General features: G+C 37.6%; 4 protein-coding genes across 4 annotated transcripts; all 4 read left to right on the top strand.

The window, feature by feature from the left end:
- The first annotated feature begins 5,471 nt into the window (after nucleotides 1–5,471).
- SOSTDC1 (sclerostin domain containing 1) lies at nucleotides 5,472–9,356 on the top strand. Its single transcript, XM_008494186.2, has 2 exons — nucleotides 5,472–5,783; nucleotides 8,072–9,356. The coding sequence occupies exons 1-2, from the start codon at nucleotides 5,579–5,581 to the stop codon at nucleotides 8,485–8,487; spliced, it is 621 nt and encodes a 206-aa protein (XP_008492408.2). The 5' UTR covers nucleotides 5,472–5,578; the 3' UTR covers nucleotides 8,488–9,356.
- Nucleotides 9,357–21,111: 11,755 nt separating this feature from the next.
- CRPPA (CDP-L-ribitol pyrophosphorylase A) lies at nucleotides 21,112–122,556 on the top strand. Its single transcript, XM_030446289.1, has 10 exons — nucleotides 21,112–21,297; nucleotides 28,154–28,433; nucleotides 44,796–44,945; nucleotides 59,940–60,044; nucleotides 63,244–63,289; nucleotides 72,307–72,404; nucleotides 74,349–74,438; nucleotides 75,055–75,147; nucleotides 78,233–78,361; nucleotides 119,927–122,556. Exons 1-10 carry the CDS (start codon nucleotides 21,119–21,121, stop codon nucleotides 120,029–120,031), a joined length of 1,275 nt encoding a protein of 424 aa, XP_030302149.1. The 5' UTR covers nucleotides 21,112–21,118; the 3' UTR covers nucleotides 120,032–122,556.
- A 189,426-nt stretch (nucleotides 122,557–311,982) lies between these two features.
- Nucleotides 311,983–365,393, top strand: MEOX2 (mesenchyme homeobox 2). Its single transcript, XM_030444988.1, has 3 exons — nucleotides 311,983–312,885; nucleotides 351,618–351,790; nucleotides 364,080–365,393. The coding sequence occupies exons 1-3, from the start codon at nucleotides 312,375–312,377 to the stop codon at nucleotides 364,302–364,304; spliced, it is 909 nt and encodes a 302-aa protein (XP_030300848.1). The 5' UTR covers nucleotides 311,983–312,374; the 3' UTR covers nucleotides 364,305–365,393.
- An 18,869-nt stretch (nucleotides 365,394–384,262) lies between these two features.
- On the top strand, nucleotides 384,263–572,198 carry AGMO (alkylglycerol monooxygenase). Its single transcript, XM_008494279.2, has 13 exons — nucleotides 384,263–384,434; nucleotides 390,024–390,154; nucleotides 403,092–403,243; nucleotides 460,207–460,310; nucleotides 466,251–466,346; nucleotides 478,619–478,685; nucleotides 480,945–481,010; nucleotides 481,119–481,198; nucleotides 482,334–482,468; nucleotides 482,939–483,055; nucleotides 492,573–492,655; nucleotides 493,765–493,870; nucleotides 570,879–572,198. The coding sequence occupies exons 1-13, from the start codon at nucleotides 384,306–384,308 to the stop codon at nucleotides 570,957–570,959; spliced, it is 1,347 nt and encodes a 448-aa protein (XP_008492501.1). The 5' UTR covers nucleotides 384,263–384,305; the 3' UTR covers nucleotides 570,960–572,198.
- Nucleotides 572,199–576,716: the final 4,518 nt, after the last annotated feature.

Below are 576,716 nucleotides of genomic sequence, written 5' to 3'. Positions count from 1 at the left end.
TTTATCTGATTGAAGACTTTGGACACTAACATCCTTGGTGAAGGCAGCTTTTTTCTTTAACTAAAATATACACTGGCCAAATCTAAAACCTGAATGTAGCAGTGACAGGTTTCTTACCAAGGGACAAATGTCAGCAACTGTTCTGTTTTGATAACGTAAAGCGATTTCCTTCTGAGGGAGTGGGAGATGGAGCAGAAGGAAGGAAAGAAAGATCTTCCTCCAGATACCTTGTAGGCTTGTTTTTAAATTACAACTTTGGATCTAACAACAGGTTTGGCAAGTGTTTGCTAGGAAATCCTGAAAGTATGCCAGATTTTCTTAGCTGGTTTATTGTAGAGTGTGCATTTTTTTTAAATACACTGTAATCATTTCAGACCACGTAATTAGAAACACAAAGCAGTTTACTGAAACATGGTGATATATTAAGAGTTCAGTTAATTACATGTAAAGAAACAAGACAGACTTCAAAACCTTTACTTGGTTTCTATTTTATTTGCAACTGGGGCACGTTGATGGGACTTTGCCTGCTTAACACTTCAGTAGGAGTTTCAGAATTTTAACCTGAGGGTGAAATTTTCAAAAGCATTTAAGTGGCTGGCCCACTGAAAATCAATAGGACTTTCACTCCTTAGGGCAACATTTTAGAAAGTATGTAAATACCGAAGTCCAGTTGACTTCAGTGTATATGAATATTAAACAATCCTACTTTATTGCCCTAAATCTCTTTAAAATATAACTGTTGCGTTTCAGTGTCACCTAGGAGTTTCCAAAAATTTTACCCTAAATAAACAAGCTGTATTCTCATAATTTTTTAATGTGTAAAATCCTGTTAGGTTTTTTATCTTTATTCAACATTGCAGAAAATCATAAAACATATTTTGGATGATAATAAAGCACACTGTCTCCAATCTGGTGTTAAAATCTTTCTGAAAATGCTCAAGAGTAGGTGGCATTTATAATTACTGTATACAGTTCTTAATGTACTGTAAATTTTCATAGAATTTCAAAATAAACTTAAATATTTCCCTATTTTCAGTCTGTAGTTTATGTCATTTTTTGATAAAAGTGATGAATTTCTTCCTTTGAAGCCACAGCCTGACCTAAATTATTCTGTCTACATTCTGCATCAGAGCAAGCAGAAAAAAATAAAATGGTAATAGGAAATCTTAGGGAGAAGAAAAAGATATAAATCAAAACTAATTAGTCATTCTCATTAATGAGCATATATATTATGGTTTTCATTGAATCTCTCAAATGTAATTTGCTGAGTAAAAGTACCACTTAGCACAGAAAATCCTCAGTATTCAAAAAATCTGTGGTTTGAGACTTTGAAGGGGATGGTATCTTGGTTCTCTAACAGGTTCTCTGTACTAGCTTTAAAACTATGCTACCTTGTTACACAGCAGCTTACAAGTTCTCAACAGTTGCATTTATTACAATTTTACCTCACTTTAAGACAAATTCTCTTATCATGCTCCAAATCACATTTTCTGCTGCTTTGAAGTACATTACTAATATGCTTATTGCTTAACAGAATATAGCCTAACAGTAATTTCTGTTTTAAGGTGCAAAGTAATAAATGTCACTTTCTTTTTAGCAGTCATTTATTTGAGTCTGTACTTATTCCCAAAGTAGCTGCCTTTGGAAAAAAGTCTGAAGTGCAATGCCCCAATGGTCTCTTTGGCACTAAATAAAAATATAAAAAATTATTTTTTACACTTTCTGTATATGCAGCCTTCATTCTTTTCTGATCTTTTCTTGTCATTATCAAAACCAGGCAGACTCAAGTTTTATGAAAAATTGTGAATTCCTTCTTATTCTTTGTATATTTACTGATCATGTGAGTTGCAAAGACAAAGCTCTCCAGCAGTCATTTGTACTTGTCAGTAAGATTGCATACCCTTCCATTCCCTGTGGCTGTTTTGTGCTGCTAGACAGGTGTGTGCACTCTGCACAAAACTTTGCCCTTTGGACATCATTATAGTGTCAAAGAAACATGGAGGATGGGATCCTGACAGACTTATAAATGACCACGGAGGAGAGAATGCTCTTTTGAGATCTCTCCAGAACATATGCCTTGTATTATTCTGCATCCATTGAAAGAAGCGTGGATTTTTTCCGTCACAGAAAATGGAGAAAGCAGGATTCAAGGTGTGGACGCCTCTGGATAATAATCTTTCAAAAAAGTAATGGATGGCTTTATCACTGTGTTTAGGTTCAAACAGAAGCAAGGCTGTTAAGATACAAGAAGCATTTAAGTTGAAAAAAACCTCATGTAGTTAAGTGTAGCTTTTTATCCCTGGGCACATGCACAAACATTTAACTTGATATGGTTAACGGGTTTCCTCCCTGTTCCTTCCCCAGAGTCACCTCTGAAGGATCTGACTGAACAGTGGCCTTCACAACATGTTAGGCAGCAGGACAAAACTCTCATGTGTCCATAGGAGAAGTGAAATCCAGTCTCCTGGGCCCTTTGTGCTGAGCATTCAACTTCTCCAGATGCCCAGAAACAGTCAGTGTGCTTCAGCTGGTATTAAGCATCATAATGCAAGATAAAGGAGAGAGAATTTATTGCCTAGGAGTTAAAGTATATAGGGTTTTATAGATCAATAAGAACATCCTGAGTTATGCCCAGAGGGAAAAAGGAAGACAGTACAGACTTCAAAGACCTCGTGTAATATACTCCTTATGGCCAATATTAGAGATTAAGCACAGAGTAATGTTCTACACAAGCCATCAAATCTGACTAGAATAAGACAACTTTGGAGGCCACAAAGGTAACTTACAGCCTTTACCTTTGAGAACTTATCATAATCATCTAACTAATGAAGGACAAAATTATTTTAAGAGTAGTAACCCGTTCTGAGCTAAGCATTAAGAAACACCCTTTGACTGTGAGGTTCACTCAGGAAAATAACAAAATTTGACTGACCAGCATCACTTCCCCTTGTGCAACTTCTAATCTGTCTCAGGAAGACTCAGAAAAAGTGTAAGGCTGAAAACTCTAGTTTTGACAAAAGAAAGTATGAATCAAAGTAACTGATAAACTCTTCAGAAGCCTACTTACCTTTCAAAGCAGGAAGGCTGACAGTACTGAACTGGAATAATGAAATTTTCACATGAGATTTTTGACAAGTGGAAAATACAAATGAATTTAAAATAAAGTTTACTCTGTGTCCAATGCACAGAAAAATGAGGTATTATCATTCCTGTGGCAAATCCAGGTCCAAATTTGTCCTTGACAAAGGCTCTAAGAGGCTTATTGTAAGGTATTCCTTCTCCAAGTGACAAGACCAAGAGAAGTATGTGACCAACTTAATGGTTTCACATAGCCCAAATCTGAAAGGATGATTTTCAGTTTTTAATGAAAGATGAATGGTTGCAATTTTTTTCATTCAAATTTTAAGCTTTCATTGGAAGTTTTAGCTTTTCATTGAAAGTTTCATTTAAGGTTGAGGTTTTGCAAGCTCCCTGCAGACCCAGTCCTATAGCTACTCCAAGTTCCCATAGATTTTCCCTGTGAGATTATATTTCAAAGAAAACAGGCTCTCAAAGAAACTCCTGACTTTCCCAAGTCTCATCTAATGTGGGAAAATCTTCCTACTAGAAAGAGGTCCCCTGACTGGTATACACAGGCACTGTGGATAACTGGAAAATGGGTTCCATGCTTTTAATTATATCGTCTCAGTTCAGCACAGAGACTAACCTGCAGGGAAGATGAGATGTGTGAAGATGTGTATGATCTGGGAATATGAGAAAAATTAAGTAGGACTTGAGCACAGACAAAGTAGATCTTTGCCGGTATAAGAAAAAAAGTTCAAATATTAATGATCTGTAATGTACATATCTTCTTTGATTATTTGATTAAGAAAACTTACTTTCTACTTTTTTTGTTTTTAATTTTTTTTAAAGGTACAGCAAAATGCACACCTTTGCTTTTGTGGCTAAGATGTTCCATGAGAGTGGAACTTGGAGTTTTATCAGGGGTTAGCAGTGATCCCACTCCTCCATACATTACTCTGCTGAAAGATCTCACTCTGCACTGCAACATTCTTGTTATTCCAGAACTGGGTTGGGCTAGTCATAATAGATGCAGGCAATCAACTCAACTTCCCCACACACAGCTCTGCCAGTAAAACTCACTCCACTTGCAACACTCCTGTTTTTCCTGTGTCTTTTAAGCAAAGGCTAACAATTTGGCACTTACTGTGGATCTGTCCTTACTTCTGCTGAAATTCTGGGTAACTTCCTTAGTGATGCAAGAGGAAAGTGTTGCTGATAAAATTATCTGCTTGTGACTGGGATGAAACCAAGCTGCCTTCTCTGAATGACTGAGATTTTGATCTCGATTATAGAGGTAACTAAGCTGTGTTTTACTTCAATTGCAGAAAAAAAAGTAAATCCAGAATGACTATAGATATCAATTCAGTTACCAAAAATGTGTTAATCTTTAAATCACATGGCCTCCTGCATGGTTATGATTTTCCCAAGTAAAGGTTTCCTTTTAATTAGAACACCATAGCTTTCAGTGTTGATCACTGCTGTTTTATTTATAATGAAAATCTACAGAGCATTCACCATGATGCAGACAAGCATTGGCCGACTGACAGCATCTCAATTTACACTGGTGTTTGGATTTGGGCCATGTAATTGTATATAAAATCAAATAAGTGTGTGACACAGTAAAACAGTATGTCAAAATAAGGACTACTCTTAACTCTTTCTTTATCACACAAAAGAATACATTAAAAATGTAAGAATGCTCTAGGCAATGTACAAACCTAAAAAAGACTAGTTTGGTGAATGAGTATAGAGGGAGGCTATGAATATGGATATGTTTGTATTAAGGAGCCTAGAGGAAATGCTTTTTAAGCTTGGTGTTACAGAAATACATACTTGTAACTCTGCACATCAGGGAGAGAATATTCCCCTAAACCAAGCAGTTTCTCTGACAGCACTCCTTGTTGATCAAAGCTGCATAATTTAAAGCATCTAGAGGCGGCTTTAAATTATTCACAGTATTTTTTTAAGTGATCTTGGTGTATAGCAGACAGCATTAATGTAATTAGCAGTCTTCTGTAAGTTCTACTAACTTTTGCATCCTTAAAAAGCTGGCGAATTTTCTGAGAGTCACGTTCTTTGCGTAACAGGAGCAAGAGAGACTGATTCTGACACCATGTTAGACACATCACACAAAAATGCCAGGCATCCAGGGCCATACGAAATGGCAGGCTAGAGCCGGCAGCCTCCGGGTCTCAGCCCGAATGCTGTTGAGTGGTGCCTAAGAGTTTTCTGATACCCTCAAAAGCCCCAAAAAGGAATCCTGCAATTAGTGCATCTAACTCCTCCTTTATTGCAGTCTTCTCTCCTATTGGTAAAAGATGTTCGCAGGCTCATGTAGGGATCCCACCCCTTTTGTGGGTTTTCATTCTGAAGCTATCCACAACTTTACACCTGAATGAATGCCAAGCCTCACTCAATATATAAGGGAAACCTTCAAGAGCTATTTCAGAGTTACCCAGAAGAAGCAGAAGAAAAAGATTTCATCCAGCTCTGTCAGACAGAGACTGAATTAACCATGTTTCTCACTGCCATTCACTTCTATAGCCTTCTCCTAGCTTGCATCTTCACGAAAAGCTACTTGGCTTTCAAGAACGATGCCACAGAGATACTTTATTCCCACGTTGTTAAGCCCGCTGCAGCGAGCCCAAGCAGCAATAGCACGTTGAATCAAGCCAGGAATGGAGGCAGGCACTACACCAGCACTGGATCCGACCGTAACAGTGAGTATCCTACCGGCGGCACTCCCACCACATCCCGCAGCCCCCTGCCCTCCGCCTGCAGGACCAGGGCGGGAGCCCCTCCCGGCCCGGCCGCTGCGGTACAGAACCCCCGGGGGCAGAGGTGCAGAGCCCCCGGGTACAGAGCCCCCCGGGTACGGAGCTCCCCGGGTGTAGAGCCCCCCGACAGCTGCGGTCACCAGCGCTCTTTGCCCACCTCCCGCTCCCCCCCGCTAGTGGGAACCAGCGCCGCGGGGAAGCCGGGGCAGGGGAAGATGCTGCTGGTTCCTGGCTGGGATCTGCTCCGCCGGGCGGCCCCCGGAGCAAGTCTCCCTCCCCCGTGCGATCCTGTAGGACCGGCTCTCTCGGGCAGGTTACTTCCTGAGGGAGGTTCATCTAGGAACGCCGGGTTTTATGGGCTATCCGTCAGGGAGGCAAGATAAAGGAAAAGGAGAGGCATTTCCAAAGCGGTGGATTTCCTAACAGCCTCCCACTGTAGGCAGGGGAGGTGTCTGGGCTTCTTTTCAAATGCAATAAAAAACTCTGAAATTTGTTCCCGCTGTTTAGTTTTACTTCCTGCTCTAGCACTTACCTGCTTAACACCTCCAGCAAAAGTAAACAAATCAGCTCGTAATTTACCTATGATCTCTGCTCTAACTTGCCTTTCTATATCTAGTCTTTTCCTGACGAGTTTTATGTATGTATGTCAGATATATGGGGATCTGGAAACCTGATGACTTATCTGTTCCCTCCCCTGCCCACTTCTTCAAAATGAAAAAAATCCAAAGAGACACACACACACACCAACCCACCCACAACGATTCGATAAAAATAGAGTCATCCCTGGAAAGGGAAGACAAAAAGTGACACCGATTCCTTTCAGCTTAGCCAGGTGTGTCAGCTTCTATGAATGCTAAGGGTTTAAAGGCACAGGAAACATCTCATCATTACGAGATTACTGGAACAGCCCAGTAGGTATTCATTGTCAATGAGCTGTCACTGGAAAAAAAACTGAGCCAGGAAAGACATAAAAATAGAAGGAGAGACAAAGTCAAACCTGTGACCAGCTGCTTCCAGGTACATTCCTGAGTGCAGCTGCAGGAAGGCAATCGAATCCTTTCTGCAAGGCAGAACAGCCCTGTAAGTAGAGCCTCTGAGCAGCCTGCAGATTTACAGTCTCTGTGACTGCCCATCCTCAGACATAGGGGAGAGACAGGGTGAAAGAATCTTAACTCAGTGTCTCTGTTCAGAACTTGCTTCCAAAAATCCAAGTAGAAACAGAAGCAGCCTGTAGCTGTGATATGTAGATGTACCTTCAAAGCCGTTTATGATTCACTCTAAAATGTTTCTAGTAATTAATTCTATTTTAAAGGCGTTAGTTAATTGCATTGTGTGTAGAATCTGCACCGTAATTGTCCTTCAGAAAGAGGGAGAGCATAGCCAGTAAAGATTGCTTATTAAAATTAAGCGTACTGTGGGCGTTTATTTCAAAGTGTAATTACTGAAATAAACAGTTGTGTTTATTGCAGAGTGCAGAGCTACACATACAGACGGGTACCAACATGCCTGTGTGAGAAGCTCTGCATGTTAATTCTATGTCAATTGCCGGAGAGAATTTGCAGGATCCTCTATGTTACATGTAATAGAAAGACTACTGCTGATACAAAGATAGTGCTACCCCAAGGGCAAAATGAAAACTCTGAAATCCTTACTGCTAATCACTCAAACCTTGTATACAGAACACCATTCCCTGGTAACTCAACCTGTTACCACTTTTGCAGTATCTGTATTCAGAGCAGCAGCACTCGTGGGGGACTCAGCCCAGTGTAACCATGGAATGAGAAGAAACAGACTATTTGAAATTCATTAAAGGCATATAAACAGTTTCCAAAGCACTATTTTCCCCCTTACTAATGATCCAACATAATTGTTGTAAACATCACAGGGCAGATTCCCCAGACTGAGAACAAGCAGGAAACATTTCTTCCCTTGGGGCATTTTTTCTCTTCTAAAAGGTATGTCCCTGAGAAGAAGGACAGAACAAAATTGCTTCTTCCACCACAACTGCTCAAGTGCATCTCATTATGATTTCTTTATGCTGTGGTAATACTCAGAGATTCCATCAGAGCTTGAGGCCCTCATGTTTGGGGACACAACAGCAAAGAGATGTCCTGTAAAGATTACAGCCTACTTTAACTGGTGCAAAACATAACTTGCTAATGTGAAAATGAATGGTTAAGGAAACCTCTCCATTCTGAATCTCAGTGTTTATTATTCTGTGCATTCTGCAGATCGTGTTCAAGTTGGCTGTCGGGAACTGAGATCCACCAAGTACATTTCAGATGGCCAGTGCACCAGCATCAATCCACTGAAGGAGCTGGTGTGTGCTGGTGAATGCCTCCCTTTGCCACTGCTTCCCAACTGGATTGGAGGAGGTTATGGAACCAAGTACTGGAGCAGGAGGAGCTCACAAGAGTGGAGATGTGTCAATGACAAAACTCGCACTCAGAGGATCCAGCTTCAGTGCCAGGATGGAAGTATAAGAACCTACAAAATAACTGTTGTCACAGCCTGCAAGTGCAAGAGATACACCAGGCAGCACAATGAGTCCAGCCACAATTTTGAAGGAACCTCTCAAGCAAAACCTATCCAGCATCACAAAGAGAGAAAAAGAGCCAGTAAATCCAGCAAACATAGTACAAGTTAGAAGTCATTCTCTCTCATCTCTCCTCCTGCCAAAACTGAACTCACCTGTAACCATTTGCTTTACCATTCTGACTGCTTAAAGACAAGTCTGCCATTGCTGTGGTCTCAACTGACACTACATGCTCATTGCTTTGACCAAAATCAAAAGGGGCATTCTCAGCATGTGGACCTTTTAGGTGATTTGCCAAATGCTCAAGATGGGTAATAACACGAGCCTTCCAAACCCACACTATGAACTTTTACATTTTCTCCAGCCATGGAGGCAGAGAAAATTTGCCATGAATATTCACTGAAGTCTATTTTGTAAAAAGATGCTTTGTTGTGTGCTTTCATGAGAACAGTTATTGAGTCTATTGCCTTCTATATAATGTTTCATGAGGTTCTGACAACAGCTTAAAGATACAACACCTAGTACCTGCTTTCAGATTAATTCTAAAAAAAAATGCCTTGCATGCTTACCTTTATCTCAGTATACCAAAAAAATATGCATGGCAGCAATCAAAAAGTAAAGCTGAACAAACTATTTATTTGTTGTTGTAATTATTTAATGAGCTTTTATGTGTGTTATTTTCCTCTGAAATGTTCCTATGTTTATAGCTTTTCTCATGTATCAAAGTATTTTCCTATGATCTGTGGCTGAATTAGAACATACATTTTGTAGATAATGTAAAATAGACATTTTAGCATTCTTGGTTTATATTGAACATTCATAAACCTAGGTGTTATTTTGAATTAGCTACACAAAACCTGTTTGTTTTTTTTTTTTTTATTATCCATTCTGTATTATTTTTGTTTAAAAGTGTGCAATCAAAAGACAGATATGATGACTTCCTTTCAAATTCATTGGTTTATTTTTTTTTACAAAAATAAACAGTGATAAGAAACTCCATTGTCTGGCTCAGTGTATGAAAAAGCACACATTTTACTAAGTCACAAAATTTAACCTTAAAAAGTTGGAGAACATTATCCAGTTAGAAAAAATGTCTATCAAATATACTTAACATTAAAAAAATCTTTTTGTGGGGTCTTTTTGGATCTATAAATCTTACATGGACAGATGGCGCTTATTAATGGCCCAAGCCAGGATCCTACTTAATAATTCTCAAGTTGTACAGTGCAGAAGTTGTGTATATTTGGGAAGTCTTACAAGCTTGTAAGACACCACAATTATTTTTTTTCTTTTCATGGGTAGCAATTAAGTCAAAGATTAAAGGTAAAAATAGCATGCAGTTTCATCTTTCCCATAGACCAAATAGAGTCCAGCACATTATACACATATTTTTATAGAATGTGTCAGGAAATACATAGTAAGCAATCTACTTTTCAACACATAGCCCTTGAATCACATGTTTGTAAACTTTCAAAAACACTGTAATACTATGGGCAAGATTTCATCGTGGGATTCTGCTGTTCTTAAATTACTAACTTTTACAACCCATTTGCAATTGAAGGAGAGATTACCCCTAGAAGAGGGTTATGAAAAGTCTGGCCTGATAAGGTCTCACACAAGCTTTCTTTGACCTCTTTATTTAATTCCATTTTGCACTTTAATCACAAAAGATTCATCATAAAGTTCTTGGCAGAGACCTTCTTTGGTCATTACTGTAGAAGGCTACTGCCTGACTTACTGAATCCTACATTTTATGGACACAATTAAATAATTTTTACTCAAAATTGCTTTCAAGAACTATCTTTAAAATCTTCTATGTGTAAGAAGGATATATACTTTTAAGATTTTTTTATTTAAAGGGATCTACATGGTGGTACAGTTAAAAAACATTGAATTAATTACTTAGTTGTTTCAAATTTAGTTTTTGATAATGAAAATATCAGATAGATGAGATTAGAAACCATTTATACTTAAATGATGAATAGATGATGAATAAAGGAGTTAGCAAGGAGAGAGGTGACAGGATGTTGCTCCTAGGCATCTCAGTACACTAGATTTTCAGATACCCTAAGTTTTTCTATTTTCACAGACAATAGTCTTATTCAATCTAATTTGTGAAGGAAAGTTTGTACCCAAATGCCAAATTTATATAAATTTTTAAATTGTTCTCCAGCTACTTCTTTATGATGATAAAGCACACAAGATTGAGATAGTGGACAAAAAAATGACTAAAATTATTTTCAAGGCCAATAGTCAATACAAATAAGTAAAGCTGCCCTGCCTGTTCTGTGATTGACTCCCAGAAATAAGAATGCTGAAGAAAAGCACACATCTTGCTCTTGACTTTTTTTCTTCAGCCAGAGAAGTTTTACTGTAGAAACAATATGCAGATTTAAGAAGAGGTTGCATGTAGCAATAGAGATCATAACTCCTATTTTGTCTTTTCATGGAGAACTACCCGAAGGAGACCCATTTGACACAATTCCATCAAGATGACTGCATGAATTTTTGCTGGACATGATATAGAAAGACCATGGTTCCCATCTCAAAGTCTGACACATATGAGGGAACATAAAGGAAGCCAGTAAGACTTTTGTCCATCAGCAGCAAGTTAACTTTGAAGTGCCACCTGATTTAGCTATGGTCTCTTCTTTGGCCATAACTTTGGCCTTTTGTGGGGAAGATCTGCAGGAGAAAGGTGTTACAAACATGTTATTCTTGAATTTTTTGAGTAACACTGGTACTCTTTGTGATTCCTTTCCTAGCTCTGGATGCCTCACTCAGGCCTATACAATCTGCCTTCTATTTCATTATATTACATGTGAGATCAAAGGGGCCTATCCAAGGATTCAGAAAAAAGGCATTATAGGAGTATATCCAACTTGTTTTTTCCACATGGGAAGTCTATTACTTGCAAAGTTGCAGTGGGTATATTCATAGTGGACAATCATGCCAAAGTTTCTCAAAGAGTCAATGAAATTAAAGTGAAATAATTTTAAATATGATACACATTCTTACATTTGTTTCAAAGTTAAAAAGGAAAGACAAACAAGATAGAATTTTCTGTTTTCACCTGGAATATCAAGACAAATAGATAGAAGAAATATGCAGATATTTTTCAAAGGTACAGTGTAGAGATAGATAATTTTTTTTTACACAAATCAGACCACGAAATAGTTTAGATTTATTACACTTAAATTATATACAAGCTGGTGTTTTCTATAATAGCCTATCATGTGGGCAGACCACTAAGTCCAGGGGCTTCTTAAAAACCATTTAAAACATCTTAAATAGAACACAATTTTTTAATTTCTCATACTTGCTTCTTTAGACAAATAAAAGTTAATCAATTAGAAAGAATTCATTAATCTGCCATCATTATTTCAATACTTTTGAGCTGATAAAAACTGTCCCCAGCTAAGGGGTAAATTGGAAATAAATTCCATTCCATAAATTTCCATTAATAAATGGAAATCAGTTTTCCTTGGACATCACTAGAAACAAACTTAGGCAGATGCTGACTGTTTTGACAGCATGGTAGTACTCAGGGGTCCCCTGTGTAGAGCCAGTGGTAGATAGCATGTGTCATTAGGACTATTAGCTGTGGAAGTCAGAAGGCCCTGACATTTGCAGCCTAGACTAGAAGGTCCTTAAGAAGTTAATTGATTCAGAATTTTGGTAATAGTAACTAATGGATTGCTCTCTCCTTTACCAGCAGCCTTGGAATGAAAGCCACCTAATGCAAGTTCAGTCATTTGAATAACACCCTTCAAAATAACTAACAGATTCCTGCTAGTAAATCACTGTAGTGCTCCTAACCTTGACCTTTATATCCTTCCTGAAGAAGTACAGCATTAATCAAGAAAGGACTATTCAACACATTCCACTGTGAAAGTCTTGTTGCTATAGTATTAACCTGGAGGTGTTCAGTGGAAAATTATAAGGAATCCTTAGTGTTGGAAGGTATCCTATTCTCATGATGCATTTCCTTTCCCGGAAGCCAGGCAAGGGCCTTTGATTTTAAGTTCATTGACATACATATAAACATGGCTCCAGGCTAAAACTGAAAATTCTCTAGAGATTTATGAGTTAAGCAGACATTCTGTCACTGGATTTGTTAATTTTCCCTGAACGTCGCCCCCTCAACAAAATGCCTGTCCATGCATCTTTCTGAAGATCATCCAGCTTTCCAGCTCACTCATCATATGAGTTATGTGGACTGACTCACTAGAAAGGAGGGATTTACAAGTGATACTGCCTACAACTGAGTTAAGACTCAAACATCTATCTTCCTCAGTACTTCCATGACAAGAAAATACTTTTTATTCTCAATTCATGCTCATTAAACTACACGTCATGAAAACAACTGGTCTCAACTAATTGCTGAGAAAAATCTCTACAAACACTGGACTGTAACTACATTTTGGGGAATGTGTTTTTTCTTAGCTCACTTTGGTTTGACGAAGTATCATAATGAATGAAGTAGTGTTACATTACCTAGATGGAGTTCAGGCCTTCTATACAACCACAAAGAAATATGCAAGATGTCTGAATAAAAATGAAAATCAAGACCTCTGACTTTCATAGGGCTGTTTGAGGAACTTGGTACTTTGTTAAGAAAAAAAATCAGCTCCCTAAAAAAGAGGGCTGAACCAGAATACACTGCAACAATATAGCTCTGTTTACTAAATCCCCAAGATAACTACTGTCAAAAAGTGTCCCTTGTAACCATGTATTTAAGTAAAAAAAAAATTAAATAAAAAAAAATTAAATAATCTAAAAATGTTTTGTTTAACACTGTGTCTATTGTCATAGTGCCTTGATGACCAAACTCTTGTCTTTCCAGTAGTTAGGTTGTTTGTCCCACAATTCTGTTTTGACAAAAACCAAACCAAACCAAAACAACAACAAAAAAAGCTGATGCATTAATCCATTTTTGAAGTGTTTGGTACTGAAGAAAACAATGTGTGTGAAAACACAAGTGCACTGGCACATGTAAGTGTCAAGAGAAACTTTTAAAGTTGGATGAGTGGGACTGCAGCAGTCAGAAAACCAGTAACAGGATACAGAGCATTTTTGGTTAAGTAGTTGGTTTGCATCCAGCTAGATTAGTATGTTGGAATATGGTTAACCCTTTTATTGTTTCCCAGTAGTATATGTTAAACAGGCTGACTCTGTATAATTTTTGGATGACAGATAGACACATTGCTGCAGTTGGGAAAAATCTCTAACCTTGATCTTTTAAAAACTGAAGAGGACCAAAGGACTGATACTTTCCAATCTGACATTTTCATGCTACAACTGGACAAGCCAGCAAAGGAGATAGAGAATCATAACAGGACTACTATCGTTTTTAGGAACTATCATTCTGCAGGTTTTTCTCACTATAATGCATCTGTTTAGAAAGAGAAAAAATATTCACAAACCTTTCCACAAGGCAAGCTGCATTTAAAACACTTCCTTTACAAACTGCCAAGAAGGTCAGAATATTACACTAATAATTCAAAAGATGGGGAGAAAAATGAATCAGCATCACATGCTGTTTTTTTTTAATGTACACCATACAGATACACAATGAAGGCAAAGTCCAGTTTTCGTGTTGGATACTATCTGATCTTAGCTTCTGTGATTTCAGTCCCTGATGGTATAGCTAGGACCAATCTTAATTTGTTAAATAAAAACTCACACTGATGGAATCCCTCTTGTATGAACTCCGGCAAACAGAGTTTGCTTCTCCATATATTCTTCAGACATGGGATTAATGAATAACATTCCTGGCATTCTAAGCATAAGGACCATTATTAATATGACAAGAGATGCAGTAGCAATACCTTCAGTGTAGTAATAAATAGTAAAGCTTGTGCTCCTATTCACTCCAAATATGCAAATTTATACTGGTGTTATTTGATTCTCTCTTTAAGTTTGGTGAATTTTCACATCACTTCACAAACATTCCATGGACATAACAGAGAATATGCTAATGCAATAAAACATGGCATGATAACATGCACACAACAAAGGCAAACCAAAGATTTATAGCAGTGAAAATCACAACTCTATTCCATACCTAACTTTTACTCTTAAGAGTTCTCTAATGTTTCACTGCATCATTCTGCATCACTGGCACCGTGGCTTGATGCCACAAATTTAACCAGTTCATAGACTATCTCTGCTTTGAATAGTTTTGGGAAAAGGAAACTATCCTTGGTCTTTTCTCATAGGTAGCTGTTTCTCCAGATAAACTGGATGTCTGTCGAAAAAGAATAAATTATTTTAAGTTTTCAAAAAATTATTGACATGATAGGAAACTATCCTAGCTCCTGGTGCTTGCTGTTGAGTCACAGTGACAATGGAAATAAATCTCCAGGATTTCTGCCCCTCATCTTTATCTTTGTTGTGGACACCATATAATGAACTCCGGTGGTAAAACATCCCAAAATACAGTTCCTAAATTCCAGCATAATAAATGGTGATGTTAAAGCTGATCAAATAGGCTTATCCAGACTTGGCATTACTTAACATCTGACCTATGTGCCTAGAACCTCCAAAGACCCTCCAGAACCAAATATTTAAGACCAGTCAGACATTTCTTATGAACATTTATGTGAGGGTTCCGCTTCACCCCCTACTTGCCAAAGCACAGCTCAAACCTGTAGAAGACCTTCTTCAAGTTTGTAACCTTTCTGAAAGGCACAAAAAACTCCTTCATAAAAAAAAGAGTCAGGGGCTCTTGCTCTCATTAATTATTTAAGTAGATGTTATGGAATTATTCTCTTATCTTTAAATTCTTTTACTTTGTGTACACAAAATACTCATTAGCTCTTGAACTAACCTCCCATACCCCAGAGAAACAGCCTGAAGGATTATTGTGTGCAGAATGGATAAACACTCTGGGAAGAATTTAACATTCTAGGGTGAAGCTTTAAAATGTATATCAAACATCAAATTAAATCTCTGTCATTTTTTTCACCAGCACTTGTAAAGAACATAAGAAAGATGCTTCCCCTGCATATCAACTATTCATAGACTCTAGGAGAAATTTATCTACCAGAACCACATGAAACAATTCCAAAGGTGTGACATAAGCACACGATATAACAGGTGAAACTCAACATGTTTTTCAACACTTACCAACAGTAACATGCAAGTATGAAAACACTCCATTGTACTCAGAGACCACATTTCCTTTACATTTGTAGCATTCATATTTTCTATTTATGCTTCAGCTAATAATCATTGAACACTTCTACCTCATTAACTAAAATTTACAGCTTGTTACATCATTTTGTCAAAAATCAAAACCACACATCAGAAATATTTTGCAGAACTGCATAAGAAGGCAATAGCACTTAGAATTCCCCCCAGGGATCTGATCTATAGGTGATTCTGTGCACACTGTAGATTAGACATGTAAGCACTCTTTGATATTTGATAGTCAGCTATTTACATCATTAAAGTTATGCATGTGCAGAACTCCCTTGCTGAATACATGCTGTTTTGATCTCAGTTCCACACGGTAATAGGAGCAAATCAATAGCTCAACATTTTATGTAAGTATTCCACACATCTATAACATCTTTCATCAAAGAATCTCAGAACAAGAAATAACTCTTTGCAACCATATCTGTAAAAATACAAACAAAAAATACGATAATATGAAATGAGATAAGATTTCCCCGTAGGTGTTAATTATGATTTGGAGGGAAAATAGTTTTGCCTTTTTTAACATTCCACTACCTATGATACTGCCTCAAGCTGTATGTTCCCTATGACATGATACTGACTTGGGAACCAATGTCACCACAGAGCAAATACTCTGAGGCAGCTGCTGTGCAACAGAAGTCTGAAACACTGAAGATGCAAGTCCGTCAAGAAAACTGCCACATAATTATTATATGCCCATGTAGGGAGGTTGGAACTAGATGACCTTCAAGATCCCTTCAAACCCAAACCATTCTACGATTCTATGAAATGTTCCTTGACATTGTGTTTCCCTCTAAAACACAATAGTGAACCTTGCTGCTGGTCAAGAAAAGTAAATTCATCTTCTTTTGCCTGCATTGAAACCAAAATGCTTAAAAATAAATTTGAAAAAGGGACTGACAATTTCTCAGTTCATTTATACCACATCTACAGAAGACTTAATTGCAATTTCTAATCAAGAAATTTTACATTTTTACACATTTCTTCACAAAAACCTTTCCGTATGCTTTCTGCCACTGCAATAACATGTTATTTGGAAACACCATTACAAGTTTCAGTCATAGAAATAGATGATTTTCTTTTCCCAGCTATTAAATTTTCAGGTGCATTTTACTTCTGCAATTTGATTCCAATTTGTACAGATGTTTTTTCTTCTGTAAAAAAAGAAAAAAAAAAACAAACAACCACCACTTCTCTTTTTAAACAAATGATTGGCATATTTACAGCATAATTGCAAACTACTACTGTGGTTTCAGATGTTATACTCCTGCACAGAAATGATGGATTAGCCTGCAGTATTCTTGCTTTGAGGCAAAAATGTTACCTCTGTTCCTCTTTATCCAGTTGAAAACTGTAAAACTGTTCTCCAAATATGTGAATTTACATTTTGCCCCATTTCAAATATTTATATGAGTGTGCATAGTAACCGAATTATGAGATTAATTCAATAAAAGTACAAGATGGAATGTAAATGAAACAAATTATGTATTCCCAAACTGCCACTGTGTTTCATTGCATGTTACTATCAACTATTAATAAGATGTAAAACTAAAAGTCTGAATACTTTTAACTCATGCTAAAACAAAGCATAAATTGAGAATATTAAATATGCTCTTCCTTCCACATCACTTTCTAAGAAAACAGAAAATAAAAAGAGAAATAGTAATAAAAAGCTCAGACCCCAAGAATCTATGCTGAAAGGCTTTTTGAAGAACTAAAAGGTGATACCAACACAAGAGTGTTGCAGAATGACCTGCCATGAAAATGTTTGCATAAAACTGCTACGAAAGAAAGTCAGAATAATGTAACCTATGATTGTAACCAAGGATTGTAACCTAATGTAACCAAGACATTGTGGATGCTGGAGGTGCCTACCTTATGAAGAAAAAAATCCTTTTGGGCATCTGATAATGAAGAAGTGATGCTGAATGGATGGGAATCTGCACAGAGGAGAAGAGTCAGGGCAAACTTGCAAGTCCTGAAAAGATACAACAGACAACTGTGTGTCATCAGTCAGGAATTAGATGCAGAGAACTACTTTACAAGAAAATAGGAGAAAAGAAACACGTAAACATAGTTTTCTGAGACACTGGATTTTTTTTAAAAATTCCACACAATTAACAGGTCTCAAGACAATGAGATCAACACTTGTTGGAAGGCAGTTCAACTTCTAAATAATGCTTTTGCTGGTGAAAATAGTCCTCATTTCGAAAGTTTTTCAGTGATCTTTATAGTTCATATTCTTTCCTCTTTTTTACGTGCCCTCTCCCCTCAATGTCCATGATAATACATTTGTTCCTTACAGAAGCTTTTGGAGACATTATCTAGAAGGCATATCTGTATGCTTTCATTTAAAATGCTTCCATTTAAAATGTTTTCCTTCATTTGTCATCAGCCCCCCTCATGTTTCACTGCATGGTACCAGCTGATGTGATTTCTGTTCATTGTCTTAACTGCCAGGACATCTCTGCATGTGAAGTGCCTATGTTCTCCACTGTACCGTCCAATTTTTCCAGGACTTTCCTACTACTGCAGATAGCAACAGTATCTGTGAACTCACCAGTTCACTCTTACACTTATGATGTCTCTGTGGTCCCCTACGATCATTTGACCCCAGTCCACAGCTGGCACTGGAAAAGCAGCCCTGCTGGCACATAAACTTCTTCATAGAATCATAGAATCATAGAATTGGCTGGGTTGGAAGGGACCTCAGAGATCATCGAGTCCAACCCTTGAACCACCGTTGCGGTTGCTAGACCATGGCACTGAGTGCCACATCCAGTCTCTTTTTAAATATCTCCAGGGATGGAGAATCCACCACTTCAGTGGGCAGCCCATTCCAATGACGGATCACTCTTTCCGTAAAGAAATTCTTTCTAATATCTAACCTAAACTTCCCCTGGCACAACTTAAGTCCATGCCCTCTTGTCTTGTTGAAAGTCGTTTGGTAAAAGAGCCCAACCCCCACCTGGCTACACCCTCCTTTCAGGTAGTTGTAGAGAGCGATGAGGTCTCCCCTGAGCCGCCTCTTCTTTAGGCTGAACAACCCCAGTTCTCTCAGCCTCTCCTCGTAGGGTCTATGCTCGAGTCCCTTCACCAGCCTGGTTGCCCTCCTTTGGACCTGCTCCAGGACCTCGATATCCTTCCTGAACTGGGGGGCCCAGAACTGGACACAGTACTCAAGGTGTGGCCTCACGAGGGCTGAGTACAGGGGCAGAATCACTTCCTTGGACCTGCTGGCAATGCTGTTCCAGATACAGGCCAGGATGCCATTGGCTTTCTTGGCCACCTGGGCACACTGCTGGCTCATGTTCAGCTTCTTGTCGATCCAGACTCCCAGGTCCTTTTCTGCCTGGCTGCTCTCCAGCCACTCTGTCCCCAGCCTGTAGCGCTGCATGGGGTTGTTGTGGCCAAAGTGCAGGACCCGGCACTTGGCCGTGTTAAACCTCATCCCGTTGGAATCAGCCCAACTCTCCAGTCTGTCCAGGTCCCTCTGCAGAGCCCTCCTGCCTTCTAGTTGATCAACACTCCCCCCCAGCTTAGTGTCGTCTGCGAATTTGCTGATGATGGACTCAATCCCCTCATCTAAATCATCAATGAAGATGTTGAACAGAACTGGGCCCAACACTGATCCCTGGGGGACACCACTAGTGACCGGCCGCCAACTGGATGCAGCCCCGTTCAGCACCACTCTCTGGGCCTGGCCCTCCAGCCAGTTCCTAACCCAGCACAGGGTGCTCCTGTCCAAGCTGCGGGCTGACAGTTTTTTCAGGAGGATGCTGTGGGAGACGGTGTCAAAGGCTTTGCTGAAGTCTAGGTAGACCACATCCCATGCTGCTGTTTCAGTCAGACCTACTTTTCAGAGAAGTCTCCATAAATGCTCTACTTAGGTTCCTTTTAAGACAAAGAGAAATGTGTTTGAGAAGTTGGCTTCTCAAAGATACAAATAATTGATAAAAAAAATACTGCAGACTTTAAAAGCCTCTGGTCTTTTTCAGAACAGTCTGCATGTAAGACACTGATTTTTTTTTCCCTAAAAAAAAAAAAAAAATGCCTGAGGACAATGTTAGGGCCCTGAGTGTATGCAACTTACAGAAATTTAGTTGCTGAGCTAAGGAGTTTAGCTTGCCAAGTCCAAAGGCAGCTCTTCCACTAATAAAAGCTGTTAAGAAAAACACTTCAGGCAAAGGCCTGAGCCTCCTTTCCTCCTTTTCCCTTGGGAGCTACTTTAAGCAGAGCCTTTAATGCTGGCCCCTTGTATGCGCACCTGGCCTGGTGCTTCCCTGATCGGCACACACTGGTTCAGCTTCCTGGCATGCTCTGGGACCTGCTGCCCCACTGAGATCTTGCTGGGTGATTCCCAGGCTGTGCCTGACTCCCAGGGCCCGATCCTGATTGACTCTTGCATAGCATTCTGGCTCTTTTTGGCGAGGCTGTTTTTTTCCTTGCCTCGGTACTGTGCTCCACTCCAGGCTTCCCATCCCCTTTGGTGTGCGTGGCTGCTGCTGCTGCTCCCCAATAAGCAGCCAGAATCTCTCAACACTTCTTTCAGATCTGCAAGGCTATCTTTACAGCAAGATGTCCAAAACTTTCAGATGAAGGCTGTGTAGCAGCAGTATTTAAATACATTCAGCTTAGGGTGAAACCAGACGGGTCAACCCGAGACTCACGTTGCTAATTAGAAACAGTGATTGGATACCATGCCCCCTTCTCCCCAGACAGTGCCTCCTCTGTCACCAAAGGGATATCAGCCCTGGCGATTTTCTGATCAACCTGTTTCACCTACTGCCCTCAGCAGCACCCTAAGAAGGGCTAGAACACCCCAGCTTCTCCCTGTGAGTTGGCTACTGCTGTTTCTACCGCTTCCTTCTAGGATTACGGGCAACACACACCAGAATTTGGCAGACGTCCCCAGACAGCCTGCGGAGCAGCAGTTCCCTCACACCCAGAGCTCGCATGAAAAGCAATGGCCGCAGCACGACCAGCCTTCTCCTCGGCTCCAAACACGAGCTCTTTAATGCCTCAAGGACCGAGGCCACCCCTCCCGGGGCAGGGATCCCCCAGCACCCGGCGGCCCTCACCACCCCTCAGTCACCCCTCTTCCCGGCCCGGCGCAGGTGGGAGCCGCCCGGCCCGGCCCGGCCCGGCCGCGCATGCGCTGTGAGGAGTCAGCCCCACTCCTGGCATTCATTTAAAGGGCCAATGGCGGGTATCCCCCGCTGGGTGTTCGCTGTCTCCCTACCGGGGTGCCCCAGGCGGGTGGGAGCTCCCTTCTCTCCCGCCCCCGCCGGGGTTTAGGCGCATGCCGGGGGTTTGCCCAGCCGCGCCTGGGCCCGCACCCTTCTGCGGGGCTTCGCGTAGCGGGCGGGTAGGGCCTGGTCCCCGCTGGGGGCAGGCGAGGGAGCGGGCGGGCGGGCGCTGGATTCTTTGGATTGCGGACATCGCGGGCAATTAAAACACGCGGGCGGGCGGTTGCGCAGACTAGGCCGCGTTGCTATCGCTGGGGGTGGGAGCGGAGCAGCTTCGGCGCCCGGCGCAGATGGAGCCCAGCAGCGGGAGCCGAGACGCCAGGCCTGCCGCAGTGCCTGCCGCGGTGCCGGTGGCGGCTGTGCTGCCGGCGGGCGGCAGCGGGGAGCGTCTGGGTGGCGCCACCCCCAAGCAGTTCTGCGCCGTGCAAGGGAGGCCGCTCATCAGCTACACGGTGCAGGCGATGGAGAGGTAACGAGGCCGACGCCGCTCGGCTCCGCGTCTTGCGGGCCTTCCCTTCCGATTCCCGCCGCCAGAGGCCTTGCCACCGGCTTTTGCCGGCCCTTGCCGTGCCTCCAGTCCCCAGAAATCCGCTGGCAGCCTCCCGACACTCTCGCCTCAGGCCCTGAGCGATGCCGGCAAGACCGCCCTCAGAGGGCTTGGTTTTGCCTTTGGGTGGGATCTTACTCACTCTCTAGGCAGTTAAGACGTGCAAGAAGTGACAGGGTGGCTGGGGACACGCAGGCTTGGTGCAGAGCAGGGGTGCGCTGAGGTGTCACTGAGCTTAGCTGGGGAGAGGGACAGACAAGAGCTGCGTGCTCTGCCCTGACCCAGCCTGGCTCTGTCACCGCCATCACGGGCTGCTCTCCTCTCCTCCCAGCCCTACCCATCTCTTGAAGCTGTGTCATTTAACATTGCTGCTGCAAGTCTGTTTCACCCTCGATGCTCCAGGGTTTCTGTAGCTGCGGTGGCTGGATTGGTGAGCCAAAAGCCTAATGCAGGTGTGGAGTCAAGCATAATACTGGACAGAGATCTATCTAGTCTGCCATAGTCCATGGCTATGGTCGTGATAGCGTTCAGAGGCCTTGAGAAGAGATCGACTGTCCATAATGGAATGAACACAGTAGTCTATAGCACTGCATTGTGCTTCATTATAGACCATAGTGGAATGGACTCTCTCAGCTGGAAGGTTAAAATGCTGCTTTGGCTATGTTTAAGGTAGAGTTACAGCACTAGAAGCTGATAGGTCACCTAGCGTGGGGCTGCATCTGTAACTGTTTACACTGGGGCAAAGAATTAAAGTAATGGGATACCTTAGCAGTCAGGTATTTCCCTTCCATAAGACTATTAAATTCTAGGCATGTGGATGACATTTAATGTATTATTATCAAATGTTAACATAATGTAAGGCTTGTATTTAGTCTCACCTGAAAAGCTGCAGGTAGGAGTGGAGCATCAAATGTATTCTGGATGTTTTGCAGTAACTTGTAGAAAACCAAGCCTTTCAGAAAGAATAAATGGGATGAGTGGAGGGTGGTGAAAAGAAATTGCCAATATCTCCAAAAGTTCTTAACTCATGGAACCTTGTACTACATCAAAATTGGGACTCTTTTCCATTCCCACACAGACAGGCTTACCTCAGGCCACTTGTTACTTTATGAAAGAAATAATGCTTGTTTTCTTTATTTAATTTTCAACATCAGCCAGTCAAAAAGCTGAACATACCAGTAAGTTAACCTCCAAACCAAAGCTTGTCATAGCTGTGATTTCTGCCAAAATGTCATGGGAATCTACAGAGAAGAATAATACTCTCACTCTATGTTGGAGACCTGGAAAAGAGAACAGAGCAAGGTTTGGGAAGGAAACTATATTCAAAGCAATATAGAACATTATTCATTAAATAAAACCTTTCATTTTTACTGCCGGTAACCTCTGGGAAAATAACAGTTCTTGGAGCAACAGTATTACATTTATGTCCTAAAGCTGCAAAAAATTAGAAGGCTGAATTCTGTTTGTATAGCCCAGCCAGGCATGTGCTCCCATGTTGATTGTTGAAAGTAACCTAGTGCTTTTGCTTAACTTCAGGAGTGCATTAACTGATGCCAGTGCTTTCACAGGCAGAGTTTTCTGCCATCTCTGTAGTGAATTGGAGTGTTGGTTGGAATGTATGTGTCTGGGGGGTTGGGAACAGATGTACTCTGAGGCTCGTAATGGCTTTAATTTTCATCTTTTACTTCTGACTCCAAAACTGCAAAGGAGGTACCTTGTTCTTACTTCATGTGAATGTATGGAGCTCTGCAGTTCATCACATAATCTGTCAGCCAGGGGTGGAAGATTTTCTGTCTTCAGTGTGGTACTGTCTTCTGATGTCTATTTGCTTGTTGTAGTTGACTGAATCATTGACTCTATTGAACTGTTATCTCAGATAAGGCTTCTTTAAACTGGAAAAAATGTAGCAACATAGACAAACACATGAGCAAATCAAGAACTTGCAGATGCTTTGCCTCTGTTCCTTTTAGGAGTCAGGAAAAAGATTTTTACACTGTTCAGCTGAAAGTGAGAAATTCAAATAATGAAAATACTGATGAGGAAAAACTGGCAGAGAAGAAGAGCAGGCATGAATGAATAAATCAGTGGTGCATCCTGTTGCAAAGGATGACAGCATGCAGAATGTTGGCCTACCAATAATCAAAGTGCCCTTAAGAAGAGAAGGTGAGAACAAACAGGGTGAGGGGCAAGTTGTTGTTTTTTTGGGTTTTGTTTTTTTTTTTTTTTTTTTTTTTTTGCCAGTTGAATGATGCTGTTAGGAAGATCAGGTCCCACCTCAGCTGTGAAATTAACGTGTGCAAGAGAATTTAAATGTCTGTCCTTCTGATTGCATGCATTTCTGCTTTTGTTAACTATGCAAGGCTTCTGCATGAAGTTCAAAACAACTAGAATGGCATTCCTCCTTTTTGCTTCTCAACAAATGAGTAGCATTCTCCCTTAGTTTTAAAATTTTGGGGAGGTGTATATTTGTTTAGAATACAACTTTTCCAGTTCCTTTTTTGAGATGGGGAGTTATTTCTTCTTTCATATTTTATTAAAACTATAGAGAGGAAAACAGACAAAGGTAAAACATTGTGGGGCAAATAAGCTCCTGCTGTTCTTGCTTTGCACATATTTTAAACAGTTGTTGAAAGTACAGTGGCAAGTTATGAAAGAGGAAAGCAGAGTTAACATGTTTACTGGCAGAATAATATTTTTCCATGAAGCTTTCAGACAGCTTTGTTTACTTTGTTTACTGTAGTATCTTAAAACAGGTGGCCGGATACCAGAAAACTATCACCTGAGGCAAGCTTCCAAAGAATCTTCTCTTTGGAAGCATCTTGTGTAGTTTATTTGCCAAGTATTTTTCCCCTTTGGCTGATGTTCACTGGCTCTACAGGTCACACAATTCCATTTTAATTAAATTTATCTATCATGATAGGTTTTTTTTGTCCAGTTATCATGAGGTTATTCTTGAATTTGCTTATGAGCTAAATATTAGCTCATAATTGTCCAGTTGTTTTATAGAGGTATCCTTGTTATCTTGACTGACTAATAAGGAACATTTTCTTTCAGGAAAAAATGGATGGCTTCCGTACATGAGATGCTCAAAACTTTCTTAATGTACCCGTGAAACTTTTCAGACTTAAAAGCTCCTTGCTTTTCTTTTTTTTTTTTTTTTTTTTTTTTTACTGTTAAAGTTACATAAGTATTAATGTATTTTTTCATATACTGGTAAAGTCATAGCAAAGCTTTTATGCAGCAAAAGGAAGTTTATTCTTGCATTCTGCAATGCATTTTGTTATTGATAGTTCTTTTTCTCATTTGATGTTTAAATTATATTAACATAAGCATTATAATGGTTCATCTTGTACTTCTGATGAGTTCCTGTGGTAATGGAAGATCATATCTACACTGTTTTAGCCACCTCAGCTCTGACTGCCTGGTTTGAGCTTTGTTTTGCTCACACAGCTGCTGATTTCTTCAGGTTTCAGGTTTAACAGAAACGAGTTGCAAGAACCTGAGTGTGAGTATTTAAGCCTTATGTCAGGTATCCTACCCAGCACTGCTTAGTATGTCAATGAAGTTTAGTAGAGGGTTAAACAGTGAAGTATGTTAGTAGAAGGTTAAACCTCAGTCACATTTGTACCTGAGCATGCCATTTAGGTAGCAGTCTCAGAGCATAGCTCATGGCTTATTTTTTTACCTGTGAAATCTGTGTTGCAAAGTCATGTAATAGTTCAGTCTGTTGCTGAGCTGATGAGCTCCTGTACTTTGAGTTCTAGGTCAGCTAATATAAATGCACCTACTTTTGCTTGAAATTTAATGAAGCAATACTGTTTTCTTTTAGGCAGCTGGTCTTCCTGTAGATGATGATGATAAGGGCAGTGCAAGACAAATGATCCTCTCTACCTCTTTGTATTCCTTCTACTGATACAGCAATCCACCCAAAGCAGTTATAAAGAGATGATAACTGAGGTTTATGCTTTTATTTCACTCTATCAGACCTGATTTTCCACTTTAGAAGTGGAAGCCTATTACATGGAAGCACAAAAGCTCTGTATTTCGTGCTTGTTAAAGTACCTTGGTGTATGGAATTCTGATCTCTTGCATGCCTTATGCTGATTCTTTCTGAAACTTGCCTTATCTTGATCTAATACTACAGTTACAAAGTGAAAAGAGTGTTAATTATTTTCAAAGTGGTTTTGAGCAGTCCCTGAACTCATTGTTTTACTATGAAATCTTTCTGAATATCGAGAGTGGCAAATAGAGGAAAAAACCCAACTATTTACTGCCAGATTGAGTGTATGCTGATATCTTTTGACTTTATTAAATCACTTTGCAGCAATTTCATAAGCAGATCTTTAAAAGAGGAAGCACCTGTGTGATGCTCAGTTCTCATTCATGAGGATTTGTAGCATACTTTACTGAATTTGTACTTAATATATGTTCTGTAAATTGGTTTTGATGGTACGTGTTAGGCTTCAAAGTCTAAGCTGTTCTTGGATCTAGTCAATCTTTATACTCTTCTGTGAACAGGTTACATCTCTAAATTCCAGCTCCAATTATAGAACGTTAGTCCAGAATGAGTTTGAGGACATACTCCAGTTTATAAATGTGTTTATCCAGACACAGGGTGGAGCTGTGACTGCATCCTGTCATTTTTTGGTGTATTGTACCACTGGAAGTCTTGAGCCATTATATTCCCCTGCCCTGTACAGAGATTTATTGTAGGCTGGCCAGTACTTCTGTTCTCTTCCATTCTTCTCAGAAGGTGCTGTGTAGTATCCACCTGCTTCTCAATCTCTTTAATTTGACTCCAGAATGGGAAATGTGAGTGCTTTTAGACAGTCACTAGTAATTGTGCAGCCTGTTCACTGTTTTTGGGAATTATGGAAAGCTATGGTCTTTCTGCAAATATTTATTGCAGAGTTCTTATTCTTGTTTAGTGTGAAATAGCTCTTGAATTTTGTATTAATTAAATCATTGACTCAATATTCAAAAGAAGAACTGGGATGAATCTGGTTATTTTCCCCTAGTTCTGAGTTGAAGTCATGCAGAGGTGCTAAGTTTTGTGGATAAATATAAGACTATGCCAGAACCCATTTGAGCGATCTGAAAACCTTTTGATGAACCTGTGGTGAGTGACAACTTGAAATTAAACGGGAAATGATATGGCTTCAGAGTTCACATTTGTACAACTTCAATACTTGAGAAAATCCTGAGAATATGTTGGTTTGGCTGTATTTTCTGCCTTTGTTAATAAAATGAGCATAAGAACAAACATTTTTCTTTTGAAGAATTCTAATTGCATTTCCATTTATTTTATTTTTAATAGTTATTTTCAAATTAATGGAAACAATTTTCCATGGAGTTGTATTAATTACAAAAAAACCAAAAAGCAACCAGCCCCAAAACCTACAGAAGGTGGAAGATGCTTTGTTGTTTCACATAGTTTTGGAGATTAGTTTTTATGACAGATGACTTTGCTTTTGGAGTAAGGATAGATCCTAGACCTGCTGTTATTGCAGAAACCAATAGCTTGAGCTTGTGTATTGCTGAACTGTAAATGTCTTACTCTTATTTTTCTAACTGGAAGTATTTAGAATGTTAGTCCCTCTTGTGAATGCAAAATTAGGTTCAATAGCTTTAATAGTTTTAGTTGTTAGAACATACCATACCTGTTTCCCTTCCTAGTTGGATGTGTAGGCTACAAGAGTAATTTTACCACAGTTAATAATAGTTTTTGTAATTATTGCTCATCTGATAAGTTTCTTGTCTGTCATGCTAAATACACCTCCTGTCATCCATAGAGACACAGAAAGGAAAAAAAACCAACCAATTTTAAATCCCTTTTTATGTTCTCTAGATGTCCTTGAGGAAATAAGACACTTTAATAGCTGGATTTAAATTATGGTATTTCCATTGTTTTTAAGTACAGTATGCCACATATGACTCTGATTTGTACTTCTAGGTCCTTTGACCCAACTATGACATCAGCCTAACTTCACTTATGACTGGTTTTAATCTTGTGGGTTGGAGGTCATTCTCCCTCCACACCACTCCTTAATGTCAGAGCTAGGCTGATACCAAGAGTAGAAGCTTGAAGTGTTTTTTATGTAATTTTCCCTAGTATAGCTGTGTTCTTACATTTTTATACCTTCCTAGAGCAGAAACTTCTGTATGTAGATAGACTTTTTTTTTTTTCCAAATTCTCAGTATAATATTTCCTGTCAGTGCTGAAGTTTCATTAGCAATCTGTCAGCTACTCTCATGCCTGTCTTGATTGTGATCTTTATTTCAGAGATTTTCTTATTCAGTTGTACACAGTGTCATGCACAGTAGAAGAACATGGAGTATTCCAGGTCCCAGTATTTACCATATTATTGGAGACTGACTGTAGAGAAAGCTAAAATAACAGAGTGTAGCTGATTGGCTTAGATGTTTAAAGGTAGGAATGAAGCTGGAGTGAGAAATGTTCTGAGTGGTTATGAGAAAATGTTTTTTGTGGTTTTTCCCCTCTGCAAACTGGTTGTTTGCAGGCCCAAAGCAAGTCCCTTTCCAGAATTCCAGTTACTTTGGGTGACATCCATGACTCTGTGGAGATCTTCTCATGTAGCTCTCCCTTTGGTGCTGGAGTACTAATACATTCCCAAAACCATTGACCTTGAGTATATTGAGAGATACTTTAGCCATCTTGAATATATTTTGGTGTGAATTTCTTTGTTTCAGGGAGATATCTGTACTTTAGTTTAGCCACTCATGTCTGCTTTCTCTATTTTTCTGTTGTTTCTTTTAGGGTAGGCTGGATATCCAACATTATTGTGGTGGTCTCTCCTGAAAATACTGAAAAAATGAAGTCTATAATTGAAAAATATGGTCACAAAAGAGTTACAATAGTAAAAGGTGGAAGAACTCGTCACCGGTCAATTTTCAATGGACTGAAAGTGTTTGCAGAGAATCAATTTTCTAATCATCTGCTCCAGAAACCAGAAGTAGTGATTATCCATGATGCTGTGAGGCCATTTGTTGAAGAAGATATTATTTCAAAAGTGGTTATGGCTGCTAAAGAACATGGGGTATGTACTATACAGCAGTGCAACTCTGCAGTGTTCTTTTTGCTGTACACTGTACAATTGCGACTGACAAATGAGGATTTTTCTAGCAATTGTTTTAATGTGTTGAGCTGTTTTTTTTGGTAGTACAGATTCAGAATCACCTATGCAGAGAGGTCAGATGGGAGAGGGGAGATATTTTAAAATGCTGTAGGCATTATTTGCTATTGGAAATAGTTATTTCCATAGATACTATCAATAAAAGATTGAATAACAGCAATTTGTTAATTGGAACACAGATTACATAATGATAATTTACCTTTTTTCCATGCAGAATTCTCATCTAATGCTAGAGTGGTTCAGTTAGAGATTACTAATAATAGCCAGACAGAGTACTTCATTGGTTGACTTGCCAACTCTGTAATTTTTTTTTTTTTGTCTCAAGCTTATATGCAAATCCTGAATAAGTGGCAAGAGAGCTATCTCTGTATTAATGCTAATTTTTTCTAGAATCTGTAAGCATTGCAAACTGGGTAAAAGGGAGGTGGGAAGACTGCTACCATAGTTTGGAGATCTTCCTGGTCATCACTGCATCTGAGGACTGGGAATATTGGTTGGTAGAAGTGGTATTGTGCAAGTAGAGTGGTAGAGTTACTGAAGGCATTCATAAGCAACAAGAGGAACTGGTGGATAAAGCAGCTAAGACAGATGTGAAAGATCATGTGTTGTCCCTGGGCTTGTTTGTACAATTTATCTTTACCTTGTACTCCTTGTACTTTACTACAGTTCTCCACTAACAAAATGGTAGAATGCTAAGCTTGGAGGTGATTTGAAGTAGAAGTCACTAGACAGCAGATTGTTTTGGTATTAAAAAGCTAGGAAAAACCTATTACTAATTGTCTTTTTCAGAAAATAAGGTAAAAGATAATCTAATTGACAGGTGATCCATGACATTGACAGAGGAGCCCAAAGAATGAATTGTAGTATTTTCTTAGAGTTCCTCTACTTTTTTTAAAGCTCATAGTGTAGAAGGGGAATGTACAGCTTGTTAAAATACTTATTATGAAAATTAAATTATATAAGGTCCCCTAGAACATATGTTAGAAATCTAAATATATTGAGCTTCTTACTAGTAGGCCTCTACTTTTTACATTTGCTTCATGAGAAATGGCAGTGAAGTAGAAACTCTGCTCTGTAGTTTTCAGTGACACAGAACGTACATTTCCAGTTATTAGAACTTAAATTCTGTTAGAATTTTAACAAGGTATTTGACCTTTCTCAAACAGCTCAAAATAGCTTTCCAGAATTGATTCTCTGCCAAAGAATTTAAACTAGATCCTCTTTGTAAATCTGTTTTAAATGAGATTCTTTGAGAGTAGTAGAAGAATGGTGCTAATTGTACTGATGTTAAGTTGAAATAAGGGTAACTGCTTTCTGAATACATTTGTGTTTAGATGTTTTTGCATGTTACAGTATACTGTGTCTCATTTGTCTTGGTTCTTTTTAAATTGTTCACTTTATTTTGAAGCTTGTGTGATTTTAATGTAATATTTTTCCCCTGCCTTTTTTAATTCGTGTATGGCATCTTCAGTAAAACAATAGGAAACAAAGGCTTCACCTTCTCAAGGCAGTATACTCTAGTTCATCTGAACTTCTGACTGGTAAATATTTCTTTACCTGGTTCACAGAATTATCATTTGATCTTAAAAAGGTAATCTTAGACATTTGTCATAGTCTTTTCCATTGTACGTCTGTCTGAAATGTGCGTGGTAATTACTGGCTCTGTGGTGGCTTCCTGTGTTGGCAGAGCTCCACTGAATTCAGTAAGGAAAGGCCATCAGAGAGCTGGACTCCAAAATCTGTTATCTTTTGATGTTGCCTGACAAAGTAATTGAATTAAGGAACATAAGAATGTCACTTTATGTAACAAATTGAAAGACTTCCTGCTAGAGAGAGGTGTCTTCATTTGATAACTGCAGAATTCTGAAGAACTGGAGAGCTGAGACTCTTTCCCAAAACTGACACACATGATTTTATATATATATATATATATAAAAATTATCAAGAGAAGCTATCATCTTCAGTTCTTCCTATAGTCAGATTCTTTGCATATCTAACAGGGAGTCAGTTCTTCAATCTTTCAGTACAAAAAGCAATCACTTCCTTTTGCATTATATGGAAAGATACAAAACCTGGCAGAAACATCACACTAAATCATTGGTGTAGCAGGGGTAATGTTGTATTGTTGTTTATCTGCATACCATATAGATAGCATAATTATGAGGAGCTTTAATGTTCTTTAAATGGCAATTGATCAAATAAGTTATAGCACTTTTAGCTGCCAATTGTCAGACAAATAAATTGTTTTATTACACTTACTAACCAGTTTGTTATTTGCCTCTAGGAATCAAAATGTGCACCTTTTCCACAACTAATAAATTATGCCTTAGATCCCCCAAACAATCCCTTGATTATGTGAAAATATTACTTTGTAACCAATTAAATTCCATTTATGTTTTTGGAGTAATTTTGTAATTAAAGTTACATGTTTGTAGAAACAAGTTCTTTATTGATAGTAAAAGCTGGGAAAAGTGGAAGCCTCAGAAGTCATCAGTCCAAAGCCTCTAGCAGTATCTCATTGCCAACACTGCATTTTAAACAACAACTGAAAAAAAAATTGCTTACAAGAAAAAAAAAAAGGGATCAGGAAGGCAGGGGGGAACTTGTTCTGCTGTTGAGAGTTACAAAAAAAAAAAAAAAAGCACATACATTTAGTCTCTTTCACTAATTAACATAAACTAAATTTGAAACTATAGTTTATTCCTTGAAAGTACTGAATCAAAATGGCATTCTTAAAAGCTGGTTTCTGGAAGCTGTCTAACATTATTACTTTTATTTTCAGCTTTAGCAACAGTCTGAAGAAATCACAGATGCCAATACAGATGTACAGTGTCAGGGACTCTTACTGACATACATAATCAGTCAAAATAATACTTCCAGACAGAAAACACTATGTTATATTTGGTTTGTTCCAGTCTCTGAGTTTACTTGTACTGGTGCTGCAGTCATTGGTCTTACTGTATCAGAAAACTGGAGCAGAAAACATGCACCCACACTCATACTGTTCTTTCTTCCAGATAGACTGCAAAATAAAATGTATTTCTTACGGTTTTTGAGGTTTTTTTAGTGAAGTATGGTGAGTGGCAAACCAAAAAACACCTCTTTTGCTCCACTGAAGGTGGAGGAGGACTTGGTCAGGCTGATCTGGTATGGTATACTTGAATGGGGATGGCCATGCTGGAGCAGTTCTGCTCACTCTTTTTCCCTTAGAAGCTATTCTCTTTTCATGTTTTCTTATCTCCTCTGTTTTTACCATGTATGGAATATTTTACACATGATCTTGGTCCTTTTCACTATGCTTGAAGACTGATCTTTTGCTAGCTGTAAAGACTGGATCAGAAACACTCAGTTTTTGATTAGTATTTATACACTTTGTTATCTGAAGTCATCCTGTGCTTGTGCTCTCAGAGGTTCTGCTTTCATTGTATGCTTGATACCTTGGGAGGTCTTATGCTCTCCTGTCAGATACAGATTTCGAAGCCTGATCACACATTACCAGCTTGGTATGATTTTTATTCTACCAGTGGAATGAGTTCGGTAGTTTAGGAGACTGACTTAGGTAAAAAATATTAATGAATTTTAGGGGTGTTACGTAGCCATTTTAGAACAAAATAACATTTAAAGAGCTACATTATTGTGGAGAATCTGTTCAGTGTAGCCCTGAAGGCTCTCTGAATGTGTGAGGAAACCAAGTGTGGTTTTGCTGCTCTATGGAGAGCAGTGACAAAAACGCACGATTCCCCTTTCAACACTATAGTAATGGGCAACTATCAGAAACATACTGATGTTTCCATAGCTTATGGCATTACTGGCTCTATAGAAAGTTACAGCCTTCTCAGCCAAGTTGTTGTTTTCTGCTTGAATGGAGAGCTAATGTATTGTTAGCAAATATTGAAAGTCTTTGTCCTAACGAGATGTAGTGTTTGGTGGCAGGAAAGTACTAGAAAGGGGAGAAACAACTTTTTTTCCTAGTCTCGGTTTAAGTGATTTAGACAATGCATTGCATTCATTATGAAGGATGTAACTAAACCAACTGAAATAGTGATAGACAGAAATAATATACAGAGATAATGGAAACATACATTTTAATCACCCCTTTTTTCTTTGCAGCATTTCTGTGTTGCACTAACAGCTGCTTAAAACAACTAGTATTTAACCCTTTAAAAAAGGTGACTTAATTCCACATGTTAATTTCTGGAAATCTACACATACAGTAATTTTTACCTTTTTTTAGATGGTATTAGTTTATCCCAGAAATAATTTTTGATCATAACTTCCTGTAATTAAGTAGTTGTTGAGGCCACTTATGTAATATCTATAAAATGTACCTCCTTTAAATTTAGAGAAACTACATATATAACATGGCTGTTGATTTGATGGTAATTAGAATCTCTATGCTTCATCTTCTCAGATGAACTTTGGAACTTCTCAAATACAACTTTGGAAAATGATGCAGCCTTTAGCAAAGATGTCTGTTTAGTCACCCAGATTTCTCCTTCCTGCAGAAGATCAAAGTAGAAAGAGTAGTTCCTTAAAATAAAGGAAATCTCAGCTTGTCCAGCATGTATTGGGAGCTGAATAAAAGCCCTGGATCATTCTAGCCACTTAGGTATGGCAAGATCTGAAAGGAATTCTTGGGCATATCTCTCTGGCTAAGGATTAGGCTTCTACCTCTCTCTGTTTTTCCCTTTTTCACCAATATTTACTGCACTGAAAAGAAATCTGAGTTTTCATCCAGAAATTCTTCCAACTTGGAGTTAGTGATCTTGGTGGTTGTGGCTAGGACAGCTCCAGCCCTGCAGGTTAGGTGAAGCTTCTGAGGCCAACTGGGCCTGTTTCATATGCTGTAATAGTTTGCTGGACTGGTTTTTTGTGTGTCCTCCTGTTTCCAAGTAGGTATGTGGGTTGTGGTACAGATAGAACTAAAACTGCCTTGGGGAGTATTGGAGCATGTAGGAGAGAATTCATGAGGGTTTCAAGTTCATACACACGTGTGTTAGAGTCACTAGTTGAGTCAAGCTTGCCTGGTAAAGTAAAACAATCCATTTTACAAGGCCTTTAGTAACAGAGAAGGTCTTAGATGGAGCTTGTACAAAGAGGTGACTTGAAATTTTTATCTATTGGACTGTAGAAAAAGAAGCTTTGGTGCAAGGTTTCCTGCACATGCAAGGAGAGGGCATAGTGCAGTTTTGAGAGAAGCAGCTGAACTATTTCAGAAGGCAAAGACATTTGATAAGCAGGGTTACTTAACTCTGTGACCACAAACTGTAGTGCCTGTGGTTTTGGTTGTTCAGGACTGTGTCTGTGGGAAAGGGTTAATTAATTAAATGTGGCAGTTTTGCATCTGGTTGATTAAATTGTGCAATAGTGCTCCCACAACACCTCAAGATTTTTTTTCTTCATACTACAATGAAATCCAGTGGATCAGCAGCTGTCACGTCATGGCATTGCTCATTTTGTGTAGTTGTAGACTTTGTGGAGGCAAAATATAACTTCTTACCTGTAACTGGTAACTCCTATGGCAGTAGCTTCAAGATTTCTCCCCCACTGAATACAAATGTTAACTATTCTTTATACAGACTTTCATATGCATACTCCTTTGTGGAACAGTGGACTCTCATTGATAGCATTTTGCAGTGTATATCAGTTATTACGGTACAAAAGATGACTTGTTCACAGTAAGATGTCTCTTATTACGTGTTAATGCAAGATAATATTATGTAGTCAAAGTAAAATGAATAGTTTTGTTAATTTTAGAGGAAAAATAATTGTTCTTGTAATTCACCTTTATAACAGATACTCTGCGTTTTGCTGTCTAGATTTGCAGTATAGCAATAGTTAGAGTGCAGGTAGCTCATCTTACTGTCATCTTAGAATAAATGAATGCCAAAATTTAAATCTGCAAGTAGATTTCAAAGTATTTCTAAAAATATTGAAATGTATCACTTGATTACTGGCCATGTGATTTGCTTTGGAATGTTTAAATTGCTTAGACTGAATTTTACATGTTAAGAGAAACATGCAGAAATCTATGAAAATATGAAATGCATCCCCTGGATCATATACTTAATATGGCTATTTGGTACACTTTATACAAACTTTGAAGGTCTTTAAAATAAGGTATGTCAAGAAGAAAACAAAATCTTAAATAAGAATGTATTCTTAAACATCACTAGTTGTTACACTTTGACAAAAAATAGTTGAATATATTGACTGTAGCAAGACTTTACTTGGCCAATAATAAGATAAAATATATTTTACTGAATATACAGCACTGTTGCATTTATGGAAAACACATATTTCCTCAACCATTCTTGGATTTCTCACAAGGAATGCACTAATAAGGAATGTACTAGAGGAAATACTATATCATTTTAATGACATTAAAAATGTATATATTGGTTTAATCGTGCTGAGTTTTGTAATTTTGTTCTTTATTGTGATGCATATAGTTCAACTGACCTATGGCAGTAATTGCTGATAAAAGAGCAATGTAAATGGCATATTCTTAAAACTTAATTTCATATAAATTTCTTTTTAAAAAGTGAGTTAAAAAATAAGCATTCAAAATGAAGTAGTTGCAGTACTGCTCTGCTTTTTCTTAGTGCATTTGTAAGTTCTAGGGTTTGCTCCCTTTTGACTTTCAATATGTTTTTGAGGTTGTTTTCAGTGCTGTGTTAATACAGTGATGTACTTAGTTGTGCCTTCTTCCTTCACCGCATAATAGATATATTCAGTTTTGAACTCCTGTTGTTTTGAGGGCAATTTTTTTTAATCTTTTTTTTTTTTTTTCCCCAAAATAACATTTAGAATTTAGCATTTTGTCAAATAGATCAAAATGATGTTTACTGATACTTGAAGCAAAAAGCTTTGAATAGGGAAGAATAGAAATTATTTGCAGTAAAAAAGAGCATGTGCACACTTATTTTTTGGACTACAGTTTCTGTTACTGGTAATCGTCTTTAGTTGCTATAGCTAATTGGGGCTCTGACATGTCTTGTTGTACATGTGCTATCCCCAGTTACTCAGATAGTATGTTATGATAAAGGCGACCTCATTAGAAGAAATGTTTTCTTTTTCTTAAACAGTGCCATAAATATACATTACATTTGTTTAAGGCATCCCGGGGCTTTGAAGTCAGTTCAATCTACAACACAGTGTCAGCTCATTAACATTGGATCAAAGTGTACATGAAATTTCTGATTAAACATCCCCTCTTTTGCAGCTAGGAATAAACACAATTATAACTCCTTCCTTCCTAGTGTTGGTTTAAGATTAGCATGTGCCCAATTTTAGTGAGTTTGACTCTTGCTCGTAGCCAGCTGGGTAAACAGGCTTTAAGGAAATTAGGTGAAGTTTAGCATACAGCCCTTTTTTCATAGTGTTCAAAACTACTTACATCTGTTCTAATTAACCTTCTTTTTGTCTGGCTGATGATTAGGTTTAATATCTGTGTTATACCAGTTTTGTTTAACTTTCCAAACAGTGCTGTCCTTGGGCATTTAAAAGCTGCCAGTACAAATATGTCAAGAGAGCTGGAATTACACTGGCTGCTGATACTGCCTGTGTAGAAGAAATGTATTTCACTAATGAGTTGATCATTATTAATCAAAGAAAGTGTGCCCATAATTAGTTTAAATTTTTTTCCCCAACAAAATTAAGGCAATTTGAGAATTATTCTTTTGGTTAAAAAAAAGGAAAATACCTGCCAGAAAAAAGGTATCCTTGTTTCTTTAGCCTTAATCCCTAATAAGTGCACAGCCCAAGTTGTGGATTGTACTTGTCTATGCTACGTGGTAGAGTCTGGGTGTGAGTGTGGGTGAAAGTATGATATGTCCTGCACTCAAATTTGTATTTCTGCATGATAATGAGAGTACCTCTATGTTTACTGTGGTCTGCTATTCTTTACTGAGTCATTCTGGTTGTCCTGTAGTCATGACTGCATGCCACATCTGGATCTTCAAGAGCAGTTTGCAGTTGAGGTATTGGTTTGCAGGGGTCTTCTCCTGGACAGGGTGTTTACTGGAGTTACAGGGGGAAGTCTCTGACAGGTTTCATTTGAACCCATACAGCCAGACTGCTGGTTTGCTGTACAGCAGGTGGATGGATTCTGGGTGCAGATTGAGGTTATGAACTCTGTGGACTGTGTGCCAGGCTTGCATCATTTCAGTTTTGGAAGGTTGGCTAGTTGGGGCTTGAACAGGTGTTCATACCTGAGTTTAGAGAACTTTGCACATATAGCCAAATTGCCAATACCATCTGTACTTCTGTATAGGAGTAGTAGCTTATAGTTTGTGTCATTATTTTATCTATGACCCTGTATTTTCAATCTAAACAACTGTTTTGCCAGATTTCTCTAGGTTGGAGGAGGTAATACTCCAAGTCTTCCATGTCTGCATCAGAATCTGAAAAATTCTCGTGTATTACCCCTTTTGGGTATAGAGATGATAAGATGTAGCCCTAGACAACAGCTGGATACAAAATGTAGAAAAAGGAAAAAAAAAAAAGAAACATAAGAAAAAGAGAGATATTTCAATGTGACACCTTGAATGGGCATTGGAAGAGTTATCTAATTGCTTGATTTAAAAAAATAATCATATGGCTTTGTTAGGTATTTTTTCCCTTCAGCTTTTTAGTATAAAATGTCTGAAAAGAACAATCTTAAATGTGTGAAATATTTTCATCTTATAATAGAGTTTTTGAATTTTGCTTTAAAGATTATATTTGATAAGTTTGAATTACAAACGTTTTCATTTGAGACTATTCTTTTCATTTTAATAGTATTACTGAGTACTACTGAAACATGTTGGTTTATATGATACAATTAGTTTGTGTTCACATGTCTGAATAGGAATTTGTTCCTACGTCTTTCATGCTTCAAAGATAGTGTGTTTATTTCTGTGTTTTTTCATACTGTAGATGACTGTGAATGCCCTTCATGACAGGCAGTTTGATGTGTATAAAGAATACTTTCCCTGTAGTAACATGTGGAAGCAGTTTGATGGAATAAAATGAGAAGAAATTAATCATAGTTATTCTGAGCTTCTTTTGCTGGTTTGTAGCCAGGCCTAATTTAGACTGAAAGCCTTAGGAGGAGGTAGTGTTTGGTAACATATAAATAATCATTCACCTAATAAAAACCATTCCAGGACATATTTGTAAACTGTTAGATACCTCCCTTGTCTAAATCAACACCCTTAGTTGTGTTATGTAGTTAAACAGCATCCTAGTGCAATCATTGTCCTCATGGAAAAGCAAGATAAAATTTAAATTTACCTAATTGAACTCTATACATTTAACTGTATGGAGTTCCAACATGGATATATTTTTGTAGCTAGCCCCACCGTCTCCAGGATAGAGTTTCAAAGAAGTCAGCTGATTGAAATGATGAAAATATATTTCTATACGATAGAAATATAAAATATGTATTTACTTAATGCTGCTAGACATCTGAGAAAATAGAAGGGATAGGGAAATATCTTCTCTAGGGATAGGAAGGGATAGGAAAGCACAGGGAAAATGAATTTTGGGGGAGATGAAGGCTGTGAAGAAGAGAAGTATTGTTGGCCTACTTAAAGGAGATATAAGCTGTTCTAGAGGGATGAAAGAGTCTCATTTAGGAATAGACTGTAAATTTGGAGCAATGATTCCCACTCATTGGAATTCAGGGTTGCCAATTGGCTGTGCAAGTGAACTTTGTGGGTCTGCATTAGTAGTTGGGGCCTACTGGGGACAAGGGCCATGCCAAGGACATAGCATACTTTTTTTTTTTTTTTTTTTTTTTTTTTATAGTATGCCAGCCTGGGGGATCTGTGGTTGTCTGAGCTTGTTACCAGATTGTTGTAAAACAAAAGGAATTGTAGTTGTGGTACTTTTTGTAATGATTTTGTGCCACTGCATTTTGGTTTTCCCCTTCATAGTCTATATCGTTCAACTTGTTGAGCTTTGCAGCTATTTAACATTGTTCCTTTTTTACTGGCTACCAAAAATTACCAGATCAGTGATGTGGTGTGTGTTGGTTTTCATGCTTATTTGGAGCTTCTGGCTCTTTGATAACTTGTTCTTGGTAGGCTGCATTCTTGGAGAATTTTTCTCAGCTGAGTAACAGACTGTGTGTTGGGGTTATTTGTAAGCCTGAATTATTTCTTGCTTATTATATGAGCTCCATCTCCCCCTCAGTAATAATCCTTTTCAAAATTTTAATGGTTCTGCTTACTTTTTTTTTTTTTTTAAATAAAATTGTCATTTTAATGAATATTCTGTATAAATAAGCTATACTGCATTGTGTTAGCCAGGTTGCTATGTTGTGTGTAGGCTTCTGTGGCCTAAATCTTCATACTTCTTTGCAACAAAAGGTGTTGTGAGTACTGCTTGGATTTTACTCTCCTTTAACAGATGACACTGTCTAATCTTAAAGCAGCCCTACAGCCCTTGTTATGTATTCATTGCATACACATATCTAAACAATATCTTACCAGAACAAAGTATGATTAAGTGAGAATGGTTTGGTGTTATTGTTCAATGGAAAGGTGGATAGATATACCTTGAATAATAATAATTTATTACACTCAGCTGCATGATGCACTTCATTATCTGGTTTTTATTTCAGGCACCATCAAATCTTTAAATCTTGAATGTATGTTGTGCTCTATCTGGGCAGCCATGCAAAAAACTGAATACACGACTGAGAACCTGTTTGCAAATGCTTTTGATTTTTGCTGTTTAAAATGCATTATAAAGACACCTGTTGTTTCTAAAAGTGCCTGGAGGCTTTTTTGAGCTTTCTGCTTCAGTTTTCAGCAGATGGATGGATGTTCTTGCTTCTGAGAGATACCACTCTGTCCCTTCTACTGAAGCTGTTGAAATTCTGTGTTGTCACTATGTTTTAGGGCCATTTAAGGAAATTATATAACTTTTGTGGTTTTTTTGTTCCAATATTTTGTCTGCAAAGAAGAATTGACCAGTTAGCAGTATTGGTTTCAATGTCTGTTATGCAATGAAAGGATATTTTAAGAGCTTGCCCACAGATTTTTGATATGTCAACTAGTTTACTAAATAAAATAAGCAAAAATGGGGGAAAGAAGTGTATGCTTTTCCTGGACCTGCCAGGTTCACCAAAAGTAGTGCTTGACTGTCTTTGAAGTGGAGTGTCTTGAAGGCTGTAAAGTGGAGATTTAAATAAATTCAGATTAATTATCCACTTCACATTCAGGAAGGGTGTATGATGCATTTAGTGGATGATTTGGAAGCAAATAGACTTGAAATCTGGGTCAAAATTTTTAGAAATTGGAAGATGAGAACTCTTTTTCTACTCTGTGGGTAGGGAAGTGTTAGTAAACTGAGTGAGAGGGTTGATCTGCCTGAGGGTAGGAAGGCTCTAAAGAGGGAGTTGGACAGACTGGATTGATGAGCTGAGGTCAGTTGTATGAGGTTTAACAAGGCCAAGTGCCAGGTCCTGCACTTGGTTCACAACCCCATGAAACAGGCTTGGGGAAGAATGGCTGGAATGCTGCATGGAAGAAAAGGACCTGGCAGTGCTGGTTAACAGCTGACTGAACATGAACCAGTAGTGTGCCCAGGTGGCCAAGAAGGCTCATAGCATCCTGGCTTGTATCAGAAATTGTGTGTCCAGCAGGACTAGGGAAGTGATCCATCCCCCTGTACTTGGAAATAGTGAGGCCACACCTCTAGTACTGGGTTCAGTTTTGGGACCCCCAGTACAAGAAGGACATTGAAATGCTGGAGTGTGTTCAGAGAAGGCCAGTGAGGCTGGTGAAGGGTGTAGAGATAATATCATATGAGGAGCAGCTGAGGGAATTGGGTTTGTTTAGTCTGAGGAAGAGAAGGCTGAGGGGAAATCTTAGCAGTCTCTACAACTACCTAAAATGAGGATGTGGTGAGGTGGCTGCTGCTCTCTTCTTCCAAGAAAGTGATAGAATGAGAGAAAATAACCTCAAGTTGCACCTGGAGAAGTTTAGATCAGATATTAGAAGAAATTTTCTTACTGAAAGAGTTATCAAGCATTGGAAGAGGATGCCCAGGAAAGTGATGGAGTCATTATCCTTGTAAGTTTTCAAAAGATGTGTAGATGAGGCATTTGATGTACTGGGTATGCTGGTGTTGGGTTGATGGTTGCACTTGACCTTAGAGGTCTTTTCCAACCTTAATGAATCTATTATTCTATAAGATCCATGTTTATTTGATCTTAAGCTGCATGCTTTAGACTCAGAAGGTTTGTTTTTGTGGGAGGCAAATTCAAATTTTAAAAAAGATCTGTTAAAGCATAGCAACATTAACAAGTACTCACACTTTCAAGTGAGGACAGATTTTTTTTTAATTCAATTTTTTTTTTTTAAATTCATGTCTGAACCTTGTGCCTGAAAGCTGGGCCAAATACCTGAACATTCCTGGCATAAACAGCAAGTCAAAGCTACTCAAATTAGATCAAATAAAGTTAAAATACCTTAGAGTCAGTATATACTCCCTTTACTAATGTGGAAGTAAGTTCTTTGTTACAGATTTAGAACCAAAAAAAAAAAAAACAACATGGGAAATTGCTTTCAAAGAAAATATTTAGTTTTATAACATAATAGGCATACACTAGCTGGATGGTTGAGTGGTTCTTTTTCATTCCACAATCACCAGGGGCAAAAGCCTCTTTAGATACAGTAGCACCTTACTGTATTGTAGGCCCTACTGTGCCCTAGTTTGTAAGTTTCTGAACTCAAAATGTAGTCTGTAGCCCTGTCTTAAATATGTAAATAGCCTGCACAGATGATTGCAAGACTGTTAGGAGTGGTATTTGAAAAGGGCTTTGTGCTGATTAGGGAGGATACTTGTGTTAACCAGAAGAAAGTGCTGCAGAATGAGACATACATCTTAAATAGCACCCCGGTTTGGCTTGTGTTTAAGAACAAAATTCAGCCCCCTCAATTCCTCTGTTTCTGCATGCCAAATGTTATGTTTACACCATGAATGAAGATACCCATGAGCCAATTCTGGAAGCAGAAGCATGTGTAGCGAGGTCTAAGCCAGCTTGGGTTTGGCAGCTGTGTTGGTGTATGCCAGCTAGAGAATGTCACCAGAAGTGTTGCAGATGCAAGGTTTCCTGTGTTAGGAACTCAGCAGTCTTGTCCCATACAAACACAATGCAGGGCATACCCAGGCCAGTATTTTCCTCTGCTTAATCCCAGTTCCACCCAGTCTGAAAGTGGCCTTAGGGACAAACACAGGTCTTTGTGTCACTGAGGGGGAAAGCACAGCGCTGTGTTGGGTCACATTGATTGAAGGAGCCTGGACATGTGTGCTGAGACAGAGAAAGGTCCTGCAGAAAGGTGAGCCAGTACTCAGAACCACCACCCATGAATTTCTGTACCTTGTGTCAGGATTTTGAGATTTCAGCTCTGCTGGATCTTAGCAAGTAGGCTCTAGCTCATGACTTCATGGCTTTTGGACCTTAGCTTCTCATTATATGCAGATTTTCTGTGTAGTAGAAACTTCTGGCTTTAGTGAGTACTAGAGCCCTGCATTCTGCCTTTTAAGCATAGAGCAGTCAGGTATTCAACTGACCTTTTTTTGGAGTAAAAGCTGATTTGAAAGAAAAAATTAAATGACTGCTAGTTCATTCATAGTTAGAATTTCCCTCTGATCAGAAGTCAGCCATAAATGTTATTCTTTGTATTAAACTTTTGTTTTCAGTGAGTGTCAGGTAGAGTTTGAGTGGACTTGCTGCAGAAGGCATTTTGCTGTGCCCAACTTGTGATTTCTCATTGAAACACAGGCAAGGCAAGTGAGAAACTCTCAGCCTGCCACACTGGGACTCAGTGCTGGGGTAATATAAAGCAAAAATGTAATTGTTTGGAAAGTATCATATGTTGAATTTTAGGTGCTATGAAACTTTAATTACTTGAGTAATTCATTGAGGATTTAAAAAATGACATGTTTAGATTTATTAGAAATGAGATCTTGAAACTTCTGGAGGAGCTATGCCTCAGCAGTGCAGGAGATGTGGTTCCGTATTGTCACAAAGATACAGATTCAGACATTGATTAATTTTTATTGTGCAATAAAACAGATGTCAAAAAACAATGTCTTTCAGAGCTCTTAAGAATATAATTTGGAGTTTTCCTATTTTTTTGGAGATTGCAGTTTGGTTTTTTGTTCCCCAGAGTGCGTGTTTCACTTGTGAGATTTGGTTATGCAAGTCACATTGTCTTTTCTTGGCCTGTTTTGTCCTTAAAATGTGACATGACATGATTGTTAAAAACTGTAATAAAATATTGGATCAGCCTAAGAAATTGTCTTTTGCTAACTGTTTTTCTAGAATGGTAACTGTTTCAGAAAAAAAAAAATAGGCTTAACTAATTACAGAAAAGCTGTGGCTAGCATGCTGCTCTGTCTCCTTTCCCGTGACCTAATTTTTTTTTTTTTTTTTTTTTGTATGTGTGTGTGAGACCAATTAAACTTTGACAGCAGAGCAAAATAACATACTCCAAATGCCCAGCAGCTGTAATATAGAGATAATAATCCATGTCCAGGGACCATAGGAAATAGAGGACACAAGTTGCAGATAATTGTAATGGCCAGCTTTTCCTCAAAGTACATCTGTCAGAGTTGCTCCTCATTTAATACATTGACTTATTACTAAAATTACAGTGGTGTTTAGTTTTGTCAGTATGTCTTCTCTATGACAGAAGTAAAACTGATCCTGCCCAGGACAGAGAGGTGGACTGGATGACCCATAGAGATCCTTTAGAGACAATATAGAGACAATTTTTCTGTGATTTCATAGCTCTCACTGAGCTTTCTGTACTTTGTTTTGCCTTTGTATGAAGCATTTTGCTCCATCTATTATTTTACATGGGAAAATATACCTATATATTGGAGAAAAAATATGCTTTTCAGGTTTTTGAGAAAGTGGTTCGGATTCATATGAATCATTTTAATCTCTTCTTTCCCCCCTCCTGCCCCAGTGGCTCATGCATATCTGAACTCTATGGGCATGAGAAATTGGTTCACAACTCTCTCCTAATGCTCTAAAGGAATGAACCAAGATGCTGTGATTTAGAGCTCATAAAGTGCTCAGTGTTCTGACTCCATTCCTCTTTGTTTTATTGTTCAGTAGTGTGAGAGAAAAAAAATACTGGGTTCACTTTTGGTGTCTCATTCAGTATTGTGTCTCATGCTTATCTGAGGTTAGAAATATTGTAATGGACAGGATTCATCTGTATGGGAGCAGGATTTGCCTACAAGATTCATGAAATCAATGGTAGCAGTGCTCTTATTTTATGTGATAAGACCTATATTGTTTTAAAGTCAATAATAAGCAATGTATTGTAAGGAGGCTTGTCTCAGTGGTTGGCTTTGTAACGAAACGTGCTTTTTGTCCCTGAGACTTGATTAACAGTGTTCTGCTATGGCGTCCTTTCCTTCATTACTGGGTGTACAATTCTTGTCCCAGTTGCTTTTAGCTTCTTATAAAGTTGATCTGAGCATTTAATCAGTGACTGATGAAGATTTCTGGTATCAAAATGGTGAAAACCAGCTTGGAGTGATCTGTTTCAGAGATAAATAAGAAAGATAAAATATACATTGATGAAAAGATAAAAGATACATGTTTACTTGATTTTAAATCTAAGCAAACCTAAAGCTGAAATATAATAATTTAATTATCTGTTCTGGGCTGCAGCACTGCTGGATAATGAATGCTTTCTGATGTATGTATTTTGTTTGCAGTGATTTCACTGCTAAGTGAAGTTGCTCAGTATTGCAGTGGGTGAATTCAACAGAGAGGAACAAGCTCAGTATTTTGAAATTTTTCTTGCTGCTTATTTCTAAGCAGTTTAGCCAGACTGAAGTCTGTGAAAGCAATAGGTGGTGTGGATTTTCAGGGCCTCTTGTGTGTGTGTCTCCTGCTTTTTGATATCTGAATAGGCCTAGAACTGTCCTCACAGAAACCACCTAATATATATGAAGAAGAAACTCTGAAAAACGAACAGCTTGGATCTGTGCATGCATTCACAGATGTTAAAGGACTCTAATACATATAATTTTCTGTAAATTTTCTCTTGATGTTTGCTTACACAGTCTTCCAGGACTATATTCATGTTTAAAACTCTCATGGACTAAATAGTATGACTTATGCATTCTGAGATATATAAAAAAAATAAGGAGATAATGTATTTTAAAGCTCTTCCTTTTTTTTGACTGCAGCTGTCTAATCTGTATTAATCAAATTGAGGCTTGTCTTCATGTTTTGTTCCACAGGCAGCAGGAGCAATCCGTCCTCTAGTTTCCACTGTTATTGCCTCTGCTGCAGATGGATGTTTAGACCACTCATTGGAACGTGCCAGGTACAGAGCGAGTGAAATGCCTCAGGCTTTCTTATTTGATATAATCTACAAAGCATACCAACAGGTAAGACTTTGAGAATTTGTAAAGACTTTTTTCCATTTAATTTAGATTAAAAAAAAAAACAACACCGAAACTATTTAGCTTTCCAAAACAGAGATTCAGCATCCATTTCAGATCCCATCAAACTGCATGTGTATTACTTCACTTTAGCCTTTTGATGAAAACATTTTATCATTCTAATTTATGCAATTTTTTAGATTATCAAACTGCCAAATACAAGAGAGGGAGAGGGATCCAAACTCTTAGGACAGATTTGCTTCAGTTTTTACTGTGCACTAAATTCATTACCTAAATGAGTGAGTTAATGTTTTTCAAGTTATGTGTGTAGCGTTGACTTAGAGTATCAAAGAATTTTGAGTGCACAGTGTAATAATTACATTCATAGCAGGGGATAAAGGTTGTTCTAAAATATTGGGATATTACCCCAATGAATATTGGGGTATTTATACATCTAGGTAAATAACTGTGGAACTTGTTTTGTATTTTTGTATTGTATGTACTGTGATTAGTAGCTGAAAACAGTATTTACATAACCTCTGTTGTAATTTCCCATTTTCCCCACTAATACAGTGCTTTAATATTATCCTTATTTAAGAAAATGAAAATTGCCTGCAGTGTATTAAACCCTAACTCTTTTGCCTTTACCCTTCTGGAAGACTGCTTTTGATTGCCCCACCCTGCATTCACAGTATTCTGGAAACACTCCAGGTTTTCATCTCGGCATTCTATTTCCTTTTCATTCATCACCTTGTGGAGATTGCCTGTCCTCCAGGTATCTTTCAGACTGAGTAGAAGCAGATCATTTCTTCATTTGTTGCTTGGAAGGAATTATTTTTCACTTCACTAATTCTGACAGTCATGCTTCCCATCAGTCTTTCATTTCTAGAGTAAACAAGTCCAAATTACTGATGTTAGTAAAGCTTCAGAGAGTACATAGCTTAGAAGTCACCAACAACAGAACAAATGAGTGGGCAGGCAATGAAGAAGAAACAGTTGCTTAATTGTTCAGTACTTGCTTTACGTAGAAATGTTGGCATAGTTTTCATGATGTACCCTTTATGCTTGATAGTTGCAGCTGTTCCTAGATGCTAAAATTGAGGGACTGTCCAAGATGAAGAGCTACTCAATTTATAGGTTGAACTAGCTCCAACATTTTTACTTCTGATGGGAAGAAGGGGAATGTTCTTGGTATATTAACACAACATATTGTTGATACTTCTAAGCTGGACTCTAGCATGAATGTAGTGATAAAGGCAGCATACGTGTGCATAGAAGACATCCTGAGCCAAGAGCTACTGTTGCTTATATGCTTGATTTTCTTGTGGATTTGCATCTCTCTTTGCAAATTGTTTTTCTTTTTTTCTCAAAAAACAAAACAAAACAAAAAAAAACCCAAACCAAACCTCTATTTCCCTACTGTGTTTGCTCTTACTTTACAGATACAGTAGATCTGGCAAGTATATAAGAAGCTTTTGCTCTAAATGCCTTGCTCAAGGCCACTATATTTGTAGTCCCTAAGCTCCTCTGAGTAGTGTTCTTTTCTCACATATGCATTCCATCAATCTTCTTTTTTGTATCGCTGCTCTTTCAAGAACAAGCCACCAAAGTTGTTAGCAACCCACCAAGGCTATGGTTCCTTGTCCCCAATTCCCTTTCCATTCGCTAAATTCTGGTCATTTAAATGCTCTATGCTTTTGAGCTCTGGGAAGGGTAACACTTTGCTAAACCTCTCAACTCATATTGTTTGCTAATTATTTATGTTTCAATGGTGCCTAGCTGTCCAAGTCAAGGATTAAGACCCTATTGTTCTGGGAACTGTACAAACAAATAAAAAAGGATAGATAATAGTTGTCCCGAAAAACTTAGTCAAGCTACTGTAGGTCAGATTTTTGTAGGAATGGATGCCTCTTATGATGCTCCTTAAATGTGAACATATCTGTCATTACTTCCCATAGCAACCTGCTGAAGTAGGTAGGTGTCATTGTACAGATGAAGAGAGTAAGATAAATAATTTTTTACTTAGGTTGCAAGTTGCTCACAAAGCTGGGAATGGAATTAATTTTGTCTGAGTCAGCATGGGATCATGATCCCACTCCTGCGTATTTTATACAGTTATGACCTTTATGTATTAACACTGGGGGGAAAAAACCAGCAGTCAAACATGCAGTCCTTAGAAGGAAGCTGTCCATGTGAATTATTGCATCAAAGAACATCAGATTTTTTGTTACACTGTGGCTAATGTGGAACAGTGCTTTCAAACTCTGCCTTTATTTAGATGCATCCTCTGGTGTGAGTACGTAGATATATGCAGTTTACTTTTAAATGTGTTGTTTTTCATGAATGTAAGATCTCTGAGTATCTTGACCAGGAGGTTACAACATTCAGTTAAAGGTCAATTCTGCTATCCTTATAGGTTTGCCATTTATAGTCTTTTTGGCTCTTCTTGTCTGGTACCAATCTGAGCAGAGCAGGCCACTGCTCCTTCTGCTTTTATTGCTGTTCTGAATGTGTCTAAAAAGGAATAAGCTCTTAACACTATTAAAATATGTAACAATACTTTTGTCTGATCTGTATCAAAGTAGAAGCTGTTCCCTTAGAAAACTTTTTTCAGTTTCATGGTGATTAAAATATGATGGTAATAAGTTGGGGAAAAATACATGCCTTATATAAAAATCATACATACTTATATGTATAAATTTATGTGAAGTAGATACAACAAATACCGGTGATTTTTTTGCAATATTATCTTAAAATGCATGTATACAGCAGTGAATTCCCTTTATGTTTGGTGCCAGAAATCCAGCATAGATTTTGAGGACATTCAGCTAGGTCGTTTGCAGGTATTTCATTTTTAAACATCTCATTTTTGTCTGCTGGATCTCAATTTAGTTTTCATTCTTACTTCTTCTCTCTTGCCTACGTCACACAATTCCAAACAGGTCTTCTTTGTTCAGATATATGTTGCTTTGTGATTTAACTGTGATGATGTGAAGGTTTCTGATGTCAGAACTACTAACTTCTCAGCTTTGTAGTAGAACTGTTCAAACATGTTAAAATTTGTTGCTCAAAAATTGCATGAATTCCATTGTCCTTGTAATGACTTTGAGAGCTCACTAAACCAAACATTCTTTGCTTGCATGTCTCATATTTAAGCCCCCTTTAATAGGGCTTTTCAAAGATTCAAAACCAATACTTTTTAAAAATGTGATTCTTCTGGCTTCGGTTTTACCTTCTTACAAACACTTTGTCAAGGAAAGAAAAATGTTGGACTGGAAGTGAAATCAAATTAGGGTCTGTTGGTCAGTTACCCAGAAATAGGGTTTAAATATTCCATCCATTGTCTCTGAAGTATGCTATGAAATAATTTCTGTTGTGTTTCTAATTTTTGCTTGTGTTATGTGAGAGGATTGAATTCTATCAGAAGTATGCATTGTATTGTTTTCAAAAGAGTTCCTTGTTACCACTGGTCACATCTCCTTTTTCTCATATTAACTTAAAATTTGTTCTTTGGAACAGTTCTTTTTTCACAATTCCATAATGTTTTGTGATCCTGATGAGAATTTTCATGTTTCTACTCTGCTATTGTATTGTAACCAAGGACTTATATCTGCAAAGTAGAGATTTTTAGTCTTGATTCCCAGAGAAGTAAATAAATCTGAAATGGAAAGAGCAGTGCAAAAAATGTTGGTGAGGTAGTGGATAGTGCTAAGTCTTCTCATGAGTAATTCTGAGTAATTTTTTTAACCATAATAAAGCAATAGTATGGATTTATTAAAATATTTCCTTAAAAAAAACCCTGAAGACTTTTCCAGTTAGCATCAATTTTAACATCAATTATTGGTGGAAGTAGTTTTTCTAATGTATCTGTGTATGCACTTGACAAGAAAAAAAAACAAACCCAAAAAACAAACAAAATGAACAAATAAAAAACCCACAAAATGTCCCATTTTTTTTCCCTTGTATTGGGGTAATGCAAGCAGTATTGTTGTTTCTTGGTGGAAGAAGAATTGGGAGCCTTCTTGTGATGCATTAGATAAGTGAAGGTCTAACAGGGAGGGGAAAACTTTTCAGTGTTCTCCCTCAAATTATAATTGTTCCAGTACAGTAGATCAGACCAGCACTGTTTGGGAAAGAAATACTTCTTCCACTCCAGAGTAGTGATACAGATTTTTATATTTTTATAAAGTTTCAGCTTATATGTTATACATTTTACTTTTAATTCAGGCATCTTTTAACCTCTTGTTCCCAATGTTGGACATCACAGGAACCAAACTAAAGACATCTAAAGCCAATAGTGAAATTAATAACTTTTCAAAGCCCCCAACAGCCAATGGAGCTGAAGTGATGTCTGTCTTAAAAAGGCCTCACTGCTCTGGCTTAAGTGTCATTAGATACAGCACTTAGTTACAATAAATGAATAGGCATAAAGGATTTTGGCAGGTACCAAAGCATCTGCTCGTGGATGTAATGCTGCTGAATACTTTGTTACAAGCCTCTGCATTTTGCTAGTGATATGAAATATGGGAAAACAGCTTTTTACTTGTATTTCAGTGAAGTGTTCCAGCCACTTTGTACTAGCACTTTGGAATTTAGGCTTTAGGCCTCAGGCTTTAGGATGATCCTGAGGTAAGAAAAGGATAAATTATGCATGAATCCCTGTATATGCTTAGGAGTGTTCCTGTGTTGCTCATCATATATATGCTTTCTCACCTAATATTCTTATGAAGTACAGCTCTGCTTTTATGCCCTTCAAATTTTTTAATTTATAAAAGATGTTGTAGCTTTTATTTCTGTTACCTGCTTGGTACAAGGTGGACAACTGACAAATGCGAACAGCTGCAAGGGGAGCTGTATATATAACGTATGTGGTATCTCACAGGCAGGATGCTTTACCTTAGCCAGGGGTCTTCCTTGAGATGTTGGGTAAAAGGCCATATAAATATGTTAAGGCTATAAAGTTAAGATTGCATCAGTGCGCTTAGTTCTGGTATGTCCTGATTTCTGACTTTTTTGCTTGTTTGTTTTTTCAATGTAATGAACCATTACACAAGCCTTGATAGTAATGGACAAGTTAAATTTTTAAAAATAAAAAATGCAAATCTATAATAATTCAAAACCTTTTTTTGTCAAAAAGTTGACAAATTGCAGAATTCAATTGTAACAGACCTGAAACCCTGAGACAAAACCAGTCAGTTTGGTGGGTTTTTAAAAATTTTCAAATTATTATTAGTTTCATTAAAATTGAATTCTTAATCTTTAGAAACTCATGTTTTCTATCCTTATTAACCCTAAGGGTAATCAGGAAAGTTTAAGTGTTAATTGAAAATCCACCCTTTCCAAAGACAGCAAATAAGGTTAAATTTCTTAGACCAGACTTGTTAATTTTTGCTTAAGGTGGTTTCATATTTCTGTTCAGCTTTTAACATTAAATAGGAGCAAATGTAATATATGATCCTCTAAGCCTGTGAGGACGAGGGGGTTGAAGACTTCACTTACTAGAAGTCAAGTATTCCCCTGGAGCAGTATCTTTTAAGGAATTAGATGATCAGGAAGTCAGGTAGACTGCTTCTTTCCTTTAATCAGACTAGGCTGAGACTGATTTCTTTAATACCTGATTCTGACATATTGTGAAACACACAAAGATCTCTGCAGTCTTTTGTCTTTAGCACAAAGCATCTTGTTGTGTCATGTCACAGTGCACAAAGTAACACAATGACAATATAGGAAGGCTGAAATACCCAAACTTAACAAAGCATCATGTGTTTGAAATGTATCTGCCAAAGTAAGGAAGGTAGCAAGAACAATTGGAAAGTTTTGCCTTTCCTGATCTGGCAGAGAAACAAATGGAAATGGAGGCAGAAGCAGCGTGGTCTGTAGAAAATTCTGACTAGCTTCTGTGTCAGAGGTTAAAAAAAAAAAAAAAAAAGCCTAGGGAAGGTGGTACTATGGTTAGAGAGCTGTCAGCCTGAATGCTGGGACTACAATAGTTGTTCACCAACATGACCAGGCTGTTGAAGCCAAGGAGGGAAGTAAGAGGGAAGAGCTGCACAAAGCTGAAGAAGGGGTGGGACATACTAGAAGGTTATTCTGCAGGATTCATTCCCATTCAGATGCCATGGCAAAGGTGAGTCACTATTTAAAGATAGAGCAATAGTTTCATAACAATTTTAATTTTAAAAAACAATTTTGATACACAATTTCTTTTTTCTGTTATTCGTTTATATGACATCTTACAGGTATAGATTTGCTGTACCTGGAAAAATTTACCTCAAAAACCTACACTATTTTTTGGGTGTTTGTGTATTTGTACATGCAGTTAGTTTAATCATCTGTTGGTAGCAGACCTTTTGTAGATTATAGAAATTTATATGTCTTCAATCAAAACATTGAAGCTAAAATAAAAAATAAAAAAGCCATAGGAAAAAGAGACTGAAATACTCATTGCGAGAGGATGAGCTTCAACATATTTCTAGATGTTTCACTGGTACATGTCTGTAAAACCTTATAGAAGTACACACAGAATGAACTGACCTTAGAGATTCTATCTAATCTGTGTAGAGTTTATTACTTTTTGGGACTACATTGAATTAACATCTGTTTGTAGCTAATATTACCCACTTTTTGGATAATAAGCTATTATATTTACTTTTGGGAGGTTACAGCATCTGCTTGCATAGGAGAGAGCTGCTATATATAAGCATAGGAATGATGAGATACAAAACAATAGTGTGTCAGGGAGAATTATGCAAATACTTTGATCTTAAATTCTGGGAGGCAGATTTTCTTCCACCAGCCCTTCTCTTCCCCCCCCTCCCCCCCCCAAAAAAAAACAAACAACACCAAACCACAAAAAACCCAAAACAAAACCAAAGCAAATGGCAAAACAAAAAAACAGAAAACCCCAGCCAAGTTGTACCCAGATGAGTATTGTGTTGGGGAGAAGAGATATTCTGCAAACTGTGCAGTCTTGTCCCCAGCAGAAGAAAAGGAAATCCCTAAATTGTTCTCTTCTAAGAAGTTCCTGAGAATGTTCAAAGAGGATTTTGTTAGAGTAAGAAAGGAAATTGGCTATTGTTAGGCCCATTGTAGATGAATTTGCTCAAAGTGTTTTGTTTTCTGTATGTAAATAATAGGGAGTGTATTCCATGTGGATTTTGTAAACTTCTAAAGTTCTTTTTGAAAGGGGACAACTTTACTGGGATTCTTCTTCAAACATGTGTGAAGCATTTTAGTATCCTCTGTAGCAAGGAAGTTGAGTCAGCTGTAGCTGTTCAGTAGTATTTTGGCATGGGTCAGGCATGTCCTTCAAGGCAAAATGTCTAGACTGATTTGGGGATTTTCCTGTGGGTTCATTCTTTGTTAAAGAAATCCGTGTCTGTCACATGAACACTGCCAGGAGCAACAGGCGATTACATGAACAGTAGCAGACAAATTGTTGACTAAAACCTTCAAAACTTTGGGAGCAAGGGTCAGATTCAGAAAAACAACTGAAGGGTGAAAATGTGAGGCAGAATGTAGGCATTTAAGTTTAATGCTGGAATCCTGAAAAACCCATATCCCAAAACCACTACTTAACTTCCTTCCGAAGATTGAAGATACCCGAATTGACCATGTAAGGTTTATATGAGGACACTTCTACCAGCCAGTGCTCTTCTTTGTATGGAACCCTAAAGGCAGCATACTTCTGTCTGCATATGACATGTAAGAAGTAATTACTGTTTTATTCTAACTACCTACTTGGTTGGTACAAGCCAGCCTACTTGGCTGAATAGGAAAGTAGCATGGATTGTTTCATTTTGTTGTTTGCTGCAATTCCTACTCCGGTTCCTTTGATGGTATAGAAATGCAGATTTTAATTAGCTGTATAATAGTATCAAGATGGGAAGTATCTGTGAGCTTTTCAATGTGTAGTCTAAGCATATAAAATAACCTAACAAAGAAAGCCTTGCTGCTGATTTGTCCATGAGTCATTAGGATTGTAGATGTGATTGTTTGACAAGTAAATCTGTGTACCTTTTAAATGTTGAAAGAAAACCTAGTGTCTCGCTTCTCCTTACATGAGAAGATTTTACTTTATTAAAAGCACCTTTTCACTGTTGGGGTCGATTTTGGTTTGGATTTTATCTTTGATTTTAGTCCCATTTAAAAAGTGATTTCTTTGGAACTTCAGGAGAACTAGAGTTCTACTTGATCGAATTCTTGCCAAAACTTGGTAATTTTGTTTTGATGCAGAATTGCAATAGAGCTAATTTTTAGCAATTGGTTTTTGCAGAAGTTTACGTTTCCTTTTCTCTGTTCATATTCAGACTGAAGCATGCAGAGTGTTACTTAAATACAGGGTTGTGACCGCACCTGAATGGGTATCTTTATTTATACAGTTGTCTGGTTATGGTTCTGAGATGTTTTCCAAAGTGATGTTACACTTTATCTAGCTTTTTTTTTTGCCCTAGCAGCTTTGTCCTGGGATTTAGAGAGAAAAATATTTTCTTTTCCCCTTCTATATCATTAAAACCTAATCAATTCTACAGATTTTTAGGATAAATGTACTAAATTAGTTTTGTCAATAATGCATTAATTTCTTGAAAACTCTAAGCTAGATTGGTGGTCTGTTGAGAAAACTATTCTAGTTTAGATATCACTGTACTTCATTAGTTTTCTGACGCAATGGCAGAGCCAGGATATTGTATGAATCCCCACCTTGCCCTAATTAATTTCTGCCACAAGAATGTTTGGAGAAATTCTAATGCCTTGCATAAGAAAAAAAAAGTTTTTTTGCTAATGGGATAATTACTTCCATTTTATGGCACTTCTCATACTGTATGATCTCAAAGCACTTCGCAAATTCACATATTAGCTCTTAGAACACTTTGATGTCATGGTGTAAAGTTGCCACACCCTGGGTGAAATCTGGCATCTCTGCAGCAGTGCAAAGGCATTTTGTCTTCAGATACAATTTGGAGGGTGTATTTTAGAGAGAGACAGTTCAATTTTTCGAGTTGGAAATTAGACTGGATTATGAGAGTATTGTTGTGTTACTGGATTTACCCTGATAAGTGTACTGTAACCACAAGAATCACCCGTTTGGCACAGACTCAGAATAGGCTGAGTAGTGAGCAAGTATCACTGTATCCAGTACATGGGAGACCACCCATCTAAATTGTCATTAGCTACTTGATTTAAGAGAGCAAAGAAAACAAATTAGTGCTACTAGAGCTTTTACTGTTACCTACTGACAGGTTAGTGTATTGAAAGGCTGGGGAAGGGACCAGTTATGTTATTGTGTAACTTTAATGGGTGATTCTCTTGAATAAGTTGTTCAAAGAGTGAATAATATATTTTTTTAAAAAATTAAAAATAAAATGTTTTTTTTTTTACTTGGCTTGAATTTGGCTCTCCCCTGCTTCTAAGCCTGAGTTAATTATCTGTTGGTTGCTTAATTTTGGAACTGGATATATTTAAAAATTTGTACTGGGAGGATGTGAACAATCACTTCCTTACATTTGTTCAGAATGACCATAATAATCTGTAGTTTTCTACATTTGGACAATTTTTCTTTAGTGTGTGTGTGTGTCTTTGTCTTACCTTTCCCAAGTTTCTTTCTAATTTACAAAACAATGTATTTTTAAAAAGCTGAAATAGTGTATAAGGTCGAAACTCCATGTTCACCAGCATGCTCAAAATGACTCCTATACTTTTCTGGTATCAGAAAAATCAGTACTGTCTCATGGCTACTGAGGACCTGTTTTATGAAGTCAGCCTGATTAATAATTAGGTCCCAGTTGCATCAGGTATTTCATCATCATACCAGTATCATTGTTTAGTCTCACCTAATTTCTATTCTCATTATGCTAGTGTACATGGAGTTTGTTGCAGATATACCAGTGTATTTACTGATGTGGCACAATAGAGAAAGACTGAGGCCTGATTTTTGGTCATCTGTTATTGCTTTAGGATTGTATGTGTAAATGGGGACTTTGCTATCAGTGTTACTCATCCCAATTGCCAAGTCTCAAGCTGAGACTTAAAACTTTCCAAAGTGGGGGAATCTACCACTTTCCCTGGGTGACCATTCCAATATCTGACTGTCCTCATAATGAAAATTTTTCCTTTTTTCTTCAAATGTAATCTCCCCAGGAGCAACTTGTTCCCATTGTCCCTTGTCTTGTCCATGTGACTCCTTGTAAATACGGAGTCTTCATCTTCTTTGTAGCTGCCCTTTAAGTACTGGAACATTGTAACAAGGTCTCCCCTAAGCCTGCTCAAGGCTGAGACAGAAATTGACAGGCTGAGACTTCGATGATGTTAGCTCTCTGTATAGTTTCTGAAAAATCAGCAAGTGCAAGGAAGAGGGGAAACCCCAAAGAATGCCTTCACTGACAGGAGGCTGGATCCTCAGAGCCTTCATGCTTTTAGGCCTTCAACTTTGTTAATGAAATGTAAATTCAGCTGTTATCCTCTGTTTTTCTTGGTCAAAACCTTTTTAATGGATCTTTAATGGGCAAAGTTCTTTAATATAGCTGGCTTAGAAGCACCTTGAATACCAAAATATTTCAGTGAGTAGAGAGGAATTGTTCAGGGGATCTGACAGGAGAGTGCAGGGAAGTTGTGGCAGGTACAGAGAGGGCACTTGCAGTTAGTTACTGCAGTGGAAGGTATGGGGTATAGATACAGATCTGTAGAAAAATAGGCTTGCTTAATTCTGCTACAGAGTAAATTGCTGTATCTCTATTCACTGTAAAGCACTATTGCATCTAGATGCATTTCACAGCAGGTTTAATAGTTGACTATGGTAGAAATTGTGTCAGAAATAAGTTTACCTGAACTCAAATTAATCTCTTTGATTCCTCAGTCACATTTCATCCCTCTGTTTTGTGCTGTTATTTCTCATTTAGCTGTTGTGTATTGCTGTAGGCTTGCTGCAAATCCACTATTGGATTCATAATTTTTTGGTCTCCATAGTAATGAATATGGCAAAAAAACCCAGCTCTAAAATATGATAAAAATAGGCCAAATGTAGTTCAGCAAGAGCTTGTTTCTTTTTTAGCTTAGTAAATATTCCTGATGATGAATGTTCGTGATAAACTCTGGCACTTCAGCATTAGAAACTTGATTTGCAAGGATCTAGAAAAATCATAAAGCTCTGCTATTGTTAATTAGTAATTAATTTTAATTGCAACAGTTTTGATATTAGTTATGGAATAAATTTACATGGGAGAGTAAAATGGAGATGCTTGCTGCTTAAAATGGAAAAAGTACTACAGATGACATTGGCCAAATAGCCAATACTTACAGAAATGTAGATGACTATATAGGCTTTAAAGGAATCTGTATAAGGGAGGAAATCGGAAAGTTACTTTCAGTTAATACATAAAGAATATTGACTTTGTTTCTGCATTATAAATCTAAGATGTGGTGAAAAAAGTAAATGACAGCACAGTAATTTTTTTTCTTGCATCGGTGTTTGTTCTGCTTTATGTAACCAATTGTGATATATGCATTCAAAATCTTTTATTACTACAAAGATACAGTAAAGTAGTGCCCATTCACAGTGAAACGAGTTGTTAATGTTAAATACTGCTCCTTTGTTAAAAGTATAGTATTGGAAACAAGTAAGCCTATGGACTACTAGTAAGTACAAAATGTGGGCTGTGTGGCTGCTCTTTTCTCTAATCCTTTGTTCCATGTTTATGGCTAAGCAACAAAAGTATAGCTTGTGTTTTAGGAAGTAATACTATTAATAAAATTATGTTCAAACTAATCTAGGGGGCAGGGGAAGAAGTTCTGTATTGCTAAAATCTGGATCTCACTCTACCCACAGCACTTTATTCAAACTTTTGCTCTTGGAAAAACAAAAAACCCCTCACCCATAGGAAAGTCAGTCCCCAAAACTACCTACTAGAATACCTTTGAATATTCAACAGTTTAAAAGCATTTTTAAAGAACATACTTCCTTTTCTGTCATTTAAAGATCTAAACTAATCTCTTTTTCTTTCTTTTGGGGGTATGTTTTGTGCCAATATTTCCAGCTGTTTTCACCATTTTGAATCTGTGGTCTGAAACTTAAACTATGTCTATTGTTTGACAAAGCTATGTGTGCGTGTCGAGTTCAGTTAGCTGTACTCCATCAAACTTTATGCTAGCAGACCTTTTAGTCAAAAAGATACTTTAGAAATGGTAAGAGTTTTAAACAGATTGCTGTAATGTAAGTGGGCTGTAATGTAAATGTAAATGTTCAATGAAATAAGTGGAAATGTTTCCATTGTGAGCCTTCTGCCTGCCTGGGTGAATGAGAATTTTCTTCAAAGATGTTCTAAAACTAGTTACAGGCACTCCTTATAAACACTTGATTTGTTAATGGTGTTTCTTAGAGCAATTTAGAGGCTTTCAAATTCTGCACCTTAAATATGGATTTAAAAATTCACTTCTGGAGCTGTTTAGCATGTGGGTGATACATAAACTAAGCTGGCCTTGAGCTGATCTTTGCATTTCATTGTTCTCTTCTGACATCAGTGTATTAGACTTGCAGAAGAGTACACTGTGACAATATGTTTAGGCTTAAACAATTACAGATAATTAGAGTGGTAAATGTCATGATGTACAAGTGTTAGTGAAATATGCTTTTAATTATCACTTTGCTTTGTGTCGTATTTCATCCCTTGAAGCCAACAATACCCTCAAGAATCTTTACCCTATTTATGCAACTTCTCCACTCCCTACTAATTATCTGTAATTAATACCTTGCTAAAAAGTTGGATTTGCTTAGTCTTGTCTCAGTATCATTCATTATCCATTTATTAAAAAATGTAACTTAAATTCTTTCACAGATAAATTTTTCTGAAATTTTATCTTCCATTCTGAGGCAAAAGATAAATGTATCTTATTTTTTGTAAATCTGTATGTTATTTCATATTAGTAGAAAATAGTTTGCTTTATACCAGAAATTTTTCCCTAAAAACAAAGCAAAAGAAAACCAAAAAAGGAAGCATTTTGGTAATAAATATTTGGAATTTAAAGTTGCTAGGCTTTTTCTGGTTTAATTGGAAAGTTATCTCTGGACCTTTTTACATGAAGTATCACTCCATTTTACATATTTTAGAGTCAGAGTTCCCTGTTCCTTTATCTTTTCTGTCTAGCTCTGTTGAATCTTGATTATGTAAAGAATATAAATAATTTCTGCGTAATTTAAAAAGACTACAGAGACTCTTTGAAACTCCTGTTTTCTTTATTATTCTGAAAGGAGTCTGTCTTTTTAAGTTACTCTATCCTCCTGAAGATAGTGAAGTTCATGAAGTTGCTAACAGCCTGCTTATGTAGTAAGATGTTTCACTGAACAGATCTACTGGAGTAGATTATTTGCTAGAAGGAAGAAGATAAAATACGTGACCAGTGTTCATAACAGTAAGTCACCCACAGAGTTTTGTGAAGAGTTCTTCTGGGACCTGTGCTGTTCATTTTGTTCATGAATAATTTTGGAGATTTTTTTTGGGGGGGTGGGAGGGTGGGGGTGGAAGTGGAGATAAGGGCTAAGAAGGATGTTATGATAAAATTGGTAGTTAAGTGTAGATAAGTGTTAAGGAAGGTGAAAAGGCTGATCCAAGTTTTGAAGTAGCTTCCACTTGAAATGACTGAATATGTATTGATCTCTTCACTTGTGCAAAGACGATGTGAGATGTGGCAGAGCAATTTGAATGGCTGAGAAAGTGGTTTTGCACTCTTCTGTCAAAACAACAGAGCATGTAATGAAAAGAGTGATAAAGCAGATGCTCCCTGATGCAGGTGTTAAAAAACTTGCTAATCAAAAAGTAATTGGGTAAATTGAGGATTTGTGTAAATCATGGAGTACTTTTAAGGCAGTTGATTTTGGTCCAGTGTGTCCCTCAGACTTGATTTAGGCATTTCCTATGTTAGGGTAGGAGCTTTATGTAAAGCCAAGGGGCTATTCTGGGAAAGTAAGAAGAAACATGATTGTTCCTATTTACTTATCCTTGTCTTTCCACTGTCAGCCTCTACTAGAGACTGAATACTGGGCTAGCCAGCCTGTTGCCTTACCTAATACATCCATTTTTATGAAAGACTCTATCATAAGTTATCCTTCCTTGTTAAATGTAATTCATGTTTCTCTGTGGACTGGTAATTTAGCATTATGAAAACAGACTAGAACTTTGTAGTCGAAATCAAGCCAAAATTCAGCTTGAAAGAGTTCTGCTCAATAAGCTCCTAGGTCCTGCTTTTGTACCCACCTATGTTTTAGCTTGAGAGAATCTACACTTTTCCATTCATAGGATTCTTATCATCAGTGACTGATTATAGGAAAGTGAACTGCTTGGGAAGCATGTTTTGACAGAATAATACCTCTTCTAGATGACTGAAAAGTGGACAAACTTTTTTCATTTGTTTGTTGATGTATTTATTGTTTAATCTGGAAAGCTCATGGAACGGCAGAAACTTTGCTATTTTGTGTGCAGGTATCTGGAGAAAACCATGAAGAGAAACATGTTAAGAAACACACAGATTCTTGGTTCCTGTCATCCCATTTTGACTCTGCAAAAACCAAGACAGACAAGGCATTTGAAAAGTCACACTTCTATAGTTTATTAACTTGTTGCAATACTCTGAACTATGGTGGTAGAAGGTTGGTGATGTCTTTTAGTTAGGCCTCAGCTCCATAAAAAGATTTTTAATAAATTTAATACATGATTTATTTAGTTCAAGACATAAAGTTGTAGCAAAATACTTGCTGCACCTCATGGAATTTATTTGTGGTAATGAAGTTTTAATTTACTTCCAGAACACTGCTGGATACATAGGATTTAGTGTAAGCTTGAAAAGGTTTCATTTCTGATCCATCTTGAACCTACGTACCTGATAGAGGACTGTTGTCTGAATGGGACTGCTGAGATGTAAGGTTTAAATCAGTGAAATAAGATCTGTTACTGGTTAGAAGTATGATTTCTTTAAGACTGTTTAAGAATATTTATTCTTTTTCAATTACTACAGTGTACAGACTATGACCTGGATTATGGAACGGAATGTTTGCATCTGGCTCTGAAATACTGTAAAACCAATGCCAAACTTGTTGAAGGAACAGCTGACCTCTGGAAGGTAAAGACAATAATATCTTTTTTATTTATATTTATTAATAAATAAAATGTGCATATTTATTTATTAATAAATAAAATGTGAACAAAAAAATCAGATGTGACTTCAATAGTAATAGGTTTTTCTCTTCCAAATTTTAGAATACTTTTTGGATTAGCGTGAGCTTTTTTTAGGGCTCATTGTAGACAGATTTGTTCGATGTTACCCGAGATAATCCATGAAGACAGTGTTTATCTCATCTTTTAAAATTTTTTAAACATCATTCACCTTGTCTGTTATTTGTAGCTTCCTGACAAAGCAGGTGTGTGTAGAGGTGCAAAAGGATACCTCCCTACTGCTTTACAGTATGCTGTTTAATTGCTTTGGATGTTTTTGGATGCATTTCCTTTTTTTTTTTTTCTTTTTTTCCTTCATTACCTGGATCTGGAAGCAGCTCAAATCACTCCATCTGTCTTTGACAGTGAATTTCCTCCCATGAGACATGATGTCCAATAACATGACAGTAAATCTTACACAGAAAGGTAATTTCCTGAATCTGCAGTGCAAATTTCCTGTGCAGTTTAGCAGCAAAATTTACTTAGGTGTTGGTTGCATGCAGCAACTTCTCTCAATGTTTCTGGAGACAGAGACAAGATACTGTTTCAGAAAGCCTGTTTTCCTATTCACTCTTAAAGAGCAGATTGTGTCATGCATATTTGCATTACATCACATTTTGGGTGGTTTGATTCTTCTCATTGCAGAGCATGGTACTTACATGAAAGGCTACGAAATACACCCATAGTGTTAGTTTCATCTATGTAATGCTTATTTTGTTATTTAGTCTCTGTAAGTAGTGCTGCTGCCCTCCAAAAGAGATGTAGTCCTTTGAGCTAGAATTCCAGAATATTCAAGACCAAAGGAAATATTTAGATGATATCTGATCCAACACCTTGCCTAATGTTTGGTCAGCATTTCCCTTGCTGCCTCTTGCACTGGGAAAGAAGAAAAGGCCAACATGAAGATCTGCAAGAAAAGTCCAGTTTACTCTGTGGCCATTAATGATCACCCTCCACCCTTCATCTTCTCTTTGAGCTGAACAAGCCAACTTTCCTCACACCATCTTAGCTGCCCTCTGCTGGGCTTCCTCCTATTGTGGACTGCAAAACTAAAAACTACTCTGGTGTGTTTTCAAAAGTGCCAAAACCAGGGGAGTAATACCTGTATTCCCTGTAATGAAGCTGCTTCCTTACTCTTACTTCCTTTTTTGCACTGCTATACACTGCTGACTAATCCCACCTTCTCCAGAAGGTACTTTTGATGACCTTTCTGTCTGACAGTTTAGTGTAACAGAGGGAAATACAGCTCTGTACAAATGTTGATAAATAGAGAGGGTTCAGAGAAGAGAATGGAAAACAAGATGAAGTGGAAATTTGGTATCTCTAGATATTTAGCTTATTACTGTCATATGACAAAAATCCGGAAGAGAAAAAGAGATCTCTCTTCTGCAAAATGAGGGAACTCTTGTGTATCATGTGTCATGCTTTTTCTACCATAATTTGTACACCTCACCTGGGCTGTGGGATCAAGAATGCTGTCTCCCTTTCTGGTATAAGACAGCAGTTAAATCATTCTTCCCAGCTGATCTGGCTAGGTCTGAATTGCTTCTGGTTGGAGCTGAGACTAGGTTGCAAATCCATTTTGGTGAAACTGGAGAGAGTGCAGCAGAGCTCCTCAGAACAGCAAACTGGTGTGTTGGCTAGTGTTAAAAGTTGTTAAAAACAAATTCATACTAAAACAATGGTTAGAATTGAACCAAAGAGTGTCTTTGTTGTGGTTGCCAGCCTTTTGAATGTCTCCTCTAAACTTCAAGAATACCTCTTAACACAAGAAAATCCACAGACATTAAGGGTATCCATACCTTTAGAGAGCCTTTAGCTTGGTTTGGCATTTATTCAATACAGCAAGAGATGTAGAGAATCCCTCGGTTTCACATCTGTAGGAATCCACCCTTAAAAGTGTTTGCTGCTGTCTGCCAGCTAATATTCCTTATTTTTTCTGTGCTGTTTTCTTGAGGACTGGCCTACTTTATGAAGTAACTTCTCATTAATATCACACTCTGGAATACTTTTGCATCTCAAAGAGACTGAACCTTAGAATATGTGAAACCACTTGAACAGAGTTCAGATAATCCTGTTACTTGGGAGGATATTAGATTGTAAACTCATATAGTTATACTGAAAGTTCAGTATAAAAGCCCTCTAGTAACAGGCAATTAGAAAAATACCTTGCAACAAAATTACTCAAAAATTCTTGTGTTAAATTTAAATTCAAGATATTGATTCTTCCAAATCAAACTCAAACACCTAAGTTTTCTCAGGCTAGGCTTATTCTCTGGCTGCTTCTCCTGCAGGACAGGATGTAGGAAAGCAAATTAGTTTTTAATTTTAAATATAATTCCTTGGTGAAATTATGAGTAATGAGGAAGGTTGTATTATTCATCTGTTTATGATACACAGCTTAATTTATGAGATGGAAAGAAAAGTGGTTACAAGAATCCTTATGTTAAAGTCAAATAATCATTTACTTGGAGGCTAAAAAGCCTACAATAGCTTGTTTCTGCTAAAGATTTACTTTGCAGCACTATAAAGCTTTTTGATTCCTACTCAGTCAATTTTAAAAAGGAAAGTTGTTCAGACTCTAGAGAAACAAATGCATACAATTTAGTATTCTTCATTGTTTTTAATGCTCTGAAAGCTACAAAGCTACTGATTCCCACTAATTAATTGGGTTCTAATTAAGAGTAGTAGTCTTGCACAGCTGAAAAATGATACCTATATTAGTTAAAGAAATAACAAAGCTTCTCCCTGGCTGCCATTTTTATGGCCACAAGCCCTATAAAAATGAATCTATTTCACAATAAAATTATAGAATGGATGTGTGAAAATAGATGCAATATCATGTTTTTTGTGATTCTTCAAAGGGTTTAAAAGTTTTAGGTTCAAATGAATTTGAAGCAGATATAAGTATTTATTTCTAGTTTCCGGTAACTTCTGCAATTTCTGTTCTTATGACTTGCCAGTGATATTTTACCAGAATTAACAAATTATATTGTCAATTTCTTTATGGTATTTTAAATGTAAAGAGTTTCCTTCAGGGCATTGTTTTATTGGTTTTACATTCCTTACTCCTGTGTTAAATCTAATGAGGCTTGTCTGTCCTTTAGGTGACCTACAAGCGGGATCTGTATGCAGCTGAATCAATTATTAAGGGTATGTGTATGTCCTTGTGGCTGTCAGTTTGCATATTCCTGAGTCAAATAAAGAATCTCGTGTGCTATAGTTTTAAATGTCCTTAAGAAAAGTTTTATTATGAATAAAATGGGCTTAGGCAAGTTATTTTAGCTTACTCATCAGAATACTTATGCTATACGTTATTTACCTTTATTTACTTCTCCTAGAATAGACAATCTTATAAAAAGCTGTGTATATTAAAGTCAAACAGAGATTAATTTTGAATGGTTTTATATTGCCATTCAATTCTGCATGTGTTTCACCTCTGTAATCTAGGTTGTAGGCTGAAAATTAAATACTAACTCTTTAGGGCTTTTCACTCTTTTACATACAGCAACTTGTTACCCAAATTGATACAGCAATTATATGATATTGAGGTATTCCATTAATTTATAAATTCTTTGTTGAACTATCTATCTAGATCAACTCAATTTAAAACTGTAGTTGCTTTCCCAGCTGTTAATTATGATAAAAAGCTTATGTAGCTTAAAGTAAAAATTAAGACATTTGTGATGGTAAATCAGACTAATCCTTTACTTATTCTTTACTTAGCTAATGTTCTGTTACTATGGCAGCAAGCAATATATCTGCTCCAGTAACCACAGTAGTCTTTATTATGCCTGATCTGTATGACAAACTGTACTTAAGTACCTTGAAGTTTAGATTTCCTTTTTGCTGCATTGCATGAGTTTAGGAAGGGGAAGCCATGCATCTTTTATATTCCTTCTGCGAACAGTGTAATGGGTCCTCCATAGCTAATTAGGACACCCCATAACAGTTCTATCTTACATGAGTAATTACCTTTTTTGTATTTTAAATAGTTTAGCACTATTAGCACTCCAAGTCTACAGTTTGAGAGTTGTGCCTTATATGTTCTGTGCCCTTCAAAAGGCTTCAAAAACCAGATCTTCATATTGATATATCATGACATATTATTGTAGTGCATTGTTGAGCCATGTAAATTAATATGACAAGCATTTTATTCACAGTTCATGCCATGTGTAAAGGAAAGCATATTTAAGGGGAAGGTATCTTTATGTCCTATTGAGCACCAACCTGTTGTACCCCCATGTTACATAGAGTCTTATGGTTGTTTGGTTTAGAGAAGAAATCTTCATTGCTATGTTCTGCTGTGCCCATGGGAGATCTTCAAGCAGAGGTCGACTTCCAGAGTAGCATCCGTCCTACAAGTTAGGCCTTTCTTACTGGCTGAAAGACTGTATCACAGTGCCTGCTTTTCTTGAGAGTTCAGAACACACTGCCCCATATGAAGTGCTTATACTTGGCATTACCCTTTTGTTCTTTCCCCCATGACTTAGGCAGCTGTCTGCTATGTAGTAGTTACTCATTGCTGTTTGTGTTACGGACCTGCTAGTGTCATGAAAGTATGTCATGGACACTGACAGAGGAACAACCACTGCAAGAGAGTAGCATGAAGTGTTTCAGATGATTATTTCAGTAAAAGTCTCTGGAGAGAGGAAGGGACCTTCTGCTGAATCTGATGGGTTTAGAGATAAAAATCTGGCTAGCAGAAGTCCCTAGTGTCCTAATGTGCTGTTTATGGCTCTCATGAGGCCAGTATGGTTGTGGATTTTAAGGTGCTGTTCATCCTTGGAGACATCTTCAGGAATGAGTTTTCTGGATATCTGCTTCTTCTTTTTCCTTCTGTGGGGTAATGATGAGATACCAGGAACTCCAGAGGCATGTTTATGACAAGAATACCTGCATATCACTTTCTCTGTATATCACTTTGGGTACAAGTGGTGCTGCCTGTGGGATGGTGGTCTTTGTGACAGTTCCTTATTGTATCAAGTTGCTGAAGAGGACAGAGGTCTGAAACACAGCATTGTGCAATGGATAGCACAGTGCAGTATCACATACTTGAGTGAATTCAGACTCCAGGTTTAGGCCACGTAGAGTGCCTGCAGTTGAAGTCCTGCATGGCACAGTAAGGCAGGGTTGCAAGGTACCATCTCTCAGCATGCCACCTTGTATGCTGTCAAGGTCTTCTGGAGATGTCCCAGAAGGTGAACATGTAGGCTGAGAGCATATAGGGTAATAAGGGCACTGGCCTCATAGCAGCTCTCCACTCCTGTTCCAGTCTTCACAACTGGGTTCATTATTACTAAGTCCTTCAGTCTACTTTGTTGGATGCACATTTTACCACAGGGTGAATTCAGCACTGATGAAGAATTTAGTGTATGCATACAAGTGGATAAAGTGCACACTCAGTAAATTTGCAGGTACTAACCTGGGTGGAAGTGTCGATCTTCCTAATGGTAGGGAGGCTCTACAGAGGGACCAACAGGCCAAGGCCAGTTGCATGGGTTTCTATAAGGCCAAATGTCATGTACTGCACTTTGGCCACAACCACCCCCAGCAGCCGTACAGGCTTGGAGAGGAGTGGCCTGAGAGCTGCCCAGCCAAGAGGGACCTGGGGCTGTTGATTGACAGCTGGCTGAACATGAGCCAGCAGTGTGCCCAGGTGGCCAACAGGGCCAATGGCATCCTGTCCAGCATCATGAATAATATGGCCAGCATAAGGAATAGTGTGGCCAGCAGAACTAAGGAGATGATCTTACCCCTGTATTGGTGCTGGTGAGGCTGCACCTTGAGTAATGTGTTCAGTTTCTGATCCTTCACTTCAGGAAGGAGATTGAGCTACTGGAGCATGTCCAAGCAAGGGCAGCAAATCCCTTAGGGGTTGGAGCATATGTCTTAGAGGGAGCAGATCAGATGTGGGCTTGCTTAGCCTAGAGAAAAGAAGGCTGAGGGGAGACCTTATTGCTCTCTGCAACTACCTTAAAGGAGGTAATAAAGAGGTGAAGATCTGTTTGTTAACTGTTACAAGTGATAGGACAAGAGGTAATCTGCTCTAGTTGTGCCAGGGGAGGTTTAAATTGGATCTTAGGGAGAGTTATCAGGCTTTGGAAGAGACTGCCCAGGGCAGTGGTGGAGTCACCATCCCTGGAGGTATTCAAATGTCCTATAGACATAGTGCTTAGCGATATGGCTTAGTTAAGGACTTGTCAGGCTAGTGGTTGGACTTGGTGATCTTGAGGGTCTTTTCCAGACAAGGTAATTCTGTAATTATTAAATTTTGTGATTACAGTTCCAAATTCCATGTCATGTACAGTAATATTTATAAATGAACAAAACTGGGTTTCTTTCAGATTCAGACAATGACAACTAGTTTTCTTTTTACCTTGTTTCATTTAGAAAATCCATTTAAGCTCCATTAAGAATATTTTTTAATGAGAGTTTTTCAGCCAACTGTTCCCTTTCTGTCTTAAAATAGAAATATTTTTTCTTTGAATTATGAACTTAAACAGAAATTTAAATGCTTATTTTTTTTCCTAGAACATTTGCTAAGGAATAGGTTCCTTGTGCTTCTGTTTGACATGTGATTTTGCTATCCTGTGTATTTTTGATGTACTCTTTTTCTATTATCCATATATTAATTATAATTCTGTAACTAATCAAATATAAGGAAAATTGTTATGGTAATATGTGTCAGGAAATTAAAATGTCTGAAAAAATGGAGTTAATCATGTGATTATAATTGAGACTTTCTTTAGTCAGCTATATTACAAATGCTATTCTACCTTAGTAACAAGTCTTGAGTGGTTGTTTCATAGAAACACAGCTAGATATTTAGCTACTGGCCTAATAAGACATAATAGCTGGCAAATTTTAGCTTGCTAAGTTTGACTTGGGTGGCATTAAGAAAAACATACATGCATAGGTACATGTTTGTACTTAAGATATTTATATGTATATATAATTTGTATTCAAGGCAATACAAAGAAACACTTTGCTAATGTAAATATACCTAGTTATTTATCTTTTGATTCTGTTTTCTTAAAACATGTTGTGTTAATTTGCTTACTTCCTCAAGTGTCTTCTGTATAATGAAAGTCTGAGTCCTAAAGTCATTTGTTTTGTAAAGAGTAAATTTAATACTTTTCTTTAGTTAAGCAGGTATGAACTTGCAGAATATGCAGACAAGGTGGCGCAAGCCTATTTTTAATAATCTCGAAGTAAGAAAACAGTCTTACAATAAAGGTGACTCATCTAGAATTGTAGTTAAGATCAGGCTAATACAGAACATCCTAAAAAATTTCCATTAGAATTACTGCCCTCGAGGTAGATATCTTTGAACTCTAGTTCCAACATGTAAACTCTAAGTGGTGTGTCTCAGCAGAAGTTTGTAACTTGGATTTTCTCTTCCCTTTTCTTTTCTCAAGGGCTCTTCTTCTGCAATGAGTTTTTCAAAACTTTTGCACTTGCAGATGGGATATTTTCTGTGCACATTTGACTGAATAAGTATCTGCTGATGTAGATAAAATTGTTCTGCAATTATCATTTTCTGCCAAGAAAATGATCATAATACCTTCAAACTGTTTATGACTACCTACTATGTTTTGTTATATGAAGAACACACATAACTTTTTAAATAAAAAAATTAATTAAGCCTTGTTTACCAAAGGATAGATAGTTACTTAAGGTAGGCACATTTTCATGGGGTACATTCATTAACCAGCAGCTGTTCTCAGCTGCAAGGCAAAAAAATACAAATGGGGGAGGTATTTCTCAGAGTAGTTATTGTCAGATGAAAACAACCCTCTTCCTTGTCTTCTACCACAAAATCAGCTTTTCTTTGTTGTATACTAGTATTGGTAGGGGCAGTGTCAAGTCTGGCTTTTGGTTTTTGTGGCTAAAAGAAATGCGGAATTGGTAAACAAAAAAATGCTAGATATTTTTTGTTGCCTATTTATATAAGTAACAATTTCAACTCTTCTATCAAGCATGAACTAAATGCTTGGCATTACGTACTTCATTTTTCTTGTGCTTACAGTGGTAGAAACCTCTGTGTTAGGAGATACTAAAATGCTCAGTAGAAGGATACTGATTTTCTACTTTCAGTCAAGCTATTGCTGTCTAGAAAGTGAAAATGTAATTCTGATACATTTACTATTTTGAATTCACTGTGAACTTCAGAGGTTTATTGATGAATAAGATGTGCTTCCAAAATAGGAGGAATTGTAATGACATAGCAAAAATAGCATGGAACGAACATACGTTTACAAAAACACTTGTGAATACACCTATATATGCAATTAAGACAAAAAAAATGTCTGTAGGCTAAAGCTATTTGTCAGTCAAATGCATATTTATTTATAGAATCATAGAATGCTTTATGTTGGAAGGGACTTTAAAGATTATCTAGTTCAGCTCCTCTGCATGGGTGGGGACACTAGACCAGGTTGCTCAAAGCCCAATCCAGCCTTGCCTTCGTATTGTATTAATTACCTAGGATATGATAATTATGTTCTTTATTCAGACTAAGTATTACTTTAATTGCTGCTTGTTTGTCACATGCTTTTCAGGGTAAACTTTCAAGGAATTTGTCAAGAGTACACTTACCTCATTATGTAATGCAGGTAGTTCCATAAAAATGCACACATTTTATAATTTTGGGTGAGATCCTTGGGTAAAAACCATAGTTGTTACTGAATAATACTGTGTTCTAAAGCTTTCAGGATACAAAAGGGCACAGAAAAAATGGAAAATTAATTGTTTTGCTGGTTTAATGACATGAATTCAGAAATCCCATATAAAATGTCTTTTAAGAAAGATCCTACCTCTTTCATGATAGAGAAGTTTAACATTTAACAGAATTTGGCAGTGTAAAGTTTTAACTCTTTTTAATTTTATGCAAAATATATGCTCTGAGTGGGTGTTTGAAGTGATACAGTATAGGCAGGGTTACTCTGTAATCAGGTGCAGCTGGAAAGAACCTGAGAGTAAAGGAGAAGCTGAGATGTGTACTGTAAAGAGGAGGTTTCCAGGGAAATAAAAAATGTAAAGTAAGAAGAGGAAAAGGAAGCCAAAGCAAGAGAGAGATTTGGTAGTTAATTTAATAGGAAGACAAAAAAAAAAAAAAAAAAAAAAAAAAAAAAAAAAAAAAAATGTTGGACAGATGAAAAGGGAGATGTGGTATGAAAATAGGCAAGAAAGGTAGAGTAGTGGTGCCCAGTGGGAGAACAAGGGGTAATGGGCTAAAACTGAACCAAGGGAAGTTCCAGCTCCATGAAAGCAAGAACTCTTTCACCATCAGGACAATGAAGCAGTGAACAGGTTGCCTGGAAAGGCTGCATAGTCCTTTTTCTCAAAGGTTTTAATGTGCTGGGGTGGAGTGAGGGGCTGAGCAACCAGGCCAGATCTGGTCATCTTGCTTTGAGCAGGAGCTGGGACTAGACATTTCCTGAGGTCCCTTCCAACCCGAATTACCTAGTGGTCCAATGGAAAACAGGTTCTGGTAGCCGATTATCAAAATTCTTTCTGACATGGCTATGATGTGGCTTTCCAGAATACCTTATTTCACTCACCCAAACAGACTTTGCCTTACTGGCATTTAGCAGAACTTGTGAAATGCATGGAGTGAGCAGGCAGCTGCATTCAGTGAGGCTCAGTGTGATTATTCTGAGTGACAGAGAGCTCCATCAGTTCACCTGAGGTGAGACACTGACAGTCTTGGGGAGGAAGGCTCCACGAAGTCTTCCCACAATATAGCAATCATAGAATCATAAAATTGGCTGGGTTGGAAGGGACCTCAGAGATCATTGAGTCCAACCCTTGAACCACCGTTGCAGTTGCTAGACTATGGCACTGAGTGCCACATCCAGTCTCTTTTTAAATATCTCCAGGGATGGAGAATCCACTACTTCCCTGGGCAGCCCATTCCAATGCCTGAATGATGCAGGCTGTTTAAATTAATTTTCAGAAAGTTGACGTCACAGATTTCTTTTTTCATTGATCATTTAAAAGCATGCAGCATCTTTTCAAGGTGTTCCCTCTCCAGATTAAAAATGCATTTTTTTCAGTGTTCATTCAGTTTCACTTTTCTCTTTAATAAATTCAATCTGAAAATCTTAGTTGCTTTTTTGGTGGTCATCTCTCCTGTTTTGTTTACATGATTCAGAGGTTCAAGGGGGTGGGGGAGAGGAGTGAGATGGGCTTTTACAGTGGCAGTCTTTGAGAGGGCTGGTGTGAGGTTACTTTTGACACTGCTGATAACTGATGTCTTTTTGAAAAGAACTGTCAGTTATGGTACCTTTTTGGACTCCATAGCCTTTTTCCACATGTGTTTTTTTGTAATGGCTTCTATCTGACCTTCCATAGGATCTGAGTTCTTGAAATCTAATATGCCAGCTTGGTTTATTATGTACATCTATCTTGTATCTGCATTCCATTTACAGTGCTGAATTCAAGTGGCTCTTCTGCTTTCAATCTACCCACTAGTTTCTTTCTACTGATAAGAAATTAATACAATATGGTTTCCCATTGACCCATTTTTAGACTGTAAAGTTATTCTGTATTGAGTAGAAGCCAACTTTGATGCAAGTTCAGTATATTTTTTTTTTGCTCAGTGAAACTATGGGAAGATAATTTCTCCCACAGTTGTGGTATCTTGTGATTTCCAGTCCCATGAGAACTGGCCGTGCATTTTTTAATTCTCACTTTCATCTATTTGTGATGGTTCATAAGCAGATGTTTATTGTTCTCACCCTTACTTCCCCCTGCCTATTCTTCCTAACTTAATATAAAGCCAGTTGCTACCACTGCTTTCGTTGTCACATTATAAATACTGAACATAATAAATGCCCATGATTAATAAATCATTGTAATTATCTTTTTGGATCCTCACTGGTTAATTAATTTTTCCTGCTCACAAAAAATATATATTAAAAATCACAAGTCACTTTCCAATAATGTTAACTCTGCAAGAGCTTCAAAATTATTTTTCAGGTCTATATGTCTATTTTTGTAAAGAAGTCTTTGGGCTTACAATAGAAAGTGAGATGTTTGTTAGTAATGCATCTGATTGAACTTATTGTGTGGTATGTCATTTTAAAAAACTTTACACATGCAACAAATATGTATCTTTATATTCAGATTTGTTTGAAGAGCAGTTAGGCCATGTTTTTATAATTTCCTTTGTCATTCACTGCTAGTTTATTTTGTGGTGGTACTGGGTATATTTCTGTCCCTGAAGTTTCATTGAAGTCTTCTTTAAATGTAATTAGACTTTACATTTATGAAATTTCTATCTGCTTATGGAATGGCTGCCTCAAAGACATTGGAAATCTTATGTTCTGGTCTGCATATTAATTCAATATCTAAAGGGTAAAATCCTGAATTAGAAGTGAGAGTTCTAGAATTGAAATAATTTGATTTATTTGCTGAAAGGAAAATACTGAATCTAGAAACTGTAATCTATAACAAGAGAATATACTATCTTTCTAAAATAATTGCTTTATGTAGCAGATCTGGCTAAAACTTGAAGCTATTGTTCTTATGAACAAAATACTATATTTTTTTCTCTTACCAGTAAACGATCTAAGAAATTCCCCATTCCAAGATCTTTGTCACTGACTATAACTTTCTGATATTGAGGTAAACAGTTTATCTGCCATTCCCTGAATAGTATCTTCATTACATTTAGGGAGGGAACACTATACATAGTATATATTTTGGGGGAGAGGATTTATATTATCTCCTGGGTTTGGTGAGGGTGTTTTCTTTGTGTTTCTTAATATTGCTGACATTGCATTTTATGATCTGTTGAAGTGAAACATATGAAGTTTTCAAAAAGATATTGTCTTGATTGTCATCTAGTGTCAATAATGTGGATCTGAACAAATACCTCTTCATAGAAGTCCCTTATCTGGGCTTTGGAGACAGGCCTTATCTGATGCTTTTGTGTAGAAAAAAATAATTATAAAATATAATACAGATTCTGAACTTGACATGTACCTTATATGCATTCTGTAGTTATATTAAATGTCTCTTGGAATAAATAACCTTAAAACTAAATTTACAGCTGTTGAAAACTTTCTCTCAAGGACAGCAATGTACAGATTTAAAGTGATGTTCAGGTCAGTAGTTTTGCTATATCTTATGGAATTCTAAGGGTTTTTTCTTGATCACAGACAGTCTGTCACAACACGTTTGTGTTATTACCACTGGGAAGGAAGCTGTTGCACAAGTGCGTTTTCTTCTCCAGGAGTCTCTGAAAAGCCAAATAACAGTAAGTACAACTCTGCAGCTGTAAACTGTGCAATGAATTTGGTGTTGTCACAACTTGTAAGAAATGTATAGATAATGTGAATGCAGTAATTGAGACCTGTGTCACTGTAGTCTTTTTTATAAGGGAACAATGGGTGTGGGTGATACCAAGAAAAAGGCTGTATAAATCCTCTTAAAGTATATGTATTAGATCAGAGAAGAAATTAGATCCAGACAACAGAGAGGCCATTTTCTTTAGATTTTATGAATTTAGTGGTCCCAAATTGTCACAGATATGTTACAGAGGAAATGCTTTTATTACTTTGAAGTCTGAATTAAAGTCTGAACAAATTAATGGTAAGTTGTATTCTTGCAGAGCTGCAAATGCAACTTCAAATTAATCAGCCCTTTTTTTAGAGATAGGCATATGTTTCACTCATACTGAACACTCTTGAAAGCTTTGCTTTAGGATATTTATGGAATTCCTGGTATTTAACTATCTTTTCCTTTTTTTGTGATTCCTACTAATAGAACTATCACAACTTTTCATTTTCCCAAAGGAGACTAACATTTGGTAAATCTTGACTTATCTTGGGGTGATTCTTAATTATATCTTATGTGATGATATCATGCTATTCTACTACCCAGAAAAAGAGATAGAGGATAGCTTTTCAAAAATACCCATTACCTGGTTTCCATAATGTTACTTTTGTAATGGTTTTGTTCATGTCTGTTGATCTTCTGCATGTGTTTGGTTAACAGTAGGATGATCTGTGGCAAACTGTATTGCTATTTTATATCTAGAAATGTAATTTAACAATGTTGACAGGTTTTGTTTGGAAAGAACTGTATTTAGTGTGGAAAATCATGCATTGTATCTATTAAACATCTATATTTAAAAATGAAAAGTATTAGCAGAGTTGAGCAAGATTTTTTTTCCTGTCTGAGTAGCTGTATGATGGAATAGAAGTAAGTTTCCATTGCACTGATACCAGATCTGTTGCTTCTTTTCCCTTTTTCCTGCTGTTAAGAAAGTTTTTTTACTTTGATATAATTTGACTAACTTTTACAGATTGCCAATGTCCTGACACTGTTTTTTGGCCTTATGAAAATGGATGTTGAATAAAGTTGAAACAAGTATAGGGCATCTGATAAGTAGAAAAACATTAAAGAAAGAAAACATTTATTATTCCTGTTTTCATGTCTGTAAAACTAGCTCGTTTAAACTAGCTGAACATCAATTGCTACAGTGACCAGAAGGGATTTAGCAAATCCATATATTTTTTTTTATTAAACACTTGTAATATTATGTGATAAATACTTTTTACTGAAGTGGTATTTTTAGGTAAATTTTGTCTTCTCAAGTAGCTAATAGCTTTGATAAATAATAATAATAATAAAAAAATAGTTCTGGATAGGATACTAACATGCCAAATTGAGTAAGAATTAATTGTACTTAATTGGTGATGTATTGAAGCTAGTAAGCTGTGCTTACATTTCCAAGAGAGAAATTTTATTGAATTACTGCTGAATAGTATGGCTCCAAAACAAATGCTTGTGTACTCCTTCAACAAATTTTTCAAGTTAAATCTGGTACACAAAAATATTTTTTTAATGATCAGAACTACTTAAGCATGATCTAATGAAATAAAATTAGGCCTTCTCTTTTGAGTCGTGTTCCATTAACCTTCTGAAAAGTTTGACAGGTAATATGTTCCTGTGTCTGGTATGAAATACTGCAATATACTCTTGTGCCTGGTACTTCTAGGGCTGTTTCTGGAGTTATTCCCCCTAGGAATGCCTCAGCAAAAACTCACAGAAAACTGCAGGGTGTCAGACTGTAAATTTGAAGTAAAGGATTAAGTAATATGGATGTACAAACTTTGCCATAGTGGTGAAGCTTTAGCAGATAGTTAAGGCTGAAGTCAAGTTTGTGAAGTATTAATGTATTTTTTTTTCTATTCAGATTGAAGCTATCTCACTATCTCTAAGCATAAACGATAGCCATGTACAAAGCTCCTTTTCAGGACAGTGCTACAATTTTATTTGCATAAATGTAAGTAGCAAGGATGCATGCTAATTGTTTTGCACTTAAATTTCTTAGTGTAATGGTAAATAATAATTACTTATTTGAATAATAAGTTGTTTGTTATTTCTGTCCTGGTCTGTGAATTGTAATGTCTGGTGTTTCTGATGTGCATCAAACTGCATCTTTGAGGTACTGGTCTGTTCTTTTGCCTCCTGGTTTTGCATTTCCATGAGTGTATTGCTAAATCAGCCTTGAATTCTTGAACTAGAGGGTTGAAACTGAAAGTGGTTTAAATTTTCCTTTCATAGGTACAGTATTTGAGGGGAATTGTCACAGGAAGAGTGACTCGTGTATGCCATGCAATCTGTGTTTGGGTATTGATAGGGGAACAAGAAGATTTTTTATGAACCAAATCTAAGACCAATCAAAACCATTAAGCTTGATATTATTAATATAAATTTATTTCAAGCAGCTAAAATTTTGCTAGAGGAAAAAAAATCCAAATATATTAAAAGCATCAAAGCAAATTAAACCCTCCAGAATGAAAAGTCATGTATCATTGAATAACAAAACTTTGAATTCCATTTTTAATAAATCGTTGTTTGATGTTTTCAGTAATTCTAAGCATTTTATTTTCATATAGGATAACAAGTATGATATTCAAGAAACCCAGCAACTAGTGGATATGTTGGAAAAATCAAATATTCCTGTCTTATATCCAATTGTCCTTATCTCGGTAGGTAACACCTGGAAGTTACTGTAGAAAGCATCTAAAGAAATGTTTTAGAATGTTAGACTAGATTTAAACTACTGTTCACTCTGAATAAAATTGTAAATTTGAACTGTAAATTGGACCCTAAATAGCATCATTTGCACCTCAGCAACTGTAGTGCATGATTCTTAGGAAAAAAGCCAAGAGTAGCAAATGGGAATCGATTAGTTGTATTTTTGTGAAAGGCTCATTGTGGCTGTTCATATTGAAGTGTTAATTCATGCTTTGCTGTTGTGCTCCATCTCTGCTGCAGATACTGAAAACCATGTACTCTGCTTGAATGCTCATTTGTAACAGAATTGAGTGGTTTTCTTTTTTTCCTCTGCTGTGTGGTTCATTTGAAGTGTTAAAATGATTGAGCTTTTCTGGTCCAGGTGTTAAAAAATTAAATTTTAAGTACTTTGCAGTATAACTTTAATGCTTACTTTACTTATTGAAATGTTGTAAGATGGAAAAATCTATTCTGGTATGGAGCAAAAGTTTTAAAGCATAGTTTTGTCTGAAGTTCTCATTATTTGGACATTGCTACCAGAATAATTTAACAGGTCATGTGGATGACAGCTGAAGGTGTGCATGACTTTTATTTTACTCAGACTATTAAGAAGGAGAGAATATGAGTAGATTTGATTGTCTCAGTTTAGTACAGAAAGATTCAGTTCATTCTGTCACTGTTTTCTATCTTAATAGGTAGGGATGAGAAGTATTGGGGTGAAGTGAGTGTCATTAACACCATATGTCACAAGGGGTATGCCTCTGAACTACATTTATTATACTTTTGATCAATAACACAAGATCATATAATGTGATTTAAAAATATAATTCCGTATATAATTTTTTTGAAAAAGGAATGGGTAGTTATTTTACATGGGGCTTTAAGAGGTTGTGAAGTGCATAGTGTAGTTATCTGGAGGTAAAAAAGAGCAGTTACTTTTCAATTTTAGGCTTAATCTGAAATTTAAGTGATGAAATTTCATAAGTATTCTTGATGACAGTTATTAAATGCAGTAAGTGGTGGAATAGCACCCTGCTCCCTTTTGCACAGAAATGGATATTAAAGCAAATATCTCGACTCAGTGTGTAGATTGGCTTATTGCACCCCAGGTAATGGACCCTACTTTTGAGATATCAGTCTAACAAAACCCTGAAGTGTAAAGATAGGAAATTTTTTTTACAAATGAAAAAAGTTATATCTTAGGTTATTTTATGCCATTGTCTTGAACTACTGTAATTCTTTATTCTTTGGTATTTTTAACATGAAAACTGAATGTGCTATTAATGAAAAACCTGTAAGACACTTTCTTTTGATGTGAAAGGGCACATTATTATTTCTCAGGCAAATGTTACTCAGAATTTTAAGCAATATGATGACATTAAAATAGATATGTTTTCCTGACAAATAATATCTAAAACCCTTATTTTCTACTCTCAAAAATAAAACTGTTCCTGGTAGTGAAGTATCAAAAAGAGGAGAGCAGCTAAGTTCTTCATTCTAACCTCATAATCAGGAACAGTCTAATGTAGACCTTTGTGTAACTTGAAAGTTCTTGTCTAATCTTTGATTTCATGACATGTTATCAAACTGGTAATTTTAAAAATTGGCTGTACTTTTCCTTCTGATACTCTACTTCTTTAGTTGTAAAAATGAGAGGTGTTGTTGTTGTGCCAGATTATCTGTTTAACCAGCCTGAGGAGAATTGTCCCAGTAAAGGGATGAGCTTTCACTGGACATACTGATTTTTGTCTGTATTCCCAGATGTAAGTTGCCACAGATTTTAAAGTCTGTCCTGTATCATGGTGCCTGACTTGAGTTTTTTATGGTATCCTTAAGTTGAAGCAGCAATTGAACTATTATATCTGAACATAGCAGAAAAGGCAAGATTATCATCACAGGAAAAACAGGAAGCACAGAGAAACATTCAGTTGTTTGCTTAAAACCAGTCTCCTCTCCACCTCTGCTATAAACAGAAGAACCATATTCTTAAATAGATACTATTTTTCTGAGTAAATACATTTGCAGATGCTATGGATAGATATAATTTCTATTTTGTTGGTTTTACTTAGGGTTAGAAAGAAAGGATTACTTCTACTTCAGTTGTATAGTTGCCATTATTTGCATTTCAATACAGATGTCTGGGAAAAATCTTTTTAAAGCTGTGGAAACATGGTGTTGGAAAATAGGTGTTAGGTTGTGTTCTCTCCAATTACTAGGCTACCTCTATATTGCCACTTCGCTGTAGCTCTTGCAGAGAAATTTTATATCAATGCAATTATTCAGCCAGAAAAATACTTTCTGAGGGGAAATGTATTTCTAGTGTTACTAGAGGCTGACACTTTATTTGTACAAATCCTCCTTAATTTTTATTTGAACAGTTAATAGAGACTTTGTAAACTGTGGGACACATCAGCCTTGGAAAAGGGTTGAGCTGGTTGGTACCTCCATGGAGGCACCAGTCTGGTCCTCTAAGAGCCATTATCCCTCCTGGATAAGAGAACTGCCTTTCCCTGCCTAAGACCTCAGGGTAGTCATATCCCTACCTTCTTTCAAAGTAACTTCTACCTTTTAAACTTGAAGTGTTCTCTTCAAGGTAATCCAATTAGGGCAACGACTATGCCCTAGTTTACTACTTAAGTAGGTAGTAAACTCTAATCTTAAAAGGTTTTCAAAACTGCATTCATTGAAGATGCTTGAGAAAAATACTTGTACTTCTCTACTATCCTGCTAATAATAATCATAATAAAAAAATCTGTGAAAGTTAAGTTAGAGCTTAGAGAAGAACATAATTTGTTTTCTGGTTTAATTAAATATTTGTAATATGCAGTTAGAACATTGTGTTCTGATATATCTGTTTTACTGTGCTTTGAAAACAAAGCTTCATGTCACTAAATATGTAAGTAGTGGAATTCAATACTAACTGAAGCTAGGAAAAAACTCTCTTAACCAGTATTTTTGTTACATTTTTATAACAAGTACAAAAATGCTACAAATGGCAATGTAAAATAAAAAATAACGAAAAAAGTGAACTTCTAAAAAAATTTTTTTCCTTTTCAGGTTCACTTGGATATTTCCGAAAATATTTCTTTCCATATTGGGATGGAAGAACTAACTAGAATCAAGAAATTTGCAAGGGATGTGAAAAATAAAAATATTTTGGTTTATAGTCTCCTTATCCAATGTAAGGTATGTAATTTTCTTCTATATGCTAACCATCTCCCTTTGTGATTCATATGATTGATGATCGAATCTTCATTTAAAACAAAATCAAAAGGAAATAAATATGACATGAGATTTTTTTTTTTAGGAAGTTTCGTGCCTATTCTTGTTCAAAAATTGGAACAGCCTGTAGTTTTAGACAAAAATGTAAGCATTTTGATTAGAGAGGATTAAATGGTAAATGTTCATTGGAAGCATGTGAAAATGTCAGGGGCTTTTTTTTTTTTTGCTTATGCAGCTTTAAAGTAAAAAGTAGAAAAATATATCTGCTCAGTATTCTGCAGACATTAACATTCCTCATAAAAACACTGCTTGGCATTCAGATGACAGAAGAACATGGCATATAGGTTTGGAAACAGATCTCATGTCCGTGATAGCAGCAAATTGCCTCAGCTGGAGGCAAAAAGGGCAAGCACTCCAGCATCCTTTGTACTCAAAAATGCAATTGAAAATAACCTATTTTGCCTGTGAAGCATGTTCTACCAAGCAGAAAAGTGGACTGCCTTGCCTCCGTGCATGTAGTCTTTAAAACTTCTTAGCTTAGTCAATAATGAAGGAAGAACTAAGTTAGATATTCAGTGGAAATTTTAATAAAGGAGAATAAATGTCATCTGAATATATCAGGTTGAGTTAGGTGTTTGGGTTTATATATAGCTTAATAAACACTGCTATGATTTCATCTTTTTCTGGTTTACCAAAGACTTGACTTTTCCTCCAGATTCTCTAGTTTAAGAGCTATGGGTATAAATACCTGTCAGTTTATGCTTTTACTGACTTCTGATGCCAACAGAATATGAATAATGCTACTATATTAGTTTGTCTCTTATTTGTACAGCATAAAGTTTCAGTCTTCTACTGGTACTATCAAACCTCATTTTTTCCAGGGTGAATTCTGGCTTCCTTTGGTAAAAAACATTTTCAATAACCATTGTAACATAGCTCTAAGAGGCACCTTAATGTGAAAAGTAACACTGCAAATAGTGCTTTAGTGTAAGTCCATTTTTTTTCATTTTAAACTTGATTGGGTGTATATATGACTTAATGTGAAAATTATATACGTATGTGGATAGCAACAGTAAAAATGACTGGAAAAAAGCAAAACATCAATAATTTCAATGGATTTTTGTGACCATGGCACAAAATCTTTTTATCAATAATTGGCATGTATAACACTAAAATCTGGATGGAAGTCTTTGATCCTCAGTAATAAGAGAATTACAGATGACTGCATCCCGTTTTTGAAAATAAAAAGCTAGAAGGGTTACATAGGGTCACTGCAGGCAGCCATCATTTATTAGCATTGAAAAAGTACTATATAGAGTAAGACACTTTGTGGAGCAAGCAAACTACTTGTATGTATTCCATTTTAAAATAGATCTAAACCATACCCTACTGATAACTATAGGAATATAGTCCTGAGTCTTGCTTGTCAGTGTTTTGTTAGATGATTAACATATAGTTTATACAGATCATGTGCTTATTTGTGATGTAAGTATCAAGTTTTCTCTAGGCTGCAGATCTGTAAAGAACATAATAGTGTTCCAGCATTGTATGGAAGGACTTGACATGAATCTAGAAAAGGTGTAACACAAAATGTATTGTTTATCTGGGAGACAGTGAGACGTGGGTACTGTGAGAAAAGCAACTTGTTAAATGGACATCTTTAAAGCAGGTTTTTGTTTGTTGTTTTTTAAATTGCAAAGCATGCTTGGAGAGTCAGTGAGGTATTTTACTTTTAAGACAGCCCGTAAGCCAGTAGGCAAGTCTATGGATGTATTCTATGCTTGAGGATGGAAAGGTGAATTTTATACAGACATGATGGCAGGTCAAGAGGAAGGTGCAAACACAAAGAACCTGCTGCTGTAATGCAGGAGAGTTGGTCTGTTTATATAACTTGTTTCAATATCCACTTTCCAGAAGTTCTCAAAAGCTATAGTTGATTTCAGCAAAAGAGTGATGACAGGTTACTTCGCAGAGCTTCCCTCTATCTGACAGGTTATGTCACTACTACCAGACATGCATGGTTGATATACTACACTTTTACTATTTCAAAAACAGGGCTAAAATGTAAAGACAAGGACTGACCATTATAATATGGATGTGAAATTATTTTACATTTAGAAGAGTTATAGTAATGAGTGGGTGTGATATATTGACATAAAAGCATATGGAGGCATCCTTTAAGATTCTGAATAATGTTTTTTGAGGTATATAATTGGTTTTTTTATGTTTAGAAAATGGAAGTGAAATGCTTCAGGTACCAATGAGTACAGGAGTACATTTTTGACAGTACTGGAGGGATATGGAGCCCAAAGAAAAAGTATAAATATTTTTGTTTCTTAAATGCGATGTTTTTGATATTTAGAAAAAACTTCCAAGTACTTCTATGAATCTAATTAGATTAATTATGAAGCTAATCAGGAAAATATAAGAAAGAGGCTTCAATGTGTCTTATAAATGACCTGCTTTGTATGTTGTATTTGCTCAAAATGAGTGCATGTTCACAGCTTATTACTCAAATAGTTATTTCTCTCATAACCATAATGCATGGAATTCCAAATTACTGATAAGGATACAAAGATTGGATTAACTTCATAGCAGCTCTAGTTTGCATCCTGAAAAACTTGTTGATTTAAATTTCACTTATAAAAATATTTTTAAGTCACTTCTTTTTAAGAACAATTCTACAATGTTAGAAATTGTTTTACATTTTAACAGAGGGGAAAAGAGTATTCAGTGAATTCCAGTCTGAACTTGTTAGTTAGCTTTTGGTAGTCTTTCATTTGAGTAGAAGGAAGTAGCTGATTAGCAAGCTTAATTAAAATTGGGAACAAACCTCCATTGTTTTTTTTAAAGATAGAATTGGCATATGTTGCTGACAACATCAGTAAAATTCTTGAAAATACAAAAGTTAGCTTGCATCAAATCCATGCAGGACTGGAATTATTTTAATTTTAAGTACATTGCTGTATGTCAAATTACAAGATTTGGGAGGGAGCCTCATATGTGTGTGCTAGTTATTTGCTTATTTGTGTTCTGAGCAATGGAATAATACTGATCTTGGGCCTTGATCTCACAAAAACATGCATTTTTATCTTTAAATTTATCCTAGATAGTTAATGCCTGTATTCATTAATATGACACTAATGTTTTCAAAAATATTGTTGTCTCTGTTTACTACTCTTCTCCCTTTTAAAATAATAGTATCTAATGGCTGATTACAGTAAACAGTCAGCACACATAAAAAAGAAAATATAGCAACATTTCTTAATATGGAGTGCAAATTCAGAAGCTTTTAAGGGTTTCAGTGATAAAATCATGGTCTAGAAGTTCAGGTAATAGCTTTCACTTTTCACAGAGCATTCAAAGGAACTATTATAATCTAAAATAAAGCATGCATGGATGGGCATAGAAATCCCTGGAAAGCTTTAAAATATGAAAGTACTACTAATATATCTTGGTTATAGGATATTATTAATTTTAAATAATCTTTAGAGAAGCCCTAACAGAATGTCAGGTCAGAACAGCAAATATGTGTTAAGGCTTGCCAGGAGTAAGTTGGCTCCAAATACTTTTGCCTCTGAAGTAGCTAATGGATTAAGATAAAGGAACTATTCACTGACAGCAGAAAAATAACACTTAACAAGAGACAAATGGCACAGTAGAATAATTGTTATGAAGCTGCTTCAAACTAAAAGGAAGCTGAAGTGTCAGTAACTTCTTGCACAAACATACTGGACAGACATTGTAGTTTTTAAGAGTTTTTGAAGACAAAGAGGGTCATCTGTACCATGCTTAGGGGCTCAAGAAATACTTAAAGAGTCCGAATTGTATTTTCTGTCTGCAGTTTATCAAAAAGATAAATGTCTACAGTTAATTTTCATCAAATATCCCTAAAAACAGTAATATGTCCAGGCATTAAGGCAGTAGCTCTCAAAACAGAGATCAGAAGCTTAAATAGGATCATCCAGATGGCAATGCAGAAGGTGATTTCACAACCAGTAGTGAGATAATGAGCCTGAAGGGCAAATGAAGTAAAATCACAATCCAAAACTTTAACTTGTTGAAAACAAATGAGCCATAACACCTGCTTGCTTCTTAATTCATTTAATAATCAGCAAAGAGTTGGTCAAATGATTGCAATCTGATTAGAATGATTGGGACATTGCCTGGAGAACTCTTTTCTCAAGATGACACTTTTTTATTTCAGCTGCAATGATATAATAGGTTGTAATGAATATGGAATCTTACATCTTCATAGAAGTTCTTAATGCCAAGTAATTACTGTTTAGTATTTTCAAGAGCCAGAAAGCGAACTTCTAAGTAGTGCAGTCCTACAGCCTATTTACTTTTTCATCAAGGAAAATTGGGCAAACGAGTGATGAGCCAGAGTTATCTTGCTTGCATGGTATGTGGAAAAGACATGTTTCAAATCCTGTTTGAAACTTTGGGTGAGTAACCTCATAGAAAACAGCATCTGTAAGCTCATTAATACAAAGGCTTAGTAAGTAACTTATCAATAAAACGAGAGTTTGATATTTATGAAGGCTGGGCACTATTTCATCCCTAATTATTACTGCTTTCTGAGATCAGGTATGACTGCATATTTTGGCATAGGTAGAATGGACATGATGAAAAAGCTTTACAAACATTGACTTTATTTTAAAAGTTATAAGTAACTTATGATAGAACTTTCAGTGAATAAAAGATGCAGAACTGGAGGTTGTATTAACTTGATACTCAAGAAATAGAACAAGGTGTTTCCCTTGGCAATGGCTCACTGTAAGATTGCTCATACACAAAAATATTCTGGATACCTTGTAATGCTGTCCAAAAATTATAATAGAATTTATGGAATAAAGAAGTTTATAGGTGATATTTCACATTTATGCATTTTCAGATCTTGAGTAATTTCTGCAATATTTAGCTTATCTTCATGTCTGAATTTTGCAGTTGGCTGGAGTATATTTGAAATAGATTTCTTTCCTTTGGTGGAAGAGGATCAGTTTGCTCCATCAGTATTTTCACACACACAAGTACTGTTACAGATAAATTTATGACTCTCCTTGATGATTTTGTCTTTGATTTTGTTTGGAATTCTGCAAGAGCTCATCATTCTTTAATATAGTTTACTGCGTGAATGTGTGGAGATCTCAATAGGCTTTGTTCCAAAAGTGTGTGATCAAAAATAGTGGTCCATTTGGTTGATCTCATCATCAGAATTGCTTGTCTGTCAGACTTGCTCACAGAAAAGCACATTTACAGGCATTTCTGAAAGTAGCACAGCTTTCAAATATAGATTTTGTAACAACTGTTTGTAACAACTGCCTTTTAGCAATACATTTTTGTAATTTTTATGTTAGTATCAAAATTGATGGAGAGTTCTCTTAGGGTTGCTGCCAATGAAATGTTTGTATTACTTAGCTACAGAAAATCGGTTCCAAATTTAATGTTTGAAACACAGAAAGCTGTGTAGTTCCAAAGAAATATTTCTATGCATGCAATATGTACTGAAATAATAAACCACTTAAGTGGCTTTTTATTTTGAAATGAAATCTGTTTGACCAAACCAATCCTCTCCATCTTTTTTCGTACAGTTCAAAGCAAGAAATTAAACAAGGTCAAATCTCTTAATCGTTAGTCAATTAAGAAATACATTAATTTCAGGTTTACCAAAATATTGGTTAAACTTTAGCCTTTGAGTCAGGAAAAGACATAAAAGGAGTGTAAAATTTTTTAACAGCAAGTCTGGAAATCTCTCTTGCTTCAGACACACACCATTGTGGAAAGTGCAGCCGCTTGTCAGTGCTGCTGCTGATTTTAGTAGATATCCTGAAGCCAGAGACTGGATTTTATTGATCAACAAATTGTGGTGGTGGTTCTTTCTTTCCGGGTTTTAGTGTGTTTAGTAGATTGACAGGAAGCTGAACATGAGCCAGCAGTGTGCCCAGGTGGCCAAGAAGGCCAATGGCATCCTGGCCTGTATGAGGAACAGTGTGGCCAGCAGATCCAAGGAAGTGATTCTGCACCTGGTGAGGCCTGGTGAGCGCTGGTGAGGCCACACCTTGAGTACTGTGTCCAGTTCTGGTCCCCTCAGTTCAGGAAGGAGGTTGAGGTCCTGGAGCAGATCCAGAGAAGAGCAAGGAGGCTGTGAAGGGATCCAGCACAAGTCCTGTGAGGAAGGGCTGAGGGAGCTGGGGGTGTTCAGTCTGGAGAAGAGGAGGCTCAGGGGAGACCTCATCCCACTCTACAACTCCCTGAAAGGAGGGTGTAGCCAGGTGGGGGTTGGTCTCTTTTCCCAGGCAACCATCAGCAAGACAAGAGGACACGGTCTCAAATTGTGCCAGGGGAGGTTTAGGTTGGACATTAGAAAGAATTTCTTTACAGAAAGGGTGATCAGGCATTGGAATGGGCTGCCCAGGGTGGTGGTGGATTCTCCATCCTTGGAGGTTTGTAAAAAGAGACTGAATGTGGCACTCAGTGCCATGGTCTGATAACCACAGTGGTAGTTGATTAAGGGTGGGACTTGATGATCTCAGAGGTCCTTTCCAACCTGGATGATTCTCTGTGATTCTGTGTGTGTGTGTCTACCTTGAATGCATGCATACATACTCTTACATTTACTCTTACATACTCTTACATTTGCTTGTTCATTTTCTCTCACTTTCTTTCTCTTTGTTATTCTCTGTCCCTTGGCTTTCCTTGTTTCCCCTAGTCTTCCTCCTCTCCTAGCCAAAACAGATAATAAATTAGTGGATTTGTTATAACTGTGCAACTTCAGTAAAGGCTCTTGAAGCATTTCCACAAGCTAACTTCACATTACAGTTTTAGGAAGATAAGCTTTTTAGAAAAGTAATTGGTAACCTTAAGGGTTTTCATTAAGTAACTGTATAGATCTGTATCAGAGAAAGGTTGAAATGTTGCTCAATTTGTCTCTGCTATTATAGCTTCTAGGAGCTTAACAGGCTGCACAGAAAGCAATGAGGTTAATGTTTTATGCCTTTTACATATGACCCTTTTAGACCTATTTCAGCTACTGAATTTATAATTGGAGAAATCAGTTCTCCCATCACCCTTTCCTCTGAAATGTTTAAGGCATTTAGACTTACCTTAAAAATCATGGTGTCATAAAGTGGTCTTTAAACTTCCTTGCATTTGTAGCCCAGTTCAGCCATGTTTCCAGTGTTTGTCAGTAAAGGTTGCTAGTTATTTCTTGCAGGGATATTTTAAATGTATAAAATGTGTTACTCTGAAATAATATAACAGTATGGTGTGGAATTTTGGATACCAAGTGGATTCAAAAGGTAAAGTAGTGAGTTCTCCTGAGAAAAGGAAAATTTATAAAATACAATATAGTAGTTTTGAAAAGTGTGCATCTATTAACTATGCTAGATACTTTAATGCGATAGGAAGTAAACATTGAATAAGAACCATTTGGAAAAACATATTATGAGCATCATACCTCAGTTTCATCTTCCAATCTGTTGGTATGAGCTATTCAGACTATTTTTTTTTCCATCTTACAAAAGCTTTGATGTTGACCTGCTTATCTCTTAGTGGAAACATAAACATTTAAGATGTAAGGATTTTGTCACCAAATTTTGTTTGCAAACAAACTGCTTTTAATTTATTTCCCTATTACTAGCATGCCTAGCAGAAACCTGTAAAGTCCATTGTGTCTGTTTATGGACAGTTGCACTTTTGAATTATTACTGCTTCAGCCATTTAAATACCAGAAGAAATCTCCATCAAGCCATCATTTGTTAATAACTGTGGCTTCTGCTGCAGTCCTTGAGGTATGGTAGCTCCTAAAATTTGTGTAGCAGAGGCAGTGACCATCAAATACATATTGGAGTAATATTTTCCACTTTCACCCTCTCTCACTGCTTACAAGCTATCAAGTAGCCCAGACCGAGGCTGACTTTGGGGGATTTCTTTACAAGGGTTGAAAGTAGTGCTTGAGGTTGCTGTATGGGTTTGAGACACTAAGAAAACTTTTGTTGTTGTATGAGATTGGTTTGACAGTCAGCCATTATGGAACATACCCAATTCTAAAATATATAAAAATAATGTGATATAATAATGTGAGAAATTACTAAAGGCATAGCATTCAGAAGATTCTGGAAGAGAGTGTCTGGCACTGTCTTGAGTCCCTTGCTTTCTGGTCTTGGATTCTTTTCATTAACAAGTCAACTGCTTTTACTAAAGGAGTTGGATTCTTCAGATCAGAAGATTATCTAGGCTGTTATCTTCCTTCTAGCAGCTGTAAGGAACTGCCTAGGTGAGATTCAGATATGTATATGTGACAGTGTAAGTGTAAATATATGTATATCTGACAGTATATGTGACACCCCTAATTCCCTATACTTAACTATTCTTAAGTGTTTCTTGAGACAGAGCTGTTTTTCTGTGGAAGTAATAGCCCCAATAGATTTATGTTCCATTCTCTTGTGCCTACTGCTGCAATTTTTAAACAAGAGATTATGAACCACCATTAGGAACTGAGCTTCAGAAGTGTTGGGTCAATGCTATATAGTCCTAGGGATTTGTTACATTCCTCTCTTTTTTTACATACATCTTTTGCAGTTAACTGCAATTTTACAGGTTTTTTGGCTGTTTACAAGGAGGAGATTCAGCATATGAATTTCCCCACACCAATTCAGAGAATTATTTTTCCCTGCAATAGCTGTGTCTGTCTTGAGCCCTTACTGCATACTGTATAGGCATTGATTATGTTATCAGATGGCTGTACAGACTCTGGCAGACTTCCTGCTTCTGATATATATGAGGAAAGATTTATTATTGCATTTGATTCCTTTTGCTAGTCCTTTTCAAAATGTTTTTTGTTTGCCTGTATTTTTATATATTTTTATATTTACTAGATCAAAATGTTTGAATTTCTCTTTTTTTTTTTTTTTTTTTTTTTCTTAGTATTTGGGCATGTCTGTATCTTTTTGAAGGATGCCTTTTAGTCTCTACAGCCTCTCATCCTGGTTTAGGTATACCACCCTCTTTCTGCCCCTACCTAGAGCCTTCTCCCCTGGCAGCATCCATTGGCTTTGTGCTTTCAATATGGTCACCCTTAGGTTCCATATTTCATGTGAGATTTTCACCTTTTTTAACAAGTTTCCTCAAGTTTCTGTTGCTTTGGTGTTTTACATTAGGAATATATAATCCAGGCTATCTTCTTTAGCTTTGATTCACACTATGTACTCTAAATTCAAATTATAATACAAAAAAATATTTATTCTTGTGTCAGTTGGATTTTTTTTCTTACTCTTTCTTTCCCACTCCCTCATCTGCAACTTGCCCTGTCTCTTTTTTCCCTCAGTCTGTGATGCTGTCCTCTGTCTTGGCTTTTGATTCTGGCTTTCAGAAGCCAGGATCTTCCTTTTTTTTGTAGCTATAGCTATGCTACCTAATTCTTGTAAGAAAACATCTTCTATATTAATCTGCTTATTTTCTATTCACTGGGACATGAAACCTCTCCTCTAGTTCTGTTTCTCTCCTCTGATCTTTTTTCTTTCTTTGCTTTGTCTTTATTGTCATATTTCTGTGGGTCTTCCTGTTCCCATTGTGGCCTGTCACCATGAATTTTTTATTCATCAGATGTTTGCAGCTTTGGTCCTGTCTAGACATGCTTTTTTCCTCTTTCTTCAGCTACAACCTCCTGTCCTAGCTGAATCTCCCCTTCTGAGGTGGCTAAGCACAACATATTTCATGCAAACTGTCAGCTTCAATGGGTGTTTCTTCTTGTTGTGTATTCTTTTCATCATATGCATATCTGTCCTTAGAGAGAGATGTCAAAGGAACATTCTCATGCCAGCTCCCCTCAGGTCTGTAAACAGCTCCCAGAGTGCTCTCACACCCTTGCCAGCCATGGTTTCTCATCCTGACATTTGCCTCATGTTACCTGTGCAAAGGTGCAAATACACCATTGCTCTTTGTGTACCCATATTAGCACCAAGCTCACAGACCTGGCTGCAAGCAGCATTTAATCCAACCAACCACCAAACAAGAGAGAAGAAAACAAATTTGGCTGCAGCCAATAAAAGTGTTGTTACTCTTCACCAATGGTAAGGCCAGACTCTTGAGTGCATTCTGCTCCTTGCTCCTGGTTGCTGAGAGCTATTTACTTTTTAACATTTAAAGAGATAAAAGGAGCAAATCTTGTGGCAGCTTCATTTTGCTAATGTTAAGTCTCTAAACATTACTGCTGTCTCTCATTTAGATGTGTTTTGGAAAACTTGGGAATGAAGAGATGTTCATATCTCAAGACAATGTTGAAGTGCATTGTGTTTGAAGTTAAATTGAAAACTGTTGTGAAAATTCTCTTAAAATACAGAAATGAATGAATTTAGGATTAAGGGAGGTAGAACAAGGTGTTTCTGTATTTTATTAAAAAAATATTCTTTAATTCAGACCTATAAATTGTAGTAGACTTCTATGAGTAGAGATTTTCCTCTGAATTTTGCTGTGAAGTAATTTCGGAAAGTTATTTTCCTTTTGAATACTTGCATTTAAGAAAGGCGGAGAATGCCACTCTTACAGTGTCCTACATGTGCAGTCATTTAAACTAATTATATTTTATTTTAAAACATTCTTTAAACTGTTGCTTGCCTAAGCTAATTTTTACTTAAATTAGCTTACTTAAAACACTTAAATAGTATTTTAATGGTATTCCAAGCCTTATAGTGTAATTTCCCAGCAGCTCAGAAGTAATACTTGCTATTGAGAGGCAGAACCTCTCAATATAAGAACCTCTTAAATAAATCTGCTTGATTTACAACCGTTTTGATATCTGAAGTTTCCACCAAGCAGAATCTCTTAAAATGAGATTGTTTACATTTGAGTTAGGTTCAACCTGTGTGGTACTGGCAGCAGCACGAATGCTCATTTTTGGCAGGGCCTCTGCCTTCAATTTTTTCCCTGACTCAGATTTTCCATTCTTATGCAGATACATGCTCAAGTATCTCTCACTTGTGATTTTAATCCCAGTGTTCTCTATTTAAATTTGTCAGACCAACCGGGTGTTGAATTTTGTAGGCAAACTTTTTATCAAAACATTTGAGAGACAGAGAGAATGTATGTTCTTTACTTAAACAACAGCAGTAAAAATGAAGTACGTTTTTTAAGTGAAATCTTTCGTTATCCCAAATGAGGTAAAATGGCCTCACAGTTTTCTCTAGATCAGATACCATTTCCATGGTCCAGCTTTTGATTTTTGTCTGCAAAGCATGCTATGTGCTTGCAGTGTTCAAGACACAAAGGATTGCAATTACAAATAACTGGAATTACAGCATAGATATCATCCTGAGCTCATAGAGCTTAAGAACCAAACTTATTGCTATTGTCAAAAGGGGCAGCATGTGCCATTTCCTCTGAAGTCAAGAGTAACCTTCCTGCCTCTTTGGATTCTGCTGCTGGAGGAAGAGGGGGGATGTTAGTTCTTTCCATGAAAGGTAAATTCCTTCTTCCAAGAACAACCCTGTGTGGGTCAGGATGAAGCTCCATTTCTTGTGCTCGTTCCTTATCACATACACCTTTTCCTCATTCTGCTGATAAGAAATCTTAATGAAAACATTTTCCTCATGTCTAATAGAGAAGGCAGTTTTTGAGGTTTAAGTCCTTCTCATGAAAGGCATGGGAAAAGTGGAAAAAATGGGATGAAGATGCCCAGAGTACAGATGAAATGTCATGGATTCTGTTTATAAAAGTAGTGGCAGTAGCCAAGGAGGAATCTGCCCTTGGTATTTTATGTTTGGACAGAAGAAAAACTGAAGCAAATGTATTGATGTTTCGGAGCTTAAGTTTATTTTTTTTTTATTTTTAAAACCATCCATAAAATGCTCCATATGCTTGTGTTTCACAGGAATGTTACTGTTCTTTTGCTTCCTGATGAATAAGAAACACACTGAAATGATTACAGCCTAAAAAAATTACTTTCCTGCATAGAGACTGAAATACTGGGGTTCAGACAAATGCTTTCTCCTGTAATTAAACCTTGCTGATTTTGATTTTCAACAGTGATTATATGAAGCATCTAGTTAGGTGAAAATTTGGATGGAAACAGTTTTCAGTGAAAATTCTGAACTCAGAGTATTTTCAATTTATGTAAACAGAATATGTTATGTTTGTTCTAGAGAAAATGTTTTATGTCAAAAACATTATTTAAAGGAAATAAAACTCTTAATACTATTAAAATCCCATTAAGTAATTGGGGTCTGAAAAGAGAGGTATTTTAGGACCGGGAAGGTTTTGCAAAGTGTTTTCCCCCAAAGTGCTTGCTCGTTTTGTCCTGTAAATGCATCTTCAGGAGAAGCTTAGTGTACCAGCTGATAATTTATCACATGCATATTTTCAGGAACACAAAGGTAGGTAAGAAGTAGTAGTAATTCTGTAGGTATAATCTAATAAATTTGTATGCAGGTGTCTGATCCCACAGGAGAAGGGGAAGTACATGAAACTCTAAACAAAGCCTGGTTTTAGGCTGATGGTCATCATGGAAGACTCATGTAGAGCTGTGAGTTGCTTCTAAGATTCCATATTTAGTCTCTGTCCTGAGAGGTTTGGTCTGACAGAAGCCGTGCCACCTTCTGCATGCATGAAAGAAGTAGATTGGTTTTTGATTACTCTGGTGCTGTGATAGATGTGCAATTCAGAAGCTCTTCTAGTGAGCAAAATTTCAGTAAGAATAGTGGCTTTTTGACTAATAGATATACTCAAAAGAGTTTCCATCTCTAACTGATGCTTTCTTAGTTTTGGATAGAGGATAAACTTTCAGCAGCTTTAAAACTGTTTTAAAACTGACATTTCTGCAACAGGACTTAACTGTTAAGTTGCTACTAAGAGTTTACTGATGAAAACCTGCTTTTTAAAAGCAGTCTCTGCTTGGTACTGCTTACGTGCCTGATCTGAAGAAGGAATTTTTTCAGTGCCTTATATATCTGAGTCAAGCACTTTAAAGATAGTTGTCCCTCAAGTGCTTCGTGATGCAGTGTAGCTCCAGAGTACATTTTAAGTCCCTTCTTATAAAGCTGTACTAATTTCTTTATAAGTTATGTTAAATGGGGTGGTACTGTTTCTGTGCCATCTACACTCGTTCTGTGAAATTAATTTTAACCAGGATATCTCTAGAAGAAGTAGCTTGAAGACTTAATATTTTAGGGAATAATGTGTCTTTTGCATTTCCTGTTATAAAACTTGTGGAGAGAAGATGAGTCTGCTTTGTTTATTAAAGCTTCAAAATGTTTTTGGGGTGTTTTACTGCACTCTTTGGGAGGTTCTGAAGTTTTGTCAAGCATGTTTGTGTGCAAAATTCCACTTAGTAAAGTTTATTCCAGAACCAACTTTAAGTGGTTACGTGTGTTGCTAAGTAACGGGTAGTCATGCATTTATTAAATCCAATTGATGTAAGATTTTGTTGAATGGCTTACTAGTAACTTTTTCTGGCATGGCACAGGAAGAAAAGGCAAATGCCATAATAGTTTTGCAAATTTTGTATAGATGTTGCAAAAACCACAGAATTTGGAGAATACTTACAGTTGTCTGTAGATGCTGCCTTGTAGCTTTTTAACATTTCCTGAAAGCTCAGCTGACTTGATGTTTGGGTGGTTTTTTTCCCCTGATAATTGAGCAAACCACATTTCACTGCCTAGAATCTTCCTGCAAACATTAAGTATGGTTTTCTAGAACTTATTTAACATTTGGCCTAATGAACTCCAACGATTTCCTCGTTTTCATTAATTCCATCTCTCTCTGACTGGTTAAAGTTCTGCTATGAGTTACCTTGCCACCCCACTTCTGTAGGCACGGATAGGAGATACATGGTTTCTATCACTTGGATAAATTAATTTCCCTAAACAATATAATTTTTTTGCTGACAGTTTATCATGAGGATGAGGATAAAGTTGAGTAGTGTAAGAAAGTAGCTGCTGAAAGTTTCTCATTATTCTAATGGAGCTTATCATACTCAGGTTGTATGTCAGACATAGAAGTAGCAGAGAGACACTGGCTATAGCAGCTTGGTATTTCTGCCAGCTGTAGCTATGTTTTGGATGTTAACAGAGCTTGTATGTCTGGTGGAAGAGCAGATATGGTTTCTAGCTCTTTCTAAGAGCTTGAAACTGGTCTCTTTCTAAAAGAGATGGATTTGAGTGTTCAGTGTTAAATAAAATCCATGGCTAATAATGTTTCTTCATGCACAGAAAGTTGCAATTTAGAGACAGGAAAAATAATCATCCAGCCTCTTCTACTCTGCATGCAAGATTATCCCCTTAAGCAAACATTTTCTTTCCCTTTCTTCTGGGTTTGGTTTAATACCTTTATCTATCTTGCTTAGATGTCTTCATATAGCTCATCTGAAATGCATATCTGTTTTCTGTGCCCATCTATTTCAGGTTTTCACTGCTTGGCAAACATATATTATCTAATTAATGCTGGATATTTTTCCTTCTCTAGTTCTTTCTGGTATGAATTAGGCCATTCTCCCCTTCTACTCAGCAAGGGCATATTTTGTACTAATTAATACAGCATTAAGAGAAAGTGCTTGGAGGTTCACTAGCTCAGTGCCTAATTACTGCCTACATATTCTTGGTTAAGTGGGACATGAGCAATCTGTTTTCAAACACAGAGACACACAGAAAAGTTTGGAGTTATTATTGAAAAGCAACCTTTTTTCACCCTCCAGTCCTGTGTACAAATCACAGCAACATTCATTCACCTTATGTTGCCTTTTGAAAATCATGTTTACTTTTGTCTGAGATCACAGGGCATCACTACCACTCAGCAGACTTAAGGTATCTTTTTCTTCATTGAAAAAACAAATAATTTAAAAATTATTTAAATATTTAAATGATTTTTAAATATTTTAAAATTTATTAATTATTTAAAATTTATTTAAATTTAAAATTATTTATCAATTATTAAATTTATTAATGGATTTATTATTTAATAATTAATAAATTAAAAATTATTGTTTATATTTATAATTATTAACATTTATCAATTATTAAATCTATTTAAAATTATTTAAATTTTAATTTTTTAAATTAAAATTTTTTTTCCTAATAAAGAAGTATCACTGGTAAAACCATCAGTGTATTGTTTTTGGTTTTCTTCAGAGTCTCTCTTAATATTCCATATTCAATAGAGATAATGGAAAATGTGCAAGGAATTACCCAGAATGCTTGTATGGGTGTTTCTCAAACTGGGGATGGTCAATATGTAAGAGTTACAAATAAGAAGTGTTTTCTAGAACCAGTATAGCTGTGTTTAAGATACTACTTACCAGGATAATTAGGGATTTGAAAGATCAGACTCACTTGAGAGGGGAACTTTAGGTAGAGTCTCTCAGTGCTAACTTATAGCATAAACCTTATCATTAGGTACTTTGGTGTCAGTCTTGGGTAGTACACTTCTGTGGTATTGATCCAATGCACTGTCTTAGTTACTATGATTTTATCATTGATAGTGGCATGATTATTGTCTACAAGCTTTAGTGAGCACTGTAAGCAAGTTGATATCCTTACACATTGTGTTTATTCTAAATTTATGTATGATTTGACTTTATTTGGTAACTAAGGTAAGTACAAGATCACTTTAAGACAGAAGCTTTCTTACTTAAACATAAGATGGTTTTGCTAGGTAAGATTAGGAAAAACTCTCCTGACTATGCAAAAAGATGGTTCTCCAATTACAGACTATTTTCTTTTTTGTGTAGTTTTCTTAGCTGATGAAAGCAGATTTACTCTATGCAGTGTGGTTTGAGCTTGTGATTTGTTCACTTGCTTAGCAAATCTTGTAGCCTGTCCTAACAATTGTGTTGTGCAAATATTGAAAAAAGCCTATTTTTATGTTCATTAGGCATACTTTCTTTCTTATGTAGCAGATTATCACTAACTCCTCTGCAGCCACTGTGAAGAGCTCTCTGGTTCTGTTCCCTGGTAGTGATCCTTACTAGAATCTGTGCTAATGGACACTGAGCCATGAGCTAAGCTGGAAGATACAGTAAAAGAAATAAATTTTATATTACTTCTCTTTTCCCCCTCTCTTCTTTGAGAAAGATCTGGTAGGGATGGTCAACATAAAATCAGGAATATCTTTTCCTCTTTTTCTGTAAACATTACACCAGATTTAGACAAGTGATACGCTTATATAAACATTGCCTTGTACTTAGAGTAGTAATGCTAGTGAAAGCTGCACCTCTGAGATTTGCAGACCTTCCTTTGTCCTTGTCATAGTTTGTTGTTCCTGGGTTCCAGCTTTCCCTATGGCTGTTAATTCCAAAAAGCCTTTGAGTAGACCCCACTCAGTTTTTTGTTTTGTTTTGTTTTTTTACCCAGGGAACATGTTGCAGCTGGTTGCACCCATTTGGTGCTTTTGTAGCATGTGTGATAGTTGAGATAGGGTAGAATGATTTATTGAGCTCACAATATCTTAAATTTGTGCTCCTGTTGTTAAGAAGAGAGGGTAAGAGGTGAACAGACATTTTCATTGGAGGCAGGGCAAAAAATGTGAACATTGCAGGAGACAGAAAGAAAAAAGGCTGGGACCAGGGCAGCAGCAATGAAATGAGCTTTTCATAGCACAGGTGGAATAGGTCATGGAGTCCACAAACATTATACCAGTCCTAGTGTTCTTCAACACTTGTCAGTGCTGTTCCCAATGGGAACAATTGTACCATTGACCAAGTGAGTAATCATATGGTATTTAACCCATATAAAATCATATGGTATTAGCTGAGTATCCTGAAATAGTCTTCACAAGCAGACCTTATTTGAGTTTTGACATTTGAGTGAGTCTTTGTATTTTAAAGTAGAAAATAGATGTAGTGAACAGTATATCTCCTCTCTTTTTTCTCAAAAAAACAATGTAATGTGACGTTATCTATAAGCTGGGTCAGCTGAATTTAAACCACTGCCTACAAGTCTTCTACCAACAGGAAAGGTATCCCAATATCTACATTATCTCTGAGTGGCAGACGGCTCTTCTACCTCTACTGACAGAACTTAGAAGCTCTATCAAGAAGTACTTCATAAATATACATGAAAACACTAATGTTTTTAATCTTTCTAGAAGATCTAAAGCACTTAAATTTAAATTTGCAGTTCAGATGGTGTATCCCCACTTGACAACTGTAAAATAGGCCTTCTTTTTTATATTCACTCCAGGGATAAAGTGATCAAAATAAGATTAAAGATATGATTTTAAAATAAGATAGGAGGTTTCTGACAGTTATGCTTTGTAGACATATTTGGAAGTATTTGCTCTAATCTACTGAGACAGTGTTTTACTACATGTGAAAGACATCTTAAAGATGTGATTTAGGACAATGAATGTGCATTTTATATGAACATGTTTTATCCTGTAAAGACCCAAGTATTATCTTGAATTGATGAATTGATGATCATTACAATAATATAAATCATAGGAAAGTGATAATACAGGAGAGAAAAACAGAAGGATTAATCATTACAGTCCAGAGGTGAATTATTTTCAATACCAATCAAGTTTTATAATGCAGATTGGATTTTTTAACTGTCTGGGTATAAAAAAGTGTTGATTTGCAATCCCTGCAATATAAATAGTACATTTCTTCATCAGTCAGCAATACTTTTATTACTATAATTATACTCAGAGGCAATAGGATTTTAGGCATCTGATTTTATCCAGATGATAATTATATATTTATTACCCAAGTTTCTAATGTTTACTTTGAAACACAACATTCCTACGCATGCTCATGCGTGCAGAATGATTCGAGGCCTACCAGTACTTACAAGTTCACACTACATTGAAGAGACACTGTGTTCATCTTATTTTTTGAGTGGCTTGAATGTCTCACTTTCTAAATTAGAGTTGTTTTCTAGGTGGAAAAAATATTTTATTATTGTTAAATTATCTTCTCATCATGGCATATTGAAGGGCGAAGTGTGAATAACTGTGCAAATCTTTTTTTGTCCAAATTGTAAGATATAAATAAAAGTAGCAGCAATGCAGATTATGTTCTATTTATTCAATCTTTCCTACTCTCTAGAGATCAACAGTGTCTTTTAGATAAGAGTAAACTAGGATGCATTGGTTTTAGTATAAGTAAAGAGGAAGAAAGAACTCTAGTAAACTAAAAAATCAAGTAGCAGAAAGGAATTTTAAAAGTCAGAAAGAAGATAGTGTTCTCTTCAACATTCTTGTGAAATTGGCCTACCATGATCCTTAATTTCTGGGCTTTACTCCACCCTGGTCTTGACATCAATATCAAGTTAGCAAATACTTAGTGGCTTCAGCTGAAGTACTTTAGGCTGCCCTCATTGAAAACACCATGCAATGATGAACAGCAGTGTTTGAAAACAGAGTGAAGTTAATTTGTAAATCTCTACACAGAGACAGTCTTTCAGAAATACAGTAGCCCAGGGCAAGTATCCATGGAGGAGTACAATGCATATGGATTTACAGCTTTAGTTCACAAGACCTTAGTGTGAATCGGCATTTTTCTCCAGTGGTGTTCTGTTCTTTTAAGTTATTGCCCCTTTCAGAGTTTTTGAACTGTTCATACTATTAGTTTTTCCTTTCCATATCCTGGGATAAGTATATAGCTTTCTGCATAGCTCGCTATATACTGTTGGAATCACTAATGGTTTCATTGTAAGTAAACACTATTTAAGAGATACTCAAGTGATTTATCTCTTTTCAAGTATCAGCAAGCTATCAGGTTTAGAAATAAGCATATTTAAATTCCTTTCCATGCATCTGTGATTGATGACAGAACTACTGATGCTGTGCACTGTGTGGGGGAACATTTCTAGTGAATGCTGTGTCTGCCCAGATCTGGAGATGCATATCTTGGTCTCTCTGTCATCTTTGGAAGAAGAGCTGGGAGGAGTGAACACACAGGACCAGATCTGAAAGAAGGAAAAAGTGAGGAGGAATTCTTTTTAAGCTTAGATTAGAGGAAGGCTTCCACCTCATTCTGAGCTTTTAGGCTGAATAGTGGAGGTTTTTTTGGTTTTGATTTTTTTTAACTTGTATTATTTTTATTTATTCTACAATCATGGTCTTTAAAGAAAACAATTTATATTCTCTTCGTGGAGTGGAAATCAATTATGCAATATTTCAAAACTTTAGTATCTTTTTCTGTTATGTTTATGTGTATATAAAAAATCTGGGGTTTTTTTAATTATACTCAGGAAGTTGAATTTTAAGTGGACTGTGTAGAAGCCTGGAACCTAGGAGACCTTCCAGGGGAATGAAGAATTGTGAGAACCAGTATTCAGTTAGTGTTATGGTTCATGTTCCCATAGTAATGGTACTTCAGTTTTTCAGCAATCTCCTTTGTGGATAGCTCAGAAGCAAGAGTTTGAACTAGAGGACTGTGGAGATTTCCTCTGATTTTACATTTCTATTTAAGAAAAGGAGATTCCTTACATCTACTCAATTATGGAAATGATTGTGCCAGACTGCTCATCGTATTTTACTCTGTATGCATGTTAAAAAGCATTTCTTATTGAATGAAGATATTCAGTGAAGACTATTATTACTACATGCTAAGGGACAAATAATTTCTGTGTCAATTAACTGAATTCTGATATGACACTGATGTATCCTATAAAAAAAAAATCTTGCTGTGCTTGCAGAGCGGTCAATAATACTGTAAAGATTGAGATTAGCAAAGTAAAGTTCTTCATTTGGAAGATTATGGAGATTTCATTACTAATGATAACGTTTTAATGCAAGACTTCAAAGGTGAAATAAAGAGCTATTTATGCCTTTAAAATTCCAAAGTGAAGTTTAAAGTCCATTTTCAATAAATACTCAGGTTTGCTAAAACTTGCAAGAATAAGAAGCTTCCTCCTTAAGACTCATAGATGATATTTCCTGGATATGTCTACTGCAAAAATCTAATTTGATACATCTGTCATAGGTATGCCCCAACAGGGTTTGGAGAAGCTTTTTAGTTATTCATTGCTGCTCCAGGCTAAGAAAATATACATGTTTTCATGCCACTTTGACACTTGAGGAGAATAGAAAGTACACACCCCAGACGGGTCTTCCCAAAATAATCTACTGGTATTAGCGTTGTAGTACATTAGCATAGTTGACAAATGTTAAATATGTTAACAGAATTATGCGCTTTTTTTTTCCTCTTAAGTTTTAACATTAGTATAACAAATCGAACCACTGCAGAACCATAATAACTTTAATTGCTGCATATAGGATATCCTGTCAAACAGTTGTACTTCTTCTGTCATAGACTCCAAAAACCTTGTAGTCTTTGTCGTTGACTTCAGTGCCAGTGATTGCTATCCCTCAAGGACAAATTTCACTGCAGTTTTCATGAGTGTTGTGAATGTCTCAGGTTTTCAGATCATATCACATTGCTTCATGTAAGACAATAATTATGTACACGCTGCTGTAACAAACAGAAGTGCAGGTACCTGAAATTTATTGTGAGTACCATGAAAATCATTGTGTCAGCTCATGGCAGAAGGCTTTGGATGTATATCTGCATCCAGAAGTTCTGCACATGCTGTATGCTTTATTCCAGGTCCTGGGATGCTGCTCTCCCATCCAGAGGTTCTGGCACCTCCGGGTGATCTCAGAGTAGAGACACTTAGACATCTCCTCCTCAGACTAAAGTGCCTTCACAAGGTCTAAAATCAGTTCATCTGGGGTATTCTCATGGAGTATCTACCATAGTTGGAGAAGTTAGGGCCATATTGATCACGGACTAAGTAGTAGTGCAATGTCAGACTGGATAGCAAACTCATGATGGCTTTATGGTTGCACTTTTGTGGAAGCAAGGACAAAAAAATCACATAGCAGAAAGAGAAATAAGCCTTGATGCCTTATATGAGGCTTGTAAGGAAGATACATGTCACTGCCACCTCATATTACCATATGTGACAGACAAAAGGATGATGAAGTGCTACCCAGTTGAAATATCTGCTCTGTGGAAGCCAAAATTTTATGGAATAACTTTTCTTTGAACTGTTGAAGTGGGAATACTTTATCTGGGCTCAGATTTGAACTACCCTGAAGTAAAATCCTCACAATGTATATTGTGTAATTGCAAGGTCCTCATCAGCAAGTGCATCATTGTGATGATGTACTCTTACTGGGCTTCACCCTATGTGGTGAAGAAGGCAGAATTTAGGCAACCTGAGGAGTTATTCTTTTCCCAGGGTTCCTTGAGTTAAAATATTAAGCCAAGCCTTCCTATGCCTGGGCTTCGGCTATCTGTCCTTCTTGCACTGGAAGGCAGTGCCAGGCAGGCAACTCTCTTCTCTCCCTACAAAAGCTGCTGTGCTGGGCAGGGCACATCTCCAGGATTCAGGATCACTGCCTCCCTAAGACTGTGCTCTATGGTGAACTTGCCACCAGCTGCTGCAACAGAGGAGCCCCAAGGGGAGACACAAGGGCTCCCAGAAACAGTCCCTCAGCTGTGGCCATACTGACTGCCACCAGTGCTCCACTCTGGCCTCAGGTCGGGAGACATGGAGACACCATCCATAATGCTGCTGCCTCCTTTGAGAATGCAAGAAGAATCAGTCTGGAGGAGAAAAGACAGCAGAGGAAGAGCTGTGCCTTGGCTGTCCCCTCACAGGACACTTTCTGCTGGGCCTTTTGCAGCCGCGCTGCCTGTGCCGCATTGGCCTTATTGGCCATCAGCACGCTTGCAGCAAGCGTGGGGAGAGAGAGCCCTTCTGAAATCTTCGTTTGCGAAGCCAAGCCATAATTTACTCTAAATTATCTTCATTTCCCTTACTTTTTTGTCCCTGCCCAGAAATTTCCACTTAGCTGTTTTGCCTCTGGCTACTGGTATGGAGAAGAGGAGGTCTGGAATTGGGTGGTTTGGTGAAGTGAAACCCAAAAAAGCCTGGATGCTGTTACAATAGAGGCTGGGCTTGGGAGAAGACATCATCCAGCCCAGTGGGCCCCCCATCTGGCAGTTCTTTCACCATTCACACCCCTCATAGAAGTTTTCTCCCTCGGCAGTGCCTGGTGCTTAAATGGTTGTTCTGTGACTCTTCCAAGGAATCCTGTGCCAGATGGCAGGATCTGCAAAATGGATCCCTGTCACTCTCGCTACTTGTTATTTGACTGGAACACAAATACAATTTAAATGAAAACAACGTTAAACACTTTGCATAGTGTACCTTTTAACTAATTTATTATTTTGCTAATTAGTTGAACTCTTCGAATCAAGATTTTTGTGATGTAAGTAATAACTGCCAACTCTTATTTTTATTGCTTTGTATTGCTTCAGGCTAATCTATTACTTTGATATTTAAATAATTGGCAACAGAAAGTTGCCAGTTACTAGGAAAATTATAACAGTGAATCATCAAGTCAAAAAACAATTTTTTTTAAAAAAAGGAGATGGAGTCTGTAAAAGACCTCCAGATCTTTTTTTATTTTTTTGTTTTTTTTTTAGTGTCCCTTGTCAAAAGAAATATCCTGGCCCAAACAAGTAGTGTTGCTGAAAGATTGATAATTGGACATACTTCCTGACATATCCCAGAGTGCAGTGAGCATTCTCCATTGGGTGTGCGTGGTAGTTTGTGGTTACACTCAAGAGCAGCGTGATGCAAAGTGGAGCTGATGGCTCCCTTACAGTGCTGTTCAAATACTTTTACAGTGAAACAAGCAGCCTATGCACATCTAAGTGTGCCTAGTGGACACCTGGTGTTGTGCTTGCTAGTGTAGTTAGAAGGAGAATACTGAAGGTGGTAAAGGTACTATGTGCCTAAAACTGAGTGCCAAGCAAGCTGTGATGGGAACTGCTTCCCAAAGTTCAAGTCATCATTAAAAAATTTTATGTAGATAAGGATCATCTCTTGGTAGGAGCAGACTTCACCATTTAGTAGTAGCAATTTATTAGTAGCAATTTATTTTGATAGACTGAAGATGAAAAGAATGTGGAAACTATAAGTATTCTTATTGCTGAGTGGTATTACAATTATTAAAACATTAGTTTTGAAACTGGAAATAATAGGAATGTAATTAGCAAAAAAGGATTTTAGCACAGTATGAATTGAAAGTTAAGGCCAAGTGGTAATAACATAGCAATTTTGTACAGTTTTATACTGTTTGTCAGTTCTAATGCTCAGACTTAATAGGGTGCTTTTTTAGGTGTTTAAATACCTGACTCAATGTATAGAAGGCAAATGATCGGTGACTTTCTGATTTGAACAGCCTCACCTGTGAACAATATGTTCTGTCAGGCATCAGGTGAAAACAGTTTATGCCTTTGGAACTTCATTTCTATCTGTCATGTTCAAAGTTTTCCTGAAACCTTGTGATGGAGGGGGCCACACTCTACAGGCAGGGCTGTGACAGATATGTGTCAATAGCTGCATTAACTTTACCATTGAAGTTGAACACTAAATATGCTGTTATTTTGAGAACAATGCTCAGAGTTTATAAACACATCAAGTTGTAGCACTAACCTTGAGACCTTCAAGTGAAAAATTGAAATAGTTTATTAAGAGAGCAGTGAGGATACATGTGAAATAATTTTGCTTGTACACTGAGACATGTTATGTAGCTGAGAATGATGCTGCTTATAAAGTATGATAATAAGATACATTGTGCTTTTGTACTGGCTTTTTGCCCTCAGTTCTGCTTCATATTCTGGTAAATGTTGGTAGGAATGCCCACAGGTTGATGCCTGTTATGGCACATCTGGAACGATTCTTCTTCACAAAACTGTTCAGGCTGGAAAGGGCACCTTGAGATCTTTCAAACTACTCTGCATAACTGGAATTGGCTACAGTGGGGCTTGCATGGGTCCCTGTCCAGTCAGGTTTTGAATATCTCCAAGGATGGAGACTTCACAGACTCCTGGCAAAACTGTTCCAGTGTTTGATTACCTTCCTATTAACAAAAAGAATTAAAAAAAAAAAAAAGTGTTTTCTTGTGTTCACATTGAGTTTTTTGTTTTTTCTTAAGTTTATACCAATCCTCTCTTGTCCTTTCTCTGGTGAGTGCTGAGACAAGCCTGATTACTTTATTCTCATCCATCAGTTGTTTCTGTGTTAAGATTTCCCCAGTGCTTTCTTTTCTTCAGGCTTAAGACTCCCAGCTCTTCCAGCCTCTCCTAATATAAAAGATGCTCCATTCCCTGAATCATCTCTATATCCCTGTATACTCACTCCAGTAAGTCCGTATTTTGTTGTACTCGGGAGTCCAGAACTGGACCCAGGACTCCAGGTGTGGACTCACCAGTGCTGAGCAGTAAGAAAGGATCATCTCCTTCAACCTGCTGGAGATTCTCTGCCTGTTTATATTAAAGGAAAAAATTGTTCTTCTTTGCTCTGAGGGCACATTGCCGACTCTTGTTCAACTTCTTGTCCACAAGGACTCCAAAGTCCTTCTCTGTAAAGCTGCTTTCCAGCCAGTCAGTGCCCAACCTGTAGTGCTGTATGTGGTTATTCCTACCTGGGTGCAGGACCTTGCATTTCCCTCTCTTTTGAATTTTGTAAGATTCCCCTTGGTTCAATCCTCCCCACCCCTCTATTCCAGGTCCCTCTGAATGACAGTGCAACAAAGTCCCTCTAGGTTGTATAAATAAACTCCCCAATCAAAATTAGAGTGTAAACGAGAATCTCTCGGGGATAGCAAATTAGAGATGTGTCTGCTCTTACCCCACCATCTGATCCTGCTGGTTTCTGTAATTATTACTAAGCGATGGCAGGACAGCCTGTTCTCTGATGGGTAAGGGGCTTCCTATGGTTACTTGAGTTTAAAAATTCATTTGTTGCTGTGGTAAATATATTCTTGTATTTGAACTGCTCAGAAATGCAGAGATGCTTCAAAACAATTCTATACAGGTTTTAGTCTTATAAACAGTTTTTTTCCAATGAAAGAAGAAAATTCAGTAGTTCAAGTGATTTGCTTAAAACATACATTTTTATAAATATGTGTGCATTTACAAAACTATGATCAGTGTGTTTATTAATATTGTATGAGGTTTGATATCCAAGAAATCAAGAATTTGATACTTGGACTTGATTCCACATTCTATTCAGAATACAGTTGTGTTTTGTCTTAAAGTATGTACACTATATCTTAGAAATTGATACTGCTCAGTAGTCTCAAGAATCTGTAGGTGAATGAAGGCAATATACATGTGTACAACTTTAGGCAAGAAGGTATTTTTTCAGTAATAATATGCTATAGGGAATGTTAGGCTTTGTAGCACTTGCCTGCTAAGATTTTTTCTAGACCTCCAGGAAAAGAACCAACCATTCCTTCCTAAGGAAAAGAACCAACAACCAAAAAAAAAAGAAAGCCAGTAGCTGCCTGACATGATTGGTAAAAAAAGCTTGCATTCTAAAACAAAGCAATTTAAGAAGAAAGAAGGTGGTGGTACTCAAAAAACTTCTTTGAGAAAAAATCACTGAGAAATCATTCAAAGTCTGGAAGTGTGGGCAACCGCAGGAAGAGTGGAGTTTCTTTCCTACAACATGTATTTGTGCACTTGGAAAAGTTCAGGCAAGTTGGAAGTGTTTTCTTGAATACAGATTTTATGCAGGGGTTGAGTAGATTGAACTAGAAAATATTTCTTAATTAACAGTTGTCTTTGCCTAAGTGAGTGGGTGTGATTGGTATGGCTTGGGAATAGACTCAATAAACTCATGCAGTCACAGATAACACAGCTGACATCTTAAGAACTCTTTTGTTCATTTTTTAAAATTAACTTTTAAGTGAACTGACACTATCCATGAACCACATTCAGTAGGTGTCACAAATAATGGTTAGGCTTGATGCTCTTAATGTTTTTTTCCAACCAAAATGATTCTGTGATTCCTTGATGTATAAACATGGGTGCTTGCAGGGTCTCACACATATGTAGTACTTCTGCTTTGCAACACTGTTTATGGGAATCGTTTTTACTTCTTTTCATCCAAACTGTGTTTTTCTTTGCCTTAACAGGTTCAGGAATTGAAAATTAACTGATAAAAATTGCCATGATAAATAAACTCAGGGCTCTTGATAAAATTAATGTTCTGGAGCTGGTGTGCAATGAGATCATTCACAAATCAATATGTAGCCTGTTTTCTTTAATTTGCTGTCTCTTTTCTGGTTTATATCAGTAATATAATCCAGGCATTTCAGTCCAAAACTGTACTTGTTAGGTGGTGAAACTCAATAGGTACTTAGTCTCATGCCTTATAAAGCTAATAGAGGCAAAATATAATTGTCTTGAAATACAATGCCTGTCATAACTTATTACAATTTATATATTATCTATTGTGGACATGCAATATTGGTTCCTTTAAACACATACTAAAGTCACAGTAGAAGGAAGCATCACAGTGGTCAAGACTAGGACTTAAAAAATTGTAGAGTCCATGGCAGCTTTCTCAGATGATGATGATCAACGAAAGACATTAAAGGACTGGTTCCTTTAATCCTGACAGATTTAGCTTTAGAGCTCTGGGTAATTACTGAATACCAAATATGAATCTGGTTGCCACGTGTATTTTTACTTAATGGGATGACAGCTGCAAAAACAGATTCTTATACGAAGCTGTTTAAACACACTACTTCCCTAGTGCATCCTAATTACATGAGGGGAATCTAGAAATGTTTTGGGAAAGGTGATTTTGGCTTAATTGCATTTTATTTTCTTAAGAGCTCTAAATATTAAACTAGAGTAAATTCATCCTGATGTGTGGGTAGAATTTTAGGGTGAAAAAACTTCCTGATTAATTATCTTAAATTTCATGGCAAAATTATTAATAATGCCACTAACTGATATTTAATGCCATCTCATACAAAGACATTTTTTCTTTTGAGTTTGAACAATTTAACCCTAGTCTATATTCATAAGCCTTTGAGATTGGTCATAAATACACAAAAACTAACATTGACACTTCAGGTTTCCATCCTGCTAGTAGGATGTATAGGTTATAGCAATCCTATAAATGGCATTTAAAACATTTTCAAACAGTGGAAAAAATAAGTCATATTCTGGTATGAGTCAGAATAATACTCCTGGTATGTTGTATATGCATTACCATTATGAAAGATTTTACTACTGGGTTTGGATCTGATTAGTCTCTATACAAAAGCAAGGTCTGTGTGTCAAAACTGTAGGGTTTGGATTTCTTGGAAAACTTGAATTAGTTGCTTATATTGACCAGAAGATTGGTAAAGAGAGCGGAGATTTGAAAAAATATTTCAGAAATGTCAGAGGAATGGAATAATATGTTTTTGTTATGCTTCACAGCCTATGTAAAATATGTGCCGTAACATCAGTATAATAAGAAGAGTAAAGTAACTGAGGCATGAAGTCAAGAATATTTTTTCAGATGAAGATTAGGCTAAACAATTCAGGAAATCCTTTCTTCTAGTGTCAGATCTGGTTGAAGGAAAGGATATGTGGAACCCAAGGGGAAATAACCAGGAAGCAGTAAGTGAGAGAGTATGGATTTTTAAGTCCCATCTTTGGGCTTGAACAAGTCCACAGACAATCTCAAGCACAAGACAGCCTGTGTTCTGTTAATGGCCCTTGAAGGGAACATGTATCTGGGTTTGTTAGTAGATTTGTTTGATTGGGAGAATGGAATGTCACTTTGAACATGTAAAAGGATGGTCAGCAGCAAAAGCTAATGCAAAAAGTTCATGATAGGTACGCTTCAAGTAAATAAGAGAAAGTTTCAGTAGTTAATGGGAAGGAAATGCAGTGACTGAGGACATCTGAGAGTGTTAAGAGACAAGGCTGTGGCACACACATACTGCTGCAGATGTAGTTCTGCTTACTGAATAGACTGAAGATTTATGGGTGTAAAGCATGTAAAGTAAAAGCTGAGGCCAAGAGCAGGCACAAGGGAGTACAGTTTCCTGAAGACAAAAGAGATTCTGAGTCAAGAGAGGAATTAGTGGAAATGGAGTTGGAGAGTTGGAGATTACTTCTTTTGTCCAGAGAAAACTTTTAAAACATGTCTGCGGAAAGTCAAACCACACGTTCATCTAATCAATACAGGCTGAGAAGATGAACAGTGTGAAATAATTGCCTATGTAAAATGATACATGAAGTTCTAAACGCATCTGTGAATTAGAAGCAAATACTGAAGCTACAAGGAAAAAAAAGGGAGTCAGAGAAAGAGGAAAAGTTGTGCTTTCTAGTTGAAGAATTGGGAGATTTGTTCTTAACTAATATCTAACTTATTTGAGCAGCTGAATGAGTTTTCAGTTCTAGATAAAGCTTAAACAGAGCCACATTCCTTTTCTTTTTAACCAAAGCTATGACATAGCAGTTCTGCAAGCTCTCATAGTTGGGCTCATGCAGTGGCTGCTCGGATTCATCTTTGTGCCATCCAGTGTTCTCATTTACCATTTCATGGGATTGATTTCCTTGGAAGGGGTGGATATCAAGACCAGAACACAACAAAATTAAGCTACTATGTTTCCTTTAAACATAAATACTCTTATTAAAATACAGTTTTATGGAAAAGTAATGACTCAAAAATCCATTTAAAATTCTTCTCAAGTCCTAGGTATAGGATCTCTAATAATTACTATCAGATTGAAAACTACTTACTTGCCTTTGTTTTTGAGCATTATCTTCAGAAAAAAATCCAAAAAGTTTTTCAAGCCCTCTAAATGATTCTTGAGTTTATTTTAAATAGTATTACCAATTAACACATTTTAAAATACTGTAAGACACCCTTCAAGGGAATTACACAGGTATTTACTTCACATCCAATATAATGAAAATACACCATGAAAATAGCACTGGCCACTTGTTCTCAGCCCACTGATTTCAGGTAGTTTTGGATGACCCAGATTTTGAAGTGAGGACTGTGATGAAGTAATCTCATACATCTCATTTTGTCACGCTGATGGAAAATGTCACAGTTTTTTATCAAATGCCTATTACAAGAAGATACTAGGGAGAGCTGAACTTATCTTTGAAGACAGCAAGAGACATATTTAACATTGCAAGTGGGGACAAGATAGTTTTAGGATGTTTTAAAAGGAAATTTTGGTAACAATTTAATTGAAAGTGTTACGGGCTGTAAAACGCAGACATCTATTGTGCAATTCAAGATACAACATACCTCAGGAATAAGCTTGCAATTGAATTTTAATCTTATAGAAAGAGATCTTTTCATAGTTAATGATCTTCATTAATTTTGTTTTTAATGTCTTAATTCTGGAGTACAGTTACTCCATCTGCTAAAGAAAGACTCATTCCTTTATTTCTTTATTCTTTTATTAAATTTCTTTCTGTTTCTTTTTAAATTTTTAAAATAACCATTTTTCTAACAGCACAAACCAGTTTTTTTTTATTACTTTACAAGAGTTTTATCACTTGGATCTATTTTTATTTTGAATGCCTTTGTTTGTCCATAGACAGGCTCTTGTGTTACATGGTTTGGGCTGATATTAGCTGGCAGAAAGAAAGTGAAGCCTATCTTGGCAGACCCCAATTTTTATGTAAGAGAACATCTGTGAGTTCTATATTTGTGGTGTAGCTGGACTCTCATAGCCTGAAAGAAAACTAGACTCTAAAGGCAAGCTGATCTTCTCCCTTACAGTTGTAAGGATTATACATTTCAAATTTAAGGCTAAGGATTTACTAGTGAACCCTGAGGAGTGGTACTAACTGCTTAATTGGTATGTTTTTTAGCTACAAGGCAAATTATAGGCCCTCTTCTGCCTTCCTAACACTGTGCTCGTACTCAAAAAGTTCTTTTTTTTTTTTTTTTTTTTTTTGGAACCTGGCTATTTGCCCTGCAGCTATGTGGTTGTTTAATCATTAGCTACTGATGGGAGAGATTGCTCCATGGGAATGAAGCTATAGAGGATTGATCAGATGCGGGGAGACTCAGAACAGCCATCACACCCAGGGGCTACAAAAAACAACCTAGAAAGTGGGGTAAGCCCACGTGAGCTTAGTCCTCATTAATGCTTTGTGCTGTTCCAGTCATATTCCTGGCAAGTTAGCTGGCTTGAGGATGTTTCACTTCTATCTGTAAAAATTACACTATACCCCTCAGCTGTGTCCATCCACTACTACCATCCAGGCTCCATGGAAAGATGTGGTGTGTCCTGTGTTTGTCATTCCTCCCAGCCATCTGAGGAAAACCCATCACTTTGCCACAGTGGATTCCTAGGGTTTTTTTATGATTCTCCTCTGCCCCGCCCCATCTGTTGGATTGGATACAGGCTGCTTGCTGCTGTTTTCTGAACCCAGTGCCTCTGCACACACCAGAATTACAGAACTGTCTTTCCTCTAGGATTAATTTTTCAAAATTTATGCTCCCTCCATTGCTTGGCTGAAAGCTTTTTGAAAAGGGTGAATGATGTCTTTGCACTGGATTTAGGTTATGAACTAAGGAGGACAAAGAAATACAAAGTAGAGAAGTGGAGAGTATGTAAACATTGCATGGGCAACATACCTGAAAAAACCCCAGCTGATAGAGGCAAATACACTTTCTCCATTCACAGCAGTTTTGAGTGTATTTGTGAGTAAATTTGATTGTACTTGTGTTTACAACTCCTTAGCTCTGCCTGCAAGAAATGGAAATTCCTCTCCTGCTTATTACATTGACTGTGAGAAAACTGCTTTGGAGTAGGGAAGAAGTACATATTCTTTGCAAAGACAAGTTGAGAACAATTATAATTACTGAAAAATTAATGTATTAAAATGTCATATTGGTTTCAGAGACAAAGGGATTGAATATTTATTAGTAACTTGTGTTGTAACTTCTTTTCCCCCTGCTGACTTTTTTCCTCGTACTCTCCAAGGACAGATATAACCTCATGTCCTTGTAACTTCTTGTCTCTTTTTTGGGCACTTCTTTATCAGTTTGGCACTTATTTTTGGGGGAAAGTAGACTAGCTCGGACTTGCACATAAGTCTTGAACTTGAATGAATGTTGAACGAAGTGATATTTGTTGTTTTCCAAGAAGGCTGTAGGCACTCAACTGTAAGCAGGAAAATGGGAAAAGTCAGAGATGGGACATAAAACTATTCCTAAACATTACACAGATGCAGTCAAAGAAGTAGAATTTGAACGATGAGATGAAAGATGTCGGATGGACATTAAATTTTAAATATTAAGTTGTGATTCAAAGATGTTTTTCCATTTCAGTGTGTTACTTATACAGGGACTTTTAATGATTTATTCTGCAATCAGTCCCTCCTCATAGAGTGATGAGATGGTGCAACTTGAGAGCCACTTCAAGCTAGATGCAATTAGTAATATCTAGTTAGGGAAGTCCTGTGTTATCAACTGCATAACAACAAGCTTCTGGACAGCCACTGCCCCTCACTGTGTCTCCCTGCCCAAAACACTGAGTTACATTAAAGCTGCTTTTGAAATTTTGAGAGAGCATTTTAATAGCAGTTATGTATTACAACTTCTGTAGCCAAATGTGTTTTTTAGTCTCTGTAACTGCAAAGTAACTGGACTTGTAGTACTGTACTTTGGTTTGTATTTCTGTAACCATGATTGGAATGTGGCCTTTTCCCCACTGAGCTGATATTATCATCCTAAAGGCTTGGAACCCACAAGACTGGGATGTGAACAATAGCCTAGCGCATGTGTACACATACTTTACCCCTCAGAATCTCCTGGGTTTTGTTTATTTCTTTCCCCAAAGGAGAAGTTTTAGTTTTGTTTTTTAGCAGCCCTATACAGTTTTTCCTCTGAACCATCTCAAATAATCTGCAATCAAGAGGAATGTTTCCAATCAGTTACTTCAGCCATGTGCTTGTATTTCAGATTATTTGAAGTCTGTAGGATTTGTATAATGAAGGTTTTAATGACTGAACAGAATGCTTACACTGAAATGGATGGGAGGATGCCTCTTATTTTGGAGACCTGGATGTCTACCATGCGTAATATTCTATCTGAAGTTAGCACCTACAGGAGGGCAGAAGTGTGCTTTAGGCACAGAGAATGGGAACAATGCTTATTTTTCCCTTGCACTGATTTTCAGCATCCCCCAGGAGATCCAAACGCACCATTCATTCTTTCCAAAGACCAATTTTATTACAGTCAGTAATTAAAAGTTGTACGGTCCTTCTATATAGCACTGATAATCACAATCACAAATTGTATGAAACCACTCCTCCATGTTTTATGCAAAATTCTGTAACCTGTCATAGATGAAGTGCCAGCAAACATGCACATTTTTGCTGGCTAAAAGTTTATATGAAGACATACTGTCTTGTTTCCTCTGTCCTCTGTTGCTTCTCTATATACCTTCTAATTAATAAAGGAACAGTATCTAATGCACGCAGTTCAGTTCTCTGATGCACTCTGTCCTTGAATTGTGAAATCTGGGCTTTAACAAATACAAATTAGATTAGAATTATGTTGACTCTCACTGAAGTTTATGGACTTTCTCTTTTCACCCTTATTGTGCTCAATTAGTTTTAGAACTGTTAAATGTTCTTATTTAAATGGTTTAGTTTATCTTGGGGGATTGGTGTAATAAATACAGTGACTTCTAATGTCCTCATCAGATAGGTTTTGTCATATCCTGAGTAAAATTGGCATAGTGTTGTAAAGAAAAACATCCAGATATGTGATATATAATGACTTGTGATTTCAGTTACACCAGTGACCGCAGTCTCACTGGATAAAAGCATCCTACTCAGTTCTTTGAATTTTTTTTTTTTATTTTTTTTTTCCCTGCAGTATATGACAGTTTGCCTATCAGATAGAGCTTCTGGCATTGAGCTAATCTCTCCTAATCTTTAGCAATGGTATGTCTTTTTACATTTTGAGGATTGACACAGTTGCATACTTCATCTTCTACCTCAGTCTAATCTTCCTTTCCCCTTTATCCCAGCTTGTTGCCCCACCACTTCTCTCCCATACACATAAATTTTTGCCTTCCTCCTTACTATTGACTAGGGCTAAAACACTGGGCATCCAGTGAAACTGAGCATGGAAGTGCTGTATTTTTTAGGCTTATAATAAGAGAAAAACAGCTAAACTGTGCCAAACCTCTGTTACTGGCCTCATGTGCCAAACGCATTCATACGTGATCCATAGCTGCTCCGTCTTTGCCTGGTGCCTGGTGTACTGCAACAGTCTGTAAATGATTTGCGTGGTTGGGGTGTTGCGTTTTGTAGGAAGCCAGCACTACTTAACCCATTTTTTTCTGTATGTGTGTGTGTGGTGGGTCTGCTCTGTATTCCTGGCCTCCTGCAAAACTTAACACCGCAGCCCATCAAAGTATTTATAGACTCTCACAGTAGAATACGCAGCAGAGGATCCACCACATGTACACACTGAGGGAAATACTATTCAATGCTGCTGCTGTTGTGTGGAAGGTTTAAATCCCACTCCTACATGAATTTGTTAGTGCTGTCAGATTGATCCAAAGCTTTTTGAAATCAGAGAAGAGACTTGTGACAGCTTTGTTCGGCTTCATCCCAATCTTAGATTTTCAGCAGCTTGCAGTGCTGCTTTTCAGAGGAGAAAACAAGTCTCCTGTGCCTCAGGAACATTTCACTTCTCCTAGATTGATAGTAAGAAACTTTTTTTCCTTCCCCCTAAAAACTCTTAAGGTGTGTTTTACAAGGTTACCAGAGTGATACCTCATAGGGCCTGTAGATAGTACAGTAACACATATTAGCATGAATACATTTCATATTGTATTCTTATTTGGTAACATACTGTATTAAGAGACCACCTCTAAGAAACCTCAAACACATAATATAGTTTTGCAGACAACCACATCTGGTAAAGGGTGTATTTTTGACAGTGTTTCTGTACCAGTCCCATACAGGTGGCTGAATGAGCTGCTAGTTCAAGCATTAGGTAGCTTTGTGAACAACTTAGAGGGGAAAATGGTTGACAGATTATTGTGCTATCACTACTGGCATACTCACTCTTGCCAGGAGCTTAGAACAGACTGCTAAGTGCTGAATGAAAACTCTTGCTTAATCTGTGATGACTGAATTCTCTGAAAATGCTCATTATAACAAACTCTTCAGACAATTTTTGGTCCAGGAATTTTTATTAGTTATTCAGTATGATCAGGCTAACAACTTTTCATGCAGAGGAAGGAAAAAAAAAAAACAGACTTGGAGAAGACCAGAACAAGGAAAATTAAAGCATAGGTCTGCAAACTACAAAGGCATTGGCACCAATTGGTCATGTCTGTCCCAAGCACTTTGACTATTCTGCATCAAACAAATAAACTTATGGAGCAAAAATTAGAACATAGCTTTCACTTGCTCCTCTGGCATCTGGAGGAGCAGCCAGGCTGGGGCCAAGTCATCTTTCTGTTGTGATAGTGACTGCAAGTGGAATAAGTATTCCTCCATAAAAAATTTTTACCTTAGTCCAAAAAAAGTGTGACCTGAAGGGTGCAAATAATCACCATACACCAGGAAGGGAACTGAACTGAACCCTGATCACTTCCATGCTGTAGAAAACGTAGATAATGCAAGTGTTTTGGATCTGTCTATTCTATTCATACTAGAGAAAATAATTAATCCTCTTTGTTTGTGCCATTTGGGTTTGGTTTTTTTGTTACTATTTTTTGTTTTTAACAGAAGAGTGATGTTCACCTTCAGTTTAAAATCTGTGAATCTTAGGTGAAAAGATACACAGAATATCAGCAGTGACATAATCATTACAGACTCCAGGAGGTTTAAGGAGGACTTGTCTGTCCTCAGTGTATCCACACAGTCATAAAAAATGTTGATGGCTCTCCATCACCTTATGGCAGACTATAAGAGTCATGGTTGAACAATAGTGCAGGAGAGATAGAGTACAGTACCACATATTTATTCACAGTTTATCTGAGTTTAGGTTGGGAATTAGCTCTGTTAGAGTTCAGTAACTAAAAGGTCTGCTAGACTCCATTAGCTCAGTGACATTTTGGGTCTTACAGCACCATTCATCTCTTTTCTCAATCCTCATTGCATCCCAAGTATCTAGATTTCTAAATTATTTCTATTTTGAGAAGTATTAAAGAACAGTAATGAAGAACAGATTGCATATTTTAGTTCAGAAGGGAAGCCAGGTTGTGTTGCAGAGGTTTAATTACAAACCTACTCTAGTAACTTCGAATCCAGCTACCTATCTGAACTCGTGCTACCTTAATTATTTCTGTATTACTTGAAAGGAAACCTAAAAATACTGAGCAAAATAGTTTTCTTATCTTTTACACTTATCTGCATAGCTATCTTCTGATTGAGGTGAATTACTGCATTGATATTATGTATGAGATGTCAGTTATCAATAGGTGCTTTGGCACATAGACTGAAAAATGTGATGTGGAAGCATTTTAAGGAGAAAGGAGGCTTTGGGTTAATCTGTACTGTTACAGATATTGAGGTTGCTTTAATATGTAGATGCATGCCACTACATATCTTGATTAGGAAAAAATGTTTCTTCATCAATAGGCCAGAGAATTCCTTCTTGTGAGATTAAATACCAGACCATGTTATATGATTGATTTCTGGTAGTGGAAGAGTCTCAGCCCCAGTTTAGATCATCTTTTTAAGTGAAAACTATTAATTGAGGAAAAATCAATAGTGAGGCTTTTGAGGCTAGATTATCTGTTAAGTTTCTCTGAATGCAAATAAGATGCTGTCATTGTGTGACATCAGGAGAGTGTTGGAGGCACCTGGTAGAGCCTTACCATGAGTAGTGGCATCCTATAGTTTTAAATTAACAGCAGCTCCTCTTCTACTGCCAGTGTAGTCTTTTGCAAGATGCTTGCTGGAATATAGACTATTTAGACTAGTTCATCTCTTTTCTCCCCCATTTTATACCTTGTGGTATGCCTGGTGCACACATAAGCCCACCCTGCAAAAGGGAGTAGTAGGCATGCTCCATCATTACATCTTTCTGCTGCCTCCAACCTTTTTCTCTGTGGTGGCAGGAATGTGCAGTACAGAACGAGTGCTGTCATGTGGAGCAGTTTGTCCCCCTTTCCTCTTTTTGGGTGGCAAAGATGTCCATAGAGCAGTTAATAATTTTGTTTAAAATGACTGTGGTTATGTGGGAGCTGTGTGGGATTTGTGCCTCATTCTGTGGGGGATTATACGTTCATCATTCTGTGTATTTGTGATGCATTTGGGTAGGGAGAGAAAGGCACAGCTGTCATTTTCCAGCCATATGAAGGCTGCATTTGTACTGGTAAGTAACACAGCCCAGGGATGGTTCCCTTGTCCTAGGGCTGAAAACCACAGCATGCTCATGTCCATATGGCTAAGTTCTCGTTTTCCCAAGAGAGGGTGGCCTCATTCAGCCTGTCCCTTGGGAGCAGTCCCTGGCCTCTGCTGTCCCCTGAACTGTGCCCAGCCATTGTCTGGGAACATGTTATCTGGCAAGAGCAGAAGCTGTGCCAGGGAGTGGGCTTACAATGGAACAGCAAGGGCAGGAGCATGCCAGTGCATGCCTGGCCCTCTTTCCCTTCCTGGCACAAATGGGTCTGTATTAATATTGATGTTTCCTAAGTTTAGCAGCATCTCTAAATCATGTTTTCAGGTTTTTAATCAAGCCATATAATCTGGGATTACATTACTTTCCTATTAATTTTTAAAAACTGTATTAAATGGAGAGTCAAATAATATTAAACAGAGTGCAAATAATGAAACACAGCTGTTTTATTCTTTTGGAGGGATGCAGTAAAATGCAGAGGTAATACCTGCAGAGGCTGTTTTGGGTTTTTTATTTTGTTTTTGGTTTGGGTTTTTTTGGTTGTTGTTGTTTGGGGTTTTTTTGTAAAAAAGGGTATTATGTGTTTTTAAAGCAATGCTTAAATTGAACTAGTACAACTGTAAACTGAAATGCATGGATGTGAACTTCCAGCTGTGGGAAAAAATGTGAACCTAAACAGATTGAAGCAAAGGAGTAAATGGGTATGGGAATGTCAGTAAATATGCATATAATCCTCAGTTTCCTAAACAAATGCACATTTATAAAATAGAAGTTTGCATATTCCAAACTCAACTTAAACTCTGTCCCTGTATCCATTCCCAGCCTTATTCTGCAGACCAGAAAACCCCAACAGTTGGTAACTCTACATCAAATAAATCCTGAATATGAGTTATAACCATCACACAATATGGTTGTGTTGGAATATTTTTACTATTTAGTAACAGACAAAGTGGGTATTTTATTTTGGAATCAAAGTGCTGTTATGTGGATTTATGGTTTATAAGGTTGGCAGTGTTTCTGAGTACTTTTTTTTTTCCAAAGTACATAAATATAATGTGGTAAAAGTTTTGGTTTTAGCTTATAAATGCAGTTCATCATGTGTTCAAACAATGAAAAAATTCTATTTATTAATGGCCAAGAAATGTTAGGGGGTTTTCTTTTTTCTTTTTTACAAGAGACTAAAATTTAAGTCAACTGGATGAAATGAATAGACAGTGAATATCACAATGGTTTAGGGGGCACACCAGTTGATCATGTGGAAACTCAGTCATTAATCCATTAAAATGGTTACTGCCTCCAAGTCTTATTTAAAGGTCACAGTCCTTTAAGAGTTTCATTGGGGAAGGGAAGAACTGTTAAGTGTTTGATCCATCCAGTGCATGCACAGATATGCACTCAGCTGGCTGGCATGCTGAGGGGTGTTCTCTGCTTGGAATTTGCAGCACTCAGCAGTGGGTGGGCAATACCATGCGAGAGCTCCTGTGGGCTACGTAAGGATTTGTATTGATCCTTCTGTTCCTACATCCTGTTTTTTATCGTTGTTACAATATCTGCAAACATGCCAGGCAATTAGACATGTGAAGACCTGGTTCTGCTTGATTATTTGACTTCCTGCAACTAATAATGAGATTTTTGAAAGATTTAGTGGTATGCCATTGAATATAAAAGAGGATTGGAGGCCTGTATGTGCAGTGGAGTTAGGTGTGGTAGATGAAATTTGTCCTGGCATCCCTATTGAAGCTTCCCTGTAGGCACTATCAGCTGTGATGGGCCTTCTTGCCAGAAATAACACTGCAGTGTCAGAAATGTGGGAGTTTTAAGGGTATAGCCATGGGACTTGAAGTGTTTAGCAATTATTTAGCTTAAGATTAATGAAGTCCCACAAGATTCTTTTCTGGGTTGTTGTTGAATTCTGTCTTTTAAATTCTTTTTGTAATATTCTTCATAAACACTGCTGGCATCCAGATTACCTATAGCTGCTTAGGGAAAAGTTAATATCATTGTGGCACATTAAAAAATATCATCTTGCATGCACAGTAATGGCCTAAAATGGCATAAAACCCCAGCAGGGTTCAGAGGAGAGGAAAGAATACTTAAGGTATAACTTACCTATTGTGTCAGTCAGTATTATGCCTACACTTTGAGCAATGTTGCCTTTCAGTTGCTAAAATTTCTTTTTCTTTGCTCTTTTTCATGTTAATAAAGACTAGAAATGATGAAGTAAAGTTCTAAATTATGCCCAGGCTGTGACCACTGGATGCTACAATAATCCTAGCAAAGAGAGAGTTTTGGTTCTCAGAAATATACAGGATATACAATGATTTTGAAATTCCTGTCAGAGTCAAGTTTTTTGAATTATTTACTACTTCTTTCCTGTAAGACTGTGACTGGGAGAATAAAACAAGTTAAAATTGGCACGTAGTTGACCCTTGTGGCACTGAGTTCTCCTGCGCTCAGAGGCTCCTTGGCCCAGGTGCTGGACACTGTTCAATGAATAGGTGACTCTCAGATCAGACTGGGACAGTGTTACCAGGAAGGAGCAGCATCATAAATCTAAACTTTAGGAACCTGTATGATAAATACTTTAAAAGATTGCCCTTTTGAAAGCAAAGTACGTGCTTCATAATGTCACTTAACCATCAGCTGTAACTATATAAAATCAAGAATAAATTTCCTGTTACATTTGTTATCGTAAAAGAGGTAATTTTTATTCATTTTAATGATAAAGTTCTGGTTATTTAAAAAAAACAAACAGACAGAGGGCCCAGTCCTCTTTGACAGTTCATTGTTCCTGTCATTGTGTTGATTGATTCTAGGAAGACAGGAACCAGTAGGCTTCCAAGTAGTTATAAGATCAGTATTAATAAAGTGAAATAATTGTAAAACTTGCAAAAGCATTTGTATTTCTAGTGCAATTCACCAGTCATGGCTTGTAGCCCAATTCTTCATGCAGGTTTCTCTGCACATTACTGTACTCCACTGCCTGTGTTACAAATACTGCTCATAATTTTTTGCGTGTCTTTCCTTCAGAACATGGAAATTAGCACTAGAACTTTAGGTTTAGGTTTAAAAATAGATTTTTTTCAGTCTAAAGGAATCCTACTGTGTCATTTTCAATCTCTCCTGTGAAATTTAAGTTTCTTTCTCTTGCTTCCTTTTATGTTCAAAAACTTAAATAATTTATTACTGCAAAGGAATGTGTACTGAATCCAGTAACCAACAGAGGATGTGGAAAGATTTATTGGAAGAAACATTAAGAGCATTCCTGGCCAGGTGCATTTTTTTTTTTTTTTTTTTTTTTTTTATGAAATGGGAAAAAAAATACCTCCAGCCAACTTCAGATGTGGCTGGGAGCCCATTTGGAAAACAGTGTCTGTAGCTCTGAAGTGCTTCTGGAGACAAACTGAACAAAAAGCAGTGAGGTTGGCACTGGTGAATACTGAGAAATGTGTTGGTAGATCTTGAAAGTGACGGCAGCATTTGTCTTCTGAGTGGGTGTATGTGCAGCTCCTGCTCTCCTTGTACATTAATGCAGCAATTTATATCCAGGGGAAAAGAGGATGTGGTACCCCTGCCAAACTGGTGTAGTGGATTTTGAGTTCCTCTTTGCACCCTCAGTCCATAACAGAAGGTACTGGAAGGACCATACTGGAAGGACCTCTGAATACCCTTCTGCACTCCCTAGGTGAATGGGAGTTCTCACTCAGTAAACAGCAAGACACAGCTGTGGTGAACGTTTCTACTTCAAGATGATTTGTTACATCACATCAAATAATTTTACTGTATATTAGAATATATAACATGAATTTATGAAGAGTATCATCTTTGGGGGTACAGATTCTAACAGCTTAGTTATTTGATCATTTTTAGGATAAAAATCTAGTCACATGCAAATTCATTTTTCTCAGGAATAAGAATTGGGTATAGACTAGCTATTACTAATTCTGTCTTTACCTCTATAATTTTTCGTGCCATTTACATAAAGCAAAACATTAATAAGAGCATTATAAAACATATTTTGGAGTGCTCCAGACATACTTTTCCCTCATCAATTTCTCCATCTTCTTAGTCTCCAGTTCCCCTCTGCACTAGCTGAACAGGCAGGTTTCCTCAGCAGTAGCCTTATTCCTTAAAATGGAGTAATCAACATTCTGGCTTTGTATAAGTTGTTGAAGCCATTTCCTCTCTCTGCCTTAATCCAAGTGTCTTAAACATGTCATCTACAAATTTTTCCTTAATGCCAAAGCTTAGAAAAGTAGTGGTGAAGAGATACAGAATCCAACTGCTCCATCTGCCTGCCCCAGGCAGGGAGCTGTACCTGCATCCCATATACATGTATATGGGTCTCAGGTTACATTACCCTAATGATGGAGATTCCTTGATCTGTTCCATAATCTGTTCCATTGCATACTGGTCCTTACTGTTTAAACACTTTCTTGACTTCCAGTATCTCAGTTTAAGTTCTCTTGAGCCTATTGCTTCCAGTTTTATCCACTGTGGATAAGGATCTCAGCTTTTGCTTTCTCTTTGTACCTCACATTCTGTATTTGAAACTCTTCTAGGTTCTCCCCGGAGTTTACAGACCTTTCTTTTTCTCTGCTGCTTCACAGGAATTGCTCCCTCCTATTTTTTCTCTCCAGGGATGTTTCTGTGCCTGCGTACACCTACTGGTATTTTCCCAGTGCCCAAATGAAAATGTTACTGGTAGCAAAAGGCCAATCTTTTATAGTCAATATAATTAAGAAAACTTGGCAATTAGACAAAGGACTCTTTCAAATGTGAGCTGGAGTGCTCGATTAGAAGCACGGAATCAAAGTCTCATTTTCTGACTTCTTCCTGTGTTGGTCTCTATACTTGCCTATCAAAACCAGACTACTTTTTAAAGTTAAATACAAAGATTGGACTGAACTATTAAAATCCCAATGCTTAAATGCATCTGTGAGTTTGAGTAGTTTGTAGGCTACAGGTGGTTATTTAGTAGGTGCCTAAAGTTACAGGTCTTTAACTATACTACTCAATTAAATACTCAATTTTGGTCCAGTGTTTTAAAATACAAAATTCTGACCACCTTTTAGATTTTAAAAATAAGTTAGGAAGCAAGTGATAGAATCAAGCTTCTGTTTTGGTGGTCTCTGGATATATGGCATTAATTCTAGCAGTTAAAATATATTCCTTTTTAAAAAATAATTTTGCTTTTTAAATCTTTGTGGAGATTGGAAAATGGTTTTTACTATGAAACTGTGTTTCCTTAAAATACAAGTTCTAGAAGCTCTTCTAGTAAGTACAAATAAATGTTTTTATTCTTTTCAGCAATCATGTGGTGATTTGTTAATATATTGTTTCCCCCACTTTTTTTTTTTCTTTTTTTTTTTTCCCCCAGGACCATTTGGTGCTTCAGGAGACAGTAAATTCTGCTGCTGTTCTTATCATGGCATTAATAAAGGACAGAAATCCGGAGCTGACTGGGCAGCTGTTGGTAGCATAAGAGCATAAATCATGTGTAGCTTTTGGAAATGTTTCTTTTTCATCATCCATTCACCAAAGGTCTTGAATCATTTTATTCTTTGATGAAAACTGTGGATTTATGACATTTACTATTAAGATCTTTTAACAAGATATTTTTGATACTTAAAATGCAAGTCTGATGTGTATAAAGTGTAAACTGAAATACAATTAATTCTGTGGTACACTGGGTGCATACTGTATGGAATTATACTGAAATGGTTTTGTGGGGTAGTGATCATTTAGGAAGGTTCATAGGGGACACCAAAGCATTCAGTCTTCATGCAGAATGGTCTTTAATCATGCTTATGTATTGTACTCCAGGGCTGCATGAACGAAATGTGATTTAAGATAAAATAATCCTAAAGCACAGCTCTTGTTCTTTATATGAAATTAGTTTAAAATTGCTGCTATACCTGTGAGCGTAGAGATCATTATACAGCGTAGCCTTCCAGACATCAACAATTCAACATTCTGTTGAACTGCACAATGCAAGCAGTGTTGGAAGGGTCAGGTCCTTGTCTTCCATGTAACTAAGGTAACCTTGAGACAAAGAAAAGGTGTGCTTGGGGGAAATTGAAGTGCAAACCCCAATATTTCAGGTGCTGCATGCTCTGGCTGTAGCACTCCTTAGTGCTACACTACTTCCAGTGCCCCTGTGCCATCATTTCAGAGCAGCTCCAATAGCTCCTCTGAGTACTGTATTACACATGCTTTTTGTGTTTGCACATGTGTACATGTATGCATAGATGTGCAGATGTGTGCTTAAAGGAAGAGTTAAGACTTAAAAAAAGTGTTTTGCAACCCAATCTGTAAATCATGGAGAAATGAGAAGGTTCTGTTAGCTCATCTGCAAGAGTACAATTTTCATCTCTTGCTGCCTTCTGCATTAAATGGTAGTGAAGAGAACTGAGTGTTATGAGTTCAAAAATATGCTACATTGGTATTCAAATATGTAAAGATGATACAGGAAGGTAAAATAATGAATGTTTATTATGTGGAGTACCTCCAGGTATCTCAACCACTAAGAGCAATACAAGAAGAGGAGAGTCCCTGAAAGCACTTGTCCCTCCCTCTGCTCAGGACCCGGGAATTCCAGCTTTCCTTCAGCTTCTGAAGGGGTTAAGCTTGACTCATGCTGTGATTGGTCTTAGAGAAGTATCCCCACCAGAACTGTCCAGTGACTCCTCCCAGTCAGTCTGTCCTGAGTTGAGAGCACTGTCAGTTCCACAAGTTTCCCTCAGAAACCAGCATTCCTCCCCATCCTCCCACCATGCTCCACTCCCTCTGGTGCTCAAACAAAACTTAAAATGGGATGATCTGGGGTTGATCCCCTTTTCCCTCCTCTTTCACTTACCTGACTTTCTATATCGCTGTTTTAAATCCATTTCAGAAGCTGATGTTGATCCCAAAGTTCCTTCATTATTTGATGAAATAAAGGGTTGTTAGCTGACTGTTCTGTATGCAAAGTGCACAGCTGCTTCCACACAGAAGTCATCGTAAGACAACTAACAAAGTTCTCATGCACCATCTGCTTGATTCTTTGCTTCTCTCTCCTCTCTGCTTTGATTAATAATTTGTCCTTTTGTGACACTGGACAACGTAACCATTCATATTAGCTCTGTGTATGGCTATACAACAGACATATTTTATTCATATAAATATATATATTCATGAGTATTCATATGCAGAGTACACAAATAAATGAGGAACTTAAGAATTACTATTGGTATTCATAATTTAACAGGACAGCTTTCACAAATAAGTTTTCTGAATTCCCTTTTACATTAATGACTTTGATGAAGGAATTCGTCTCACAGGCTTTTAAAAGACTTGATGAAAGATGTTTCTTTGACTGTATTTTGTGAGTCTCCTTCACTTGAAGGCTGAAATACAATCCATGATGTGTTTTCCCCACATAAGAATAATAAGCAAGTGAATTTTGAAAATCCTTTGTGTTTTACATCCACTCTAATTTATACATTGTGATACTTCCTTAGAATTGGATTGTGTGTAACTTATCATTTGCTTAAAAAGAACCCTTTTCTCTGTATTGTTATTTTACTTGATTCTTCTAAAACTATTTCAATCCAATCAAAAACACTGCAATTAACAGCTGTAATGAAAAAATATGTTATGGTTGCTTTTGGACTTATTTTGAAAAGAGACAATGCACAACAAAAAGAAAGTTTCAGGTCAACAAACCTAATTAGCACTATCTTAAATGGAAGATAGTAAGCTTTATTAAAGTACTGATATGGATTGCATTATGGATTTTTTTTATCTTTTATGAGCTTTTGAAATCATCTGAAAACTCTGGAATATCTATTTTGCTGGAATGAAGTACACCAAAACCAGAATTGCTAAAACAGATCACGAAATATTAGAACTACAGTTAAGAAAAAACAAGGAAAAAAAGGAACTGGACTGTGATTAATTCTATTGTGTATCCAAACCAAATTTAAATGGTCTTTTGGATGATTGTTAATACTTACAATGGGATTAAAGATATAAAATGAAATTAAGAAACTGGTTGATTGCTTTTTTCTCTGAGCATAGCTTCTCACAAATAGCAGTATACATGAGAAACTTGGCAGCCTTTTGTACACACATGCTGTTTTGATTTATCTAGTGAATCAGTCACCACCCATATTGCTTTGAACATTTGGACAGAGATAACACAGAGTAAATAAAAGCTCAGCCTCTGCCAGCCTTGCTTACCTTACTCCTCAAGCACTCTAATTAGTATTTCTTAGGTAATGTTAATTAGAAAAGAGAATACAGAACATGGCCCTAGAAATGCTTTTCACAACTGTAAAGTTGAGTGAATTGCATTTGTTGAAACAAACCCACTTCATGCATAACCTTAAAATCAGATTACTTTGTTTGTCTTAGATCAGTTGGCAGAATTTCTAGCTAAAATCTTTTTTTCTTTAGCTTTCCAGGCTACCTTGAAAAAAGTGGTTTGATGGTCCTCCAAAAAAGGCAGAAAAATGAAAAGGATAGAAGATGGTGGACTTAAAAACCCGAAAACCCCAAACCAAACAGACACAAAGTGAGATGTGACCCTACTGTAACCAGGGGCATAACTCCAGTTGACTTTAAAACACAGCAATGAAGCTTTTACTCACCTTGATAACTAATGTAGGCCACAGAACAGAAAGTGTGTATGGATGCCTTAAAGCTTCTGCTGGATTCAGATTTGTACTTCTGTGTGACAGCAGAGCCTCATCATTTCCACAGTGCTGTTCTAGGTGCCATCCAAACAGAAGGTCCATAGGAGACTTGAGGTTCCCAAGCACTTCTTATCACTTTCCAATGATACAACAATGTTTCCTGTCCCACCATCAGAGATGGGTCATAGTTTTGTTTCTCTGTTCTCCCTGTCTGAGACACTTGCTTCTGGTTACTATTTTCTGTTCAGGTTTTTTTTCTGAAGAATAGCACATCTACTTCCAGATATTAAAAAGAATTTATCATCTTCTACCTTTCTTCTCGTAATCTATAGTTTAGATCTGCAAAATGCTAGGTCAACTTGTCAAGCATCCACCAAGGCATGCAGGCAAAGTTTGTTGCACTTTTTTTCCTGTGAAGGAAGGTTTAGGGGTTAAGGAATAGGCTCATCTTGACAGTGTTCCCACAGGAGCCAGAATTCTGGGCAAGAGATACCTTTGTTCTGGCACAGTGTGACTGCTCTGATGACTGGGACAAACAAATGGTTGGTAGTTGTAAAAACTGTGTGATAATTGAACTTTGCAGACTACTAGTAGTGCCTCAACCTTATGTGTTTTAAGATTTCTGGTTATTATCTTTGGTCCATGTGACAGATGCACCAGTATTATTGCTGTCTGGGAAAAATAAAAAAAAGTGCTCAGCTGTTAAGTTGATTAATTCAGAGGCATAGTTTACTGGATGGTAGATTTTTCTCTTTGTGTAGGTAATGAAAGAAGGGTATTCAGAGGAATTTCCTCTTGTTTGTTTCAAAGATCACTTATTAAAACCACAACTAGTTCTCACTGAAACAGGGACAGCTGCTGAGACTTGTAAAATTAATTATATCTTGAAGTGTTCCCAGAAAATCTGCTATTAAAGATATATATGTATATAAGATATATCTTATCTGAATTTTGTAAAAGTATGTAATTGTATTACAAAAAATTCAATGGTAAGTTCATTATTTAAAGTCAGTCTTGAAGAGATGAATTCTGAGGAACTAAGAAACTGCTTTCATTATTCCTGCCCAACTCAATCAATCCAATCTTTTGCACCTGGTTTCAAATAATTTGTGATGGCACCTAGTTTGATGGCTAATGCCCTGCTCTGGGTGCCTCCAGTAAGTAGCAAGGCAAAGAATTAAGACAGGTTCACATCTTTCTGCCTCCAACTCCTGCCCTTTCAGCTTCAGACTGGTAAGTTTTTATGATGTCTGTCTCCCTCGGCCCATTCCTCAGCCCTGTTATTTACCACAGCTCACTTGGTCTCATGCTCTTGGCAAGCACCAAAGGAAAGAAGCAGTCACTGACACTCCATTTTTCCCAGTGTAAGTTGATTTTGATTGACAGGGCTGTAAAGTACTTGTCAAATAGACATTTTCTCCGGTTATTTCTTCCAGGAATACTCAGTTAGTTTTGAGATCTGAAAAGCACGATTTCAGAGCCTGTGCTGAGGAAACAGTTGCAACTGTGAAAATACATTTATGTTAGAAGATACTTGGCTTGCACACACCAACCTGGGGAGCAATGAGGCATTTCTTAATATATTTATTTCCAGGTTAATGTAAGTATGCTTTTCAGTATTTAGACTGAAACAGATCTCGTGCTCCACCCTGCACATACTCCTGTCTCAGAAACTGAACTTCTAATTCAGTTAAAATGCCACAACACTGAATTATAACACAGTTGCAAAGATAAATGAGAGAGTAAGAAACTTGGACAAGCAAAAAGTGATGTGAATTTAAATAAGATGGAGAAGTGGGGAGGCTAGAGGCAATATACCAGACCTCTCTCAGATGGCAAAATCTGCAGGGGAGACCACTTAAATAAATGGCATATGATAAGGGTTGTGGACAAAAAAGCCTTCTAGAATCAGTAGCCCCTGAGGTGGTGGCTTGATAAGGCATCTGTCTCCCTGTTCAGCAGTCTTTGTAGATATCTAGCCTTTGGATAGTTATTTGTTGCTACTTCTGCATCTCTTTGACTACTTTGCCTCCTTCCTGTCATTTCTTTGCCTCAGACTAGCCCTGTCACTTCATATTTCATGTCTCCTTTCCATTTCAGCCATTCCTGTCTTCTCCCATGCTCTTCTCCCATTCTTTCCCCTACTCCTATTACTTGTTCTTTCTCTCCCTATTTGTCACTCCCTTTCTATTCCTCCCAGCCCACCATCGTTGAAGGAGATGATCCTCCCCCCCCGCCTCCCTTCCCCTGCAAGCCAGGCCGTGGTCTGGCATCAGAAACCCTTCCTTGCTCCTGGATTGAGAACTGAGGCATTTGGGCTTTGGCACCTCGGTGCTGCTCACAGCTGGGACTGAGAACAGATGTCACTTCCACTGCCAGCTGCAGGCAGATGAGCAGCAGCTGCCTGAAGGGACAGACCTCCTGCATGGCAGCTGCTGGGCTGACACTAAATGCCGCTTAGTAGCTGGAGTCAAGCTGCAAGCAGAGCTGCCCCACTGAAGGAGAAACAGTCTGCTCTAAGGTCAGGTCCCCTGCTCTCACCCCCCCTTTCAGTAGCTGAACTTGGATTTCTAAAGTCAGCACCTAGTCCTGGAGCCAGATTTGCAACAACAAAAAGCAGAAGAAAAAAAAAATCCAAATCCAGGTACAGCTTGCAGTCCTGGTGACTGGAAAAAGTGTGTTTTCACTTACCAACCAGTGGCTTTGCCAGGAGTTGCTCAGAGACAAAAACCAAGAAACCCCACGATGCTGTGTTAAGCAGTTCCTTTCCACAGCAGAGACGCAGCCTGATTGAAACCCCATTGAAGTCAATGGGACTGAAAGTTCCTCACAGTGCACTCAAGAATGTGTGGCATCTCCTCCCTCCAGCCATCTTCATCTCACTCAAACATAACCATGTTGGTTCTGCTGGGGTTTTATTACTGTTATCATTATTTTTATTGTGCTGCAGTTTTAAGTGTGTATTTATGCTGTGCTTAACTCCCTTGCTATTTGGTGGGGGGAACATTATGGTCTTGATTAACGCCGACTATGTGTTTGGAGTTTAGTTGTGACTCCAACTGAAAGCACCTACAGGCCTGTGGTATGTGGGGCGATTGGGGCACTTCTAAAGGGCAACTCAAAGTTTAACTTTGAAGACTCACTCTGAATCCATTGGCAGCACAGGAAACCTAAAAGGATGATTTTGTTCTTGGTTTAAGCTAGTTTGCAGGGGTAGAAAAAGTCTTGGCGTCTTCTGGACATTGTTTTATCCCTCTCTCCTGTCTGGCAGCATTAAGGGTTGTACTGCTGTGTAGCAAGTCAGTTGAGGAAGCTGGAAACCTGTTACCTGGCTGGAAACTAATCCAGGGACAAGGGATGAGCTTTTATGAGTCACCAGGTGGAACGACTTTGGGGGAGGAGGTACATCATACGTCAGGATTCCTATTGCAAAGGGATGTACCTGGGGCAGTTAGGGCTGCAGAAACACAGGCATAGATCAGCCTCGACTGCAGCTGCTCAGCTACACCCTTGGGGCATTATTTTTTTTAACTTTGCAGTCTCAGGTCCTGCCTGTGTTGAGGGCATGATGAATATTTGTTATTCTAACACTGTTATGTCCCTTCTGCAGACAAGGGTGTACAGGAAGGTGAAGTGCAGGAGGGTCAGGCTCAGTGTGTGGCTCCTCTGTTCGGCTGTCATGTGCAGGCTTTGTAAGCAGCGAAGTCAGCCCCGGTTGTGTGTTGTGACATGCAAGCCTCTCTGAAAATGATACATCTGAAAATGCTCAGAGGTGAACTGCATTCCAAACCGGTAGGTCAGGATAAGGAAATGAAGGAAGGAAACAAGGTGTCTCTCACTCCTTCTGGGAGTGGCAGCTAGCAGCAGATCAAAGAAACGCTCTCAATATGGATATTTCAAGAAAAGCTGCAAAATGCCTTGAGTGCACAGCACAAAAGGTGCATTACTTCTCCTTGTCAGGTTTTTTTTTTTTCTTATTTCTTTTTCTTTAAAGCTTTACTGGCTCTGGTATTTAATTTGTTTTCCATTGTGCACCTTTGTGTGTGCCACTCCACAGAAATTGAAGGTGCAGGATCTGTCCAAAGCTTTACAAATGTGGAGCGTGGTTACTTTCACTGCAAGAGCAGGCATTACAGTGGCAGCAATGCACCCTCTGGTGGTGTCCATCAATGTTTTACAAAAAATCTTTTCCAAGTTGTTTATAGATATAAATATCTATATCATATGTAGATATATAAGATATACATATAAATATATCTTATTTATAGATAAGCACACAGAATCACAGAATGGTTTTGGTTGGAAGAGACCTCCAAGATCATCCAGTCCAGCCTTTGACTAACACCACAAGCTAACTACTAAACCATGTCCCTAAGGACCAGGTCCGAATGCCTTTTAAATACCTCCAGGGATAGTGACTTCACCATTGTCCTGAGCAAGCCATTCCAGTACCTGAAAACCCTCCCTAGTGACAGAGGAAGAGCCAGTATTTTTCTCTACATCTTCACTGATTCCCAGTAGTGACAACCTTGGGTACTGGGATGGGCTGAAAAATTACTGAGCATGGTGGCTTTACAGCCATTGGCCCCACACCAGCCATGACAACTGCAAAGTGAATAACAAGGATGAGACCAGCTTAAAGAGAAGGCTGGAAAACACACTTAGCATATGTGTTACTGGAAAAAGGGGGATTCATGCTGATCAGGTTGTGTGGGTGGAGGATGGCAAAGAGCTTGTTATCAGCTGGGACTGCTCCTGCCAACACGTACCTGCCTCAGGCTGGATCCTTGGTAGTGGTTTTTGCAGACCTTTTTCATTCCTCTGGAAACACACCCTGAGTAAGATCTGTTTCAGATTTCTGGAAAACCCTAAATTACAGCCCCAAAAAGGCAAGTCCTGGAGAATTCTGTGTTCAAATTCCAAATCTTCAATTGCTTTTTTGAAAGGCAATTTCTGCTGTAGTGAAAATCTCAACTCTTTTCTTACTCTTTTTTTTTTAATCTTAAGCCCAGTGTAAGGTCTGGTGTAAGGACCAGGGAAGTTTTAGAAAACAGCTGCATTGCACTGTGCTGGATGTGGTCAGTGGCTCTTGTGAGCAATAGTGAAAGGCTGGGGATTTTTCAAAGTGGCATTAAGTGGGTAACAGTTAGACATCAGCTATTCCTATCTTAGCACTACTGTATGCAATATTTTTTCATATTTTTTTTAAGTGATTTTGAGTGAGAAGTAAAATTTCAGTGAGAAGTGGTATCCATTAGATTCAGTGAGGTCAAAAGAATGATTTCTAGATCATGGTTATCATAAAGAAATGTCCTCTAGAATGAATCTTATAATTTATGCTCTTTAGGTTTTAATTTTTTCACAAGAAAGCAATCAGATGGATTCTCAGTGGGTCTTTCAGGACTAAAATGCAATATTGTAAATATTCAGTGTGGCAGAAATGAAACTTGTAGAAAATCACCACAACATAGTGCTGTTCAGTAGCTCTTTCATGCCCTCTGCAGTTAAAATGCTGTTTTGTTTCTGTGCAGTCAAATTGTTTTTCCTGGTTATCGAATGTAGTACCTAAGGTTAATGAGAAACTGAGGATCAATAAATACTGGTGGGAAATTTTCTGGGTTACCTGTAGGCTAGGTTGTGGCTTGTATTACTCACTTATATCTACCAAGCATTACAGTAAAGCAGATGCTCCTGTGTTCTCATAGGGGTACCTATTATAGCAAGAGCTGAATGCCCAGAAGTGGAGAGATGCAATCCTGTGGGAGAACTTTGCTGGTGTACCCTAGGTTTCAGTACACACAAGCAACCATCTCTACACAGATTTATATTTTTATGCATTTTTGCTGTCAGGTAGAAGTTCTGTACAGGTGACAGTAAGAATTACTTTAAAACAATAGTGGTTTTCATAATTATATGTAACTTTTTTAATATCTTTTCCAGAGAATGCTTATCACATTTATGCATAGAAACATATGAAACTCTTCATCCTACTTGAAATAGTTATAAAACAGGTAAGAATTGTCGTCTTCTTAATTGTACTTCAAATAGGTTCAACTAATTTCTATTAACTGTCTAACTTTTGGATGTATAAAATTGTATACAGTGGATGATTACCCCTTCTGGTTACTTTTGAAACTCAGTGTGTGAGCGTATATAACAAAATTTCATTGGTTGAAAGTAGCAATGCTCACTCAGCAGTAAATAGCTTTCTTGTAGGTCCTACTCTGGCAAAGCATTTTAGTGTATATGTAAAAAAGTCTGCAATATTTGTTATCCATGGAGATGTCTCATGTGCGTGAAAATAAAAGTTAATATCAGATGGCAGTCTGATGAATATGTTTTTCCATATTTCTGTCTGAGAAGGTCGGTTCTGCAGTACTGAGGAAGAAGATCAGTCCTGCAGTACCAAAGAAAAGGATTCTTGGGGAGGAAAGAAAAAGTGTGATCTAGTTAAGAATTAATAGCAATAGCACAAGTAATAATTATTATAGTAAAGGTAATTAGAGGAAGCAAGGAACTCAGCAGTGCTGAGAGAATGATTTGCTGTTTAAAACATCAAAGATGTGTTATTTTGCCAACCAGTGGCGTTCTTGAAGATTCAGTGCTGGTTACTGATTCTGCCCTGGACTTCCAGTATGGACTGGAACAGGTTATTCCTTGCCTGTGCCCTCATCTTCTTGCATATATGTATATGTGTAATTGGAACAGTAACATCTCCTGTTATCTCCTCTGGGCTACAGCTGTTACTGTTGTGTATGTTCATTGGTAAGTACAACACCTGAACCCATATGCTGCTCTAATTGAAGTATTTTTCTGAATGAAATAACACATCACTGTAAATTGGATGCTTTTCTTCATGTTCTCAGACATCAGTGTGCTAGCCACATTTGAAACAGCATCTCTTCTCCAAGGAACCTCACAGCCCAAATAAACAACGAAAGGAATGATGCTGGAAATGATACTGGAGAAACCATAATACCAGTGGCTTCTTGAGGAAAGACCTGTTCTAGGACAGTGAGGCCAGTGCTAGATTACAGACACCCCTCAGGCCCCCACTGTATCTCGGTGCTCTGTTTTCTCCCTGTAAAAAAGCAAAGTGCATATGTTGCACATGGCCACGGGTGTAGAGTACAGGCTGGAGAGGGAGAAGAGCCGGGTGCTGGATCTGCTCAGGGAAAGATGAGCACTGGAAGGTTAGTAAAGATCTCTATGCTTCAGCATCTCCCTCTGTGCAATATGAATAATGGCTATTTCACAGCAGTATTTGTTACAGTGACTGTATTCATATTTATAGTCCTTTGTAAATTGAAAGTCATAAAATTTAAAAGTTCTGTTTGTAAAATGTATTACTTCTGAGATGACGCTTCTGTGTCCAAAACACCTCTGTGTAATGGGGAACCTTCAATTAACCAGTTGAACCATGGAAATCTCTCTTTGCCTGTATTCATTCTTCTGTGGCTCTGAAGATAATAAGTATTATTACTCATGTACCTGAAATACAAGCAAGGACCTTGGACTGCAGAATTTATCAGTGTATGAAAATTATCCGGCCATGTTTCTGATTTGACTCATTTGATTTTGTGCAGTAGATTTACAGATACTTATCCCTGTTTATGTTCTGCATCAGCAACGTCAACTGAGTTGAAATTCCTCTTGGGCAGACCTGGGATTGTCACTCATACTGATTGCTGTGCTAATCAGCACTGGGATTTCTCGAAAGCTTTTAATAGAGTGTAGTGAAATGAGGCAACCAGGTGCCACTAATTGCCAGGTAGTGGGCGTGAGCTTGTGTTAAGCCCACCTGTGCCTGGTTAGGGCAGGCCCCCATTGCGTATGAGCAGGACCAGGGAGCCAATAAAAGGTGAGGCCTGAGACACAGGCTCAGCTCAGTCCTGAGCTAGGGTGAGGCTTGAGTGGCACAGCCGGCTAAGCACTCAGTAATGACACAACCCGAGCAATGCTGGAGGCCGCGGGTTTGAGACTCCTCAAAGCCTCACCCTGACGGCGATGAGCTCTAGTGGAGTGATAAAGGCAGTGCAGTGCTGAGAGCAGCACTTAAAGCCAAGTATGCTGAGATTGTGAGTTCCAGTGTGAGCTGAGCCTGTGCTTCAAGGTCCAACCAGGTGTTCCAGCAGAGACTCACAAGTAATGCTCTAAGCCTATAGCTCTCAGAGTTGACTAGCCCGGATCGGTGCTGTTGCTCCAAGAGCTACTGACCTCTCTGCTGGCTACCTCTGGCCCGCCCTAACCAGGCACAGGTGGGCTTAGCACAAGATCACGCCCACTACCTGGCAATTAGTGGCACCTGGTTGCCTCATTTCACTACAATAGAGGAAACTGGACTTCCAAGTTCTGTGCTCAGTGTGAGGGCTTGTCAGGACGTGTGTCACCCTGCTGGGCCTGGGCTGTGTCCCCCTCAGTGGAGGCTCTGCCCTTCTGTGGGCCAGAGTGCTCCCTGCCTGAGGAGAGGCCTGGGGGACAGACTCCCCCTGCTCCCTCCCTTGGCAGCCATTTCGAGGCCTCCTTCATTCCCACGCAAGCTGTGATGCAGGTGCATTTACACCTAAGGCCCGATCCTGACCCTTTCCTTGTCCCCAGGGAGGTGCTGCTGCTCGGCCTGGCAGACCTCTGGCTGGGACAGTAGCTGAGCTCAGGACCATTCTGCCCCAAATGACCCTCAGGGGGGAATGGTCCCCATGCTCCTCTTCGCCACTGCCTGCCCTTTGCCTGGGGGTGAGTCCAAGGAGGAGAAAGCCCTTGGGAATCTTCCACCTGAACTCAGTTTTGGTAAGAATGCGCATTGTTTATAAAATTGAAATGATCCATGGAGTGGAATCATGGGGTTTTCAGGGGTTTTATAGCTCACTTAAAACATGTGGAGTTAAATCCATTCACCAAAGCCACTGCTTTGTGTTTCTCCATCACTGTATGGAAGTTGGAGGAGGGTGGCTCAGGCCCTCATCCCCTTTTTTGTGGCTGTTCCCCAGCCAGGCACCTGAGGGACATCACCTTCCCCTGTGCAGTGCAGATTTTCCTCACAAAAATCCATGGGTGAAGGAAAGGCTGAGGTCACACAATGCTGGAGCCCTTGTGGAAGGTGGTCAGCTGGGAGGACAGCTCTATAGGAAAGACTTGGCTAACATTCCTGCCATAAGGCAATATGCTGTTATAGGGAAATGCATTTTGATACTGGTTTAAGACAAAACATTTAAACCCAGCTGCATATAGATGCTGAACTATGTTTTATTTTGATTGAAAAGACTTAAACAGATGCGTCAAAGTTTCCTTTTTTCCTCACTATTTATACCAAGAAAAAAAGAAGGCTTTTTGACCTTGATTTAGGTTGAAAATACTCAAATGTCAGAATTCACTGAGGGATTAAAAAACCCTCTGTGTCCCTCAGCTCTCACCACAGAGAAGTATTAAGGTGACATGATGGAAAGCTGTGCTCAGGGGCAGTGCTGCAGGAGCAGGACCGAGGCTCTACCCCAAGATGTGCAGAAAGAGGGGGAAAACGGGAGAAAACAGGATCCCTGGAGGCACCTGAGGTCCTTAAAGAAATGGGGTGAAACTCTTCAAATACCAAGCAAGAGGAAGGAAAGTAAGTGATGACGGGGTGAGGGTTGTTCTGTGGTAAATGTAGAGTGTTACTTCTTGACATCCTTTCCAGAGGTATGCTCCTCTGGTCAAGGGTGAATAGAGGGTACCTGCAGGGGATGGAAAAGAAAAGGGGCCTGAAAGCTGTCGAGAAGCAGAGGGGCAGCGGTCCTGCAGGGGGAGTAAAACACCGGGAACGGCACCGGCGGCTCCGGAGAGGGCTCCGCAGCTTCCCACCTCTTGCTCGATGCTCCCGTTTGCAAACCACACGTCCACTGAACTATTTAGCAGCTTACCGCTATTAGGTATGATATATATGCTGTGTATGGTAAAGGTTAGCTAATGGGTTTCACTAATGTAAAAGAGTTTATCGTATTACAAAATGAATGTGTGTTGTGTTTTGTTTTTTTTTATTTTGTTTTTTTTCTGGGGGTGGGAGGGAGGATAGCCTCCTGGCATGTACCAAAGTTCAGGATGCAGGCTTCCAGCCGAGGAACAGAAGCCTAAAATCTCTGCCCGTAGTCAGTGAGTCCCAGGTTCACAGATAGCTGCATGAAGCTTAAAGTGTGGCCAAAGAAGTGAGTTGCCCTGCCAATAACTACCCTGAAATTTTTACAATTACATTTATGGTAATGTATTGCCTTAATAATGAAGCCATACAATCACATATGAATGGCTATGGATAGATAGAGCCAGCAAGGGCCATTGATGCATATTTGTACAGTACTAAGGTGCTCTCTGATTCTCACTGGTCTTTTTTATTTTTTAGTGTGTGCAGAGTATTGAGGGCTCCTCCCAAGTGGGTGCAGTGCAGTGTCGTGAATGACAGCCTAGAGCCAAGGGAGCTGCACCTGGTGAATAGCTTAGGGAAACAATTACCAGCTCCTCTACTGCTGCCAGGGCCAAGCAGAGATTGAGGGGGCTGCAACAGCTCCCTGTGATCTCTTTCTGGCAGACACTGAGCATGTGTGCACATGCACAAAGGCACATTCAGGATTGCACCTGCACATGTTAATTTATAGGTCCTGTGCTAAAGCCAGGGCCAGCCAGTGTTATTCTCAGTTGTCACTGACCTCTTCATTCTTCTGCACCGTTTGTTGCATCCACTTGCCTCTTGTTTTAAGCAGTAGTACTAGAGGTATGGATAGATAACAAGTGCCTTACCCCAGCTCAGAGAACATTTCAACTCTAAACAAAGTGAAACGAATCTTCTGCTGAATGTGAACATTGTCTGATGACCACTTACATGTAATGTGTTTGAACAGAATTTAGGTACTGCTTCCCTTTAGTTACTGCATCTATTTAAAGTGCTGACTGCCATCAGGGCAACATACACTGAGAATATTCTGGCTGTATCAACTCTCTGTATTCTTGATCACTCATATTAGATTAAGTACAAGAGCTGATAAATGAAAACAACTCCTTTTCTCCACCTGCTTTTTTTGAGAACATACCACTCTCTTCAGACAGGCCTTTTTTCAGATGTCGCACGTTTTACCCAGACAGCTCTTTCCAATTATTCTGACCTTTTTGAGACATAGGGATTAGAGTTTTTCAGCAGTTATTGTTAGCATTGGCTTAAGCAAGTACATAATAAAATGTTTAATTATCAGTGCCTCATATGTAACACTTGGGGATCTTTGCATGGAAAGCACTTTATAAACATTCATTAAAGGTGACAGCAAGCTAGCGAGAGCTGTTCATGTTTAGTTGAGAGAAATAATTTCTCAGTCTCCATTTACCCACAGCCTTGACATTGGGATAGCACAATTATGCCTCTCCTGCAGGACAGAAGCACAAGCTGAGGAATTGCTACTGCCTCTTCCCCTGACTTTTCTTACAATAATTTGGTCCTGTGACCTGTCCTCACTACAATAGCACGTTGCCTATTTTCTACAGAAGACTGTGGCAGTCCAGCTGGTTTAAAGGATCAGGCTTGGTGCTGCATTTAAAAAAAAATGAAAATAAAGATGTTTGGATACCAGGTAATCCACATTTCCACGTTAAAGATCAGAAGGTAATTTCAGATTTAACGGGTAAAGAAGTGCACAGTATACCCATTCCTTTGTATATACTACTCACAAAAAGAGAAAAAAGCTGATGAAGCTATAACTTCTAGTATTTTCAATCACTGACAATCCAGTGAAAGTCCCCTAAAGGGGACAGGTTTGACCACATGGAATCAAATAAACAAAATGTTCACAGAGTGCTGCTGGTCTCCACACTAACACTAGGACATACTGAAAGCAACTGAGAAATCACATCTCTCTGGAGGGAGAGCTCAAAAGAGTACTGTTCAAATTAATGTTTGCACATAGGAGAGAAATAAATGGGAACAAAAAAGAAGACATGCCTAGGTACCCCAGAGTATCCCAGTGGTCCAATCATACTATAGAAAGTGTTCTCTTGTGGAGACTGTAAGTGATATCCTCCTAACAAAGCAGCTTCCTGTGTGTTGCACTGGGCTTGCATTTACAAGCACTACCTGCTGCAAATCTTACTAGCTCATGTGCAACGCAGCTCTGACACAACTGTGTTACTTTGATTATTTGATTATTCCTATTATTGTGGCTTCTGTTACTTGTGATCCCTCTGCAATGTGTTCCTTTGAGTGTCACAGAAGGAAAAGGAGCTGAAATGAACAAACAGCTGGTTACACAATCCTGAAAAGCCTGAAGAGTCCTCACATGTAGGTCACTTAGAACAACACTGATGTGGTGAATAACTGTGGTTTTTCTCCTCAGGAGCAAAGAGTCAGTCCATTTCTTGTAAATGTAAGGAATTGTTAGAGAGAAGTATTGATTTCTGCACCAGCAGTCCAAACCCTTTGAATTTTGGCCATTTTTTCAGGTCCAAAGGATAAGAAGAGCAGAAGTTTTGACAAATATGCCAACATGCTTTTTCAGATGTCTCCTGAGGGGTGGAGAACCAGAAACTACGGAGCTCAGTAGTGGCTAGTGAAAACATTGCACTCTTGTCTTCTGAAGTGTAACATGATTTAAGTCTCACAGAGAAACTATGGTAATCTCCGAGCAAATTTCTGCAAGAGCAAAAGTCTTAGGATAAAGACTTATAGGTTGTTTTGGTTGACTTACCACACTGTAGGGATTTCCATACTTTAGACATCTGTGCACAGTTCAGGGGTGATAACTAAAGTAGCTTCAGGGGTACGTATCAGGGAGAGAGAGAACGGGGAGCCAACAGCCAGCACTTGCCACTACTCACACTTCTCAGAATGGTGAAAGTGTTCTGGTGACTCCTGGTCTGCTGCTCCCCTTTCCAGATTGCATCTCAGCTTCAGCTGCATCCCCTGCTGCACTTTGGACCACACTCCCTTCTGCTGCACCAGCTGCAAAGTTCCTCTGCCCTTCATAGGCAGCTGCCGTCAGCCTCAAATCCATCCTCTCCAGTCCAAAACTTTCATGAGCTTCAGTTGTGTTTTTCCCATGTGAGCACTCTTTCCCACCCCTTGCCTTTTCCTGATCTTCTATGAACTGTAAAATCTCATTGATCTCAGCTTCCTCAGGAGATCAGAAACCTCTGGAAAATACCTCTTCTGTTTCCTAGAACACTGTCTGCGCCCTAGATTTTTCTACTGCCCTGCTCTGTAATACCAGAGAGAAAACTTTTCTTCTCATATTTGTATCATGGAAAATACCTCTTCTGTTTCCTAGAACAACACTGTCTGCACCAAAGATTTTTCTACTCCCCTGCCCTGTAATACCAGAGAGAAAACTTTTCTTCTCATATTTATATCATGCCACCTGGTACAGCTCACTTACCAACTGTATGTGGAAAAGGAACTCAGTTCCTTGGTGCCCTGAGCTTCTGTGCTGTTTTACTGTTGACCTAAGTCCATTCTGATAGGTAAGCTCACAGATACATCAATAAGCACCATTATTATTGGGAAAATACTCAAATTTAGAGCCAAATCCTAGTAAAAAAATGTAGGCAGAAAGATCATATATGTTATATATAGTATGAATCTATATATAAAATATATGTTCTGTGGACTCAACATATATGCATATAAGCATTATATATATAAAAATAAAATATTTTCATTTTAATATCTACGTTACATGGCTTGGAGAAATGTGTGTAAACAATATGCAGTTTTGGGAAAAAAAAAATAAAACCCATCAACACTTAAGATGTTAACTTTTAAAACCAGACTGCTGGTGAATAATAAAAGAGGTGCCTTCATCAGACACATTAAAAAATATAATGATAACATTAGTCTGATTAAGCCAGATGTCAAACATGAAAAACTCGGCAGGAAGGTTCAGGAGACTGAGAACAAACATGAAGAGACCAGGATCTGAAAGGCCATGAAGAGTGAACTATCTTGGAAATGAGTTAGCTAAACCTGAGTTACACTGAATAAGCTCCAGTTTCTTATTTGAATACTTTGTGGGTAGACCAAGACAAAATGTTTACTCTTCGACTTGGCAGGCTGTTATCTTTCACCTAAGGAAAACTTGCTGAGGCAACTGAAAACTGTATTGACAACACTGAGAAGACAAAGTTGGCAAACATTTTTCCCCCTGAAGAAGGGTTTTGTTTTTTTTTTCCTCTCATCAGTCCATAATGCTGTCATAGTATTTGTGAAATGAGGAGGTGTGTGGTGTGATATGGTGCAATACCATATTACTAAATTGTTTTCTTAAACCCTGTGAGAGGTAGAAAGCCACATGCCAGATACAGTAGAAGAGAGCTGCCATGCTTATTGCAGGGCTCCAAAGAGGTCTGCCTTCATACCACCATGTGTGATAAAGTAGCTTCTTTGTTAGGCAGGACTCTGTGGCCCACACTGTCTTCCTTTATCTCCCTTTATATTTCTTTACATGGCCCTATGAAATGGCTAAGGTTTTAATTATTATTAAATGCATTATAGCAGAGCTAAAAAGGACAGTATAGTTCCATTTCGTGCAGACTTATTTGCTTGGCTAGGGGCTTTCTACTGTACCTATATAGGGGGACCCAATCCAAAAACACACCTGAGCCACCAGGAAGACTCTTCAGGTCTTCAAAGGGCAGCAGATCTGTTCATATTCATATTCAGCATTTCTTTACAGAAAATCAGTGGTTTTCAGTTCTCCTGTCTTACAATGAGAAGTATTGACATGTAGGACAAAGTGCCTTGCTCAGCTGATAAGGGAAGTTTCAAAGAAGGAATTACCTCAATTCAGGCAAACTCTTTAATCCTCATGTTCTCATTACTTCCAAATTATTATTTGCCCACATCTTCCCCCACAATTTTTTTTTTCAAAAGAAACTTCAGAGTCCTGCTAGAGCAGGCAGTGTGAGTGGGTCTGCCCACCTGGGTTGCAGCAGGAGCTGTGTCACTACTACGTGATGCTGTGGACACCAGCTGGAAACCAGCACTCCTGGGACATTTGAGCTTATAGGGAAAAGAGGAGAAGGCTGAGCATCATTTGGGACCTAGAAAGGCAGGAAGAAAACTAGAAAATACTGAAACCCTTTAAATGAACTTAACCAAAATTCAGAATGGGCTCAGTTCCAGTGGTATGCTCTGAGTCATCTAGTTCATCACCTAAATGGCTTCACCTCATTACTAGTTATTACCCCTGTCACTGAGAGTTAGATATTGAGTGAAAGCTTTTTTCAACATTTGCCTTAATGCCCCTTTCTCATTTCAACAAGCTGTCCTCTAAATCATCTTTTGTTCACAGTGATTGATCAAGATAGGATATGCATTTGAAAAAAAAGGGAGAGCCTTTTATATTACTTAAATAGTGTTATCTTGCAATTATGATTTCCTTATGTGTATCTGGCCTCATTCTGAACCTAACCTACATTCTGGCTGAAAACATTTAAGACCCCTTGCCAGCCATCTCCAACTGCCAAGCTGAAAAAAAACTTCAACTGGGTTTAGAAGTTCAGCTTTTTTGTATATATATACTACTAATTAATCATAGTGATTAGATAATAAACATTTCAATTTTCTGCTTTCTTTTTCTACCTAATGTCTATTCCCCTAATTTCTATCAGAAATTACCTAATGGAATGGTCTATCTGATGCTGACAAATGATGAAAGCTGGTTCACTGGCTCCAAAATGCTAGACATCAAAGGCCTTGCATGTCTCAGAATCTAAGGAGCAGAAAGTGAAGGCTGAAAGCCACTGGCTGCACAGGTTTGTGCATCAGGGCATAACCCCATTTGGCTAACAGCTCTCTGAGTCCTGCCCTTTAGACCTGTTCTTTGCACTTAGTGCCCATGGAGCTGGAACTGGGAGCCTAGAAGTGCTGGGGTCAGACTAAGCCCTTCAGGGAACTGGAAGCTGGTCAGCTCAGGAATTCAGCTTCATTCTGGGAAGCCCAGAAAGTGCCAGTTAACAGGAGACTTTCCCTGGAATACCTGAGCTAAGACCCAGTTTCATAGTTGCTGAAATAACATCTTGAGCTAAAGGAGTAATTTCTTAAAGATACATCTTCTGTTATTGTTCAAAATGCAATTTTTCTAATGTCTGGCTCAAGAGACATTTGAAAAATAATATTTCATTTGTATTTGAGCTGAATCCAAGTTCTTGAAAAGTTCTGCAAAGGCAGAATCCTGTCTTTTGGCTGTTTCTTTGCTGGGTGGTAAGCAATAATCAAATTAATGATTTCAAATTAGCTAAAAATCATCTTGAACAGAATCCAGCACAATTACAAGCAGATGGATAAATGAGAACAATAGGAACTCACAATATAACCAATGACTCATTATTTTAGAACACCTCTGGAAAAGAAAAAAAACATTTCAGGGTACTTTCAGTATGACTGCCTTAGCTAGAGGCTGTGAGATTCACCTCTCACCAGTGACATTACTGCAGGGGGTTGGTTACCCAACAGCTTCCAGGAGAACTGAAAAAACCAAAACACTGTCAAGTGGTAGCTGCAGAGGGAAGCCCTGAAAATAACTCCATAGTTTTATAATTTCAGCTTGTTTACAAAGAAAATGGTCTTCCTAGGCAGAAAAAAGCCCTCTACATCAAAGAATGGTAGACTCTACCCCTCCTTAAAATAAAAACTCACTGGTGAGAGCTGTCTGGGGCTGTGGATGGGCAGCTGAGACATTCTCAGAGTCTTTGCAGGAACCAAGGCCAACAAGCCAGCAGGAAAGAAGGCCAAGGCCAGCTCAGCTTTCGTAAACACTCTTAACCTTGAAAACTGGGTGGCTGCTTACAAATTGCCAATTTGGAATGGTTCTGGAAATCCCCTGCTTCTGATTTGTGTCTGGGAGTGGTTTGAAGAGCAGTTGGCAGCAGCCTTGGGGGTTCTGGGGACTTGCCTAGATGCTTTACACTATAGATGATCATAATCCAGTGCCCAGGAATGTTCCCAGGCCCTGTTTAATTCACCAAGATAGATGTAGACCAAGAAGAAAATAAAAATTAAATACTGGGCTTGTTGAGAATGGAACTCTCACGTTTCCTGCTTTACCGCACATCTATTACAGAGATGTATTAAACCGGTGTGATACTATTTGTCTGGTTGCAGAATGAACAGCTAAACTCTCAGAGGGGTTCTTTCTGCAGTGCTAACCAGTTTTACTGGTGATTTACTTCAGAAAATCAAGTTGTATTTGGGATAGATCTAGCACTGTGCAGTTGCAATCTTAATTTTCCCAGTATCAGGAATGAACCAAATTCATCTGCAGTAGACTCTTCAATGTGACCTATGGACCACGTGAGTTGGGTTTCATTGGTGATAATAGCCCAGACTGGAAAGCATCTGTTAATTTCTCCTCTTACTTTGTACATCTGTTATCAGTCTCTGGTGTTATTTGATTTTTGGAAGCTGGATTTCCTTACACACATGCCACAAGGCCCACTTCAAACTCCTTTATACAGTTTTCCATAAAGCTTTTGATTAATTCACTAAGGGCTAAATCTGAAGAGAGATGATCAGTCCAGACTGATGCCGGTTTACATCAGCTGAAAACAAAGGTTTTAGACAATACAAAGAAAGTTGAAGCCTAAGACACCTATTTTAAAGATTAGCTGTCAGCTTCTGCAACAGAAAGTACAACCAGCTCCATAACCCTTGTGTGTAATTTTGTCTGTGTGGGTGAATGTGAATGAGAATACAACAGTTTCACCCCTTCTCATTCTTAATTATCCTGCCCTCCCCCAGTCGAGCTACACAGAGACATTTACAGCCATCAAACATATAGACTGCCAGACCTAGGTGTGTTGGACTGCACCTCCAGGGATCCTAACCAGATGGTATTTTAGGAGAGGACACAGTTCATTTCAGAGCAATCCGAATGAGCAGCTTTCTTTTCTTTATTACACCGTCGCATTTGGCAGCAATCCACCAGAGGCAGATTCTCTGCTCTCTAAGGAATGATCTGCCCACTCTGTCCATTTAACAGGACGTTCAGCTCAGAAAATCCAGTTGCTGATCACACATGTGGAGCAGATGTGTGAGCATGCATAGCAAAATAAAAAATAAAAAATCCCAGCAGTGCACTGGGAGAAATGTAGCGTAACTACTGAAAAGCAGTGACACAAAAGCTCTGATTCTGAAACCGTGGTTATTGTTGTTGTAAGGAGGATTTTTCTGATTAGTCTTTCTTAGGGAACAAAAAAAAAAAAAAAGTGTAATAAATCCTTTATTATTTTTCTCTTTGGAGGTCAGGGAGGATAATTCATGTTATACTAATGTGGCTTCTTTGTTCATTTTCACAGACTTCTCCTTACAAAGATATGATTCTAACTATTTTGACCAGACTATCTTGGGGCCCTACCTCTCAGGAACTAAGCGCTGGAAAACTTCCACTGGAAAAAAACCCACACCCTTTTAAAAGGGAGGATATCAGAAGTATACATCTTTTATCCATGCCCCGCACACTTGCATGTAAAGGGAGAGCACCAGCTGTTTTTCTCATGGTGAATAAGGGTTACTTGGGGAAATCTGACTTCCTGTTTTTACATGGACAGCTACATTGTTGCATAGCCAGTTAATTTTGGTTAGGTCAATAGAGCAAGTTTAATTATTGGAACTTTCCTTATTCACTCAAGCTTCGTACTGTACAGAAGAAAGAGGGATTACTAGGAAAACCAAACTGTGTACAGAAGCTGAAAAGCTCATCTTAATTGCATGGCCCCTGCTCAAACGTACAAAACATTAATGGGGGGGGGGTGGAATTTGCTGAACAGTGCAATTTGGACTGCAGATTAAATTTAAATCTTAGTTGAAAATATACTGAATAAAAATCGTATGGAGACTTTTCTTGAAGAATAATTAAAAAACAAAACAAAACAAACCAACCAACCAAAAAACAAAAAAACCAAGAACAAACCAACCTGTACTGGAGTACTGGGGGCTCCTGCAAATGTAGTGGGAAGATTGTCCATTTTTCCATGACAGCAGAACTCAAAACAGCAAAAGTCTGAGCAGTGTCGAATGCAGAGAGAAATCCCATTCAGGTGGTACAAGGTAAAGCAAACCTCTTGAGTGGTGGCTTTCACAAGCAGGACAACTGCTGATGGTGAAATTGAATAGCAACTAAACCTAGGTAAAATCCCCTAAGAAACAAGGAGCATTCTAATTTACTTTAACTAGATTTTATTTTATTATTTAGTTCAGTGACTGGCTAAGCCCCTTCCTGCATTTCATATGGTGCTACAAGTTATGGTGGATTTCTAAATCTCAGTCTTGGTTAATGCATCAAAGTACACAGGGGCTGATTTCCCTCAGTTTCTTATAATATACATGTAGGCAGCTGTATGTTATTACATCACTTTAGACTTAAAGCAACCAGATCATTCTAGATACCATTATCTAGTTCTGTGTTTTTGATACAGTTATATTACAGTGCTGCTATAAGGAAAGCTTTTTTTTTTTTTTTAATTCATATCCTTGTTCTTAATAAACATCCCAAAGAAAAATATTCAATAGCAGCAGGCAGTAATAAAGAGGCAGAAAATGGCAAAACCACAGTGCTGAGGAAACCTATGTGAAAACACTGGTTGTGTCTTCCTGGTTACAGAAAACAAATAGAACTGTTCAAAGTGCTTGCCAATAAGGGCCTGCCAAATAAAATATTGTTTTATGAAGTCAGGAAAAAACTAATTTTAAAGGTTATTGTAGGTTATTTGTGGTCACGTCTTGTGTTCATAAAACATGATGTCATCTTGAACCCTACACTATTTTTATTTCAGCCCTATAGGTCTTCGTCTGAGACACTATCTCAGCAATTGTAGAAATGTAAAATTTATTGGGAAATACTTGCAAGAGTCTGTTCTACAAATTGAAAGGAATAAAATAAATTAGATACAAGCTGACAGACTGCAAGAATCCATCAAAGCAGCTGTATTTTAGGGGAGTTTATTTACCTAATCCAGTAATGTGGAATGACAACATCACACCAGCAGTATTAAATTTGAAATCAGAATATTGCAGAATTGTTCTTCCTACTTACTTTTTTTTTTCTTCTTAAGTGATACTAATACCACAAAACTGATTCTCTTCCCTGCCCCCACAACACCGGGGGAACCATTATCATGGCTGCTAAGGTAATAATTTTATTTGTCACCTTCTTTTTTGGTGGAAAGATTTTATTCACCTCGATGAGTCATCCTACCAGCCAATCTAATGATGAGCTGCAAACTGATGGAGAAGACAGGTGTTAACAAGAAGGTTGTTAAGAGTTAAAGACTTTTCCTGGCCAGCATTAAATCTTTTGCTTTATTTTTTTTCTCTCTCTTCTACCTAACATTTACAAACCAGTCATAATGCCAGATGAAGGACATTGGATTTTTTTTCAGAATTGGGGCTTCCTATAAATGATTTATCTCATTTGAAGATACCTGATTAAATGTTGACTCAGGCCTGACGACTTGAATACTGTGGCCACTTTGGGAATTTTTTTCTTTTTAGCCACTGACAGTCTCCTTGATGGTCTCACAGCTAAAGTTCTTCAGCAGAGCAAAGATATGTTTATGACATCTTCCCATGTGCCCCTTTAGGCTTATATGCCTACTCTTTTTTTTCATTAGAATAAGAATATCCCTGTTTCTCTTTGTGCCATTTAGGCTTTGTTTTATGGTCATGGGAAGTGGCTTGACATAAATATGCATGAATACAAGTTAGGAGGAGAAAGTATTCAGGGCAGCCTTGAGAAGAAGGACTTGGGGGTGATGGTGGACCAGAAGCTTAACATGTGCCATCAGTATGAGAAGAGGAAGCTCTGAGGTGACCTTACAGCAGTTTTCCGATTCCTGGAGGGGGCCTACAGGAAAGCTGGGGTGGGGCTATTTGCATGAGTGGGTACTGAGGGCACAAGGGGCAATGGTTTAAAACTGAAAAAGGGGAGATCTAGGTTCAGCATTAGGAAAAATGTGAGGGTTTTAAGAAGCTGGAACAGGTTGTCCAGGGAAGTTGTAACTTACCCTTCCCTGGAAGTCTTCAAGGCCAGGTTGGATGGTACCTTGAGCAGCCTCATTAGTGGCAGGCAGGTTGGAAATAGAAGATCTTTAAGGTCCTGTCCAACCCTAGCATTATCTGACTCCTAAAATACAAGATTTTAAAGTAGTGGATAAATTGCTTCTTCTCTCTCTGTGGCCAAAGCCTTTGAAGCCCTTGAGGCTATGCAGACCCAGTGGTGGCTGAAGCACCTTACACATGGAAGAAGCTTTCTGCTGGGCCCTGGCCCAATGGGAGCAGTTCCTATGGCTTGGCTCTTTATGGGTACGTGAGAAGATGCACAGTGATGTATCTATGATATTCCTGTGGGATACCAAAGCATGTACCCACAAGTGTATCACCTGGTGCACCTTTCAGTTTTATTATTTCTCACTTTTTTTTTTCTGAAAATATGCCTGCCTTTACATTTAAAGGCAACTCCATGTGATTCTCAGTGTTAGTGAGAAAAGATAAGGGGTGACAGCCTGGGTGGCCTGCCAAAACAGCACAGCGCTCCCACCTCCATGGGTGGGAAAAGAAAAGGCAGTTTTAGCCCGATGCTGTAGTGAAATGAGGCAACCAGGTGCCACTAATTGCCAGGGAGTGGGCATGAGCTTGTGTCAAGCCCACCTGTGCCTGATTAGGGTGGGCCCCCACTGCGCATGAGCAGGACCAGGCGGCCAAGAAAAGGTAAGGCCTGAGACACAGGCTGGGCTCAGTCCTGAGCAAGCCAGCAGAGAGGTCAGTCGCTCTTGCAGCAACAGCACCGATCCAGGCTAGTCAACTCTGAGAAGCCATAGGCTTAGAGCTCTACTTGTGAGTCTCTGCTGGAACACCTGGTTGGACCTTGAAGTGCCATGTCCTAAAAGAGGTTCGTCTTGCTACACAATGCTGCCCCTTTTCTAGCCCAGGCTGCTGCAAGCACTGATAGTTGTCAGAATTTTGCACAATTTAGATAGCCCGGAGGCCTTGTGTGGTCTGCTGGTGACAGTGTCCCTGAAAGATAAGTGTTTTGTCTCAGAGGCGCCAGCCTCCACTGGGGGCCTATTTGATGCCTGGGGTCACCACTGGCTTTTAGAGGCACAACCAAAAAGAAGCCTTTCTCAGGGCTGCCAGAAGAAATTTTCTTTCAAATGCATCTGGACCTTTCAGAGGATCTGATCTTTTAACTACTCAGACCTTTACCCCACACAAAAAAGCTGCAGTCACAGGATAAATCTCACTTTATATATCTTACCTGTAAATGGCTTTTTTTTTCCCTCCCAGATCAGTTTCTAATAACCTGCTGTTTGTTTTCCTGGTTTTGTGCCAGCTGGAATTGGTGATGCTATTTTCTTGCTGTACTATCATACTCCCATAATGAAGCTTGAGAGCACAGTTCCTATTAATGGCTTATCATTTGTATTTTCTGGGTAAATGTTTCACTCTAACTATAGCTAAGTCAGGTTTCTATTCCCACTATCAGTCTTACTCCACCCAGGTGTCTCCTGCCACCCAGCTTGTAAATATTTTCCCTTTTATTAAGTGCTGTGAAATTCATGCCACAAGAAACCAAGAAAGGCTTTCAGACAATTTGGGCTGGTACTCAAAGATTCTTCTGTTCTTGTGGTTAATCAATAATATTCAAGTGCAAAACAGGGAAACAATCTTAGACAGTGGTTAATATTTGTCATAGAACAAACACTGTTTTCTGGTGGTAAAAATGCTTAATTTGCTAGTTTTTCTCAAGAGCGAAATCCAAAATAGGGCAAAAAATCTAGTTTGCTGAACAACCATTTTTTTGTGCTCCCTCAAAGAAACCTGAAGCGTCTTTAGTTAGCATTTGATTTGATCAGCTGAACTTTTTGATCTCTATCTAATAGCATTCCAGCCAGCCAGTCTATCATAGTTAAAGTGCAATTTCTAAAACATGGGACAATAACATAACTCAATTCTGGATTCAGCTAACTTCTGTCTTTCTCCTTATGCTGTCCTCTACATTTACAGAAGGACTTGTGGGGTTTTCTGGTGGATTTTCTTCTGTATTTTTCCCCTTCTCTTTATTTATTTTTTTCCTATCTGCTCATAAGCTAAATAGGCAATCTTTTCTGTTTCTAAAACAGGGGAAAAAATGAGCAGCAGGAGGTCTCAGAGTTGGAGATATGGTAGCATGGATAAGGTAGGGGTAGGATGAGAAAGATAATAGTCCAGCTGTCTAATAATTTCTCTGTAATGGGACTGCAAGTATATATTGCATAATACTGGAGCAAAAGGTGGCCATAGCCTTTGTGCTTTAATATACACTCATGCCACAGATAATAAAAACAAATCATATGATATTTATCACAGAAAAATGCCAGTCACTGCCCTGGTCTTCCTCAGAAGGTTTGCTCTTGAAGATATATTCCTTGTTAGTAAGAAATCAACATTGCAGAGCTTAAACAAAAAAGCCTTGCACTGATGAGAAAACCAGTTCATCCACTTTTGAGATGAATTATAAGAACTCACCTCTTGTATTTCTAGCTCTTTGCTTTTTTGAGGCAGTTCATAGGATGGGATCCTCAAGGTGCAGGTACTGAGCAGGTATTGTCAGGGAAGCTAGCAGTACTCTCTGCCTTTCTCCAGAGAAATCACAGATCTCTTGGAAAAAGGTCCCATTATGATCCTGCCAGGAACTGGTGTCCCTGACCCAAGCCCACGGGACTTTTTCAGGATGAGTGCTATTACCAAATCCACCTATGCTTAAATCTATAACTCCTTGGGTCCTAAACTATATAATGGACTTGATTTCCCACTGCACAGTATTCTGTGGGGAAAGCAATTGTTCTTCTTTACGAATGGCGATATGCTGGGGCAAAAAATACTGTCCCAAAGCACTGTTTTGGCAAAGATAGATTTTCTAGTTCTACTTTACTGTCCAGTGCAAGCAGTCTCTCTTCCCCTTGTGGTCTACTGTACAGACTAATTCTGACCATCTTGCAAGGATGACCTTGGAGGTCAGCTAAGGATGCAGGTTCTGATGTCTAAAGGTGAAATTTTATTGCAGGAGGTACCTGCTGCATGGTGTAACAAAAGCTGGATGAGGTAGCTGCCTGAACCTCAGATGGATGCTCAGAACAATAGGAAGAATTCTTCCAGAGCTCTTAAGTTTCAGTCTATTCCTATACCTGCTTGTCAAAGTTGACAGGAACTCAAGCTGCAGAAACTATGCACAACAAACTATTTCTTTCACAAGTGTGAAAAGAACTTTCACAACTTTCACACTGACAACTGTGTGGTGATCTCAGCCTCTTGAATATTCCGGGAATAATTTGATTCAAAATGAAACAGCTGTAGTGCTGAAGGATACGACTGAATATTTTTTAAGAAAGCTGAATATTTCTGGAAGAAAACTGTAGCAAGTGAGGTCTCTAAAGCACAGCACTCTATTCTGAATGGCAGCATTGGAGGGAGAAGATAGATCCATCAGTCCAGGGTCATAGAAGTGTCAGAATCATGGAACAAATGCATATCTTCCAAGGAACAACAGCTAAAACTGTGAATTTGGACTTCTGGACTTAAACCCCATTCTGATTTCTGGTCTGAGATATCTTGATGCATAAAAAAGTGGACTAGCACACAGAATATACTGGTGTGAACTTTTGCTTCACTGTTGGTTTTCTGTATGATACAAAGCTAAGTCACTCTCTTGATCTTCAAATCCCACCTTTAATGTAAGGTTAGATTTTCTGTGCATCACCAAAATGTCAGGAAAGTTAAACACTATATTTAACATAACACACTGGCAATAGATTATATATATAAAGGGAGGACATCTGAAGCCTTTTATAGTCTTCTACCAGAGGAATAAATTCATCCTGAAGGCTGAGGACACTTCAGCTACTCTGTGTTTGATGTATAAAGGTCTGAAGGACAGAAGCTCTGTAAATGTGGTTCTGTTGCCATCAGAGGAGACAAGTGAAGAGGCACCTTTATGTCAAGGGACTGGTTCCTACACAGCACAAACCTATGCATCTCTGTCTTCAAGGAGGGAGTTTTGCCCAAGTGTGGCATAAATAACAATTTCACAGTGATTTTGTGAGGGCTGATGTGCACAGATTGCTCTGCAGACAGAAATCTTATTGACAAGTGCTGTTAGTGCTAATGAATAAGAGCTTAAAAAGTACACACTGTTTATTATGAATTCCTTCTTAAGAATAGCTCATAAGTAACCAGAATATCTCATAACCAGAATGGGACAAAGACATCCAAATGTCACGTAGTTAATTTGATTTCAGTACCAGAGAGGAATTTACCTCAAGTAGATGGATATGTGTGTTTGTGTGCATGTATGTATGTGTCAGATCTACGTCAGCCCAAAAATATTCTGCAAAGAATGCTACTTCTGTTATTTGAATAAACCATTGACTTTTATACATATGCATATATTACTGCATATCTAAGTGCTTATTGTGTGTAAAAAATTTTGTGAGTACACACTTTTCATCCTCTACTGGAATTTCCATGTGCAGCAAAGAATAACTTGATGATTCAGGGATTGATACTGGGACATTCAACAATTTCATCTCTATCACCAGTTCTAATGCACATCCGACAAAAGTCCATATTTGTAAATACTATTCAGGGCATCTGTGATGGAATCAGCCTAGTTCCCAGGATTAATCTCAAACAGAGGTCACAGTAATGGAGTCAGGTAGTGTGGCAGGAACAGGATATCTGTGCATCACAAATACAGTCATGCCATAGTGAAAATCATCAAAAGATGCTACTGATTTTACAAATAAATTTTTCTTGGCATATGACAGACACTTTTGAGAATTGTTCCACTGCCTGGATGTCACAAACTCTTGGCACAATTTAATTTTGCCATTGGCTTTGGGAGAAGTCTCAGGAAGTGTGCAATCCATTACATTTACTTTCCATTTCCATACTTGTAGCCCAATGTAGGCTGCTCAGTTTTAAGAGGATTTATTTGAAGACATACGTATATATTCAGATATGTGTGTGTTATTACCACTATTGCTCTGAAAGTAAATGGTGTTAATCCCCAGCAAGTAACATCCTGTGCAAGTGACTTGCAAAATTTCTGCTTTCCTTTATTTCTCTTTGAGTTGACAGAGACACAAAGTAGGAAAATGAAGGTTGCCATATTTGTAATGCAAGAAATACTTCAGGATTTATAAGTTTCTAGTTTCTAGAGAGTATCCACTAATAAGAATCCTATTTTTAGATGGCCTAAAGTGTATCTATTTTATTCCACTTATCATATAGATAAGTACTTAGCCCATGGGCAGATGTTCCATTTGCTGACAGCTGTGTTAGGTTCAGATGTTTACTATCCCCAGCTGTTTGCTGCCACCATGTTACTGAAGGCCATTGTCCTTGCAGCTCTGACAGGCTTAACTTGGGTTTCTGAATCTAGCTAGGGCAATGTCATTTGGGTAGTTCAAAGCATCAGCATTGACCATTGCTGTTAAGATGTGCTGGAGGACATATATTGTTCCTACAGTGTCTTCTAGCAACTGCTCCGGTGGGTCAAGGGTTGGACTAGATGATCTCTGAGGTCCCTTCCAACCCGGCTAATTCTATGATTCTATGATTCTGGTGGGGCCCCAGGAGTGGCAGCTTCACACTGGTGAATCTCAAGCCTTCTGGGAACAGCTTTGGTTGACAGACCAAATCTCCCAGTCTCCTACACACTATCACTTATAAATAGTTTGTGGATAATAATCTCCCTCCGGGATCTTCAGTAGAGAGGAGATCTTGGGTATATAGGGAGCAACTCAGATACCTAAACAAAGATATCTAATGCCATTTCAGCTATCTAGGCTGTTGCAATGTGGATATCTGATCCCTTAGGGTTAAGTTGGCAGTAGACACCTCTGGTTTAGTAATCAGACTTTTTCCCTCAGTGTTTAACAGCTCTCACTGGCAGAGGGTAATTGTTTTGTTTGGAGAGCTACTAGGAAGTTTCATACAGCACAGACTGAACCCAGTGTGAGCTCAATTCAAGGATTACTTTAATGGTGTTTAAATAATTTAAAATCCTGAATTCTTGGTGAGGAAGATCCTTAAGAGAGGGCATTACATGAAGATGCTCTCCTTAAAACCAAATCTTCCACTATTCCAACCTTTTCCTAGAGGAAGTGAAAACACCCTCCATCTTCATTGATAGGAGTCCTGGAGATCTGTTTCTCATAATGTGATATTTAGGAGCAGCTATAAAATGTCAGTATTAATATTTGTATCACTGTATTTTTACAGAAAAAATACCCCAAACCCAAACAAATAAAAAACCCTCAAACCCACAGCAAACCTCTCTTTTTTTTTTTTTTTTTTCCTCAATGTGTCTTCCATGAAGAAGGGGAAGTTATGTATCTAATAACAGTGTGAAACAAAAAGTGTATATTCATAACAAAAGATTCTCGAGATATTTGTATAAAAGTAAATGCCCCCTGAATTACTGATTTACACTTTTCAGATGACAGATGTGTAAGTGTTGGCGGTTTTTTTGGAAAAACTCTGCCAGATTCAGTGCTTGTTACCTTTAGTCTGTGGTTTGGATGTGTAAGCCTGTTGTTACAGTGAATTGTGCATCTAAAAGCTGATGAGAGAAGAGGTGTAGATTTTATATGTTTAATGTCCATTACTTTCTCTATACACATTTTTGCTACTTGAATATAATTCAGAAAGCTGAAGGGTAATCCCTACCATTTCAAGCAAAAAACCAGAACTTAGGTAAGTGATTCCACAAGCTGGCTAAGAGTCTTTATATTAGCTCTTCACTGTGCTAAACCTACATACCATGCTTGTAAGACCTCCTCTTTCTGCTTTTGACCTATCACATAAAATTCAATTTATCTATTTTAGATGCAATTTAAAACAAATTGTCCCACAGTCTGATAAGACTACTTACTTTCAGTGCCAGAAAAGGGCATATGTCACAAGAAACAGACTGCATGTGTACTTCACTGCTGCTTGTTTGACAGATGACCTTGATGTGAATCTCCACTGGGGGCTGAGGCTGCTTATGTCCATGTTTGGTTCAGGTTGCCTTGTTACTATTTTCTTCAATTAGGGCAAAGGTACAAAGTTCTAATTTTTGTCTCAATGTTTCTCAGCATCATCCAAGAAGAACAAGTCTGTTTTTTGAGGCCAGAACTCTCACTTACTGTGCACTCATTTTCAATGTTTTACAAACACCCAGCATCCAGATACCTTGGGCTTTATTATAATAGAACGAGACTTGTGAAGTACCAAGAGACTGAGGAATCTACTGTATGTGCCCAAATCTGCCTAACTCTCTAAAATACCAGCAAGACAAAAGTTAAGTTAATATGGATACAATCTTTGAGACCCACATGTTTTTCACTTCAAAGCAAAACCATGAAATAATATTCTAATAAATGATAGTTACATAGCCCTTTACAGAGAAAGGGGGCCAAGTCTTTAAGACACATGTTTCAACATCCCGTCTGCTTTTAGGCACCACTGGACATTGAAGGATTGAATAACTGAGTTCAACAGAACCATGGAGGATATGACTGGGCTTTTATGGGGTCACAGATTATGGCTGTGGACCAAGAAGAAAATAACTGAGTTTTCAACATAAAGCAACTGCAAATACTTCATATGAAGAGGTCTGTGTCATATCCATCCTTCTTCCTGTCCCTCTCTGCTCCCTGCCTACAGACTGTCAACACTTAAGAGTACTTACAAAATTATTTTTGAGTATTTTTATGCAAATTGATAACTATATGACTTAAAATTAGATTTTTAAATGACACACCTAATAACTAAGACATATTTATTTCAGGGACGTGAGCAGTGCAAGTAATAGGGAAATGCAGCTCTTAATTCATTATTTCATGTCATGAATGTTTTATCATTTGTGTACCTACCGTACGTATAAACTGAAGCATGAGGGCAACAGGATTAATGGTGGTGGTTTTCTTCTAATCATAATGAATTCCTTGGAAAGAAAAATATATTTTTCAATATGTTGAAATATTTTTTTTGTTAAATTCCAAGTGTCTGAATGTTCGGGAACCTTGAGTTACCTTAGGTTTTTCTTATTTTTTAGGTAAATTCATATTCTCCACAATGATTTAAGATGGTAATTTATGATACTGTGTGTATGGTGTTTCATACAGGGATGAAAACATTTGGTCATTGCTTAAAACTTCCCACATACAGAAGCATTCAGAATGGCACATTTCACGCTATTGCAAAATGAGTTATAGGATCAGAGTGAGCTTCCTAGAGAGTCACTGACTGCACTAAAATACTTCCTTTAAAACTGCCTTCAGAGCAAGAATTTTGTGGCATTCTTCAGGCTTTGTATTCTTGTTAAGATTTTATTATAGAGGTAGAAATTCATGAAGTTTTCTTTATTTCTTACTGTTTATTCTGTTTCCATTTTGTTGCATTCTTGTGCCATGATTCAGCCCCTAGAAATAGCCATATTCTTCTGGGCTCCTAGTGCTCTAACATCTTGGCTCTCGCAGCTAACAAACTTATTTAGCACCAAGTTACCCTGCCTACAAAAGCCCCATTTCTGAAGGTTTTGTGAGTTGGAGTTGAATTAATCTGAATGATAGACTCTCCTCAGTCTGTTTAGCATTATACTTCATTCAATAGACAGTTTAATGGATGATCCACAGCAGTACATTACGTTTTTGAGCTCTGGGAATTTACTCCGTGCAGCCCAAGATTGGGGACTGGATTTGATGGCTGAGATCCAAAAGCTTTTTCCTTTTTTTTAAGCACCAAACATTGCATCTTGCCAAGTGGGATCATTTTCCCATCTGTTGAAGGGTTTTCGGCCCTTGGTAATGATATTCAGTTTCTCTGGCTCCTTTAGGCTCACACAAGTATAAAATAGAAGTAACAGAAGTTAGTAGTAATAGCACCAAGTAATTGAAGCTGAAGGCATCAGGGAATCAGGTGTGAAGGACCAGGAGAAGGTCTGTCTATATCTGGAATGGCTTCATACAATCTTCATTGTCTCCATGTATCCTTTTAATAAACGATATCCCAGTTAAAAATGGGAGAGTTTTGCTGTAATGCTTTCTTGACTAACACACCAGGTGTCTTTGCAAAGTTGGGAGAGGAAGATGGTATGATGGGATCTTTTAAGAGCAGTGTTTGTATTAAATCTCTAAGGACTCTTGAGCGTAAAGCCCTCGTGTTCAGTGTGGAGTCTGCCAGGTCCATTAGTACTGCCCAAAGGCACTGCCACAGCTTGATAAGCCCTGACCTTCACAGAGAGAGAGAATCTGAGAGAAAGGAGAACTGGAAGTAGATGGGATGGGACTGGTGACAGCTGAGCTCAGCCAGGCATAGCTGGATGTCCCAGAAGTTGATTGGATTGGGACAACAGGAGCACCAAGCTGACATGCTGGGATTTGTTGAGCTGCTGAACTGAGGACTGAACTTGCCAAGGCTCAGTTCTGAGAAGACTGTTTTTTCTTGAGAATATGAATTTAAATCTCCACAGTGGTAGAATATGTATAGAAAAGGGCTAATGTGTATAAACATAGATTTACTGAAACATAATAGGTATATATTACTACATGAAACGTACAGGCTCCAAAGCAATTTATCCAGGAGTTATTCCCCAATAACTGGAAAATGTATTTAAAAAATCATTTTGTGCAGATATTTTTGTCACAACACATTCAGAACATCTGTTGTAATACTGGGACTTTACTTCCAAAAATATATTTTAAAAAATCCCCTTCTTTTGGCAGCAAGTGACTTAAAACCAGAGTTTACAGTGTACATACAGAGGCATATTCCAAAAGCGCATGATCTAAAAAACTTCTGGTTATTACTGGGTTAATCAGCACTGCTCTGGAAAGTACCAAAAATTGCATGTTACTGTTTCAAAAATCACGGAGATATTTTGAACATTCCCACTGAGTCAAAGCAAAAATAACTATATATCCTTTTTAGGTGATTATATTCAGGAGACTGGGCTTGCTAGAGTGACTTAACACATTTATTTTTGCAATTATAATTTAGTGATAATCGCTCTGCAGAATTCCAGTGTTCTATTACAAGTGAGAGCCTATGGAGAAAGCCAGCATCCGGTATCTCTAGGGCCTTGGAAGGAGTGCCTGTGATTTTATAATTTCCAGACTCGTTACATTTAGTTTGGGAGAGGCTATACCTGCATTGTGTAGGCTAAAGAGCCCTCTCTTTGCCCATTAAAGTGAAGCACTGTCATCGATGTATCATATCCAATACATCTAATTAACGTGAAAAATATATTTGACCTTCACTGGTTAAAATAGATGACTTCCTTACACAAGTTATAAACACTTGTAGGCATTACGCCAAAACTTAAAAGCAAATTGTGTTTTATGAAAGTCTATTTAAGGTTTTCTTTCAAAAAAAAAAAAAAAAAAAAAAAAAAAAAAAAAAAAAAAAAAAAAAAAAAAAAAAAAACACCCCCCCAAAACAAGCCCAAGCCAGAAAACAAACAAACCCCTCACACAACGCATGTTTTCAGAATCTGAATATCAACCCTCTGTGATCAGCATGTGACCAAATCTATTTTTGCAAATTGCATTCCTTCATAAAGCACGATGACTGAATTGAAAGGTAAGGCCTAAATTTCAGTTTAGAAAACTGCACAACAGTGTAAAAGGCAAATGCGTTTTAATTTCCCAATACTACTTTATTTTCTGGTTTTTAGTTCTCAGATTTGACCCCATATTGGAAGAAAGGGAACAAATATTAACCACCTTGAAAATGGAGGAAAAACAACTGAAGGAGAAAAGAAGTGGAGAAGAGCTGAGGCTCTTATGGGCCAAAGTGAAGTCCAAAGCTGCTTGAGGTTTGTAGAAAATTCTCAGTAAAATTCCAAGGGCTGTCTTTTCAGGACAAAGTCTTCTGCATTGCTTCACAGTATTGTACTTTGCCTTAGTTCAGTTTAGTAGAAGAAAATAAATTACCTGCAGGCTGTATGCAACCCAATCACAACCAAACAATGTGCCAAGTCCTCAACATTGCTCTCTTGTTTGGGATCTCTATGATAGTTTACTAAATCTGCCATCAATGCTACAGAAACTATGACCACTGCAGGAATTCAAACAGACCTGTAGCCTATTTTAGGACTGAGAAGATAAAAACATGAAGTGAAAAAACCTACCTTTCTATGTTTTGGTCTCTGAATGGGATCATCAAGTTGGGAAAAGCCTTGTATTTGTCCATTAAGAGGACTCAAGAGGAATATACTTCTTTTTAGATAGCTTTCTAGATCTGACATTAACCAGCTTCTGAACCCAGGAAAAATAGAAAATAGAACACATAAATATCTGTGCCTTCACAAGAAAAAAAAACCCTGCCAAGTATCTGATTTTTCAGCCCCTATCCTTCCCCTGAGACCTAGAGGGAAGAGACAACTGCAGGAGTGATAGGAAAGACTCTTCCTATTGTGGCAGGTGGGGTAGAGGGAAAACCCTACCATACATAAAGGAGGGGAGCTGAAAGAAAAAAGCTACTGCTTTTATTGATAGTCACTCAAAATCTGACTGGCTCATTTCATCATGCCCTCACCTTCACCTTGTGGGAGGATCTATTTTGCTATCTTTATAGGCTTTGGCCACCCCAAATGCGATGTTGATATTCTCACTCTGGCAAAAGTCAGCCTTGTCTGCACTCAGGGAGAGATCTAAGAAAACTCTGCAAAAGACCTTGATTTACAAAAAAAAAAAAAAAAAAAAAAAAAAGAGCTACAACACTTAAGAGGGCCTTCAGGTTATCCAAAAATAACTAATTTTTTTTTTTTTTTTTCAAATGTTGATGTGCCTTTGTTCAATGACAGATTTCTGGAGGCAAACGCCACAGAAAAAATTAATGAGCCATTTCTTGCAACACTTTTAGTTTGGGTTCAAACCGGAAAGCACAGATCCAAGTTTTACTGCCCTGAGGACTGTTTTCAATGTGAGGTTTGGATCCAGCCCACTATAAAGAGCCACTCTAATATGCAAAATTTTGAGATTGCTGTAGGTTTGGACTCGATCCACTGTCAAAGTTCAGAAGTTTTTGCCTGGGTATTTTGACGTGGGCCTATCTCCATTTTAGTTTTGGAAACAAGACACCAAATACACATACGAAAGAAAATCCCCTTGCAAATATGCAACTTACCTATCATGTGCAGAAGCAATTTCAGGACTCTCAGCCCTCCAGGTTGTTACTCATGCACTGACACCCATTGTTTCAAGTGGGCTCCATGTGTGAATAATTATGCACCTGGGAACAACCATTTTCAGGATCAGGCCATTGCAAAATAATATCTTGATGAAAACTTAAAAAGTAACCGTAACACTTGATTGGACTGGTGTAGACTGTTAGCAAAGAGGATGTCTGGATGCAAGCTATTGTCACCCTTGTTTTTAAGAAGCATTTTTTAAACAGTTGCTTTTCTCTGCTCTTGGTTTTCACGGCATCTCCTGCTCCCCCTTCCAAGAGGACACAGCTTGCAAATGCATGTCAACAAATTCAATTGTTACAAATGAATTTTACAGTCCCCAGTTCTGGATATTCTCACCTCATGAATCCAAAAGTGTCAATGAATTTGAAGGATTGCTTTGATGATGATCTCACCTTCCAGCTTGACATGTTCTCTAGTTTCGTTTTCCCCTGCATCTCATTCCATGCACTCAGCTAGCAAGCCAGACTTTCCAGAAAAGGACAAACTACTACTTCTTATTTTTCCTCTTCCTTTCTTTTTATTTGCTGCTTGTGTTCATCACATCACTGTGGGGCTGTAGGTTTTTATTCAGGGTTAGTAGTTATTTCTTATGTTTTTAATATTTTATGTACTTTTATGTCCTCAAAATCAGAATTTTACTATTCCACAGATCAAATGAAACATGGACTTTCAAAAGCGATACAATGGAAGCTCCAGCTTCACAAGCACAGCTGCAAATGAGGATTTAATTGCTAGCTTAGGAAAAGGACTGAAAATGTCTAGCCAGTGAAAAGGCAGTAAATCTGAGAGGTCAGAGCAATACGGAGCACAGGGTGTTGCATATAAACATTCCCATTAAGCATATCCTATGTAATGTGTGACCAAATTGTTTTCATTTTTATTGTAGGAATACTGAAATGTGAAAAGACAGGTCTTCCTTTTGTTATTAAATCCTTTGTTGGTGAGTGTTTTACCATTTTTAGACTCCTTATTTTCTATATTTTTGTTTTGTTTTCCAGAAGTGAAAGCAAAATGTTTTTTAAAGGGTTTGTGTTCTTTTAAAAACATTTCTTGTGCATGTGAACCTCAGAAAAACTTTGCAGGTGTCAGGAACTAGTTCTGGAAGTTCAAAACAGTTGATGAGTCAGTTAAGAAAGACATTGATGAGAGTCACAAAAAAACTCCTCAAAACTTCCCCATAGCACAAATTTCATATTCCTGTTTCAAAGCATGAATGCCACAGCAATTCATAATAGGAGTCCTATCAGGCTTTATTTCACAGGAACAAAACAACATTTTTCCTCCCAAGAGCTTTGCTTGGAAAGAAACAGAGTATTTTGTTTGAAAAAAAACAGCAACAACGGCAGCAACAAAACAAAAAATCAAAAACAACCAAACAAAATGGGTCATAGGAAAACAGAAAAAAATATAAAAATTACAGCCCCAAGTGCTTAAGGATTTACAAACCTATAAGCAGCTGGGAAAAGTGTCAGATACTGGGATATGTTATTGGAGTTTCAGTAATGGGTGGTATTATTAGCTCAGCCTGTAATTGGTATGCGTATGGGATGTCAGATATGGCATGCTATGGAAATATTTCATTTTATAATACATGGGCTTCTCTGAATTAAATCTCTCAACCTTTTGCATCTGACTCATCAGTTGTTTCTGAAACAGTGTCTTCGACATTGCTCCAGAGACTGCCAAAAGCTAGGTCAACCCGTGCCAGCTGTTACTGTATTTGTGATACGAATGTATTCCCAAAAGGAACTTGCTTTATTGCAATTTTCACTATACCCCAGATATGCATTCATTCAGGTTGTCTGTTTTGTGCACATAAGGGCAATGCAGTTCAGGAGTCTTTTGAAAAGAAGTGGCTCAAAAGTCAAGATAAATAATTACACTAAGAAAACATTAGCTGGAATATTTGCCATGGCTTGTTACCTACATTTAATAACAATCAAAAAAATAAAATAAAAAACAACCAAAAAACCCCAATGAACATCAACAAAAAACCCCTGTCACTGTGAGAATAGTCTTGTTTAGTTATAAAACAACAAAGATTCATAAAATATTTTAATGCTGATTTTGATTTTACGAACTTTAGAGAATATGGTAACATTCTGTATTCCATTATGTCATGAAAAGCCTGTCTGATAGTTTTCTCACTCACTTTAGAGTTGCTTGGAAAGGGATAGAAGAAAAAGAAATGACAAAGCCTGCAGTAGTTCTGAGTGTCCTACTAGAACCTGTCAACATGTAACTGGAACTATCTTGAAGGCCAACAAGCAGGCATGCATTTTAATGACTGTCTGCCAAAGAAGGAAAGGTAAATGACATAACATTTTGACTGTGTTGGATCAGTGAAAAAAATAACACTTCATTTTGCCACTGTGGGATTCACTTTCACAGAATGACAAAATTTTATACAGGTTAAACAAGTGAATAGTTAATTCAGGGAAGAGGAGTCTGCCAGGGGCTAGGAAGCATAAAGTGAAAACTGTTTAAAGACATACTGTGTGAGAAATACCCCAACTTATTTCTGGGTTTGTACAGGAAAGAGGCCAGGGGATAGTGCTCTTCTTCCCAGTGCTCCTGGTATGAGTGGCAGTAGTGCTACTGGCACTTCACAAGTGTCAAAAAAAGCTCAATAGCACATGATTGTTTTAGGGCATAGAGAAGAGAGAGGGAAAGCATTCCATGTTGGCACTCTGATAGCTCAGTGTATTTGCTGCTTGTTCTATTATTCCATTTTCCTCGATGAGATATACCAAAGTCTCTTGTCTGTGTAGGCAGTTATTCTTTCTGTGGTGCCAGTTCAAAGAGTCTGGAAAAGTGATGGAAAAGAGTTCATTTGCTTCCTTTCAGTTTCTACCTGCACTGTCTTATTACAGTTCCTGGACCCAATGCTATTGGTATTTTATTGCTAGCTAGGCTTCTGCAGCAGGGATGTACACAGACCACATCAAAGAACAAAATGTTACTTACAAGAGGGAACTACTACTCTAGCAGTAGTCACTACTCTAACATCTGTTGTTCTTCAAAGCACACTGTGCAGTTCTTATACTACCTATCTACGAGTAGAGGTAGATTTTCCCTGCAAATTCCTGTATCTCAGCAGAGCCAGCAAGGCGTAAGCTAAACCCTACAAACAGAAAAAGAGAGGAGACTCCACAATGGGTCTGCTTGAGTGTCTTCCAGAGAATGAAGAGTGCTGTGCAGCTCAGCACCAGGGCTCCTTGATTTGTTACTTCCCATTCCATCCTTATGCTGTTTACCTGGCTCCCACACCCACATGGGCTCATTGCACACACTGAAATTAAAAACAAGTGCACAGCACTGATGAACAAATGCTATTTTCTTCTATGGTCTGATCACACTTTAGCCACTGGAATATACTGGTTTATCCCAGTCCTTAACAAAGAGATCCAATCAACAGCACTCATTTTCCATGTTGCCTAAGTGGTGACATCTGCGGTGAAACTAACTGCTCCTGCACTGCTGAGAGAAGTTATTTGCAGTGATAATTATCCATTTTTATGATAGATGGGAAGTGGGAATTGATATGATTCATTTCCCTGGGAAGAAAAAAAAAAAAAGTAATGATTGATAAGCAAAGATCTGAGGATATTGTTTAAAATTTCAAATCTTCTTGGTCTCAGTTTTTTCCAAATCTTGCTGGTTATTACAATCTTGGTGTGTAAATGTGTTTTCTATAGCTTCCTCCCACTCCCAAGAAGTTCTGTTGCATTTTTGTGACTGAGTGTTGCCATTCATTGCTTGAAGAAGGTAACAAGGACTGTGCATTCCATCAGAAAAGGGACCATCCCAAAAGCCTTACTTCAAGTTCTGTTTTGAATTTAAAGCCAAAGTTTAAAATCTGATTATTGCATTTTCTTTTTAAACATGCTTTTAAGTCCATTCGCATGTGGAAAATATTTTCAGTTTGAAAAACATAGTTAATATATTTATTCCTACAAACTGGGTCTGTGACACGTGGTATGAGAAACCTTTATATGTCTGAAAGTAACCATATGAATGTTGTTGCTCCTGCTGTTTCTCATGTGAGTCTGCTGCTGATGTGGCTAAGTACAATTTGGCACATCTCTTTGCAACACTTAAGGATTTATGAATGCATATTCCTTCATATAGGCTGACAGAAAACCCTTCCTTTAACTACTGATGTTCACTTAAGGAGCAAGCTTGTATTTTTTTTTCCTTCATGTCCTCTCAATGTCGGTTTGTTAAAGAGTCTGTTACTGTACATGGTGTAGGCCAATTTTTTACCTCATTTTAGAAACTGTGAACCTTGTTTAATTCCTGGGAGGTAAATGGACTTCAAATATTTGGCAGTAAAATGAAAATGAGAATTCTGCCTTCAGTGTTCCCTTAACTTGCAGAAAAAAAGTCTTAAATGAACATTCAGGTAGCTGATTGTTCTTGACCATTACTAATAAAGACTGATTATTATTAATGCTATTGTAATTATTTTTATTTTTATTATTCTTTGCTATTATTTGAGCAAATAGGTTTAAGCTGAGGAGGTCATGGTCACATGCCCTTTTGGTCCACTGACTTCAGAAAACCCAGTATAGGTGGATTAAGACAGAGTAAGCAAGAGGAATGCTAGGACATGGGGAAGTCAAGGTCAAGACTGTTTCAATGAGTTCATCTTGAATCCTTAAGTCCTCTTCACTGTAACAGTCTGAGTTTCCCAAAGTGTTTAGAGCTGAAATAATCTTTAGACAGGTGTGCTTATTTTGAGTCCTGCAAGTTTTTGTATTTATTTTCCTTGAAATCCACCACAGTCCACATTTTCCTGTTGTCGCTTCATGTAGATAGATGTTCAACAGAAACCTCTCTTTCCAGGATCTCATTTTTAAATTTCCTACATTTAAGAGATGTTGCATATTGACTTGTGAATGGTTCCTATAAAAAAAACCAACAAAAACACAAGAAAAAGCCAACAGACCTCCCAGACCCTAAAGACTTTGGGTTGTCTGTATAGGCTAGTGCTCATGCATGGAAGTTTGCATTACAAAGTGTTTTTCAATAGCATCTTTACTTGGATTAGGTAAGAGGTCCCAAACTGTGAGTGATGTGATCCAGAATGCCTGTGATCCATTGGGAGAGTTGCAAAACATCTCCTGACTGTGTTGACTATCTGCAAGATGCTGTCTTACATGATCATTTCTGCAGATGCAGTATCCACTGTTTATAAGTATTTTATCCATAAATGAGACTTCTGTGGTAGGAATTACCTTAGGAATCCTTAGTGTCCAGGTTCTCCATTTAGGGTGTTAATGTTCAGACATACCAGCAGTGCCTCTCTGTTGTTCTCAGCACAAGGAGTGCTGCCTGGGGGGAGCTCAAGAGTCCCAAAAATTTGCTCCTGGAGTGCTCCTGGAAGTACATTGCAGTGAAGGTAGCTAGGAAGGAGGATGAATTCAACCACCATCTCTACAGCCTGTTCATGGTCTCCTCAACTTCTTACCTTTGTTGAGGAGGTTCTGGGCCACCCAGGCAATTAGTAACTGAGTGCCCTGGGGGACCGTACAGACACAGACTTTCTATGTGAATTTAATCCATGTGTTACATTTATAACTTCATGTTCAAAGCTGTTGCTACATTAGAATGAAAGTTCTTATTGTAAGATCATTGGTACTTTCTTAGAGTTGCCTTATGGCTCCTCTGAGGGGGGTTTTGTAGACAAAGGAAATGCTGAGCAGCTCTGCTAGGGGCTGTTTTGATACAGACTGGGATTTTAGCTGTCTTTGTATTAAAATTTGGAGGTGGCTCCTACACATTCTTCTCACTGCCCAGAAGTTAGCAAAGAAGAGAAGAGCAGTCAAGCTTTAGAGCAAAATAAAGACAATAAAAAAGGCAGAGGGAAGAAAATAACAGAAACACCATTTGAGAGAAAATGAAAACAGTTGCTACATAACTTGAAGGCATTTCAACTTCTCAACTGGTTGCACGTGTAGACAGCTTTGACACAAATATTTGCATGCTTAGATTTATAACAAAATGTTAGCCACAAGGGTAACATGCATTATTGTAGACTCAGGCACTGAGGTAACCAAGCCAAAATAGCAGAAATAGAAGGCATTCTGAGGCCACATGAGGAGGAGGACATGTGCACAGCTGTGCTTACCCACTTTCCCATATATACACAAACACACTCAAGTGCAATTCAAGTGTTCATGCCCTGGGATCTTTACCAGGGTCCTCACACATATCAGTACCTATGAATATATATATCGGTACTTACATACTGACTGTCAATGTGTATTCATTCATGTGTTCTATGGCTGGCGCTGGTTTACTTCCCAAAACGTATCCCTCTCAGACCTGTAACCTCTCTTGTTGCATAGCAGGGGCAGCAGTGGCCACCAGCATTCAGCCACAACTACCTGCATGTGGCATTTCCCTCCTTCACCAAACAGTGCTTCTATGTTTTTCTGTCCTTACCTATTAAAGAAAACCCCTGTTTTGTCTTGGGGGTTAACTGAGAGATGTTAGCTGGAAATTTGGAATAGCATGTATAATTTAATGAAATTTAAAATAATGTAAACCCTTCTATTGTGCATGACGGAAAGTGACTTTATAGGTTGGATGTGTACCTGATATATGGCTTCCAGCACATAAGTGACTGTGTCTGCAGGATAAGGAGAGCTCAGAGAAGCTGGCATGGGGCAGGAGGTGGGAGAGGCACCTGGCACAGCATGGGGAGAGTTTGGTCCTGGGGGACTGGCACACACCCACAGAGAGGGCTCTGCCAGACACCAAACAAGGCTCCAGGTTCAGCTTCCCCAGCTGCTGAGCTTTCTGAATCTCCAGCTTTGTTTCTGGACTGCCCTCTGTAATGATGGGAAGACTATCTACTGTGGTTTGGTTTATGCATGTTTTCCTATGACACAAAAAATGATTTGTAGTTCTTTAGGTTGGTTCTGTTTCTCTTTTTATTCTGGTCTTTTGGCTTTGTCTCTTGTTTATTTTTTTGGTTTCTTTGAGGTGTTTTTTGATATGTCTATCTCTCAATTTTTCTTAATGCTTTTTCATTTTCTCTTAATGCTTTTTCATTTTCTCTTTTTCCTTTGCCTTGCTACAGTAAGGGCTGACACGAGTGAGACTCCTAATTCTTAAGCCCCAAATTTGAGGTCACTTAGTAAAATATTTACTGAGCCTCAGAGTCTGGTCTGTTTAAAAATTCCTCTATCATGACAAGATCTTGAAGCACAGAGGTCACTGTATTGTTTATCATAACTTGCTGCTGCAAAATTTAAAATCAATTTAAAAACTAGTCATCTACAGCCTAAGTTTAACCTGTAATTTAGTCCACGAAAAAATACCTTAAAGGAAAGTTGGGTTTGTTTCATGTCACCTAGCTTAAATCATCCACAGTGTAGATGTTTATCCCAAAGCTTGTCCCCATAGCCTCCTTTTATGGTTAAGAGTGAAATAGGCACATTCTTCTGGAGATTTATTTGGCTGACATTAGACAAAGAAGAAATTGCACCCTAGAAGATCTGGTCCATGGCTTGATGCAAGATGACATTTACTCCTAAATATTACAGCCACACAAAACTGAACTTGAAGGACATCAGTAGTTTGAAGTCCAACTCTCCAAAATAGAGTCAGAAAATAGAATTTAAAGAACTGGTTTGATCTGCTTGCCATAATGTAGTTTGATTTTTTTAACACTTGCTGACAGCAGCTTCTCCATTGTGGTTTTGAGTTTCAGCCTCAGCCACAGAAAGATAAATTGTATCTTTTCCTTAACTATTTCTTACAGTGAAGAAACATACACGGGTCCATTATCCTCACCAAAAAAAAAAAAAAAAAAATGTATCAAGCATCAGTTTCCTGTCATTCCGATTCACTTAGTTCTTTAAAATCTTGGTTGAATAATTGTTTACTGTGTTTCATCTCATGTTTGTAGACCACTTTTAACTTGTCTTAACTGAACAAGCTCCTGAAGTTTCTTACGGAAAACAAAGTAAGGTACATAAAGAGGTGTGTTCATCAATAGAGGTTTCTAACCAGTGGCTTGACTGACAGCTGTTATTAACCATTAATTTTCTATGTTTTACTGGACATTCTTGTTGCTCTTTTCCTAATTTTTTTCTGAATGGAATTTCTGTATAAATAAAATCTACAATCTGTCAAGTTTGTAAATCCAGCTCTTAAAGAAAACAAATCACCAAAGGAAAAAAAGAGATTTAAACTCAAATGCTCCAAATCACGTATGTGCACAAGAAAAGCCTTGTCATGACTGGAGCTGAGCAATGTTTTTTGTGGTTCCCATGGCAGTTTAAAACTGTTAAATTTTTTTCCAAACTTAAAGAAATATATCATTTTCCAAGCATTTCACAGGTAGTCTCTGCTATGGTCCCATGTTTGGCCACATCAAATTTATGGTGCCTGCTGTTTGATCGTGTCAGTCAATATAACAACAGAGCAAGAACACACTGTTGAATGGTGAGACTCTTTGGAGAACCAAAAAGGCATTTTTAGGTATGAAAACCACCTCAGATGTTTCAGACATCTCAGGTGAAGACCATGACTGCAATGTTGGATGTTGGCAAGGAGAACATTTGGCTTATGGTCTCTAAGATGGAAATTTAATGTCCTTCAGCCTCACCTCTATGTGAGATCTTAAAGATCACCTTTATCGAAAATTTTCCAGTGCAACACCTTTCTGTTGGAAAATGCTTATTTTAAGGAATTGAAACATTTCACAGGAATATGTTGATTCCATTGAAAGTTTCAATGGAAAGCAGGCAGGCAGGCTGAACAGAAAGCCTGTGCTCCTGGTACTGTGCCAGCCTGGGCTCCCCTGGCTCCTGCTCCCCAGGCAGCTGCTCCTCCAGCTTCCTAACATCCCAACCAGCACCTCAGAAGCAGGGAGGGTGAAGGGAGGGAAACATGAAACTGGGGGGCACTGGCCCTCAGGTAGGCTCTCTTGGAATAGCATTTCTTTGGAAGTTTTCTTTCCTTTACAAAAATGGCAATTATTTAGGAGAAAAGTCAAGTCAACTCTTTCCAAAGAAGAGAAAGTCTATTTTTAGGCTTTTCTGCTGGAGAGGTGATAATGACAGTCTTTGCTTCCTCTTTGCTTGCTCATCACATAACAGTCATGATCTTAGGGTCGTGTATGACAGGCACCTGTAGAAATCAACAGACTCATCATTGCCCAGATATGCCTGAGACTGTGTCCTCCTGTTGGTGCTATTGGCACCTGGGAGCTGATTGCCTCATTAACTTTGTACGGTCAGTAAAACTACTACTATGTAACTAATTGTTTATAAGTATTTTGATTGAATTAAAAAAAAAAAAAAAAAAAAAAAAAAAAGAAGAAGAAGAATTAAAAAGGAGGTCATTTAAATCCCAGGTTCGATCTATGTTATACCACCTGTGGAGAAATGCACAAGCTATGAGTGTTAATGTGCACATACTTACAAGTTTTGCCTTGCTCTGAGGTGTCACACTGCTGATCATTTCTGTGCTATTTCCTCAAATTTGGTAGGTGGCATACTTACAGTACATCCAATCAGTGAATCAATAAATAATGAAGCCTGCATATTATGAAAAGTTTAACAAATAAGTGCTCATAATGAAAGTCAGCGTTGTGGGGTTTTTTCCAGTGGTTTTGCTAGCAGTCTTGCTTTTGATCTGGGAGCTGTTAGGAGCCATTGCACCACAGATGAAAGGAGTTAGAAAATTCCATATCATAATGCAGTTAGATCAGTAATTCATGGAGCTGGTAATTCACAATGACTTGCCAGTCCTTTGATTGTGCACGGTTTATGACTATTAGCAGTTTCCCCTTTCAAATTTGTATGCTTCCATACTTCCTTTCTGACCTCTTTTTCATCATTTATAGTCCAATTTGGTAGTGAAAAAACATAACCGGTGCTCAAGTGCATGGCTGTCATTCAAAGCCCAATGCGTTACTGAGCAGTTTGACATTTGTGACTATGGAAAAAAAAACCAAAACATTAAGCAGGTGTACGGAACACTAACCAGGTCCCTCAAACAATGCTTTATGGGATTCACAACTTGCCTCAAGGCTATAAACCTGATTCAGCTTCAGTTTTCAAGGTAGGTTTAGTCTTGATATTTACACTCTCAAATGTATCTTGCATTAGAACATAACTGAAATAAAAATGACACAAACACGTTTCAAATGGAAGGTCGCGGGAAGAGGAGTGTTACTGGAAGAGCTTTGCAATGATGTGTTCCTTGAGGTTTAACAATTATCTGTCCCCAGTTGGTAAAATCAAAGGCCACATCCTCAGCTTCAGTAAATTGGGTCACTCAGAGAGGTCCTGGGTCTAACAGCTTCTTGGTAGGTGTATAAGGGAGTAAGGTTCAAATTAAAAGGAACCAAAAGAAATGCTGTTTAATCACTTTTAAAATAGTCATCTGCCATACAGGTGTGCACATATCACATTTTATTTCAGTTATACTTACCAGGTTTCTGGGAACTGATGTTGCAGCATTACAAAGGTAGAGAGATTTCTACGAGTTGGATGGATAACATCAGGTAAGTATGTTAAAAGAAGTTACTGCTTTGTCTCTAAAGGACTAATATAAAGTTCAAGTTGCTGAAAAAGGGCCCCTAAAAGGAGCACTGCGAACATTTAAGTGGTCAAGTAGGAATAAGACCTGTGAGTCTGAGAATTAAACAATTCTCTAAGATGCTAAATTAAAAAAAAAAAAAAATTTTAAAATAAATGAACATAAAAACCATGCAAAAAGTCCTTCCAAGGCATGCCTTTCAGCTTCCAGTACTCAGTGGGCTTGGGACTTCCTTCACCAGAGGTGCATCCGGAGCACCTTGCTTAATAGCCATTGATAGACATATCCTTCATTAATTAGTCTCATCTCCTTTTGAACCCTGTTACCCTTTTGGCTTCTGCAGCATCCTGTGGGAATGAGTTCCATGATTTAATTGTTCATTGTAATGAATAGTGCTTCCTTTTGTTTGCCTGAAAATTGCTGCTTTAAGATGTCACTGGAGGCAGACACCTACTCTATCTGCTCCCAGTTGTTTAGTAGCCAGGGCTGGCTGGTCTGTTCACTGACTGCTATTGGAAGATGTTAAATTTATATGCTCTTCAATGCATGTAATATTTGCTTTCTTAATGTTTATACATCTCCTACCACAGCAAGGCCCTAGTCCTTACTAGTGCTTAAGGCAATTCTGCAGAAAATTAAGTGAAGATTAAGATAATTTTAGGGAGACCTTGCTCTATTCCACTAACCCAGTATTTGGGAGCTGATGGTGGCAGGCCAGAACTAGAACAGCTGAATAACAAACAACACAGAATGCACATTAGCCCCCTACCCTGGGCTCCTTTTCTGTCCAAATCAAATTTTTTAGGCAGTGAAAGGTTTGATGAATCCTAATTTCTCAAAGACCCTCAGGTTGCTGACTCAGCACAGTTAAAATCAGTCTTTGTAAAAAAAAATGTCTTCAGGATATAAGCGAGTGACATTCTATTAAATCTATTAGATATTTGCATTATTCTAGTGGATTTTCAGGATTTTCTTCTAACAGAAAAAAAAGTTCGAGTTTCTTCTGTCATATTCTGTTATCCTTCTAGCTTATTCTACAACATCAAATGGTTTTGCAGAAACGATGACAAATGCCTTGGTCAATATCTTTGAATCTGAATCTACAGGTTTAGATGTGAGACAGTGCAGACATCTTAAAATAAAAAAGAGAACTTGAGATCTAATGCTGTTTGAAATTTAGAAGGTTTAGAAGCTGATATTGATATTGATATTAATATTAATATTAAAACAAAGCGTTTCAGCAAAAAAGCTGATTTGACCTTTCAGTATGATGACAAGTAAGACTGACTCTTATAAAAGGAGAATTAAAACAAAAGGTAAGATGTGTGTGTATTTTTCCTATGTACAAGAAACTTTTACTTGGTTTGACAGAGCAACTGTATCCTCTTGAAAAAAAAAAGCCTTTGTTCATGCCTTGTAACTTAGCAAGCTTAAGGAAAATAATTTCCTAAGCCTAAAATTTAATAATTTTTTTAAAGGGAAAAAAACCCAGAAGGGGTAGTATTCTGTTGAGTGTGTTTGGCTGCTCCTTGCAGGTGTTTGGGTTTTAAAATGTTTGGGCAGAACACCAATAATTTGGTTTACAGATTACAGAGTGTTGTCCAGTTTCCTGCGCGTTATTGCGATGTGGAACAATGACATTACAGCAACCCACGTCTGCTATTAATCTTTTTTCTTTTTTCTTTTTTTTTTTTTTTTGTCTTTTTAGACTGTGTGTGTCTCTTCACAAAACATTGAAATGTGTCTTGGCCACTTACCTCAGATGTTTACCTAAGTAGCTACAGGACATCTGTTTCAAGATAGTCTACAGGCACACCACATTTCACCTTCCTGAAGGGGAAGAGGACAGGAAACTTCATTTTGAAGCTCAGCATTGCCAAAGCTTTCTAATTTCCATAAAGATGCCAGACAGTGACATCATATCAACTGTGTGTCCCTTCGCCTTACAGCTAGACCCTTATTGCATGGTGTAAATGTTGCAGGAGAATGATTGATCTTGATTTTCTCCAGTGCTGCACTAAGCAAAAGTAACAAATGGTGTCATTGCTGAAGCGTGTGAAAAAATATTTGTAGTCATGGTTGTAGCTGGAGCCAAACTCAGTGGCACTGAACCAGAACCTACATGGAACCCAAACTTTTCCAAGGTCACATGTTATTTTATTTATTTGTTTTAACTTGACTAAGTTGGGTTTTGATCATTTCACCATGGTCCCTGTTCATAGCAGTCCTGTGGGTTTGTGAGAAAACAGCTTCTCAGTGTTGTTAAATACGACTTCAATTAAATGTAATTATTCAGAACAAATGTTTTCACCTACCACATGTAACTGCAAGCTATATTTCTACTTTCAAGTTCATTACAGTGCACACAGGTTGAATGACCACATAAAATAATTACCAGTGGCCTTGTGAAGAAACAAATACATTCAGAAATAAGACTGAAAGATCCTAATCTCTGGTGTATTTAACCAAACCAGCATTCTGCTGGCCAAATCCTAAAAGACTGGCTTTTGGGCCATGATTGTGATACGCTTCCCTAGAACTGAATGCAGGCCACTTGAAACAGGGATGTGTTCTCAATTGAATGGTGCATTATATTATAGTGATTATTAGTGATTTTAACTATTTCATGGCAAGTATTGTGGCAATTAGATACATTTTTTTCTTTTTTTTTTTTTTTCTTCTTTTTTTTCAGTTCCACTTCTAAGCCACTCTAGTCTGCACAAAGATGTGGCTGTGTCCTGCTCAACACCCGACACATGCTTCTCAGAAATGGCTCCATTTCAAATGTAAGTGAAGTGATCCCTGTATAGAAGGCCTAATTTACAAAATTGCTGAACCCTCATGTTTCTGGCAGTAGTCAAGGTGAGCTGTTGCTTAAAAACCCTTTCTGGACATTTCCATCACATAGTGACAACTACTTGGGTAGAAAAAGGCTACATGGTACATATATGTTATCACATTTTTATTCTTTATGCTAAATCACAGTGAAAATCCTAATGAAAAAAATGAACAAGGAATAGTGCAACTTGTAAAAGAAAGCTTTTGCTAAGCACTCTAATTCTTCCCAGCTTTACAAGAAAAACTGCCATGAGCCATCTTTTTAATAACTTTAGGAAATACTATGTTACAAAGTTGCAAACATAGATAAGGGCACACTAAATGTTATATCAAAGTTAAGAGTCTGACATTTTTAACCTTAAAACTAAAGATCCATTGCATTCATAAAAGTAATGTTGATAGATCCGTAACTCTTGTGAAGCCAGTGATTACTGGCATAAAGAAAAGAAATAACACATCCTGAAATATGTTACGATAAAGCTACATACCATGTAGCTTATAAATTTATAAGTTTTAGATTAAACCAGGATCTTTTTTCTGTATTTATCAACAACATTAAAAAACAAAGCCCACAAAAAATTCACAGAAAAAAAAAAATCCAACAACCAGTAAGTGAACCTGGAATATCACAAACCAATCAATAAAGTTTAAAAGCTCCAGTGAATCTAACCTATAACAGGTCCTTGTTTGGAGAACATGCTCAAGAAACACATGTGCCTTTAAGAGGTCTTGAAAGAATTTACACCCATGGACCATTACCATTTCCAAACACCCCGCAGCTTTACCAGCCCAACATGTGCTGACTGTATATCACCATGACCCTTTCACTAAAGCTCTTTTGACTGGAGTGCTTTTAATACCCACTTTCTCAGCTGAGCTCAGGAGTGATTTGTTTTACATGCCACATTAATCCTTTCCACATTTTCTGGATGAGGCAACCACAATTCCACTTGTGAGGTGTTTCTAAAACATAGTTATAGGAATAAAGCAGCAGGGTCCCAGACTTGACAACTTCCCTTTGGGCAGCTGACAAAGTGGGCTATCGTGGCTGCCCTTGGAGCTTGCAGTTGTGCCTGGCAGCAAGGGTGGGCTGCTCTCCCTGGTTACCTGGAGGCCCAATTATTGTTGGCAATTCAGTCACAATTAAAACCCTGTAGGGATCTTCGTGGATTTAACGTCCAATGAATGCTGATACAGATCAATAAAACCCAGCTCGTCTTTTATAAGCTTAAGATGAAATGCAACAGAGAGGAACAGAACTGAAAGTATAAATCGCAGCTCCGTAAAACCCAAGAAGTTTATGCCTCACACCTACATGATTGGAGGCAAAGAGCTTTTTATAAATGGGCAATTAGTGCTCGGTGTACTGGCTTTTATTATGTGGTAATTTTACAGTTTTCACTTTAAAGACACCCCCCCCAAAAAAAATCAAAGGCCAAATGAATTTCTGTTGTATGCATTTATGAGCTTTCTGCATTTATAATGTTAGCTCAATGTAGGGTTTTGAAAATTTAGTGTTGTCAACAAGGCTAACAGAGTGGACCAACCAATTATAAAACTGTTTTACATGTCAGCGCTGTGCACGTTTTATTAACAAGTTAGTATTATACTCCATTTTTTATGTGTCAAATTGAACTGTACAAGTAACTGGAGGACTAAAATTATGTTTCTACCCAATTTAATTTATTGCTCTTCCCCCATAAATTTTAACTTGCAACTTCAATGGTCTGAGCTGAACTATAAATTAGAGTGAGGTGAGTCTTATATATAACTTGATTTACTCTGGTAATTTCTGACTGCAGTATCTGAGTCTGCACAACTGTCTAAAATTGTCTTTACAGTCAGCTATAGCAATGAAGTGAAAAAAAGCAGTGGGTAGTTCAGAGTTTTCTGTTAAAAGCTTTTATGGTCACAGACCAGGCTATTCAACAGAGCTTCAAACGATAAAAGTAGCTTCATGAGTACTAAGGTGTGACCATTCATTCATACTGTGTGGCAGGTGTCACCAGGTGGTGCCATTTCAATCTTCCAGACTTTTTCTTTCTTTTTATTTAAGCATTTGAGTAAATACAAATTCATGGGAAGATAAACTCACTTTTAAAATATTTATTATATACAGTCGTGTGAAGGGAGGTGTGTTATTGGAAGGCAATTTTGCTATTTACCTTGATCTCATATTAAAATCTGTTCTTCAGGTGGAATTGTTGATGGTAATCACAATTTTAGTGACAAGTTAAGATTCCTGGACAAGAGAATTGTTTTCATGCTGTTTGATTATCTCTGTTCCAGGACTTATTTATATATGTAAGTAAAACATGTTATACTTAGAATATAAACAGAGGCCACGTATCTGATTTCCCTGATCTGCCAAGACATCTGTAACTGCTCTGTGGGGGGACAACAATGATGTCTACACAAATACTCTCTTATTTGCAATGAGATATTTATTGATCTGACTTTTCCAGATATGCTAAATACCTGCAGCTGGGAGCAGCGGGCACCCAGCATTTTTATAGGTCTCAGGTTTATGGCCTGACTGCCCTCCTGGGAATCAAGTAGGACTTCTCTGCTGTCTGCACCAGCCTGTATATTGAGATCTTTTAGACTCTACTTTTTCAGTTTGGTTTGTTTTTTTTTTTTTCTTCTCTGGCTCTATGCTGGTGGAGAGCTCAGTAGCACATCAGCATGACTAGATTAGATATTAGGAAAAAATTACTTACAGAGAGGGTGATCAGGCATTGGAACAGGCTGCCCAGGGAAGTAGTGGATTCTCTGTCCCTGGAGGTTTTAAAAAGAGACTGAATGTGGCACTCAGTCTGGTGAACAGAGTGGCAGTGGATCAAGTGTTGGACCTGATGATCTCAGAGGTCCTTTCCAACCCAGATGATTCTGTGATTCTGTGTGACTTCTCCACATGTTCTTTCTTCCTTCTGTTAAAGAAGAGGAAAAACATTTAGAAGGAATGCCAGAAGTCCTTCCTTTCACATTTAATCTAGAATCAGGCACAGAAGCTCTGTTAACTCTTCCCACTTTGTCTCGTTGTTCCAAATGCTTCTTGAAGCACGTGGGCAAGGACAGGTAAGTCTGAACCACTGTTTATTGCCAGTAGGATAACATGGAGGGCAGTATCCAAGAAATGTTTTGCTGTCACTGAGAAGATATTGCATCTAGTGAAGAAGAGAGAAAATATACCACTTATGGTACTTCCCACCACCATTCCCTCAGTACATGAGCCATGTTCTGATACCATGTATGACTTGAACATGGACTTTCACACCACCAGGGCAAAGTTGACATGTTGTAACAAAAGCCTAGGAGCCCTCTGAGCAATTCTAGCTGAGCTCAGCTTGTGTCTGAAGCTCTGCCTAACGTTTTGTGTCTGAGGAAACCCACACATGTAGGAGCACTCTGTGACCAAGAAAGAAAAGGAACACCTTTCATGGGATAGCCAGCCAGATGGATATTGCCAGCTACATTTCCTGAAGGGTACCCTCTGAAGATGTGATTCTTGTCAAACAGAAGACCAGGGAAGTTCTGGCAATGACTTCCTGTGGGAACAGGATCTCCATGCTCCTTATGGCTGGTCATGTGTTGCACTGGGCTTTCCCAGGCAAGTTCCATCAGGTACAGCTCTGCAGGCCAGTGGCAGAGTGCAGAGATACCCATGTCAAGCCAGTGGACCTCAGGCCACATTGCATTTACATCCACACTGCTCAGATTGTTAATTCAGAGCATTGCACTGATACAGCAATTTTCTGTCTGCTCTGGGAGCTGTATGGTTCAACATGAGCTTGGCTCCTCCTTTCAGAGTACAAGCATTTTCTGCAGCCCTATAGGGTTGATGGGCACAGGTTTGACCACCATGCTTGCTCACCTTTGCATCTTGAGGTGCATCACCTTTGCATCAATGAATTCCCTGAATTTCCACTGACTTTTCTTTCTTTTTATTAAAGATTCTCCCTGGGTTTTTTAGGAAGAGACTTCATATACACAGAGGGAAAAAAAAAAGAAAACCCACCCTGATAAGTCCAACCTGTTAAAATTGTTTGTAGCCACCTATATCATGATAATATCACTGTATGTCACAGAAACGGACTCGCAGAAAATAGCGGGCTGTAAATACTATCCAGACACATAGCTTTTCAAGATGATGGTCTAGATTTTGCAACACAAATGAAATCTGTGATTCCTTTAGCAAGACAACATCCTAAATATTTGAGTGTGTGCTGTGCTTTTTAAAATATCTACCCAAAATGGGACCACTTTAGTAAACAACTGGTTTTATAGATAAAACAGAAACATGCTTTTACCTGCTCTTCTTTGGAGATTAATGCTATGGGCTTGGATTGCTTTTATTTTTCTTGTTTTGAATAGTCATTTAATAAAAACTTTCTTATTGTTTGTACCTTAGGATACAGATTTTCATTGTGTACCTTAGGATACAGAATTTTGTTGTGAAGAAGACAACAGGAATAAAACAAGTCTAGAGTTTTTTGAAGACCTCAGATAGATTTCGATCACTTTTAGGATCATATACTTGCAAAATTCTTTTATGAGCCAGTGCAAAAATCAACTCAGCTGTACTTCGTGTTGGTATATGGTCTGAGCCACAAAAAAATGCCTCCTTCTCTTTTGCCTTTGGGCAATTTTTGAGTCGTAACTAAACCAAGTCCATAATGTGTGCCTGCTGGCCAACATTCCAGGTAAATGAATAGTATTTAAGGAAAAATAATGCTCTTTTTCAAAAGCTTGACATTTTAAAAATACAAGTCCAGAACTGAAACCTTCAGTAATTTTTCCATGCCTATATGTTCTGAGCAGAAAAATGTTACACAAATGAATACATCTGGGATTATTTTCAAACTGTTATTTCCCACTAGGGAAAATATTTAGAAATAAGGCTCAGGTTTTTTGTGCTGAAACTACAAAGAGGCCAGCCATCTTGATGCTTTTCCAGATTTTTTTAATGGTTTTCCTGATATTGTATAGTGACTTTACTGCCCTGTTTTTTATGCCCTTATATCCACCAATAGTAAGCATTTATGTTGGGTTTATTCCAGTTTTTAAATCTGTTTTGTGGCATTTATGGCCTAAAGCTAATAAGGACATTCAGTATTTTCTTGTAAAATATTGAAAATACCTTTTACCATGAAAATAAAGGGGAAATGTTTTTAAATTAAAAAAGGGAGAAAAGGAAAGGAAAGGAAAGGAAAGGAAAGGAAAGGAAAGGAAAGGAAAGGAAAGGAAAGGAAAGGAAAGGAAAGGAAAGGAAAGGAAAGGAAAGGAAAGGAAAGGAAAGGAAAGGAAAGGAAAGGAAAGGAAAGGAAAGGAAAGGAAAGGAAAGGAAAGGAAAGGAAAGAAAAGAAAAGAAAAGAAAAGAAAAGAAAAGAAAAGAAAAGAAAAGAAAAGAAAAGAAAAGAAAAGAAAAGAAAAGAAAAGAAAAGAAAAGAAAAGAAAAGAAAAGAAAAGAAAAGAAAAGAAAAGAAGAAAAGAAAGGAAAAGGAGAAAAGAAGAAAAGAAAGGAAAAGGAGAAAAGAAGAAAGAAAAAAGGAAAAAGAAAAAGAAAAGAAAAGAAAAAAGTGGCTTTACCAAAGGCAGGAACCTCCCTTATTTCTTACTTTAAACTTGGGCAGGCTTTGCCATAGTGATAAAGCACCATTTCCTAGGCATAAGGGAACTGGCTGAAACTCTTTGAATCCAAAAAGAGCCTCTTACCTGACTTCAGCTCCCTGAGCATCACAGTAGTGCCCAGCAGAAGTTTGGCGGTACCTGGCTGCAAAGCAGCACTACTGGACCAGGCTAGGTGGAAAACTTTTAATGAAATGGATCTTTATTAAAATGTCAGTTGGTTGAAAATGAAATTTCCCAACAGAAGAGAGTTTTGGATGCATTTTTTGACATGAGAAATCTGGAAGTCTTTTTCATTGATCCAATTTTTCCATTTTTAGTCTCTTTAAAAAACAGCATCCTGCTTGTCTGGCTTGAAATTTGCATTTTGGAAAGCAAACTGAAGCAAAGAAGATAATGTAAATAGTCTCTCACATGAAATCTTTGAGGATGAAATAAGTATACTGCCACTCAAGAGAAGACTTAGTTAAAGAAGTATTTCAGGATTTCAAGATTTTTTTTATTATTATTATTTTATTTTTATTTCTTTTTTTCTTTTTAATATATGGCCTTTTTTCCCCCAGAAACATGAGTATTGTCCTAGAGCAGGTATCTGGTTCCTGCTCAGTACATGTCCAAGTGTTTTCTCATCATGCAGGCCTCTTGTCTGGGGATTGTGCAAAGGCATGGTCATTATGCCCATTTTACAGCCTGGAAGCTGAGGTGCAGGGTTGCCTTGCTGAGCAGCTCAGTTGCAAAATCATTGTCCTTGAACTTTGTTTTCAAATGCAAATATTTTCCAGGGCTGGGCAGGTGACACACAGGACCTGTCCTGCTCCCTGCATTGCAATCTGGTACTCCAGCAGCAACGCTTCCTCTCGGCTTACGTTTCCTCTGTAAAATAGAGGGTTAATCTGAATAAATGCCTTATTTACATTCACAACTGTAAAAAATTGCCTACCAAGACCCTGGGTGCTCCAGCGTGCCTCTCGGTGAAATCACGGTAACATTGAAATCATTATTCTGACAGGAACCCAGCCAGCCAGACGCCTACAGAAGCGCTTTTCCTCTCCTTTGCTCTGGGAAGCACGGGCCCGCAGCCCTCTCCAGAAAGCTCTCCAGCTCCATTCCTTTATTTATTTGCTGCATCGCCAGGTCACTAAATTCTTGTTTCTGCGGCTCAGGGCTGGGAGGGGGGGGGAGAAGAAGGGAAGGAGAAAGGGAGGGGGTATGGAGCTGCCGGGGGCGGGCGGCGAGGCCCTGCCAGCTGCCCCCCTCCTGCGGAGCCGGCGGCTGGGGGGGAGGCAGCTGCAGCTGGAGCTGAGCCGTCTCCCCAGGGAAGGGGGGTCCATGGCCACACATCCCACACCACCGAGGCTTCCTGGCCAGCCACCTCGTCCCGGTCTTTACAAGGGATTGGGTGTATTTTGAAGGAAAACGGGACAGCGCCGGCCCGTCTCTGCGCAGGCCCACGCCTGCTGCTTCACGGGGGGATGTGGGAGGACTGAATAGAATGTGGGCTTTTAAAAAAAAAATTAATTGAAATTGTCATTGAGTTGCAAAATCGGAAGAGGAAGAACAAAAATACAGCTACAATGAGCACAGCTCTGGGAGTCTACGAGGCATTGCTAGCCAGTAGCTAGTTATTACCCAGCTCTCCTCCCACCCCTGCTTATTAGGAAAGTTTAGATATTAGTTCCCGTTTGCTGTTCAGAATAGCACAGATGGAAGGAAATGAATATGCCATTTGCTTTTTGTGACCTCAGGGGAGCAGAGCAAAAAAATGGATGTGGAAAACACTGCCAGAACCCTGAAAGTTATATTCTCTCATTCATTAGTTTTCCTGCCTCTCTATTCCATATGCCCTCCTTCCCTTCAGCTCCATGGAAAAGTATTGACAAGCCAAAGGAGTAATACCATTAGAGCTTATGTATGACCTGAATGGTGTATGTGGCTTGACTGGCCTGCTGGCCAGGGTGCCTGCTGTGCTTCCAGAACCACTGACAATACTACAGACTGTGGGCATGGTAGTCCACAACTCTTACTTTCCAAAACATTTTTGGTTTTGGTTGTGTTTTTTTTTTTTTTTTTTTTTTTGATGTATTTGTGGATTAGTGCAAATGAACGGTTCAATATAGCGAGAAGTCTCAATGAATAAACAGAAGGGACCAGACTCTTCATAAAGATGTACACATGGTTCTCATTTTAAGGCCTGAACCCATCCACTTAAGTTAATGTAAATCCTCCTCTTGACTTCAATGGGAATCTAGCCCTTCTGGCTAGCTCTAGTAGAGGACTTAGGAACCTAAGGCAGGATGTAGGTGGAACAGTATCCAAAAGTGCTCTCCAGAAACCCGTGCTTGGCTGCTGGCTAATCCTGGAGGCGCCGTGTCTTGCAAGGCACCTCCCTTTTCGATTTTAAAGTTCTGAAGGTGACAATAGTTGTCCAGATCAGCCTGCTCTGAGCAACTCATCAGCTAGTTCCTTTCTAAGGCAGGTCTAAAGCCAGGAATTAAGCTGAAGACACTGAAGACTTTTGAGAGCCACATCTGGTAGGCATTTTCAGAGCATCCTAGCATACAATGATGAATCAAATGCTCTTCATATCACTCTGCTTTAATACCGTTTTTTTGTGAAGGTAAAGGAGTAATTCGATGTAGATTGGAAAACTGTTTCAAGGAACTTTCACATACCTTTTTTTCTCTCCTATGTGTTTAAAGGGCACTTTTAACTCAACTTTAGCTGAGGTGAAAAACAGTCATATTATCTCTAAACAATCTCATGTCCATATTCCCTACATCAAATTGAATGCAATCTGTGTAAAATGATTGAATACGGGCATTTCCCCCCCTCATCTAAGTTTGGAAATAAAACCTTCAGCCTATATTAAATTTGCAGTTTATTAACCAAAGAAGAACACTACTTGACAAAGCAGGCTGCTTTTTGCACAGGTAAAACTTGGTGCTTTTGAGGCATGGAGGAGTGCTGTGTGTTATACCAACACTGCAAGGTGGAAGTGATAACACTTTGTCAGACATTTCGCAAAGCAGAAAATATAGCAACAGAAATAGAACATTTTCAGCTCATCCTGCTTTGAAAGTAAAATAACTTGGCTTCCTAGTGGCATTTTTTCATTAAAATAGGGGCTTTGCAGTGGCATTTAAGTCAGGAGGAGCCCATTAGTCTATGATGATATTCTTTTTCCATTGACATTATCTTTTAATTATATCATTCTGAGCCACATCGCTAGAGGAGGATCGATTTTTACAGCCCAGTTTACATATCGCTTCAGCATCTAATCCTGAGGAGGTGTTACACACTTTGAGGTTTCTGCTTCCCTTTTTTAAAATAATTTGGAACTCATGACTGCTTAAAAAGGCATCAACAAAGGTGCCTGTCTTTCCTTTGAAGTCATTTTTTGCGGAAATCACAGTCACTGACCAAAAGGTTTCAAAAGATTAAATTGTGCTTATTTTACGACATTTTAAAACAGCAGGGTTAAATGCTGGGCCAGCTGCCAGGCAGTCAGCAGCACCCATACTTTCATGTTCAGCAGCCAGACACATCCACAGCAGTTATTTCTGAGTAGTTATTCCTGAAATATGTCACTCAGAACAGCAGAGAGGTTTTTAGATTTGCGTGCTTTGATGATGGGCTAATGAAAATGTATTTTATATATATGCCACGAGTATAATGAATTCAGAGTTAAATAAAAAAAGAATGTAGTGGGCAAATTAGATATTTGTAATCCTCTTTGTCAACACTACTTTCTCCCAGTGTTTAGTATTAACTTGGGGTGCCACAAAATCTTAGATATTGGACTCTGGTGTCTCCTAGTGCATTCTCTACAAGTGAAAAGCACTTCTCTTTGCTGCTTGCTCCTTTGTGCCAGGGGCTGTAATGGACTGAGGCCCACTTTAAACTTCCAGAACTGTCAAGAAAGGGAGACATGAATCTTGACATCATTTTTGATGAGGAACCAGAGGAGATGAAGGACACTCACACACTGCCAGTCCTGGGCAGCAGCTTGTGTGCTTAATTGATCTTTTTTGACATTCAGCTCTGCTGCTGTCAGGAAGCAATCTGCTTAATTTTATAAATTTTTGTTCTGGTCTTTTCTTTCTAATTCTCCTGTGCTGCTCAGTTTCCCTTGCCTTGGTGTGTTTTGTTCTTTTCATCTGCCTTTTTTCCATTTTGGGGACTCACGGGCCAGACTCTCTGCACTGCTTTCCGTCACTTTGTATTGTGCAGGTGTTGCAGAGCAGGGGCTTAACTGGCCCTGGGGGATGCTCCCTGCCTCATGAGCCCATCCAGCTGGTGCAAGGCAGTGTACACACAGCCCTTGTGCCAACCCCTCTCCCTGTGCTGGCACAGGGAATGACTGAGAGACCCAGAGAAGCAGAGTCTTCTAAACTGCCACATCTCAGGGACTCGGATGAGCTGGAATTAGTTAGAGTGCACTTGAACTACACAAGATTATCTAAATTCTGCCGTGGCTCAGGATGACACAGGAGTGGCTGCCAAGTTGTGTGACCATAGCTACCCCTCCATCTCCTGCTCTGAGTGGATCTTGGCACAAGGCAGAATATGGGCCTTTTATTCTTGTCCTCCCGGCTGGATGAAACCCCACTGTCTACAGATCAAAGGGGTTTGATGGACTGCCAAAAATAGTAACCTATACGTAAAACATGTGCTCCATTTATAGCAATCATTTGGAAAGTTTCCTGCTACTGCAGAAATGCAGATTACATTGATTTACTGTCCAATACTGCAAAATACTGAGGGGCTTTTCAATGACTTCTATTGTATGCATTTGCAGAAAGGCTGGGGAGATTTCTTCTTCCTTCCTTCCTTTCCTCTATGGTATTTAATACATAACCATGTGAAGAACATCTTCCTGAGCTTTTGCACATCTTTAGTGAAGTGAGTTAGTATCTACACTTTGAAAGACACTGTCACCTCTGCTGATGTCTCAGCCCTTGAAAAAATGTACTGCTTCTTTTGATGTAAATAGCATCTCTCCTGTATTTATGGAATAATTTTATTTTACTTTGCAGCCTAGAGATATTCTGTTATCTTTGGAATATGTCCTGCATGCTGTTTTCTGGGACTTGACTATTTCTGTGGGAACAGGTCAATGCTTTACATAGTGAACAGACAGGAAGATACACGAGTGCTGCCCCCGCTGTGTTTTGAGCACAGGTCTGCACTTAAACTTACACCCTTTCCAAGCCCCATCAATGTTCTGTTGGGGTTACAGAAAAAACCAAACCAAACCAACAACAACAAAAAAATACCCCAACAACAATAAAAACTACTCGCAGAGTTTTTTCCTTGAAGGGTGTGTGAACCTGTGAACAGGCACAACATTCCTGTTAGCACAACAAGGAACAAGTTACATTGGGTAGTATGCTCTGTTGTGGACACTTACAAGTAAATTAAGAAGTATAACAGTAGTAAATCAGTCCAACCTACATACAATTGGTCTCTGTGTTAACCAAATAGGATTTCATATCTCCTTTACAAACAAGGGTGGAAAGAAAGGAGAGCACCTGTAGCTCCGACGACTCATAAGAAGACTTCATATTCCATGTACTTCGCATGTATTGTGAAAAGAGTAAATTTACCGAGAAGTTCCCTGATGTAAGTAGAGAATAAAAGCTCAAGAAAGAAGCAGTAGCTGTTGTCCCGTAGCCTCCCAGCCTGTTTGCAAGCAGTTGTCTTTGATGGATGCTAAAGAAGATGAACTTGACCTTCATTTCATGACTCACATTTAGGAAGGATGTCATAATTTTCTCTCCAATACCTTATATACTTAACAATATTCAGAAATGCCGCTTTTCCCTTCCTGGTTTTATTTTTCTAAATCCTTTTCCTTCAGACCCTAGCTGCTAATAGGGACCATAAGAGTTAATTATTCTATCTCTGGATACTATTAAATTCACCCCAATTCACTCCTCTACTTCCTGTCTGTTAAAGTCCTAAGGATCAAAGCTCAATATAACTATTTTAGGCCAAGAGTTCAAAATGCTACTATTCATATTATAACTTAACAGGAAAGCATGAGTTACTTTTCCTCCTAATAAATCATATCTTTTTGAGTTATGGGCCTTTTTCTTTTTATAACTGAAGAATTAATTCAGTTTTTCCTATTTTATAGCCCTGGGATCCTAATTTCTGAGATTAGATCAATCTGTTCTCAATGCTGCCATTACGTGGCAATTATTTGAGAGAGAAAAAATAGGATTAACTTTAAAAATACTACATTTACTACTAAAATAGCTACATTTCAGAAAGAAAGTGGAAAGGAAAGGAAAGGAAAGGAAAGGAAAGGAAAGGAAAGGAAAGGAAAGGAAAGGAAAGGAAAGGAAAGGAAAGGAAAGGAAAGGAGAAGAGAAGAGAAGAGAAGAGAAGAGAAGAGAAGAGAAGAGAAGAGAAGAGAAGAGAAGAGAAGAGAAGAGAAGAGAAGAGAAGAGAAGAGAAGAGAAGAGAAGAGAAGAGAAGAGAAGAGAAGAGAAGAGAAGAGAGGAGAAGAGAGGAGAGGAAGGGAAGAGGGGAAGGGAAGGAAGGAAAAGGAAAAGGAAAAGGAAAAGGAAAAAGAAAAGAAAAAGAAAAAGAAAAGGAAAAGGAAAAGGAAAAGGAAAAGGAAAGGAAAGGAAAGGAAAGGAAAGGAAAGGAAAGGAAAGGAAAGGAAAGGAAAGGAAGGAAAGGAAAGGAAAGGAAAGGAAAGGAAAGGAAAGGAAAGGAAAGGAAAGGAAAGGAAAGGAAAGGAAAGGAAAGGAAAGGAAAGGAAAGGAAAAGTAAAGAGAAAAGAAAAGAAAGGAAAAGAAAAAGAAAAGAAAAAAGAAGAGAAGAGAAAAGAAAAGGAAAGAAGCCTCTTTCCTCAGCTATTTTCCCTTGGTTTATGAATTAAAAACACATTTTTCTTCTGGATCTCTGCTGAATTCCTGGCGAGTGCTCCTGATCTCCACTCCACTCGCAACCTGAAGATGCTGCGCAGAAGGCGTTGCTTTACTTAATCTTTAGCGCGGGATCTCCCGCGGCGGCTTTCCCAAGTTTCTTCCCCAAAACGTGTCGGCTGAGTGACGGGATTTTTACCCTCAAACAACCCTGATTCAGCCAGCACCAACCCGGCCCCACCACCCCCTCCCCGTTCCCGGGGTCCCCCCGCGGCCGCCCCGACCCCGCCGCCCCGCGCGGGGCTCACGTCACGGCTCCCCCTCGCGGCCGCGCTCCGCACGCATCACAGCCGCCCGCGGCCCACCGCCCTATGACGTCACCGGTTGCGTCACTCTGCCTTGACGCCTCACGGCGCAGGTTGCGCTTCCCGAGGGTTGCGGCTGCGCGGGGGGGTTTGCGCGGGGGGGGTTTGCGCGGGGGGGGCTTACGCGGGGGGGGCTTGCGCGGGGGGGTTGCGCGGTGCTGCAGCGCTGCAGCCTGCGGGAGGTGGCGGAAGGGCAAATAGGAGCGAGAACGCCGGGCATCACAGGGAGGTCATCATTGTGATAGCCCCTATAGAGGGTGAGGGTAAAAGAACTTGAAGGTTTAGTTTAAGTGACAGCCCCAACGTCGTTAATTTAACCTTATTTTCATTCTAAAAAATCATGGGCTGGGTTTTGGTATTGCATTGCCTGGAATACTCCAAGCTGTTAGCATCAGAGTTGAGAATACCTCCTCAGGAAAAGGGCACTGGAGGATAAATGTAACCTGAGAGACCACACATTCCAGATTAATAATTCTATGCTGCTGGCAAAGTATTTATCCGTGTCAAATGCTTACCTGAGTTAACGTTTGTAAAAAGACTCCACATAGCACTCAGCTTTTACAAAATGCCCTCAGATGGAAGTCAAGCACTTTGCAGAAATAAACACACGGTTCTGAGGCAGTGCTGTTTGAATGGTTCACTGTGACTATCCCTGGCTCCAGACTGAGGACTGACATGTCCCCCTCCACAGCCCCCCATGCCAGCTTCCCCCCCACCCACAGTACCAGCCCTTTCCCCCTTCTAAGCTGATGCCGAGGGTTTTTTATTAGTCATTCAACTGTGGAGCATGAAGGATCTGTATTTTTCCTTCTGCATAGTGTTGTTTATCAGTAAAACTTTGCTGGAGCTTCATGTTAAGATGGGTGAAGGGATTGGTGGAAGAAGGGAAGAACTCAGGCCAGCTATGTGTATTCTGACTGCTCATTTAGGCAAAGGCAAGGAATGCCAGCTTGGCTGCAGAAGGGAAAATACTACAGCTTATATCATAAGGTTAGGATGTGAACATAGGTACACAATGCTTCTTTCACAGGATTCTTGCTGTAAACTCTGTTCTTTACTAGGTGATTCAGTCTTCTGTAATGAAAAAGTTGCCCCACTCTGAACCTTCCCAACTTTTTTTCTTTCCAAAGAATAGTAATAATAGCGACCAAACAAAAGACAGGAGAAAATAATACTGCAGCCTGTGTTAAAAGAATCTTTATTGGAAAATGAAAAACCGTGGTACCTCTGGGATCAGCCATTCAGAGGCTCTGAAACTTTGCCATAGCCTCCACAGCTGCTACAGAAATTCATTTGATAGAGCCCTATGGTTAATTCACAATGATCTGGTAGGTGACCTATCCAGCTTGTGGACAGATGGGGCAGTAAGCATGAAGGCACCTGAATCCAGAAGCTGTACGACTATATTTGTATCTTTTATATTCCGTAGTTCAGAGATGTGCCACATTAAAGGACCAACTTTTGTTTCTCTCCATCTTATCTGATCTTGTGGGTTGCTCTGCAGTAAATGCTGCACTACCCATGGGTTTGGCTGGCCAGAGTACCTCCCTCAGGTTATGTAGCCCCAGGTGCCACAAATCCAGGTAAACAGACACCATGCACCCATGGGAAAGCAAGGCTTTTTAATAAGGCTATATAATCCTTGTCTCATTGCTGTTATGTTTCCAAGTTTGATATTTCTCTCAGATTATTCATTGTTTTTTGCAAATCTCCTTCAAGGAGAGCATGTCTGCATGTATCCTTGCATCTCTGCTTACAAATTGCTCCCTTAAGTCTTATATATCTTAGGACATGAATTAAATACCGACTATGTTAGTTACACACATAAACCCCTAGAAGTTTTCTGGTCTATATTTTGAACACTTTCTGAATAAAATTATTATATCTTACATGTACAGATTCAGGAGACTATAAGAGGACACTGTGCTTCTAGTGATAAAACCCCTGAAACGCAACCTGAACCCTGGAAAACTGGCAAGTACTGAATCAACATCCCAGTTTATTGGTAAAGCAAGCTCATATTCCAGCCAAGAGAATATGAAAATCAATATACCAGTAGTCTTTTATTAACTACTGAGTGCTTTAAAACACAACAATGTGCAAAGTCATTGTGCAAATTGGGTGCCCTGTTTCACTTTTGGAAGTTGAATGTTATTAGTGTGTGACAGATATTAAAAGATTCAGTCTACTAAATAGAAAACTGACAGATGTGCACCACTACAGTAAATCCTAAAAATGCAGGTGATGCACAAAGAGCTCAGGATATTTATTCCTCAAGTACATTGGACATGATACATTGTATGATAGCAGTTAGGTATGCTTAAAGAACTACTTTGTAATTGCATTCTCACAGGATGTCCTTTTGTTTTTCCAAGGAATATTCCCCAGTGTTTCTATTTTCCATCAGGTGCCTCCAGCACGACCACAGGAAGACATAATTTCCCCCTTACTATAGCTATACAGGAGTATGCATCACCACAGGGCTCATGCCATGCTGCTAAGATAACAATTGCTCAGTAATTTATTTCTCTCTTGTTTCTCTCTTTCCCGTGGAAATACCTGATCCAAACCTGACTGAACTGACTCTAGACATTTTTGTTGACTTTATGGGCTTTGGTTCAGAGTCTGTCTGTGATACAAGAGAATCAGCCGTGCAGGACAGGGGTGTAATTCCATCAAGGACTTCTGGTGACCTCATAAACCACGGGAGCTGCCTTTGACTTTAATGGGCACCACGTGGTTAAATTCCCATGCATCATTTTGAAAATGTAGGGCTTCATCTGATATTGCAGAAGGATACCAGACCTACCATGTCAAATTGTTTCTCTTTCTTCTAAAGGAGCCACTAGCTTTAGGTTACAGTTAGTCCTCTTTGGTAGCAAATGAAATATGCCATTCTGGAAAATTGAGTATTTTCTCTGGCAAAATGAACTTGAAAAGTGTGTTTCATAGAAAAGCACATATTTGGGTTATATTCTTTTAAATAAACTTTCTAAAAAGATGGCAATAAATCCAAGGAAAGGTGTGGTTTCTGCAGCATTGGCTTTACTTGCGAATTTTCAAGTATGAGACTTTTAAAAAAAATTAGGTTGTACAATGGTGAGAAAATATGGGAATGTAACTGTTTTGGATGAGTTTAAAAACCAGACTATATCAAACATGGTTTAAGTTAAACTAGGTAGATTAGCTCAAACTGCTTATATTGAATGACCTTAGTTTAAAGTTACTTTAACTAAAGTAATTTACTTGTATTCAGTACATCAGGTTTAGAACTTCATGTAAGGAATTTCACATTTCAACTTATGATATTTGTTCTTTAACCTTTATAAGGCACTTGCAGATTTTCCCTTGTCTTGTCTCAACCTAGATTCTTTCTGTTCAAACCAGTGCAGACCTATAAAATGTTGTGGGTTATCAGACCAAAAATAAGGCCTGGCAGTGTGGCTGTGATTCAGGTAAATGTGGTAATGGAGACATAACCTAAGCTTGTCAGCCTAGCTTTTTTATCATATATGACATCAGCATGGAGCAATGAGACACTCAAAAGAAAATGGCTTGTTGTGATGAGTGCATATCAGGAAAGGATCAATGCTTCTTAATTCTGAGGCTACAGATCTGTCAACTGCCCAAGCTCAATTTTGCCCTCAACATTGTAACCAATTTTATTGATGGCTTTGTTCATAATAAACAAAATTTTTTTGTCACAGCTAGATAATATTTCTGTATTAAATACATACTAGGAAGTGTTGGTTTATGTTCAGGTAACAAATCACCTTGAGATTGAAGTGGGAAAAAGTATACCTTCTAGGTAGCCTATTCAAAACTTACCATGTTCTTGCTACTGCCTTACTGTGAAGCCTCTGGCATTTTTTAATTCTCTCTAATAACCTCTGAGCTACATGCACCTCTGCTCCCTGTGCCATATTGCACTGAAAAGTACATGGTTTTCACCATGTCTGTGGCCAGATGAAATAATTGCTTATCTTCAGTTCAAAAGTCTTCTTAAAGAATTGCAAGTGTGAGTGTATAGGAGAGGATTGGTTGTCTGGTGTTAGTGCCATAATACAGTGTATAGTGTTATTATACACCTAGCTCCTTCTTCATATTCTCAGAAATATTCCAGTTGGAATCTCATAGCTGAGATAGTTAATAAATTACAGGCACATGGAAGGCTGTAAAAGCCTCGGGATGCAAGGTTACGTAGTTTGTACAGGAGAAGAATCCCTAAGGCTTGTTGAATAAATAGATGTATCTTCTCTAGGCTCCGTGGATAATGATGTATGTTTTTGGTTTGTTTGTACTACTTTCTCCACATGAAGTGTGTGCTTGGTCCAACAATTCTGTGGTTTCCTCACTTTGTGATAATAATTAACACCCTGACAGAAGTCTGAGCGGTGATGACATTTGTTTAGGGGCCTGAGTCTGATTTTTGTTGCTGTGTTGCCTTGCATTACTTTCAATATGCAATTGAAACCATTTTGGAAAGTCTAAAGGTTGAGGGATTTTTTGGTTGTTGTTGTTTGGTTTGGGGTTTTTTTGTCTTACTGACAATTTAGAAACTTTTACATTCAACACATCCATCAGCCTTGGAGGGGATGCACATACTCTTCAGTCCTATTGGGCCGGGTTGACTGTAACAAGCTGAAACTAATGCTAGCAATACAGCAGGCTGGAAAAGATTTCCTTTTTCTGAAGAAACAGAGAAAGAGATATAATTAATACAAAAGTAAATCGGTCTTGAGGTAACTTTTTTAGGAAGTAAATGGGCTAAGAGAGAAAGAAGTAAGAATTACTGAAGCTTTTCTTTAAAGATTGCTGAAGCTTCAGGGAAAATTTATTTTAAGAAAGATGACAATGGTTCTCTACTCCCCTCAATAATCTTGTAAAAAAGATTAATAGCTTTGGAGTAGATGTACATATTTTGAACTTCCTTTCTGGACAGAGCACAAAGAAAACCTGGCTTGTTTGTGGTTGTAGAAGAATCATAGGTGGCTTTGTATAAGAAAAGCAGGTAGCTGCCAGGGACAGACAAACCTCCTTCCCCCTCCCTGTTATTTTTTTTTTTCCCATAATAACCTTTTTCAGTATGTTGTCATTTTTTCCCCCCTTTTTTCCCCTAAATAAAGTGAAATGTCAAATCAGCAGAGAATTAAAATGTATTTATAAAAAAACAACCAAAAGGGCATCTGATGTTTTACAGACATTCCAACACCTTCAGGAAATTTGAACTCACACCAAAGGGTCTGATATTCATTTGAATCTCCATCTGTGCTGAAGCACATGTGTGCGCACAACACACATTGAACCACTACAGTGGAAAAAAAAAAATCCCTGGTTTTAAATTATAGCAGCTCTCTACAATTCTTCTGAAACCACAAAGGCTTTGGTAGTTTTGAGACATTGCAGTGGCTTTGGGTGATCTGATTGCAGAGCTCAGTTTTGTTGAAGAAATCCCTTTGCTGAAAGGTATGGAAAAGCTGCAGGAGGAGCCCGGGGAGCTGCAAGGGCTCAGCGTGAGGGCGGCTTGGAGTGAAGGGGAAGGGTTCAGGGAGCCGATGTGACAGCAGACACCCTACAGCCAGAGTGGATGCTGGAAACATTGCAGTTTTAGTTCCCTCACCAGAAATCCCCATGCTTGCAGGAAGGGATATAGTCATTAGTCCTCAATGGGAATATGACCTTTCCCTTTAAGTATCTGTGTGATGCTTTTGATCCTTTTGACTCTCTCTAAGGGACAGATTAAATATGTGGCGCAATGTCTACTCCTGAGTGAGGATTAAGCCTGGCTTTTGGAAGCAGAACTATATTGCCTGACCCATCATCATTTATCATGTTCTCTGGGGGCTTGTTCTCCATTTTGTTTCCCCTCCCCCCATACTTTTAGAAAATCCCCTTCTCTGGGGTTTAATATTGATCTCAGCTGCATCGGTCTTGGATTCACTGTAGTTACTTCTGATTTTACACTTAAACAGGTCTTATGGCTCAGATACCTTGTTAAACATAGTTCTGTTCTGAGGCTCAGCTCTTGTGCAACCTGTGTTCCTCTTAGCACATTTTTTGCATGTATGTTAATAATAAATGCCTTTAAAATGATTTATAGGTTTGAATCACCCTGTATTTCAATTGAATCTCCTGAGAATAATACTTGTATTTTAATTTAATGAAGCAGTGAAGCATGTTATTACCTTCAGGACTTGTGTAAATCTCATTAACTTCAATTAAGCCCCAAAACATGCTTTAGTGCTTTGCTAAACAGGGATGCTTAAGGCTAACGTGCATATAAATGTTTTGCTGAATCAATTCTTAGCATTTCACCTGTTTTTATTCCTGTTTCTCTTCTAGTCTGTCTGATGATGTAATAATTTTGGTCTTGTAGTATCCTTGCATGCTGCTTCCAAGTTAGAAGCTATTGTGGGACTGAAGGTCTCATTCAGGGGAGGATAAAATTAATCCATTCTGCAGCTGTGAACCAGAAAAGTCCCAGCAAGCTTCCTAGTAAAATGAAAAAGTGATGGCATACCACGCTGGCTCATAAAAATGTAATTTAAGCACTGCCCTCTCAATAAAAATATCACATTTAGGACACAGTAATCCCCTTCTGAACTTTATCTTACTTTTCAACAGCTCTTTGGACTCTTACAATTGATGCACTTTGAATTTCCTGTTGGTCAGGTAGCAGGACTTTCTGTGCCTCCCTCCCACAACCACAGCTTTGCGCTTCATTCTAAGCAGGCATTATCCAGACAGAAGGAGAAAACTGAATCCATGGTCTAAAATTCTGTTAATTCAGGAGCTTTTAGGTACTTAGTTGGCAGATTTTAGAGCTAACAATGCTCACAGCTGAGGCCTTTGCCCGTATTGTACCAAAATGAAGGAAACGTCAAAAATGCTTTTCAATTGTTTTCTCAAGACTCCTGCCAGAATCTTTGCCTACTTTTCATACTTTTTTTTTTTTCTTTTTAATGAGCTCTTGATTTATGACAAGAAATCACCAGACACCTAGGTTCTCTGAGTTTATTAAAACAGACAAATTCTTTGGTGTTAGAAAATAATTGTAAGAATGTGTATTTTTTCCATAGTAGATTGAATCATTGTAAGCAAGTGCTCCTGGCCATGGCCTGGAGGTTATATTTCAGAACAAGGAAAAAATAACCCTTTCTAGTTCCTGGATGAATAAAGCCAATGTTTTCACTGGGGGCAGAAGGATGATTCCTTTCCTGTACCTGCTGCATTCTGCATTTTATCTATATCAGAAGATTTGTTTGTTCTGCCTTAGCATGTACAGTGCAGCTAATCTTTCAAAAGCAGCCATCTTCCTAACTTCCACGTCTGAATTGCCCTGGTGATTTATATGATCACAGTCTGTTTTCATGATGTCTTTCCTGGCTGTCTTGTATCTCTCCCCTGTGGAGCACTGGGCCTTAGAATCATTGCAGTAAGGACAGGCAATCAGTCTTCTTTAGATACATGTTGGATTTTACTGGTGCCTGAGCCTATAGAATGTGCCAATGTCTTTTGTGGTTCTGGCAGGGAAACCTCAGGAAAGTGTGGAGTTTTGGTTTGGATAACAGGACATGGTTGGGACTTTTTAAGTAAAGTGTTCTTTTTTATTGTTCTTTTCATCAGATAATGCTGGGAATATATGAACAAGTTTCAGAAGGAGTTTTGGAACTGCAGGGTGATGTTTCTGTTCAAAGTTACAGGGCCACGTGTTAGCTTCGGATCCTCTGTTTGGAAGCAGCCTCATTGCAAATGAAGGTCTGCTTCATTCAGGCCAGAGATTGTCAAGGTTTGATACTTGGCTGGCAATTAAACAAGAGACAGATGAACTGTACCAACCCTTCCCTCTTCAGAGAGACAATAGGAATGGGCACATCAGGCAGACAAAAGGCTTCTCCAGCCCAGCAGCCTGTCTGACCATAGTAATACACGCTTAAGGAATGCATCTGCTTGGGGCCAAACACAAACTGAAATTTTGTTTCCCAATGCAAACTGTTGTCAGTCATGTGCTTTTAATCTCTGTAATTAATATCCCTTAACATTTTTCCCATTAATATTTCTAATAACTTTTCACATAATATAGAAGCACAGCACCTGCAACACCCTGTAAAGATAATTTACAGAGCTTTCATGGGCTTTGCATGAAGAATCTTTAGGCTTGCCAGCCACTGCTTTTATTTGATACTCTCTAGTTCTTGTATAGGAAGAATACATGAGCTGTTGTTTCTACCCACCTTTTTCTTGCCATTCAATATATGTTTTGATCTTTATCACCACTTCTGTGGTCTGTTGTCCAAGCAGAATAGTTCTCATCTGCCCAAATTTCTTCATATAGAAATTATTCCACATCATTCTTCTTCACTGAAATTTATCTGAAATAATTCCATTACAGTCTTTTATCTGCACCATATCAAATATACATGGTCTATCCTCAGGCCATGTTTTTTTGATGAATAAAGATTTTAATATTAACTGAAGCAAGGCTTCCTCTCTGTTTTCAGAAAAGTGAATGCTCCAGTCACAGAACATATGGGCAGTCCTTTCCTCCCAGTGCTTCAATGGGTATTATTTAAAAGAAATAAGACTATTATTTAGTAAAGAGAAAGATGGAAGTGTCTGGGATCACCTGCAAAAGTATTTGACTTGGAGGTAGAAATCTTAGGACTGGCTGGACTTCCTGAATTACCAGATTATTTCTTTCTGTTTGAAAGGAGTGATGAGGCCTCCCTTTGCTTTTCTCTTTGAAAGGCCCTTATGTCATCCCCACCATAGAATGAGAGTTGAGGAATCTAAGAAGATAAATGTAACATGGGACTACAAAGCAGCAAGCTCTAGCCTCCACAATGGCAAGTGGGACCAGATTACACAAATTATTTGTTGGGCCTGAACAACTTGGGTTCCATTCACTTGACCCAAAATAGATTGTGGGTGTCATTTGACACACAATAGAGTACCTGGAAAGCCTGTATGGGCTGGAAGAGAAGGAAAACTTATTTCTCTGGAGTGACAGCCAGTGAGCCTAAATTCAAGGATTTAAAATACTACAAAATACACGTGGCCACTGCATTGCACACCTGTTGTGGTTTGACCCCAGCAGGGAACAAAGCTCCACACAGGCTCACAGGCTTCCCCCTGGTGGGATAGGAGAGAGAATCAGAAGAGTATAAGTGAGAAAACTCATGGCTTGAGGTAAAGACAGCTTAATAGGTAAAGCAAAAGCCACAAGCAGAAGTGAGGCCAAACAAGGGATTAATTCACTCTCCCCATCAGGAGGCAGGTGTTCACCCATCCCCAGGAAAGAAGGGCTCCATCACATTGAACTGTTACTTCGGAAAACAAATGCCATCACTCCAAAAGTTCCCCCCTTCCTTCTTCTCTCCCCGGCTTTGTATGCTGAATGTGACATCATAAGGTGTGAAATACCCCTTTGGTCAGTTGGGGTCAGCTTCCCCAGTTTCAGTTCAGAGACGTGTAGTACATGTCAGGTACACCTGATATCTGCACTTTGATACAATTCCGTTAATTTGTAAAGGATCTGCACAAAATCCTGTTTCCTGAGAAAATAGTAGAAACAACCAGTAGCATTTCTAGCTTACCTGCACTATTTGTTTTCTGCATTCAGATCAAAGTTCCAATTTTCTTCTCAAGTCAAAACTCTTGAGACTATTTCCTCTTAAGCTATAAAACTTGTCTGTCATTCAGCTCTGCATTTGATTCAAGGAATCTCTAGTCCCATTTGATTTTGCATAGGGTTAAAGGTCTTTTTGCTCTCGGGCATGGTTTTCTGCTATTTCCAGGTATTTTTCTACATATATATACACATATCTTTCACTTATCTTGGTGAATCCAGAGACTTTATATAGATCAGTGACAGGCTATTGGTGATGGCCTTGAAAGCCTCCAATTTTCTAAGATTTATCTGGGAATTCAGAGGTTACTAAAATAGAGATTACAGGGGAGCCAAATGACTGCAGTTGAATAGAGGCAAAAGAGTAACTAATCAAGCCAGTAAGATATACAGACGTCCTCTAATATGTTAGTTACCAATGAAATATGAATCAACTTCAAGATTCAATTTTATTTTATGCGTTACTGAGACCAGATTAAATTCTCCAACTAACTCTTACTTTTCAGCTCACGGACTCAATGTAACTACCCACAAAACAGTGTGGGCTGAAAGGAGACTCTTGGAGATTGTGTAGTCTAACATCCTCCTTAGAGCAGGTCCAGTTAAACCATTAAACTAAACTGCTCAGGGCCTGATCCAGTCATGTTTTGTGTATCATCAAGGTTGGGCAACCACACAAATGGTAATTTATTTTTTTTTCTGTATTTCTATATAGTAAAAATTTCCTGTGTTCTAACTTGTGGCTATTGATTCTTGTCCTAAAACCATGCACCTCTGAGAGGCAGTGCATCTTGTTAAGAGACAAGATAGGTCACCAGTCTGGGTACCTGTGAGTTTTACTGGGGGATTGCTTTTACTAAAGAGTTGAATGCAGATACAATGTTTGATCGATCTCTTGTGTAGTTACAATTCCTAAAATCAACTTCTAGTGCTATACTTTGAAAGGAAGCTTTTAAGAGAGAATCATGTCTTGAATAGTGACATGAGTTTAAGGAGTACAGATTGCTTTGAATATTAATAAATTCTGGCTCCTTGGATTTGTATTTTATGTTCACTTGTTGCCTTGCGAGGTTTTGAGGAGAATCGACAGGCAGGTTAAACAGACAGATGGATAGATAATCAGTGCTTTTACAGATGTTTAATTTTTGGAAAATCAAACTAAAAATATTAATTTTCCTCTTAAAATATATGCCTTTAAGTCCATTGCCCAGTGGAATGAATTTCTTTTGTCATACCTATACTGGGAAACGAGACCATTCCAGGGAATGTTGTGAGTGCCTGAGTGGGCTTCTCAGGAAAACAGACGGAATAGTCCCCTGCAGGTTTTATTTCTGAGACAATTACTTGAATCTTGAAGTCTGTCTGGGAATGATTGGGAAGCTGGCAGTGGCCATGGTTCATTCTCAGTAGGCAATTTGGAAAGTAAAGAGGGTATAAATATATACAGACTGTCCTTTTCATATTTTTGGCTTTACTGGGAAAGAATGGACATCTGCCAGTTAAATTGTATTTGTACAGACTTAGATGTCTTTTAAAGATGGAACTAGAAACAATTCAATTTATATAAATGTGATTTCAGGTGGATTTACTTCCAAGAGTCTCACAAGTCCCAATACAGAAGGAATACTGAATTTCTGATCTTGACACTGCCCTCTGTTTGTTTCTTGTTGACCTCAGGTTATTATATGCCAGTTCAATTTACTCTTCTCTCTTTGTCATAATATAAAATAGAATTTGCATCTCAAATGCCTTAAATTCTTACAGTGTGCAGCCAATAGTGACTGATCCATTATCTTTGCTAGAATAGGAATGAGAGATACAGAATTACATTTATGAATACTGCTGAGCAATTGTGAATCCAACACCAGGACCTAACTTCCTAACTACTGTTCATTTGGCATCTTAATGAACTCTTCATTCACTCATGCATTTAGCAGATGTGTTGAGCATCTGCATGCCTAGTCCTTGGAGATTTAAGGACCTGGGATTCATATCACCAATGATATACAGGGACATCACACTTCTTTTTGGTCTAAATTCTAGAAATTTCAATAGTTTAAAATTATAATTACATTTTTTCCCCTTCTGATCTATTTGAGACTATCTAGTCCCCTAAAATAGGTATCAGTAATCCCTATAGATGTTTCAAACCAGGATCTAGAATAGTTAACCATCTGACCAAGGAAGGACCAAGTCAAAAGGAAAATGTTGAACTGCCCAGAGCAAGGGAATAGGAAGTGCCCATTTCCTGAAGGTCAAAGGATGTCTCTCAGCTATTTTAAATGATAGGAGCACAGTTTACTAAAGCCTTTTAAAGTACTACAGAATAAAAATACAGGACAGCAATGCCTGTTTTTAAAACAAGGTTATAACTGTAACAGTATTCAGCAAACGATGTCAAATCCCAGGGAGAAGAATTACTTCTCCAGTGCTTCTGTTGGCATTGTTGAAGTCAGCATCTGTTCTTGTATTTTTAGGGAGACACTTTTTCTCCATCCTGTATTAAGAGAACCAGGTGGCTTATGTCCCTCAGAAGATTTGGGCATATCTGTGTGACACAGATGTGTGACAGAGTGCAGCTAACAGAGGCAACCAGGACGTGCCAGTCTGTGCTGACCAGTGCACACAAGGAGGCCAAAAGCTCTGCTGTGGACAGGGTACATGGTGCTCAGCCATAGTGGTGACCTGTCACGGGGCAGACACTAAGGCAGCTTCCACTGGCATCAACTCAACCTGAGCTCCCAAGAGACAATGCAGCCCTGCAGGTGTGTGGGATGGCTCCCTAGTGCTGAGGGAGATGGTGTCCTTGGCTGCAGCAGATATGTACTGAGAAAGGATCCATGTCACCAAGTAAAACAGCTGCAGAAGGAGTTCTCCAGGCTGCATAGCATCAGACACAAGAAAAGGAGTTTTATGAGATCTTTGCCAAGACCTTGTAGCTGCAAGAGTCTGAATTCCCAACTCTCTGGAAGGAGGGGCAGGCAGAGCCACTGGTATCCAAGACCCTCATGATGGTGAAGAGTGCAGGCTTCTGAATTCTGGCTTCTCAGAAATGGTTCCAGCTGTGCCTGCAGATCTGCAGCTATGGAAAAAGTTAAGTGTGCCAGCTGCAGACGAGGAGGCTGGGAACTGTGCATAGAGTGGAACCCCAACTTGCTGAGCCTGAGCCCCACCAGCACAGTAGCAATCAAGAAGAAATTTAATAGGAAAAAACTGTGGTCTTTCAATGTGGTCAAACACCAGAACAGGATGCTCAGAAAATTTAGAGGGTCTCTGTACCTGAAAATATTTCAAAATGCAGCTGACTGTGCTACTGTGAAGTCCACTTTAGTAGAACTTCTTGGTAGATAATTTTCAGAGTCCCCTCCAAACCTTAGCAATTCTGTTTTTCTTTGACATGGTGGGAAGTCCTGAAGACATATGAAAAGAGGACTAAATTAGTCAAGGGGGTGTGATAAATGATGAGCTTCTGGTAGCCAATATAGTTAATAAAGAGCTATTGGAGATACATATGTATTGCTATGTGTATTGCTATGCAGGCATATTCATATGCAGGGAACATCTAGTTTCTGGTTCTAGATAGAGTTTAAGAAGAGTCTAGCCAGGGCAGTTCTGGCCATGAACAGATGTGTCATCCAAGAAACACATTTGAATATTGAAAAGCAAAGCACCTAGGGGATTTTGGCCCCATCTGACTTAGGTGTACATCAGGCCTGCTTGGATATTTTTTCATTTACTTTGAATTTTCTATGAATCTGTACTGTAAGCGTGCAGGTTTTTCAGTGTTTCCCACCCACAGGCCTAACCATGCACAACCAAGAGAGGAGTGAAAATGTTCACATTCATCTCCAAAGAGAAAATGAAAAGACTTTTTTTGACTGTCTTTCTGCACATTCCTACCTTTGAGGCTGTACCCTTGATGTTGCTCTGTGCCAGCAGTCCTACATTCTTAATTTGAATATGTATGTAAAATGGATGACCCTCACCTTCCCACAGCTGTGCAACTATTATAACCTTATAACTTCAAATAATGTTTTACAGCTGGGGCACAGGGATGAGATAATACATGTGGTTACTTACTTCTTTATATATGGTATCCTTCAGTTCCAGTATGTGTCTGCAGTTCCTCAGTAGGGCAAATACTGACGTACAGTATTTTGCTCCCTTTTAGCTCCTACACTTCCATTTTAACCAGATGTAACAAACTCTTTCTTAAGCTATTCTGGCTCTACTGCTATGTATGTTGATACCAATGGACTTGTGAGTGAGTAGGCCTGTCAGCAGTGGATATTTTCCTCCTCCATTGTCATTGGAATAATGACATCTCTTGCTTTGTATGGTTTTGTGTCCTACAGCTCAATAATCCAGTGCAGACCTCGGTGTCTGACTGCAAGACACCCATCTGTAATTTGCCTAATAAGCTTAAACAAAGGAAATCCCTTGACTATAGGACAAGAATGTATCCTCTGTTCTTCATATTTGCAGACCAAAGAGCGAAATTGCTCACTTCCTCCATTTATCTGTAAAGTCAGTCATGTCCCATACCTGCATGACCAGATTCCTTTAAGCCAGAGCAAACAACATAATACTTAATTATTTTACAACAACGAGGTTTTATTTGCTATTTTAAGTGTTTTCCCTGGATTTTGTTTTAAGAGAAGAACATAAACCTTCTAGAGCAAAATGCACTGAGGATAGCTTTCAGCTGCTGCCTTCTTAGCTAAAGCCAAGTGCCTTGGAAGTGCAGGTATGTTTACATCTGGGTTTTATTTCTGCCCATCTTTAATAAAGATGCAACAACGATAAAGCAAAACACAACACAACATGATAATATATGGCACATAATAAAGAACTGCCCTAAGTGCGCAGGGGGCTCAATTTTGCTTTCAATCTATCTCTGTGAAACTCCATTGTTCAAGGTTAAACCTTTTCAATTGTCAGAGTTCCTTGCAGTTCAAAAGGAGACATTTTCCAGAATAATGAGGTCACTGGTTCCCGTTTGCCATTCCACAATATTCTGTTTATTCCTAGAATCCCTGTTCTTTCAGCAATAGCTGATGCTCTCTATAGCTGTTACTCCCGTGGGAACTGAGACTTTAAACATTCATTAAAAAGTGAATTGCTATTGTTGACAAAATACAGATGGCCAAGCATGAACTAGTGACACCTAGGAGCATACTTCCAGTGCAGTGCATGGCGATGTAGCCATGTGAATGCTCTGGTTGCTTTCACTAAGCCAGTGTGTCCTTTGTTACCAGACTGGCCTCGATGTGTGCTCGTGTTCCTTTGCCTGAATATGGCACAAGCTGTTAAAGTAATTTCTGTTAAAATTGATCTGAAATTATTTCTGCTTTTGAGAGTGAGAAAAGATACGCTCTTTCTCAGCAGAACTATCAGAGCACAATATTCCTACAAGGCTCAGCTCAGAAAATAATTACCCCCAGTCAAAGCTCTGCCTCAGCCTGCTGCAAACCTAACCTTAGATGACTCCCAGAGGCTCTGTCTAAACTGTGGGGTGTGTACAATAGCTGTGTCCCCCATCATCTGGGGGGGACCTGGCTGGGCTGGAACCCAGGGTGTGGGGGTGGAGGGTGGAAGGGAGTGAGTGTGGAGCCAGGGTGCAGCTGAGGCACACACACACACGGCTGTAGGAGCTGGGAAGCATGCCTGGATTCCACAGGTTAGACATAGCCACAGCTTTAAATCAGCCACATATTTAAATAGTTTATTAAGCTGCAGCTGACAGACTTAAATCTCTGTAGGCTGCAGTTAGATGCTACACAAGGGTGTAGCATGCAGCATCACACTTGCATAATATGTTTTGCCCTTCAGGTTAACATGTTGTGGAAGGAGCTGAAGGAGGTCTCCATCTTTTAACATGTATAGGAATATTGTGTGATAAACCAAGAATGAGATGAAACAGGTTGATGGCTTTTTGTGCCTTTTTTGAACACTTCTAGAGACAGATGTTTTGGACAGATAGATAGAAGCTGCAGTAGCTACACTGAGCTTTGTGTTATTGGGGACTTCAGAATTTTTCTGTTTTTATGTTTTCTGTTAATGTCTAATATATCTTAATTTTTCCCTTTACCGTTATATTTGTGAGTAACATTTCTTTTTTCTACTCTTCTATGCTTCTGTGTTTAAACTCTTCTGGTTTTATTTATTTAAAAATTTGTGGTCCTTACTTCTCCCTCATACTGTTTGGGGTTTTTTTTGGTAATTTTTTTGGGCTGTCCTTTGTTTCATTCCCTTCTTTCCTAGGTGTGAAAAATTAATTTGCCTTTGTTTCTCTCGAAATGGCTGTGGTATTTGCCATGCTATTGTGTGTATGTGCATGAATGTGTGTTTGTATAGGCAGAAGAGAAGATACTGTGAGGCTGCCAGCAAAAATCAAAATTGGAGGAGACAGGAGAGCAGAGGGAGTAAGAGACTGTCTTATAGAACTTGGAGAGGAATGAGGCCCACCTGGGGGTGAACCAGCCATTGGGAAGATTAAGGAAATAAAATAATTATGGAAAGTTAGTGCTGGAATTGTGAATGGGCCTGAGAGACCTGGCTGGGGCTCAGGAACTGGGAGTGGTGGCTGCCTGAGCTGAATAAAATACTCAGGCACTCAGAAATGTAACAAATAAGGATAGAACAGACACACCGAGAAATTGTACTTTTGTACTTTGACTTGACATTTTAGCCTTATGAACTCAGAGAAGATGAGTTTTTCTTTTCTGAAGAATGAGATTTGAAAATTGTAAACGCAGATCTATTTGATGAACATTTTAAAAGTACTGTGATCAAATAGCCAGAAAAAAAGACCACAGTTTGTAAGGAAGAGCTCCTCAAATCTCTGACCTTTCAAACCAGAGCACGGCTCTCAGCATCAATGCACTGAAACACAAATAGGGTCAATGCATTAGGACAGACAGAGCTGTGAGCTTAAGAGTTCTACTTTTCCCTAGTTTTTCATAAAGAAGACTTAAGGTAATCTCTTTCTAACTGAGTGGTATTGTCTGCTTCTGAAATGCAGAATCCCGAAGCTAATGTTAAAATGTAATGAACAGAACAGTAGCTTGAAAATTCATTTTTTGCATAATCTTCCAAATTACTCTAGTGTACACCACAATGAGATTTTAATGCTCTTTTACTCTGTCTTGTGTTGCTCTTTCTATGAACCTTAAAAAGTTCATAGAAAAAAATGCATTGTAATATATAAAATTATATTCCAGCATGTACAATTCTTTTTAAAAATCCTAAATACTTGGGAAACTATGCAATTTATTTTCCTGATACAATTTCATAATATCAAATAGACTTATTTGGTAGGATGTGCATTTTTTTGTTCTTAAATGAGATGTGTCTAGAAGTTTAGAACCAGATCCTCACCAGGCATAAATCATCACAGCCATTAAGTCACTGCAAATTCTAGCTGTATGAGTAAGAGAAACAGGACAGTTCAAAAGGTGCAAAAAGTTGGTGGGCAAGATGAGAATGAGACAATTGGTGCAGCTTTCATTATCCTCTGTGTGTTTGTGATATAACTTGTACAGCCACAAAAGCTGTATTAGCAGCTCTTTTAGACTTAGGGCATATAATACAGTTTAGAACTACAGGAATATTTTAAGTCTGGCCTTTAAAAATAAATAATACAATGAATAGGTAGGATCAGACTTTCTTATGAAAGAAAATCAAGTTTAATGCAGTGATAAGTGAATGGAAAATCCCATTTTTATATTCTAACTCTTGATGAATACCATCAACACTTTATCCCTGAGGAATTTGAAGCAGGATGGAGTAAGAATCAGTAGTGGGGATCTGAGTAGGATTTTTAAATTTTCTTCTGCAAAGAAAGAGGGAAAAAAGCATGAAAATCCCCATCTCTTTTAATCACTGTATGCTTTTTTTGCTCCTTTTTCTTTTTCCTTTTATTTTCCTAATCACAACTGGCATCACCGAAACAGGAAACAAAACTGACATGAGAACATGTCATTATGAGATGGCACAACTCATACTACCAATTTTACTAGGTCATACAGTTCTCACCAGACCACTGCAGAAAGCATACTATTTTGAAATGCTTGGAGAGGCCCACCAGATATTAACTTAAGAATTATTGGTTGTGGGTAGAAATAGGCTGAAGGCATTTCCTGCTGTGAACAACACTTGGAAGTTCTCCTTTTGCAGTATTGTACAAAACAACGGCAGAATTTATGCAGCATTCATAGACAGCAGATTTCCCCAGACACTTCAGAAATGCTGTCAAATTAAAACTGCTCTTCAGCAGGGCTTCGTATATTGTTTTTATTGGCAGAATTACAATAATCCAAGTGTGAATGTAAAATGAATCTTATTTACTTGCTGGTGGAAGTGTGGATATTGAGGGATACTAGAGTGAATTTTTTTATATTTATGTTCTGTTCCAGTGGAGCTGCTATACACTTCCTAAATGACAGCTGCTGGAAACACAATCAGGCCATATGGATGCTACCTACCCTGAGATCCCAAGAAAGTCTCCATGTATCTCTGACATGATTCCTGATCAGAAGGTATTAAATCTATCTGTTCTCTTTCTCAGATGTATTCAGTTTTGTAAATCTTGCCTAACAGTTCCATACCCAGAAGGTACAATTCAACAACCCCAGGTTTATATTTGGGAAGTTTTCTCTCTAGCCCCATATGGTTTTGCTGATTACTCCATACCACTGAATGCGAGTCTCAGTTGTGTTTTTGCTTACCTTTTATATATATTGGCCCTTAGAGTCTGAAGGGAGTTTGATGCTATACAATTCTAACAGCTTTTGTGCTAGCATAGACCCAGAGATGGAAAATATTAAGGCTTTCCCCACCTCTGTGCAAGCCCAGTAATAGCAGGTAAGCATGACCTGAGTGTCTACTTCTATCTGTCAGCAGAGATGTAAGATCATCTATTCCAACCATCAAAAGTTAAAACATTTATATTATTTTTTAAATAAATGCTGTAGATGTCTAAAATATTTTTCATTATCACCACAAAACCTGGGATTGACTGAGCTCTTAGACAATAGGTTCTGTAAGGTACTGAGGAAAAAGTGATTGGAAGACATTTCAAAAACTGATTTATTGATGTAAAAATTGCTTGAAGAACCAGCAATAAGTCAGCCTTGACTGAGGAGAGGAGGAACTGTTCTTGTCCTCCTGCTCTATGCCCAAACGTATTGAAGAGATAAGAAATTCTACCTCATAACTTTCATTCAACTATAGCTAACAGTGAAACTTTACGTGGCTTATGTTAATGAAAGTTGTGTATTGGATTTGGCAGAATCCCCATCAGTCCCCGTTAGAGTTCAAAGCTCTACTAAAGATAGACTTATTTTTCTGCCATGTGTAGGAAATATATTGATACTTTATTAATCTTCAAATATTCTGTTTATACAAGGAATAAGATGCTTTGCACGTAATTCAAATTGGGTATATTACTGATCTTTCGTGTGCTAACTAATTCATTTGCACAGGGAAATCAAACTCACTTTCATTGGTCTGTATCAATTTGCCTCACCAAGCACAGGAAGAAAGTAATTGGCAATGTTAGCACTACTTCTAAGGAGTTGTTAGAATTTACTTGACTTTAGGGATTAGCATGGATTTAGATTCGGTGGCTTCTAAAGTTTGGAATGAAAGAACCTTTCATTCTCTAAGTACAGGAAAAAAAAAATACTTCCTAAGCTCTATCATAACACTGGAAAAAAAGTACTCATGATTAAGAAATGCAAATCAACATCTAGTGTAGAAGTTGTATTGATTTTAACCCAAAGGGGAAAAGGTTCTTCTATTAGGTGGGTAAAAACAGAATATTACGTTTGCAGGAGAGAAGGGGAAGAGGAGATGATTTGCAATGGGCAAATTTAGCTTCTGCCTTTGATTGTAAGTAGGACATAATGTCTCTTTAAGTTATGGAACAGCTGGAGAATATTTAACTGGAAGCTGTTCTAACCTGTGGATGGAATAGGCTGCATGGGGCCCTTATATGTCCCAAATCTCTAGATGTGATCAGGCCCACACAATAAAATGTTCAGATGTATTGAGATTTGCCTAAGTATAAACCCCACTAGGAAAGCAAAATATTTCCACTGGTTTGGGAAGTCTTTGGATAAGGATCTTACAGAGCCCCAAGTAGGAGCTAGCTTATTATTTGAAAATGTAGAAGGGAATGAAGTCTGATGTGCTGGATATTTTTAAACAGTTAATGAACTGACATATGCTTATACTTACTACTGATAATCTTTCTTTGGAAAACTCATCTAACTTCTTAGCTGCAAAAAATTGGCATCCTGTATGACCTAAATTAGATCTGAAAATGGCATTTGGATAAAAATAAAAAAGAAATACATCCTACTAGTTATATATATGATTACTTTATTATATTTGATAAGAATGGAAAGCGGAAGGATTTAACAGTCCCAGAACCTGGCATGTAAAAGATGAAATTCCTGATTGTAAATTAGACAGATTAAGATATCCTTGAAAAGACCCTTGATGGAGAAAAGGCTCTATTTAAAATCCAATAAACTGCAGACCTACTTCCAATGGATTAAAATGAAGTCCAGAATGCTTGCTAAGTAGGAACTCTACTGGTTTTGATTTAATAAAAAAAATTGTATAGTCTAATTCAAAAAAAACCTGTCACTGAATTCACCTTGCAGAAATAAATATGAAGCCATATGGAGAAACATATTTCCACAAATATATTCCAATTCAAGATGAAGTAACTGTATGCTCTATTTAGTAATCAGACTATACCAAATTCATTGAATTTCTCTATAATTACTGAAGAAAATACAACTTCTGAATGACGTTTCCGAAGTAATGCACTGAAAATAATGTGCTTTTGGTAGAAATTCTAGATGGATGTCTTAATACTTTTTTATAAGGTAAATCTGTCATAAGTAGGGATGAGGTATTTTTATGTTACTAAGTTGCATATATGATTTGCTCTGCTGTAAAAAAAAAAAAAAAAAAAAGCACAAAAGAGCCTTTGTTATACTCAGTAGAGCTATTTATACATTGTGACTTACTGTGTCCAAGGAGAGCTTCCTGCTTCCGTTAAAGTGTAGTCCCTCCAAATAAAATAAAAGCTATAAACTCTGACATTACTCGATTTCTGTCTATTGAAACAACAACACAAAAATCCATACATGATTTTGTGTTGCCTATACAGAATACGCGCTCTCAAGTTTCCTTAAATACAGTTCCAGATGAAGCACGCTGTGAATGTGATGCCTTCCATTACCAAAGAAGCAGAAAGACATTTTATTTGCTTTAAAAATAATGATGACCCAAGCAATCAGGTGCATCTGCTGGGGAGAACTGCAGCAGTTCTGATCATTGAACAGACCCAAAGCTATTTAGGCAGCAATAACTCTTTTGGTCTTGTGCTTGAACAGCTTAGGGGGAGACCTGATACATGCATCCCACTTAATGAAATACTGATGCAATAATGGAATGGTAACCATATCTCTTCATGTCTTTTGTCCTTGTTGCCTATGCCCATGGTCAGTCAAAGCTGCTTAGGTAGGTGGTGAAAATTAAAGCAGCCCTTCTGCTCCCCTAAAATTGTGCAATAGACTTTAACTGCCTAATCATTGCTCTGTGGGAGCATCAGTGTCAAATATCTTTTTTTTCTCCTCAGCCTCTTCAATAGCTTTTTGTTTCTGGCATGTGACAGCTTTTAATATGTCCAGTAAGGTACCAGACAAAACAGGTTTGTGCCAGTGAAAGGGAGAATCTGTCCCATGTAGATTTAGCTTAGCTGAGGCTAAATTGCAGCAGGGATTGTCTTCTGCTGAGCGTGGGACATGGCAGTAGGAATTGCCTCTTTTTTCTTTCTATGTTGCAGTCATAGTTCTGTGCCCTTGCCAGGTGGACATGTAGGGGAGGAGTCAGTACCTGAGTCCCACTGACTGCTCAGAACTGACAGATCTGATTTTATTTAGCTTTGGAAACTTCTTTAACCTGAGAGCTAGGAGCTGCGCTCACCAGCTAAACCTGAACTTCTAGAAAAAGGCACCTCTGCTTGTATCTTCATCCAGACAGGGGTGGGTCAGGATCAGGCTACACATGGTTCTGTCTGCACACCCAGTGGCCAACTACAAACCCCTCCATGGTTATTTCATCCCCTTCATCTCTTCTGCAGGTGCTGCAAAGAAGCAGCTCTTGCCCCCTGTCCTGGTTTGGGCTCACTAGTGAGTTTCACTTTGATTTAGTGATATTTTTCAAGACAATATGCCAGGTTTCCCACAGCCCCTGTGTAGATCTAGGAAGAGCAACAAGCAAACAAACAAACAAAAAAACCCCAAAACCAAACTCAAAACAAAACAAAAAACCAAACCACAGCAGAACAGAAAGATAAATTGGATTTTCATTCTTCACAAGTAATTTTTCAGAGCCTTATAATCTTGGGAAATAACCTTACCCCAGAAAGTTATGAGAAAAATCTCACCCTTTCATGCAGACTAGAGTTCAGTGTAAGCATAAATGAGAATTCTTTTTAAAAGGATGACGTTTAGAAAGTTTTGCTGGAAATTTTCAGTAAATGTTCAGTATAGTGTAAAAGTATTTCCCCAACTAACGTTTGATGTGGCTTTTTTCTTAGGAGAGAATAAATTCCACTCTCTTACAGTTCCCAGTCTTCTCCTCCATATTGGGAATTTTTAACTTCATTATAATAAATATTTATCTCTGTGTATCACAAAACAAAGAATTTGCTACCTCAGCTGTCTTTCTGACTTTTTTTTTCAATACACTCCATATGACCTTTGATTTTTCTGTGATCATTCTGCAGTGTGCTATAGGGAACTAATTCACTGTTCCTTTGTTAAGAATAATCTACTGTGGCAACAGGTACTGGTGTGAATAGGCATGAAGTGAAAATTGGAGCTATTTAACTGCACCGAGACAAAACCTTGTGTACACACAAAGGTCATATGCATTTCTATCCCAAGACCATGCTCTAATCTCTCATTTTAAATGTGTAAATAGCATTTCAGGGCTAATTGTAATTTAATTTGTTCTAATTTAAAAAAAAAACAAAACCAACAAAACCTAAAACAAATCTGAATTTAGCACTGTCTCTGAAAATACTTGATTCCTTTAAGCACATTTCTACACCAAGGGAAACAGACTTAATTTAGCCTAAAACTTCTGTCATAGACATTGAAAAATCCAATTGGTATTTAATAAAGGGAAAATTGCTATTGCTTATGTTGACATTGTGTGGTTTTTAATGACAGCTTCTAATACTGTCCCCATGCTTAAACAGCAAAGCATCCGTAGACTTTACTTTTCCTATCAATATTTCATTCAGGGATATTTTCACCCATTTCAAGAACAGTGTAACCTACACACACTTATTTCAAATGAGTAGTATGATTTTTGCTGCTTCTGTCAAGTCTTAACAAATTAAACTAGATGAACTTTGTGTAATTTTTCTGGGCAGGCAGGTGGTAATAATTCAGGGAGTGCTCTGTACTTTTGCACTCAAACTCTATTATTATTATTATGTAGCAAGTTAAGTTTTTAAACAATATGGAAGTAGGTTTTATTTGCATTTTTATGCATAAATCCTGAAGCTCTTTGTTATTTTTTCCTTGTGTCAGGGTGAGCTCCCAATAATGTGAATGGAAGTTCAACTTTAGTAATGATAGAGTAATAAAAACTGGATTTGGAATTCAGGATTTGGCACATGGACACAAGATCTATTAAGTCATCTTGTCCATACTCCTGCCAATGCAGAATTGTTCCCTTCAGCATAATCTCCAGTGCCTTATTCAGTCCAATTCTAAATGACTTGGGTGAAGTGGTTTCCATTACTTCACTTGGTTGAAGTATTACTTATTCCACAGACTAATATAATGCTTTTCAAGCTGCTTCATTCTCATGGATCACTTCCCAATCCCAAGATTTCCCCCAGACAAACGAGTGTGAGTAAGGGTAAGGAAAATGTGTGTAGATTATAAAGGCCAAAAGGAAAAAGTGGCATGAAGTCCTTCCCCTCACTAAATTTTTTTATGTCTTATTCCTTGCTTCATAATTCTGAAGTCTGCCAGGGAGACTTGGATCAAACTCCCTGAGAAACAGATCCACTGTGAATTTTTCCCCATTTTTTTACATGTGAATCATTCCAAAACAGTCTGAGAGGTTCCCCCCCCCTCCCTGCTCCCATTCTCTGCTATATCCTATTATTTTTACTCTCCTATATATTTTGTTTATTTATTTTTAGTAAGGCATTGACTTTTACCACATTGCTGACTCTTCATTATTCCTTGTATGTCACTTAACCTTTTAGATGATATCCCGATTAGAAGGAATTTTTCATAGAGGATCCATGGAATATATTCTTTGCAGGTTAATGTGGGTGTGTGTAATAAAAATGACATTTTACAAATTATCAGGAATGCTAAAACCTATTGTAATAGTAGACAAGATTGTAGACAGGATTGATGAGAAAATCATTGAGAAAGTGTACAAAGGTTTGTGGGCCCTGTTTTAGCGTATAGATAGCCAAAGCTTTAAATCACTGTGCATGCAAAACGAGGTTGTGATATTTGGTGTTGTAACTGAAATTCCATGCTAAGATCTTTGTTTCAGTTTTCAGCTATATGCACAGTAGATGTTGTGAGAACAAAGCCTGAATTTGGCACTTTATTGAGATGTAAAAATTCAACAGCAGGAAATAATCTTCCTTGAAAGAAACCCCTATTTCCGTCCTCTTTTTTTTACATATATCCTTTAGTAGCTGATCACTTAAAACAGGTGCTGTAATTCATGATTGGGCATTAAACATTTACGACGGATGGTGTCTGTGTTTAGAGACAACTTTATGTACCAGTGCTTGTAAGGCACTTCCTCTCAGGAATCAAATGGAAATAAGATCATATAACACTCTGGCAGATTATAGATTCAAATATTACAGCTGCTTGAATTATTCATTGGAATTCAATTACTCAGTTCATTTTCATGTTGTAATTATTCAGAAATGAAACTTGATTCCTACAAATACGTTATTTATATAGAAGTGTTCAATGAAAGCAATTTGAAAAGGATGCCACATGGGTACAAACATGCCTGGCTCTCATATGCTACCAGTGCTGCCTAGGTTTCTGGGCTGTGGCAGCTGTAGTGGAAACATCTGGAAGAAGTTGCTAATGGCTCAAGAGGGAGATTGATCCAGGGCAAGTCTGGCCATGCTGGGAAGAAAGTGAGGGACAGGCCCTGAGGTAATGGTCAGAAGTGGTGCCTGATCACCAAAAGGCCTTATTTCAGCTTCTTTTGACTAATTCAGGTTCTCAAACAGAAATGAAGTGCTAACAATTCCCATCCATGCAAGTCTGCTCCATGCAGAATGTCACAGGGATATACTCACCTTTACTGGTTAACAAACCATTTTCTTTATTGAGGAGGCCACATGTAACTCCAGAAGAATTAGCATCTGTGATTTCAGCTGCGTAGAGATGAGAATCTCCACTCAGTCCAGACCACACTATACCAAATACAATTGGACACAGATTTCATGCCAAGGGTAAAGACATTTTAGATAGATTTTTAGATAGTGCTGCCTGGATGGTGTACACAACTGTCCCATGGAGTGGTTGCATCCATGTGGTGCAGCCCTTCTCTTTTCTCTACCTGGAGGAAGGGTGGATCTGCTCTGATGTTTGTGCAGTGGTAAAAGGTTACCTATTTTGAGAAGCTTGTAACATAGAGAAAAACCAAACTCCTTTCTAAGGCAAAGACATGTATTAACTTTGAAAGACATCCTGCTGCATGTAGATGTTCTTCCATTGCATGCAAAGTGTCTGTGTACCTAGAGCATATCCTGCAGACACAGAATTGCAGTGAGATGCTTTGATAGCCAGGCACTTTTTGTCATGCAGCTCTTAGCAACTAACTCCTTTCAGCTGGTGGTGATTGCTCAGCAGCCACAATAAACCTGCAGCACCTCCTCTGGGCACAGTAGAGGTAACTTTAGTTGGTTGAGGTTGGATGTGTTTGACTTTCTTCCTCCAGAATATGTTAGTAAGTACCCTTCTTTCTTATCCTTACTTCAAGTAGATACAGCCTTTGTGAATATAAAATACCTAGGATGTAGAACAAAGAAAGACCTAGATTCAAATGTCCTGGCTGGCATATAAGTGAATATTCATGTTGAGAGCTAGATATACTTACACTGAGCAAGATAAACCCTAGTGCCAAACATTTAAGGTTTCTTTAAGAGATTTTTTTTTTTTTTTGCTTAAGTTGTATACTTAAGAGCATCTTATACAATTTAGTCTGAATTCTGTCAGATTGGTAAAATCATTCATGTGCTACTTAGCAGAGGAGAAAAATGGAACATACACAAACCCAACATTTTTCCAACACGTAATATAAATGATCTGCTGTTCTAAGGACAAAAATCAATGCAACAAAAACGGGATATCACCCAAGAAAATATTTGAGAGGCAAACAGAACCTGGAAAAGAGACAACACAGGAAAACAAGACACAATACAGAAGGTATGTCATATAGGAAACATTACATCCTCCTCCTGAAGACAGATATTGTCAAACCCGCTTTTATCAAAACAAAAGCTTCTTTGACCATAATTGGTCATAAAGATGTTGGATCTTTTTCAGAGTAGCCCTGTGTTAAGATGACATCTGGATTATTCTTACTTTTTCATTAAAACAGGTTTTATCAGTGGTAAATTTGTTCAGAAAGCTTTTATATACTGCTCTTGCCTTCAAGCTGCCACTCACCAGAAGTAGGAACATGAGAGGAAAGGTGGGGAACAGGGCAGCAGCCAGATCCATCCCCACAATGGCTACTGGTATCAGAATATGGATTGATTAAGTGTGCTCTCAGAGCAAAACTCATACTGCAGTCTTCTATGAAGTCCCAAGTCCTTTGTCCAGAAGATGAGCTCTGAAAACAGTCTGAGAAGCACATTCAGAAGTCACTACCAAACTACACAGGGTATTGCCATGACCTGGGCTCATTCTATTCTATTTACACTTAACTGCCCCAGCACAAGACCAAATCAAGCCAAGATTTGAAACATTGTCACTGAAGTTGCAGTTAAATGCTATTATCCTCAGGTGAAAGACCACAGCATGCAGAGCCTTAGTTTTCCATGGTAGCTTGCTAGCATCTGTTTAATGATAATTTTTAACACAGCAAAAACAGTGGCAGTTTTTCTCTGATAATTAAAAAACAAAAAAAAGTGCAATATGCTTTTTAATATGCTTCCACCAAAGCCAAGCTCTGTTGCTGACAGATGCTGTGCTTTTTGGCTTGCAATGGAGGATGCTGTGCTATGGGCAGGAGAGCAAACAGGACTCTTTGTTTCCTTTCATTTGGGGAAAAGAAAACAAGGCAGAAGGAGGAACACTGAGCAGCTGCCTGAAAGCTGCTTTGTGTCAGCTTCATTGTGGCATGATCCCTGATTTTTTTTTTATAAAGTATTTAATATTTTGGAAGAAATCACAGAGCTATAGCAAGCAGTTGTATTTAGAATTTATGCTGTCTGTTGACTTGAGATAACAGTGTAAATTCTAATAAGCAGATGCTGTGCTCTTTGAAAGAGAGCACTGAAATCTGATACCGTACCTAGTAGTGTAATTAACAGCAAACATCATAATGCAAATGGGCAGTTGTCAAACTCTGCTTATCACCTATTTCATCATACTGTGAGCAAAGAAATTATGACAGTACAACATACTGTCAGTGTGAGGATCTTCCTTATTTAACATCGCATTATTGTTGTCACTTGGGAGAGCAGTCACTGAGTTTGGTGCTCTCCACTGAATACCCAGGCTCATTTGAAGCTGGTGGAAATGTGCTCTGTAGCGTCTGCTTTTTACATTGTAGTGTTCTGCAACCTTAAAAACAGATGTCTGAAATAGTTTATTGTGCTTTTCCTCAAATATTATGCAGCACTGGTATGTGCAGAGCACAAAGGATTACCTCAAGAGCATTGTGTAGGTCTTTGTCTTTAGTTTATGGTCTCCTTGATCTATTGTATGTAAACCTTTTTATGGGACTGGGAAGGGATGGTAGCTTAAGTAAAATTAAACACTGTGCTATGCAAAACTTTTAGGGCCTTCCTATTCTCTAAATGGACACACCAATGACCCAAAATAGAAATCCTTTAGAAATTAATATTTTCATCAAATAATTTTGACCCAGAGGAGTATTTTACAGTAGACCACAGCAGAAGGTGTTGGTTTAGGTGCTGGCAATAACATGATTTATTTTCCCAAGGGAGGGAGGAAGTGTTCTCTCACACTTTGAGATTTCAATGGAGAAAGTTTAGCTATTTTTTCTTGTCTCTCCGATCCTGCATCAGTTTCTTCTGTTAAAAACAAGGGAGTTAGAGTCAAGTACCAGCATGGCTACAATCCAGAGAGGCATGAGATTCTTCCATGAGAAATGAGTGACATATTGTTAGGTTTTGTTCAGGCATCAGTACTGTTGTTGAATATAATACATTCTTGTCTTCATGTGTAAAGAATCATGCCAGCAGTAAGCCTTTATACTGAGTAAAGAAGCACGTTATTTCCCTATATAAAAATGCTAATCAGAGCTATCTAATTTACAGCTTGATTTGATGGTCAGATTTTCACTGGAGATTTTCAAAGTACTGTAATAACATGGAACCAAGCAGCATATAAGCCAAGATTACATTTAAATTCACTGGATGCCAGGATGCAATGGAAATTAGGTGCTAAGGACAAGATTCTCAAAGATACAAGAGACCATATCTGAAAATCCCAGAAAGGCATTGGAGGGAAGTCTACAATCTCGTTCACTTGGTTTGCCCTTTCCTGGGAGTTTATCTTGTCTGGAGGCTGGGGAGTAAGACAGCTGTTTGGTCACCTGTTCTGATGAATCTCATGGTGATATATCTTTAAATGAAGATGTAGGAATGTGTAGAATTTTCTTAGCTTGTCACTTTGCTAAAAGATGTAACACATATGTAGTGAAATGAGGCAACCAGGTGCCACTAATTGCCAGGGAGTGGGCATGAGCTTGTGTTAAGACCACCTGTGCCTAATTAGGGTGGGCCCCCACTGTGCATGAGCAGGATTAGGGGGCCAATAAAAAGTGAGGCTCAAACTCACAGGCTCACCTCAGTCCTGAGCAAGTCAGCAGAGAGGTCAGTCGCTCTTGGAGTAACAGCACCGATCCAGGCTGGTCAACCCTCAGGGCTATAGGCTTAGAGCACTACTCGTGAGTCTCTGCTGGAACACCTGGTTGGACTTTGAAGCACCGTGCCCTAAAAGAGGTTTGTCTTGCTGCACACATAAATTCAAAGTTTTGCAGATTAGGAAAGAGCTTACCTCAGGTGTCTGGAACTTTGTAAGTGATATCAACATGTAAAACATAACATTTTGTCTCACAAAAAGGACTTTTAAGAAGATGGTTTTGGTTCTGTGCCTTATGAGGAGTTAAGTCTTTTGCAAGGTTATGTGTTTTAGAAAGCAATGCTGAGCTGAAGTGGCTTAGTGAGGTGTAGGCACAGGCAGATCCTGGATGGCTCAGATATACTAAGAACTGGCATTTTTGAAATGGCACAGGAACAAAAATTCAGGAGTGTAAGAATCTTCCTTGTTGAAGTTGTTTTTTAGCTCTTCCTAAATCTTAGATAATGGATCATAGGCTATATTCAGTAAAAGATTAGGGATTTTTTTCAGTGGAAACCGGGAGACTGTGTCTTCCTTTGTGCCATCTAACTCTAGAGTTGCCCAGGTTCAGGTGGCCTCTCACTGTAACCTTTAATTATTCCTTGTGATTAGAATTTTTGTTGTCTATTATAGCTGTACCTGCCTAACTGAGCAAATGGGTACTCATCTTTCTCCAAAGCTTTATCAGAAGTCTCTAATAATGCATTCCTCTGTCATCTCTTCTGAAAGGCTCAGCATAGGATGCCTGCATATAGGAGCCTATAGCCTAGAGCATTCCCTCATGGGGAAACACACACATACTATATTCACCTCACCTGAAGGGATTTATTGCTGCCCACCATATTGTGGAGTGATGTGGATAGGAGTACTTATCTTTTTCCATTTCTACTAAACACAGTGGAAGAATATGGAAGCAATGTTGCAAGCCTCACTAGCATAAGACTTCCATTTGTCTCAGTTTCCCTTGATATTTCTTCTTTTCCTACCTGAAAACTTTGCAGTCCAGGAATCCCAGATGTGCATTTTTCTTGTGTCTATCAAATCTACTCCACATTCACAAATCAGCTTTCTTGAGTAAATGCAATAAGTTCAAAGCTTCTTGAAGGCATCTGGGCACACTGCACATGTGGCATACACCTTTCCTGTATGGGAAAGATAAGGTAGAAGACTCATGTGCACCTTATGTTCCAGGCTTGTAATCCCAAATACCCAAATCTGTGACTTCCAGCCAAGCTCCAGAGAGAAGGAAAGGGTTCCTGTCAGTGTGTGACTTCTTGGATGATAGTGGGTGAGCTCTACACATAGCACCTTTCGTACTCCTATCCTGGATATAAGCCCCTGCACTTTCAGGTACTTTTTTTGCATATATACCTAAAAGCTAGTCTCAATCCCCTTTACAATATCTGGTGAAATCCCAGGTTATGTAAAGACCAAAGGCAAAGTGGTTTGATTTGCAATTCTACTGATAATGAGAGCTGCAGTCTTTTGCACAGAAACTCTAGAAGACCACACGAGCACTATACAGATGCCATAATAGGGAATTAGGTTTCAAATTTTAGACATAAGGAACGTAATGTTGTCACAGTTTGTGTGCCTCTTGCAGGACTTGTGGGTAGAACACTGAATAGAAATTTCTTTATCCCCTAGATGTCTTAGAAATAATGTTTCATTAGAGCAGTGCAAAATGTTCACAATGAAACACCAGACCACACAAAAGTCACCTGGTGTGGAGTTTTGTTACAAACTAGTAACGCAAACCATATTTATCAAAAGATTTGCTTAGTGTTGTGGAACTCCTGAGTGACCTGAACTCGATTTTAAGCATATATGGTGTGTGGCTTTGGATCAGAATCGTGCAATATTCTGCTTTGCATGGTTTTGATGTGAGGTGCGAATAAACACCAGGTGAAGCACAGCAATTTCAATTGAGTTTCAATTTGATCAGGATCAAATCCTCACCCGGTGCTAATCGGTGTAGCTCCATTGAAGTCAATACTTTGTTCCACTGTGGAGCTCCACCAATTTACTTTAGCTGAGGACCTGACTGAATTTTTCAGTTTGCTCAGACCTGAAAGTCAAAGTCTAACTCAGTGGGTGTGAAACTATTTGGATCAAAATGAAAGAAAATGTTCGGACAATTGCTTGTGAAGTAAAACTAGTTCTATATTTTGCAGCTGTAAGTTTGCAGCACTGAAATGTATATTCCTAATGACATAACCATAAGTTAAAATCCATCATTTACCTTTTTTTTTTTTTTTTTCCCCTAACCAGTAAAATGACTTTTGCTGAACCTGCTTTATAATATAAGTTTAAAAGAAAAAAAGGTATTTTTACTCAGGTCCTATAATAATCCCAAATCAAACATGCTCTGAAGATAGCTAAGAAAACTCATGACCCTGAGTGCAAAGGAATGCCTAATAAACCTGCATTTTGGTTTTATACGTACACATTTAAAATACAACTGTACAGACAGCAAAGGAATGCAAGTACTACATAGGACTACAAAGGTAATCCTAAAAATAACCTATTCCAGGGCAGCCCTGGAGAAAACTGAAAAGTGGCATCTTTAATTCACATTTCAATTCTGCTTCCTTTGTTTACTGCTTCCTTTCCAACAATTCCATCAATTCAGAGGACAACTTTCCATTGATTTGCACTTTTTCCTGAATATACTAAATAAAGAGAAAATACAGAGCTGGTAATCAAGTGGGCTGTGTCTCTGGAAGGTTGTTATTGTTCAACAGAAGCAGAAGGGTGACACTGTGCACCTATTATTGATGATCTGTGTGCTCTGGCTGAATAAAAGCCAAGCTGACATTCCTGGGTGCTGGGACTGGATCAACTGTGCTCTAACTACAGCTTTCCCTGCATGGATTTAGGCCTGGGCTCCTTGCTACTTCCAGACAGTTTCTGGCCACAGTGCAAAAGCCAGAACACACCAGTGACCATTTCCAAATAGTGAGTTGCATACAGTCCCCTGCTTGCAGAGTTTAAGAATTTATTAATATGGTTGTGGGCCAGATCATGCCAGTAGTTTACAGCAGCCAGGGTCATTCCAGCATGCCTAATTCACCAGTGTAGAGGTATCCATTTTTTGTCATTTTTGGCCTGCTGGCCATTTTATACCTTTCCTTGTTTCTGTTTTCTTTCAGATTTTTAAGTTTGTTTTAGGCTTGTTTTATTTATCTAAAAATTTCTGGTCACCCCGTGTCATAAGCAGCATCAGTTCAGATGTGGTGTCTTGTGTGTTAGCAAGTCTTACTTGTTCATAAAACTAAATTTAAGAAGTACTTATATATTTTGGACTCTGCCAAGTAAAAAGAAAAAAATGTAAAGCCTTCTCAAGAGACTAGTTTCTTGCCTTAAATACAAGACTAATTCAGGATACTAAATATAGGTGGTTTTACAGTACACTATACACTATAAAAGAAAAAGGTCAATTTCTAGTATGAAAAGAATCCTCTTGGCAGAAAACTAAGAAAGGATGATGAGGAAATCTATTTTTCTCAGTGGAACAAGTGAAAACTCTCTTGGGATTGATACTTAAAACATGGTGTAGCTGCTTTCTCACTTAGCTTGCAGAGTGTTGTCATTTGTCAGTGTTTACATTCCCTTTCCCTTTCTTAAGGTATCAACACATTTAAGGTCTTGTATGATGAGTCTTCAAAAATTCTGTATTTCATAGCTATTCCCTATTAAGAAATTAAAGGAAGTCTCAAAGATTTTATGGGGAATGTGGAAATAAATACCAAAAAACTTCCCACAATTTTTTGAGTCTGAACTGAGTCTTGGTTTTACAAATGACTTGTGGAAGACTATTTCTTTTTCTAAAATAAACAACTGACAGCATTTACCAAACTGTACAGTTTTATGGCTAATGGCAGAGGGGGGAGGGGGGAGAGGAGGCACTGAATTTCACTAGAATGACTTTCCACAAGCATATTCCATTTGGTTACTTTTCATTGGAAAAATAATGTCAAGTCTTTCCAGAGAATGTGTCTGTTACAAAACTGAGACATAACCTGTGCAGAGAGAAATATCCTTTATGCTGAGTGCAGAGCTGAGCTGCTGCTGAGCTAGGAGTGTTGTTTGGTGTGGTATTTCTAGGTGCAGAACTGCTGCTATTTTGCTTCTGTCTGAGAACACATTAGGAAAAAGTAACAAGCTCCCTTTCCTCCCAATTTACTACTCGTGCTACATGTCATGGTTGGTAAGATGTAGTAGTAGGTTAGATAAATAAGTCTGACTCTTCTAAGTTTGAAAAAATATATCTGTAATAAGACTGGGAAGCCTCAAACTCCTCCCTTTTCCCCAGAGTGGGTGAATGAAGTGGATCTAGTAGAGAGGAATGGAATTAAAGGGTGTCAAGAGGAAACTCCCAAGATATCCCATTAGAACAGATTCCACTGGAGAGGAAGGATGATCCAGTGGTCAACAAAAAGTCCAGGCTGAGAGGTGAAATATCTATGGCAGCTTGAGGTAGTTCTTGAAAGTCTGGCTGCTTGCCTGGTTGGGGTGAGGCTGCATGAAGCTCTGCGCTTGTGCTGTTTTGTTAGTTGGGACTTGGAATTCTCACTGAATTCCAAGGGTTTGTGTGCTCTACAGCTACTGAAATATTTGGGATATTGTAAGATATTGGAAGCTTATTACTGGGGTTTGTTCATACAGAGCTATTCTTGCTTGCATTCCATAAAAAAAAAAAAAAAAAAAAAAATCATTTTAAGAGGTGTTGTGAAAAAGATCACTGGCTGAAAATTTCATTTCCTGCCCAAATGGATGATGCCTGCAAGGTAAAATAAATGTATTTTTTAAAAAATCAGCTATCTAAATCAGTTTACTTTTGTCAATAAAGCAGAATCTTGTGAATCTACACACTTCATAATTTGCATGTAAGTCTGGCAGTTTTTCCCCACTTTTTGGCAATGATTTAATAGCAGAGACCTGCAGCAAGGGCTCACATTACCAGGATTATATTATATTACACAATATACTTCAGCATATTTACAGAAGATCCGTATTAATTTGTATTAATGTGAAACCACCAACTGTAAATTACTGTTTGATTTTTTTTGTTTGGTTGGTTTTGGTTTGTTTATTTGGTTTTGTTGTGTTTTTGGGGTTTATTTTCCTTTATTTTTTAATGCCACAGCGAGGAACACATTTCAACCCAGCATCCTGAACAATCAATGGAGTGGTAAAATGGTGGAAGTGTGGAAGGAACCAGATGTGAGAAATCTTCATTTTAGATCCAGAAGAGTACATTTGCCTCCATGCTATTGGATTAGCAGTGAGGAGAAACATGTTCTGCTCCTTGAACAGAAACTGATTTGCTGTGTGACCAAGTAACACTTAATCTCCCTTATACAGTTCTGCAACGGTTTGTGAAATGATGATAAGCCACTGATGCCCTTAATATCCTTTTCTTTAAGGTCTTGTGTACACTTTGTCTGAGGTAGCATTATATTGTCTTAAAATGCATCTAGTGATTGCTCACAAACCACTGTGGTTGAAATCCCTGAAAACTAGAGTGACTAAAATACTTTTGCACAGTGTGTAAGAGAAATGAGAATTTTTTTCTTGTATCTGAAAGATTGTCTTCGTGGAATTTGAGGCCAAATCTGACTTTATTTGTATAGAAATGAGTTTTCTGTAGTTAAAAAAAAGGGTCTCTTGAATCCAGTGTCAGTTGGGAAATGCTTTTGTTCATCTACACAATAATTAAGAATAGGAAAGAACATTTATACATTTTACTCCCTGATTTTAATGAGGAAATTATATTTGTTCCATTTAAAAAGGTGTTTCTAGCTAATGAAATTATTAAAAAATTGGCTTGGCATTATCTGAGCTTGTACAGCGAACCTGACCTCACATTATATAGGATTTTACATAGGATTACTATGAAGTAGAGAGCAACTAATTAAAAGATGGCATGTTTCCAGTTTCCAGTTGATGACCTGCCACTGCTGCTGTTGCTGCTGCTTGTTGCTGTCCCCAGGGTGAGGGGAGCAATATGATCCTTCACTTAGGGATGTACAGAATGTTCCGTGGTGTTCGAGTCAGGCACTCTGTGGAAATTTAGCAGGATCTTGCATCCTTAGTGCTTTTCATGTGCTCTAGCTGGGGAAAACTGCCAGAAAGCCAAACCAAACATTTTTTATGGGTTTCCTCAGGCCCTACCTCCACATCTTGTTGAAAAATTAAAGCACACAATCATGGGTGGGTCTGTTGAAGCAAGCAGGCACTGTTATTCCATGTTTTCACGGTTGTTTTTCAGTCCATGGATCCAGTCAATTAAGGAAGAGCATGTCTAAACTCTCCTCTGAAATTTCTCGTGAAAAACTCCAGTCTAGGAACACTTTCCAAATACCTCTCAGCAACTGCAACAAGAAATCAGAGAAGGTAGAGATTTTGCTAGGAGCATGAGTGTCATGGAAACTCAACAGTTTGTTTTTGTTGATGAAACAGGTCCAATAATACCCCCATCCCCCATTTCACTCCTATTTTTTGAATTCATCCCATACTTTGAACAAAGATTTGTTGGAATTTTTTTACTCATTATGTCCTGATAGAAATTTAAATCACACAGCTAAAACGTCAGCTGTGGAATCTCAGAGTTCAGTGCAGCTTAAACATCTTTATATTTGCTCCGGTTTTCAGATTAAGTTTTCAGTCCATACTTTGCTTTGCTAAGGCTATGTTTATCATCACCTGACCAGCTAGTTGCTGGATTTGTGCACACATCCTCAAACAAGCTTTAAATCATCTTGGCTGCCATGTAGACGTCTTTAACCCATGAATAGCAGTGCCAGACAGTAAGCCTGTATTCTGATGCAATTTTATTACAGTCTTTCTGCATCCTCACCTGTGATCAGGAAAGATCCTGGAAGTTAGTTCAGGCTTTAGTTCATGTTATAAAAAGTACTCGTAAGCCTTTTAAGACATATACGTAAGAACAATTAAAGGGATTTTATTTCCCTTCCCTTTTAAGAGATTAAACAGTAGATGCCCATTGTGCCAAAATGTTTTTCTAGTACAAACTCTGTAGGAGCCAAAAAATACAAGACATCTTCAGCTAGAGACATTGCCAAGTGCAAGCATTCAAAATAAATCTCTAATGTGATTGGGTTGCATGGCACCACTTAATCTGTGGACAAATTTGCAGAATTTCCTGGCTAAAAGCCCTGAGCTACAGAGTTCTGCATTACACGAATCTCTGAAATTGCTCTATGCTGGGATTTAGAACCCTATTATTTTTTGAGGTGAATGAGGAGGGGTGGTTCCTTTGTACCTAATGTACCTTTGTACCTAAATACCTTTTGTACCTAAATAACATAGCTCTGCCACATTTATGAGGAAGCTTAAGCTTAACACTCTTATAATCTTATGTCTTATAGTGCATTTTTCGTACTCTGACCTTTTTGGACTTGTGAGTCTTAGACGTCACAACTGCAATCACCGTGCATAAATTACGTCAAGATAGGCCTCATAATTCTCAAAATATGTATAGGAGATCTTGAGAGAGGGGAATAAAGTAATTTGGTTTTATTTCTGCATTGGTAGTGGGCAAGATGGTCCTATCTTGTTCTAAAATTCAGTCTCCCTAAAATATGCTTTATACTACGGGCTGAGCTTTGCCCACGTGAATGCTTTAGAGCCATCAGCCTGCAACTACCTAAAGGCTCCTGGAATTGTTAAAGTCTCATTTTATTCCTTCAAAGTGGAAAAAGAAGCCTGGCCCAAATTAAGCTAGGAGTGCTGTTCTGAAGGCATACCAAGCTTTATGGGACTTCAAGCGCAGTATTTCATACTCTTAATTCAGAAGTATAGGGGGAAGCAATCGCCACCATATTATGCCTCTTTTTCTAAACAATCCAGTATGTTTTCTTTTTGTGTAAATGTAATGCAGCTGCTTCTGGTACCATATTTACAGTAAATATCCTTTTTGGTAAATGAAGGGCTTATTGAGGCAGTGCACTAATAATGTGTTAAAGGATTTGATCCACTTTTTTTTGAACGGCTACTAAGTATGTATTTTTTTGAATGAATGAAAAATCTGAGCATGTGGGACAAAATCTTTGCAATGCAAAGGATCAGAAATGAGCCAGTGTTTATATTTTTAATTCACTGCTTATGAAAGAACTGTGGGTTTTGAAGGAATCCCAACTTTGCTTGAATTAAGCAAAGGAAGATCTAAGGGCTCTTCTGTGATGAATTTCTTCAGGACTTCAAATGAAAATATGGAAATTTCAGCCAGAACCTATTGCTTAAATTTAATGAATTAATTACACACATAAAAATGTTAAAATGTATGGAATGAGAATTACTTTCCTCCCTTCTTTAACAATATTAAGAAACTAGTGTATGGTTTCTATCATTGATGCAATCTGTTTGAAACATAGTTTTATTCTGGCTGCTGTTTTCCATATCTTTTTTGATTAAATAGTATTCTTCAGTAGAGATGATGGCTGTTATAGTCTGTTTTCTTCAGAGATATTTCCTTCATATAACCTCCCATGTAATTTCAAGTAAGTTTGGAACAAAAGGCCCCTGTAGGACTTTTGTTAACCTGTCTTGCTTAACTCTAGCCATAACATCTAGCCATATTTTTTACTAATTTATCTGAGAAACCTGTGTGTCAGAGGAGCTTAAGTAGAAAGCTAATGTTATCTTACAAGAAAACTTAGGAGCCTTTTAAGGAGCTCAGAAGTTTATAAAACGAAAAGTAACCTCCTTAATTCAACAATTTTTCAGTTATACCAATGTTGAATACACCTTCATTTCAAAACTAGTCAAACACTATTTTAGACAGCCTGAGGACATTTTTGGTCCTCAGACTTTAACTCCTTACATGAGATGTACTTTTGCCTGGTTGAATTGAGTGAAATGCAGTGGACTGTTAGCTGGGTCAGACAGCAAAGTAGCATCCTTTGCTGTGCAAGACTGCATACTTACCTCATAGAAAATGGTCAGCCTATTTATTTTTTTGGTTCCTACCTCTGTTTTACAGAAGACTTCACTGTCGCAATGAAAAAGCTTCTTGTGTAATATAGATTTCCTCCTCAAAGAACTAATGGGTCTCTAGAACCAAGAATTCTGTCCAGCATAGAAGTTATGTTTCAGGTGAATTTATCACAAAAAAACATAGGAATGGAACTGGTGTTATCTGTTCAAGTTCTTTAATATAGCTGTCATTTATTTTCATAGTTTTTTAAGTTTTTCAGAAGAGCATTTATGTTTTTTGCCTCTTTACTCTGGAACAGATCTTCCATTAGAAGTTTATTGCTGTAATGGCCAGATATCATCTTTCAGTTTCCAGCCTCAAGTAATTTATGACCAGAGCTTGCTAACGTTTTCTTGTGCCAGTCCTGTCTGTTGTTTTAAATAGCTATTTTACTTTCTTGATGTTTACTTGCCCACCCCAAATTAATTTTATAAGGCTACACCAGCAGAATTTTCAAAGTTTCACCTCACACAGAATCATGGAATTGTTTAAGTTGGAGAAGATGTTTGAGATAATCAGGTACAACCATGAGCCTTCAACTGCTAAGTCCAGCACTAACCCATGTACTGAAGCACCACATGAGATTATTAATTCCTCTGGTGCCACCTCTACACCTGCTCTAGTGATGAATTAATTTTCCTTGAACACAAATTGTATGCAGATGAGGTCTCCAAAAGGTGGCACAGTTGGACACCAATAATTTGTTAATCTTCCTCTAGTGTTACCTAAACAAAGCATTGCACAGCCTCTTGCTGTCATCAGGTCATTCCAGAGCAGACTCTGCTCAGTCTTTTCCAAATGACATATTCAGTTCTTAGCCTTCAATGTATATTTTGTTACTTTACTGAGTGTCATTCCATTTCTGTTCACAAGTGTCCATTTCTTTTAGTGGACTTTCTTTGTCCTCTTGTCTGTTTGTATCTGTTTCTTTGTGTTGCCTGCAAACGCTCCTATGTTGTAGAGCCAGGGCATTAATCAAAATAGTAAACAAAATCAATTACTGGTGAAAACATCAGTAACCTCAGCTTCAACACGACACTTTCTTTCAATTTGACATATTAATCTCTGCATTTTTATGCTCTCTCCCTTTTTGTGTCTTGATCTCCCTGCCAACATATGCTTTACTTAGACTGCACTGTTACTGGGACCAGGTAAAGAATCTGGACCAGTCTCTTTCTCCGAGGCAGATAACAAATAATAAAAAAATCTATTAGCAGAATTTTAACTTCTTGAATCTGCCTAGCCTAAGTAGTGCATCAGTTTTCCTGTTAGCTGTAGTAGCAGAGGTGAGGTCAGCATTCATGCTGTGTTGGCTTTGGTTTTGGAATGGGTATTTCATTGGTTTGCTATAAATAATCTGGGGTTTATGGTTTTAAAATTGCTGGGTTATTTAGGAGACTAAGTGAGAAAACATTCAAAACACATCTTCTAATTAAAAATTGTGGTGAGGCTCTCAACAATATACAGATATTCTACATTTTGGTCATGTATCATCTTGGTTTTTGATGGATAGCATAGCACTCAGCTAAATTGTAAGATTGAGACTGTCTTGTCCTACATTGTCAGAGGGGGCAAGTCACGGTAAATTGTTTTTTCCTTACTCTGAATATAATTTTGGTGTTCTTTGGTCATTTGCAGTGTGAATCCTTAGGTTTCCATTTCTTTTAAGGCAGAAAATCACCATGATTCTCAATGAATAGCAGCTTAGTAGAGAACCTCCAGAATTTGGGATGTTGGCTCTGTCACACCCTTAATAAGTTTGCTTTCTCTTATGGTTCCGTGTATCAGAATTTACAAACTGCTAGCTGGCTTCAACTACCAGTCTCTTCCCCAGCACCACACTGGGAAAAACATCAAAATGAGTTCTAGCATCTGAAAACAAAAAATTCTTATTAAATCATTCTTCACCTCTGGAATCCAGCACAGTGTCTATTGCTCTCTTTATTAGTGCCTCAAGCAGCTCAAGCAATACAAACAGCACTATTCTTGGCCTCATCTAAAAAGAATCATAATGTCAGGGAGACTTTCACAGTGGAATCCTGTCTACAACCAGCTTATACCTCATGTGGGCCAGTGCTCTCAATCCTTCAAACACATAAACCAGCCAGCAGCTCCTCTCACTGGCACAAATAACATTTCCCACCAGAGCAATGAGTCTTTCAGAGTTTTTCTGCTCACAGCTCTGAATGAACGTTAGCATTTGGACTGAGGCAGCTAGATCTGAGCAGGCTCCAGGGCCCATTAAACTTCATCATCTTGAAGTTCACTGGCATCATTGCTGTTCCAAAAAAAAAAAAAAAAACCAACAAAAAACCAACCACACTTAAAAATGAAGCACACATTCCACATGTACTAAGTATAACTTTCATCACTATGAGTATTTCCATATTCAAAAAATGTGAATTTATATTTGATCTGTGCTTTATGAAAGAAACTATTATATGAAGTTTCCATTTTGGTTGAGTAAGTGCTGTTTAATTTGTAACTTCTCAGAGGATTAGGTACAAAAAGAGAAACAATAATGACAAATGGAAGGATTTGTTTATCTAGATTGGTTTAAAAATAAACAGGATCATAGGGCTGGCCATTAGTCTGAACTGGTGCTAGAGGACTAAAAAAATTTCTGGGTGGGTGGGTCACGTGAAACTTCCTATGTCTAAGAATCTGTAGCAAAGATCAGCAGACAAAGCTCAAGAATGAAATAACTGATTCACTTCTTAGAAGAGCTGTGTTTTGTATACACAGGATTTGGAGTTCTTCAAAGATATCCTACCCTTCACATAACAACTTTGGTATTTAAAAACAAGATAAGGGCAAGTTTCTATTCACAAAAGTAGAGGTTTTGAACAAAAATCAGGTTTATGTTGGAAGTTACTGGCAGAATCTTTAAAGGAGGCTTTCTGGATATCATTTCCACAGATCTAGTTGCAAAATGTTTAGGTATTATTTCTTTATATTGTTAGCAATAATTAAACACAATAATGTTTTTACTCACTTCTTTATATTGGACCCTCCCCTGGAAAACTGACTTTAGTTCTGGTCATCTTCCTGTTAATCTTTTGCCTTGAAACCTGACTATTAATTATGATTCTTTGTTTTTGTTTCTTAGCCTGTTTCTAATTCATGGCAGTATTTTACCTCTCACCCCAATTTGTTTGCCTTAAGGTTTCTTATGCAACAAAGCAAATGCCACTGTAGAAGAAAAGGAATTGTGACAGAGTCTGAAAGGGAAGTTATCCAGCACTTTAATTCTGGTTTTAATTTTTTTTTTTTTTTTTTTTTAAGGAAATGAACTAATATAAAAACATATTTACAACACAAATTTCAAAATTTGTGAGATAATGAAAATATTAATATTTCTCTATTGTTTTGGCAACATAACTCTAGTAGCTCTGAAGTAGTAAATGAAGGCCTGAAGGTGAAAGAGAAAATTAATCTGACTAACTCTGGGAGCCCAGCCAGCTACTGATTGCAAGGAGTTTAGATCTAAGGGGGAGTTAGGTGCTGAATGGACACACTAAACATAGTGATTAGAGAAGGAAAGAATTAATAAATACAGAACATTCATAAAATGAACATTCAAGGTGATGGATAGTGCAAAAAGGAAACTTCTCGGGCCAGCAGAATTCTTAGTCATTTACACATTCCAATAAGTAAAAAGATACTATATGGAAAAAGGCAACATGACTTCTAAAGCATCCTAGACATTTGGAATATCCACAATACTCCTATTTATAAATGAGGAGGATGAAAGACATATTAAATGTAGTTTGCCATCTGACCAAAGATATAGCACTTTTGCACGTCAACTGATATTCTTGGATGAAAAAAGAAATCTGAATTGGATTTCCTATGGCACAGGAACTTGGAACAACATGAAAGTCAATGTTCTGGAACAGAAGTCAATCTAGAGAGAGAAAATTACATCAGTCAACATGAAGTGGCACAAGAAAAGCAAAAGGAAAAGTAGCAGGGAGCCATTTTGTGTTCATACTCCAAACAGGTACAACTATGTCGACAAGATGAAGGAGAATGAGACAAGGCAGAGACTAGCAGAAGCTGTCTGTCCGTGTCTTGACAATGAGCCAAATCCTGAAGGTGACTCATTATGAAGACGTAAACAATCCTGGTTGGTGACTCAGTGGTGAGGAAGCTTGGCTAAGACATCTGTAGTCCATATAAAGAAAACAGGATGATGAGATTTCTCTAGGGTATGGTAAGATAAACTATGGGACAATAATATTGCACGTGCCTATGATAGCCTGTAGAAAGTTGGGACATTCTTACCCTTTATAGCTCATGGAGGAATGTACATATCACCAACAAAGGAAGCTTTGATTGGCATTTGCCTGGGGAATCTGAGAGGAATGCTGGAAATGGATATAGTGTGAATCTTCTGAGAGTTTGTGGAGGAAGGAAGAGGGTGGGTGATGAATATCATCATGTAGGGAGTGAATGCAGAGAATATTACAGTTTGGTCAGTTAATTTGGTACGGCTTAGAAAGTATCATCTGTGTAGGGTCCATCTCCTTTCTTATTTTTAAAACTGGCAGTGAGTGCCTGGGAGGATCTTAGCAAAGCAAAACATGGGAAGAACACATATTCTAGGAGTTACACTCTGCTGGTGCTAGGATAATTTTGAATAAAAGGTGAAGATCATGCATCTGCATGCTGCTTAAAGCAGTATGTTGGACGAGAGAAAAACACTACTAAAAATTAGCTTGGAGTCTCAAAAACTTTCTAGAATGATTAGAATGACTAATAAGAGTCATTGCACATTGTTTCAGTCTGCAACAAAAGACAAAACTGTGTGTCATTATTTTTTAAAAACTGCTTGCAGCTTTTATATACACTTTTCACTTTGTGATAGGTTAATGGAAAGCTAGGGATCAATGAGAGCAGGTATAGCTATAGACTGTCTCTGGTCGCTTTTTGTAGAGCCAGGCTTGAAGCAAGACTCCATTTTGACATACACTGTGGAAACAAACACCAGATCAAGGATCCTTGAAACATTCTATCATCTACAGCTGAATGTAACTGAGTTTAGCAACTCTATGAAGAATAACACATAACATCGAAGATGTTCCTCATTAGAAAGATAAATACTTCACAGTCAGAAATGAGATACCAATCTCTGAGCAATATGAGACTTATCAGGTGGTATTCTTTGGTTCTGCAGGCTTTTACTTGTTTTGCCTCCCTAGCCATCTGTCTTCTGTGGAAATGCTGCTTCAGCTTCCGTGACTCTCATTTCTCAGAGGTTCCTCACACTATTTCTATTCTACCACAAACACTACTTGATATTATGTCAAAGACATTGCTTTTGCAGGAGTGAGGTTTGGCTGTTGTGTCTGAATTTTGTGGCCACCGTTGAGGGAAGTGTGTGCATGGCTCATTCCCACACCTGTTTCCTCCTTGTGTTTCATTGCCAGTGAGGTTCTCCAGGGTCTGTGTCATGGAGGAGCTTGGGTCAAATGATTTTTCTGTAAAACATTTCTCTTTATGTCGATCTTCCTCTTTATACACATGAGAGAAATAGAGAGAAAAGATTGTTAAGAAGTCATTACTGAAGTAAAATAGTATCACAAGAGGTGTTCATCTGCTGGGTACAGAGCTGGTCTTCATCTGTCCCCTTGTCACAAGTTATTTTCTTTCTGTTCAAACTGAAGCATTGTAGGTTCTAGGGTACTGTTAGTTCAAAAGTTAAAATTGTGTACAACACTTAGAATTCCTCTCAAGAGATCAGGAAATGTTACCTTCTTGGCTGCTGCAATGAAATATGATACTTTTGTTTTGGAATTGTATTTTGCAGACCTGTTTGGTATTTGATAAATGTAACAATTTGTCAACTAAGCACCAAACTTCTTCAGCGTTTTCTCCTAATGAACTCCTATTAAAACTAATGCAAGGAGAGTAAGTTCCTGCTCATCATGAATAAGTGCAACATAGTTTGGTCATAAATGAACTGGTAGCTATGTACTTGCAATCCTTCCCAGCTGCTGACAAAGACCTGACTGAGCTGGCTAAGTGAGGCAAAGAAGCAAATAATTTAAATTCTCAGGAGCTTGAATCATGGAACATAACTTTAAAGGAAAACATTGATGGAGGGTTTTGAAGGAAACAGAGAGATTTAGGTGTGCTGTTGTCTGTCCTCTTTTTGCTTTCCCTCCCCTGCTTTTATAAAACATTTGAATTTCTACATTAATTAAAATAGGACCTTTAAACCCCCCTAGTTTTAGAATTTCTACGCATTCTGATAAAATGAGATTAAGATATGGACTTAAAGGGTGGGGGGTTTTGTTGTCAGTTAAACATTTGGAACAATGTTTCATTAATTGGCCACAGCCTTAGAGTCTCAGGATTTGGGAATATAATTAATTGAATTATTTGGGCATTGTCTATTCAGTAGAAAGAATTGTCTGAAATGGAGTCTGCTCTAAGCTGCATGGAACAGAAAAGCAAAGTATCTGACAGAATTGTGATACCTTAAGAAGGCTTTCTTCTCACGTTCATCCAGCTGGCAATCAGCATTCTCCTTCCTGTAAAACAGAACAAGGCAATGAATGCCCCTCATTCATTTTTCCTGGAATGAGAATCCATCAGTCTGAAGAGATAGCACTCAGGTGGCAAACTAGGATCGAGCATTTTGGCTCGAATAAGATAATTTAGAAGAGATACGTTAAGAGATGTAGGAGGAGCACTAAAGGAGAAAAAAGTGGCTCGTTAAAGATAATAAGAAATTGCTTTAATTCTAGGAGATGTATACTTTGTGGTTTGAACTGCTTCCAAAAGCTGTGTCTGTTGCTTTCTTATTCCTGTGAAGCAAACAGTTCTTCACGTGCTGCACAAGTTCACACTTTTCAATCTCTATTATTTTTTAAATTCCACACTAAGGATCTCCAAAGCATGTCAATGATTTTGCTTTACCATTAGGGCCCCTGGGTGCATTTTTAAAAAATGAGTGCTTAAGGACTCTTGAAAACCTTACATCAGATTCACATCTGCCTATCACTGAAATGAGAGAAATTCTGTTCTCATATACAATAATCTGATGAGAGACACAGCGGATACGGGGTTTAGATGAGTCACCATGACAGTTCCTCAGGGGACCCCGACCATGAATAACCCTCAAGAAGCCAAATTAGGTAGCAGTGAGGGAGGACCCTGTAACCCAGTCTGTTGCTATGTTTCAAATAACCCAGTCTGTTTCTATGCTTCAAGCACATACTCTCTGTTAATACCCTGGGCCAGCTACATATTTCACAGTTAGCATCACAGAGGAAGTGTGCTTACTAATCTGATGTTACTCTTTCTGCCCCTCTTGGACAGTTAGAAAGAAAGAAAAAGAAATTTTATATTGCTAACCTCCAAACAATTAATTTCTGCTCTTAGTAGAGATTTAGTCACAGTAGACTCAAAAATATGAAGTCATAAACAAATTCTAATCCTGGGGTTTCAGCTATGGTCCTTTTATCCTGTAAAGCATCACCTCCTATATAAATTACAGTTGACTTGTAATCTGTTGTTGGGATAAGATTTGTAATACCTCCAATGTTTCTGCCACTCAGTGTGTCCTCATTGGGCCTAATGGGCAACAATGTCCAGTTTACAGGACTGTGTCAGAGATTTATCAGTTTAGAGGCTTTTGTATGCCTTAAATCCCTTGTGACCCGAAAACTTAGTATTCTGAGTCTGTGTCTCCCAGATCATGCTAGCTTTGTCAGTTTTTATCTGGTGATCCATCTTGCATTATTCAAATACATTTGCAATATTTGCAAGACCATATTTTAAAAAGCAGAATTAAACCTTAATCTTAATTTCTCTCTTTCCTGGCCCAAAATGCTTGATTTCTCAACCTCAGTTTGGTTCCAATCCATTTTTTAATCTTTTTGCATACCTCAATGATATATTACTTCTGAGATAATACGAAAATGCAGAGTCTTAACAAGATCCATTCTTGTGGATCATAACAGGTTTTTTTCTTTTCCATTTTGCCTTGAGAAGGGGGGGATTTGGTTTTGGGTTCTTTTAACAGCAATTGCCTGAATTGCTGTGGTTCTGCCACATATTGGACCTCACATCTCTAGGCTGACACCTGTTATTTTCTCAAAAGTCACTTTTTATGTTCTTTGAAGTCGTGACAGGTGTTGCAAAACATAGGGGTTTTTTATATCATGTTGGCTTACTTCTTATTAAAAACAGAAAATATCTTTTTTCAATTACTTGTTCTGCTTTAAGAGACCTCCTCTTCCCATGGTACAAAGGAAATGGATGTTTATTTCAGGGTTCATATGTTAAAATTAAGAAGTAGCCAGGTTGAATAGAAAAACAGAAATAATGACCCCTACCTTTCCTGTGGTTTATTCTGTAACTGAGTTGTTATCACGCTGGATCACGAGAAGGGAGTAGCTGTGTCTTGGTTGAGAAAACTAGTGGACAACAGCCTTTGGTTTACTAAATATTTTCAGCTTCTTTTGCACTGTGAAGTTCCTTCAGAGTCCTTGCAAACTCTCCTCAATTAGTTTGGTGAGGAGTTGTATCTGTGGTGTGGCTCACGTCCTTGGCTATAAATTCATAGGCAGATCCCTGGGGACTGAGAGATATGAGGTTTTTTTCTTTGTGATTTACTCAGAGTTCTACCCTTAACTCCAGCATTCTCAGAAGCATGGCCTAATGTTCCCTGGGTGCATTCCCTGGTGCATTTCCCTTGTTTGTAAGTTTTTGAAAAATCATGCCAGATCATGTTGCTACAACATTTTAACCTGGGTCCACTTCAGAACCAGTATCTTGCTCCAAACACCAGTTGTCAGACATTGGTCTTGCTGTTGGCTTTCCATTATTATTAATTACTCAGATTTCTGTGATAGCTTTTTAAAATAATTTCAGAGTAAATTGTAGAACAATTGCTTGCCTTGCAACTACCATTTGTGTGAAAAGTAGTTTCGATTTAGCAAAGTACTTAAGCATATGTTTTAATTTAGCTGTTGCTTTATTCTAAACATTCAGAAAATGCTTAAATACATGTTTAGGTACTTTACTCAACTATGGTCATTGGTCAGTATTTGAAATGGGCAATTCCCAGTATAGAAATAAAACTTCAGTGTCGTTTGTTCTGGTACTACAAAAGCTGTCAGTAAAACTGTTATGTTATGTTATGTTATGTTATGTTTTGTCAGTAAAGCTGCTTCATTTACCTATTCCACTTCATTTTATGGTACATCTTATAAATGAGGAAGGATATCAAAACTTAAAAGAATGCTGGCTTCTTGACCTCATGTCTTTTACAGTGAAGACTGGATGCAACTGCTTATCTTTAAAAAACAAACTCAGTCCATTTAAAAAAAAAAAAAAAAAGTAATGTAGTGATTTAGTGCTCACTGAACAGTTTTGATACATTTTAAAAGAGATTTTTATTACTAATTTTGTATTACTATGCATGTTTTCAAAAATATTTGGATGAATTTTAGAAAGATACCATTACTTTCTTCAACACGATTTCTTAGTGGGATTTTACTTGAAAAACTCACTTGATGAAGTAACTGGCATGTTTGAAGGCTGCGCATGTTTAATCCAATGCACCCTACCTCTCAGCTAAACGTGCTGTGTAGCTTTCACATTGGAGATGGTCTGCAGCCAGCTGGGAGCAGAGAGACAGGAATCAAGGGAACTGTCTGCACCTGCTTGCACAGGCATATCTGTAGTCTCACTAGATATAATTCACCTCCTAGGGCTGGAAAAGAGCCCACACATTTTTCAAATCCCATTGGAGCCTTATTTTGAGGACTTAGTTGATAGAGGTCTCCTGATACCTATATATCCAGTGATAAATTTTACATTTATGAATGCATATACTATACCTGCAGGCTGTTCTGAGGTACTACCCACAGGTAGTAGATAGCTAAGGTGATTACACTGTTAATCAACAGAAAAAATCTGGGTGCCATTGAAACAGATGTTGTACCTTTCATCTGCAATGCCTATGTTTCAGTTCACTGAAACACAACTGGTATTTTGCACCAGGTCGCATACAGCAATCGCAGAAAAAGCTGATAGCAGCATAATGCAAGAAATAAGCTACATCATTACATTAAATATCTAAAGTTCTACAAGACTGTCTTCTGTGTTTTTGGAAGGGAAAAATCTCTGAATGCAGCTTAACAGCTTTGGGGAGGTTGCTGTGGGGGACAGGAGTGAGGATGATCGTGCAAATCTTGCTTCAGATTAATGATGTTGGCCTGCTGAACTTTTAAAAAACACAGCTATTGAAGCAAAGTTGTAGTTGTTCTTCGGGGTGTTTTTTTGTTTGGTTTGGGGGGGTTTGTTTGGTTTTTATGGTTGTTTGGGTTTGGTTTGGTTTTTTGTTTGGTAGGTTGCTTTTTTTTCAATGTCACACCACCGATGGTGTTGCAGTGCTTTGATTTCAGCATTTGAAAACTGAGTTATGTTTACAGCCTTGCTTGAGGAAAACAATGTTTTATGACGTAAAGACAGAAACAGGTTCTCGTATTCTTCCTAATAGTGTGCAAACATTGTGGTCTCACTTGGTAGTGTTTAAAGCAGGCATTTAAATTTATTTATTTATTTTAATTTTATTTGTGTGGGTTTGGGCTCCAAAGTTTCTTTTGGAAAAATTAGTACATTGGGATTATGAAGGAAATGCTGTTTGTAAAGGTGACTTGGAACTTAATCCTGTGAGGTGCTGAGTATTTGTAACACCTATTAAAATAAGGAAGATTTTCTGGGTTAGGCTGGCATTCATTCAGCTTTTGCGTTGCACTGAGGTTTTAATCAGATATCATTTGGGAGTGTAGTGTCTTGTGGCTCTCTGAATTTCTCCTGCATTGCGCCCTGTAGTTTTGCAGCATGGCTGGGATACTCAGCCAGTATCTGCATATGTGTCCAGACAGAAAATCTACTCAGAAAAACACCTAGACGTACCTTTAGTTTTGCATGGAAACCAATCCTATCCAAATACAGGAGTACTTTACTGACCCCGGGCACATGTTATTTGTACTGGGAACTAAAAGCACATCTACTGTTTAGGTGTGTAATGACTTCCTCAGGCTTTTGCTGTCACAAGCAATGGTTCAGGCATTAGGAGCATCTGTTCTTAACTACCATCTATCTACTTCTAGTTACTGGCAGGAGAAACAGTCTTCCATGTAGCCTTTAAATGAGGAAAACTGCTAAAACAATCATGTGCCACTAGAAGCAGAGTGCTCCTTTTGGAGAGGTTAATCAAAAAGAAAAAAGGCAGAAACTCTTCAGCAGTATATAGATTTTTGTTTTTCTTTAAAATATCAAATGAAAGCAGAAATCTCTATATCCCAATAAAATAGATAGAAAAGAGCAGCTTCTGCTGCATGCATCCTGTAATGTTTGTGAAACAAAGATAGGCCTTCTGTTTTGCAGAGCATGATAAGCCTAAGTTACCTTTCTATTAAAAAAAAAAATCTTTCTGAAATGGATGCCAAGGTAACTCTTGTTAACAAGAGAAAAGGAGAGGGTGTGAAGGTACAGAGAAGTATTTTCATACTGTTTTCATTTTCAAATACAATGCCCTTGGAAAAAAAAAGGCAGAGGATGACATCATAAATTCGGAATTCCAAGGTCACAAACAGGAATTCAGACAACAAATGGGAGGGTTTAGGAATGTACGTTGTAAAAATAAATCTATCAAATTTTAAAAGGAAAATAGTGGTATTGAAATGTGGCATTTCCAACTAGATATTTGTATGGTAAATGCATCCCTTTCCTTAAAGGATTACTTGATACATTTTCTTGTTTATTTTTTATATTCAATAATTTGAATGCAAATATTAAGAGGTTTTATATTTGTCTTTTTTTTTTTTTTTTTTACCCCTTGGAAAACTACCACCACTCTCTTTAACTTGATATTTGTCACGCCACAGGAATGCTTAATCAAGTTTTGAAGTTTCATATGATACAGTAAAATTTTCTGCATCTCTGTACGTAGCAGTCGGGGACATATATGTAGCAGTGATAAAACTTTATTGAGAGCTACAAAACAGGAAGCTTCTGAGATTGAATTTTGAATCTTTTCTGGAAGGGGTGTCAGGTTTTGTTGGTTGGTTGGTTTGGGGTTTTTTTTGTCCTCTTTCCCTTTGTACCTGGTGTTTTGGCATTAGAATGACCCAAGCATGAACTGAAATTGCTGTTTCTTTAATGAGATTTTTCAAGCTTATTTTTTGTATTGGATTGCCCAGACTAAAATAATAAAAATCTACTGTACCATATAAACTATTCACTGTTGTTGAAAGTGGACTTTTGCTCTGTAGGCTTCCGTACCTATTTGTTCCTGTTTCCTTAATATTGTTTTCTCCAGATGTTGGAAGTTAAAACACCCTTGTTATTTTTTTTCAGTGTCACTCTTTGTTACTTTCCATAAGCAATGTTCACCAAAGCCAGGCAGTGGAGGAAATAACAGATGTGTTAGCCTCAAATTATGGGCATAAAAATAACCTTAATAAAATAGGTATTAAGTGACAGCACTTTAGAAAAATCCAAGTCTAATTTACTCTAGCCTAGAAAGCAGTAACTTAAGGGGACCTCAGACATGCATCCTCAGACTCCAGATAGTTTGTAGCAGAGCTGCAGTAGCTTGGATGATGACAATCCCAGCTTGCTGTTGGCGGTGCATTCCAGGAGAGGCTGTCAGGTTGTGTTTGTGCTAGACACTTTTCTGCTTGTAACACTATTGTTTGCTTGTAATTAATATTCCATTATAGACCTGCTAATTCTGCCAAAGATACTCTCCCTCCCCCTTATTAATAATAGTAGTAACAACAAAACTAATAATAATAATAATAAAAAAAAATCAGCCACATTCTGCCGTTGAATGCAGACAAAATTGTCACCCTGGGTTTACTCTCCTTTTACCAGGCCTTTGGTTCCTGCTGTTCACAGAAAGCTGCAGATGGCTGCCTCAGCAGGAAGCCCTTCCCCCTTCCTTAATGGAACTCGTGGGAATGCGGGGATCCTGGAACTGAAGCCCTCCTTCCCTTCCAAACCTCCTCTCCAAACCCCTACTGAGTAAAAGGAAAAAAATCCCCACATCCCTGGAAACATTTTTGCCAGCCTGTTTTTCAGTAAAAACTTAAATTAACCACTTCACTCCTGATTATAATAAAGATTTGTTATTGAAACAGCTTCTCTTTAATGTACTGAATCATTTCCACCCGCTTATTGAAGTCGTCCATTTGGGTTGAATTATAGCGTCCCGCTTCCATTATGTAATAATTTCAAATAAATGAAAACAGGTTTGAATTCTCCAACAATTAGCAAAGTTTTAGCACGTTTCCCCTCCCCCCACTCCTTCTCAGACACCCCTCCAAAAATGAGATTTAAAAAAAAATGTAAACTTTTGAGAAGTCACATCCTAAGTTTTCATCTCTACTTCAAATCTGCTCCCAGATTTGCTCAAATACATCATATGGGTTAAGTTATGGCTTCCCTTTATATTTATTTCTAGTGCAAAATAAAAACAGCTTAAATGTTGTGATTTTATATTGGAAATGAAAGAGTTAAATGCCTGAACAAAGCACTCCATTTATAATTTTTGTTAGGAGTTCCACACTGAGCATTAGACTGAGGTGTGTCTTATAAAGAGGGTGTTTATATTGGATTTGATATAGTTAAGAGATTCAGCTTACATATAATAGTCTCCTCTAAGAAGAAGCATAAACCAGAATGAGTTCAGTGGGATTTGCTGAAGTATAAAATATAGTATAAAAGTTTAATCTTATAGACTCGTATCAAGCACAGAGGAATTCATCTCTTGCAAATCATCCATTGCAGAAAGAGAAAGAAGAAAATGGGGCCAAATCTGTAGCAGTTATTTTCTGCAATAGCCTTCAGGTCTCCAGCATGCCCTATGCTTGCTCTTCGACTAAAGATTACATGTGCAAATCAAGGCAGTGGGATGAGGGCCGTAGTTCAAATCACTAGGAATATGTTTCTTTAAAAACAAACAAACAGAAAAAAATCACCCACTGTATTTGTGGTGCCTTCACTAATTCAAATTGTGCTTGGATCAGGCCTGAAGATAATGTGGAAACATTACAATGCAGAAAGAACAGGAATTTTAGATTCATCCACCTGCTATAAAGAAAGTGACTAGTGTTGCAAAGAGTGTTGCAAAGCCTTAATTTCTAACCTTGGGTTCAGAATTTGGAAGTCTAAAGCAACTGTGTTGTATAAATAAACAATAGCTGGAATGCACGAAATATCTTTGGATTAGAATGGGAAGCAGCTCAACCTAAAATGTCTTATAAGTCTGTTAGTTACAGAAAACTGTCATGGAAGGCTCAACTAATTGAGAAGACACTGGGCAAATGGGAAATGATGGGGGAAGAAGTGTTCTTCGTTTGACTTAGGCAGATTTGGCTTCAGTTCCACCTTCAGTGTGATGCCAAAGGTTTTAATTTCCCTGATGCCTGTAGAAAAAGCAAAGCCTCTTGAACCAGGACATTATAAATACTACAGAAGTAAGGAAATAGAAAGCACACTAAAAAGAATTCTTAAACAGTAAGGACCATATGATGTACCCTGAAGGCCAGAGGGGATTAAAGCGATGGTTTCATTAGCTTTTTAGTAAGAACAGTTCAGGGAGGACTGTAGAGTGGAAAAATAAATATACTTAAACACTGGCCTAAAAAGAGGAACATATGGTAATCTCCGAGTGCCAGCTTTTCTTAATGAAGGTTGCAAAGCCTGTTACATCTGATATAAAGTCTGAATGAAGACGTATAAATATTACAGAGCTTCTTAGAACTGATGGTATCACACTCCAGGGTTGTTACTTTGAATTCATATGCTGCCAATAGGGCTGTAATTCAAAATAGCATCAAAGGTTGAAAGTTTCCAAAACTGCATCTGTGTATGTAATTGTTAAGGAATTTTCAGAAGTACATATTAGGAATGAGAGTGCTTAACGGGGAGAATGGACAGTTTTTGAAAGCAGTTGACACTGCTCGTGTCAGCTTGGAAAAAAAGCAAAAAACCACATTCCTGCAAAGCAAGTGAATGCTATTTGGTGACAGATACCAGGGCATTGCCAGTTAGAAAACAGGAAATACTAGAAAATCACTAAATATAGAATCACCAAAAAGGGAAACAGTAGATTTTATTTTTATTTTTTTTAATATGAGGGCTATAATCTACCCAATAATGAGAAAGAAGTGGCGAGTGATGTTGTCATACAGTATTCTTGTCAAATGGTCAGCATTTGGGCTACGTGGTTTTCAGAGACAGATTTATTGCTCATGATGAGGGAAAGTTCTACAAAATCCACTCCATAAAAATGTTTTTGTGTATGATCTCACTCATTATGACTTTTACTATACAGCAGAATGAGAAGTGATCGTAGTAGAGATGGTTGAAAGGTGAAATGTGACCAAATATTGCTTAAATGTAATAGATAAAACATGAATTACATTTCAGGAAAGAAAAGTAGTTGCCCTGGAAATACTTTAAATGTTTGCATATGTAATGGCTCTCCAAGACCCAGCACACTAATGATGGGCCATTGCACTGAACTGAAAAGGAAATCCATTCCTGTATGCTGCCCCTATCCAAGTCCATTAAGAAATAATGGTTTTAAGATGAAAGTCTTGTTAGGGTTTTAGTGAAAATGTTTGGCACACCAGGATGAAAAGTCAACAGTCTGCTTTTAACAAGAGACACTGGAAAAACTTTGGTTAATGTACCATTGAAAATATTAATTCTCCTTAATGGCAGGATGCAACACAGCTTTTTATAGTTTTTGATCCATGTCATAAATCTGGCCATGACAAAGGGATACTCCAGCTTTAACTCACTGGCAGGAACATTAGCTGTTTCCCAACACTAAAAGGTTAGTCCTTTGGATTCTCTGTAACGCACCAAAGGGCCAAATTCTTTGCATGGAAATAAAATGACATAGGCCAAAGAGTGAGGGGAAAAAAGAAGCATCATTAGTGTGTCAGCTGTAGTGGATTTAATTTAGTGTATCTTTTTTTTGCTAAGGCCTATAAATACAATACCAACAGGTACATTTATTTTAAGATTGAATGTAAAGGAATGGTGACAACATAAATGTTCCAGTGATTTCCTGTCTGTTTCAGGTCAATATTTTAGTGGGAATGTCTAGTTTTGTGTGCTTTTTCTAACCGTAATTGTATAATATCATATAGTAAAGGAGCAAAACCTTTTCTTTTATCAGTTCAGTGCAATGAAATTTGGAATCCCTTCTGAATGAGAATCTCTTCTCTGGAACAATGTTCCAGTTGTTCAGCATATGAATGGAGTTACCTCTTTAGTAAAGGTGATATAAAAACTTGGTAATTTATTACTTCAATAGGAAAGGCGCCTAGTAGCTAAACCACCTTTGGGGCTGGTACAATATGATCTATTTCCTTTACAGTAAATAGAATTGAACAATAGAAATTACACACCAGTAAAAGAATTCTTGTTCAACCAGCTTCCAAACACAGCATTGTTCCATACACAGTAAATCTGAAATATGAAAACCTGAAAGTTTGGCAAACTGTGATTGATTTATGCAGAGACTAAATTTCACCTCCGTGGCTTTGTCTATAAGCAGGTAAGTCCCCTTTGTAAGAAGTATTGAGGTAAAAAAATCTCAAGACACTTTATAGAAATAGCATATCCAGAGACCTATTTTGTAGATCAAGAAGCTTAGGCAATCAAGCCAAGCTGTTTGGCTGCTAGGTGGCTAGAATTAAACTGGAGATTCCCTGCACCCCAGCTGAGTGCTGTAGTAACTTCTCCCTAATTACTCCCTTGACGTCTGCTGAAATGTCCTTTTTGACAGTCTTTCTAAGCTGCCTTTTTCAGTCCTTGTCTTGCTTTTCACCTATATAGCTTTGTATACTTAATTATTTCCGATCAGTAAACTGAACTATCACCTTCATTAACACCTCTCTATTCTGCAGTTTTGCTGAAAAGCAGAAGTCTTGCTTCAGAAACTAAAACTGGACAGTGGCTTTTTAGTAGTCAGTGGATTCTGTCCACCACAGGTTTCCAGCAGAAGCATTATTCCATATTTGTCTGACTGTAGCTGTCATTTGAAACCACAGAGACAATCCATAAAAGAGATTATACAATCCTAGAATACAAATCTGTGGGTAAATGCCATGAAATCAAAGGGTATGAATAGTAGTGCCATTGATTTACCCATTCTTCCATTTTTAAAAATTCTGACCTGGAGCTTGGAAGCACCATCTAAGTGAGACATTTCTGAACAGACTGTCATCTCCATGCCTTAAAACTGCTGGGAATAAAGCAAGCTATTGTTTCATCTTTGGTCTTTGAGTCTAATCTTGATTCTGCCCATTGCTTTTTGAAGAAGGCTAATTAATCATATTATGCTGATAGGCTGCTTTGTGATTCTATCCTTAGGGTTGAAATGCACCCTTTTTTCTTAAAGGACCATTGGTTCTTGATTAAAAATAAACGAATGCAAAACCCCAAAAAACTCCATATATGTGTGATAAATAAAATCTTACGTCATTGAACTTGAACACTGAACATACCCGTCCCTGTGATATTTCCTTTCCATGTCTGAACTAAGACACAATATTGCTTGGGATTTTCTGCTCATTGATTTTTGCCCTATTGTTTTCCTTATGAACTACCATAATGCTGAAACCTTGCCAGAGGAGGAAAAAAAAAAAGCAAGATTTTTCTTTTAAATGAAAAAAGTGAGGACTTCTGTACTGTTTCGAAAACTTAATTTCTATAAAGTATTTGGGTTTATCTCTTTTTTGCAAGTCCAGCCTTTTGATTCAAATTTGATTTTGTAAAGTAGGAATTTTGATTTTGATGTAAATTTTCTCTATGCGTTTAAAAAAGGGGTATAGAGGAGGGAGACAGGGAAAAAAGGTATGAAAATGGGATCATTAAACTGTTTAGTAGCTAAGACATGTATTAATCTGGGTGTTATCCTGTGCTTTGAACAGAGGGAACTTGGACTTGGCCTGTTTTGTGACCTCCTTCCTGGCTTCCTGATGACAGTTTCTGAGAGGTCTACACTGCTGATACTATTAAGAAGGAGGAAGGTGTTCTAAGAAGTGAAAAAAAATAAGGCATTAATTAAGAACAGAGGTTGAAAGATGAGTAGGATCCTTAGCACTCTTGGCATGTGCGCTTTTTTATATGCATCTTTCCAGGTTATCCAGTGTGCAGTGTTTCCAATCTTCTCTCTTCCTGTTACTCCTTGTGATTGCTGTCAAAAAGTTATGAATTATGAGTCCTTCTTACTCTTCAATTGTGATTTTTTTTTCCTTTGGCTTTTTAGACTGTTAAAGAAACAAAGGAAATTATATTATTAAAAAAAATAATAGCTTCAGTAATTCCACTGTGAAATCTGCCACATTTTGCCAAGTAATTTACTTCATGTGGTTCAGTATTTGATTCAGCACAGATATTACAAACCTGTATGATGCTTAACAGTAGCCTGGAAAAAAGTTGCAATGGACAGTTTATTTTATTAGTTAATCCTTACTTTCTCGTGCATGTTTTCCTTTTAGCAAGCCATTGGACCAGAGATGGCTAGGGAAACAGAGACATTTTTTGCTGCCTGCTGTTCTCTCAGGGTACTATCAGGCTCATTGGCCTATATCCATGTGCTGGTAAGAGAGGGATTGTAGATACTACTGAGATCTCAGGTAGTCCTTGGAGAATAAAAACAGGTCTTGGAAAACTTCAGCAAAAGGGTTTTTGAAAGTGGATGGGGCTGGTAACTTCCCTTGGCAGCTTCAGCTCCCTGAGGCCAAAGCTAAAGTTGAGACCTCACAAAGTGGTAGCTTTTTAATTATATTTGTATTTTAATTTATTTTTAATTTATTTTTAGTTTAAACAACAAAATGCTCCCACTGGAGACTCCAATCGTCATGCGCCATTTGGACATGCCTGGGCATTGTAAACTAGGACAGAGTTGGCCGAAAAACTGACAGGCTGTCACTGGTTTCACAATCAAATAGTTCAGACACTACTGTTTCAACTTCCTTTCAGTAACTGTTGAATTATGGCCTTCTGTTCACAGAGTACAGACTGGTTGTCTCAGTTAATTCTTGCCATGTCCTGTTTCTGTAGATGATACAAAGCAAAATGGGGTGGGCCTGCAACCTGGCTGAGAGTTGATGTGTGCTGAGAAACTTTTTTGGTTAATTGTTCTGGGACTTTGGCAGAGTGCGTTTTAGAACATGGATGTTGCAGCAACCAACCAATGGAGGGAAGAAAGGAACTGCTTTTTGCATCTTAGAACATGCTCTCTGGCCAGTACAGTATTCTGTTTCTTTTCTACCTCTGCAAACATCTGGTAGAGATGACTGTTTTGAATCCTCCCACTGAATTTCTTGTTTTCTTTACTTGCTCTGAATACAGATGCATTGCTAAGTTTGCCTGTCGACTTCTCTAATCAAGCAAGTCAGTTACTAACCACTGCTACCCTACAAGAGCTCTGTATGCAGGCTCCCTGTTGGAAAAATGATAGTATTATCTTGCATTCAGCACGTGTTAAAAGCATCCCTGAAGAGGTTGCTACAAATGCTGTTACATTTCACTTATTTATGTAGACGCTCTCTGACTAATCTAGAGAGAAAATCATAGAATCATAGAATTGGCTAGGTTGGAAGGGACCTCAGAGATCATCAAGTCCAACCCTTGAACCACCGTTGCAGTTACCAGACCATGGCACTGAGTGCCACATCCAGTCTCTTTTTAAATATCTCCAGGGACGGAGAATCCACCACTTCAGTGGGCAGCCCATTCCAATGCTTGATCACTCTCTCCGTAAAGAAATTCTTTCTAATATCTAACCTAAACTTCCCCTGGCACAACTTGAGACCGTGCCCTCTTGTCTTGTTGAAAGTTGTTTGGCAAAAGAGCCCAACCCTCACCTGGTTACACCCTCCTTTCAGGTAGTTGTAGAGAGCGATGAGGTCTCCCCTGAGCCGCCTCTTCTTTAGGCTGAACAACCCCAGCTCTCTCAGCCTCTCCTCATAGGGTCTGTAAATGCCAAGGTGGATGAGAAGGAATGGGGAGTATAGTGAGGTAAGACATCCTTCGGCCTCGCACTGTTAGTGCCGACTGCCATAAATCTCACCCACCCCCTTGCAACAGTTGCACAAAATGTTTTGAGTCTGAGCAGAAAACTGTGTGAAAGAGGAGCTGCACAAACAGCAAATGCCTTGAAATGATACAGAATTGATTGGATTAAAATCCTGAAATTATCCCAGCAGGCCAGCCGCGTGCCACATAGATGTCCCTGTCACAGTGCTGTAGGAAACTACTGCTGGACCCAATGTCAGGGCACTGCACCCCCCCCATCCCTCCTGGGCCTGACTGCCCTTGCCTGTGCTCCCTTAGGGGTCTCCTACCCTGCCCACAGCCCAGGACCCTTTGTCAGCTCCCTGGAACCATCACTCCATCAGTGATGCTGCAGCAGGGCCGATCTCCAGATCCCTGGAGCCAAGCCAGGCCCACCAGGGTCCCACCTCCATGCCCTAGACCATTCTCCATGTAGGTCCTGGATGCCTGGGGCTGCCCCTGCCGGCCCCTGACTACTCTGCTCCTGGCTGTGGTGGTGGGACAGGTCCTGGCTGCCAACCCCAGCCCTGGGCAGCTCCTGGGGAAGTCCCTGGCTCCCATGGTGCCTGACACCCATTCCAGTGGTTAGAATGAGAGTGTAAAGCAAGATGAACCAGATAGGGGCCAGAAGGATGGTTTTATTTCTCTGCTGTCTTAGCACCCTGTTCCCAGCTGTGGTCTGTCTTCCATGTGCAGGGTAAAGGTGACAACCAGAGGAAAAAAAAAAAAAAGAAAAAAAAAATTAAAGGAGAAATTAAATGATTCTTCCTGACTTTTATGTAAGGGAGTAAAACCTTGAAGCATGAAATGTGTCACATAACATGGAGGTGCAGCATCTACAGTTTTAGTTTAGGTGAAGGGATGTCGGATATACAGGTCCATCAGTTTGGACATCTGAACAGTCAGCGCCTCTATTTCATACAGTTTCCTCTCACTACCTCTTCATCTGTATCAACATACTTATCTGTGGAAGAAAAAGCTAAAGACCTTTTCCTTAAAGCTCAATCAGAGAAAAAAATTATTAGAGAGGTAGCTTAACCTCAGAGACTTGACGACACAGTCCCTCATTTGCTGTATGTTTAATCATCTTCACTGATAAGCTATTGCCATGCTTGTGAATTTGATTTTACTGTTAGTGTTCAGAAAATGAATCCGTAAAGTTCTTGTCAGAACTTGTCAGTTCTTTACAGAACTTTTCTTGTCAGAAAGGCTGTAAAGCTTTTTGTTGTTTTGCAGAATTTCTCCCTGTGTATGCCTTTAGTCTGCACTTGAGGTTACGCCTGATAAGCAGTTTGCCTTTAGCCTTGAATGGGATTACTTGTTTTCCAGACCCTGTATCATTTCTGTGACCCTCCTTTGACCTCTAGTATTTGATAACCTCCCCAAAACATGGACATGAGTACAGTCAAGTACTCTGAGTGCTGTGCATAACACGGATGGATTACTCCCTTATTGCTTAATGTTCTCCGTTTCACACATCCAAAGTTAGTAGGTTTTGGAGTTGGTTTTTTTTGTCTAACATTAAGTTCTTCAGAATATCTTTTGTGGTTACAAAAATTCCCAATGATCTCAACAGGACACAGATTTCATCTTTAATACTTACATGTTAGGTAAGTCTGCAGTTTTCCATTTTTACAGTCCCATGTTCCAGGGGATTGTTAGAGCTTCTGTTACTACAGTGGATCTGATTATCTGTAGGTTGAGAGCTATTAAAAGTAGATTGAAATGCAAAGTTCAAGAATAGCTGTTTGAAAACTTCCCCTGTGAGCACTCTGCTTATAGGAATATATTTTGATCATTGCCCCAGGGCTGGAAGGAAAGTGGGTCCTTCACATGCAGAGCAAAATGATAACACATTGGGTGATGTAAACCAGAAAGGTAACTTAATACGTTCAGAGTTTCCATGCTTTTTTGCTTCCAAACTTTTTTTTTTTCCTTTTTCTTTTTTTTGTTTTTTTTATCTCCTCTTCTCTGTATTAATTAGTTGCTTCCTTTCTTTTCTCTCATTCCAAAAAGAGAGAAAGGCTGGAACCCAGTAGATGCAAGAAAACATAAAACTAAGAGAAATATTAAGACTCCATAAGGCTAGTTCAGATGAGCTGCCAGGTTAACCACTGTCATGTTTATATACAAAGAGAGAAAGCAGAAATGGGAATTGATTCCAGCTTTGCCAAATCCCTGTGTTATAAGCCTGAGGAAATAGCTGATATACATCTTGTATTCCCTATGTGTGAAAGGCAGGTGATAAATTGTTTATTAAATACCTGGAGAACTACTGACAAAACAAACAAAGAAATTACTTTAAGGTATTCTTCCAATTTATTGCAAAAAGGAACATAAATATAATCCAGACTTCAAGCAAGCCCAAAGCCCCATCAGTAATTTTTTTTCTTTTTTTTCTGTTTGTTTCTTTATTTTTAAATCCCTCTCTATAAATGATATGGTCAATACGGCAAAACTGAAAAGCACATTTAAGCACATTTTCAGTCCTTGTCCTGCAGTATATAATCATGGAATAATTCTGTAGATATTCACAGAATTGGGTGGTTCTACAGCTTCAGGACTCCAGCTGCCCAGGGATGAATAAAAATTCTCAAGAAGACTGCAAATTTACTGAATTATTTTGTGTTCAGCTACAAGACTGTGCAAATGTTGTCTGCACTGATATTTCAGCATTTCAAGAAGGAGTTCTGAAATAAGTCCTTGCAGCTGTTGTAGAATTTTCTCAAAACTGCTACATGAATCAGTTCCCTTCACCTGAAGACTATGCCACATTACAAGGCAAACTAGGCTGTCTCATAACATACATTTTGCAAAATTTGCTGCAGATAGAGTTCCCAGATCTTCCAATATGGGGCAGCAGTTGCCAAATCCTGGCAGAAGAGAGTAACTTATTTCCATCTGTGAAAATATAGTCCTCTTTCTCTATTTAGGCAGAGAGAAGTTACTAAAACAAGCCACCAGGAATGTAGAAGAGATAGAGTGTGTTTTATGCTTTTTTTTTTTTTTTTTTTAATTTATTTATTTATTTATAGTTTGCTGGCACAGCAGAAGTAATGTGGCCCAGCAATGTTTCCATTTCTTACACTCTTTATTATGGTGAAACCTACACATAAATCTTTCATGTGGTGTAGTTTCTGGTCAGAACTGTGATTCATCCTTTAATTACTGGAGGTGTTTTTAACTCCTCTGAGTTGTTTTTTCTAGCTAATTCAGTGTCCAATACCACATTTGAATTTCTTCCCAAGAGAAACTGATGCTTTGCTCACTGGATGCCACTGTGATATTTTAAAAGACTTCTGGAATGTATAATTTCTTTCTTCTCTCTCTCTTTGTGGAACTTTGTTCCACCCTTGGATCAGATTTATCCCACATTTGGAAGTATAAAAAATATATGTGAGGCTTCTGTATGTGAAAATATTTTTCTTCTTCAGAATAGCAGTTTAGCAGTATTTTTGCATACTTACTGACAAAGAAAACCTAATAAAACAAACAAAAACTATGATGATTTTGGCTGAATCTTTCATGGTTTTGACTAGATTCTCTCACTAAGCAAATAGAGTATTAGCTTGAAGTTTCTCCTGCTTCCTTCCATCCTCTGACAATATTTTCCCATATGCTCTCGTCATCTTTGATTTGTACCCCCTCTGCTTTGTTTTAAATGCTCTGTTCTATGTTCTTACTTAGATTAAGTCTTAACTATTCAGTCCTCCTGGAAACTTAGGACCAAAAAGATGCTTGCCATTAGTGCTACATCCTGCTCTCTTCTGGGATATCTTACCTACACTGATTTTGGTAAAGAGACTCTTACGCTTAATATTCACATGTTGCCTACCAGAATAACACATAAGTAACCATAATACTACTCTTGACTGAGTGTCTGCTTTTCAACAGAACATTGTTTTGAGTTTTTTTCTTTTTTTTTTTTTTTTTAAGTCTGCAAAACACATTGCCACATTTTCCACAGGCTCATCTTCTGCACCTATCAAACTGCAGCTGTTATACATTCAGTGTCCATTTGGTCAGCCAACAGTAGAAATATTTTCATTGAGACCTACACTGAACTCAGCATAATAGCGAACAGGTGGTCAAAACAGAAGAAAAACAAGTTTTTAAGAAATCAGTGAGTGAAGAGAATAAGTATTCAATTTCTTAGATGTTGATTGAAGAATGATTAAATATCATCATATATGGAACTATGCTTTGGGAAGACAGATATTGAAATGATCTGTGTCTTGTGGAAAGGGTTCAGTCACTTATGGTAGTTGAGGCAAAAATTCAGCAGATAAATCCCATAAATGTTATTTGGGCATTTTCTGTTTTCCGTACACTAATGGAAAGGATAAGAAATTTTGTAGATGTATGTAAATGTATTTAGTTGATAAATAGATAAATAAGATGCAGTGTACCATCTGAATTTGGAAACATATTGCATAATAATACTGCTTCTTTTTGACTAGCAGAAGAATAGCATGGTGTTATGTCTATCTTCTGCTAAATGAGAATATGAGCATGAAAGGCTTCACTTTTATTAGACAGTTTTAAAATATACATTTCATCTGACTGAGCAAGCTTTACGCTTTCTTTACTCTGAGTACTGAATATGATCAAAATAATCATCAGAAAGGAAAACAAATATTACACAGAATGAATACCTTTATCATAAATATTATCTAGGTATCACAGTTAAGCACACTGCAGGAGCATATTTATGCCTATAGCATACCAAGATAAATCAGCAATCACAACTGAAAAGAAAATGCCAACATACTACTAATTTCTAATGGCAGTAAATAATAAAAATATATCACTCAAAAGTAGAAATAATGATTAGAGATTATATTTTTGGCATAAAAAGGAATTACTACTCAGTAATTTTATTCGTTTTTGCAAAATGAAATATACTGCATCATACCTAAAGAAAACTCATTTACTTGGGTATGGTGCCATACTAAAAAAGGTGCCACAGAAGTGACGATTAAGAAAGTTTCACTGATGTTTATTTATGCAAGAAACACCATGAAAAGTCCTTAAACACAGTGCTTTGGCTGCAGCAAATGAACCTAGCCTATAGTAAGGCTGCAAAACTTATTTATTGAGAGTGATAAATGCAGCTATTTATTTAAATGTTAACATTAGAAGTGTTTAACAAAGGGAGAGGAATCAGGAAGCTCAGTTAAAGTTGCAGATCTGTTCTGAAATCTCAGCATTGTTCCTTTTATTTTTCTCAGCAGCATGGGTTCAGGATGGAGTTGTTAGGTTTAAGTTAGAATTTCCTGGCGCTTTTTTTTTTTTTTTTTTTTTTTTGCTTGTGTTAAACCTCAGTATTTTAAACATACTTTCACAGGGGATTCTACTGGTCAATTCCCTTTTTCCTTTTCCCCTACGGTTGTTTTATTCATATGTAATAATTTTAGAGATGTCATAAAGCAATTTGAAACAAACTCTTTCCAGACTATCACTTCCAAACTAGAATAACCAAATTTAACTATTTTTCTCTGTATTACTGTCCCAGTGCTATTTCTGTGTTCAAATTATATTGCCTTTTTGGAAAAAGAAATAATGAAAGTGTTTATTTAATGTTCTCCAGCAGATTCAGCTCCAGGATTTCTGGAGAAACAAAATAATATCAGACTGCTTCTCTCTTCTGCTGTCTGCATCCTACAGTGGTATCATGGTATTCCTTACCTTTACTAGCAGCATACAGCTGCTGCTTCTCTTTCATCTTATATCCACCAATATGGATGGTACTAGCTCAAAAATTGCAAACAATCCATACTAGTTTTTTCTCTTTTAAATTCATCACATTTCCTCTTAATTGTAGGAATGTGAATTGTGAATATGAGGAATCATTACTGAAATGTTAATGTAGAACTGTTGAACTTGAGAAAAAATTAATTTTTTCCTCTATTTTTAAGAAAAAGCAAACTCATTTTCTTTCTTACTTTATTTGTTTGATTTTCTTATTTTTTTTTTATATCCCCAGCCCACCAGGATGAGCTGCAAAAAGATAAGCCAGAGTTCCCACACTGTCTTTGTGCCAGCCTAGACTACCCTCCTGTGATGTGTCCAGGCTCTTGTCTTGTGACTGAGCTGCCTTGCAGTAGTTTATGAGATGCAGTCATTTATGAAGTGAAATGCTGAAATACAGCACGGTGACTCTGACCTAATATGTTTCGTGCTTATCCTTCTTGAATAATCTTTAATGTTTCTGTTTTCACTCTGATTCAGAATCGATGTAAAAAAATGTAATCGGGCTTTTATAGTGTCACTGCAATGAGAATGTGTTGTATTCTCAGGCCCTACTTTAGATTACATACATTAAATTCTTAGCATGAAGTAGCCAACAGGTGTTGCTCTCTCCACCCTGGTGAAATCCTCCTTAGAGCTCCCTGGTATTACAGAATCACAGAATCAGCTGGGTTGGAAAGGGCCTCTGAGATCATTGAGTCCAACCTTTGATCCAGTACTGACGTGGTTACCAGACCATGGCACTGAGTGCCACATCCAGTCTCTTTTTAAAAACCTCCAGGGATGGAGGATTCACCACCTCCCTGGGCAGCCCATTCCAATGCCTGATCACCCTCTCTGTAAAGAATTTCTTCATAATATACAACCTAAACCTCCCCTGGCAGAGCTTAAGTCCATGCCTGCTTGTCTCACTGACGGCTGCCTGGGAGAAGAGACCAACCCCCCCCTGGCTCCAGCCTCCTTTCAGGGAGTTGTAGAGAGTGATGAGGTCACCCCTGAGCCTCCTCTTCTCCAGGCTGAACACCCCCAGCTCCCTCAGCCCTTCCTCACAGGACTTGTGCTGGATTCCTTCACAACCTCCTTGCTCTTCTCTGGACCTGCTCCAGCACCTCAATCTTCTGAACTGAGGGGCCCAGAACTGGGCACAGTACTCGAGGTGTGGCCTCACCAGCTCTGAATACAGGGGCAGAATCACTTCGCTGGACCTGCTGGCCACACTGTGCCTCATACAGGCCAGGATGCCATTGGCCTTCTTGGCCTTCTTGGCACACTGCTGCCTCATGTTCAGCTTTCTGTCAATGTTGTGAGGATGGTTGTCTTTCAAAGGTAACTTTTTAGGAGGGGCCATTTCTTTGATTCTGATTCCAGCATTTGCTTAGTTTTTTTCTGATCACCTTGTCAACCAGCTATCCTACACTAAAAGAAAGAGGGACTTACTAAAAGTGAGAAACCAACTGTAGCTTTCAAAAAATCAATAATATATTTGAGACTATTGATGAAGTTGTAATATTTTGAAGTGACTCCATCCTATGGTGTGCAATATTAAATCTTTTATGCTGTATGTTCAGTTACATACAGCTACATTAATTAATTTCACTGGTGAGTGAAGTGATGAACTCTCTGCTTCAGCCAGATGATACAAATATGGAGCCACTTCCTAGAACTGATTTTGAAAAAGTTAATCTTAATTTTCTTCTTGTAAGCAATATCAAAATGAAAATTGACCTATTTTTAACTACTTCTTGACTCAAGCTGTTCTATTATTCCTGTTCTACTAGCATATGAAACATTAATTCTAAAGCTATGCATTATTTATGTGCCAATATTGTGTAAACTTTTCTCAAGAGAAATTTAATGGTATATAGTTTTAAAAATTAAAAGTGAGCTCACCATTTTAAGTTTCAGCAGCAGTTTTCTCTTCAGAAGTGTAATAATATTCTGTGGTTACAGTTTCTTGATAAAAAAGTATAGACATAAAAACATTCCTTTGTGGAGCTCTTTTGCAGAATTTGCATGCCTTCTATCATTCTGGCATCTATGGGGACCATGGGGATATGTTCTTTACAAATAGAAATTAACTATCAGATAGAAGGATAAGAATTTACCCAATTCCTGTTAAAGGGATCAAAGCATGCAGATCATTTGGATGTTTTCAAATATTTCATCCAAAGTGGGTATGTGGTCTGACTTTATTACTGTGGGAAAGCCACAGGCAACATTCTCAGTTGTGTAAACTGATCCAGTAACTTCAGCTTTTCTGATTTATGTTAACTGATGATCTGACCCAATGTTTAAAGGATATTAAACATATCAGACATACAATAAAAAATAACTGTTGATTGACTGTTACTTACAGAACACAAACACAGAGGATGGGCATTTAAACATTTCATAGAAATTCAATTTTTTAAGACTGTTGAGCCAATCTACACTGGCTAAGCATCTGACACAATAGTCCTGAATCCTGTTAAGATGATTTGGCTGTTTCTGTTTTCTGTGGTATAATAGAAGAGCAATGGCATGGTTGACAAAGTTAAATGGCAACAAGATTGCTATAGATAAGAAGAAATACTTTCAGAGCAATTAACTGTTGGGCAGTATCTTGCTTCTACTATTTTGAGTCAAGGAGACCAGGATTACAAAATCACTTTGTCCAGGATAAAAATACAAAGCAGTCCTGATTTCTTTTGTTTCACTTCCTGAGCTGACCACAAGGTTCTGCATGCTAGGTACGTGCTTTCTGTTAGGCACAGTGTTGTTTTGTTTTCATTATGGGTGCCCACAATGGTAGTTGGAGGAAGAAGATTCTGTTTTCCTTTGAATCATTTGACACTTTTCCCTGTCAGAGTAAACGATCCTGGCTCAAAGGACTCATCAGCCTGAACAAAATTAGTGAATCCTAAACTGTTAGGTGAATGAAGGGATTTGCTAGGTATCAGTTCCTCAGCGTTTTAGGCAGTTTAAAAAGAACTCTGTTCTGGAGGCTTTCCAGATTTTATATTGTGCCTGGAATTTCAGCCTCCAGCCTTTCACTCCAGTTCACTGGAGTTTACCCAGTGATCATTTGATGTTGATGTTTTGCTTTGACACGGTGCTAACATGATGTGCTGAGGATGGAGAAAATATCAAAGAGCACAAAAAACTCTTTTGCTGTTTAAAAATATTTGAAACCAAATCTAAACTTTGCTGATAGCTGAATCCTTCTTTTTTGTGATTTTTGGATCAGATAGACTTTTTATCCAAACTATTTATCCTAATCAGCAGTTGGAGGAGAGGAATGTTAAATAAACTATTTTATTCTGATTCTTTCTCTGGATGTTTACCAGGCTGTTGACAAAGGCCAGAGAATGTTTAATGACTTGGTGGGGAGACTTGAAACAGAAGTGGGGATCATACTGGATGCTCCTTATTTGCTTTCTTTCGCAGTGCAACAAAAGGGAAATGATGACAGACCACCTATTGATACCCAGTTTGATTAAGAAAATTTATCATGTTCCTTGTCATGAGTTCAAGTCTCCCACATTGAATAATATAAACATTCTCAAACAAAGCCAGAAATAGGCAGATAAGACTCAGATGTCTCTACCACGGAATCTTATTCAGTCTAGAAACGTGAGAATGACCTCAAAATAACTCTCGTGTAGAACTGGGGAGGATTTAAAAGTACTTGAAAGCCTTCTCCCTGTGCCATCAACTCAGGGCTCCTGGTTTGGTGAAAGGAAAAGTGTTCTCCATTTCTGAAGTCTGTACATTCCTTGAGCTGACAGTAATCAGACACATAATCAGGAACTCATTATTTCCTGGATCTTTGAATTTATTTTCATTCTGTCAGTTCTCATATAGAAAATCATCCCCTAAATTAGAACAGCATTCTGGCAGTCACATTAGAGAATGTTACAAAGGAGATAAAAGTGGCATAGAGCAAAAATATATTTCAAGACTGTGTCATCAAATTTATCTCACCAAAGAAAGAAGATTATTTTTTGACATGGAGAGCTACATATAAACAAAAAATATTCACATTTGTTATTTAAAGAATTTGTTCTGTTTGGGACTTCGCACACTTCTGAGCTTGCACTCCAGGACATAACCAAAAAAACATTTCTTTAGCAGAATAGTCACTGAAATGATACATTTTAGTAGTGTATTCTGAATGCACTTAGTGAGTAATAAACACCTTTAAGAAAAAAAGTTCAGAACTTGTACTTTCATATGAAATATTGAACGCTATTGTTTGCACAAATGTTTAAAGGAAGGGAGAGGAATTCTGAGATCATGGATAATGCTGGTTTTCTGCCATCCAAACTGGGGTTGCTATAAGCACACTGCAAAATGAAGATATCCTCTGTCTCAGATAATGGCAATCTCCACAAGTGTGACGCATACATGAAGTGGAATCCTTCCAGCTGAAGCCATAACTTTTTAGAGCTTCAGTACAGCCAAACTGTGCTTTGAATTTTGGACGACCAGGAAACAAAGGATTAAATTCAGTAAACAATGTGCAGAGGCAAATAGTTTTTCCAGCCCTAGAATCAGGGCTTAGTGCACTAGCCCTTCATCTCTGGAGACCTGATTCTCATTCCAGGGTAGGTAATAAATAACATGCTTGTTTGGTCAAGTGGTTATCTTCCGTTTGCCAGCTTTTAGGTTTCGTATGGTATATTGTTGGCTGGCTTCTCACAGGTTAATTATCTTCAGTTAAGAGTAAACTCCCAAGCAGAATTTTCAGCACACTCTGGTAGCTGAATAGTCTTTATAGGTAGGCGGTAGAAAAATAACCTTTATTTTTATGCATTACATCTGGTAGACATGTGGCAGAAAACAGAAAATGACAGGGGATTTAAAACACCATCAGAGAAAATCAAAGGGATAAAGTCAAATGAAGCAGATGGGCTTACAATGGCAGTGAGAGTTGATATGAATCTTTAGATAGAAATTACATAATATTTTTGCTTGTTAAATTTCTTCTAGTCTAGATATAGGATTTTTACAATGAAAGATATGTCTGCTTCCAGAAAATTCCAGATGCAATAAAAAAAAAGAAGTCAGGTAATGCTTGTTTAGATAAAAAAAGCTCTGAAAGATGGATCATAGCTTCAATCTAGGGAATATGTTTTGCTCAGTAAAATGACTGAGAGTGGGATTATGCAAAAGTATATAAAAGTATTTTTAAAGGTTTTTCCATATGTAATATTGGATTGTTTTGTTTGGAAGCTTTTAAATCGGTAACTATTCAGAACTTTGACCTAGGGGTGAGAGGGCAAACAATAAATATGGTTAAATGGTGAGGATTTCTGGTCTGTGGATATTTCACTGTGAGATCCACTTCTTGTATGAGTACCTTTTGTATGTGTATATTTTCAGACCTAGTTCATTTATCACATTCCTTAATTCAGTATCTGAGTGCCCTCGGTAAGACACTCAACAGTAGCTTGGGACATTTGTTTTTTCAGATCTCGTTCTCACAGGGGAAAGTATGTTTAGATTTGTTTTGGTGGAGGTTCTTTTGATTTGTTCTTCTCTTTTTATAGATACGGTTACGGTTTTGCATGTCCATCTAAAAGAAATAAATGTGCTTTGGCCTTGGAGCAACATGTGGAGAGATTTCTAACGCTTAGTACTTGGTGAGTGGAACCATTTCATGGTTTTGAAATGTCTTTGAGAAGATCTTGTCTCTTGCTTTCATAAACACTTTAATTAGTGTAAAGACCTGCAGTATTCTAAAGGAAGAGAGTTATTAAACACAGTCTTCACCCCAGACTTGAAGCAGATTTTTAAATGCCCTGATACACGGATGTTGGAAGAAAAGGCCTGAGATTGATATAATGATCTGTAATTAACAAGTTCTATCATGGCCACTTCATATTCTGTGTCTGAAACTTGCCTTAAGCTGATGCTCCAACCAAGACAGCATTTTCACTATGTATTTAGATTGAAGATCTGTTGGGAAAGATTGGGATGTGACAGGAAGCAGAATGAAGTAGGTGCCAGAACTGGATGGTGCCATGAAAATCCTGGTGAGGACAGGAAAAAGATTATTCATGGAGCTTTTCACTACTGGGACTTTCCATTTGCACTATAATCTTCCTGCTATGTCCTTGCTGAAATCAGCAATATCAGTGTATTTCTTTATTAGTCTTTAGGCATTCATAATGGTTTGTAAAGTTTGAGTCTCATCTTGAACAGTATTATCCTCTTCAAGGCATTGTTATGAAGGTAGAGAAATTTCTTCTTGGCCTCTTTTAATTGTGCATATTCCCTTCTTTCAGTTTAGGCTATGTAAGCTCTTACCATGTTGCCAAGTATTGGTGGCTATCCTGGAAAATCTCATTTTTGAAGAAGCAGGTTGTTTTCTGGTAGCAGATACCTCATGAGTCAGCAGTCACTTCAACAGTTCTCTTTTTCCCTGGATAGGACAGGAGACCTCTGTTTGGAGTCTGTTTACATTTGCTGAAAACTCTTCATGGTTTGAAGTACAATATAGGAAAAGGAGTATGTTAACATGATGAGTTCAGTTGGAAGAGAATCCATCTCACTTTTTGGACATCATTGGAAGTGAAGTCATATTATTAATAGTGTGGGTCAAAGGCATTGGTTAAGCTGGAGTTTGTGTTTTGCAGGAAGTGGGAATACAGGGGCATAACAGGAGTGTGAGTAACTTCCTGGTTGTCAAAGTAAATTCACATCGTATTGAAGATAGATTTGAGGCTCTTATGTATTAATACAAAGTGTTGGGTCCTGTGACAAGACCAATTTAGTAAGATTGCCTTTAACTAAAAAATAGATAAACTTAGAAGAGTAAAATCAGTGAAAAGTGCTGATTAGACTGTAATACCACAGTAACAAGGCCAGAATGGGTACGTAATTGTGCAGGTATTATCGACACCAGGCATGTCCAACCTGATCAATGCAGTTAGCTAAAGAACATACAGACTTGTACAGGTTGCATGAACATATAGAAACAAACTCATGTGGACTGGATTTCTGCATTGGAAATACAATATAAGGGGAATAGAAAGCTAAAGGGATACTAAAATGTAGATTTTTCCAGTTAAGGACTTAGTCTACTGTCCAATACACTGTACCTACAGCAGTAAACAAAAACATAATCTTTTTCACTAGGTAGAAATGCTGAATAAGAGAGAAATTAATTGTTCTGAGTAATACATTTAAGTTTATTTGATGTAGTTATTTCTGTGGAGGTATGAATATTTCTGACATGATAGTGTTTTGATGAAAATGTGAGTAAGTATATGGTCCCAAGTTCTGTTGACATGCACTTTAATGGCATAAGGCAAACAGAGATGGAACTGTGTATGGGAACAATTTTCAATTGTATAACTCTGTGCAGATTTGGTTGTAATTTTCCTTATTATCCGTCTGTGTATAAAGCTACAAGATCTGATACAAAACTGTAGCATCAACATGGCATGGCACAACCAATTATATTTGGAATTTAAGAAATGTCTGTTCATGCTGCCATTTTGTCTTAAGTTTTGGGAGGGATTAATGAATCTAAGGAACATAAAAATAGACTGAAGCAAAGTGATTTTGATCGGTAGCAGGGACTCTACAGCAGTCACTGAAAACTTGTATGGTTGTAATAATCAGAAAACTTTGGGTATTCGGGAGCCTGCTGTGGCTTGCAGTAGTTATCACACCTCCACCAAGGTTAAAGGGATGCAAATATACATAGCTGTCCTTCACACCTTGGGATGGCTTTTGCACTGTTGCTTGCTTATAGGATTTCTTTCATATTATCATTTTTTGTAACTGGGAAAAATAGGCTTAAAGGGCATTGCAGTGATATTGGCATAAACTATAAAGCTTATCAGATGTTCACTGCTTCTAAACACAATACATTCCCCCTCTCACTCTTTGATCTTGTAACCAGAGGGAAAAAAAAAAGGGGGGGGGGTGGGGAATGACACTTAGAACCTTTTATTTGAGGCTTTTAATTTAGCTTTATAACACTCAGATTGCATACTGCTGCATCTATTTTTCACTATATCAAGAAACTGTGGGAAGGAGAGGCTAAATTACTTATCCAAGTTGTGACAGAGACTCCATGACAGAACTGGAAATATAAGCGAAATTCCTTATTTCTCCAATTTTTTGTCCAAGTCATCATATTCAAGATTGAAAGTCAGAAAAAACTCACGAGCTTGGCTGCTGAGGAAAATGGTAAGTTAAGCTCAGAGATTCTTATACTTACAAGTAAATTTGTTTGTAATTCAGGTGCCAACATAATAAATGAGATGTAATTTATAATGCAATTCATACTTTTGCATGATTATTTTTATTGGAAAGTGCAGAAACCAAATCAATCTTTGCAGCTAATTTCATGCTAGTTTCAGTGAATTTTTTATCAGGAGAGGCTTTCCAGGTTCAAGAAGGAATTTCTAGTTACAGACACCTAAACCAGAAACACTGGATGTGATGACGGCTAAATGGTTTGTGTGCTTGCCCTAATTTTGGGGGAAAAAGTCTCAGGCTGTGTTGTATCCATTCAGGATGGTGATTTGAGCATGTTTCTTTTATGTCTTCTAGGGAAGCAATTTATCTGGTGACAATCTCTTGCTGTTTTCTCTCAAAACATTCTGAAAGTTGTCTGTTTCATTCAAACACTATGTAGGAAAATCTTGAGTAAAAAATTTGTTTTTTTGGTGAAAAATATCCTTTCTTACTCAGCTTCTAAAATGGATCCCTCAATAATATGTTAGGAACATATTCAAAGTTCAAAGGCAGCAGCAATCTAAATCATCATGAGACCCTATTCAAAATATCTGAGCCGTCAAGACCAGGTGTTTACAACACAAAAATCATTACAGTAAAGGCAACACATTTCCATTAGGTTTTGACAGTTTTCCTAGGGCAGCCAAAGCCTGAATGGACTCTGAGCCAGAATATCATGTTTGATTTTTGATTGTAGAAATTATCTTTTCTGTTCGGGCCAGAGGTATGTTGCAGCAGAAGGCAGAGGGTAAGCACAGTTGAGATGTGGAGAGGGGAAGGAGTGGAGTTCTGCAAACCATATGAGTGTATGTGACCCAGAGTTTGTGGTGTGCAAAGTGATACTTCAGTCTACCCCTTGGAAGAGGCCTGTTTGGTGTGTTTAATAATCAGTACTCTTGCTTATGCTTCTCTTTTTTTTTTTTTTTTTTTTTTTTTTTTTTTAAGAAATTAACTGGATACTGCATCTACCAATCCAGTTTTGTAGTTAACATATTGGGACTGGAGCCAACTCTGTATTTTACATTCTGATCTTTGGAGAATTATGTCATGATGAAACCAGAGAGTGTGTAATAGATCCATCTCCTTGTTATCTGTGATCTTACTAGTTCCACAGCTTGCAAATCCTCCAAATTAGGTTCACATATCAGCACTTCAGTAGTTTTCAGCAACGTCAGCTTGACACAACATAACAAGCTTTCTGATACTGAAATGAGCCGTTGCCCTCTTAGCAGCCGTGGTATAAACTGGGTTTCACTTTAATGGCTGAGTAATTTTTGTTCAAGAATTACATGAATTTATTTTGAACCCTCCCCCAACACCTTTTCTTATTGTGTATATGTGAATTAGGGTTTGTCACTGAATGATCTCTTTCTCTGTAGAAAGCTTGAGCCAGCTGAAGGCTGGTATCAAGTGCAGAAGTCCTACTGATCTGTATATAGAAGAACTCTAAATTTACCTCTTCAGAGTTAGGAAATTATCATTATGTTTTTATAGATAACATCAGCTCAGCCTCCTTGAGCCTGAGAACTGCAATTAGTATGGCTAATGGCATAACTGTAGGCAGCACTTTTAGGAGGCACACTGAGCACTGGATGAACAATCCCCTTCCTGCAGCCCTTTGCCTCATTTACAGGACACCTTCTAAGCTGTGCAGCCAGGGATGTGAGGGACAGACAGACAATGGGCTCATTCACTGCAGAACAGTGATTCATTTCTGCATCACCTTTCACTCTGCACAGGGAATGAAACAGGGGCAGGGAGGATTTGTGGAAAAAGTAGTATGTGTTTTCTGTAATTAAAGATTGTATCATAATGGACAAGTACAAGAGAACCCTGGTGCAGTTGAAAAGACATGCTTGATTTGCTGATTTCTTACATGTTGGTTGCGTGATGTTGAAACTGCCAGAATGGGTGTTTCCTTGTAGCTTTTTGATTTTTGTTGTGATGTACATGTGTATAGATTCAGAAGTGAATTTCCTTTATATTCACATATAAGTGACAGTAAATTTAATGTGTGAGGTCATAAAATTTGAACAGGATTTCAGAATTCTCCATCTCAGTAAATGTGGCTTTATGAAAACAGAAAATTTCATAAGAAAGTATCTTTTTTGTTTTCTTTTCTTTTCTGAAGATTTCACAGGAGATGGAAATATTTCAGGTCTGTAAGTGTTTAATTTCTGCCTCAGCATAAGCTTAGCAATGACATATAGAAATCGTTGCTTTGGATCTTTCATGCTTTTCTTCCCCAAAGAAAAGATGCTGTGCATCTGGACTATGTTTTCCATACTGCATGGCAGTCAATCCCTGGGGATCCAAGCTAGCAGAGAGAATAGATCCTTTTATTTCAGTTTGGATTTGACAGATCATATAAAATAAGTTGATTCAGTGATATTGCACTAATTTGGCTAAAAAGCTGAAAAAGAATAAAGAGAAATTTTAAACCTTTGTCTCAGTTAATTATAAAAATAAATATCTGAATATCAGACTTTCCCTTGGGGTGGAAAGTTCAATTTTGATCAACTATGCCACTTACAGATTAGGCAAAGCAGATGGTTATATTGCAAATTCTGATTTAGACATACTATCTTATTTTTATCTTTTTTTTTTTTCTTTTATAATTTATATTCTATTTCAGACTTTGTGTGTGGTCTGGACAGGGCCTCAGTAGAGCAGAGATTTCAAGGTTTGTGCCAAGCTGTGCAATGTTATGGTGGTCTGATGATATGGGTTGCTGCTATTTTCTATTTTAATAACAACTGTTTTCTTTTAACATTATAAAGCTGACAGTTGCTAGTGTTTTTAATTGAACTGCCCATGAAGTGTGAACGATAGGTGGAGCTGGCATAAAGGACGATCCAGAACAAATTAATAATATTAATAACAGGACTGGAGTTTGTTTCACCTACAGAAAATCCCTTCTCTGTGACCAGCCTATAGACTCAGAATTTGTGTGTATGTGGCTCCATCACCACCCCAAGCTTTAATACTTTGTATAGTCTGTTTCCCTTTAAATGCTGCTTCAGGCTTGAATTCACATGTCTTTCCTTAACTCATACTATTTTTGTCGCAGAGCCAACAGCCTGACAACATTTTAAAAAAAGAATGAATGGGGTTAAAGGACCTGAGTACTGCTACACCGTTTTTATGGCTGTTCACCATAGTTTTGACTGCTGAGCAGTCAGCTATTGGTAATTCACAAAGAATAAATGAGCTAAATTCAGACTGTAGTTTTCTTGTGAATTGTATCACAATTTTCTTAGTCTAACCGTGGAATACTTCATTTAGAAAAGTCCCTCCTCATAGTGGCACTGTCAAGAAGGTTACTCCAGTCTGTGTTATTCCGATCTTACCTACTCTAGATAAATTAATTTACAGAGGTAGCACTTATTTCAAATATATATATATATATATATGTATTTAGCCTGGACTGTGGTGTGCCTACTGGCACAGCAGCTGCAGTTCCCTGTGTCGACACATGTGAGAAGAGACTTGGGAACCTCACCCAGGACAGGCCAGTGGTCTCTCATTATCCAGCCATCTGGACCCCAGATTATTGCAGATATGACATGTGCAGTAAAGGCTGCCACACAAATACATGTTATGAATTCAACTCATTTTATTTTGAGTTATAGAGCTTTGAATTCACTCTGTTCCTTCATCTACAATAAACAAACACATGTGTATGTGTACACACACTACTGCCATTATATGCTGTCCCTACCTACTCACCCCCTCACACCCTCATTAGCTCCTATGAACATACTCCTATGAAAGCCCATCATTCAGCTTCCACGTGCTTCACCTCTATGAGGTTACTATTTCCAATCTTATCTCATACTGGCCCTTCTGTCTCACTGACCAGCTTCAGTGACATTTACAATGTTCCAGGAAGATGATTTCTCTCTTTATCTCATTGTTAAATGAGTTCTATGAGTATGCGTGGGGGGAAAAACCTGGCAGTTCAAGAATGGGAAGCAATTATACCTCATACACCCTGTAGCTTTTTTATTTATATTTTATATTAATGATTGCTGTGAAATGAGAAGCCAAGTCTTTGAACAAAGAAATATATAACAAGCTGGGACAAGTGTGGTGAGGCAAATGTTCATGTGGAACAAATATTTCTATAAACCAATTCAAGAGCACAGGAAAATTTTTAAGGGGCTCATTTGCAGGACATAAATGCTGACCTTATGTCTTCTCCATGTATAGTAACCTTCATCAAAGTTAAACTATAAAGACTAGAATTGAAGAAATTAGTTTATATAGACACCTGAAGATTTGTTTTACATTAATCTCTGCATAAGTGGGATAAGGGATTGTTTAGGAGTAGCCACACTGACTGTCTTCGGGCACTCAACTGAAGTGTCCAGCCTGGAAAAGCAGTTTTTCCAGACTCCTTACACGTATTCAGTAGAGGATACAGTAAACTGTGTTTACTTCTCTGCTCACTGTGGAAATACCAGGGAGGAGGACAGGGTCCTGTCATTAGGCTAAAGTTGGTGGTGTGAAATGCCTATATTCTCCTACACTGTCTTCTCTCTGGTCTTTCTCTGGGGTCTTTTTTTTTTTTTTTCTTTTTTTTTTTTTTTTCTTTTTTTCCCCACAAGTTTTAATTAAATGAAGAAGTAACAAACTGGTTTTTTCAGCTTGAAATCACAGGTATATATGGCATTGCATGTATTTTGGATGAACCTCCTCTAGTATAATACCTGCTGTACAATTGTCTGAAGCTGTGAAGAAATGAATGAGTTGAACCCATACATTACTCTTTCCAGAACATAGTGGAACTACCTTTATGTGTATAGATTACTATAAGAAAAGAAGCATTACTCTGAGAAGGCTGAGTTTATCTAATTACATTCATTATTTACCAATTCATATATCATGGGGCTCTTTGCACCCTAAAACAGCAATGGATTTGTTACTGGAGCTCCATTCCCTGGCTCCTTGCCTTTTTGGTTTTTTTCCTCATAGGCTTTTTGCTCACTTCTAGTTCCTATTTTTTCTTAACCTGGCTTTCATACTTCCTTTTCACTGTAGCATAGCACTTTCTCTGTTAACCCCATTTCCTCAGTATCTCTTTGGCCCCCTTTTCCAGTTCAGTAATAGGTACAGATTGCCATTCCAGTTGTTTATAGTAATTGCTTCTGGTGTCATGTTCTATTAAGGTCAGATGCTCTTTGAACTGATATTGTCTCTTTGGTTGTTAGGTACCTGGCATGTTTTCTCATGCTAGAAAAAATAATAAGGTCAATTTGCAGAAATTCCTTTCAAACACTATAGGGTATCCTGTCTGGTACAAGAGAGATGAACACCTTTCTCTATGTTTAGATAGCCTTCCAAATCACTTTTCTCTCAGCCCTCTTGTGCATTGTTCTGGGAGTTTTCTTCCTGTGGACAGCTCAGCAGAATCATGTGGACCATCTCCAGGTCAGTCCTTTGGTTTTGTTGCTTTACAGCTCCTTGTTGAGAAAGACTATGAAAAAAAAAGGGTCATTGTTGTCTCTGTTCCGTCTTGTTCAGTTTGGAGGATGTTCTGGCACTCAGTAAGCTTCAGTGAATCCCAGTGATCTGGCACTGGGTCTAGGTTTTGCTTACTTCCTAACTTGGACTTACGGGCCAGGAAAATGTTGTAATGTAGTTTCTTCTCTCCAGTTAGTCCTTGGAGATTCCTCCTCTTCAGATTCAACTGCAGATCTTCATATATTGTTTTTTTTCTGCTGGTTTTTAGCTGAACAAATTTCTTGCAACTTCCTGCCCAAAGGGTCCATCTCCTCCTCTTCACTCCTTATATGAGCACAAGGTCATGGTGAGGTTGTTTACTCGTAAGTCTGCTTCCAGAAACCCTTGTCCTTTCAGTTTGTAACCTTTTAAACCCTTTTAGGACTTTAAACATTTTCATCTCAGTTGATTCTTTTCTTCCCAGTTTTCAGTTTATGTGATTAATCTTTATTTTTTCACAGTGTGTACTTGAGTGCTACAAGATTCTTATGCAAACACGAAAGACAAGAAATAAATATATTGTACAAGAGGCAACTGGATAGGAATGAGAAAAGGGTAATTTCAGTTTTAGTCTAACAAAGAAAGGAAAGGAAAAGGGAGATGTGATCAGGACATGAAAGTTCCAAAGAGCAGAAAGTAGACACCTGTTTTTCAGGTGTTGTGCAGTTGGGATTGACTGATCCCAAAGGACAGCATTGTAAGATTGTCATGCTGAAGTTTGATGCTTGTGCTCTTTTTCCTGGACATTTGTAGTCAGAGATGATAGTGTCTATGCTCACCAGTTAGAATTTGAGCTTAAAAATTCTTTCTCTCTTTTCTGTGTTCAAGAAGATCTGGACACCTAGTGTAAAATACAGTGACAGTAATTTGGAAAATTCTGGGCATTATTATATCAATGAGAAAATGTTCCTTGACTTTCAGAATATTATAGCTTTACCAATTATTGAACAGCAGAAAGATAACACAGGGACAAACTGACAAAAATATAGCTATTTACTTGTGGGCATTAAAAAAGTAAGCACATGTGGATAACTGACCCTTCTGGTTCTGTCAGAAAGGAACCAGAATGCAGCAACATAGTCTATCAAGTTATGTTCACAGATCAAAGGTAGCTAACAGCTGCTGGAAAGGGAAATAGGATAAGGAAAAATGCAAACCTTTGGAATGATATGAATCAAAGCAATAAAAAAAAAAAAAATCCTGAGAGGAATCCTGAAGCAGCTGATATTGGAAAACCTGGTAAGTGTACAGTTTGTGTGAATTCAGAACCTAATTTCCTTTCAAGGTAATACAGATCGGTGTTTGAGGACTTGTCTTCAACATGAATTCTAGGTGTGTTCAGAAAATATTCAGAAGCATGGAGTTAATTAAGCATTCTGTCTAGGATGGGATGAAGGTGATTTTGATATTCTCACATCAGGCTTACTGTGAGTGAGTTAGGCTGATTTAAATGAGGGGTGCATCTTCTTTCTGAAACAGAGAAAACACCTGAGAGGCAGAGTAATGGTTAGTATAATTTATTTGGAGTTTGGCAGGCTATACTTAAAAGTAAATGTAGAAACATCTTTTTGAGTGTGTGTCTTGAAAAAAATTGGATTTTTCGTCCTCTCCCATTGCCCAGAATTAGGTGGAGAATATAATTTTGAGCAAGAAGAAAAATAGACTCATGATCTCTACCCTTTACCTCTGATAAAAGTTTGGAGAATGGGCCTGTAGGCTGATAATTATGTTGTTTTCAGAGCTGGAGTCTGTTTTAATGGAAATATGTATCAAATAGTTTCCTATTCACTGAAAATTATTTTCATTTTTAAAAAACTTTCAAGTGTTTCAGGAAATATTTTGAACTTTATAGTTCCACCCTCCTACCGACAAACCCATAGTAGAAAAAAAAATCCAGTTAAGCCTCAACAACTGCCAGTGCTCATAGGACCAAACACATTGTTTTAGTAATACCTTGTCAGTGGTGCCATAATTTCATAAATCAGATCTTCTCTGGAATGGATCTTCCTTTTTTTTTTTTTTTCCAGATTCTGTGGAAATATTCAGATATGTATGCAGAGGAAGTTCTCTTTCTCAGTTACAGTCTTTAATGAGCAGCGCAGTAGGATCTGTGGTGTAACCTCCTCCAGCCAGAGGTTCTACAGAAATATAATGTGTTTGGAGTGTGTGTGCATAGCACTATTGCTCCACATAATTAAATTTATTACAAAAAATATTTTTTTTTTCACACTTAGGATTTAGTGAAAAGATCAGAGACTGTTTTGTACATTGTCTGTGCCCTTATAGACCAGACTGAATTCTGGAAATTCAAGACAGAGCTCCAGTGTGTGGTACTGGTTCTCCAGACCACAGCCAGCACTGGGAAATGCCTCCCATCCAAGAAAAAAAGGATTTTGTGATGATACTGATCATTCTTAGGAGAAATGTGGCATGTGGTGTTGCAGGTAAGATGTTAAGAATGGAAGAGTTTTGTCAATAGGGATGATACTTCCTGTTGAAGTCAATCTTTTTTCAAAATATGTCTTCAGAACATAGGGAGGGAGGAACCATGAAGCTTTTTCTACCTTTTCTGTGATGCTAGTGGCTAGCAGATATGATTTCTGAAACTAGAGTGAGAAGACTTTTGAGAATTATACTGTGGAAAGGAAGAGCCTGAATGATTTGTCTGTTGAGATCTTTTTAAAGTTCCAAGACTTGAAGTACCTAGTAATAAGAAAGTGAGAACCACCTACCAGTAAGAAAGTAATAAGAAATACGAATGAGTTTTCCAGTAATGATTTTTTACTTTTGTTCTCAGATATAGTAAGTTCATATGTCATTTACTTTTTTAATTATTTATTTATGAGGACTTCATGAGACTACACTTGGTTAACATGAAGCATAGGAAGCATGAAAAGACCAACAATGGATTGAGTTATGTTGCATCCAAACTCTATGAACAGTCCGTTGTTTCTCAGATTTTCTAAGTCTTTTAATTTAACAACTACTCTGAAACTGCATTTCTGTTTATTGGCCCTGTAGACGTGAATTAGAAAAGTCTAACTCTTAACAAAGGTTTTTTGAAAGAGATGACTTTAAGCATACTGACCACACACGATCAGTTAAAGCAGATGAGGTTCATCTTTTCCAGATCCTTAATTGTAACTCTTTGCATGGGATTACTCTCCTATGAATTCTTATATGATGCAAATTCTCTAATGCTTCACTTATTATAAAATTGTGGCCTAGATTACATTTATAAATAAAAATATAGAACAGAACCTTCAGTTTCCATGTTTCCAACTCCTACTTTAATCAATGTGAGTTTGAAGATATTCAGGGCTTGCCAGCACAAGCTACATTTTGCAGCATTCATTCTTCTTTCCCATAGGACTATGAATAAATACTAATTAATATCAAGCTAAAATGTCCAACTTTTAAAATATGTATCTGCTTGAGTTTTTTGTTTTGTTTTGGTTTTTTTCAAATGCACTTTTCTTCTGGATAACAAATGTGAATAAGAGACTTATTTCCTGCCTGAGCTGCTTTCCCATGCCTACATGTTTTGGTCTTTTTTTGTTCTTTTTTGTATGAAGGAAAGAAATAGTTTTGTAGAAAGCTGAACCCACAAAATCCACTGGGTATTGTTCTATGCTAGAGATTGCTAAGCATAGTGTTAACAATGGGCCAAATACTGTACTAATTTATCTGGGATAACTTCTGGATTCTGGGAATTGTGCTTACTGAAGGAGGACAACAGAGCTTTACCCTACAGGAGAATGCCCAGAATATTTTCCTGAGCTTATTTGCCTATCCTGCTGCATAAGGTTTCTGTGTAGCACTGGTCTTTCACCTAACAAGCTAGTCTAGTAAGACCTGATGTCCGTAATCCATACAAAAATTCTAATTCTTTAGGCCTTTGAGTTAGAACCCAAATAGCTGGCCAAAGTCTGATATTATTATCTGGAATATGAGAAAGGAATTTTCCTGATTATGCTCTATTTTGGCTCACCCTTAAATCTCTAAAGTGATTGCTAACATGTCACAAGCACACACTTCAGACTTCCTGCTCCTTGTGTGACATGCATTAATTGGAATTAACCATTTGCTGCAGTGACCTGAGAGTCAGCAATGAAAATGTAAGGGCAGCATAAAGTCTGAGGCCTGTCAGAGTATTTATATGGCAGTACTTCAGACAGAGCCAGTTAGCTGAAGGACTTGGGTCCTTAGTGAAGTTAGAAGTTTGAACAGGGTGACAGAAAAAACAAGAATGATGTGATCTTGTAAGTGTATGGTAGGGGTTAGGTCTGATTTTAATAATGGGCTCAAACTTCTGACTGACATTGTCAACACAGCTTTGTCTAAACCTATGGAGTGTCCTCCACATGGCTGTGGAGATGGGGATAAGGGAGAGTATGGAGAGCACTTAAGTTTCTCACAGAACACTTTTGTGTATCTCAGCATAAGTTTTCCTTGAATCCCAGGCCAGAGTTCTCACTTTGCAGTTTCTTGGAAAGTACTGCATGGAGTCAGATAGGGGTTATGGCATTTATAACCCTGAATGTAGTTATTAGTAACAATTTCCAGTTGCTGACAAAGGCAAAGCACCACACAGTTGCTCCATAAACAAATATTTATGTATCATACATGGAAAGTGTAAACAGTTTTTGCAGTGTTTCTCAAATAATTTCTCAATGTGATCAAGAAGTTAACCTACAAGTGTTTCTTCCTGAACAGACTAATACAATCTGCTGTTATTACCATATACACTCAAAGAATTAAGTTTATCTTGTAACATTGACTTATAATGTAAAGAATCAGTACTGCATTTGGTTTTCAGTGCTTTAACAAAAGTATATGAGGACACCCTTTTTTTTTGCGTAATCTCCATTTCAGAAATTTTTTCAGCCTGTGTGGCCTAGAACAGAGAGGTACAACTAAGATTTTTTTTCAAGCTGGCAAAACGATTTTCAGTCCTTCTCAGGCCCTTCCAAAATGCTTCTCTGGTCAGCAAAGAAAGGTTTGGCAGGGTCTTGTAACTAGATGTATTCAGCTCTTTTTCATTACTTGCTTGCATCAACTTGTGCATGGGCAAGGAAATAAATCTAGGATTGCTAAACCTGAGCACTCAGTCACGATGAATTAGGCCCCAGAAATTCAGCAAACTGCTTTAAGATTCATTAATTAAAAAAATATTGAAGAGAAGGGTCTTTCCATTTGTTCTGTGATGGTTGAGCATTTGGCTTATAATATAAAACTTCTCTCTGAAGACAATGTAAATGTATATTGACTTTAAAAGGGAAAATTGCATTTAAATTCAAATGTCTGTGCAAAATTCCAGAACCTCGACTTTTAGGAACACCACCAAATAACAACAGACTTGCAGAAAAATTGTAATAACAGCTGACATTGAAACCAACATTACAGGGCTTGGGATGAGACCTGACAGCATCGTCAGTGTTTTCCTACCATTAAGTTTATCCTCTACCCAAGACCCTTGAGCTTCCAGAAACACCTGTGTGCATGACTAGAACTGTGTAGAAAGAAACAATTTAATTTCACAGAGTATTTGGATATTTCTAAATGTAGTTTAATTCACACAAAGCTAAATTTAGACATTCTGTTTGAAACAGTGTGCTTGCCTTCAAGATAGATTTACTCGAAGTTTATAGTCAGAGGGAGCACTTTTGTAAAAAGCATTGGCCACATGGTGCTCTAAGTAGAGTAATCAAAAAGCTTCACTGCACTAAAGATTCCAAAAATATGGTGTTATGTCAAAATGGAGACTCTTAGAAATATATCGTGTTTATTCAGGTGTCTTTGTGGGGGCAACAAATAAGAGAAAATATATTTGTGGTCCAGGTTAGAGAAAAGTCGAAAAGTCATAAAGAGATAGGGCTCAATTAGCTTTTTTTTTTTTTTTTTTTTTTTTTTTTTTAAGGATGATGAACAGTTCTCTATATCAGAACATGAATTTGAGCACCTTACGTGCCAGGCTTTTGTAATAATTACCATGTGAGAGACACTTGAATTCCTCCAGCATAGATCTGCCACACACATACGAATTTGAGAAGCTTTGTTTTCATTCCAGTATGGAAAAGGCTTTCATGTTTGGATTTTAAACACAGAAAGAAAAAAAAAAAAAGAAAAAAACAAAGGAAAAATTAAGTAGTTCTGGAGTCAGTAGTAGTCTGGAAGCCTTAGGAAGTCTGCCTGCTCTTGACCCTATGGGATAGGGAGTGTGGGAGTAAGGATCCTCCAGCTGCTGCTTCTGGCTCCTAATTCACCTGGGGGTGCTTCTGCTGGACTGGATGCGAACACAGTTGAACAGGAGACCACAGCATACTCCAGAATCTAGCTGGTGTCTGGCACAATAATGACAGATTAAAATTATATCTCTATAAGTACAGTGACATAGGTATACCTCTCTTTTTGCTTATCTAACTAAATGTACTTCTGAATATAATATTTTAAGTTTAATTTGGACAAATACCAGCTGAAGAAAAAAATTTCTTCTGAATTTTTGTGACTTACCTTCTTGCTGACCAGTATCCTGATTAAATTTTCTCTGGGACTTCAAGAGCATAAGAAGTGATAAACACCCTGCCTTCTCTGGTAACTTACTCAGAAAAGATCCCAAAATGTGTGTGTCTAATTACACTCTCTAGCTGAAATCTTCACTTCTGCTATCTGCATGCAGGCAGTCACATAGTACAAACAAGACATGTTTCTTCCCTCCTTTTTTAGAAATAACAAAATGTTGACATTTGACACATAAATTGTACAAGTAACAAGGAAGCTGGATGTGTATGTTTTTGAAAAACACCAGTTTTGCTTTTCCCTCTCTTTGGGAACCTCCCTAAAAATTTGACTTAGTTCCAACTTCTTCAACAATTGGCTAAGACATCATTCCCAAATTTCCCTTTCCATCTCTCCCCACTGACTAATATTCTACTTCCCCTGACATGTCTCCTAACTTTTCTCGGAATCTTTACACAGACCACAGTAAGCTCAATATTTTTCAAGATGACAAATGCACTGAAGCTTTTCTTTGCCAGTCTTTGACCACCACCTCTTTTCTCTTTTCTGTTTAATGCCAGTGTTAATGTCAACATTTCTTTTCCTCTATCTGCAGCTGAGCTGATATTTACATGGATCCCACGTATCCCAACACTTGTGTATTGTTTCCCTCTGCTCAGTCTTCAGTCTGCATACCTTCTCCCTTTGTCCTCCATTGCCAAAATTCTCGTTCATATTTTGCTTATCTCCTAGCTTATCTCATGGAGTTTACCTCCCTACCCTATGCCATTAAATCATTACATACAGCTCCCAAAATAATCCTTCCTGTACTTTTTCTCGACCATTTGGGAGGAGTAAAATCAGACAAAGATGCGAAATTCAAACTCTTTTCCATATTCCACGTTTCTCTTACTCAGTTGCCTTCTCCTTTTTCATATCCCAAGTATCTTCTTAGCAGTCTTATAGTTTCTCTTTTTAATTATTTCATTTCCATTTTAAAGCTACTCTTCCTAACAAATTCTCCAATATTTCTGCTGTATAGGATTAGTGATTTTTCTGCTTATCTTATAGAATTGGCCCTGGGTAAACATTGTTTCTAGCTTATTACAGAGATAAGATTTTTACTATATTTTGGCACAGTCAGTGAGGTACAGAGAGATCTATTTGTAAAGAACTCAATGCTTAGCCCTTAACTAGCAATTTGTATCCATCATTTGTCCATCTCTGCATCTAGAGGTTCTCTGTAGCCAAGTCTCTTACCAAGAGGAAGCATTCTTCATTCTCCCGTGTTTCTTTATGGATGTTCCACAAGGAATAAGTGAATTAGCTATACCAAATACACTTTTTTCTGTAGCTATTACACCATCCGGTAAGATGACATAGGAGACTATGTCATTTCATCTCCCCAAAGCAATCATGGTTTATGCCTGCTCAACCATTATATTTCATGGCCTTAATTCCTAGGCAGAACTTCTGAAATCTGCTTTCTGAGATTAGCAGTGCCCTCTTGCCTGATTTCAAACAAAAATAATTAGAAAGGCACATGTACCAGCTTCCAGTTTATAAGAGTTCATTATTTGAAATCCCCTGAGCTCCTCCAATTAGAAAACAACTTTTTGACTTAATATCCTTCAATTGTTAAAAACTTGCGTCACTGAGAGATCACAGTGAAACGTAAAGGTCCCAGCACATTGGCACTTGATTGTGAGGGGATGTGATTGTTCCACATTTAGACTGGAAAGGGTTAGGAACTCCGCTTCCCAATGTGCTTAATGAATGAAAGGAAAATTGGACCCTTGAGCCAGAGGCAATGACCTAACTGAGTGAAAAATGTTTGCAGGTTAACAAGGGCAACTGTTCCTTGCTATAATTCCCACTGGAGGTGAATGACAAAAAAGGCCAATAAACCTCAGACTTTGGATTATTTATTAACCTGTTTTCTTCCTAGAAGAAAAGACCTTACTCTAGATCTTGGAAGACAGAACTGAAAAAAAAAAAAAAAGTTTCCTTTTACAATGGGTAAGTTAATGACTGATGTGCACTGCTTAAAAAGAGTGAGGTGTAGTATATAGTAATGTACTCTCTGTAATGAGTCAGATTTTAAAAAAGGCAAATTCACTAGGACTGAGACTTAAGGACAGTAAAAATAAAATTGGTATTAAATTACGCTAATTTAAGCCATATTAGAACAAAATGTAACTGGAAATTACGTATAAGTGTCATGGTTTAACACTGGCCTGGCAATTAAGCCAAATGACAGATGCTCTCTGATAGATCCCCCTCCCCTCCCTGATAAAGAAAGGAGAATATGGGAGAGAGACTTATGGGTTGGAAACTAAACTACACAGCTTTAATGAAACCGTGATGATAAAAAGGAAAAATTACTAAATATATACAAATATAATTGATACCACATTCCTCCCCCCTTTCCCTCTAAAACTCTCACGTCACCACCAAGGCTGCAGGGCAGCCCTAGGAAAGTCCAGGCTGAACTGTCCAAACCAGGACAATAAGCACAATTGACACTGAATCAGAGAAACATATTTTATGTCTTGTCCTCACAAGCACTGCTTCCTAACATGTTGATATAGCAGATATGTAGCTCTCCTACAAGTACTCAGAAACTAGGGTGCTGTGGGATTGCCATGTCCTGATGCAGACTGGAGCCTCTCTGTTTGGAAATCATGCAATACACTTCTCACCCTGGAGGGCAAACTTGATTTCTGAGCTAAACTGTTTGTCATGAATTAATGGAAATATTCCCGTTGTCTTCACTGGGATCAGGTCTATTTCGAGCCAAACACAGAGGAGATGGAAAAAAAAACCCAACAAAAAACCAGGGTAAATTCAGAGCAATGCAGAAAAAGCCTGAAGTACAGTAGCTGTCAAACTATCTTCACAAAAAATTGAAGTGATACCTTTTCAGGAAACTATGTAGACTAGTCAGGAGAGAATTGAAGGGTATGATCCAAAGTTGAGCTGTTTCAGTGGGCTTTGTATTGTAGTAGTCCCTAACAGAGTATACAAATAACGTATTGCTTCCTGTATTTGAAGTGCCAAAAATGAGACAGTTGCAAGAATTCTGCAAACCATATGTCTGAATCAGCCTGGGACTGAAGCAAAAGGAAGGAATATGCATTTACATAATGTGACTCTCCCTGCAACATAGCTACAATACCCATAAAGCATACATGTATTTTCAGTAAAGGGAGATGTATTTGACTTTCATGTTAAAATAACTTAGCATTTTTCAAAATCTTCTTTTTTTATCCTGTTGTGTACCTGCAAATGAAAAAGTGAATACCACATTTCTCTATTGCTTTCCTCTCTGAATGACAGAACAGCCTTCCTGCTCAGATCCTTTCCTGAAAATGTGTGGTAAATTTGTATGGTCTTTAGCTATGTGTTTGCAAGTCTCATTGACTTCAAAATGGTTAGACAATTTGCATCTGATTATTTAATCTTAGAAAAGAAAATCTCAGAAAGAAGCTGTGTTTTCCTTCCTGTCCAAGTGACTTTTAAATAATGCAGGCAATGGTACCTTTGCAAGAAGACACACAGTTGGGATAATACTTGAAGGATGGATTTTTTTTCTATAAATTAACTTTTGTTTGAAATACAAGGTGTTCTAGCATTAAAATATTTTATTAAGTTTAAATATTATTTGTCCTATACTATTGCTGTTAAGGTGATTCTTGAGTTGAATTTGCATTTTGAGCAGCACGTGTGTCAGGTAGGACCAAATGTCCAGTGACATCTGTTAATAATGAGCACACAGAATTTTGGTTGCTATTGACTTTTCTGCTGCCTTATCTAAACCAGTAAGCACCTGAATTCTTGATAGTTTTTTGAAAACAACAAAAAAAGCTTCTCAGGATTTGTAATAGACTGCAGGATTTTAAAAACCATAATCCAAAGCACTGAAAACCGTTTTGGAAATAACTGAGTATGTAACAGAACCAACAACACTCTGTGATAGGAAAAGTGGATTAATTAGATCTGAACTCCCAAAGCAGACCTTGCAAAACATCAGATATGTCGAGGGGATATCTGTGCCTGAGTTGGGCCAGAATGAATGATGAGTCCATGATTCACATTGGCATCTTGTAGGCATCTGTTCTGTTCTGTGGGGTTTCACCTATAGGAGATGAGTTGCTTGAAGCAAGATGTCGTCTGGTTTACTGCATTTTACTTGCCATGGAGAAGAGAAGCCAACAGTCATTAGCAGTCTTGGAAGACTATTTTAGATCCTAGGTACTGTATTACGGTACTATTAAAATTGTTGTTGTCTCTGTTACAGTGAATAGAACTGCCCCTGTACATTGCAGGCAGGTAAGAATTGTACTTGCACAACTGAGCGCAATATCTGAGTGAGTGAAATGAGAGTATTCTATAGGATACTGACTTTAGGATGTACAGACCAGCCTGAGATATAAAGAGTCATATAATCAGTTAGGTTGGGAAAGACCTTTAAGGTCATCAAATCCAACTGTTAACTGAACACTGCCAATGCTACCACTATACCATGTCCCTAAGCACCGTGTCTACACATCCTTTAAATTCTTCCAGGGTTGGTGATTCAACAGTTTCTCTGGGCAGCCTGTTCCAGTGCTTGACACCACTTTCAGTGAATAAATTTTTCCTAATATCTAATCTAAACCTGCCAAGTGCAACTTGAAGCCATTTCCTTTTGTTCTATTTCTTGTTACATGCAGAAGAGACACCCACCTCACTACAAGTCCAGGTAAGCAGCATCCACAGCCTTTCTCTCATCAAATAAACAGTTCATCTCATCGTAAAAGGAGATCAGGTTAGTGAAACAGGACCTGTTTTTCATAAACCCATGCTGACTGGACAGCTGCTCTCAAATAGGCATGCTTAAGAGTGGCTGTCTAGGAGCAACTGGCAGTGCTGCCCATGGAGACTCCCAGTTCTTAGGTCCAATCTTCAACATCATCATTAGTGCCACTAAATTAGTCGGTGTTACAACTCTTTCTCATTGCTTGAAGCCTGGTTCAGCTGCTGGGAAGTCTTCTCCCCATGAAGTTGTAGATACCTTGTAGATACCACAGGACTTCTCCTATCCTCTCTTTATGCAGAACTAGTGCTCCTAAGTTGGGTGTCTGAAGCCTTTATCCTGTGTCTGATTCTAGACAACCCAGATCTATTTCTGATTTTAACAGGAAATTAAGTGAAAACTTGCCTATTGCTGTTGGATATTGGCTGTAAAATTTCATCTTGCATAATCCCAGGAACTCTGAAAGTCTGCATAGTGGATCTTTTTATTAAAACAAGGGTTAAAACGTGAAAATAACTAAAATGAGAAAATAACAAGGAATAAAAAAAATAATCTGGTGAGTAATATTTAGGTTAGTAGAATAACGCTGCTTTGGGAATGTAGCCAAATTACAAACTATAAAAAGGTAAGAAGGAAAACATTCAGTACCGTGAAAAATTAATGAGTGAGTAGGATGTCAGAACTACTTTGTCTCATAATTCAGCTCAGTTTGTATTAAACCTGAATATGAACTTCTGAACTTGATTTTTCACAACTTTTCTAGTTTGGGATACTGGTAAGAAATTATTAATTATTAAATATATTGGTTTCCTTCTGAGTTATATTGGATATTGGTGACTAAGCTGTTCTGCTCAAAGATGTGGAAATATTTCTGCTTTCATTTATAATTTATAGTGCTTTGTACCTATATACTTCTAGTTGTAATTTAACTTCCATATGCATTGTTTCAGGGTTTTAAAAAAAATTCTTCTTTAGACTCCTTTAAACATGGATGGACATTTCTTCTGTTAAATTTTCATCAGGATAGAATAAAAAAACACTAAAATGTTAGATTAGGTAATAAAAAAAAGGATTTTGGATACAAAAGTTTTGTTACTTTTGTTTAATATCTGCATAAACTTGGTTTTATTCCTTAGCTCATTTTTTGTAGGCAATTACGTTACCACTTGATTACTGCTTTTGATGTTCTCCTGGAGGAAAAAAATGGGCACATACTAGAGTTTCAAAACATAATCCATGTATATTAAGTAAAGTTTTTGTATTTTTTCCAACAAAAATGAAATCTTACCTTCATTACTGGGTAGTTTTCCCAGTCAAATAGTGTGTAAACCTAAACAGATCATGAAAGTTCACCGACACATAATTCCATAAAGGTGTTAAAATGACCCTAAAACCCTCTTTATTGTTTCATACAATATCTGTAAACCTCACAAATATTACTATAAGTGCTTGCATTCATGTCATCATTGGCTATGATCTTGTCACATAAATTAAGTAAGGTTGGGTCTTGTCAGTTCTTGGAGAGGAGGCCTCCAGGGAAAACCCAGATGTTGTAGGCATTGATGGTGTTTCAGTGGGAAGACCACCTACTGTGCTAGTACTCATTTTTCCTCTGGATTGCAAGCATTGTGTTTGGAAGGACATTGCTGTTTTTTTCTGAGGTTAAAAATTAAGAACCTGGCCAAAACCAAGTATTTCAAAGCATGATAAAAATAATCCTATCACATCCTGCATAAAAGTACCAAAGTGGTTTCAGTACTGCCAGCTGAAACCAGGAACCTATTAGAGTGCATTGAAAATGTCTTTTTCCCTTTTATTTTTATATTTGCACTTCATTCTGCATCTCTCCACCCCCTCTGTGAAATGTTCTCTGATAACTAACAACTAAAAGCAATTTTTATCTTCATCAGCATTTCCTATAAGCTTTTGTAAAATACTCAAAACTCAAAAATCATGACTGGAAGAGACACTAGGAATTCCCTCAGCTGGGAATTTTGTAGTTTGGCCTTTATCTTATTATTTCCTCCAGCGGCACAGAACAATGTTAAAATGTAATCTGTTTTGCACGATTTCCTTGACAACTGTCACCATGTCTTTTGTCTTCAAGCCCCCCTCCCACCCCACTGTGGGCAAGGATACCTGGCTACCCCATACCTCTTTGGTGGAGTGGGGAGGGGTGCAGGCATTAACCAGTGCTTTTTGAAAACCTTTTTGCCAGGTGCACTGTGTCTTGTCTCAGTAATGCGTATATTCACCCTATTGCCTCCCAAAGTGTTAAATTAATATTGCAATGCATGATGGCAGTTCTTGTTTAGGGGAAGTTTTGCAGGTTTTTTCAAACGTTTCCTCCAATATTCTTTATAAAAAAAATTATTTCATTGGCTGAACACAGACTCTTATCATTAAAGAGAATTTTAAGCCAGAACATTAGATGAAAAACAGTTAAAGTAGAAACAAAGTTTAACCAGGCCTTATGCTACTTGGCCCACATGAAAGTCCTGATTATACAAGTTCAAGACAGAAAAGAAACATACTTTTGCCCAGTGTGATTATAGGTTCTGAGGGCTGACTCTCACACTATTGTCTTTTGCCTTAAATAGGACTATGGATTAAGGAACTGCAGATTTGTAGGCATATACAAGCTTCCTCACCAGCTAAAATCTGAATGATAGAACTGTGAATTTTAAATGTAGATTGACAATTATAACTGGTTTGGAAGGTTTAACACTTAGAGTTTTAGTATGGATAGTGATCTTCCCAACCTAGAACTTTCACAGCTTTAGAAAAAATACCTCTGACATTGAGAGCTGGACAATATATTCATATCCATATATAATGGATTTATTTTTTCACAGAGGATGTGAAACACAGATTTGTCTTTTATGCTTGGAGCCGATTTGCTCTCTGTGTGCTGTGTCAGAGGGTGTACAGTGGAGTAAAACTCCACATACAGTTGCAAATATTGGCTACAGTGGGTTCACTGAACTTGATCTTAATTCTTTCTAAACACAGAATAGTTCTCAAATCAAGTATGGTTTTAAGGGAAAGTCTCATGGAAATTACGTGTTCTGAAGAGATCAACAAAAATCATGACCAAGAATGGAATAGCCGTAGACTCTAATAATAGGAAAGGCTTTGCTTATTATAGGATTTCTCATTGACGAGGGGAGATAAAAGGGAGAAAAGGAGAATAATTAACCAGATTTCCTCATAGTTTCTAAAATTAATACACAGAGGTTAAGAAAACATTTTTTTATTTTTATGCAGGTGTTATGAAAACTTTGCTGCTTGGTATGTGACCTGTAGGATGGTATCATCTATAGGTTCCAAAACTAACCTTGGTTCCTGGAAAGAAAGATGGAAAATCTCTTTTATTTAGCTAATTTTTTAGTACCTATTGTAACAGGGATGTTAACAATATTCTTAGCATAAACACTACAGCTACACTAAACTTGAATAAAGCCAAGTCTGTATTTCACTATATGCCCTCTGAAAATGCATCAGTGTAAAGACTGAGCTACATTAAGTCCACTTCTTGTGAAGAAAACTGAGTAGGATGTATTTTGGAATAATACTAGATTCCTGCTCCCCATCAAGAACAGTGGTCACAGCCATTGTGCTCAGACATAGGACTACTGTATATCTTCCACTACAACGTTGTAGGATGTCAGAGGTACCTCAGAGTCAGGGACAGGACTCAGAGAGAGGAATGGAGCACCACAGCAAAGAAACAAGATGAAAGGATGAAGATTTTTCTGAGAGTAGAGAATTCTTTCTTCCAGGGCCTTGGATGAGTTTTGAGTACCTGGATGTCACCATTTCTGCTCTGACAGCAAACAAGAACCCAAGACAAATGTCCTTGTGGCTGTTAGCTCCTCCATTAACTTCCAGTGGCTGAAGTCTACAAAGGATCTCAGTATTCTGATCTTAATCAGTATTCTAATCACAAGGTTGACAATCTGATACCAACTGACAGAACTTTTTTTGCATTTTCTGGTTTGCATTTTTAAGATAAGATAACACACACACAAGCAGCATAAAATAATATTTTTTGGTTCTGAACTTTTCAAAATTTTGGTTGTATCACAAGTTATGCTGCAGATAATTTATGGTAGTATCTGCTGATTTCAAAGATTTCCTTTGGTGGCAGGGGAGGAAAAGGTGCTTTGATGCTGCTGCATGGTTTTGCTTCCCCGTTTTCAGAAAGAAATGCTTTGATATTTCTTGTCATCTCATTCCTTATTTTGAATTAAATACAATATTTACAACTACAAACAGTTTTAAAAGTTGAAATCAAAACAAACAGAGAGCTTCAGAGAGCTTTCTTTTTTTATAGAAGTGTGGGTCATGTTCAACATTTCTTAACTGCAGAATTCCCTACGGAACTCAAAGAGATAACCCGGATTCTTGTGGCATCTCTTATTGTAAAGACTTTGCTTACATTTTGCCTACTATTTTATCAGAAGAAAATTTCAGTGCACAGGGTGAACTCCCTAAGTGGTATGAAGATTTTGTGGCAACTTGAGTCATCTTTGCTCGTTGCAGAGGCTGGATGATGGGCTAAAGGGATCAGGAACTGCAAAAAAGGTAGAAAGGCTCCTCAAATGCCCAGCATCTCCATGGTGCCCTAGGGCTCTGGGTTCTCTTTCTACCTCCACTTCCTGGAAGGTGATGCCAGGTGACTCTATTAACTGGCTTCTCAAAGGTAGTCAGCAAATGCTGTTTGCTTTATGGGTGTCTGATGGCAGATGCTATGGAGGAACAAGCTGCAGAACTACTCAAAACCTCACCATTTTAGCTAAACTGGAAGGGGAGCTGATTTTTCAAGGTATAGAATACTTGCCATGGTAGACATTGTTAAAAAAAATCATGCTACTCATGTGAATTCTATCTGCCAACTCTATGTCTGTATTTCTGTTATATCTGAATGAGGGCAGTGATTTCCTCTGAACTTATAGAGCTATTATCATAATTTTTAGCTGATTTAGACTCTATACATATTAATGCCATTTTGAAGTCAATATAGAGGAATAGTCACCTGGGAGATATAACATGGATTCTTTCTTCAGAGTAAGACTGAGCTGTGTACCAAAATGTTGCATGAAGTCACATCTTGAATTACATAAATATATATATATACATATGTTTAAGGAAACTAAATTAACCTTGGTCAGGCAGCAACATAAGAAGTTATGTATTTTGACTGCTCTGCAATGAAATTTCAGTGTGCTTCCACTGCAAAGATTCATTTAAGTGCATGTAAGTAATATGTTGACTAGGATATTTCAGTAAAAAATAATTCTGGTTGGTACAAAGCTTTATTTATCTTTCTTAGAAGCTGACCCTAATTGAAGTAAACTTTGTTTCTCCTGTGCTTCATGTTTTCCCTTTCACTGCTAGTGAGTTTCCTTTTATGCTTTAGCCTTATCATCAGACTACGAGGGCATTTAAGGACTGCTGAAGACAGTGTCCAAATGAAGAGTTTTTACTCCACAGTGCTAGTAAACAGAGAGTAATCTACTTATAATTCTACTTGCAGTCTGCTTCATTAGAATATCTAGCTCAAAACCAAGCTCTTCTAGAACTTTGGTGTTTGATTCCAGATTTGTCAAGGCTTCCTACCTCTGCTGGGGGAGATTTTTGAAAATGAGAGCATTGTTGCAGAGTCAGGAAAGGGCTGACTTATTAATAAAGAACAATGATGTAGATACAAAGCTCTGATGGGAGGATCTAAGTAGGCACACTGTATATGGTGCTCCCTAGATTATTTCTTATTCTTTTCTGGTTTCTAGATGAGATGTCCTCTCTACTCTTAACAGAAACAGGTCCATACAATGACCAGAATTTTCAAAACTGATCAAAGACTGCATATTTTCAGGTTCTGAGCATTCAGCATGAGACATTGTTAAAGTATTCTAATATTCAGAAAGAGCTCAACACCTCTTTTATGAAAATATGTTTCCTTTGAGCCAGGCCCATAACATTACTGGTCACCTCAGAACAGACAGACGAGTCTCCTTCCCTACTAGCAAAAAAACCCAGCTGGGCAAAACTGCTATGCTATTGCTTACCATGTGCACCAGGGCTTGGCAAGATTTCACAGCCTTCAGTTTCTTCCACCAGATAAGCGTTACAGTGATTAAATAAGTTCTGTCTTCTTTTGGAATATGTCCACAGTTTAAACTGCTCAGAGGCAACTGAGTCAGGTCAGACTCAGTGCTACCTCTGAGCTCAGCCCTTTTTCTCAACCCAGTGTTCCCTCCTGGCCTCTGTGGTTTCCTCTTTGCAAAAAAGCACCTCTCCATATTGCACTGCTTTGCTACTTCTGACTTTGTGTTCAGTATAATGTGAAGTAGCAGATTCCCTGGCCCACAGGTCATGTAACTTTACAACTTTAAAAGGTAAATTATTGATAGCAAGTAAGTAGAATATTTACAGAGAAAGATCTGGACATGATCTTTACTTGAGTTTATTATTCTGACTGTTGCTTCCCATGCTTCCAGACAGACTCATTTTAATATCCAGGCCAGATATACTGCCATCTCCAAGCTTCTGGCAGTCACTGTTATCTGTCATACTGATGTGCTACACAGGAAAATTGTTCTGCGTTTTTTGTGCAGAAATAAAAAGTTATTGGCATAGGTAATTTGGAAGACCAAACAGCTTTCTTACTCAGTGAGATATTACTGTGTTCCAGAAGCATCTGAAGCAAGTCAGACCTAGTCTGCACATATGTTCAATTTCACATGGTGTCTTGAGGCCAAAATTTGGGGCCAGCTGCTCCAAAGTTTTTGGCATGTGCTTTTCTTTAACCACATTGACTGTTGCCTGTGTGTATGTGCTTGCATGGTTGTGGCCTCAGCTTTAGAGCTATATATATGTTTCTTAGCCTCTAAGTCTCTTTTTTTTCTCTTTTCTTTTTTTTTTTTTTTTTTTTTTTTTTTTTTTTTTTTAAGAAAAGAAAACACTCAAGTTGGAGTTAAGTCTAAAAAATCAGTTTGCTGTCGTTTGGTTTATTAAAATGCAGTAGTAGCAGAAAATATAATGTGACAACTACTGCCTGACTTCTGCATCTATATGGGATAGATTTTAATATTGTTTTAAAACTTAGACAATATAGGAAATGAAGCCTCAAAACTCATGTATTCTTGTTGCATGGAGACTGGTACTTTTTTGTCACACATGAGGACAGACATTAAAAACAACTTTATAAAGTATTTATGAGGTTTTGATTTACCACAATTATTTTCTCTGGCTTTTAGAGTCTCTGAATAGTGTCTTAATGCTAGATCATATTTTCTGACAACAGAACACCAGATACACTGTAATGATTTGGCATTCAGCCTTCTGGAATGAAGGCCAAAACTGGCTAAATAAATCTTTTCCAATAGCAAGGAGCAATGATTGCATTGTAAACTCTGGATAAATCTGTGATATTACAGAAAGCAACTGTTTTGCAATAAATTGACTTGGAAAAAAAAAGCCAACAAAACAAAACAAACAAACAAAATAAAAACTATGGAAAAAATTTCTTATGCTGGAAAGATGCCAGCGTGGTATTATGCTACCAGAGTCTCCTGTACTGTTGCAACTGAACATTTAATAATGTGACAGAAATTTTTTTTCTTGATTATTATGCTCAAGGTTGGGTGAGAATCCCAGAAGGGAGTAGTATTTAATAGAAATGTTAACTTTATTAATGACATATAAAACACATTTGGATTCATAGTAGTCAATTCTACACATGGTTAAGAAAAGGCAGGTGGTCTGTGAAATATCTTGGGCTTATGCTATGCAAGATTTCTCTCACGAGAGGCAAAGCTCTGAGTTGCTTTGTATGCAGCTGAAGACAGTGGAGTGAAATACTCACTGATGCACATTTAATGCTAGTGGTGTATGTAGGTTTTAGAAACGATGCGAGAGATCAGGGCTGTTGTGCTAAACACTCTGCAAGTGTGTAGACAAACATCATCATCACCCAGAAGAGCTTATAATTTAAAATACAGATGCCTCAGACCTGGTGGAAAGGGAAACAGACATTTAAGACAGCTTTTGAAAGCCACAAAACTGCCAGTGGCAGCAGTGGGAGGAGGAGCAGTCCTGGAGGCTGAGCCCCATAGTGTGAGCTGTGACTTTCCATCCAAACGAGGGTGGGTTTGTTTGTTTTCAGTTCAAACTTTCACGTGTAGAAACACCATATGGAAACACACAGCCACACGTTGACATTACCGTGCAACTGTACAGGTCCCTCCAGCAGCTTGGTGTGTTGGACAGGAGAAATAAGTGGGCCCCATGGTGCTCCTCAGGTCAAGGCCTGGGAGCGGAGGGGCGGGTGCCCTCTGTGACCTCCTGCTGTATCTCTTCTTGAGAAACTACCCCAGTTTTGCTTTAAAAAGGGCCAGAACCAGCTGAACAAATGTATGGCTATTTGGTGTAGCATTTCCATGCAGATCAGGTTAAGAGTTCAGTTCCAGTGCAAAGACTAAATCCATGTTCTCCGGATAGAATAGCCTCTACCTCAAAAGAATATAATAACAGTAAGTATTATTATACTATCACATTAGAGTTAAAAAAAACATCCAGGCAAAACATCAGAGTGCAGAGGGCCATACTGGAGTGCAATGAAAGCTTTTGACCATAAAACCCTGCGAGGGTAGATTTGAACTGCTCAGGCTTTATTAGAACCCTTTGCATTCCCGTTTGGAGCTACTGCAGTAGCTACAATTAACACCAGAATGAAACGAGGATTTTCCCAGCCTCTCCATGTGCCTCCGTCGTTACTCCCACCTCACAGCAGCACCACGTACTGCTCTGGGCCGCAGTACAGTCAGCAGAGGGCACAGCTCACCCCTGCCCCAGCCTCATCTCTGGTCCCTTCTCCTGTGCCCGTCCACAACCCTGCCACAGCCTCACCCCTGGTCCCAGCTTCATCCATGGCCTCTGCTCTGGACTTGACCCCAGCCCCGGGCTCATCTATGGCCCTGGGCCCGGCCCGCCAAGCAAGGGGCAAGGCCCCGTGATCAGTCGGCATCGGGGAACCTTGCTGACAGCATCTCAGAAGGGCTGCAATATGTGGCAACATGCAGGGAGAGCAGCCTTGGAGCACATCCAGGGCGAAAATCTGAGAATCTTAGCAGCTGAAAGATGTCGAGCGCTCGCCTTTAGGCTACGACACTTCTGGCACACTACCGGGCAGCGTGTCAGGACACGACTGGCACCGTGGCGCTCCAGGGGCCACACAAAAATATCTTAAGACAACAGCTATGACTTGACACTTCCAGAGTTACTACTTTGGTCTCAAACATTTCAACCCATCTGAAATGTAGCGATGTCCCAGCATGATGCACTTAGCACATCTGATTGCTTAATTATTATCCTCCCTTCCACACATGTAGAATCACAGTTTCACCTGCTCATGTGGCACCCACATGTTCTGTCCTGAACGTCAGCCTGTGAGCTGCTCGGGATCACTGCCCGTCTGGTATCTTCCTCTCCTGCCTTCCTACTTGCTCTTTGCTCAACCCGAAGCTTCTGCACCCTCCTCTAGGTATAAATGCATTAACAAAATAATTGCTTTGAAAGTAAAAAGTGGCTTCTGAATAAAAATAGCTGGGAACAATCCTTGTGCAATAGCGAAACACCAGGGAAAGTAGGTAAAGTTTTTGAATTTTGCTTTTTAAAAGCATCCCATCATTTAAAACATGGAGGCTTTAATTAAGTGCTATTGTGTTGACTTTTTAATAAATATATGTCAAGTATTGCTAAATAAATACATCTTAGGTGTTCTCTCAGAATTATATCAGCAAAGATATTCTGAAAAATGCCCATCCATACTAAGTGTTTTGACTGTCATTATGTAAAGAATACATCACGCCTCCTCATAATACAGAATTTTTTTTCTAAGTTTTTAGGTGTCAGCTTGCATTTCCATTTTAAAAAAAAAACAAACTGATCTAAAGGAGGCTTCAAGAAAGAGGCAGAGAGAGAGAGATGTAATAGAAAAAAAAGTTTTGAGAAAAGGTGTAAATTATGTTCAGTAAATGAATGCAAGCAAGAAGAAAATGAAAATCCCTAGTGGGAAACATAGATAGATTTCCAGGAAATAGATATTTGCTCTATGTAATAATTAGAGTCATTTGCTTCTGGTCATAACCAAAGTACATTGAACAATACAGAGAGAGGAATCAGCGATAAGTTTTTGGTTCCTGTTACGGTCCATTTTCATTGTTTGGGGACTTTGTGGAGTGTTTTTGTCTCAGAGGCTTGTTTCCTCCACCAGTCTTGTCCTCTGGCAGGCTGGCAGCATGGTGAAGCAAGAATAGCAGTTTTGCTTATGTTCTTGTAGCAAAGGTAAGACTTGGCCCCTGTGTTTGATGCTGTGGCTCTGGGTTCATGCTGTCATTCAGACATTCAAGGTAAGGGGGTGAGAGGGCAGATAAACCTTTTTCCCAGCAGCTGTTAACAGAGTTTTCAATGCATGCTTCAGATGCCACCTGGCCAGAGGCAAAGTGATTTAATAAACTGAGAGCTGCCTTGGGACTTTGCATCCTTCCCTTTCTCTCCTGTTGCTCTGCTTCTGAATGACCTTTTCAGCCTAATGCCTCAGTTTCTTCAGCTGTAAAATGGATGCAGGTCACATTGCAGAAACAATCAGTAAAGTGGGGTTTTCTTTCATGAGAGAAAATGTGATGTATAATAACTGAGCATTATTTTTAATTGGGATGTTTTGGAAGAAAGCAATGTTTTGCGTGGTCGCACTCTCCCCTCTCTCAGCCTTCAATACTGTAAGGATGGTTTTAGTGTATTTTTTGACAATTTCTACTTGGTTGTTGCAGTCCGTTCAGAATAAATTACTATCCGTGTGCTTTTGGGCCTATTTTGAATTCTTCTCCATTAATATTCTCCCAAACAAGTTAAACATGCACGTGAAGTGAAGTGAAGTCACTGTCAGGACAAGATGGCAATTAGAGGCTGATGGTAGATGAGAAATTTTAAGAGTCACAGTTTGGGAGACTTTTAGATACATAGAAGCAGGCGATGTTTTAAAGGCATTAAAAAACGTAAGTGTGCAACATTACAGATACTTATTTTAGAAAAATACATCTTAGTAGATTGCAGTTTTCTTATATATATTGTATTCAACATTTTCAAGGGATAAGATGCCAAAATCTGCTAACTAATTACTAATTATGTCTAATGTGATAAGAAGCAGTGAATTGGTTAACAGCATTGGTATTCAAGCATGCATATTATGCGTCAAGGCTGACACTCCAGTAAGATGAATGGGGGAAGTTAACTTTGCTTGATGCTATTGTTTTAGCTGGTAAGGATGAGGACTCAACAAGATGAAAGTATGTTGGTTTACATTGTCAAGGCTATCTTCACAACCAGAAGCTAGAAACTTCCTTTATTATGAGAAAACAAACACATAAATTCTGGGAAATATAATAAAATCCTCCATTAATCTGCATGAAAGCTTTAAATCATTCAGATTCATAGATTTTCTACCTATGGTAATTCTTTTCTTTTGCATTTGGAATAAGAACTTGTGATTAGAGAGCATCATTGTTTGCATCCACAGATGAGCTAAGAAATTATAGTCATAAAACCAGATACAGCAGGCCTCTGTTTCTTAAAAATGTAGCTTTTGGAAATGTCAAATAACTAGAAAGAAATGCTACCCTGTTCTCTTGAAATCTGGTCAGAAAAATAAATGAAGTTCTGTCCTTGGCTCCCTTTGTCTTGTTGAACAATATAGGACAACTCATTTGCTATGACTTTACACCAGCTTCTCCACTGCAAAACAAGAATCAATGAGTTATGCACGCTTTCTAAAAATGTTGAGAAATGTAGATGAAAAATTATTATGTAATCTCTAAGCAACATATTGGGTGACGTTTCTTCATACTGAAATAATAAGAACTATTTACAGAGTAACCTACCATTCCTTGTGACTAAGGATGACAGAATGCAGGCTGATTTTGTTTTGGCCCAAAGAATACATCTGAACTGCTGGGTTTTTTTTAGGTTTTACACTCCCATTTTCATAAGATTAAAGGCACCTGAAAATAAAATTGCAGGTCAGTGAATGAAGCTGTATGTTTGAAGATACCCACACTCTAACTTAATCACTGAACGTATCTCCAAATATCAGTATCTCATCTATAATATTACTGCTGGGATTTTCAGAAAAATAGCATGTAATGTCAACTCTGTACTTAAACTGTAACCAACAAACCCTGGGGAGCTATCAAGTTATCAGTCTTTAGTACTGAAAACATAACACCAGTTGAAGTATAGCTACCCAAAATGGGTCAAGTTACAGCCGGGTTGTGTTTTACTGAACTAAAATTAATAAGGTATTTTCAGCCAAACAGACAAATTCATAAGTGTAGATATTTGTGTCCAAGTTTCTGATGCTATGAGCTCATTTTTTTTAACCCTGTGAAAACTGGTTAGGTTTACATACACACACATGCAAAACCTGTGTATGCTGAAGCTCTAAGTTTTCTTCATTTCACAGAACTTTGAGCTGGAATGGAAACTCTAGCACTTCAGCATTCTGCATCTGGATCATATGCTAAGGTCTAAGATGTTTGGGCTAGCAGTTTGAACTTTATGTACTGATCTGAATTGAAATACGTGCCAATGGGTAGAAAACTAGACAAAATCTTCCTTTCAAAACTGAAATGCTTGTTAGTCAGTAGGTTCCATAAATGTTCTCTCTTTCTAAAGGAAAAAAAAAAGAAAAAAAAGAAAAAAAAGAAAAAAAAAAAGAAAGAAAAAAAGAAAAAAAGAAAAAAAAGAAAGAGAGAGACCATGACATAGGAGCTAATCTGAGCAAGTAATTTCCCAAGCAGCAGTAGAGGAAGCATCTTTGGTGGCTTTGGTTAAACACCTTCTTTCTATGTACACTTCAAATAAACAGTTAAAGACAAATTTGTAGCAGACAGTATTTCCCATTTCCAGTCACCATTTTTCTGTGATTCTGTAAAGACCATGTCTCTCAACTTTCCTTCCAATTCCACTGGTGACTCTCCAAGAGACCGTGTGGGTTTGGCCCCAAATGATTAGATCTTTTTTTTTCAAAGCACATAAATTATTTCTGGATCATTAATTCTGTGAGAATCTAATCCCAGCTCACTGTTGATTTTGGAAGAAGTAATTTCTGCTCTTCAGCCTATTTAGCAAGGTTGTCACATGTCTACATAGACTCTCTAACACATGCTTAGGTTGAATTAAAGGCACAGACAACAAACTTCAAGCTTGTTTTTAGTGACACTCACTGAAAAGTCAAAGAATCCACAGATGCCTAAATGAATTGCAGTGCTACTAATGCAACCTTGAAAAATCCTGTAGAATATATTAATCCAGTTTCTCATGTTTTGAGATCTTCATACAGAAATTAAAAAACATCCTTTGTACTGTTGATTTTATGCATGTGTATGCAATATCTAAGTTTGAAATTAAGAAGTTTAGAATTTTTCAATGGAATAGAGTCACAGCTGTCCTTTTCAAATCATGTTTGCCAAAATGCAAACAACAAAAGAACACTAGACACAGTTTTATGATGTTTCTTGACTTAACCTTGTCATGGATACAGAGCCATTTAGTGGTTTTGATATTTAATCAGCAATGCTTTTATACTTTTCTCAGCATACTTTCCTGCTCATCACATACTTTTGTGCATATGTACATAATATCTGTTACTACTAGAAAACTCTTATTTCAATTTTCCTGTGAGGAAGTTGAGGCACAGAGAGAATAAGGGACATTTTCAGTGCAAGCAATCAAGCAAAACATTAATAATTTAACTTGGTGAGTAAATCCCACCATTAATCAAGAATATTTCTACGGTTAGAGTTATTTTGATGTGTATTTTGGGGAAGAGAAGAATGAGGATTTTTTTTTCCCCATCAGAAATATCTATGTAGTTTACCAATATCTGCCTTGGCAATACTTTATTAGCAATGCATATGTTTTGCCTTTTAAAAAACTGTTTTCCCAAGACTGAGAAAAACTGTGAGCAAAAATATGTGGCAGCAAACATATAAACATGAAAATATGGAATATAATTCAGATTTGATAAATTCAGAGTCAAAAGACACGCCACTTCACAAGACTTAAAAGATATATTCAGCCTATAATTATGCTATTGATTGAGAAGGAAATGAAGGCAGCAATATAAATACACAAAACTACAACCAAGAGTAACAGCAGTGAGTTTAAAGCTGACTCTAAGGAAATATGGACAATTGATACAGGAAAACGAAAGTATTTTTAAAAAACTCTGTAGAGGATGGAGGAGAATAAGAAACAATATTTTCAGTATATAAAGAAGTGAGATCTTAGTAACGTTTTAAATCAAATACTCAGCAAGAACAGTAAAAACATGGAACTTGATGTGCAAATGGCAGATGTGTTCATACACATCTGTTTTTCTAGAAAAAGACAGGAAGAAGCTTACATTGAAGCTAATGAATAGTAATTTTTATCCCATCAGTAGCTAGGAACAATGCTGAACAAATTTTACTACATTCTGTCTTTTTTTTTCAAATTGGCAGGATCAGATAATAGCCTTGATGCAAGATAAGGTAGTTTATTTCAGTGTACTAATAGTTTTTTAATTACAGAATGCTGGGTGAATTGCAGAAGACTTAATTAATGTTGAGATTTTCAATTAAAAACCTCGTAAGCATTATAAAAAAAGACTAATGAAAAAGGAGATAGTAAATAAATCTCTATAGAAGTAGAATAGTCTTTTGAGGAAAATTTTCTTTTACTGTGGTCCTGTTGAGATCTGTGCTTTCTCCAATGCCATTCTGTATCTTTAGCAAAGTCTGGAAAATGTGAAACTGTCAATAGCAAAACTTAGAGGTGACAAAATAATTTGATTAATAAAAGGGGAGGAAAGGGGATGAACTAATCTGGAGTGCTTGTTACAACAGACTCATTAAGACAAGGTATTTTTACATAGCCCAACCTGAGTGTAAAGGGTAAAGAATTTACATAACACATTATAGGGGAACTGAAGCCTCTAGAGCATTTACTTTAGAAAATAATTAAATAATTTGAAAGTAAGTTACCAGAATGATGCTATGATTAAAATGTCAGATGCAATGCTTTCATGTCTAAGCACGGGAATACAGATGGAAAGGGTGATGCTCCCTCTGTGTGTGTCATTAGTGAAAGCATTCCTGGAATACTCTGTCCAGTTCTGACATTTATGTTTGGAGAGGACATTGACAAGTTTTCAGAAGAAAACTTCAAGAGAGGCATGAGGTCTGCACAATGTGCCTTATACTGAGACACTAAAGAAGCTTGGTTTTCTGAAGATTACAGGGAGACATCATAAAAGAATGTCAGATCTTTCAGGGAAAAGGTGTTCTTTATCAGATCTGTTTAGTTAACTTTACAAAGTCTGTAAAATTAATTGTTAGTTTTAAGGTTTTTTGTTACTTCATCATTATCCAATTAATAACAAAGATGGAACTACTAGAAATTTAATTTTGACTGTTGTGAGCTGGAAACAGAGCACAAATATCAAATGATAGTTATTACTGTTTGGAACAAAGTCTGACAGAAATGTGCAGGGTTTTCCATCTGTTGCAGTTCTTAAATTAAGCTGTCACATATCTCTCAGAAAGACACTCAGCCTAGAACAAATATTATGGCTGATGCAAAAATTGCTGTGTCCTGTTCTTTAATTTCTATAGCAAGTCAAATTAGAAGGTATCTCCTGGCAATAAAATCATTCAAGAAAATGTAATTAAAGTATGTTGTGGTAAAAAATATGGCACATACGTACTCCAAATACCACTACCACAACATAAAAATACAGTTGAAAGGAAAAATTATGTTAAATAGCTGATTTTCATCCATAGCTGATAATGAAAAGACCATATTTCTGATACTGAGCCTGCCTCTAACTCTCTTCTGTTGTCCAAGTCAAGTAATTTTTGCTAGGTACAGTTTTGTCTAATTTGCTTTGTAATTTTTACTCCTGAGTCTTAATTAAGTTTAGAGTATGCAAATTAAACACAGTGACCACTGCAAAACATACTGGATTTTATATATGGTTGTTGTATGTGCCCAGGAGGCACAGAGAGTTTTTCTTTAGCTATTCTAAAAAGAGCTGGAGTACAGATGGGCCTGACTGAAAAAAGTATACAAATATATCACATGTGTGTTTATGGTCTTCTGTCCTTCTTAAATCACATTCTCCACTGGCACTTCATTCTACTCCGTTGTTAAATGGGTGTTTAATGTTTCCCAGAGTTTTGCAAGGGAAGGCTAAAGTCATCAAGACTTTGGGGTTCTTCTGTTGGTTTGTTTTCCTCTAATAGAAAGTGTTAAGGTCTGATGAGAAAGTGATGAGAAAGTGCTTACTAGCAGTGGTGGCATGTGAATTAATTTTAGAAATATAAGCCCTCTAGTGTAATCTAGTAATCTTTGGGAAGGCCCATAGTTTCAAATGTGCATTACATTTCGTGTTCTATACGTATGGGTCTAAATGCATCTCTGTTGGCTCAAGTCCATATATAATGATATCTAATGCACTGTTCCTTCATTTCTGCCACAACAGGCAGACTCCTCTTAATTGACCAAAACCGTATATGTTTGTTTGCTTTGCTTCATGTTGATAATATACTCCTGTGTGTATTAAAACATATGTCCTTTTTGGGCTAGCTACCAAAATGACTTCATAACATTCTTAGTTAGAGACACTTCAGGACTTAAAGTGTGAAAATTATAGTATGAAAATTGAAAGCTTCTTCAAATAGGGAACAACTTCACAACTCTTTACCTGAGAACCTTTATCATTTACTTCGCTTGGCCTTTTCTCCCTTTTATGCTTCGTCTGACAGTATTTAATATTCATAAGACTTTCTCCTCTACTTAAAATATTTCTTGAGCCTGGAAATTTTCCAGGGTTAAAAAAAAAAGCCTTCTGCGAACTTCAATAAATTATTTTATTACTGGTAAAAATTTAGTAATTTAATTTCTAAATACAGGAACTATGTGATTGATTATTTATTTGTTTGTTTGTTCTGTTTTTAAATCCCAGTAAATTACTCTGCACAAGTTTTGCTCATTCCTGAGCAGATTTGGGCTCATACAGAAAGTCTTTAAGGATTTAATCTATATGATTAGAAAACACTCTGAGGGTGTGAACATCTGGAAACAAACCGTATGACCCACTTTAGCATACTTTGCACTATGAAAGCTTGTATATTTATTTCAGTGGCCCCTGGAGCTGCTGTTCTGGAGAGATTTGCTGAGCCTGGACCTCAAAATAACTCATCTCTTCTAACACTTGTTCCCCCAAAATAAATTATAACATTCAAGGTGTGGGGGAAAATTATGAGTATAAGAATGCATAGATCACTTTCTGGTTAAAGAATACTTTGTCCAGTATAGCCTGTATTCTTCCATTTCAAGGCTTCTGCCTCCCAGCACAGCCATGAAGAAATTGCTTTCTTTCTCACCAGGAGAGTCATGATGGCAAGTACCTTGCTCTTTAGTTACTGCTATGTGGTGTATTAAAGGCATCTGTACTGAATCATCCATTTATGCAGCAGTTTGTGCACAGTTTAGTGAATGAAGCAGTGAGCTAATGAATGAACATTCCTACTTAAAACAGACATATATATCTTTCAAGTTGTATTCCTTCATCTCGATGGCATACCTCACCCCATTGACTCAGTCCAAAGTAAATCCATAACATGTCATAGCTGGACAGACCTCTGATGAGGTTCTTTTCAACAAGTTAGCATACTGTTAAGTCATTATTTTCAAGGTCTCTAACACAGAAGTCCCTTGTTGAACAACTTTGCTTTATTTGGCCCACTGTGAGAAGGCACGTTTGAGTGAGCTCTTTAATTCCCAAGTCATTAATATTATTCCAGCACAAATGCAAATCTTTATAAGCATTTAAGCATTGGACTACTACTATACATTCTAATAACACAAGATAATACTGTGCTCATTCTTAATCACTTAATTACAGTAATTGCTAGAAAAACTTTATGTATCAATATGTAGGTCTTTTTTTTTTTTTCTTTTCTGATAAATCTGTGTGGTTAGAATAAGTCACAGGGAGGGATTTTTACTGACTTGTGAATGGTGGTGAGTCTTAAAGCAATAATTTCAGTAACAAGACACCACATTCATTCCCCATTGGACATAGTCTTGAAGAGGACAGAATGGAGCAGTGGTTCTGTTCTGCTGTCGGGACCTGCCTGGAGATCCCCCAGCTCCACACTGAAGAGGAAACCAAGGAGAGAGTGTTGACTGGCTCCTTGAGCCTCCTGGTTGAATCTAACCTGTCATAATTTTAAAACACCTAAGCAACTGAGAGTGTCTTTTGGAGGAAGAGATTGCTTTTAGCATTCTTTTCCAATTGCTTTCTGAATGTGTCAGTATTTTCTTAATGTGTTGCCCTTCATAACTGGAATGCAAACTGCATGTAGGCTTAAAGAAAATCAACAGTGACTCAGAAAATTAAAATTATCTGGAAAAACCAGATTCCTCAGGGATAAAGTATCATGGAGATTTGATTATTTCTTCTTGTGGAAGAGGCGAAGGTGTTTTATGATACCATGCAGTTGTAGCTGAGATTGGCCTGTAGCCCAATCAACTAGTCATTCCTTTCTGGTGTATTTCTGTATTGGACTTATGCTGAAATGCCCACAGGAGATTTGGTTAACTCTACAAATGCTTTTGCAGGTAGTGAGTGCTAATATAATTTAAAAAATCTGTTGTTTTCCTACCCCTCTCCTACTCTTCACCTCTCTTTGTGAAAAAGGTAAATCATTCAGAGGTTCCTTTCAGCAAATACCAGTTTGTTGAATTTACAAGAAGGCATGCATTTCTTCTATGGGCATGATGCTTTCTAATGCATCACAGGCATCTTAAATAAAAAACATAAAAAGCGCAGATGAAAACAAAAAATATTCCTTTCCTCCCAAAATATCCACACAAGAAAATTCTATGTAGCTAAGTATACTAAACACAACTCTACCAGTAGCTTTTGTTCCAAATTGTACTCACTCACTTGTGGATATCCTTTCTGAAAACAAGAGTATAAGAGTCCTTCTTTCTTCCACCAGCACAAGTTGAAAAACCCAGACATATTTCGCCGTCAGCTGCTGAAGGAAATGTCACCAATGTTTAGGATGATAGATTGCATCCTTTAGATCAACCATTCTCTCTCCTTCCTCTCCAAGGAGATCCATTCTCAATTTTTTACCCTTAAAACCTTAAAGAATCATAACAAAAGCTTCTCACTTAATTCATCACTTCCACTTCCTCCATTTTGTGAGCATTTGCATGGCATAAAATGTGTTACTTGTGGCACTGCTCTTTTTGCCCACATGTGAGCTTAGGATCAGCTATTCTGGTCAAAGAAGCAGAACTACTTTTTTTTTTTTTTTTTTTTTTTTTTTTCATTAAAAAAAAATTAAACCCTCTCTCAACTGCTCTTAGAAATACTGATGAAAAGGATTTCATCCCGTCCTCCTACACAAAAAGTTACTTCTGAAGTTTTGGATTACCAGCATTCAAACATAAATGAGACCAGGAAAAATGGGAAGTCTAAATCAACAACTTCCTATAATCTGTGATTAAAGAGGCAGAGTATTAAAAAATACTCATAAACCTATATAAATGGGTTTTGGAAAACATATAATGTCCAAGATTGCGTGGATGACTATGAAGACAGCCCAAGCTGAACTTGACCAGCTCTGCTCCACAGTAATAAGGACTTCGAGCTCCATCATGCTGCACCACTGCAGGGGTTGTTACATTCAGGTGTAGCACCAGCCCCTAGACAATACATGCTGTGTGCAGTGTCAGGGTATTTGGAAGGCAAGCCTTCTGAGGTTTTAGTGAAAGATCTTAAAAAAATTCAAAATTCAGCGTTATCTTTTACCTTATATTTGTTTCAGGAATTAAAGTTGTAGTTCCAGTTTATTAATCCCCTAATATTACAGTTTATTATAGCTTTCATTCATTTTCTACAGAAACAGTTTATTGACCTGCACTTTCACAGATCCCTTATTTCTTGATATTTGTAACCACATAACTGCCTTCTTGTCCATCACTACAAAGGCACTTTTAAGAGGAGGCATGGAACAGGGCTAATACAGGCTTAAGTCCTGGTAACATGATGGAAAGGGAATCAAACACACTTCTTGCCTAGCATAAATGGCAGCCCTGTTTCCATGTAGAAGTAAGATTGTGAGTCCTTCAGTTTTGTGAATCCTACCCCTTATTTCTTCACCTTTTTCTTTTCCAAATCCATGAAAATAAACTAATTTCCTTCATAGGGACGCTATGTGCATTGGGCAAGAGAAAACAAAAAAAAATCTTTGGATTAGAATAAGTCGTGGGTTTTAGGGGGTTTTATCTTGTTTGTCTTGAAAAAATAAAATCTCTATTTGCACATCATAACTACTTCCAGGAAACAGATTATAATAGTTGATTCTGTGCTGAATATGTACTAAGTTTTGACTACTTTTTTTATTTTTTTTTTCTCTAAACTCAATACTGTGTCTCAGTTCATACATCTGTGAGATCAAAACCGCATAGTTCCAAAGCACTGGTAGGAAATCTATCAGAAAAAGCCCAGGTGTCTGAGGAACAGTTTGACAAGCAGAGAGACAAAAGGAACACAGGGAAAGGAACAATGTCAGAGAAGTGTGAAGACAAAGGGTCTGGAGGCAAGGTTCGTGCTCAGTGTCATAGGGGAAATAGAAACTCCACTGGTGTCAGCTTTCTTTCTGTAATGCATCTCTGTCCCAATTCATGCTAAATAGAATGGCATACTGCTGACAGCCTGTTATTTTACAACCCAGGTGTTTTTTAATATATTTAGATAATAGTGCTGTTCAATCCCTTAGCTAGATTATCGATAGGACCTAATGACAATACAGATATTTATAGATTTGTTTTATGGTGGTGTAACAGTGAAAGAAGTATTGTCTTTTCTGCAGACTCTGGTGACAACAGTACTCCTTAACTGGAATCTAGAGATCTGACCTCTTTACTGGCCTGTCCTCCTGCTACCAAGAGCTCTTTGGAGATTGAGTCAATTGAGCCTGGGGTTGGACTTGATGATCTTTTGAGTTCCCTTCCAACATCTATTATTCTGTGACTCTGTGATTGATTCTGTGAGCCTTGTGAGTTTTTCAGTCTTATATGGAGTAGGTATCTGCAATGTCCGGTGAGTTGTGCTTAAGAGTATGACCTTCTTCCAGCTGTAAGTTTGCATATTATCATTTAGGCTACAAATGGCTAAAGTTACATAGATGAATCTCAGTTCAGGATGCTGAATTTTTTCAGTACTAGTGCTGCTATGTTATTTAGCCAGCAGAACAATATCTAGTTCTACTCCTGAAACCAGAAATGTTCCAGGAAAAATGTAATAAATTCTCAAAAAAGTTTTATTTAAACTTTGTCTGGCTTCTGCAATCTTGATTTCCCTAGTTTTAAGACAGACTAATTCAGCAAGCTTTGCATCTATTCCCTGTGACTGCAGTTGTCACGAAAGAATGACAGCAAAAGTCAGGCCATCCAACTTGTCATTTGCAACATCTCCCTTTCAAACACCATTTCACATCACAGCCCAAATGTGGCAAAAGCAACACACCAGAAATATCAGTGTATGAGGTTATGTGAAGATGGCAGATACCATCTAAGGCTTGTTTGAGCTAGGGGTCAGATATTTCATTGTGTGAAGGAGACAGTACTAATAGCTTGTGTATGTGTAAATATTCTACCAGAAAGGGTGGTTTGCCAATCTCTAGACCTTGCTTAATCCATTATCTTTGTGTTCTGCAATTCTTTTTCTTCAGTGTAAATTCCTCCTCCAGAACTACTCCCCAGTCTACGTCCAGCAGGTAGTGATGCAGGTGACAGATGCAGACTTTGGTTAAACTTGAAGTTTTCAGCCCCTTTCACAGAGTGATATAAGAGCAAAATTCCCACAGAGCTGAGAATTGGGCTAACCAGGGTGATAGGACCTAACCTTATCAGCATAAATACCAGTGATTTTTAAACAGATTTCTTTCAAACAAATATAAATTCTGAGACCTGGCTACAGTTTCAGTGGCTTGTTTTGCTTCTCTGATCAATGGGGTCTATATTAACCTTGTTTTTAGCAAAACTCCATCTACTCAAGAAACTGTTTGTTTGTTTTTAAATCCCCTTAATTAAATAAATTGATATTTACACCTGATGCAGACAAGCTATAGCTTCTGTGTTGCATGAAAAGATGCCGAGTTTCAGGTCTTGAGGGTATGACAATAATATCAAAAATATGACTTATTATCAGTCTTTTACTAATATGTCTATATCCAGAAAATGAAAAAGGCTGAAAACTTTTCCAGCCAAGGCTTTATGGATACCTTCATTCCACGGCTGCTTTTTTTGTCCATACTTTTTTCCAAGATGCAGTATAATTCCACATTAGCCAAAAACTCCAGTCTTATGCTACATAGACTGTCAGTTGATTCTTGTCTTCCTGCTTTTCCGTAGCATGCCAACAGTACTAGGTCTTGCTTTCCAGCTTTCTTTTGGAGAGCAATTTAATTGCATTTGAATGCCTGGTCCCTGGACTGTTCTGTCGAGCCAGGTAGCTGATGATCAGGAAGCCAGTGTTTTGAGTCCAAGATTGCAGCTGGAAGCTGCTGGAACAGGCTGACTGGATAGGAGCTGTTGAAAAACAGAGCAGCAGCAGAGGCTTAGGAAGATGAGCTGTTCAAGTCTGTGTTCTCCCTCCTGTGGAGGGAAGTAAGTGCCAGCCCTGGCTATCTGGAAAATCTCATGAGACCTTGGATCTACAGGGATTATTATATGTTTTATTAAAAAAAAAAAAAAAAAAAAGAAATTGTTGCTTGTGGGGTCTGAGTGCTGCTCCATACAAGACTGTAAATGGGGCTTCTTTGCAGTTTTCGTTCTGTTCCCACTGAAATCAGCTGGAAATCATACTTCATATGGGTGGAAACAGAATCTACACAAAGTTCAAATGGCTTTATAGCAGAAAGCTTCCAAGGATTTTATCACAGGTTGAAGATTCCTTCCTGTCTTATGCAGAACTTTCTATTAACCATATAACTGGTATTTTTCCACACTAGGATATGTTTCCAGAAATATTCAAACTGCCATACCTAATCAGACCAGTGGTCCATCTAAGCTAGTACCCTTGGCTCCAGATGCTTCAGAGAAAGGTGCAAGAAAATTCATAAGATTCTATCCCAAGGGAAGTATCTTAATCTCTGGCAGTTTTTTGCTAGCTTTTGCCCTGAGCATGAGATATATATTCCTAATACACTTTTATCCTATCTAAGTGTCATCTATCATGCATGTTCTATTGTTTGAACTATTCTCTACAGGTTTAGGCATAAAGGTCACAATAGGACAGAGGTCATAAGTCACAGTAGATCAAAAGCCATAGCGTGTCAAATGTTGTAATATAATTCATGCTCATGTATACAGCACATATATAAAGTGATAGCTCATGCTAAGGCATTGCCTCACATCACTCTTACAGCTACAGCTCCCCTAAGAGCGTTATAATATGCTATTGACTTTCTTGTGGATTCATCGTGCTGTGAATTATTTCTGGCCAGTGGAATGCATGCAGTTACCTTTTGGGTATTACTTAAGCAGGCGTCTTGTGATTTTGCCAGAGATCTTTTTTGCAGGAGTCAAGGTGTGTATTGTTTCCCTAGATGTATTTTTTTAAGGGAGGAAAAAAAAAAAAAAAAAGAAAGAAAGAAACAAAAAATTTAAAAAAAAATGGAAAGAAACTTAAGTTTTACACTTTGGCTTAGAGATATATTTGGTTTATGAAAACAACTCTTTTTTTTTCCCCTCTCTTATAAAATAAATGATTCCATGGTCTCAGCAGGGACACATATGTGAAGCCATATTCAATAAACCCTAGGTGCCACAGTTTTTCTCTGTTTCCTCTTAAGCTAAAGAATAGACAACTGCCACATATCCTTTGTCTGCAGCATACAATCTTTTTAATATTTTACATGTAGTTACTTTTTTTCCTCTTCCCTCTTTGTTCTGTTCCTTTTGGAATGGAAAAGAGGGAACGAAACAAAAAGCACTGTAAATGATTGTCTTCCTGAAGACACTTTACTCCTTCTAACTGTGACTTTTCACCCTTTGGGTGCTTAGTGGAAAAGCCATTACTTGCTTGCTGAGGAAAAAGCATTTAATGAATCACAAAATCATTCAATTATTCTTAAAAACACTTCACATCACACATCTTTTTCCAAGCAAAGTGCGCATTTTTCACATTCAAATGGTGCATAACTACCTCGTGCAATGTGTCCCTAGAGTTAGAGACATTTTAGCAGAAGGGTTCCAGGAGTATAGCGAGTATTTTGATATATATTAGCATTAAAGATGCAGAATTTCCTCTTCTCTCTTCACTGTCTTTCCACAATATTTATGCAAAGTTGCCTTTCTGCTGTCACGCAATGTCTTGCTTTTTCCTGAGCTGAAATCTGCACGCGTTGCTAACTTCGGTGTGCAGTACCCAACAATAAAAATGAAGCATATAGTAAAACTATTAGCCAATATGAGGCAGCAAAACATTTAGAATGCTTTTTAAATTAAATGACAATTTGTTTAGGAAGGGAAGTAAGAGACTTCCTCAGAAAAGTACATTATTTTTAATAGCTATTGAGCCTGATGCTGATCTCTCACCACTTTTTCTCTGCTTTTATAAGAGAAGTGCTTTCTGCAGACTGCAGTAGCTGCCATTTCCTACACAACATTTTTTTTTTTTCCCTTGTGAGGTTTTTTCTTAATGGACTTACACTGTAAAACGTTCTTTTCTGTATTTTATAAAAATGTGTGTGTTTACCCAGCAGAATCAGGTGGCCAACTTGGTTTGTAAAACCAACTTGAAGGCTGCACTTTTGCCAGGGCAAATGGGAATCAGTTTATTTGAATGCTAGTATATGAGCTGCACCAGCTAAGGACCTGGCCTTGAATTTGTAAACTTTCCTGTGCTTTTATATCCCTGTAATTTAAACAACTAATTTTTTCCATAGCAATGGGTTTTTTTTTATTACTATTCTTTTTTTTTTCCATTTAATAGGAAAGAGTGGCATTTATACAATAGCTTTAGGCTAAGTGAGATATCTAACTTAGGCACAGTTTTCAGAACTAAACCTAGGTGTTTGTACTTCCCTGCATAGCTGGCAGAGAGACAGAGGTGCCGGGGGGCTGTCGGCAATGGGGGGGGGGGGAAAGGGGGGTGACTGCAATTCAAAGCACCTAAATCAGATGCCTGAAGTAGACAGTGTGAATAACCCTCTAGATGACTGGAATTATTGGACCACATTAGAGAGAGAGGAAAAAAAAAAAAAAAAAAGAAGTGGGGCTGGCATATGGTGAGTGTCTTACATATGGTATGTTGTTTATATGTGTTTTTTCCGTTAGCATTTCTCTTTCCTTTGTTGCTCCACCTCCTCCTGCAGGCCCTCCTAACAACTATGTTAATTCAGAAACTTCTGCGGTTGAAGGAAAGTTTTTGGACCTACGCTGCTCTCAAGAGCACAAAAAATAAGGCGAAATGAGTTAGCTCTCTCTCCTGTACTCTGCCTCACTTGAACAGTGCTCTGTCTGTTTGTGCATAATTTTCTATTTCCTTTTATTCCTCTGGAGCTGATAAGGTGTGGGGGGGTTGGCGGTTCAAATCACTTTGCTCAAAAATTTACTGTGTTTCCCCCCTCAAGAGAGTGCTTTATACTCACTAAAATGCCAGGGTATTTTGCAATAATTAGAACCAATAGGCATCAATATAATGGACATACTCTCTTCGTACTATATTGATTCCTTTGGTGTGGTCAAATCCTGGTCTTATCCAATGTAGGCTCAGAGGGAAGCTCCCTTGTGCTGCAAAATACAGGCTCCACCTGGTTCCGATTAACTTCACACTGGTTGGATCTGCCCAGTGATGGTGTAAGAAAATACGGATCAGAGAAGCCTGCAGTTGAAGCCGTAGATTCATGGCCTATAAAACTAAAAGGCTATTATGGTCATCTACTCAGTCTGCTCCTCCTGTGCAGGGTAACCAGAATTTCCAAATTACTTTTTTTTTTTTAATGATTTTAATGGAGAAAAGCATTTGATCTTGATTAAGTCTTCCAGTATGTTTCTCCAACTTCATCTTCCTACCACTGGCTTCTGTTATACCTTTGTCACTGGACTAAAAACTGCAGTGTTATCAAATTTCTGTTTCTCACTTAGTTATTTATAAGCTGTGATCAAGTAGCCTTTTAAACGTCTCTGTGATAACCTAAATAGATTGAGCTCCTTGAGTCTTTCATTACACGGAATGTTTTCCAATCCTTTCATCATTCTCATTGCTTTCTTCTGAACCTTTTCCAATTTTTCAACAATCTCCCTTGAACTGTGGACACAGTATTTCCAGAACTGGTTGCATCTGTGCCAAGGACAGAGGTAACACAACCATATTGTATATTTCTCTGGTGATGTGCCCATGGGTTGTAGGAGATTCATGCCTACCCTCTTGCACTCTCAGATCTTCCTGCCTGATTATCTGCTCTGCAGGTTTTTCAGACTGACCTCAGTCTTTGGGCAGAGTCCCCAAGTTGTAGCAGTGACACAGACTCTTTGTTATTAGAGCAATGCCTTATAGTTGTCTGGACCAAAATTTAGTTTGTTTAACAGTGGCCCATTTCCTAAGCAAACTGAGTTCCACAGTGACTTCTTATTTACTAATCTTCCAATAATTTCAAACACAAACTTTCTTCATATGTTTTCTTATCATTAATAAAAGAGTCACAGATCAAAAAAAAAAAAAAAAAAATCACAAAAATCACAACAATCACAGGGCTGTGCATTTGTGGGTCACTGTTAAAATAAGCACCACTGATGGCTTCCCCCCCCCCTTACTACATGATCGAGACAAAGGTTTGACTCTACTTAATAGGTACAATATTGATTTTTTTTTCTTCATAAAAATATTATGATTAACAAGTAAAATACTTTCCAATATTCCTCTGCACTTTTAATACTACTAAAATTACCTTTATATTATCAGATATATACTCTTATTCAATGATATCTAGTTAGCTTTGGCAAGATGATTTTCCATGAACTGCTGTTCTCACTCATTTGATTAAAATGAAGTAATATTCCTAGAAGCCATTCCTTATTTTGTTGGAAATCAGTTTGAGGATGAAATGCCTATAGCCCTTTAGGTTATCGCCTTTATTCTTTTTAACTATTCACAAAAATTTTTGCATAGTTCTCTTGAACCTCCCTAGTTCTCCAAGACATACTAAAAATCCTCACTAACCATGCAGACAGGTTCTCTGCCAAATGTATTAAAATACCTCCATGCAAATTATTCAGGTCTACTGAATTTAAAAATGTCTAGTTTTATTAGCTGCTATTTAATGTTCTCCTGTGCTACTACTGAAATAGAGCTTCATCATAATCATCTGAAATTTATACATCACTCGATTTTTTTCCCAAAATACAGAAGAAAAGCATTTGAGAATGCCTTTTTTTAAAAAATGTTATTACAAAAATTCCTAGTAATTTCCATTTAATAATGGAGCAAGGCAGTTGGTAGGAATTTTTTAACAATATAATTTCAAAAAGTCTTAATATTGTCCTTATCTCTCTTTCCTTTTTGCAACCTTTGGTTTTCTTTATCAATGCCCTATAAATTCCAGCTTCTAATTAATTGCTACATTTCCCCCTGCTCCTCCTTTGGATATTTTTTTTCTTTTTCCTTTCAGTAGCTGCCTTCAAATATGAAGTCATTTTAGTATTAGGAAGTGTATGAAGTTTTTTCCGTAATTGTGATTTTTCTGAGGTGTCCTTTACAGTGCACATAGCAGACTGAAGTCGTCAGTCAGTTTTTTTAATACTTTCTCCAAATAACTGATTTAAACTCACTCTAAACTTTGTAAAACCTGTCTTATATCAACAAATATAAATATTGGATTTTAATTCATTAATTCATTAACATATATAATCAAATTGCAGTGATGTGCACATAAGTGATTTTTTATTTTCTGATTCCTTCATTACACCAAAGTCTAGCAGAGAATTCTTCCGTGTTGGATGCAGTTAGGGAAATTGTAATTTTTTTTTATTCAACGTAACTGATGTTTTATTATGGACACTCATAGGTTTCCAGCTCATGTTAATATTATTCCATAGCCTGTAACCTTTTTTTTCCATGGTAAGATATTTCATTACCTGTACGGAAGTAACACAGACGTTAAAAATTGTTACATAAATGCAACAGCAATGAGAATCTCTCAAATGAAGCATAAAAAGTGAGATATAAAATATCAGCCTGATACAACTACAATTTGAATTATTGCTTCATGATAAAGTGTGGTTTTAAAAACATAGACACAGTTACCGTGAGGCATGAAAGATTAAAAGTACAGAAGCCGTTTGGGTTTGTTTAGTAGGATTAAACTGTGAACCTGGATTCCCAGTGTTTTCTTGGAGTCTCTGTTTATTTACAGTATCAGACGCAGATTGTTCACTTCAATGCTTTAAGCAGAAATACATAACATACCAAAAATGCAGCTCCAGTTACAACAAATTATAAAATTCTGGAAATCAGGTCTGAAATTCCAGCCTCTTTGAAGTCAGTTGCCCTCAAACTGTTAGACTTCCAGCAGTTTTCTTCACAAAACACGGTTCCATATTATAATGATTTAATTTGCCACTAGCCTCATGTAAAGTTCACTAACTGGACCGTAACTCCCAATTACCTCACCATGATTTAATCCCATTCCCTACAACGGTGAAACATATTAAAAATGGCATTAAATAAGAATGCTTTCAGGGAATGCATCTCCTAACTCTTGCTACATGATTTCTCAGAAAATTTTAAAAGTGGAATACTGTATTGCTCTATGTGTTCCAAGCAAATTATTTTAAAAAACAGACCTGAGTGAAATGTCTATGGTATATATTTCTAATTATTGCTATAGTTACCTTATAATGATCCAGTTTCATTTCTTTTACCCTTTCTCTTGCCTATATAGATGAGAAAAACTCTCCCATTCAGTGCACAACACCTGACGCAAATATTCAGCTGATCACCATTGAGAAGGAACTGGTGAAGTTATAACTATTTTATCAGGAAGAACACAGTACATTAGCTGTTTAGATTTTATACCAATACCTTAAGAATGTACAATACTGACTTATGTATTTGACAGTACAGAAAGGAAACACCAAGCATACTTGCAGAATACTCTCAGCATTAAATGGATTAACAATATATTTGGCTTCAATACAATAAACGCAGAGAGACTGCAAGCACAGGAACTAGCTATGTTTTCTACACAGATGTATTTCCTACTATTTAATGTACACAAAACACATGAGTTGAATTTGCTATTGGTATGCTGTACCATGAGGAGAGTCAGGAAAAAAATCCATGTAACTGCATTCTAAACATGAGAAAATAGCGTATTGGATCAATCAGACAAGTATTCACAGTAAAACATTATTAGGACACTTTCACATGAGCAGGAATTCCAGTTTGATTTCATAGAGGCCAAGGTTGACCATTCCCAGTGACTAATACAACCTATCACCTGTACCAAGTAGTCACTGAGTCATTCCGTGTATGGGAACCTGGACTTTTTCTGCTCATACTCCTCTGATCAGACTTGTCTTTTTCTGGCAGCTTTTGCCAGCAATCAGATTCACTGGAAACATACGAGAAAATGCTCGTTGAACTTGTGCTGAAGAAGCCGAGCTTTATCTTTCTTCTTGCTCTGTTTGCCCATGTGCACAATGAAAGGAAGCTGGCAGAGGGCCTGGTCCAGGAAAGGAATTAGGGTTTTTATCATTAGACAATAAATTGAGCAAATTGCAGACCAAAAACTACTTCTCTTTGGAGTACTGTTGAAGGAGTCATGGCTGAACTTACTGCCTAGGAGGAAGTACAGGGAGTTTCTGTAGATGAGGAGACAGAAAATGAGGGATGCTTGTGCAAAGTCTGCTGTCAAGCAGTGGGCAAAGAACACAGGAAAAAAAATCTAAAATTCTGGAGCCCGCTTTAATTAGTTTGTAAAGGTATAATAATCCAGCAAACTTCTAACTTCAAAGCCTTTGGTTATTCAATTAAGAATCGTCCAAAAGAAAGCGGTCAAAACTTTTTCTGGTAATCTGTGCAAAGAGGTTTTTTTTCTCCTTTGTTTGCTTTAATGCGAGGCTTTCTATTTTGAAGAAAGACTATAGTAATATACATGGATTACCAAATATATATAAAGAAGCTGTAACTGAGGACTAGTTGTTTAATAATGGTTTCATTTGATAAAAATAAATTAAAGATAATTTTAAAAGCTAGGCCATAAAAACCAAAAAAACCTTCTACAACCATAAAGTCTTTCTGCCCTTAGTTGTCTTCGTTATCACACAATACTCCCTGAGATTCTGATTCTGGAGGTACAGTGGAGAGGTTTTAATATTATATCCTGTAAAATAAAAGATTGTAAAGCAGAACACAGACATGGTGACTGAACCCCTTTGAGCTTTTGAGCTTGTCTTTGGAAACTTGGAAAGAGTCCAGATTTTTGCTAACTCTTCGTTTACAATCCAAAAACAATATGGAAATAATACCTGTAACAGGAATGGTATTTATGTATACCTGTAATAAGGACACAAACTGGTGGAAATATATCAGCTTAGTCTCCTCTACTGGTGATTAGAACTTTATCTTATCATCTCACATAACTTCTTTCAAATGCCAGGTGGTTTAAGTGTCATTTAGGGTTTTTTTTTTTCCTTTATAAATTGATGCATACACTGAAGGAGAACTGAAAATGATAGACCAGAGATCTAATCCGCTGAAAATCTTTCTGGGTACACAAGTCCCCTAATAATGTTTCAATCCATAAATACCATCAGATATCTAGAGAAAACTATTTGAAGTTCTCATAGACTCAGTACCTCTGAAGATGCTGCAAGGCTGGTCTAGCAACACTGCGTAAGGGGTTACATAAGGAACTGAGGAATCATGAGCACAGATCAGTTTTCTGGAGCCAGAGGCTTTCTTCTTTCCCCTACCCCTATCTTCAGGATCAGATTTTCCATATGAATTGTCATGGCCAGATAGATTTTCCCTCTGCTATTCCATACCCCTGATATTCTCTGCGTGGGGAGCCACCACTAACGCCAAAGGGATGCTTGGCTCCCGGAGCTCTCTTGATAGCTGCTTCAGAAATGCTGAGAGATTCAATAGCGAGGGACAGCAGCGTTTTAGTCGTGATCCATCAGGCGGATCTGAGAGGAGCCGTTTGCCCTGAGAGAGGATAGACTTTCGAGACATATGGTGCTATAATGGGGGGGTGGGGATTTTTCAATTCCAATCCACCCATTCCGGATGAGAGAGACTGAGCTAATACCCTCGTGTATGGTGCATTGCATCTAGCTACGGAAGTAGCGTTAGGATGGAATTTATGGACTCTCTAAATTGTTTGCCAGGAAATGTTTACTGGCTATGCACAATAAACGACTGTGAAAGCGTATTCCTGTGTTTAATATGATAGGGTTATTTCCTTATATTTGGGTCATACTAGTATGATACCAATAAAGGAAACTGAAAAAAGAAAAAAGAAAGAAAGAAAAAAGAAAACAAATTAAGAAAACAAATAAGCAACGCATGTTCATATTTATGAGACTTCATCTGGGAAAGTCCGATCAACTATAAATTGCACGGGGTAAACTTGCCTCATGTGTCCTTGGATACACACCGTGCCTGCCATATTAGAAATTAAATATATGGCTTATTTTTAGAGAAAAATATTCTCATCATCAAGTCAAGGTATGTTTGAAAATAAAAAAAGCCTCATTACCACAGCTGCAGGGGGTCACATATAATGAAATTGCTGTACTTGCATAGCGCAAGACCGCCTACCTGCTTTCCAAAATGGGTACGCATTAACTAATTTAGAAATTAAACAGGCAGGTTTGCATCGCAGGCTGAAATCTTGGAATTTTGCTCTGGGATGTGACCTTTCCTTCCATACAGCTCACTGTTATACCAGGGACTACTGTACAGTTTTATAGGGTGTGTTAGATTAGATATATTCCCAAACATTTTACTCTGTTCGGAAGCGGTCAAAACTTTTTCTGGTAATCTGTGCAAAGAGGTTTTTTTTTTTGCTCCTTCGTTTGCTTTAATGCAAGGCTTTCTATTTTTGTATACTGCATCTAAGAACTCTCCGTATTGTTAAAAGAAAGCAGGCACTAACCTAATTTGTTTTAATCGTGCATTAAGGGCTGGAGCCTGGAGGTATGCTCATATTTTTGCATGGTTGAACACCCTTTTTTAGTGTATGCACATGTGTATTTATACATCCAGTATGCTGTTCATGATAGGATTTTCGAAGTTTAGTAAACAAATCTTTGTAGCAATGCGGTTTCTCGGTTTCAACTTGTGTTTTCTGAAAAGAAGAAGAACTACAATAGACAGGCATGTTTTCTCCCTACTATGAGTATAGCAGAGGAGATGAGGGAGATAAAAATGAATGCAAGAAATTTTAAAATTAGACATCTCGACATCAAAAACCTGACCATTTAGTGATTTTAGGGCAATAAAAGTTTGAAAATGCATTAATAAAATATTTTAGCCACCACGTCTCTTTCATACATGTTTGTTTAGTTTTGTTTCTAAATGCAATTTGCTGTGTGTTGTTAGGTGGCGGGTTCTTTGAGTGGGTTTTTTTGTGGTTTTTTTTTTTTTTTTCATACTACAAGGAACAGTATTTCTATTTAGCTGCACTTTTAAAAATTGCTACCACAGTCTAACAACGATCCTGCAAGGTCGGTGGGGAAAAAAAAAAAAAAGGCTTAGCACTTCTCAAGGTCAAATCTGAAGACAGTTCATATTGTGAAACATTTAAAGATTTAAAGGATGTATTGTTTCTCTAAAATGTTTTCAGGGCCTCTACCAAGCTGATCACAGTAGTAAAAGTATACGAAGAATACATTATTTATAATACTGCTAGAGGTAAAAAGCAGTAATAAGAAAGAAGCACTACAAATATCATGGTTCCAGCAAAGCTCGCTTCTACAAATGGGTATTCATATGTTTGGATGCACTATGAATGAATGATTCATACCAAGGGCTATTAGTTTCCATTCAAACCTTGTTGTTTCAAACGAAAGAGTTTTAGATAAGATTTTATTTTATTTTATTTTAATTGTAAATACCTATCTCAGATTAATGCTACGGCGTCCCACTAGTGAGATGAAAAATCAAAAATGCTTCTAAGGCAGTTTACCTGGACAGTGTCTGTTTTATTAGTTTTAATCAGAGTTGTATTGGGTAACACAAAGGAAAAGACACGGCTTTGAGTGTAACATAGCCAAGAAGCTGACATGTCTCGTGCCTTTCTCTTCCATTAGAGTCATGCTATGCCTCCAGATGCTGCAGTCTGGATTTAGGGGCATATACTGCTCTTGCACAAATAAGAGTTGCATATGTTACGAGTTAATTCCATTTTGTTGTGTTCTCTTGCACATGGCATTTTGAAACACTTAAATGGAAAATATTTTTAGTTTACCATCTTGTATTGAAATTTACTTTGATTATTAAGTGAAATCTAAATCCCTAAGTGATATGTTCTACAGCTCAAATGCATAAATGTGTAAAGTTCATGGACAAAATGGCTATGAGGGAATTGCACAAATACAAACAGTGTCCCCATGTGCTGCATTTTGCATTTTTTGTCTCAGTCAGCTGAAAAGTATGCCAAATAATATGCATCTTCTTTGCTGTGCAGCTGAACTTCACCAAGCACACAGTGCTAGGTATTTTCCTTTTTTTAGAAAAGAAGGGTAAGAATAAATGGGCTTCACGCTTTTACTGTAGGCATCTAATTTAAATTAAATATGCACAATAGGCATTGAGGAAGAGAGAAAGGTGGCTCCTGAGAGTGACTCAGTGTACCCAAGTCCAGTATGTACACTTAGATAATCTAAAAGCACCCAAAGACGGTCCCTTACTGGGAATAGTTTATTAACCCACCTATCTGTGTTGTATCAAAGGACATGCACGTGTGACACCTAATGAAGCATAACAAATGCAAATATCTTAGAAAGCTTCATTTCAAGAAGTAGTATGATACATTTGCAGCTCATCAATAAGGCTACCTTCTGTGTGGGGGAAATGAAACCCAGGAAGGTTTCACTCTCTTTAAAAAGTACCACTTGGACCTTTCTTAACGAAAGCAAGGAACTTCTGAGATAATTTTTTTTAACATCAGTAGTATAATTGATGCTAGAAAACTTAAAATAGTTTCTCAAAATAGAATCTTTGGGACAGAGATATGGCTTTCTCTCTTGGTGATGTTTCTGCAAACTATGCTCTTCATAACGCATTTTTTTTAGGAATTATAGCTTGCCTCTTTTTTTTTTCCATTTTTTTTTTCTTTTTTCATTCTTTCACAAGCCATGATATCTGCATCTGAAAAAAATCAGCTTAATCTAAAATGACTATTTCAAAGAATTGTTACTTTGTATTGAATTTCTCCTACCCAGTATCTCTTGCAAGCCTTAACTGGTATTAGGCTCTGAGGAGCATGGTGCAGCTATGCATATGAAAAGTATATACAATTTTTAGCTCTTTTTTTCCCCTACATTTATTATTAATTAAGGTTCCAATCCTGCAAATGCAAATTCTAGTCAAGCAAATTGCCATGAAGGCAAACAGGACTCTGTAAAAACACAGGAGTACTCCCACGTGAAACTGGTGAAATTAATAGAGCCTGCTGTCTTTGGGGCACTGAGTATCTTTCTGTTCCAAAAACTAGCTAGTTAGGGGTTTCTGCTCCAAGTCTAGAGCTCATCACATTATAAATCACAAGCAAACACACCTGCAAAGTAAGTGACATAATCCTAGCAGCTATTAAAACCAAGATATTTTGTAGTTATTTATTCTTGGTGCACAGATACATGCATATGTGTCTTTGCTCCCTTCCAGACCAGAGAAAATTAGACATGACTGGGAATACACACTGTGCATCGGACTTCACTCATTAATGTGTAAAAGATGTGATGAAGATTAGTGACTTATCACTCTCCTACTGTCCCCTGATGGAGGCAGAATTATGAAATATGCCCTCTGCTGCTGGTCCTGAAAAAGGCCTAGAAATGTCATCCAGGGGACAATAAATATTCCATACAGGTAATGGTAGCATTTTTTCTCCAGTTTGGTCTTTGCAGTGTAAGCATACTGCACATTTGCCCAGTGAATAGGTATAACTCATAGTATAAATCATCTGATGCATAAAGATTTGACTCACCTATGTTATTTTTATTCTTGGCAAATAAAATTTAAAGTATAATCAGCAAAATATTAACTGTGAAGCATGGTAAGGAGCAAAGCATTGTTAAAAATGCAGTGTTGAAAATACACTTCACCTTTCTTCCTTGCACTACTATGTCTGCGTTTCCAATGAGGGCTCTGGTACAATGTCTTTTGAATACATATACAGATCAAATCCATAATGGAAATTTTATAAAATAATAAAATGAATATTATGCAAAATGAAAAAAAAAAGATATGTAGACATGCAAGCCTCTTTTTTTCTTTGTGACTAGTAATTTGAATAGGGGAATAGACTGAGTGTAGTGGCTAACTCAAGATCTGGAGAAACCAAACTGGAAAACATACTTTTCAGGCATCATGGACAATACACATGCAATTTGAATAATTTTTTAGATACAAATTATATACATTATTGAAGTACCCTACAAGGGTTTTCACAATTTTTTTTTAGTTCAGCTTTCTTAAGTGCAGATAATACTAGAAAGAATGAAAATTGCTAAATTGCAATATAACATGCAGACTGGGAAACAAATAGTATTGTGCAAGATGATTCAGTTTGCAAATAAATTATCTATTTAAAGCAAACACACACAAAGGTTTTGAAGAAAAGTTGTTCTGGAGCTTTTGAGTATCTAATATGGAATGCAAGTTTCCAATAATTTAAACTCTAAAAGCATTCCTGAGACATCATCAGAGCTCAGGTGTGAAGCCCCAGGTACACTAATCATTTTAGTATTTCATTGCTTTATTTAAATTACATAGGAAGTATAAGATATGTTACTGCTTAGAGTGGGCTGGCAATTCAAATAACCTATAATGATGTAATGAAATTGGTAAATCATTTTCAGTAAGGACCTCATAGTTCAGCACAACTTTTATATAACATACTAAAATTACTGGCATAGCTTTAAAATTCATAAGAGTTGGAGATCATGAAAATTAGAACAGAATCCACATATATACACGGGAGAAGTAGCTGACAATATGGATTCGGGCTTAAAGTTTTTATAGATACACTGTAGTCTTTAAAGCAAAAATTGTGTCTGATAAATGTTAAACCATGGCACATGCAATGGTTAAAAAGGGTGAAATGGAAGTACACCACAGAAATGCAATGTTAAAGTTATGTGGTATACGTTGTGGTAGTGTAATTTCTCAGTAAAAATGTTTTTATGGTGAAGTATAGTGAAGCTATGGGTATACCCTAGGTTTATGAATGGTAAATGGGATTATCATCATTCTTAACTAGTCAGGGATTCAGTATTTTTGACAAGTCAGCCAACAAATTATTCATTTTCTGTGCAAGGATTTTCAGCTAAGGCATTCAAGCATACTCCGAACTGATGCATAATCCCCAGGCTTGATTATTGCTTATATCTGTAGGTTTCCATTGCAGCACATATATCAAGAGAAACGAATTATACTGTTTTTATGGGAGTTAACCAGGCAAAAATTAGGGAAAAAATAAAAGACTGAAAATAAACATACATCTGTTGTGAATCTGAATTGACTCTAAGGTTAAATAATGATGTCTGCCTTCACCAAAATGCCATGGAAAAATACAAACTGATCATAATTACAGTACAATAAAACCTCATCTTCTTGCTTTGGTAGGCTCTTGAGTGCTATAAAATCTTTGACTAAAATAAACCGAATTCATATTTGTAAGCTTTCTCTTTGAAAGATAGGAGAATATTCTCAAATGGCACAAATTGCCATCTTTTTGCTGACTTCAATGAAGTTTTGACAATTTATACCACTCAAATGGTGGTCCCCAAGTATGACTATCTGTCTGTTTTTACTCTAATATTCCAAATATGAAAAACATACACCAGTAAGAACTGTTCAAGAATCCTACTTACATTACGGTAAATATTCAGGGAGATGGTTCTTTCAGCCTCCAATGCAAAAAACCAACCAAACAAAAAAACAGAGCAAGACTTCTTAAGTCCTGAAGAGGAGGAATTGTACACTGATTCAGTCAGGTCAATTTTATATGATCACTTTTCCCATAAATTGTAAGTTAAAAAAACCCCAAAGAACAACAATAACAACAAAACCAAAAAAGAAAAAAAACAACCCAAAAAACACCACAAAGTGAATGCAAATATTAGCCCATACATGAAAATATAAATGATGTTCCTTCCAAACTGTGTTGATTCCAGATGTTTTTATGAGTTAAATGGTTTACTGTTTTCATATACTTAAAACATTCTATTTTTTTCACTTGCTGTTATAAGCTTTGGGCAAACTTGCTGGCATTGATTTAAGTAATGCTTTTGTACCACATGTAGGTCAAGCACACGTTCTGAAAAGATATAATATGGACAATAATGCAATCATTAATATTGAAAGGTAGTAACTGCTACCTCTTCATTAATTATTTCACTGAGGAACTTCGCACTGAAGCTTTCTGTAACTGAAAAGTTAGAGTTTTACAAAGGATGGTATCATATAGCCCTAGTGAACTGATAACTCCTCACAGAAATTTTCTGAATCATTTCAGCAAGCATCTGAAGTTATTTGCCTTAACATTAGTTGCCTGTATTTGCATTCTTATATATTTTAAAATGAAAGCATAAAGCTCTTTCAAGTTTTCTATATCCAGTTCTTGTGTGCTTAAAGCCTCCTATTTAAGGGTAATAAGAACATTTGATGTAGGTATTGTGTACTTGTTAGGGGACTCAAGAGCCCAAGGAAGCACAGCCCCTAATGTTCAGATTTGATTACAAAACTGATGGCAAATGCTTCACCATGCCATTATAATTTTGCTATTGTGTTCTTTTTTTGTTCTTCACCTTTTGGAGCCTCTCCTAAGTCTCCCTAAAAAGACTCCCTAAAAAGAGCCTATTTGGCTCTGTCTCTTATTTCTCTTGGAAACCTAATCTTTCTCCCTCCCCCTCGCACCCTCTCACTTTCTTCATTGTGCTTCACTTATTTCACTTTTTAAAAATTATTTTTAATTATTTTTTTTTTTTTAATTCTATGCGAGCAATCCTGTGCGGTCACTCCTAGAATTAAAAAAAAAAGAAAAAAAAAAAGAAAAAAAGAAAAAAAAGGCAAAAGAAAAAAAAAAAGGCACTTTTACACTGGCTTGGCTTTGGCACTTCACTTCACTTGGGCCCCTTCGCATCTGTGGCGGTGTCAGGGCTTCAACGGCGGCGGCCCTTGCAGGAGGGGTCCTGGCATTCCGGCCCCCCCTAGACCCCGGTCCTGGCCTCTCCGACGGCGTCTTGCCCCCACGGCCGGGACGGGCGGACAGAGAGCAGCAGGTTGGAGAGCCGCGGAGGGGAGCGGTGCAGTGCGGTGCTGCGGAGAGGGGAGCGGAGGGGAGAGACAAGGGAGCGGAGTTGCCGCCGGGGGGGCCGCCCCGCCGCTCCCCGTGCTCCCACCTGGGGCCGCTGCGCCCAGCCCCGCCGCCCGCCCCCGCAGCCCTCTGGCCGCCGGCGGCGGGGAGACAGAGGCCAGGGCACCGCGCTGGGTACTGTCCCGTTTCGTGGCACTGGCTGTTTCTGAGGGACCCCAGAAGCGCTGTGCTCTCAAGCCCGGCGAGTTAGCAACCCCAAGAGGGGTTCAGCCATTGAGTTTTCTTTGTACTCCTCTCTTTTAATATTAGAGCACATATTGAAACGATAAACACAATGAAAAGCACAAAATATTTCATCAGTGTTGTAACTGTATATTTCCTTTATTCTGAAGAAATATCAAGTTTTGAACAGTGCACGGAGGCAGCAACTTCTGCTTTGGACACCACTCTCTTTTTAAAGACCGCATTGTTATAGTTAAACCTAAAGACAATTTTTTTAAAAGCATTAGATGTCAGAAAAGGGGGGAAAATCTTACCGTCGAAAGACTGCTGCAGGTTCCAGCTCAGTCTGAAACTGCAGGGAAAAGTGGAGCAGCTGCTGAACAAAAGTTTTAGATTTTTTTTTTTTTTAGAAAGTCTGCAAAACTAATTTCCCACAAAATAGGACTCAATTTCCGTTTAAGAAACTAGCTCTTACAAATCTCATACAATTCATGATTTTTTCCAATGGCAATTGAAATTCATTTTATCTTTCGCACATGGACCAAGAATTTAGACTTAACTGAAAGACCCCATAGGTTTTCCTTTTATTTTCTTTTAAAATTTTTGATTTAAGCAAGGATGAGGAAGACAGAACGAGGAGGAAAGACTAAGAAACAAAACGTTTCCGCAGTGGGCGCCTCTTTGGTCAGTGATCAATAAATGTGTTATACTGATTTAAGCCAGTTAACAGCCGACTTCGTGGCTACTGTTAGTTCCACTGCACGCATGATACAAAAAAGAAAGCCAAGGCCAGAGTCTCGAAGTTGTCCCTCTTAAGCGACTAGAGACAGCAACGAAGAAAACGAAGAAACGGGAAATACAAATTATGCGAATACTTGTTTTGAAGGGGCAGGGGGCAAGGAGGGAAACTCGTCTGTCTTCGAACAGATTTCCTCTCCCGGTGAGCGCCGCTGGTTTCCTTGCATAACCAGCTCCCTGATGCTGGGGACAGCGGGAGCTGGGACAGCGCTGCGGCGCATCCTGGCAGCCGGGGCGGCGGGTGCGGACGCAGAGGCTGAAGACCCCCGCACCTCTGCGCGGTGATGGCGGAGGCCGGCCCCGACCCGCGCAGCCCCGCAATCCGCCGCGGCCCTCTGCGCGCTGGGCCGCGCTGCGCTCTCCCACCTGGGCGCGCAGGTGAGGCGCTGCCCCGCGCCCTGCGGCCCCCGAGAGAAAAGGGCGGGAGAAGCCCCAGCACCCTGCCTGCCACCCCGAGTAAACCCCGTGGATTCCCTTTCATGTCTTTATTGCGCTCCCCCGGTCCGCTTCCCGGGGTGTGTGTGTGGGGTGGCCCCCCGAGGGGCCCCGCCAGGCCCGACTGGGCGGTGATGGCCCTAAGGGGGCCGCGCAGCTGCGGGGGCACCACCGCCCCCCGCCCTCTCCCCCCTGCCGATCGGCCCCGGGGGGCGCGGGCGGCCCCGGGGCAGCCCCGCTGGGAGGCGCGGAGGGGAGGCGTACTCCCCGCGGCCCGCCCGCGGACAGGGAGAGGCGGGCTGCGCCCCCGCGGAGCCGCCCCCCCGCCGCTGCCTAGGGCGCCCGGGGCGCGGGCGCGTAGCGCTGCCGCCCGCTGACGGAGCGGCTCGGCGCAGGGACGGCACTGGCGTTTTGGAGGGAGTTAGCATGTGGTCAGTGCTGTGTTGCTAAGCCAGCCCCCAGCTCACATTACACACTACTGTATTTATAACCTCTCGGAGCTGTTTCCCCCTTCAAGCAGTTCTCTGGGACCACCTTCTATTGGCTTCAACCTCTCCCACTTCTTGACATCTGAGCAGCTCTGAGAAAGGCTCATCTAGGTCCGAGTGTTTATGAAGCGGAGACTGGCCACTAGGGCTATAGACCTGGATTATCTGAGCTCAGCTGCCTGCTGCAAAGTCTATCGTTGCCGTTTTGGAAAAAAAAAATCCCAACCCCGATCTGTTTACAGTGAAAGTTGACAAAGGGTGGTGAAGTTGGATCTTTCCTAAACTCTCCTGCCTGGAACCTGAGACTTGCATGCCATGGATCACACACTCTTTGGCTGCCTGCGCAGCCCCCATGCCACCGCGCAGAGCTTGCACCCTTTCTCCCAGTCTTCTCTTGCCCTGCATGGAAGATCTGACCACATGTCCTACCCTGATCTGTCTTCTTCTTCTTCCTCTTGCATAATAGCGGGATACCCCAATGAGGAGGGCATGTTTGCCAGCCAGCATCATAGGGGGCACCACCACCATCACCATCACCACCACCACCACCATCAGCAACAGCAGCACCAGGCTTTGCAGACGAACTGGCACATTCCTCAGATGTCGTCTCCTCCCGCCGCGGCCAGGCACAGCCTCTGTCTTCAACCCGACTCAGGAGGACCCCCGGAGCTGGGCAGCAGCCCCCCCGTCCTGTGTTCAAACTCTTCCAGCCTGGGCACGAACACCCCTACGGGGGCAGCGTGTGCGCCAGGGGACTATGGCAGGCAGGCTCTGTCCCCGGTGGAAACAGAGAAGAGGTCCGGCAAAAGGAAAAGCGACAGCTCAGGTAACGGCGCACACTTTCCCCTGCGGGGCGGGACTCGGGCGGAGGGTGCCGGGGGGAGCTGGGCTGCCGGGACCCGGGTGCCCCGCCACGGCTGGGCTGGGGTCGGTCGGGCCAGGCGGGGTTCGGCTGGGCAGGCCCCGGCCCGGCCCGGTTTCGGCGGCCGCGCTGTTCTCGCCGCCCGCTGACACGGGTTCTGCCGGGTCGCTTCTTCCCTCAAACGTGCTCTCGGGATCTCCATCACTAAATCAAGCTTTATTTAAGGCTACGAGGAGACGGGGGTGTGGGGGGTGGGTGGTAGGAAAAAGGAAAGAAACCCAGCACTAGGTAAAGGTGGTGGTGATGGTGGGGGAGAGCTTCCTACACTCCAGGAGAGAAACCTTTGTAGTTTCGGTGAGGATTTTAGCATCTGGTCCCGCGTCCCGTCCCCCCACCCCCCCGCTCCCTCCCGATACGCCACCTCTGCTTCAAAATTCAGAATCTAGCGCGCTCCTTCCCCTCCGCCCCTTCGCCGCGGAGCTGACTGCAGTTCCGAGGCGATTGCACAGCCCTTGGAAACTGCCTTGGAAGCGGGGATTCGGGAGAGGAGCTGGTGCCTTTCTGCCCTGAGGGATCTGGGTGCGCCTGCATCAACTCCTCAGCGTGGAAGAGGCAAAATTTGGAGTCTGTAAAGCAGAACGGGAGACTTAGGAAGCTTCTTCACTTAAGTTTGCCGGTGGCGGGGGTGGAGGGAAGGAAGGAGATGTCTGATTTAAAATCATTGCAGTTTGAAAGGCGAGCGTAAAAACATGTAGACCCGCAGACATTACAGGGCAACAATTTGGCATTGCTGAGCTTGCAAAAGAACTTGACATAATCTTTGCTTTTTAAAGAGGAAAAGCCTGTCAGAGTCCCGCTCTGAGAAAAGCCACTCGGCGAAGGCGATGCGACTGATGGCACTTCCGTTAGGGCACATATAAACGGGGGGGGATCATCAAAAATATACTGAGACAGGCAGGAGGCACTTGAAAAAAGAGGGGGCTCAACAGTTGGAAAACTCAATAGGAGGCGTAGAGAATTGTTTGTTATCTAGGAAGAGAAAACGAAAGGCTTTTCCAGATACACATGAAGTTCACAACTGAAACCGTGACCTCTTTCATTCAAAATGCTGTGAGTTTGCTAAAGTGGTAAGCAACAGAAATTGTTTTAAAATATATCCTTCAAGGACAGCATTTCTTATTTGTCTGTTGCAATAAGAAACGTTTTTTGTAATTTATAATGGGTTTAAATGATTTTCATCTTATGAAGCTGGTATACAGGCAGAAAACTTCCAAGATTAAAAGCCATATTTAGTTAAAACACTCGTGTTGAAACCCACTGTTGCATCTTCATTACGTTTTAAGACACAAAGGGAATTATCTGATTTTGTGAGGTGTGTGAATAATACTAAAATCTGAATCCCCAGTACTACTGAAAAAATGACTGGATGCCTGTCAGTGTAAGGATTTCTTGTATTTGTCAGTCTATTAAAAGCTGAAGGAAAAAAAGGAAATCGTCCCCTTTCACTAGCAGGGAGGTATTTGTATCACTTTCTGTTTATTTCGTTTTGCAATGCAAATGAAAAAAACACCAGTGGGGAATATCCTAATCGTTATCCTGAAGTGACTGGAGTCTTCCACTGGATTTAGTAGACAAAGGTTTGAGCCTTTAGCTATGGCTACACTTATCTTGCACTGTACTCCAAACCTCACTTTCTAAGACTTTCTGAAGATTAAGTCAGGTAAATATTTCCTTCTCCCTTCTTCTGAGAAAAAAATATCATGGTTGTTCACAGAATTGTGAATCTCTCAAACTGAAATTAGGCATCTTTTGAAAAGAAATGGGTGGCTGTTTTATTTTTGTTTCTTTTTTCTTCAGGAAAAGCCTGAGTTTTGGACCGAACATTTAACCCCACCCCTTTATTAATCCTGAAATCTGTTGCTAGATATTCAATGCCGTTCTTATGTAAAGCAGCAAGAACTATTTTTAAGTCACTGCACTTCTATACTCATCACTCATAGTTGCCCCTCATTTGAATAAAATCATTACCTTTATTTCACAGTAATCTTTTTTTAAAACAAATTACCAAAGAATTTCACCCACGACTTCCACACTTTTTGGAGATGTATTCATCACACTTGGAACTACTTCAATAGGCAGTTGTATAAAATCCTAATAGTAAATAACTAAGAAGTGAAGAGAGACTGAGTTTCAGTGCCAGCATTCTGAGACAGTTATTAATGCTCTTGCTTATTTACTGTTATATTTCCTCTTCTTAAGCATATCACTTCAAGCCACAGAATGTTCAGTGTTTTCTTGAGCACTGAATTTGTTCTGTATTTCAGAGCTGAATTAACCTTAGGCTACCCCTTTCTTGGCCTTCTATGCTTTTATTTCTGAATGTTTAATGTCAGGAACATTGATTCATAAAGCTGAGTTTTTTTACAGTATAAAGTGAAGTGTGAAAGTTCCTTGTGTTATTTATCTCCCAAACCAGTAACCGTTGTTCATCCATACAGATACTCGGAAAATGTACGAGCATAGAGACCCATTGTAATTACTTGTTTTGATGGCGGGAGTCTTAGTCTTAATTTTTTAAAATGAAAAACAAAAATCCAGAGGGCGAGCAACTTTTGGACGTGGACCATTTTTTTTGTCTGTGTGCTTGCTCTTTTTCTTGCTGAATTCACATATTGCAGGGGAATGGGAGGACAGAACTTTGCGCTATGCTCTGTTATAGTTATGTTTGGGATTGAGAAAGCAAGGTGAAAAGTGCTTTCGTGGTAGTTTTATAAACTGACTTTTCTTTTGCCTTAACCTAGGTTTTAAGCAGTTTGGGAAGTTCCTTTTGAAGATACTGAATAGGGTGCTACAGAACAGGGTGAAATTGTCATCTGTTCTTGTTGCAAAGGACTGGGAAATTATGCTTACTTAGTCATCGACCCCAGTATGATACAGCTGTCAGCGTCTCCAGGTTTTGTAGCTGCTCTTTCACTATCTTCAGAACATTCCTTTCAACCTGCGTAGGCCCAGAAGCGGGTCAGTAAACTAGCCTGTGAGTTGAGGAGTGATGCACACAAATCTTTAGATGTTAGCATTTTGCAGTGAATAATGGCATCTGCATCCTTGCCTTTGTAACTCAGCTCTACGTACATCAAGGATGTAGGAGTGAAAAGATGATACTAACTTGAGGATAAGTTACAAATAAAATTGCTTACTTTAAAGTACACTAATGGTCAGAATTATCTATGTGCTAATGAGGTGTGGATGAAAACCATGCAGGGTGTATAAAAAAACATATTCTTGGAGAGCTTTGTTGCATAGTGGTATGAGTTGTTCTAGATGGAATATTTTGGATTTTTCTTATGCCTCCCCTTCTCATTACTTGCCTCTGACTTTTGAGGCCATTTTATTTCCGTTCTTAATAGAGTAGATTTTGACTCTCAGACAATGCAGAAGACGTCAGATGCAAAATTATTACTGCAGTTGTCTAAGCTGGCTTACTTAGGTCCAAGTTTTCTTGAAATTTTAGTCAGGAGAAAAGCAGATTAATGCCTGTATAGAAAGTGCAATCTGGGTTTCCTAAAAAATGTGAAAAGAAAGTGAATCTGGTAGCTTTGAGGAAGCCTAAAATGCTAGGATGAAAATGGTATCTGTACTATACTGAAAAGACCAGGGGTAGGCTGAGTAATCTTGAAGGAGTTTTTCTAAGCCCTACAGCTATTCAAGCATTTATCACAATGGATAAATATATGTTATAAGTAAATTTGATTCCAGTTAAAGTCTAATGTAATTAAACACATGCCTTCAGGCATGAGAAGCTTTTTCTTTTTTTTTTTTTTTTACTCGGAAAAACATTTTTCTATGGCATAGATTTCCAGGGAAAGGCTAGCAGGCAATAATTAGTCCTATTTTTTACTGTCTTTACAATTTTACAATAGTATAGTACAATAGTATAAAAATACTGCTGTTGAATCTACAAAAACATTTGAGGAATCCAGTGTTTCAATAGCTTTTCTGATGGTTTTTGTTCATTGACAAATTACATGGAAAGAAAACAATGGTATTTTTTCCAGTGTTTTAACATCTTTTATAACCTACCTGTTCTCAACATGCAAGCAATAAAAAGTTACATCTTCAGGGAATTTATTTGAAACATACCTAAATATCATAAATCATATGAACTTGTTTGAAATGGTCTCTAAAAAGCAGGTTATTTTGATAAATGGTTATAAATACTGTGAAATCATCAGTTTTGAGGACTTCTGATAGCTTTCTGAAACACATCAGTAAGAAAAATGAGCTGCACACTTGTAGTCAGAAAGAACTCTGTAACTGATACATCAATATGTCTGTGCTTTTCAGCGTGGTTATAAACAGAAGCAAGAAAAAAAACGTAATGAGGCATAGTTTTTCTGGAAAGGGTTAATTTGTTTTGTAACCAGTACCAAAGCATCACTTAACATTTTAAAAAATCTGTCACCTCCAAAAAGACACTTCTGTAGTTTCCATAAATGATGCAAGTTCAAAAGCCGATGAACAGTTTCTTAGGAGAAAACCTTTAAGGCCGATTTCTTAGCAAAACTTGGGCTACCTAGTGGGTGACTTGCTGGATTGTTTAATACATGAAAATTTGCAATATGTTCACTTTTGCTTTCAGAAAATATAGCCCAGAAATTTTTCTAGGATTGTAAAATTTTTAAGCACTATTTTACTTATACGATCTCAGAACTCTTTGCCCAGAGCCAGAGTAATTTTGTGTGGACAGAAATAAGTATGGCCTCTAATGATGTGTTTCTGTCTGTTTATATATATAATTCAGGAGGATTTACACTTCTCCTCCCCACAGCTCATCCTTTTAGAAACATCGGGGTCCCAATCCAGACATTCACAGGAGCCCAAATATTTTTGTGAGAAGTTCTGTTGACTCTAGTTGAGTCACTGAAGTGCTCAAGGTTTTTAAAGCCGTTGGAGCTTAATTCTGTTGCTCTTTTAAATCTCTGGCACAGGAATGTAATTGCATGTTATTCTTTTCTTATTTGGTATTAACCACTATCAAGGATCACAATCTTCAAAGCAAAGTCACTGAAGGGTCTGGATGAGTAAGAAATGTGGTACTAGAACCAAATGAAGAAGGAAATACAACACATGAGGATTAAAGATCCAAACATTCTGGCAATATCTGAAGAAAATGCCACTAAAACTTTTCAAAATACCATGGTTTTAGTTACCTTTAAGGATTTTTGAACTGCTGTTGCATGGTAGGGAAAAAACGCTTTATAATTCTTCAAAGTATTTATTGATAAAATATTAAGATTGCCTGATTGTTAGAGCATTGCCAATTCAGCGCGCTATGTATATCTATATGTAAAGAAGTTTAATTTCACTGGTTTTAACATCCTAGCATAAATTTTGTCCTAACATATCCAGTATAACTTCTCTAATATTTTTCATAGTAAGTAATCAGTTTATGTTTGGGGTATTTTTTGCCAGACTTGCTGCCTTTTTAAGATATGCAAATTATTTTTTATTGAGCCTGTTGATCTGCATATAGTTTGCTGTTTAGAAATGCTCATTCTTTAGGGATGTGGTGACTCGATAAGCTATACCTTTGAAGTTCTCAAGAACACGATTGAGATCTGTGTCTTGAAATTCAAGGATAAGTGACAACATTATCTTTGCTGCTGTCTGCTGATAATCTGATATTGTTTACTGGATTATTACTTCCAGCAAATATGAAGTTACACAGCAGCATGAATGGTCACTGTAGTGTGTTTATTTCAGTAGCAAAATGTATTCTGCCAGGCAGTTTTGCTAGTCTCTGGAAAGGAAGCAAAAAAAAAAAAAAAAAAATCTGTTTCATCTGCTAGAATGAGCAGAATTTCAATCCATCAGTAAAATGTAGTTATGGTGAGGTTGGGTTCAATCCTTATTTTTGCTGTTATCCTGTGTCCTTGTTCTAATACACTTAAGAATGCAACTTGAAAGGACGCAAAAAGAAAGTCATATTTTTTAAATATAAATACTTGCATATGTCGCTAATAAGGTTTCTAACCAAAATAGTGTGGTGTTAGAGCAGTTTGATAAACAGTGCTTGAGGCTACTTCATTACATCAGTGCACAGCTGGGCACTCAACCCAGCCTTATGATCTGTCTCAGGCCTGTGCCCTATCCTTTTATGTCTGTTTCCCCAACAGACATTCCCAATACAATGGGAATAACCAGCGCTTTCCTTATGTTTGTAAAGCACTCTTAAGATTTTATTTAACAAAAAGCTGTATGTGTGTAAACGCGTGCGCTTGCACTTTTTTTCACGAGGCTGTTAGGAGTTGCAGATCTGCATCACTGTCTCTCAAGGGTTGCTGGTGAGCAGGGTAGGAGGGAAATGGTGCAAGAAAAGCCTTCCTCCAAGCACTCAGCATCACCTTTGCCAGCAAGAGCTTGTGTGGCTGCACACAAGAAGTCATTTGACTTCTAGGGTGAGTGTCTGGGGTCTTTGATGACCCAGTAGCTGCTCTTCTGTTGTGTTTAATGGAAGCTTGAATTAAAGAAGAGCCTGATTTAATTGTGTTGGATGCACATGGTCTAGTCTTGTATGCATTTTAAGTATATGAATCACTAAAAATTTATTAAAATAAATGCTTCCTAAACATAGACGCTAAGGCAAGTTACGCTTGGAAAGTATTGATGACAAAACTCCCTCTGATTTTTGGTAGTACCAGATCTCAAGATGTGCTTTCTTACAAGGAGTATAACTTAGCTTGGGGGAGGGAAGACAGACCAATCAGCCGTGCTTATGCTTTTTGTGATACGCTGTCTCACATGCTGCCAGCGGCACACAGCAAAGGAATGCTTGTTTGAAAAAACACTGCTGCCATCAGCCTTAGTTTTCTGGCATTTGTTGCCCTTGCTGTTTAGGAACATACATTGCAAAGTCTGAATCCTTCCATGAATGTAATTAAACCATACCTATTTAAAATAATATTTTACTAGAAAAAATTTAAATTGCACTGTTGTAAATCTCTGGTAATTCTATATATATATATATATATATATATATATCTAATATATAACTAGTGCAGAGTTGCATCACTGTTTCCTAGCATTCACTGAGTGATACAAAGTGGAAAAAAAATCACTAACATAATAGACTGTAGTAGTAGAGGGCTCCCATTACACATGAATTTTGCTTTTAAAGTCTTATACTAAACATCATAAATAGACAACTTAGGCTGTCAAAATTCTATTTGTTTACAACAGTGATATTAAAGATCCAATATTCATTGTAGATTAGGTAGGATGCCCTTCATCTCGAGATCTTGGACCTATAGATGACAGTTACACACCTCCTATTCAGAATGTGAGTTTGTTTTCCATACGGAATAGAGAATTTTACAAATAGTTATGTGGGTAGGTTACTTGACTGGAAGTTGTGCCTATTATTAAATAGACAGGCAATTAAGAAAAATCAGAAATCACATCTGGAAATTGGCTACTATTTTGATTTTTAATGATGAATGCAATAAATCAGTACCGAAAACTGTACTGAAAACACTGGAGATTCTTGCTCAAAACAAAGGAAGAAAGCAGTCCAAACTTTGTATTGAAAATTACCTGTGCTGAATAAACCTTTTGGTAGTGGGAAAAGGGGACCTTGAAATACATAATCAGAAGAAAACATACCCAAAAACTTAATGGTCATTTGAAATAAAAGTTATTTTGTATTTGAACCTATGTTTCCTTTTATCTTTCTTTTCAACAAATGAAACAAAATAATTGACCAAAGAGCAGAAGAAACAAGTCTCAAAGGAATGAGTCAAATCTTTCATTTATAATGGAAGAGCATAGTTTTATTAAACCAATAAAATCCAGTGGATTATGAAACTCTAACTGGAAGCCAAGTAATTTTCTTTTTTCTTTTCTTTTCTTTTCTTTTCTTTTCTTTTCTTTTCTTTTCTTTTCTTTTCTTTTCTTTTCTTTTCTTTTCTTTTCTTTTCTTTTCTTTTCTTTCCTTTTCTTTCTTTTCTTTTCTTTTCTTTTCTTTCTTTTCTTTTCTTTTCTTTTCTTTTCTTTTCTTTTCCTTCTTTTTCTTTTCTTCTTTTTCTCCTTTTCTTTTCTTTTCTTTTCTTTTCTTTCTTTTCTTTTCTTTCTTTTCTTTCTTTTCTTTTTTCTTTTTTTCTTTTCTTTTGTGTCCTTTTCTCTTCTTTTTTTCTTTTCCTCTTTTTTCTTTTTTTTTCCTTTTTTCTTTTTTCGCTTTTTTTTTCCTTTTTTTCCTTTTTCCTTTATTTAATATGAAGCTGCTTCTTGGACTAGAGAAAAATTGGTTGATTGAACATCATTTTTATAGCAAATAGGATATGAAAAACTAAAACTGAAACAGATTACTGCAGGCCTTTTAAAAGTCCTTCCTTCTAAATTTCTCTCAGATCTCCAATAGCTATTTTTTATTTTTAGCAAGTGAGCTTGAACAAATGGTTGCCTTATATAAACTTGTGTTAGATGCACTTCAGTAGCCTCTGCCACCATGGTGAGTTTTAATTCTTAGGACTGTGATCTACGGGTGATGCTAGTATGAATTTAATTTTGTATGTTGGGAGAAGAATGAAATCTTGAGTGTGCTGAAGCCAAAACTAACTATCGAGCAGAGCAAGACTTCTCAGCATAGGTAGTTGTAATACTTTGGTTCAAAGGCACCTGAAGTTCAGTGTGTGTTTACACATTTTGGTGAATTGGAGGCATTAGTCAATTAAATTTACCAAGCGGAAAAAAAACTGTTTCCCACTTTGGTCCTTCTAAAAATAGATCCTAAAAAATCTGTTGGACATATGTGGGCCGACGCTACTGCTCTGAAGGGAGCTGAATGAACTGTGGGGTTTTCTACCTGCCAAGCAACAATTGGCATATCCTAAAAGTATGCCATGTACCCTGAGTGTTCCCAAGGGGCTTCTTTGGAAGGGGGTGTTCTTATGGCGTGGGTGAGGTTTCTCAGGCACATGGGTCTCAGCAGCTTTTCAAGCCCCTCATTTTCCTCCAGCTGGTGCAGATACAACAACGCTGCAGGCCCCGTTCTCAGAATATGTGGACAAGCAAAACCTGGTTGTTAAAATGTGCTTATTGCTGTAAAAAGAATGGTAGGGCCAGTGTCGGAAGGTCACCTAAATTCACAAAAACATCAGTTGGTTTAGCAAATTAAAAAGACTGTAAGTCAGATGTGTGGCTGAACTACCTGATGGCTGATTTTGTGAGCCTTTGGTACGCTGAACAGTTGTGAAGGGAAGCCCGGGTGGCTATGGCATCGTCGGCTGCCCAAAGAGGCCTTGTAGAGCTTTGTGCATAGAGTTCCAGGCAGTATTTTCTGCCAGAAGGAAACAGCAGCCTGATGGAGGATAAGGCATGTTCGCTTCTTTCAAATTAATATTTTCTGAACTAGACTTTAAAACCTGGTAAGATTCCGAGAGTTGTACTCGCCTTACATAAGGTTAAGAGACAATTGCAAACTTTGCTCGTCCTTTGCTTTTTGGAATTACTGACTTTATTGACTCAGAAGTGACGTAGTAGTCTTAAGCTCTTTCCCCTGCCCCCCCCCCCCTTTTTTTTTTTTTTTTTCTATATTCTTGTTTTGGGAGTACCACAATGACCTCAAGCTGCAGCTGTGTGTTAAGTCTTTGCGTTCCTGAGGACATTAGAACAATACACACTCATGGTCTCACTGCCGGCTCCCTCTCCCTCCCTCCCTCTCTTTCTTTTTTTAAAAAAACAAGTCCATTTCTGAAGGATTGTTTGACTGTACGTCCTTTCAATTTCCATTTATCCTTGCAGAACAAGCAATTTATTTATTGCAAAACAAAAAAAGCCACACCGTTGACCTTAGTCAAATCACCATTAGATGTTAACATACAATAAGTTAATGAACTGCAGTGATCCCCTGATGGGAACAGTACTGTTAGGTAATGTTAGTCCATTGGGCAATGCAAGATGAATCAGTTATGGATCAGTGGAGCAGAGTCAGATAGAAATAGCTTCACTAGCAGTTGTTCATAAGGCTTGAATCCACAGCATTATCTTTTCTTTTATTCCTACCACGTTGATTTACATGATTTTCTAATATATTTTATTATTAGGGCAAAAATAGGACTATTTTGTCTCTATAATTTGTTTTTATGAAACAAATCGTTATTATTAAAAGTAGCAAATAAAACAAATTATACATTTAAAAATAATTATGTGAATATGCACAGGAGAAAAAGCTGGTGACAAGGGGAGAAATATTTTTAATTGGTTTATATTATAAAGAAATATGCTGCCAAACTTTCCTATAGCAGTGGTTGAGCTTTGGATTGTAATTTTTTTTTCTCCACTGATTCTGAGCTCTTCGCTTTTTACACTTTGACAGATTGCTACAACTTTACAAAGCAAACATCTTTATCACTTTAGTCTAAGGCTAAGTAAAGAAATCTAACAGTATCTGAGTGCTGTAACGCTATCCTTGATTCCAGACAGAAATCTAGACATGCAGAGAAGACACCAATCTAGTCTGCAGTCTGCAAGCATGAGAAATATCAGAAATTAAATGCTTTTTATATTTGCAAACATATCACCAGAGGCTTTCCAGACACAACACTCAAACAAACTGTTTTTTGGGATAGATGTGTGCTTTGAGTACAGTGGCTAAATGTGTCCAGCCTTTTTGAGGTATGTTAGGTGAAATACAACTTAAAGAATGAGCCAAAACTTTAAAGTCCTTGGGAAAGCCATTTCCTCCGTTCCTGCGAAAGTCACCCAGACTTTGCCATTCTGTGTACTGATGCTCTAATTCTATCAGATTTTAGGTTACTAAATTCTGTTGGAATTAGCAGCAAAATGTTGAAAAAGTTAAGCACGGGGCGTATCAGTTGTTACTCTGTCATTACTTCCTTCAGCTCGATGGTGTGCAGCTTAGAAATGGTTGAAGTTCTACAACATATGGGTAGATACCATAAAATATTATTTATAGAGGCTCTGGCCTGCTTTGTGTTTTTCAAGCATGTTTCAACAACTAATTGATAGTCTTAATTCACACACACGCAAATGGAAAGCTGCATTGATGTTAAGTTTGAAACATATGGCTGACTTGATTATGTGGGTAAGTGGATGCTACTAAAGTGGAGTCTGGCTACATGACATTGCTGGCCTATTAATTAAAAGGACCTTGTTAATGTATCATCAGACTCCTATTACGAAAGGCAGAGGTGAAATCCACACAAAGGTAGGAATGCAAGAAGTTCTGCTCCTGTCTGAGGGGTTCTTTGGACTGCATGGTACCGTACTAGTTCAGAAGTTACTTGGTTGGGGTATGTGCTCCCTAAGTACCTCTGGAAGAGTAGTTCTGCAAGTTTTGGAGCTAAAACAAGTTCAGGGAATGTGTGTAGTCTGTTGCACAACAAGCACAAAAAAGAGGTTTTACTAATCAGCTGTTGCACCTTCGATGCCATGTCATTTAATGTCTCTTATATCTCAGTTCACCATAAAGCATAAGAGTGAGCTTTATGCAGTCAAGGTTGGTTTCTTTATAAAAGCAGACAGTATTTCCTTTACTTTCAGAGGAAGAATGCACAGATGTAAAAATAATATGCTCACAAAAGAGACCTGGTGTAAGCATAAAGCATCCTTTTACAGGGGAAAACCAACCTTGTCCTTGGTTTTCCCAGTACAAGGCTATGGCTTGTTCTCAACAGGGTGAGAACTGTAGTTTAGGAGACCTGATTTTGTCATGAGAGTTGGCAAGTTGCTTTTATCAGTCTCTCTCCAACATGTTTTCAAACTGTTTTGCAAATTACTTTTATACTGTTTAGCAAAAATCAAATCCTTTCTTCCTTCCCTGGCCCTCTCTTGGCTCCTATTTTAACCCTGCCAAAATCAAAGCTAATTAAATGATCCTACCTTTCAATCACATCCTGCTGAAATTACCTTCTTAGAATTCTTCTTTGGGTTCCAGCTTATCCTCTCAGAGTTAAACTTATTTCTCTGCAGGGGCTTGCCCAACTCTCTGCTCAGCCCATGTTTTGGATCCTGTTTCTTATCTAACTCAGTGTTTTCTCTGTGCTGTGTTAAATGTGTTCTTCCTTTTTCCGTGCACACACTTCTTGGTCTTCAGTTCCACTCACATGCATGTGAGAACCATCCAGAAGCAATATTCTGTCATTATCTCACTGGCCCTAAACCATCGTTTTACTATGAAGTTAGTTTTGGTAATCTCTAGGTCAGTCATGGCTCTTCATTGTATTTATGGTGTGTAAGAAAAGTGTGCAAGGCTGAGAATAAACAGGAAAAAAAAAAAAAAGATAAAAAAAAAGAGAAAAAGAGATGTATTGTGTGCTCTTTCTTATCTTAAGATCTTAACTTCATACAGGTGGACACCACAGAGTGGATTCTGTAAAAACTTATAGCAGAAATCAAGCATGACACAGACATGGCAATGCTGATGATTAACATTTTATACCAGTAATGTACCCAGCATTGAGCAGACCCTCATGCAAATTGGGAATATTTGAAACTAAGCCAAATGGGTGGGGGGGAGGGAAAAAAAAAAGAATCTTTCTTAAAATGCACTCTTTTAATTCCAAGGTTTTAGGTAATAATTACTTGTGCCATAAGGAATGTGCTTCAAAGAAAGCAAAGGCTTATTTTGAAGAGGCCTGTAACCTCTTTAAATAGCACTTGGCAATTTGTCCTTTTACTATAATTTTCTGCAAGAAGAATTTTGAAAACAATAAAATATTTTTTTGTGATTCTATTTCATTGATAAAATGGACATCAACATGCATTTGTCATGTGCAGGAGTGCGTGCGTTCATGTCTGTAAAATAACAGCAGAAAGTCCACTGGATTTGACTAGACCAACACTTGGTTATAACTGTGCTATTTTATTCCTAAATATATTTTTAACACAGTTAGGGAGGATGAGGTAGCTGCAGGAAGGGAGAGAGAAGGAAAGGTACAGGAGCCTTGCTGACAACTTTGAATACTTGGGCAATTGGGCCTGGCAATTTTGCAGTTGTTTTCAATATCTAGCATTTTTCGGTGTAGTATCAGCAAATAGGCAGCATGGTAAAATTACAGAAGATATTAAATTTGAACTCTGGAGACTTAAATTCACATGAGGATCAGATCACAGGATTGGCTGCTTTCCGGCTAGTCTCCAGTGGGCTTTTTTCCATATCACAAAAATCACCATACAGTTTAGTGCAACCTTCAGGCTCAATGAAGAGGGTTCTGTTCCAGGACTGAAAGAGCCAAAAGCACTACATGCCAGAATTGAGGTGGATTTGCAGTGTAGGACGGAGACAGTTTTACAGCTTTTGTTTCAACTCTTCTTTCCCCTTGCAAGGAGTAAAATCCCTTTGGGTTTTGTTAAGAGTTCTATCGCCTTTACAGAGGAAGGAGATGCTAACCTTAATATTTGTGACTTTATAACTAATGAAAAACTAGAAGTTTGCGGTGTCACTGGGTCGCATTTCTTCAGCACACATTCAAGTGTAACAGACAGCATTGAGAACATTGCAAAAAAATGGTAAACAGATACTTTTCTAGTCAAAATTAGAAAAAACCCAAGTAAGTTGCAGACTTCTGAAAATGATGGAGTCCTACTCCCTTCCCCCACTCTCCCATCAGCAAGCTGATGTTTCCAGCAACTTCAAAAACAGACTTCTCTGTAATCCTAAATGTACATAAGGAACAGATTAAAGTCCTGATTTGCAAAAAAATTTGAGCATATGCTTAAGAACCATTGACTTCAATGGGAGTTAAACATGTCCTCACACACGCTTCTTGAACTGGAGACTAATAAGGATATTAAAAAGGATCAAGAGGCTGCCCCTCTTCAGCAAAAGCTGCCAAGCTGTAATAGCTGAAAGCATTTTTTGTCATAATTGTACTGACTTTCATCACTACCCTCCTCACCTCACTTGCAACCTTCACAAAGAGGAGAAAACAACCCTCCTCTCCTTCTCTTCCCCTCTCTTCTCCTCTCATCTTGGTGCTACTCAACACCTAGCTAAGCTTTCTCTGATTCCAGAAAGGAGAGGAACTACAGACCCTGCAGTGTCCATTAGGGATGCCATTATTTCCAATGTAATGTATGTGGATGATGATCAGGTGGTACCGTGGATGGTGGCTGAACAGCCCTCCTCAGAGAATTAATTACAAGATAATTAATTACATTGCTGTCTAGCTATGCAGCACTAGGACTGATTGGAAGGACATAAAACACAGTACAGGTTGAAAAAAAAAAAAAAAAAAAGGAAAGAAACCCTTGCTAAAAGTCACACATAATTTACCTAAAGGAATCCTATTTACAGGGAAAAAGTACCCTCCCATCAAACAGCAATCCATATTAATATTCTTTTATTAGACGAGTGACAGATGGAGTGAAGTAGTGATGACTAAAAGGCTTGAGTGTGGGTTGATTTTTTCCAATTCTGTATGACAAACTGGGTTATGTATATGGTTTTGAGTGTGGTACTCATTTATTAAATGCTCATTTGGACTTTAAAAAATAGCTTGCCTTCATTAGCAGTCTCAGGAAACAGACTCCATGGTGCAATAAATCTCACTTGCAGGAATTTTGGCCTGATACTCATCTTAAAATACTCCAGACTTTTTCTGAACCTTGTCTTGTGCTCTACTAAGTAATTTATCCCTCCTCTTCATCATCCAGCTTCAGAGGGCAATTCTCACACAACCTTATACACAGGACTAGTTAGTTTGGGGATGTGTCCTTGTTCTCATCTTCAACTCATTCATTCAAAATTTTTCATTTTATTTTCTTAATGAAAACTCTTCCTACAACTAAAGGTCAGAAGTAACTTTGCCTAATGGCTGTTTAGCATAGTGTCACTTATAGAAAATAATTTATGTAAGAAATTCAAAGTATTATAAACATTAAAACTGAATATAGTACAGAAAAGAGAACCTGATGAGAAAAAAAAGCTTATTAGGTATAGGAAAAGCTGAAAATATACTTTATGGGTTTTTTTGATCTCCCATATTTTATTAAATTAGTTCATGTAAATTAGCAAAGATGGTTCCTGCCAGCTTTGTTTACGTGTTTCTTGAAACAGCTTTCTTTCATTCAAGTCAGAAAAAACCAAATTTCTATCTGTGGTTTTGTGTTTTCACTAGATGCTTATTCCTTTGTTGCTTGTGTGTGTTTTAAAACTTAAATATCCAGTTGTTCTTTACTTTTGTCCAGTGGAGACTATGCATTCATGAACCTGCTTGAAAGTATGGAATGATTCAGTATTCACTATGATAAACCCACAAAATTTCTGTGGTCATAAGCAGAAACGTTTGATTTACCACATTGCTGCAGAATGGGTTTTCCCATAGTGGGAAGAGGACTTGGAACTGACCTAACTCTACCAGGGTTAGTATCAGGTAATGCTGCAGATGTCCTGTGTCTTCAGTTTCAGTTGCAGAGGTATGGTACTACCACTTAGTTAAAGATTTGCCTCTCCATCTCAGTAGTTGCCCTCTTGCGACTACTTAGCACAGCTTTCAATCATCTTGGGATGGATCAGGATCCAGACACAGTGATGGTTCCTGGGCTCTTGCAGGGCATTACAGCTCCTTTATCAGGCTCCACACAAATTTAGGATGGATGATTTGTCCTGAGCAGCAGGAATTATGTAGCCTTAAAGCTTCCCTTAGCCTGCTGTAGCACAGCACGCACCAACTTACATTCTACTCCCACATCATCATGTGAACTCCTTTTTGTTTTCTTACATAATTTACTTAGCTATTTTCTGTTTGTGCTACTGTGTTTTGTTTTATGTTGGTTTTAGTCTGTTCTGTCTTCAAATTTGTAAGTTAATCTGTGACCACTTTTAGATAGCCAAGAATGATCAATTCAAATTTTTTAAAATGTATTAAACAAAAAAATCTCGTTCCAAAAGATACTGTTTGGAAAGATGTATTTTAGAATTACTTTATACAAGCTCTATATCTGCTACTAATAAAAAATAAAATATTGCAAATAGTCTTTAACTGGGCATTTTGCTAAGTTGTTTTTTTTTATTCATCTTATTATACTAAGGAATTTAAAAGCTAGAAAAGCTGGCATTAAACTGAAAGGGCAATGGAAAGTTGGTAGCCTAAACATTTGTTTTGATTCATATGGAAGGAAAGAATTTGGACCAGATGCTTGAAAGAGCTCAGAACCCAGCAGCCCCCATTGTTCCTCATTTAGGTGCTTAAATGGTAACAGTCGGGTGTGCAGCTTTCTTGAAAGCTGATTCTTTTGTGTTGAGGCAGCTTTTAGACTTTAGCCTATCTCTTCCTGGCTGCAGAACTTTAACTGTAAACATTTTATTCCAGAATTGTCCCTCATCTATATCTTTCAAGCATTTGCTTATAGTTAAGAGATCTATTGTTAATATTTCAGGGCTGCAACCTCTCCAGCGTGCCCTGAGTTTTAAAAATATGTGTCCCTCACATTGCTTTCAGGCAGGGAACCTACTTCTTGGACTCTCATGCTTTGGCAATATATTTTCAAGGAGTACAACCAGTGTGTGGGTGCTAAAAATGCAGTACATTCATATGCTTTTGTTTGCTCTAGGTTGGCAATCCAGTAAAATGTAACATACCTTAAAGAAACCAGGACTGTGGACTTTCTTCTATAAACTAAGCAGTCCTAGAAAATTTCTTGAGTGAGACTCATGTATAGCATGCTTGCAAATCACTGTGAATATACTTTAAGGCTGACAACATACAGATGCTCATACTATATTTAATTGAAGGATTAAGTTAAATCAAGATCAAAAGAGGTATCTAGTGTGCCTTCTTCTAGCTAAAAAAAAAAAAAAAAGTTTTAAAAATTAGCTCTTAATTTTACATAAATTCTGCACATGTACACTCTCTCACACAGCAAATACAAACACAGTAAAATACCAACTGAACTTCTGTTGTGCTATGGGCTAAGGTGTTGTATTTGATTAAAAAGTGGCCTTGGATTTCATTCTTGGATTATGAGTTTTAAAAATTTAGATTTAATTACAAAAAGACGAGGGCTACTAGTAGGCTTAAAAGAATAAGAGTAAATTTTAATTAATAAGCCACCATGATACCCTGCACTCCAAAAAAAAAAAATGGGTTTGAAATGACACTGAAATAAATGGAGGAGAAAAAAGTTGAGTTCTCAACTTGTATGAATTTGTCAACTAGAACATTGCCCAGAAGCACCCAAGCAGTCTGAAGGGCTGGAAATTCTCACATAGAGGTCAGCATCATAATTTTCCCAGGCAAACTGCCCCTGCTGAGAAGGGAGTATGTTTTTTAGGGTAGATCACCCTTACTATACTTCCTGCAGGAGCCTCTGTGTAGATACACTGGTTTCATTTCTGTTGGCATAATTTCAAGAAACTTTACACAGTGCTTTAATTATTCCATCTTTCAGATCTCCAGTTTGTAAAATGGGCAAAACTAGCTAACAGTTCTTTATGTATAAGCAGAATTAAACCATTCGAGATGTCAGGCTAGAATGGTGAATAGAAGTCATCAAAATGCAATAATTCCAGTTACCACGGGATGGCTGAATTACTGATCAAGGTATTTTTGAATCAGAGTCATTCTGTTTGGAAAAGATCTTTAAGACCTTTGAGCAGGTATGTGGCTCGAAAGAATAAGTGCAACTTTTTATTTTATCATCCTAAATAGGAGCATTTTTATAATTTTGATGATTTTTTGAGCCAATTATTGGCAGATGTGCTTTAGCCAACCATATGTATAGAGGTGATATACAGATATATTTCTCTGCCTCAACAAAATATTCCAGCTTCTTTCCAAATGGTGTGTTTGTTTGGCTGATGCACGACCTCAGCCAGACATTTTTTTTGAAATTGAATCCAGATCAAATGGAATGCCTGGCTGACTGGGTGGATCTCAGTGCTTGCCTTAATCAATATTCCTCACCCTTATAGAAAACGGGCAGTTGTGAGGTTATCTGGGATTTTCAACACAGGTTCCTATATGTTATCCATAAATCTGGTTTATCTGCTCCAACAGATGCAATTATCACAGCCAGCTAACATTTGAAGACTGCAGTAATATAAATTTGATAGGATCTTGCTGTAGAATGCTTTTATTTATTTATTTTCCACATTGAGACCATGCACTCCTTTCAGTGAAATTTCATGCATTGCAAACCTAGCAATGCTGAAAGCCCTGTGCCTTTTCCTCTTGCTGGACTGAGTTGGATCAGCCATGTTGTACAGTTTATATTGGGTGTCATGAAAGTTTCGTGTAACTTTTCATGTTTTACTGCTTTGATGTAAAATTCCTCTCCACAAGGAGCTGTTGAGAACTGCCATTTGTGAATTGCCATACTGTGAATTCTCTTCTGTCTTGGGATTTAATTGGAAGAGATTAGACATCCAGGGGTTTTTTTGCCTGTCATTGACTGACTCGGTGCCAGGAGATACTCAGTATTTGCTTTATACTCAAATCTAAATGTAGGCCATCAATATACCTGGATATTTTTAAGTGATTATTACATTTCTGTACAGAGCTCTGAGAAATTGTGTGAAGGGATGCTATATAAATGTATAGATTAGAGTGGGGTGGACTAAATAGGGCTAGATTTCTGGAATGCACATCACCTCTTACTATGCATTCTCATAAGTGTGGTTAGAGCCAGCCTGTACTGCATGAAATTTTTTTTTTGTGATGTCCATTTAACCAATAAATCTGTCATCACTGACTGGTCTCCATTTCCTCTGAAATAAACAAATCACTATTAGGTTCTTTGAAGCAGCAGACTGCCAGGAAACACAAAAGTCACTTTTGCTTCATCCACGGAGATAAAATAGTTAGTAAGTGGAAATGAGCTGCAACTGAAGGACCCTCAGTGTTCTCACACCTGCTAGAAAGTACAGTAGATTTCCACACAGCAGGAATTGAAACAAACCTCAAATCACTGTGTTCAGGGAAAGTGAGCTTGCCTAGCCAAGAAATGAATTGCAGGCCCTTGGAAACTACTTAAAGAAAGCCAGTTTCACAGGGACAGAGGAAATTTGAAAGAGTCCAGGAAGCTCTCCTAGGTCCGTGATGTTCACGGTGTGAGCTGTTGTCTGCCTGGTGCCATTCATGTGACCTCCACATTTCCCTGGCTCCCTTTTTGAACTCGATGGCCCTCTGCTTGCTGCACAAGGTTTCCACTGGAAACTTCTCTGTGCCTTGACTGCCTTTAGCACCAAGTGTTTTCATGTGTAAGTTTGCATCTGCTTTTTCTTTACCCTTGAGCTGGGGTTTATTTCATTGCATCCTCTGTTTCCCAGCAATCTGTATCTTATCTTTTACCTCTTCTCAATGTGAAAAATTAGTCTTGTAAAGTTAGCGAAGTCTTTAATTCATTCTGATGGTTCTGTGCTCAACTATTTCTGCTGCTGAAAAAGACTGTGGAAGTTAAGCTTCTAAAAGGTGAGTATAGTTTTGAAAGAAGAAAAATCGTTTTAGGTTCTGTAACTGCTTTTTAGGTTAATTTAAAAATGCAGAAAGATGTTTGTGTTCAAAATTTGTGGCTATTTTCAGCAAAGTACCTTTAAACTTTCTTCCTAATAAAACCTGGCTTTTGTCTTGCACAAATGTCTATGTATATGAAAACTACAAGAAACCACTAATGGAACCTGAACTCATGACAGGAACTATCAATAATAAAAGAAAGTTTACTTTATTAGGAAAATCTAGTGAATATTCATTAGGGGTGAGCCCCTGGCCCAGGGAAAACTAATGAGGATTTTTAAATGGGACAGCTTTATAACTAAGTTTATAAATAGTTTCTTTATCCATTCCATTTTTAATGCTTCTTTCTGAATCATTTGATGCTTGTTAAAGAGATTTAATATCAGTATTTCCAATGACATTTTTTCTCTGTTGGAAAACTGTTATTGCACTTTCAGTAAAAGTTCTGTCTTGAATATGGAGCCACAGTGAGTATTTTTGGGATTTTTTCCTTTTAGTCCCATAAATAAAAATTTTAATTTGTTCTTGTCCAGATTCTTTTAAGTGACTTATTTTCAAACTTGTGCTGACATTCCACTCTCTTTTATTGCTAGCAAATTTAATACTTCACATTTTGAACTTCATAAAGTAGAAACTATTCTTGTAATTACTCCCAGAATAAACACAGGCTTCTGTTGTATCATCTCCAAATGCTTGTTCTAAGCCCTGCATTCAGATAGCCTTCCCAAGTTTAGTGTAGATACTGAGTTTTCTAAATTAGTATGGACTTTAAAAAAAAAATGTATGTTTTTACCAGTAGTGCCTTAAGGGGACATTCCTGTATCTGTTTTCTGCTGTGGGCTGGGTATTTGCCTGCACTCAGCATAGTGCTGAAATGTCTCTATCTTCCTTGATAGGGAGATGCTTTAGGGTGTAAGAGGGCTGGAGAGAAAGACAGTGCTGTGTGAAGCCCAGCAGAGATGTTCTTCACCACATCCCATCCTAATCCAGGTGCTTATCCCATCACACAGCCTCATTTAAAGGGTTGGATGGGGCTGCCCTTCTTCCTTTGTTGTGTCTTCTCTGGATTTGTTCATAAGTGATTGCACTAGTGATGAGGGGATGTAAAAACAGACTCATGGTAAAATGGTGTAAACTAAACCAAAAGGAGTATGGTGTTTGCTGTGCTACCAGATTCTAAATCTACTTTGGAAAACTCTGGAAATAACCTGGGGCTCCAGTTGACAATATATATTTCCTAGCTGGCATTTAGTCACACATAATTGATGTTTTTGTCAATAACAGAATAAAAGTGGGGCAAAGAAAGTCATGTATCTGTCTTCCATACATATGACAATGAAGTTACTATCAAATACAGTACTTGTTTATAAAACTGGGGTTAGATTCCAAATTACATTTACCAAAATATCCTGAAATGAATCCATATACACACTTAAAAAGTGCTAGAGATGATTTTCCAAGTGTGATTTTGGTAGCTTCAAGTCCTGAGAAAGCATGTTTGTTGAGACTAGACAGCTGTTTAGGTCCTCATGTATCACAGACATAATCTGGGATCATTAGGAACAAATAATCAAAAGGTGAGAATAATCTGAGCAGGAGAGATTATAGAGTTAAATTTGCTGAAAATATTCTATTCCAAATCTAACTGATAGTAATGTAGGTAGTATGAAGTAGAAATTGAAAGGTCTGGTCAATACGTTATCTTCTTTTTTCCCTCTTTTTTTCAACACCTTCTATCTTTTTCTAGGTTTGTGGGTGGGTTTTTGTTTGCTTGTTTGTTTGGGGGGTTTTCTTGTTTGTTTTTTTGTTTGTTTGTTTGGGGATTTTTGTTTGTTTTAATTTTGTATCCCAGAGACTTAGGGCCCCTCACCAACAATAAAATCTGATGGTTGTTCACATGAAGAAACATCTGCACACCTGTATCTTTGTATCAGTCAGGTAGCATGTTGCCTTCTGAATGGATGGTAATCCTGGTCTTGCCACTTTTGAGATGATCTAATACTCAAAGGAGAAAGGGAAAAATCTGACAAATTAAATGAGCACAGGTATACCTTGAAGGATGTGTCAGGAAAAAATGCATAAAGGTTCTTGGATTATGTCTTTAGATGATTTATTTATGAAACTGCTAAAGCACCTTGCTACAGGAAGAAGGTAAATTTGAGGGCTACTAAACACCTAGCTCTACATTACATGAACTTCAAGGCAGTTTAGTTATATGACAACTGCAAAGAATACTTTTACATTGTACTGAGCAAGTGAGGGATCACTTTCCCTTTTGATTCATTTAATATGCAGGGAAGAAGCAGATTTTTTCAATATCAAAATTAGTAGGATAAAGTAGTGCTAAAATGGGATCTTCAAGCCATTTTAAATAATCCTGTAACTCAATTTTGAAACTTCTGTCTTTGGTTTGAAAGCTGGTTTAGCTACAGTTAAATGCTTGGGAGTTTCATCTTTGTCTTCCAACAAAAAAAAATGACCCAGAAAAAGTATCATGCAGACAGTAAAAATCCAATCAGAAAGATACTTATTTTTTAAGAATTAATCCATTCACATAACTCTAAGTTTGAATTGATTGGGCAAGCTCCAGGTAAGAATCAAACTTTCAGTGGTTGTTCAGAGCAAAAGATATAGCGAGTTTCTCAAGGCTGGTTCACTGTTTTTATTTATGCTAGTCGAGTACTTTCAGTGTGTGGTTCATTTAAATAATAAGCAGTTTCTGTAGTACTTTACTGGAACCCACAGATGTCATGTTCATTAATTCTGTATATTAATATGGCAGAAAATAATTAAATTCTTCTTGTGTGTACTACACAGCTTTTGTTTGTGTTGTGTACATGTGTGTAATTTACTAAATCAGAGTTAAGAAAGTTTTGTGCCTGCTTGTGTAAGCCATGAACTTTGGACCCACAAGTTTATGGGAACCGAGATTCAGTCTTGGTGGAAAAAAAAAAAGACCTGGCTCTGTGTTTGTGAGAGTCTCACACTTAAGTTTTAGAATTTGTTCAGTGGAACACAGTTTTCTTGGAGAAAGTCATATCATGGAAACAAAAAGCTGCCAGGTTGTTTGAGCTCTTTCTGTGGAGGGGTTTAAACTGCTTAGGACAGACCTTGAGGAGGAATCTCTACTTCAAGGGGGAGCCAGTGCACAGAGCAGGAAAGGAAAGGGGTATTTCATGTGAATCTTCAGTCTAAGCAGACTACTTGTGTGTTTAGGTATGAATTCAAACCTTTTTTCAGGACATGTGACTTAATACTTGCAGATGCATTACATCAGCTAGCAAAATCTGCTCATTGGTGCCTGCTTTGTTTCGAGTAGGACAGGGTATAATTCTTCATCATCTGGAGGGAGAGTTCAGCCCAGTGAGAATCAATCCAGGCAAATTCACAGGGGCTAAGCAGTGACACAGGAATCTGCCTGCACGTCTTAACATCAGGAGGAGGGGAGGAGGGGGGGGAAGACTTTTCAGAGAGAAGGAAGCATTTCAGACAAGTACCGTGGTCCTGTCTAGAGTCAGTTATGATGTCCAAGTGATGATTTGTACTCGATATAATGTTGCCATCTCCTACATTTTTCTTAATATTGATTTAGAGTAAGTGAGGAGCTGGACATCATTTTTGGCATCTCAACATTATTGCCTTATTGGTTCTTAATTCCTTTTTTTGAAACATTGAATGCTGTGAGGAAAGAATGGTATAGGTATTCCAGGACATTGTATTCATAATGATTCACGAAGTTCTGGGTCTGAAAGGAAAGCTTGTGTGTAATAACCAGCTAAAAATAGATAGTTTTGATGATCAATGTCAGCAGAAGCTGTAGAGAAATTACTGATCTGGAACAGTACTATGGATCATGGAGTGTCATTTTCCGTAGACAAATGGGTATGAAAGGCAGTGTACTTTTCTGAGCGCTTTCTACCACTTCTTTTTTTTTCACACACACGTTGCTGAGAGTTGTGAAACAACTTAGTGTTCATATCCTGCATGAGTGCTCCAGGGGATTCTGATTTGTAAAAAGGTTTTCAGAACTGGATTTGAAATAATGACTTTCATTCACTATGTGTGTTCTTTTACCAAGTTTAAAAAATTATCTTGCTTCCCCTAAAGATCTCCTGTGTGCAAAGGGAGTTTGAAAATTACTGTTTTTTAAATATGCTTAGGAAGATGAAATTCTAAATACTGATAAGTGATTTTACCCCTGGGTAACTTGATGTATGAGTTGCCTAAAGAATAAATGTCTCATTTTCATAGCTCTCTTATTCATAAATGGTTATCTTGCATTTGCCATCACACTTCTGTAATTTCATAAATTGCTTCCACTATGAAACCATGTTTGGTTGATTGTGGCTTGTATTCCTGCTTCCTAGATAGAGTTCTGAAGTTTTAGGTCAGATTTCCATGTGTAAGGATCTCTTCATCTGCCCCAGGATTTCCTAAGCCTTTTGCTGAACAAAATTCATACAGCTCATAGTATGAGCATACAGCATAGTTTGACCTTTTCCTATAATTCTTTAATTTCCCACAGCCTTCAAGATAAATTATTCTTTTTTTTTTTAGCTCATAAGCATACTCTAAGGAATTTCAGGATTGCACCATGTAAGACCGGTTTGACACGGAGAAACCAACTGTGTTGCTGTTGCTTCTGCCTCAGCAAGATGTAACCTGAATTTCATTCTGTGCTCCCTCTGCCTACCTTTGACTAGATCATACACAGTCTGACTCCTTGCCCTTCCTTTCACTTAAAATGAGAATTTCATGTGATTCTACTTCTATGCAAACCAATATGTAGTTACACAAATCAGGACAGTTATTGATGCATCTTGCTCAAATAAGGATCAGAAGTCTTGTTCAAGATAGGAGCTGTTTCTTTCAGTAAGGTCAGTAGGCAGATGAAGTTGAAGGATTTCACAAAGGCAATGTATTCCCTTAGGCTTTCCTTAAAACCTGCTCGGGGATGATACCCATGAGGATGATAGCTGGAATACACTGGTCAACATTGTCACTTCTTTGTTAATGCCATGAAGACATGAAGGTGCAGCACATGATAAATGATTTGTCCACTCCTAGCAGCATGGACTTTTATTTGTTAATAGCAGTGTCTGGACTAATGAAGAGGCCCTTTAAACAACTACTACACTACTACTAAAGAATAATATATTTGGAAATTTCTCTCTCTCTTTCTATTTGGGAGTACATGCCTTCAATCAAAGAAGAAGTTTCTGTCCTCTTTGTGCAGTTTTTGAACCAAACAAATGTCCTCCTAGCTAGGAAACTAACCTTTCTAGCTAAGTCAGGTATTCTTTAGTCTTTGGTTGAATTGTAAGTAGTATTATAAAAAAATATTTGTTTATCCCTTTTCATTTAAGGCTTAGTAGTATCATGCATTAGTGTCCTTAGAGCGTCCCTTCTCTTGAGAACTAATGATGAACAATTTCAAGTAATAGCAAACTGAATGGGCTCCTAATATCATCCAGCACAAATTTAATCAAAAAGAATAAAACCAATTCAGAATTAATTAATTAAAAAGCATACACAAAAGGGAGTGCAGATCTATTCAGTAGCTTTGCGGGACAGGTCCTACATGCAATCAGGGCACCACCTACGCAAATAATCCTGTTTGACTTGCATGTTAACATATGGGTCAATTAATGCTCACTGATATTGAAAGAGGTGGTTAACCTGAACTTCTCACCTAGTCACCATTGATGCAATCCAAGAAGGAAAGACCAGTGGTTTTTTTGATGTTGTCAGCCTCGTTTTACCAACATTTTCTGATTTTTGTTGAGAAAAATGAAGATTAACTTACAGTTACTGTAACTTTTTATTACAAGGGCTTGAAGAGCTGATACAATGAACATTAATGAAATGAGAAAGTTGATGGTGTTGACATTTTTCATAGGGACTAGGTCAGCTTGATAGAGGTAAAATTTGTGGAATCAGGATTGTAAGGCATAACTGAAAAATATGGTTGATGTACACATTTTTATTGATGTGCCTTAAAAGCTAAGGGAGGTAAAATGAGAAAATTTAGTTGTAATTGCATGACTATGAGATTTGCTTCTCCATCTTTATATCTGGATGAGCAGCTGAATGACAGAACACCAAGTAAGCAATCAGTCTAAATGTCAAAATTGAGTATGTTGGTGATGTAACCAAGGAGGTCTTTTATGGTAATGGTAGAACAAATTCTCCCTTAGAAATAAGCTTAAAAAAACCCAACAACAAAACAAAAGACTTTAAATGAAAATTACAACTCTTGGAGCAATGAGCTGTGATACTCTGGTGGACTAGGTAAAATATGTGATTAAAAAATCTTTTTGTTGTTGTTTGTTTACATTTTGAGGCATGAGAAGACACAGATTTCCTGCTTTCAAAAAGAAAGTGAAAATATATGGGAGTAGGAAGGCACTAAATTGTGTTTAGAAAAAGCTTAGTGTTCAGCTAAATGCACAGATGCATAAACTAAACACTTTTTATGCCTAAACCACTGTTTGTATAGTAATCAGGATTTTCCATCAGTTTCTTCAGTTAAACAGTAGCTGTCTTTGCTGTTTAATGGAAACAGGGCAGTCTTGCATAAAAACATCAGAAAAACCAGCATATTATGCCCTTTTATCTTTTATACGAGTTCAGCATAGTCATAACCCTGACAGACCAACGTTTTAACCTTCTTTCCTTTTGAATTTTGTCTTAGATTTGTGAAATGAACTGGGTCCAATTTTGCCTAAGGAGCAACCTGGGGCTTTGGATGATAAAGCAAGTCATTATCCAGTTTTTGGGTTTGTTTTGAGAGATGGAGAAAGCTTGTTTATGACTAGGAACATCTGCCAAATGCTCTAACACCAGCATAAATTAACTATTTACTCAAACTCATGTTTATATCTGTGAGAGAAGCTATTGCTTCATGTTTTCAATGCCCCAGATGCCTATAAATCCTCTGGAAAACATTGCAACAATGTAAAACAACCCCGTGCAGTTATTCAGCAAGTACCACTTTTATAGGGCAGTGCTATACCGGAGCATGCTCAGTCCAGCATCTCCCATAGATCCAGATCTTAGTGACATTTGTTCTACTGACTGGAGTCACTAGGGACAGCAGGAAGGAGGGGAGGTGCAAGTCATGCTAGTTGGACATTTTAAATCACCAGGCAACAAGCACATGAGTCCTGAAAGTACCAACTTGCTAAGGAGCTCTCAGCAAAAGAGCAGGTAAGAGTGTGAACTAGGTTGTTCAGTCCTTTATCTGCCTCTTGGCACTTTGTCACACAACAGACAATTGAGGTCAGATGGTTTGAGTTTTGTTTTATATCAGTAGAAACAGTATACTGCAGGGATGGTTATGCCAAGCAAACACCCCCTTAGTCCCCTTCGCCTCCAGAAACTGAGCAGAGATGTGAGAGGCCTGTATTCGGGGTGGCTATCAATGGGTAAAAGGATTAGGAAAAGCTCTCATTCTTGGCTTTAAGGTTTTTTTCAAAGCTGTGCAATTTTAAAATAAGATGCCCTTGATACTAAAAATAGTATAGTGTCCAATCATCTTATTTAATTGGGTGGAAACTCAGTGACTGAGGAGTTTAAAATTAGATGGAATCAAGTTTTACACTGAAAAGTCATGTCCCAGAGCTCGTGTCTAGCTGTGATAACTCATTTTGTTGGAATGCTGCAGACCTTTATTCCATTTCTTAATATACCTCCTGAGTTTGTGCCTTTTCAGAGCTTCCACACAAGCTTTTTTCAGAATTGCCAGACCAGAGTTCAGGAGGGGTTTTTTTGAGGTACAGAAGGTTTGCTACCTTCCTCTCCTCACTCCATTAACACTGGCATATGCAGCATTCATTGCTTTTCAAGTCCCAGCCCTGGAATTGCTGGTCACTGGTACCTATCCTGGCATTTTGTTGCTCCAAGTCTCTGCTTTTAAGAGTACACTCCTACACATCCTCCAGTAGGTATGCTAATCATTTTATTGCTCTTTTTTTCCCCTATTTATGCTACCTGATAATCCCAAGTATTGCATCTGTTCTTACTGCAGGGCATCCAACCCTAGATTTTATGGATGGGAAGAAGAGCAAAGAAACAAAACAGTAATTTTAATTTCTTACCAAGGTGAAGTTAAAACATTTCAGTCAAAAGGCAGGTTGATGATTTACCTCCTGCCTGCCTGCCATTACTGGAGTTGACAACAGATCACAATAGAAAAAGTGGTGACTGATGTGGGATGTTTTACAAAGTAATTAAATAACCTTTTAATTTGTTTTCCATGTTAAAACTTTTAGGATGGAGAAAAAATTTACATGTACCCGACTTGTATCTTCTATTGTAAGGAATGTTTCTTAATTTTCTTATCCCAATTGTGGTAGGTATTTAAAATGAGCTTTGTTTAAAAAGAGTAAAAGAAATACTGTTTGGGATTGTAAAACATATATAGGATTTACTATGCTTTGACATGCACTGTCAGGCTGTTTTACTAGCACATTACTTTACCAGGAAGGTCTTTCTTCTCCAGTTCATGCACAGCAAGCTGCGTGAGGTGAATGATGGAAGAGTCAGACCGTATTATTTAACATTTGTGTGCCAAATGGCCTCTCTTATTTGGGAAAATAAATGTTTCTACTTTTGTATTAGTTCAGTGATCACAGAAAGTCTTTCCATTATTGAAAAGGAGTTGGAAATGAAGCTGGGGACAAAATGACCTTCTGACTTGACTATCATACTGTGGACTTGTGCTTTAATTATTGGATGCTCTTGGAGCCTGGGGGATTCTTTTCTTTTTTTCTATATTTATGTGTTCTCAAAGTGCTCACTTGAGACCTGAGCTTTCTATACACATTGACATGTTTGCAGAATCAGGCTCTTATCACTGTACTTTCTTTCTCCAAATTAGAAATTAAGGCTATATAAGTAATATCAAGTATTTTGGAAGTAGCAGACCATTTTAGAGTTTTAAAAGAGGTTTAGACCTCTTAGTTACTTTAACTTTATTCTCTCTCTATCATACACATAAAGGGATAGTACAAGAGGAAAAATACGGCGCAGAAGTTTGCCAACTCAAAAGCTATACTTGAATCAGTAGTTGAAGTGACCTCACCTCTTACTTTCTTTTACTGTAATCTTAAAATAATAGGAAGCACTCCAAACAATTGTGTTTCTGCTTTTTGCTCAAATCTTAGTTAAAGGGGTTTTTTTATTGCCCCCTGCCAAAGCTTTCCATTATGAGTCACAGACTTTAACTACACAACAAGTTTGATCATTAGTAATCAAGAAAAAATAAAAGAAAAGCTTCCTCTGGACTGTAAAATTAGTAGTAAAATAGAGTTAGCAAAAAAAATAAACTTGCAATGTTAGATTTTATTCATTTTACAGAGTTAATTCCTTTACTCAATATACTATTTAGATAACTATTTTGGGTTTTCTGTTTAACTATGTGAGCATTTTTCTATCCTTTAATGATTTTACTATGGTTTGAAAAAAGAAACTGTGTTAACTTCAAACATGACAAATCCTTAGGGTGTTTTTAATGGATTCTGCTATTTACGATAATCATTTGAGAAAACACAAAAAAAAAGGAAAATGTGGCATGCTGCTGAATAGGAGAACTTTTAAGTCAAAAACAGCTGATAGGACTTCTAGAGTAGTCATTAGAAGTTTTTCTATCTAATAATAACAGACAGTAATAGCTTTAAGTGAAAAATTAAACTTTCACCATTGGCCTTAAAGCCAAAGGTATAAATAGTTTAAGCATCTGAAAAAATTTATTTTATAACCCTTTTTATTTTGGTTTCCCCTGAAAGACAGGTAATTCCATTTAATTGCATGTGGGAAAGCAGTTTCCACTGTTTTTCCATTTTTATAGTTAGTGTTATACTTCAGCACAATGTTGTAAAGTAAACTGTGAATGAAATAGTAGGATACACCCAAAAAAGCAACCTGGCTTGGTAGGAGTGTGTGTGTGTGTGTTTTTTCTTTCCTTAAAAACAGTCTGGGTATCTACTAAGGTATGTTATGAGCACAGCTGGGCCTGTTGGCTTCATTTTAATGCTTTCTGAGGGATAATAAGATTTACAAAACACGTCACTAAGACATATGCAGGCACATATATTTGCACAGAAATCTATGATATTTCTTAAAGACCCAGAGAGGGATTACATTTGTGCCTCACACTGAAAGCTGTAATGCCACACTAGCTGAGCCATGTCCTACACAGGCAGCCACCAAGGCAGGGAATGACCATGAGAAATCACTTGTGAGGTCTGCGACACTCATCAGGACTGTGAAATGGAAGGTGATTTATGATCCTGATGTTCTGCATGGTTCAAAAGGACATGTTTTTGAAAAAGCAAAAACATTTGAGACTGGGGAAAAAAAAAAGAAAAAGAAAAAAAAAGCAGAAAAGCCACACTAACATGGGATTAAGCAGAAATATTGGATGTTAGAATTTCTCCAGGCACTGTTTTTTTCTGTCGCGTGCTCAACGTGTATAAATTTTTCACTACTTCATTAAGGAGTTCCAAAGAAATCTATGCCATGATGAATGGGAAAAAAAACCACCCCGTGTAACATACGTGGAAGAATGACACTGAAAAATACTAGTGCAAAATGGCTTCCTGTTTCCTGTAGCAGCAAAATAATTCTTAGAAAGAGTTAAAGTCGAATTGTTGGTACCAGTTTATATTTTTCTTTGTGTAACTGTATCCTGAAGACCTGCTTTGGAAAGATGAGTGAGTAAGGCAATATGGAGCCCTAAGGAAACTCCACTGCATTAAACTTCTATAACTGTTTCAACTTTTATTGCTTAGTATGGAAAACTAAAATCCTGGATTCTTTGGCTTATGTGCAAACTATTTATTTTTTTGTTCAGACAGGAGCTCATGCATTTGCAATAAATTTTTTTCTTAAAAAGCAAACTTAGAAGTCAGCAAGATTTTGACTGTAAGTTCTGTGTGTGTATTTTGAGAAAATATATGCATAGGAGCCTAAGAAAATACTTTTCTTTAATAAAATCAAGACTTCTCATGATCATATATAAAGTAAACTGGGACTTATAAAGGGATCGAAACTGTGTCTGACACCCTTGTGACTGAAAATTCTGCTGCAATTCTTGAGCTTGCCCACTCTGATTTAGGGAAGAACTTGGGCTATTCTTTGGAACTGGCCAAATGGCCTGCTTTTTTCTAGGCCATTTGCTCTAGTGAAGGTACAAATTGTAGCCCAATTACGTGGTCTGTTACAAGACCTACAAGAATTGCCATAGATTCTGGATTTTACTTTTTTTTTTTTTTTTAATGCAATGTCTTTCATGGGAGGACGGGGAGTAATCACACTGTCTATTATTAGCAAATCAGATAAGGAAGAAAGAACATGAGACTGTACACTTGGGGAAGTCTGGAAATTGCTTCTTGCTTTCTGAAAACTTGGGATAGGGTGACTGATTATATGTGAAAAAGACTGAAGTCCATTTGCCTATGGATAAAACACAACAATTGGTTATTAGAAGGATATTTGGAAATTCACAATGAAGATTCATTGTAGTGATATCTGAAACTTAAGTAATTGAGATCTTTACATGGGGTAACCAAGTTTGTAACACATCATTTACTCACAAACTCAAACAATAAAGTCCACAAGGTCTGAAATTTCTAAGCAATAGAATTATTAGCAAGAGCTGACTGCTTTTTGCAAAGCAGACCACTAGTCTTGTAGTAGGAATACACAGCTTCTTTAAATGCAAAAGACTTGCATTTAAATGTAAATCTGAAAAGACATAAAACTAATGGCCATTTATATGAAGAAGTTAATACAGAAAAACAGTTTCTAAAATGCATTGGTTGACATATGTTCTTAATATTAATAGTGATAGTCTGGCTTTACAAAGAAAAAAACCCACAACCCTATTTTCATTATATTTAAATTTTAGGTAGCACATGCAGGATATGTATAATTTCTCTATACATCTTAGCAGCAAGTCATGGCAACGTATTTTTCCATTCCCTAGCCTCATTCTATTTTTGCTGGCAATATCTTAAGCTAGATGTTTAATATTTTATGTCATATAAAGTGGAGCAACCTCAACCATATTTTAACTATGACAGAGTGTCAAGTCTATACGTACTTACAAGAAAACACTTCCTCAAAAAGCTCACTGGTCAAAAGAGTTAAAACTTCCAGAGTGTATTCTTTATTACTAAAGTATTTTAGGGTTTTTCTTTTTTTCAGAAATGAATTAAATATGGCCTTTTGTGAAACCTTGAGTCCCAGAACACTGCCTCTGTTGGCTGCTCTAGTATTTTTGGCAGGACCAGGGTCATCCTGCTTCACGAAGCTCAAATGAAAACTACAATCCATCAGTTTAGAGAGATAAGACTTGTTGAGCAGTGATTATCTCAGTGAGTGCTGGGTCGTGCTTTTTTCTCTTCCCTACAGTTTATAGCGCTTTAGATCTTTCATGTATGATCTTTGCAGAAAAAAATCTATTTTCCTAAGTATTTCCATACAATAAGGCCAAAAGGAATATTTTAATGCTTCCTTGGAGTTCCATTACAGCTGCTGTCCAGGGAACAGCTTTCATCAGACCGATGATGACAATGGAGGAACTCAGTGTTTGGTCTGGGTTTGGTTGCGCTTCACTTTTATTCTGCTTCCTTATGGTAGGAAAGAGCCTCTGTGGGAGATGTCTAGGAGGTGAGACTCAAAAAAAAAGAAAGATTGTATAAGCTTCTATCTTAACTACCGTTTTTACTGCTTGGATGTCTTTGTTCTGAGAGCCTTCTATATGGAAAGTTTTTGGTTTCATTTTGTAGTTTAACTCTTATTCAGGAGGACTCGCCTCTAATTGGTGGGGAGATAAGGCTGGCAGCTCTCGCCTTCATCTGAAGTAACTCTTCTACATGAAAGCAGATTATAAAAATGCTTCTGTAAATTGGCAGATAGTCACCATGTGTGCATTATTTGATGCTGAAAGTAAAAGATGTACCTCCAGAACTCCAAGTGAGAACTGGAAGTCCCACTGGAGAAAGTCTTGCTAAAGCACAGCCCTTGACGCTTCTTTAAGGAAAATTTTTTGTTTACTTTTTAGATAATTTTTCAGGTGTTTCTTGAAGTGTCTTTAAGCCTTCTTAATAACATGAGCTGCAATTACACAATGTGGGACCAAGAATAGCATCTTTCACAGGAAGCTCTACTAGTGCCATTATTCATGAGAGAATTCAAATGTTGTCTTCCGTATTTGCATGGTTTGGAAGTGACACGGACACGCTATGTAGTTAGATCGATCAGATGACCTTGCAGAAACAAATCTTTTCCAGGATAGGTATCTTCAAAATATCACTGTTATGAATCAGTGTTCCCAATACTGCAGTATAATGCCTGGCCTTGTACTTTGAGGAGGCATTAACAACAAAAAGTATGTGCAGCAACAAGTAGTATGTACTGTTTTAGGACAGTATATAATGTGTTTCAGAATACCCACAGGTTTTGCTCTGCCAGTTCATGTTTTTTGGAGAGTGGATATGAGGCTGTTCCAAATTGTAAATTGTCACAGGCTCAGTAAGCAAACAAAAGTTTGCTTTCATTAGAATGAAAAGAAGGATTCATGTAATTTAATGTTGTACTACTATGCGGCTTTGCCCATTTGCACATGTAGAATTGTGATTATGGAAATGACAAAGCTGCTTGTTCCAGTTTTCAGAATGGATCTCTAAATAAATTTAGTGAATTACAGCTCCAGAAATACTTCAATGACATTCTCAAAAGAGGCACTTGGACAGAACATGTTCAGTTACTTGGAATGGTACTTCTAACTGAGCAAAAATTTCTAGGAATAGTATGTAAATGACTTTACAGAGAAGGAAAATTATGAAACAAAAATAGATTAATTGAATCTGTAGCATTTGGTTGTATAGTCTTTGCTGCTGTAAATATGAGTAAGTGGAGCAAAGTAAGCATAGCTATGTAGTTTGTATGGCTCTGGATTTAACTATTTTTTTTTGCATCAAATATTATACTAAAAAGTAGTGAGTGGGGATTTAAATTAGGATCCTGCAAAGCAGTGAGCAATGTTTTGGACACAGAATAACTTTACAGATGAATTATGAGCAAGTTTAAAATGAAAATAGAAAAAAATGGCCTGGAAAAACTGTGTAATATTCTCTATTAAATCCAAAAAATGTTTGAAAGTGACTATTTCTGGGTCAATCTTGTTCTCACATATAGTTGCTGGCAAATCAATAGGAACCATGTGTATACCTTTATGCCAGGTCCTTGCTTATGTCTCAGTGAACTACTTCAATTTGTCAGAAAATATAATTAACTTTAAAGAATCAGAAAAAAATTGATTAGGGAATTCAGCTGTATACCAGTATGTACTTCTGACCATTGAAAAAATCAAGTTGTCCTCTCCTTCATAACAGCCCTTTGCAACTGTAGTAGCACAAACATGCTTATTTTCTTCATATTTGTATTTCAGACTAATAATATTCTGCATTGTCCTGATACTATTGTGTTTTTTCCTAAATTGAAATTGCTGACGTATTGCAGGGGGAAAAATTGGGCATTTATCTTTGAAATACATATTGTTGTTGTATCCTATTGATGTTTTATTTCCATGTTCGTGATTTAATCAAATATGGAGGAACTGAGCTTTAAAGCAATGTTCTTTTATAGAACATTAAACTAGTACAGTAACAAGCTTTTCACATTGACTACTTTGTAGAGACTGCTTCATTTTAAAGTAAATAATCAGATAGTGGATGCTGTCTGCAAACACTTGGACATCATTTGTAGGAAGGTATATATAAATCTGTGATTCTATGCAATAAATAATATTCTGTCCAACTTCACTATAAATGTTCAGGGAAGTTCAGAAATAGGTTGTTCATGGTAGGGGCTTTCTGAGGAAAAGTATTCAAAGATGTAAGTCACAGTTGAAAACATGACTGTTGAGTAACAGTTCTTGGGATGAAATCTCAATGACCTTTTTGTCAAAAATTGGTAGTGATTATTGTCACTACTTTTACTCAGGCACTAAAAGCCATCTGAAACTGTTAATAGAGTACTACCAATCTGAGACTTTTTAAAGTTCTTCTCTGGGATCTTACATTGTAGGTATTAACAGAAAGTTCATTTCCATCTTGGGAACAAAGGTCTGTCAGCTTTTGAACTAATTCATGAAAAAAGGGCAGGAGCTTCTCACACATTTTGCCTTCAACCCTGAGCCTACCCAATCAGCAGCAGATCTTTGTGTGTTGGATCTTCTGACCAATCTGTTTTCCCTATTCTGTGAGCAGTCCCTGTTTTCCTAGGCACCCATAAAGAGCAAATGACTCTTTAGTCATTTAGTCTTTAGTAGTCTAAAAATTTCTGCTTTTTGTATTCTACACATAGCAATAATATTCTGTGTGTTCTTGCTATGCTTCATCTCATGATGCTGTAGACGGAATGAAATACAAACTCTGACAGGACAATACAAATGTTGGGTTTAACGGCAAATCCTTAGAGTAAAGTAGAAGTAACTTCTGAGGGTGGGGAACAGTGTGATTACTGATGATTTTGGTTCTAAAAAAATTGAGCTTTATTTGAAGCCGGTAAAAATCAAAGCCTCCAAACAGTCTGTAGAATGAATTGTTATAAATGTGAATGCCTTTCCAAAATGGTACCTTCTTACCTCAGTTACTAACAAGCATTTACTGACTGGAGGTAATATAAATGCTGCCTGGAATTTTTGAAAATTGCTAAAAACAGTTCTGAGAAAGAGGCATAGCCTGCAAGGTTTGGCTGCCACATTTCTTGACATTTAAAGAACAAAAGTTTTCAAAAGAGAGACTGGTAAGGTACTAATACATGCATGTAGTTTACATCTAAGAGTGTGAGAGAATTTGCCTTGGAAGGTGTAAGGCAGACATTATAGATTGCTGTATTTTTCATAAAGTAGGTTGTACCATCTGTATGTGTTTTATATGTGCCTTTTGAGAGAGAAGTAGGCTTAGATCCTTCAAGGCTTTGTTCTCTGCCTCTACACCTACCATTTGGCATAAGAAATAACCAGTGGAAGAAAGCTAAGGTTGTTGGGAAGTTTTTCTTGTCTTAGTTGCAACAGCTGCAAAACAGATGTAGGCTGATGTGAGTTCTGCCAAAAATCTCTTCCAAGTCACCCACCCATTTTCCACCAAAGAGAAGTTAGTCAGGTGATACAGAGACCTGAAGGTCAGAAAGAGATGGGAGCTCCTGATCCTGGCTCTGTAGACTCTGTTAAAAAGAAGCAAGCTGAAAATAGATTTACTGCTAATGGATTTACTGATAGATTAACTGCTTTGGAAATTAAAAACCCCCAAATTTATGGAAACGACATTTCTAAAACTTTCTGTCCAAGTAGTATGATGTCAATGGGAAATAAAATGGGCAGTTTATACAGGAACACTGCAGTAAAAAAAAAAAGTCAGATGACAGCAGGAGTTTGTAACTGGTATTCACCTAACTGGCATCCATCCAAGGCTCTCTTTATATATATTTACAATATCTCAAATGCATTAATCAAAATACTGTGGTCTTGTTGGCCATATCTTTGCTGAAACATGTTTCCTAGGACTACAGTTGTTCTATGCTGTGAAACTCTGAGAGCTACCAAGGTAGGTACATAGTGAGAGGTAGTCAGCTTTCTGTGTACCTGTCTCAGGTTTCTGCATACCTCTCCAAATGTTGCTTTCAGCATTATTTCAATTAACTGTGCTTTTCTCAGGGTCTCTTGAATATTTCAAATACATTGAATGACATTCACAACAAATAAATAAAACCCCAAAACCAGGAACCTGGAATTCAGATGCTAACTGCATTTGTAAATTGGAAACTCAGAACCACGAGTATTAAGCTGAATGATGACTTGGCTCCTTATGGTTTTACTGGCTGTACAGTAATTCCATTTCCTTCATGGAATCATCTGCTTGCAGAAATCGTACTTTTCTTGCAGGTCTCAGTCACTTACATAGATTGGTATTCTCCAGAGAGATGTTTGTATGGGTACTCCTGAAGTTTTTCCCTTTGACTGTTCATGATGACAGTAGCTACCAAGGATTTACACTCTTGACCTCCCTTTCAATTGCCTTAATTTCTAGTATTTATTTCACCATATGCTGTTAAGTCCATTTAAGGACCTACAATAATTATAATTAGCCTATAATAATTAACCTATTTAAGGTTGCAATATCCAGTTTGGAAACCAGTGAGCCATGGATCTTTCTCACAACAAGTACTGATGCAGAAAGACTTCTTGGCTCACAGCCTCACACAAGCACAAATTTACCAAGACAGTTAGGAGGGCTTTAGCAATGACTTACATGAAAAACATTTCTGTGTTGTGCTGCAGATAACGAGTATCCACACCCTCCTACTTTCAAACATGTATGAAGCACATGTCTGGTGGTATAAAGAACAGTAAGTCCTAGTGCTAAGCATATTTATTTAGGTGTCTCTCTTCAGTGTCTCAGTAAATGCTGATGCAGGGGTTTAAAGTATTGAAGTTCAGGTCATCTACATAGTATTGGGACCTTACAATGAGGTGGCAGAAGATGAAATTTCAAGGAAGAAAAGCAATGTTCATGTTCCTGCAATGGAAAAATGTGGACAGAAGTTACAGGGACTCTAGTTCACCAACGGGTATAAAGGAAGAAATGTGAGCTTCCAGGTTTCATATGATTTTGATCTGTAAAGTCTTCTGTGTTGAGTTTGAATAGTGGACCTTGGCCCCACACTGCAGTCAATGGGTGAGACATCTCCAGGGGTCCTTTTCTCTAAAATCCCCACTCCAGTTGTGGCTGAGCAGCTCCCAGACCCACTCAGCAGCTTTAGTGGACACCCTCAGTCATGTAACCCAGCAGTACACTGCACGTTTGAAGTAGAGTTCTGTGTGTCATGTCAGCAAAAATTAAGAGTAATTTTAAGGCATTAGCTCTAAACTTTTTTAATTAGCAGCTGTTAACATTAAAACAAAGTTTCTTTCCAAGCAACAGAGTAGCTGACAACAAGTGAACACATTTTATACCTTTATAAAGTGTAGATAGTTGACTGCAGTTTTGAATCCAGACTCACTGGCCAGTTGAACAGTCTCAGGCATGTGGATGATTCATCTGACACAGAATCCCAGGGAGTGATTTCTTGTGGGCCTGTTCATTTGGATGTTGATGCAGGTTTCTATTTAAATCACCAGCTGAAGTGTGAATTATTCTGTGACATTTTTAAGATGGTTCATGAGGCCAGAATTTGACTAATGATACTCCTACTGATCTCCTGCTAATTTTGGATTTATAGGTGTTGTATCATGCCCAAACTTATAAATGTCTGGTCTTTTTTTTTCTCTTGTTTTTCCTTTCCACTCTCTCTTTCTCTGGTTCTCTGGTTTCTTTTTTACTTTTCCCTTTTTTATTTTTACTGTGATCTTTTCATTTTTTTTAATGGACTTCACTGACAGCAACAGAATTACTGTAGCTGAGTTCAGTAGTTTGGCTTGGGACCAAATATACCTGTTTCTGAGAGTAAAGGAATTCAGGAGGGTGCTATTGAAAATGTTAGCAAAGCTCATCTGATTGTGACTGAAAAAGTGATTGTTCCTTAGGTTGTGAGCTGCAGTAGTAGCAAATTTCCTATTCTGATACCTGCTGTGGCATAACCTCACTGTCTGCACCCTGGCATGAGTAGGAGGAGATCCCATTATCACATAGGATGTGCTCACTCATTCCTTTTTGATGTGTGTTGAATTTCTTTGCTTTGTTTCTTCCTTTTCCCTGAAAGTGTAACTGGGCTAAACCTTAAGGTGGATTCCTTAAAAAAGAGTTTTGGTTTAAGGTATTAGTGAAATGACAGGAGAGATTCTTGAAGTATTACTCATGAAGACACTAATCAAATGATACACATCCTGTACTGGTTGGGTGAGAGTTGCCAGAATTGGGAAGGAGTTGAAGCTTTGCAGAAATTCTACAGAGAACTGTTAGGAAATGAAACACTGGAAGATTTTAAGCTAAAGTTTGACAAGCATGAATGGAAGTAGGAGCTCATGTCTCTTAGAGTAACTGTTGGTTTCCTGATTAATAGTGAATAATCCATAGGTATAAAAAAAAGGGCATGTTGCTGAGACAAGAAAGCTTGCAGAATGTAACTTAAACATCTTGTTACCTTTGGGCACATTTCCTATTTAGCTGTACACTTGTCCTTACTTGCGTTTCTTCATCTGTTTTTGTTTTTCAGATTCCCAAGAAGGAAACTACAAGTCAGAGGTCAACAGTAAACCCAGGAAGGAAAGGACAGCTTTCACCAAGGAGCAAATCAGAGAGCTAGAAGCAGAATTTGCTCATCATAACTATTTGACTAGGCTGAGGAGATACGAGATAGCAGTAAACCTTGACCTCACTGAAAGACAGGTACTGATGTAAAACAATGGACTTTAAATGCTTGCCCAATATTTACCAGTTGCTAGTATCTCCTTACAGTAGAGCTCTTATGTTACTAATAGATATATCAGATTGAGTGTTTATAGCAAAATGATTTATATGTATTATCTTTCTGCTTTGCAAGCCATTTTTATACGTACCAGCTACAGATTAGTTTCATGTAGTAGGCAGAGATGGAAGATAAAAGCACGAGTAATATGTATCTATTCAATTGGGGCACACTTTTTCAAATCAGAGTGGTCTGTCTGAAGAAGTGGTAGGTCCCAAATACTGCATGCATAGGTAGCTGGTTTGCCTGCTATGCAGCAAGTACGAGCATCTTGTTTTAGTCTATGGAAGATATGCAGCTGCCATTTGCTCTGAGTTTCTGAACATCCTGTTTCCAGATGGCAGCAAGAATGGGAACTCCAGCAAAACTGGAATACAGGCATTTTTAACCACTTTATCTTACCCTGTTCTCTGAAAGCAGAGGTGATGTAATTTCTTACCACTGTTGTTAGTTTCCTGGTTCGGGAAACAGTTCTGCACGTGCTCAAGTTTCATCATGCATGTTGTCACATTGATTTCTAATGGAAATATTCATGTTAAACATGTACTGAAGTGTTTCAGGGTCTCATCCCAACAGACTAAATAGTTAGCAAAGTCACAGTTTCAAAGAATAATTACATCAACACATTTAAAAACATGTTTTGGTAAAGACATTTAGAAAACTGGACCAAAGTAAACCAAATCTGATGAAATATTACCTATAGTTTTATCATTTAAACTGAAACCTTTTTGCCTACTGATAGACAGTCATACTTTCTTCAGAAATCAGTATGAAATTGCAGGACTGATTCAAATACTATCCATAAGATGATGATATTCAAGGGTAGGTAAATCAAGAACATATTCAAGGGAAGGTATCAAAATAGCACCATGATTTTTGAACTCTAGATATGAGAAGGTTTGTAATTTTCTTGAGTTTCATTATCACGTACATATCTCAGTGAAAGTTCAGCCAGTTTCCAGGTTTTTTTTCTTCGAAGACTACTAGAGAATGGCTTTACCTTCCAGCTTAAGGAGAGAAGGAATGAATTCTTGTCTCGGTGACATAGGTAGTCAGTTGAGCAATGATAAATAAGTTTCAAAAAATATCTGCTGGCCTATTTGACTGGAATCAGCTGTCTGAATTCAGTAAACATATCCTTATATTTAATACTGGTAGGTTTGGCTTGGAATTTAACTGTTCTACTTGATAAATTATTTTATTCTTTTCTTCAAATATCAAATTGAATAGTGCAACTAAATGAAGAGTTAGTTCAGTATTCTAAAGGAAACAGTTAAACTAAAAGCATTTAACATGCTGAAAAGGGACAGATAAATATTGACTTTGGTGTCCAGAGGAGGAAAGGCAACCTGTGCTACACAAGTGCAGAGAATCATTTAAGTCACAAGAGCACTTGCTTGCTGTTTTCTAGTTGCCACATAATGTTAGTTCCAAGCATTCTGCTGATAACTGCGATAATTTCTATAGAATTATAATTAGTCTATCTAATTATCTAATCTAATTCTTCTCTGCTTCCCTAGATTATCACAGACTGGCAACTGAGCTGCTAGAGATAACTCCCTTCCTTCCTTCCTTCCTTCCTGCTTTTCTGCCTTCCTTCCTGCCTTCCTGCTCAAAGCCACCCTTGCTTAGAAAAGGAAAGCATTAAGATTTTCAGCTTGATAGAGTCCAGTCCTGTTTCTTGCCACAATAAAAAGGTTTGAAAGAAAAAAAAATATGATGGCATAAAAACTGTATTGTTAATCGAAAACAAAAAAAGAAAATTAAGAGGAAATTCTAGACATATTTTTAAGTTTCTGACTCATACTAAGCCAAGTAATGATGTCAGTTCCAATGTTGTCAATTAGAAATGTCTCTTTTTGAACTCAAATATACTGCTTTGATGGAAAAATGGTGTAAATAGGCATGAAACTGACTGTGGGTTTCCATGGTGTATGACAGTCTTCAAAAGCTGAATGCCGTAAATCAAAAGGCTCAACCCTCTTCTTCTTCAGTATTTGTTTTACATCAGGATTCCTTCAGTGATTTAAAATATTAATCCAGACTAAACATGGTATGACATTAAAAGTTCTTTTTTTTTTTCCCAATTATAAGATTGAACTCATATTCAGAACCTGTCTTTCCTTCATTAGCAGAATGAACAATTGTTCTTGAGTGGGATAGCAGCACTTACTTGTTTACTTACTACTGTTATTACTTTCTTTTGCTAGCTGTCTCAACAGGAGAGATCATATTTAATACCTATCTTAAACACAGAAAAAAGCAGTCTTTTTTTCTAAAATTATTACGGCTGAATAAAAATACACTGATGGAATTAGAAAAACCCACTCTCCACTGAAGCAGCATTTTTAGATAACTGCTGTTTCTGGTACAGGAGAAAAAATAATCTGGGGAAAGTGTTGTCGGGTGATCGTAAGGATACAACTTCCAGTTACTTCCCAGGATGTGACATAAATCAGAGAGCCTGTTATCTTAAGAAATTCTCTTGACTATAGTGATAATTTCAACCATACAACAGAGCTTAAAAGAGGCACTGACCAACTAACACTTCATAATTACCTTTCTGGCATTCAAACAAGCTGTAGAAAAAACATATGTCCCACCATATTTTAAAAGCTATATGAGGGTATTAAAGTTTTCTGCAGTCATCAAAGTAAGGCTCCATTTGACTTTTGAAACAACTTACAAGATCAGTTCAAACATAAATGACTCATGGAAGGCTATTTCACAAAAATAATAATAAATAAAACCCCTCATAACATATGGATCTGGAGTAGGAAGTAATCCTATCACTCCCTAAAAAGGAAACCAGAGTTACAAGACAGAAGGACAAAATGGAATAAGTGCCTCAATTGCCTAGATATCAGGAGTGCACCTTGAGAGCATTATAAGAACATCTGGTGGTAGGATGGCTCTATTATGGTATTGTAAGAATTCCAGCAGTATAGGTACATATAATTCCTGCTCCATCTCTCAGAGAGTGCACTCACAGTCCTTGCTCAGCCAGCAGTTAATAATTTTCAGCTGGCAGGCCTCTAATATATTTTGAAGAGCCAGTTAGACTAAAAACTATCTTAGTTCCCTAGATATTTGTAACCTTGACAAGCGCATTCTTGGCTTTTTTGTACATCCAGATAAACTTGGAGAAGGCTCCGTGTAAACTTTTTAATATCTCACTGTGGAATGAAGAGAGGAAGCAGCTGCAGTGGGGTATCAGAGGCGTGGCAAAATGGACATTTTTATGGAGTTGGTCCTGCCAAATATAGAAAGAGTAGGAGATCTTACCACCTTGCAAGATCTTTTTGCATGGAGCTAATCAAAAGAGTAATGTTGTAGTTCTTCAGGCTAGCTAAGGTTACCGGAATAAACAGTCCTAACATGTAATGCTTCTGTTTGCCAACATAAATGGAAAATCCCACCTAGTCAGATTAAATTCTGCTGATGGCAAGGAGAAGGCTTAATTCTTCACAACTTTAATTTCCAATACCTACCCATTAGAAGCCACTGACTATTTATAAAAGGCCTGAAGCCATTGATTTTGCACAGACAAAGGACATTTTTTAAAAAAAAATGATGTGTGCTTTTGCACCAGTGTTTGACTTCCATGTATGTGGAACCAACGTGGGATTAGTGACAAAGCAAGAAGCTTGGTAATGCCTTTATCTGTCAGAAAGGGAAGCAGATAGCCTTATTTCTTAAATGCATTTAGGCAAAGCTGGTATAGTTCCTACAGCCACATCCCCCACTTTAGCACTGCACTATTATGACTATAAAAATAGTAAAGTTTTCTATTAAAACAGTTTCCCCCAGACCATATTACCTCTATCCTGGATCACAAGTGACTCTGTTCAAATCCTTTTCAGCATCACAGAGTTCAGGGGAGGCTGATCCAGTGATTTTTCAGACTTGACTGGTAACACAAGGGTAGCTTCCCTTAATCACCTGGGTGAGAAACCAGAGAGATCAATGTTCCTCAACTGAGTGTTCTGAACCACCTCTGGAAGAAAACTGGTGTCCTACTATAGGAAGGCAGATTTCTAGGGCTAGTTGGGACATTTATTCACCTGAATACTTTCAGACAAAATCAAAGAATTAATTGATAGGATAAGCTTCACCATATCTGTTTAATTTATTGTGCTGCCATGTCCTCTCTGAAAGGCAGCTGCTCACTCCAGGCTTCCATATGTTAAGACCTCTCTATACACACTATAATAACGAGCCCTTGTGGCTTGAAATCCTTTGGATTGTTTATTTTATTTAAAGTAATACTCTTAATAAAATAAAACTCACTAATACTTTTATATTTGTCTTGAGCGATATAAATACCTGCAGTAAGAGTTTCTGTGCTAACTCAGTTTGTTCTTTCTCAGGAAAGAATGCTCCTGGCAAAGTTCATTGTAACTCCTGCATAATTTTGATCTCTTGAATCAAAACTTTTTTAAAAGTACATGGCAAAACTTTAGTAAACAGTGTGTTTACTTTTGCAGTATTGCTTGAATTAAAACAAGCAATTTCATATGGAAAGATCCAAGTGCCTTAAGCTATTAGTTGTGAATGTACCTTACACCTGCAGAGAAACCCTGTGGGGTTCTGGGTGGGGAGAGACCCCTACGTGTGCCAAGAAGTGCATGTGATATAGACAGAAATATCAGCAGCTTATATGGCTGCTTTTGCAAAGTGAGCCCCCATCCCTACCTTTTCTTAGATGTAGCTTCTGCCATCTTAAAGGACATGGAAACTTCTAAGGATTCTAAGTCATTTATGGTCACTTTAAAAAAACAGAGAAGAAATCAGTGAGGAGCAAATGGAGAGGTGCAAATGAAACTGTAGAATGAAGAATGTTTTTTATGTAGGGCATTGAAAAATTGAGAATCTGTCTTTGTTTTTACTGGTTCCTTCTCCTTAGGGCAGGGCTTGCTGAAAATAGTTGCAGTTTCTTGAAGCTCACTAGCTTTTACTGAATGCTGGTTCTGAGGCTACTTTACCACCAAAAGACTCAGTACTGGCTTGTTTTGGAAGGCAAAAAGGTCCCTCCAGATTTCAAGTTATGAACGATGCAACTAACTTAAATGAACACAAATGAGAGTGCTTCTTTCTTGTGTAGGGAGATGGCTTCCATATCCATAAGAGTCCTGGAGAGCTGTGATGGGCAAGTAGTCAAGAGTTCCCTCTTCTTGACATTTGACTTCATACTAAAGTAGTAGAGAGAAAAGCATCAACACATTGAGCCAAAAGCCAGTCTTGATTACCCATCATCGTTTTAATTTTCACATTCAGTTGAACCATGCTAAATGGGTGCAGAACGATGCCTGTTAGACTATTTTAAAACTAATTTAAATTCTTCACCTGTGAGTAATTCATGCAGGTAAACACCTGTACAAAGGAGGCAAAGATTAGCCTACAAATTAGTTTTTCACCATGTGTTTCTTTTGTAGATGTTTATATGTATATGCAAAGATACTGGATGAAAGTAGACTCTGAAAAGATATATTATAGAAGAACAAGGTCAAGAGAGTTCTAGCAGCAACCCCACAGATCAACTCTCTTGAGCTCTGGACAAAAAAAAGGAGACTCATTTTAATAAAAAATACTCCCTTAGATTATGTACAACATGCCAATGAGACAAAGGGACCTAAAATAGTACGTCCCATTCTGCTTAAGGTAGGTTTAATTAGAAAATAAGTTAAGAGAGGTTTTGAAAAGGGAGAGTTAGCTGCTCAAGTACAAAATTAACTTTGAAGAGCCCTGGTGGAGAACTTGGCAGCTCTCTGGATGGAGTAGAGGGAGGTAAACAAGAGTGCTCTGAAAGACTTCTGAAACTGGAATGAAATATTCTTACCACTGCTCTCTTCCAATAGAATAATGTCTATTCCATCCCTCCCTAAACGTGGGAGGTAGAAAGGAGAATGTATCACCTAAGTCGTACCCAAACCTCAACTGAATTCTGTGTAATGAAAAACCAGTACTCCCTCCTACACCTTCCTGGGTGCCAAAAGCTCCAGCTGTCCTTTGTGCACCCGCCAAAACCTCCCTCTTTTCTCAACAGCTGCTGCAAAAGTTCTTGTGTGCATTCAGTGCAAGGTCCTGTAATGTAACACAGAGCAAATTGCTTTACATCAGTGAGCAGGTGACTTAAGCAATGTTAATCAGAAGGTTCTGGTACCGCTCATTAATTTCCAAAGAAAAGTTAATTGTCTCCAATTTATATAATTTGGTAGTATTTTTTAATACCTGAGAAGACATTTAATAGTCAGATTTATTTAAAATGGGTTTAAGTTAAAATGTATTTAAGATTTTCAAGAGGGTTTTTTTAGAATAGAAACTGGAATTCCTTTAAATCATGCAAGGAAGAAAATTAAATTTAATTGAATAAAACTACCTTAGCTTACTCTCCCATATATCCAGCATGACTGAAATCCATCTGAACTATTTAAAATCTCATTTTATCATTAGTTACTGAAATGAACTTATAACTGACTACTAATTCTGTAAATATTTTAAACTAATAGATTTGATTCTCCCAACCCTTGTATTTATTCATAGTTTAGAACAGGAAAAGAAACTTTTCTGTGCATTACTGTTTCCTTTTATAAGTTTGCTGAATAAATAATAACAAAAATATTGTCTCTATATGCAAAAAAGGTAAGTTTCAGCTTTATAACACAAATAATTTCCATAAAGTTCAGGAGTTTAACTTTCTTTAAAACATAGCAGCATAAGTATACTGTCTAAAAATAACAACAACATTTACTGAACCAAAGAAAGCTGAGAAGCAAACTTTTCAATTTTTTTTAATTTTGAAAATTTGGGTTTATTTTTTGTTATCCATACGCTTGTCTGCATTAGCAGAAAGGAAATTGACAGACTAAGAAAAAATTATGGTAAAAGAAAATGGACAATGGCTCACCAGGGGCAGAATACCTAAAAGGCTTGGTGATTTAGTCTTCTTGACACATCATTTAGGTATAATTAAAAATGGAATTTGGGATACTGACTTCAATGACTCATACTTAGAATTGTGCATCCCTTATAGTAAAATAACAGCTTCGACTGGCATAGTGCTCATTTCTAAATTTCAATCTCATTTAGTACTCTAAAATCCACTAAAAATGCCACAAAAATCTGGAATAGAAATCCTCATTTTCAGAAAGAATCTTTCATTTCAGAAAAGACCTTTTTAAAAGATAAATATCTTTTTTCTCAAAAAAAGAAAAAGATAGCAAGCAGTGCAGCTAAGGTAGTTTGAATTTGCTTTATTTTTTCAGATAACAATGTCTTTATTAAGAAATAGTCATTAATTATAGTAGGCATCAATTTAGCTTTTCACTGTAGGTACAGAAGGCTAAAATCCCATGTTAAAAGGAAGCATCTACATTCTACAGAGCATGGTAGAAGTTTTAAAGTTAACATGACCAAAGTGCTCTGCTGATGGAATATTAAATTAGAAGTTTAGGTCATATACTTACTGAGAACCAGAATGATGTGTCAGAAGTTGTATTTAAGATACACATGTGAGACAGCACCTAATTTGGCCTTTAAACCTAGGAAGGATATATATAAGTATATAATGATTATATAAATTATATATATTTTATATATATTATACATATCAAATATATAGTGATACATGTAATATAGATATGATATATATGATTATATGATATATAAAGTAATGTAGATACTAACAATGTCAACCTCCCTGTTCTGAATCTCCTCCCATGATTCCAACAGAGGAGATCTTAAATTAAATTGGTCACAGCAAGAACATTTATCTCGTACATCAGGAGATGGGCAATGTGAAATCATTTACTCATATCTTAAGTAACTATCTAATCATCAGATGTGGGGATGCAGATATTAAACAACTTGTTGACTAAGGAAAAAGAAACTCTGCTTTCGTGCCAGTAAGCAGATGTGCTCAATAGAATGGCTCATAAGTGCTGATTTAGAAACAGCTGTTAATGCTACCATCATCTTTAATATAGTTCACTTCCCTCCACTTCCTTTGTTTTCTGTACATGCATATGCTTGCTCTACACAGTTAAATTGTGCTAGTCAGAGGGTGGAGAAGGGGAGTGCATTTTAATAAATAGTGGGCAATCAGGACCTGATTCGGGGAGGTGGTGAGCACTCTAAGCTCCTGCTGGAGCTCACTTAGACTTGAAAAACAGAAAAAAAAGGTTCATTAAACCTATAGAATCAAATTTGTGACAGTAGATCTTTAATCTACTTTAAAAGAATATAGTTTCTGCAAAGCTGTAAATGACATGAGCTAGTTCTTTGACTGGAAAAAAAAATTCAAGAGTTTTTCAAGTTCATAAGGTCTTTTTCATTCTCTTTTATTTTTATTTTTATTTATTTTTAAATTTTATTTTTATTTTGTCTTTATATTTCTTTCATTCATTCTCACTCTCACTTTTTCTCTTGTTATTGCTCTCTCTTTCCCCCTCCTCTCTCCTTTTTGGTCTGATGCATGCTTTGTGCAGCACCTGTACGTTTCAAATGAACTGTGCATCTGAAAAGCACAGTTCTCCATAAATCCAGATAAGCTGACACTCTGAAGTACTTCACACAAAGTTCGCTTTACTTCCTTACCCTTACTAAAATATATATAGATCACATATCAGTAACAACCATACCCTCCCTAACTGACTCTTCAACTCCAAAGGAAGTTCAGAATTCCAGTATCTGAATTTGATCTGTAGAGGAAATAAGAAGTGAAGGACCTGTCTCATATTATTAGCACATGAGCACTGAAGACTTCATCTAGGCTCCACTGAAGTTGATGGAAAAACTCACACTGACATTAGTGTACTTTGGACCAGGTCAAAAGTGGATTTCAATACTTTACAGTGAAGGGCATGAAGAAGTATATATAAAAAAATATGAATGTATTCCCTCATTTAAGAGTCCCTCCCTACAATAACACAACAAATAAAATCAAAATTAACTCATATTTTTTATAATAAACTTTGCTATAACTGATTTCTCACTTTTTAATAAGATTTCTTATTTGATATTTTCTTAATAGATTATTTGAAGTCATTAGTGACAGTATAAAGCACTTTTTTTTTTCCTTTTAAAAATTGTTCGTATTTATCTTTAAAGGAATCTTGACTGACAGGCTTTATGCCAGTCAGTAGTATATATTCTCCTATGGGAGCTCCAGGGTTACCTTCTTTTTCCCCTCATTCAGGAAAGGGCACACAAAGGTAGCTGGGGTCCCTTTGGCTCTACGTTCCTTAAATGCCATTTTTCCCTTTCAGGAGGCCATGTGCAGACCTAGTGTTTCATGCTGGACCCTCTGAGGCATTTATAAATAAATGTATCCTGTTCTTATTCTCGAAAAGAGAAAATCATTGTCCTTTAACTGATTTTTATCAGTTACCATACAGATGCTGACCTAGACTCTTCCCTGGTGGAGGCATTTCAGGGCAGGGTCATATGAGCTATTCTGAGGGCAGAAGGACTAAATGAAGAGGTACTCCCCAGCTTGACCCTGGCTACTCATTACCTGGAAGCTGATGCCACTTATTTCTGGGTTCATGCTCAAGGAGAGAGACTGCTCTCAACTGTGGTTTTGTGAAGTAACCAGAATTATAAAAAGCAGCAGCAATAAAGTATTGTAAAAAAAAAAAAAAAAATGGAAAATAAGGAACAGTTCATTAAGTTGGAGCCAAAAAAGTCAAGCAAACAGATGTGAGAGTTTAGGTCTGTCTTTGAGAGGAGAACAGAAATGAGCCCCTGCATCGGAAGCCAGGCAGTGATGATCCTGCTCGTCTCTGTCCCAGCCAGATCAGTTTCTAACACTGACTGTAGGAGCATTAGCTTCAGTTTCTCAAGTACTGAAAAATGAAAGAGATACATATGGAGGGTGGTTTGCCAGGATCTCTCCTGTTCCAGTAAATTAAAGTAGGCTGAATGCAGGCTGTGCACTGACAGTTTTGCTTCAAATGCATGATATTTTTTCTTGAAACCACTTTTTGTATGCATTATTATTTTGTTTTAGGCTTTCAGTGCTGTGATTTATTCTGTGGATGTTCAAGGAAATAAAAATATCCAGAGAGTTTCTTAGATCTTTGAAAGATCATTCCAATCCTATAATATCTTTTTTACTGAATAAAAAACTCCTGGCCCTTATTTCAGAAGCAGAGTGATAATACTCTGTGGTACTGGGTTGAATACAAAGTGTATTATTTTTGATGTTCAGATTATGGTACAGTTACCTCTACTGCTATCTTTGGCACTGGTAAAGTGTCTTTTGCAAGACTTCATTGTCTTGAAAACCAAAAAATAAACAAAATGACATCTTAACTTCCTCTAGAAAGCTACTATTGCTGTACTAGTGCTGTAACATTTGAAGACGTTGTTTCCCCAGACACCTCTGATACGTGACTTGGGTATGATAATTCCCAACATTACAGCAGCCAGTAATAAATACCTTCCCCTTTACACTCATGTCACTTTACAAGTGAGATTTTTTGGCTCTGATGAGCTGATGAAGGGAAGGGATGTCCTATGCTTTTAGGCTCTTAACAGACCTAGAATAATTTTGTTCTGTTCCCAGGTGATTGGCTTTAATGGCTCACGTTTGCTTTAACAGAACATAGATTATAGAAAAAGCATATGTGTACCTTTCTTCCTTCCCACATACATCCATGCAGACAGTGACATTAACTATCAGTTCACTTGCAGTAAAATTTTAATGCAAAATCTGAAGCGATGCTAAAGGTTAAACACTGTGATGTTTCCTGGATGCATGAGACAGATTCAGCAAAACAGCATTTTTGTGGCTCTAATACTCATGTTGTACAATATATCCTGCTGTGCCTGTTCCTTGCTGTTGCTTTTAAAACTCTGAAACACATTCTGCTAAACACAGCAGAGAATACACCAACATTGAAAGCTTTCTTGCTTTCTCTCCAAGTGAAAATCACAGGCATTGTTTATTTTTCTGTGGAACCTTCATGTGAAGAGGTGCTCAGTCACACAAGGAAGAGACTTTTTAGCAACAATAACTGAATGCAGCAAGCCTAGCAATAGTCTGTTAATGCTGGCTTTAGTGACAATATTTTAAGTTGATTAGAAATCAGCCTTTAATTTGGTCTAAGATATTTGACAGATGCTATGCACATCTCTTTTTCTTTTTTTTTTTTTTTCTTCCTTTCTATTGGCTATTGAAAAAAAGCCCTTGTGGTTTGCAGTGCTGGTACTTTAGAACTGTGCAAATCATTTAGGTGTATTCCCCCCCCCCCCCAATTATTTCTGTACAGAGAAAGGGAGAAGGGGAAATGAGTTTCAGCTGGAGTAAATCTTGGAGTTGACTTAATGTTTATGTGACTTAAATACAGATATATTTTTTTATCTTTTATGCTATGAATTTCTTTTCCATTCTGAACTGAAATTATTTGCTTATTTTGACTCAAATTTTAAAAATGCCTTGTTCTCTGGGTATTTTTTTGTCTGAAAAATTTGACCAGGGTCTGTGGCTAAATGTAGTAGAATTAAGGATCACTTAAAAATACAGGGAAGTCATAAGTTTGGTGACAAGAGATACCTTTCAGCAAATGTAGGGGAAAAAAAAAAAGGAGAAAAGAAAAAAAAAAGAGCTTTTAAAGTGCCCCACCAGAAACTCACCACCAGTTTAAAGAAGCAAACAGGCGGAAAGTAATAAAAGTTCCTTTCCAGAGTAACTACCCTTCTTTAAAGGGTATTTAATAGAAGTGTAAGCATGTAAGGTAGCAGTTTGGGTCCCTGCCAGCAGACGGGGCTCTCTGTTACACACAAAAAGTTGGTTCTTCTGCACCAAGGATGCACGGGAACGATTTTGCCTCTGTTTTGCTGCCTGTGAGGTGGCATTAATACACTTTTCAGCAGTATGTAAACTCTTAAATGTTTTCTCATGGGCTTGGAGATCTTCCTGTGAGATAACTGCTACAGATGGCCCAGTTGCCCTCTTGTAGTATCTCCCCTCCTCTCCTTTGCCGTTGTTATCCCCGTATCCCCAGGGTTCAAGTCCTACCCAAAACTGGATGGCCTATTCCTCGGGGAAGGCAGGTGAGAGCTTTTTACCACACAGACAAAAAGGCAGATTAACAAAAAAAAAAGAAATCAAAGAAATACCTCAAGCGCCGTGCCACAGCTAGAAAGATCATTATTACCTTCAGTGACCCTGACTTTGTTTTCTTGGTTTGCCTCTCTCCCGTGAAGGTGAAAGTGTGGTTCCAGAACAGGCGGATGAAGTGGAAGCGGGTAAAAGGGGGCCAGCAAGGGGCAGCAGCCCGGGAGAAGGAACTGGTGAACGTGAAAAAGGGCACCCTGCTCCCTTCCGAGCTCTCGGGCATCGGCGCGGCGGGGCTGCAGCACACGGGGGACTCACTAGCGAACGACGACAGCCACGACAGCGACCACAGCTCTGAGCACGCACACTTATGATACACAGAGAGTGTTCCCAGCTCCATTCTCAGGAAAGATGCTTTGCTGGCGAGCCTTACACGGGCATCGTTTACGGATGCAAGTGACTCTGGCAGTGATTTTTGAAATTGTTGTTACGGAAAATTCAGGCTGGTTGTGTCTGCTTTTCTTGATTTTGAGATGGTTTACAGTAAGTGCCATGTCTTAAAGGTGCCTCAAGAGTGGAGAAGTGGAAGACGAACTTACTTTGAACATTCCAGATTTGTTTATGTCATGTTTATGACAGCGGGCAGGTATTTTTGCTTTAGCTTGCACTGAAAATTACATTGCTCTCAACAGAGGTTATATTCTGAAAACCACAGTGCCACAAAATCACTATCTAGTGGATAAGAATTGTATTTTAACTCTGTATATATTTACCTTACAGCATTTTTCTGTCTTCACTAATTTTAGCAATGCATTCATATTAGCTGATGGCAATAGTCACTCATGACAATAAATGGCTTTTTTTCTCTTTATTTTGTTTTGTTTTTCCAGACATACAACACAGGCAGATACTTTTGTTCAAGTAGAGAACAATGCAAGAGTGTTTGCTTGGACACATCCTTGTATGACAGACAAAACAAACCTTATGTTGCATTTACTCTCAACTGCTGCTAATAGGGTATTATTAAACTTACCTAGCTCCTCAATTCTTCTTATCTTATAACTGCAAAAAAATGATTTTTAGGATCATAAGGATAATCCAGTAACCTGCAAAAAATGTCACGTTCCACTCATGCTTGGTGGAAATTTCCCAGAGGATTATTCATTTCTATTTTGTCATAATTGAATACATTGATAAATACTGACACTCTGCAGAAATGTTGTTGCTTCACCTTCAGTTTAAAAAAAACCACAAAAAAGCAGATAAACTGAAAGTTATTATCTACTGCTTATGTTGGTAGAAATCAAAATATGAAGGTAACTCACCATTGTGTCCCATGTGTAAAATCAAGACTTTTCTGTTATAAGCTTTTGTGTACATACAGGCAAATACCAAACCCCAAAATCTAATGCAAACCATTGATTGTACTTTGTAAAGAAATATGTTTAATAAATAATCCTTTTTAAATAATTCTCGTCTCTCTACAGTGATTTCATAGGAAATTTAAAATATTTTGTGGAAGTCCTAAGTAGCTCTGCCTTTTCCAGGTCTTTTGGAACTTAATCTGTCTCTGGACAATACAAAGCTATGTTTTCAAATTTAGGCTTTTAATCTTGGATAAACCTTCTACCTTGATCCATTTAGGAAAGTCTTTCCTTTAGAAGGAAAAAGGCATCTCGCAGCTAATGATGTCTTCAGCCAAAAGCAACAAGGGTTTCTTCAACCACTTTTGCAGATTTAGAGCAAGTATAAAGGGTTATTTTGTTGGACCTACTGAAATTAGGAAAGGGAGTAGATATCAGGAAGGGATGCATACTGATGTTTTTATGCCTTCGTTCAATGATCTGTTCAGGAGAAAAAAAAGAAAATATCTCCAGAAACTTGGGGGACGAATTGGACTGGGTACTGTGATAGACAGCGAGTGAAAAAAAGAGCAAGCAAGAAATATGCATCTTACCAAATGCTTGTGAGTATCCCTGCAGCTCTGCTATGTGGAGCAGGAGGGCATCATAAAAGTTAAATGTGATGAAGAACTCTGTGTCTGTTTTCCAAATTCTTTCCACTGTAGGTTTGATCTTTCTTGCACATTAATTGTTGTCACAATCATTTTAGTTTAAAATATCCAAGCAATGAGTAAATAACTTATTTCAAGACTTCAGAGCATTTTATTGATTCCAGCAGTTTGATTTTCTAGGGTTTTGCATTTGTTTCTTAGTTCTTTTTCAACTGACTTTGTCATATAAATTGTGGTGGGTGTAGCATAGAAAAATAAGCCAACTACCTGTGGATACTTGATATTTTTGTTTTCATGGCTGGATGGGAAGTGTTTTGGTTATTGATGGTAATGAGCAAAACGGGAAAAAGCCCCATGATTCCGACTAAAGCTTTTCATTTGTGTCTGGCTTTTTTCTCTCTCTTAAATGAAATATAGCTAAATTTAAAATTGAAAAATTAGAATGAAATATTGAAAAAAATAATCTTGAATTTTCAAATAACACAAATAATTTGAATTTTCAAATAAATTTTTACTTAACAGAGAATCAAATATAATGACTTGTTTTGCTAGTAAAGAGGAGAGAAGATTTTTGTCTTTCCAATACTCCTATCTGCCAAAAAAAAATAAAAAGAAAGCCTTTTCAGTGCTGTGGAATTATTTGTTGCTGTCTTTCATACAAAGTTTAAGAGTGAACCTGAAAAGAGATCAGCCAAGTTTGAGCTGACATTTTGCAGAACAAATGGAAATGCTTTATTTACATTACCTGAAATGTGCCAGCAGTGTGTTCCTAGCTCCAGGCATTTTGAGAGGTGCATTACTCTGTTACCAGAGCTGGGATTTGAGTGGGATACTTGCAGTGGGGGAGCAGCCAATATGTGTGATGATGGCAACGTGTGAGCCATAACAATCTCATTATTAGGAAGGATTTTTTCCTATTGAGAAAGATAGTCTTTTTTCCATTTTCAAGTTTTAACTGCATCTGTTGAGACTTAAAGCACAGGTTGAAAAGAGGGAAACGTGCAAATAGATTTAAAGCACTAGGAGAATTTTTGTTCAGCTGCTTGGTCAATCAGCAAACAAAGGACCAAATTATGTAATATTTTATTACCAAAATAAAAAATAAAGGACAACTAACAATTGTTCATCTCTTATGCTTTAAGAGTAGCTCAGACTTTGAATTTGGTTGAAAGGTACTAACTGTATGCATTAACCTCTCGGATGGCTTCAAGACCTCTTGTGGCTGTAAACAGCAGCTTTGTTGATACACCACTGGTAAAAGCAATATGGTGCAAAGATCTGACACTGGCAGAGGTTAAAGCTATGAAGCACAGTGAGCTTCCTACCATGGCCTTGAGGAATTGACATACAAGCACAGCCCCTCAGAAATACAGACATGCTTCTTCCAGATTGCAGTTAGCTTGTATTCAAGCCATGCATAGCAGTAATGAACACCCTTGCACTCCAAACTCACCTTTGAGCATCAGTGTGTCTGCTCAGGACTCAGATGAATACAGATGATGTCTCATCTTGTTGTGAATACCCCAATTACTCAAAAGATGTCTTACAGCAGCTCATATTATGATATTGTATCAAAGTTTTGGCATAATTTTGTTGCTGAAAACAATGCATAAAGGCTTTTGAGCGATAACTTCAAGATTTGTATTATCTTTATTGGCTTATAGTCAGCACACTAAGAGCGGGTTCTATTTAGCTACATGGTACACCTCTAAGAATACACAACTTGACACATGGATAAAATCAAGCCCTAGAGCTGTGATTTGCCTAAAGCTGTTCAGGTACTTGGTGGTGGAATGACGTGGTAAAACCTAGTTTTTGTGTTTACCTTTATTAGTTCCTGTTATGAAACAGTGGCTAATGACTTTCATATCTTGCCAGTGAATCCTGCTTCTGAGGAATAATGATGTATTTTTTCAGTTACAGTAATTTCAACACTGTCCAGAGTCCACCTTTCTTTGATGTTCTGTTAGCATACTCCTGAGTTAGATACAGAAATGCATACTGTCAGGAAACATACCAAGAAAATATAACTGCTTGTAAAAAGACAGTGATGCTTAACAGTTTAATTTTCAACATGATAGATAATCAGAATTCTTGTTTTCTTCTGTCTCCAGGGTACAAGACTATAGATGAGTTGCAGGACTTCTTTCTCTTCCCTTATAAGTTTTTATTTTGTGGGGTTTTTTTTTGCTATATCTTCACTGTTTCCAGATTTATTTTAGCAACAGTTGTTCAAGAGGTGTGGTTAAAATAGCACGATTAAAAGCTTCCTGAACTTATTTAATCACAAATCAGAAATAGTTTTGTAATAGTTCTTACAATGCCTATCTTTTCTTGACTTGATTTTCTCTTCATGGGATCTAAAAATAGTCAAAAAAGGAGCACAAGAAAGAGAGTCTCTATACCTATGTCTTTCCACCACAGGCCAACTTTCAAGGTAGTTTATGTATCCTGCTCTCTTAAATGAAGGCTCTGACTGCTGCAATAATATTATTTGTACAAATAAAGAAAGAAACACCATTAGGACATACACCCTTAGTAGTTACGAGGAAACATAGCTATTTAAGTTAGGGACAAAATGTCAGCTTGAGACTTCGTTTAGAATTTCCTGGCTTCAGTCAGTTCACGTCTCTTGGGTGAGCTTGTATTTAATAGAGTACATGCAGTATTTAAGATCGGGTTCAAGATTCAAGACATTTTAAAGGGTAATGTTTAACCAATTACATACTGCAATTTAATATTTTTATGCCATGTGTGTGGATTGGAAGGGAGAATTGGGTACACAACCTGATGTCTGTGTTCATTTAAAAATGTAATGTGGGCAATAGCTGGCAATAACTGGCTACAGTGATGATGCACATTATTCTTCCAGATTAATACAGACTTACTGTAGCTCATTTGCTTTTATATATTTCTTCTAATTTCCATGTTAAGCCCCTAGTCTTCTGATATCATTTAGAGCTGATAGCTGCATTGTAGGAATAACTTTCAATGTAATTTAAGGCCCCTGGCTGTTAGGCAGGGCCTTCGTATGGCAAAGCCAAGAGGTTATTGCAGTCATCTGTATGAATTGCCAATGTATTAGAATTTTCTATGTCATTTATTACTTCTGTCCAAGGTGTGCACACAGGTCTGTTAGCCACTGGCTGTAGAGAAACATGATGAACCAGGTGCCTCGAATTGCCAGTGAGTGGGTGTGAGTCCACCGGTGCCTGATTAGGACAGGCCCCTATTGAGCATGAGCAAGACCAGGGGGCCAATAAAGGTGGGACACACACCCACAGAGAGGAGCTCAGCTCACTCTGGTGTGAGGCATGGAGAGGCCAGCAGCTCGTCGAGCCTCTGGAGCAAGAAAGGCTCTTCCCGCTACACTTCTACCCTGGAAGCGCTGTGTGGTGGCTGGAGTCCTGGAAGAGACCAGCAGCTCGTCGAGCTTCAGGAGCAAGAATGGCTCCTCCCGCTACAACTGGCCATTATTGGGCATCTGAACTACTACGACTCCTAACTAGGGAAATTTGATGAAACTTTACCTTCATTCAGCTGAAAACAGTCACCTGGGCAGTAGAGTTGGTACTATAAATGAACTGTCCTTTTTTTTAATCCTTTGGCCCTTGAATGCTCTTTATGACAAACTTCCAGCCCTGATGAAGGTGAGTCCTTTCCCCCAGCAGGATGAACAAAACTAACTAAATAAAAATGTGGTTCTTCACAGCACAAGATGTAGCCGAGATAAGGTATAAGAATGTGACACAGGACATTAAATAATAATTAAATGGCATTAGTTTTCTTCAGAAGACTAACTGACTGGGATAAAGCATATTGCCACATCTCTGGCCTTTTCATAAGTGGCTTCATGGTTTTATGTATCCCTGTGGTAATATTAGAAGTTTTTACCTATCATGCTTAGATCAGTTAAGCTCATATACTGGAATTAAATTATCCTGTTCTTTAGTCTAAGAAAATAACATTCGTAATCAACTCACAGACTCGTCTCAAGCAAAAGACAAAATTTGGCCATAAGTACTTTTCTGATAACATTTCAATATTATTTGTAAATTTTGAAAATTTAGTATCTGTTACGAGAAACCTTGAAAACCTTGAAAAATGTGATTTTACACTAGTGATCAACAGGTTTCAGACTCATCCTTCAAGTAAGCACCACAATAAATGATTTTTGTAGGAACTTTTTTGTCTTATACCCACATGGCATTTCTGTTATAAAAGTGTGCTCCCAAACTATATGAAACCTTGAACATAGTGAATTATCTATAAAAGCAATATCATATTTAAGGATACATTCTCATCCTTAATGTCACTATGAATATAGAGACATTGTATATGTTACTTATGTTCACTTTCGGACTGTAGGGCTTTTAGAAATATGCCTATTCTGAATGCTTACCACATTATTTGCCAAAAAAGTCACATGCACAGCTGAAAAAATACTTAAATGGGCATTTTCCCAAATTAAAAATTCATCTTGAAAAGTGCCCTTAGAAAACTTTCATGAAATCACCACAGAAATGCATTTAAGAGAGTAAAAATTACCAGGGGAGGAAAAAACCCCTTAGTTTGGAATTACAACACATTGTAAATAATTTTGCATATGTATTTCTATAGTTCTCATGTATATAGCTATTCACCAGAACTGTGGAAATAAAATACACAATTTTTTAGTTCATAAGCAATACTAAGTACAACATAGAGCTGTTATTTTTCTAATTTTAGCATGTTTGCATAAGACATTTGATTCTGATGACAATGTTATAAAGAGTTCTCAGGAATCCTTTTATACAGAATATTTTTGCAAGAAAGAAGTAAAGATTCATCTAAGGAAGCAAAAGACCTCATCTAAAGCCTATAGATGGCAATGGAAAGATTACGATTGATTTCACAGGGATTTGGATTTAGCCCAAGGTACACACAAAAGTTCATACAGATCAGTGAACAGTCCAGGATTAAGACATTAGCCAATAATTTCCAAAGTGACTGTTGACTTTGTGCCTCCATTATGACACACGGTATCCTGATTTCAATGAAGTTTTGAGTACACAGTGAAAATTAGGACCACTTTATGGAAAAGTGAGTGGAGAAGCCCATGTTACTAGCCAGTCACGAAAATTTTGTTCCTGGTTCTAACCAGAGTCTTACAGTACAGGATTTCTATGTCTGGCAAATCATCACATTATGTTATTAAATCATAGATTTCATAACCAATATAAAAGAAACTTGCTATGCTAGCTTCCATCTCCTGTAATTTGTAGCATTAGTAGATAAGAAAAATAAAGTACATAATATATAGAAAGAGGTTTGAACAGATGTTCCCAAATGGTTGCAGGGGGGTAGGGGTGTCGAGGAAGGTAAAACTTTCCTTCCACTCAGATGTCTGTCTTGAATTTCTCACAGTTTTTGCAGACAGCTTGGCTCATTTCCAACATACATCGTTGCCTGTCTGGTATGAAAAATGCCATCTGTAGTGTATGGAAGTTCTTTCTTTAAAAGTGGCCTGCTAATTATTCTTCAGGCAGGTGTTACTAAAGTGAAGTCAGGTGTCAAGCATGGTCTAACCTTCGAATTGACTAAAATTGCCCTGTTCTTGTCTGCTGTTCTTTCCCAGAAGACCAGATAGAACAGAGTATTACAGAAAATTGAAATGCTGGTTGATACAGGTTTTAGATGACTCATGCAGCAGTATATTTTTTGATGACAATCAAATACTGAAAGTTAAAGGATGGGGGTTGAATGAAGTGTATAAATATTGCATTCTAATATCCTTCTGATTCTTACAGGCTGCCTGTCTGTTCCTTTATGTTTGTACTGCTATCTTGCAAAATGTTAAAGATCCTGATGTGCTCAGAAATTTCAGACACGGTAAAAGGTGGTGGAAAGAATTTCCTTTTGTGCTTTAATAGACTGGGAGAGCTGTTTGTTGAAAAGGGAGGGGAAGATGGCTGTATTGTGTGAATGACACCTGCAAATTCTCACCTATATTCACTCTCCAAAACACTGGTGCTTTAAAGCTTTTTGAAGATTAATAGCATGGTTAATGGGCCAGAATCAACACATGGGGGCTGCAGGCAGCCATTCAAGTGATCCAGGAGTCCCAGCTCCCACGACAAGCAGTGCTGCTGCCTTTCATTTACAATAGTTATCCTGCTCCTCTGTTCCTTACATGACATCAGCTCTCCCAGCAGAAGATGAAAACTCACCACACTGAGCCAGATGTTAGAACATTTCTCTCTCCCTAGCAGATGAGTGTTGTTAGGAGGTGAGGGATTACCAGGATAAAAGCAAGGCTTCCTCTTTCCTCTGCCATTTTCAGAAGGTCTTTTGAATAAACAGCCCTTCTTACTCTTTGTAATCTTGGCGTTCAGAATAAATGAATGAATGACAGTGTTAGTGGTTTAAAAAAAATGAGGATGAGGAGAGCACAGGCATACTTAGTCCTTTTGACAGCAAGTCTTTGCATTGCTTGCTTTATCAGTGATGAAAGTAATCCAACTTTCTCCCCAGCATTAGGCGGAACCCTTGACAAAATATTTACACTAGACTGATAAGACACAGAGATAAAGAACAGCCCTGTAAGTAACTGAGGATCTAGTGCTGTTATATTTTTGATCAACCTGAGACATCTGGATGATTCTGAACTACCAGTCTTCTACTGTGAAGAGTAGTTTTACTTTCATAAGGACTTCCTCTCGTGTTTTCAATATCATGCATAGCCTCTGACTGACTTAGCATATTGCGATAATGAGATGTACACAAAGCACTGGCATGCAGCATTATTGAGATGATTTCCTGTTTGGCTCAGCCAGATTCCTGTTAAAAGTTATACGGACTCTTAAGAGACTAACAAAAGAAGAGCTAGAGATCCAGCAATGGCACAAAGATAAGCCTGATGAAGCTGGAGTTAGGACCTCATGAAATTAAAAGCAGACTTTGTATGAATACATTTCTTGAAATATACCAAGGTCATTTCATTACATAACACGAAAAAAACCTCTAAATCCCTTTCTTGGCTTGGGGTCAATCCCTATCAAAAACTCGGTATTTATTTGCTAGAGTGGGCTCTTCATTAAATTTGCAGAAGAGAGGCTTAGATAAACACATTTAGATTAGAAAGAAAGGAAAACAAAGTTGAAATTGCACTGAAACTCTTCCTGTGTTGTAATGCCTTAGTGGCTAAAATCCATCCCATACCTCTTCATGTTATGAAGTAAGTGAAGATGAAGCCATAACTTTGTCATTGAGTCCATCCTGCAATGGCCTATCCAATGACTTTGTGAACATGGCATTTGGTGATTCAATACAGAGATTTATTTTTGTTCTAGCAGGAGACTGTAGTCTCCTAACATAATTACAAGATATGTGCAAACACCTGTCACTGCCTTAGAACAGCAGCAAATCTCAAGGATATTTTTAAAAAAAGTCTTTTTCACTGAATAGTCCTTTTGGAGTAATCTGTGCTGAGTCTTACAAAGCTCTGAGGGCCAAGATAGATACAAGTAACTAAAGAATCACGCTGGAAGGTATAGAGCTTTATGCAAAACATAACCACCCATTATCCCTGCCTATGCCTCTCACTGCTGTGCAGTTCTCTCTTCCGATGTGACACTTCAGAGCTGTGTAACAATTCAGACAAGGACAATGGAAGAAATGAGTGTGAATAATGATGCATCTAACTGCAACTGCAATTTGCTTATTTAGCACTGCTTTGATTACTTCAGTTATATAAACTGGATTTTAGTGGGGATGCTGGGGATTTCACTCTTGTTTTTTTATTTCTCTCTCTTTTTTTTTCCCATTCCTAACCATTACAACAATTACTTATATTACTGTGATTCTAAATCAGATATCTCTCCTATTTCAACTGGGTAATGGCAAATTCCCCAGACTAACCTCACTTAAACAAGTCTAGGAATCTCTCTCAAAAGCAAAAAAAAGATGACAGTGCATGGAAAAAAATTATTATCTCTGTTCCACGTTGATCTTCTCCAATTCATGTATAAGCATGTTCTACCAAACTGGATGTAAAACATGAAATTTCATTTTACAAGTGATATTGTTATGCTTAAGACAATGAGGGTATTTTATTTTTAAGGAAATTCATTGTATTTTTGTTTGTGTTTCTAAGTTACAAAATCAATTGAAGATGTAGTGACATCTGACAAATTCATCTGAACTTGATTAACTTGACTCATCACAATGCCCCATAGGTTATGTCTGTTATATTTCTGTGATATATCTATGATCATGGAGTACTCAGTCTGTGGGATCTTTGGAAAATATAGCTCTTGCTCTATGGAAAATAAGATATTTGAAAATACATTTCACTCTAAATCCAGTTGGAAAGTGACCCTCACCTTAATAAAAACCATCAATGAAGAAAACATTTACAAAGCAATATGGAAACTTGTAAAGAACATAAATATTTTAAATGTTTTGAGTTAGAATACTACTCTCCCAGTTCATTTTTTGTTTACACTAGGAAATGGCTAAAATTTTGGATTGTCTTCATGCTATTGCAGTGGATTAGGGAACCCACATAGGTGTGATTCAGAAAAACAAACCTAAATTAAGCACTTACGTGAGCAATGGAACAATCCAGAGAATTTCAGTTGCTCAAAATAGCCAAGGATAATAATGTAGAGAGTATTCTCCTCACCTGGGCAAACAGAAAGAAAACTCTCAGCTTCTGAAATGCTGGTTGGTACAAGGTCCAAGACATTTTTAGTATGATAAAGTCAGTAAGACAAGATGTGTGTGGAGCTTTCTTATGTAGGAATGTGCTTCACTGGAGTAGTACAACTGGATCTGACAGATTTCCAACATTTTACACCCTATTTGCATACTGGGTAGTTCAGAACTACACAACAAATGTCTCATTGCATGTTCTAATGTCAGGCACAATGCTGCAAATCTAAAACAAATACAGACCTGTGTGTGATCACTACATCTAGCAGAGAAAGAAAAAAGAAAACAACAAAACAAACCCCCCAAAAACCTCAAACACTGAAAAAAGGAAAGAATCCTCTAAGAAGCCTTTTCATTGACAACAGACTGCTCACTACACTAGAGTAAAAGCCAGGGTTTGCTCAAGTTGAAAGGTAAAAACCCGGAAAAAATGTAAGTAGAGAAAAAAATATTAAGACCTTAAGTGGAGACACAGATCAACATGTTTAAATTTCCTTTAGGTTTGTGACTAGACTCCAGATTTACACCAGTACACTGGTACTTTTCAAAGAGAGCCTGAAGTTATACTATTCACTTTCTTTGAATTCTGAGGAGTTGGTAGAAGAAAGTCTTTGTTTATTGTCAGATTCCCCACTCCCCACCCCTTCCTCTCACTGCACTCCAAATGCAAAGATTTTTCTCTCCATTACCCAAAATCAAGGACTAACAATGGTACAGAGTCATATCAACAGCAGTTTTACTGAGAATCATAGTCTAAATACTTCACCATTTTACAAGTAACTATAGGTTGTGAGGTCGATGTAATTTTTTTTTCCTTTTTGTAACTGAAAAAATAATGTATTTTATAAATTGTATTCCTTTATTCAGATTGACGATTAAATTGTTCCATAATCTTTTAAGATTCCCCAGGTAGCTCATCAGTCTCTTACAAAGCTAGAGAGATGATTCATGTCAAAATTATGGAGTTGATTCATTGCAAATCTACTTTAAGTAGACAGAACTGACCTTGATAGTTGCATCTGGACTCCTGCAAATCTTTTTCTAATTTTCCACTATTTTGTCTTCCAGTATCCTGAAAAATTGCCACTAAAAACCACAAACCCCCTAAGCATCCCCCAAAACACTACACATACAAATCTTACTATTGATTGGGTTTTGGCTCAGATGTTAAATCAGTAAGTGTTTCAGGACAGGTAAACAGCCCAGCAAAGAAAACCTTACAGACATCTTGATCACAGCTGCTGTATAAGTTTCTCTGTAACACTGGAAGGATTCCCCACAACTGAATATCAGAGAACACATTCCATTCTTATTACACACAAATTTGAAGCCTATTTCATTCGCTGAACATAAAAAGAGATTAGAAACATTCATGAATATATGGAGAATTAAATTTTGGAACTAGAATGAAGAAGGAAAAAATAGGCATTTCATAAATGAATTTTTAGTTGATAGTTTTTCTTTCCTCAAAGTGATGTAATTTTACATTATGTTTCATTTATGGTTATCATATAAAAAGAGGACAAAAAATGCAATAAAAGCTTTTACTATGGTAAAGTATGACATATATATTCTTGGTAATTTTATTTATTATGCTAATTTCAATAAATTATTTTGTCCAATAACTTTTTTTGTCTGCAAAATGAAAAGGGTTCAAAGCTTGGAAACATTTATCCTTAAGTTTAAGAGACAGTTACAGTGCTTCTGCATTATGATAGTTTTTAAGTACCTCACCATATGCTATGTTGTACTGGGACCTTTACCTAGATTTATGCTCTAGATCTCAAATAGAATCATAGAATTCTTCTGGTTGGAAAAGACCATTAAGATCATTGAGTACAACCATTGCCCTAACTCTGCCAAGACACACTAAGCCATGTCTCTAATCACTGCATCTATGTATCTTTTAAACACCTCCAAGGATGGAGATGGAACCACCTTCCTTGGCAGCCTGTTCCAGCGTTTGATAATTGTCTCAGGAAAGAAGTTTCTTCTAATATCTAATCTAAACCTCCCCTGGCACAACTTGAGTTACTTTCCTCTTGTTCTGTCTCGTTACTCGGGAGAAGAGGCCAACACCCACCTTGGTACAATCTTCTTTCAGGTAGCTGTGGAGAGCAATAAGATCTCCCCTCAATTGCGTTTTCTCTAGGCAACATAACCCCAGTTCCCTCAGCCACTCCTCATAGCTCCAGAACCTTCACCAGCTTCATTGCCCTTCCCTGGACTTGCTCCAGCACCTCAATGTCTTTTGTAGTGAGGGGCCCAGATATTCCAGAAACTTTGAGGTTTCTATGAATTTTCACTTGCTTGCTTTCCTTTCAGGTTTTTTCCATTTTTCATCCCACCATTTATTTGCAGATTTTATTTAATAATTAGTTTGTGCCAGCTGGGGTGTGAAGAGTGTGCTGGAATGTCTTCAGATAGGAGGGAATTGCAAAATATTCTAAGATTTGGTCCTTTATATGTGACATATAAACTCCTGGAACACATCAAAAGTACTGGAGCAGGTTTGAGCTGCAGGAGCACTTGGTGCTTCTTCCTGGGGTGGTCTCAGCATGGGAGGTGGGCTTTGGCAGAGGTACTTAGGCACTGAGGAAGAGAAAAGTGGAAGGAAATGTGTGGCTGTGTAGCTTCAAGAATGACAAGCAGGTGATGGACAAGGTCATCACAGAGCCTCTGGGACAGAATGAGCATCAGCTGCAGGATGGAACAAAGGAGGGAGAGCCAGAAGCTGGGTGGAGGAGGCTGACAACTTGTGACTCCAGGCAGCCCTCAGATCTGAATTTACAGCATTGATGCAGGGGCTTAAAGGCAAAGAAGAAAAGCAAAATAAGAGGGAGCCCAGGGACAGACAGACCTGTGGTGAGTACCAACTTCAGAGTGGCAGGGAAAAGTAGGTGGTTACCTACTTTACCTACTTTTTGAGGTGTTGGTGTGGCTGTGTCCATCTTTTATCAGATTTACTGGTGAAGGAAGCTTGTTGGCTGCTAGAGGCCCTGGTAACTTATTCATAAAAAGAAAAAGGAGCTTTGGTAGCTAAGCATTTTATTCTTTTCATTTTCTTGTAATGCATTAAACACACTCAGCATCTGAAACTCACTGTAGTTTATTTAATGGAATCATTCACAGAAAACAATCTGTCCCTTAAGGATTGGGCATTTTCAGGCTGGAACGAAATGGAAACTGCGATTTTCCTAGGAAAAAGAAATTACTCTCTGTTCCTCAAGATAGACAAAAATAGTTGATTTAAGGCCAGATGACGCTTGAAGATATCAAGCTTTAAAATATTACCCACAGATTTTTATAAAATACCTCCATTTTAGAAAGATGTTATGTGTCCACTTATGCCCACTCATTTGAACTTCAGATATATGTACATTCTTATAATACTCTAGGAATTTTCTTTATGATAAAAAATTCAGTGTTTTCATTAGTCTTGCTTGAAAGTCTAGTCTTTCATTAGTCTTGCTTCCTATGCTGCTACTCAGAAATAACCCAAATGATTCCTTCCAGAGCACATGTAGTAAAGCAGTAGCATGTGTTATAGCTCATGTTTCATAATTGTGGATCTACCTAGTGCTGATACCCATATACTCCTAATTTGACAACATGAAAGAGACTATTCTGATGATACCAAATAAACACTTATAATTACTGGTCAGATAATACAAAGACCTCTTAAACAGGTTATAACATGTCTGATCAAATTATCTTGGTGTCTAAGATACCCATTCTGAATCTGAGGTTGTAAGCTATATAATACTGATATACCACAATGGTTAGAGCATGCAGCCACTTAAACTTTGGTGTTCCTAATAAATTAAAATAAGATTTTCAGAAGTAAAAGTGCAATAAATTGCACATCAGAGCATGCCAAATAAAATTTGGAAACACTCACAACAGGTGGCAAGCTACTCTTCTAAAGTTACTTGATAGGCCTGTCTTGAAGATGGAATTTATTTTTCCAGTAACTCCCATCCCATCCCTTCTCCCACCAAAAAAAGCAAAACACATTTTTCCTCAGTAGGAACAAAAGGTTAAAGTACTTGAAGAGCTGAAAACACTGAAAAAAAATGCAATAATAACCTTTAAAAGTTTCTGCCTTGTTCTTCAGTTTCCCTGAGTACCCTAATGACTGATTCCTGACTTATTAGCAGCTGAGCTGTCTGAATCAGTACTGGGCATGTGCAAACTGGATGGTGTGGGGCTGCTCATAGCTTAAGAGAAGCTTCTTGGAGCTATTGCAGGTTGGGCAGAGATAAGCAGCCCAAGAAGCCAACTTGAGGAAGTGCCAAAACTGACCTAATTAAGACTTTACCTCTTGAGCAGATTGGTAGCAGAACACCCAGTGGATGGGGTAGCCTAGGAGCCCACCCATGGACAGCTGAACAGCACAGGCAATGAAGCATGCAGAGGATGAGCAATTATTTTGTCAGACCACATGCCTATATACTGACAAATCTTTCTGCAGAGCTGAGGCATAAGATTCTGTGATAAGTTTGATGCTCTGAAATTCTCAGTCTTTCCTCAGCAGGGTAGAACCTAGACCACTACGTCTTCCTGATCACCCTTTCTGTTGTGAATGTCTTGACTTCAGCCCAGGACAACTCAAGCCACTTGGTTTTTTGGGCTATTTTCTGCTGATGCAGCGTGTCAAAATGTATCAGTGTCCAATGACTCACCAGTGCTTGCACAAGGAAAGCAGGGAGAGTGAACAATGTGCTGCTGGATGGATGTGAGGGCTGAAACCACTGCTTAGGCTCTCTTGGTGGCTTCTTGCCATTACAACACTGTTCAAGAAGGGTAACATGAAAACATCTTAGAGAGTTTTCTGCTTGACTCCCCGAAATCAGTTAAATCTTCAGAACAAACCTCCTTGCCAGTCTTTCTCACAGTGAGCAGAGCAACAACACAAAAGGCTTTTCTGTCTCTAGCATTGCTCTCTTAGAATAGAAACCAAAGGAGGTTTTGAAATACAGAAAACTGAGGGTTTTTGCTGATTTGAGGACTAATAAAAATACAGAGCATAAGTGGCAAGTTCCGTGCTGCTCACTGTGTCCTAATAGAGTTGGCACTACCTTCAGACCTTGCAATTCCAGCTGATTTCCTGAGTTGCAGCAACTTTTGCAAAACTCTTGTCTCCAGGAGATACTCCCTCCTACAGCCACTGTTTTCCTCTTTCTGACCAGGCCACTGCCTCCTCATCTCATGCTACCTCTTCTGCCTGCTACACCTCTGGGACTATTAGATTCCAACAGTTCCTTGTAGATTCCATGGAGAGCTCCATCTTGTCCTTCCAGAAAATGCCCTGTGACCCCATCCTTACGAGGCAGCTAGAACATGGAGTACCAGGGTCCTTTCCTGTCGAGCCATAAAATGCAGTATATAACATACAATTATGTAAATAGGCAAATAAAGGAACAAGCTTCCATCCTAACAGAGGGGGAAAAAAAAGAAAAAAAAAGAAAACTTTGAAAAAGGTAATTACTGAAGAGCTGATGTAAAGGAAGCACCCACTGTTTGGATGTAGTTGCATGGTGGCATATGGTAGCCTGCTGAAGCCATATTTTTGGCAAATGCACAGGAGGTGATTTAGCCTCTCAGTTGATCTGATAACTTGCTAACAAAGTCCTGTTTCCACCTCATTCTCCTGTCTCTGGTTTGCAGCCATACGGTCTTGCGCTGCCTGTACATTCTCATAAGCCACTTAACTCATGAGAGCAATATAAACATTTAAAACTACTCCTTTTCTTCCTTAATTTCTTCTTATGAGTTTGTGAGGAGGACTCCTGTCAGTCTGTACCATAGCAAGGTGAATGGTGGAGGAATCCTGATTGGAGTAAGGTGGGAGAGAGCATTGCTGTTTACACATTTGGCATCAGAAAGTCAGGATGTGACTCAGCCAGCTCGGGGACCAGAATCTAAGATGCAAATGATTCCTATGGTTAATACACTAGGGGACAGAGGAAGGAAGACAGGGAATTTTAGGAATAATAATTTAAAAATGTGATTATTTTATCCATAAGAGAAAGGAGAAAAATGTCAGACATATTATTGTGTTAAAAAAAAAAATAAATCCAACCTTCTCTAGGATCAGTATTAGATAGTAATAACAAAGAAACTTGGAGGATAAAGTTTGAAGCCTATTATGTTCATTTATCACAGTAAGTTTCCCTGACTTCATGAGGAGTGTATTATTTTTTCTGGACATCTTTTCAACACTTGAATGAATTGATTTTCCTAACAAGTCTTACTGAATTAAAAAAGTTTGATCTGATATAAGCACAGTTCTGTGGTTAGCAATCCTGTACAGAAGAAATGTTAAGCTAGCAGGAAGTGGTTAAGTGCATGGCATGAAGTTGATTAGTATGCAGAACATCCCTGACTTCAGGTTTCTGTAGTCAGTATTATGCTGTTATGAAGAGTTGTGTATCAATACATATAGATTATATATTATAAAAAATACATTTTGATATTTTTTTAAAGTACTGTGTGATGTAGGATTTATCTCTGGCAAAGACAATGTTTGAAATATTTTGTAATACCAGTTTTATAACCACATTGATGCATCTACTGCTGCCCTAATGACATCCATTGTGAAGCTTGAATATAGGTGTTGAATACCTGGAGCAGTGATGCAAAAAAATTCTGGTATCTGCTCATCATAATGTAATAATTTAAAGTGTTCTTTAATTCAAACATACTGGTATGCAAATAGTGCACACTAAACCCAGCTCTGTTCTGGATATAATTCAGTTTGCTGTGAATGATTGCCAAGACAGACTATATCATCCATCCCAATTTCAACCTGCCCTAATTCCCTTTATGGGTTTATTATTTAGTGCTCAGAGAGACCCAAACAGGAAGCGCCTGGGCGTTCTCTGCTCATGAAGTGGGTGGGATGGAGTTCTTTAGAGAAAACAAAATACGATCCACCTACAGATCATGTCAGGCCAGCTCCCCAATTTCCTCTAAGTAGAACAGAGGCTTTTGTTGCCTTAGTTACTGGAACGATCCACTAGTCAACAGCAGAATCCCAGTCTCCAGACAGAACATCCCTCTGAATATCTGATGGCAGCATAGGATGGGAAATATTTACCTTTCTCTTTTTTTGTTGCAAAAAGAAAATAAATAGGTTATTTAACTCTAAAAAAAATACCAATAATTAAAAAAATTGAGTCTTGGAAAAAAGATTCTGCAAGGTCAGCCAATGGAGGGAGCATTGTCTGGTAGAGGGTTACATTTTCCACAAAAGCAACTTTTGTGGATGCTTTATTTTCTATTATTTTCTTAGCAAAGAGCAAACACTATAAACTGTATATATTAAGCTTCAAGGCTTAACTAGACAACAGCAGATATATTTGTATGGCTTGATTACTGAAGCCAGTCTAAAACTCACAGATGCTTCAGACAGGATTGAAACTTGTTTTTCTCCTCACTGGAGGTATAGCTATAGTAGCACTATCATCTATTTTTCCTTGGACACAGAAGCTGGAAAACACAAGGTGTCTGCTTCCCCTGTGAGGCATCATCAAATCTAAATTCTTTCCTTTGGTTTTGAGAACAAGAATTTGAGTGCAGTGATACTTAGGTGATAATTGATGCTGAAAAAAATGGTCCAAAATAACAATTTTTTTGAAAGTGTAGAGTTTGAAAAAAGCTGATGGATTCTCTTCTTTCCAAGAATGGTGTAATAGGAGGTAGTGGTTCCATGGTATCTCAACTGCATCTGACCTTGAGCACCCATGGCCTCCATTGCCCTGCTAATTGCTCTTCTCACCCCAGACTGGACCCCAGGCACTGTTCATGGGTAATTTTTTTTTATTATGTTTTGGTCATGTTAACTCTACAAGCTGATAGTGAAGTAAGATAAACACCAGCAGCAGGGCAATGAAGGGCTTAGGGTGGCCAGCTGTGATTGTTAGGGTGAGTTCAAGAACATGAATGTGACAGAAATATAGAAATACCTGGGCTAATATAAAGGGAAAAGCAAACATTTTCTACTATGTGTCACTACCCCTAGTAAAGATGTAGTCAAAATGCTGTTGATGTGTGTGATTTTGAGTAAATCTGGAATTTTTATTTAGATGAATTCAGATTAGAGAAGCTAATAACCAGCCTTCTAGAACATCAAATGACCATAAAACACTGAAGGTAAGAACATCAAGATGTAATTTTAATGGATTTTAATAGGATTACAAATTTTTACTTGCAGTAAAACTATACGTATTAAGAGACTGCCCCAAAATGTATTTCACCATTAACACCATTTTAAAGTACTTCTGCTTTGTATAGTAAAGTAAAGTACTTTGTAAAGTAAAACATTTTCTTGGTACTTCCAGTAGTTTTCTGACATTCATGGACTACGATGCTGTTACCTTATTCAATCTGCAGAATACCGTTTAAATCTAACCCCTCAGCTATTTAAATGACAACATATTCAATACAAACATCACAAATGTCCATTACTTCAATTGTTTTATTGTCAATTTCTACATATGTTTCTTTCAGTCAACATAAACTTCAGCTGAAATTACCTGTTGTAGTTCCTTTCCAAAACTAAGAGTACAGTCAAAGTAGAAAGCTTTTTTTTAATGACTGGCAGGATTCAATGTGTGGCAAAATCCTTACAGCAGGATTTACAACCCATTTCTTCTGCAAAGATTGAGGGTGGAACTGAACATTTGAGATGAAGGGGTTGTTGTGTTATTTTATTTCTGGCTAATCTACTTTAACACAAATCTTATTATTTGTACTAAGAACACACATACTGAGTGTGACTGACAACGATTTGACAGGGAAATGAATGCTCTTCAGCTTCAGACTAAAGGCCTTAATGTACAAAATCAGTCCTTATTCCCTAATCTAAGTCATTTTCTACAAGGATCTAGGATATATTTTTTCACTTTTTAGTTCCCTAGCTTCTACCCTTTGTAAACAAAAGCATTATAGATGGCTTCTAAAGGGTACCTTCAGCATAGACCAGTTAATCGGAGCTATAGAGTCAAGCCATGGAAAGCCCTTCTGAAAAGTAAAAAATAAACCAACTTTTAATGGAAGAAGTGCAAAACTGACCCAGAAAGCTGGCCAATGGAGCCAACAAGGACACCTCATCTTGTTTCTCAAAACCCTTAACATTTAAATTTTATAAAATTCTGCATTTTATTTATGTCAGAACCCAAGCACTACTTTTGTGTGTGTGTGTGCGTGTGTGTGTGTGTGTGTGTAAAGCTGTTTAAAAGGGAAAAAGGATAGCCTGATGCCTGCTTTTTGTGTTTTTGTTTTTTTTTTTCAGGGTGAGAAGGGAACTGAAACCTGCAGTGGGTGGATTGAATTCAAGGGCTGAACCTTTTGGGGTGTCTCTTGACTCCCAGGACTGGGCAATGAGCATCACACACACACACACACACACACACACAAAACCACCGAAAACCTCCAAAAAAATGGATGAAAGAAAAATTACAGGCTTGTCCCAGAGCAGCATTCAAGCCCCCCCAGCGCCCAGGGCAAACGAGGCCGCGGGTCCGAGTTAAAGTCCGTGGTCACGCAGGGCCCGGCAGCAGGAGCGGAGCGGAGGGCGGGCGGCGGATCCCGGCTCTCAGTGCACCTGCGGCAGCGGCGCGGAGCGGGGCCGGGACACGGGCAGCGAGGCCTGGACTGGGCCATGGGTAGCCAGGCGGGCGGCCCAAAGGAGACCGCGCCAGGGCAGCAGCTCCGCGCTCTCTTTTACGTGCTGCCGCCCGGCGAAAGCTCCTTCCGCACTGTGGAGGAGGTGCCCGATTACGTGGAGAAGGTGAGAGCCCCCTCCCTTCCTCTCTCTTCCCATCCCCTCCCCATGGCAGCATCCTTCGCCCTCCCCACCGCCCACCCTGCGCGCAGCTGCCTCCTGCCTTTATTTTTTGTCTTCAAAACAGAGAGGCGGCCCAAGGAAATGTATCTGCGAGAGGGCACCTAAATTAAGATTAAATACTGTGTCCCTTCTCCCTCTGCTGCCACTCCGGGCTCTCTGTAACCCGCCTGTGTAGCCGTGACCTCCACTGTAATGGTGTTGTTAGGTGGGTTTTTTTTGTTTGTTTGGTTGGTTTTGGTATTTTGTTTGTTTTTTAAATGAGGGCTCAGATGCTTTCTCCCTGATACCAGAAGCAAAAGTTTTCCAGGGGAGCACATGAAACATCTGCGGGTTGATGCTAACCTGGTCAGTGCTGCTGGATGTTAATGATAGCAAACTGAACTGAGCAGATCAGAAAACATGACGCTGTGGCTTGTAAAAAAAGCCAGGTTTCTTTGTGCCTTTAAAGCAAGTGCTAAAAGCTCAGTCAAAAAAAAAAAAAAAAAAATTGCTTTAAAAGCAAAAATAAAGATTGTTTAAGAGAATGAGAACAAATATTTGTGTTGGGATGGTGCCGTCTCCTAAAGCTCCAAAGCCAGAGTACAGAGGTCAGGGGTGAGAACTCCCTTGTCGGCAGACAGCAGTATATCCCTCCCTCATCTTCTCTCCTGCCCTGCTATCTTATCCACCTCCATGAAGGTACCTTTGATCCCTTCTGCCACACCTATTGCACATATGTTGGTGCCCAGCTCCTGCTGAACCTGGAACAGATGCGAGCTTTTCATGGAGAAAGCAGATAAATGCTATTTTCCCCTTGTCAGAGTAAATTCAGTCCAGCTTCATTGAAGATCCTGGCTTTGTGCAGAGACCCTGTTAGCTCTGAGCAGCTCCTCTGCCAGGTAAACCCTGGACTGCTGTGCAGGAGGTCCTGTTGGGCTGCAGTGGGGGTATTGTGGGCCACGCAGAGCAGAGCAGCCCCATCAGCAGCTTTCTGGGAATGGGAGGATGCAGCAGCCCCTGGCTGGTGGCTGTTACCAGGAGGCAGTGCCCTCTTGGATAGGGTAAGGAGACAGCTGCTGCAAAGCCAGTCTGTGGTCAGTGGACTGCTTGCCTCAGATGTGTTTTGCAACTAAGATGCAGTGTCATGAGGAAGGCTGATAGAGCTTGACAGTTTTGCCTAGTCAGCTGATCTCTCCCTCCAGTTCTATCTATTGCCTATCTCAATCCCTTTTATTGTTCTCACATTTCTGACAGATGCCAGCAGTGTTCCTTTACATCCTTGGGCTTTCTTCTCTCTTGCAAACTTGAGCAATACTCAGCTCAGACCTTGTCCTAACCTGGAATTTCTCTTATAGCACACACAGTTGTAAAAGTTTGTGGGAGGATTCCTAATACTTCTTTGCATTATAAAAGCACCTTCAGGCTTCTGCAGTTGTAGAGCACTGCTGGGTTAAGTTTTTAAGGGAATATGTACCTTGCAAAACAACTACACTAGGTTGTATTTTCCTATCATTACTCTTTTGGGTTAGCTGTATGAGGACTGTGCCACCCTCAGTGAATGTTGCCAGAACAGGTCTTCCGATGCTCAGTTAAGTAGGTGTATGAAAGTCTTTTAGTGGCATAACTATCTGAACTGTAGGCAATCCAGGAAACTCCTGGAATGCATTGAGGGTGACTTCTTAAGCCATGTAATAGGCAGCCCTACCAGATGGGATGTGTTACTGGACCTGCTGGTGACCAACGCAAGTGAGCCAGTTGTCAAGATTGGAGGCAGCCAGGGCTGCAGTGATCATGCACTGCTGGAGTTAGTAGTTCTGAGGAATAAGGTCAGGCTCATTGTCCTCAGTTAGGACCTCGAATTTTAGGAAAGCAAACTTCCATCTGTTCAAGAAATTAGTCCTGTTAAAAGCATTGGCTGCTCGGCTACCAGTGACTAGTAACAAAGCTCTGTAGCAGTGCCCAGGGAAAAAGAACCCTTCCAACTAGTTTCCAAAACTCTGGGAAAAAGGTATCCAAATCTTGGACCATAACCGTAGAACTTATTTTTAAGTGAGCCTTTCTCATGAAGAATTTGAAACCTTTGATTTTCCATGATTTCTAGAAAGAGAAGAGAAAGCATAAGTCAGTTTTTCTCCAGGGCAGGACATCCGAACTCTTACAATGTATGCTGATGCTTCCGCTGTTCTTTCATGAACATCCTCTTTCTATGGATTTAAATCTATGGATTTAAGATTATGCTCCGCACTCTGTATTTTATTTTATTTTATTTTATTTTATTTTATTTTATTTTATTTTATTATTTTATCTTCTTATATTCTACAGGAAGGCCAATGGAGTGCTTCTTTTTGCTTGTATAGTTTTCATCAACAACTTTGCTCCTTGCTACATTCTGAAATTACCACTTGTGCTAAGTAAAGACCTTCATTAGTCAGACTCATGAAGATAGCATACTGAGAGCCCCAAAATTAAAGCTTTAAATGTAATAATCATTGGTTTTCTTTTCTATTTACTATCTGCTTTTGAGGCCCTAAAGATTAAGGTCACATTTACACTCAATTCACATTTTAGGCTTTGCTTCTAGATAATGATGCACAGAACCTTCATATTTAGTTAACATGAAAGTTGAGATCTGAGACTTGAAGAAAAGAGAAACTGTTTCATTACTTTCAATAAAACCATGAATTTATGCTGAGTTTCAACATAAAGTATTTTTTGCAATTGTATAAAGAAGAAACTAGTTTTAAAAATCCTTTGCATTCTGTAAGAATTTGTTACTTATAAGGCAACCCCTCCTACTCAGTGCTCAGAGTAAGACTTTCAAATTGTGGATCAGCTAACCAAGTAAATAACAAACAAATAAATTTTTTTATGAAATATTTCTGATGATGGGTGAAGAGAAAGAAACTAGTAACAGAGAGTGGGTAAAGCATTTATAGACCAGAAGATATCTCAAGGATGCAGGCTCTGTCTCTGACCTGTGATGCTATTTCTTTGAGGCATTTTGTTTGTGGGGGCAACTCTTGAACTTTTGCGGAGCTATTTATCCTCCACAGGTTCTTTATAATGACTTTGTTGTCATTTTAATTGTATTCCTTTTTAAACAATGTCATTGTTAAGCTAGGGAGACTATTGTATTTCTTACTGTCTGTCTCCTTTTTTTTCCTGAATTATTTGCATTATCCTTCTGCCTTCCATCTCATCCTTGGATTGTAGCCTGTTTGGGACAGGGAGTCCTTCCCTTTTCCTTCCCTTCGTATGGCATCCAACATGGTATGATCTTATTCCAGGACAATAGCTGCAAGGTGTTAAGATCACAGAAGTAATACATAATAGTCTTGACATACTTGATTCTTTTGATCTGCTTTGGACAAAGCTTAATGTGGGTGTTTGGTAGAGAGGTATTAATTTCTTGGATACTAAGAGGTGTGCTTCCTTTCACAAGCTCCTGACAGGCAGGAGGTTAAAGTTGTCTGAATGTTTCTCTATCCTCCTCACTATGACACTCCCTGTTTGTGAGTCAAAAAGTACTGTCAAATGCTTGGCTGTCTCACAGCTTCACAGTGGGAAGAAAATATTTCAGGGAAAGTCAAAGGGAAAGAAGTTCTGTTAAAGCATATTATTACAGAGTCAATTATTTTAACAGTTTCAGAGGTCTGCTGGGTAAAGTGAATCACCACATAGAATACAGGCATTGTATATTTTCCGTTTAGTGTTTTCATTTCATGAATAAAGCATCCCACTTTTTCTGCTGTAAGCCCACTGAGTTTGCTGTTCTACCTGTAGTCTGTTGTAGATCTGGCTTTATCCATGGATCTTCCTTTGCTTTCACAGTTTTTGATATCATCAGTTAGGGAGTACCCCAAACAGATACATAAAGTGTTTTTAAAAAGCAAGTTAGTCAGCAAATTTAAAAAGTGCCATGTTGATATTAATCTCTGTTCATCTGTTATTGTAACCTTAACCTGAGCTGCTGAAGTTTATGAACTTTCACATTTCCTAGATGCTATAAATCTCTTGCTGCTTGCATGGTTTGAATCATCCCATTCTTCTTCGACTGAGCAATCTGGTCTATATCCATCTTAGTCTTTTTAGTGTCCCAGCCTGGTAGGAATTCCCGGATCATATCTCACTTGGCAACAAAAATGAACACCCTTCAAAATGAATTTGCAGAGGCAACATGCTTCTTCCATTAAAATGCTCTTTAGGCAGGAGCAGCCTCCCTTCTACAGCAGCAGTTTGGAGGGATTCAGTCTGTGACTCTGTGTATGTTTGCAGGTCACTAGAAGGGGGCAGCAGAAGATTAAGAGGGCAAGTTTGCCAGCAGGATGCCTCCCATAACGGTGCAGGAAGTCTCACTGCTCTTACATTTTTGTTGTCCTGCAAAATGTAGTAGGAATTTGATGCCTTAATACACCTGAGGAAAAGTTGTTCGAATGTCTCCAAAGTCACCTAAGTTTTCTACAGAGTGAGAGAGACAAGTGCACAGAGATCTGACACCAATAAAGTAGCTTTTTTTTTTTTTTTTTTTTTTTCTATGCCATAGGACTTCTAGGTTTTGGTGGCAGTGGCTGATATGCTGCCACTGCCTCATCATTCCTTTAATCCATGATGTTCAAGGGCTGCCAGGACTCCAGTGTCAATTTAAAAAAGCATATACTCTAAGAACTGATGTTACTTAATCCATTTTTTTCAATTTGAGAACAGCTGTAATAATCTTTCTCTACTGATGAAATGTTGGTGTTGGTGCAATAATGACACCATTCCTACCACTAGTAACTCCCAGATTTTTCTCTGCTGGGTGCTGCTGTTGTGTATCTTCAAGCTGCCTGTTGATCTGGGATGCAAAGTGGGCAATGTGGATTGAATCTTATGCTGAAACAGCATTGTCAGTGAGAAGCTTCAGTCTTCCTTATCATTATACTTTTGTTAAGAAACGAAAAATATCTTACCATTTGTGCCTTTTTTTTTTCTTTTTTTGAGTTGATCTATGTCTGAAAAAGGTACTTGGTCTGGAAAGTGAACATGTTTTATGGCCCAAGGTGGAATGGGCTGCCTGGTCAATAATTTCTCTGATCAAAACACATACATAAGAGTTGTTGCAATCTGCAGCAAAAAGAATGGAAAGAGAAGTGTCAAGGAGAAAAAAATCTCACTTTACTTTGTCTTTTAGGTAATATTGTTTGATTCAAAATTCAGTGGCTGAATGCATCTGAAAACCACTTAAATATCAAACTGAAGTCAGATTCTGTTTACCTTCTGTTTTACCTTGTAAATGCAGACATTTTTGCTCTGACTGATTTCCCTGAATATGAAAAATATGACTTTGGAAAGACTTTTGTGTTTTGTTTAGAGGAGGAGGTTAGCATACTGGATTTTTGCTGGTGTTGTGTATTAAATGGTTGTTCTTATTTCTGAGGTTCATGTGGTGCTTTATCACCACGGTAGTTCGTAAGCTGTCAACCAGCTCAAAGTATCTGGCTGCATGAACTGCTGTGGGGAAAGGTGGATCTAAATCTATTTATGTTGTGACTTCTTTCCTTCAAACTTTTTCAGAGTATTCCATTCTTCATTGCTTTTATCGCACTGGAGTTCGCTGTCAGCTGGGTTCAGAAGCGGAAGCTCTCAGGTCGCATCAATGATGGCATAAGTTCTCTTTCCTTAGGCATCCTCTCTCGACTGCCAGAGTAAGTATACGTGGTGCTATATTAGCATAAGGTTGTTTCTTAATCACTAAGAAGAAAGAAGAGTTATATACTGAAGTGTCTATTGCTAATCCAAAGTGATTAGACAAGGCAGCCGGATCTTGCTGTGCTAAAATGGAGTTGCATAAAGATTGTAAATGTCTTTCTAATCTGTAAGGCTAAATATGATACTTGGAGGGTATTTTCCAGCTTCAATTATATTCATCTAAGTTTGATCTTGGATCTCGTTGCATATTTTCAGCTGACTTGACCATATCTGATGTTAGACTGTATATTGCAAACAAAACAAAATTGACAAACCAAAGCATGCCTGTTACTTTCATTAGCTTTTAAAAATAAAATTGTGTCTGTATACCCAGATTGATAGAACTGTAGATATGCATGTGATCCGAAGTTCTTTGAACTTGGCCATAATCTTGTGTTGGACCTAAGTGGATGTCTCAAAGGTTTTATTGCCTGAGAGAATTGTTGCAAACATGATAGGCTGATCTGGTCTCCAACATCAGGGGCATAAGATTTACCTGAATCAGTTTGTGGTGAACAGAGTTGTGTTTTAAGGAAACAGCCACTGTTGATTACTGAATATCTGGAAACAGGGAATCTGAAAAATTCTTTATATAAATTGCTCTGTTTCTCAGGAGCTCTGGTTGCTTCATATGAATATCATGGTTTAGATCTGCCTTTGCATCAGCTTCCAGATGATAGATTTTATTTCATCTTTTCTGTTAGAATGGAATTACATTTCTATTCCCAATGTATGAATTTACAGATTGCCATCAAATTGCATATAATATATTCATTACATGAAGAAAAGCTTCTATTATTTGAATTTTACTATATGGTGTATTTTCAAGTCTTTCAGTTATTCCCACTGTCCTCTTTCTGTATCCTCTGCAGTTTTTCAGCCTTCTTAGTGTTGATGTCTCAAGTGCAATTCATATTTCAGAAATTATTACATCAGTGCCAAATAATGAAGTCATTTGTTCTCTATTTCTACTTGTTGTTCCTCCCTTTATATATCCCAGGTCCTCTGAGCCATCCTTCATCTCCAAATATTTTTGTAGGTTCTGTGGTTTACATTCCTCATTCATAGTATGTTCACATGTTTGGCCACATAGAAATACATGGATTGTATATTTGGTCATCCTGAAATAGTTTGAATCCATTAAATATTGTCTTTGTTACTCAAAGCTCCTTGACTTTTGTCATTGCGAATTTTACTAGAAATCTTCTGTTTTAATCCAGGTTCTTGATAAAATAAAGACCACCAAAACAAAACATTCCTTCTGGCATGTAGCATCCATTTTCTGAAGTGTGTAAATCATCTGCCTTGTAGTGTATTGAGCATTTTAAATTTGCTTGATTATTTTTTAATTTTTTTAAACACTTCCTAATCAATGCAAGTTTTGACATGGTCTATCTCTGTGTCTTTTAAGACAAGTTGTAATGGATTACTTTAGTTACCACTAGTAAATATCATGGATGGAGTCTTTTAAGGAGTGTAGTAGATAAATAATGTCACTTAGAGTCTCATAAACTCTTCTTATATCTGCAAATAAGAGGTTTGAGCTTTGGCATGAGAAATATTAAAGCATAAAGTAATGTATTCAAACATAAAATCTAGTTATTTGTCAGTTTTGTGACACTATTTTTGCAGCTAGTATACAACCTGTATTAGAACTATTTTGTTGCTTTTAGTATGACATGTGAGCATGATCTTGAAGGAGAAAGAGACAATTTTCCATTATATTTTAAGCTGTAATAAATTAAATTTTTGTGAATATATTAGACTTAGGTGCACCAACACACAACCCTTATGAAGACTTACTCTAGTTTGCATGCAGCTAATACTGAAATAGTTCAAATATTGCTTTTTCAACTTACCCCAGATTTTCTAGACAGTCAAGCACTTCATTGGTTTAGCATGTGAAGTACTTAATTTTTTCATCTGAAATATTCAAGTTAAACAAGGGGATTGAGATACACATAAACTAAGTCTGAATGGTTTTGTTGAGGCCTTTGGGCTTTCTTTAAAGAATACTAAAATGCCTCAGATACACTTATTCCTGGAAGAAATGCTTACTAAGAAAACCAGTGTTGCGTGTGTGGAACACAGCTCTGAAAGGTGCTGAGTACTTTATTATTTTGGCACTCAGTAGTTTGCTGCAGAATTTGGACTATGCAGTTTTATTTCAGATAGGAATTATTCTGCAAGGTCATTTCAACTGAATGAACCAAATGATCCTTGAGGACACAGACTTTGCAGGATCAGGCAAAGCTGGAGGTTTGGTACACTTAGTAACTGCTACACCAGCAGAAGAAGTCTCTTCCAGGTTGCTTGTGCAGGTCTTGTGTTTGGAATCACAGGACCCTTGTCAGCAGCTCTTTCCAAAGGAGAGTTCTGTAAATCTTTTAATTTTGTGATGGAATGTGGAAAAAAAAAAACAAGCAAAACCACAGGGTTTGTAAATTATTTAATTGCATGCTAATGTCAGAATTAGAATAGTGACTGCTTAGTGTCACTCCTCTTCTGTAAGTAAGAGGAGTTGTGAACAACAGACTGGCTGAAAAGGCTTGAACTTAAAAACCAGAATAGCTTGCCCTTCTGTCTTCTGCTTCCATGGTGTGCAGGAACTGGGTCAGGAAAACAAAAACCAAACAAACAAAACCAACCAACCAAGAAAAAAAGAAAAAGCACATGCAAAGTCTGTTGCTAAGACATTCACTTCAGGCATTCTCCCTTTCAGGCAGAAAAAAAGGTAGGGAAACTTGACAGAAACTGCTAAAACAATATTTCAGCAGAACCCACAGCATCAGGGGAAATAGTAGTGCAAATCATTAACAGCTGAAGGTTAGATTAACACACCATTGATTGTATCCTCTCCCAGGGACTAATTTTCATTTTCTCAACTAGCAGCAATGGTTTGCCACTTCCTTAAAAAAATCTGTGGTTGAACTAAAATGGTGGCTCCAGTCTATTGGAATGAAGCTTCAGATGCATCGTTGCAAAGAAGTCTTTACATTTAATGAAAAAATTAGGAGTCACAGACCATATTCAGCCTCTGAGTATGTTTTTCCATTTCACAGCCTGTATAACAGAAATACTGTGTACCTTGAGGGAAAACAGTATTTATTCACTGTTTCTTACTTCATTGTTGGAGAAAATGCAAATCATAAATTGTTGATATTCTTATGCCAAATATTAAAAATGTAGGTGTGAAAGAAAAGGTGTAATTAGAGGAGGCAATGTGGGGTTTTTTTTAGGCTTATTAGACTCAACAGCATATAGTATGTTGACTTGCTTTGTGTGTACATATCGTCTCTTGTAAAATAGCCCATACATTTCTTAAATACAATTTTCTCTGCCTCAATACATACTGTGCATTCCTCTGCATGTATGAATACTAAATGTTTTATGCAATGAGAAATAATTTGGGGAAAGGGAGAAACTTGAGTTACTAAGTTACTCCCAGCATCCTAAATGTTGGTGGTTAAAAATTTTCTGAGAACTTTTATTCTAAATAAATAAATAACTACTCTAACTAACCATTGCCAGGAGACTTGAAATGTTGCTTTAAAAATATTCTCCCAAGAGAAAGTTTATTTTGGGTATAAATATTCACTATACAAGTATGTGCATTATTTCATATTGGCCCATTTCTTCTTTTAAAGCAGCAGAACATAAATCAAATCAAAAAGTGTTTGGGGGATAACTGAGGTAGGTACACTTTCAAGCTGGTTGGGAAAGTCTCCGTTCTTTATGGTCATGCTCAATTGCCAATTTTTAGTCTCCAACTCTGCAACACAGTCATACAGTGTGTGAGTGTTTAAATATATGTCTAACAGAGTTTTGTCAGTCTGTTAGTGAATGAAGTCTCCTGGAATGAAATCTGCTTCTAAGAGGCACATTATAATTAATATACATTATTTACTTTGGTTTTGGAACAGAGGACACTGGAGTTCTCTTAAGTGTGGTAAGCATCATAAAAGAATAAGAAAATGCTTTTTAATTAGTTCATGCTATTATGCATCTTAAGATATCTGCACATCAGCAATGATTGAATCAAAGGGGTAAAAATCCTGTTTCTGCTTTAGACCAGTGTATTAACAATTCTGTGCATCATCTGGATTGTAAATAATCTTTTTCCAGCAGTTAGATTGAAGAGGCTGTTTTCTGTACATTTTCGATCAGAATTGCTGCTCAATGAAGCACCTTTCAGTGACTTGTACTTCTGGTTGCTTATACCTACCTCTGGACCTTTTCTCTGCTTTTTCCAGCATCAGTATTTGTGTTGACCTGTGGCGAAGTAGCCCAGGAAGGAAGTCTTAGCACCCCAGCATCATGTTAACCTGCAACAGTTCTTGATGTGGCTGTTCAAAATCTCATGGTAGCACAAGAAATGGGCTTGGGGAAAAAAGCGTTCATGTTTGCAGGAAAAGAAATAGTTCTGTTATAACATTATTGTGTTACCCGCTTTAAAACCTGTAAAATTACAGTCTGAAACCAGAAATTTTCAGTTCCTAATAGCAGCAATATGCATAGCTGATTAGGACACGCTTGGGTCAAGTTGGTGCAAGTTCACAACACTGTAAAGCTGGCAGTATCCTGACAGAACACAAAATACTTGCCTACATAGACTTATCCATTTAAAGTATGTCTTGGTTTCCTTAATTATTTACTAGATGCTTCATGGATGGCTATAGAAAATTATAATCTCATAAATCAGTGATCGCATCTCTTCAATGAATATTTGATACATCCAGTTTGTCATAAATTATATTTTCAGTTTAGGACTTATTAGGTACATTTTTTTTTCTCCACATCTGTTTGACTAAGGCTATGGACAGATGTTTATTTAGAGCATGGTCAGATGTGTTGCTTCTGATCCAGCTGCTCCCTCAGATCTGCCAACATAACTGCACATTTAATTGTTCCCTAACCTGGTCCTGACAAAGTGATCCAGCTAAAAGCAGAAACAAAAGCCCCCCAAGAACTATAAAAGAGGTGCTTAAGCTCAGCTGCATTTATTTTGACAGAGCCAGGTCAGGGAGCAGCAATGCATGCAATTATGCTGGCAAGTCTGAGGGCTGGTAACAACTGTACTTAGGGCAGTGATGAGCAGATGGGGCTAAACTGGAATGGTGATCACTTAACCTGGATAAACGGCAAGTAATGCTACAGTGCCATACCCCTAAACCAACCTGGCTTCTGGCTACTGCGCTTCCATCCTTCCTGTACTCATGTAGTACAGTCCTCCCTTTCTCTCATGTTGGTTCAAGTGTTCATCTGATCCTCTGTGCAAGTATTTCAGTTTACTATGGGAGCAATAATGTATTTGCTTAAGGCAGAGAGACAGGCAAGTGAGTGGGAATGTGGCAGGCAGGAGCTATATTGGCACAGGCCCTACAGAACCCGCAGTCATGACTGTGCCAGAGCAACCAGGTATGACAATTTAAGGCATTAATTGACCATAGATGTTTCTAAAAAATAGGATTTTAACAGGGAACAACCCTGATGAGACAGAATCTACTCACGTCTTCTCTTCCTCCCAGTAGCACTAGGTAGTTTTATATTCTGTAAGAGCACCCTCCAGGGCTGAACTGTCCCATATACATTGCTAATTGTTCCCACATTTTGCCAAAGGTCACAACCCTCATAGCTCTGTTGGAAGAATAGGTTTTGAAATCACTTACTAATCTTTCTGTAGGTAAAGCAGTCAAAGTAGGATAAACAGTTCCAATAAGGGGGTAGTCCTGTGCAGTAGGAGCTGGTAATATTTTTCAGCAGGCAAAACTAAATCAGTTTAGTTAAGTTCCTGGCAGGGACCGTCTGCATGAACAATCTTTGCTTGGTCTAATTAGGTTCTTTTGATGTGGTTTGTCATTGATGAATGGAATGGAATTAAATCAGTACACATTAGAGTAATGTGTACAGACAGAGTTACTGTCTTGTCACTGTATATGTTTAACACAGTTTTATAAATTGGATGTAAATTATTCTATGGCCTTTGGCAAATCCAACTCCAGCTGTATCCGCTAAAAATGACAGTGGCTTCCTGCCTTAGGTGCTTATCAGAATCAGCCCAGTCCCTTGTTACTATCTACACATCTCTCAGTGGGGAGCCCTTCCTAGGCATACTGGCAGTATTATGTTTGGTGATTTAAACAGTAGAATTTTGTTAACCGAGCTCATTTTGTTTGAAGCAGGCTGGAGAGCACCCATTTGGGCAGAGCTGCTTGCAGACCTTAGGATTACCAATGAGCAGCTCTAAACAGCCTGGTGAGCATGGAGTACTACTTCTTGGTGATGACTAAGAACTAAAAGCTCTATAGTTCCTAATTAAATTACATATAAGTTATATTACATATAAAATAAGGATTTGGGAGGGAGTCAGGATGTTCCCAGACTGTGTAAAACTATTGGTAGTTCTTACCTACCCTAACGTTCTAGAGGTTGCTGTATTTCACACAAGCTTGTCAGGGAGCCAGTTACTCTTTTAGTTTGTAATCTGTTACACTGACACAGCTGTTGGCAGAATGCATATTTGTCTACTGCATCATCACATTTTTCTATACAGTGGGGCCAGAAAATGGCTTGGTGATTGCCTGTTCCTGCTTGTGAATCTCAGAGCCTGGCTTTTCACAAGCCCTGGCTTTAGAAACAAAGACAAGCTGTCAATGCTTGTTCTCACATATACTTGTGCTCCTCCCTGGAAGTACAAACTGTGAACTGAGTTTACCCTTATTAAAAATATGTTCTAAATCAAGATCAGTAGTCTCTGTAGCTCACAAAATATACCGATTTCTCAAACTCATTAAATGTTGGTTAGGTTTTTATTCCATGTAACTGTATTTTTTCATCATGATGAATTGTGTCAGCTTGTGTGCATTTTGGAAAACTTAAGAAACTGCTTCCATGTAAAGTACCCTTCTGCCTGAAGCACGTTTCTGCCGGAAGATGTATTAAGCTTGAATCAGGATTCCACTAGATGGAGCACAGGGGTAACATTATCAGAGCTGGCCAACCTAGTTTCCTGGGTCAACACATAGAAGCTAGGAAAACAGGGGAAAGTATCTCTTCATGTAGGCTTGTTTCTAATCTAACTTAAATTGTAATGTACATTTGCTGACTTCAGTGGAACAACTGAATAGGAGAGATCAAAATCAGATCCTCTCTTGGGAAAAGGTACTATTATGTTTATGTATTATGTTTATATGGTGCTACTTATAAAAATATTGAAAAAGCCAGAGCCATTGCCTCACAACAGACAAGGTTCTAGAATCTCACAGTATTGTGTGTCCTGAATTTACTAGAGCAGAATTTGCTGCCCAGTGTGTTGGGCAGGTATAAATATCTAAATATCTCTGAGGAAATATAACTTCCATTCTCATAGAGGAAGAAGCTACATGACCAGCAGTTCCACTGAACTGAGTTTTATAAAACTAGGATTTGTAATCCTTTAAAGGTCGCATGTAATCAGATTAACTACAAGACCTGGCAATAAACTTTAGAAAGAATGTGTTACTACCATAGATTATATCAGTAAAGACAGTGGGAGATCTCATGAAAATATTTGAGTTGAATTTTTAATTCATTGCTTATTTTTGTAAGAATGAGCAAAGTCAAACAACAAGTGAATTATATAGACAGGACTTGGACTTAAAAATAAAAAAGTGTTATATTGATTTTTATTCTTCCCCTTCCCAAACCTATTGTTTCATGTTTTATTCCACCCACTACTGTAATTTAATACCAGTGTCTTAAACTCAAGAATAAAAAGTTGAGTGCAACAGGAATCAGTGTGGTGAAGAAAAGGCCCCAGCTCTTGTCAGAAAAAACCATTAGGCAGTACTGAGCATAGCGCAGGTAGTAACAATACTGTACTCACCTCTACTTTACTTCATCTTGCATTTGGTAATTTCTTTCCTCCTTGAGGAAAACTGGGGATTTTCATTATTTAGACTAAAATGCCAGAGAAGAAAGCCATACTGAGGAAGAGGAGAGGCTTTGATTCAGTTTTTGTGTCTGGTGGGAACATTTTCTCAAAATGTAGGTGCTATTTCCTGTAATCAAGGGCTTTCCAGAGCCTGATAATCATTTCCCAGCTGTATCATTTTGGTGAATTATTTTTTAGCCTTGGGTTATTTCATGACTGGTTTTGCATATTAAGAATGGGAGAGGATCATATTCATCTTGATGATAGAAAACAGGGAAAAGAACTCCCACAGCTCCCTCTCCCTTCCCCTCCACGTTGTGGAAAGTTTGGCTTTGTGCTAAAGCGTGAAAAAAGCCTTGACTGCAGTGTGTCAGGCATATTTCAGCTCGATTTGTGTCAACCCTAATAAGTCAGCTGACAAGGAAATAAATTGGGTGTCTGTTCAAGAGCTGGCACCTGTACAGGAAATAAAAGGGGATTTCAGTTGCAGGAGGTTTGCTTTGTTTTGCAAATGGGCCTTTTCTCAAGGCTCCTCTACCTTCTCCCCCTTTCTCCTCTTTAATGAAATCATGTTATCAAAATGTTTATTTCAATTGTGACTGGAGCCAGTTTTTCATCTGGAAATGAAAGCTCCATGAGTATCTTTGGAAATGGAAATCCTTCTACTTTCCACTCTGGAACAAAGGCTTACAGAGCATTTAATTATTCATGTATCCTGCTGCTATATATATGGTCTGAATAATTTCAAATTGTTGAGGAAAAACTTCCTTTGTTCAACATTTTGAAGCTTTACATTCCCATAGTTTGAATCAGGCTGGGAAAATGGAATTTATTTAACCTAGGGAAACTGTATTAGTAATAACGCAGTATTTTTAATGATAATATAACCTTGTGACCAGGGTGTCTTTAACATGTTTCCCTCTGTGTCTGACCTCCAAGGATGCAAGTCTGTTAAAGCCCTTGGGAGCCAAGCTTTTTTAAGTCCAGCTGTACCATTGTGTTCTTAGCTCAGGGGCCCCAGGTCGGTTCCCAGTGTGATGCAAGGTGATGACTGCAGCAGTGGTAAGAGCCTGGGCAGTTTCCTTGCAGTCTTCACTTTTGTGCATGGATCTTCCTCTGTGCTCAGAAGAGAGGCAGCAGCTACTGTCTCTGACCCTTTTCCCTTCTGGTGACCGTCCTCGGCACCATGGAAGAGGTTTCCTAAAACTTTGGTTTCACGCTCCAAGGTTGATTTTTGAGCCAGAGGAAGCAAAACAGGACCTTGTTTTCTTTGCAAAAAGGCAGCCGCCTTTTCTTCCAATTGAATTTCCTCCACCTTTTCCCTCCTTCATTATCCCATAGGGATCTACCATAAGTAGATCTTCATGTCCACATGGAGAGTTCATCTCCCAGAAGTTCCTTCTTGGACTTTTTTAATTAGAGGAAGTGCTAATCTGTCCCAGTGGAAGGCAAGTGGGGAGACTGTTTATTAAAACAAATGTTACCACCTTTGAGCAAAGTATGTATGAACTGCAGACACTAGGAGATGAGAACCCTCTCTCAAAATCAAAACAGTTGCCTAAGTGCATACTTCGCACATAATAAGAAAGTTTTAGACAAAAAGTTCAAAATCTAAGAGGGAAAATCTATGAAATATATATATTAAGATTTTCTATATAATCTGTCTTTTCTAGGACTTATTACTCCTTATTTCAGAGGATTTCAGAGGATTTCACTGGTTGACAAAAGTCTTACCTATCTACTTCTGTCATATTTATGGTTAAAAACTAACATTTAAATGAGGAAAAGGGTTTTTTTAGTTGTCTTCAGTATTTTCAAGAAGTGACAATGGAACTTGAAGGAGAAAAAAGGAGCAATATAAACCTTTAAAACTCCAAGTGACCTTTCAGAATTGTAACTGAATGCAAGCTCTGGACTTTCCTATCTATCACACTGTAAATTTTTTAAAAGTACTTAGCTAAGCAACTCTTCTTTCTCCAGCATTGCATAGTGATATGATGGATTACTCTAAATTAATTACTGTAATCAGCTAGTGTTATGTTCTGTAGAGTTGTGATTCAAGCACGAATGAAAGAATAAGCAAATTCTGACTTGTACAGCAAATTACATATATAAAAAAATGTATTGCAGGGTTAGTTCAAGTTTTACACCTTGGCCTCAGCTTGTAGGAAAAAAAAAAAAGGACTCAAGGGTGAAATACTGATAAAAATGGAAGAAATGTAGCATTGCACGTATGTTTGGATGTAGTGCAAAGGCACTATATGTTATTAAAAGAAAAAGAATAAAGTAAGAAAACAGTACCTAATAATAACTGATACTCTGTGTTGCAAGAGGTGTTTTAAATTTCCTGGTCATTGAAAAGATGTTAAGAAATGCCCATTTCTTTGTGTTTGAATAGTATCAGCTCCTTTCTGACCTGTTGTGAAAGGGATTGAGAATTTATACTGAATTTTACAGATGCTTCATGAGTTGAATAGCAAAAATCTGGTTGGATGCATATAATCTTCTCTAAAAATATTTATAGAATACAGTTCTTATGAGAATTAAACATTTTCCAGGTGTGTATGGTCCAACCCTGGGCATAGCTAAATTGTTTTTGAAGTGGTAGAAACACCTGCCATTGGTAGTTAAGAGAAATTCATCTGCCAGCTGCTGAAATAAAACTTCATGGTTTTTGTTGTGTTTTGGTTTTGTCCAAGAGAATTGGGATGTTTGTAGTAAAAGTAGGAATGAGTTACAGATAAGATGGGGCAGATGGGTGCTGAAAAGATGTTTGTTCTTCCATCTTCCAGAGCAATAATTTCTTGTACAGCTTCAGTTTCTCAGGATAAAATGGTGAATGCAATACTATTTTGCTTTCAGGCTAGAATTGGAATCTTGGAATTTTCAGCTGATGTGCCTTGTTAAGTGAGAAATTGGCAACACAGAAGCTAACAATACTTCTTCTAGCATTATTCAAAACACCATTATGGAAAGAGATGCTAATGCCAGAAGTATAAAAACTCTCAGTGGATCTGCACAGATTTGGAGGTATCCACAAAATTCGGTCATAGGATGGAGGTTGGTTCACAAGCTGAAACAGCCACATTTTTTAAGGTTCCCTTAAGTTTCAGTGCAGCTTCCCAGAAAGACAGGGCATGGCCAGATTATTTTCAGTTGTGTTTTCAAGCTGTGTGAGGAGGAGTACTATAAAGTGTCCTTTTTTTAGTTTTGTGTATTGAAGTATTTTTGGGGCCATCCTGTAAACTAAATCACTGAAATAATGTGAAAAATAATCTCAATAAAAAAAAATAGGTTTTGAGAAGAAAATGAGCAGCCATGGACAGAGAGACACATGGAGACTCTTTTAGCTGATTTATGTGTCAGGTGAAATTCCAGGTGAGATTAAAGTAAGAGAGAGATGTTGTTCTGTGAAGGTCATTCAGGTAAGGTTTTGCAAGGCTCTGAGCCTTATGTGGACTTTGGAACCACCCCTACCTATTCAAGCAGTGATTTGAAGGTATGCCATTTGCAACATCCATTTCAAGTTCTCTGCATCCCTCAGACTTCCTACCAACCAGGAATATGATATATAAATTTCTGAAATATTCCACAACTTTGCACAAAGACATCCCTCCCCCTGAAGATTATACCAGTAGCAAAACATCTGAGAACTTGATCAGTTTTTCCTGTGGGTAGAGAAGGTGCTAATGATCACCTTATTTCTGACTCTTAGGCCCTCAACTGATGGGCATTTAAGCTACTGATACATATGGAAAAAGGGTATGCATGGTTTTTCTGCAATTCATATATTTTCACTACACGTTTCTACTTGCTATTTTTCAGAGGCCACCCCAGTTCAGTTCCCCACTGTGCCACAAACATTTTCAGTAGCACAGCAAAGGCCGGAAACAAGAGGGGGTGTGAGGAGGCTGCTGTGGACTTCTCTCTTCTACAAAAATGCAAGTTTAAATATGTCAGCCTGCATTTGGGGTGACTTTTCACAGCTACCTAAGCCAGTTGTCACCTGGGCCACCACACTGGCCATGGCCTCTCATCTCCCTCATGCTGGGATTACTGTTTCTGCCTGTCCAAAAACTCCCCAGCAAGAAACAGAGAAATCTATTTGGAGTCAGCTCAGCCTCCAGATTGGTGAAATGAGATGGGAGATAGTGGGACACTGAGGGGAGGGTCTGACTATGGCAACCCAAATTTCTGTTAGCCTAAACAGCTGTGGAGAGTTACAGCTGGATGTGGTCTGACCAGCCTAGAGCTACTTCCCTTCTCCTTCTCCTAGCCTGAATTAGGTCAGGAGTAGCTGCTCACTCCCAGTAGTCCAGGAACTCAGCAGCAATAAAAGCTGCTCCCTGGTGGCTTTCATGCCTTTGCAAATTCATTATTTTTTTCTCCTCCTTTCAGGCAGTCCTGCCATTTTCTCTACAAACTGCTCTTTCTTGTCTTTTCAAAGACACCAGGTTTTGTCTTCTCCTGCTGCGTTTATTCTCTTTTAAAGTGAAGTGATATCCTGAGTAGATTGAATATCTCACTGTTCCCAAAAGGCCTCTCACCTTCTATGCTCTTCCTTTCAATGAAAATAGCCAGGGTATTTTAAGGCCATACATTTGTGTTTGAGCATAAATGCTGCTATACTTCAGTCACTTCTGACTTGTTGAGTTAGTCAGGAAGAGTTTCTTCTAGATTTGGGAGAACAGGAACACCATAGTACCTGCAGAGCACAGGAGTCCTTCAGCCCTTGAGCGTGTCTAATGCTAGAACGCAAGTGGTAAGTGGGAGAGGATTAGTTTTTAAAAACTTGTATACCTCCCCAAAAGGTTCCACTGAAATAAACAGGAGTATTAACCTGCAGAGGTTGCAGAACTTGTAGACTAAGTTTATGTGCTACAAAAAGACTTCCGTTTGATTAATGGCAAATATAAAGTGAAAAGGTTTTGTAATGAAAGCTGACAAAATTAGTGATAAAACATTTTGGATCTCTGTTTCAGTGTTTTATTCAGAAGCGTTGACTTAATTAGTTATATCTACATATGGAATAACTACAGACTCTTTGAGCTGCCCTGGGACTCGCAATGGACCTGGTATTTGACACTCCTGGGAGTGGACTTTGCATACTACTGCTTTCATCGCATGAGCCATGGTAAGTGTTAATGACTTTTTCACGTATTAAAGTACAAAATATATAATTTATTAATAAAATCAGCTGTTGTGGGTTTTTTTCTATACATAACCTAGTCTAAGCATGCATGTATGGTATTCTTCCCAAGCATTATCAAAGAGTCACTTTTACTTTGAGCATGGAAAACAGTTTTTATATCATGCTCTGCATACTAAACATGAGTTTTTGATCATGACAGTCATTTCTGTACATATGTATTGTGAGGATGTAGTAGTATCTATCTCTGTATCTCTCGTTACATATTTCTGTTTTATAGTAACAGCATGTTTTGCTCCAGTCTTTTATATCCTATTTGAAAATGCAAAAACACTGTAGGTCCTTATTTTGAGCCTACAGTCTGTAACAATGGAGTAAGAATCTTCTTGTTGCTTAAGAGACTTTGGACTGGGCTTCTCAAGGCAGAGCCCCCACAGCTCACAAAAGCTGTGGGATCTAGTAAAAATAGCTTATATAATGCTCCTTCAGAAAGGGAAAATGTTTTGATGCCTATAGGTCAGGGAAATAGATGGAATTTGGTCAGAAAGGGGCCTGAGCTGCTGCTGCGGGGAGTGGGAGAGAGGAAGGGTCCCTCCCGGGTGGGGATGGCGGGCGGGGGTGAGAACAATGCAGGGTGGGTGCAGGGGGACAACAATGGTGTGAGGGGCCAGGTCTGGCGGGGGGCCGGGGCGGGAGGTGAGGAAGCAGGGGGAGCTGGAACAATGGGGTGAGGGGAACATCGCAGCCAGGAGCTGGGAGCCCTGCGTGGGTGTACGCGAGACTGGGAATACGCTTCCCAAACAATGACATTAACAGTGCTGGCAGGGCTGCAGCCTGAGGCTGAGAACTGGACCAGAGTGGGAGGCTATTCCTGCATTTTAAAATAAAAATAATTGCCTTTGAGTGTTAGAAAATCACTAGCCTGGCCATGCTTTCACCGGATTCAGTGGTAAAATTCCTACTGACAGAGAAGGGAGCCAGGGTCAGCTCTGTTCTCTCTAAGGCAGTTGCACGAATTTCTGTTCCTGTTACAACTTTTTGTTCACTCTCATCTGGTTTTCTGTATTTTGAGATAAACATTGGGGTTGCACACTTCAAAATTAATCATTCTAGCAGTTTTCAAGTTAAAATCCAAGCCAGGTCTGTCTATATGTAATGGATTTGAGAAAACTGCATTAAAAAATGCTGCTCTTCTCTTGGGGTCATTACATAAAAGTTAGTTCACTTTTCTTCAGGTTACAGAAGTGTTGTTTTTTGTTACATGTGTGCTACTGAGCAGGGGACTGATGCAATGTTAGTGAAAAATCACTCAAAAGGGTGATTTTAATTCAATAAACTCTCTTTTCTTTGGTCAGGCAATGATGAAATCCCTAGCGCAGCCACACAGCTGCTAATGTCAATTGCTTCAGTTGTTGGTAAGGAAATTTAAGTGTAGGAGATGGTTTTAAAATGCAAAATGTAAATTCATGAAAAATACCTTTGCACTTTGAGAAGTTAGGGCACTAAAGCAGCCTCTGGTACAAGTGGACAAAATACACCCTACAACTTGAAAGTGATGGGGCCTGGTGATACAGGCTTGGATCCTAGATTGATGTTAAAAATTAATAGCACATGTATATCCTAGGAAATTCAAGCTGTGTGGGCTTATGTGTGGGGATGTAAATAATAGGACTAATTGTTTCAAACTGGAAAACTAAAATTCAGATCCATTTTGCAGTTGTTTCTCAACACTTGGTGTAATTTTGATACAATGAATCATCACACAGATTTTCCTAACTCCAAGCAAGAACTTGATAACTCAACCCCCTGGCTTTTTACTACCTTATTTCATATTATCCTCACAATAGTTGGCTTATCTGTTCTGCTATTTGAATAAATAATCTGAATCATTACAGATTTTCTAATGTAGAAACCCTTTTTTTGGTAGCAGAAAGTCTGCTATACAAGATCAAATTTTTACTGAGCACTTTGGAAGCTATTTTTTCCTCTTCTCTATATATGTGTAATAGCCATTATCATAAACCAAACTTATACAGCAACAAGAGGAAGTATTTTTAGGTGTGATCTCATTTTGCAAAGGATAGAGTTATTCTAAGTATGTGCTTGTATTTTCCATTGTTTGCAGTAGCCACTAAAAAAGTTAGAAAATAAAATGTTTCACCACTTATTCCAATGTTCTTCTGGGCCTGATCCAAAAGCTATGGCTGTCAATGAGAGTACTTAACTAACCACTGCTTTTTCTCCTGACATTTTAATGAATTTATAAATCAGTGTAACTTTTCCCTTTGTTTCAGTAAAAACACCCGTTATGGCTGTACTACTGAGGAAAGCAAGCTGTAAAAATCACAGTTTGTTTTTTGGTGGGTTTTTTTTTTTTTTTATTTTTATTTTTTTATTTCAGGGAAGGATATGTGTGGGTTTGAGGGACTTTTAGCAGATATTTTAGTCTAGCATATATGGATTAGTCCTCAAGTTTCCTCTCCAGGTGCAGAGTCCTTGCTGAGTTACTCGTGCTAGGCAGGGGGATTCGGTGGTCCCAGAGCAGTGCTGAGCCCGAGCCGCAGTGCAGCACACCCCTCCCCGCTCCCTGGCCTGGCGGATACTCCTGTTGCAGACAGATGACAACGGCAGTAAGGAATTTAGAGGCTCTGTAAACTAATTTCTTCAGCAGCCACACCTTTTAATCAGGGGAGGAAATCTAGAGACTTCCAGAGCCACGCAAAAACAAGAGAGACGGGCTTGTGCAGAGCCCCCAGGTCCTGGCCATGGGGAAGTGGGGGGTTTCAAGGCTGACATGGTGGCAGGGAGCTATGCTGTGCCCATGGGCACCCCTTGGCTGAGCTCTCAACCCCATGCCCCAGTGGGGAGCAGCAGAACTCTGGTCTTCTGTGGAAAGCAGTAATCTATGTGTCCCGGGCAGTTGTGTCCTGTAAAGCAATGTGGGGATTTTTTTTGCTGGCCTCTTCTCCTTTTTCAGGGCCTGGAAGAAGCTGTCCAAGTTTGGCAGCCAGCAGGTTTAGAGAGCCTGTCTCTTTTTAACAGCAGCCTCCCAACACCTCTTCTTTTGTTCTCCTTTACTGCTGGGGAATTTCCATTGCTTCAGTGTCCCTTCCCTCGGACAACCTGGGAGAAGCGAGTTTCCTTCATCGGGGCCAACCTCCGCAGCAGCTGCATTGTTCTGCCAGGCCCACTCGCCCCCATTGTCCGCTGCCGGCTTCCAGCCGCCCTGTGGGATACGTGACAGGGTCCCTGTCAGCGAAAGGCCGAGCCAATATGAGCTGATGGTTTGAGTTATGTGCAGAGGTCGTAAAATAGACCTCAACTGATAAGTGTAACCTCAGCAGATTCCCCAGCTGCTACATAAAATTTTGAGTTAATGGCGTCTCTCTTTATAATTCTGAGTTTATTTATGGTGGACAAGAAATAAACTTTCTACCACACCAGGTGTATGCTGGAATAATAGACTCTGAGCTTCTCAGATTCTCCCACCCCACAGGACTGACTTTTTGGCCGAGGCCAGCTTCTGAAGAGCTGGAGTACAAAGAAGAAACTTTGAAAACTCACTTCAGCTTTGTCTCTCAAAAGACCATGCCTTAAATCTGTTGTAAAATATCTCAAATGAGAATGCTGAGGTTTTCCTTCTAAGATTTCCAACCACTGGAAGCTTTGTGAACTTTGATCTTCTGTTTCGTAGATTTATTTTTTTTAAAGAGAAAGTTTCTTCCAGTCATGACTTAACATTGCTTCTGCCTCTTCTCCCAGTAAGCATCTTTTGTTAAAATTTCTTAGAACAATTTATTCAGCAGCAGAATTGACTTCAGAAGTTTCTGCTTTCTTATGCCATGCTGCAGTTCACCACTCAGTTCCAAAACCAAACCCCCTTGTGCAGAGACTATGTTCTTAAGACCACTTAAATAGCCCATGTTAAAAAACAGGGTTTTAATGGGTTTATTTCTTAAATAACTCAATTTGGCTAAGTAGGCACGGGGTCAACTTAGCAATGGTGCAAGACATGTGGTCCTGTCCAGTAGTCAAGGACAATAAACCAGACTTGCTAGAACAGATCTATGGGAAAACTGAAGACTTCATGGAAAGCAGAGAGGATTTTCTGGGTTAGTAGTGTAAAGGCAGGATATTCTTTTATAAGGAGCCAAAGTGCATTCATTGAGGCAGGTAGTGTCTCAAGATTATTTCCATCAGTAATTTCTGCTAATTATGTACATAATCAGCACTTTGGACACTAGTGCAATGCTACAGTCACTGTTAAATGAGATCTGTCTGACCTTGCAAACTTATTAAAGGAAGAAACAGCAGGGCTCAAAGTCTCTCCAGCATCCACACTTATTGCTCAGTTTTGAAAGGCTGTATTTTGGAGGCACATATGATTGTGCTGTCTTTATTTATCTGACCCATTGCTGCCTTTGAAGTGCTCCTTTCATCTGTGTTTTTAATGTACTTGTCTGAGGTCAGTACATTAGAATGGACTTGTTAAGTAGATTTTGTATTAAGAATTCATACTGTATTGAAATAGTTTTGGATTTAAAAGTTTTCAGGTTTATGGGAAATTCATTATATTAAAATGATGTCTGACTTTCATTATTGGGAGCATAGTCAGAGAGACAAGGTTTCTTTTCAGCATAACCTGTACTCCCCAAGAAATACAGTAAGTAGCAATGTTCTTGTACATGCCGAAGGCTCCATTTAGGGACAGGGAAGGAAGGGTTGGATCTTGGTGTTTTTTTGAGTTGTTCCTGCATCTGGGAATATGCCACTGTTTACCTAACTAGAAATTCAGTACCATATTGATTATCCAGCATGAAACACATTTAGTTCCACCCCAGTGAAAGATAGAAAACTTTGGGAACTGTCAAATGACTGAATGAAGCTCTGCTCTTTTTCTTGTCGCAGCTTGTGTTGATTGCAAAGGAAATTGATACCCAGTGATTAAGAGAAAAATATTCTCGTCTTGTGAATTTTGAGAGAAAAACATTTTTTTACCATTCTGCTAGTTTTTGTTTCTTATTTTTTTAAACAGGCTTGGGAGAGCAGGATATTAAAAGGCTGAGTCCGCCTGCCTCAAAAAAAATAGCAAAAGCAATAGCTGTTTGTTATATTTTCTGTTCTATCTTCTGATTGATTCTAGTCTAATACCTGCAGACAGCATAGCATGAACTCAAAATAAATAGAGAATTCATGTGATTATGATTTATTTCCAGCCTTCTAACTCCACTGTAAATAAACTACATCATTTTTTATTCCCCTATGCTTGTTTTTATAACTACTCCTTTTACCTTTCTCTTAGTTTTCAGAAATAAGAGGTGCTCCTTTATCATGTGTCAAATAATTATTCTGAGTGGACACTGAATTTTTAGACGACCACAGTCAGTCTTGGCAAACAAAAACTTGCTGTTCCTCCTGATATTTAAATGTATATTATAGTTAAAAAGGTTCACCTGAAAACTACTTCAGCTGCCATGAGCCTTCCTGACATGGTGTGGTCTAGGGTCCCATAAAATTGTAAGAGCCTGCCTGTATTGTTTTCAGGTTGTTATTGTTCATAATAAGTTCCTGTTGTTCAAAAGACTGTTTTCTTGTATACTGGCAGGAATAATGTTCTGATGCAGGTTGAGGTTTGTTTATTCCATCTATTAAATTTAGTGGCACATGCAAGTATCACAAGCCCCTTCCAGTTTTACTTGAGAAGCTGTGGGATAATAAGTGACTTTCTGGAAAATCTCTTTCATCTGAAGAGTTCAGAAGATGGGAATAAGAGGAAATTTGCTGGAGAGTTTTTGCTTAATTTTTATTTCTGAATATCCAGAAGGGACTTATGGGTGAATAGATTTTTCTAACTATGTGATACGGCAGAGGTTGTTAAGAATTATGGTAATAACAAATCCACAAAGTTGGACGGTGAACAAACTTATCAGCTGTGGTCTTGTTTCACTTTAAAATTGCTGTAGGACATGCTGCAGAGGAGGAATATGATGTAGTGGTAATTGCTTTACTTTGCCATGGAATCCTGGGAGAGACGGATATCTCTGGTTGTTATTGATAGGAGCATAAAAGCAATTTTTCAATTTTTTAATTTTTTTTTTTATGGTAACAAACAATATATCTTTCAGTCTTAAATATCATGAAATATGTATTCATGAAAGTGTGAACTGACACTATTAGGATACAATGTTTTATATAAAATACTCAGGTGGTAATTCCATCTCCTCTCAGTCCCTGTTTATCTTTTCTCAGGCTCCCATCACCATGAGATTTAGGAAACTCCTTGGTACAAAATGGAAAATCATATTCTGTTTTACTTGTTTGTTGTCTTATGGCCGGGAAAGGGGCTACCAGAAGGTTACTACTCAAATTCTTTGTGGATTTACATAGTACATTGGTCTTCTCCAGGCTCTTTATATAGACATGTATTAACCAGAGGTACCTGTGTGTGTCTGGATGTTAGAATCTGATTTTTTTTCCTACCTGCAGTGCATACATTGTTATTGAATGCACAAACTGAGGAAAAAGCTCTGGATTTACTTGTACAAAACCAAGTTGGTAACGTAGACTCATAGTATCACAGAAAGTTATGGGGCTGGAAGGGACTTTGAAAGATCATCTAGTCCAACCTCCCCTGCCAGAGCAGGTCACATAGGAACACGTGGGTTCCTATGTGAACGTAGGAACATGTTTTTACAGAAAATGTAAAATAAATATCTTTAAATATTCAAATCCATGGGGAAAATCTTTGTTATTTTTCATCCATTTTTTTCTTTAAGGTGGTAAAACCTAAACTTTCTGAAGCTTGAAATGAATTCCAAAAGTCATTTGTGCAATGACTCTCTTCGGAGATCGCCAGGAAATGTCCTTGGTGTGTGCATTCAACGGGAGGTTGTAATGAAGAAACTGATACAGCCCACAGATGGCTCTTGTGATTACAATCATGCTTCTGACTATTAAACTAATCTGATAGAAATGTCACTGTGCCTGAACAACTTAAAATAGTATCTTACGGGATGAAGTGGGAGAAGAAAGTTTGCTCTGAATTAGTCTGTCTTGGCCATTCAAAAAGGCAGCTGTCTTCACACATTTGTATCCTTGGCTAGTGCTGCCCTCTAGGTTGTGCATGTGCATTCTAAGCAGGGGGAAAAAAAGAATCCCCTTTTAGTCAGAGTGGGGACGTGAGTGTGAAAGCATCCAAATCACTGTGCAGAGAAACAGTTCATTTGATGTACAGCTCCAAGTGTGCTGCTGAAAACCAATGAAATGGTGCATGACACTTGCACTTCCTAAGGTGTTACAGAATATAAAGTTAAACGTGAATTATCCAAGTTATGAAGTGAACCTTTTTTCATTTAGTGAATGTGAGGGAGGAGAAACTATTTCTCCTGCAGCAGTTTGAAGATTTTATTTTTATAGGTTTTTTTTTTACCTGAAAAAAATATTTGAAGTAGTTCTATTATACACTATTTGACCTTCTTCAATCAGGTAACTTCATAAGTTGCAGAAATTCTTTATGTTTGGAATCTCAACTGCTTGTTCAAGGAAAGCAGTCCTTCTCCTGTCTTCTGTTCTTGATTATGTCTTAAACTTTGCATGTGTATCATGAGAGAAAAATTCATAGTAAGTGAAAACCCACCTGAGATTATATGTTCTGGTTTCCCTTGACCTAATTGGAAGTGATGTTACTTATTTCAGCAAAAGGCTTCTTAATAAATTAGTAAGATAAAAATGCTCACTAATACAAATTTCCCAAGTAAGTTGCACACAAATCCCTTGATTCAAGCTCATTTTAAACACATTTCTATCCTAAATCTATTGCAATGACTTTGTAGATGCTAGCTCCTGGTTTCAGATACAACAGCTTTGCACACTGTCTTGCTAAAGGGCTTTGTCCTGCCTGGAGGGATGTTTGAAGAGAGGTAAGGTTCATTTTTATGTCACTTCCATCTTTTGTCAATCCATTGAAATCAGCAGATCAGCAACAAGAGGTACCAAATGGAACAACAGTTTTTAATTTGTGATATGAAAATGTGATTGTTAGGAATTAGATTTAGAGTAAAAGCATGTGTCATATAATTCATCAAACAGCAGCAGTGGTAAGTATTTCTTGTCACTAAGTTTTAAAGTAGAAGCAGAGGCCTGGAGAAATAAAAGGCATTGTTAAAACAGATGGCCCATTGAGATGCTTGTGCTTTTTCTGTTACAAAAAGAAGTTGTTTTGCTCCCGCTGTGCTAGTAAAAATTCCCTGGTCCTTATTGTTCTGATTGTCAGTCTGTATAGTTTTAGCATGAAGAAAGAAACATACAGAACAGCTCTTTCATTGCATCCCTTCCCTGAAGCAGCATTTTTGCTAATGGGCACCCTGAGGAATTTGCAATTTCACATGGCTCTTTTGGAATTTCTTGTCAGACACTTTTCAAACTGTGCAGCATTTAGCTTTGGAGCACCTTCACAGTCTACCTGCAGGGAAAGGTAAGGTGGCTCCTGGGGTGCATATGTGTTTCTGTGGCTGGGGGATGAAATGCATGGATGTGGACCGTGCTCTCTTCCCAGAGAGATGAGCCTCTTGGAAGGGCTTGGGCTTGTACTGCTTGTTCTTTGCAGGACATTGCTAAAGCTCCCATTTCTGGAGTACTAAGACCAAAGGACATAACAGAAATAACCATTGTTATTTCCATTTCTTCTAAGGACACAGGCTCTTGATGGAAATTTTTTGCTGTAATTTAAATACAGTTTTGCAGCGTGGTTGCATCAGTACATGTGTATCTTATGCATGCATACAGAGAGAGAAGTTGTTTTTATGATATTTGATTTCAGCTTATGTGACTGAAATATTTTCAAGTGTGTACCATTGAGTACTTCAGTATTATCTAAAAGAAAAAGAAAAAAAAAAAAAAAGGACAGATTGTCCAGTGCTAATCACACTGTCAATGTTACTGACTGTTGTGCACTCCTTAGAAAGAATAGTTGCATGATTATTTGAAAAGAGTATTGCTTTTTATGTTATGAGTAATAAATTTAAAATGATTTTTAAAGCAGGCTAAAAGTGCATTCCATCCCAACCCCCAAATGGCAAGCTGTTCCTTTCAGGATATTACTCGGATATCTAGAAGCTGGGTGTCTGTAATAGTTTTCCTTACTTGCTAAAAATCTAGTGAGGCCATTACCATTTAAGATATTTTATTAGGCATTACAAGATCTGCAATTAACATTTAAAGCGTGTTTGGAACAGACAAAATGTTGTTGTATCTGGACAATGTTCTTTACATGTATGCTTCCTTCAGTGCATCTAATGCCTTAATTAAAGTATTTAAGTTGCCAAAAATTCCTGCTTTCTGAGTGCAGGAATTGCAGTCTTTCCCACTAAATTGATAGCATGCTAGCAGAAGATGTAACTTAATAGAAATTACTAACCAGATTTTTTTTGCCTTTTTTTCTTCTTCCTAATAGCAAAATTACCAATAAACCCTTTTCTTCTGGTGTCACTGCCTCTCTAAGCCCCCAAGATTTTAAATAACCTGCAATACTTTTCTATTGGATTTTCTCAAAAAATCATTGATTATCAAACCGGAAGAAATTCAGCGAGGTTAAATACTTTAAAATTGCTTTTATAATCTTAAAAATGATGACAGGGTCTACAAAGAACATCTTGTTTTAGATGTCTTTATATCTACAACGTTCTCTGTAAATATGTATGAAAGACAGGTATCTCAAATAAGAATCACTCAGTTGTTATTATGTTACTTGTTTGATAGCTAAGTGGGAAGGGAAGTTAGCTGAAAATTTCTCTTTGTTGCTAGTGAATAATCAAATGATATGGGCACGTATACAGGAGGAAATGGAAGGCTTTGTATGGTCCAGAAGAAGGACTTTTGATTATACCTAGGTTTTAACTTTCTAGGAACCCTTACAGACTTCTCTTTGGAAAAAAGAGTGATCATGCTCAGCCTCTCTGATGAGGACAGCTAAGTGGCAGTCATTAGGCAGATTGTAAGTAGAAGAGAGGTAGTGTTTAGTCAGACAATGCAGAGCAACTTGGGCAGGTGAGCAGGTAAAGCACAGGTGAGATTTGCCATTGTTTTACTTTTAATAAATTTAGGAGAATTCCTTCCTACTTAATAAACGGGTATCACAACGTCCATCTCATACATTGCTGTACTGTAGCTTTAAGTTCACCAGCAGCAAACCTATTTCTAAGAAAAAAAAAAAAGGATTATAATAAGATTGTGGTATGTGACATGTTTTCATAAGAAATCATTTCAGAAATCAATGATGTTATGTTCATGCTTTCCATTAACTGGGAACTGGCCTATTGAGACAGAAAAAAGTAATTTTTTTTTATTTTACAGCACAGTGATTTAAAGAAAATATATGCTTTATATGTGCATCATATATTTTACATACTGGTATATTTTACTTTATTTTCTTTTAAACTGTAGTCACAATTAACACATATGTATGCTTAGATCCTAAAAAGTATAAAAGCTTACCTTTTTTTTTTTCTCAGTAAGGTAACCTATAGTATGCTACAGAAATAAAAATAAAAGTTTTTCACCCAAAAAAGTCTTTCAATTTTATATGCTTTTATTGGAAATTACTTTCTATTTAAAGCAAGAAAGATTTTATGTATTTATTTATTTAAAGAAACTGTTCCTGAGCTTTTTGTTGCCTAGCAGTGATGTGAAGCAGGAATAAGCAAACCTGTTAAATCCAGCTCTCTAGTATTTCCAATTATTTGCTTCTTTGGTCTTCTCCTGATTTCTCTTCTCCACTTATTCCAGTGTGGAATTTAAAATTTTGTATTATAAGTTTGGTACTTAAACATATCTCTTATATGATGGTTTAGAGTTGAAAAATAAATCTAAAAGTATAATGGAGAAATGCAGACTTGTTAATGTCATTAACAGCTTCTCTTGTTCCATGTAGATAAAATGAACCAGTGTCATGAATGCTTTGCAGCATTTCTATGGGATAAATGTCAGTGTGAAAAGTGCCCACAGTATCTGTATTAAATAAATTTAAAATAAATGATAGCATTTTAAGAAGCCATGATACTAATTTTCATTCTTTTTCTTTAAATATGGGTGCAATTTTTAAGTTAATCTCTCTTCTAAGAGCACTTCAACTTCACCAAACAGACTTAAGCTGGAAAGCATGAAGTTTGTTCAAAGAAATTACGAAGGTGAAGTCAATGCAGCCTCGGGTAGACAGACTTCAAAAAAACCTCATTGCATACATAGTTTGAATTCTTAATTTCTTGTCCAAATATTTTGCTAAGTGATTTTGTATTGGATACCAGGATTGAGATTTGGAAAATTTAGTCTTTAAATTGCTGAATAATAAGAAAAACTAAACTCGTAATTATATAAGTTCAGAAATCACTCATGTTTTCCTTCTGTAGATATTTATCTTTGGAAATAATACTTGAGTCTCTTAGAGGGAGTTTATTAATAGTTAAATTGCAAAATGTTTTGCAAGGGAGATTATTTTCATTATTATTTTCACTATGCCTCTTGGTAAAATAGGGAAGGGATGGCACAGGCAGAAGACAAGACTTTCCTAGAACAGTGGCAGATTGACAAAACTCAGGAGTGAGCTCCTCAGGCTGGTGCCTCCAGTCCAAAGGCAGTGCTTCCATTACAACATTTCTGCAAGTAAATGTTGTTTTTAATAAGAAAAACTGAAAAATTCTAATTTTTGAAGTTGATTGATGCTTATGTTTCCTGGGTTTGACTATGGCAAATCAGAAGTCTAATTGGCATAAGTTTTGCTATGTAGTTTATTCACAAATTGTTCTGAATTATTTTGATAATTTCAGTGGTTTTGCCTGGAAATACGTAACATTTAAACTAAAAAATGCCTTTTTAAAGATGCAGGATATTTTGCATGTGTTGCAGATATGACTGTGTAATTAATACAATTGCATATGTGTGCTCCCTGTGGCTACAGAAATACGTATTCACAGAATGAAAACCACAATCAGAGGAATCCACACTGCTTATTTTTATACTTACTGATATCCCAGGGAAAAAGGTAAAAAGCAGTTTATAAAACCTGGACAAAAGAAGGATGTAACTTTTTTTTGTACTCCCTTGGGCTGAATCTCAGCTGAAATAACTGACAGTTTTTGGACTTACCAAAGGAAATTATGAGTGAAGATAAATATCCAGATGTTTGCTGGCCAGATGTGCAAGGTTACAATTTGGAAGGCATGAATGCTCTACCTGTGTCTTTGGAGAAGGAAGCTGCAAATAGTAAACATGCTAAATTTTGATTTGTATGGTTTGGGGAACTGGGGAGAAGGAGTTCAAAGTAAAACTCTTTGGTTAGCCTTCAGCCTACTTCCTTAAGAACAGATGCAGGTTGCACAATCAGATTTGCACAGCATACCAGTGGGATTTTTTTAGTGGCCATTATGTCTGCATAGCTAACTTAACACCCTTTGTGCATTGTTTTCAATGGAGGGGAGATGCAGCTTATGGAACTGTCTTAATTTTCCAGCAGTAGGAAATAGGTGTGTCAAGTCTTTGAAAGTTTCCTATTTTCTGTTCCCATGTTTCAAGCCGCTTATTTATGACAACAAAAAATTTAAGCCTGGACTTTTTCCCCTCTCTCCCCTGCCTGTGCTAAGTTTCTCCCTTTCCCCCCTAACGTACAGATCTGCTTGTTTTCAAATGAATTGTTGGAAGCGGCTGCCTGCTCATACAGCAGCACAGCTCATCTCAGCTTGTGCTTGCTCTCAAACTTGGGGAGAGGAAAGAAAAGTCTTGTTAAAGTCAAGTAAATAACTTTAGCTGCTAGGCAGTAGGAAAAATATTGGATTTGATTGTGTATTATTCCCATATGGGTGAGATATATTTAAAATTGAAAAGGAAACCAGCTCCCTTAAAAGTTAAAGGGACAGACTCAAAAATTGGCAGCCAATTTTCGCCTATAATTGTACTTAATGTGGAAGGGATTTTCCTCTGCTGATGAGGGATAAGAGGGTCTTGCCACTAGACTAACAGTGAGGCAAAGGAGGCCCCTTCCAGCACGTAGATGTTATTACATCTGGCCAGATCTTTCTCTCCTTCCTCCAGCTAAACTTCTCCCATGGCCCGCAGAGTCCTGGAGAGGCGGGTGAGGACTGGAGCCTGCCCCAGTGCATGGGAGGTGATGAACTCATTTCTGTGGACTCTCCACTCCTTTAGGAGCTCCAAAACAAGCATGTCAAGAGTGTTGTTGTTTTTTTTTCTCCCCCCTAAAAAACCCCAAACCAACCAACTTTTAAACAGGCAGTGTTGCAGCATGTTCCAGCACTGCAAGCTCCCTTAAATGGCATGGCCTGTAATTTTAAATGGAAACAGCCTTGAGAGGATTTTTTTATTTATTGTGCTTGAATAGACTTGTTTTTGTGTTCCCATTCTGCCAGTGTGTAAACATTAGAAGGCATAATAACCGTGTAATAACACAAGTCCAGTTTCTTCCTCAGAAAAAATCAAGAGTTTCCACAAAATCCTTGTCTTGAAGACACTAGCTGTCCAACCCCATTTTTTTTGAATGACTTAGTAATTTCTTCCTGTTTAAGTATGAGAACAAATATGCTCTGGAGCAGGATCTGAAGATCAGCCATTGCAATCATGTAGACATAGCTTGTTTCAATTTTAGTGTAATCCTCAAAGCATTGCTTGAAAGTGTGTTGTGCTCTGGACAAGGGAAGATGTTAAAACATGCAGAGGAAGTGTGAAGGTATCACCAGATGCAATATTTATTGTCATGAGTTTTTAGGTATAAAGAGGGATGGGGAGCAGTTAAGAACAGGAAAGAGGGATGACAAGTGATGATGAAGTGATTACAGAAGTGGTATAAACATAGAAACAGAATGGTTCAGGTTGCAGGTGGCCTTCAAAGATCATGTAGTACTCCTCTGCTGTAAGGGACATCTTCAACTAGATTTGGTTGCTTAGAGCCCTGCTCAGCCTGACCTTGAATATTCCCAGAAATGGGGCTTCTACCACCTCTTTGGGCATTCTGTCCCAATGTATCATTACTGTCACTGTAAAAACTGTCTTCCTAAAATATAATCTAAATCTCTCCTTTTTCAGCTAAAAGCCATTACCCCTTGTTCTATCACTAGTGGCCCTGCTTTAAAAGCTTGTTCCCATTTTCTTATTGGCACTTTTTAGGTACTGAAAGGCTGCAATTAGGTCTCCCTGGAGCCTTTTTTTTTCCAGACTGAACAACCAGATCTCTTGGCCTTCCTTTACAGGAAAGTTGTTTCATCCCTCTGATCATTTTTTGGGCCCTAATCCTGGTCCTGGCAGTTCATCCATGTTCTGAGGCAGCTGCTCCTCTCCATAAGGAGAGAAGAAATTGCCAGGCCCTGGAAAAAAAACCTCTAGCTAAAGGTTTAATAAACAGGTGATGCTTGGTCCATCACTATGGTTATGGTGGGAAGCACAACCTTGCAGGTGTTCAGGGGCTGTGCATCTACTTGCTCTTCCCACTCAGAGCTGTGATTCTTCATGCTGGTGAGGGGACAGGAGAGCAGAGTGACAAAATATGTAGTTTAGATTTGGTAGTCAGGCAAGTTGTTTTTTAAGCATGCTGTGGTGGCTTCTCTGCATGTGTTGCTGGTGTTGCCAGGTCATGCAGTATTGTAGCTTGCATCAAAACTTTATTTGCAATGTTGATTTTAAAATAATTCTGATATTATTTTTAATTTGGTTTTGATTTTTATGCCTGAGGTCACATTTATTTTGTCTTTTTTTTTTTTTTTTTTTTCCTACATCTTGAAGGAGTCATTTATTTTTAATAGTGGAAAGGATTTAGACTACAGCAGTTTGAGCAATAAGAGAAATTTTAGGTATCAGAACCATCACAACAGAAGGAGAAGACAGGGCTAGGCAAAGTGGGGTACATTCAGATAGGAAAAGGCTATGGATCTGCATGTGTGAGTGGCATATGGAAGCAATGCTGGATGCAGGGGAGAGCTTGGGGGGAGGAGGGACAGGGGCTGAATGGAGGGGAGGAATGTGACAGAAAACAGTAGGCATTGGGGCGGTATAGAGGAATGTATGAGGAGTCAAGATGAGTTTAGGAGGAGTGGCTGGAGGCTAAGGGAGGAAATTTATGGTGGATAGATTTATGGCTATTGCATGATAAAAATTAAGGGATGCAGCTCTGTCCTTATAGAAGCCCACAGAAGTTTTTCTGTAAATTACAAGATGAGAGTTTTCACCAAAATAGAAATTCCTCTGTTTTATTTTGTTAGGGACTAAGAGAGAATATATTTTTGTATACAACTAAAATGAAATTTTGCCATAAAGTTTGGGCTGCCCTCTCTGGCCTGATGAAAATCTGCTAGTCATTTCTCAATGAGTTATGCTTTAAAAGCTTATGATTTTCAAGCAAATGCAATGATTCATCATGTGTAGAACTGACAAGAGTAGATTTTAGTGAATGAGTTGGGTAAACTTGTCCTCTGTTCTCTATTATAAAGGAGAAAGCAATGGCAAATTCTAGAAAACTGTATTTTTATGTGTATTTTGTGTATTTGAATCTTTAGAGATAGCTAAGATTTTTCATTTGGGTTCAATAAAATTCTATATTAATATTTTAAAGTTACATACAGATATATATCTATTAGTCAAGTAATACAAGCATCCCTCGAGGTATGTGCTACTGAGTGTTAATATAATTGCTGAAAAGTTTCACACTTTTTTTCTTATTTAGTTGGGAATAATATCCAGTGTGTAGTGTCTTTTGTGTGAGGTGATACAACAACATTTTACACATTAATCAAAATAATTCACAGAGCTTACTTCATCGTCTACTCTAGTAGGATATGGTTACTACACAAATAAATGTAGGACAGGAAGTAAGAATAATACTGTAATTAACTGAAATTGCAGGGGAACTTGTGTAGTCAGAATGTAATTATGCAAGGTAGAACTCAGTCAGGAAACAGGATTAACTTTCCTGTTCTTTTGAAAAATGCCAGATGATTGCTAATATTTATAAATGGTTTTTGCACATCAACTGAGTGATGATGCCTGTGACAGAGGAGCTGCCTTAAAAATTGTGCTAAGCAGTTGGTTCCTCTCTGACTCAGTGATAAAGATGCTTCCTCCAGAAGCAGCTGTTAAATTTCCTACTTGCAAGATAGATTTCCTTAATGGTGTCACATTCAAACACTGGCCCAATCTTTATTAGTTTGTCAGGACTAATTTGATTGCAGCATACTGTAAGTAAAGTTAAATTGAAAATGACTGAGTAAAACTGGTTTGTTTGAGGGAAAAAAAAAACCACTAAAAAAATGCATATATTATTTTATGTCAGACACTGATGCAGGAAAGCTCAGCATGGCAGACACTGGCTCAGTAGCGAAATCCATAGTTATCTTTAACTTCCAAAGCATTACATGATCCCTCCAAACTTTAGTAGAAATTCTTTTTATAAGCTGTATCATAGCTGAAAGTGTTTGCCATGTGGTTCAGAATCAGCACCATAGAGGTAAATTCAGAATCAAACAATGCCAGAAAAAACACAAAACAGGAGTAGCAACTAGGTATTGGCAGTTAAAATCCAGGTAGAGTGAATGATGTTTTGCTCAGGGAGAAATTTGCTATATCTGTGATTGAAGAAAAACTTTGGAAAGCTAAATGACACCCAAGTATTGCATCCTCTAAGTCTGACTCAGGTAAATGCTGTATTGGCAGTTTTTTTCAATGCTAAATAGTAACAAGGTCAAAGGGGCCACAGTGCAGTCCTACTGTACCCTATTGATTGCCATACACTCACCAGAACAACGTTAATTATAAGCCTGGGGTTGTTCTTCAGGCAAGTAATTAATTTACCCTTTTATTATTTTATTTGTTTATTATTATTTTAAAAAATGTGTTAACAATACTTTTAAGGATTTTAAAAATAAGACACTAACTAACTTTGTTATCACTGAAAACATGTTGTTAGCTATTTTGATATTGGGATTTATTTTAAAGTAAAAAAATTAATTTCTTCTTTTAAATTTCTTTTTTATCCATAACTGAATAACTCAGTTAATTCTCTATGATCTACTAGACTGATACACTAAATTTACAATATAACGATCATTAAAAATGTTGTTTTGTAAAAGAGAGCACAATGAATGCTCATTACAGTGTAATGTAAAATACTTTACAGTACTATAATCTGACGCTTCAAGAATATTATTCTCAATGCAAACTAAAATTGTTATTTCTACAGCAAACTTTATTACATTGACTGAGTTAGTCTGCAGGGCAAAATCTCACAAATCCTATACTATCTGAGTGATCTTGAGAGATTTGTTTTGCTTTGAAAATGTGTATTTGTATGGAAATAACATTTCAGTAAACAGTACTGCTTACGTTAGATGCTTAACTGCAAGGTCCATGAGCATCTTGAACGCAAGGGCTGAGGTGTGACAGTTCTGCATCTTGCTTCAGGGAAAGCAAGATGTCTTTTTGGCTTCCCATAGTGGTGAACAGTGGTGCACAGAGATAGCAAAGTTAACCCTCAGTCAAGATGCCTGACATCTTAAGCACAAGTCTGCGGCGTTTCTTAGGGAAAGACTTGCCAAGACTGTAAAGAAAATGTTTTTGCAGGGAGCCTTACTTTGTCCTGATGTTTATGTGAAGACACAATTCACTATGAACCTTTTAGTCTTCCTCTTCCTTCAGAGAATAATGAAAGGAGCCTATTCATCCCAGTCTCTTGGTGTTTTTGTGGAAAAATAATAGTTCAGCTGCACAGGCCCACTCCTCATCTGAAATATGAGTAAGCCCTGGAACCAGAGCAATCTGTGCCCACTGCATATTTCTACCAGGACGCTGGACTGATGCCATTGTTAATAATGTTGAACTGAAAAGCAGCATCCACAAATGAGAAGAAACAGATAAAAATACTTATAAAAGATCAATGCTTATGGTATTAACATACCAAAGATCATGTTAGAAAAAATATGTAGCATAACATCTTATTATTAGATTAGATTTTAAAATATTTTCACTCAGAAATGGCCTTCTCTCATTTTGTAGTTAGGGAATGTTCCCTTGGGAGCAATGGCAGGATGTTTTCTGTTAACCTCATTTTTTTTTTCAACTAGAAAAGGAAAGCCTTTTCCAGCCAATTCTTCTTTTTTTTCTCCCTGTAACTAGGTAATAAACTTGTATCTAAAAAAACACTTGTTAGAAAGTGCTGTTATCTGTCTAAAATTTACGGAAACACAGCAGTTTAATGATACAATAACTAATGCTCAATTATAGAGGAATTCCTTCCGGAAGAACAAGTCACGACTTCAAGTGCCAAATAAATCTGGTGGTGTGACATGGATAGTAAAATTTCATAACAATAATAATCTGAAGGTTATGTTTTCAAAGCGGATTGTGTTGATAGTACTACAGCTGACCTGACCATGTTTGGTTTGGTGTGGATGTGAGCTATAATGCTCTAAACTGTTGGGGACTGAACAGGGTTACTCACTTCATATAAGATGAAGAGTCATGGAGTTATAATCCAGATTGAGTACTTTTTAAAAAAGTTAAAAATGGTATCGTAGCTGTGGATTTCTCAAAAGTCCATGTTTTTCCTCAGGTTGGTACCCCTAATTGCAGTGTAACCTAAATGCATGACTATCAAAATAAAGCAAAACACTTGTGTAATGCTTTATGAGGAGGATGATATTTAAAAATTGAAGAGGAGAGAGAAATGAGGAGAAACTCGTTCAGAATTAGACTATTACCATATAGAATGAATTTTAAAATGAGTCACCTTAGGCAGTCTCTAGGTAGTTATACAATGTGTAGGAAATTTGGAACTTGCTGCTACTGAGGGTTGTAGGACTTCTGCTGTGACTAGTAATGGAGTTGACAGAGAAACAGTTCAAAATACCCTCAGCTTCCATATTCTTGTGTTATCCTGATTATTAATGTTATTTTTTCCCCACTGATGATTCCTAAAAAAAATGAATCCTAGTGTTCTCAGATAAGGTACCCATGCTTAAGTGATTCTATTTTTACTAGTATATTAAGTAGATCAATGTAGTACTCTATTTTTTTAGGTAAATTCAGAAGATTTTCTATTGCTCCAACTACTAAATACAAACCTTCTACAAAGTTTCAGTACTCCTATTTTATTACTTGCTATTATATTTGTTTTCAAGATTTGAGAAAAATATAGTAAACCTTTTTTACTATTACGATTTAAGTTTGTTTTGTTTTGGTTTTTTGTGTGGTTTTTTTTTTTTTTTTTTTGAGAGCATCACAAACATGTTGGTAAAAATACCCAACTGACTTCTTAATGAAGTTCATTCCTCATTTATTTTCTGGAATATGCTGGAGTAAAGATCCAAAATTACTTGCAGTTTCAGGTTTCCAATTAGATTATACAGTGATGGCAACTGAAGATTTTAAAGATGAAAAAAAGATTAATTGCTTTTAGGACTATAAGGGTTTGGGTTTTGTTTTTTGTTTTTTGTTTTTTTTTGCAGATGAGTGGGGTTTTGTATTGTATTTATTTAGTAAGTGAATCAGAAACTTTAATTTTCTAGTTGACTGAAGGTAAGGGTTTTTTATGAGCAGGATTTGCAGTAAATTCATACAGGGTGCATAAATAAGCTTATTTTTCATCTTTAAGAAGCTGAAGAATTGAAGGACTGGGGACTTGAACACTTTCTTAGTGAATATAGATGACAAACACAAATAAGAACAATATCTCAGAAATCATAATTTGGTTGCTGGAAACATTGATTTCACAGCTCAGCATAGGGCGTGATTAATAGAGCAAATGGTTATTTTTGTGGTGACTTGGATAGGATGCTGGCACTGACATTCTCAAAAAATTTGTATAGAACTTATATTTTGTTTAAAATACAATTTATAAAATATTTAATCCTATATTAATTTTAAAGAATAAATAAGCACTATGTAGCAATCAAGTAGCAAGGACCAAACACTATATATTAAAATTCTGGGTATCTAAAATTAATTATCAGGGGATGTAAGTCTATGGAAATAGCATTGTTTTGAGAAGTGATTCCACAAGGCTGAGATTTAAATATTTCTATTTTAGCTGTGTGAGTGTTGGTAAGGATTGAAATTCATGTCAGCTTCAGAGCCTGATGTATCAGAACCATAGTGGAGCAGCACTCCACTAACTCTGTGGGTAAAATACAAAAGGTTTCCCCTGTCAAGTACAGGGGGCCTGAGGATACTGAACATGCAAACACAACTGACCTTGTGGTGGAGAAAAAAAGAGTCATGGAAAAGAAAGGGCTGAATTTAATAAGATTCTACTTTGCCTTACACCTTTGGACAAGGGACTGTAAACTGTTGCAAAGTGAAGACTGAAGACAGCTGTGGCTGTTGCCTGAGAAATTAGGAGGTCATTTGGGCCAGAGCCTCCTTCCACCATGTGGAAAAGGTCAGCGGAAATGTTACTGGGGTTGTGCTGAGGCTCTATAGCACTTCCCTGCTGGCAGAGAAGGGAGGGCCTTTCCCTTACTGTGCTCTGACTTCTAATGTACTTTACATCCAGCCACAGTGGAGGAAGTGTGGAAAAGTCATCTCTGGAGGAAGAAATGTTTTTGAACCTGTGCACATTTAATGGATGACTATTTTTGTATGTTCATAACATCGTAAATATATGGAGTATTTTCTCTTTCAAAATGTTTACTTGGGGCAAATGAAAAACTTCAGAATCTATGAGGGCTGAGGTAAAAAAATATATCTCTTCTTAAAAGTACATCTTTAAAATTGAGTCATGCAACTGTTGAATGACAAACAGCTTCTGACAGTCAATGTCCTGAAAACTTGAGAACATCCCTGTGATTTTCTGTGTGTTTAATAACTTCTTCAACTGTTATTAAATTAAACAACTGTTGAGTTGTACATATAAAAATATAACCATAAGTAATGGATAAAGATGTTGGTAGATAACAATTTTACCGTAACTTTAATGCCTGGTTCATAGAATTTTAAATTTAATTTTGATTATATGATAGGAAACATTTTTTTAAATTATGATATCTAGAACTAGAAACAGCTTTCCATTTGCCAGCCCGAAGCGAGCTATCGGTCGTATTTTTCCGGTCATATTTTGGTCAGTTTCATAAGTCATATTACTGACTTAGGAGCCAATAGGCTCTACTTTCAGATGTGATAATCTGTAAGGTGAGACAGGTCAGCTGAGTGAGATAAGCACACATTGTACTACTTTCCTATGTCCACAGACAACAACATAAGGAATATTTTTTACCCTGCAACTGAAGAGCATTGTCTCTTCTAGAATACCTGTATTCTGTAGCAATTGCAAATAACTGCAGATACGGGGGATGTCCTTAGTCTGGCTGGTTTATTTCTGGTAGCCATGGAAAAACTGGGGTCGCTACAAACTCTAAGACTATTCTGACAAAGCAGGATTAGTTTGTGTTATGCTCTGCTGCTGCCTTGGTTTACTATATGCAAAATAACTTGTCCCAAGTTAGCTTGGATAATTGTACCCAAACTCTGGTCACCTGGGAAAGTGGCTTTTAAGCCACATTGCTTCAAGCATGAATTAGTTTACTTACCAAAGACACATGGAACTTATGTAGTCTGCAAGCACTGCCTATGGAAAAGCTTAACTGTGAATACCTTAAAGCAGCTTTCAAAATCTGTCTTGTCCTGAATGATAATTAAGTTTTTGGGAGTGGTTTTAATTATTGATGGCAGATATTTAATTGCTAATATTATCTTTGTAAAGGTAAGCATGATTCACAACACTGTAGTTTTAAAAAAAAAACATTTCTGCATGTGTGAAATGGAGAAAAAGAGAAAATATATTTTTTACAGCATGCGTTACTTTACTACTGCCATATTCCAACTCAATAGCAATATGTGCATATATTTTTGACTGAAAGACTTTTCCAGTTGGTCAGTGTTCAGGATAAATTTCGTATGAAATATTTAGGTGCCATTTATGTTGTCTTTGAGCAAAACTAACCACTTGTGTGTGGGGTCAATGTTCATTCAATTTGTTTCATTACTCTTAAAATTTTCCATCATGTGAAGGATTTATTTCATTGATCTACTCTTCTACTCCCCCTCCACTCAAGAAAAAAGGCATTAGATTCTAGTTTAAGATAGGTTACCTTCCACTTCTACACACAGTAAATGGATGTGGCAGGGACAGAGCCTTCTTTCCCTCTATCCATTAACTAGACTTTGTAAGCAGTAGTTTTTAGTTTATTAAAGACCCCATCCTCCAGCTGGATTTGTGAAGGGAAATGCTCCCACACAGAGCTGATTAAAACTAATGCTTCTTTTTAAGGAACATGTTATACCTATCTAAACCTTATGGTACTTGATACAGTGAGTGTAATCTACTAGTCACTAAAAGTGAACAATTTAGTCTGTGATGTCTCAATACCCTAACATATTACAAGCTTCTACATTTCATTTAAATAATTTGCATTGTATGTTGCTTGTGGTTTCTTTATGTTGTTATTTCTATTTTCACTTTAAAACTTGGTTTAAATTCCTTATGCCTTTTGCAATACATTACCAATAAATGCTTCTTGCACATTGTTCAGTTTATGGTAGAGAATATTACTTTTTTATTGGTAATTGCACAGCAGATTATTATGTGGCAAAAAAAAAAAAAAAAAAAGAAATCCATTTTTTTCCCTAAGGCATAAAACCAAGTTCCTGTCTGTTTTGCGGATGTTAAAAATCCCTTGACACTCAAAGAAGAAGAGTGGGAGTATTAGCTCTCAGGAACCCTTGGCTGAGTATCCATGAAAAGAGTCTTTCTCCTCCCAGTGCAGGGGACGAAGCTTGTTAGGAATGCTTACTGTGAAAGAAACACTTTATGTAATCTTAATAAATAAAGTAAATTTAAGAGCATTTTCTTAAACAGGAGAGGAGGAATGGGAACAAGTTCAACTTTTTATATTATTAAGAAATGTATAGAGTAGTGCAGATTACATGAGGATTTGTCTGAGCTTCTGAGCATGAACTGCTTTGGGGAAAATGACTGTAAAAATAATTTTCCCTACCTATTTTTAATATAATTTAGCTTCAGTGGAAAAAAAAATATTTTTTTTTCCCTTTTCCAAAATATATGTGCAATAAATAGCCAACTTCTTGCACTGTAAAGGCCATAAGGGCCTTGGAAGTAATTTTTTACATGGTAGTGGAGAATCTTTTAATTATAAGAAATGAGAGGATTTTTTCAGTCAGTGTGACTGCTCTACATATTGAAATAACGCCAGTGGCTGGCACATACAAATAGTGGCTCTTGCCCTGTAATTCAGTATGATCAGATCCTCTATAATGCTTTTTTAATTAGTTCACCTTCCAAACATTTCACAGATTCTGCAGGTTTGCAAACTTTTTCACCGGCCAGAAGAGTTGAGGCTTGAGACACGCAGAGCAGTTCTTGGGAGGTGTGGGTTATTTCAGCTGACACAGGTCTGGCAGATAGCGGGAGACGGGGCTACCGTGCCTGGGGGAGTTGCTGGCCGCCCCTGCTCGAGCCCAGGGCTTTGTGTGCTCCGGTTGTTAAGACAAACAGGGGAAGGCAGTGCCAAGAGAGACCGCCCTGCAGAGCTGCAGATAGATGTTATTATTTTTAAGAAGAAGCCCTCTGGTGATATAACAGGGCTGACCCTGTTAGCGGAGGCTTCATAAATCTTTCTCAAGTGAAAGTTTCTGGCCGTGCAGGTTGGAGGGCAGACAAAAGAATCAAAAGAGACAGGATGTGAAGTCTCTGTACTGTACATGTGAGGGCTGCCTATGGGACTCTGCAATAATACAACAATAGCCAAGATTGCAAGGCACAGCTTCAGTTCACTGCCTGCTTTCAACTGCTTCTAATAACAGTTTTAATTTTAGATTCCTCGCAGCCTTCTGCATAAAATGTAAAAACCTTAACAAGAAGTTACCAAAAAAAGAGAGAAAAACCAGAGTTAAATCAACTGGAGCTTAGAAAACTGTCTCATTTATCCTTTAGCAATTTAGTGGCAATTAAAGATGGTGATCAGAATAGAAAGCACAAAAGAGATAAAGTGGCTAGAATTTAAATTTAATGTTACATTCAATTGGACTTTCTACATGTTTGTCATGCTGTGATGAAAAGAACTTTTTATAATGTATTATCTGTCAAGCTACAGGAGACCTGTTTATCTTCTTATCATCTGCTAATCATTTGAGGTAGATGCTTTGCAGTACAGGACCTTCTCAAAGCTGACTGGAAGAAGCCTCCTTGGAGCATACTGACGACTTGCCAGTGTCACAGTCCAGAATGAAACTGAGAAACTTTCTTTGTGGTTAATACTTGCACCTGTTCAAACATGATATATGCATATGGAATATACATAGCCTCTCTTACTCAATCAGTACTGAAGCTGCAGGCCTTGGGGTTTGCCAGCTGTGTATTGGTGACCCTGCAAACAGAGTAGACACTTTGCAGGTCCAAAAATCACAAGACTTCTACCATTTGAGCTAACTGGGCTTACAGTAGCAGTTAGGTGGTTTTGTGTGGCAGCAGGTAATAGACATGACCTAATCCCAAGCTGTGGGCTGTACCTGAAACCTTTCTTCTGTCCGTCTGTGGAGCTGTGCATGAACAGCTGGAAATGGATTTTGTTACCCTGGAACCCATATTTCTTTTTCTAGAAGAAAGGGTAGGGCAGAGAAGAGAGTGAACACTTAGGCAAGTTTGCTGGGCCAGTTTTAAGGCCATTTGAATTGAACTGTGAGGCAGATTTTTATGCTTGGAGCTGTGATCGAAGCAGAATGTATATTGGAAAGCTTTGTGTGCTGCAGTATTACTAGGGCAAGTTTTCCTCTATTTGCTGTTTTAACATTTCAGCTTGCCATAATTCCCCCAAGTGGAAAATTTACATGAGGTGGAACATAATGAAAACAAACGAGCAAGTCTTGATTGGCTTTGCAATTTACTTAAGATGTTGGCAAGAGCTTTGATTAAGAGTTTAAATTCACACAGGCTTAATCAAAAAGAAATTAAAATCCTATAAAAAGGCTTCTCAGGATTCCCTTACAGAAATCAGAATTGTCAGCAAGAGCTAATTTTGTGTGTTTTTATCAAGACCAGGAGAAAGGAATGGAAAATAGAGCATAATGGGCTGCTGAAGTGTAATTAATACATGTACCTTGGTCTAGTCCCAGAAAATCTGATAAATGATACATTCTGTGGAGCTTTGAGTTTGGGGGAGTACTATGCAATGGAACACCCAGCCTGATCTGGTTGGCAGGGAATGGTACCACAGAAGGGCTGTGTGCAGCCCTGTGGCATCAGCTGGGAATGCATGAGGACAACCCTAACAGCTGATGGGTGAAATTAATGTCTCCTACAATAAATCTCCCTGGACTTTATCTCCTTATAACCTCTCCTGTCTTGTTCAATAGTTCTGGAATTTCCCACTCTACATGTTGGATATTTTTAGGCAACACATTATACCTAAGCAAAATCAGACTGTGTTGTTCTTCGTGTGACTGTGTTATCATTCTCATTATCTGTAATCAGGAATTCAGGTTGTATGTTGCAGTGCATTTTAATTACATACCAAGAAAGAAAAGGAAAAGTAGTTGAATAAGCTCAGAATGGAAGAAAAAACTGAGAAAGCAAGAAAATAATCGATTTAACAGGATGATTCTCTGCATTAAACATTTAGCCATCCACATTCTTTAACATGATCTTTTACAGCTTAGCAGATTGGTGGAATGCAATTTTAAAAATTATATTCAGAAAATAACTACATTTTTTTCACAAGTGAAGATTGAATTATTTATTTTAGTCATGGTTGGCATTTTACTATCGTGGCCTGAGCCAAATTTCACAAAGGTGTAGACCTGAAAAGAATTTTGCCCAGTACTCTTGTAGATTCCCTGACTCCCTTGTGCTTTCCAGTATTTACCAGAATAAAAAAAGTCCATTTTTTCCAGTGTTTGAATTCATGTAGCTCAGGGAGAAGCAAAAGAAGCAAGGTTTGTATTCTTGATAACCACTGTTCCCCAAAATTTTTGAACTTAATTATGAAATTTGCATTTAAGGCCCTGAACCCTTAATGTATTTGAGGTTATTTTGTATTTTTGGCAGGTATTTCACCATTTGTAATTAAATTTGAAATATGCCAAATGGACTGTCCCAATGGACTCTGGGAAGACAATAGCTTATAGCAAATAGGAGAAAATCAAGGTCCTACATATGTGTTGCTGCCATACTAGTAGATCTTTATTTTAGCCAGCTACAGACCTTCTGTATTATGAGGAGAGTAATCAATAAATTGAGTGCTAGTAACAACTGTTCCATGTATCACATCATATTTCTTTGTTTCAATACCCAGCAAGGGTAGAGGGCCCTCATGGTTTATTATACTGAACTGTACCTGTTCAGTTCTCAAAGCCAGGTTAGGAAGAGTTGTGTTCCAATTCATAATAATTGCAACAACCAAAAAAATCACTTCCTTCTGCCAAAGGGGAACAAAGCAAGGCATTGAACAGAAATCTCCATTTACCCAACATTTTCACTTCCTCAGTGTCTGTGTTCTTACCAAGAAACTGCAAATTGTGCAAAATAAACAAACTGCATTCCTTGTAAGAAATCTTCATGAGGAAACTACTCAGATGATAGTCATAATCCTTCAAAAAAGTCAAAGGTGCTTTTGACAATTACAATTTAGGTGCTTTCACATTGGGGCCTGAAGTATCTAGGTTGATATTTTACATAAAGTTGATTTTTTTTTTTTTTTTTAAAGTTAAGGGATTCAGAGTACAAGGCTCCCAGTTTATATTGTTGGCTGTGGGTGCCAAAGCTGAATGCATATATCCTGCATGTGATTCTGCAAAATACAGTGATTCGTGAAGTCCTGCAATAAATAGGCATGACCCATCATCAGTTTTCAAGGACATATTCATCCACACTCATTTAGTAAGTGTTCAGATAATACCAGATATGGTGCCACTTTGGCAACAACTTTCTTGGGAGATACTTCATACTTTGTTTATGACTAAAGCAATGAATTTAGAAGGGGGAACAAATCAAGAATAAAATGGCTTTTGATACAGTTCCTATCTAACCTTTAGGCAGTCAGTATAAAGAGTTGAATGAAGAAAGAAACCATCTTGAGTTAATCAGAATAATTGCTGGAGATTTAAATAGTGTTGCACACAAGTAATTTTTTTTATTAAAACTGATTTGAGAGAGTCTGCATTTAATATAAAAAGCAGACTTTTCTGCTGGCATGGGAGTGAGAACAGCAGTGTGATCTGTGATGACAGCACGTGACATGTCCAGTGTCCTAGGATCCAGTGGTTGTTTTGCTTGGCCAGAGTTTTGCAGTGAATTCCATAGGACTTTGTCCCCCATTGACTGTGCTGGTGACAAGACCTGAAGTCACTCAACAGACAGAAAATCAACAGCTATTCAGCATATTGCTTGCATGTGCTTAACTCTACTGTTTTCTGTAAGGTTTATTAGCTGCTTTCATTATTTTTTGTAGTAAGCATTGCACTTTCTGATCCAGAACAAGTTTAGACAGCAATAAAAAGTGATTTTGTGCTGCTTTTTACAGTTTTAACTCTGTTTAAAAGTAGAAGCACATGACAGTTTATTGAGTTGCATTGATTTTAATGAGTTTTTAACAGTTCATCTTGGGGGTTTTATTTTGGTTTTGGCTTTTTTTTTTAGGTATTTTGTTTGTTTTGATTTTGGGTTTATTTGTTTTTTTAGGTTGGAATTCCAATGTGAAATTTCCTTCCTAAAGCATCTCAGTTAGTTTTTCAGACTACACTGTAAAAGCATACTGTTTGTTTCTTAGAATTTGAAAAATTTTTCAAGCAAATACCTGTGTTCAGAATAATTGCAAATTGTGTGTACAGGATCATGTGTGCACACCTGTGAAAAAGGGACAGAGAACTGGAACTGAGTTCTCAGCCATTAGTGAATGAAATTACTTTTTATCTGTTCAGTGATTTTTAGACAGTGTTTTTGCATGAGTCTTACAAAGAGACTAGCTCATTATATCACAAATTAGATTAAATATTTCCTCTCAAGGGGATATTTTCTCCTGCTAACATCAGCATAAAATTATATATATTTAAATATGTCTTTCAGTTCAGAGTTTTCTTGAAATATTTTAATGAGCAAAACCAATTTTATTACGTGCTCTGTCTTTAGTGCACGAATAGTGCACTATTACAACACTGGAGAACATTTTAAATTACCATTTCATGTATGACTTAGTCTCTGTTTTAATGATCATAATTTTAATTTATGTGTAAAAAGCTGTTGTCAAGAGAGGGCATGTGTATACCAGTTAGATCGAAACTGTTCTTTTCAGTAAGAAGTAATTCATGAATGCAACTCAAAAATGACCAATTTGACTTTGTGATGACAATGAATATCAAGATTTTTCTTAGCATGGAAGGCCCAGGCATTGTTTCTATGTTGCATGTTTTGGTGCCATCTGTGTAGCACATCACCATCACCTTTAAATCTTGCACTGCTTTTTTCCTGAATACACTTTTGTGTAGGAAAGGAAGGAGCTTTCTGTGAATTTACTGTCGTGCAGCAAACAAGTGCTGGGAGTTACCTATTCTTCCTAGTCACCCTTTCCCCAGTAACAAAGCAACCTCAGACATATATTTCTTTTATTCCTTTTTCCACTGACTCAACATATTTGCTCATAATTGATTTCTTCATAAGTAACACGACTATAAATTCATAGAGTATTCAAATGGAAAAGTGTGTATCAACACACAGATTTTTTTAGGTGTCTAGGTTGACTTTTAGCAGTCTGACACTTTGTGCAGGTGATAAATGAGCTGAGGGCAGTTACCAAAGGACAGACATGTGCATAAACAAATATATGTTCAAGGAATTAAAATCAAAAAAATGTCACAGACCAGGGTACTTTTAATGCAAATATATATACACTTCTCTAAACTGTAGAGATTTTTTCCATGATTTCAGTCAAATTATGCATTGTGCAGTCTGTCTTCCAATCTCCTTTATAGCAGATCTTTTGCTACACCTCTGTGATGACTTTCAAGAGGTGGCTGTAGTTCCTTCGGTTGTTGTTGTTGCTGAAGTGATTAGCTCTTCTAGAATGACAGTCCAATAAAGTCTTGAGATTTATTGGATGTGCAGTCCCACTCAGGACTGTCTGGGATTCACAGTACCTACACACTTGTTACTGTTTGCACTGCAACACTTCTTGTCATCACACCAGAGGAGAGGAGGTCAATTGCCTGTATCCGACTGGATGACTAAACTCCTTTAAGCAGCAGCCTTTTGGGGTGAGGGATCCTGTTTTCCCATCTAAGGCACAGATCTTGGAACTGCAAGCAAAGGCTACAGCATGAGATAGGCAAAGTTTGAAAACAGATTGTTTGAAGTTTCGTTTTGTTGTCCTAAGTTCAGAACAGTGCCTGCCCTTCTGGACACCCATGTCGCTCCCTACTCACATGATGAGGGATAGAAGCACTCCTTGAACTCCAGACCTGACTTTTAGGTGTATCTGTGTTCACTGTTGTTAGGACTGTATTTTGATAACTGGGTCCAAATGCTATCCATGCTGGGAAAAGCAGGGGTTAAAAGGAAAACTAAACAGATGACAGAGCCAAGGATGACAGTCCCACTTCTCCTCTTGTTTTACTCTCCCCGCCAAAAACTAACCCAGTGAGCTGAATTACCCTGCTGAGTGTTGTCACGAGTGCCAGAGTGAGCAGGAGCTTGTGTGGGTGTACAGGAGGAGAGAGGGGAAGAGCAGCCCAAGAGGGATGTGTCATCACTGCTTTGCTTAGAGCAAACTACCAGATGGGCTCTGCCGTGTGGTCTGATTTCTCCCTGGAACTCCGTTACCCTTCCCACATAAAGTGTTTCCTTTCCATGTATCCAGATGCAAACTGAAGCAGGACTTTTCCACTTAGGGTGAATCCAGTACAGCCAGGGTGGCACAAGGCAAATCGCTATGAGGTTGGATTCGGCTGATTTGCACGTCCCTCTGTAAATCCCCATACTTCCATTATTTTTGATGGATGCACTTACAGGGGAATCACCAGGTCTGCAGAGAAAGCTGTCAGGTTTTCATTGCTGCAGGCAGTTGCCCCACCTATTTCTGCTGGAGGTGAAACATTGCGAACTCCTTCTGGGGCTTCGGAGGAGGCAAGGTCAGAAGGAAATCTGACTGAGGCTTTTGAGAGGGGCAAGTCTGTAACTGAACCAAAGCTGGTAACTGAAGTGAAGAAGCTGCCAATCCATAGGGCTGGTAGGAAGAGGGGATGAAAGTAGAAGCTGGCAGGAGCTGTAGGAGAGGCAAGAGTTTCCCTGATGCACACATCTTTTCTAGTTTTTCTCCTCCTTCACCTTTCTTCCAAGATGGAGTTTCACAGTTTGCTAAGCATTTTTTACACAATTTCATTTGCTTATGAGTAAGGGAGTAGGGTGTGGGTTGGGTGGGTTTTTTCTGTTTTCCATCACAAGAAACTTCAGTGACTGTCCTGTTTCTTCATCAAAAATGTGCCACTGGGGCTTTAATTCCCTGGCATCCTACCAGCTGGGGAGACAGAAGAGTTCAGAATAAGAGCTCCATTGATAAAATGTAAACTCTGATAGTGTGTTGCCATTTTTTCTTATCCTTACTATGCTGCTGCTGAGTCAGCAGTTTTGATAATGTTTGGCTCTGGTTAGTTCATGTGAAATTTTTGGACAAGATATTTTTTTAATACATCAGCTAAATAAAATGTGTTTTTTTCTGTCCTGGCTGAAAATCACTTCTAGCTTAAAACCACTCTGAAGTAGACTGGTTCAATATTTTTTAGGAGTCTGTGTCATTTGGAAATAAAGTAACAGAGTATGGTACCCTGGGATAGTAACTTGTCCTAGAAAACAAACAAATGATTTTAATTATGTAGGAGGCATATTGTTGACTTGCCATTTCATCCATCTAAAATTTTAAGAGTGGAAAGAGAAGTCTCTTTCCAGGCCCAAAAACACATCAGCAGACACTGGTATCCTAACACATTGTCACTGTTTTCATTTTCTAAAATTATTTTCTGCTTTATCTCTTAAAGTAGCAGAAGCACTTTGTTTGTTTGCTGGGTGTTTGTATTTAAAATTCCTGATGTAAAATTAAGTTTAACAGAATGCAGAAAGTAGCCTTGAGTAAGACGCAGAACATGTGCAAGCAGAGAATATTGTTTCACATTTGAAATATATCGGCGAAGAATTAAAGAACTGTGAAATTCATCTTGCTTTATTTCAGCAGATTTTTTTTTCCAGCGGATTGTGGTGAAAAAACCTCAGATAATTTAAGCACAATAAGTGTTTAACTTCAGATTTCTAGTACATACTGTTACTATGTTCATTCCCATAATATATGAGAGAAGTGTCCTCATAAACTCCTAGTATGTACTCCCAGTGGCCCAGCAGGATAGAATAAATATATCTGGTTTTTGTTAGCAATGTATCTACTAGCTGTTCGAAAAAATTTATAATGAAAAGACACTCAAAAGGGAAATGAATATTTTATCTCCTTGTTGGTAATTTGAAGTTGAAAAGGAAAATGAAGCTTTTTCTGTCTGTAATAAATTTAGATTTCCTAGAAGGACACAAGTATCCTTTTGCACTTACCTTTCAATTTTTTACTCAGTAACTCTTCCAAAACACAGTACAACATAAAATATTATTTAAACAAAACATGATGGAAACCTTTCCTTTACAGCCAGGTATTATTTATTTCTGAGTTTTCCAAAACCAGAGACTTAAGAAATACCCTTCCTAGGAAGACAGGGTCTCTGTTATTGAAACATGTAAGCTTTGAAAGGTGCTTCTGCTTGCTTTTAAATCACTCTAATCTCAATGTTTGGTGCTGACTGGTGGATTTTGGAGACAGCCAGAATGCCATGATGCCCTGGAAGACATAATTAGGGGTCAGGCTATAGACATTCTTGCAAAAGGTATTTGAACCATTCAGATTTGAGAAGAAAGCTGGCACTTATGTCAGTCAGCAGAGCTGGCCTGGGTCATCTCCAGAGCTGTGTCTGTTCAGGTAGTACACAAAGACAATGTCCTCTCTTCAGAATACAATGAAATTTCAGTTTGTTGTGTTTGTTCTTCCAGCAAAATGACGAAGTGTTTCATTACTAATCCAGGCTGGTTTTACTCTGCCACACCAGATACCCAGAGCTATTTTTGCCAGGCCTTGAAACACCTTTTTTTGTTTTGGTGGATGGAGTCTGTACTGTGCAATCTGCTGGGACAGAAAGCTAAAACAATCCCATCTCCTTTAGTTTTCCTGGGATTTTCTGTGATTGCATGTGTCCTCACAGAAGGACTGGAGGACTTGACCAGAAATCCCACCATTCTGGAGTATGGAGGAGCAGGCTATGAGGACAAGGAAGGTCTCCTGGGAACGGCAGCCCTGGACCTTTCGGGGTCAGACTTCTTTTCCAACTGCCCAGGGTATCTGTTTGGAGGACCTCATGTTTCCAAATTTCTTCCTGCTTGACCCCAGGTATAAAATGTTTTTCCATGGACTCATTAGGGGAAGGGCTGCAGCAAGAGACCAAAAAAAAAAAAAAAGTGGATTATCTGTGACTTTGGGGAGGACATTGTGAGCCCAGCCCTATTCCAGGGTGTTTCCAGCCACACCAAGTTCTTTCTAGAGAAATCCCAGGAGCAGTATACTTTGCAGGAACAGGATGTATTTATTTGCCAATGTGTGAATTTAGAGGCTGATCACATCAGGAAGTCTTGGGCTTGGCCTTGGGTTACATATATGTGATTTTTGTACATCTCCACATGATGTATAAAAATTCATGTTATCTCTGCACATATAACATGAACAGGTCCTGTGATTTATGTGCATCTATTCCATCATAAGAAAGACAACACTGAGCCAGTGTCACTATTTTTTTTACATAAAACTCAAAATTTTGATAGTACTGCTTAATTGATTCCAGCTATAGCCAATTTGGCAAATAAAAACTAAATTTTTCCAGTTTTTTAAGCAGGCCCATAGAAACAATATTGAGAAAGGAAATTGTATCTGGCAAGTTAAAGCATCCTGGATCACCATTCTTTACTTCACTACAATATACACCCACACAAATTTTTAACTCCATTGCATCCTAAGTTCCTGCTGTCTCAATTTCCAGAGATTCAAAATATTTCTAATAAAAGAAGTCATCAGCCAGATTTTCTCTCCAACTTCTGAAATAGGTGGTGTGGCCTCTAATTCCCAGTGTCCAAAATTAATCGATGAATCAGGAGAAGACATACTTTATTCTTGTTTATGAATTGAAAATATTGTTCCCTTGTGTTTAGGAACTTTTTTTTTTTTACCTTTTTTTCTTTTTCTTTTTCTTTTTTTTTTTTTTTTTTTTAAATATTTTTTTTCCTCCTATATTCAGAATTTCATTGTTATAAATGTGGGAAAAGTTCCTAGTGGGAAAAGAATGCTACAGATACACACAGATCCCAGAGCCAGCCCCCACACTGCAATTTTCCTCTTGCCTCACATCTGGAATGTGTAACTTGCAAACTCAACCATAACAAGAATTATGGTTCAGCAAGTTAAAAAGTTTGCATTTGATGAGGAGAGGAGTAAAGTTGACCCTGGTAAGGACATTTTTTTTCTTTACATGAAGCCACATCTTTTTTCTTAAAGGAAAAGAAAAAGAAAATACGTGTTAACTTTAAGCTTAAATCCAGAAAGTTAAAGCCTTTCTAATGAGAGCTCAAGCTCACACAGCTGGCTTGTAGTCAGGACTGACTGTGCTCCACATTGCCTTGCACATACATCCAGTCGTTTTTCTTCTTACTCTTTTAAATAATCATCTGTATATTGCAGCTGGGACATGGTGATTTTTTTTCAGTTCATAGCTCATAGCTCATTTTTAGTGAATAGCACAGTGAAGGGTAGGTTGACAAAAGAGTATTGGACTGGAGATTTCAACTTTATCTTTCCACCGGACATAATTCAGAATTTCTGTAGTAATACTTGGATGGAGTGAAATTAGAATGAAGTCAAAACAATATGCTTCACCTAGAATTATATATTGCAAAGTATGGTAAGATCAGCAGCATACAAAATAACAGGCTTAATCTATCCCTGATAATAAGTCAACTGAACTCAGTTAATGTATAGTGTAGATTATTTTCTCCTTTCATTTTCCAGTCAGACAATTACAAATTATTGTATTTATGGAAACCTGATTATCTATAGATTTTGTGCAAACTGACAAAATGTAATTCATTAGAGGTGTCTAAATGTGAGCTCACATTCCCATGAGCCATGCAAGAATATATAAAAAGTGTGAATCTACAGTTAAATAGTAAGTTTTTGTCTTGTCTAGCTTACTTTTATAGCTAAACTCTAACAGGATTTATAAACATCCATTACAGGATGGCCTGTGCCTGATTCAACAATCTTACAGTCTTTGTGAAGAAAAGATCAAATGGATCCAATTTCAGAGTCATATTTATGGATGGAAAAATTACACAAAAATTCAGTGAGATCATAACCACCAAGTTATAAGATTATCATTCTTTTTTCAAGGCTGATACTGCCAAATGGAGATTTGAGTCTTGCCAGAGTTCTCCATTCTGTATGAGTAAAAAATGGAAGATCTGTGGGCTGACAGAAATCAAGAAAAGTGCTTGCTGAAAAACTGTAGAACAGTAGAAAATTTTCACTATGATCCCCTTACAAAAGTTAGTCAGGATGTTATGATTTACCAAACCTGCAAACCTACTGCATTTCCAACAATAGGAACTGAATAGGTATTAAAGGAAAGATTTGATTACATAAATGTAACAGTGGTGTTTATAAGAAAGACATATAATAAGAAAAAGGGAAAAAAAAAAAAAGAGATGGATCAATATAAAAAAACCAGCAAACAGTGAACTCTGAGGGATATAGAGGCAAAGCTTCTTGACCTTACTAATGTGAAGATTAATAGATTATTACAAATAAGCAAATTATTACAGATGAGAGCTCCACAGGCACAGACTAATCTTTCTATTAACTGCTGATGAATTTACATGAGTTATTTGGTAAAAAAAAAATGTCAAGATTCCTGACTACTGCAGCTAGACGCATAACATGTGTTAGGCACACTTCTTTCAGATGTGGGCAAGGGAAGTGACATTCATGGAATTTCTCCCAAACAGGAGTAGAGTGTCCTGAGAGCTGAAATCCTCCCGCTCCCAAAGTGAACAGACCAGTATGAAGAATGACTGAACCATTCTCACTTTCTGCACCCATTGTAGGGTAACACTATAAAATATGGGTGGACATAAGATTAGCATATCAAATGCACACTGAAATTTGCTCACCATCTGAAGCTGAAAATATTACATGCCCAGGATAAAGATGCTTTGGTGCAAAACACCATATCTTTTTCATTAGCAGCCTCTTAAGGAATGCAGTATATCAGATTAACCTGGATGTCACTTCCTTTCAATATCTTAGTTTCCAGAATTTTCTTTTTTCATCTTATAGATTCATTGATTTTTATACTTGACGATGTAGTCTTGGTGTTGGTTTTTTTCCCAGTTTAATTGCAGAAAGGCATCTAATTGGTTTAACAATTTAATAAAGTTGGTTAAAATTAAAGTCATTGCACTCATGGATGCCTAAAAGCATTGATGGCAAAGCAGGAGCCTATGAACAGTACAAATTTCAGGTAATTTCATTTCCAGATACTGAATCTGACACGTGGCATTTAAACAAATCTCTTGTAACTGTAAGCAAGATGGTGAAATGAAGGCATTTCTCTCTTCACCAGGTTTGCTTTTCACTGCTTCCAGGCAGGTTGTTGTCTTTTAGAAATCTAAACCTAGTTTGTGCTGACAAAGAGATTGAAAACCATTTATAATACTTGCTGTGCTTACCTTCCCAGTGTACTGAAAAAAAGGAGTCAAGTTGCTTCTGAATCCTATAGAGGATCTTGCTTTCCCAGGTCAGTGTGAGCACGTGATGTAGGGGTTGAAAAACCAGTTTCAGCATTTCTCTATACTCTTGCTGCATGCTCCAATAACCATACAAAAAAAAAAAAAAAAAAAAAAAAAAAAAAAAAAAAATCCAAAGGAATCTAAATCCTAAGATACATTTGTACTTTATATTTGACAAACCTTTCATAGAATCATAGAAACATAGAATAGGCTGGGTTGGAAGGGACCTCAGAGATCATCGAGTCCAACCCTTGATCAACTACTGCCACAGTCACTAGACTATGGCACTGAGTCATGGCAGAACTAGCTGCCTTAGCAAACAAAACAACAAAAACCTGATATCCGCAGATTGCTTTCCATTTTACAGACTTAGATCTGATTACATACTATTACCAAGACATCAGTAACATCTGTATTTAAATATAGATACATAGGCACTGTGGTACAGATGATACATGGTGATTTCAGTATAACTTGTTCATTGCCAAATATAATACCTTATCATATACAAGCAAATAAAATATCCAATATGCTTACCAAAAATGTTATAAAAACTTTCATTTTCTGTGCTCCATTTTCATGTTATTCTTGACATAGTGGAAAAAATAATTTCAGGCTCTGCACCCAGTGTGCCTGTTGTCCTTCCACCAAATGTGTCATTAACTTTAGCACAGGTTTGTGAACAGAATTTTACAACTGAAATTGTGAAATTTCAAATCTCTGCATATGAATTTTGATTAAGTTTCATCATCTAAAGATATTTAAAAATTTGAAAGGAAAATTTTTTCAGAGTTAGGAATAATCCCTTTGAGGGAGTTTTTGGAAATTTTAAAATCCCAGTCAAGTGTCCCATGCACAGGGAAAAAAAAATTATATTTTTTGCAGGGCCAACAGTTTTGATTTATATTAAAATTACAAAAACAACCCTAAAACCACATCTCAAAATCTGCCACTGGATTTTATTTGAAAATACAGCCATATGTTCACCATCCCTGGATGGATTTTATGTTATTTTAGCAGCCTAAAATTTTAGCAGTATTTCCTCGTTTTTGGTTAATCTTGATTTTGAGTTCAGGATACAAAACGACAATGTTATGTTCAGGGTATTTCAGTATTTTAGGGACAATTTCTGTGATGATAAAGGCACTGGAAATGTTTAATATCAGTTTTGGGCTTTTTCCACCAAATTAAAAAGCTTTAGTAAGTACAAAACTTCATGAAATCAGTAAAACTCTGATGACTGTTTTTGAGTTGTAGATTATACAAAAAATCAAGATAGCTATGTTTTATTTTCTGATATGTCAAAATAACATGAAACTCAAAAGTAAGACTGTTCTTTATTATATGCAAATTTTTTATTGAGTTATAACAGTTGTTTATGTGGTAATGAATCAGGTTTCTTAGATGAAGGCAAAAATTTGCAATGGAGGATATAAACTATACTGTATTCAGAATTTTAACTCTAAACAACAGAAGTACTTTATTTTTTCTTTTTTAGTTTCAGGAGAGAGTATATCATTCCTATTTTTCTTCTTTAAAAAAAAACACAACAAACCACAAACCCTTCAATTTATAGTCCTAGGAAGCAAAGAAGCTTAATACTAAACACCTTTAAACCTTAGGGTTTTTCCACATATGCATTCCAATCTAAGGAATTTTTACACAGAAAAAATATATTTTAAATATTTTTTTCTGAAACTAAAAATCAAAATTAGTTGTAACAATAAAACTGATATGATCAGCTCATTTCCTGGAAACCATAAAACGTGACTGTCAGTCACTTGGAGAAAGACTGCACCTGTGTGGAGTTTGATTTATTGTTATGCTTTCCAGGGAAAGAAATCTAAGTGGAAGGCAGAAAACAAAGCCCCATTTCTTCCTTTGTGCATCTTTAAATACATTGGTAGCATCTGGACATCAATTTGGCCTTTAAAATTGAAACTGGGTTCAGCAGAGTACAGTAAAGTGAGGCCTTCAAAATGGCAATAAAAGCAGCTGTTGGATCTGCATCATGAGGGTAGCAAAGTAATGTTAAGGCTGATCTAAGAAAGACCAGAAAAATACTTAACAGAAAATTAAAGTCATATAAGAGGAGAGTGAATTATTTAAAGATACTTATTGAAGGTCTTCTTGCTGTATGTGAGGAACACCTGCAAAGTGAGTCAGAGATACATCAGAGTGCTATGTGTGCTGTGGTCTTTGTTGCCAGCCTAAATAAAAAGTCCCACTATGGTACTTTTCTTCCCTGCACACTTTCCTGAAAAGAAAAATTCTGGGGGATGCTGCTTTGATGTGCAGTGTGGCTGTGCCTGTGCTCTGCAGAGCACAGCTGCCTGGCACATCCTGCCAGCAGTTCAGGACACAGAAAAGGTGCTCCTGCACCACCGACATGACACCTCTGTTTAAAAGTATTTATAAATAAGTAGTAAGATATTTATATATCTTTATATATTTATATATATATATATACACTATGTATTTATATATTTATATACTATTTATATTTAAATATAACAATATTTTATTTATATTTTATTAATATCATCTTATAATATTTTATTATTATAATAATAATTCATATTATCATTTATATATATTTATATTTGTAAATAAATAATAAAGCTAACCAATGAAGTTTGTTTGCATGTATGGGTGGGAAGCATCATCCTGTACTTTGTCTGCTTGCTTCTTCTAACTTCAGTGGTTCCACAGCTTAGGTATGTGTTTGCCTTTCAATGCCATCAGAACTTCGGTGGGTGTGAAGTCAAGTTACATTCAGTGAGTAGGAGAGTGGGAATGCTCTTTTGTCTTCCTTCACTTTTCTAATCATCTCAAGCCCTGCTCCCTGGGGGCTGTCTCTGAAGGAATCATCCCTGATCCCCCCCTTCCTTGCCACCCTGCACATGTGTGCCCATCACTTCCCTCTTTTTGTTGGCTGCAGAGGGGTTTTACACAAATCCAGAAGCAGCAGTCCCTGCCACACCATCACACTCTTCCATTCAAACCCTCCCCTGGCATTTTCTTCTCCTTTAAGTCCAGCTGCCATCTTACTCTGACAGCTTTGTTACTCAGGTGTTATTCAGACTCAGGTCTTTCCTTGAGCTGACTCAGTTTACTAATCCAATTTACTGCCAAGGAAAGGCATATTCTTAATTTTCCATAGGTGTAAGATCAAGAAATACAGGAAATCTTAAACTACAGGTAATATTATAGTTACCTGTAGTTACCTTTCTGAGTCCTCTAGCTGGGTCATCTGCCTGAAACTATTAATTTTCAACATCCTTGTAGGAAAGAAATGAAATATTTTTTTACTTCCACTTTTGTATCCATTGCATTATATTTTATTTTGTAGGAAATGAACAGAAAAAAAATATTTCAATTAAAAATTGCTACCTTCAACAAAGTCACAACACAGCTGTGATCAATCTTATTTTTGCTGAGGAACCATCACTTTATTTAAGTATTTACAATAGTTTAAGTAATCAATGATCATTTAATCTGTATAGATATAATATTAAATTTTTGGGGTTCCCATGTATGCATTAGTACTTGGTATAATTCTGCACAATCCTGCAAAATGCTGTCCACTGGGGTAATTCATGTTACCAAATTAAGTTACGGTTTTGAATTATTCCTGCTGTCCTTGCACAACCATGTTTGGTAAGCTCAGTACTGGTATAGGTTGCTAATATATATGTTGTTAATCAGTTTACTAGTGCTACTAAGAATTGGTCCTATTATATTTCCTATTTTCACTTACATTCCCACTATTTAAAAATAGCGATTATTTTTATAATATTGACATATAGAAATTTGTAATGAAAATCTATTTTAAAATTCATTGGCAGCAGTTTTAATGAAAAAAAACCTTTTGTCCCTAGCAATGCATTATTTCTTCCCATTAACTGCTTAACCAACTCATTTGTTACTTTGCTGCAGCTCTAAAGAAATTAAGACATTTTGAACTTAGTAAGTAAACAGCTAAAAGTGCATACTTTGTATCTACGGACTTATAAAATATAAGTCCTTAATATTATAAGTGTTAAAGTCTCCTTGGAATTTCAGCACTAATGCTTTCTTTGTTCTTAAGTTACATCCCCTAGCCTCTTTTCTTGGAGGCTTTCCTTCACGATTCCCTCAGCAGTTCTGAGGCCACACATAGCAAATACAGAACTGATTCTTATTTGTAAAGGACTTGACTTATCCCTTCTGCTCGCCCCTTGCAACTTCTCCCTTATGGCCTGAACGTTTCACTCAGTCGGGCCCTGTAAAATTCTGCTCGTTTGTGGGAAGCACTTTTATGAGAGAAGGTAGTATCATTTTCCTTCGTTTTGGTCATTGTCTTGCTATGGTAGAGTTGGTTGCACAGATGTTGTATTTTGAGCTGAAAATTTTTCATTCCAGTTGTGTAAGGCTGCCTTAATTGCCCCAGACTTTCTCAGCCCTCCCTTGGCTGTGACCTATGACATCTTCACTCCCCTACTTCTAAAACCATTTCCTAATAGAACCCAGCAGATCTTGTCTATGATAAATTGTAATTCTGGGTTGCAGCTGTAGATCTCATCAGATGTGCAGTGTGTTCTGGGGCTCATTCATTAATCCAAAATAGTGGCCACAGGCAAATTCCTACATGTGTATCTGAAGTTTTAAAGTTCAGTTGTGCTGAAAACTGGCCTTGTAAAATAGTCTATGAGTAGGATCTGTGTTCATAGACAGTAACCTGTGCCAGTAAATGACTGTATTGCAAGGGTGTCATTCACTAAGACATAGCAACATCCTTTGACAGATGTATACAGTCTATGGTGTGCTTCTGAACTCAGACCCTTACTATTTTTCTTGTCAAGACATACAAAAAAGTTACAAACAAAGCCTTTTTTTCCCCCAATACTATGCTATCAACATAACTTTTCAACCCAGAAATAACATTTTTAAAAAATTAGTGTAATGCTTTCTGAAAGTGACTGGAAAAAAAATCTTACGGCTCTTCATTGTTGGTGATCATCTTGATTTATCTGAGAATTTAGGGCAAATGTTTGTCATTTGCAGTACACTCTTTAAGCTGCAAGAGAACTACCCCACCCTTAGATTTCATGGTCATAAACTGCATGCTCCTTGGGTCATGAGGTTGGCAATTTATATGTAAGTTCCTAACATCCATAGGACACCAAGGGTGTGAAATTTTATAGAGTTTAACTTCAAGAAAGTTTATTAATGGTCTCCAGAGAGTCCCATTGTTTCACAGGCTTTATTATCTCCTGTTGCTCTCGTATAGCACTGAAGCTTAAGTGCTGCACAGCCTATTGTATGTTCACACTGCTGAGGCCTCAGCACCCTCCAGGATTAAGATCTATTCAAAAAGTTGCTTGTGAGACTTCTCTCCAGAGATCAATTTAGATGCCATTTTTGTTGACTCTAGTATGATAATATAGATGATAAGAACACTTAAACTGTGTAAATAGATATTACTGGTTAAGTAATATAAGGCCAAATGCAGAAATACTGGATATAGCAGTGAAAGAAAACCACCTTTCTGAATTTTTATATTTTTAATAATCAAAATAATTATAGAAATATTTTTTCCTTAAAAAGATTAAAATGGAAACTTCTAAGCAATTTTAATGAAAAGAGACTGTCCAAAATCTTTGAACATTTAAAAAATGCCAAGGCACTCAGGTGATGGAATTTATGTGAACAGGAATCTGTCCCTAGTTAGGCTCATGGAACTGTGAGGTCCAAATCTGATTCAGTCTCTTCACCTTATTTCTACAGTGGAAGTGAAGAGAGCCATATGACTGGGAAATTGTGACCATGCTATGCATTTAGTGCTTTTGATAATTCTCTAAGAAATGTGTTTGCTATATACTTTCCATTTTGTGCATGTTCATCTGTTGGTCTAAAGGTCAAGGAGAACGTTGATACCTTTGAAAATATTCTAGAAGAGACATAGGAAAGACTGCAGTGGCTAGCATGGAATATGTTGGTTTCACCTTTTATTCTTTTCACTTTTTAAGTATGCTTCCAATATTGACTGATTTATGTGTGAGCATTCTGCTCAAATTTGCTGCACTAAAATCATGGGAGAGTCAATTGTCCAGAATAAATGTCTTAACTAAAACATGCCAAGGCAGAATCAATTCTGTATAAAGGAACATCTGTATATACACTACACTAACACAATATTTATTCAGATGATCACAGACAGGTTATGATTGTGGCCTTCAATAGAACCTCCGGAAAAGTAACTCTCGGTATATTTTGCTGCATAATAAACTCTTTCAGCTGAATTTCTTTCATTAATGCTTATATTACTGTGCTGAAATAATGAGGCTGGCATTAGCTCATGGATATATGGATAAATATTAACTTGTTTCAGCTGATCAGTTAGTTATAGAAAGGCTGTTGAGACTGTTTATGGTGTAAAATAGAAGAAGCATTTTTAAATCTCTGTGATTCTGATTGAACAGAATACTTGAACACACATCTCCATATGTAGCAGGCTGCAAATTGAAGAGGTCCTTGAGTTAAAACTGCTCATCTGATTTTCCTTGAAATGCAAGAATGCTGCAATGTAGTGAATGAACATGAGCCAGCAGTGTGCCCAGGTAGCCAAGAAGGCCAATGGCATCCTGGCCTGTATCAGGAACAGCGTGGCCAGCAGGTCCAAGGAAGTGATTCTGCCCCTGTACTCAGCACTGGTGAGGCCACACCTCAAGTACTGTGTCCAGTTCTGGGCTTCTCAGTTAAGGAAGGAGATCGAGGTCCTGGAGTGGGTCCAAAGGAGGGCAACCAGGCTGGTGAAGGGACTCCAGCACAGTTCCTATGAGGAGAGGCTGAGGGAGCTGGGGGTGTTCAGCCTAGAGAAGAGGAGGCTCAGAGGAGACCTCATCGCTCTCTACAACTCCCTGAAAGGAGGGTGTAGCCAGGGGGGGGTTGGTCTCTTTTCCCAGGCAACTCTCAGCAATACAAGAGGGCATGGTCTTAAGCTGTGCTGGGGGAAGTTTAGGTTGGACATTAGAAAGAATTTCTTTACTGAGAGGGTGATCAGACACTGGAATAGGTTGCCCCGGGAAGTAGTGGATTCTCTGTCCCTGGAGATATTTCAAAAGAGACTGGATGTGGCACTCAGTGCCATGGTCTGGTAACTGCAGCGGCAGTAGATCAAGGGTTGGACTTGATCTCTGAGGTCCCTTCCAACCCAGCCTGTTCTATGATTCTATGAATGCTTCCACTCCCTAAAGCTTTGCTTTTCCACAACAACAGATACCTGTGTCAACTAGAACAAAAAAACTGTCTGAATATGGTTACCCAAAAACTTTGAAATGCATCAAGCTGGAAAAAGATGTGAAAACCCATGTATTGCCTGCCCACAGTGTGATTCCAGGGCAGGATACAACTCTGATAAGTTTATAGTGACATTCTGATTTGAATGGCTTTTTTTCTGTACTCCCAGTAAAGTTTCTTTCTCTCTGTCAACTTTGGCTGTGCTCACACCACCTGCCATTCCATTTCAAAGCCAGCCCAGTATGTTTAAAGAAAACATTCTGTGTACAGTTGCTATAAATGGTAAACTGGTCAAAAAAACCCTGTGCCATGCATCAATGAAAATCCTTGTGTGTCTGCAGAATCAGTCAATACATTTTTTAGTTTCATCTGAGGCTCTTGGTAGATGTGTACTGGAATATAACAGTTCTTCACATGCCCTCATGCTCCTGCACCTGGAATGCTTGAAGAGCTGAATCAAAACTCAGACTCTGATTGACCAAGATGACATTAAAAATGTAAATAGGCATGAATGCAGAATGATTTCTAAACTTTTATAAGGTGTATGATAGGCACAGATTACTCTGCCTTAAGTATTATAATGTATGAGTTCAAATTACAGTGGAGAGAGCTATTTTGGAAGGTAAAGATAGTTATTGAGTGAATTGCTCTTATGTGCTGTCATAACTCTGTAGAGCTTGTCACTCCTGTACTTGCTGTTAACTTTTTCACATGACTGTCAGAATCTTCACATCATTAGAGTATGCACCACAACTGGTAATACGTTTGTTTTGCTAACAGTAAGTTAGATTGGTTGTCATGCAAAGGCCATTCTCACATTAGTTTGAATTTTAAAGTAAACTTTATCTTATATATAAAAATTGATTCTATAGTTTTGAAATAAATTAAAGCAAACTGGGAGCTTAGAGATATTTTTCTTTTTCTTGCACCTGTGAAATACCTTCCTGAATTTAAATTTATAGGCTCTGAACTGTGACCCATGTTAGATGAAGGAGAGATTTAGACATGGCTGGTACAGTTGTATATTAATGTGTCATGCAGTCTATGTGATTACAGGTTGGTCATGCCAATTAGTTTTTCTTCAAAATGTCATCTTTTAATACAGGAAATATGGCTTAACTATAGAATTTGTTTGTGTCTATTAACCCTTAATCCCCTGGATTAAGTTTTTACATTTAGTTTTGGTTTTGTGTTGTAGGGTTTCTTTCTTTTTTTATATGGTTTGCTCCATAATTTGTGATGTAAAAGGCAAAACTTCTGTTACACTTACCAGTTTCTCCTCTGGGTAGGCAGCATTGTAAATTATTAAATACAACTACAGACAGTGTCATGATAACTTTTAATGTGATGGTGAAGTGAGAGCATTGATCTTATGTAATTTGAGTCAGAAAAATCTGAACAGGTAAACTATTTGTAACTTCTTACAGATGAATAGCAACATAAGTAATATTAGTAACAGAAAAAAGGCCATCTGGTCCAGCTTGACTGAGTTTGTTTGATTGGTTGATTATAATCTCAACCACCTGCTTTTCCACTGAGCTTTACTTCACCAGTCCTATCCTATTCCAGAAACAAATGTATCTGTCTCTTGTACACCCTTATAAATCTTTCCTTATAACTTTGATTATTTGGACCTTATGCGGTCTTACGGTGCAGGAGATCCCAAAGTCTCAGAAGAGATGGAAGCCTGAAGGTTCTGGTAGATGCTCAACAAATGCACAGAGAGAAATGTTCATGAACTAGAGGTTAGTAATCTAGAGAGAAAGTCTGTGGGCTATTAGAAGAGTGGTGTGATAGAATTAGTTGAGCATCTAGTGGTGGTATGATTGCCTTGACCAATAATGAAATGTAGGTTTTTATTTTGATTTTAGATTTAGCAACGGACACCTGCACCGTTTGTAATCTGTACTGATGTCTTGCTAAGACATTTATTACTGGTTTTGCCAATATTTATCATGTCAATACCATCTTTCTGGCAGTTTTGTGGAGGAATAAGAAGGGCATTTAGTACTCTGAAGTTCTTTTTGCTAGTAGTAGGGGAAAGTAAACAGCAACTCTGTGTAGTAATGTTTTCATTCAATAAACAAAGGAACAAAGAAATTTACTGCTTTGCCCATGTGTCTCAATTCCTATTTATTTTATCAGACATGTTGCTTCTTTATGGTAGTAAACAATTGGAAGTGTTATTTAAATGGAATTAAAATGAGTGAAAACAATCACTTAAAGAATGGTTTGATCTATTTCTGTAAAAAAATGTCAGCCTTCAGACCCTTCAAGTTCTTTATAAATATATGGGAATGTGCTGTCATGATGTGTTTCAGCCCTTAGGTTCAATAGTTTTGGTTTTTGGTTGGTTTTTTCTTTGTGTGTGTTTGGGGGGAGAGGGGTTTCCTCCTCTTTTCCCCTTCATCCATCTCCCTGGAGATGAAAATAAAAAGGTTCCTGTGCTATAGCTACTGTCCCAGATTTTTGGATACTGGCACCTGGTGCTGTAAATTGTACTACTTTTATTATCTGGGTCTTGATTCTCTAGTGTAAGCTCCCAGCAATTCCTCCAGGGTTTTAGCATAAGATGTTCTTAGCCTGGACTGGCATAGTTGTGTTGTACTCCCTCTGGGCATTGCTGCTGCTGAGTGTCTCTTGGCTGAGCAGCTGAAAAAAAAAGATTTAATCTGTTGCTGGAGCTTTCTACCAAGAAATGTAAATTAGTGCTGGGATTAGTACAGGGTAGTCATTTAACTTGTTAGCCTTGAGAGCTCCCATGCTGGGTATAGAGATAATGGGTACTGGCACGCATATAAAATACCCTATGAAATTAGACATAAATGCTTACTGTTTGATATATCTTAACACACTGTGAAACTTTGTACTTACAAGTATGTTTTCCATAAAAAAATCAACACTTTGCAGATAAAGAGAAAGATTCTGTGTTTCCCTTTCCTCCCTTGCTAACTGTGGGAGGAGATTGGCTGAGGAGGAACAGGGTTTTTTTGGTAGACTCGAGTTAGGTTTGGCACAATCTGCATAAAGAGGCCAGCAGCATGCTCGCATTTTGGGTCAGTTCTTGTATCTAGCAATGGATTTTAACCAGAGATCTGAAAGAAAAAAAAACCAACCCTTTTATATTGAAAATAAAATACCCTGCCATTGCCAGATAATAATGACACTTTATAAAATAGAGGAGCCAGGTTTTTTTTATGCAGATCTGTTTCCTATATACAATTTTAATGGTTGAGGTAAGACTGCACTCTAGTAATCTTGCACTTCATGGCTTTAATACTTATTGTTGTGTGTTTGGAAAGTACAGAGTACAGCAGATGCATCCTGTATTGGATTGTCAATCTCACCTTATTTTATAGCTTAGAGCAAACAGATAAAGGATAGAGATTAATTAACTTAGAGTGGGCTATATTAAAATGCTGTAATTCATAAGTTAAAAATCTTTTTTGTTCTTGGTATTTTCCATTTCTGAAAACCACTCCTTTCTGTTAGCTCTGCTACTAATTATCCAGCCACTAGCTGTAGGCCTTTAAAGTCAGAAAATACAACATCAGTCAGGAGACATGTGGCTGCAAACACCAGTGAGCGTGTAGGAGGAGTGCCTTTACAGGTCAAGTGCTATAGCTGTTCTTTGACAAATCAGTCTGAATTAGCATCATAGGAGCCTGCTGGTTTTCCTGCTCCCCCTCACCTCTGGCTTCATCTGTTAGCTGCTGCTACTGCCAACCCTCAGTTTGCACTCCCAGACCTGTAGTCTGTTTCAGTGCTTGCTGGTTTGGCTGGAGCTCCTTCAGTCCCACAAACATCACTACCAAATATTATGGCAAATATTAAAAAAGACTCTGGACCAGAAAATCTGTTGCGACTTAACCAGTCTTTAGCTAGCAATCATTTGTTAATATTTTGAGGAAAGAGGAAATGGAATGGAAAGTAATCCTCTTGGCTGATGGTCAGAGTTTAAGAGCTTGCACTGGAAGCAATGGACACTCAAGTAAAAGGCTTTCATAAAGGCTTTTTGATGATTCCTTTCTGAAATTGTTTGACTGTTCTGCTGGTACCTGTATGCCCATAGGTGGCTCCAATGTAAAGACCAACTTGTGTAGACCTAATTTAGGCACATGTCTTTGTTCCCTGCTGAAGGGACAAGGAAGGGTGTGGTGGGAGAGAAATAGCGTTCTGGTGCTATAGGCATCTTCTAGATAGTTGTAGATGATGCACTTAAGGGTGGGCTCTACCAGGTGGATTCCAGCTTGATGGGGTACAGAGGAAAGCTTATATGCCTCCTTTATTTTTTGCCTTTAAATTGATGCTGTGTGCTTTGACAGTTGCCTGTGTTCTGGTCTCTTTATCTAATCTATCTGTCTACATGGCTCCCATGTCCTTCTTGTTAGAATGATAAATGGAAGAGGTTACTCAAGTTTCAGCATGCTTAATAGTGTCCAGAACCAACCTGTTGTATGACAGATGCACTGATAGGTTATTACTTGATGGGCTCAGAGGCTCTATGGGTAGCTGTGTACTCTAAAGAATGGGAGTATGAGTACAGACAACATTGGTCCAGATGTGTTTTGTGGAAATGCATCTTTTTGTATGCATCACACATGTTGTAAATAAGCAGTGTGACTACCAAATATAATGGATCTATCACTGTTAATAAGCACACAGCATCTGTTACTACAGTAGTTCTTTTTATTTCTCGGAGAAATAATTTGAGACTATTTATGTATAAATAAATATAGGTGGGCAGTCTCACTAAACACCAGAACTTGACTTAAAAGGATTAACTGTCCTTTGTTTTAGTCATATAATATGTAATGACCTTGTTTCAAAATCTGTTAAAAAGTTTTTTGCAACTTAATTCAGTAAATTTTGGGTGAGGTTCATAGAGAGTACAAAACTTGTGTGCATTGACTAAAGCATCCGTCTGACTTTTTCTATGGTTTTTAAACCTATGAATGCAAATTTTTGCACTAAACATTTGCATGCAAATGTTTAGAAGTTTGTTTAAGCAGGGTGCTGTGTCTCAATATCCCCCAGGTTTTCCTGATATCTCAGTAAATTTCAGTATATTCCTTTGCAAATCTAGATCATGTTTCCACACATCTGTCACTCAGGTACTTGGCTTAATAAATCATCCAAAACACTCTGCAAGAGAAAACTGCATAGAGCTAATTCCTTTTTTACACCAGAATAACTCCATTGACTTATCTGGCTTGGAAAAATGAAGAAACAAATAAATAAATGAAGGAATATGACTTACCAAATAAAAGTTATGTGAGGGGATTGTGGATATTTACTTTGAAAATATGCCTTTGAGTTCGAGTTAATTCATTCCAGTTAGTCCTTTGTTTTATTTTATTTTTTATATATTTTGTTTGTGTGTTTATTTCCCTCACATTCTTTGAAAGTATTGTGAGGGGCAAAACATAAGATTAATGTGGCTGAATTAGTATCAGTTATTGTTTTCATACTAATATCCTGTAGCTTTATGTTGCTTGAACGTGTGCACATTCAGAGTTTTGAACATTGTGGGAAAAGGTTTCACTGGCATCCATTCCTGCCATTAAAGTGCTTCCCATCTGAATATTGCCTGCCAAAGTATGTGGTATCCTGCAGAGCAAGAGGATGAGGACATAGATTGCAATGAAGCTGAACAGTTTGCACTTCCTAACAGTGACACCAGACATCAATCTTTTTATAGAGACAGCCCAGAATACAGCAGACTAAGAACTCTCCTCCCCCCTCCACCCCCCAAAAAAAGATAATTCCCTTTTTTTTTTTTTTCTTTTCTTTCTTTTCCCTTTTTTCCATTTCATTACAGCAGTTTCTTTTTAAGATCCTCCAAAATGAATACCTTCTCAAGTTGCATGAGCTGACGTTTCAGTGGCTGGGATCCTTTTGGGAAAGGAAAAAAAGAAGAAAAAGAAAAGAAAAAAGAAAAAAACTGAAGTAAAAAAAATGTAGGTTCTCTGCAGTAACTTTTTCTTTTAAAAAAAAGGAATGTATTTAATTTAGTCTCAGTTCTCTTTATCATCAAACTAAGGAGCAGAGTGCTAATTTGGTCACAGTTAATGTGTTTCACACATTTATACCACAGTTTGACATCAGAATTCAGTAACACCAAATTATATTATACAGGTTGGCAAATGCTCAGAGCTAAAGATTGCTGGTGCTGTAATCGGCCATACTTGGAGAAGCTTGATTCAATTCTGCAGCTTGTATAAAGTGGCATAGATCTATAGAAATCACTTTGCACCAGCTGTTGAGGATCTTCTCTTTTACACAGGAATTTCTTACAGGTTTGCATTTTAATATATAAATCTAATTTCATCAACAGGGTGATTTATAGTTGTGCAATTAATGAGCCATATGCTCCTCTTTGTAGTAAAAAAGGTGCAGAAAGAGCTAAGTGCTGCAAAGAATTGCTACATCAATGAGCTGCAGAAGTTAACCTATACTGTGTCACTCAATCAAGAAGCTGTGAGGGTGTAAGATGAATAAACCTTGCTATAGCAAGTAAGAACCCTTATTGAAGAAAGGGGAGTTGAAAAATTTGCATCCAGCATAGGTGGGAAATGCTTGACAGGGCTTGGGAACGGGTTCACAAATAGGATTTTAAGCTTTAGTTTAGTTCCTTGAAACTGCCATGGCCCCAATTTTTTTTTTTGGTACAAGTCAGAGCTGTTTCCAGCTTGCACCTACAGAATCTGTTATGAAAGCCAGAACATCTGGAAAACAAACAGGATACTTGAATCAAGCATCATGCACCCACAAAAGAGACAAGTGACAGTGAAACAGCTGCTGCTTTCATGGTTCCCCCTGATCCAAAGACTCAGATCTTTGGTACAGAGATCACCCAGAGCTCAGGCAAACAAAAATTTAACCAGCTGCAAAGCTGCTCCAAGCTGCTAGAGCACTTGAACTGGCTTCAGGAAGGTGTGAGGAACAGGTTTGCTGGGTAAGTTTTTGTACCAGAATTCGTGTGAGAGACTGGCTGTGTACTAAAAGACTTGCCAAATATTCTATTTTCAGAGGTTACATATGTACATGTTACTGAAGCTTCATTCCTTTTGTGTGATCCTTCCTCTTGAATTTTTCCGCTTTGTCTTTGTGAAGAAATCCAAATACAACATTTGCATGTTAAAATTGCTTTGGATCATTATCTTCTCAGTATCTTTCCCCACAAAGGAATGCACATTCACTTTCTATTAAAAATGTGAGTGAAGTCAAAGATTGAGTCACTATGAATTAATTTCTGAATCCTTACCTAATAACCTTTTTTCCTTTGTGGTTTTCCATGGCGTGTGTTGTACGAGACTGTTCAGTTCCCTATGAAAAGCTTGCAGGCCATGGGTTAGGTCGTTCTCAATGAAGTTAACTGAGAATTTTGCTCTTGCTTACCTGGATGTATCTAACTTGCATAAAATTGGATCTATGCAGCTTTGCTTCTGAGGAGAATTCTCCTACTGGAAGAGACCGGGTTTTCAGAAGCCATGTGGCTTTTTCTAGCCTTTCAACTGTTGCCCTATACTTGTGAGGATGCCAGGAAATAACAGCACATGTGGGCTGATAAGACCATTATTTTTGACCTGGCCAAGCTTTGCTTTCCGAACCATGTGGTAGCTTAAATATTTTTCAGATTCAGAAATGTATCTGAGTATAAGTCATAGTCCCCTGGATTCTTGCTAAGAGGGGATATGATCTGGCCTCTTGTTTGTTCTGGGTAGCATATGTAATACTTTGGCTTGTCTTGTTTCTTCCCACGTTTCCCTAGGCCATTCTGCATCTTAAGTTTTGCAGATCTTATTGTGGATTTGTTATGTGGGAGCAGTTTTGTGTTTTCAACTGGTGTGGCAGCAGATCAAGCAGGAGGTTTTGGCATGTGCACTGATTCTGGATGCAGGTTTTGTAAAAGGCTGGTCTCATTTTTGGCTTGTAAGCCATGGGAGCATATAGTGTGTCTTACTTGATTATAAGATAGCCCGCTCAGTAAATAGTTTGCTGACCACATACAGTAACTTAAGAAGAGGGCTGAAAAACAAAGATAATAAGTGTACAAATCACAGCAAAATCACATCTTGTGTCTCAGAAGAATCAGATGCAGAATATCTTGTGAAATTTCCTAATTAAGCTGCTGGATTGGAACTATATAGGTTATAGAGTGTCCCGTGGTAGCGTTATTTTCTGTTTGAGACTGGCTGCATTTCATGCTTCATGATTGACTATCACAGAATTAACTGGGTACCACAATACATTTTATCGCAAAATGACCAAAGAGGATGAGATGGTGCTGAGGCTGAAGAGGTGTCTCCGAGTTGTTCCACTTCTCCTCCTGGCAAACAAACTCTGGGAGCAAAGGGGAGTGAATTCTCTTTTTCCTATTATTCTAAAAAGCAGTGAAAATCCTGCCCTCTAAATGCCAAGAGCTAATCTGTTGGGTGCATGCAGAGATAGGTACTTCACAATAAAACTGTGCAGAGGAGGAAAGGTAAGAAAGTTGTTTGAGGCTATATAGTAAACCAAGTCTATTTCACCACTGGAACTCAGGTCTTCTTACAGCTGCTCTTTTTATTTAAATAACTGATCATCCTGAGAATACAAACTGCTAACACTTGCTGTAGCCAGAGCCAGAATTCAGGAAAAAAATGTGTCTTGATAGAAAAAAAGAAGTGTACATTTCTCTGTATACATGCTTTGTGTGTGGTATATAATACAGTCTTCCAGATAAATTCCTTGGATCCAGTCCTTTTCTCATTAAACCCATACAGTCCTACACTTACAGTAACATAACTGGGGAAAGAATTTGTTCCTAAAAGAATTACGTTTCTAATAAGAAGGAAGCAGAGGCTTTTGGCAAATAACATATCTTGCAGCTCTTAGTATAAAACACTAAAACAAAAAGCAAAGTTGGATCAGAAGAGTAACAAAAGAGAGACTACACCACAAAAGAGTCATGTATAGATCATATCTACTTTGGTTGTGGAAATGATGACTAATCTGTGTGGGCAGATTTCTGTTTTCACTTGAGGTGGGATAGATTCTAGAGTGACTTCCTACTGAATAAAGGCATCCACACTGGGTCCCAAAATACAGTTTTTTAGCCAACTATTATTTTTAAAAAATCTGATGAGCATCTCTCCCTGGGACAACACTTGGATAGCACTCTGACTGTTCATCCCATGCAAGTGTAGAATGCAGCTGGGAATGAGACTCTTTAAAAAAGCCCTTCACAAGGACAGACTTATTGAAACATTTCAGAAGCATCAACAGAACAGAATTAAAACAAGGCAGGGAAGTACTAAGTAGTCAAACATCTGTTGTTTTGTGCATAAGAAAAGCTAATAGTTTACTGGAGAGTAGGGAGGGTGCAAATAGGTAAAGTATCAATTGGAAGATTTAACTTGTAGGACATTTTTCTTTTCTCGTCATCCTGGGGTTTTTACTAATTATGACTGGAAAGAAGTAGACCCATGAGATGATCTCTTTTCTGTTGCTTTCAGGTGAACATTGCACAGTACTTTCCTCTGAAGCTCTGCAGGTGTCAACTGCTCAAGGAAGCATCAGTTTCCACACTGGGGTCAGCAGGGCCCTCACCCTGGGTGGGGGATTTCTTGCCCCATGCTTATCTTTGTGGATTTCATCAGAAGGTTGTAATCCTTGGCACAGTAAATGGAACTTTACTATCTTCTGAGTTTCTAGCTAGGTAAATTGTAGTTCAGTTCCTCATTAAAACTGAAGGCATCTAACTTGCAAGAGATGGCCAGCATAGTGAAACTGAAGGGGTTTTTCAAATTAAAGTAGCTGCTGAGGGAAAACTTTCCCCTGTTCTCCTAGCTGCATTCAGTGTTGACTGAAAGAGAATGAAAACTTTACATGACTTGTCTTATGTAGATATATCTAATTCAGTTATATGTTTTTTCACTTTACTCTAGACCCAGGTCTTAAAAAGCTATATGCTTACCACCTTTAGTTGCAACTAAATCCTCCAAAGCCTCCTCTTCTCCAGGTCACTTCCCTCAGTCATTTTATTTCTTCTATCAGTAGATTTCATATATTGAATCCTAAAAACAACAAATCTTCATTTTCCTTTAGAAGTACTATTAGAATCCACATTTCTGAGCCTCTTGGAGCCCACAGATTTTGGCATCTGCTGGTCTGACTCTGATTTAACTTCATGGAGACTTTAAGAACTAGGATGATAACTGAGGGCCAAATCCTAACTCTTCCATCATCCAGCAATTCCTGTGTAGCACCAATTTTCTTTTCTTCCTCACCTATCTCTACATGGTGTGGTTGATTCTCTTGTGGGATTACATGCTGTTTCTTTTGCAGTTTATATTGGGGGGTGGAAGATAACATTCATTAGTTCTGTACAATGTTAGTAATTATAAATGATAATTAAAACCAGCAGCAAGATGTAGTTGTTTTGTTCTTCTCCACATGCAAATAGCTCATCAGGTCTCCACCCATTCTGAGGAACATGGGGAAAGCTACACCAGGGAAAGAGGCCCTTGTTGGGCTAGGTTGTAATTTGTGCAACTTTCCTCACGACTACACGAAAAGGAAATGCGACCTTTGTCTTCTGTTAGAGAGAGTTCATCATAATAGCAGAAGATGCAGAAGTTTTTATAGACTCAGCTGGATGTAGTAGTCAGAAACTTTAAACCTGGTCCCACTGTGAGCAGGAAGTTGGACCATGTGTAGTTCTTTCCAGTCTGAATTATCCTACAGTTCTATGTTCATTCTCCTGAATCAGAAAGGTTTGTATATACGTGTGTTGCAGCAATCTATTTATTTATTTTTTCATACTAGCCACATTTGAATTAGGAAACAGAAAATCCCATTAAAGAATTATCTGGGTGGCTTCTACAGTTCCATCAACTTCTTTTTTCCTGCGGCTTTATCGGAGGTTTTGACTGCAGAGATCTACAAAATTCAGTAGTACTTCCTGTTTTCTACAGAGTTTTTTATTTTGTTTTTTTTTTTTAAATCTGTGTTGGAATTGGCCATATCTCTGTCTCGCACTTCTTTTTATCTTTATGTAACTATATATAAGAGAAAGTGCATATGAGAGAGTCTTTTATAATTTTTTTTCTCATTTAAATAACTTTAATCATTTTGCTTCTAGTTATTATTATGAATGAAAAACTGTAACCACAATTCTCCTATAGAGACAAATATTTTGGGTTCTGTTGAGGTTAGGTGGTCAGCTGTATTCCTTGAAGAGTGCTTGGTCTGTTTCTTAATTTGTGAGATGCCTCCTAGGTGTTATGATTATAATATTTTTAATGTACTAATAATTAAAGACAGTTTTGGGGTGATCTATTTCACACAGATTCACGGTGTTATTCTTTAATTTCAAATAAAAAGTTGTTGATGAACAGTTTCATCTGATAAATTTTTAAGACAAAAAATATTTCTGATCATCAGCTCTGCCTGTTTTGCTAAGGAATTTACCATAGTCTGTGCCATTGATGTCAGCAACAATAGGATTAAGGAGTAGGACTTAATTAAGTTAACTGTAACAGAAGCCAGAAATAGCTTTTGTAATTAAATTACTTGTGGCAGAATTGGTTGTTTATATCTCTAATATTCCTAGGGTATATTTTTGAATGATAGATCATTTAAGCTGACTTCCACATCTGAAAGATTAACACTTTACTGATACTCAGTTACCTTATTCGATTTTCTTGTTAGTGTAAAAGGCAGTTTAAGTGAAAAATGAATGCTAATAAAATGCCTTTTTAGTGATTCATTTTGAAAACCATTTGACCTTAACTACAATGGAAGTAGACTGTAAAAATCATCATAGATTCCCTTCCTTGAACTTTTCATAATGCTGAAAAATGACTGGGGGAAAGAAGCGAGATCCAGTTACTGTACCCTGTTTGTACAGCTGTAGCTCATTGAGGGGAGGCTTGTGTTACACACAGTTTGTGATAGGAAGTAAATGCTTTTAAAACAACTAAGGAGACAGGTCTTTAACCTCCACCTTTTCAGATGCTTTGTTCACTCATTTAGCTTCTGTCGAGGTCTTGGGAAACATTTCAAATACAAATTATTATTATTGAGTACTGAAGCTCACCTGAATAATTCATCTCCTAGTGAGCTCATTAGGCAGAGAAGCATTAAGATGTTGGAATTTTTTTGAGCAATCACTAATTCTAGATATAGTGAACACTTGTTTCTTCAGGAACATATGCTTTTGAAGAGGGAAGAACTCACAGATCAAGTGTTTCATGATAGTTGAAATTACAATTTTAGATCAGCAATTGTAAGGATTTTTAAAGACTTAGAGGACATTTAAAAATGACGTTGCCATGTAAATTGCCAAGCTATCAAAATTAATTAGGGTTAAAATTCTCAGTTTCTGGTTTACAAGACTGTTACCTCCTGTTACAAGATGGTCTAGTCCCCTGAAATGGTGAAGACACCTTGAGATTCATTAAGAAGATTATTTTGACATAATATTATATAGCATACCAATCACCAAACCTGAACTATCTGATGTAAGCTTAGCACCAGATAATTTCAGTACTTTAAATTCATGCTATAATATCGTTCTCTGAGTACGATTCTACTATCTCCCAAAGGCACTTTTCTAATTGCTCTGGTGAAAAAAGTCAATGGCAATGGGAATGCACAGCAGGCAGTCAACCAGTAAGCTTTTAATTTCTTTGATCAGCTGAGGGTTTGTGTATGCTTCACCCTTTGAAATACATGTCAACTTAAATTTAAAGTTTTATGCTAAATAAGCATTATTTGTGCTGCATTCACCACCCGCTTCCTGATTTTGCTGTAATTAAGGTCATCTTCATGGGTAGTAGCTATGCATCTAATCCTCGTGACCATTTTTATCTTGACTGTGCAGACATCAATATAGGCTGTAGAAGGCCCACCCAGATCTTCACTTAGTGAGAAAATACACTGAAATAAAATCAGGATTTTGAAGCATCCTTCACTGCAGTGCCATTAGAGGTGCCATGCCTTCTGCGCACATGGCTGACACTGGGTTTGCTCTTCTTTCTGTAACTTTTTTTGACTTTTTGACATCAGAGAGACTCCTCTCTTCAGGCTGGGTTTAGAGTTCCCAGCAAGCAGCCATTTGTTCTTGCATTTGTCACCAGTGAGCAGGCAATGTGTGTGTTTTGTGGCCTGTGGCACAAGTGGACTTGGAGATTTACATGTTCCAGAAAACTGTAAACCTAACAACAGACACCACTTACGTTGTTAAAATCTGAAGCCTAAGATTTTTGGAACTTTTTGTGTCCCCTTCTAGTCTTGAAGTATGTATCTTCAGTAAATAAATCCAGGCACAAAAGATCCTCAGTCCTTGTCCCTCTGAAGCCTGTAAGAGGGCTCCTATTGACTCGTGTTACCAGGACTCAGCTAAGGCTTTCTGGCCATTAAACTCTCATCTCACACATCCTTCTTCTGATCTTCCAGTACTGATTTCAGTTCCTGCCACAGCCTTGCCTGTCACAGCAGGAAAGTTATGCTGACTTGTGTCCACTTACTGACATTTAACCTCCCCTACCCAAAGTCAGCTCTGAGCATTAAGGTTTTATTACCTGCTATACTATGGTAAAAGAGCAAAGTGTAAGTTGGGGGATTAGTTGCTTTTAGCTTGAGAAAAAAGGTTTTGGGAAACAAATGTTGCTTTGTTCTCTGATACATACCTCACTGAAAATTATGTATTTTGCAGAGGTTAATATACTGTGGGCCGCGCACCAAATACATCACAGTTCTGAAGATTACAATTTATTTACAGCCCTGAGACAATCTGTACTGCAAAAATACACCTCCTGGGTAAGTTGATCTAGATTTGACAAAGAAATCAATATCAATAAGATTTAGTAAAGTGAAAACATAGTATTTATTTTGCTTCAAAGAAAAATGTATAAATTATATAAGATGCTTGACATTGAAAGCACAGAAATTAAAACCTGAAGATTCAGAAAATCATAAGCTTTAAAAATACATTGATTAATTTTTTTTTACGGCAAACTTGAAAAAAAGATACAGGAGTCAAGTTTAAGAAGGCAAGTTGTAGCCCTGCATTTACATCTTCATAGTTTTCTAAGTAAAATGGGACATTTTTTTCTCATTCAGTTTTTCACACATAAATGCAGGAAAAGATCAGATTGTAACATAAGTACTCTAGAATATGTCTGTATAACTGAAAAGTGTAGGAAGAAAAATCATTACTAAAGATTGCTTTGGACATGTAACTGTATTTATTTGCCTTTGCTCACTCATGGCATGTGTCAGTACTCCAGTGAGTAAGGGCAGCATGCCACTACTTTTCCTAGTGTTATTTCAGATTTAATTTATTTTAAACGGTGAGCTGTGTACGTATCCAATATAAATTAAGATGACTACTCATTTTAGGATTAAAAACGTGTATTTCTAAATCCATCCATAAATGTAACATACCATTCAGTGTTTAGTTTTGGGCCCAGCTTAATTACTGATTTCCTCAGTTTCTCTCTGATGTTCTCCTGGGACTCAGACTTTTAAGGCTGTAGTTTCTTTCTTTGTTTAAAAAGAATATTAAGTTAAAAATTTGAATTTTCAGAATTAGAAATCAAATGCAGTATTCAATGTATTTTTTTAATGGCAAAAACTGTGTAAATGTTCTTCTCAAATGAGGTTTAATGCTGGTGGTGAAGGAAACCCACAGTCCTCTGGCAATCTCTGCAACTAGGCTATGAGCAAATGACTCTAAGCCAAAAGTGTGTGCTCACACAAGTGCATATCCAGTGTAACTCCATTAACTTCAGTAAAGTAAGTCTGGATTTGTGTTCATACCACTGAGCAAGGACTTAGCCTGTTGTTCATAACTGTTTGAGCCCATGAGCTAAAGTGTTAGGTTCCAAAAAAATGACTAGATCTTCTGGGATATTGTGAAGCAGATACTGTTTCTTCATTTTGTTTCTTAAAGTCACCTCTGTAAATTCTTTCTATTTTTTTATTCAGAAAATAGTCATCTGGTGTTGGTAGGAGTGCCTCGAATTTACATGGCCATGATGAGCAATAGCAGAAGGGATGCATCTCTGTCACAAGTCTGCTTCCTATGTAAATATTGCCACGCTAAAGACTTAAACTATACACATTTACCCATTGGGACCTTATGTGCAAATGCTTAACAAAAACAATAATTCAAAGAAGACAAAAATCCTCTGTGTACATATGGGTGTGTGCATAAGCACTTTGCCTGCCTGTATGGTTTGGAGGATGATACCTCAGAGAGCATAAAATATTCAGGAAGGTCGAGATGTCTGGCCTTCTTAGGTTGTGAAGACCATCCCCAGGACCACACTGTTATCACTTGAGCAAATAATATAAGTAGATTTAAAGTTAATTTAATTTGAGCAAGTTGAAACAAATCTAGGAATCTGTAGTACTCCTGTGTGAAGTGTTTTTTCCACTGAATAATTGGTATTAGCCAAGATATTTGGTTAATGTAGATACTGATTTACCTTTCCCCAGAACTTTTGAGAGGTGTGCCCATTTTTTTTCCAAAGCCTTACTGTGCATGAACACAAATCTTGTAAAAGCTCTGCTATTTTTCTGAACTCCCAGACTTGTCCAGAATCCTATGTATGCCTTGGTCTCGAAACTGAAACTCAGTGAAGCCTTTAATTAATCTCTGAGAACGATCTGATGTTGCTGAAAATTTACTGTTGAATGCAGTTTGACATCCAGTTTTGTGAAGGCTGTGAGAAAATTGTGGTGGATGATGTGGGATTGTGGGACTGTTCTGCTGCCAGCTCCGTATGTGTTTTAAGTTAAACATTGTAAGACAAATAAATCAGCATATTAATCTGTGTGGGTTGTGCTTGAGCTGATTGAAAAGATGTGAAACAAGAGAGAAGAGAAGAGAAAAACATGCTTTAAATACAGTCAGTGGTGTGAAATGTACTTCTGAACTTGGAACCAAATGCCTATTGCTTCATGTTGTCTGCACACACAGGAGATATCTTACTTCAGTCAAGGGGTCATGGAGAAGCAGACCTAATGTTAAAACCAAGAGATGGTTTGGAAGCCCATTGTGTAGGGAAAAAGCTGTGGGGGAAAAAAAAAGGCATATTGATTTTTAAGAAGAAATCAGCAAGCTTCTACTGTAGATATTTCTGTTTTTGATGGAAGTTAAAGTGCAATTGTGAAAGAAGAGTTGCATATACACCTTGAAAAGTTATGATTTAATTTACTGAGTATCCATTCTTGATTTTCCTATGAGTATTCAATTGCAAATATTAGGTCCATAATAATTTTATAGCTTTAGACTATACATTTAGATAAAGGGCTGAACTGTGCTTGTAGCTTTAAAAGCAGTAGAAACATCAATATATAAATCCACAAAGTGAACAGGTAACCATTCTCAGTATAGGGTCACAAAGTTCACTTAACTACTGAGGAAACTGCCAGGTCTGGGATCTATAAGAGGTGTTGTGTTTTCTTTTTTTTAACCTTACCTTCATCCCCTGCAGAATCCTTGCAGAAGTGTAGTCCACACGAAGTAGCTTTTGGCAACTGCCCCATGGCCTCCCCACCATACACTGCAGCCCCCCTGCAACCCACAACTCAGCATGGAATCGGGTGGGCTCAGCACAGGGACCTCAGCCCTCCTGCTACACCTTACAAGTTTCATGTGTTCTCTTGTCTGTAGTGGAAGTGTTTAAAAGCTTTCACTTAGAGATGAGAGGACAAAAAGTGGAAAATGCCCAGACTGGAGAGTGCAAAGGACACACACCCCACAAAAGGGACAATGCACACAGCTGCAGGGGAGCAGCCCCAGATATGGATCCCTCTCCCCCCCCTCACTGAGTGCCTTTCCCATCAGGTTATCAGTTATCATGGCTCGCTCTCAATCTCTGCTGCTGAATCCACAAATGGGAAAAGATCAGTGAGTGTGATAAACGTTTTCTGCAGTTTTGACCAGAAGTTCTGTCTCTCAGCCAGGAAAGCTTTTCTTCTGCAGATTAGTGGAAGCTGGTACGTTCCCATGAAATGTTTTGATTTGGTGAACTGGCATTTCCAGTAGAAAAACTATTTAATGATTTTGTATTTTTTTACTGACATTGATCTTGTTGTTTCAGTGGAACCACAAATAAGAGAAACCAAATCCTTTTTTATGGGAGAGGTTTTTGTTCCTCCCTATGGGTTCTACTTCTGCAAATGATCTTTGAAATCCTTTCTCTGCAAAAGAAAGCTTACATTGCAAACATGAAACATGGAAACATGAGGCAGTTAGGAAAGCATTCTCCTTTGTCAATCTCAAATTTACCCATAGATTTATATATAATTTCCCTCATCTCACCACTTAGCAGGGAAATCCTAGTACTCATTGCGAGAATTAGGTTAGAAAATAAATATGAAGATGATCCTTTCTTCCACTCTGAGTCATCTGTAAATACTACTAAATTACCTCTGATACTTTTAGGGAAAAAGCATTTAATTTTAACCCTGCTTTCAATTCTGAACCACTTCCATGAATAATCTGAAAAACATCTGTTGGGAATTGATTGGGGTTTTGTTTTTTTGTTTGTTTTTAGATCAACTTCTTTTCCATTCCTTTTAAAAATTTCCTGCTTTTATGCCATTAAAGAGGTACAATCAATAACAAGTGAAAACTGCAGTAGCTTTACTTAAGTATGGCCGCGTGTCCTGCTCTTTCATTGGCTTCTTTCTAAGTCAAATTTTGAGAAAAAAAGATGCCAGCCTTCTGGCTGTTGAAGGACAAATATCTCTTAGTTGTTTTTGTTCTTTTTTTTTGTTTGTTTGTTTTTTTGTTTTTTTTTTAGCTCACCCATTTTTAATAATTAAATACTGTGGGGGTCTAGATTAGAGGAAGGAGGAAAATGGGACTCAGAAAAGAGACCACTCCCTGCCAGTGTTTAGGACATTTCTTCAAAGCATGGGAGGTTTGCACTACATTTCTGTTTCAGAGCGTGGAGAATTGTGCATTTCAAAGTTGCTCTTCTCTTTAATAGTCTTCTGCATATGGCAGTCTGATCTCCTTTTTTAATTCTTAAAGAAATCTCATGGCCACGTCTACTCCAGAATTTTATTCCTGAATGCCACAACCCCATCTTAGGCAAGAGTTGCTGTGAATTTTCATGAGTTTACATAGAGTGATTCTTAGGGACTGATCGAGTGAATTTCACCTTATATATAGTTTTCCTTCTTTTATGCTTTATATAAACACTTTGGCCTTTGAGGATCAGACTGATTAAAACAAAATAGCTGTTCACATTATTTTCCCCAAGCTCCAGGATCTCAGAGTTTCTAATTCTACTTTCAAGAGAGTAGAATCCTTCTACCACCTTTGAATTCCTTTACTTCTTGGAAAAGCACTTCCAAGACATTCAGCCAGAAATGCCCCATGTGTTGTTTTTGGGGTAACTATGATCCATGAAGCCTTTGAATGTAGTTTTTGAAATAATAGTCCTCCCAGCCTTTCAGGAGAACACTGCAGTGACTTAAGGTTTCTTTTTCCAGTGCTTCAGTCATCGTCTGATTTTGAAGCCAGCAGACCAAGCTGAGAATTCAGGGTCTTAGTTGTCCCTTGTCTCATGTCAATGAGATATGGCTGTGGTGACTTTCTCAAGGGTATCAGTCACATCTTGGGGATGGAAGTGCAGTTGTTTCACAGCCTCAACATGATATGTTACCTATTAGGTAGGCATTTTGACAAAAACTGAGGGAATATCAGCATGAACTGGTACGTGCAGACCTACACTAAAGGAATTTTTGGCTCAGAAGGCCTGTCGTGGCTATCAGATTGCTTTCTTTGATGTTTAAAGATTTGATTTTTGTGAAAAGGACAATAGAAACTTTAAAAATGGATTTTGATAACTTTACTGTGTTTCAGAGGAAACTATTATTTGTTATCCAGATTTTCCCTGAGTGCCAAAGAGATTTAAAGTTTTGAAGATACCTCTGCTACTCTTTGGTTTACAGAAAATCTCTGTCTTTCAGGGAAATACCAGCTTCTTAATGCAGCTTGTACAACACAATGTCAGGTAGAAGAAATAAAATTAAAAAAGATAATCCACTTTTTGAGGAAAGCAGGTTGATTTTTAACACAAAATAGAAGACTTTTAACACTTTAATAGAAGTCTTATTCTATTGCTCAGCCAGTTCATTAATTAATTGTGAAATTCTTGGGACTTTGTATGTGAGATACCAGTGTCTTTTTCAAGTTTCAGTTTCAATTTTCTGAAACTACTCTCAAGCTAGCACATCTGTAGAACTCAGGACATCAAGGGAGATGCTGTGAGGAATTAGGGTAAGAATTTATAATTAATTTAGAAAGCCAAGTAAGCTGCTTTTCCCCTTATGGATGGCAAAGCTATAGAGTTAAAAATTCCCACATTGTTTACTCTGTGATAATTCTCCCCTATAAGTGAACCATTCATGTCAGGAATATGTTGCTGTAGCTGTCTCCTCTATATACAGAGTAAACATCTTAGTCTCAGGATTTTTGGGTTCTGTTCTTGATTTTTTTTCTTGCTCATTATGGCTTTTGGGAAGAGACTTGCAGCAGATCATGTCTCATTTGCTGTAGCACACGTGATAGTAACACAGTGATCATCATCTATTCTACATAATGTCTGAGTTATGGTGGTATCAGAAGCAGCTATTATCTTGTGCATTGCTTTGAGTTCCTGAGAGAGTACTTGGTTATATTACCATAAGTTTAGAATCATATCTCTAACCTGTATTTTCTTTCTCATTTTCCAGATTTTCAACTTGCCCATGGCACTTTTCATTCCCCCTTCGGTGTTTGCTGTTCATCTGCAGTTTAATCTGCTTTACCAGTTCTGGATACATACAGAGGTAAACTAGGTTTTTTAAGCCATACTTAAACAGTTAGCGTGGAGCAGTATCCTGGAAATCCACAAGCAGCTGATTTATTGTGTAAGAAAAATCTTTGTCTGACTTCTTTAAGGAAAAACATCTGTTCATTCTTATTCCCTTTTCTGAATATATATTGCTAAGTTTATAAGAAGCAATGAGGCCAGTTGGTCCCAATTAGATTAAAAAAAAAAAAAAGAAAAAAAAATGTTACTGCAAGGAATCAAAACTTTTTGCTATTTTAATACTGTATTTTGTGATCTTGCTTATTAAGTATTTATGGCAGATAATGAAACTGATTTCATTTCTAAGATAAATATTTCAGAGAAAACATCTAAAACCCAGTGTTTCTTTAACACCATTTAGAGTGCAACTGAAGTCAGATAGTATTGCTTTCCTAGTGCAAGTAATTCTTAGATGAAAAGCACTCTTTTATTATCTGATGGTTATTTGCTTATTACTGCTCCTATTTATTTGTGTTTTGTGAGTGCATGTGCCATATCTACTTTACATAAATATGCATTAAATAACTCACTGCAATTACTAAGTAGATTCCAATGCTTCTCAGCTACTTGAACAGCCAGAATTCTGCCTTCTCCCTAACACTACAGTGAAGGTGTTTAAAGATATATCATATGTCAGTAGCATTTTTATCAGTAGCTCCTAGTGGACTATGGGCTAGTTATCTTTGCAACATTTAGTCCTTTTGTTATTCTGACTATCCAGATGGCTTTTTCCCTCTCTAGTGTCATTATGTGATCTATAGGACAATTTTGTTGGAAATCAATTTTGTCTTTATATGCTACTATAGTATTTGTGTTGCTTAAATTGCAGTTTTTATTGTCCCTTTTCTGTGTCCTTCTTTGGGAAAAAAAAAAAAAAAGTAAAGGGAAAAAATTCTGGTTTTCACTTCTGCTAGGCTCATTTCTGTAATCATTAATACATATCTTATTCTCTGCAACACCACGTGAATAGGAAAGTCTTACAACAAAAAGTCACACGTATCACAATAACTGGCATAAACTCAAGAGCTAGAGTTAAACCAGTCAGATTGTTTTGAGCAAATTTGAATACTTAGAAATTGCTCCAAATGAATACTCTTAATCACATAGTAGCAAAGTTTCTTTGGCTGTGCCTTGGGCATCCCAAACCTGTTTTGCTGTTTTGCCTCTAAGAAAAATACAATATTCCTCACCTAGATCTTCTCTTCTGTCTGAAGCTATTTATTCTTTTGCTAAGACGTTTCTAACATTCTGCTTCATAGCAATGGCTCACTGAGTTTTAGCACTGCTTCCACAGTGTGCATCTAAGGTTTCTGAAGTGAATTTCAGAGGCTTAAGAATTGCCTACATCACTCCAAAAAACTAAATCCTTTTCATAGCATATGAGCAATGTGCCAAGTCTCTAGTCTAAACAAGGATGAATTTCAGTCTCAATGAAAAGGTAAGCACTTCTTACTATTAAATTATTGGGCCAGTAGAAGAACAATAGATCTTTTGTACTGATCCAGTTGATCCAATCTTACCTCTTTGTTTTCAAGGGGAGTTATTCTTAATGTTGGGATTGTTGATTTTGTAGCACAACTGAACTCAGTTGAAATAACTTTAAGTTACACTGTAAGGTCAAAAACGATGTCAAAATAGAAATAAGATTACACCATATATTAGCAGATTTCTTGCTCTCAAGGGCAAGAGCATAACAGCAGAGAGAAGGGAAATGAAATAGTGGCAGCTAGTGCAGGCACACAGGCTTAGATTAGCCAATAGTTTCAGTGAAATTAATATGATTCTTCATCGTTGTACAAAACCAGGAGTTTTTGTTTTGGAAAAAACCTCTTACAATTCAACTGTTTAAAGCTGTGGTGTCTGTAATTTTTTATTTTTATCAATCCTTTTGTTGGCTTTTAATGATTCTAATTATATTACACAGATTATAGTATAAAGAAAATCCATTCTGGAAGTCTCTGTTTCCAGCAGTTTCCCATCATATGAGGATTGGGGCTGCAGGCCCTAGGTCATATAGAGAACATCATTCTGTCTGAGTGACTGCTGGTAGCTCTTGGTCTGAGAGCTGAGATGCATCGTACCCCATCAGCTCTGGTGACTTCTGTGGGTGCTCTTACAGGGTGGCAGAACATTTCATTAGACATCTTATGGAGATGTGCTTCATCATTTCTATTCTGTCAGTGCAAATGCTAAAAGTTAGGTTCTAAAATGCAGGAGCATTTGATAAGAAATGTGCGGTTTCCTCTTAGATTTCTGTTGCTTTTAATTAGTATCAGGTTTCCTTAGCCAAGATAGGGCCTCATTTTGACTGGTCAAGTAAGTTTGGAAATTGTAGTTTTGTTTTGTCCAGGTTTCCTACCAGCAGCTCAGACATTGTCTGTTTCATTTGAACTCAAGTGACTCGTGTATTCCTGTAAAGGCAGTGTACCAATTCATGAAGATCAAAAGTACCCACTGATTCTATCTCAGACTTCTTTATTTCCTCCATACTTGGTGTGCATCAGCTTTTGGACTTTTATATAAATAGAGCAGCATTTTGAACACCATGAAAATTATGTAAAGATTGTACTAAACCACTGTTTTGGTTCTAGAGATCATTTATTATTGGGAAAATCAGGATGGATTATTGATATAGGAAAGGCATTTCTGTAATAATAAAGAAAGGATGGGTGTGGTAGAATGAAAACATGACTTTGTGACTTAAGTTATGCATTAAACTATATTCTTCCATTAAAAGAATTTTTGCTGCCACTAGTCCACTTTTTTTTTTTTTCCCCACAGCTTCTGTGCATTATTGTGCTGCATACATGACAATCTGAAGTGACATCAGAAAATTTCCAAAGATTTTAAAAAAATCTGAGTGACAGTAAAGTATTGAAATAAATTCATAATAGTATATTTAAAATTTAAAATTTAATAACGAAAAACAAATAAGACCAAAAAAAATCCCACAAAACAAAAAAGACAAACCCAAAAACCCTAAAGAAACACTTTTTGTAATGATGCATAAAGGTAGAAATTCAAGAAATCAAGAGGAAACAATTTTTGGTGCTATCCAATACTGTTTAGGCCAGTGGAATGAGATGGCAAAGTCTGCTCTTACATGGTCTGAGAGAAATGCTCCTATGACTAGACCATTCTCAACTACATTATAAGGGGATTTAAAAAATGATTTGGTCAAGAAGCACTAAAAATCTAGTTTTTCAAAAGCCACAAAATGTTTTAGGACTGTTACTGACAGACAGAAATACTCCAGTTTATTTTCACAGGTGATTCGGAAGGTCTATGGCTCATATTAAACTATATCCTTCCGTTATGCATTTATTACAACCAATAAGTTAGGTGTGTTTATAACCTGATAGACACCTGTGAAAAACAGAAATTAGTTTCTGTTGGTTTAGCTGTAATTTTTATGAGATGTCAAATTGTATTTGGAAAGTATCAACTGAATCAATCCCTGTTGGTTGTAATTGCAGCAGCATATTACTCCTTGCCTGTTTGATCTTTGACATGCATTAGTTTCTGTTTAATTTTCTAATTTAAGGCAAGACTGTAATCTGCCCTTTACCATACTCACGGAAGTCAGGTTTCTTAAAGCTTCTCTTTTTTCCTTGTTTAAGTATTTCTACCTCATCAAACTCTGGGATCAGAAAAAGGTGAGCCACTGCTATTAACCAGGAGTAACATGGATGAAAACAGGCAAGGAATGGGAAAAATTTTGGCAGCATCTCTTTGTTTTTTTCAGAAAACAGTAATTTAGGAAAATTGAAACATGCTCTGGAAGTGTATTGTATTTGCCAAATAATATTTTGCACTTATGTGCAGTTGGTGCTGGTCTAGATTTCTATGGCTTTCTTTAGCTTTGAATTCTGTTCCTGGCAGGAAGCCATGCACAGCCCTGAGTACAGGTGAGCTGTTGTGGCCAGACCCTGAAGTCCTTACATCAATCAGCTCTTGCCTAGGGAGATGGCCAGATCAGAAAAAGTCTTCTTTGTTTTTTTTTTCCAAAGTATGAGCATAGGGTCAGTAAGGAAATTAAGCAAGCAAACTGAAGAGCCAAGTAAAATTAAGTAAAATACATAAAATGAATGATTTCTTTTAAGTACCAGTATACCTGTGATTACAATATCAGTAGCAAAAGTTATTCTTGAACCTTTAGAGGATGTAGGTGTCTTTAAGGGGAAGCTATTTGAGACAAAAGTCTATTATGTGGTGGTTAAAAGAGGCATAAAATCTTTTGGACTCTGAGATAAATAAGTGACATCTTTAGACAATAGGTATTCAGTTGTTAATTCCCAGGCCCTAACAATTGAGACTGGTTTCTTACTTCTTTGCAAACCTCATTTTTCCATTTTCTTGGATCTACCTTTTGTACATTTGTGTGCAGTAGTCTCATTTAAATAAACAAGGAAGGAATGGAGGACTAAACAAGTGTAACAAGGTTTATTTAAAGTACTCTCAGTCGCTCAGTAATTTAGAAGCAATTTAGTAATGCATTTCTTAAACATGAAATGGAAACTTGATCAAGAAGTGAGACTTCTAATTACTTGACTATAATGCTTTTGAGTGTTTGCAGTGGGAAGCAGATAGCTTTGGTTTTATGTTTGTTTTGTGGAGTTGGAGACATGTGGGGTAATAAGCTAAAATCTTCAATAGTTTGCAAATGAACAATGGAGATGCTCTGCTAGTAGGTAAAAAAATTTTGAGGCCTAATTTACAAAAGCATGTAATATACATATATATATAAGAATATATATATATGTTATATATATATATAATTATGTTTAGGTTAATGTACTGTGAGTACTTCCTATAAGGTCACTAAGTAGTAAGTCAAATTTAAAGTGAAAATTTCTGCAAAATGGTGGGACATGAGTGCTGCTGAATGCATCACAGTGGAAACAGAGGATGGTGGGCTGATCCGTTTTACTGGCCAAGATGAAAAATGTGGTTTGGTTTCTTAGGTGGTGGTTTGGGTTTGTTTGTTTGTTTTATTTTGGTTTTGTTTATTTTGGTTTTCTTAGGAAGAACATCAACAGTAAAAGTTAAAATCAGTAATAATGCAATGTGTAGAGTATAATTGTGACATTGCATTCTTTCTTGAATTTGATTCTGGAAACTAATTTTTAATTCAAATAGCATACAGGAAGAAAACCTTTGGTTTTCTGTATTCTAATACATTGGTTCATTTAACAGAAGAACAAACTTATTTTCTGTAATACAAGCACTACAGCCACAAATAGACATGGGGTCTGTCTGATGTGCCCTTGCAAATTAGAAACACATCTGTCCCAGTCACGCTACAAGGGATTAAAAATTTACTATTCATGAGCTTTTGCTAGAAGTTATCAAAAAGGTGAATGTATTTAGAGATGATTATAGCCATTCTCCTTGTCTGATAACACACTCTTGTGTCAGACAACTCTCCGTGATGCAGATGATTTCAGTGGAGTTCCTAGAAACAGCTCATGTTGTCTCACAGGCTACTGGCTTCTAGAAGCTGGATTTTCTCAATGTTACAAAGATCCAGGCAATTCTTCTAAAACCAATGGGGAGTGAACTAATTACTGGTTTGCATGAAGAATGAAATTTTGTTTTACAAAAGAAAGTTCTGGTCCCATTCTGGAAAGCTAATACTTCTATAATTCAGAAATCTATCTTTAGCCTGCTAACTCTCAACTCAAGCATTTACTGAGGAGAACAAATAAATCAATAAATACCAGGGAGATAAAAATACTTTTTTTAATGCAGACAATATACATATCCTATATATATCCTATATAGGATATATATAGTATATATATCCTATATATACTATATAATCAATAAAACTCAAATATTATTCTGATTAAGAGAGATCTCACTGCTTCAGTCCAGCCTGTCTGCCAAAATTATTAATTAAGAAATGATTCATTAAGAAATTATTAATTAAGTAAAGTTAAGAAATTATTAAATAATTATTAACTGGATTATAAATTTTCTGACCACCCCACCGGATGAAAGTCTTTTCATCATTGCAGTTGCCAGAGGGTGGAGAAGAGCAAAGCTAACACTGCTATCACTAAGTGGAAACACTATCAGTAACTGCAAATGTGTTCTATTTTTCTATTTTTCACTCCCCCCATGAGGAGAGGAAAATATTGTCTTTCTAGATATACAAAGTGTATAACTCTGCTTTTTGTTTCAAATAAAAAGAATAACAAGAGAGAAAATAAAACATTCTTATGAGAGCACACAGTTCCTGTCCTGCTGCACTTGAAAACAATTTCGTCAGGAAAAATGAGGGGTGAGGTTTAGAATTACTTCCTTGGCACTCAGGACCTCAACTGGTATTAGGAATACTGACTTGACACCTCACTAGCCCCAGGATTAGGCTTTTTTAAACCTAAGTTCTGCTTGGCACTTGTAGGCACTTGGGTCTACCCAGAAGTACCTTGACACCTTGAGTTAGGTATCTTATTCTTAACTAGCTTCTCTTTCAACTGAGCTGCAGAACAGAAAGAGACTTAAAAATATGGAAGTAATTTAAGTTTACTGACTGGTGTTCTGCACCCCATAGCTCCAAGTCTGTCATGGAGCACAGGAGCAATGATCTTGTTTATTCAAAAAGCCCCTGCTCCACAGTAATTTGGCTTTTGGCTGCAATAATGCAGGCAGAAGAACTCTTCCTTTCCCCTGTTGAAGCCGGGCACTAGTGAGAACAGAAATGAAATGGTTATGGGACAAGCAGCTTGAATTTCAATCCTAATCATTAAATCCCTCAGTTTGAGTGTTGGTTTCTGGTCCTTGCACCACTGACTCTTCTTGCAAGAGGCAGCTGGGAAATGTTTACTTTGGGAGCAGTGGGCCTGGCTGTTGCTAATCTGCCTGCAGAAACCGTAAAACCATAATTCAAGGTATTTATTGAGGCCACTTGTGTCTGTTCCTTCTCTGGAGAATTATCAAGATAAAAGTAAAATGAGGTATTCAAGATGCAGCACATTTCAGTAGCTTCTGCATCCTGCAAAACCTAAACAACTTATTGACCAAATAAAGTTAGTATAATAACAAATAAGTACCACATTAATGTGGAGATAAATTAGAGATACTGCTCTCTCCCAAAACAAAAAAAACCCCAACAACTTACGTTTGTACCTCAACATGTTGGATGTAATAATCTTGAGGTTTTCTCATAGCCTGCACTTACTGAGAATCCATTTAAATTCAAATTTGAAAGAGAATTTGAAGACTCTAATTTTTTAAGAACTTAAAGTGTATGATGCTGGCTATATTTTGATCCATTTAAAGACAAAAGTGAAGAGCTACACTTGGCTAAATTTTAGTGTGTTTCAGGACTGGCATACTGATGTATTACTTTCTGGGTTCTTTTCAATGCAATTGCCATCATTGTATTTGTCAAGCTGATGAAAAATACTGAAATTGTATAGCAATTTTTCTCCTGGAGTTTGTTTGAAATGCTTAACTTGATATATGACTGAAAAAGTGACTTTCTTCATGCTCTGCTATTTATAATGCTGCAATTAAAATGGCCATGAGACAAAATGGTTTTGTCTCATTTTTAGCAGACAAATTGATTGAAACTTCCTATATGTGGTCATCTTTCCCACAAGGCTTACTTCAACTTTTAAAGAAAATTTTAAAAAAATTCATTCATTTATTCAAAGTGCTAAAGATGCCAATTTGATTCAAACCTTACGTCCCAGTTGAGGTGTAAAACAATGAAAAGTGACAACAGCCTGCCTTCAAGATAATTTATTATAAACACATTCCTTAAGTCTCTGTGTTTATTATATAAATATGACCTAAACCAGGCTATCCATTAAAACTAGGCTTTCACCTCCCTTTCCTACAATCCAGGTTTATCAGAAATTCACCCCCTATGAAACTCTTTATGATCCCAACAGGCCTGATTCCTCTCGCTTGTTTTACTTCTAAACTATAAATATTGGTTTTTCTCTCCTCAGTGTGGAAATTTGGCTACATCCATTTTACATGCTTACTGGAGTAGAAAACTGCCTAATCAGATAGGAAAACAGTTGGCGCTGTTTAAATCAAGGTTTTCTGAGGATTTCAAAGTGTGAAACTGGCAGACAAGAACATATCCTAGGAGTTCTGCCTTTCCTTAGCTTCCCTGTAGAGATTTCATATGGCAAATCTGATCACCAGGGCCATCTGTATAAATACATGGGTGTGTTGTCCTGAATTAACACAGCAGCTCTACTGGGAAATGTAATTGAGGTCTTATTTTTAAATCTCCTCAGCAGGCTGCCTGAGATACAGATTCATATACCAGGAATAACAATCTTATCTTGATTTTTGTTGAGGAAATCAATAGTAATATGTACTTTACTACCAACTAGTCTAACTGGAACCCTAAAGTTACATTCAGAATGTTCCTTTAGTGATGCTCCAGGGTTGAATTTATCCTCTCCTGTCCTGTAGTTCAGTTACACTATGATATTGAACGTAATGCTTTTCCTATACTCAAAGAAAAAAAAAGAAAAAAATATGTACAAATGGTTTTACTGTAACATTGCCTGCTCGACTCAGTCGACATTCCTTCCTAGCGTTCATGTTGAAACAGAGTTAAGTAAAGATTCATGTTTTAGTGGTGACAGGAGGAGTTGTTACACAAGATGTAAAGTTTCCCTTGGATTTCATGTCACGATTTTTTCTCATTATTTAAACAAGAACTACATTGAAGTGGTGCAGGTACCAGGCAATAAAGATTTCCCTTGGTGCTGACAAACTCGGAGACCGCAAACGGAGGTGCTTACATGCCACAGGAGATATTGCATAGCATTCTTTTCCTTTAGGCTAGGGATTGCTGTCACAGAGGAAACATCTTTATTTAAGAACTACTATTAAAGGGAAAAACATTTAGTTCTCATTATATATGAAGATTTCACTTCCAGAATGTTTTGTTCCAGAATGTATGGAAGCCCTACTAAGCATGCAGCTTTTAGCCTGCCTTATTTATTGAACTGCTCTTGGAATGGCTTGAAGTGTTGTCAGTAATTCTGGTTTATTACTTAGTGATACCCAAGTACAGTAATAGATGCAATATGTTGTTTGTTTCAAAAAAAAAAAAAGGAAAAAAAATATTTTATAATAGCAGAAAACTTTTGTTTTTAATGAAAATCCTGATCTCAAGCCACAAAGCCTGAACTGCTGTGATATTATTACATTTTTTAAAAATTTTAAAAATGTTTTTTTTTTCCTCTGCAATGATATTGTGATAATTTTTATTCTATAAGGCTGTTTTGAATACAAAGCTATCTAAAGCTGAAAATATTTTGCTCTTTTGAATGACTGAGACATAGTAGGCTTTGGTGAGTGCTTGCAATGACAGTGTAAGTCTGATTACTGCTACCATGAACACTTACCAGCTTCTGTGCAATTGCTATTCTTTATGGAAAATGGCTAAACACAGTGAAGGCACAGAAATCAGGGTAGATTGACAGCTGAAATGGAGATGGGTAGGTGGAGTACCTGCCCTTGCCTTTCTCTCCTCCATTGCCTATATGGCATTCTTTTGAATATGGACTATAGTTATACCATCTTACATTTTGTTACCAGTCAAATATGTAGAAGTCAACTTATTGATAGCAAAGGAAGTTTCTAGAAGTAGCACCCTGTACATTTTGAAAATCTGGTGAAAAAATATTTTTATGTGTTTTAAACCAAAGTCATAATTTATGGATTGATAATTTCAGCATGCTGCCTTTGCCCTTGTCAGTTACTGAGTTCTGTACCACCTTTGAGTTAACAAGCCCTGTGGTTATAGTTGTTAGATGATATTTCCATCAGTGTGTGGCAAGTATTTCTTTGCAATGGCTGAATAATGAATTGAAGTAGGCTCAGGCATCTATCACTAATGATACTGCAAAGATATTTTAGTAGATTTTTAAGTGTCATCACCCAAAGAATTAGATTTCATTTTCTGAAGAAAATAATTTCTCTAGAATCTGTCAGAAGTAATTATTTTAAATTTTGTATAAATTCCTTAGGTGCTTAGAGAGCCCCAAGACACAAAGGTCTACTTTGGCATATGGATGTATTACATAGACTTTCAGAAGAATGAATTTTAATTTTAAAGTATGAATTTAATCAGCTGGACATTGAATTCTTGAGAGCATTCATTCTGAGGAAATTTTGTTGTCTCTGCCTGTAGGCTAAAAGTGAAGATTTCTATTCCTTAGGGATGTCCAGCTCACCTCTTATGGATTTCGTTTATTTTCACAGAAATTTTTAAAATACAAAGCTAAAAATATATTTAAACTAAGGGTATAAAAGCTAGGTGGGATCTAATAGATATTACTGCCCTTTTACGTGCTGGGCTGCAGTTCGAAGTCATTTGACTCAGATTAAATTAATTTAGTGGGCACATCTCATCTAGCTTAAAACTGTGGGACTTTCTGCTTGAGAGAGGTGGGAAATGGAGCTGGCATGAAGGATGAATTGTTTCTCACCTTTAGGTGGTCTTTTCAGGCTTGAACTTATTTTGACAGACAACTGAGGAAAACAAATGATCCTGCTTCTGTTGTCCTTGGCTCCTGAATTAAGCAAAACAAAAAAAGTTGTCCCAGTATTCTGCTTTCCCAGTTAAGTGTGTGCAGGTTCTTGAGACCAATGCTCCAAATTTTGTAGTTCTCTCTATATGAAGAGTCTGCTTATTTCTGTACTCCTTTAATGATGCAATAGCTGTAGTTAGCCTAGTAAGTATCATAGAATCAGAGAATGGCTTAGGTTGAAACCAGTTGTTCGTTTTGCTGTTTCTAAACACAAAACCGGACAAAAGTTATTTGGTATTTATTCCTTTTTTTTTTTTCCTTTGGTGATTTTTGCTTTATTGATAAGGACTTAAATAAATCCGAAAAATGTCGTGTGTCTACTTTTTGTGTTGAGATCTACTTTCACTTGCACAAGTGTGGTTTTAGGCAGAAGTGAAAATGGCCTATTTTTGGACTTCTTTCTGTCAACCTCAAATAAAAATCCGTGTATGTTTATTTAGATGAATGGGCCTGATCTTATGAGTAATGTCTGCCTGCCTGCCAATAATATTTTATTTTATTAAAAATCACTCCTTTCTACAGCATGAGTATTAAATTTACTAATTAAGTTGTATAAAAGACAAAGTGATAGTTTCTGGATTTCATTTCTTAGGGTCTAAGTGTTTTTATTAAGCTTCTTTTTCCCCCCCCTCTTTTAATTGCAACACAGCATGATCACAATATGACAAAGTGAATAGGTACCATTTTAGGATATACTTGAACAGAATATATCCTAAAATAGAAGGGTCATCCTATATATCATCCTTTTGACCATCCAGTAATGCCATCTATCTGTGATGAACAATTTGTGTTTTAGATTAAGTAATGGTTGCTGTGTTTGGGTGTCCCACACACTTTTGTTGAGCTAACCAAAGTGCAAAATTAATTCTCTGACTTTCCTCTGGCTCCATAATATGGGAGAGCAGCTACTTTAACATAAAGCTTGCTGATACAAAATTTATTTATCAATATTTTATCACAAAGCCTGACTTGTTAGTTTATGGCAATCAACAATTTCTGTCATTTTTGGTCTGAAAAATGATCAAGGGTGTATTTTCTGTACTGTTGAATCATTCCCCTGGATCACAGCTCCACTTTGAGTTATTCTGGTGTACTTCCTTGTCATGCCTCTGACACATACAAGTGTATTTATGAGTGTATGTTGTGTAAGATTCATGAAGTGATCCAGTTCACTAATTTAGAAAACCAAAACAAAATTAGTCTTAACTTGCATCAGTTCTCTAATGGGGTTTGTTGTGTTACTGCCTATGTGCTGGGGTAAAAAAGGGTATTGGTAGAAGGCACAAGCTCTCAAAGGTGCTGAAGGAGGAAGGAGTAGTTTTTTCTGGTTTGGTGCTGGCTAAAGAACTGGATCCCAAGCAGTTCTAATGAATATGAAAAAAAAATATGTGAGTGAAATGATCTGTATGTAATAATGAGCTGATAATAAATATAAGCAGGAAATGTGCTGAATAAATCTAATTTTTAACTTGTGTTTTACTAAATTTCACTTTTTTTCAATAAAGTTCTTGTGACAGTAATATAGAGAAGTATTTAGGGTAAAAAGTTTGCATTCTTGTCTTTATGCAAATGTCCTTAAAATAAACATTATGCATTTTCTCCCCCTCTTCTCCCTCCTTCTTCTTGATTTTTAAACAATATTTCCAAATTCCTTGAAACATTACTTTTCTTTAAGGTTATCACAAACCTTGGGCCTCTGGAGTGGATTCTTAATACTCCCAGTCATCACAGAGTTCACCATGGTAAGCTAAAAGTGTGACCTCTTCTTTTTCAGCATGTTTTTTCTCATGGTCACTATTTGTGTATTAATAATAAAGTACTAAAATTGTATTGTAAAATTAGTTTGACAGAATTACTTTTGGTTCAGTTAGAAAAATCACAGGATTTTTAAAAACTTGAATATAATCTAAATAAGACTTTTTTTTTCATTTAAGATTTATTATTAAGCAGAAATTAAGTCTGGATATCATTAAATAATATTAAGACTTTGAGAAAAATAGTTCAGTGTTTGTAAATATGAAGAGTGATAGAAAAATACCTTTTTCTTCCCTGACTATTAAAGCATCATCAATTTGCCAGTCACTCACAAATGCTTTTGCATTTTGATTTAAAGCACTGAATGTGCAAAAAAACATGGTTAGCTTTTAGAAGAACTGTTAAATGTTTTAGAGGAATTGAGTCTCAGCTGTCTGAATTACTGAAAAATCTCACTTCATACTGATAATTTTCATCAGTATTCAAAGTAGTTCAAGACTAGCGCATATGTAAAGTGGATTAATAACTCATGAAAATGTCATTAACATATCTGAGGAATAGAAGTGGATTTGATAACTGCCCTTGGCTTATTCAGTGTGCAGAGATTACAAACAGAGAAGTAATAATGGGCTGGAAGAACAAAATAATTTGAAACAGACCCAAATCACAGAATCACTCTGACTGGAAAAAATAATTGAGTCCAACCACTGACCCAACTCTACCAAGTTCAGTGCTAAACTGTGTCCCTAAGCACCACATCTTGTACACACCTCCAAGGATGGTGATTCAAGCACCTCCCTGGGCAGCCTTTCCCAGTGTTTGATAAGCCTTTCAGAGAAGAATGTTCATCTATTATCCATTCTAAACCTCCCCTGGCACAACTTGAGTCTGTTTTCTGTTGTTCTATCTCTTGTTACTAGGGAGCTCGATCCTCAGCTGGCTACAGCCTCTTTTCATATAGTTTTAGAGAGCAATAAGGTCTCCTCTCAGCCTTTTCTCCAGGCTAAACAACCCCAGTTCCCTCAGCTGCTCCTTGTGAGACTTGTGCTCTAGACCCTTCTAGACCTTTGTTGCCTTTCTCTGGACATGCTTCAACACCCCAATGTCCTTCTTGTAGTGAAAGGCCCAGAACTGAACCTAGTACTCGAGGTGCAGTGTACTCGAGCACAGGGGGACAATCCCTGGTTGGCCACACTTTGATACAAGCCAGGATGCTGTTGATCTTCTTGGCCACCTGGGCACACAGCTGGTTCATATTCAGCATGGTGTCAATCAACACCCCCAGTTCTTTTTCTGCCTGCCAGATTTCCAACCATTCTTCTCCAAGCCTGTAGCACTGCATGGGGCTGTTTTAACCCAAGTGAAGAATCCAGTGCTTGGCCCTGTTGAACCTCATACAATTGGCCTCTGCCCCTTGATCCACCCTGTCCAGGTCTCTCTATAGAGCCTTTCTGCCCTCAAGGAGATCAACACTCACTATTTACTATTTCTTTAATGTGCAAAGTGTTTATGGCTCTGTGAAGACTTTTTGAAAAGACTGTGGTGCTGTAAGTGTCTAATCCTTAAAATTTTCACAAGTGCTGGTAATCCTGGAGGGAAACACTCTGCTCTTATTTGCTCTGCTGTAAATCCAAACTAATCCTCTGATCCTGATTGGAATTAAGTAGTCATTCCAGATCTGATTGAATGTTGCACCATTGCTTCAGACCTGGGGATGTGTAATCAAAGTTTATTTGCTCAAACTTTTGATAGGACAGTTTTTATATAAATACATTCTCTAGAAAACAGAAGGATCATTTTTCCTCACACTGAAATTTATAATGAAGGCAAGGTCAGACATAGAAGGCTGAGATGATAGAGACAGCTGTAAGCCATTAATGAAATGATTGTACATAAATGTATTGGTGTATATTTTCTTAGGTATAAAGTGGTGAAATTACTTTTGTTTGCTTTTCATTTTGTCTTTATATTTTGAACTGGGTCTACTCTTCAAATGAAACTTTTTTTTCCACAGAATTTTGTGGTGTATGACCCATTTGATTTGAGTCGATCCAAATAGAAAGAGAGCAATGAACCTAGTAAGGAAAACAAAATTTTATAGATTAATAAGGAGTACTGGATTAGCTGCCTTCTAAGATTATTTTTAGATCACAAATTGCTGCTAATGATTAAATTTTCCTTTCATAATTCATTTGCATGTATTCTTATATATGCAATTATTGGTCTCATCCACAATTTTATTGTAGGCAGAAATCCTTACTGCATTGACAAAAATTATGGTGGCACACTCATTATCTGGGACAGGATATTTGGTAAGTGAACAGGAAGGTGTTCTCTCTCATATTTACTTAGTGTGGCAAGAATATGTGTACCTTTGAATTTGACTGTTAATTGTTCTTTTTTTTGTCTTCTCCCATCAGGAACATTTGAAGCAGAAGATGCAAAAGTTGTATATGGCTTAACACATCCAGTTAATTCATTTGATCCCATCATGCTCCAGGTGCTATAGTTTAAATCACTGACTCTGCTATTTTCAACAGGCACTCCTGTTCAGAGGAGACTCCTCTCTTGGCCACAGTTGAGGCCATCCTCGCATTGCTGCACAGTCAGTTAAATCTATCTACAATTTCTTCAGCATTTCATTACAAAGCAATTATTTCTACTCACAGCACTGAGCACATGCAGAGCTTGTAGTCATGAAAAGACAATACAGTAAAATAATAACTAATTTCAATGGTGATTAAACAGTTCTTGGGTTGAACAATGTCCATTTTGCCATAAGCAAAGTAATATACAGCAAAACACAAAGATAAATATTTTGTCTGCTGTTTGTGTTCTCTAAATACTGATATTTCATAAATAATCCCATAGACTAATCTTTTCTGCATATTTGCTATTCAGGGCAGTCCAGAGTTATATTTTTGACAGCACTGTATAGCAGCCATCATGGTTTCAGCAAAACCTCCAGAACAGGTTGAATATTTGGATTTTCAATAGAAGAGAGGAGAGGAGAGGAGAAGTGGGAAAAGGAACAAGGAAAAATAAAAAATTACTTGGTGTGGTGGTGCTTAGATTTACTGGCCCAAGCTTCACTCTAGCTGGATAAAAATGCTCTGTAAAAACCTCAGGGACTGAGGAGTATTGAAGTCCCTCTTTGTTTTTCATGACTATTCACCCATAGAGACATCTCAAAGAATGAGAAATTCTACTGCAGGGGTGTCTGGGCTGGCAGCTGGGAGGATGGCCACAGCCCGTGCGACTATATCCATTCTAGTCAGAAACTAAATAATTTAGTTATTGAGAGTATGTCATGTCAGCGTCCCAGTAACCAACTTCTAGTTTAAAACTACCATAAATATAGCTATATAATATACTATTAAATACTCTGGATTGATTACAGGAGAGACAGATTGGGCAGAAGTCATTGTTATTCTCCTCATAAACCAAGGTCTTCATATGACACCGACCAATTTCAGTCAGATTTTCTGAACTTCTGACTGTTATAATCTATTATTGATTTATTCTCTTTACAGACTTCAAGAGTTATTTACTTGAGAGCTAAAAAATGAATAAAATATATGTTTTTATTAAATTTTATGTTACTAACAATGAAAAATTACTTGTTCTTTTTTCAGTTACGTCCCTTGGCTCATATTTGGAACACGTTTTGGGCCACACCTGGATTCTGCAACAAGCTTTCTGTCATATTCAAAGGGCCAGGCTGGGGACCAGGCAAACCTAGACTTGGCCTTCCTGAGGAAATCCCAGTGGTAAATAGAACATGCACAGGCTTTCAATTTTGTATAATTTAGTTGGACCTCTTAATGCTACTGGATCAATGTTAAAAACTCTACACATGTTATTTTAAATTAGCAAATTAGCAGTCATAAAGCATAGGGAAAGATGAAATGGGAACAGAAACTGAAGGAAATGAATGCTTTAACTGTGGTTTTTTTTCTTTTTATTTGAAGGAAAAAATTTTTTTTTAATTTATCTTTTCATTATTCATTTCCTAAAGAGATTTTCAAAATTGTTCTATGGAGTATGTTCTGTGGAGCTGTGAACGGAAGCACACACAGAGATAGTTAAACTCTATCTCAAACCAGATTGTACATAAATTTGATAGCAAATTATCTATGTCTCTCAATCTCTTTTGTGTTTTTAAGTATAAAGTATAGTAAGGAATAACAAACCATAAAAAGTAATTATTGAAGGATATTATCTGTTTTGCTTTATACAGATCACTGGGAAAGAAGTTCCCTTCAATCCAAGACTGCCAGCATATCTTAATTGCTATGCAGTTGTACATTTTGCTGTACTAACAGACTTGTATACGGAGCTTCTTGGCACGGTGACTGTAAGTAATTCCTAATTTTTATGAAATGGCATCTCATGCTAACAGTAATATGACACATGCCATATTTAAATAATAAAGCAATGAGCTGAGTCTCTGTTGTCTGACTCATGTCTAATTTAAACTATTGTAATAATAACTAGAATCTTTAAAAATAATCACAATAAGTGGTGAAATATATAATTATGTATCGTTGAATATACTATATTTCATATTGTTTCCCAAACAATACTTAATAAATTATTAATTATTTGCATATTAATCTGCTTAAGCTATGCAGTTTTTAAAAAAAGTGAATGTTCTATAGAAGTTGTATGTATCTCTGCTTCAGTTTTTAGGACCTCAGGAAAGGAAAAATGTCAGCCTTGAAACTTTGTAGATTTTAAGATACCAGGGTTGGCCATATTGTTAAGTGCCAATAATGCCTAAGGTTTAGAAGAAAGATTGCAAAGATCTTGTGCTGTTTGCAGATGGGAAGCTTGGCCTAAGGAAGAGTTCAGAGTTGGAGGCAAACAGACTCAGGACAAATCCTTTGCCCAGTCTTGAGCACACAGCAGCATTGATAAAGCACTGAGAGGCATGAATTTACCACCCTGTGTTTGGGCTGATGAGTTCTCCTTGGTGGACATGATGCTTTTCTTCCATGGCTACCTTTCAGTCTCTGAAGATGAACTATGAGGCCATCTCTGCCTGCAGGAAGAAATACATGAACTGCTCCCATGGCTTCACAGTCTTCCATCCTCCTGTTCATTCTTCCTTCTTTGACAACCCTTTCTATTTGACTAAAGCTAAAATTTTCTCATTATGAAGCATAATTTTAAGGTATCTAGTATTCCCATAAATCAATCACAGGCCTACCAAAACACTACAAAATATGTCAGTCTGATAAAAATGAAGAGCAGTCTTGCTGTTGTGTTTGTGTCACCTATGTTTACAGACCTGCTGTCAGGGTGCCACAGAGCCCTGGGTTCTTCAGCCTCTGCTCATCTGTGAACCTTCTTTGTCCCAGCACACTTGCTTGGCAATCACTCCCCCTTGGCCAAAGGGGGTTATTGTCCCTTGCACACCTCAGTGGCCACTGTGGGACAGCACTCTGGGTCACAGCCCTGCCCCTTCCCCAGAGTGCTGCCCCTCTCACTGTGTCCCAGTGCCTTTGCCCAGCATGTCTGAACCCATCCAAGAAGCAACTTTCTAGAAATAAGCTTCTTTTGCATATTTGACTGTGGTCATCCTTGAAGGATTCCAGAGGATCAAAAACCCCTTTCAAAGCGGTCAGAAATCTTGTCTAAACATTGACATTTTGGTATTCTGACTCGAGATACCTCTTGAATTCCAGGGTGGGCAAGAAGAGCAGGAAAGGGACTCTGCCTGCAATAGTTTCTTGGGGTGCATGTCAGAAGGCTTACAGCAGCCCTGCCAACTCTGCATTTATGAACTGCTACACCCTTTTGGTTTAATATGGTTTGGATGGTTTGGGTTAGGTGTGCTCTGAGTAGCACCAATAGAATGATGCAATTTTTGAGAAAACTTTATGAGTATTTTTATATAGCATTTTTGGTATTATAGAAAAGCTACCTTAGGCATACTCTTCTGGTTAATAAATTAGCAAAAATAAATTATTCTATATGTTGTGTCACAAAGGGTGACACTGCAATTGTAGGGAATTCAGAGATTACTAAAGCCATCAGAAATTTCTGAGGACAGAAAATTAAACCAAAGGTAAAGATAAATGCCTCTACTGTATACAAGATACACAGTTGTCATGATTGCCAGTGTTCTTATACTGAGAATAGTCTCTGCAAGATTTTCTGGATATACTTCCAGATTCCTACATACCAGCAGCAAGTCCTGTTTGCATTGGGATTAAACTGTGGGGCTTTTGGTTGGTTGTTTTTTTTGTCTTTTACACTGTTGCTTTTAGCATCAAGAAGTAAGGAGTCTGCTCATTAGTATTTTCCTATTTCATTCTTTTCTCTTTTTTTCATTTTTCTGCTCCTGGAAGGAAAAATGAATGGTCCAAATTATTTTCTCTGCTGATAACTGCAGCTGTTTAAGTAATAAGGGAAGTTGAAAAATGCACCCAAGCCCCAGATGATCATTAAATTCTTGCAGTCATAGAGGAAATATCCTGAAGATCCACCATTTATGAACTTATTGTAGAAAAACAACTAGAAAATTCTCCATACAGAACTGCAGGGTAATAAGATAGTAAAGAATAAGAAGGAGAGCACAGGGGACTAGAAGCACCTCATCTCAGGACATAAACTTTCAACGTGGGTGTAAAATGTGCTAGTCCCAAGGCAGAGTTCCAGCATCACTCTGCAATACAGTGGGGAAGCTGTCATGAGAAGGAAGCTTGTGTATGAATAACTCTACTTGGCAAAAATCTTTCTTCAATATCAGTTTTCCACTACACTGAGTTATGAAATGTCTATGGATACAACTGGAACTTTCTGTCTGGCTATGAATTATGTCATAACTGTGGCATAGCTCCACAAATGGAGAAAGCTAACTGTTTTCCTCATTTTTAGGTATAAGTTCCATTTCATAATAGCCATAAGACACAGCACACAGCTATTACATTTCTCAAGTGATTACAGTTGCTCAGTGTTTGGTCTCATGCCCTGTAGAAGTGTTAAATTTCTCTATCCGTAAAGAGCAACCATATACCTTCAGTCTGCATGACCTACATTTAACTTAAGAAAAGAGCAAAACAAGAAAGAAAAAATAGCTGTTTTCCACAGGAGAGAGCATACAGTGTTTATTTTCTATATAGTGATCTGCATTCCATCCAGAGAATAAAAATTACTTCTGAGCTCTGCACATCTAGATCTGATCCAAAGCTCACTGAAGAAGTGGGATTTGGATCAGTCCCAGAGAGAGTACTAGGAGTGTAAAACTGCAGTACATTCAAAGCAAAAGTCTCATAGCTCCAGAACTGCATGGATCACATAAATCAAAGTGAAGTGTACCTTAAACAAATTTTGCAGCGTTGTTCTTTATTGCTGATAGATACTGTAACATTCACTATGCTTGAAATGATGTGACTGTGCAAGGAGTTTCAATAAGAAAAAAAGCAAGAGATAAATTTTTTGAAAGCTGAGAATATGATTAATATATCCATTCAGTAGGACATCACCAAGGCTTGTGTATGGAATATTGCTGGGCGTTTACATTTTTGGGGGAATTCTAAGTTAAATAAATTTAAAAAACAACACCTAACAGTACAAATTTTACAGTATTGTATTAGCATTCTTCATTTGAATATCAAAAGTGTCTGATAGGAGAGAAAGTGAGCTGATAATTTATGAAACATACTGACATCATTCCTAGCAGTTCTTTTGAAACAGTGAATGTGTCATGATGAGCAAATGTATCCATGCTATTCTTCAAAAGGAACAAAACAATCTGAATTTCTTTAAGTAGAAGGGTCAATATAGATTATTTCTGTATTCAGCTAAAACCACATTTGGAATAACATATTTCCTTCATTTAAATTTTTTTTCATTACTAAAAATAATAATGCTGTGGAGTTCTGTTGATTACAAAGCTATGTACAAATTCTATAATCCCTCTCTTTTTTTTTTTAAGACCCCAATGTATTTTTAAAGCTTTCAATGAAATCAAAATCCAAAAGAAATATTTTTTTGCTGTTTGATCGCAGCCAATAACCACATCGCAAAACTGTGGCTGACTTGTAATTGGGGAACCTGCTGTGGTCCCACAGGCCTCTCTGTTTATACAAATACTCCAGTATATAAATACTCATTTATTTTATATATGCATCCATGCGTATTATGTTTAAGTGGAATGAGGATGCTAGCACTAATGAAGATGTAAAAGGCACATTCATTCTTTTCACATTGGAGCTTGCAGTGTGTAGATTTAATATATGATGTTTAGTTTAGTGATATAACCAACTGACTGTTTTGTTGATCCTGGTAGAGTAATGCCTAGAAAATGGATGCCTCAGCTGCCAGCATCCACTTCATAGGGTGATATATGTTTGAAAGTAAATAGAAGAATCAAGGTAGCATGTAACTATGCCACTGGACCTGTAAAGAGAAAGGTATGGAAGAAAACTAATAATGCTAAAATTGATGCTACATGTCTGGTTTTCTAGAAGCTGTTATTCCCAAATGGCAGCATTGGTGTATTTCACTGCAAAGTTCTTGACTAGGAGCACAAATGAGGAAACCTTTTTTTTTTTTTTTTTTTTCTGTCTGTGAAGGTGATGTATCTACATGTGAAAGGTAACTTACAGATTCTACCTTTACGGTTCCTAGAGAAGCTTTAAGCCTCCCCCTTCATCACTCCAGGAAGTTGAAGACTTGGAAGGCTGCAACACTGTACTTGGATATGACACTATTTGAGTGAATCTAATGATAGTGCCAGCTTACAATTGACAGTGATCTGCAAGTCATGCTTTAGAGTACTTCACATTCTTGTTCACAGATGCTATTTAGAGGCTGAAGGATCTGAGGAGAGGCTGAATGAGGTGGGGCTGTTCAGCCTGGAGGAGATGGAGGAGGGACCTTATTGCTCTCAACAGCTACCTGAAAGGAGGCTGTGGTGAGGTGGGTGTTGGCATCTTCTCCCCAGTGACTTCTGATAGGACAAGAGGCAATGGGTTCAAGTTGCACCACGGGAGATTCAGATTAGATATTAGCAAAAATTTCTTCACTGAAAGAGTGGTGAAGCGTTGGAACTGGCTGCCCAGGGAAGTGATGGAGTCACCATCCCTGGGGCTATTAAAAAAATGGATAGATGTGGTGCTTCAGGAGATAATTTAGTGGCTAAGGTGGTGTAGGACTTGCAGTTGGACTTGATGATCTTGAAGGTCCTTTCCAACCATGATGATTTTATGATTCTATTGGATGGTGAGAAGTTTTACAAGTAGCTAATGTTCAAAATATTACGGTTCAAGTAGAAAAGCACCGGAAGGGAAACAGAAAACATTTAAAAAACAGAATCTGTAAAATATGATTATACCTGGCTAAGGTGTTTAGCATGCCAAAGAGCCTCATATAGCATTTTAATAATTTAAAGACTTGCTTATGTTTGAGTTTTATTTTCCTAATTATGAAGTTGCTTCAGTTCATCTGATTTCCTAATATACATTAATATGAATTTCTACTCTTATGTTTTGGGTTTTTTTCCTAGAAGTCGATATTTAAACTGAAATGCAATTTATTAATGTCCTTCCAACTTCTTAATTTATGATTATTTTTTCTCTGATTAGATAAATCTGGAGAGTCAAATGATAGCTCCAGGCTCCAATTTCACACATCTTGGAGAAAATGTTTAAGAGAAGTTTGCATGGTCACACTCCAAATTCTTGTATTTTTATCCTTTCTTTCTTTGTAGGGAGAAATATGCAGTCTGAATACAATATTACAGTGTCTCTAATATCAAGCTTATAATTATTTCAAGGCTCATCCACAAAAATAAAACTGAAAAACAACAATAAAAAATGTTATTCTTTCCTGAACATGGTAATTTTTAAGATTTTTTAATCATTTCTACCCATATAGAAATGGGATTTAAATCTATCTTTAAAAAAAGAAGAAGAAAAAAGAAGTTATAAGAAAAAACACAACATAATAAGACATGAACCTAAAGTATCTGCATTGGAGAAGTGTTTTCATCATCCACTTAAATCCAACTCAGTGTAGGGATGAAATTTAGCCTCTAGACTTGCTGCCTAACTAATGGTAAGAAAAAGAATAATGCAGAAAGTGCTATTTCTCCACTGATTACAGAGAAAGCTTACATTAATAACAGGTTTTAAGGCATTTTAGTAAAGGTACTTTGAGGCAGGTAGAATTAATCAGCATCTCAGTTTTTTGAAACTAATCATAAGGAGACTCAAATGACTTGGGCTTGGTGACTGGTTGTCTAATTCTAGCCAAATGAAGGCAAATTACTGTGAAATCATGCAGACACCCTCACTTATTGAGAGCAGGTATTGATGTATCCTTTTGGATCGAGTCAAGTATTGATGGCGAATATTAACATTTGTTCTCTCAAGACCATTGCAGGTTCATTTGTTTTCCACAAAGTGTTATTGTAGCCATATATTGCAATGTAGCAATTACATGACCTGCTTGAAACTTGGATTTAATGTTCAATTCTTTTTCCTGCGTCAGGGGGATACAAAAGCTCATGTTCTTTTTCTCTGAGTAGTGCCCTACTACTATGGGAATATTTTTAAGGCAGTCTGTAGAAGCCAGTGCATTTCACTGGAAGCACAAAACAAAATCATACTCACCTGACCAGAAGGACTAAGTTTAAAAACAGGTGGAGTTCTTTGACTTTAAAGTGAGGACAGTCTCTTAGGAGGAAAGTCTCGAATTCCAGTCCTAGTTCCCTGGCAAACTCCTTTATTTGACAAGTAACAATCAGTAAAAACCATACCAAAGCATTTCTAAGAAATCTGTTGGTGAGTTCCCTTATGCCTGTGCCAAATCATGTTTTTCTTGCTCACTTCTTGAATTTTGTATGACTCAGTTTCTACAGGAAGCTGAAGGGGGAGTTGAGCTCACTATGGCTAGATGAGCACTTGAAGAACTCTTAAGCTTTTTTTATGCTTAAATGAAGTCTCTGCATGGCTTTTATAAAAAGGTTCTGCCCCCAGATCTTGTAATTTTAAAACAAATTCCTTCATGTTAGCAATGGAAAATCTTTTAAACTTGGGATATCTGTGGGATTTTTGGATTCTAGAAACTGAAGTTTCCAGAAAAAGAACACACTCAATTTAATATTTTATTGTCAAATTTTAAAGCTTATGTCTGGAATTTGCAAGTGTACTCCAAGTGATGCAAACCTTGGTAAAGGATCATGAGCCTGTCAGCAGTTTTTTGCTCTCTTGACTTAAGCAAGAGTTTTCACATATGACTGCTGTACAGAGTTCCTTCCCAGGATTCAAATCTAGCTCAGTATCCTATCTCTTGTGGTGGTGGATTGCAGAAGTCCAGGATAAGAGCACTAGAAGAATGTAAAGAATATACTTTCTCAAGGTCTACGTAAAAATGGATGATGGTGGTAATTGTCAGTCTGAGGTTTTATCAGTTTACCATAAAGAGGGCTGGACCAGATTGCAAACGTAGCAATTGAGTTTGATCCATCCTGGTATAAATTTGTGCAACAGAGTGGCTTGACAGGTGGCAGTTGTGAGAAGTGTGTTCTGGCTTGTAAACTGGGGAAGCTGCTGTTTAGCTCACTCAGTGCTGTGATTCTGGTTTCTTTGTTCCATAGCTGTTTGTTAAGGATAGCTAAGTAGGTGCTTGTGATCCTTTAGTAAAACAGCAGAAACCTACCCAGCCTGAGTGCTGGTTTGATGTGTTTTGCAAACATGGGCACTGTAAGTTCACACAGCTGTAAAAGTTGAGAGTATCCTCCTGTGGCCTCCCACACTCACAGATACTTACCTTAGATCTCTTCGAGGGCTTGAGGCCACCACTGAAGGAAGGTGGGCATGCCACCAGGTGGGATTTATTGAAATCAGGGCAGACACATATAGAATTTTATTTTTCCAGTCCCTGCAAATTTGAAGTGCAAGATGTTGTTCATCAACCTGATTGCTATTGAAGCCAGAAATGAGTCCTATAACTCTGCAAGATCCACTCCTTTTGCTTTGTTTTGGTTTGTTGTTTGGTCCTTTTTTTGTTTTTAAATAAAAAAAAAACCAAAGGTTATTCAAAACTAATATTTGAAAGGATGTTGGGGAGGGAACAAGAAAACTGATTAAATATTTGATTTTCAAAGGCAGCTGTGTGGAATACAAAACATATTTAATAAATGAAAAGAAAAAATTCAGACTTCACAAGGAAAATATTTTCTGTGTTCCTGAGGTTTTTTTATGTCACCTTGATGTAAATTTTAAGGGCATAAATCCTCGTGCTGCTCTTCATCCAAATATTAACACACATATTAATGTTTAAAAGTGTTTTAAATCTGTTTGAAGTTAATGGTATGAGTTGAAGAATTTTGCTTAATTCGGAAAAAAGTGTCAAGTTGTCATGAAGAGACAATATTCATTTTTCTTCTTCTTAAATATGCTTGTGTTGTCATGTTATGTGAATTTTTATTCTCACCAATAAAAATGGCTTTTGGTATCCATTGGGGTTCATAGATGACTATAGTAAAGACTGAGTAACAAAAGAAAAAGAACAGGGCAGCTGAAATATTTGTCTTGAAAAAAGTTTTTTCCCTGTTGGGTAAAGGTGTAAGGGAATCAAATAACTTGGGGAAAACACCTAGTGCAGAAGGGCATAGCTTAAACATTATTTTGGAAATACAATATTCAAGAAACAAATACAATGGTGGTAACTCCACAAAAGTGTTCTATCCAGAGCAGGTATTTTTGTTGTAAGATTTAAAGTAACAAATTACTTTAAAAGCAGTGTGGTGGGTTGACCCTGGCTGGGCATCAGGCAGCAAACAAAAGCTGCTTTGTCACTCTCCTCCTTAACTGGGCACGGGAGAGAAATATTGGAAAGGCTCCTGGATTGAGATAAGGATGGGGAGAGATTGCTCAGCAATTACTGTCATGGGAAGAATAGGCTTGACTTGGGGAAATCAGTTTGATTTATTACTAATCAAATCAGAGGAAGATAATGATAAATAAAAGCAGATCTTAAGAACACCTTCCCCCACACACTCTCACCCCACACCTTCCCCTTCTTCTTTCTGGGCTGAATTCACTCCCAAAATCTCTACCTCCTTCCCATGAGTGGCAGAGGGGATGGAGAATGGGGGTTGCAGTCAGTTCATCACATCTTGTCTCTTCTGCCCTTTCCTCATCATTCTCTTCCCCTGCTCAAGTGTGGGGTCCTTCCCACAGGAGACAGTTCTTCATGGACTTCCCCATGAAGGACCTCCATGGGTCCTTCCCATGGGCTATAGTCCTACATGAACTGTTATGCCAGCAAACCTGCTTCAGCATAGGCTTCCCACAGGGTCACAGCTTTCTTTGGATGCATCCACTTGCTCTGGCATTAGGTCCTTGATGGGCTGCAGGTGAATATATCTGCTCCATAGTGAACCTCCATCGGCTACAGGAGCACAACCTGCATCACCATGGTCTTCACCATGGGCTGCAGAAGATTCTCTGTTCTGGCACCTGGAGCACCTCCTCCCTCCCCTTCTTATTCCCTGGTGTCTGCAGAGCTGTTGTTCTCACATATTCTCACTACCCTCTCTGGCTGCAATTGCTGTTGTGCAATTTGTTTCTCCTTCTTAAATATGTTTTCCCACAGTCACTGATGGCCTTGGCCTTGGCCAGCAGTTGTTCTGTCTTGGCAACAGATAGCATTGGCTCTGTTGGATGGTAGGGGAAGCTTCTAGCAGTTTCTCACAGAAACCATCCCTGTAGCCCCATGCTACCAAAAGCTTCCCATTCTAACCCAATATAAGCAGACACTAATAACACTGAGTATCTTGCAGCTATTGTTTGGTTGAAAATTAATTTCTCTTCAGGAAATTAGTCTAAATTAATTCTTTGTATCTTTTTTAACAGATGTTGTCACAGGGAACTATTCTCCTGAGAATTGGCTTTATCATTCTGTCCCTGACCTCTTTCGGACTGCTTATGGAGAACAGGCAAGATAAAAAAAACACTTTTTTCCTTTTTCCCCCTCATTTTACATACCAGTATACGACAATCTCAAGTGTGTCAAAAATTATACTGGTATGGAAATACAGACACACTCAGACACATGTTGCTCTGTTGAGTAGAACATAATGCAGTAATAACAATACCCTAAATTCAGGACTGTTCCCATAGAAATTAGTGTCTGTATCTATACTGTCCCTTGCTTAAAAGTTTGGGGACAGGCTACTCATATCCTTCTCCATGCCTGCATTTGATGGGTTCACATCTCTGGTTCTGAAATACTGCATGCCAGGGAGACCTAAGGGCTGTCCCATGGCAGTTCAGCCTCAAACTACAATCATACCATCTCGTTGCTGTGTGGCATGCCATAGGTGTCAGGTAGCCCAATGGTATGTAAGAGGCATATAGTGTACCTCAGATTAGACTCAAAATCATGTGTAGTATGTGGGTGGGGACTTGAGAGTAAATTTAGTCAGTATGGATTCGAGTCAAATTGGATCTGGAACACAACAACCCAGTGAGAGGTATGCTATGGAAGGAGTCTTTTTGGGCACTGCTACCTTAAAGAAGAGTAAATAGCAGATAAAGTTTCTTGCAGACAAACTGCCCTGGTAGAACAGAAGCTTCCTTCAAGAGTGAGTTGCCAGTTCTGCTTTGTACCTGCTGTTCATTATATTTTCAGAAAAGAAAACTTGTTTGCTGGCTTATTTCAGGTTAGGGAGAAATCTGCCAATATGCCAGTTACTAATAATATGAAATAGTGAAAATGTATAGAAATAGATTAAAAGATTCTGAAGAACTCCTGTAGAATTTTTCTGAATTTTGTTGTAATCTTGAGATTGAAAAAATAGCCACATGTAGAACTAAATTTCTGTGAGCTCATATACAGTTTTTGACTATGTGTATTCTCACCCCCAGCAAATTCAGTGTTACACATCTATATGAGGTAGTTACTAAAAAAACTTACCTATGAGGTTAAGAAGGATGAGTTGATGTAAATACAGAACATCAAAGACTATTTCTATGTTCTGATTTTCACTGAAGTTAATAAAAAAGAAAATATTGCATATTAATCTGAGTTACTTTCCATTTCTAGACCCAAAGCAGGAATTTTGGAAGTCATCCGCTGCTTAGTCTTCATAGGTCTGTACAAACTTGGCTACTTAAGGAGTCATTTTTCTTCCCTGGGCTATGTATATGAGGTAAAGTATTTATTATGAAATCTCTTTGCAAGTGACCTTAGATTTTTAATCTTTTTAGAAAAAGGAGAAACACTAATCCTTTCTATTTTGCTTACTTATTTTTTCTACTATTTGAATAGAATGTTGATTTTTTTCTTATCTTTATTTCTCACTTTTTATGATCAAATTGTAATAAAATTATTTGGGTTTGCTACAGAGATATACTTTACACTGAAAAACTGGGAAAGTGTAAACTTACCATTTCTTGCAAAAATACTGTGTAAGTGGCCATATTCCTAGAAGGGGATAGCAGAGAGGTATTGATTAATTTGAACTGAGTAACTTAGTTTTAATGGGATAAATCTAAAAATGCTTGGAAGCCAGAGGAATCTTCAATGTAAGTTTTTTTCTGTACTTACACTGTACCTCAGAAACAGACATTTATCCATTGACAAAGGTAAGATGCTAGGCAGACTTTTGGTCATTAAGTATGGTTTCTTTTGTATTCTAGAGACTGATTTGTGTACTGTTTGTGACATACGCTCTTTAATCTACTTTATTCACTACAGTTGGTATTTCATAATAACTCTTCTAATATTATCTGAATTAAATAACATTGAATCATTAATATGATCTTGATATGAATAACATTCCCAAGCTCGATAGTGCTGGTTACCAGCAAATGTATTTATCAGCAGGGTTATGAACAGTTTGTTAGGCTAGAAGAACTGTTATCAGAAAATTTCTTTCTGTTAGCAGGGACTAACACTTAAACTGAGATTTCAATGGTTCCTTTGACATGACACATCTGCAAAATTTATAGCAGCTTTCTTAATTTAAGGTTTCTACTAGTGGTGCTGGGATTCTTGTTTTGCTGAGAGATCAAGTAATGGGAGAATGGAAAAATAACTTATGCTACTGTGAGTCTTTTTTTTTTTTCCTCTTTTTTTTGTCTTTACGTGTGATAGGAAATGATATTTATTGGACAACTTCTAAGCTGGATAAATGCCACTGATCAAGAATGGTTTTAATTTTTTCCCCATATTGTTAGATTGTCAAAGTTTTGGAGTATAAATGAAACAGTTACTGAATTCTTTTGATAAGAGTCTGCCAGAACTCAGCAGATATTTTAAGGATTTTACTTGTTTACATACCTTTTGGACTTTTTTTTTCTGAGTAGCCTATTAAAGTAGATGGGCTTGAAGCAAAGAATTCAAAACGTTGGTGTTTATAGCCCTTCAGATGCAGCTCTCAACCTTGAATTATTCTAACTGAATGTGGGCAGAATTATATGTCAAAATATACACTCTCAATTTAAACCAAAATATTTGTGTGCTTGCCTTGCTGAAGTGAGTGTGTGCATATGTAAAAGTGTCTCTTAGTAAGTAATGAGTAAAAGTGAAATTATCAGAATTCTATTTCTGTTGCTTGTAGGGAACTACACATCTTCCTATTCTGCCATGAAGAAGAGAATAAAAAGTAGTGGTTCTTACTCTGTTCTTTACATCTATTTGTTATGAAAATTTTAACAACTTTGCCACCAGAAGTTCTTCTCTCTGTACTTTCCTAACTTCTGTCAAGTGTTTTTCATTTTATCCTTTATATTATACTTCTCTGTTACTCTTTCTTTTAGTCCCTGGTTTGGCCGTTTTAAACAAGACACAGAAATAAGTTTCTCATGGTTTGGTTTTTTTTAAATACTGAAAGAATAGCTGTCTTCCAAATTGTTTGCCTTCTACGAAATTAGGTGTAAAATGTGTTGTAAAAGATTTTAAGTTCCATTCAACATTCAAACAGGTTATCACTCCTTCACAATATTGTAGTGTTGATAACTTTGAGTATCTTATGAGGCCCATAAACAAAGATTTATCTCATTAGCAATTTTTAAAGTTTCTGCTACGTATGTCCTTGTAATCTTGTGCTTGCTTTTCAACTTCCTTTGCTGTTTCTCTGTCAAAACCACATGCAGTTTTTAGAGCTGTAAACTAAATAATTTTATTAAACTTTTTGTTTGCCTCAGATACATATTCCATCTTTGACAGATACATTGATCTGACTTTGACCTTTTTAATGTTATATTTTAATCTCTCATAACCTGTACAATACTTAAATCATGTCCTCCTTACATCATCATTCTTATATGTTGCCAATAAAAACAATGCTTTAGTAATCCAATATTCATGAGTAGTTGGAATCAATGCATGACATTCTGTAAAAAATTTCTGCTCTTTTTTTCTGTCTATAAGTTATGCCTATCAGGGCACATACTTAAGGATGAAGAAAAATAAAGGCTTGATGCCACTACTCAGTGTGTTTAGAAATAAATCAGTTCTGTCACAACATTCTTAAATTAATGGTGCACGCTGTAGCAGATAAGTGCAAGACCTGTTTGGCCATACAGCATGTTGAATTGTTAATGGAAAAGTAATTGACTCCTATCTATATGTGTTGGGTGTTATTCTGTGACTATGTTTCATATGTTCATACTAATATTCTAGATCCAGTAGATAAGATTCTAGAAGAAAATACCCTTTAAGTATTATTTGCAGGGTACTCTAGCTAGTAGAAAGAGGTGAGTTAAAATGCAAATGATTGCATTTGGCTCACAGAAAGACTTAACTGTTATCAGAACAGCTGCATGGGATGAGGGCCTTCTGCATGCAAACTAGAAGGAAAATAGAAAAATGACAGAAAACTAGGGGAGCAGTGAGAGAAGAAGGAAGAAGAGAGGAAACGAGGAGGGAGCTGCTCCCATTTTGCCATTTAATTATCTCAGGTGGGTGTGAAAAAAGCAGCTAACAATTGCAATTTCAGCAGCAGGAGCATTTCTGCCCTCTGACTCCAGCCTCTTGCCCTTACTGCCCAGCTAATTGAGGTGGCCAGCTGGTCTGAGTAATTCAGCCAAAGATTTTTCTTCAGATAAGTGAGTCAGTGCAAATTGCTGTGGAGGAAAAGAGTTTTCTTGTGTTGAAGCCCAGGGAAAGGTAGAAGTAAAATGAAGCTGGAGGTGTGTAAGAAAGGACATTTGCTGAAGCTGCATTGTTAACTGTGTCTACACTCTAGTAAGTACAACGTTGGATCTGTCAATACTTTGAAGAAGTGTGTTAGTGGTCTTGGTTTCATATGAAAATGATGTTATTGTTTTGGTTATTTAAAGGTATTGTTCTCCCTGCTATTGCATTTGAAGTCCCTCCAAGACATAGGGAATCTCTCCTGGTGTCCTTTCCTTCTCCAAACAAGACAATAATTTGAAGTTGCCATGGTTAGAACAGTGACCTTTTTTTTCTTGGGGGAAGTGGAGCAATACATGTTTCTCAGCATGCATTTTCTGTTCCTTGTTCTGTATGTATTTCATAGGGATGGTTAGGTGATAAGAAGGGATATTTTTATGATTTTTTTTTTTTAGTTGTTTGGGTTGGTTTTTTTTAAAGAACAAAAGCTTGTGATGCTTGGGGAAATTTTCAGATGCTAAGAAAATTGTTTCTTGGGAAAAGATCTATGAAAGCCTTGATGACAGAGGCAGAGATACTATATTTGACTGGCTATAGGGAGTACATTGAGGAGCTAATGTGTTTCTGCTTGTGGATTTGTGCAGCCAAATCCTGTACTAGTTAGTTTTCTTTAGGCTGATTACTTCATGCTTGTGTAATGTGATGATCTTGTGTATTATTAAAGCCAAATCATTTTCTGTCAGACTGGGCTTGGAGTCTCCTAACCACCTGGAGGTAGCAGGAAACATTGCTTGTATGTTCAGTTATGTGACAGTTCAGCAGGCACGATATGTAAAAATAAATCTGTGATGATGGTGCACCTCTTCAAAGTGTTTCCATCCAACTGCTCTGGTTTGGCATCAGCCAGCATATTCCATGAGCTGACTTTGGTCAAGCACTGGCTGTTACTTGACAGTAGTACTAATGAGGAGCAAGTAGAAATGAGAGCCATTGACATGTTGTTGGAACTCTCATCTTAAATATTTTCACCAGCGCTCATAATGGCTGCAACTCAGTATTGAGAAAGCATCTTAGTTTAAGAGTCTAGGAGTGAGGAAGCTGGAGGAGGAAATACAGATGTCTGTCTTGATCTTGTACTTTTGTTTCTGCTGAGGCATTGTATCCGAAAGCAACTCTCTTCACCCATACTCTCCTGGGCTGCCTGGCTATGAAAGCATTGGCAGACGTATTAATTTACAAATAGGAAGGACAAAAACCTATGACAATTTTCATTGGCAAAAGGAGAGAAAAAGAGAATTGTATACACATGTGGTATTTTAAATAAAGGATTTGTTTTCTTTTCTGTTTTACATGGTCATATGGTGTATTGAAAATATAACCAGTTTTGGAAAATGTTTAAAATGTGCTGCAGGGTGTAAACTCACCCCTTTATTAATGAAGACAGAGATCAACTTTGTTGTGATCAAATTGTTTGTTTAATCCTCCAGAGCATCTAAATTCAGTAGATCCTGTTCTAAACACTTTTGGAGACAGTATCCTGTACCAAGTGGACTGCTTCCCTGATCTTTGATGCAATTCTGGTATTTCTTACGAGTGCGTCAGCTTCTGTGTCTGGCTAGAATATATAATATCTCTTTATTAAAGAACTGATTTGCCCTGTATTCTGTGTTCCACAGCAGTCCCTCTTAATGTGATATATTACCACACTACTTATTTCTCCTTTCATCATACAAAGACTTGCTGTTACTTCACTTGTTTCTTAGTGTAATTTACCAGTGTTGGAATACTGACTTACGAGTACTGACTTAAAACAAACATTTACTCATAAGAACTTATTTCCACATCAACGATAGTTTTATGCTCTGTAGCATTTTTCCTTCGTCCCTCATTATGGTCATCTGTGCCACATTTCAAAGAGCAGCATATCCCATATTTGGTTTCCATTAAGGTGAAAGCTCCATACCCTCTGCTATGATTTATGACCTCAGCATTTATGCCGTTTCTGTGCCCTAACTAGATTGGCTGGTGTATTTGAAATGTATTTTAGAAATAAAGCTGAGGGTGGAAGGAAACTCCACTGCCTTATGATAAAAAGCCTTGTCAACGCACATGGAATTAAACAAACACAAGTTGTAATCTGTATTTTCTATGTTAGCTTCATTCAGAAAAGTCTGCTCTACCATGCAGTGTAGCCCAGGGACTGGACTTTTAATATTCTTGACAACTGCCCTAAGGGGAATAATGTCCCTTAGAAAAAGTCACAGTGAAATCTGGCAGTAGATTAAGTTAGTTTCCACTTAGGTGTGACAGCAGAGTCATTACTGATTTCAGACTTAGCCAGTTTGAGAGTCGGCTTCACCACCACTGACTAAAGACTATGATGTATAGTTCCAGATGCTCTGGCCAATTGACCGTAAAATTGCTCCGCATTTCTGGCAGAGCAGCCAAGCTGGAACTTTTAAAATCTCCACTCCTGGAGCTCAACACCCTCCCCCCTCTGCTTAAAAGCTGCTCATTATTCTTCTTCTGCCCGCTGATCTTAGCAAAAGAAAAACTTCTGGAATCAATTAGAAGTGTCTGCACTTGATGAGATTTGCACGTGAGTTCGGAATTGCGAGGCTTTGATAATGTCAGCCAACAGCTGCAGTTTCAGGTGGTAAAGGGGGGGGAGGAATTTTCCAGGGTTTATTTACAATCATAAAATAAAACAAAAATCAAGACAAGTTGGAAACCATCTAATGTGTCATTAAAATGAAGCCTGCGTTGGGTTATATTTTTACTTAGTCTGAAAAAAAAAAATTAAAGTGGTGGTTTATTATCAGGATCTTTTCAATTATGTTACAATTATTAAGATGTAGGGAGGGGTTGTAATAAAAGGCAAGCTGTGATCTACTTGCTGTACTTCTAACTATGAAAGAGGTATCTGCTATTACTTTTGTCACTTTAACTGCTTTACAAGACAAGCAGGTAGTCATACTTAATGGGAATCAGGAGCATGCAGTGAAAGATGAAGCAAAGGTGGTATGCTGAAGGCAGAAAACATATATTCACATGTGTTATTTGAGATTTTGTTTTTTGTTCCATCAACACTCACACTGATAGTTGTAATGTTTATTTCACAATTCTTCTTAGCCTAAAGTAGTTAGGAATTGGCTTCCATGCAGTGTTTGCATTTTAAAGATAACAGCCATGAAAAATGAAGTTATTAATGTTCAGTTATACATCTGAGGATATCTTTGTAGCAGTGAAACTGGACCATTTCACACACATTGTTACTAACTTGGATTGCAGGCTGGTTCTTAAGTCAAAGCATAATTTTTCTAAAAGCCAGTAGTGCTACCAATCTCATCAAACTGCATTCTTTTCTACATCATAACAACACATGGATAATAATAGAAATCTCCATACCAGTGATATGCTTAGCTAATATTAATCCCTGGTAACAACTGAGATACTCCACGTGAGTAGATGTTTCTGTCTGCATTATTGCAGTTCCAGTTCTATAGTACTTATTGCTGTTTTTCCCCTTTCTTGTTAATACGCAAATGTATATATTTGTTTCATACCCAGATTTCTTCTGCAGAGACAGTACTGCTAGGAAAGCTAAATGTAGAGTAATTTTATTTTTTTTCTCCCTTTAAAGAGCATTTAAAAAGCACTTCCAGTGAAGGTGGGCTTAGAGAATGCCTTGTTTGCAGTATTAGTCATCCGAGTGAGCACAGAGGCACTTCTGCATCACAACAGAAACAGTGTTGGGTGCTGGAGTGAGAGACAGGCATACAGTTAGACCCTGCGCCATTTGGATTTTGTAGGGGAGGTAGTCAGAGCAGATATACATCTCCTGTGCTTGATAGACCCTGTGCTCACTGATGAGCTTACACTATTAATACATTTTATGTTCGAAGTTGATTTAAAAGTGAAGCATAAAGCATATTGCAATCTCCAGGAGACAAGGGCAAGGGTAAGATGAGTGATAGCTGTGTCCTGAGTAAAAGACACTATCTTCTTTGCTGAGGTTTCCTATCTACTCACATGGTGTGAGGAGTAGCAGATGATACCTTCTGCATCCGTTGGCGTATGTCTCCCAACCATGCTGAGCATCCCAGAGCAAAGAGCTTGCTCCATCCATGGCTTGTGCCTGTGTGCCCTCCGTGGCCCCACTGTCAGCATACTGAGCTCATCTGTCTACATCGGTTTATTAGGACAACCTGATGTGTAAAATTAGTAGACTTATTTCCAAAATCGTTCTGACTTCCACCAGAACTATTGCAACTGGCAAGTGGGAATCTTAAAGAGAGGAAAGCTGTACCCATATTCTCAAGACCATGAAGGCAGATGGCTTAGTTTGAATTTTATCCTCAACATGACAGGAAGAGGGATTGAACTAGCTTTTAGGAGATGACAGCTTTAATTAAGCTAGCTATTTCTGATGTGAAATAAATCTGTGTTTGGCAGATAAAAGGTGACCACAAAGAACCAACCTAGTATTTAAAGCATTTTTTGATATTTTTGTCTTGCAAGATTTAAAGAGAGAAAACTCGAATGTAAAAAAAGTCATGCAGTAATAGTTACCCAATTTATACATCCTCTAGAGGAGATGTAGGTACAAGATTCTTCTTCCCATAAATATTCTTTTCCACTTCTGTAACAGTGAGCAGAACACAGCAGCTGTGAAATCTTAAAAACCTAGCATTTCTGAAATAGAACAGCTGTGTAAGACCTACAGAATTGGGCTGTACTATAGACTGTTGGAAAGCCCAATCAATACCAAATCATTACCAGTTTTCAGAAAGCAGATATTAACTCAGTATATTCTAAAATATATTTAATCAAAATTGATGATTGAAAAAACAAAAAAACAAAACCCCACCACTTTTGCAGTCTTTTTTTTTCAGAAGCTTCTTAGGAACAACAAAGAAAGAAAAGCACAGTAAAAGTCAAGATTCTCTTTTTCTAGTAGCACCACCAGAAATAACCAGAGGGATTGAAAAACAGTTCATGACATCTGGGCAATTGCATGCTAAATTCTAACCAGCCAATGCCTCTTGTCCAAAATGAGCAATAGATCAATAAGATATAATCAAAGCATTATCTGTGCTATGTTTTGTTTTGTTTGTTTTTGTTTGTTTGATTGATTGATTGAGGTTTTGTTGTTTGTTTTGTTTTGGGGGTTTTTTTGCTTTGTTGTTTTTTTTTTTTAGCTGCCTTGTTATATCAGTCCTTCGTACAGATTCTGTTTTCTGTGATATTTAGAGGCAGGAAATATAGGAAAAGCAACAATGCGTTATTTATTTTTGTATTTGGATATTACACAAAGCAAAGAGAATGTTTTAAAATTTCCCTCTCCTGCCAATGCCAAATAAAAATTGGCTGATGAAAGAAGATTAACAAATGCTGTCTTTAACAACTGATTCTCAAATGCAGAACACACAAAATACTTTGTATATTTAAAAGTTAGAAATAGATGTTATGGGGGAAAAGTACATATAAAGCTCTAGTTATCACTTGAAACTGAGGCAAAATAATGCAGCAACCTCCTATGGAGTCTGGGAGTGATCACATCTGTCCTGACAGAATTAGTTTGGTTTATCCATGTGAAGCCCATGAAATGTCTGCCATAGGTTGTTTATTTTGCTAATTGGACGCTCATACACAGCTGAAATTGCCTGGGCATAGTTTGAACATTTTAGATGTTATGAATTAAAGGATGTTGAATTTTATTCTTAGTTGTTACTTAAATTGGTTGGGTATCTTTACATGGCTATAAATCTCTAGAAATATTTATTTCTTTTCTTATTGGCTTTATGCAAGTTGACTACGAAGGGCAGACAGATAGGAAACAGAAGTGGGGGTTAAGCAGGATGTGCAGGAACAGAATCTAGCCATTAATTGCATTGTTTTATATCTCCATTTCTCCATACCTATCTCATTTTCATTTATCTGTGAACTGTCTAGTTAGATTATAAAATCTTAGGGCATACACCACCCTTTGCCTGTACATAAAGGGTCTACCTCCCTTCTTTGCATTGTGTAAGCAGTCAATAGAGCTGCCATCACCCTAGTTAAATTCCTAATACTTTCTTATTCCTGACCTCAAGCCATTCAACAGTTGTCTTGTTTAGAAAACAAAGGCATTAATATACTTATATAATTTTTGTTTTTTAAATTTTCTGTTGTCTTCTGCTGACAAAGTTCTAGCACAATATGAGATACGTTCTGAAGTCTAATGCTAATAATAACTTGGTTTGTCTTAGCTTTTAATGAAAGTGATGACCTAAACAAAGTTCATTCCAAATTTAACCTCCATACCACATGTATGGATGGCTGTTGGTACCTGGCATTGTCTGGGGCTTATTAAAATACATCCCCAGATCACAAAATGTGTAAAAAGCAGGAATTCAACTGTCACACGTGTAAACTGGACAAAAAAATTTGTTACTAAGATAACAACTGAAAAGAGTTTCATAAATTTTAAACAGTAGGATGTAATTGGCTAGAATTTGCCATGCCCTCTGAATAGAAGTCTAAAGTGTGCAGTTGGCTGACAAAAAAGGATAGTCTCTTATATTTTTTTTTTTTTAAACCAGAAAAACAAAAAAAAGCCATTGAAAAATATTACACTTTTCTAAATAAAAGGGTCCCATTTTCAGTTTTTATCTTTTCCTTTCTCCCTCCCCCTTTTCCTTCTCCTTTGCTCTATTTTTTATTTCTTTTTATATATGAAAAAGAAAATTAAAATTAAATGGACAGGAATAATATGAGGACTTGCACAGAGAAAATAACAAAGACAGTTTTGCAACCTTAATATTTTATAAATTTGTGCCATCTTGATTTTTTTCCTGTTATGTAATTGAAATATTTATCACCTTCCACGTTTTTACTGATTTTTTTCAAATTTCTACAAGTAGTTGCAATCTGATAGAGGAATTGGATCTGCTCCTTCCAGTGATGTAAAAATGACAGCTCCACTCCTGGCTAGTGGAGATTGAAAGAAGGGAAAAACAGGATCTTTAGTGGATCCAGGTTTATTTTTTTGGCTTTGTAAACTCTCTGGCTTTCAGAACGTATTAGCATCAAATAAAAATCAAAAGCATCACATTGCGAAACTAACAAAAATAATAGCTGTGAAAGCACATGCAACCAAAACTGGTCCATTTTTCCTGGACAGTCCACATAAAGTCTGCCCAACCAACTGATTTACATTCTCTGCTGTTTTATTTTGATCTTTGTGTAGATCAAATTCCACGGTCTTCATGATTTTAATTTGTGTTGTAATATGCAGTAATCTGTACTGCTAAACTCAACCCAAAAGCATATTTCAACTGTAAAATCTGCATATGTTAGACTGTGCATATTTGGGCATATATGCCAGTAACTTTGGAGATGCCAAAAGAGATTCTGATTTTCAGAACTGCTCATGTGTGGACAAATGTTTGCCTCTTTGCTTAGACAGGCACTATAGAGTGGAAATCATCTTTGGAAAATTGTGGCTTGAAGGGAACTATGTTGTTAGCTTAATTTCTAAGAAAGTGAACCTCTGTTTAATACCTTTCAAAAGAGATAGAAGTAGGGCTTCTGCTGAATGTCTAGCAGCGTGAAGAAAAACTCAGCTAAGACAGATCACATTTTTGCCTTTAGTCCAATGTGCAATCTTCTCTTAGAGAAAGACTTGGAAATTGGTGATTGTAGAGTATTATCAAATGCAGCACTATTCTTGTTGAAAGAAGGATGCATGTGCAAGTTACTAGCCAGGTTAAAAGTGGGGTGGAAGGAAAAGGCAAGGGATGGGTGGAAGGAAAAGGCAAGGGATGGGTGGAAGGCAAACACAATTGACCCTCTCTAGGCCATGTATGGCACAGCTTGGCCCAGTACAAGCTGCAAAGATCTGGGAGGGAATTAGGGTCAGGATGGAAAGTGGAGAGGATCTTTACATTCTCCCAGACTCCATTTATTACTTTTTTTGTGAGGAAGTGAATGATAAAAAGTTGCTTCTGTGATCTGACCCCTTCATACTCTAAAGTTCCACCTTTGCAGAGAGAGTGAGAAATGAGAGGAGAACTTTGGATTTATCCAGCATTATCTTCATATCTTATATTACATCCTTCCAGCCAGCTGCCCTGATTTCTAAAGTATTTAGTCATGTCCTTGTAGACAGATTATCTCTTAGTGGTTTGAGGACAAGGTCAAGGAACCATGAGCTGATATACTATCGGCACATGCTAATCTTATTTTCCCAGTGCTCATGAGTTTCTGAACCAGTGATTTAAGTCTAAATGTGATGGATTGTTGTTTTGTCCCTCACTGCAGAGTAGACATTGCTGTCTTTCATATTCATTAGCTGAAGTATTCTCCCTTAAAATTTGGATGAAGTCATCAAAGCCTCAGGTTCAACTAATATACTAATGCCAGGTAAGAAAGCTCTATGCCTTTTCTTCACCATCATTTCCCTATTACAGTTAATGCAGTCCATCTTACTGAAACCAAAAAGGTATTGCCAGTACACCTCTTAAATTATTCTCAAGCTGCCAGCTGTGCCATTGGACTTTGATCCTTTCTTTCATGGTAATTGTCATGCTGAAATGTAAAACTAAAATATATCCTGCACCAAGTGCAACCTTTTCATACTTTTAAAGGATATTCATCTTCATGAATTTTCTGCAGATTGTATGTGCTATTAATGGTCTTCTCTATGTGCTATTGCTGCCATCAAGTGTAATTATATAATTATGCATGTGTAACTATTCAGGTACAGTAATTTTTAAGGAATGCCAACTCTCTGGAGCTCCTTCTTATCCAGCATTTTCATACTGCTTAGCTTAAAAATAACACTTAACATTACATGAAACACCTCATTGTTTTATTGTAATGGGACCTAAAAATTGAAAAATTCTGGTTGAATATGCACTTTGAAGTCTGTTGCTGAGCAAAATAGATTGCCTTGTTATTAGATGAAATTTGGTAGCGTAGCGACTTGCTTTGCTGTTTTGTTTTGCTCTTCTCTGTTAAGATAATTGAGAGAAATTGTGTAGTAATTGAGGTATATAAATCCCTTCATTAATGCAAACAGTGACATTCAGCCTAGAAGTGTTATTACATACTTGGAAAAACAGCTGTAAAATATTCTTCTGGGCAATCTGATTTCAAAAACGTTTTCCAAAGGCAAAAATTGATATTTCTGATTCAAAATAATTAGAAGGGAAAATAATTCGAACTGATTTATGTAGTCCTTTAGGGACATCATTGTTAACACCTGGTATTTTTTGAACTTTGCAGTATTAGGGAGGTCCTGAAGCACCTTGCTGTCCATTCACTCTGCCAATGGACCGCAGGTAGCAAAATACTTCATCATAACAATTACTTTTGGCAGTGGGCTGCTTAAGAGTAAATATTTATTATTAACCCTCAAGTCAAACTAGTTGGCATTCAGGTATTCTAAGAGATTCAAGATACTTTCAAGTTCCAGAACAAAATGATGGTCCTGTTCCTAGGCACATACAGTGTAAACTTGAGATAAAAGGCAGCAGATGAATGGGGACAAGCATTGAGATCATCGGAGGAGAAATCACAAGGTATTTCCATGAAAACTGAGGATACTGATAATGGGATGTAACAGAATGAGTTCAGTGAACAGAGAGGTATGCTGAAAAGATGCTTACAATAGTGAAAATTAGCTTACTTTTTAAAAAGGAGTCAAAGAAAATAATGAATAGAGGAATGACAAAGGGGTAGTCCAAGACACACATTTATTTCAGTAGCATTGTGGGTGGATGTCAGTCAGGTATAAAGGTTTTGGCAGAGACAGTTTCTATAGCAAAGATATGAGAAGAAAGGGGTCTGGATGAGAATCCTAGATGCATAAATAAGGCTAATTGTCTTGGCTATCTTGCTAAGGAAGAATTTGCATATGTGAGTATTGGAATATCTCAGGAGAGATAGGAAACAATTATAGTATCTTAAATTATAGGGAAAGAAGGAGGCAAAATTTAGTTGGAAACAGAGGAGAGAAATAATTTAAACTAGATTTAACCTAAGATGAAAATTAGACACACAGTGATAATGAGAAAACTGCAGTTTGGTTGGTGGCTAAGACTTAGAGAAGAATATGAGATCTTTATAGAGATGATAGAATTTATGCTGGGAATAAAAATATCTAAAGGAGTATAAGAGCAGAACAAGGACAGAGCTTGAACAAAAACCTGGTGTATCTGTGCTGTAAATGATGATGTGGAGAATTAACCCTACATAATGGCATAAAAAAAAAACTTTGTACAATATCTACACAATAGATCTTTTGAGTAAAAAATAAAAAAAAGTAAATATCTTTTATTTAAAGAAAAATGATAGAATTATTGAAAGTTAGGGGTTTTAAGGGACCTTGAAAGATCATATAGTCCAACCCTCCCTGCCAGAGCAGGGTCACCCATAGCAGGTCACACAGGAACACATCCAGGTGGGCTTTGAAGGTCTACAGGGAAGGAGGCTCCACAGCCTCCCTGGGCAGCCTATTCCAGTGCTCTGTCACCCTCACAGTGAAAAAATTCTTCCTAATATTTACATAGAACCACCTATGCTCCAGTTTATAACCATTGCCCCTTGTCCTGTTGTTAGTCACCCCTGAGAAAGTTTGAGTCCATCCTCCTGGCACTCGTCCCTTATGGGACCCCCTTGAGGTCACCCCTCAGTCTCCTCCAAACTGAAGAGCCCCAGCTCCCTCAGCCTTTCCTCATAAGGGAGATGTTGCTCTGTGGTTGCTCATCTTGGTTGCTCTGTGCTGGACTCTTTCAAGCAGTTCCCTGTCCTTCTTGAAATGATGGGCCCAGAACTGGACACAATATTCCAGATGCAGCCTCACCAGTGCAGAAGAGAGGGGTAGGAGAACCTCTCTTGACCTACTTGTTTCAAATGCACGACAGGATGCCATTGGCCTTCTTGGCCACAAGGGCACATTGTTGCTCATGGTCATCCTTCCATCCAGCACCCGCAGGTGCCTTTCACCTATGCTGCTCTCCAACAGCTCAGTCCCCAGTTTATACTGGTACCTGGGGCTGTTCCATCCCAGATGTAACACTTAAATGTCGTATTACAACATAAATCTATTAATCCTTGCTAAGTTCATGGTGGTGCGACTTCCTGTGTTTGTGGTTTGGTCTTTTGTTTGTTTGTTTGGGGTTCTTTTGATTTTTGGTTTTTTGCTTGGTTGGTTGGTTGGTTGGTTGGTTTTTTGGTGTGGGTTTTTTTTGGTTTTTTGTGTTTTTCAGGAAATCAAAATGAAATTTTCTAGCAACTGAGATCAAATATGTTCCCTGATCTTGCTGCATCAGGGTGTTCTAATACTACAACCAGACTTTACTGTTGTCAGACAGAGTTGACTGAAGATTTATCTGTGCTATAGCAATTATTCAGCCACTGTAGGAATAAATTTGTCATGTTGAGAATGCAAAAAACAATCCTTGTGTTGAATCAACACCTAGAAAAATTAGAAATTGGGTGATAACACGGAGCTAAATCTTCGCCATTCCCTGTCCCAGCTGTTTCAGGCAAGAATGTGTAGATACTTGCCCTTAATCTGGGCAAAACTACTTTTATTGGCTCTCTTCCTATAAGAAAGAAACTCTAAAATAAATCTTAGTATTTACACACATTTCCAGGAAGACCAAACACCATGGAGAATCTGAACTAATATATAAGCAACAATAAAGAAAGATTTCAGGAGAGAGCTTAAAATAACTGAAGTCTAAGTGAGACATAAAGACTTTATGATGGGAAGAGGTGAGGAAGAATAAACTGATGAACTTCTGTGAAAGGATGTAATAGAAGAAAGGAAGGAGAAGCGAAAGCAACTTGATTTGTCAAATAAATGGAAAAAAATATTATTAAACGGTTTCTAAGAATGAAAAGTTAATAGTTATTAACTGAACTGTTCTCATGTAGTTCTAATTGGTGAAAATAGTAATAAAATTGAAGAGAAAAATAAATACAACAGCTGCCTGAGAAGTTCCCTAACAGCAAGTTTGGTGCAATTTTCAAAAAGTCGGTAGCATTCTGAAGTGATAAAACCTGAATGTGTTGGCTTTTTCTAAGCACAAGAGAATGAAGATGCAAAGGCAAGTATTTACAATGAAGTTGTACACATACCTTTCTCAACTGTTTTTATGGTTTTTTACCAGCTGTAACCCAGTGCATGATTCAGGCCTATTCTGGAGGATCTGCTATGCCTGAGGGAATGGCTCTTAGTTTTCACTATGAGAAATATAGTTAGTATTATTTTTTGCATTAGTTTAAAATGTGCATACATTTTCAGAAGTAGAAGACATTATACACTGACTTTCATTTAAACAGGTTATAGAAACCAGCTGAAATGATTAGCTGCTTTAAAAGCTGCACAGAAGGTAAAGACTTAGATGATTACAACATCCACTGTGGAATCTTGCGTGTGATATTACTATTTAAAATAGCCATAGTACAAACTTTGTGTGTTAGTGAAAAACGTAACTTGGAAATGTTTGCATCTGACAGTGGTCTATTTTAAGTAAAAGAAGAATATTGTTTAGGTGCTAGTGAGAAGTGTGAATATTGTGATTGGCTACTGTACAAAAACTTGCAGACAGGTAATATGTGGAAAGCAAATGAATTGCTACTGTGTGAGCTTAAAACTGTAGATGCAAAAGCTAAAATAATATTTACCTATACATGGTATAATGAATCTTTATTGGCAGCTGGTATTCACAGACTATTTGAAAGGTGGTATTGGCCAGACACAAGTTATTTGGCAGAGAACTTGCCTAGTATATATTTGCAGAGCCTGTCTGCCTAAGGATGCTGGCAGGTTTACCCTGATTTCTATTCCAGGTGACAAATACCTATCCAAGCATATGAGTGATCAAATATTTTCCACTGGAATCTGGGCACTGTAAAACTTCTGAAGCTAAGTAGAAAAATTGCAGGATTTGCTTAAACTATTATAGCCCCTGCATACCAGCGTGACAGCAAAATATTTCCACTTGGAAAACATCAGGGTGAACTGGGCTGCATTGAACTAAGCATTTTTCTGGAAGACTGATGCTATTTTGTTGCCACTTGTCAATGGTATCATCTCTTTCTTAACCTAGATGTGATGACCACAGTCTTCACTTAATTTATGTGTGAAAACCAAACAACATCAAGGGAAAGTAGTGGTGCATTAACTGTACCAAAGTAAAAAATTCTGTCCAGACCAGATGAAAGCTATACCATAACCACATTAGCTTATTTTTTTTCCAATGCAAAGCCAATTAAGAAATAGAACAGTTTCCATTAGTTTATTTGTCTTTCCTGGAGCAATTACAATTGCTAAACTTTCCTAAACTATACAAATGTGGAGTCTCCCCTTTGTGACAGGTTGTTTAAATTTATACCCAAAGCTAGCATTTCCATCTCCAATAAAGCCAAACAGTCATTTAATTATAGCCTGTGACATTTCTGACTAAAATGGAGCCAGCAGAGCCTGTCAGACAGCCTTCATTGTTCATGAATTTTGAACAAATTTGGGATCTGTAAATTTATAGCCAGGTTTTTCTCTACTATTGTTTAAAATAGCACACATGGAAAACACGCCATGGGTGTGTTGTAATTCAGCTTTAATGATGTAACACTTGGTTTCAGTCAATTGTTGGAGGATTGTAGAAACACTGGTTTAGTGCTTCAGACATTGCATGTTCCTTAGCAATTATAGTCCAGCTTTCAATAATGGCTGTTGGCGGGATATCCACAAGTGAAGTCATACCAATTTTGAAAAAGAGCTAATAAAAATACACCTGCCTTGTAGTGGAAAACAAGCCTTTAATATCTTTGCTTTGAAGTTGAGTGAAGCCCACAGCATTAACTAACAGATACTGGTATTATGATGCAGTAATCCACTCCCCCAGGGGAAGCCAGGGGATTGAAGTATGAAAGGCTGCTATTTTCTAGTCACATATTTTTTAGTCACCATAACATCAAGAAGGAAGAATGGGAATAACAAGGTGATAATAAAAACTGGAAGGCTGTAGCTGTAAAGTTGGGAATATGCAAAGCCATCACATACATTAATTCAGGGACGCTATAACTTAAGTAATGCATAAATAGACAGTTGTTATTTTTAATACCTTTTAATTCCTTATTTAAATACATCCAAATCCAATTTTTGATAGAATGATATATGGAATATTAAAACCACCTTTAAGAAAGCCAGTGAGAAATACTTTTTTTCACATGGTTTCACAGCTTTTTATTCTGTATAAGTTGAGATTTTCACAACATTTTTCATAGCCACTGAATATTTGCTGTCATTACAACCTCAGTTGGTTTTCTTCAGGAGGAGATTTTGGGTGGATTCCTGTTCTTCTTTTGTTAATTGATCTTTTATATTCTCTCCTGATACGCATCATATGTTTTAAATTCTCTTTCATTTTAGGAAGGATGTGTGATTTCTCATTGTGGCACATATTGTCAAATTACATGTTTTTCTAGAGCAGTAGTTACATGCAGTTATAGACTTCTGTTTGGAAAAAGTGCGACAAAATATATTTTCAATAAAAATGGTGGGGAAAAAATCCAACCTTTAACTGCTTCTAAAATGAGAATAGGATCTTGGAGGATATGTTCCTCTTGTTGCTAAATTAGTGACTGCTTAGGCAAATGACAGTATCTTTCCTTGTGTTGGTCTAACTGAATGGAAAACGCATCCAAGAATAATGTTCTTATTAGGTATGGTTACTGTGTTTGTCAAGAACCTTCAGAATTACACCATGAAAGGTCTTGAGCAACTGAAAGTTATGCTGTCAAAGGAAATGTAGTTCCCTATATTTTCATTTTTATTCTGCACAAAATGTTGTGGTCTGTTGTGGCACATTTCTCCCAAAGCAGAGGTGGCTGTCCTAGTCCCACTATAGTGAACATACCTAAAAAACCTTTAAGACAGGAATGTATAATTAGAGCTCAGCTTAGGCTTGCACTTGCTTAGTGTGATATATTATGCAGCTATTTTGCAATCACTGCTGTTGCAATTAAGATCCAAACTGCAGAACACATTGTATGGGAATATGCATAAATAAGCCTCGTATCATAGTTGCAGGGGAATAGAAAATAAAATGATTGGTATATTCTTAGCACAACAAGATTTGATATGGAAATCAGTGGAGTTACTTCCATATTACAGACTAGTTATAATTAAAAAAAAAAATAAAAAAAATCATTTGATGGAGAATTTGCAACCCAAAGCATCTTGGGAACCCACAGGATACAAATCCTCCAATTAGACCTCCAGTTCCAGCTCTGTTAGAGGATCCTCTTCTTAAAAGAACCAGGATTTGAACAGCACACCTTCAGGACTGTGTATTACTGCTTCTCTCATCCTCCTCTTCACCCCCACCAACATTGTAGGGTCTTCTAAGTGGGAGGGGTAAAGGATAAAGGGCGCTTAACCCCATGCTGGCCTGATCAAACACCATTCCCTGCTAACACAGGAAGAAACATTCATCAAAGGGAGATCACTTGAGTATGATCCTACAAAGACATGCAGACATGCTTAACTTCACATTAATGGGACTATTTAGGTGCATGAAGTTAAGCATGTGTTTTAAATCTTTCCTGGATTGTAGTCTGTATTTTCCTTTCCACTAACCTGAGTCTTTACGCAAGGCAGTTACCTTACTGGTTTGAAATGCTGAAAATTCTCTCTGTCTATAGAGAAGATTTTATATGTCTGAATTTACTTTTTGACCTTCCATAGTTGTCATGGAATTTTTTTTTTTTATTATGTCTGCGTTTTCTGTTTTTGTTTAGGGTTTGTAGCACATTTTTACAAATTGCAAATAACTTACCCAGACTAGCTACTTTTTCGAGTCAGTATTTATACAATAACTTTTCAAATAAAAATCCAAATAACTCCTGGTTTATGTTTAAATTTATTAATAATCAAAGACTTTTAACTTTTGAACCAGTTTTTTTTTCTTTAAGTCTTTAACTTCATTCCAGTGTTGCTATAAAACAACTGAGGGAATTATCTATTTTACTGATTTCTGTTGTATCATTTTGGAAACAAGAGAACATGTGCTAGGGTTGGAAGATATCCTGTTCAGCATCCAATTTAATCAAAAGAATGTAGAGAAATGATGAATCAGAGCAAAATATTTAGGCTCTGGAAACGGGAAGAAACATAGTGAGCTTTTAAGCTATTACAATGTTAAATCCCATAGCTAAATTTAAGTACACTATGCATTCAGTGCCAATCTCAAAGATTATGTTGTGCTGAGTAAACCAGGTATGTCAGGAAGCCAATCAGTCACACTTCTTACAAACTTCATACTACTGTCACTACATATTTTACTGCTGTTCTTTTCTTTGTAGAATTCAAGTGTGTAATTTGCATCGTTACTCTGAAAGTAAATTGCCATCGAGTCTTGACACCTGCCAGCACTGGTATTCATTTCAAGCTGTAAAGCTCTACTTTGAAATAAATATTGGGAAACTCATTAAATGTTTTCAGCTGCAGCATCCATGTTATGTAGTTAAACAGTTGGGGATTCTATTTTCTACTCAAAAATTTCTGCTTAAAAACTGAACAAAACTCTTTGTGAATGCTTTTCTGTACTTTAAGAGTATTTCCCAAAGCTGTGTCCCCTGACTTTTATCAATTTTATCCACACACTGTTTTTCACATATGTCCCTATATAAGGAGAATGTACAGTTTCTGGTTTTATACTTGGAAAGTTCAACTTCCAATTAAAGGATTAAGTGGGCCAAGTCTGACAAGAACTCTGAAAGTGAAATTCCCTAGCCTCTGCTATTTCCAAATTCAGACAGACTACATTTATCTGAACTTAGGGACTTCATGGTGCTTAAAGTCAGTAGAACCTAGATATTGACCCTGGCTGGTCCTGGTTAACTCCCTGTCATTTTGGTGGAGTGGAGTGTAAATATCTGAGAAAATGATTTTTTTGTTATTTTAGGAGCTGTATTAATGCTTAGTATAATTTCTGCTTTACTCATTTCTAAAAGGAATCTTTCCTGCCTCAAGAAGCATATTTGTCTGCTCCATCTTCAGGTAGACTGTTTCTAACTGACTCAAGTGAATCTGTACTGAGATGTGTTGTAATGAAAATTAACCCTATAAATGTAATAATGTATAAATGAAATGTATTAAAACAATGGTGTTTGTAGCCAGACATATTCAGTGGATCATTTCAGCTGGAATGTTTAGATACTTGTGGTCCCATGAGCCAGTTTCCAGTCCAGTTCAAAAAGAAATTCTGCAATGCTTTTTTCACCCCAGAGGAGTACACTGTGATATAATAGTGCCTGCTAGATACTTTGTGTCCATCCTACTCTTGAACTTCCACCACTTCTTATCATAGTGAGTTCAAGCTGCTTCTCTTAATTTTCAGATTTCCCATGGAAGTTCTCCTACTCCCTGCTCCTGACTGCATGGAGTTGGTCTGCTCTTGCCTCCTATTTCATCTCAGAGGTTGATCCTGAGTGTTTAAGTGTTTTATCTGGTTACTCCTCTCTTTCACTTAACTTTTTCAGGATCTGCTTTTTTCAGGGCTTTGGAAAGACAAGAACCAGTGTGTTAGAATGCTAACCAAAATGAAACATTTAGATGGCTGCTGGCCTAAGGCATGTGCTACATTTATACATCATAATTGTCTCTTATCTGTAAGATCATTTGCTGTTATAAGTTATAAGCTCATGAGAAAAAGAAAACAAACAAAACAATACCAGGAAGTTTAAGGCATTTGTGATCCTTAATTTACTGAACCCCCAACCTTCATTTCAAGTTTCAGAACTTGGCTGTGGTCAAATAGTAAACTGACAAGGCTGCACAAAACAAATTGCTGAATTATATGTTAATAGGAACTGTTATGGCTTAGTAAATGGTTTACAGCCAAAGATAGCTGCAAGCAGGAGGCATCTGTGACCTCTGTAAGGGCCCTGTCCTGGGCCAGGCAGCAAATACTTTGCTGTGACTGAGAGGAAAAAGCCTTGAAAGCAGGTTTCCAGTGCTCTTTTTCCTGGAAATCATCAAGGAATAATTCAAATAGTGTTATAGAGCATTATTATCATGAAAACCTAGAATCTCTGTATGATACTAGAAACAGAAACCAGCAGCTAAGACCAGAGTTCAAGGCTGAATTTATGTTGGGAAGGCTAAAATGACTCGCAGATAACAGCCTAAGGGCACAGACTTTTCATGCTGAGACTCCTGGCCTCAAACAGAGGTGTTAAATCAGCATCCCCAGGCTGAGACATTTTACACCACCACTGAGACAAATTCAGGCTTCCTGCTCTGATGGAGCCATCTGATGGAAGCTGTGAGCAGGGAGCTGGACCATGAGCACATAAATTAGATTGGAATTTCTGAAGAGGAATTAATGCATCTGTATACTTTTACTGAGTCATCTTTGGAGTGAAATGTCACGCTGAGCTATATAGATGCTTTGCAGGTTCCTTTGAGATATAATTTTCATAGCAACTAGGAATATTAAGGAAAGGAAATTGTACATTGAAAATCTAGTAGTTAACTGCTAATGACTAAGCATTAACCAGGCAGCCAAATAAGAATTTTGATACGTTTGGTAATTAACTATGCTTGTAATTTTACATGTGCAGCTCATGCAGCTTACTTCAAGCACAGAATGGTAGCCACTGAACTTGAGACACCTAAGCATTGCTTTTTCCGGTATCTGTCTAATGAAGCTCCTGCTATTTATGTGTGCAATTCTGTTTAATGTAGGCATAAGTCAATGGAAAAAACCCACTCCATATTGTTGCCTTTTCTATCATAAATAATATGTTTTCTGCTTGATATATTTCACATGTAGAATGGCATGAACCTCTGTTGTAGTTTTTTCTGTGTATTCTGTACACTACACCTGGCTGCCTGACAAAAAGTTGTCCTAAGTAAGTGACCAAAATTAATTACCAGTCAGTAGAGTAAAAATTTAATAAGGATGCAAAACTCATAGAAGCTCCATGGAGTAATATACTCCTATACAAATCTCAATGTTATGGTTCATTAGGTGTATATATAAATCTTTTCAATACACTTTGGCAGTATGGAAGTAAATTGTTGTTTTAAATTAAAATGTCATTAGTGAGCTAGTATATATCTCTGTGCCTGACATACACTTATTTTTGTATTGATGCCATGGCATTGACTTAACTGACAGTTTTCTTTAGTCAACCTGAACTTGATAAAAATAAAAGAAGATGTGAAATAATCCTATTCATTTTGGATTTGAACTTTCTAATATGTCTTCCCAGTGCTGTGCACCCAAGGGAAAAGAATTCCTCTATTAAGTCTGAAGCCTAAAATTCCACTGCCTCAACTCTTAAGAGGATTTTAGAATATTAAGAACCCCGCCTACAATGGAGACTGAAGAAGGGAAAAATAGCCACTTTACAAGCCTTGGGGGATTAATAAGTCTTCCCATTTTCCTTGGAATCCCGTTGAACTAAAGTTACAGTAAGGCCATGGAGACAAAGGTCTTTTGGTTTCCTGATAAAAGTGGAAGATAGACATTTTTGGATTGCATCTCTAAATCCGTCTGCCACCGTTTGCTTTATAGATTGGAAATTGAGAACTTCAGGTTAGCAAATTAATTAACCAAATAAAAATTATAATGGTTTTGATACTGCAATGGTTAGGACATCCTACATAGTGAAAGTACAGATTTCTGTGTTAACGTGGGATAATTTGGAAAATATTTCTGTAATCTAAATGTCCCCTATTTATATTCATACTGGAAAGATTGAAAAATATTGTCGAAATGAAAAATATAGAAGAAGTAAACAATTTGCTTCTATTTTGACCAGTTGTCTGAGAACTGATGTGAAAATATTCCTGCAAAGTGATTATTTAAAAAAAGAGGATCTACTGAATGCTATGGAAGGGTTGGCTGAACTTCAGTAACCCAAAGGGAAGAAAAGAAGGGAGGTCAGTGGAGAGTGGATATTCAGAGGGGTGGAAAAATACTTTTGGATAAAAGGAGCTGCTTTCAAAAATAATTTTCAGACTAGGCACAATTAGGAGACAAACACAAAAGGGTGGGGAGCTATAGAACACTCTAGCCAAGGAAACAAGATGAGAAAAAAAAGGTATGAAAAAAATTCCAAGAGAAAGATAATGTTTATAGTCTATCAGGAAATTAACAGTAAAATCATAGAGATTGTGAGATGAGTTGAAAGGAAAATATGGAGCACACAGGGAAGGGCAAGCTGAGGTAATGGCTTCACCTACCACAAGCAGCATAATACAAAGGGTGGTGAGGAAGCAGCATCCCTGAATGTGGAGGGGTGAGGGGAAAACTGTGATGAGTGTAGCTCTGTGCCCATCTTACTTTGGGTAAGTTCAAGTACTTTACCTGTGGAAATGAGGTCATCTTTGAAACTGCCAGGGTGTACTGGAGTACCACAATCACAGAATCACAGAATTGGCTGGGTTGGAAGGGACCTCGGAGATCATTGAGTCCAACCCTTGAACCACCGTTGCGGTTGCTAGACTATGGCACTGAGTGCCACATCCAGTCTCTTTTTAAATATCTCCAGGGATGGAGAATCCACCACTTCACTGGGCAGCCCATTCCAATGCTTGATCACCCTCTCGGTAAAGAAATTCTTTCTAATATCTAACCTAAACTTCCCCTGGCACAACTTAAGACCATGCCCTCTTGTCTGGTTGAAAGTCATCTGGGAAAAGAGACCAACGCCCACCCAGCTCCACCCTCCTTTCAGGGAGTTGTAGAGAGCGATGAGGTCTCCCCTGAGCTGCCTCTTCTTCAGGCTGAACAGCCCCAGCTCTCTCAGTGTCTCCTCACAGGATCTGTGCTCAAGTCCTTTCACCAGCCTGGTTGCCCTCCTTTGGACCTGCTCCAGGACCTCGATATCCTTCCTAAACTGAGGGGCCCAGAACTGGACACAGTACTCGAGGTGTGACACAGTAGCTTAAGTAATGTGTTTGGTCTGGGTTGCAGACTTGTAATGTAACCTGTGAACTGAGAACGGAATGCAAATGTGAAAAGAGGATTGTATTGTACCACAAGTTACATGTTGTGGTAGCTGATGGTCTTTTTGTGAACTGCCCATAGCCATGGTGTGACCATTGTGGTCTGCTAATGTTCACATCTGTTTGCATGTGACTTGCACAGATAGAATTGAGTAAACAAGTTTCAAAGAGAGCAGAAAACACCTGTGCAAAGATTTATTTTGTATGAAAACAGGGAATGAAGCAGAGAATAGGACTTCTTATATAGGAAAGTAATATGGGACAATTTTCACTTGTGCATTTGGCCATTCTGGCAGGGCTTTGTTTTGTTTGGTTTTTTTTTTGTGTGTACTTTACATAATGAGTGGTTTGACAATACCATACTGCTCAAACTTTTATTCTAGTAAGACATCGCTTTCACAGAAGCACTGTATATATATTTTTTTTCTAGAAATACCTGAATTACCTTATAGAAAGATGAGAAATTTCTAAGGTACTGATACCAAAAGATGTAACAGCAGATGCAGGAAGACATTTGCATAAGAATCCCCGAGAGGGACTATTGAGCGTGGTTTATTGTACTGCAATTTAATTTAAGTCATAAGAGTCTTTTATTGGAGCTGGCCCCAGGTAACTTATAAGTTTGTCTGGCATCTCCCATTAGCATGTGCTAGTTACGAAAGGATGTGGGAACCAACAGTGGATTAAAAGTTGGATCTAATGTTAAGGAAGCGCTTCTTACTACCAGAGTAAGATCAAAGAGCAGATCAAAGCCCTGCTTCCCCACTACCAAGATGTATGTGTCTTGTTGCCATTAGCTTATGTAATTATTGTGAATTTGATATTTTTTTAAACTTAGCACATGTAATTCTAATGACAGCTCTTTATAGAAACCTCTCTCTGTCAATAATTCTTTTCTTGTTATTGATGCTGTGATGTTGTTTGAACATCATAGCATAATGTGTGCTCCGAACATTGTCGAAAAACTTTGAGACCTTCTTGTATCCAAGAATAAGAACAAATCCCAGTAAATATTTGGGAGCAAAATTATTTGGATTTGCTTCATTATAAAATTTTCAGGGAAAATTGTATTTTCATAAAATTTGATCTTAGATGTTTCCGACAGAAAGATTTAACAATATTCTTAGCAATAAACTCTAGCAAATCAAATGTGTATATTCATGGGATTATAAGACAAATAATGAGAAAACATGGAGCTAAATGTCTTCTTGCTGCTCATAGTTATAGTAAAAAGCATCCATCAAGTCACTGACATCTTCTTCCCCTTCAGTTGAAGTGTGGCGAACCATTTGTTAAAATGCCAAGAAACGTTTTAAAATCAAAGGTAAAGACAAGAAGGTCATTCATGGGTATTTACTCCCAACTGAAATGAATGCCAAAGAATGTTACCTGTCATGAAATTCCACTTCTGTCCACTTTTAAAGAGATAAATGGAGAAAATAATGGGAACGCAGATTTAAACTTAGAAATCGAAATGTATCTATATGCTCACAGAGATATATACATATGAGCACATATGTACATATGTAGTGACACATATCCACAAACATAATGGATATAAAAGACTATAGTACACAATTTGTATTGTAGGAAAAGCATTAAAAAAGGGATTAGCACTTGTCTTCATAACGTTAGTTGATCATCACTCAAACTTTTTCTCACCTGTAGATTTTCATGCAAAATCTTTCAAGTTTGGTTTTGTCTATCAAAAATACAGAAATAGAGATGGGGTCACAAATTTCTAGAATTTACCAACACATTGATGTTTCTTGACACATTGCTTGTCACTACAGATTTATTTGGCAATGCTGTGACTGAGAAAGCAAAATGCTTCACAAATACTCATTAAAATTTAAATATTTTTTTCAAGGTCTTGCAAAAGGAACATATTGATCCCTTTTGTTAAAAAATGCAAACAATTTTTTTTTTTTAAGCAAATGTCAAACCATAGATTTTTTAATCCAAATATTTTTTACCTCCAAGTGAAGTAATAATGATTAATTTAGATACTAATTTGCCTAAATTTTTTTGTCTCATTATTTTTTGTGTTACTGTTCTTGTCTTTAATCTGCTTGACATTACTCCATTCTTACTGAATATCCACCCAGTGCTGGCCCATCTGTTGAACAGTGTTATTTTTATCATTATTATGTTTATGATAATATATAATATCATAATAATAATAATATACAATATTATCTGCCAGGGGAGGTTCAGGTTAGATAGTAGGAAGAAATTCTTTACAGAGAGGGTGATCAGGCATTGGAATGGGCTGCCCAGGGAGGTATTGGATTCTCTGTCCCTGGAGGTTTTTGAAAAGAGACTGAATGTGGCACTCAGTGCCATGGTCTGGTAACCACAGTGGAAGTTGGTCAAGGGTTGGACTTGACAGTCTCAGAGGTCTTTTATAATCAGGCTGATCCTATAATTCTATGATATGCATGTATATTGGTCTTCTTGTCTCTTCTTGTCTTGAAATGTCTGAGAGGGGAATTTTCTAAAATTATAAAATGTCATTACCTTCTTAACTCATTTTAAGTCATTGTTCCAGATTTTTAAACTGATTGCTCTCCACACATGTCATTTATGTGTTTAAAAATATATATTTTTTTTTTTCAATTGAAATTCACTTCTTCTGCAGGGCTGCTCTGTACTACAGCTATTAGCTGCAGTATGTTCAGCTATGGTATGTTCAACAAAGATAGGATCATTGATAAATATAGACAGGAAGAAAGCTCAGCCTTTGTTTTATATATCTGACTTATTTCATAAAAACACCCTAAAAAATGGAATATTGAGATACTGAGACCCTCTGAAGGGTTTATTAACTTTAACCAATCTGCTGACAGGTGCATAGATGTACAGAGTGAACCACGTGCTTGGGTTTAGTGATGGAACATAAAAACTAACAGAAATGATAATAAATCAAATGGAGATGGTTACATATTAATAGCATATTTGTCTACTGGGGGCTGTTCTCCAGTGTTCAGAGATGCAAAATTTTATTATTATTGCAAAATAAAAATTGAGATGCTATGAAGTAATATTGTGTGCATTGTCATTGGTAGTATTTTAAACACAATTGATGTATTTTATTTTTTCCCCATATCAAAGTCTCAAACTTTTCAGCTTAAAAAGTCATTTTACAAACCTCTCAAGTTATAGGGAATCCACAGCTGAGAAACATGTGTTAGTTCATGTGGCAATGAGAAATAGGTAGTTTATGCAGTTTATACATGTTTGCATTATCAGATTCCAGATGGCTCTCTGCTTCATTGATATTTCATTGATGCAGTGTGTAAAACTTCTGTGGGAAGTTGGTTGTCTGATTTGCACAGTGACAGAGCACAACAGTGTTATTATTGTACAATAACATAAAATGCATCACTGATTTTGGTAAAGATATTATGTGATTTATGTGAAAGCTTTTCAAAGCACACAAGAATAGTGATAAATAGTAAATAACTTAAAGAAAAGCATGAAAACTTCCTTATGACCTATGCCATTTCTATATAAACAGGATCTTTTCAGACAGAAATGTGAATTTTCATTTACTATCATTTTTTCTGTAAAGTTTATGGGAGGTACACAGATGATAATGGATATTGAAAGTACTTCAGTTTCCAAGTGTATATATTACTTATAAGAAGCTTTCATAACATGTCAGGAACTGTGACATTGAAAGGGTCTTCAGATTATTAGATCATGAAAGTCTTTTTTCCTAAAGTCAGCAATGACAGCCATATAAAAGAAACTTTTATGAGTTTGCACATACTTAAAGAGGAGTTATAGGTACTGTAGGAGTATTGTCAAGTTGAAACTGGTTTTGGAAATAGTGGCAGTAATGATTCTGGGACTACTTTCCAAAATCTTTGAGTGGCTGGTTATCTTGAGACAGGTTCCATGTCCCTCAGAGAGCTCATAGTAAGTAAAGGTGAAGCAAGTAAAAAAATTTCTGCTGTCTTCCAGGGCCCTGCTGCTCCAGGGCTAGACAGGTTTTTAGGCTGTTAGTAGCTTTATCACTGGGGGACTTGGCAGTTTCAGCCTTGGCTGTCTTCCTGGGATGAAATGTGTTAGGGCCACCACTGTGCACAGCAGATGAAAGGTAGGATCAGGAATATGCAAAGAAGTTTGGGATTGCCCTCTTGCTTCAAACTGTTTCCTGCGTTAATCAAGAAATGAATTGGGATTTTGGCCAACTGCACTCCTAGGGATTCAAGGGCACCTAAAATGCATTGCAAATAGTAAACAAAATAACAAACCTTATAAAAGTAATTGGGTTTTTTAGGATTTTTTGATTACTTGAATTTTTTTTTAAGAGTCCTCATGGACCAAGAAACCTCAGCTAAATATTACATCTGTTTAAAATTCCATTGTTAGGCAATTGGTCCATTTTGTTTTGAAAAGGATTCAAAATCAGCAACACTTCAGGTATGTGAAACACAATGCAAGGCTTATTTATCTTGATAGCCTATCACATTAACATGGTGTGGTTGGCACTATAATGCTTTGATGTCTAAGCTAATACATTTGAGTTTCCTTGGGCAGCATGTGGCCTTTGCCCCTCTGGGCAAGCTATTTATTGATGATTTTTTACAAACTACAGTAAGCGTTCCCTTCAGGAAAATAATAATTTAAAACCCCTCAGATGCACTACAGCAGTATGACATATTCCACCAGAAAGCCATGTTTTATTAAAAACTTTGATCAGGTGTTTAGAAAGTTCAGTGAACAACAGGTAATGTTCTTTTATGAGCCATGATACTAAACCAATGAACACATTTCACATCCATTTGTGTCCTCATCATCCTCATACACACTTAAAGAGAAACACAACTCTCTCTTTGTTTTCCTTCCACTTGCAATTCTCTCCAGCTGCCAACTGGAGTATAATTACATCCCTCTCATTTCCTGTGCCCAGTTCTTCCCCTCCTGTACCAACAGGGATAATGGATACTGAGGAGATGGGCCAGGTCCACCCTTAAAACCTATTCCAAAGAAATGCAGTGGTGATGATTCCCCAGGGAATATATTTCAGTATTTAATTGTTCTTGCAATTTAAAAAATTACTGAGCCTGAATCATACTTGCTGTCTGCTGCCTTATCCAGTGTGGATAGAGTGTTAGTCATTTGGGTTTTCATACAACAATATTAATTGTTAGACTGTATATGCATTTGTGAGAAATGTTTTTGTTTGTATACATCTGTTTATAAATAGTTTATTTGACCTTTTGTTACAATATTTTAAAATATTTCCTGTGCATTCCATCTTGTGTTTGGAAATGGGATAAATTCATGATTTAGGGGAACTTATATCTCAGTATTCCTTCTCCATAATGAGGGGTTTTTGTTTTCTTGTGTTGGTGTTTGAGTTTTCTTCACATTAACTTCCTCAATCTTTTTTTAAGGTACTCTGAACTCTCCTTAACTCCTTTTCACCTTACGTAAGTTTCATTGAAAACTTAGAACTAATTCTTTAAGCTTATTGAAAACTTCATTGTTGAAGTGAAGTTCATTGTTTTAATCACTTTTTTAGTCCTTCTTCTTTTCCATATCATCATGAGGTAATACTTCATGGTCACTGTAACTGCAGTTGTCAATTTTTTTTTAATGTCCTCATTGTTACTCCCAAAAGTAAAAAAACAAATACAGAGGGTCATTTCTTTCTTTCTGTATCAAAAAAGATCACATAGCAGTAAAAAACCATGAAAGGACAAGCTAGATACTGCTTAATTTATTTTTCAAAAAAAAAAGTCACAATAGCTATAATTTGCATTATTACTAAGACTTGTGTCATGGGTTTTACCAGTTGCTCACAGAAAACTTCATACTCAATAAAATAAACTGATAAGCAGATATTGAGCAGGTATTGATATGAGATCAGATATGAGATGTTGGATATGATTTTCAATAATATTAGTTTGGTCTTGTCACGTCTTGTAAGTAAAATTGACTAAAATGGATATAAATGGATATGCAGACTTTTCTAAAGATTTGGTATCATACTGAGTATTTTTCTAGTCTCATTGAGGAAAGGCAGCAGATTTCCATGTGTTCCAAAGCTTTGCAGGTAATTATTTTCTCTTTCTTCTTCTTCTTCTTTTTTCTTTTTTTTTTTTTTTTTTAATTTTTATCATTAACCATAAGTTAAATATATACACTAAATAAAATATTTTTAAGAGCAGCTCTATTACCATCTGATTTTGAACTTAATCTTGAATGACATGCTATAAGCAGTAAGAACTAAGTCACTTGAGAATCAATTAATTGGCATTATCAAGAAGTCTGTAAAAATAATTACTAAAGCAGAAGTTTTTAAAATTCTGAAGCATTGCACTACCTGGAACACAAGCCGCAGGCTGCAGAAATTCTATAAACCAGGAATTTTGCCAAACCTTCTCAGGCTGAACTCCAAATGAAATTTCTTTAACCCAGCCAGATTTTCCACACTGAACCTAGGAAATTGCAGCCCAGCCGAGTCCCTAGGAGTCCTTGCATTCACTTCATTGCAAATGAATGTCTGTCTTTAGGGGTTATTTAAAATGGTGTCTGCATTAGATATGAACAAAAATATATGTTAACAGGCTGACAGAAAATAAGATATGAAAATACTGGAAGCACTTCTTGCAGAAACAATTTATGATGTGATGTGCATAATGTACAAACTGAGGTTTTGGTGCTACAAAAGTTTACATGCGTTATTAACATTATGTACATGAATAATTCCTGAAGGGATCAGATTGTACAAGTCTTACTCAGGTCACTCTTATTTGAGCATGTTTATGACTGCAAGACTCAGCTTGCTCATCAGAAGGAATGAAAGCACTATGATTTCCAAAGGCCTATAACAAAAACATTGCTGTGTGCTTAATATAATGTTGCTGTGTTTGTTTTCATAATGCCAGAGTTTCCTTCGTTTGGATGTCTCATCTCAGCACACTTACCCCTTTGAGTACATGATTTAGACTTCGTTGTCACTAGAATGCTTTATCTATTGAGCTGAAATGCCAAAACAGTCCCTAACCCAAAATTTATTCATTCTTTGTGTTAGTAGACCTACAGTTGCCTCGTTCAGTCATCAGAAGAGGTTAGGTGATTCCAGATCTTAGGTCTAGGTGGGAAAAAGGAAGTTGTGCAGGAGCAGGTAAGAAAAAAAAAGAAAATTGAAAAACTATTTGCAGCTTGGCCTTAGCAAGTACATGGCTGAAAATTACGTCCTGATATGATAAATGGACAAGATTGGCCTGTTCTGGCATGACTGTGCCATTCTTTAAATGAAAACCAAACTTGATTCACCCAATGTAATCCAAGCTCAGATACATAGATTCTCTCTGCTGCCAGCTCTTCTGAAAGAATTGCCCAGAGAACAGAGATAGATTTTATTATGACAGGTAACTGATGAGTGATGACTTATTTCAGCACAGAAGGTGATTTGCAGTTTTGAGTATTAAAAGGGTACAGGCAGCCATGTCTACTCATAGCATGCATATGCCCAAGATGTGTGAGTGTTCAGCATAACTACAACTATAAATATGATTTACATGCAAATTTTCTTACCTGTGAGAGGAGGATAGGACCTTGTGTGGGTGTATGGGTCTGTATTTGTGTGCTTAGGAGAGAGAAAGCTGCATGGAATGGTGAATAGCTCGGAAAAATATTTCTGTCAGAATAATGTAATTTGCTGTCTGCATAGTCTTGGTACAAAGCTGATTTCAAAAAACTGAGTTATGGAGACTTCTTTTGCAGAATTACATTCCAACAGGTGCTGTGGATCAGGTAAAATGATTTAATTGCTGCTCTTTCAAGTGGAGGCAGGAAAGCAGTCATACAGTATGGCAGAGTGTCAGGGAGCAGCAGTCTATAATATTCCTGCTGAGGATGTCTGTGATGTGAGGAAGTTCTTCAGAAGGTGTAACTTGACTCTTGTGTCTCTTTGCTATAACTCCTGAAACAAAACCCAGGGCAGAGTTTTAAAGCAACCATCTTGGAAGGTGAGGAAGTACTGTCTCTGGTAACATCTGTCAGATTGAAAATATAAAGCCAGGAGTCTTGGCCAAGTCTGATGTGCAGAGCCAGAGGAGAAATAATGGTCAAGTCTTGGTGATAGCTTTGCAGATTAGATTCAACCCTTTCTATATGAAGAAGTAACAGCAGCTGAAATCAGTTTGGTTCAAAACAAAGTATGATTTTCATGCAGTTTCAAATAAGTATCTTTAATATGTCACTTCAAAGCAGGGCACCTTTGAAAATACATGTTATCCGTGGATGGAAGAGCATCATCTCCTTCACTTTGTTGTTTGTTTTCTTTGTTTAGATGGAAGAGTGTTCTGTTTATTTGCAGTATAGTTTTTTTACACCTCTTGCACTTAGGGTGTTAAATTCTAGTGATTTGTGAGAGAATAAATTCACAAGCTCACTGACACAATCTGCCTAACCCTTCTCAACTTATGAGGGTTAGGAGTACACAGTCGCAGGTGCTCCTCCGGTAGCCGTAGAAACACATTGCCTAAAAAATTATACATGTTTAACAATTCACACCAAATAAGTCAGTTTGTCTCTTCTCTGTTTCCTTTGGATCTGTTTTGGCCATCCTCTGTCAGCTGCCAGAGCACCAGGAGCAGCACAAATATTATTCCTGTTCAGTGTGAACAGTGACTTTCCAGCAGCCCTGGCAGATGTGATTCATGGTGAAATGTGTTTGTGGAACTGTCTTTCTAGCTCCAGTCCTTGGGAATGCTCAAAACATGTCAGTATAACACATTGGGAAATAGTGTCTGAATGATTCTTAATTTTATGACCAATAATTCGATAATGTTGATTTTTTTTTTTAATTATTATTTTTTTAAGCGTTGGCAAATGTCGATAGAACAGGAGCACTTTTGGTGTTCAGGATAACTCCAGACATTGGCAGGACTGTGGCCATGGCTATGGCTGTACAGAACAGCAAGGAGCAAATTGAGTAATATAAAATTAATGTAACAGTAAGACTGCTTAATATCCTGTAAATAAACTGTGTATGTGCAGTCTTACCTGGAGGATTTGAGCATGGAAGTTCTGGTAAGGCTCAAATCCACCCTAGTAGGTCCTTTCTCCATGTGACAGGAAAGTCCATCCTGTGTGAAGATCAGCTTCAGGGTCACTCTTGGCAGTCAATGTGAACGTCCTCAGGGATGGCATCTGTGCTGTCTGTTCAGCTCTGAGGCTCCTGGTCAGTCCCACCCACCCTGCAGGCAGTGACCCTTTTAGGAGGCAGGAACTTGAGATACAAAGAATGCCCCAGGGGTTTATGCACACTGCAGACATTTCATGCTCAGGGCAGTGCAGTTGCAGTCACTGAAATAACACTTGTATTAACATACTAATCTTTACTGAATGAAGGTATATTTTAGAATTTAGTCACTTTAGCTAATGTACTGAGAAAGAGCCATTGCCTCTAGAAATAGACATTGTGCATAATCACATTTCAGATAAATCTTTTCCTTCACTTACTGAATTGGAAATCACAAAGGCTGAGAGGGTGTTCTGGGAACATATCACTGCATGCTTGCCCTGTGCTAACCCTCTTCCCTGGGCATTAGCTTTACACAAGTATTATAAATTGGATGCTGAGCTAGACAGACTTTTTGATTTTGCTAAGTAATTCCTTCTTAATAGTCTTAAGCAAAGCACAGAACAAAAGAAACCTGGCAGTTTGACAGGTAAATTTATTTCAAAGATACCAATACTTTTATATCATTTTGCATGTATTGCTAGTTTGGTGTAGTCTGTTTCATTCAGCCTTTACGTGCGCATTGGGCAGTGCTACTGCATAAAGGAAACACCTAGAAGAAAAGGAAACCACTTTCAATTGCGATGCTTGCTTTTTTTTTTTTTTTTTCTCCCCAAAGTGCTGTTCCATCTTTATTGAAGACTCCCCAGACAGTTCTAGACATTTTTCCCTCATTCCTAGTGTCTAAAGGTATGCTTGTTTAAAAATAAGTAAAGAGAATCTTCCTCTTAAAATTTTATTAGGCATCCACGAATTATTGTTTTGAGATTTTGGTTTTATAATCAATATTTATTACAGTCTGCTTTGAATTATTCATGGAAGCTTATCTAGGTTGTAGATGTATAACCTAGGTAAATATGAGACATTGAGCTTGATGCCTGCAGCCTCGATTGTTGACTCATTCCTGGCACTTGACAAACATGATTATGCTTTGTAGAAAAAGCTTTTGTCCAAAATCAGGCTAGCAGGTTTTGCTCAGACAGATGTATAACTTACCTAGACCCAGTGAGGCATGGATTGCACAGTGAATATTGCACGTGACCATCTGAGATCTCCCTGCCTTTGTCCCCAGCCCAGCGGAACTGGGAGTGTGGAGGAGCAGCATTCCCATGGCTGCCAGTAACACTCCTTAATCCTATTGATTCCAGGAACACTTGTCATTTGGGCTGTTGCCCTGTTCTTTCCCAGGGAGGGGGTTCATATCCCAGTTTGTGCCTGCGCTGACAAAGCTGTCTCCTCCTTGAGCACTGATCTTGATGAATCACTTTCGTCCAGGAAGCTGGGTAAACAAAGAGAAATCTCTTTCTTTCCTGGCACAGGATGGACCAAGTTTCACCTGAACCGACCCAATGTGAATGTTTCTCTGTCATCTACTCTTCTGCATGTTTCTGTTCCATATGGTAACCCAGATACCCACTAGAGAAGTGACAGACTTTTCAGTTAGATGATTGGAGTGTTTTCTCAGAGGCATGAAAAATTTTTAATGTAAGAAAGAGGCGTAACAAAGGAAAAAGAGATTTCAGGACAGAATCAAAGGAGAATACATTCCTAGGCATATTATTCAAAGTCACCCATAGTATAGATTTGAAATTTTACAAGTAATTGTCCTAGGCAACTTTTTTTAGAAAAGCTTCATCATTGCAGAACATAACAGAGGATGCACAAGACTTTTTATTTTTTTTTTTTTTAGGTGAGTACTAGAGGATAGATGACAGAGACACTGAAAGACTGTTGATCTTCACTTCTTTTTTCTTAAATACAAGAGATTTGTGGACTCCAGACTTCAAATAGAGCCCATAAACATGAAAGAGTTTTTTTCCCTACACTTCAACAGAAGAGGCTTTTTTCTAATGGCATGCTTTTCTGATGTTTTGGTAGGGTAGGGAATTTTGGTGTTTGCTGTGTGTGATTTCTGTACATGTGTAATTTCCTGAAGCTTAGTGGATTTATTTTTTTTTAATGGCATACATAATTCTATCAGTTGTTTGTAAGTCTCCTCATTTTCAGATGGCATCTTCTGTTTAGCCTGCACAAGAAATAATCAGTTCCAATCATACTGGAACACAAACTTTATGCTGAAGGTTTGTTTTGGCACCTAAAGTTTTCTGTGCACTTCATAACAGATCTGAATCTATGAAATTCCATGTTTAAGGCTTTTCAGAAACTACATGCTGTTCTTCATAATCGCAGCAACAGAAAATTTTCAATTTAAATAGTTATGAATGAAAATCACACCCTATTTAGATCCCAAACTTCATGGGACATTTCTTGTCTACTGTTGCACGTACAGACAATGTAGAATTACTATGAATGCACTTCGTAGGAGGCTTTCTTGATATATTTATGGACAGATGTTTAAATGAGGTGAATTAATGTCAGACACCCAGAGATTTCAATTAATTTATTATTTATTTATGCTTACATTAACTAATAAATGATCCATTGCCAGTTTTCCAGAAAAACAGTTCTAAAGTAAAAACAGCCCTGTTACTTTATCATTCTGAATGATACAAATGGAACCTTCACATTATTTTAATAAGCTCATACTGTCCTGTGCAAACCTCCTTATATGCCTTGTTTAATAAAATAGCTGTCACTTCTGCATGTGGAATTAGGTACAGGGTGATTATATAAAAATGAGCATTCTTCTGATTCTAAATGTGAAAAGCTGACCTTTTAAAAACACTTTAACAACTTTTAGTGTTATCATAAATCTTACCAATTCTTTAATGTTGCAGTTTTTGGTTGCCTATATTACACTAGTTGTTCTACGAGTCAACTTTTGTTACAGGGAAATTTGGGCCTGGGGCCAGGTAGAGCTTTGGAGAGCTTTTAAGTTTGAGAGCCTGTTTCACAGCTGGAAAGCTCCCCAAAGTGAAGCGATCCCAGAAGAATATGTTTCCCATTACCCAAATCTCTACCAAATCATGCCTTGTAGCTCTAAAATAATTAAGACTTTGGAAGCCCCAAGAGGTCTTTTTTGATCCATGAAGTTACCCAAGGTTCAAATAACTAAAACCTGACTCCTTCTTAACCAATGAAACACAAAACCCCTCCATTTGTCAATGTAACATAAAGAGAATGCTCCAAAATGTCAGAGCCTTTACACTTTAATGGATTCAACTTTAGGACATGTCAAGAGTTTTGATTGCAATTGCTGGGGATCAGGCTGAAATGCCTTTGCAAGTTCCTGGGGCACAAGAGTTAATGTTCTATAAAATGTGATATTAAAAAGACACATTGCTTTATTTTGAAGTTTGAATGATGATGAAACTGATAAATGCAGAAGAAACATTTCAAGACCCTTGTGTTGCTATTAGTAATTCATTCTTTTGAACAGTAAGAACACTGGGTTTAATTTTAAGAGGTGGGACACTGCTTATGCTGTAAGAATGGAAAGATATTTGTTGGAAAGGCATCATACCAAATTACTATTAAGCCTTTTGTTTATTTATGTTTAATTAAAATGGTACAATTCCTATGGAAGATATCTTACTGAGAGAACACATAATGTTATCTAGAGAACACTATTGCTAAGAAATATTTCCAGATCCACCAGAAGAAGAAATCCACTGGCAGTATTTTGCTGCAGAAGGAACAGGACAGGGTTAATATGAGTATCCAAAATTCACTGACTTTCAGAAAGAGGAAAGGGTGATATTCACAGGCTATGATTCCTACAAGGTGAAACTTGTAGGAAACAACAGCAGCAGGACTTTTTTTGCATTTCTTTCAGAATTTATTAGAAAAATGCAACACTTAAAAAGTTTATTAAAACCTGCTGTGGTATCATGTGATGTCAACTTAGTTTTTAGCCTATTGCTGAGACCTGTGGCTTCAAAAAGGGCAAAATTTTGCAGGATGCTAACCTCTGAAATTTATTCCCATATTCTTGTGTTTGCTTAGTGATTTATGTATAGCTGAAAAAGAAAGTGAAATACGCATTGTAAGAGGAAAACTAATGTCACTTGGGCATCTTAGAATTCAAATGTGCTCACAAATCAGCCTTCTATATGAAGTTAATAATAGTCACTTATAATTTCTGATGAAACTTTGATCCCTCTGTTATTGCCACCTGCAAAATCTGAGAACTAAAAGTATATTTCTTAAACTGAATTTTTTTTCCTGAAATTTATATACTGACTAGAATCTCTGATGTGTAATGGGTGGCATTAACCTATTATTCTTCCATATGTTAGTAAAGCATAAATACCATAGTAAAATTTTTCATTTAAACATCAAAGCTATAAGAAGATAAATCAAATACAATAGAGGTATTTACTCACCTTCCCTTTAGTGTCAGACTACCTACTGGATTATGGTACTGAAATAAATGTGGCTTAAACATAGTAAGGTGAGCTAGTGTGCATCAGTTCTGGCCAGATGAAAGTGTCTTTTCTCACTGTGTCCACTCTTTAGAACCTGTTTCAGAATAAGGGGCCAGGTGATTTATATTTTTTGTAATTATGTTCACCACATGAATTGCCAGTGTTCTATCAGCTGGCAGGAACTGCAGATTGTGGTGACTGATAGCTAGACTAGACTGGTAGCTAAAGGATTTACAGCCTCAGGAGAGATTATCTGAACCAGTTAAAACCCAAATCTCATTAAAATTCATCCTTGCACTGGAAAAACTTCAACTTCAGCTGCTTTGCTTGCTCTCAGTGCTGATGCAGTCTGAATATACTGAAGTGTGATGGCAACAAAGACGAAATTCCTTTAACTGTGCCACAGGAAATCCAATTCCAATGGACTTGTACAGAATACCATCATGGCATTGGCAGATTCAAGATCCATTCCAGAAGCAGTAGTGGTTGTTTTGTTATAGTGTGTGCACTGTTGGTTTGGTACTTCTTCCTCTCTCCTCTGAAGTGTAATAGTCTAGCAAAGACAGAGATTGGTCAGGAGGGTGAAGAGCCAGGTGCAATTCTTTTTTCTGTCTGAAGAAACAAATACACACCTTCTATTTTCCAGAGCAGTACCTGAATCAGCAGACTGAATTTTACCTAGTGAATCAACATTTAATGCAAAGCTACATGTTTAAATTCAATAGAAGTCAACAAAAACATAGTTTGGAAAGGTGTCTTAATAGGTCAATGGTCTTCAGAGTCATGTGCACCTTTTTTTTTATGTTTGGCATTTTAATTTCATAAGTCTTTTATTCTGCTTCTGTGTAGAGGTGTACTTTCAGCAGGAGTAAAAGTGTATTTTCCCTTTTTCAATATAGATTTTAGTATGTCAGCTGCAGCATGCCGAAGAACAGCTGCAAGTGTGAACTCCCTTGGTCTAAGGAGAAGATTGAAGTAATCTTTGTAAACAGCTTATCTAGGCACTTAATAATGGATTAATTTTGTAAAAGTTTGGTACAGTCATCACCATCTACTTCTCTGAATAAATTTTTAAAAGAGTGAATCTTGCTCAGGTCTTTGAGGCAGCCCTGAAGCGAAGGACTTGGGGGTGGGGGTGTACCAGAAGCTTAACATGAGCTGTTAAAGTGCACCTGCAGCCCAGAAAGCAAACCCTGTCCTGCGCTGCATCAAAAGAAGCACAGACAGCCTATCCAGGGAGTCGATTCTCCCCCTCTACTCTGCTTTTGGAATACTGTGTCCAGTTCTGGAGTCCCCAATATAAGAAGGACATAGAGCTTCTTGAGTATGTCCAGTGGAGAGCTACAGAAGTGGCTAGAGGACTGGAGCACCTCCCCTATGAAGACAGGCTGAGGAAGTTGGAATTTTTCACCCTAAAGAGGAGGATTTGAGGTGACTTATAGCAGCTTTCCAATATCTGAAGGGTGCTGGGGTAGGACTTTTTGCACAGGTGTGTACTGACAGGACACAGGGCAATGGTTTAAAATTTGCAAAGGGAAGATTGAGATTAGACAAAAATCTTTACTGTGAATGTGGTGAGACACTGGCATAGGTTGCCCAGGGAAGTCGTGGATGAACCCTCCCTAGAAATGTTCAAGGCCAGGTTGGATGGAGGCTTGAGCAATCTGATCTCTAGTGGGAGGTGTCCCTGTCCATGGCATGGTGGTTGGAACAAGGTGATTTTTAAGGTCCCTTCCAACTCTAGCCATTCTGTGATTCTGTAGACTATCAATTGGGTCCAAGGTGTTCAGGTGCACTATAAAGAGAAGTGCTTCTTCTCTGGGGAGAAAAGGTATCTTTCTGTGATTCCTGGATGCAGTTCTTTGTTTGGTGTCCCAGCCCTCTTGTTCCTCATTTTGAATACTTTTATTTTCCCTTTATGTTTTTTAATTGTCTTAATAATCTATAGCGTGAGTGCCATCTGGGTTATGATTTCTTAGCAGGTGCCTAAAGTTTAGTTATTGCACTGTGATTCCTGCACAAGGATAAGTTTGAGTCTGTGACCCAGAGATGTGAGGTTCCACATTGTATCTCCTGTCTTTTTAGTCATCCAGCTCCACCAAACATATTCCTACTGTTGTTAAAAATCTATTGCATATTGACTGCTGATAGTTAAGACTCTCTTCGTCCAATTGCTTCACAAATTACCTAGATCATCAGACCTGGCAGTGATGTACTGAATGCTAGTCTCTTGCTTATATTTCAGCATTAGAGTGTTCTAGAAAAAATAATAGCTGTAACATAATTAGATTTATTGTTACATTTTAATTTTTTTCTATTAGTTATTCCTAAAATGGGAAGCCAAATTTTCAGCTGGCATGAATACCTTTAAGAAATTTCTTTTCTACCAGAGCTCCTTTAATAAATTATCTTTCTCCTTGAATGTGGAAAGAAGTGGATTGGTTTGTGCTTTGGGATTGCATGGCTTAAATTTGACTTCAGCTTTTTATCTAATGCATTAATCATATTTTTAAAATGATCTACACAGACAATATGTTTATAAGGACTGGATATCAAGCATGCTGTCTCCTGTACTGTAGATAGCAGACATTGTGAGTAAGCAGCCAGTTGAATTTTATTTTACTTTAATGTTATCATGTGGGAAGGCTGACAATTAAAATATTCCATGTGCTCATTTTTCAGGAACACTGTATTGTATTTATACCATTATTAGAAATATTTATGCATCCAACTTTTGGCAAATAAGAGCCTTTGCTTTTTTTTAAAGAAAAAGATGAGTGAAATGGGTGGTTTCTGGATGAGAACAATTCATCATTCTCTCCCTGTGCTGTGTTAGAAGTACTAAATTTATAATTTGAAGAGTTCTATAAATAGTACAGAATGTTGAGGACTAACATTTCCAAATAGAGTTGCATTAATATTTTGGTTCCTTCATAAGTATATGGGACAATCTTTGGGTCATTTATTGCTATAAATTCTACTATTAGCATTTCTATTATGTTTTTAAGAGCAATATTGGTCTGAGGAGGGACAAGGAAGAGGTATATTCTTTGATTTGTTTCCAGAATAGAAACGGCTCAGTTATGGGTGTGTTTATTTTCTTTTTCTTCTCGTATTTCTTCCTCTTCCTCCTCCATTTAGCCTTGCATACCTACCTGAACAAACACACTTTCACTTCCACAATCAATATTTCATTCTCCTGACTTTCAGCATCATTCATATTCCTTGCATTCCTTTTTAGCAATGCACACTTGCTCACTCTTATAACAAAAAACATGCATTGTGGTTAGGCAGCAGAGGTCATTGCTAGTCTTGCGTCACAGGTCAAACAAGATCACTTACATTCTTTATCAGGGTCATTTCTTCTCCCTGGGTGGGATATGAACTTTTCTTCTTCTTAGAGAGGAAACAGCACAGATGTTCGCCACTCCTTGTTCAGAATTTCTGCTGCATGGTACACCACCACTTTTCATGTACACTTCCAACACAACAAGGCATGAATCACCCATAACTTACCCTACTGGTTATGTTAAATGTGCTAACAGCAAAGAAACTGCACAGTGTTTTTTAAAAAAATTTATAAAATGCTCAGAGTGTTTCTGGATTTGCAGAGACTTTTATGTTTTTCTGTTGCACATGATTTCACGCTTCCTATTATAACTTGGCTTTATAAATATTTATTTTGCCTTTTTTGCAATGTTTGAGCAAATTAAAATTTATGGAATAATTCTACTTAAAAGTGTTTGCATCTTCTGTGGAAGATTTCCTCCAGTTGAAAATAAACTCCTTTGCCCTTTCTTTCAGCTGTAGAAAGTCAATAGTACTACTATTTCATATTATTCTTGCATTTTATTGATCCTGAAGGAAATAGGACATTAATTATGCTTTCACCACAAAGTGTTCCTCTTTCTTGGACAAACAAGGCAACACACAAGTTCTGTTACTAATCTTCCCATTCATAAGTGATCTTTTTGCCAGTGTGTGTCAGCAACATCCTACTTCTAGTTTTATGTCATAAGCATTTCCTAGAAGATGCTTCATTCTCTATTCTGTTTACTCCATGCTCACCCTTTTTATTCTGAAAAGTTAGAATATAAAACTAGCAGTATGGAAAAAAAAACCCGACAAAAAACCAACAAAACCCTAACCTTTATTGAGAAGTTTCAACATTTTGGATGCTTTCTTACATGTTTTAAAAAGTGGTGTTTGTTGGTTTTCCTTCAAAACCAGTAGCTTTTGTGTTGTTTTGTGCTTTTGTGTTCACTTTCTTCAAAAAGCAACATTTCCAATTTGTTTTGAAGGATTGGTGCAACTAAAGAGCCCTACAGGTTCTCTCTCTAGTGCCTGCATGGTATGAAAATTAATGCAGCATAATAGGAACTGGTCTCTAGGACAGATTGGTTGGCCCTGAGGATCATGTACTACGCTGTACATGTTTTGTTTTGATCTGGCTGTAGCCTTGTCTTGGGACTGAAGGCCCAGCAGCAGCTGGAGAGCATTAAGTGTGCTGCCAGAGAGCATCTTTCAGTTCAGTTTCACCTCAAAGGAATCAGTTCTAGTGTTCCAGAGCTGCAGTGAGAATCAAAACTCATCAAGAGGGTGAGGATGACCAGCAGATTTGCTTTTAGAGTAGACTAACCTCAAATAAAACTCAGTGTTAAATGCACCCTTAGCACCTTTCTACTTGTGGGAGAAGTTCGTTTTTTATACCAGCTGAGGGCAGAATTAGTTTTTTTTCACTTATCAACATCAAGCTGAGTTTGTCACTTCATTTTCTCATATGTTCTGTCTCCAGGTTAGTCTCTTCTACCAATCATGCACTGAGGCTCAGATTTGTGTGATATTTTAAAGGCCTTACCAAACAATCTGAGAGTTTTGGTTTAGGTTTTGAATGAGCCAGGATTTCATTCCTTAGCTGAGTATTCGTATAGAAAATAAAGGGAAAAGGAGAGAAATAAGGATCATGGAGGCTGACATTACCTCTGGGTAACCATACTCAGAGCAGCTGAGCCCAGTTCTGAAAATTACTGACTCAAATAACAAAAAGAATTAGGTGAAGTCTGTTTACAGTCTGAACAGCACTATGCTATGTTTTTATTGTTTGTATTACAGTAATAATTAGATACCTGTTAAGGTCCACTATCCCATTGTGCTAGAACACACTCTTTTCCACAGCCCAGGGATAAATGAAGTGAACTGAGTATTTATTTTTTTTTCTTATAAAGACTGCTGTCACAGTATAAACAGTGTAGATGTACCTTGTATGAATTAATTATGACATTCATGTCACAATATGGCACACTTACTTATTTCATATACATGCTTCTTGAAAAAAATCCCTTTTTCTTTTAGCCCAGCATTGCACCTTAAAGCCACATGTAAATGTGAGCCATCAACTTTATATTGCTATGTCAAACCTTCTAATATATTTTTAAATTTCCAAGGTAAACTTGCAATTTTTCTCTACTTTTGAAGAAATAATGCTTCATAAACAATTCTTTCTAATATTTTTAATACATATTTTTAAAATACATTGAAATTAGTTCCAGAGATTTGTTAAATGACTGGCAAATTTTGTTTTTTTTTTTAGTTAAAATCTAGATGCAAGAATTTGTTGATTTTTGTAAATGGAACAATTATGTGTAACTTTTGAGCACAGAAAAATGAAATACAGATATCTAGAGGAGCAGCAGACTTGTCATCACTCTGCCTAACACTTGCATCACATTATAATCCTGAAAAAGCTTACTTCCCTATTTCCATTAATTTTGGTAACTTGTTTTGGCTGTTCCTTAGTCCAAACCTTCCAGAGTTGCAGCATTTAATTTTAAAATTTATGTGCTTTGAAAAATTGTATAAGGCAAGAAATATTTTTTCACTTTTAGGCTGTAGCTCAGATTTACATTTTTAGAGCTTCCATCACCTTTGGCAACATGCAGATTAGTTTCATCCAAGTTCTGAAGCTGGGAGATAGGCCAAGACTCTGGTAGTCAGAGATCTGTGAAAGCATGTTGCTCCTCTATTACCTGACACTTTTGGCCCTATTTTCAAGATTTTTATACACTCTTTATATTTTTTGTGTGTGTATAGGGCTCATATTTTATTTTCCTCTGAGGCTGGAATAGGATACTATTTTCACTTCACATCTTTTGCACATCAGTAAAGGCATTATGAAGCAGTTCCCCAAGCCCAACTCCACTATTTTGGAGATTCATCAACAAACAAGTAGTTGAGCTGGCTTAACCATAGACATTCCCATCTCTTATGAATATTTCATCTTAATTAATATACCAAGCCTGAACTTTTCCAAAATGCTAATGCTTACAAGGGCTACCCTTTGTTTCACCCCATTAGTTTTCTCAGCACCTGAACATTGATTCTGAGTGGAAAAATAGTTTCATGTAATATGCAGACATACACCTGAGCATTAATAACCCAGCCACAATCAATCACAGTAGGAATGGTCCAATTATTTTACAAATATAATGAGTTTGTCGTGATATAAGCAGCTCTGCTGAAACTATTAAGATGCATTGTGAAAACAGATATATTGTTAAAGAAAGTCTCATATCTGCTTGTTTCTATACTTGCTCTGCAAACAAAATTTAAACCATTTATCAAGAAGCTGCAAGTTTCAAATCTGAAATTTGCAGACCTGAGTTCCTTTTTAGATAAGTTTTTGATAATTTTTTAATGTTCTATATTATGAAGCATTTCAGAAAAGCCATTTCTAAAGGTGGCAAGAAGTCATTATGTTCATACATACAACTTTACCATAGGAGTAGTAGTGTCATTTAAAAACAAGCAAAAAAACCAAACAAACCCCACCACAACAGAAAGCAACTATTTACAGAGATATAACAATACAGAAGAGACAAAGGGTTTGTTTTTACGTGTGTTGTTTAGTTTTTATTTTGAATAAATTGAAACAAAAATAATCGTGGTGAAAATCCATCTGCAAAATAATATGCCACCTTTTCATATGGAAGGTTATCAAGGTATTTTAGGGATTCCTTTTCCCATGTGGAATAGAATCAAAATGGGAAAAGAATATGGAGAAGGTGCATCAGATCAGTAAAACTTACAGTAGAAAAATATATAGAAAATAGTCACGTTCATTGCACTGCCTCTAAAATAAATAAATAAATAAGGCTGCCCAAATTCTCATATTTCAAATGAAATGTAATAAAAGGCAGCATTCCTAACTACAACATATCACAGTTCATTAAGTCAAAAACATGAAAGAATTTTTCAAAAATTCAGATCATATCACTTTCCTTTCTCATAAGTTAATTCAATGTCTGATACTCTGACAGTGAATTTTTGCCAGTGGATCATTTTGCAAATTTATTATTTTTTAAATATTTTTGAGCTTCAGCTTTCCACAAAAAGTATTTTTTGTTGTTGTTCTAGGGGTTGTGTGAGTTTTCTTTCTTCTCCCCAGTTCTGAATTATTTTTCTCACATTTTGTATTGGTTTTGGTTTGGTTTGGTATTTAACAATTACATGCACTTTTCCATGCTCAAAAAACCCCCAGTCTCTTCCACTTTGTTCCTCTTCCCTCACACCCTTACCAATGCTTGTTTTCAGGGAAAGAAAAAGGAAATTAAAAGAGTGGGATGCAAGGAACTCTTGACCCATTTTGCAACACAACAAGAAATAAATTGAACTCAAAGGACTTTGCCAATTTGTTGCAAATGTTTTCAGCTAATTCTCCAAGGCTTTTTGCTTGACACCAGCAGAACTTCCCACCTTTTTTAGGTTCCCCTTGTTGCAAGTGGCCAACATTGTGTGTGTGTGTGCTTCAGCTTGACAGGTCACAGAAAGTATAGAGTAGCCTTTCACCTCCAGCTGCCCCTCCACTCCACTTCCTCTAAGCAATATTGGCTTCTACAGCTAAAAACTGCTTTTCACATATAATGAAATTCACAAGTGCATTGGAGGAAATGTGATTTTTTTTTTTTTCTGCCCCCACAATATCAATAGCAGTTTATTCCTTTAAAAGGCAAATTGCAGAAGGGAATAACTTTGAAAGCAAACTGGAAATATAAAGACAGGAAATGAGTCTGTGACTGTATAACTGAGTTCATAAATGGGTCCTTTTTTGGTATGAAACTGGGCTTTTAAAGTAGAAAAATCACCTACTTAACAAAACCATTCTCTGTTTCAGCACTGCAGGAGCATGAAATAAATCCATGTTTCTTTCTAATATATCATTCAGTCTATCAAACTATTTCCAAATGACCAGAGTTTTAGCAGTGCAGCAGAAGGCTCCATATTTCGGCTGGGATGGTGAATTTTTTAATATAATCCTTTGAATTTCCATGTTCATTCTGGTTCATGAAGATACCTATAAATCCTTCCTTAATCTGAAAGTGAGATGAGTATATTCTTTCTCAAATTACAAGCTGCAGACACCCTGACTTCATCTTGACCTCATCTCCCAGGTTCCCATTGTGTTCAAATTTTGATTCCATCATAAACAATAATTAAAAAGTATGTACACACAAGGCATGCATGAAAGGGAAGCAATTCTTTAGGACTTAGACTGATTTAACTAGCATTTCCTTCAAGAAGTTGTAATTTTTCATTTTAGGATTCTTGTTATCTTTTTCTGAACTTTAAGATTAGAAACTCACAAGTATCTTTCCTTAGTGCATTGCTTCATCACAGTTTCCTACTGCTGTGTGGAAAAAAGACTTCTCTTCCAACTTGGAGGTTTGAAGGGATATTGTAAATGCTGTTTGTGCTAAATGTAAAAATAAATAAATAAATATGGGGGATTTTTGCAGATTTGGATTATCTCAGGTTGTGTTATGCATCAGAAGGTGTAAGTGATGCATACTAGGTGTACCTTGAAGGCAAATGTAGAGAGAAAGCCAAATTCTAATGGTGACATTAGAAGACTAAGGATGGTCCATTATTTTTTTCTTCCCCTTATAAAGCACCTGTGTGCTCCAAAATATACTTTAGTGCTGTAGCCCCAAGGTATTTTGATATTACCTTAAGCTATGTGAACTGTAGGGATCACCCATAAGGTGACTGAAAAAAAAATGTTTAGAAAGAACACCATGTATCTCAGAAAATCTCATATTGGTCTTCTGTAGTCTTTAATCAGTTTTGTGTTTGGTTTTCTGTTTAATTTTGCAAGGAACTATGCAACAGGGATAATTAGATTTTCGCTCTAGGTGAAGGTAAAAAATACACTGTGATCTCAAATCACGATTAGCTACTAAGAAAGAAGCCATAGAAAAAAGTAACGTGTGGGAGAGGGAGTGGAGGAGGATATTAATGACAGGGTTTTTTTGTATTTTTTTAAACAGTAAAGGTGGCACTCTGCTGAGTCACTCTACTATGTATCTGAAAATGGCAGATTGAAAAAGCGTGATTTGTATTTGATTTGGCATTTAATTATGGTTAGTGAAACCTAGAAGCTATCATGTTGCATTCTCTTTTAATTTTATTTTAAAAGGCGATTTTGTCTGTCTGTCATGTTAGAATGTGGTGGAGGTTTTCTTCTCTCTTTTGATAGGTTATGTAGGAATGGTATTTTCATTATTGCTATGGATGGGAATTTTGAGGAACATTATAATTGCCTTCATTGACAGATGAATTATGGTTTTTTTTAAAGGAAAAAAGAATGGACTGTATAACATCTTAAACTTATTTAAATACAATTCTTCTTTATGTTGTTTTAGAGAGAAAATGTCTTCTTGAGTAAAACAGGATAGACTGAAAACATCTTAAACTTATTTAAACGTGATACTCTTTACTGTGTCTTATGGAGGGAGATTAGTTTTTAAATTCTTAGCTGAATTCTACCATGTTACATTCAAAGTTCATGATATTTTTAAATATTTGTTTAGTGAATGCAAAAATATAGCCTTTAAAAAAACATTTTGTATTCAAAATTAATATTCACTATCTGCCTCATAATTAGCCCAGGGTTACAGAAATCATTTGGGGATTTTTTTTTATTTTTTTTTCTAAAAAGTTTTCTCTCAAGTATTTGTGAAAGATATCACTTTAGCTTCTAGCCAGATGAGCATTGCATCTATAATAAGCTATGCATGATGGGGAGTAATACTGTATAAAAACACTACTTTCTAAATGACTAGATTTTTTTCCCATTTAAAAGAAGATAACACAAAGTTAGTATGCTGTCTTTCCACCAGACATCTCTAGCCAATTTCTAAAGGTATTTGAATGCAGTCATGTAGAAAATATTACTAGAAATATTTTCTAAATTGAATGGGGATAGATACATGAAGAGACTTGAGCATCTAACTAACTTTCAAGCAACTGCATTCAACTTCTGCTTCATATCAAAACTTCCCCCTTGCCCCTCTACCCTTCAGTAAACATAATGCTCCAGGGACACATGTCCCTGATTCTAGGAGGTGGCCAGCTGGCCTAAGCCACCAGCATTTCTGCTTCTAAGAACATACCAGATAAGTTCAGGTACCTCTCTGCTGCTCAGGCTATGGAGTCTCAGACAAGTTATTTCTCACTTATTTTGCTGGGGTATGCTAATTTGTCAAGGTTCAGAGCACAGTTACCTCAATAGTGTGTCAAGAATAAATATAACTTAATTGATCTGCAGCTCTCCTAATGTGAGGAACATTCATGTCTGTCCACTTTTTTTTTTTTTTTAATGTCCACCAAAGTGAGCTTATCTACTTTTTTACTGACTACTGCATCACTGGTTTAACCCATGAAACATGACAAAAGTGTAATGGTGGTAATGCCCTGAAATCTTTCTAAGACTTGAAAAGAAAATTCAAGTTCACCATGCTTTTTCTGCTGTTTGATTTTGTCCATGCTTTTAAAATTACAAGCCCCACTGATCAGGAGAGGGACAGAGTACCTGATGGCGTTGACTGCACTCAAGCTCTTTTGGTTGAGCGCTTTAATTTTGTGTCAAAATCTTCAATGTTCTATGAAGAAATTGAATTCAAGGTCTGAGGGCTAAGCAGAGTGATGAAGCCACCGAAGCTGTACTCCTGTTTCTCTCTTCCAATAGGTATACTGAACATACAGAAGGGATAAGAATCTTCTCCAATTTTTACTTTAAAATAGATTACAGTTTTAGCAATCACCTCTGAGGGAGAGTTCAGAGTTGAAAATATTGGGGGTTGGAAAGAGTTTCCTTTGCCCCTGTAACTTTGAGAGACAGGCATAAGCCTCCCACTGAGTAACCCAGGTGGATTGCTTCTCCATTTGCCTGTATTTACAGACTCTTTTTTGGTACTTTTAAAACTCTTCTTGTTCTTTAAGGAGCCTGTGCAGCTCAGTCAGAGTGAAGGGGTTTTCATCTTCAGGTGTTTGGCTCCCAAGTCCCATGTTAGACCTCTACTATCTAAAAAGTAAAAATAATGCTTAAAGTAGGTGGGCTTTTTTGTTTGGTTGGTTGGTTTGCGTTATGTTTTGTTTTTCTGATTTTGTTTTTAATTCTTTTTTTGGGGGTGTTTTTGTTTGTTTGGGTTTAGAGGTTTGTTTTTTTTTTTTTTTTTTTTTTTGGTGTTTTGTTTTTTTTGGTGTTTTTGTTTGTTTGGTTGTTTTTTTTATGCCCAAGACTTGGGAAATTTTTAAATGTTCTCAGGCACCAGGGAAATATTTATTCCCATGGTTTTACATCATAAAATCATAGAGTCTGCCAAATTGGAAGGGACCCATCAGGTTCATCAAGAAGCCCAACTCCTGTACCTGTCTAGGGCACCCCAAAAATCACACCATGTGCCTGGTGTGATTCATCTAGAAACTTCTTGAACCCAGGCAGGCTTGGTGTATTCTAAAAGTTCACTTTGTATCACTGAAAAATCATATTCCTGGAAGGGCTATGCTCCTAACATCTAACTTGATTAACAAAACTCCCCAAGCTAGCCTGAGTTCAAACCTGGATCCCTCACATAAGCTTTCTTCAAGAATATTATTCCACACCTATTTGCCAGCTGTTTCCTTCTGACCTTCCTGTTGCTGAAGGCTCAAGAAAGCTTCCAGATCATCTTGCACATCTCCCTGGACGTGCATTATCTCCTACGCTCCCAGCTTTGTTCCCTCCCAGAACCATCCTGGTCTCCCCACCCACAAGTGTTATGAACTCCTGGGCTTTCAGGACACATTTTCTTTCCATATGCCATTTACTTTAGTGCTAAGTAGGTAGTTTAGCATTAGTAAGAAGCTTTATTATTAAATATTATTTTTATGATAATATTTTTTGTTGTTTTCCTCAAAGTAAAAATCATAAGTTTGCTTAACTTTGCTAGAGGGGAAAAAAGATTCCTTAAGTATTCTGGTTTTGGTTTACAATATTTTGTGCTGAATATATATTCTATGTGAAAGAAAAGATCTATGAAGAGAGAGAAAAGCAAGTAGGGAGAAATCAAAGATTTGATTCTCTAATTAGGCTTTCACGATGGAATTCAATAGAACAGTTTAATTAACTTTAGCCTCAATTTTCAGAGGACTTTCAAAACTCTTGGGTTTCACCAGCACAAACAAAACATAAACAAAAAAACATTTTCTTGAATCATGGGCTAATGTTAAATGACTCAAGGCAATGTTCAGAATCCCTACATTGTTAACAGAGCTGTGATGACCAGAAAGAGGGAAATTTGGCCAGCATGTCTTGAACTATAGTGATTTTTAGGTGGCTGCAAATGCAACTCTGAGAGCAGTTTATAGAAGAATGAAGTTACTGTGGTCCTGGACATTTCATAAATTACTTTTCAGGGCTGGGTGGGAAGTCCAAAGGTTAATAGTGATTTAAGGTTATTTCTGAAATTTTTAAGCAGTGAAAAATACCAACGTTCAGTATAAAGAACTTTGTTAGGCACAAGAAAAAACACATAAATAGGAAAAAATAATTAAAAAAACCCGAACAGTTCTTGTGAAGAAATGAATTATCTCAAGAAACTGAGGTGAGAGAATATGGCCTGGGAATATTCTGATAATCAATTCAGGCAGGAACTGAATGTTTTGAATTAGGTAACTCTTCCTTGCTGAGGTCCCTTGCACCAGAGTATCTGTTAAGCAGATGAAGAAAAGTTGCTGGAACCCATTTTTCTGGAAGAATTTTTTTACGTTTCTCCACTCTAATTAATTATTTCAGCATACAGTAACAAGAAATGGAGAAGAGCAATCAGAAGCTTGAGTTCTTAGTCCTCTGTTAGCTCTTAGAGTTGTCTCATTAAGGAGGATGGGACTACAGATGTGAGTCAGTTCAGGATTTCACCCAGTGGAACATAGTAATTTTCATAAGAGAGAAAGGCAATTTTCTCTAGTTTTCTGGTCCTTCTGTTTACTTCTCCACAACTGAAATCTCTCATCTGCTTACAGTTTTGCATGTGCTTATGTGCATTTAGTTGAATCTTAAAGAACTGCAGATGTATGTGTATTTCTGAGAAAGGCATGCCCATCATTCCTCTTTAAGTTAAATGGTGTTTCAAGCATATTCTGAATCTATAGTTTTCTTCCTGGAAGAGCTTTGTGCCTAGTGAGGTTTTTTTAGGTTTTGGGGGGATTTTTTGGTTTTTTTTTTCCATTCAAGCTAGGTCATTATAGCATTGATAATATTTAATTAGGTACTATTAGAAATTGGAACTCAAAAAAGCTCTGTGTATATGGTATCCTGGATACCTCCCTACGTGGAAAATGAAGTAGGTCTTTTTTATATACTTTTCCTCTTATATACGTTCAGTTGCCTGAAGGTACCTATACACAATTCCATTGGCTTGGTTTCCTAGTGCTAAGCATTACTAGAAAAGTTCACAATTGTGCTTTCATTGTTTATGACTGTATCATTCTGTGTTGGTTTTGTTTTGTTTTTTTTTTTAACTTCTGTTGTGGCTGAGTCAAAGAGGCAGAAGGAACAAAAAGCAATGAAAGAATGAGAATTCTGAGAAATGGAACCTAAAATCCAAGTATATCACCCGCTTAGAACTAATCCCATTTTAGCATGTTACAAGGACTTGTGGAATTTGAAAATGGCATTATTTTTCTTATTTAGACCTCAGTGCAGTCCTTTAGCCCTTTCATGCTTTGAGCTTTGGTGGCAAAAATGCCAAAACCAGCATCTGCAGGTATCAAACTGTTTAACTCTGAATTGTGACATTATCTAAATTAGGTTCACATTATTTTTATTCATTCTCCTAAAGTAGAAGTGAGATGAAATGGCAGGAGGCTCACTGTAAATCTTTCAGTTGCTGAGGAGGGTGTTAAAGAAGCTGGGATGTTGGCAATAAATATATTGTGGTTTAGCACAAGCATGTCTGCTTTCAGCAGGTAGCTGGTATTTTGCATAGATTGCCTGTGTCCTCTACACTTTTTCAAGCAAAGTCTCTCAAATTTGATTATGAGAAAGGAAAGAAAAAAAGGCAGAGCTACTATTTGTGTGATCTGACTTTCTTCTCACCCAAAACCTTTTTGCTTTGGTCCAGCCACATTCTTTCTCTGAAACTGTATGGAAGTTGCAGTTCTAAGTGTCAGCAGCACAGTAAGGAGCATATGTGCCTTACCCAGGGATGTTTTCATATACTCTGGAAGATGATCAGTTTCTTTTTGGTACTTCCACTGCTAATGTTATCATCACTCTGCTCTCTGCTTCCATCACTTCCATTCTCCAGATAAGGAGTTCAGGAATTTACTGACATTTAATGCACAGGACACATTCACTGATGAGAATTCCTCTTTGCATTCTACTGTGTTGACATGCCATATGATAAGTAATTTCTGCTGTTATGATAAGTAATTTGTGGTGTAGATAATACATATTTTGATGTCAGTGCTGGAATTTGATAATGAACATTCAAAATAACCCTTATATTATTTTTTTCATTTTCCTATTGGTTTGTATTTTATTAAGATGAGAAGTATGTCTGTAATAGCTAAAAATTAACATCCCATACAGGAGAATATCAAGTGATTTAAATTTCATTTTTTCTTCAGTGGTGAATGACCTGGTAATGAGAATGTGAAATATTTTTCTGTAAGACTGAAAGGTAAAGGACTGCCATGTGTTTAGCAGTCTATACAATCTGAAAAATTCCGATGTGCTTCATCTTAATTCTGCTAAGGTTTTGTCTGTGTTACATAATCTTTGAGGCACTATCCTTTGAGTCAGCTTTTTGAGCTACTGAGTATAATCTGTGGAATTTGAGGTTCTTTGTTTGCCATCAAGTCAACAGAATATTGTTTAAGTTGTCAGGAAAATAGTGACTCGATGGGAGAAAAATGACGTAAGTAAATTACTAGTAAAAGCAACAGATTTCTAACAACCTTTTTTTCTGTTCTTTTCTATCACTCCAGAACATCCCAGGGTGTCAGATGGCAGATTTTATAGCCGATCCGATCACCATTTGAGCTGTTCAGCAGTTCCTAAGTGTCAGTAAAACAGCAGCTCTTTGCACAGAAATGTAACCAGACTTTCTGAAACAAAGGCAGCCCTTGATTTTTCTTTCTGTAAATCCTAGTAACACACTGGGTGAGAATGTGTGCTGCATATCCTTTGAGCACACCACGGAACTGGCAGCTGGGAGTAGGGCAGCTGTAAGTCTTTGTTAGCACTGACTCTGGTCTGCTGAGGGACCAGCACAACCAGCCCCAGCATGATTTAGAAAGTCTTGAAAGGCTGGGGTTACGGAGTCCTGTCTCTAGTTACATCCACTCTGCCTCATAGTAGTCAGTCTGTGTTTCCTTACGGGCAGGATCATGACCCAGTGTCTTTGCAGTGCTAGAAGATTGTCCTGATACTTTTCAGTGCCCTAGCTCTATTCTGAGGTAGCTGGGTGATTCTTAAAAAACAGTTTAGCAGTACATTTGCAGGCATCTGCCCCTGGGAGAATAATATTGGTTTATGCTTCATGTTGTTTTAGACCTGGGATGGAAAGTGGATGAAAATCTGAATCTTTTTTAGCATTTTAAATTTTATGTTGGTATACAGGCAAATACATTTGTACCAAAGAAAAAAATAGTCATTCTGACACGCTTTTAGTTTGTTGTTTGTTGTTAGTTTGAGCATCCTTACATTATTTTGACTGATCTAAAATAATAGATCCGAGGTTGAATACCAAATGATGCTAGAGATGTGTTTGCAAGCTGCTGTCTTAAAATCTAGTAGTAGTCAACTAATTAAATTCTCTTTCTAATCCACATTCTGTCACTCACTAAAGTTGTAAAGGGGAAAAAATAGCATTTTGAAAACTGAGTGGATAGAAAGTGCCATACTTCAGCTGTTGTTGTTTTTTTTTTAACTAATACTAATGAGGTAATGTATCACACCAAAGCAGCTCATGTTGAATTTGAACTATTTTGAAAAAGATTATTTAAAGACATTTGCAGAACCACTGATTGGTGTGGGCATCCAAGTATCCAAATCAGTGAATTGCTGCATAGATTCTGGCATTGTCAGTCATTCATGTTCAAAAATATGACCACAAAAACTGCAGTAATGCATTCCAGTGAAGGCCTTTATTCTCAGAAACAGATAATTACATGGTCTACTGAATTAATATTTGGGGGACATCATCTAGAGATGTGACTGGTTGGTACTAACTAGTTCTGTTCTTGACAGGACCACTAGCAGCCAGCTTGTATCACTCACTGCATGAGCTCCAGGGCAGATTGTCCCATTTCCTCCTTATTCCGTTATGGTTTTTAAAATATATAATAGTTTTCTTACAACAGATCTTAATCTCTTATCAATAGAAAAAATAATTAGTTTGGATTTCAGCTTCCAGAAATAAATACTGTGTTATGATTTTTCTGTCAGCAAACACGTTTTTAAAGTGAGAATTACTCAAAAATTAGGCAAGAGGGAAGATGAAGTCAAGCGGAAATGCATTCTTCACAGGAGATAGGCTAGTTCTTATGATTGGTTTTTGGCTTTGTTTTGTTGATATTTTTGGGGTTTTTGTTGTTTTGGGTTTGTTTGTTTGCTTGCTTTTTGTTTTGTTTGTTTGGTTTGGGGTTTTTTTTTTTGTTTTTTTGCTTAAGCCGTGATTAGAATCTGTTTCTGAAATCTTTATCAACAGCAGATAGGAGAGTTGAAATATGTGTAGAGAAATTCTATTTTGAATGAGTTCCATTTTCCCATAACTCCAGTTGGGATGCATGATAAAATTATCAATGAAACGTCCTAATTTGATCCTTAACCAAAGGGATGTTGTCCTATGAATCATCTGTGTTTGTGGGAGGCAACACTGAAGCTAACAGAGCGGGAATGGGACCCAGATGTTTTCTGGGAAGCTGGTTGCACTGTAGGCTGTGTGTATTACCTAACGTAGGCGACCATATGGAAGAAAAGGTTGGAAACATCCCATTACAAGTCATATATCATGGAGCTGACAGCAAGGATTTCAGCTTGTTTTTATTTAAATCATGAAAGCAGCTGCTCAGCTGTCCAGCTGTATTAAATTTAACCCTTTTCCTGGCAAATGAATTTTGCTTTATGAAATGGCAGCCAAACAGTTTGGTGAGCTTGCAGAAAAAAACAGGTTGGAGGCTCCTGCAATAACCCTTGCCCCATCAAGCAAGACAGCACTAAGGATGGCTATGCCTGCCACTGGGTGACAGTGTGGCCACTTGATACACCTGTATGTCATGAACCACCAACAAGCCCCTTAACCTGAGAAGGCTGCAGAAGGAAAGTAGATTTATTTAGTTTTTACTTTTAATCTACTTATTCTACAAGTGCCACACACCTTTAGAAAGAGCCATTACTTTGTTTTTTTTAAAATTTCTTATGTACTTCCATTTTTCCATTTTCTGTTTTTCTTTTCTTTTGCTATTGATTTTTATTTCCCTTAATTGTCCTCTATTTTTTGTATGATGTTATCTTACCCCATCTCTTGTAGCCTTGCTTCTCAACATTTCTCTCTGCTTTTTGTTCCCCCGGCTCTATGATTTTTCTTTTCTACTTTCCCCCTTATTGTTTTGTTAGGGTTTTTTTTTTCGTTCTGTTGCTAATATTTAACCTTCTCTCAGTGACCATTCTTTCCCTGCTTCTCTGCTCCTTGTGTACACTGTTTACCCTTTACTGTGTCTTTTAAAGAGTTTCCTTTTTTGTCTAGATGTGATATGTCCATAAAAAAGCACCTAGTTGCAGAAAGGCTGTTCCCATCACTAGGAAGCAATCTTGGGCCTCCAAATCAATCTTTCACCACATGTGTCTCAAGCAGCTTATTGATTTGTTATTTTTTAGCACTCTTTTGCTAAAGAAAGACACTTTAACTGAAAACTAACAGTAACAGTTAAGTAACAACCATATAGTGAGTACAGACTTTAATTTCCTGTGTAGAAAACTGTAGAAGAAATATAAGGAGTATCCAGCATAATACTAAACCAGATTAGTAGTTTTGGCACGCTAAAGCATATTAAAGTAGGTTTGTCTCTTACTGCTTTGGAGGCTTTAATCTTTATTCTGTGCTATGTCTATCCCTTGGCACACCCATGCCAAAGTCCTCTGGGTTTTTTTGTCAGTGCATGGAGGTTTTGTTAATTTTCATCCTTCATGTCTTATGTCCTTTAATACAATAGAATAGTGTAAGAATAGAATATTTTTTGAAGGATTTCTTCCACATCCATCAATATGAGGCTTTGGCATAATGAAATTATATGCTTATGCTAGTATTGTGCATAATTGTAATTGCTATAAATATTTATGTTAGATTACTTCTCTGTTCCTTAAACTCAGTGAAAGCAGATTTCATTGTTTTGGAAGAACTACTTCCAAATTGCCACCAAAGCCATCACTTATCGTTTCCAACCAGAATTTTGCTGCAGTTACTGCAAGAGAGCTCCTGGTGGAGACACAGCCTATAAACCTCCAATCCAAGTGCTAAGATGTGGCTGCAGTAATAATATTAATCCCTACTTAGTTTTCGGGAAGAAGTAGAATCAGGATCTGAGATCTTCCATTCTGGTTAGGAGCAAGAGAAGGTATCTTTACAGGTTTTCATGTGGCCACAGGAAGGTTCCTCATACCCAGATACTGTGCAAGTAACTTGGCATTACTGCCCTGATAAGTTGTAATAACAGTCAGAAATTCCACATGATTTTTCTACTTCTCGGAGATTCATCTTTCCTGTTATTTTAGTAAATTTTTGTTCCCACACTCTTTCCTTCCCTTTCTGTCTCCATAGGCAATTTTTCTGAAACAATCTGCTGTACCTAGGGCATTATTTTCATACCTATAGCAGGTAGTCTGTTCTCTGCTAAAACCTGCTGTTTCAACTTTCCAAAATTTGACTTGTTGTTTTATCTGCTTGGTTTTATCTGGATTATCTCTTTAATGTAAGGGTTGAATCTCCCTTCCATAGGATTAAATTTTCACACCCAGGCAGTTGGTCCAACTTCTGATATCACATTAGCCCTTTGTATCTGTGTCCAACTTCTGGTTGATGTGCATTTTCCTTACATTCAAAGTAATAATCCAATCAGTAGCTGTGATTATCTCCTGGACAGTTCTGATGGAGGATGCTTCACTCATATTGATCCTCCTCATTGTAAAACAGCCTTTCTCCTCTGCCTGCAGCAGTGTTATCTCTGTGGAATGGGTGGCATCTGCTTCTTTCATGAATACACCAGGACTCGGATCTGTGGAGAGATTGTGATCTTCACTGATTATCACGTATCTGCTCATCTTACAACCAAAGTATGCCCTGAGTATTGTATTCCTTCAGTGAACATATGGAAAAGTTTTCAGATTTTGCCACTTGTAAAGATGGCAGATTTAGTGCTAGCAGTTAAGTTTCTTGCAATTAACACAGTATGCTCTAACTTCCTGAAGAGTCTCTGTGTCAGTATTATTTTAAAAACATTTTGCTTTATCTCTGATTGCTATGCAGAACTTGGCTTTACAGACATTCAAAGAAGTATTATCTTTTCCTTCCCAAAATGACTTGATATGGGTATGTTCTGCAGGTTGATATATTCCTTTTGAAGTTTCTTTTTTTTTAACTACAGATGCAAAATTATTCAAATGTGTTGCTCAACTGGATAGTTGTTACTCCTCATTTTTTTTCTAGGTTTTTGTGTACATCTAAGGCCTCGGACTAAGCATGAATTAAAAAAGGCTACCATATATTTTGGGGGCTTTTTTGGGTTTTTTTGTCTAGTTATTTGCCACAATGTTAGGTAGTCCAGCTGGAAACCTTAACTTCTCTGTTATGCCACTCATCAGCTTTCAAGGAGCTGGGTTCTCTTGTACTCATATGTGGTAACTAACTCTGGGCTCGTGTCAGATCTCTATGATTCAAACAACTAATGTACTTATTAGTATGCACACTAATGTAACAATTAGTAGTCAAAAAAATGCATGAGAAAAGAAGTGTGGAGGGGAGAGGAAGTGGAATAAGTATATCCCATAGCTACATATATGCCTAGGTAGGGAGTTAGAAATCTTCCAGGCTATCCCTGGAAGCTCCTTGCGGGTGGCAGTGGGAGGAGTCTTTTCCTGCAGCACAGGAGAGTGTTTTAATTCCTGAAGCCTTAAACTCAGTATCTCACCCAAGGAATTCAACCTGATTTTGCTATGAGGTCCTCCAGGTGGCAATGCAGACAAACTTAACAGGTCAGAGTGTCATCTTAAAAGTACTGAATCTGAGAAGATCTAAAATTTAGATTACCAAAGGGGTCATTTTAATTGTGTTTAATTTAAAATGTTCATCATTCTGACAGGAAGCTCACATAAATGAAAATTGGGCACAAAACAAGAGGGATAAATTTGATTTATGTAATCCCATTAACATCATTAGTTATTTCATAGATTAGAAGTTGAGGTATTTTTAATTTGTAAAAAAAAAAAAAAAAAAATTGAAGCTGTTAAAATGAGTCATCCTTTATTTTTATTGGTACTCAGTTCTCCACAGTCATGTCTCTTGGTAGCAATTTATCCCTTCAGCAATGCATACAAAATATTGCTGTTATCATTTTATGTTATTTGTACTGATTTTACAAAGATAAAAATGTGAATGCCATTTCTAGATGATTTAAACATTTTAAGCCTCAGGAAATAAAAAATAGCTGCTTTTTAGCAGCCAAAACCCAGATTTGTTAACAGTGAGAGAACAAAATTTCAAGCCTAAATTGCATAGAAGATTTAAACAGGGTTTTGCAACAGCAAACCAAAATGAAACTCCTCCCAAGTGCCAAGGTTACTGGGATTGAAGACTTAAATGAATATTAATATTTGTACTTATGTTAAAAGATCAAGTTTTGCAGCATGCTACTGTCAGATGGCCTGCAAAATACAATGTCCACTCTTAGCAAACCAACCTGGTGAGATTGCTTTTTCAGGGAAAGCAACTTCAGAAGGACTTTAATCTTCAGTGATTTTTGTCTGAGATGCACATAAATGAAGCTACCTGAAAAATATTTCAAAAATCAGAACTTTTATAAAATTTTAGCTGATTTCTTAAACAATTTTCTTTTAACCTTGACCCCCCATATGGTTTTACAGTAATATTATAGTTCAGGAAATGAACAACTATCTCACTTTAAAATGGCCACTAAGATGGCTAGTATCAACAAAACCCCATACAATTTTTCCAATTTGGAGACTTGGGGTTTTTTTTTTCTGATAAAATATAAGATTTAGGATTTATAGCTGAAGTTTATAGTGTGCATTTTATTTCCTTGAAATGTTGTACCTGTTTATGTAAAACAGTTTTTTTTAATTTTACTTTTACCTGTAGCTCCATGCCACATGACTGTTCTATCTGTACAGAAAACTTCTAAAGAAAAGAATATGTTCCAAAGATCCATTTGTTGTTTTCTGTCTTTTTCCTGCATTCTTTACCACAATATTGAGTGTTTCTTCAGCTAAGCATTCTACAAATAAATGTACACAATAAATCTTTTGTGACAGATTACCAGGCCACAAAATTATTTACAGAAACCACACAAATGCTCCAAGGGTTAATTAATTGATTATGTGAGTTAGTAAGTATAAAAATTAATGATGTGGATTATTACTATGATGCTATGCAATTTATAAAATGCTTCTCCCAGGAAATTCCAAAGCACTCTTTAGGCTACATTAATCACTTCAGATACTCTGGTGTGGAAAATATATTCCTATACTGTAGTATGTTATTAGATTTTGACTGGAGTATGAAGAGAGAAGCTGGCTCATACAGCCATGGACTTGAGGATCTGTAATTCTGATCTATGTGTTCTTTCCAGAGTATGACAAAGGCTTCCCTGATGGGTTTTTTTTTGCATATAGCAGTTGTAGAGTTTGTGATTTTTGTTACAGATTAAAAATTGGGAAAGCACTTGGGGCAATATTTTTAGCTTGGATTGTTGTTTGGTTTTTTTTTTTCCATAGGGTTTTCTGGACAAAATATTTGTTTGCATTGTTTCTTATCACTGTGGGAACTGAACTTATTCACAAACTTCTTCCAGTCATATGTTTCTAATACTCATATCCCCTTTAACTCCTGTACATTTGTGTTTCATATTGTTTTATATTGTGGAACTGATATATGTAATGGATTTCTAGTGTGTGTATATATATTTGTTTATATTGTTCTCATCACTACAATATTTGAGCAGCAATAACAATCCAAATTCCAAGCTGTTCCATCATGTCCTCTTTGCATTACTTGGAGTAGCCATATTTGTACTTTTGTGTCCTAGGTAGAAAAAAACTACACCCTAACTGTCAGCTCTTAGTTTGCACTTTCTTGTCTGTTTTTTTGTTTGGGTTTTGGGGTTCTTTTTTCCCTCGTCTGGACCCAGAAGCTACTCTTCTTCAACCATGAGCTAAACTTGTTGAACCCTTCTGAATTTTTTGTAACAGTTTTCCTCCAGGCCTTCAATGGTAGAAACATGTCATTCATGTATATTGGTCTTTCTCCCTATTCAAAGAGAACACATTACTTAGGAAGGAATTTAATGATACACTCATATAAATCCTTAAGACTGTTCCCATTAGCTAAAATTCTTTCTGAACTTTTTGCCTGAAAATGATAACTTATTCTGATATGTGAATGGGTCTAATGTGAGCTGTGGAGGATGGGATCTGGGTATGTCAGAGATAAGGGGCTGGTACATGAGAAAAAAATGCATGTGGTTCTTGCTACAGGTGGGATGCCAAGCCAGGCATTGCTGTACAGGTACCAGCACAGACTGACACAGGTCTGCTCTGGTTGAAGGGCAGGGTGACAAGATAAACTCATCAAAGAGTGAAGAGCTAAAAACCACCCAGGTTCTATTGTTTGTTTTTATTGCAGTTGGGGGTGGGGGCCTTGGTGTAATAGCAGGGTGGTGAGTGGAAGGGGAAAAAGAAAAAAGAGATGGAACTGCAAAGGGCATTCTAACCATCAGTATATGAGAAGCATTTTCCTTAGCTGAGCAGCAAAAATTAAGTTATGAGAGTTCTACTTCTGTTCTCTGGAGAAGCAAGTGTCCACTGTCCATACGTTTATTAGTTTTGTGCCCCAGAGTCTGGGTTTATTTAGCTTTTAAACTTTAGTAAGCTTAACATGGGATATTTACCAATATAGAGATGATGCTGATGATTCATGGCTTTTTGTTATCTCTTAACGTTGAGAAGATATTATTGATTTGTTAGATGAGTAAGAAGGGCTTCTTGTTCAAATGTGTTTGAGGCAATTTCTGATTCTTTCTGGATGGTGCTTCTTCCACCATGTGTTTGACCTGGTAATGGCAGTTTATATGTCTTTTCCTTCTTCTACAAGGCCTTAGGAAACCCTAAACAAGGAACTGTACTGGAGAAAGCACTGGTAGAGGGGTTTATCTGCTTGCTACAGCTTGAGAAACAGGAATTCGAGTTTCTCTATACTTATGAAGACTGTTCCCAGTTAACAAAGCTGTAAATGTCCATCTGATTATTTCAGCTGAAGAATCAGGGTGGTTAGATACAGTTAAACCTGTGCCTGCTTTTACCTAATCACCAGTAGCAGTAAAAAATGTCAGACTTGATGTAGCAGATAGGCTCAAATGGACTTGGGGGGCTTTGCTGGGACTACCCTTGAAAAAGCTGGAAATCACCTTGTCAAAGCTGTAAGGGGCAGCTGTCTGCAATACAACAGAATATCTTCATTCAATGCTAGACATATGTTTAACAGAGATATAATAGAAAATTGAGTTAATAACATGATGCAGACACATCAAATGGTTGTAATAAGCCATGATCTGTAGGAAGAGGAGGATTCATGATAAAATAGCCAAATAATTTTTGCTAGTAAATTCATTGTGAGGTCATTCTGTTTCCATAAAAACTGTGTGTAACAGAAGAGTTGAAATATGTTTAATACATTTAGATGCACTCCAGAAGACTAATTTATATCCCAGGCAGGTCTCAGTAGGACAAGAGGGCATGATCTTAAGCTCTGTCAGAGGAGGTTTAGGTTAGATATTAGAAAGAAATTCTTTACAGAGAGGGTGATCAGCACTGGAATGGGCTGCCCAGGGAGGTGGTGGATTCTCCGTCCCTGGAGATTTTTAAGAAGAGACTGAATGTGGCACTCAGTGCCATGGTCTGGTAACCACAGTGGAGGCTGGTCAAGAGTTGGACTTGACAATCTCAGAGGTCCTTTCCAGCTCACCTGATTCTGTGATTCTGTACTTTACAGAAAGATAGATAACTTTTTTATGGAGATAAATAATTTTCAAATGAATAATGGATGTTTATGTGTTTACCCTTATTTCCTACCACAAGATATGTCATACTACATCTTTAATTCTTAATCAACTACATCCTCTGCACAACTCCCAGGGTAAGGTATTTCACCAGCAAAATGGAGCTCTAATTTGTTTGTTTTCTAGAGGAATATATTCCAGTGCAATGCAACATAAGGACAACATGGATTTATGGAGACAAAACCATTAATGTAGGTCTGATTAGTTTTCTGGTTGTTTTTTTGTACTCTAAAATTCATTAGCTATGTGAAAGATATATAAATCAATATTACTTCCTTTCTCTCACATTTTCCAGGCAATTATATTCCAGTACTGCATATAATTCACATAGGAGTCATGAAAATTCTTAAGACTAACAAACCCCTGGATAAAAATCATAAAAATATGAAAAAGACATTTTTAACTTCACACTTATTACTTGTCCTTGTGTATGAGAGAAGAACTTTACAATAATCCCCCTCAAGGCCTGTTTTGGAACCTGTATACAGGGATACCATTGCAAAGTGGCCTTTGCCATTGCTCTATAGCAGCCTTTGGAAGATGCCAGGTCTGGCTTACACTGAGCAGATGCAGAGACTTTCTGGGACCCACCTCCCTTGCTACAGTGTCCCAGTATTTTAGCATGGCTTGTGGACTGGTGAGCACAATAAATTATTTTGACCCAATTTCTCAACATGCATCAGTCCTGTCAGTGGATCCCAAAGAAGCCTACTAGGTACAGCTAGAACAAACTAATGCATCTAAACTTAATCATTGTTAATGAAGAACTTCTCTTTATTTATTCAAAAACACATCATCTGTGTCCAGACTTGTTTGATTCTTCTTCCTGTATGTCTGTGGTCCTGCATGCATTTACATTAATACTGTAGGCTATGAGAAGCTTTTTCAGTCTGTGGATAGCTAATTAATTTCTTTTTCTCTGGAAATGGCAGCTAGAGGTGCTTTTCCCTTACTTTTTAAACCAATTAGTTTCTCTTTTCTTCCAAAAATCAGCTCTCTCTGACAGTGATGTTACTGTTGTTATCAGTAGTAAATCCCATTAAATACAAACCAATCTTCCTGCAGTATCTGTCAATAATTTTTTTAACAATCAGGAGGTGACTCAAGGCCATATTCCAAAATGTCTGTAATAACTTCTCCTCAGGTTCTGTTATCTGTCATCACTGTAGATGTGCCTATAAGTTTTCTATAAGACTGTCTTGTTGCTAAGCTGCTTTACTCATCTGGACATCATTTGTTTTATGATGGAATATTTGTTCTCATAGATGAAAAAATAAGTGGATTTCTTTCAGGGTTAATCCTGTGTAACTTTTTTTATGTGTGTGCTTCTATAGACTTGCAACCCTTACTTTTGTAAGGGTTGCAAGATTAGACCTTATATTACACATATGTGAGTTTGTCAGGAGTGTGTCTACACTTGTGTAACCTGTCCTCTTTCATTCTCCTGCTTTATTGATTTTTATGATAACATACTTATTTTCCATATTTTCTGCATGATTCAATATTTAAGTATGCAGGCTTTCAACAACAAAAAAAGTAATGTTGTGTTTTTATAGCACTGCTGAAAGTATGATTTGGCTGATGTGCATGCATAGCTGCAAAAAGCTATTCTGAGATTGCTCGAAAGACATAAAAATAGGAGATACTTTCAATAAAAATGGAATAATTCATTATGAGTCAGTTGAAGGGTAGAAAGATAATTAAAAGAGCTAGCACAGCAAAATATGTCAAATAACTGAAACTAGAGGTATACATCTACTATCACCCAGATTAATTCTGGGTTAATTAGGCATCAGCAAAACTTCTTTGATCCTTTATGAGCAATTGAAAATAATTACATTCTTATTTAAGTAGGTAGTGGGAGATGGATTCTTATTGTCACAAAGGGACACTACCTTGAGCAGCCTTGAGACATTTTTAAAGAACTCAGTCACTTAGTTTGGAGAATTGCTCACTCCTTAGCTGCTAGGTTATCAGATTCTGTGTTATAAAAACTTGGGCAAGAAAACAGAAAGGTCTGGCGCTGGTTCTTTTGGAAGTTAAATGAATGAATTGCAAAGGAGAAGGTGAGACAGGGAAGAATCAAGCTCTAGTGCATAACACAGGCAAGCAAATTTCCCATACTGTTCCTCTATTTGAGCAGTTTGGGGCAAGGTGTGGCTTAAATGCAGTAGTTCGTTTTCTGAGTTTGTGACTTCCTTACCAGCTCAGACTTTCTGACTTCTCATAGATGGGTCAAATGAAACCACTTTCTTCCTCTTGTTCCATTCCTATAAGGATTCTTACATGATCCATCTTGCTGGTGGTTTCTACCTCTACAGGGGAGCAGCAGCCTGCGTGGCTGAGCTATGAAATCACTGCTCAGGGTGGATCCAACTTCTTATCCTATTGGCTTAGAAAAATGGAATCTACCTTGATGGATTTGACTTTACCAGCTTTAAAGCTTCTCTTTTCTGATGGGGTGCTCAGACCCCTTTTTATAGAGTGCCTCTGTGGAAGCTGTCAAACCAAAACTATTGCTGTCTAGGGAATGTAGTGGCTAGAAGAGCAGCTTAGTGCAAGAACATTGGGAGCAGAGTTTGGTCATTGAACTGAAGTAGAAATAGGTGTATGATGTCTAGGTGGTGGTCAAAACAAAACCAAAGCAAAATAAATTGTGGACTGAATATATAAATGAAAGGCCTTGATGAACCTTTGGGTGCAGAGGAAGAGAACTAGCCCTTTTATAAAGCTACAAAAAAAAAAGCACTTTCCCAAGGCTTACTTTTTCTGTTGACAGACAAATGTTTCTTCATTTCATGGGAAAAGAGGCTGAGACAGAAGGGAAGACACTGACTGAGCACTGCATGTAGCAAACAGGTGCAGCCATGAATGTGACTGGCAGAGTTGTTCTTAAAATAAGCAAATAAACTGGTGAACTGTCAGCTGAACTGGTAGTGCTTCTGTTGATTCACTGAGCAATGAAAAACCATTAAATCCGGGGTTTTTACAGTCTTACTGATGTGCTGTTCATGTATCAGCTATAATTATCCTTTAATTTTTACTTACATTAATTAACTGTGCTTTAATCGGACTAATTAAGTCCATTTGAAGGTTACTTATTAAATATCTCAAAAGGCAGAACTGGATAAAGAGCTGAAGAGTGTTAATATTAAAGGCTTCAGTCCCTCTGTGTGACCTGTCCAGAACAGAAGGATAGATTTTGACCAAGTATATTTATTAAAAGATTATTGGACATCAATATGTATAGGTAAAAAATGGCAGATATGAATAATTCATAAACAGTCACATAAGCCACATCCTAATGTAATGCAATTTCAATGAAATTTATGAGGTAGCTGATGTTATATACAATTCTTGGCCAAATCAATGTATAATATAGCTTTGCATTTCTATTTCCATTTAGTTCAGAGGTACACTAGGGATAAATATGGCCACAAATTCAAAATCAAATCCATATTACGACATTCAGCCTACAGTCTGATGGTAAAAACAAATCTTTCTTGAAAAGGCATAGGTTATACATATTCTATATGTGCACCCAAATTTATGTGTGCATATAATTATATATTTAGAGACATACACACACTTCTCTGAGTGATATCTTTTCAATAGGATGCAGTATCATTTTTTCCCTGAAATAGTCTCTGCTTTCATAATTAAAGTCTTAATGCTGGTGGCTAAATACCTGCTTAAGATGGGAAGATGGGGAGCATTAGTGCATGCTCTCACCTTTTTCATAGTTTGAAATCCAGAAAAAAATTCCTTTTGAACCTTTTTAGTGTTTAGGCAATTGGTACATGTGCTGCCAAGGCTTATTGAAAGCAGCTGGATGCCTGCCTTTGTCCTTCCCCTTTCTTGGAACTGCTGCCAGAACAGGTAGTCAGAAACGGAAAGTAGAGAAATATTTGAGCATCTGCTGTCTCTCTCAGGAAAACAGCTGTGGCTTCCATAGGAAGCACTCATTTTTTCCCATCAGCCAGGACTCTGGATACCCTTGGGTCCAGTTTTGGCACAGCAAGCCAAGTAGGATGCAGTTTATGGCTTAAAACTTATGAGAGAAACCATTCAGGCGGTCCCATCCCTGGCAGAACATTGAGAGAAATTCCCCAAGCTGCAAGCCACATGTGGGCCTCTGACCTTTTATTAGCACACCATGGGAGAGGTTAACAATTCTTGAGCCTTCAGTCCTCCCTTTGACATACAAATACAACAATACCAAGTAGCCTTTCCAAGAAAAGCATATTTAGGGCACAACATCCTTTTGAATCTAGTTAATGTGAGGAGGGTGAGGGGTGGGGGAAACAGCAAGCAAACTAATGACTTAAACTAAGAAAAGGACATATTTCTGTAAAACTGAAGCCTGAATTGCTATTTTTACCTATGCTATGCAATTGTTGATGATATAGAGATTTTTGTGATTTTTTTAAAAACAAATGTAATCATAAGATGGAAACAAATTCTCATGCCATTTGTAGCTCATCATGTAGTCAGTGCCATGAGTTATGGAACTAAGATTGCTCAATATCTGGAGTGATATAAGAAGTGCAAGCAGTTATCTGTTTTTTAAAGATAACCATTGTGTTTATTCAAGTACATAATTATTGAGGTTTAGAGAAAAAAAAAAGTATAAATTAAAAGTTATTGATATGAGGCTTGTCAGAGGGAAAAAATTACAGAAGGGGAAATCTATGGCTTTTTGACATACTGTGTCTTCCTTCTCAGCACTAAAGTATTTAATAAAACTATCTTAGTTTTTTAGTAAAAAGGGAATTAAAAAGTAACTCCTTTTTGGGGAAATAGAAATACTGTCCCTTTTGCCACTAAGGACCTGTAAAGACTAAGTGTCTTGACTAATCTGTGGCAAAGAATACAAACTGAATACTGCAGCATCCCAGGCTTTGAATATAATTCCTGATTATTCTTTCACAGTTTTAGAGGCAGGTGATTTTGACTATACAGTTCTGTGTTTTAGTGTAGAGAGTATGCTGTGGGTAAAATAGGAGCAAGGTAAAGCTCTTGTTTCTGTCATCAATCTTTGCAGTTAATGTGTGAAGAGCTGATGCAAGCTGATGTCAAAATGTAATAATTCTATGAATAATCTGATGGGAAACAGGTCTAATCCCATCCAATACCAGAATCTGGAAAACAATATTAAAGCAGCAGCATATCCTGCTTTTTGTCGTTTTCCTAAGGTGACAACCACACCTCATAATGAAATTGAAATTGGTGAGGTCCTGCACAAGGTTAGCTATTAAAAAAAAAGCAAACAAAAAATACAAACTTTTGTCAACTTCTGCAACTTTCTTATGTAGGTGATTTCAATGCTATACCATCCTTATGGCCAGCTATTATCCAAAAAAAAAAAAAAAAAAAAAAAAAAATTGTTATTTTTTTATTAACCTAAGCAGTAGCTCATCCTCTTTTCTTTTTAGGTTCTTTTAATTGACAGAAGATCAATCTTGTTACCCTGCCAGAGTCTTCTATTTATTTATTTTTTCCCCAGGAATACATAGTATTACTTCAAACTTTCTTGCAGGTCAGCTTTTCTAAATCTTTTATCATTGTTGTCTGCTTCATGACTATATCTACCTTACCTATGCTTCCCTCAAGACTTCATCACCTTTCAGTAGGCTGGATCAATACCTAGAGATTACATGAAATGCTTCTTATAATACCTTCCACATTGATTCTGGCATCTTTTTTTATCAGTACTGTATGGTTGAGACATTTTGTTGTTGAACTGCTCTGTCTCATTTCTTTTTAATGAACTCCTGACTAATGATTATTCCTCACTGTATGTTTGTGTGTGCTTGGTTTCTTTTAAGTCTGGGACCTTCCATTTCTATTAAATTGCATTTTCTTCAGTATCTTGAGATTTTTAATACAGCTATGGATCTCCTGTTTCACAGGAAAAGAAGGATGTTTTGTTTGTTTTTCTTTGTATTTTAGAAATGTTATTATATACAATCTTTTTCATCTGAATTCTGATTTCCTTCTCATTTTATGATATAATTGGTATTATAACTTGATTCCTCCTTTCTAGAGGTTTTTTCCTTCCACTCAGTGCTGTATCCTCCATACAGATGTTTCATTTTGACCACAGTCACCTGGACTTCCTACTAGGAATTCACATGGATCACTTACATTAATTTTATTTCTGTTTTTCTGCAGGGTACTTAAATAATACAACTACATTGGCTAGACATAATTAGTATTAGAATATGAGTTATTTAGCACATTTTAACGTATCTGTGGTTAATGTCAGCCAATAACAATGACTTTCATATCATCAAAATTTGGTAAGTTTTGGAAATGGGAGTTTCCCCACACAAGAATAGAAGCAACAAACCAGAACACAGGAAGAGTGTCTTTAGACCAAGAATGAAAGAGAAACATCAATAGTCAGAAGCAGATCTGCTTTTCCATGTAAAGGGATGGACAGAGGGCTGTACAGACTTCAGCATATTTTTCTTCTCCTTGGAACTTAAAACCAGCCACAGTTTACTGCTTTTGGCCTCAACAGAAGGTTGGCTGGCAGGATTGAGTGTGTTCTATCTTTAACTTGGATACGTATCTTCTGTGGCAAGATTTTTCCTTTACAGTATCAATGAATATTAACTCATTTCCTTCATTCAAAACTTGGAGGATTTTGGTTGATGGTGGGCTTTTTTTTTTGGTATTTTTAGTTTGTTTGTTGTTTTGGTTTTTATTTGCTGTTTTGGTTTTTGTTTCTTTGTTGTTTTGTTGTTTGGGGCTTTTTGTTTGTTTGTTTTTTGGTGGGGTTTGGGTTGGGTTTTTTTTTTCTTTGTCTGGTTAGCTTGGTTAGGGTTTTTTTATGGTGAGAACAGCCTTTAATGTTCTCTATTTTTCAATGAAAGGATTCATTTCTCCATATAACATGTTGGCTTTAGGAACAGTCTTAGTCTCAAATGACTTTTAGCCTTGATCTTTTTCTATCCATCCTGTCCATCCTGAATACTTTTCTGGTATTTGTTTGCTGTGCTGGAAATCTCTTCTGCTTGTCACTCAATTGTTTTATTCCTCTCTGCCCATCCTTACTCTTTTTTTTTTTTTTTTTTTTTTTTTTTTTTTTTTTTTTTTTTTCACATTTGCCATTAGTCACAGTAGCCAGCTTTTTCCCATCACTTCTTTTCAACATCTGCAGAAAAATTTTTCCCATCAATGATCTAATGTCTGTGGGCTATGGTTAAAGGCTGGGCTTATTTTTATTTTTTTTTTGATATTTTTTTTCCCCCACACAATGGAAAAATTTCCATTTTGGAGCTCATAGCTAGTCAACTTTGTCTCAAGAAGATATTTAATATAACAGTGAGTGGAAATCTTCCAATTTGCTGCCACCTTTGTCAGATCTCTCCAGGCTGAAAGTGGGATTTCTGGTTTTTTGACCACCTTGCCAGGGTGCTTAGGCACAGTTGCCACACTCTGAAATGAAAACATCTTTGTTGAAACATATGAAATATGTCTGCTAATGATGGAGAGACTGGATACTGACTTACCTAATGTTTTTCCTGCAATGTCAGTATTAGACTGATATAAAAATGGAGGGATCAAAGAGGTTGAATTACCTCTGTAGATGCTTATTTGGTGAATGTTACACAGCTAGGTAATAACCAGTCCAAATTCTGAAATATTATACATAATAAATTTTCTTCTGTGTTCAAACTACTTTTTTCTGTAGCTGTAATTTTACTGTATTTTCAAGCAAGGATGCAGGCATGAAGAAGTCTCGCATGTGTGAGCTCCTTTAGACAAATTCACCCCATCTTTTCAGTAGGAACTTAACTTGAACACAGTATGGTATCTAAACCTTTCTTAAAACCATGACCATATAAAAAAGAATACCCTTACTCTTATCCTAGAAATATATATGTCCAGGTTTTTTTTGCAGAGTATTGCATTTAAAAGCATTCAGTTCTTTAAGCCTGAGTCCACATTAGATTTGTATAAATATAAGATTTCTGTATTAAACTATTAATTAAATTAAAATGAGCTTCATATTTTTTAAATAAGTGAAATTAAACCTTTCTTTAAATAGAATTTAAAGTATGCTTTATAAGCTGAAATAGTTCTTTGCAGATGTGTCTTTTAGCCTCCAACTTGTGTTTGAGCTATAAGTGATGCAGTGGGGTGTATGTAATTATGCTACAGCTGCTGACAGGCATAAAAGTAAATGCAATGTTTCATCTCAATGGGAACATTTCCTGTTTAAATGTTTAAGAAAATAAACTCAACAGCTTTAGCCAAACTAAGACAGGAGTATCTCAAATATTTCATTTCTGCAATGAACAGCTATTAATAACTCTTTCAATCTCATTAGCCTGCAACAGATTAAACTGGTGTGTTCACAGTTTGAGTAAGCTTTGCCTCCTTAACTTTTATGAAAACTTTTTTTTAATTGTTCATTTTAAATATGACAGCTAAGAAAATGTCCATGCTTATTGTTTCTCAATGCTGAGGGAGAAAATGGAGTCTGAAAAATTGCAGACTATTTGAGAAAAAAGGTGACATTCTGAATTAAGGTCTTCTAAAACTGTTGATCTTTGAACTTGGTCTTCAACTGTGCTGTTAAAAAGCCATATGGAAGAACAATAAGCACAAGTTCTAAAATACTGCTATGCTCGAGAATGTGTAATAAAGCATATATTTTATGGTTTCACATTTTATTAAATTTTTAACATCAGATGATGATTGACAACTCATAATTACCAAATAATATTTTTTTGGAATGTAATTCCAAAACAATGGAGCAGACTTGGACCAGAAGTTACTTTTGAATGTTCATTGAACAGCTAAGAAGACTTGGTTTTGTTTCACAGGGTTTTACTGTTTGGATAACTTGAAATGGATACACTTTTAATAATGACCTAGAAATTTATAGATGGAATTAGGTAATTTATTGTGGGAAGTAATCTCAGATGTTTTAATAAAATGTTTGAAAACAAATTCCATGCTGAGGAGATGCAGAGTGTTTGTGTATACGTTAATGATATAATGTTGATATCATCTACAGATTACATTAGTGCATTCCAAGGTGAAGATTTAATAATTATTAACATACTTTGGAGTTCCTACTCACATGACTGACAGCCAAGCTTCCCACTTCAGTGTGTTTTTGGTCTTTTGGGCAATGAGCTAAAACCTTCCTAATCCTAGTGCTTAGGTTTGGGATTATTCTGTGACCCAAGAGAGAAGGAATTGTAGACCTAACAGTTCAATAGGATACATATATCTACATGAGCAAATTGAGAGACTTTGGGCTGGTTTCTGCTGAGTGAAGGACATGATTCAAGATACCACACTGGATACACATAAGCCATTTTCAGTCTAAATATAACTGCAATAGCACTGCATGGGTGAAATTCTCATCTCTAGCTGAGTGATGTGATTTACTAGCTTGTGTGCAGTGCCAGGAAAGTCACAGTCAACCTGATGCTGTCCTGAGAGAAATTTAGAAGCTTACATCTTTGCAAGCTCAGGCATCTCTACAGTGCACTTGATTTCATATTAGGGATGTGCCCAGCTGTGAAAGCAGCAGAGGAATACATATCCTTTCTCCAGATTCTTCTTTGTCTTTCCTAGATAGGTAATGTAAACCTTTCATGGTATGAAGGCTTTTGTAGCCTATGTCTTCATGGGTTATATAGCTTTCGGTCTCAGATGATATGCTAATAAAAGGAGGAATGCTTAAAACATTTAACAGAACAGGAAGATGTATCTATCACTTCCCTATTATTTTATCATTATCTGTTAATAATGATGTATCAAACTAATGAGGTATATCATATTAGCAAGAAACCAGTCTGTGAGTGTAATACCAATATGCTGTGTGGGAGTTGAAGGTACTTGGCTTAATACTGTCTGTGCCAACATTCTCTTAATATATATTTTCTTAATATATATATAATCTTAATACACCTTGTTCTGTCAGGGACATGTTCAATCTGTGAGATATGTTCTGCATCAATAATCTGAATGTGTGTCATGAACCCTTACGAAAAATTTCCAGACATCCCACTACTTCTGCAGAAATTGTGGACAAATGCTATGTGAAGCTACTGCTATTGAAGGATGTCCCTGTTCCCTTCTAGCCACAGTTCCTTCACACAGACACCAGTCCCCTCCTCCACGCCCTCCATATTGACAGAATAAAATAAAATAAACACAGTTTTCCACTTCCTTCTCTATTTTCAAGTATATTGAAGGCATCATACAGGGTACAAACCTTCTTCTTATTGTGTCTTGGTTTCCCTTTCCAATTACTGCAACTTTTCCGCTAGTGCAATCTTTATCTGTGCTCTGTACAAGATTAGTGATTTCTGGAACTACTGCTAATGCCATGGCATTCTGCAAACTGCTCATCTTTCAAAATACTAAACTGACACAAATCTTGACTTACAGAAGTAGCGAACATCTTTCCTTGCTTCTGAGATATATCTCTTCTATCTCATCTGTGTAGTTCATCACCTAAAGAAGTTCTGTGTACAGAAGAGGGAAAAAAGCAATGGTATTAGTGAAAATTTGGGTACTTGTGAATTCTGGAGCAGGTTATTCAACCATTTTCCTATTAATATTTTTATTAACTGTCATGATCCCCACCTTTGCAAGAAAAGGACAATGACGTGACCCAGACACAGCCTTTTTCAAAGAAAAGCTAAAAATTACTCTTATCATTAATATTGATTGTATGAATTATTTCTGGTGCTTTAAACCCATGTCCAGATTTGTAGATGAAGAGTATAAAAGGAACTTAAATCGTGTTTGATTTGCAGCGTTAGTTAGACAATTCTCAGCATCACATTGAAAAGGCTTGTTTAGCATATTTGCCAGTATCAGGTCCACTTTATGGTGTAAACAGCCAACCTAAGGAAGTATGTAGATAGGCTGATCTTTCTAATCCCTTTGCAGATCTAGCAACACATAACCCAGTAAGGAGGTGTTCATGCAATTCATCATCAAAAAACAGACACCTGCTCATCTGTTGTTGTACACCATAAATAGCCAATACATTGTTCAGTTGCAGACTATCTCTGTGTCGAAATTTGGAGTGAACATGTCTGGGCAGAATATGAGAATTCAGACTATCATTGAATGGTTTAGGCTGGAAGGGATCCACAAGAAGGTCTTATGGTTCAAGCCTATTCTCTGTCCTTTAAGCAGGGCTATCTGGACATCTGTCTACATTTCTAGACCAATGTCTACAACCTTCTAATTCTATCCAGATGAAATGTATATGAGGAAAGACATTATGTCTAGGCAACTCAGATATACAAAGCCATTACAGTAGAAAATGGCAGAAAATGGCACTAGTGATCAACAACAAAGGTAATCATGCAGATATGGGTGCCCAAATTTGGCTAATGATTTTAAAGTGGTTTAGAGCCTAATAAACTTCAGTCACTTCAGTGGGGGTTTCCTCTGAAGAGCAGACACAGTCCTGCAGTCAATCCATTAGTTAAGCTACCTTGTTCTTGTGAAGAATGTTATTTACATTTCTGTAGGCTTATTTAGGGAGAGAACAGTGGCTCTAAGGAAAACTGTACAAAAGGAGGTAATGTAAATATTTGGAAGCTGACCGTCCTTTTTCATCAGTCTACAGCACAGTCTATAATTAATCAGTAGCTACTTGAACAGGTAAAGATAACAAGTGCTTATATTGAGGTGGCAAAAAGTTTGCATTGCTGGTTGTGAGAAATTCTGCTTTTAGGCCTAGCTGTTCCATGCATGACCACTGTCCACAATACTTTATCATCTGAAGGCAGAAGTGAAACGATTGTTCTTATGTAATATGGTTTGGAAGATAACATTTCACAATGTAAAAAGAGGAAAAATAGTATACCCTTGTAATACTTTTTTATTTCAGACCCAGATGAATTAGGAAAATTATATGTGCTTTTTTTTATCAAGGGAAAAATAATTACTTCATTGGGCAATACAAGAAGGAATGAGAATGTCTATGACCATAATTTGGAAACTGCAAAGAAAAAATAAAAAACAAAACCCAAGGCCCAAACCCAGCTTGTTTTAGTGCGAGACAGTTGAACAGAAGATGCGAAATATCTGCACGTAGGATTCAGGAAATATATGTCCCCAAGGGGATTAGAAATATAGCAGTCAGGTATAGTTCAGGTTGGCTGGCGAAATGCTCTTCTGATGCTTCCTAAACTATCGTCGGCTCAAAATTCTAGTGCTTGCCTTCTCAGCTTTTCATTGCTGATGTCACCTGCTTTCACCATTCATTCAAGTGGGTCAAGCCTTGTAACTCCAAAATATGTAGCAGCAATCAAGAGAGACTGAACTCCGACCTACACAGCAAGTTTCTGCTTGGTAGCCCCATACAGCTGGCTCTGCTCAGGGTAGATCATCATTACAGCAGTAGAGCCAGCCAGAACTACTGTCATGCAAGGCAGGATGTGGCCTCTTAATTTTTTATCTTGATGCTGGGGTTTTTCTACAATCCCATCCCTCCACAACCTTGCAGCATTATTGTTTCATGAATACATTATTTTCATCCAGTACTGGCAGTCCTGACATCGATAGGCAGTGAATCAATGCTTCTATAGAGTCATGAAGCCAAACTAGTTCTGCAGATCCATGATGTGCAGAATGTGGATTTTCATTCTGGATGAGATAAATGCAATTTGAAATACGCCCCCACAAGCATTGATTGTATGCTTTAAGAACTTCACAATGAAGAATGTAATTAAGAAAGAAAATCTGCATCACTCCATTTTAAAAAGAAAAATTCACCTGAGATGTTTTTGTCATTTTTGGGCTATAATAGCAATAACCATCTTTAGCTGAGGACATTTCCTGGGGTTTAATGGCCCATGGCTGTGCTTCTTCAAGTGATCATCATCTCCCAGCAGTCATTAATCCCCTACAAATGCCCTGCACCTCAGTCATTAAATGTGTTTAAATGTGCTTCTTCTGAAAATGAAATATTTCTATATTTAATTCATCTTCCAGGAATAGGAGTGATCTTTCTGAGGTGAGGAATGAAATGGGTTTAGTAATTTTTCAGAGAAGTACTAATTATAACAAGCTGATAAGATCTGATTCTGGATATAGCACGATTAAGAACTTTTCCATGCTAAGAACATCTTATCTGTAAATCATCGTTTTCGTGTATGTCACGATTCACACTCATCCCAGTCGCATAACAGCCAAATCGAAAATACAGATAGTTATTTGCAGTTGTTTTTCTTCTACAGCACATCTCAGCCTAGCAATAAAGGATCTCACAAAACACAGAGAATATGTGCCTGCAGCACTGCTTTAAAAGTCTTTCCATTCCATTCTGTAAAAAAGAGCTATGCAATTTTACAGCGTGTTTGTGATAGTGCAAGAAAAAAAAAATCATTCTTAAAGGTCTGAAACTCTTGTAAATCAGTGTTTTGGTGACAATTTTAGGAATATTTCTTAAAAATGGGACCCCAAATACAGTGCTAATAGTGTCATCAGAAGCTTTAAACACAGTAGACAGCCTACCCTTTCTCAAGTAGAATGAATGTCTTCAGTGAAAATAGTTGAAGGGAAGTTGTCTAGATAGAGAGTGGGCATTAGGTTTTTTTTAATTATTATTTGATTGGAATTCTGCTTTGATACATTGTATTATTTCCATCTTATGCAATTGCATCCTAAGGACATAATACATAGATTATGTGAAGCCAGAACCTGTCCCAAAAAGTTTGTGAAAGGTATCAGACCTGATCCCATCCCATTCACTGTAGATTGCAAAATGAGTATTATTAGGTGCTATGGTCAATTTTATTTATATTGGACATTAAAATATCACTCACTTCAGTGAGTGACTGTGTAGATGAGGTCAAATTGGATCTTTGGGCCATGCATTATTAAATGTTGAATGCCAAATAATGTTCATGGTAACACTGAATCTCTCCTTGTCAGTACCTTCTGACTGCAGGCTTACCCAAAAAAAGAATTATTAGAACCTGACCCCAAGATTGTTTTCTCTGTCCCTTCAAACAAACAAAAATTTGCCTGAGCAAAATAGTTTTCAGTATAAATGGAATGTTTTAACTCACAGAAAAAAAAAAATCTGTTACCTCAGTAACCCATAACAACAGCCATAATTTTGCAGTTTCCTAAGAAAAATTTTTCTATATGACTGACAAAGGTTTCTTTCATTAATTTAAAATACAAAGTTTCACAGACACAGGTGTGCACACACTCTTTATCCCACTGTCTTTACCCTGCAAGTATTCCTGCTCGACCCAAAGCAGTTTTCAGCAAGTAAACTAATTAAAAACAATATTTCGTATCATTAGAATTCAGATTAATGATGCATAGCACCAAAGGAAAAAAGATAAACCAGGTTTGAAAAAAACTTAAAGATGTAATACTTTTTATCTTTTTATGTTTTTATTTCTTACTATAAGGAACAAGCTGGTAAATAATTACTTTTCTATTGTACTTCAGCCAGAACACTTCTTTTACCACAGATTCAAGTTAAGGCTACTTTGGGTATTTGTACTTTACCATGCAACTTGCAATAGCAATTTTTCAGATCATTTGTCAAAAAACCAGTTATTATTTTCCCGTTTTAATATATACAATAAGTATCTCTTTTATAATAAGTACTCTGAGTACTCCAAATCCAAACTCAGCTGCAAAGTAGAGATCACGCAGACTTTGTAGTTACCTTGTTTTTCTACTCTAGAGCTCTGATTCACCCATACCCTATATTTACACGCAAATAGAATTTAAGAATTCTTACATAATATTTCTCATTTTAAATTCTCTCTTGTAGGTCTTGTTTTCCCTCTGCACTGCATTCTGGGGAATCCAAATTATGAAGCGGATCACTTCATCCAAAGATAAACATCACTGAAAGAGCAGATCTTACATCACTTTAATTATGGAAGCAGCACTTTGGAATAACCTTCTAAGTTCCTTGGAATTAATTAACCATGAATCTTACTGAATCATAATCATTTAACTTATGATAGGAGGTTGATTTTGTATGAGGGTTTGAAAGCTTCATTAAGGATGTGTATTCATTTGTATCTGAGTTTTAAAAAATATTTAACCCCCCCCCTCCCCATTTAAACAGTTTTTGTTCACAACATTTATTTTTACATTCAAGGGATTACAAAGTCTTCAATAAACACATGTGAAAAGTATTTTTCACAATAGGAATAATTAAAACCATATTTTTTGTAACCTGGTATAAAGTGACTGTCTTCCTATCGAGGCTAAGTGTAAACATATGTGAATGTCAGTTTTTCCGTAATGATTGAATTACACTAGAAACTCAATGTCATGCCCAATTCGGTGTTCATATCATACAGCTACATGAGGATGAGTAGTCAAGGCAAGAAAATTATTAAAAACAGCGTGATAAAATAACTTGAACTAGTATGAGTTGAAACCTCTTCAATAAAGTTGGCTAACGTATGTGTTGTATAATGCAGGCTTGCAGTTTAAATTGAATTATTTAAGGAGTACACCTGCAGTTGCCAACTTTAGATACTGATCAAGCCAGCTCTTACACATGGGTATCCCATTGACTAATAATACTCACGTGACAATATATTTTCAAGGCTGGGCCCTTAATTTCTGGTAATTTCCTGTCGGGGTGATCTCAGGGGAGATGCACGTCTTGTCTTTCAGGAGCTGTTGGAAAGATGGTTTGTACTAGAATAGGAAAATTAAATACAAATGGTAAAGGGAGTCTCCAAACAGCAGGACTGGCAGAAATACTGGAGCTAGGTTGTTTTTCTTTCCTCACACTCTTCCAACATTTTTTTTTTCTGGCTCCAAGACTTTTAGAAGTGCTTAAAGTCAAGTAGCTAAAAACTAGGCTGTCATGCGTGCTTCAAACTAGTAATAATACCTGGATTAAAAAATGGGTTTAAGTTTGAGCTGGATTTTCCCCCATTCTATTTTCCTTTAAGATGTTAATGACATGCTAACAGACTTTTTAGATTTAGACAGCCTACTTTTAATTAAACTGTATTTTCAGTCTCTAACTGTAACAGATGCCAGTGTCTACGTAATTGGATGTTTCAAATAAATTGTCAGAAACACAATAATGTTATATAAATAAAATTGATCCAACGTCTAGTGATAATATCAGCTTAATTTTCTATAATTTTTTCCTTTAAACCCCAAGTTTTTAGTTACTCCATTTGTGCATCAAAAGCCCAGTGCTTATCCCTTTAGATTATGCTCAAAGACCTTGAACTATTTAGCTGGGAAAGTAGGTGTTCGTTTGATTAGGTCTACTAATATCTGGGATGCAAAGTAAGGGGCATTGGCTTCCTTAACTGGAGGTGTGTTTTAGTAGAGGACTTCTGTGTTATGAGTGGATCTTCTTCACATTATGTAATGAGAAGACGAATAAAACTATCCCATGAAAAACCTAGGAGAAATCAGACCTTAAATAGCTGCTGAGAAGTTTATATTCAAGCTTAGATTTTTAGTAAGGTAGGCTTTCAATGTACTTATAAGAAGTGGATAAATACTGTTACATTCCTCTGAGTTCAAGAGTAAAGAAAAGTCTCTTGACTAACACAACAGTGCCACAGCCAGGAGCTTTTTCCGGTACTACCACTTTCCATCTTTTTGCTTGAATTTCCCCATATATGGAAGGGGGTGATGGCAATATTGATGGTGTCTCTCACCATAATCAAAGATCTTCTCCTTACAAAGCTATCCTAGGATATTTAAGAAAATGTCGTAATTTAATTCTGTAAGTACAACACAATCCACAAGCTGCTCGTGTGACCCTATAGGTTAGTGTACCTATATTTTCAAAATTTGTAACAGTGACATCAATCTCACAGGAGTATTTTGAGGTCAGTTTAGCATAACAACTAAGTAATATAACAGAGTCATACTGAAAATCTCCTTATCAAAATTAATCCTTCAAAGAGACAGGAATAAAAGATATAACATTTTTCTCATTTAAAAACCTGCAGTTTTATAAGGACAATAATAAAGATCTGAATAAAACAAAATAAAATTAATTGTAAAGATATCCTAATTAATGTTTTTTTCACACGAAGTAATTAAAGAAACGTGATTTCAAAGGTAAATCAGATTAAGATGTGAATCACAGAATCATAGAATCATAGAATTGGCTGGGTTGGAAGGGACCTCAGAGATCAATATTCTATGTAAATCACCAGTTTCTCATTCTAATCGCTATCAGTCTAATCATCATCAGTTGCCTGCAGGTAAATTTAAAAATTTTTAAAAATGCAGATAAACTGGTGAAAATTATTAAAAGCACACTAGTTTAACTGAGATCTTATCCTAAAGAAAAAAGTTGTATTCATGAGGTCAATTCTAATTTACAAAAAAAATGCAAAACCCAGCCACAAAATATAATCCAGATATACCCCTTCTACAGCATGCTCTTTTGGAGATTGTGAACCCTAAACAAGCCTTACTTTTCTGCTTGAAAAGTGTCTAATTTCTCAGCTTGATGGAAATCTGGAAATGAGACATTCCTCAGTTTCAATTTACCAGCCCCAGTTTGGCCAAATGATGGGGAGGCTCTACCACTGGGAACATCTTAACATGTCTAACAGAACTGCATCCCTTATAAAAAGTGCCTGATTAAGGCAACCTTGTCATTAAAGCAGAAGCCAAATTAATTTCATTTTTTTAAAGGTTTTTAAATATCAATTTCCTACTTCCAAGGGCTTTCCATTGTATATAGGTTGTTTGAAAGCAAGGTGCAGGAAGAGGAACAACAGTCTTCCATTGCTTACTGAACTCCAGAGTCTGAGAATGACTCCTCTGGCTGGAGGCTTCAATAGACTCATCATGGGTGTCTGAGGCTCCTGTGCTTTGCAATGGTATCCACTGGGTATGTATAAGCAATCCTTTAGATACAGATGAAGCTTGGGTTTGCCTTTCCCAGAGAAGAGAAAGTTTCAAGGACAAGCTTATAGAAACACCCTTGACTGCATCATTCTCCCATTAGCTATTTGCATGTAGATATAACCCTGTCAGCTTGCTTGTCATGATTTTTTTCAACAAATAAACTATTTCAGTATTTTAAGCAGCCAACACCCGCACTGGATCTCGTTCATTCTGTCTTTATAGCCACTCCATGGAGTGAAACAGTGATCCTGAAGATCTCTGGTTTTGAGTAATCAAGTGACTCTGGAGACTAGGTGGCCATTTAATTGAATTATGTGTAGTTAATGTATTAGTATACAGTTACTTGAATAAATTAAATTCAGACTGCAAACATTGCTTATTACTAAGATGTATGAATATATTATTTGTTAGCCACCCTTCACCCTTAACTTTTTAAATATTTCATTGATTGTTTGTTTAGAATTTGAGTGTGTTCTGTGGTGTAAATAATTGTATGGGATCAAGTGCAATCAGGTGAATTATATGAGGAAATTAGTGAAGAAAACACTGATCTGGAACTAGTAGATTTTGTGCATGTAACTATTTTTCTTTTAGAGAGCCACTATTTTAGGTCTCTTGAGGCACAGCTATTCTGCAGGCAAAAGCTTCGCCTCAGAAATCCAAGTAAGAAACTTCATAAATAACTTTTGTAATGTTTGCAGTATTGCTTAAGACTTCCTTTTGGGTTAGTTTGTCATTAAACTCTGCCGTGACACACCTTGGGGGAAAAATGTAGATAAACAGAATTTTTTGTTTGTTTTCAGTATGAGTTTTAAAAAAATGACTTTCCTTGCTCTTTCCAGCTGTTGTAATGTCTCATTCCTACACATGGCCTTTCCCGGAGTGTGTACACAGCAATATCAAGTTACTGAAAACCCAGAAGTAAGCAGCTAAATCCTTTGTTCACTTGAGACCTGACCCTATGCCATCCAAATCAACAAAAATCTTGCTACTGACCTCAGGATCAGGGCAGAGCATTCACTCTATGGAAACAAGAATGGTGCAATATTTACTGCAACTCAAGCTTTAGTACAGTGCATTAATTAAAAAGAACATTTTCAGAAGCACTTGTTCCTGTGTCTAACATGGTGTTCTTTGTGATACATTAAAATCAGAGCACTTTGATGGATAAATGATGACAGTTAAAGCTGTAAGCTATGAATAAAAGATACAAAAGACTAAGGTTCCTTCCTCTAGTGTTTACTATCAAGTCTGTGGGATTAGGGGCATTGTTACCTAAATTGTTATCTAAAAGGACATAGTTGATCAGATATTTTAAAGCTTCACAGACAAATTGCTGACAGCTGTAAGGAATTTATGTCATGGTTAGACACATATAAGCCAAAGGTAAGAGCTGTTTGGACTTTTCTTCTTTGCTCTTTAACTTGTGATAAAATGGCTATGGCTTAGTGATGGACTTCATCAAGGTAAGCAACAATTCTTAGAGAATGCTGAAAGCGATATCATGTCTTGCAATATTATGCAAACTATGTTGCCCATAGTTGAAGTTTTTCTTAAAATGCCTCCTGGAATCCTCTGATTGCTGAGGTTTTTGTTTGGTTGATATTTTTTCTTGTTTGTTGTTTTTTGGGGGGTTTTTTGCTTGTTTGTTTGATTTTGGGGTGGGATTGCCTACATGTTTTCTTTCTTTAACAAATATTTCTGACTGATGAGAACAAGAACTATAGAAGGTTCAAAATCTAAGAGGCAAACAAGAAGATTTTAATAGGTGACATTTAAAAATATTAAGATATTTTCCTTTTCAAAATACCCTAGTGATAACATGGGGTTTGACTCACGATTTTTAAACTCCTGGGATTGCTAATGCTAACTCGGAAGAAAAATATACTTGGTGTATCCTTTTTCCATAAAGTTTCTGGCTCCAACATAGGCATATACAATGGCCATGAAACAGACTTTTGCTGGGTTTCCTGGTTCCCTGCTGGTGTTTGACCTGCTCAGTTTGGAATTAAAACAAAGTGGGCCACCGAGCTGGCTCTCTGAGGGCCCACTACCCTCAGTAACTCTCCACACACAGACCTCGGCCTCAGCATGTTGTGCTATCTGTCACTCCCAGCAGTGCTGGTCAAAGCAAACAAGAGATGTACTGTGGATTCAGGATTTTATCTTTCCACAGAGGAAAAAAAGTATAAAAATACCAAGATACAAACCACAAGGTAAAGCAAAAAAAATAAGATATCTCACATACTGGAGAAGTCCTTCCCTGTTAATATCAGGGCCAATGGAAAACTTGGCTCTGTCCTTTGTCATTTTTGCCCCACCTTTGGAAAAGAGCAGAAAAATGTGGAAATACTGAGTAAGAATGAACTGTTGAGTGTCCTTGTGTTTATGGTTTGGCAAAGAAAAGGGATAGAAAATGAATCCTCCCCCCTACCTAGTATTTTTAACGCTTCCTCCTTTATTCTTTCTTCCCATTTTCGGACCCTCTCGTGTGTTTATTTATCTTTGAAAAAAAATTATCTGCCACCTTGCTTTAGGTTTTTCTTTTTTGTGTGTTTAGGCATGTAATGGCAGATTCCATATCTAAAATTATTTTTTATTTTGATAAATGAGAGCTGGAGTTACCTAAAAGTGTCTACTTTCTTCACTCTTCCTCTCAGTCAACATACTTGGAACATGCATTACACTTCTCATACATTGTTAATGTTATATTTATTTATTTTGTATATATCTGACTACTGTCCTCTAATGA

The sequence above is a fragment of the Calypte anna genome, chromosome 2 (assembly GCF_003957555.1).
Source record: "Calypte anna isolate BGI_N300 chromosome 2, bCalAnn1_v1.p, whole genome shotgun sequence".
In the NCBI taxonomy this organism is placed as follows: domain Eukaryota; kingdom Metazoa; phylum Chordata; class Aves; order Apodiformes; family Trochilidae; genus Calypte; species Calypte anna.
This window is presented reverse-complemented; position numbering and strand designations above follow the sequence as displayed.

Excerpts from the sequence above, each read along its gene's own strand:
- SOSTDC1 (XM_008494186.2), top strand. The coding sequence starts at position 5,579 with ATGTTTCTCACTGCCATTCACTTCTATAGCCTTCTCCTAGCTTGCATC. Across the intron at positions 5,784-8,071 it reads CACTGGATCCGACCGTAACA|ATCGTGTTCAAGTTGGCTGT; the intron begins GTGAGTATCCTA and ends TGCATTCTGCAG.
- CRPPA (XM_030446289.1), top strand. The coding sequence starts at position 21,119 with ATGGAGCCCAGCAGCGGGAGCCGAGACGCCAGGCCTGCCGCAGTGCCT. Across the intron at positions 72,405-74,348 it reads CTCTGAAAAGCCAAATAACA|ATTGAAGCTATCTCACTATC; the intron begins GTAAGTACAACT and ends TTTTCTATTCAG. Across the intron at positions 75,148-78,232 it reads ATCCAATTGTCCTTATCTCG|GTTCACTTGGATATTTCCGA; the intron begins GTAGGTAACACC and ends TTTCCTTTTCAG.
- MEOX2 (XM_030444988.1), top strand. The coding sequence starts at position 312,375 with ATGGATCACACACTCTTTGGCTGCCTGCGCAGCCCCCATGCCACCGCG. Across the intron at positions 312,886-351,617 it reads AAGGAAAAGCGACAGCTCAG|ATTCCCAAGAAGGAAACTAC; the intron begins GTAACGGCGCAC and ends TTTGTTTTTCAG. Across the intron at positions 351,791-364,079 it reads TTGACCTCACTGAAAGACAG|GTGAAAGTGTGGTTCCAGAA; the intron begins GTACTGATGTAA and ends TCTCCCGTGAAG.
- AGMO (XM_008494279.2), top strand. The coding sequence starts at position 384,306 with ATGGGTAGCCAGGCGGGCGGCCCAAAGGAGACCGCGCCAGGGCAGCAG. Across the intron at positions 390,155-403,091 it reads ATCCTCTCTCGACTGCCAGA|TGTTTTATTCAGAAGCGTTG; the intron begins GTAAGTATACGT and ends TCTCTGTTTCAG. Across the intron at positions 493,871-570,878 it reads CCCTGGGCTATGTATATGAG|GTCTTGTTTTCCCTCTGCAC; the intron begins GTAAAGTATTTA and ends TCTCTCTTGTAG.